At 43.1% G+C, this 569,388-nt stretch overlaps 10 protein-coding genes and 3 long non-coding RNA genes across 25 annotated transcripts; 6 read left to right on the top strand and 7 right to left on the bottom strand.

The window, feature by feature from the left end:
• Positions 1-8,458: 8,458 nt before the first annotated feature.
• POLR3B (RNA polymerase III subunit B) lies at positions 8,459-73,146 on the bottom strand. Its single transcript, XM_079992276.1, has 28 exons — positions 73,030-73,146; positions 71,409-71,441; positions 70,989-71,045; positions 70,825-70,889; positions 69,996-70,071; positions 69,417-69,517; positions 69,161-69,252; positions 68,477-68,594; positions 67,234-67,342; positions 60,482-60,604; positions 59,339-59,455; positions 58,255-58,389; positions 53,607-53,768; positions 52,823-53,023; positions 51,916-52,078; positions 51,458-51,611; positions 50,014-50,088; positions 49,421-49,519; positions 47,941-48,068; positions 42,472-42,681; positions 40,016-40,174; positions 32,825-32,942; positions 31,615-31,757; positions 19,544-19,647; positions 18,184-18,350; positions 16,098-16,211; positions 15,142-15,315; positions 8,459-9,073 (listed from the first exon to the last, which is right to left on the bottom strand). Exons 1-28 carry the CDS (start codon positions 73,099-73,101, stop codon positions 8,944-8,946), a joined length of 3,399 nt encoding a protein of 1,132 aa, XP_079848402.1. The 5' UTR covers positions 73,102-73,146; the 3' UTR covers positions 8,459-8,943.
• Positions 73,147-73,284: 138 nt separating this feature from the next.
• On the top strand, positions 73,285-84,562 carry LOC307225315. Its single transcript, XR_013842865.1, has 2 exons — positions 73,285-73,412; positions 84,368-84,562. It is a non-coding gene; the product is annotated as an uncharacterized lncRNA (long non-coding RNA).
• Positions 74,853-97,643, bottom strand: TCP11L2 (t-complex 11 like 2). Of its 5 annotated transcripts, none has more exons than XM_079992743.1 (12): positions 97,499-97,643; positions 93,027-93,129; positions 87,689-87,752; positions 86,710-86,883; positions 85,558-85,693; positions 84,347-84,467; positions 83,929-84,149; positions 82,284-82,420; positions 80,709-80,899; positions 79,663-79,844; positions 79,364-79,536; positions 74,853-77,364 (listed from the first exon to the last, which is right to left on the bottom strand). In XM_079992743.1, exons 4-12 carry the CDS (start codon positions 86,846-86,848, stop codon positions 77,126-77,128), a joined length of 1,539 nt encoding a protein of 512 aa, XP_079848869.1. In that variant the 5' UTR covers positions 86,849-86,883; positions 87,689-87,752; positions 93,027-93,129; positions 97,499-97,643; the 3' UTR covers positions 74,853-77,125. The 5 variants fall into 5 exon arrangements, with proteins under 5 accessions (XP_079848869.1, XP_079848871.1, XP_079848870.1 ...); XM_079992745.1 differs by having other exon boundaries at positions 87,693-87,752; XM_079992744.1 differs by lacking the exon at positions 97,499-97,643 and adding an exon at positions 95,190-95,289.
• Positions 97,644-100,210: 2,567 nt separating this feature from the next.
• CKAP4 (cytoskeleton associated protein 4) lies at positions 100,211-107,989 on the top strand. The gene is made up of 2 exons (XM_079993905.1): positions 100,211-100,905; positions 105,192-107,989. Exons 1-2 carry the CDS (start codon positions 100,237-100,239, stop codon positions 106,515-106,517), a joined length of 1,995 nt encoding a protein of 664 aa, XP_079850031.1. The 5' UTR covers positions 100,211-100,236; the 3' UTR covers positions 106,518-107,989.
• A 16,481-nt stretch (positions 107,990-124,470) lies between these two features.
• On the top strand, positions 124,471-172,571 carry NUAK1 (NUAK family kinase 1). Its single transcript, XM_079992478.1, has 7 exons — positions 124,471-125,536; positions 149,076-149,196; positions 158,839-158,990; positions 159,533-159,598; positions 164,790-164,909; positions 165,258-165,390; positions 168,201-172,571. Exons 1-7 carry the CDS (start codon positions 125,108-125,110, stop codon positions 169,343-169,345), a joined length of 2,166 nt encoding a protein of 721 aa, XP_079848604.1. The 5' UTR covers positions 124,471-125,107; the 3' UTR covers positions 169,346-172,571.
• Positions 171,693-359,141, bottom strand: LOC307225437. The gene is made up of 2 exons (XR_013843010.1): positions 358,891-359,141; positions 171,693-175,576 (listed from the first exon to the last, which is right to left on the bottom strand). It is a non-coding gene; the product is annotated as an uncharacterized lncRNA (long non-coding RNA).
• On the bottom strand, positions 178,453-246,801 carry LOC307225322. Its single transcript, XR_013842874.1, has 6 exons — positions 246,469-246,801; positions 188,474-188,565; positions 186,936-187,024; positions 180,059-180,498; positions 179,164-179,881; positions 178,453-178,532 (listed from the first exon to the last, which is right to left on the bottom strand). It is a non-coding gene; the product is annotated as an uncharacterized lncRNA (long non-coding RNA).
• On the bottom strand, positions 333,067-356,775 carry LOC307225292 (overexpressed in colon carcinoma 1 protein). Of its 2 annotated transcripts, none has more exons than XM_079993236.1 (5): positions 356,565-356,775; positions 342,842-342,866; positions 337,597-337,632; positions 335,772-335,851; positions 333,067-334,298 (listed from the first exon to the last, which is right to left on the bottom strand). In XM_079993236.1, exons 1-5 carry the CDS (start codon positions 356,605-356,607, stop codon positions 334,246-334,248), a joined length of 237 nt encoding a protein of 78 aa, XP_079849362.1. In that variant the 5' UTR covers positions 356,608-356,775; the 3' UTR covers positions 333,067-334,245. The 2 variants fall into 2 exon arrangements, 1 of the variants encoding a protein (XP_079849362.1); XR_013842826.1 differs by lacking the exon at positions 333,067-334,298 and adding an exon at positions 341,364-341,472 and having other exon boundaries at positions 335,757-335,851.
• An 11,325-nt stretch (positions 359,142-370,466) lies between the features above and the next one.
• Positions 370,467-398,105, top strand: APPL2 (adaptor protein, phosphotyrosine interacting with PH domain and leucine zipper 2). 2 transcript variants are annotated; one of them, XM_079992374.1, is made up of 21 exons: positions 370,467-371,000; positions 375,822-375,920; positions 379,879-379,938; positions 381,210-381,281; positions 385,329-385,416; positions 386,259-386,297; positions 386,389-386,447; positions 386,901-387,047; positions 388,752-388,834; positions 389,988-390,146; positions 390,812-391,000; positions 391,328-391,370; positions 391,491-391,547; positions 391,689-391,777; positions 392,601-392,759; positions 392,854-392,906; positions 393,884-394,058; positions 395,198-395,234; positions 395,367-395,507; positions 395,952-395,999; positions 397,007-398,105. In XM_079992374.1, the coding sequence occupies exons 1-21, from the start codon at positions 370,629-370,631 to the stop codon at positions 397,136-397,138; spliced, it is 2,301 nt and encodes a 766-aa protein (XP_079848500.1). In that variant the 5' UTR covers positions 370,467-370,628; the 3' UTR covers positions 397,139-398,105. The 2 variants fall into 2 exon arrangements, with proteins under 2 accessions (XP_079848500.1, XP_079848499.1); XM_079992373.1 differs by having other exon boundaries at positions 370,469-371,000; positions 386,256-386,297.
• Positions 398,106-398,334: 229 nt separating this feature from the next.
• Positions 398,335-437,545, bottom strand: WASHC4 (WASH complex subunit 4). 5 transcript variants are annotated; one of them, XM_079992258.1, is made up of 34 exons: positions 437,388-437,545; positions 430,861-431,000; positions 428,744-428,797; positions 428,303-428,368; positions 428,145-428,190; positions 425,436-425,503; positions 422,202-422,284; positions 421,454-421,496; positions 420,308-420,411; positions 419,521-419,641; positions 418,132-418,255; positions 417,889-418,016; positions 416,383-416,543; positions 415,492-415,618; positions 414,293-414,418; positions 413,246-413,353; positions 411,981-412,127; positions 411,728-411,807; positions 411,292-411,397; positions 409,869-409,985; positions 408,944-409,112; positions 408,492-408,646; positions 408,248-408,322; positions 408,042-408,146; positions 407,183-407,317; positions 406,372-406,480; positions 405,337-405,403; positions 403,917-404,003; positions 403,676-403,823; positions 402,792-402,888; positions 401,660-401,856; positions 400,778-400,874; positions 400,565-400,652; positions 398,335-399,816 (listed from the first exon to the last, which is right to left on the bottom strand). In XM_079992258.1, the coding sequence occupies exons 1-33, from the start codon at positions 437,446-437,448 to the stop codon at positions 400,585-400,587; spliced, it is 3,519 nt and encodes a 1,172-aa protein (XP_079848384.1). In that variant the 5' UTR covers positions 437,449-437,545; the 3' UTR covers positions 398,335-399,816; positions 400,565-400,584. The 5 variants fall into 5 exon arrangements, with proteins under 5 accessions (XP_079848384.1, XP_079848382.1, XP_079848386.1 ...); XM_079992256.1 differs by having other exon boundaries at positions 398,335-399,848; positions 400,577-400,652; XM_079992260.1 differs by having other exon boundaries at positions 400,565-400,649.
• A 5,799-nt stretch (positions 437,546-443,344) lies between these two features.
• ALDH1L2 (aldehyde dehydrogenase 1 family member L2) lies at positions 443,345-488,519 on the top strand. 2 transcript variants are annotated; one of them, XM_079992355.1, is made up of 23 exons: positions 443,345-443,583; positions 446,585-446,729; positions 450,435-450,669; positions 451,001-451,166; positions 453,114-453,215; positions 461,335-461,424; positions 462,176-462,310; positions 462,767-462,892; positions 464,620-464,711; positions 465,358-465,505; positions 466,318-466,437; positions 473,571-473,698; positions 476,001-476,151; positions 477,954-478,024; positions 478,147-478,252; positions 479,512-479,599; positions 479,738-479,828; positions 481,778-481,877; positions 483,012-483,110; positions 483,882-484,047; positions 484,662-484,767; positions 485,115-485,314; positions 486,509-488,519. In XM_079992355.1, exons 1-23 carry the CDS (start codon positions 443,533-443,535, stop codon positions 486,562-486,564), a joined length of 2,772 nt encoding a protein of 923 aa, XP_079848481.1. In that variant the 5' UTR covers positions 443,345-443,532; the 3' UTR covers positions 486,565-488,519. The 2 variants fall into 2 exon arrangements, with proteins under 2 accessions (XP_079848481.1, XP_079848482.1); XM_079992356.1 differs by lacking the exon at positions 446,585-446,729 and having other exon boundaries at positions 443,347-443,583.
• On the bottom strand, positions 487,937-493,065 carry NOPCHAP1 (NOP protein chaperone 1). The gene is made up of 4 exons (XM_079993192.1): positions 492,921-493,065; positions 491,713-491,799; positions 490,368-490,504; positions 487,937-488,963 (listed from the first exon to the last, which is right to left on the bottom strand). Exons 1-4 carry the CDS (start codon positions 492,988-492,990, stop codon positions 488,790-488,792), a joined length of 468 nt encoding a protein of 155 aa, XP_079849318.1. The 5' UTR covers positions 492,991-493,065; the 3' UTR covers positions 487,937-488,789.
• Positions 493,066-501,374: 8,309 nt separating this feature from the next.
• SLC41A2 (solute carrier family 41 member 2) lies at positions 501,375-552,877 on the top strand. 2 transcript variants are annotated; one of them, XM_079992672.1, is made up of 12 exons: positions 501,375-501,557; positions 508,948-509,054; positions 509,943-510,685; positions 519,696-519,803; positions 520,904-520,975; positions 523,906-524,050; positions 524,641-524,787; positions 529,162-529,309; positions 530,696-530,775; positions 539,118-539,249; positions 540,409-540,557; positions 549,832-552,877. In XM_079992672.1, exons 3-12 carry the CDS (start codon positions 510,128-510,130, stop codon positions 550,015-550,017), a joined length of 1,725 nt encoding a protein of 574 aa, XP_079848798.1. In that variant the 5' UTR covers positions 501,375-501,557; positions 508,948-509,054; positions 509,943-510,127; the 3' UTR covers positions 550,018-552,877. The 2 variants fall into 2 exon arrangements, with proteins under 2 accessions (XP_079848798.1, XP_079848797.1); XM_079992671.1 differs by lacking the exon at positions 508,948-509,054.
• Positions 552,878-569,388: the final 16,511 nt, after the last annotated feature.

The raw sequence follows: 569,388 nt of genomic DNA, 5'->3' as shown, positions 1-569,388 counted from the left end.
GTTTAAAAAAGGGAGGGAGGAAGCCACCCTCTCCTCCCCACTCCCTCCCTCCCTCCCTCCCTCTCCCTATATTCTCTTTAAGGCAGGAAAACACACACACACACACACACACCATGCCCACATTCCCCCATCACACCCCATGCCCCAAATGCAGCATATGGAAACCTTTGGAGGGATTCAAAACGGTTTGGAGCAAATTCACTACATGCTTTTACAATATTTTGAAAGTAAAAAACAAAAAACAAAAAAACTAATGAGGGGTAGGAAAGAAAGGCCGGTGGAAATTTGCAGATCAAAGTCCTGGGGGGCAAAGTTAAATAGAGAAGCTGGAGTCAGAATGGAAGAAAAAGCCAGAAGGGATGTCTGGATCATAAATTCCAATGAGGTGGTTTAAAACAGAAAAAGCAGCAGCAGCAGCAGCAGCAGCAGCAGCAAACTCTCTGATATCACAGGGAGGAGATAGAAAACACTTGCGATCAAGGAGAAAAGTAAATGTCAGACTGGTCCGGGGGTCTCCTGTTGGATTAATGCTTTGAAAGTAACAGAAGCTGCTGATGCAGGTGGAGAAGGCACCCAAAGTGCCCTCTGTTGTCGAACCCTGGCTAGGTGGGCACATGTCTGCATTGCTGGGCAATGCCCCAGTAGGACAGGCAGGAAATGACCTGGAGCCAGGGCTTAATAGGGAGCCATTCATGAATGATAATATATCCAAATAGCTTTACGGAGGAGTTTTCCTAAGTTCCCAAAACATCTCATGTAACCTTACATTGGCCATCTTTTTCAATGGACCTTGTGCGCCAAAGAGTTGGCAGCCCATGCCTCCTGGGGACTCATGCGGCCCTCAAGCAGATTTCATGCAGATGACAAGGGGGATGGAAGGAGTTTGAATTACCACCACCCCATACTCTTTTTCCTCCCTTTCTTTCCTGATATACTTAAGAGGGTGTGTTTTCTTTGGCCCTGCTCAGCACCAGCTCAGGGCCCACCCAGTGCCAAGATGGGTCAAACAGGAAAAAGGTTGCCTACTTTTGCTGTAGGCACAGGAAGTCATACCAAGCTAAGCAGGCCACCACCTTCCTGCTTTAGGAGAACCAGTGTGATGTGATTGAGTGAGAGTTGGGTGATGACCAGGAAGAGCAGGATGGTCGGGCATTCACCAAATACCAGAACCAGAGTGGCAAAGAACAGACCTGCCAATCAGCACCCTTGGCTGGTAGCTAGCCATGGTCTCTGCTGAAGCTCTCAGTGCAGTTCTGGAAGTCCTTCCGCAGCCCTTCAGAACAGCAGTGGCTGGTGCCCATTGGGATTGGTGGGGTAAAAGCCAGGGAGATCAGCCAGTAGGGGAAGCCAGAACCAAAAAGAGGCAGAGCAATCCTCTGATTGGTTGTACATGAGGCAGGACTGGCTGAGGGCAGATTGAAGGTTGTGCAGCACCCTATTCACCCTAATGGACAAGCCTCCTCTGCTTCAAAGCACTGACCGGCTCTTTGGGAGAGATAGTTACTGACTGGAACTGGAACTGAAAGCATGGGGCTCCCAGTGTGGCATCCCTGTGGCTCCAGCCTTTGCACACTGAGTGGTGGGATCTCAACCCGACCACTGAAAGAGGGACCTCAGGCTACATGCATTTTGGCTGAATGCATGTAGGCTCTTTTACAAGGTTGGGCAGCCTGACCTGGCAGAGTTCTGGACCACAGGAAGGAGCCTGCGCGTATTCAGATGAACTTGCATGAACACATCCCCTTCAGACCTTCCATCTAGTGGGTTGGTTGGAGGGTAGAAGCAATGTAAATAAGGATATGGGTGCGGTGGAGGACCTTGGGGTCTCAGATTTCAGCAGTGCCCTGTGCAACACCAAAATTCTGCACTGCCTGCCTCGCCTTCCATTCTACATAATAGTTGCAGAGCTCCCTGCGGTGCCCCTGTGGATCCATGCTCAGTGAAATGTGGATTTTAGGTTGCGCCCCCCTAAACCCACCTCTGGTGGGGACAAGGGTCACATTCCTCTCTCCATGCAAATGCATGGGGAAATAACTTCTGGAAGGTTTGTGTGTGTGTGCGTGTGTGTGTGTGTGTGTGTGTGTCAGTTCTCAATCAACCTGGTAGCACACACAGCTCACAAATGCATTTTTTAATATTCTTTATTTTGTTCTGCCTTTCTGAGGGCATTTGCCCAATCTGTGGCAACTGACCAAACTGCGGGAGGCAGTGGAAGACAGGGGTGCCTGGCGTGCTCTGGTCCATGGGGTAACGAAGAGTCAGACACAACTAAATGACTAAACAACAACAACAATGGCAACTATAATACTGAGCTTGGCAGCTTCTGCCAATACATTTTGCGCTATGATACAGCAATGAAGTAGTATCACTCAGAGCATCCGTTATGAATGGCTGGTGGGGTGAGGAATTGCTGCTAAAGTTACATGGAAGTGGCAACTGGGGGAAAAATATTTCCCAGCAGAGTCCCCAGTGTCTGTGGGCAGGCCACCCTGTCGAAATTCTGTAAAGCTGTTGTGAATATAAAATGAGAACATAGCTGAACCCACTCTGCATCCTCAGGTGTGGGAAAAGGCCTCTAAGTCAGTTGTCAGGTCTTGTGCCATCTGATATATGTTCAGACAGCCTTGTAGTGACATTTTTGCAGACTGTGTAACACTGGGGGGAAAGCAGGTGAACTTCATAATCACCCAGAAGATCAGATGCTCCTAATAATATCAATGGATAATTTGATGAGCAGGTAACATAGGGTGATTGGGGGATAGTCATTTTCTAGTTACTGCTTTCCTTTATCAACAGGGGAAGGCTCATAGCTGACCTGCAGAGCACCTGCAAAAGGTACTGCGTTCAGTCTCCAGCATCTCTTAAGGCTGTGAAAGACACCTGTCTGAAACTATCCTGTGTACCTAGGCAATACTGAACTAGATGGACCAATAGTCTGACTTCTTATACGGCAGCCCTCTATGCTCCTAAGATTAAATCAGTTTAGGTTTCATTATTGGATCAAGTTATTTAAAAGCTTTTTCTATATTCTGTTTTTTTGCTTTATACTGTATATATTTTTTTCCTGATAAACTTTTGTGCGGTGCTTTTAATATAGCTTTTATGATATTTGACTTCTGTCTATTTTTTGCATATATTATTAGCATTGCATTAATGGCTTCCCTCCTTACCAACGTTTCATTTGTGAAGTACTGCATTTAATAAAAATAACCCACCTATGAATAATATCTGCTGCTCCTGCATGCAATGAGTTAGGAGTGTTCAGGCTTTTACTGTCAACCCCACCCCTCCCTTCTTTTCTTTTTAAAAAAATATAAACTCATTTAATTCCTCAACATTTATAGTACATTAAATTCAGGAATGCCAACAGCCTCTTTATTCTAGTGCAGTAATTCAAGCTAGTAAAAAAAAGTCTGTTTGCAGACTAAGGGCACCACTTTGGAAAATAATTTATAAAGGTGGTCATTACTTCCAACAGCAAAATGAGGATTTGGCTAGGACAGGACACAAACTGCATTCAGCATCTCAGCTGGACTAACATCCTAGTGACCTTCACATTGAATAACATTTCTGGTAAACAGCTTTGCCTGGACACTGGAATACAAAGTGATAAAGACGCTGGACTGGGAACAAAAACTCTGGTGGCCAACATTTTGCCGACCATAGCTCATTGTGTTGATACCGCAAGATCCTGAAGCATTCTTCAGGCCATCCCATCTCCATCAACTATCTGAGAAAAGTCACTGGACAGAAATCCAACCACACCGTGGAAATAATTAACAGTTAGGGATGGGGGAGAAAGGAGATTCCGTTTAGTGTCATAGGTAAACCTCTCTGATTCACACTTTGCGCAAACTGAAACACGACTTTCCTTCGACATTTTAACCTCTCTGAATTTGAAATGCAGTCCCCCAGCCACGTAATGTCTACAAAAATCCATATAGTAGGGGGAAGAGTGCATAAAAGTGCATTGATTAACGAAAATAACATACAAAAAGGAGTTCTGTTTGGAAGACTGCTTTGCATAAACATACATATTAGGAAAAATTGCATGCAAAAATGTGTATATTAGGGTAAGTGTGCAACTAAAATGCTGATAGATTTTCATGAGGACTTTAAAAAGTCCCAGGCTGGAAAAGTGCAGAACTGTACTGTATTTAAGATTGAAAAAATGAGAAACTGAAACTGAAACTGACAAATTTGCCCAGTGCAATCTTATACATGCCTGTTCAGAGGTAAAGCTTATTCAATTTGATAAGGTTGCATTGTAAAAGGCTGGTTTAGGCTGACTAAACAGTTGGTTCATGTTAGCCTTCTAATCCTCATTCAGTAATCATCAGCATTTTACCATGTTTCTGACATTCTACAGTGGTACCTTGGGATAGGTACTTAATTCGTTCCGGAGGTCTGTTCTTAACCTGAAACTGTTCTTAACCTGAAACACCACTTTAGCTAATGGGGCCTCCTGCTGCCAGAGCACGATTTCTGTTCTTATCCTGAAGCAAAGTTATTAACCTGAGGTAATATTTCTGGGTTAGCGGAGTCTGTAACCTGAAGCGTATGTAACCTGAAGCATATGTAACCTGAGGTACCACTGTATTAGTAAGCACTCACATTTTCCCTTCAACTCTTCTGTCTCTTTAAAGAGTTGTCATTTGTTTTGTATGATTGTTTCTAAGCTTGAACCTGATTATTTAAAACATTTACACTTTGCTGCTGCCATGAGTGCTGGAAGGAAGACTGCTGCAAGGCCCACTTCCACCTGGCCTAGGGGACGGGTCCCAGACTCATCCTGAAAAGCCAAAAGAGGCTCCTGGGAAACCACTGGGACATTGCTGGAACAACCCTTGGGTCCGGGAAACTGGCTAAAATGTTTTACAGTGTTTAAAACAGTTCTAATTTTGGTTCCTCTGCTTTGTTTTTGTCAGGCTGGGGCTAGTTAAATGTTTAGTTGGGGTTGGCAGTTATTTTAATTTGGGTATAACTTTAAACTGTTTATTATTGTTGTTATTATTGGTTTCTATTGATTTATTGGTTTGTTTGTTGCCTGTATAGGATATTCTGTTTTTTAATGTTTGATGTTTTGCTTTTTATATGTGCTGCAAGCTGCTCAAGAGTGACTAGGGATGAATTTAGCTGCATCAGATGCTCTCCAGCTCCTGACAGTTTCAAAACACTTTCTTAGTAGACCACAAATGAAACGTGAGCCAGCAGTGTGGTGTGGCAGCTAAAGAGGCTAATGCAATTTTGAATTTCCAGCTTGCCAGTTGTAATAGCACTTCTCTGTTCTGCTCAGCTGGAGTTCAGATCTTGATGCCAGAGTTAAAGGAGAATATCAACAAACTGGAAGGTGTCTGGAGGGTAGCTTCCTGGTTTTTGTTAATTAATCTTTTTTTTTTTTTTAACATTGCTATGTATTCAGTGATATCTTGGGAAGAGTCAAGCTTGGCTGCCATTTATTACAGTAGATTTCTGAGGAAGTATTGAAACAAAAATACATTCTGGAGTTTTCATCAATATTAACTGTACTACTGCATGAAATTTGTATTTCAACTCTACTGATGCATGGAATTTGTTTCATATATGGATATTAACTTTACTAATTATATTGGCTGTTGTACCTTGTTTAGAATTAGTTGTGTGTTTTGGATTTATATGTATTTGCATTACATTCTTTTATATTAGGTTGAATCTTTTATTGTATATACATTTTATTAATTCACCATTCACTTTATTTATTAATCCATAACTTGGTTATTATGTTTGTGTTATTGAGGGATCTCTTCCTCTAGTTTATCTCTGTGCCTGGAGTGTGACGTCAACAAATGAGGAGGGTTTTGAAGTCCAGCTCTTATGAGAATAGGTTGAAGGAGTTGGCTGTATTTAGCTTGGAGTAGAGATGATTAAGAGGCCATAGCATAGCTGTCTTCAAATATTTGGAAGGGCTGCCACATAGATAATGGAGCAAGTTTGTTTTCTTTTGCTCCAGAGTGGGTAGCCCCTTACTCAGTGGGTTCAAATTACAAAGAAAAAGGTTTTAGACTAAACATTGGGGGGGGGGGACTTATTGATGGTATAAGCTGCTCAACAATGGAACAAATTGCTGCAGAAAGTGATAGGCTCTCCTTGGGTAGAGGTTTTAATGCAGCCACCTATTAGCAATACCGTAGTACTGGTTTTCTTGCATCAATAAATAGTTAGACTGGATGATCTTTAAGATCTTTTCTGACTCTGGTTCTATTCTTCTTTCACATTTATTTATTTACCAAAACTTACATACTGCTTCATTGTTAAAATAAAAAACCCCACTCCTCGAAGTGGTTTACAAAAATATAAAAGATTTCAAATGACTTTTGTGAAGTTAAGTGCCAACAGTCTATTTCCACCGCAGCACATCTTTTTTGTAGAGACCCAGCTGGTTCCAAAATGCTCAGCCTTACGGATCTGAACTCTTCATCCTGACACCACCTATCTAGTTAATTTACATCGCTCTACCTGTTTTAGCAGGCTCTGCAAGAAGATCAAACCTATCCATTCTTAAGGAAATCAGATCCTGAAGCTGAGGCTCAGGAAGGACAGATCCTGAAGCTGAGGCTCAAATACTTTGGCCACCTCATGAGAAGAGAAGACTCTCTGGAAAAGACCCTGATGTTGGGAAAGATTGAGGGCACAAGGAGAAGGGGACGACAGAGGATGAGATGTTTGGATAGTGTTCTCGAAGCTACCAGCATGAGTTTGACCAAACTGCGGGAGGCAGTGGAAGCCAGGAGTGCCTGGCGTGCTCTGGGCCATGGGGTCACGAAGAGTCGGACACGACTAAAGAACAACAAAGTGAACAGAACAGATACCAATTCTAAAAATGCTATCTTAGAATGTCCTCAGCATCAGCTTTTTACCCACACTTGTTTCCCAGGACCTTACAGAGATATTTCCTAATGTCACTAGCATAGATAGTCAGGGTATGCAATAGCTACATGACTAGATTCAGATCAGTTCAGCACTTTGGAAAGCAGCTTGCTCTGGTACGAAACACTGGAGGCTCAGGGCCTGAATCTGCTGCATTTCCCCCCCCTTGCTATTATGGGGAATCAAACATAGCTGCAACTCTCCCTGCTCTCCCCCCCTTTGACAAGTATATGCAATCTGCAGGCATAGTAGCCCCTACAAACTGGCTAAACCTGCCAAATTATAGGCAAATGGATCCAGGCACCTTTAAAGTTCAGTTTGTGCGGACAGGAAAACTGTAAGAAATTTGCTTCACTCTCTGTGGTTAATTACGAATACGGCATACATCACGCAGATGTCTCTGGAAAAGTAGCATTTTCAGAAGCATGGGTCCAATAACAAAGGAGTAATGATAAATGTGTGGGGAACGTCAAGCTGGTGTTCTGCTCAATTGGCCCTGTGAAGGAATTGGAACTTACTGCACTATTTGAATGGGCCTTGTATGATGGACTGATGCAAATCATATGGGAATTTGCGTCTTTGTTGTCTGCTACATCTCTGTCTTGATTTGAGGAGTTTAGAGTTAACGTGAGAAGCCTGATCTGCTTTGGGGCTCAGCAGAACTTCATTGTGTATGTGAGAAATGGGAGATCTCTTGTCCAAGAGTGGGGAAAATTAAAAGCCACTAATTTCCTGAAGCCTGCAGCTCAAGGGCAGAGCGTGTGATTGGCAGGGAGCAGGTAGAGAAAAGATATAGAAAAGGGAGCCAGGCTGGAGGTGGATCTAGCATAAGCAGAAAATGCTCTGTAAGCTTAGAAGAAAGGAGAGCCTGGTAAAGTGAGGGATGGTTTATGTTCAGGGAAAGTGGCTGGTACTTTAATCTGCTTTATTTTGTTATTTTGCACCACTGGGGAATTTGCTGAATTTGCATTTTTCCTTGAAACTCTGTATTCCCCCCCCCCCCCAATCTTAGTATACCATTGATTTGTTTCATAAACCTGAGTGGCCTCAGCTTATTGTAAACAACCTCATGTCTAGAAACCATAAACTGTGCTACTTTGAGAGACTTCAGGGAGACACAAGGCTAGAGTTTAGGCTGGTAGAGAAAGGGCACACTAGCAGAGAGAATTTCCCCCAGCAAGTTATTAAAAGGGGAAAGGGAGAGTGCAAGACTTGGGTGCATCCTCTGCTGTGGCCAGATCTTCTTTCTTTCCCCTGGAAGCACGGGACGCAGGGTGCTGGGAGGCGGCTGTCACAGACACCAATTGATAGGTATGAATGTGTGAGAATATGCCACAGAAGGACTTGAATGTCCAGCATTTGCAAGCAAATAGCTATGATAAGATCACAAAACAGACAAGAACAAGATGATAAGTTGTTTCAACATATCCTCCTTAAAGCACTATATTTGGAGAGCTCTGTAAAACTATTCCCCTTCTGATTTGAACCTACGGCTGACACTCTTAATAGGATCTCAGTATTGCTACACCACAAAAGCTCAAGACCTGAAAAATGTAACTGAAATTTTTTATTCATTAAAAAAACCCAAACATTGTGCAAAAACAATTACACTAACCCCAAACTGTGCACCAGTTAAGACTCTGCAAAACTGTTCCTTGAAATCCTATTGATTTCAATATTGTGTTCCCACTCTTAAGTTAATGCACACATTTAAATACTGTGTTGACAAAGGAAGCAATCCACTAAGCATGGCTGATCTGCAGTACTTCCATCCATTTGAAGTGGAAACTGAGTTTGCATAGTCCCAGTGCCTTGGTGGAAGGGGGCACCTAGCTTAGTGCCACAGATAAACACCGCCTGAGTCTTTGCGCTAACAGCTTCCAACTGTTCTTCTCCAGCATTGTCCCGCAGTCAAAGAGAGAAGAAAAAAACAGTAAGGAATTAGGGGCCAATTCGGTTTTAGCACTTCTGAAGCCACTTAAGCTCTTTCAGATTATATTTCCGCTTGCCATTTTGTCCCTTCATTCCTCAACACTTTCATTCATTATACTTGGCCAGTTTTAATCTGGGTATAATGTTCATAGACTGGAGTTCTTGGAATAACAGTTTACAGGCATATGGTATGCGCAGGGAAGACACATGACAGGAAGACTTGCAGTAATGGCACCTGAAAGATAGGAAAGAAACACCAAGGTCATTGTATATTTACGTAAAAGAGACAAATCCATTTCTTTATTGTATTTTATCACCATCTTTTGGCTAAATTCCTCCCAAGTTGGTTAAGAATTAATTGCAATAAAATAAATACAGAAAAAAACAATTCAAATTCAATCAGCCTTTATATTGGTTAATTTACAAAATGTTAAATTAGGAGAGAGGGGAGAGTATTTGCATCACCGCCCAAATGGCTTTGTCCCTGGTTGCTACCTGCTTCACCTATGATGGTGAAGCACTTGGAGGAGAGAGTCTGCTGGTGACCTCAAAACACAGGCAGGTTTATATGGGAACAGGTGTTCCTCCAGGTACAGAGGATCCCAAGGTACACAGGGCTTTAAAAAGTCAACAGCAACACTTCAAATTGTGCTTAGATATGAGGTAGAAACTGCTATTTAAATGTTTAGCTTGGGGTAGCTGCTCCAATGAAGGTGGCAAATTATAAGACCCATGCTCTCTTAATCACTGCTATTTATGAAGAATTACTGCTCTGCCCAAAGTCATCCAGTTGTGGTCACCTAAGGCAGGGTTAGCCAGTGTGGTGCCTTCAGATGTGGCTGGACTACAGCTCCCACCACCAAGGCCAATGGTCAGGGATGATGGGAGTTGTAGTCCAACAAAACTATGGAGGGCAACATGTCGGCTACCCATGAGCTAAACTCTGTGTACTGGCACTACAGAGCTGAACCTAATGTAAAATAAAGCCCGGCAAATTGTTCCTATGGTAGATGAACAGCTGAAGAAGGAAACTACATTACTTTCCCTACAGAGGGCAGAATGGCTGCCTTTGCAGCCAAGGAACAGAATAGCATCTTACCTAACCAAGACCCCAACTCTTCCCCCACTTCAACAGCAGTTCTATTTAATTTTCCCACAATCCCAGGGAGAACTGCTATGATAGAAGCATTCAGGGACATAGTAGGATTTTTAAACAGTGACTCCGCTCTTCCCCTTGAGCACCAGAAAAAAAAGGGGGGGTCCAGGACAGTCCTTCCCTGTCAGGGTGCTGAACCCCAAACAGCTGCCTGATGACACCTGGTGCTGATGCTGAACTTGTGTGTTGCAATTTTGGAACTGGATTATAGTATCACTTTGGCGACCGGTGGCTTTGAAAGTGCCACTTTTGAGTAATTATTTTATACCTCTTTGCAAATTACATTTTAAGTATGAAATAGGTCAGCATTATCTTACAATGAGCTAATTCCAGTCTACAAAGAAGGGTCATTCTGTACGAGTTCCCTTCCTCTCCCACCCTACTTCCACTACTGGCCCACCTGCTGTAAATGTTTAATGTAAACTGGTGTGCTCCCCTAACTGCAGTACGAGCCTCTGTTGCAGCCCTGTATTACCAAGGAAACCTTCAGTCAGAGGCACAGAAATGTTAATTGTGGTATTCCAATTTAGGGGTGAAGAATGAGGTGCCCCCTCAATCTAATTTGTGTGCTGAATGAATGGCCAGACCTGTACTTGCTGGAGCTGAGAGGAAAGACAACAATACGTTCACCCACACACCACAATTAACAGGTTTCCCCGAGTACGCCTGTCCAAAAGCAAGAGGGAGCCCACTAAGTCAGTTGCTCATGGTTTCATTACAGCCAAGCACATACATTTTTAGGGATGATTAAAAAAGAAAAAGAAGGTGGTTTGGGCTGTTTGGATCTTACTCCCTAACCTGTGTAGTGAGATTAAAATCTTCCTCCCACAAGTCATTTGGCATCACATTGAAGCAGAGGCAATAGAGGGGGTAGGCGTGTGTGCCTGAGTCCTGTTTCCCCCACCGCAGGTAGAAGAGCAAGGGGGCTAGAAAATTTCCAAAGAGCTTCCAGGATGTCAGTTTTCCTGAATCTCTGGGTTGATCATATATGTAGCTGGGGATGCATCTAAGGAGACCATTAAGTTGGGCATTATCGTGCCTTTGAAATGCCCATAGGCATCATCCTAGAGCCTACCCAAAACAGGTTACACAGCATGTTGGGAAGAGAAAATGGCAACCTGAAGACTAATCCTAGAAAGTGTTGCTTGGATATATGAGACAATAGATCTTGTTTGCTCAGTGTGTAGTAGCCCAGTTGGGAGCATGAGACTCTTAATCTTAAGGTCATGGGTTCGAGACCCCTGTTGGGCAAAAGATTCCTGCATTGCAGGGGGTCAGACTAGATGACCCTCACGGTCCCTTCCAACTCTACAATTCTATGATTCTAAGACAAATATAAATAATAAAATTTATCAACCGCAACCATCTCTTGTATACAGTTTGGTTGCATTTCTGGATAATGCACAGACCTAACTGCTTTGGGCAAGGGCTGCGGCTTGGTGGGAGAGCATTTGACTTGCATGCAGACGGTTCCAGAGTCAATCCCCAGCAAGACCAAGCAGGGCTGGGACAGACTCTGAAGAGCTGCTGCCAGTCAGTGTGGACAATGCTGAGATATATGGACCAATGGTCTGACCTGGTATCAGGCAACTTCCTGTGTTCCTAGAAGTTTGCTAGTGGTACAGCAGACTCCAAGATCGCCTCTCTATGTGCCCTGCCTCCCACTGCAGGGCTTCTTCATGCGAAGATCGCAGAGTCAAGAAGAATGCACTTTCGACCGACTGGAAAGAAAGACCAAGAGGTCGTGTGCACTCTTTTGGGCCCACACTGTTTATCCAATTCCCTTTCCTACTTCCCTGTGAATTATATAGCACCATCTATGTGCATGATGCTTTACAAATGATGAGACAGGTCTCTGCCCCAAGGGGCTTGTAATCTATAATTCCACAAAGGGAAGACAGCAGGTGAAGAATGAAGGCTTATTACCCTTAGGCCTGCCTACAAAAGGGTATGTGGAGCAAGAGGCTGTGCTGAAGGCTTCCCAGAAAGCCAAATACTTCCAGATCTGTGAAATAAAAAATCTGTTTAGCTCAACACGTCATCATTCTACTGGATTTTCTGCCTTGGCAGCTGCATTCATATAGTCACCAATTCCAACCCTCTCAGAATGGCTTTCCAAAATAAGCATTTAGAAACTCCAGCTTAAGGCAAGGCAGCCTCCCACAACCTGGGGGCCTCTGGATGTTTGAGACTGCAACTCCCATCAGCCCCTGCCACCATGACCAGTGATCAGAGATGATGGGAAATGCAGTCCAAAATGTCTGGGGGCACCAGGTTGGGGAAGGCTGGTGTTAACGTCCTTGCTGAGTGCTTGAAATTCTGGACTAAGGCAATGCATAGCTGATGATTGCATAAAGTAAAAACATTCTGGATAGCATTGTTTTTACTCTGCTGTCCCCTCCTTGAAGGAGCCCAGTCCTAGTGCCAACAAAATTGTTCATTGTTAAGTTGCACTAGAAATGCTATCTGGTTGATGGTTCTTGGCGATACGTCCAACTCAAATAGCCACCTTCCTTTTCAGTCTTCCATGTAGTTTTTAGAGTCGTGTCGTGTCGTGCAATAAGCTTGTTTATATACCAATTCCTCACTAAAGCTGGCCAAGACCATTTCAGAGGTCTGGAGCTGCTGTAATTGCCTAGTTTCTATTGTGTTGCTCATTACAGGGCTGCTTGGCTCCCACTATTGACAGACAGAACACATCATCACCGAATAAGAACCTAATAACTGGATAAGAAACCCAATTACAGGTTATGCTCCCCCAACCAGTAAATACATTAGAAGACCAGAATTGCATGCCTTTCCAGAGTTTATATAGGGCAAATCACAACATTTGAACAAGTTTTGTGAAATTGCAAATGCCATTCTTCATATTTCCCTTAAAACTGTAATCTTTTCCTTTGGTAAGTGGCCATAGCTATGGATTGTAATTCTCTGAATATTTATCATTTAATTTTTTTAATAGAACCCAACAACGGGCACCATCATGTGAACCTCAGCGTTAAAAACAAAAAACAAAAACTAGTTTATAATCCTTATGAAAGTATGAAAAGTAGTCTAAAGATTCCAAATTCAAATGTTCAAGAAGCAAAGCTCCTACACCCTTCCATGGCTACATGCATCTTTTTTATAGTCTTCAACTGCTTCCCTCTGACCTCTAAAAACCTCTAGTTCTCGTTTCTTCCTTTTGAGGCTATACTACACCTGGCAAAGCATCTGCAAGCATATTGAGGATGCAGAATCGTCTCTGCTTTGCTGCAAGGAAAAAAACCAACCCTTTCTGCACTTGCAGATAAATATATGCCGTGTATAATGCTAGCCTTTATGTTTTCTACATCCACCAAATACCAAAGGAAAATATATATATATGAGAGTCTAAATTAAAGCCTTTAAGCTTTATGAAAAGAGCGAAATGACATTCAAAATGCCCAGTGCCTGAAAAGCCACATGATGATGGTTTATATGTATAATTTGTCTTGGCATGAAAAGCTGGTTGTCAGAGTTAGAACTGGGCGTGGTGGCATACAGTCCTTTAAGGAAGCCCACCGATTGTTTGACATGTTTTCTGCCTAAAGGAAAAGGTAGTTGGGTTCGGGCCGATGTTGCCGTTGTGCAAATGGGGGAAGACTTCTGCTCATGTAATGGGACTTCACCCTGTAGCCACCCCCCACCATGCACCCTCAAAACTCTGCTTCAGGAGGTTGGGAGGCCCTTTAGAGCAGATTTCTGGGGAAGTAGGAGTTCTGTTGCTCGAGTGGAAGTTTGTTTGCACAGCACTGGATACAACCCATAGCCTTTCCCCTTTCCATTACCTTAGTAATACTTCAGGTGTCTGCCTCCATTTATCAGGTCTTAAGTGTTTTGAGTACACTGTGTAGCAATCTGTTCCCCATTCAGTCACTTCTGGGCTTCTAATCTCTCTACCTCCCTTTTGATCTTTCAGCTTAGTACCACTACTTCTGTACTCCTTTCCTCTGGGCCTTGTATAGTGGTTTCTTCCCAGAGGAAGTGACTTTTCACATCTTTAACAGAAGCAGCAGTGTTTACCAACGTTCTATTGCAGGTGCCTTCCCCCGCAATAGAGAAAATTCTCATGACGTTCCATTACACTACAGCAATTCATCCAGTGGTTAGCAAGTGGTTTGTAATTGACAGTTGTTGTTTTTTAAGATTAAAAGAAGAGTAACTGAATAAAGCTTTTAGGACTGTGCAAGACAATAGGAGTCTTGCCCCGTGCAAATAACAGTCTATAAGTCCTTTTCCATCTGTGCCATGAGAAAGAAGAAAAGCTTCAAGAATTTTCTAGGTTAAACAGGAAAAGCCATGCACACAGGTAAGGCCAGGGAGGGCGACTTGATTTTACAAGCAAAATTTGCAGGGAGGAAAAAAAGTCTCCCTCACAATCTCCGTTACATCCCTTCCCTCTGCTTTTGCTCTGCACGAGTCCAAGCCACTGAACAAAAGGTATAGTCCCACTAAGTTCTTTTGCCAGCCTTTTCAGTGTGGTCTAATTTGGATCTTAGATGAGAAAAGGACACTGACACAGCTGGTCTCCTCTCTTCTGAAAGCACTGTGATAAGTCAGCTATTTGTAACATGGGTGATACATGCAATCACATCTTTGTCTCAATTCCTACACTCAGCCCTTTTTGTTTGCCTAAGTTTAGATGGTAGCTTTTCTCTCTCTCTCTCTATATATATATATATATGGTTGGAATATCTCCAGAAAAGTAGATAATCTTCTGCCAAAAACACAAGGGAGAGCCCAATTCCCTTTTAAATGATTTTTGTCCTGTAAAGACATAATCCAGAAGCTCTGCGGGCACTACAAAAACTTCACTAAACCCCTGACTAGAAGGGCTAAATAATCTTTGAGGTTTGCTTTGTAAGAAGAACATAGGCATCACATTAATACCAAGAATAAATTATTAGCATTTTTTTAAAAAAGTCTTGTAAAGAGCTACCTTCCTTCGAGTTTGGAATTACAAGTATCCTCTGTGTCACAGGTCAAAATGCAACTTGTGCAAAGCACCGTATTACATTCATTTGTCGAGGGAAAGCTCTTACTTAACGTAAAAGCAGGGACCACACACATATGCAAGCTTCTGGGTAAACCACATTGAAACATTAAAAATTCAGTTGTCTGCTTACCAGCCAGAGTAGCCTAACAATCCACATTGGCCACACACATCCACTTCAAATGCGTCGCTTGAAATCATAAGTCTTTCCAGCAGTAGCATGCTAGCTCCATAGCCTATCAGGCAATCCCGTTCCATTTCTCCCAGCCGTAAGCCTCCATCACGGGAGCGGCCTTCCGTCGGTTGCCTTTCAATCAAACAGGAAGAGACTTTTGGGAATGTTGTCCCACTGAAACAGGTAATCCCACCCCCCACCCCCAAAAATAAACCACACCAGAATGCTGCTAAATGTTCAGCATCAAAAGAGTGTCTATCTCTACTACAGGAGTCTAGAGCAGGATTAGCCAACATGGGACCCTCCAGATGTCGATGGATTCCCATGAACCCCAACCAGCACCATCAATAGTGACAGATGATGGGTGTTGTAGTTCGGCAACATCTGGAGGGCATGACACTGGCTATCCCCGGTCTATGTAAGGCTCATATGTATGGTCTAACTTAAGGCTGTAGTTAGGCCCAATGATCCAAAAGGAATGAGGCTGGCCTAAGAAGAGGCACATACAGCAGAAAAGGGGCATGCATTGCTCCCTGGTCCTCATTCATTCGGCTTATAAAGGGTGACTGGGTGTGGAGAAGTAGAAGAATGGGAAGAGGCTTCAATTCAGCTAGAAGACCACTTACTGCTTCTAACCAAAAATATATATAATAATGTCTCTTCACCTGCTATGTGAATTGTGTATTTTTCTTTTTAAGTAGCAACCGGACTCCCCTTCCCTTTTCAAATCAAAGAACGCCAACACGTCATTCCCTGGCTTCAAAATGACCCGTTTACATATTTTCAAGCTATAGTTGAAGCTTTTGCATTCTGTGCAAGATTCTACACGTCTATAGCTGTTGAGAAATGGAGCAGACCTGAAGGCTGCCTTTTGGTGTTGTGCATTTGTGCTTGTGATCCTGTCTCTGCCATACCTGGTAAGCACAGCTCTGGGCCCTCGAGCTCTTGCATGCATCTTATCCAAAACCATGTGCTTCAGTTTCTGGTAATACACTGGCCCAAAATAGATGTAGGCTTCTAATGGCTCCCTGAGAGGGAAGAAGAAAGTTTGTTTCAGAGAAGCTAAGAAAGTATTGTTTATATAAATAAGATTACAAAAAGGAAAACAGGTATTAGTGACTGTGAGTGTGAGTAGGATAAATCCCAGTTCCCCAAGTCCTGCACTTTCACCAACCACTAGGCTTCTGGTTGACCACATTCTCTGCACCCCCTTCAGAAATAACCCACGGAGAACTTCAGGAGCCATCCCTTGCAGACCTGAGAAGCTTCAGCCAGACACTTGATCTTGCAAAACATGAAAGGATTCAACACAGATCATGGTGCATAAGAGCCCTAGAGCTGGTGCACTGCAAATACAAACAGCTTGTTATTTCAGGATCTCAATGCCATGGAGCTCTGGACTTCAAGCAGGTACCACACTACACACAGCAAGTCAGCCAAACCAATCTCTCTCTCCTTCCCCCCACCCAATCCAGCTTTCAGTAGAAATTCCTGGCAAAGACTTTTGATGCAGGTACTAGAGGTAGAAAGCCAGAAGATGGGAGGAACGGAAGTGGAAAGTAAGCAGGAACAATGGAATGTGGTAGCGTCAGAAGCAGGAAATTACCTGACAGGGGTTGGGTACACCTGCCTCCTCTTCTGCCCTAGATTCTGTGGACAAAAGGGGTATTTTGGGTATGGCGAGTGCCTTCTCTTTTCCTCTCACTCACTGCTCTGTGATCAAAGAACACTTTCCATACAGCTCACTGGAGGAGCATGTGTTTCATTGATTTCTATGGAAGAAGTGGAATGATCTGCAGTTCATGGGGGCAGGGAAAGATGATACCTCTGTGGATACATCCGAGAATAACTAAAATGTTAACTAGCTTCAAGAGAGCTCCTCCAGCTATTAAGATTTCAGGTCATGGGAGAGTTTCCATAAGTCATCCTCTTAAGTCAGTCTAAGTCAGTCTATAAGCTGGCATGTGGAACTGCTCCTGAATTCTTGGTAGGTACAATTGCAATCCATTGCTGTTACATGACCTTCAAGAAAATTATTGGAACTGAAAATGATAGTGTGGGAGAAGGGAAGCAGTTTTAGGCACCCGAAGCAAATGTAGACAAATTAGAGGATTTCAAAAAACACATTGTGGGGCAAAAGAAAACATTTTCCATCCTGCATAATTTCCCTAAAGGAGTCATACTACCCATGTTTTTCAGCTAGGATCATCCTCATCTATTAAGCCTTGTAACTGAAAGGTCTCCAAGTGACTTACAACACATTTTAAAATGCAAATGCATTATACCATTAAGAGATTCATACAAAACACCTGTAGTTCATTAAGATACATAAATGTATTTCCCCCTATCCTTAACTGGAGTAGCAAACCAGATTTAGGACAAGCAAAGATATAGTTTATGAAAGAGGAAGAATTGACAGATGGAACAGGTTAGTGGCCCAGATTATATTGGTGTTAGAGTGGGGGGGGGGGAGAGAGGATGTGGTAGAAAATAGAAAGGTAGGATTAAGATACATTTTAAAAACACAGACGCGTTGGGCCATATGGCCTTGTCTTGCTTCCTAAACCTTCTCATATTCCTTTGAACTCCACATCTCTGAAGACAGTCTGATCAACACAGCAGGAAGTTAACAGACCAGCCAACTATGCCAGACCGACTCCACAATTGGCAAAAGCCGCTCACAAAAACTCCCAACAGACAAGCACCTGCCTTCAACGTCGTATTTTGCTATTGCGTTTGGTTTAAGGCTGCTAATCATATTCCAAGAGCACACGGCACCTCTGCCAAAACTGCTTAGAACTTTTTGTATTTTAAGTGACAAAAAAAAACCTCACTGCAAGAAGAAGCCAGCTTCTTAATTTTGTTTGAAGCTCTAGTGGCAGGGTTCTTTTTTAATAATAATAATAAAAAACCATGTGCAGCTATTCACGTTAAAGTTATGCACATATGGCACTATTAGATATTAGAAACAGGAACATGTCGCCTGCAGGAGGTTCTTACCCGGTAATGCCAGATGTTACATAGTCCTTCCCCAGGTAGTTATACCCGTGACGCACAAGATCTTCACACACGTCCTTCACTTTACTCCCGCCAAATGCAGTTCCGTAGTGAAATCTGCCATCCAGGACACCAGCTTTTCCGGCCAGAAGTTCAATTAGTTTTCCCACCTATGCAGCAGAAAGCAGAGATATTTTAAGTTTGGCGAGACCTCTCCAAATATTGTAGTCTTCTAGAGATTTCTCCCTACATCTGTCTAAGGTGCAAAGAGAAGGAACTGATGAGGATAAACAAAATCCTGTGGACAAATAGTAGTCCAAACAAGACAGGCAACTAGGCCCGCATATCCAAGGGGATATTGGGCTTGTGTCTCTTGTTGCATGGCAAACTGAAGGGACTTTCAGCAGCAGCCTGTGAGGTGGAAGGGGAGGATGCCGTTCTAATCAGTCAATTAATATGTCCCACTTGGTGGGCCCAAACCCATGAGCATACTTAAAGCAGCTTTTCAGATCCCAGACAGAAACCTGAAGTTGATCCTATATTCTGTAAGCATGGCCAATGTCAGGTAGAACAAGTGAGCTGTTTCAGGTAGATTGAATTTAGATATTTTAAAAAGGCAGCTTGTTGTTACAATATATGTGTGTGTGTGTGCGCGCGCGTGTATATAAATTTGTCAAGGAAGGGGAGAAGAGGTTGTGAAATTTTCAGCATTGGGTACCAAAATTACTAGGTTGGCTTTGGGTACTATGCACCCTGAGTTGTGGGAATGAGGGAGAAGAAGAAGAAGAAGAAGAAGAAGAAGAAGAAGAAGAAGAAGAAGAAGAAGAAGAAGAAGGGGAGGAGGAGTTTGGATTTGATATCCCGCTTTATCACTACCCTAAGGAGTCTCAAAGCGGCTAACATTCTCCTTTCCCTTCCTCCCCCACAACAAACACTCTGTGAGGTGAGTGGGGCTGAGAGACTTCAGAGAAGTGTGACTGGCCCAAGGTCACCCAGCAGCTGCATGTGGAGGAGCGGAGACACGAACCCAGTTCACCAGATTATGAGTCCACCACTCTTAACCTCTACACCACTTGTTGCTCCACCTCATGCTGCAAAATGCCTTGAGCTGGCACTTAGCCAAACAGTTCTCCTGAACCTCTTCATGTTATTCCCACGCAGACCAATGTCTGTCAGCACTGGAGAGCACTACCTGTCAAGATACACAACTTTCCCATTCCACCTTCTGCCCTATGAAGAATAATGCACAGTGTAAAAACTTGCATTTTTCTTTTATTAACAGTAGATAGATATTTACCCCAAAAGGGTAAATAGCACTTTTTAATAATGCATTAAGGTCAAGTATTGTAAAAATGTTACAAACCGTCATGCGAGATGGGAAGCCGTGGGGATTCATGATAATATCAGGACAGATTCCTGAATCACAAAACGGCATGTCCTCCTGAGGCATAATCAGGCCGCAAACCCCTGAAACACAGAATATATACTGGTTTTTCAAATGACAGAAGCAAGCAATTCATTTTGCAGAGCCAAAATGATGCTTCTGGGCAAGAGTTAGATGTTATTTTAGCCTATCCAATTAAAAATAGTTCACTCAAAAACGGAGACTCCCTTACTAAAGGTGTTCATGGAAATGTAGCTAACAATACTGACTAGGATAAATGAAAGATGCAGACTTAAAAAAAAAAATCATTTTGCAGTGATTAACACCACCACTTAGCATCCTACAATCCAGACTACTCTGTACTTTGGGAGCGTCAAGCTATTTTGCAGAGGCTTTTATCTGAGCTACTGACCCCAGAATATGTATTCCTTCTAAACTCAGGCCCAACACAGAAAGTTTGAGGAAACTGAGAGTGGGGGAATCCTCTAATGTTCCTTGTCTTTATTTACTGAGTGGGGTACAACTTTGGTCCACCTGTCAGAGGGAAGGACTTCTGCTTGTAAAAGGAACTTCCCTCCCTGCCCTGCAGAAGGTTGGGGAAACATTAGCAATATTGGATTAAAGGTAAAGGTACCCCTGCCCGTGCGGGCCAGTCGTGTCCGACTCTAGGGTTGTGTGCTCATCTCACTCTAGAGGCCAGGAGCCAGCACTGTCCGGAGACACCTCCGGGTCACGTGACGAAGCTGCTATGGCGAGCCGGCACCAGCGCAGCACACGGAAATGCCGTTTACCTTCCCGCTATAAAGCGGTCCCTATTTATCTACTTGCACTTAGGGGTGCTTTTGAACTGCTAGGTGGGCAGGAGCTGGGACCGAAAGACGGGAGCTCACCCAGCCGCGGGGATTCGAATCGCCGACCATACGACCAGCAAGTCCTAGGCACTGAGGTTTTACCCACAGCGCCACCCGCGTCCCTGCAATACTGGATTGCATGCGTCTAAATAACTTGAAAACCATATGTGTTTATAAAAAAAACAAGGATGCATACAATCGAACCACAAACATTTAGAACAAAACATCATCTATTCTTTCCCACGTCTATGCAAACCAAATTTTCTCACTGTGTATGGTGGCTTTATTACAGGTGGGCAAAAAACTAGTTGAGTGGCACAGTAAAATGTTTTAAAATACTTTAGAGTTTGTAGATTTGTACAGTAAAGTGGGCAATACATTTTATAACTGGAGAAAAGAGTTTTGGACTAGGGAAGGTTAAGCAATGTTTACACACTCTCTAAACAAGGGCTTACTCAACCAGGCACTTGCGGGGAAGGGCAAGAAGAGATCGTGATACTAGGGCTTGGTCAGAAAACACCAACATCCACTGCCCAATTAAAAACACACACACAAAACAAAATAAGAACAGGGTGAATGGGATAGCTGTTAACAGTATTTGGAAGGATAGGTGCAATGAAAGAAGCAGATCAAGCATTTCTATAGTTTATTTTGTGTTTTTCAATTTAAAAAAAACCACATGATTTTTACCATTATTACTGGTTCCTACCCCATAAAAAATCCCCGCCAAACCAATCTATTGGTGGTAACACCATACCGACAAAAGTCATTTTAGTAATTTTCTCAGGTGTGAGAAATATACAAAAGAATAACACGTAAAATTTACACCCACTTCAATTGTGGGTTTGGCCAAACATACATCCCTCCCCCTCCTCCAAACGAGGAAATTGTGTTTGGTTGCATGAGGAGGAAAGGGCACCTGTAAGCCAAAAATTAAATCTGCACTAACTTAAAATTACTTCAGGCACTGGAAACCCTTTTATATGCCAAGACGGTTCCCATAGCAGACAGGCGCTGTGTTGTTTGTTTTGTGTGAAAGTGAATGATAAAAGATCCATGAAATCGACACAGAAAGGCAGAACAGCAGAAAGAACCGAGGCCCCTCCATCATAGCAGCTTCTACCCTTTGCTGACTTGTATAACAATGGAATCGAGACGTCCAACTGCAGATCTAACACAGCTGTGCATTTCATTAGATGAAGAGTACTAGTGACACAAGTAAATAATTAACTTATTCTGGTCCGCTGACTGTGCTTATGAGACCAGTCATAGCTGACAGGTTTTAATACAAGTTAAACACAAAGAGAGCATAATGAGATTAGACGTTAAAACAAAATATTTAGACAGATTTGGAAGATGGGGCGAGTGGAGTGAACCCCCATCCAACTCATCGGGCAACTTTGAAAGTTCTTTTTTCCAAAATAAGTTAAAAGTTCTTAATTCCAAGAAAAATCTTTTAGCGCTCTTGTTTGTAAATATAACTAATTAGCTGCCTAACCAACTAAAGCAGCATTGGTCTGTGAAGACCTGACAAAGTACAACTGTACATCTGCAAAAACTCTTTTTTTCTTTGAATGCTAGAAGTTATTTTAAATTATTTTCAGCCTTTTTAATATATATATATATTCTTTAATCAGAGAGTTATTTATTTATTTACATATAAATAATGCCAGTCTACATATCACTTTAAATTTAATGTTCATGGCTATTTTAAAACAAGCTTTCTGTCTTTCTTAAGTTCTAGAAAGAAACAGAAACTGTTGACACATTTGCCATGCCACCTGTTTTAAGGTTCATTTCATGAGCCACACAATAAGTATTTTGAGTAAAACAGAATAATGCAAAGCAGGACAACATCTCCAAGAAACTTTTTTTTTTGGGGGGGGGGCTGCTGCTGTCCTTTGCACACATTACTTGGGAGTAAACCCTACTGAAATCAACAGTACTTCCTTTTGCATATATGTGCATAGGATTACATTGTCCTCCTTATTTGAAGATACATTCCATTTAGTTATATACAGTGCTTACAAAACTCTCCAACAGTAAAAAAACAACCACCATGCTTAAACATTAAAAATCCAGCACAGTGACTCAATTATTTCAAAACACCACTTTTTCATCAAGTAGCCTGACCTTACTAAAATATAGACCTTGCTTATGCCTTGTATTGCTTCCTAAGCATTAGAGTGGAAGTGGACTTTCCACAGATCAGCGGCCTGCTTGGGTGATGAGGTCCTTCAGAAAGGACTTCACTCATTTTTTTCTGTCTCACCCAGCACCATCTGATGTGCATTTGGCAGGAACCTGAGAGAAGACCTTCTCACTAGGTATGCACAAACTTCAGAATTCCCTATTGAGCAAGGTCTGCTTAACCTTCGGGTTCTTTTCAAGTGACAAGTAGAAACCTTTTTTTAATTAGTATTTAAACAGGTGTTTGACCCATTGAGCTAATTTGTCTTGCTCTGCTGCACTGTATTTAAAAATTACTTATTTGTTTAGGAGGGGGAAACACCATACAGAACTGAAGACATAAGAAACAACCACGTGAGAAAGATATAAAGCAAAGGATACAGTTAAATGATAAGTGAAATGAATTATATTCAAATGAAGTTTTACTACGGCAATGAATGGACCACAGTTTGACATGACTATTAATTTCAACGGGTCTGGTCCGAGAACTAGTATTGGATACAACTCAGTATATAAAATATACAGTACAAAAAAAGTACAATGTCCCGAGCAATGTGTGCAGTTCAACATTATCTTACATTTTGTGGTGCCAAACTATATTATAAAGAGGCAACCCTTGTCCATAAAATGATCAGTAAGTTGCCTACTTTCCCTTACTCTGTATCTTTATAATTTGTACCACTCGCCACGCTTAAGATAACCAATCCTCTAATGTAGGTAGAGGATTATAACTATTTACCAACTGTGGAGCTGTTGATAATAGTAATAATGGATAATGTTATTACTATTAATTGTATTTATTAGCCACTTCTCACTCCCCCCAAATAAGTGAAACTCAAAGCAACTTGTAACCCCCCCCCAAAAAAAACCCCCACATTAAAAACATGGGTAAAAGAACCTAAAATACAATACACACATATATACGCAATCCATCTCAAACCCACCTAACTAGAAGATAAGCAAAAAATGAAGCTCCAAAGGGCTGGATGAGGAAGAATGTTTTTGCCTGGTGCCTGTAAATGAACAGTGATGAAGCCAGGTGTGCCTTCTTGGAGAGAGTATTCCATAAACATATATATATATTCACTTCTTCTAATACATGCTGCAGTTTCTTTTACGTTTAACATGTTTTTAGCTAGCTGTCATTTTCTGATTTATTTATTTTTAATGGCCCTTACTTGTCACATTGTTTTTACTGTGTTATTCTTTATTATGTTTATTATTATAATCAATGGTCACTTTTTTTAGACCACGTATTTTAATTGCATTTTGTTGTTTGTCAGCTTGGGCATTTTACAAGGAAAAGCAGGGTATGAATTTAGCAAAAGAAACAAAGCAGTTCTGCAAGACAAGGAGCCACAGCTGAGAAAACCCCTACACACACACACACACACACACACCAATCTGAGATTTCCGGTCCAAAGAGACAGTTGCCTGGGGTACAGTCCCATGGGGCTGGCAAGCCGCATGATGCACAAATTTTGGCTGGGTCCCCCCCCCCCAGATGTCATGTTCCCTCCTGTACAGGATTGCGCAAGAAGAAAGTGGCTCCCATGCAACAAGAAGTACACGTGAGAGGTGGGGGAGAAGAAAGCCCCCCACCCCAAACAAGAACCTTTCGTGATCATCTTAACAGATGAGTGATCTCATTGTGTAAAGATTAGCATAGGACGTAACTCAAAAGGTGGTTTGCCTGCACACGCCCTACCGAAACCATTATGACAGGGGTAGGGACTTTTGGGGGGGCACCCTGTCATCTGGGCAAACTCCAGGGGTACTTGTTGGTGGTGGGTGGGGACAGCCGCAAGAGAGCCCTGGAGGGCTGTGTTTGCCTCCCAAGCCTGTGGTTCCCCACCCTTGCACGAGAAGAGGCGCAAGAGCACAAATCAGAATTTTAATTCCTTTCCAAGAGGCAATCCCAGTGGATTGTGTACAAGGCAGCCCCTAACGTAGCCCCTCTAGAAGAGAAATTATAGTTCCAAATCAGATCAATGTGGACAGTTCACATATTATCCCAGCAGGCATATGGGAGTTCATCTGTGTGATTTGGACGTGCTTAGATCCATCCCCAAACACAGATCCTCAAATGAATGAACATTAGACAGACAAGCTAGATAGATGCTTTCTTCCTATGGTAAGGGATTCAACAATTCTGTACTGTTTCAAATACAATCACATGGAGTTTGCTTCTTCTTTTCTTTTCTTTTGAATTTCACAAAAAGGGTATTGGGTCATTGAGGGCACAATTAAAATGTTATTTATTTATGCCACTTAGATGCTGCCCAATAATAAAAGTCCTCTGGGCAGATTACAAATGAATGAAGGGGGAAAACCTACATGCTCAGATTATGTGGAGTTGTTGAGTATGTGTGTAGCCCAGTGGTAGAGAATCTGCTTTGCATGTAGAAGGGCTCTAGATCAAACCCTGGCGGTTTCAGATAGGACTGAGAATGACCCTTTTGAAATTCTAGAGAGCTCGTGCCAGTCAGTGTAGTTACGGAGCTGAATAGGTATATTGCTGCTTCCTAGAGTATACAATGATCCTGAATACTGTGAGCTCTCACACTTAGCACCACGGTAGCTATATTATTGGATTCTGCAATTAAGAATATATTTTGGTATTATTTTCGCTCATAATTCAAGGTGATTCGAAATGGATACCAGCAAGGCATTGCCAATTTATGTTTCAACATACGTTCTTTATAGATCAGATATCATTTATCTGTGTATTCTCTATAGCGTCTGCGTAGTAAAAAGTATAATCCAATATGCCCCATTTTCTGTGGAATACACATCAAGTAACTTTTTGTAAGGAGCATGCAAGATAGTGTACATGTTTTGCACAAATATATCTCTTTTTTTAGGCATCAGATTTAATCAGACAACTGTTGATAATTTTGCCCCATTCAAAATATTTTAGCGGGGAGTAGCACAAATCAAAAGCACCACATATATTTTAGAATACTTTGCAAAAGTATTTGGGCCTTTTGTTTGGGCTTTGCTGGTCACGGAGTTAGTGGCCTCAGATCTTGCTCTAAGACATAAAGACCTTAAAATTTGACCCTGGCTGCTTTTGTTGATGCTCCCACATAGCTTAGCTATTATTGAGAGATATGATCACATGGGGAGTGCTGGGCTCATGGGCCTTGATCCACTGATATGGCATCCTGTAGCTCATGAAGAAGCAGTTTCCATGTGTCCAGGGTCCATGTGAAGGGCCCCGTAAATATCAGAGCCCAGACTGAATGGGGCTGTGTATCTATTAGGTTCCAGTTTTCAAGCCCAAAGTCTTAGGCAGATATCCTGAAGCTTTCAGATACATCCTGCACCAGTTTTGTGTTTTCCCTCCATGTACAAAATCCAAGGATCCGTATCATTTATAGCAGAATATGTTGCTTTCATAATAATAATAATAATAATAATAATAATAATAATAATAATCCCATACTGCTCAGCTATCAGAAAAATCTGTCAGTAGGAGTAAAATCATAAGCATAAGATACTTTTCATAATGACAAAGCTCTTAAGGTTCTAAATAAGGCAAATAATCCTATCATGCTTAAAGTCTGATTCAGCCCCATAGTATACAGAGTGCAAACTATGACACAGTTGGATCAGAAGCAACAGCTGCAGTGCTGCTAGTTTCTGTTGGGTAGGATTGCCATATTTTAAAGAGCAAAAAAAGGACATTATGATGGCCATTCAAAGCAAATAAATACAATTTATCTTGAATTTTACCTTCTACTTTTCTATGTCGCTCAAGCAGAGATCTCAGAATGTACAAAAATGCTTTTAACTGTATGCTTTCAAAGTTCACCAACGAGCCACATGTTCAAGGTGTGGGATAAAGATTATTTAAATAAATGAAGCGATTCAATGCTATTCCTGGCATTAAGAGACCCAGATAATGTGATTTAAACCCGCCCCTCACCCCCCCAACCCTCTGTTAATTCAAAATAGTATGGAAGTATTTAGGAGATCCAGTTTATCACTATAGCAAAATAAATTATTGCAAATGCCAAAGCTACATGGTCTTCTAGTTAGCAGACACTATTTGCTTAAATATGTACAAGGGCAAAGCAGCACCAATTAATTTTAGATTTGTTCCGTTGCTGAATCATTTGTGGATCTATCCTGTCACTTAGTACTTCTCATATGACATCGAGATGGCCAGAATTAAAATTGACAGATAAATAATACATAAGCAAACTTGATTAGCTTCTTTATTAAAACCATTTTAAATTAGAGGAGGCGCTAGAAGACAATGCAGCTTGTACACTGGTTTCCCATGAGCTGCTGAATGGTCTGGTGTGATAAATTTGCATAGTCTGAAGCACACAAAGAGCTGATTAACTGAAACCCCTACAATGCTCCTGGAAGCAGCTATTGTAAAACAATAACCATAGGAACTTTACAAAATACACATAGCTGAATGACTCAAGAGCTTCAGAAAAATGTGTTTAGGATATATACTATTTGGAAACAGAATTGGGAGATTTTTATTCTGTGCCATAAAATGCTAAACTACCGTAATTTGGGAGAAGGGAGGAGAGGGGGGAAATTGGGGGGGGGGGGAGAGATTTACTGAAAAGGATCAGAAGGTTACCTGTTTGTTATTTGAGTTAAAATGCTTACTTGACACTCAGAACAGCAAGTTAAGCAGTGGTTTTTTAAAAATAAAAGTTACGAAAGTTGGGAGTCTTGTATGGACATGCTTCAAGTGGAAAGGGGGGGAAAGGGGGGATAATTCTGTGCTTCGTTTTAATTCAATACAATTTTGCAATGCTTTCAGTGCTGTGATCCAAGGGATGAGATGGGTTAAGACAGTGGTGGCCAAACTTGGCCCTCCAGCTGTTTTGGGACTACAACTCCCATCATCCCTGGCCACTGGTCCTGTTAGCTAGGGATGATAGGAGTTGTAGTCCCAAACAGCTGGACGGCCAAGTTTGGCCACCACTGGTTAAGAGATCCAACAAGATGGAACCAGATGTTATGGTTAAAACAACCTGTCCCCCAACTCTGAGTTCCACTAAGGCATCAATGGCCGTTTCTCTTCAAGCAGAGCTAATCCACATGGTGCTCCCCAGTTGTCGCACTGCAACTCCCATCACTCCGGCTGCTGGGCAGGGCTAATGAGTGGAAGCCCAACATCTGGATGGCGCCATGTGGGCTACCCGGGTCTAAACTATATTGCTACTACTCCAGATTATTTAGAACTTAATGGATTGACTCCCATTTTCACAAGGAATCTTAAAGCTCCAAAACTGCATGGAGTTATACAAGACGCTTGTGTGTGGCAAAAGTGACAAGAATAGAAAAAGAAAAACAATGAATTCACTTATGCTTAGAAACTATGAGCAATGCTTCCTGCCCACTCACCCCCAGCCCTCAAAACTTCCTTCTGTATATTTGCCCAATTAACTCATTGCTGGGTTTTGTTTTTCCCCCCAAAGCGGTCCAAGGCCTCTGCACTGGAGCTTCATGTATGATTTTAATTCTTTCTACTAGAATTATGTATTTGTCTTCCAATGGATTAACTTGAGTTCTGCCTTTAATAGCATTTTAATTGCAGTTTTATTTTGCTTTTAGGCTGCAATCCTATACATACTTCCCTAAAAAAGTCCCATTGAATTCACTGGGGCTTACTTCTGAGCAGACATACACAGGATTCCTCAGTTAATTGGATTGGCTTATGTAAGCTGCTTTAGAAGCCTGCTGGCTGAAAAACAGGACAAAAATAGACTAAGAAAGATACTTCATGTGGTCCTCAGGCCACCATATATTTTTAAAGGAATATGTCTACCATCCTGGGTTTGAGTTTGTCAGACCTGTGCTTTTAATAGTGTACACTAATTAAATAATACCAGAGAAGAAAAAGGCTGTAAGAGGTACTGGATATTGTGAATAATGTATCTTTATTCTGCACTACAGTGAACATGCACTATCTCAATGCTAAGGGCCACAGAACTTTGTTTTCCTAAAGATAGTATTTATGAATTTGAAGTCATTTCCTTGTCTTTAGAGGCATTTTAGTGCAAATACTTCAAGAAATGTTTAAGCCTTTATCTGGGATCTTTAGCTATTAAAACAGCTTCTGTTTGCCATTTCAATCCTCCTTCCTTAAATACAGTTCTTCCACTTCAGGAATACTGCTCAGCATTGCTGCTTAGCTCTGTGATCTGCAGGACCATTGTTGGAGGTGTTAATCCTTTTTCACATGAGAGACTGCAAAACCTTCTTTCAGAGAAGTGATATATTGCTTTTTTCACATCAAAGGAGCCTAACTTTCCCCCTTCACTGGGACTTTTACAGAAGCAAGAGGAAATCTGGAAATATAATGATCTGGTGAATATAGAAGTTAGAACTTCTGTGTTCTCCCAGCCCTCTGTGGAATCAAGAACTGATTTCAGTTTTTGTGAATTTGAAAAAAAAGAAGCATGGCTGCTAAATCATTCCTTTTGTTTGAGCTCAATCAAAAGATATCTGGTGGAAGTCAAGCTACTGATATAACAACAGGAATATTATCTCAAATGGGTTTAGGTTTCTCTGTTTGGCACTCCAAAAGAATGCAAGGATGTTCCTTGCAAAATTTCAAGTATCCCCTAAACTGCACCCTTTACAGAAGGGTAAAAATGAGAAGCACCAACAAAGTGCATCATTACTGAATAGAGTGTGGTTTTACATCTGCTTATCCACAACTTTCAGAAGATACAGAATTCTGAAATATTATTGAAGCAACATTTTTTTTTAATGACTTTGGAGCAGTATTTCCCCCAGCTTCCTCCTTTCAGTAAATACAATTTCCACTCTGTTTTGTCAACTGCAGAAATGTGGGTGCTGCAGAAGATTCTGGGGCACCTCGCAGCATACACTCAGCTCCCAGGGGGCACTGACTGAGGCTCTGAATGTACTCGATATTGTCTCATGCTGCACAGAGCAAGAGAAGATTGCGAGTGGTATGTTTTCAAAAGGGTCTCAGAAAACAAAGAGGAACCAATACTGAACCTATCTGCTAAGGACAACTGTACCCTTCTCTTGCAAGAAGATATATTTTTTAGGTTAGACATTATGGGGTGGGTTCAGGGGAACAGTCATGCAGACTAAGCAATGGTCTAAAGTTCCAAGGTATGCTATGGCATCTTCTGCACTGAAACATTTGAAGAAGAAAGGCTTGACGGGCATTTGTTGGGAGTTGTTTCCAACAGCAGAACTGCAGCTTGGGAAGTGGTCAGGCATCTAGCAAGCTCCAGCTCCACGTTTTTCTATGATTAACATAATTAGGCACGGTATGCAAAGCAGTCAAGCATATCATTCCAAGTGCACTGAAAACAATGCATATATTTTGTAGAGCACTTGGGGAAATTAACAAGTCTGAATGCTTTACGCAGGAGATGTCCTTATCAAGAAACTTCACCTGGGGGATTCCTATTGGTTTCTCCCTAGATTCTCTGAAAAGCAGGTCTGCTACCTTAATTTCGCTGCAGAGTTGCTAAGGGAAGATGTAGAAACTGAGGCCTTATCAGCAATGCATCTGAGCAAGTGGTTTGTTTATAGGTAACAACCTAATTTTCACACTTTGATTGATGCCTGATAACAGAAAGCAAATGAGGCGCTTATGTGACAATATTCCTAACTTGATTTTTATTTATTTATCGTTTGTTTGTTTGTTTGTTTGTTTCATTTACAACCTGCCATTCCTTCCCGAAGCTAAAGTTGACTCACATGATACTGGTCACTGCCTTCCAAGACGTTATTGTCACAATCGTTCTGTGAGGTAGGTTAGGCAGAAAGATGGTGACTGGTCCACGGACACCCACTGAGCTCCGCAGCATTAAAGATGCATTATCTTTCAAAAAAGATAGCTGGTAGCTTCTGCTTATAAAAATTCCAGGCATGCTCCAAAAGGCAACCCCATCAAGGTCTTGGCAATATTAGAATTTATTCAATTGCCCAAGCTGTTGAAAGGCAGGTTTTTCATCAGCTAAATATTCTTTAATAAAAAGTTAAAAGATATAGTGAGTTTTACACAATTGAGAATTATAAGTAAGGGGTCCAAATTCAGTTAGCATCAGTCCGTCACTGCAAATGAACTCTGCATGTTGTACCATCTTTTAGCCAAGTGGCCCTGCAGTGACCAGAGTGGGATGAAATACCACCTAAGGTCTGGACAGCAGATTGGAAGTGCTGAAACACTCCTAATCCTCATAGGCAGAGCTGGCTAGAAGCATCGTGAACATCATGAAGGGATAGTCAATGGCTTTATTTCAATCTCCTGCTACTGCTGCTTGCCACGCACCCATAAAGTAAACCAAAGGGCAGCACAATGGTGGTTGCACTCAGCTCTGTTGTTCTTTAAAGTCCAGTAACCCTTTTCAAGTTTCAACAGATCAGTGATAAGTAAGATTGCAATTCCATCTCCACTTGGATACAGTGGTTCCTTGGGTTACATACACTTCATGTTACATACGCTTCAGGTTACAGACTCTGCTAACCCAGAAATAGTGATTCAGGTTAAGAACTTTGCTTCAGGATAAGAACAGAAATCGTGCTCCGGCGGCGCGGGGGCAGCAGGAGGCCCCATTAGCTAAAGTGGTGCTTCAGGTTAAGTACAGTTTCAGGTTAAGTACAGACCTCAGGAACAAATTAAGTACTTAACCTGAGGTACCACTGTATATGCATTCACACACACACACACGTACGTGCACAAAGACAAAGAGATTGGAATATTTTGGCCAATTGTGTGCAGAATTGTTATTACAAAACAGAGCAATTTCCATTCTTTGTTAGCATTGTTATATTCTATATTTTACAGTATTAGGCTCCCAGTCATTTGCATCCACTGACACATTTTTAGTAACATGAGCATATGTACTTATGAATAGCTGAGAGCAGCATATATGTATATACCAATTTTATGCAGATACCCCCATATGCTACAAAATAAGCAATGCATATTGCATTATTTCAAGGACAGCAAATTAAAAAAATTAAACATAACAATGTATATACCTTTTTGCCCATGGCGACTGCTAAATTTGTCTCCAATTTCTGGCCGCCTCGTTTGCCTCAGCAATATTTTGATCAAAAATGCATCCTCAGCATTTGAAGATATCATGACTTTTTCAATGTATGAATCAGTTGCACCTTTGTAACTAACGATTAGGAGAGAAAACACATATTTCATTTCTCAGAAATAAAGCCACATTGTTTGTGGGACATCAGGTTGCAAGTTTAAAGCTCAGACAGCAAATGTACTTTTTTATACTAAAACTACTGCTAAAACGCATTTGGAATTAAATTATAAGGAAAGGAATGACAGACACCTTTCTGTCCCTGATTTAAAAATGATACCACTGTGCTTGAATATTAAAAAAGAACATTAACAGATAAATAAAGAATAAGTTGCAGCCCAGCCCTTCCATGATAAGTGAAAATTATAATAGAAATGACATTTACCTGAACAACTTCTGCATTTATTGTTACATGAGTTTTGGATGTTCTCTTCAAATAATATACAACTCTACAATTCTGTGATTCTATATATTTGAGGTATACAGCATGTTCCAGAATGGAGCTAGTTTTCTTTCAGAATAAAAGTGGCGAGCTTAAACACTTTAACAACATGATTAATGGAATGTGCACGTTAGGTAAAGGTAAAGGTACCCCTGCCCGTACGGGCCAGTCTTGACAGACTCTGGGGTTGTGCGCCCATCTCACTTAAGAGGCCAGGGGCCAGCGCTGTCCGGAGACACTTCCGGGTCACGTGGCCAGCGTGACATCGCTGCTCTGGCGAGCCAGAGCCGCACACGGAAACGCCGTTTACCTTCCTGCTGGTAAGTGGTCCCTATTTATCTACTTGCACCCGGAGGTGCTTTCGAACTGCTAGGTTGGCAGGCGCTGGGACCGAGCAGCGGGAGCGCACCCCGCCGCAGGGATTCGAACCGTCGACCTTTCGATCGGCAAGCCCTAGGCTCTGAGGCTTTAACCCACAGCGCCACCTGCGTCCCATGGCATGTGCACGTTAGCCTACAGATATTCTACACTGCACAACCTGGAAAACTAAGTTCACTGTCTGTGATCCAATGAAGTTCCTGACCTGGTCTCCCTGCCTTCTGCTGCTCAGCCTTATTTCCCACTTTTCCAGAACTAAGCATGAACTATACACTCTTCCTTTCCCCCCCTCTGGCTTTTAGAAATAAAGTATGATGGTGTGACATACGTTACGGGCACATCTTTATATTGTGGTTGCTGCGGGATGCTGCTGCCTTCCAGAGGCGTCTGGGTCACAGTTGGCATTGACTTGTTCACAAGCACCTGCTTGTTTTCTACCTTTTCACCTGTAAGGATGTAGGAAGAAGAAAACAGGTTGCGCTTTTTTAATGCATCAAGTTGATCAAAATTATGAAGTACAGTGGTACCTCTGGTTACGTACTTAATTCGTTCCGGAGGTCCGTTCTTACTACTACTACTTATCAAACCTTTATTAGGCATTATGTTGGTAAAACCGTAAAAGGAAAATAACATATAAAAGCCTTGAGATATATATAAAAAGGCAGGAGTTGGCTACATACAAATATAAATATATACATATAGAATCAGTGGTTTTCCTTGTTAACCTGCTCCTTGGAGGACTGCTGCCAAAAACTCGGCTACCCCCGCCGTTACCCTTTGGTCAGCGTCGGATAGGTAGAGTCCCACACATTCAGCTTGCTGGGGTTCCAGACCACCCGAAAGGGGGGACAGCACGCGTTGACGGAGCGTACTGTACAATGGGCAATGAAAGAGGATATGCTCTACAGTGTCCGGGACATTCATAGAACATCTGCAGAATCTCTTGCTTCTGGGAATGTTTTGATATCTTCCCCAGACAAATGCTGAGGGAAAAACATTCAAACGGGCCAGCATAAAAGCCCTACGTTGGGCTGGGATTATTAATTTAGAGACGTAATTGGCTCTGCAATCTAAGATATTTAAATCGTAGAATCTGGGGGAGCAAATTTTGTTTACAGCTGCCATAATATTTTGTCTCTCGACATCCTTTAGTCTAGTTAGGATATTATGGAGAATATATTGCTCATTAGAATTGTACAGGAGCTCCAGCTCGATGCCTAAAGATTCAATTTTTTTTTCAAGGTGCTGATACCATCTTGATTTATAAGGGTCTTTGAGCAAATCAGCGAGCAGACTTGATGGAGGGCAGCGAAAATGGCAGCGTAACCAATACTTTATTGAGGTGGACCATGCCCAGTATTCCATTGTGTGTATGCCTATTTCTGCACACATTGTTTCATATTTGATCATAAGAGGGAGTCCAAGAATACGTCTCAAAAAGCTGGAGTGAATCTTTTTTATATCACTGTTATATGCTTGGACCCATAGCGGGATACCATAGAATATCTGGGATTGCACTTTTGCTTGAAATATCTGATTGGCCGCAGGAATAAATTGATTACCTTTCTGATAATAAAAACGGGCAACTGCTGATGAGATGCACTTTGCCTGTTTTATGGCATTTGTGCGATGGGTTGCCCACCCTAAGTTGCTCTGGAATAAGATTCCCAGATATCTATGGATTTTCACTTGTTGGATTTCTTGCCCTCTTATTTTCCATTTCTCTAATTTCCAACCATTCGAGAAGACCAAAATTTTTGTCTTCTCATAATTTATAGAGAGTTTGTTACATTCGCAGTAAAGGATCAGTGAAGATATAAGACGTTTCAGACCCAAGCTCGTTAGTGATAGTAAGACAGCATCGTCTGCGTATAATAAGAGAGGAACTGGTTTCTGATTGAGTTTAGGGGCATGTGATTCTATTTTTTGAAGGTAATCTGGCAAGTCTGATAAAAATAAATTAAATAGAAAGGGGGCAAGAATACACCCTTGTTTTACCCCTTTCGAGTTTGGGATGTCTGAGGAGAGGTGACCTTTGGTGTTAAGTTTGACTTGACAGGTATTGGAAGAATGTAGATTTTGCATTAGAATCAATAAGCGCTGATCAATTTTTAATTCTGTGAGTTTCCTCCACAACTTTGGGCGGTCAATTGAGTCGAATGCACCACGAAAATCTACAAAAGCAGCGTATATCTTAGATTGCCTTTGGGATCTGTATTTTTCAACCAGATGCATAAGTGTAAGACAGTGGTCTAGAGTAGAGCAACCTTTGGAGAAACCTATTTGTTCTTTCCCTGGTAAATTTAGATTTTTCATCCAGGTAAGAAGTTTAGATAAGAGGTGCTTAGCGTAGATTTTCCCTATCACTGATAGTAGGCTTATCGGTCTATAATTCCTTGGTTCTTTTGGGTCGCCATTTTTAAAGATTGGAATAATTATTGATCTTAACCATATCTCAGGTATGGTCCCATATTTATCTATAAGAGTAAACAATTGAGCTAAGGGTTCTGCCCACCAATCTATATAGGTCTTAAATAGTTCTATTGGTAGACCGTCTGGCCCAGGAGATTTCCCCGATTTGAAGTTTTTAACTATCTCTCTAATTTCCTCTTCCTCTACCCTTGGCCACTCCTGGAGTTTATTAATATTATTTTTAATGGTTTCATTTCCTTTAGGTTCACCGTGTAGATTGTTAAATACAGATGTAAAGTATTGGGACCATTTGGATTCTGCAATTGGTGGCAGAGTTAGTTGATTTTCGGCTTTCAGTCCTCCGTACACTAGGCTCCAGAACGCTTTGTTGTTTTTACTCTGAATTGAGTCGAATAATTGTAGCCATTTTTGGGTTGCGTATTTCTGTTTCTTTTCGGCCAGAATATAATGGTATTTTCTTTTTTCATCAAGATAAGAGGGCTCTAGTTTAGTGCGATTATTTTTAAATGTTTGGCGCAGTTTTCTTTTTAGCTGGAAACATTCATCATCAAACCAAGGGCTAGCGCTATATTTAAGTTCCCAAACTTTAGGTGGAGTACTAAGCTCTACAAGCATTTGGAAGATTTCATTATAAATTTTAGGAATATCACAGTAGGAATTAGTGGTCTTTAAGTTGAATAATACTTGTTTTCTCAGGTTAGCTGTAAGTTTATGCCCCACTTCTGCACTCATTTCCTGGGACCATTTTAATTGGGTCATTTGTTTGTATTGAGAAGGTTCTATGATATTGTGCTTAGTTATTTTGGTTTCGTCCTTTAAGCTAATAGACAGCAATAATGGCTGATGATCGCTTTCAGTGCGCGTTCCAATTTTGAGGTCCATGATCGAATTTATAATATTATAAGGGACAAGAATATAGTCGATGACACTGCATCCTCGGGGGGAGAAGTATGTAAACTCCCCGCTTCTATCGCCATTTGTTGAACCGTTCACAATCTGCAAATTAAAGTTGTTACATAATTCAAGTAGGCGTAAGCCTTCGTTGTTAACAACCCTGTCTCTGGAGAATCGTCCTATTTTCAGGGCATGTGCGATATCATTATCAGTATTCCAATTTAGTTTGCTACATAGTTGTTCATTGTTGGTTCCCACTCTGGCATTAAAATCACCTGCTATTATCAGTGAGGCATTTGGGTATTTATCGGACAGATTTTCTATATAAAAGGTTAGTTGTGACCAATTTTCACTACTGATGTTGTTTTTGGTTGGGGGGATATAGACATTTACAAGTAGCAAAGAGTCTTTTTTTTGGGTTAAAAGTAGAGCTTGTGCAAGTGGTAAACATATTTCTAGTTGCTTGATTTCAAACCCTAAGTTGTCTTTGATCATACAACAGAACCCTGCTTTCGGCCGGCCCTTCGTGTTTGTTTTCAATGCGGGTTTCGTATAGGAGATGAATCCGTTAATTTTAATATCTCTAGTTGACCATGTTTCTTGTAGGAGTATTAGTTCAAAATCCTTAAAGAAGTTCATTAGGTCTGGGTCTCCGTCTTTGTTTCCCCACCCTGCGATATTCCAGGACAACAGGCGTAGGATCCGTTTTTGGGTTGGTGGCTGGTTGACAGCATTTAGTCATTCTAGTTCTGTCATTAAGTCCAGCGAGGAATTTTTTCTTGTGCAGATACAGCCATTTGTCGCTGCTTTCGGTGGGGGACGTAATGGTGGATCTTTTTGATTCTTTTTTAAAGTGCGGGAAATTAGAATTTCCTCCCTTTCTTGATTTTCTTCCTTAACTGTTCCTTGTTCCTGAGAGATTTCTGTGGTTGGTGGGCTATTATGGACAGTAGGACTGTTTTTAGTCTCTACTTCCATTTCTTTGGCCTCATTAGGTGTTGAGCTCGGTGTGTCAGGTCTGTTGGAGGTCATCTTTTGTTCGGCAAAGTTAGAGTCCTTTGTGGTACTTAAATAAGGGGTACCTATTTCGTTTGGAGCTAGTATTTGATATCTCAGCCAGGAGTTTGTAGTCTCATTACTGGAGTTTTTCCTTGCCGTTTCATATTCTAAAGGCGGCTGGATTTGTAGCTCTGCATCTATACATTTGAAAGTTCCATTTGCAGCTCTCTTTTTGACTATGCATTTTGGGGAAAAGGCTGGCAAGTGTAAAGTTTGATTGTGTATTGTATCTACTGCATTTTGTTGACCTTGTCGGTGAATTTCGGTCAATCTGGCCTGTAGTTTCGTCAATTTACTGAGTATGTTTATTTGTTCTTTATCTGGTAGCTTGGCAAAATTACTCAGCAGATCTTCTTCTTCTGGGACTGTCCAGTCTATTGTGTCAAGGGCGAGGTTGTTATTTGATGCTACAGTCGCATGGTTTGGGAGCTTGGATTTTTCTTGCGTAATTTTCCGGGTAGCTGACTGCGGTTTCTCCCATCTACTGGGTTCTTCCACGGGGGTAGGGGAGATGTCGGCTTCTGGTGGAATGGCCTTGTTCATCTTATTCTGTCTTTTAGATGCAAACAATGGTCTGGGTGATATATCTTCAAAATGTCGGCGCGGAAAAATTCCTTTCTGGGCTAAATGAGCCTTTACCCTTAAGATTTTAGTTGGGATTCTATGACTACCAAATCTTAGTAGTACTTTTTTGGAATATCCGTCGTTAGTGAGCCTCTTGACTGCTTTTAAGTCAATGCTTCCGCCCTCAGAACCAAGGAGCAGATTTAGATGGTGTCTGGCCCAGAAAGATGACTCCCAGTAAGGTAGGGGTCCTCTATATGGAAAAATGTGGAGAACAATCTCACATGGCCTCAGTATCAGGTTGATTGAGTGAGGGGGGCTTCCTCTGATTTTTGACTGATTTAGAGGTATAAATTTGTATTTGTTCTGTTTATTTCCAGGGGTTGTTAAGGATGGCAAAAAGGGAGTGAGTTGCCTCCTTTCATCTGGGTTATCCAGCTTCTTGGAGATGTTTTGTAATTGTTCAAAGATTTTTTGAACTGTTTGAGCAGTCAATAGGCAGCATTCCTCCAGCAGCTCCACCTTTCTATCAATTAGTGCTTGTGCCTCGGTTATGGGAGTAGTAGCCTTGTCCTCATTTACTCCTAGGGATATCTCTTCAATTGTCTTTCCATGTAAGGAGTTGAGGAAGGTTTTGGGAGGAGATACGTGCTGTTTTTGAGGTAGCAGGTAATTATCTAGATTACTCTGTTTAAAACCAGAGGGCTCTGTGTCAGTTTCTATATCAAGGCACCTGGGTCTTTTGCCTCTTCTCATTACTAGATTCTTAAATCAATGAGATCAGACTTCTAAATAGAATGATAAAGTGCTAAAGTTCTCTGGTCACAATCTCGTTCAATTCTCATTCGGTCCTAGCTGGACTGCTGCGAGGTAAGTAACGAGTAACTGGGAGGGAGTGCCTTAGTGCTCGAGAGGGAATGTCTGAGAGCCTTCGTTAAAACTTCTTTAACTTCATTAAGTCCCGGCACCGAGGAGGATAAGATAAGATAAGATGTTCAAACGCACAGCGAAATAATGAAAGGAAATAGAATCCAAAAGGGAGGAGAGCCGGCAACATTTAGTTAAAAGATCTCTTTGAGCTCCGATAAGAGCGTCTTACCTCGGCGCCATCTTGAAACAGCACTCGAGGTCCGTTCTTAACCTGAAACTGTTCTTAACCTGAAGCACCACTTTAGCTAATGGGGCCTCCCGCCGCCGCAGCGCGATTTCTGTTCTCATTCTGAAGCAAAGTCCTTAACCCACGTAATATTTCTGAGTTAGCGGATTCTGTAACCTGAAGCGTATGTAACCTGAAGCGTATGTAACCCGAGGCACCACTGTATTTAAAAAAGTTTTCAAGTAAAGAAAAAATTGGCAGTGAACAGACTACTGAGTCTTATTATTCTAAGTGGACAGTTTTAAAAAGCCACCAATAAGCTTATTATTATTATTTATTGCACTTATCTGTTCATATTACATAAAATGTCTCAAAAAGACATAGAGTTGTAAAAGAACATCAAATACAAAATTTTAAATAACATTAAACCCCCATCAATGACTAAAAGTGCTCATCCTGCAATGTTACAAAAGGACAATCATGTTCCGTCCCACTAAAGGATGAACACATAGTATTATTTACTAAAAGTGATCATTTTAATGACAGTGCCTCCTCCATCATACTAAAAGATGAACACCAATACAGGCTAAGGTTTCATCATATCATCTGATCCCAATTAATAGGGCTGGCCCAAAACATTTTGGCACCTGAGGCAGATCCCAAAATGGTGCCCCCTCCCCATCAGGGAAGACGGGGTGAAGGAAGATCTACATCAAGAACAAGGGTGGCGGGGAGGGGAGAAAGATTGTCATCAAGATCTGCCCCTGTGACTCCAACCGCCTGAGGCAGTCACCTCACCTTGCCTCATAGGTGGGCCAACCCCACCAATTAAGAACCAAATGCCAGGGCAAACAAGAACTTATTTGCCTGGCACAAAGTTTTCACTTTGTTTAGCTATAAAAGGTAAAGGTACCCCTGCCCATACGGGCCAGTCTTGCCAGGCTCTGGGGTTGTGCGCTCATCTCACTCTATAGGCCGGGAGCCAGCGCTGTCCGCAGACACTTCCGGGTCACGTGGCCAGCGTGACAAGCTGCATCTGGCGAGCCAGCGCAGCACACGGAATGCCATTTACCTTCCCGCTGGTAAGCGGTCCCTATTTATCTACTTGAACCCAGAGGTGCTTTTGAACTGCTAAGTTGGCAGGCGCTGGGACCAAACGACGGGAGCGCACCCCGCCGCGGGGATTCAAACCGCCGACCATGCGATCGGCAAATCCTAGGCACTGAGGTTTTACCCACAGCGCCACCCGCGTCCCATCTTAAAACTCAACTTCGACAAAGCATGCATTATAATTTCATCTACTCTCTGTTACATTGAATGCTTCCCCACTATTATTAATCCCTCAGCCCTTCATATTTACTCTGTTACTTTGAAGGAATGCCACAGGGCATGGGGCTGCCGTGTTCTGTATTGTACCTAGCACACTTGCACAAAATGATAGTTTCTTAAAATACACAAAACATCACTTTATACCTGGAGAGCAAATACCATCAGCATCTAGAATTTCATGGCGCCAGATTGGCTTGTGTGTAGCTGCATCCAGCATGGGTCCCATCACCTTGTCAAATGTCTGATTTGTGTAACGCTTCAGAGTACACTTGGCATTCTTGTACACGAGACACCTTCCAAAACCTCAGACAAAGCAAACAAGTTGATGAAAATTCCTACCATGAGAGTTAGATAGTTAAGTGACTATTACGTCGCAAGTTCACAATCTACCTCTACAGTACAGAAATGAGCCCTCTGAAAAGTTACTTATAACAGTGCTTCTCAAGCAATCTGATGTGGTAGACCGGCAATTCCCATCCCAAGGTACCAGGGCCTGGTAGCCTATTGAGTCCCTGAAGCATCCCACCCAACCTGGGCTGTGGTGGAGTCACTGGGGTTTGGCAGCTGGTGGCTTGTTAACTGGCACTGGTCCATGGACCACCACTTTGATTAGCACTGATTTATAAGATAATGCAACTAAAAATATATTTCCCGGACACCTTTATAAGTGTAGGGCTGTGATCCTACTAGAGAGGGCCTGAAAAAATATATATGGAAAAAATTGGTGTGGGAAGTAGGTCTCCTGCCCAATTTTTCTGGTCCCCCTCCCTAAGCTTTCATATATCTAGATCCTATGTGTAATTGCAAGTATAGGATCAGGCCGCACCAATTTTGGCATGGACCTTTGCAGGCTACAAAAGCCGGCATTTATTTATTTATTAAATTTATATCCTCCTCTTTCTCCGTGAAGAGCCAAGGGCAGCAAAGATAAAAACAACACAATTAAAAATAAAACAAAATAACACATTTAAAACATTGTAAAACAATTAAAAATGTCTCTAACAAGTACTATGAAAATGTGATGGGCCTTATGATGCAATAAAATTGTTAGTTTTAAAGCATCAGAGATTGCTAATATGGCTACTCTTGTTAAAACGGTGAGTTCAAAGTGGCCAGAAACTTTCAATAGTTTTAATAAAGGCCTCAAAGTATTTTTTTAAAAGAAGTATCACCTGTAGTTTGCCCTTCTAAAAATATCAGTCAATGATACTGATAACTTTTGCTTGTAAGAACTAAAAGTTAGAGCTAAACATACAAATGCACTGAGTTTCCTTCCTTAGCTCTAACTGACTAAAACACATACATATTTCTAAACACAAGTAGAATGCCTTTGAATAAACTTTGGATTGAAAACCCAAAAATAGCTGTAAGTTATGCTTGACGTATCTACATTATTCAGTGATACGAAGTAATTCTGAACAGTCTTTGATTTCTCCCCAATGTTAGCAGTCTGCAAGAAGGAAAACATTCTGCTTTAAATCATGTCTGCCATTGTTTTAGAAAAAAAGAATAAATTAAGTGTGCAGACATTAATGCCAAAGATACATGTCTAGGAATACGAGTATGGCTGCCTGGCAACTAGCAAGGAGGGGTGCAAAGGCTGGGGAAAGTGTGCTAGGATGTATCAGCAGAAGCTGGCAGGAAAGTTTTGTGGCCATGCAAAATAAATGTTAGGCATTTCTCAAGGGAGATGGCACTTTGAAAACGATTGTTAGCACAACACTAAAACCAGATCATCCAGACAAGCTTCATCAAAGTGAAGGCAGCAGGATACATTCACACACACACACACACACACACACACACACACACACACACACAAACCTCCGGCAAAATTTAGTACGTTCCTTTTGGTCAGATGCCAGCTCTGCTAAAGGATATATGACACTGCAATTGTACACATTAAAAAGCATTGGTTTAGAGAGCTTGCTTCCTTTTCAAAAAGTACTCTGGTTCAGGATTAAGTATGGAGATTTGCTAGGCAATTTTATACTGCCTTTTCCCATTTTGTTTGCTGTAACACAGTGGCTGCAATTAGGTGTAATGATAAACGATGGTCTATTGTTATGGGAAGAAGTCAAACTATAGTAATAGCTTAGCCCTAAACCATAATTTGAGGCTTCAAATGTACAGGCCAATTGGGTTCAGAGATGCCTGCTTCCTTTTGTTTTCAATCAGCTCAGCATTCCCAGTTTTCTCTTGCAGGGGCTTCTGAAATCAGAGCAATGGCCACAACTATGATTTTCTGGTTCAGGAATCATACCAAACCATAGCTTTTACAAACCACAGGTTTAAAAACACATGACAGGTCACAAACCATGGCTTGTTAAGTGAAATATTACCCTAAATCTGGGGTAGCCAATGTTCTGCCCTCCAGTACTTTTGGGACTCCAGCCGCCATCAGCCTCAGACAGCATGGCCAATAGTCAGAGATGATGGGATTTGTAGTTCAGCAAAATGTCTGAAGGATACCACAATGGCTACCCTCTCCACTGAACTGCAGTTAAATTTATTTACCATGGTTGAATGAATTGAGCTGAAGAAAGAAACATAGCACTCAATCCACTGATAATGGCAGAGCATTATGAGGTCCTTCTTACCTCTGTCTAAAGAAGCTTTGTTTAACACAAGAGCATCTTCAATGTCATAACCACTGTAACTCATCACAGCAACAGTGGCATTCTGTCCAGCCGGCAGTTTCTCAAAATCTATGAGTTCTATGGTTTTTGTTTTAACCATTGGTCTTTGGGGATACGCCAACAGATACATAAGAGTATCTATTCTGTTTCTCTGATTATATCCAATGGTACCTGCAATTTAAAACAGATATTTTTTATTATTCTTATTATTATTTCATTTATACACTGACTTTTTTTGCTGTAAGGACTCAAGGTGGCCTACAGATAAAAACAAGAATTGCTAAAACATTGAAAAAACAATAATAAAAGCAAACAATAGTAAAAGCAAACACTGATAGAATTAAAACTATAATCATACAGAACATATGTTTAAGACATACAAATAAATGCAATAAAAACAGCCCAGCACCAGCCCTTTCACTAAAAGCAGACAGTTTCCCCAAAGCCTGTTGGAACAAGGGCTTCAACTGCCAGTAGAAGGGCAAGGAGGGAGCCAATCTAGCTTCTCCAGGGAGGAAGTTCGAGTCTGGGAGTAGCCACTAAGAAGGCTCTGTCCTGCATCCCCACCAGGCGTTCTTGTGAGGGTGGTGGGACCAAGAGGCAGGCCTCCCCTGAAGATCTCAAAACCCAGATGGGCTCGTATGAGGGAATAGTCTTTCAGGTAGCTTGGACCCAAGCTGTGCTGGGCAATTATCATCAGCAAAATAGCTTGGATGATTCTTGAAAACGCTCTTTTTTACAATACCAACTACTAGCAAATGGTATGGAAAAGTCATCAGAAAAAGCTGCAAGTACCCAGGCTCTATAATTTGTCTGATAGTGCTTTCAAATAAGAGACACTAAAGAGTGCTCCATATAGCACTTCTTCAATCTACCTTCAGCTAAGTCTCATCTGTCCTCCTCCTCTGTCTATGTATGCAGCATTTATAGAAGAATGTGCCAAAGTGGCACACATATCAAATGAACAGCAATATATATACACGGTTTAAAAAGGACTGTAGTTCATGTTTGTAGACCCATGGACATTAATGGACTTAAATTAGTCATGTTCATTAATATCAGTTTGGGCCCACTTCAAGTATGACTAGTATTGAAGACAGTGGGTCTAATTCAGACCCTAATGGATCTATGCTGAGTTGAATAAAACTCATAATCTTAGTGCCAATAAGCAAATGTATAACAAAACTATCCATCTAAACAACTTTATATTAAAAAAACCCCCAACCACCCTGGTTTCACCATTACCTCAGTGTTTCTTTCAACCTCACTAACCAAATGAAATTTTACGGTACATGACTTTTCTTTCTCCCTCTTCTCTCATTTTAAAACAGTAACATCATAAAAACCTAAACCTAAATCAAGAAATGCTTGGACAACATGGCTGTATCTCCAAAGGCCTGAGCGCATCATTCTACTTTTGGCAACATTTATTTACCTCAAGTTATCACCTGTCAGCCCTTGTGTTACCCACCCTAGAGCTAGGCTGCAAAAGCCACTACAAAGTCTATTTCTCTATCAAGAACTGGGCTTGCAGTAGCCTAGTTAGAAATACAACAGCTACTTCAGTGGATGAGCCATGGGACAAGGCATAATGGCTGCAATCCAGAGCTGTGCCTGTAAAAGTTTCCCTTTTCAGAGACATGAATGGGGAGTGCATTCCTGAGGTTCCATAAAACCTTTAGATAGCAATCAGTGTATGAACATCGCTCCCTGAAAAGGCCAACCTTTCCTGTATGTTTGGAACTTTACTAATGAACAAGGCACAGAGAGCTGGATCCAGACACATTCCCATTGATGTCAATAGGTTTATTCTAAGCATGACCAAATTTGGATCTAACCCTCAAATATTTTTAATAAGCAGAGCAATTCATCACCAATATTTAAAATAGCAACATGTATCTTTCTTAAATATGAACATATTTGACAGCTGCATGGGAAGCTAATATGCTAGTTAACTAGTCTAGGTACCTATTCCATTTGAGCTTTTGGAAGCATGTATTCTTCCCACTCCTCCATAAACAGGGAAAAGAATGGTAAAGTATCAGTTTTGTGTTTTTAACACAATTCAAGAAACACTGATTTATGTAAACCATAGTTAGTTAACAATCCTAATCTGATATCCTGCTTCGCTAAACTATGGTTTGCGCAAATTAGTTTTCTGTAATAAGACAAAATAGGAAATAGCAGTTTGTTACAAACCGTAAATGGCAGGTTAACATTTCCTCTCTTTGTGTGGGAAAGCAGAGAAGAAGGGCAGGGTGGCGTGTGAGTTCCAAACACTGGCTGCAGCATGTTCTTGTAACAACAAACCATAGTTTGCTGTGACATCTTATGTTTTTAGCTTGTTCTGTTTTATCTGTGTTAAGCTACCTTTAGTCCTGGACTGGGGAAAAGATGGGATATAAATAAATATATACTCCTCCTTCTCCTGCTGCTGCTGCTACTGAATGTATTATTTATATGGATAATTTATCTCTTTGAGTTCCTTTTAATATTATAGCTGGGATCCAATAGCCTTGCACATCCAAGCATTTCCACATGTGCACTAAAGCTTCCTCCAATTCTGTTCTACTGAAACAACGCACACCGTATGAGACAAGAGACTTGAAGGTCCTCCAGAATTTGGAGCAGCTTCTCCACAACCTCTAAAGTTCTGCTGCACATATAGAAGCTACTCCAGAGTCCGTGTCATCATTCATCCAGAGACTGCTTGGAGGAATATGATACTATTACATTGTTGAAGCCTAGCTAGGTGTCACCCGGCTCAGTGCCTGGACGCAACACCACCTGGGAGCCTCAGATCAGCTGCATTCTAAGCTTCTTGAAGGAAATCCAGGATATAAGCATTATAAGGAAAAAGGCTTAAATAGTCTTGCAACAGCTCACCCAAGCTTATAACCTAAAACCATATTTTTCGCTATTGAGTATGCCCACTATACTTTCCAAAATACATCTACAGCACCTGCATATTATGGGACACACCCATTTCCTTCACTTGAATGACTGCTAAGCCTAAGGATGCAATTTTTGCAAGCAATGAAAGCATTTCAGTGATCAGAATGGGGCAAGGCTGAGCAATGGGTCCTTTCTTCTCAGCAGGAAGCTAAAATGCTATCTCAATAATCCCAAGCTCTTGACAGCCCAGGAAGTGACTAAATGGACTTGAACATGGATCTCCTCCAGGACAATACAAAGACAGTTAGTGGCAGCAGGGGGTGGGCAAAGACGACTATAGAGAGGGCTGGGGTGATTTTTTTTTAAAGGGCAAACGTATCTGATGCGATGAATCACCGCAGACAGACTCAAAACAGTCAGCTTATGAGACTCAGCACAAAATTTCCTCCGTGCTGATATTACTTAGCAAATATCCTAGCAAATCTAGGAGGACTTTGGGAGAGAATTGCAACTATGACCACATAGGGGGTGTTTTTTTCCTGGTGGGAGGGAGGAGATTCCATAGGTTTTTCGCAAACGTTCCGCACACAATGTAAAAACTCAATTTAAACAAATCTGTAATATGCCAACTTTAGAAATGCAGTTTTGTCTCCCTGCTCTTTCTTCAGAGTCAGGTGCTTTGCAATAGCAGACAGAAACAAAGCCTTTAAAAAATATATTACTAAAGATATTCAGCAGCTTTTGTGTTCCCAGCGTCAGCAGTAACGTCAGAGGATTGTATCCAAGGAGCTAAATGTGCAAGACCCAGGGTCAAAGCAGCTGAATACACCAACCTCAGAAAACACAGACAATGAATTGCAAATGACACTGAAAACAAAACGAGAAAAAAAGACCTTCACACAGAAAACTACAAAAGAACTCTACAGATACTGAATTGGCTTTCTGTACACACTGATCCTGCTTAACTGTGTGTGGTAACTAACCAAACCTTCTGAGGCTAATAGTCCTAAAATAGAGTCCCCGGGGCAGGGGCGGGGAGGATCACAGTAAAAAAAGAGAGGCAAAAATAAAATAAAAAGTACGCATATATATAAGTTTTTTCCTCCAACTTTTTATTTCTGCCAGAAGAAGTGACAGAGAAGGAACACGATTCAGTTTAAAAATTTATTCAGGGAAATGTGATTTCCAGAAATAACACATAATAGTAAAGTATTAATAGTAAATATTTTAAACACAACTTGGTGTTAATTTTTCAAGAGTAAGTCTTAATAACTGAACATGAGATAGTAAGAACACAACTCTCTGGCACTGCTTGCAACTGAAACTGCTCCAGATAAATTTTTCAAGGACAGTGTCCAAGAGTGGGGATGGGATGGGATGGGAGAGATTTATTCACAAAGATTTTTTTTTGGGGGGGGAGGGGTAAATGACCCAGTTTAAAGCTATATGATACAATGCAAATTGGTAAGCCCAGGAAGTGCTAAGTTTATTTTAATGAAGGCTTGAAAGTTTGTGTGTGTGTGTGTTTGTGTGTTATCATAAATGAGCAAACATATGATACAGGGGTCAACATGCTCACAATGCACCCATGCACTGCCCCATTCATTTCAATGGAAAGAGCAAGTTTTGTGTCCACAGGTTCTGCAGACTGGGGAGGTGGAGTTGCACCCCTGGAATTACCATGCTCATTTAACGAAATAATAGTGATTGCTAGATTGAGACAAAATATCTTTTTTGGAAGGCGATATTGTATTCCTGCATTGACTTATGAACTGCATAACTAGCACACTCTAATATGAACTACTGGCAGGTGGGTTTGTTTGTTTTTGTGAACCTTATACACTACTTTATATGTATTTGTAATAAATAACTAATGGGGAAAGGTTTAGCCAGCGAGCAAAAGATGGCAAAACATTTGTGAAATAGGACAGCGATGCATTACTATTTGAAATTTAGAATATATGAGAATCTGCTGCTTTTGCACAGTTGTAGTTTGGTATTATGTGTCTTTGCTCAAAGGTATCATCCACTGAACTCAGATCTGTAAATGTACTTAAGATTTCAATGCTCGTATTATTTGTTACCACATTAAGAAGCCACTGATAACGAGTGCATTCCAGCTTTTCCCAGAAAGGGAAAATTCATTGTAACTACATTTCCATATCTAGATCTTGTTGTTAAAGAACTAGCAATTAATACTGAAAGGTTACACACATTAGTGATTGACAGGAAATCTCCATGTTCTCTGTCAGTCTTTGTGTGCAGTTTTTATTTTTATTTTAGAAAAATATATAGAGCACAGAACACTGCAGTGCAAGGTGACATAAAGACACTTGCTAGCTCTCCAGCAACACTGAAAAAGCAAGTACAGTAACTTTCATACTAGCAATGCTGTTTTAAACATCTTTAAAAACAAATTTGAATCTCACATTCCACTATGGAAAAATCAGCTTATCATCAATGGTTTTAAAATAATTTAATACTATAGAGCTTGCATAACAAAGCAACTACTCAGATGTGAGGCACAGGTCTTACCCATAGCTTGCTTCCCCATAGCACACTGGTAAGTGTTTCTTGGAGACTGGTTATGGTGAGGGTAAGGAATGAGGCCGGCACACACGCCAAGAAGAGTAAAAGGTTCAATCTCCAGGTGTGTTGTCTCTCTTTTAAGCGGAGGTGGGAGGAAGGGGAGAGAAACAAAAAGATCATGATTATGTCGTTACGTTTTGGCTCCCAAATGCTGAAAACCTGGAAGTAAATGCTCCGGTTTTTGAACATTTTTCAGAACCTGAATTTCCAACACAGCTTCCGCTTGTGTGCAAGAAGCTCTTGCAACCAAGCCTTGGTTGTCAAACGTTTCGGAAGTCAAACGGTCTTCCGGAACGGATTATGTTCGACAACCAAGCTTTGACTGTATTGACAAACATGAAGGCTCAAATATGTATTTCAGGGCTTTCATGAACCAGGGGAATAATGGAAAAGTCACACAGTTAGACCGCGAAGAAGAGAATGGCAAATACAAGGGCTGCATCCACTCCTTACATCTGAAGCACCAGTATACCGCTTTAGCGGTGGTGGGAACCCTGGGGACAGCAGCTTGTCAAGTGTCCAGGGAATTGTAGCTCTGTGACAAAACAGTACCATCATGGTGTGACTGTGACCATGCATTCTAAATCACACAAAGCATTCCTCTATTGCATTTTACAAGTCAGTAATCTAGTGATGCCTTATAGGCTGGAAGCTCCAGGGTGTACAAGAAATCCCCCACCCACTCCAAGGGTTTCCATAGTGGGAAAATGTAAAGAGATATGCCGCCCTGGGACCTTTGGATGAAGGGATGCATACAAATTAAATAAATAATAACAATATAATATGACTGATCTAAATGGGGAAGCACGCTTGTTCAGGAACCCCCTGAGTGCATTCATAGTTCCATCAGGTATACAAATGAAAGACAACATAAATATCCCTGAGGAGCATTTTTCATAAATATATAGCATACTTTATCTCAGATATCTGCATATATATGCATCATTCCCTGCTTTCTCACTCCTGTAGGCCACTCAACGGGACGCAGGTGGCGCTGTGGGTTAAAGCCTCAGCGCCTAGGGCTTGCCAATCGAAAGGTTGGCGGTTCGAATCCCTGCGGCGGGGTGCGCTCCCGCTGCTCGGTCCCAGCGCCTGCCAACCTAGCAGTTCGAAAGCACCTCCGGGTGCAAGTAGATAAATAGGGACCGCTTACCAGCGGGAAGGTAAACGGCGTTTCCGTGTGCGGCTCTGGCTCGCCAGAGCAGCGATGTCACGCTGGCCACGTGACCCGGAAGTGTCTCCGGACAGCGCTGGCCCCTGGCCTCTTAAGTGAGATGGGCGCACAACCCCAGAGTCTGTCAAGACTGGCCCGTACGGGCAGGGGTACCTTTACCTTTACCTTTAGGCCACTCAACACAATATGAGGAACTCCTTCCTATACCACTACCAGCTTTACCACACAAATTTCTTAACGCAGAACACTTACTTTGTGATTGTATGTTCATACAGTGCAATGTTGCAGTCATTTTCCTCGTTCACATCCAAATATTCAACCAGACTTTCGTGTAAAAAGTCTTCAAAATTCCTGAAGGCAGAGCATGAATGTGTAAAAATAACTTACAAATTCCACATTAAGCCTGTGTTATCGCATCTATTTTAAAAAGTGAATGGCCAATTTGTGTAGAAACTGAACTGTTACTACTACTGTGAACTAAATTCTTCTGAAAACCAGCTCGTATACTATAATGAAATGAAAGTGGGGTTTGAGGCTGCCTGATACAGGGTCAGATTGCTGGTCTCACTAGCTCAGCATTTTCTACACCAGGGAGGGGAAGCCTGTGGCCCTCCGCATGTCACTGGACTCCAAGTCCCATCAACCTCAGCCAGCATGACCAATGGTCAGAGATGATGCAGTAGCTGAAAAATATTTGGAGGGACAGGTTCCCCATCCCTGGTCCAAACTGACAGAAGCATCTTCTTTTTTAATTGCTACAGGATCATACTGTGATTTATCCTAATTTCTGCATAGCTATACCTAGACAAGGAAACAAGCATACTGCATCTTGCCCAGTTCCTTACCTATAACCTTGTGCAAGTTCTTCCATGTGCTTGCCTGTAACTGCAGGTTTTTGCTTCTTTACAATGATGTAAGGCCTGCATTAGGGGAAAGGAAGAGAGTTAAGCAACACGTTGCATATTGGTTGATAAATCCTTCAGGAGCCTCAGAAGCTGTAGATCCAAACAGTTTTCACTTTTCTCAATCCTCTCCTTAATCAGGGACCATATTTTAATTTTAGATGAAGGTTTCCGTTCATCATAACAAGTCCTTGTACAGTGTTCCTTCTAACGGAACAGTATTATTTAAGCTTGCCGATGAGTATCGCAACATTTATTAAGCTTATATATAAAAGGAAGAGCCGAGTCAAGTTTATTATACCACACAGGAGACCTAAACACCAAAACAAATGCTGCTGTATGTAATACAGCAGCTAATGCAATAACTAAGAAACATTAGCAAGGGAATAGGAGGGGTATTATATATAATATATTGATCAGTGAATATAACATTCCGTTGATATCACCTACCTAAGTCCAACTCCACGCTGGAGAACAAAAGTATAAAAAATTATTTGCTATTTGGCAGCATGTCTTTCAAGCAGGAATGATTTTTCTAAAAGGCTTCTACCAGAACCACCACACAGAAACACTGATACAAAGAATGGCATGCACAATCAAAACGTCAAGGGCTGTTTCTGTTTGGACAAGACGCTCTCGCAGTGTGCAGTAAATAACTGCAATATACTCGGGAATTCCACTCCAAGAGTCCATGCTAATAGTTCAGAGGCTAATTAGCACTTATAAATGTTGCAGTGGATATCGGAACCACTGCGAAAGGATTACAAGGGAGTTGGGGAAAGCCACAGGAAAACTGACAAAACTTATTAGTTACCCAGTGGCCCAGTTCAGACAGTTGTTCAAGGCTTCATGAAACATGGTTTGCAAAGCTGGGAATGAGCACTAAGACTTAGCAGTCCTCCTTCCCTCCTCCGTCCAGTACTTGCTGGCTTAGGGTTGTAAATCTTGACTTAAAATTAAGCCAGGGTTTCCTGTTATGTCCGAACTAGACTAAATATCAGTCAGCTGGTTAACTTTGTTAACACTGGCTTATTTTATTGGTTTAACAACTGCCGTTAAAAATAGATTTTTCCCGTTTGGGCCGAATGAGGAACTCTGCTATAATTCCAAGCTCAGATCTTCAAAATGAAGCTGGCATGTGATGGGAGGAGTCGAGCTCATTTCTGGCTTAAAGCCTTGAACAATCTTCCAAACTGGTCCAATGTAAAATACACTGGTGCTGCCTTTTATTGCTGAAACATCATGCTGGACCTTCTGGACAAAAAAGGGTTGTTTAGCAGTCACCTTGTCAAGTGAGTTTATACGAAACCTGTTCCTGAGAATGAGCTGAACGAACATGAAACTGCAGTTGCAGTCATTCAGGGAAGGTGTATTTCAAGTTTCTTACCTGCACAATCGTCCTCCATCGGAGGAAATATACACACATCTGTCGGTAAGATTTGTAGAGATTGAAACAAACTCGTTGATATAACCAGCTCTGCGCATTAGCCGAAATGTGTAGACAAGTTTCTGATGGTCTCGGATGACCCCAAGGATGTTGCCTGTTCAATAAAGCAATTATGTTAAGCACTCTCATCTCCATCACCCGCTATTGCACAACTCTGCCACCTTTCAGACAGAAGGGGCCAACCGTGGCCTATTTTGCTGCCAGTCCTGCTCAATCCCACTCTTTCCTAGGACTTCAGAATTCATGACTCAGACAGGTGCAGTGCTAACGTTTGTAAACCACAAAGAAGTTTTATTTGCAATGAAGTGGTATACAAATTCTGTCAAACAAAATAAAATTTTAATCTTCCACCTATACTTCTAAGCTAAACAACCCAGAAAATTTCAGAAGTGCCATACCGTTAAGGAAAACAAGGAACACATTTGGATAGGAAAGTTCTTCTCCACACAAAAGGTTTACATCTTCTACTCCTAGGTTACCAGCTAATTTAATTATAGGACCATCTTCCATATCAGTCGTAATGTGAGTCATGAGCGCTAGGTTTTTAACCAAGCCACAGGCCTGAAAGGAAAAGAAATAATAATGAAAAAATACGCACAGTTAATTCATATAAAATTATTTTATTTATAGCCAAATAACCAGAAAAATACAGCACAACTGCCTTATATAACAATAAGTGGATTTCCTTAACTCAAAACTGACCAATGACAAACTGAGTTTAAGGAGTTGACTGGTCATTTAGAAAGTGACGTAATTGCCTTGGCCTTAATTCAACAGAAAATCTGGAACCGATTAAAGAAACTTGTTAGTCAGAAGCAACCAAGGAATAAAGCACAATTGATAGAAGCAATCATATAATCTTAGTTTCACATGTTAACACCTGACGAACTAAAATCCTTCCTTCATTTCATGGGATGCCGTTTTTAGGGCTGTAATTGCGGCAAAAGGTTTCCACACTAAGTTCTGACAGAAATGGTGAGAAGTTACGAAATATCCTTTATTGTGGTTTTCTGTGTATAACTGATTTTATTTGGCTATAACTTTTGATAGGATAAAGATAATCCAACACAGCTTGTTGCATTATAGTCTGCATTAACTAATCTTTCTAATGATATGCAATATTTCAGTATTATGTTATGGAATTATTCTAAAGAAGACTGGTGTTATGAGCCATCAAACCTCAAAAATACACATTTTCCAAAAGGTTTTCACTATTTTGGCCGCTAGTGCAATTGTTCAAGTTCAACTGATGGTTCAGCATATCAGATTGTGATGGGGGAAATAAATCAAGTTTATGGTTCTTACCTCTCCTTCAGGAGTGTCTGATGGGCACAGCATACCCCACTGAGATGGCTGCAGAGATCGGGGACCACTCACTTTTCTAGTCTTTTCAAACTGAGAAGAGATCCTTGTCATCATCCCCAGAGCAGAAATATAGGACAGGCGGGACAATACTTGAGTCACACCCTGACGATCCATCTTGAATCTCTTCAGTGACCAATTCCCCTAAAAGTCAAGAACGACACAAGTCTGTCAAAATGCAGTAGAGACTGTAACTACTTTTAAAAGAGGTAAAATAGTATATGAAAACAGATCAATCCATATTTGAAAACATGGATGATTCTTAACTATGGTAGTAAAATAGCTTCAGCTTTCCGCCTGTCCTCAAGACTTTAGGGCAGAAAAGCCTGGTGAATATTTGCATAAACAGAAACAATACAAGCCAGTGCTATTCTGAAATCAAAATGTGCAAGAACAGGAAGTGGAGTTTGCAGCAACCACCAGTCAGCTGGTTGGCAAAGACTCCAAGCCACACTTTCGGCAGTGATAGACATCACTTGGAAGCAACCAAGGGGATCCAACTTTAAAAGGTGCCAAATGAAAGCCTGGTTGTCAAGGGCAAATGGAAGCACTCCTGAAGGATGCTTTGCATCCATGTATTTACCTGCCCCACTCCTGACATCATGCATGGATTGGGGAAAATGTTCTCATGGGCCAAATGAGGACCCCCTGTCCAGCCTAATCAGGCCCATGGGCCAGAGATTCCCCACTGTTCTCCTACCCCTTTCACAGCAAATGAAACACTTACAGTGGAGATGGCATTCACCATGCCATTGGTGATCTGATCTTGCCGCATGTGCTTAACTACATCAAACTGGGCTGCCCTCTGCTTGGGAATTACTTGATCAGCGATCTTTTTCAATTCAGAGTTAAATTTTTTGAACAAGTCTTCAAACAGAAGGGAAAGAAGCTGCAACAGAAAAAAGGAGATTTACAGCGGGAAGCAAGCAATGCATTTAGTGATGGAAGCCACACTGGAGATGCATTAATTGGAGGGCCATTCCTTTACGTTGCTCATCCTGAAATAAGAATGGCACTTTTCACAATCTGACCAAACGACTACAACATAAACAAATGATTCTAGTTTATGGGTAAAGTAGTAATCTGATTTTCAACAAGACAAAAGTCAGAACTCCTTCAGCCTGTTCTTAAGAACACTTGAAATAAAACGGCTAAACTGTTATGTAAACGACACAGAGAGGTTCTACTGTAAAAATAACTATAACAAACAGATATACAAAACACCAGAATAGGCCTGTTTAAACCGTGGATCCTATAAACCTAACTGCTCATCTTCTGGCTCACTAAATGATATCTTTTAAATTTTAAATGTAGAGCTTTTTAAATGGATATCTCACATTACTATAGAAGAACTACCCTAACACATTTTTCATTTTCAGAATTGCTAACCTATAGATAAGCTGTAAATGTCTCAGTAGCCAAAATATGTTATGAAAATTGAACCTGGAGTAACTCCTTGAAGAACTATCAGCATGGGAAAAGGATGATCCTTTCTAGTTTCGTAAATCTGTATTTGTTCTTTATCCAATTACTTCCTTCTAACTATTTCTTTCACTTTATTATCATTTTTAACATCACACATGTCTTTTGGTTTGCTCTCCAATCAACCCATTCACATTTCACCCAACTTCTCCTAATGAACTTTAGTGGGAACTTAATCCATCTAAAATTTTGCACTGCAAGCTACACATGGATTGAAAGCCCACTCCCCACCCACCCCTACTCCAAAGAAAAGCCTTTCCTGCATCCCCTAAAGAAGAAGTATAAGCTCTAGAACTTGGCAATTCTATTCTAACTCTTGGTTTTTACAGCAGCTCTGTCAGGAAGACTAAAAATACAGCAGCTACCGAATGCCAAAAATACAAGTTCCCAGTATACAAAGCATTGTTAACTGCTAAACAAACTAGGTATTCAAACGGGCCCTGTTAAGACATTCTGGAGTCTATTGCATTATTTAATTCCTCCATGGAATTAAACCAATTTAAAACTGTCTCCATTTTCGAAGACGCATTAACACTACTGTGCCCCCCCCCCCCTGGCCCTGGGCCAGTAACTGAATCTACTCTCTCAATGAACATTTCCACTCACTGTATTTGCCATCTTTTCATCATTATCATTTCCCTGCTGATTTGCAAAAAGCACAGACCTTTCTTTGCCTTCCATTGCATAACATAATCGTGAGAATTCATTTGATGACAAAAGTTAACATTTATGTGGGATAGTAACTTGAATTTAGGTCAGCTATAATGATCTAGTTGGGAACTGTCACAGAAGTCAATGATGGGTCAAGGGTAGATGGGATTCTGTGTCAATTGCACATATCAGTGACTACTCAAAACTAACGTTGGGCGCTGGAATCTTTTCCCCTTTGATAAGTCAATCTTTCCTGACATCACGCAAAACCAAGTTTCCTATGAGATAGTTCCTAAAGGATCACACAGTGGCAAGTAAATGGTCATGTAGATTAATCTACTAATGTGAATTCATCTGCAGAACCTCTGTGTGCAATGCAGATGCTCTATATCCCTTCCCCTAATACTAGAACATGAGGTCATCCAATGAAATTGAACACTGGAAGATTCAGGACAGAGAAAAATACCCAATCCTTCGTATAGCCCCCAGTTAAAAGTAAGAAGAAGAATAAGAGTTTGGATTTGATATCCCGCTTTATCACTACCCGAAGGAGTCTCAAAGCGGCTAACATTCTCCTTTCCCTTCCTCCCCCACAACAAACACTCTGTGAGGTGAGTGGGGCTGAGAGACTTCAGAGAAGTGTGACTGGCCCAAGGTCACCCAGTAGCTGCATGTGGAGGAGCGGGGAAGCGAACCCGGTTCACCAGATTACGAGTCTATCGCTCTTAACCACTACACCACACTGGCTCTCAAAAAATTAGCTACCCCAGGATGCACTAATAGCCCACAAATTGGATGACTTTAAAGGGGGTTCAGGCAAATTCATCAAGGTTAAGGTTCTTAATGGCTGCTAGGCGTTATGGCTCTGTATTACCTCCAGTCTCAGAGGCAGCATGCCTCAGGAATACAAATGGAGAGAGTGCTAACACATTTGTCATTTCCTGCCTGTAGGCTTCCAATATTGTTAGAACAGGATCCTTGAGTTAGATCAGCCTTTGGTCTGATACAGAAGGGCTCTTCTTATGCTCAGATTCTGAAGTGAATTTTGGGAAGAGGCCAATATGGCAATGCCTTGGACATTCACACATTACTGGCAGATCTCTGGTTACTTTGGGGCTTGGGTACCCATGTGAATGCTATCAGAATGAATCTTCCCTGGATGAGCCTAGGTAAGCCACAGGAATTTGCCTTATGATCCAAATAACTCACTACTGTCAACACTGACCAAGATGGGGGTCTTTCAGCGCAAAGTACCACTGAGTTATGGCCCTTCTCATATCTTTCTCTATCTATATTTTAAACAAGTACTAAGAAAAGGGCTGTTTCATTGATGGCATAAAAGATTATTAAATAATTAGTATATACGTAACTAAAAATTTCAATTACAGATAGGTAGCCGTGTTGGTCTGCCATAGTCAAAACAAAATAAAAAAATCCCTTCTAGTAGCACCTTAAAGACCAACTAAGTTAGTTCTTGGTATGAGCTTTTGTGTGCATGCACACGAAAGCTCATACCAAGAACTAACTTAGTTGGTCTTTAAGGTGCTACTAGAAGGGATTTTTTTATTTTGTTTTAAAAATTTCAACACTGACTTCAGAAGAAGTCACCACTGAACACCATTTCCTGGCTCCTCCTGTTCAAAATAATAAAGTTAGGTTAGGGGGATACACTAACTTTTTGACATTTTTTAGTCTAAAGCATTCCTTGGCTAATTCCAGTACATCCACAGGCTTTCTCTAAGAACATAGCAAAGTTTCACAATAGCCCGTTTTTAGGTCAAGAGTAAGTGATTAAGGAGAGAACGGGATGGAATGCCAGTGATAATATTCATTTAATTTTTGTAGTGAACCCAGGGTCTTTCAGACAGGAGCATTGAAGAGCAAATTAAATTTGAGGGGTGGTGGCGGCGAAACATAAGGAAGAGGAACTGACAGCTCATCAATTGATTTCCATTGAAAATCCTGAGGAAAAAAATTAATAAAGTAGTTAAGCTGCTGAAATACAGTTTCACCAATTAGCTTAATGTCAGAGAATTCTAATTAGGCGCCTTGAGATTGCCATTTAGTGTTTAAGGCTTTAGAGTGCCAAATTCTCCTTTTCACACAAACTGGTTGCAAAATTAAAGACATTAGGCAGCCTTAATTATATTATCAGAACAGCTGGGATTAGTCAATCTCTGAAGTCAAGGCGGTTTTCTTTTGTTACAGGGTAAAAATCCCTTCCTTTCCAGGGTGCCGGATTTTGGTGCTGTTCCATATCTCGCCCATACAAAGCAAGCTGAATTAGAAAGAAAGAAAGGGGGGGGGGAAATGCCAAACAAACCCTGAGGACAAAGACGAGGGAAATGCTCGGCAAATAATGAACACATTAAGGAAAGAGAAAAGGTAGGTGAAAAGATTAAGCTTGGAATCGGTAGGTTTCACTAACACCTCTGCTGGCACCTGGCCTGCCAAGCCTCTAGTGGACGGAAAGACTAAGAGAAAGCTCTGTAAACCAGCTTGGCTAGTGGAAACAACTGTTATCTAAAGCTAAAGCACATTTCGTACTCCCTTGTCCCATGGGGTGTGAAATTAGCTGCTATTGTTTTCACACATTTTTATAGACACAATGCCTTTTATGTCTTCACATTGTGTGGACTGCTATGCTTTTCCTCCTCATACAGGAACAGTCTTTTTCATTCAAATTTTTAAGCAACAGGATTTTTAGCTCAGAAACACAACCAGGGGTGGGTGTGGGTGGGTGGGTGGTGTGTTATAGGCTATTTGGAAAGGAACTCTAGCTGAAAACACTGAGCAATAGGCTTAAAGTGAGGTGTTCTATCAATTTGCAAAATACAGCCAAGGATATGTCAACAACAGAAAAACACACACATAAGGGATAGAAGTCTGCTTTCAGATGTATTTTTAGGAAGCTAGACTAAACAGTTTAAACCGTTACACAACTCTCAACATATTAGGCATACGCCAGTATTTATGAACCTTTATCGTTTCAGAATCACTAATCAACAGAACCCACTGCTACAAGCTTAAAGTGTGTCTGAACCAGAAGCATCTGGGGACCACAACACACATGATTATTTTTCCACACTGAACCTGTTGTGCTGCAGCCTAATTCTCTAATTCATCATTTGGGTTGCCTTGGGCAAGGTAAAGCAACCAACGAATTTAATAAATAAATAAATAAGATGGTAACTCCATATAAATGTTTGCATGTTGTATAGAAAACCCCAGGGTGGACTTACCTGTCCTGCCAACTCCAATCGTTTGTTTCCATAGTAGTCTCTGTCATCTACTTTGTTGTCCCCCTGAGCTAAAATCACTCTGCGGACCATCACAGCTGTATAAATGCACTTTGAGCGGAAATTGAACTCTTTTACCTGGAACACAGAAAAGGGGGGGGGGGCGGTAAACAGTTTCTAGTAAGGAACAGCTAGTCATTTGTCCAAAATGCAGCTTAGGTTAAACTCATTTTGCAGTTCTGCGATATTCCCCAGACTCAGAACAGTGTGGCAACATTTTCTCATTGCATTCATCCTTCCAAAAGCCCTATTAGGCTTTCACAATAGTTCTCATTTCACGAAGAGAAAGTAGAGATCAAGCAATAGCACCTTGCTTAAGAAGATCACTAGGTCAGTTTATGGCTAGATCACACACACACACTCATACACAGAGAGATACACCCGCTTATGAATTTTACATAGTGTTCCCTCAGCCCAACACCAGTAACCACAGGTTAGTGTACAGAGAATCACATACAGAGCTGCACATACCCTACTGCTGCATGCAAAAAATAATGAATCAGAATACAGTGGTACCTCGGGTTACATACGCTTCAGGTTACACACTCCGCTAACCCAGAAATAGTGCTTCAGGTTAAGAACTTTGCTTCAGGATAAGAACAGAAACTGGGCTCCGGCGGCACAGCAGCAGCAGGAGGCCCCATTAACTAAAGTGGTGCTTCAGGTTAAGAACAGTTTCGGGTCAAGAATGGACCTCCGGAACAAATTAAGTACTTTACCCGAGGAACCACTGTACTAATCAACACAGGCATTAGATCAGGAGCAGGAAGTCTCTGACTTCTCCTCTAATACACACAAAGAACTAATGATAGAACTAAGCAGCAGCTCTTCCTGAGGTGCCTTCCTAAATAAGACTGGGATGATGAACAAGAGGTGAAGATGCAGTCACCCTCACAAGTTCACCATGGATTAGTGAAGGTGCTCTGCCAGAGGACATTCAACCCACTCAGGTCTTGTATGGTAAGAATCCTATTTCAGCCCACACACCCTGGGGCCCTGCCCCAAAATCTAAGATTTACGGTCGTACAGGGACATGGGCAAGAATGGTTGTTGCCAGCAGCTCTCTTGCTTCTTCCATCTTGGTTTTTTTGGGTCCTCCCCACATTCTCTGCCTTCGGACCTTATTTCCCAGATACTTCAGTGCCTGTAAAGAGAAATCCAAGTTAGCATAGTACAAGTTAAAAAACTCTTCTTGGAAGTCTCCACTTTCAAGGAATGACATTGCATATTAACAACAGATGACTGCGTATTAACAAGATAATCAGCATGCCAAAACCTAAGTTTTTAAAGACAAGACAGCAGTGTAAGATGCTTCTTTAATAAGATGACCAGTGAAAATGGACTAGGCCAATCTGGGACTGGTATCTAACGAGGAAGATCTATTAGCACAAGGATTTCTGTTTGCACCACGGATATTCCTCTCTCTCTCTCTCCGCTCCTAGTAATCCCCCAGCACCTCTCCCAAATCTGCTCCAGAAGGTTGGGGTCACCCCTCAAACTGGTTTAGGGGGCATGTGGAGGGACGCAGTGAGAGGAGTGAGGAGGAAGCTCCATTGCACAGCCAGGAGTCCTTGCACTAATGGAATTACTCTTTGGATACTGCCCAAAGGTACACATCTAACGATACTAACAATAATTATATTTCCTAGTATGATTTTAACCTTCCATGAACAGAACCATGGCCATGTTCTGGTCAGTGGTCCTCTAGTGACTACTGTTGTAATAACTCCTGTCTGAAAGGCTCAAGAATACCCAACATTTCTGCTAATCATGCAAGCCAAAGTAGAATTTTGTTAATAAAGAACTGGACTCTGAGAAGGACTGAAACAGGAAAGAACAGCTAGAGTCAAAATGTATAAAATGATCTCTTGAGGTCATGCTAATTTTGCTGCTTACTTACACAGTCCTCCCAAACAATTTCCCCATCTTTTGCACCGTAATGTTCATTCTATGTCCACTTTTAGCCATGCTCAAAACTCTTCCACCTCAGCCTGAGTAATGCACAGATCAGCTCTCAGAGATGGACTTTCTTACTTGGAAAATAACTTTTCCAATCTACAGAAAGCAAAGGGGCTTGACAGACAGAAGACTGTGGCCAGTGCATTCTCTGAGCTGTTCCATCAGCTCACAACAAGCAAAACTAAGAAGCCATTTTCGAAATGTCACACACCTGCATCTGTGTGAAAATCTGAGCTTTTTGGCACTCCTCCAAGCTGGGACCAAATGCAGCCATCACATGCTCCTCTGTACCAATCATCTGCACAATCTCCTGGTCACTCTCAACGCCCATAGCCTAGAAGAGGGAAGGGGGGAAAAGGTAGAAAAGGAGAGAAAGAATGTTGGCTTGGTGCTAACTTGCTGACATTTGCTTATGCTAATTTTGTCATTGTAGTCAGTATTACTCCTAACCCGAAGCGACTTCTCCTCAGAAACAGGGCCATCTGGCACTGGCAGCAGCTCATACTCAAACTATGAAATGGAAATCTTGATAAGCCACAGCAGCAGCACCAGCAGGAAACACAAACGAAAGCAGCAGAGTAACGCTAATGGCAGCTCATTTGCAGAAGAAACCTCACATAGTTTAATAAGAAGCAATGCTCTGCTATGGGACAAATGCAACAGAGGAAGCCTGTTGAAGAGCTACAGGAAAGGAATGAATGGTATCTTTTTATACACACACCCTCTCTCTCAAGTTATGCAAACTTGCTAACGATTTTGTGCATAGCTGGTGATGATTAGCTCCCTTTTTCAGCAGTAGCTGCTCAGTTAGGTGGTTCACAGGAGGCTTCCAACATTTGCCACTGAACACTGCTGCCTGAAGGAGGGGTGACTTGGTGCTATTGAAGTAGATAAGGGAGGGTAATAATAAGAATATAATAATAATAATAAATTATTTATACCCTGCCCATCTGGCTGGGCTTCCCCAGCCACTCTGGGCGGCTTCCAACAAAATATTAAAATACCGTAATACATCAAACATAAAAGCTTCCCTAAACAGGGCTGCCTTCAGATGTCTTCTAAAAGTCTGGTAGTTGTTTTTCTCTTTGGCATCTGATGGGAGGGCGTTCCACAGGGCGGGTGCCACTACCGAGAAGGCCCTCTGCCTGGTTCCCTGTAACTTGGCTTCTCGCAGTGAGGGAACCTCCAGAAGGCCCTTGGCGCTGGACCTCAGTGTCCGGGTAGAACGATGGGGGGGGGGTGGAGACACTCCTTCAGCATGCACTGTGCAGGTGCATGGAACTCATGAACATCATGTGGACGCTGCCAGCCAATCGGCAGCCTTGCACCTGTACTGTGCTGAATTAACCTCCCCCACATTTCTTCCATTGCCTCAAAATGCATTCTGGTAAGATTTCCCCAACCAAGCTCAATGTCAGCACACGACATCTTCAGGCAGCTGCTGGGGTCCTAACACCATGGCAGGTCCCACCATAACTGCGCTGAGGTCTGCTCCCTCAAGCCGAGAGTCAATGCTGCTCCCTTGGGCTCCATGTGAGGGTACTTGGAACCATTGTTTTAATTTCCCACAGTGTCAATGACACAGTGTAGGAAATTATAGAATCATGGAGTTGGAAGGGGCCCCAAGGGCCAAACCCCCTGCACTGCATTACAGTGGCACCTCGGGTTAAGTACTTAATTCATTCCGGAGGTCCGTTCTTAACCTGAAACTGTTCTTAACCTGAAGCACCACTTTAGCTAATGGGGCCTCCCGCTGGTGCTGCGCCGCCGGAGCACGATTTCTCTTCTCATCCTGAAGCAAAGTTCTTAACCTGAAGCACTATTTCTAGGTTAGCGGAGTCTGTAACCTGAAGTGTATGTAACCTGAAGCGTATGAAACCCAAGGTACCACTGTATAATGGCGGCAAGGCATAATAGTGGCTACATGTCTGCCTGCCCAAAGAATTTTTGCCAAGGTCACAAAATCCTGTCAGAGATAACTGGCACAGGAGGGGACCCACTAGAGGGCACTTTGTCCAGGAACCCTCAAACCTGGAGGCAGCTCTGCTCCGTCCCCAGGCAGGTGCACTCAATCACAGGCACTGGTAAATTGCCTCACAAGTTGCCTCTTATGGGTTGGAGAGAGGGAAAGGGAAGGCAAAGAAAAAGGATTTCACACAGAAAGCAGTCTTGAAAGCCATTTTATCTCAGTTTTTTTCCATAGATCCTTAAGCACCAGGTTATAGCTGATATTGTAAAAGAGGCTTAATACGTTAAGAAAATGTTTAACAGGTTTAGAAAGGAAAATCTCCCCAATCTCTCTGTGAATAAAGTGTTTCAAGGCAGCAGCCAGTAGTGCGGGCCTTTGTACATTCTAGATAATGCTAAAGCTTCTCCTTTCACATATTTGTCTGGAGTTCTGCCATATCAAGAAACAGGGAATAAAGTCAATAACACCTCTTTTTGGCAGAGCTACAATATGCTTCTCAGAAGTTGGAAGGGTGAAAAGCTATGCCTTGCATTAATATTTCTCTTTAAACTAGGCATAACAAAGATACAGCAGCGAACACACAGTGTACTCTTGGGCTCACTGTAAACAGACAATGCACCTCCGACTCACATTCTCTTTAAACTGCATTAAATTCCTACCTAATTAAATGTGATCACTGGGCCTATTCCTTTTAGAAAGCATTTGCTGCAGCCATTGGCCCCTACAAAATGTTGTTTAGGAAATTACACATTACAGAAGGCAGCACATGGCAGTGCTCTGAAATACATACTCCCAGTGCCGTGAAGATGTTCCAGACCCCACACAGCTAAGTGACAGTAGTGGTGCTCTAAACAGCTGGTTTTACTGCTAACAACTCAACCTACAACACCCCTGGCCATGCAGCAAGTAGTTGAGGGTAGAAGAAGTTGTCCCTAATGCTTAAGCCAAGCATGTCAACGAAGGACTTTAAATAGTACTGCCTATGGCTTTGCCCTCTCCCTTGCAACTCCTTCCCCCAGATAACAGATACGAGCAGGAGGCATCAGGCAGCTTTAGCTGCTTTAGAGAAGCCGGGGAACCTCTGTGTCCTCCAGATGTTTCTGGACTCCCAATAACCAGCATTGCCAATGGTCAATGACCATGCAACTGAGAGTCCAATACCATCTGGCTTCCCAAGCAGGTTTTCTCATCCCTGCTTTAGATGAAAGCTTCCAGTCCCTTGGTCCCAGACTCCACAGACCCCCTAGCTACAAAACTATAGTCCTTGCTGCAGAATGTCACAATTTTAAAGGTCATTTCACATATTACACTGCATGCACACACATGCTGAGTATTCAGTTGCATTTGAAGCAGTTGCATATACAAGGAATAGCAGCAGATTGCAGCTCCCTCCAGCACATGAATGTGATAGCTTAGACACGGCTTGCCATTCCAAAGGCGTGCAGCTTACGAAGCAGCTCTATTTATATTATTTATATTTCCATTATGTACCACTCAAATTGATTTGCAGCCATAAAAAAGAACCCTGGGGTGGGAGTGCATGTGCTGAGCACCACACTGGAAGACATGCACCAGTATAACAGCTTTCTAATAGTACTAGATATTGATCAGTGGGCTGCAGACCCCTGGAAGGCTGTGGAGTTATCTCAAGGGGTTTGTGAGTAACTCTCCTCTGGCCAGTGTGTGACTGACTTCCTCTGCTGCCCTCTTCACAACAGCATCTCCAGAACCACTGCCTCCTAATTACTGATTGCATTCAGGTTCCTTAAAAAGGTAAAGGGACCCCTGACCATTAGGTCTAGTCGTGACCGACTCCGGAGTTGCGGCGCTCATCTCGCTTTATTGACCGAGGGAGCCAACGTACAGCTTCCGGGTCATGTGGCCAGCATGACTAAGCCGTTTCTGGCGAACCAGAGCAGCGCACAGAAACGCCGTTTACCTTCCCGCCAGAGCGGTACCTATTTATCTACTTGCACTTTGACATGCTTTTGAACTGCTAGGTTGGCAGGAGCTGGGACCGAGCAACGGGAGCTCACCCCATCACGGGGATTCGAACCGCCAACCTTTTGATCAGCAAGTCCTAGGCTCTGTGGTTTAACCCACAGCGCCACCTGGCATTATTGGGGATTGCTTCTGGGGTTTACTGGGATGAATTATGTGGATGGGAGTTGCCTTGTTCTTTTGGGGGGTGCCTTTTTTCTAATAATGATGATGATTTTATTATTTATACTCCACCCATCTGACTGGGTTACCATAGCCACTCTGGATGGCTTCCATCATACATAAGAATGGCTTAGTTCGTTTTGGGGAAGTAATTTTTGGGGCTGTCTGTTGTTCTGAGTAGCATTTGCTGTTCGTGAGTTATTACCCCCAATGTACCCACCAATCAACAACCCAAGTAGTTATCTCCAAAAGAGAGTAAATATAAATGTATTTATTCACAAACAGAAATTTATTTATTTCCCTGGTATGCCCACTGATCAATTCATTATTCAAAAGCTGTACAAGATCATTTATTTATAAATAAACATTAATTCATTTATTTCCCCAGTATACCCAATCAGCAGCCCAACTAATCAGTCAAATTGTACTAGATACAAACTTATTCATTTCCAAGTGAACTCAGTTGAACTAATCCCCCAAAGAATTAAAATTAAACTTTAATTGCCACTGATATAATATATTCCTGCTTACAGAATCCTCAAGAAGGTACTCATGCTTTTTTCTAAAGTAAGGGGAGAAACGGCCTCACGCAGGCTTTGGAGATTATTCCATTAGTTAAGTCTTGGAGAAGTGCACATGAAGTCTGTGTAAAATGGTGGCAACTGGCCCTAGATTTTTACTCAGGGCTCCAGCTGATCCTCACCATATCAAACAAAAAAAGTACAAGAAAGTAATAACATGTTTATTCTTAACTCCTCCCGCAGTGGTCAACTATAGTGTGTTGCAGAAATAAAATCACACTGTGGGGGGTGTTACTTCCACCAGCCTCGTGGTTTACAGACATTCTAAAGCAGGCATGGGGAACATTTTGTGTCCTTTAAATTCTGCCAGTGTTTGCAAGAAGAGCTCCACAGGATTGGCTCCTGTGAACAGTACCTGATCAGAGCCAATCCCTGTCAAGAGTGGGGCTTGCTGTCAGCACTGGATTTAAATCCAGCACCAAATGCCAGTCTTGCTTCTGGCAGAATTTTTTGCAGTCACAACTTGGTACCAATGGAAACATTTTTATAATTCCACTTGTACCACCAGATGTGTGGTTACAATCACAATAGGAGGAAGGGTTAGACATTACTTCCCTACGCAGTACATTCCTAATTAAAAAAATATATAAATGGGAAGAATTATTTTAAAGTATAATGTGATTGAAAGGGACACAAATTAGCATCCTGTGCAGTAGACCCTTAACTATTATAGATGTTCTACCTTAAAATAGATAAGGTAGCAACCCAGTCCACAAATCCCACCCTGTTACATCCACACAGCATTATTTACACATTTAAGTTACAAGCAAGTGCTGCCCTCTTCTGGCAGCGCTCTGCGATCTTTTTAGGGTATCGTTTGGCACAATCCCTAAAGCTGTTCTAGCAGCTGAATACATTATATAAAACAGGAAATGAACTAAATATAGAACCAATATGACCAAGCCAACATTCTGGCCAATAGCTGATGCTCTCACTGGGAAAGATTCCAATCAAATCTTAAAGGAAAAAAAACCCACATGAAAAATTGCATTCTCTCAAGGTACACATTCTCTCAAGGCATTTTGATACTATTTTTGAACCAAGAACTGTGTAGGAAATTTCAGGAAGTGCGAAAGCACTGAAAAATTACCGTATTTTTTGCCCTATAGGACGCACTTTTTCCCCTCCAAAAATGAAGGGGAAATGTGTGTGCATCCTATGGGGCGAATGCAGGCTTTCGCTGAAGCCTGGAGAACGAGAGGGGTCGGTGAGCACCAACCTCTCTCGCTCTCCAGGCTTCGGGCAGATATCCGCAAGCCTGGGGAGCCCGCGGGAGTTCCCGCAGGGCTCCCTAGGCTTGCGGATAGCAGCCTGCTGCCCAAAGCCCGGGGCGCGCAGCGGAGCACACCCCGGGCTTCGAGCAGCTCTCCACAAGCCATGGGAGCCCGGCGGGAAGTCGCACCGGGCTCCCACGGCTTGTGGACAGCAGCCTGCAGCCCGAAACCCGGGGAGCGTAGCGGAGCGCACCCCGGGCTTCGGGCAGATATCTGCAAGCCTGGGGAGACTGGCGTGACTTCCCGCCAGGCTCCCTAGGCTTGTGGATAGCAGCCTGTTCTGGGGGCTGGGGTCGGGGGAAGCTCGGGCTTCCCGCACCTGGGGGGGGGGAAATATTTTTTTTCTTTATTTCCCCCCCAAAAAATTAGGTGCGCCCTATGGGCCGGTGCGCCCTATGGGGCGAAAAATATGGTAAGTTCTAACCTGCAAATTGAAATTCTCAAACATCCCTGCCTGCAACTCACTTTTATTCCCCCCCATCTCCCCTACCCCTGCCTTTTCCTCTTTTTCCATTTTTATTGGCTTAAAAAAACCCCAGGCAAAAGTAATGGCAATTGTGCCAAAGATGAACCTCACATTATGTCAAGGTATAACCCAACACTTCAAGACTAGCAAATAAAAGTTTCCTACGGTGTAGAGCAAACAGCTAAAAGAAACTTGAACATAGACAAAGAACAAAGATAAATAAATATTGACTCTTAACCTCAGGGCTGTGGGTTTGAGGTTCATGTTGGGCAAAAAAAATTCTGCATTGCAGGGGCTAGACTAAATGACCCTTGTGGCCGCTTCCAACTCTAAAATTCTACGATTCTATTACTTCCCCCTTTATACTAAGTATTTGAAGTTCTTCTATAAACTATTCTAGGCTGAAATTTTATACAGGCTTACCTGTGAGAAAGCCCCACTGAACTCAGTGACACGTACAGGATTGTACTCCAAGCACTGATAATGGAGATTGTTCTTTTAAAAAATTACCTTGAAGATTATTGCAATGGGAATATCTTCCGACAGGGTGTTATGCTTAAGGTAGAATCTTCCTTGCTTCACGGTTATATTAGTTCTGCTCTTCTTTTCATGAGTAGAACTACACATTTGTAAAAAGAAAAGGAAAGACCTCATTAATTCTACAAACCCTGACAGCGAGGAGGGAAACTTATCATGGCTTTGTACATCAGAACACAGGATTGCGGAGGTTTTTTGTGCATAAAACCTAGGATCTTATTACTGCGCCAACCTCCTTCCAATTCATGTCTTCTTTGATTGCAAACCTGTAAGCCAGGGAAGGGGAACCTATCATCCTCCAGATGCTGCTGGCTATGCTGGCTGGGGCTGAAGGGAGCTGGAGTCCTATAAGATCTGGAGGAACATCTGTTCTCCACTGCTACTGTAAGTGGTTATCTATTCTGTCTTTTGCACCATATTTAATTCTTGGTTTGCAGGGATTAAATAATTGACTATCTGCCGGTGTTTTCAGAACACAGGCATGTTGTATTTTTCGGAGCACTTAAAATACAGCAAACTTTGCATTTTCTACTGATCCACTTATTTTAGACTAACCAAAGTGGTTTCCCCCTTCCACAAAGCTTTGGTTGAACTTCTGCTCTGTTATTTTTAAGGACCAAGTTGCAAACATTTGGAATTACGTTTAACAAATGGTTACCAAATGTGCATGAAAAACGTATTCAAACACAAGGCTCTTTCCATGATCTTTGTATGAGCGTACAACTAGTTCTGTATACTCAGTGGAACTTTGAACTCATGTTTCTCAAACTCACCCTGCCACCACAATGAAATATAGAAAGCCGCTTTTCAGTTAGGTAATGTTCAAAAGCAGTTTGTTATATGGCACTGAGCAGGCTGCCACTTTTTTCAAAGAAAAAAAGTGGGGAATCTGTGTAGTGCAGTGGTTAATGCGTTGCACTAAGACCAGGGAGGTGTAAGCTCAAATCCCCACTCAGCCACGAAGCTTCACTGAGTGACCTTGGGCCAATCATGCTCACTCGGCCTAACTTTCCTCACGTAGTTGTTGTAAGGACTGTGAGGATAAATGGAGAAGGGAGAAAGCTGTGTATGCCACCTTGGAGGAAAAGTAGGGCACAAACAGCACCCTCATCATACTAGGCATGCCCAGACTCCTGGCTGTGCCTAAAGTAATTATTTTGATCCCAGCCGTGGTATCATAGGAAACCAGCCTGCAGTTACTAATGAGTTCTTTTACCTGGTAACTGATGCGCCAACCGTCCCTTTTCTGTCAGCTTCCACAATTATTCTGTTTTTCGATAACTGCTCTTGAATAAGAATTACCTTCTCTACACCTTTGACAATGAAGTAGCCACCTGTCCAGTGGAGAATGGAAAATCTCGATTGACATTAGTTTTAAACATTAATGGACTTTGCAAACCTCTGAAATGTACATTTTTGCTTTGTCGGCTACACTGGCCTGCAGTATTTAGTGAGGAAATCTCTGATTCCACTTGTAATTGCAGAGACTGCTATACAATGCCTTCAGTAAACTGAAGAAGGCACCTTAATGAATGAACCTACTTCCCTCAGTATGAACTTAAGATGGCTATCTAGTGAAATTCTCCATTGTGCTATCATGACCTCCTGAAACCAGAAGCAGCATAGACAAAGTCTTGGAAGATTCCAGGAATACTTGGGAAATCTGTACAGCAAGTAGGTGACAAGGCTTGTAGTAATGGTAATTCCCTGTCCCTGGGTAGGAACCTTAGTAAACTGCTCTAATCAAAGCAGAAACTTCACGAAGACCCCTCTACAGTCTGAAAATCTCTCATTCCATAATCTGTAGCGGCTCACGTGTTAGAAGGCTCCACTGAGTAACATAGTAAAAGGGATCACAACTCATTCAAAAGGAACAAACACTATTAGAAAATGTTGTTACCTGGATCTAAAGGGCATTCGTTAAGCTTGGCAAATTCTGCTGGAGTTTTTCCAGTAAGGACGCAATTGGAACTGCGCAACATTACTGGCATCCTGCAAGAACACCAAAGTAAAAATTACCTTGCAGGCTCAGAGTACACACTGGATTGCCCTCTTTGATTAAAAGCAAAACAAGTCTCTCACATTTTATCACAGCAATTAACACAGAACGTAACCAACACACAAAAGTAGTATTTATCTTTATATTGGTATCTTACCTGCCAACAGGTAATGCATTGCGAATAATTCTCTGGCTACCTCGGGTGTACTCAATGTCTACTGTAATTGGGGCAGAATACGTCATATCTCTCAAACGACACTTAAAGAGAAGAGCCACACGGTTAAATATTTTTCAGGTGGAACGCAACACTCCTTTGCAGTCCTCATATTTGTTCTCTTTCCAATCCTCAATCATTAAAAATCCCAGAGACTAAAATTTATTTGCTAGATTTTTTTTCTTAAGTTACTGCAAAGAAGCAAGTCTATATATTGCAACACACACAGCACATGCAAGTCCTCCCTCAGATGAGACATGGTAACTTCTCTCTCCAAAGATCTGACTATTTGCAGCAGTGACAAGTCTAACCTAGTCTTGCAGGTGCTTCAGACATCAATATACAATTAACAACTGAAGACAAAATATGAGTAACAAAAATGCACCATGCAACAGTAGTATACTCTTTGGACATAATATGACGAAAAGTCAGTCACAGTTCTTTCATAGTCATCAATTACAACAAGAAGCTCAATTAGCTGGTTCACACAAAAGTACAAAAAGGCTGAGTAGATGCAAATACCTCATGAGGAGAAACAGGTCTTGTTACATTAAAGCTTTCTTCAACATCTGGAGTACCAACATATATATTGAGGTATCTGCAATGAAAGACCCAACTTAAAAATGGGATACAACCCAGTTGCCCAACTCACATTCCATTTTGTTAAACCTTTGGTTTACTAAAAACCAATGAGAAATATATAAGAACCACCATAATCTTAATGGCAGCAAATAAAGGGATAGTTTCCCCTCAGCTATACAAGTGCTCACCAGATTCTGCTTGAAGAATGGGAAGATTCCTGGGCTGACATCTTTCTTTGTATAGAACCAAAGGGGGGGACCCTCTTAACAGCAGATGTGAGGAATTAATGGCCCTCCAGATATCCCTGAACTGCAACTCTCATCAGCCAGTGGCCTGGGATGATGGGAGCTACAGTTCGGCAACATTTGAAGGGCCAAAGGTTCCCCGCATCTGTTAACAGTAAGGCAAGAGTATCATTTAAGATGGGGTGCATGCATGTCCATGAAGCAGAATGGGCAGCCTACCAGTAAGTAGGAATGAAGCCTAAAGCTAAATGTAACCTAAACCAAACTTCAGAAAAGGACATAATGGACCATATTGCAACTGAATCCTATTCAGCTGGATCAGTGACACCACAGACCATTTTGTACATTTATGCTGCTCCACACAGGATTTCCACTACCTTAAGGGCTTTATTAAATTAAAATAGATTAACCCAAGGACTAAGGGCTACACAGAAAGTACATCAGGATATTCAAGCACAAAGCTCATATGTCAGCTGTCCACCCACATTCTCTGTCACCACCACCAAAATCAAAGTCAGACTTACTTTAAGTACCACATTGGGTCAGCATCACTTGTAATTTTCTCATTGGCTTTCATTATTTTCTTAATCTGGAAATAAAAGAAGTCTAAGTCTACACATTGCTGAGGGGCATGCAATTTATTACACGTGTTGATCTTTCTGATGTTGCTTTTAAAAATAAATCTTACCTCTACATTGATGAAATAATTGAATGAATCTATGTGCTGCTTTACAAGACCTTTCACCTAAAATAATCACAAAGGAAGATTACCTGGGGTATTAAAAAGAAAAAAAGGGGGGGCAAAAGCCCAGAACAAAAACATCCAAATGCATAGACATCATTTAATTAGCACTCAAAATAAAATTTACCATCCAAATCTTAAACCTCACTCATGAAAACCAATTTTTCAACCAACTCAAAGAATGAATTTATGCTTCCTAAAAGAAGTGCACTTACATGACTGAAAATGTACACCAGCTATATTCAGTGCTTGCAGTACTTATCATTAATGAAAACAATGAGATTATTTCAGATTTTCATTTTCAATTTACTTCAATTTATTAAAACCTGTAAATGCCATCAGTGGCAACTGCACAAATATACTAACCTTCAGAAATGCTGGAAGTAATCTCCATTTTTCCTGAAAACAAAGGTATAGGATAAAACAACTTTTAAAAGATAGGGAATCAATTTTCAAGAAGCTAAACAGGTATATACTCTTCTATGTAAAATGCTTAGTTCACTTCTAGGGTGATATTGATCTTATTAGTAGTAATAACACTTTTTAGATCATCAAGCAAGCTCTTAAAGTCAATAACTCTAACTCACAGATGTGGATGACTGAGGTTTAATTATTTATTAAGTCCATCTGTGTCGTCTTCTCTTCCATCATGGAATTCAAGGCAATGTACATAGCTTACATTACTGGCAGCAGCTCTCCAGGGTTTCAGGCAAGGGTTTCTCCCAGCTCTTAGAGATTCTGGGGATCGAACCTGGGACATTCTGCATGCAAAGCAGATGCTCTACCACTGAGCTATGGCCCTCCTGATAAATCGCAAAATAACCCATTAAGCCAAAGAGAAACCAGTTCAGTCCTTGCACTTTAGCTCCTCTTTTCTAGAGCCCCTGAAACTTTTCATCAAACCTCAAGACCTAGGAAGCTATCGGTCATAGGAGATCCAGAACAGCAGAGACACAAAGAGAGATGGCAATGCTTTCAGGCTTCTGTCTATGTGTGCTGCAGTAACGTTTCTTTCTTTCTTTTTTAACGTGCATTTTTTAGTTGATAGCAAACAAACATTATCCAGACAGCGTCCATGTGACAAGAGCAGGTGGAAGTGCCTTGTGCCATTCGGATTAACAGGTAAGTAGACACGGGTGGGGCTGTGGGTTAAACCACAGAGCCTAGGACCTGCCGATCAGAAGGTCGGCGGTTCGAATCCCCGCGACGGGGTGAGCGCCCGTTGATCGGTCCCTGCTCCTGCCAACCTAGCAGTTCAAAAGCACGTCAAAAGTGCAAGCAGATAGGTACCGCTCTGGCAGGCTTACTCATGCTGGCCACATGACCTGGAAGCTGTACGCCGGCTCCCTCGGCCAATAAAGCAAGATGAGTGCCGCAATCCCAGAGTCGTCCGTGACTGGACCTAATGGTCAGGGGTCCCTTTACCTTTACCTAGGAGCAAGGACAATGCCCCCTCTCCCACCAACAAGTTCGCCAAGATAGCTTAAAGAAGATTAAGGAAGTCTAAGTCCTACTCATCAATATTACAGTTATACTGAATGGGGAAACTCCAGTTCATCTGATATGCAGATACACAAGGGATATGGACCATGTGACCATCCATAGGCTATTGGACTCCAACTCCCATCAGCCCCACCCAGCATAGCAAACGGGCAGGGAAGATGGGAGCTGGAGTCTTTTAAAAACAAGCACCTGGAGGTCCACAGGTTCCCCATCCCATCACTACCCTGGGACCCGCCAACCTTGTCCCTGAAACGGGGAAGTGTATCAGGTGAGTGCAAGGGGAGCTCTGCGCATGCGCTCCCTCCCTCTGCCTCGGGGGCCAAACAAAGGCCCGAAAGAGCCGGAGCGGGAAGCCGGAGCGCGCGTCCCCCTGAAGCCGCACCGAGACGTCGGACTTAGTTTTCCACAGCGAGGAGGCGCCTCGGCCCCCAAGGCGCCGCCCCCGTCTCTCCCCTGCTTCCTTCTCCTTTTACCAACTTCTCACCTCCACCGTGTTTACGGGAGCCGCCGCTTGCTCCGGAGTTGAAGCTCCCAGCTCCGCCGCCAGCGTCTCCATGGCCAGTCCGGGGGGGAAAGCGACGAAAGCCCGGCCTGCACTGTGCAGAGCGCACCGAGTACGTCTGTGAAACCGGCCCCCAGATGCAACTTGGTCTGCAGCGCAGAGGTTCCGCCGCAGAAGTGATCCGTCTTTGCCTCAAGCGCTGCTTGGCCAGGAGCGAGTGTGATAACGCCTAATCTCAACGCCGGAATTCCTCTTTACAACTCAACTTTCCTCAAAACCGATCCCTGAACTGAGGAAGCGTCTTTCTGTCCCCCGTTTCCTAACACACAGGAAATTGTGGCACGTCGAGTACGTTCCGGTGTAAGGTAAAGGTAAATGCGGCAATCAGCATCGAAATGGAGGAATACAACATAAAAGCTTTTTGGTGAAATTGCTCGAATGGGAGCAATAGAAACACAAACCACTGGTATAGATTCCCTAGGAATCTGCTAATCATCCCCGTTCATCACAATAGAGTAAAATGCAACAAATATAACTTTCTTTTGTGATTGCACTACAGTATTAGATACTTAACGTTCATGCCACTTCTTTCCTAATTGATTACCGGTATATATGTTTTGAGAGTTATATGATAGGCAGAAGTACAATAGGTGTATGTATAGTTGCCCATTTCTGCATCTCGGCCAGGAAGAGTTTTACCTGTTGGATTTATGACATGCAGATGTCACAGACCGCACTGTATAGAAAAAGAAAAAAAAAGATTGGTATCCATAGAACAGAACCTACCTGACTTTAGAAATAAACTACCGGTACTAACCCAGGAATTTTTTAAACGTAACCTGATTCAACCTAGGCACTGCCATTGTGATCATATGCAGTCACTTGGAATGATTCTGGGTGTCTCCTCCTTCCTCAAATGTTGGATCACTACCAGTGGTTGGGTTAGCAGTTTAATGCTGCTTTTAACAATATGATGGCAACCCAACTGGCAGCTTGGACCTACTGCAACCTATTGCATATGTCTAGGTGGCAGCAGTTTGTTTTCATTCTGCTGCTAAGTATTCCTTAGTCCCAACAACAATGAAGGCAACAGGTACATACTAATGTCTTGTAGTGGCCCCTTTTTGCTTATTGTTAATAGTAATTTTAAATTAAAAACAAATGCTCACACTGCCATGGCTAAAGTAGTATTGCTTTTACATGAAGATGCCAAGTGTGCCCAATAGGCAGCTCATAGGGATAGCTCATAGGGAAACAAATGCAGCTATTTAACTTGATATGCCCTGCCCACACTATAGTGAATAGTGGCAAAAGGAGAGGTTATGAACTGCATTGGCAGCCTATTTCCTTCATTTGATATGCCCTGCCCACAGCTGTTCACACCATTGTGAATAGTGGCAAAAGTGGAGCACAGTGGGCGATCCATATTAGGGACATCAGAAGCTGCCATTGGTCCATCTACCATATTGTTTACACTGGAACAGATCCCTAGGATTTCAGACAGGGGACATTCACAACCCTACCTGGAGATGCCAGGGATTGAACCTGCTATCATCTGCATGCAAATCAGATGCTCTGTTGCAGAGCTATGGCCCTCCCTGGTTATAAATCTCCCTGGATTTTGAATTTGTTAGCAATGGTGGCTTTTCATGGGTCTGTGCAGAGCTGAACTTCATTTAGCCATCAGTTGACCTGTTCCCAACTTGGGCTGCAGTGTCCACATTCAAAAGAGCCAAGAATTAATGGTCTCTGCAGTTGCATCTTTTTTATTTTACTACTTTAAATGAGAGGGAATCTCCACAACATTTTAAATCACAAACAAATTTTAATGAATACGAAATATTAACACACAGAAAAACCCATCTCACAAACCAGTTACATACACTATCTTGCTTTCATTAAGCTAACAAAAGTAAACATATTTGGATTATTTCAGCAAACAACATGCAGGAGGGACAAGTTAACTGATTAATTTCAACATCCGAAAGGCTGTGAACATTAGCTAAGAAACATTCAAATATTGCTGAATGGACATACCATGCTATATAAAATGCCCTTTAAAGTCATTTATAAAATCACAAAACAAAGCTTGCTTTCTCTTAGGCCTCTGCATGAGTGTTTTCTAATAAATATTGTTTCCCAGGTAAATTAGAATCTTGTGGAGGGACTGTGGCTCCATTTGACTCCGGCAGAGTGCTTAAGAAAACAGAAAAAGATATATACCACAATAAAATGATTACAATAAGGTTTTTTTTGTGGATGTTTATAACATAACCTAGCCATATCTAAGTCACACATATTAGTTTAGACTATTTAATATATTTTCCTCTCAAATTTAAGAAAGTATAGAGTTCCTTTATCAGAATTTGGGGTGCTATTGGCTTCTTGATACAAATAGTTTGTGCATCAAGTCTTATTATTTATTGTTAACATACGCTTTATATTGCAATAGCTCCCACAAAGCAGAGGTTCTCCAAGTCAGCCTAACAATTTTAAAACGTGAAAAATATATATTAAATTCCTATTCCTTGTAATTGGACATAAAATCTTAGAGCAGCCTTCCTCAGCCTCGTGCCCTGCCAGGTCAGCGGTTAAGGGAACTGGAGTCCTGCAACATCAGGAGAGCAGCAGGCTGGGGAAGGCTATCTTAGTGCAAGGCAAGTGCGGGCAAGGAACACTCTCTTCCAAAGGCATCTTGGAAAGGATTGTGTGGTTTGAGAGAGTAGTCTGTAGAGTCACATATGGCTATCACTAGCACCACTGAATTCATTGAACTGAACAATAACTGAATACGCATTCACCATTTTGTCATTTTGCTTAATCCCACAGAGAAATCAAAACTTGTAGGAAGGAAAGAAATAATTCTGCCTCTCCCCACCCTCAGGCAGGAAGTCAGCCTTAGTCTGAGATAGCTGAGATATACTTGGTAGAGTTTTTAAAAAGAAGGTTGTACATTTCCATTTTTTTATTTTAAAAAATCAAAATTGCCAATAAAACTACAATGCTTTTTATATCAAGGTCCTCTGCGATAGACACATCAAAAACATTGTATGGCAAATGGTTTTGAACCTTACTCCCAAAGTGAATAAAGATTCATTCTTACCAAAAACACACTTTAGGGATATAAAATATCAATTGGGAGTATTTAGAGACTCCCAATATAAGGTTTATATACTTAACAATTTTGTTATTGAAAAAGATCACAGTGAGTTAGTATTATAAATTGTACTTCCTAGAAGTAATTTTGTTCAAGTCATGATTCATTTCTGGTATAAAAGGGATGATTAGATAACCAAAGTAATGAAGCTTTCCTATATTGAATAGTTTGAGATATGCAAATATATATAAATATATAGTTTGCATATAATAATGCAGGCTCTCAAGCAATCTACTACATCAAAACATTCCTGTGGCTTGCTTGAAAAATGTGCACTTATTACCCTTCCATATGCCAGCTAGACTATGCAGGGGGTTGTTTGTTTTTTAATACCTCTAAGCAATTTGGAACTGGGCTGCTATGAAGACTGCTCATGAAGCAGGCAGCAGTTCAGGAGCAATCTGATGAGAGCCATCCCCTTCCACCCCACCCCACAGTTGCCAGCACAGAACCAAAGGAGGGATATGGAGGAATGAAAATAGGGTTTTGTTAACAAGCCAATTTGGAAAAAGAGCGGTGGGGTTGGGGTTAAGAGCTTAATATTTTAATTCAGATCAAATCTGAACCACTAACTTCAGTTTTATTGCTCTGAAGGCATTGGAATAAGCATGTTACTAAAACATCAGCAAGCATTTCTCCAACATGTCACAACTGTTTGCAAGAGAATACATTTACAGTAAGCAAGTGCAATAAATGTTACAATCTGCCATTATAAACAGAATTATTTCTTTACATTTTTTTTAGTAACTTTGCAGATTCAAGGGACATTTTATTTATATATAGTATCTCTGGTCTAGCCCACTTAGACACACAGATTTATCTCTCTGTAACAGTCATCTTTGCAAGCCATGCATGTTGAGAAGAATACAAATCACAATATAAATACTGTGACCAGGAAGGAACAAAAGAGACCCAAATATTTCACTTAGTAGAAGGTTCAGGCTCTGCTTTGCTTGCTTCACTGAAGAGCAGTTTTCGGAAAATACTTGCATAGAATGGTCCATACACCTGTTTATTCAGGTTAACAATGTTGGCATACTGTGATCCAATGGTCTCTATCTCAGTCTGAATCACAGCGAGGCCTCCTGGAATTGTGGGCGTAGACTTTTGAAAGCCTGGAGAAGCAAGCAAGCTTCTCATGTACAAATGAATCCGTTTATCTAGAGAGGGGGGAAAACACATCACATAATTAGAATTTAAGAAAGTAAGAATCGGCCAATAGTGAATCTAGCCCAGCATCCTGTTCTGAGAGTGGTCAACCAAAGGCTCATGGGACACCCACAAACAGAACCTGAGCGCAACTGAACTTTGGCTTGTAGCATTCAAGACAGACAGCATAATGTTCTAAATATGAATGAAGTAGGCCCTTACATGTTTTAACTGCACAAAAAGCATCTATGCATACATAGAAAGAAGCAGCACAGGCTCCACCCCCAAACCCATGTGCTAAGAGTGGACAACTGAGACCTATGTCCATCTATGTGGACAGACTTCCTAGGAATTGAAACCCTGTATGATCAAGTTGCTGAGGAGGTCTACCTACATAGGTGTCACTATCTCAAGACACCCACATATAGTGCTGTCGACATCTCTCATCAACCATTTTAAGAAGGTTGGGATTGCAACTTGTTTTGCTACAGTACAGTAGCCTTTGGAAGGTTTCTCCATTTCCGGTGAAGATAAATTTAAATCTGTGTTCGAATCCTGCACTGAAGCATGGGTCTGCATGTTTCCAACAAGGCCTTGAAGGGGCAGAGACAGAAATCAGGAGGCCAGTCCTTATTACAGCAAGCTGTTTCCTCTGCTCTTTTGAACATACTCCTTGCGCTTCTGCCCCAGTCAGGAGGGCTGGCATTTAGGTATGGTGGGGGCGGTTTTAGAGGGCGGGGAGAACAAGAATGTTCAGGGTGCAGTTGCCTAGATCAGCCAAGGAGTAGTTAGGGAGATTAACCTCCTGTAGTTATTATATAAAGGTAAAGGTAAAGGTACCCCTGCCCGTACGGGCCAGTCTTGACAGACTCTGGGGTTGTGCGCCCATCTCACTTAAGAGGCCAGGGGCCAGCGCTGTCCGGAGACACTTCCAGGTCACGTGGCCAGCGTGACATCGCTGCTCTGGCAAGCCAGAGCCGCACACGGAAACGCCGTTTACCTTCCCGCTGGTAAGCGGTCCCTATTTATCTACTTGCACCCGGAGGTGCTTTCGAACTGCTAGGTTGGCAGGCGCTGGGACCGAGCAGCGGGAGCGCACCCCGCCGCAGGGATTCGAACCGCCGACCTTTCGATTGGCAAGTCCTAGGCGCTGAGGCTTTAACCCACAGTGCCACCTGCGTCCCTCATAGTTATTATATAACCCCTGCCTTTTTCCTCTGTAGAACTGGTAAGGTGAGCAGGCAAGGCCAAAGAGTAATAGTAGCAAACCCCACCACACAGATTTAGTTACCCCTGATCTACAGTCAGAAACCCTTCAACCAAACACATGGACAGATCCCTCTGCACACACAGCTGAGTGTGTGGAAGTTCTGTTGACACATAAACGAATGTGTGTAGAGAGAGGTACAAAGTCTGTTGTCCTCCACAATTGCAGAGATGGGGGCTTACATATACTGATTCCAGACTTCAATCCATTTGAAGTTATCTGTTATACAAAGAACTATAAACTAAGTTTGAACTGCACAGTGGCTAAGTTCACATGTAATGCCCTAAGCCTAGACGGGATATCATAGCCAGTGTGTTCCTGCTTCAGTCCTGCCACTGCAAGCTAAGCCCTGGTTTAGCTTAGCGTGTCATCCGAAGCCAGATAAACCCACAAAGCATAAGACATAGAACAAACGTTTTGGCTACAGCTCCTGGCTTGTCAAGACAAACCATGAGTCCTGATTTGGATGATACACTAAGTCTAACCATGGTTTAGCTCACAGCACTGCAGTAGCAGCAAGACCAGAGGAGAAACAAAGCAGCCACTATCTCTCTAGGAACCTGAGCATTCGCACTAAGCCATGGCTTAGTATTACATGAGAACCAGGTCAATGAGGGCAGCCTTATTCATGCCACAGTATTTGATAATAGTGACTGGAAATCACAATTTTATTTGAAATCACAACAATGACATATACACTTAAAACATTAAGATGCCTGTAGCCAGTGAGTTAAGTTACTAACCAATTAAGGAGTTGATAGGATTGTCTTCTTCAACGATGTTGCAGAGCTGCCCTACTAAATTTGTTTGCACTTCCTTATTTAGTGGTGGGAAGCCTCTCTCAGTCACCGACTCATTTATTTCACTACATGTACGAATACCTATTGCATTAAGAGCTTCTTTCAAATCAAAACTCCTGCAAAAAGGGGGGTGAGGAGAAAACCATGTTAATTCTATCAGATACTGCCTTTGATTCCTGCCCCCATATTGACTTTTCATATAGGTTTTCAGTAAGTTCCAACACTCAAGTCTAAATACTTACTTCTTATTCATCCCTTCAAGTAGCACAAATGAAATCCGCTTTTGTTTGTCTACAAAATCGGGAATGCCCTCAATAACTGCAGCCAACATGTTGCTTGTTATGAGAGACACACACGCTATAACCTTCAACTGATTCAGTTTCTCTGTTAACTCCTGAAGACGACCTTCATCTGTCATTAATGTCTGGAATAAGATGTTTAGAAAAGAGTGTCAACAAAACAGTCAAATTTCCAATGAGACTGAATATAAAAGATATGTATTTTACCAGGAGTTCAATTTATTGTCAAAGGAGTTCATTTAGACCACATTCACATCATACATTTAAGTTATCTCACTTTAAAATAAGTCATGACATTCTCCAAATAAACCTGTGTTCTGAAATTTTTACAGGTTCTGATAATTGTTAGGAGACCCCTATTCCCCCTTCCCGGAGCTACAATTCCCATAGTTCCCTGGGAAGAGGGGCTGATTGTTAAACCTCTTTGGGAATTGTAGCTCTGTGAGGGGAACAAGGGCCTCCTAACAACTCTCAGCAACCTTAACAACCTGCAGCTCCCAGAATTCTTTGAGGGATGCATAAAGTGCCATCATGGTGCTTTAAATGCATTTTGTGAATGTGCCCTTTGTCAGATGGATTGATTGTTGAAAGCACTCTGTGAATTGTACTAACTATCCATGTGACAACTTCCCACTTTTCTTGTGTGCATTTTGGCCTTTTTAATAGTTTATTTTGCATCTTCATTTTTCAATGTAGGACTGCACATTCCAGCACATAAGAGTTCCTTTGGCTACTTAGCCTTCCTTCCTTCCCACAAACTTGCTGCAAGGCTACTTTCTTGACATGGAGATAGGAAACTATGCTCTGGGACTGGTCATGGTGGGTGAGGAGGAAGCTCTTAAATCAGGGCTGGGGATCCTGTGCCCTTCATATGTTGGATTCCCATCAGCCCTGGCAAACATGGCCAACGGTCAGGGATGATGGGAGTTGTAGTCCCCCAACACCTGCAGGGCCCACAGGTTTCCTGTCCCTGTCTTAGCGAGCTTTACCTCAGGAACAGGCTTTTTCTGGTAATCCCACTGTAAGAGTTTCAAGTAGCTGTTTGTTAGCACCAAAGTAGGACTCAGATTTGTTTTGGACATCCCATTAGCACCAGCATGCGAAGATGTTTCACAGGAAAGAGAAGACAGTTCATCTTGTATAGATTCCCTTATCCATTCTGTGGTCAAGTCCAGGGCACCTAAACATTGCAAGACAGAAAACAGAAACTGTAGTACATGTTTTATTATTGCACAGCTGGGGGAGGCACACTCTATGGAGGAAGGCAAACCCCAAGGCCCTGCTCACAAAAAGGAGGTAGAAGTAGAGAACTGCAGAAAGGCACAGAACAGCTACAGTGCTCTTTGATGGAGATCACATCATAGCAGACCAGTTGCAATTCTGCCTGCATTGTATTACAATGCCGCTGCGTGTATTGCAGTGGAGGTAGCGCTCACTGCAAGAAGGAAGCTGCCTGTCTTGTGCCGTAGCCACTGTCAGCACAAGTTCTGCCTGCACAACAAGACATAGCATCACAACAGACTGTGTAGCAGGAAGGCAGGGCCTTCTTCTGGAAGAGCAACTGCATTCACATGACAGTTAATCTTTTTTCATGACTTTCCCCTAACTATATTTGAGTCTCCACACGACATGTTCCTTGAATGTGCTTTAGCTCTCAACCAGAAACAAAGCAACACCCCCAACTTCTCTGCTCCCCCCATCCCTGACAAAATGGTGCAGCACTCACAGCATCCCCTGATGAAAACACTGCCTGAATATAACATTTCCAAGCACAATTCAAAGTGTTGGTGTTGACATTTAAAGCCCTAAACAGCCTTGGCCCAGTATACCTGAAGGAGCGTCTCCACCCCCATCGTCCAGCCTGGACACTGAGGTCCAGTGCTGAGGACCTTCTGGGGTTCCCTTGCTACAAGAAGCCAAGTTACAGGGAACCAGGCAGAGGGCCTTCTCGGTAGTGGCACCCGCCCTGTGGAACACCCTCGCACCAGATGTCAAAGAGAAAAACAACTACCAGACTTTTAGAAGACATCTGAAGGCAGCCCTGTTTAGGGAAGCTTTTAATGTTTAAAAGATTACTGTATTTTAATATTTTGTTGGAAGCCGCCCAGAGTGGCTGGGGAAACCCAGCCAGATGGGCAGGGTATAAATAATAAAATTAATAATAAATAATAATAAATAAATAAAATAGTAATAATAATAATAATAATAATAATAATAATAATAATAATAATTCCCGTCATCAGTTGTGTCAGTAGGTTGGAGTCCAAGGATTTGCACAAATACTGTATAGCTTGCAGGTCTCTCGTATACTGAATAAGGAGACTTGGCTAACACTCCTGACCCAAAGCATTTTTTAAAGGTTGCTTCTCTGTTATAGCGCCACGAACAGGTTTTAGAAGGTGGCTTAAAAGATCAAATTTCTTCCTGTTGGAGCTTTTAGTTCATTGAAGAGGAAGGAAAATGCAAATCTCCCCTTGGACCTCTTCTTAATTAGAGGCCCCAGGCAGCTGCCTGCATCGCCAGGCCATTGGCTATATACCCGCCTATGTAAACAAAGGACATACTTGGCGTTTCTTCAAGTATATCTTGGAATTTTGCTCTTTCATAATCCACCAAGTTACGCTGGAGATGAGGTCGAAGGCTCCGAATAGTAAAATTAGCCATATCCATTGTCATGAGATCCAGAACGTGGAATATTTGCCTGTAAGAATACAACAAACAAAAATAATTTGCAGCCATGTCATCATAGGAAACTTGGTTATGTTGTCCTTTCCCCACCACGCAGCATATGCAGAGACACAGGCTTATCTCAGTTCCCCAGTAGTCCAGTTTGCAAAGGGCAACCGCCCCACTGCTCAAGCATCAAAGATAAATTGCAACACAGCCAAACTATTATTAGACACCACCATGGCAATTCATGAACTTACTCTGTGCATTTGTAGTATCTCTGTGTTAATATAATGCACAGCTTCTAAATGCTCACAAGCAGTGCAATTAAAATATTCTGGTCTACAACCAACTTAAAATAGTGTATTTGCAGTTAAGCCAGCAAAACCCCACTAAAATGATCCAAGGACTCCCCTTCACATCACTGCTTGATTTACCATGTCACAATGGCTTCAATAGACATAGGAAGATAGCAAACATCTTAATACAAAATCAGACCCACTTTGAGGTACAGTGGTGCCCCGCAAGACGAACGCCTCGCAAGACGGAAAACCCGCTAGACGAAAGGGTTTTCTGTTTTGGAGGCGCTTTGCAAAACGAATTTCCCTATGGGCTTGCTTCGCAAGACGAAAATGTCTTGCGAGTTCCTGCGGGTTTTTTCCCCTCCCCCCCCCTTTTCCTAAGCCGCTAAGCCGCTTATCAGCTGATCCGCTGATAAGCTGCTTAACAGCTGATCGCTAAAAGCCGCTAAACCGCTAATAGCGCTAATCCCCTAAGCTGTCAATGGGCTTGCTTCGCAAGACGAAAAAACCGCTAGACGAAGAGAATCGCGGAACGGATTAATTTCGTCTTGCGAGGCACCACTGTACAGCGGGTGATCAGTGCTTGCAAAGCACTATGGGCAGGGCTTGGCAGCTGCCTGCAAAACCCGTTTGGCTCAGATGTATTTTTGTGTGCCCCACACAAGGAACATGCTTAGAAGCTGGATCCAGTAGAATTAATTTTGATCTTGAAGAGCACGGAGAGCTGAAGGGAGGAACAAGCATCACTCTTGCAACATCGTCCTTCAGCTCTACTTTTCAAAGGAGAAAAAGGCAACCACTCTCACCACCTCATGACCAAGTGGGTAGCAAGTGGGGCACTCAGAGGCTTTGTGGGCATCAGAGGAAGATGTCCATGGGTGCCACACTGGCAAGCCCTCTGTGAAATGATTGCTTCATGGAAAGCACTACTAGATGGAGCAGTATGAAGGAAAATAAAATGCAACAGTTGCTTGCCTAGGTGCACCCTCTCAGCAGCCCTTAATTTGGGTTTCCTGTTGTTTCTGGACTACAACTCCCAGCATCCCTAGCTTGCAGGAAAAGTGGTCAGTGATGATGGGAAATGTAGTCCAAAAACAGCTGGAGACCCAAGTTTGGGAAACTCTGGATCCCACTCCAGATCACTATATTTGGGAAATCCCAAGTTTTTCTCCAATTCTTTGAACAATGCTAAAAGAACAATGCTAAAGAACAGTGTGAAAAAGGAAAACCACACACCAACCTGAACAATACGACAATGTTCCCAGTAGCTTTTAACTGGTTGATGTCATGATCCCTTATTGGAGCACACAGCTTCCCCATGGTGCTAATGACATAGTTTGCGAGACCCTGGATGTCAACTGCATTGTGCTTGGCCTGCTGCCTTATGAGGTCGGCATCGAGAACTTCACAGATTTGGCTTCGCATCCTGTTAGCCCCAGGGTTCAGGAAAGAAAGAAGAATCTGAAATATTTAAACACACACACACACACACAAATCAAGTAAGGTGCAGCAGCTGTAGTTAAACTGGCTCACCGTGGTAATGCAGGTCTTGTGTGAGCATGATTAGAACAGAAGTGTTGCTGTACTGATAAAATTATATAGCTGGACCTAAGCTGACAAGGGAAAAAGAGAAAAAAAGAAACCCAAGGTTAACTCACCTCTTTAATTTCTTCAAACAGCTTGATGGCATGTTCATATTCAGGAGGATCTTCATTCAAGTCTTCCTCCAAACGATCCCAGAATGCCTGGTGCACAATTTGCTTCACCCTTCTAGTCAAGCTGTGGCAGGCAGGAAAATAATGTAAATAGTTAACAGTGTTGACATTTGCACTGAAATGATTGGTGCTGAATAAAACACACATTGTATCAGTATATATATGTATTTTTTTCCCCTGCGGTTACAACCATGAGAGTCAAAACAACAGCAATAAGCAATCAATTTTTAAATAGTGTAATTACATAAAATTCCACCACAGCAGACACAGAGACAAATAAGTGTTTTTTGTTAGCAACTGAGCTGCAGCAGGATGGAAACAGCGCTGCTGGTGACAAACACAGGCTGGAATGAAAACTGATGCCTCCTCACATCCCTGTGGGAGAGGCATTTGGGTTGATGCCAAGGAGTGTTGTGCCAGATTATATAATTTGAAGTTGTGGGAGTGGTCCCACCAGAACAACTGCAGCTAGAACAGAAAACTAGGAAAAAATTGTTCCTGTATCTACCAAAGAGAAAGAATCGGATATGCAATACTGGAAAGTTTCTTATCATATTTAGGTTTTCTTCTTAATTAAACGTGGATATAAACCTCTCCCTCAATCCTGTTTCCATTCCCATAGGAAAATCAGAATGTCTGGAGTCACTTGGATTTAAATTTTTTAAGGTGCCAAGCAGCGGTGATTCATACATTTTATGTTTAAGAGCCCCTAGTGTCTTGTCTTGCTTTAAAACTGAATTTATTGTTTTACTGCATTTTGCCCTTATTAAAATCTACCTGTTGTGTTGGCCAGACCGAAACATCTCAGTATACCTGTCCAACCCTAAATGGTAAAAAAAACTTGGTTGGGGCCCTAAAGAGAGCCAGTGTGGTGTAGTGGTTAAGAGCGGTAGATTCATAATCTGGGGAACCGGGTTCGATTCCCCGCTCCTCCATATGCAGCTGCTGGGTGACCTTGGGCCAGTCACACTTCTCTGAAGTCTCTCAGCCTCACTCACCTCACAGAGTTGTTGTGGGGGAGGAAGGGAAAGGAGAATGTTAGCCGCTTTGAGACTCCTTTGGGTAGTGATAAAGCGGGATATCAAATCCAAACTCTTCTTCCTCTTCTTCTTCTAAAGTCCCTTCTGTGAAATTACTAAACCCCTCTTGCTTACCTGTTGGGTGGATGTTCAGTGCGCTCCAAATGAAAGCTTTCGTTTACAGCAATTTCGTGAGCCAGCGTCAAGTTTGACAAGTTTCTTGCTGCTGCCATCATTTCATCAAATGTAACCACTTTGGGAGGGCTTGTAGCTGGGACAAAGGAAGGGAAAACATGTTTAGCGTGAAAGCTTAACATGCAAACACTTCAGAGCTTTAGTATTTCTGAATGGGTCCTTTGTAAGTGGAGATGATGAAGGGTGAACCCAATAATATACATAAACACAATTTAAATAAACATTCAGCCCCTTTCCCATAATGGTAGTTAACTGCTTGGAGCAAAGGTGGAAAATTTCATAGAGTCTTAGAATTGGAGAGTAAAGAGGGACCCCAAGGGTCATTTAGTCCAATCCAATGCAGGAATTTCAACTAAAACATACATCTAGATTTGTGGCCCTCTAGGTGTTGCAGGAGAAGGGGCGCGGGTGGCGCTGTGGGTTAAACTACAGAGCCTAGGACTTGCCGATCAGAAGGTTAGTGGTTCAAATCCCCGGAACAGGGTGAGCTCCTGTTGCTCGGTCCCTGCTCCTGCCAACCTAGCAGTTCGAAAGCACATCAAAGTGCAAGTAGATAAATAGGTACCGCTTCAGCAGGAAGGTAAACGGCATTTCCGTGCGCTGCTCTGGTTCACCAGAAGCAGCTTAGTCATGCTGGCCACATGTACGCCGGCTCCCTTGGCCAATAAAGCGAGATGAGCGCCCCAACCCCAGAGTCGGCCACGACTGGACCTAATGGTCAGGGGACCCTTTACCTTTATCTTAGATGTTGCAGGACTACAACATCCATCCCTGTTGACCATTGGCCACACTAGCTGGACCTGATGGGAGTTAAGAACCTAAGAAAAGTCTTGCTGGATCAGGCCAGTGGCCCACAAAGATCAAAGAATATGGACTTCATGGAAGATAAAGGCTAGCAACACCCAGACAGCCACAGCTTCCCCACACTGGCCTACAGCTTGGATATTCTTGTACAGTGAAGCCAACAGATGAAACCCTTGAAACTAGGGGGGCGGGCGGGGTGGGGAAACCAAATATTAACATCAATTTTGCACACAAGGTAGTGGTTCTCAAATTTCCTGCCATATGCACCAGTAGCTCATGCTAGCTTACAAGCTGGAGAGCTGGGCTTGCTTGAAGAGTCACTGGTGAAACTCTGCCTTGAATATTCGGAGTCGCTGGAAGAAGAAGCTGTGCTTTCGGAGAACCGGGAAGAATCACAGTCACCGTTCTGCTCATCATTGAGAGGCATTTTGGGATTGCTTTTGTCAATACAGTACACAGAACCTGGGGTGAGCAAGCATACTGAAGTCATCTAGACCTGTTTAGGTGACCCTTTTTTTTTTTTTTTACAAAACACACTTCAGTTTTTTTTAATTATTATTATTAGAAGGTGGAATCCAGGTTGGTGCTCTTGCACCACTCACAGAAGTGCTTTTGATCCAATGCACAAAGCCATTACCCAAAGGAGAGGCATGAGGATTTTGCCAATATGTGCTTCCCATTCCAAGGCGACCCATGCCATCTTTCACCCTGTTTGTAGGGGGTCCCCCAAACCTCTGAAGTCAATCTTCTTTTTTTAAAAGTATTGCAGCTGGAGAGGAAGAAGGAATCTGCCACAAATAAAACCCCTTTCCCCACTTTTCCATTAGCAGAGGGCATTCACTGGATCTAAAGACCTTCCACAAGCACCAGGGCCGCAAGTGGATGGTGCCCTAAGTCACTACGCACAGATGTCATTGCACAAAACAAGCAGTGCTTGCCTGTTGAAACTGAATTTAGTTTAGTTTTGGTATGAAGCTGAATCAAGCCATACTAAGCCTGTTTGGCCTTTGGTTTTCATAACAAGCATATACAGTATACAGCTTGGATGTTTTAGAAATAGCTCTTAAACAAAAGCACACAAAACGGCTGTCTCCATGGGGCAAGGTCATAGCTCACCATGCAATCAAAGCTTTTTCTCCCCACCAATATATTTTGTTTGATAAGAAGCAATTAGTCCTTTGGAGTGGGGGAGGGGGGACTTTAAATGAGGACTTTGAAGGTGTGTGAGAGGGGAATTCTTTGTCACCGAGTAAAACATCAGACTAACCTACTTAGGCCAGCAGCTCACAGAATGTGACTTTCACAATTGTGCGGAGATAGATGCAGTTCTCCTGCAAAACAAAAAAACAGAACCCCCCCGGGAGTTACCAGATAAAATACTGAACATTTATGTAATGCAAGGATTCAAAGGTCCATACGTTATTGTTGTAATTCTTGTAACAAAACTGTTAAGTGTGCTGATATTCCATCTATTTTGCAGCCAGGAGAGGCAGGGCTAAGGCAAACACAATGGCTTGCCAAAGTTAGGGTTGGGCATTGGGCTGCTTGTGTATTGTGAAATAATGGTCTCACTTGAAAGAGAGTTAACTCAAATTCAACCCTTCCCAGGAATTTAACAGATTAGAGAGTCATTGGGGAAGGGCTGTGGCAAAGGGGCACAGCACCTCCTTGGCATGCAGAGGGTCCCAGTTCCATCCCTTGGCACCTCCAGGTAGGACTACGAAAGACCCCTACCTGAAATCCTGGAGATTTATATGGTAGTAATGCTGCTGCTGCAACCCACCTTAGATCAGGCTACAACCTAACAGCAAGTCCTAACTCACCACTGGAAGACCAATGGTGAAGAAGTGCTGCACAGGCCAATGGCCTGACTCCGTATAAGTCAGCTTCCTAGGTTCAGGAACCCATTAATGCTGCAGTCCTGTGCTCAGATCATATGCAGAGGGTAGTCTGGGGATGGGGAAAATGTGGTCCTCCAAGCATTGTCCCAGCCGGCATAGCCAATGGCGAGGAATCATGGGCGTTCTAGTCCAATGAAATATGGAAGCCATAGGTTATATGTCCATGGCTCTTCCAGCAACCATGGCTAGCTGGTCATAGGTTAATGACTGGGACCAGAAGGCCTGAATAGATTACATCGACTCCAGCCTGACTGCACTGGTTACCAATTTGTTTCTGGGCTCAATTCAAAGTGTTGGCTTTGACCTTTAAATCCCTACAGCAGGGTTTCCCAAATGTGGGTCTCCATCTGTTTTTGACTACAGTTCTCATCATCCCTGACCACTGATCCTGCTAACCAGGGATGATGGGAATTCTAGCCCAACAATAGCTGGAGACTCACGTTTGGGAAGTTATAGGGCTGAAGACCACAATACCTCAGGGACTGCTTCTTTCCATATGAACCAACCTAAACCCTGCAGTCTTCAACAGAAGCCCTTCTCTGTGTTCCCCACCCAAAGGAGGTGTGAATGGTGGCCACAAGAGAATGGACCTTTTCAGGGTTGACTCCATCTATGGAATGTTCTTTTCAGGGAGACATGTCTGACACTATCCCTGCCAGTCTTTAGGCGCCAGGCCAAATCCTTTTTATTTACTCAGGCTTTCGCTAATTAATGTTGCCTCCTACGGTGGTTTTCCTATGTTGTGTTGTGGGTTAGAAACTCAGATATGTAAGCTAGGTGCCAAATGGCTCCTTAAACCAGGGTTACAGTCGCCAAAACGGTATACCTAGTTGCCATTTTTGGGCCAGATGGCTCAAAAGTCGTATTTTTCAATACAACCTTTTGGTTCCTGAAATTCATTCTGATTGGGCAGATAAAGTATCATTAATATAATTCTACAGGATGTGTTGCTAGTGTGTGAAAATAGTCAAGATCCAAGGATCTCCAGGAATGCACCTCCAGATGATGGAGATGTCAGGCGCCATTCTGGCACCCAGGCATCTTCACTTGGTCGCAGGTGGCTTTTAAGGTAAAGGGACCCCTGACCATTAGGTCCAGTCGTGATCGACTATGGGGTTGCGGTGCTCATCTCGCTTTATTGGCCGAGGAAGCCGGCGTACAGCTTCCAGGTCATGTGGCCAGCATGACTAAGCTGCTTCTGGCGAACCAGAGCAGCGCATGGAAACACCATTTACCTTCCCGCCAGAGTGGTACCTATTTATCTACTTACACTTTGACGTGCTTTCGAACTGCTAGGTTGGCAGGAGCTGGGACCGAGCAACGGGAGGTCACCCCGTCGCAGGGATTCGAACTGCCGACTTTCTGATTGGCAAATCCTAGGCTCTGTGGTTTAACCCACAGCGCCACCTGCGTCAGGTGGCTGGTAGCCAGGTGCAAAATGTGCCTGGCGAATTTCAAACACTGGTGGGTAAAACTTGCTATTATGAAACATATTACTGAATGAGCCTTCTGCATTGTTTCCTGACATTGCTTTTATGTCTTGCATTTTATCCTGTCAAGTTACCTTGAGGCTTTTTGTTGTTTAAAATGACTGAGAGATGTTTCTGTTTCTTTTTCTCTTTGCAGATGTTGGCACTCAGAGCAGGTGGCCAGTAGGAGAGGCTTTGCCTCTCCCCGCCCCCACTGCTGCTGTGCTGAAAGCAAATAGCTCTCACTCCTACTCTGGCTAGCAAATGACACCACAATGCTTTCTTTTTTTGAAGCTGCCACCTACACAGCAATCAGCTTTGTGAAATATTTGACAATGTTTAAGCACAATCAAATAATAAGCAGTCAAAAGACCAGTCAATTAATTGACAGGCCACTTGAAGACCACCTAACTAAAGGCTCATTCGCACTATACATTTAAAGCACTGTACATTTAAGCAGCCATGGCTTCCCCAAAGAATACTGGGAACTGTAGTTTGTTGAGGGTGCTGAGGATTGCGAGAGGATCCCTGTTCTCCTCACAGAGCTACAATTCTCAGAGCGGTTTAACAAGCAAACCCTCTTTCCAGGGTACCGTAGCTCTGGGAGGGGAATAGGGGTCTCCTAACAATTCTGCAAGGGACGCGGGTGGCGCTGTGGGTTTCTGGCAGGAAGGTAAACAGTGTTTCCATGCGCTGTTCTGGTTCGTCAGAAGCGGCTTAGTCATGCTGGCCACATGACCCGGAAGCTGTACGCCGGCTCCCTCAGCCAATAAAGCAAGATAAGCGCCGCAACCCCAGAGTCGGTCACAACTGGACCTAATGGTCAGGGGTCCCTTTACCTTTACCTTTACCAATTCTGCAACATACTGCAACTCCCATAATTATTATGGGGGGCATGACTGTATAAAGTGGTATCATACTAATTTAAATGTATGTTGTGAATGTGGCCAAAGTTCAAAATAAGGACAGATTTGGATAAGCCACTATCCAGCATAGCTGCTCACTTGGCCCCTGCTCTCATTTTTGGGGAGCCAGTGATGGAAAGAGCACCTCCAAACACTTCACACAGATAGTAGGGAGAAGCTTCTGCATCTCAGGATTTAATGTGGTGAAATCACTTCCTGTGCCAAGGAACAGCAATCATTTTCAATGTGGCTCAGGTAGCTCAACAACGAAAAAGATTTCCAGGTATGCACCTGAGTCAACCCATGTAAGACAGGAAGCAAATATGTCATCATCCCATTAAAAACAACCAAATGGAATTTAGATTTTCACATGGTGCAAATGACTCAAGCTATTTCATAGCTAACCAGCCAGCAAACATATACTTGCATGAAGTGCCAGAGTTAGGTGTCTTGTTTACAGTCAATAAATCTGCCAGGTGTCCCTTACTTTTAAGGAACATCCCATATTCTGAAACAAAAACCATTACAGAATGCACAGAATGTAGCTTTCCTTTAAAATATATGTGGCAATATGCAGAGCAGAAAGCCACAACTCAGGTGTCCTGTGTTTTCACACATCTACCCTAGAGCACACAAAACCCCTTTTTTTCAAAAGCTACAAATCACTGCACAGAGAAAGAGAAAGAACGCATCTTAGTCTCAGGCTCATGGGTTTGAGCCCCACATTGGGAAAAAGATCCCTGCACTACAGGGGGTTGACTAGATGACCCTCATGGTCTCTTCCAACTCCAATTTGATAAATAAACAAATGATCTTTAAATAAATCAACCACTTCCTGTGAAACATCTCAAAGCAATTTAACACCTACGATTAAAAACATATATATGAAGCAATTTCATATATAAAAACAATTTCTTATTGACAAAGCACTCTTTGGATTCCCATAGGCATCACTTTAGATTTGAGTAAGATTTTTTTAAAGAGATCTATCAGAACAATCTGTACAGCATCTTGGACACCAGATACTAGCTGACTGCTAAGGCTAGCATCAGTCAGAAAACTGTAGTGGGCAAACTTGCAATCTGTGCAAATTTGACACAGGGATATATCAGGGACCTAGAGAGGGACTAAAAATAGACTCAAGACTCATGGCCAAAATAAAAGAAAGGAGAGGCATATGATCAAGAGCTCTAAGAGTTTCATTCATTCATCCTAATAGACACATACTGGATATGGTTTAGCTTCCGCTAAAGAAAAAAAATAAGATATACTGGATAAGCTCTTAACCTAAATACAGCCTCACTAGCCCATCATCATGTTCTTTCTTTCAAATGGACAGTGAAATGGCAATCAGCACTCATGTTTCTCCAATATATTTATTTAATATCATTTCAGGCCATCTCTTAGGAGCAAAGTCCTCATATGGCAGCTTCCATGAAAAACAGCAATATACTTAAATCAAACATAGAGGTATCAAAAATATGAAACCACTGCTGGAAGAATAAAACCAGTCAAAACATTTCAACAGCAGTTAACACCAAAAGAACCAGCTTAGATTTTGAGGGGGAAGCAACCTGAAATATGTCATTACAAGCTCACAGGTCTGTGGTGAAGGGGCCACATGTCCCCCAGCTGTGGTTCCACTGCTGAAAAGGCCCCATCATTTATGCTTACTTCAATGGCTGTTGTATGTAAAGGGCCTCCAAAGCTGATCTTCAGGCGAGGGCAGATTCATACATGTGAAGGCGCTTCTTAAGGTAATCTGGTCCCAAACTACATAGGTAAATACCACCACCTTAAACTGTACCCAGAAGTGTACCGGCAACCAGAGCAACTTGTACAATATTGGTGTTATGTGCTCCAACCACTTTGCAATCACCAACATCTGTTTGGAGGCAGATGTTTTACACCAGCTGAAATATCTGGACCATGCTAATCAAGCCTAGTTGACACTTAAAAAGATAAGCCACTTTTAATGTAGAAAGAGAAACATAACAAACCATAGTAAAGTCGTACCTCGGCTCCCGAACACCTTGGGAGTCAAACGTTCCGGCTCCCGAACAATCGAAAACCGGAAGTGATTGTTCCAGTTTTTGAACGTTCTTTTGGAAGCTGAACATCCGGTGGTGCTTCCACGGCTTCCGATTGGCTGCAGGAGCTTCCTGCAGCCAAGTAGAAGCTGTGCTTTGAAAGTTGAACATTTTGGAAGTCGAACGGACATCCAGAACGGATTCTGTTCGACATCCGAGGTACAACTGTAAGGTTATAATGTTTATCTACAGCGTGTGTCTGCAGTAGAAGATGTACTTGGGCTAGCTTGCCCATTCTACCTGCTCAAAAGTTGTTCCGCAAACAGAATCCGATGCAATTCATTGGAGGCAATGTTTTCGACACTTGGTGCATTTGAGAACATTAATCAGACGCCCAGCAGGTCTACAGACAGAGACAAAGAAAATAAGAGATTTATGATCAGTGCCTGCAATTGAATTGTGTGATGCACCTTCTGAGCAGGAGCTGCCTTGTCTTCGTGGGAAGATAAGGAGACCGATTCTGTGATCATTAAGCCTGAACACTGAGATTTCCTTGAACAAATTCAGTTTTGGGTACCTCTGTATGCTATTCATCCATCTATTCCTATAGCAGCCTGTGCCTCTAACGAGTTCCAAGCAGTTACTTTGGGTGCGCTGGGAAGGAGCAGAAGGTTGGTAGCTAATGTTTGCATAACTCTCATTGGTCCATTATAGTTCAGTACACAGACTAGCAGTGGCTCTCCCAGGTCTTAGTCAGGAGCCTTTCTAGAGATTCTGGGGATCAAATCTGGGACCTTCTGCAATCAAAGCAGGTGCTGTACTTTTGAGCTGTGGTTCTTCCCATGACCTGCCAATTCTCCATGGTACTTGATGACCAGATCAGATGTCTTACTCCTTTGCTGATTTTTGGCTGCCTCTTGGCTCTCCCCATGGGGATTCTCCTAGAACTCCAATCAGCCCTCATCTTTCTCCTCTTGGGACCTGTGCCTCTAGTGTGACCTGGTTATTAACAGCTCATCATGGGCATTAGGGTAAATGGACTGCCAGTCAAATCGACTCTTCCCTCTCTTCAATCAATGACTTCGTTAACTATCAGCGCTCCATGCTTTCATGTTTGGTGCAGACAAAAACCAATCAATTTCAAGCAAAACCAACCCAAGAGTTACTGCAGCGTGGCCTCCATTCATTTCCATTGGGCCTCTGTGCAAAGGCTATGAAGGGCCCAACAGAAAGGTCTGCTCCAAGTACATATAAACCAAGTGAGCCTGGTCTGGAAAGCGGGCCAGATCATCTCGAGGGGATACAGACTAGGGGGGAAGTAAGCAGTAGGCATGGAAGGGTTCTGCAGTTCTCACCTGTACACTGTTTTTACTCTTTATATCATACACCACCATCACAACACACACACTTGTGATACATACTTTAAATTGACCAACATTTAAAGTGATTGCCCTGCCACCATCACACCTAATCTGGCCCTCCAGTAAATGGAAATTGGACAGCAGCTCTTGGCACCTTAATCCCATATTGCAATAATTCCACAGCTACTGATAATTAAGTGCAATTTTCACTTCAAACGTCTACTACTCAATTCGGTGATCTACATTCGTTTCAACATCAGAAAGGGTCTTTCTAAAAATGGGACACACTAATGGTTGATGGCACTCGGGAGACTTAATTTGACAAACAAATTAGCCTCCTTGGAAAAGACTGTACAGGCAAAAGGATTATTCGACACTGAATTACAAGGTTTTTTAGATAGGTGATTCTGGTATATTTTTTAACCTATAGTCTTTGTTCTTCTGTCCAGTTAATGCAGTTTACTAAGCTTAGGTTGTTACTGGGGTTTCCCTTGGTTTTTTTTTAGGGCTGCAACAGACAAGGTGTGGGTAATCAGTAACTGGATCGCCTGACACTCCCCCCCCCCCAAGAAAGCAGTGTCTATTTTGAACTGAGCAGTACATGAAGAGTGGAGGCTTAACCCTTCCTTCCCTGTCCCATAGTACTGTTTTCTACATCTAGATTGTTTATCCAACACTGCCTTGGGGGCCCCAGTAGAAAAAATACAAACACATTATTTTAAACAAAATAGCTGTAATTCTCTGCAAATGTAAGAGTAGAAAAACCTCATGCAAGAAAATTCTGTAAATGCAATATTGCAACATTTGTTGCAGATTTTCGGTTTGGAATTTCTCTCTCCTGGTGTTAGCAACTTGCAAAACATGCTTACATGGGAGTAAAGCCCATTGAACCCAGTGGGATTTGCTTCCGAGCAAAAATAAAAATGCAGACGATTTTGCTGGCTGTCATCAGTAAGGGACCAGCAGCAAAATGTTGCTGTTGGTCTCCCCTCCTGAGAAGAACCCTCAGGATTCCAACCAGCCAGCCTTTCCCTTACAGCTATGCATTCCACTCTCCCTGCCGTCCATGGTCTTCTATTTAATGTTTCCAAATTATACTCACCACTGTCAAGTTACTGAGGATGTTCCATCTTCATTGGGCTGTTTTGGCAGTTTCTCTCCCCACCCCAGTATAAAATTGTTTTGTACTTCTTCAGGGGTCTCCTGAAGGGTTATAGTGCCTGCTTCCCATGCACAAAATACCCCAGGTTCAATCCCCGCCATCTCCGGCTAGGGTTGGAAAAGACCCCTGCCAAAACTGGGGGAGAGATTCTGTGAGCTGATATAGACAATACTGAGCTAGATGGACCATCTAGGTGGTTTGACTTGGTATGAAGAAGTCTATTACTTTCATTCTCCTCTGTGGTTTTGCTTCATTGCTGTTACCAGTTAAGTTACCACTTGAGTTCACTATTAGATGGAAGAGATATTTAACATGCCTTTTGATCTTTTTAACCCGTATATGTTTCCCCAGATAACCAGGCCTGCCTCATCCCATCTCCTGCCATTCCTACTAGCCTTGCGACCTATTAAGCATAGTTTGGATTTGTCACATTGGCTAATTCAGCTTAGATCCACTAATAGCACATCCCCGTCATCCCATTGCTCTTTGCTGAGCTAATCACAAATCTGCTTAAGAGACCTTTGAGTGTTCTGCCGTGGAAGACAGACCGCAAAGGGCTTTTTTGCCTATATCACTTTATTTTACCCATATACAGTACAGAGAAATAAAGAACATTTTTATTTCTCCAACACTGATTGGAGACAGTAATGATTTTTAAATGCCTCTTAAAAACTTAACCCAAGCTTCCTAGACTCCGACAAAAAATTCTTTCTTTCATGTACAGTATTCAGCTTTATTTGTGACATACAGGCATATATTGTTTTTATCTTCTTTTTAAGAATTTGCGCTGAATGTTATTGTGCTTTTATTACTTTTATGTAAACTGCTTAGCCATTTTTATTCTATCATCATGGCAGTCACAAACTAGCACTGTTGTTCATTCTCGTGTTATTAAACAGAACACAGTAATTCTGATCCGTAAATTATGTATTTTATGTTGTAATTTTACGTTGTGAACCGCCCTGAGGTCTACAGGTAAAGCGCATACAAATGTTAACACCACCACCACCACCACATTTCTGGGGCAGGGTGGTGGTGGTGTACCCTGGGTCTAACCACTCATCTGGGGTAGTTACCCGCACTCCCAATTCAGGATCTTCACTCCTCCTATCAGTCCAGCCTATGTCAACCCGATTCTTAATCTTTTGACATCCTCATGAATGCTGAGGCGCAGGAAAGTTTGTAGACGCCTGCAAAGGCAGAACGTAAAAAGAAAAAAGGCCATACGCTGAACTCGGCCATCCGAGCGGAGGCTTAGTTCAGAAAAAACACGCATTGGATCAGACAGCACAATTTGGCAGCCTTCTCCTGCCTTGCTCCCCGAAATCGCCAGCGCTCAGCCGTCGAGCAAGATTTGCGCGAGCAACAGCGGCTCTCGCTGGCCCCCATTTAGGCGAGCTGCCCTAAGCTCCTCCTCTTCCTCCATCTGTTTCAGTTATTCCCTCCCCACAGATGTATTTTTGGCAGTTACTCGGAGGTACGAGTGCTTTGGCATTGACCGACCAAACAAAAGCAGCGTTTCCAAGGAAAGCATTTAAACACACAGACACACACACACACACACACACACACACACACACACACACAGCCTCCAATCTACCCCCTTCCTACCCCCTTCGCCGTTGCCTCTTCTGCTAACATCTGTTTTGTTTTCTTTGTTAAACACACAATCCTTTCTTTAAAAAACAAAAACAAAAAGCACCTGACGGTTCCTTAATTATACACCCCAGGAAAATCGGGGGGAAGGGAGAGACGAGAGGAGAAACTTTAGGGGCCTATTTTTATTTTATTTAACACACTCAACCACAATAAGGCTTGCAAACCACGAGCGCTCCCCGCCGCCGGTTCTGCAAGAGGACAGCGGGGTTGTTTACCACCACCGCTCGGAGCAAAGCCTACTGCCCTAACCGCCATTACTCAGGTGTAAGCGCACTGAATAGCAGGACTTGCAAAAGGACGGTCATAGGATCGAGCGGCAGGGCTTGTTTTAATCTTGAAACAGAGAGAAAATAAGTCACCTTGAACTCCCCCCTCCCAGCCGCGCTGAAACCAGCTCTGGAATATCCCTCTACAAGCCAAGATTCCATCACACTGGGAACTGAAGTGCGGGGAGGGGGGAGAGAGAATGCGGAGCTGAACCGGATTATAGATAAATTCCCCCGGGCAGGCGAGAAAAGAGGCGAAAGAGATGGAAGGGACCTGCTTTCTTCCCGCCTCCCCCCAAAAAAACCCCCGCCCGATCCACTCACCCCAAGAGAGCCTCAGGCAGGGTCAGCCTTAACCCCCCTTTGCTCCTGCTGCTACTCAGCCGTTCTCACCGGGGCTTTAACTCCCTCCCCCCGCTTCACTTAGTTATACATAGTCCTCGGGTGTCTATTAGCAAGCTGCCTGGACGCTTCCACTTCCCTGGGGAAAGGGGGGGGGGAGGAAAGAGATTTACTCCCGTTCGTGGCAAAACTCTGTCGGCACAGAAGAGAGAGAAGGGGAGAAACAATGGATTTCAGGCTAGTATCAAGCAAGGTGCTTAACTCAAATCGTGGGGAACGAGGAAAGTGGGTCCAAAAAGCAGGGCTCTTTCCACACCCCCGTAGGGTGAAATGCTGCTTTCCCGGCAGAGGGGAGGGGACTGAGCGGTGTTTACGGAAGGAGAGCCGTGTCCTCAGCTCTCCCTTGGCTGCTGGGATGGTGGGTTTCCTACCAGCCCGCCCGCCTCCCGCCGCGGGTCTTGGGCTGCTGCCAGCATTGTGGCCAGCGCAGACCTCTCTCCTCTTCGCCATCCCGCGCTCCGTCCGGGCATCGCGAGCCTTTGCTGCTTCCAAGCAAGGAGCCGCTGCCTATGTGGATGCTCACTTTATATTGCTTTTATCTCCGCTCAGCCTTCTCCAATCTGGTGCCCGCCAAACGTTTTGGACCACAACTCCCGTCAGCCCCAGCCAGGGCAGCTTAGTGACGTGGGAGCCGCGGAGGGCGCCACTTTGGCAAAGGCTTTCGGGTTCTCTACATAAAATAACCGTGAGCTGGTTTGGAATTATCTAAATAAAAACATGTTTTTCGACCGGGGATCAGGGCAGGTCCACTCATGAGACAAGGTTGAGGTGACTGCCTCTGGCGGCAGGATCCACAGGGGCAGCAGATCCCGATACAGCAGACTCTGATGTAGCTCTTATCACACCTTCTTCCTTGGCCGGGGGCACCATTTTGTGGTTCACCTAAATGTCTTGCGCCCGCCCCATTGGGGATGGACACCAGCTGGATGCCAAAAGAAGATTTTGACATAGACGATCTAATACCCCACTCTTATTTTTGTTTTCTGCCTTTATTTGATCCTGCAGGATAAGGCAGTGTGCATGGGCTTCCAAAGCAGTCTCTCATCTGACCCGCTTAGCTGAAACTTGGGGTTTCATGTGCCTTCACGCCAGTTAGCCCCAATAGCTAAATGGCTCTTCAATGTTGAGAGATGGCATATCACTGAATACCAGCTGTTGGCAGCACTAGGTGTGGATTTGCTGGAGGAATCTGATCGATTTTTGATGGAAACAGGATGCTAAACTGAATGAACTTTTTTTTGTTTGATCAACAATACTTCTCCATGTTTCCTCACGCTAAGCATTTCAGTATTGCAGGAGAACTGTCAATGTGATCCAAGGATGAAATATTTGTTTGGTAACAAAATGTAGTTTGAAAAAGTCCTGCTTCTGGAATGCAGAGTTAAATTTAAACTTAGCACCATGTTGCAGGGAAAGACATTTCATGTGGAAAGTTTTGAATAGTTTCTGCTACTATTTAAAAAACCTAGTGCAATCAAAAATGTGCACAGGGACTATATTATGCAATCAACAACGTGTTTGTTGTTATGACCAACCTACTCCTTGTTAGAATCAACTCTGAGTCATGAGCTTATGACTCCACCTACTTGGAAGACAGGATGCCAAACTAAGTTATCAGAGTTACCCAAGACTTCAAACACACTCCAGTATCACAGAAGCACCATATGATGTTTCTCTTTTCCTCCCAGTACAGCTATTACAGTAAATACAGGCGACCTGTTTTCTTCTTTAAGTATATACTTTTGGGAATAGATATCTCTTCAAAATAAGAGCATGTTTTATGTTATAAATAACGTGCTGCTTGGATTTTTTTGGGGGTGTTTTCCAATCTACTTCTCATCAATAAAAATTTCAGTGTGGCACAAGTACAGTGGTACCTTGGGTTACATACGCTTCAGGTTACATACGCTTCAGGTTACATACGCTTCAGGTTACAGACTCCGCTAACCCAGAAATATTACCTCGGGTTAAGAACTTTGCTTCAGGACGAGAACAGAAATTGTGCGGTGGCAGCAGGAGGCCCCATTAGCTAAAGTGGTGCTTCAGGTTAAGAACAGTTTCAGGTTAAGAACGGACCTCCGGAACAAATTAAGTACTTAACCCGAGGTACCACTGTAAATGTTTATTCTGAAAGTGTGGCCCAGATAAAAAAGTTTGTGAGCAGCTGCATTGCATCATATACAAAGTCAGAACAGCCATTAACTCATTTGTCACGTGTTTAATGTTACTAAGCAACTGGACCTATATAGTAAAATCAGCCTGTTTCTAATATCTATCTATCTGTCTGTCTGTCTGTCTATCTATCTACCGCAAAATGCCTAGGCCCCGCTAGATTATGAGGCCCTGGGCTGCAGCCCGTATGTGAACCCTGGACTGGTTGCAGCGGGTTGGACTAGATGACCCTCGATGTGATCCCTTCCAACTCTACAATTTTATCAAGTCCTGCGGAACTAAACGGGGGTGGGGAGCAGCAGCACTAAGCACGCCTGGAAACGCGTTCCTGCGATGGTTAGAGACCCGAGCCCAGCTCTCCTCCGCGGTCCTGCTTAGGATGGCAGTCCTTTCCCCATGCCGACGCCCACCTCCCGCTGGGGAGAGAGCGAGCGCAGAACTGCCTCCCGCGGCGTGGCCTCGGGCGGCTGCTTCTTTCCCCTCCTAGTATGCGTGGCAGCCTCCACGCCTCCCCCCCTCTCGGGCGCCTTAGGGAATTCGGGGCGGTGCTGGGAGAGGGGCGGGCAGGAAGAAGAAGCGCGCTCGAAGCCCCTGCCTCCTTCCTTCCCTCCCTCCTTCCTTCGTGCCTCAGATTGAATGGGAGAGGCAGCGTCGAGGCCGGCTGCGGTGCGCTCGCTCCTGCTATTCTCGCCCGCGCCGTCGAGAGACACCGACGTTCCGCCTCCATCATCATCGGCGAAGTCCGGCGGCTCGCGGCGCCCAGCAGCATCGAGCGCAGCATGTCTTCGGCCAAACAAAGGAGCGGCAAGGGCGGCAGCTCCGCGCCGTCCGACAAGGGAGCCCATTCAAACCTCCCCGATGACGTGGCAAAGAAGCAGCAGCAGCAGCAGCAGCAAAACCAGGCTCACGCCAAGGGGAGCAAAGGAGGCGCCTCGGCTGCTGGAGGGGGCAAAGCCTCCTCGTCATCGTCGTCCTTCTGCAGCCTGGCCAAAGCCTTCAACTTCCTCTTGTCCCTCGCTCTCATAGCCGCGGCTGCTTTCTCGGGCTACTTTGTCCATCACCTCTCCGAAGAAGTGAACCGGATCAGCGTCCGGCAAGAAGGCTTCGGGAGCCAGCGGGAGGAGTTGGCCCGCGCCTTGGAAGGGGCTGTGCAAAAGGTATTGGCGGAGGAGGCTCACCGGCTCTGCATTTTCTTAAAACTTTTTGCGAAGTTGCAGGGGGGGGGGTGAGGGGTGCCGTCGGGGTGGGCTTTGGCTCCGAAGTCCAGGGCCTTGCTCTGTATTTTGGAATAGGTGGAGTGATCTACGTCGTCCCCTGGAGTTCTCTTCCTTCTCCCCCAAAGGAATATTAAAGCCAGAGTCTTACAAATTATGGGTCTTGCAAGGCCTTGCAATGGTCTCCCCGCCCCCTCGGAGGCCTCTGGTGAATGCGATGGGGTGGGGATGTAAGCCAGGAGGGAGAAAGTTGGCGAGGACCTCCAAACTTTGCAAGGGCGACTTGGTTCAGGAGAATGCCTGGCACTTGTGGCCCCCCAGTTGGATGTGCCAAAAGTTCATTTGAATGGAATCATGGGAATAGCTTGGATTGTGAACAGCTTTTGCCTGGGAGTGTTTTTATTCCTTGTGAGGAAGATTCTGGGAGGGAAAGCACTTAGGCCTCAGCAGCCAATTCCCATCTTCCTGTGGATTCTGTTTGCACCATGTTTCGTGTTTCCTTTCGGGCCTGGGAAATCTCCATCCTAAATCAGTCATCCAGTTTAGCATCTTCCAAAACTTGTCCTCATGCACGGAGTATCAAGCCAGTGCAGTCTCGCCTTTCCACCGTGTTGCATAACTTGCACTTATGGCCCCTCGTGGAAGATCCTTGGCATGACTCTTAGACCACGTCTAGGCCCCGCCTTCAGTTTTGCCTTGCACCCGTTTTATTTATTTTTTATTTCATTAACTTATGAATTGTTTTCCATGAACCATCTGTAAGCCCTTAACAGTAAAACATCAATAATAAAAACAATTAAAATCCTTAATAGATGCAGACCAGGATAAGAATCAGGCTGTGGGGAACATTTGGACCTCCAGAGGTTGCTGAACTACAACTCCCATCATCTCTGTCCATGGGCCAAGCTTTCTGGGACTGATGGCAATTGTAGTTTGGTAACCTCTGGATGGCTAATGGTTCCCCACTCCTGACTTAAAAGGAAAGGTATTTTGTAAGTGCTGATCATGTACATGACAGGAGCAGCGCTTGCCTGAGACTTCACGGGAGGGAATTCCAAAGGGTTGGCCTGTTAAAAGGTTGATTCATACATTGTAGAGACTGGACCGTCTGATGAGAAGGCATCTGCAATGGGTGAGATGATATTTTAGGTAAGGGAAGCCTTTGCCAATCTGGTGTCCGCCAGATGTTTTGGGCTATGGCTGCACTGGCTGTTGGGAATTGTAGTCCAAGCATCTGGAAGGCACCAAGTGGGCAAAGGCTGGTTAAAAGAAACCTAAGGGGTGGTATCCAACAAAGGAGATCCACTAGGGCAAGGATTTCTGATGGTGCAGTGGCGTTTCCTTCTCACTCCCTGGGTGCCCCTAAATTGAGCACCTTTGCAGGGGGAAATTACATTGCATAAGCAGACATTCTTGCACTAGAGAATCTACATGGTTGGATACTACACAAGGTTCTTCATATGCTATATAGAGCTTTAACCATGTAGGTCACATTTGCACCATACATAAAGTGGCGTTTCCGAAATAATTCTGGGAACTGTAGTTCGTTAAGGGAGCTGAGAGGGTTTCCCCCCCAATTTTTTAAATTGATTTTCACATTTATCACAAAGAAAAAAGAAAAACATTACAAAACACAGATCAGAGGAAACACACACACAAAAACCACAAAAAAGAATTATTACTTCAAATCCCTAATTTCATTACATTGATAACTGACTTTCTCGAGTCCCCTCTAACTGAATTTCATTATATCACCTGTTTAACAGTTCTCCAAATTCATATTTCTAATAATATTAACTCCTTTCGGGAGCTGAGAGTTTTTAGGATGCTGCTGTTCCCTTTGCTGAGTTATAGTTAAACAAAGAAACAATCCCTCTTTGTAGGATATACTGGGAATTGTAGCTCTTTGAGAGGAATGGGGTCTCTTAACACCTGTCTTAACTGTGCTGTTTTTCTAGAAAAAGAGGTGCCAGAACTCACCATGAACACCTCCCTTATTCTCTTATAATGGCAAGGGCGCCCACCTAAGAGGTGCTGGAACAGTTCTTGCAAGTTCCAGCTGAAAAAAGTGGCATCACGTTGCCTTAAATTTATGGTGTGAATGGTGCAGCTATGTTGGTGCAGCTACAGTTGTCCTTGGGGTCAGGCTCCTAAGAGTGTTTAGATGCAAAGTTAAAAGCATTCAATAGAAACCATTTAACTCTGCATTATAGTTAACTATTACCAAGAACGAATTTAGACATGCCCTTGGCAGAGAGTTTACTCTGCCAACTCATGGGGTAAATGCTGGCTGTGAAAGTGGATAGTTTAGTTTTTGGTTTTTGGTTTTTTTTAAATGTCCTCCACATCTACTTCCTACAAAGTAAGGGCGGCTGAATAAATTTGCATTTCTAAGGCTGATAACATCCATAATGCTCCTAAATTAATGCCTTGTTTTGTGCCAACATGGCATTCTAAATATTATGATAGGGAAGTCTGCATTCTGCTGGAGTGACACCCAGTGGGGCCATTATTTTGTTGTATTGCTGCTTATTAAGGGAAGGACAATGATCCCTTGCTGCGCACACAGATTCTTGTGAATAGTGTGTGTAATTGCAGAGAAAATATAAAACCCAGCAGATTTTAATCCAATATGGATTTTGGGATTGTTTGGATCACAACTTTTTATTTTATTATTATTATTTTTACTACTCAAGTTTTTACTGTTTTCCTGGTGATAGATGGGCAGCCGGTGGAGATGTTTTCACAATGGTGTCACATGTTGTCGGCTGTGTGTTCCCACCAGCAGTCTGGCTGCTGCATTCTGCACTAGTTGGAGCTTCTGAACCAAGCCCAAGGGCAGCCCCATCCAGAGCTCATTGCAGTAATCCAGATTTGATTATGCATGGACTACAGCAGTCAGGCTGTCCCTGTCAAGGAACAGCCATAGCTGGCGAACCAGACAGATCTGATGAAAGGCACTTCTAGCCACATACGCCACTTGGGCCTCTAGTACATGGGTCGGCAAACTAAGGTCCGTGGGCTGGATCAGGCCCAATTGCCCTCTGGATCCGGCCCATGGGCGGTCCTGAAATCGCCACTTGGATAGGCCTAATCGTTCGGGCTGTGCCATTTTTTTTGCAATTTTTTTTCCTCGGCTGCCTCCCCCCCCCCCATGGCGGCACCTCCTCCCTCTCTCCTCCTGGCTTCTCCCTGCCCTGTGGAGGAAGGGAGCTGGGCTTTGATTGGTCCCAGCCAATCCGAAGCCTCGCCGCCTGCGCGCTGAGGCACGGCCCAGACTTGCCACCCGCCTGCCCGCCTCTCCGTCCATGGCTGCGCTGTGGGCATCACGATGGGGCTTCGGCTGGAGCTTGGCACGCCTGCTGGCCCCGTGCCTGGCGCCCGGGAAAGCTGGCCCGGAAATGAGACCAGCGGTTCTCAAGCTTTTTTCTCTGGGCCACACTTTCGGAATAAAAATTTGCTCATGCCACACCAATTTTTTTATCGATAAGAAATACATTGGAAAACGAAAAGAAATAGCTCAAAGAAGTTCTTGATTTATAACACAGAACACTTCTGTTTTTGCCACACTAGTGTTGCGTGCCACATCCTTTGAGAACCACGAATCAATACGTTAGCACCCAATTTACGTGCGGAGACAGATGCATGGGGAGAGTCATCCCCATAGATCTGATTTGCCATTAAATGCAGAAGATTCCTGTCCCTGTTCTGCTATTCTTCAGAATTGCTGAATGGAGGAAGTTAAAGCCTTTTATGCATGTAAATCATGTGCCCTAACATGGACATGTGGTTCTACATCTGATTTCTGAGGCTAGATTCTGGTTCTGCACCTAAGCACTGCAGAGTATAAGATTAGAAAGGATAAGCACCCCAGACAAAACACGTTTGGATAGCTCAGTTGGTTGGAGCATGGTGCTGATAATGCCAAGGTCGCAGGCTCGATTCCTGTATTTGGGCTAAATGGTCCTCAGGGCTCTTCCAACACTACAATTCTATGATTATTTGAATTGGAAACCTACTCAGTCTAAATGATTGAATCATGGGTGCATCAACATAGATTTGTGCAGATAAGTGCAGTTGAATTCACATTAATTTTTGTCCACTAGTTCTGCTCACTTTGTCCCATTCCACTGCTCATTTCCCCCATCTGGCTTCCTGTGAGCCTTGTAGAACTTCCTGCGATGCGTGCTCCATGTCTAGATTTATCTATATGTGCTTTTCTCTTTTAGGTGCAGTCTCTTCAGTCTGCATTTGGAGGTTTCGAATTGACATTGAAAAATGCACAGCAGAAGCAAGAAGTCACGGAGAAGGCTGTTAGGCAAGGGGAGGGAGAGATCGCTCGCATTGGTGAGGTTCTTCAGAAACTGCAAAATGAAATTCTGAAAGACCTGTCTGACGGCATCCATGTTGTAAAAGACGCCAGAGAGCGAGATTTCACGTCGCTGGAGAACACTGTGGAAGACAGGCTAACTGAGTTAACTAGGTCAATAAACGACAATATTGCCGAATTCACAGATGTTCAGAAACGGAGCCAAGAAGAAATCAATGAAGTGAAAATGAAGGTGGCTTCCCTAGGTGAAGCAGAGGTGTACAAACATGAACTTCATGCTTTGAAAGGCGTTGTTGACGAGATGCAGACATCCATGAAAGCAAAAGAGAAGACTATAGAGTCCTTGAAAAGTATGATAGATTTGATGGAATCAGATGTGTTGTCCGAAGTCAAAGAACTGGTCAATCTCAAGCAGGAGCACGAAAAGTTCAAAGAGGTGGCCGACGCAGAGCACATTTCATTGCAAGCTCTACAAGATAAAGTTCTTAAAGCAGAAGAGGCTATTGGACATCTCCCTGGTGAGCTTGAGAGACTCCGGGAAGATCTCGTGCACATCAAGACTTCTGCCGATGCGCAAGAAGGTGAAGCTCTTCCCAGAGACATCGTAGCGACTCTGCAAATGAACAGTGAAGGATTTGAATCCAGGTTCAGGTCTATAGAAGAGAGCCTTGAGGCTTTGAGGTCACCATCTGCACAAGACACTGAAGGAATGGAATCTCTTCTCTCTAAGTATGACAGCAAGCTAGCTGCTTTAGAGGAAGAGCTAGGCTCCATCCGGGGTAATTTAGAGAAAGAGGTGCGTTCAGTGACAGATACCGTAAGGAGCCTGAGTGAATCTCAGCTCTCCATGTACAGTGATGTTGAGGAGCTAAGGAGGAGCGTGAGCGACTTCCCAAACAACGCTGATGCACTTGATAACATCCAGAAACAAGTCCGTGCTCTGCTGGATAAAGAAAAGCCTCAGATGGATGCAGGGCAATCCAGAGATAATCTAGGAGAACTCTCTTCTGTGATAGGTTATGTTGATGAGCTGCGATCTTCTCTCGGCCAGGCTGAAACCGACTTAAAAATGCTCAGGACTGCAGTTGACAGTCTGGTTGCTTACTCTGTGAAAATAGAAACCAACGAGAATGACGTTCAGTCGCTGAAGAGCTCCTTTGAGGATGTAAAGAACGACCTGGACAGGTTGTTTGTGAAAGTAGAAAAGATACATGAAAAGGTTTAGCTACCTAGTGTAGAGCATGTGTAAGTATTGAACTGCAAAACCAAAAATAGTTTTCATAGGCCAAAGAGTTTTGTTGCTGTTGTTGGGGGAAGTGGAATATTGGTGGGTTTGAAACTTAAATCTATCGGTGCCGTTATAAGAATCGTAACACGTTCTAGTTAGGCCCCCATGATTTTTTTTTTTTGTTTCAGTTGCTAGGACAAATCGTTTTGCTTCTGCTGTTTAATCCACAGTACAAGAGGAGGAAGCCAAATTATGACAACTGTCACCTTGATCCATTGGCAAACATGGGGGCTCTGTTATTTGAATGAAGGAAGTAGACTCAAGTGTGCTTGGCGTTGCACATTCAGATCTTCTTCATCCAATCAAATAAAGCAGTTGGTGCGTGCAGGAGCCTTGTGCGTACAGCTGAGTGTGTGCAGGGCTCTGCTCATGGTTAAGAAGAAAAAAGTTATTGTGTAATCCAATTCAGGATGTGGACTCCCCGAAATTGGGTTGAAGCTCTTAGAATCAGTATTGCTATTCCAAAGAGCACACCTCTGCTGGTACTTTTGAATTGTCCAAGGTGGATAAAAAATGGCAATAATGGATAGAACTTAGCCATCAACCAGTCTTGTTGGGACCATTTCTGGATTGAAGGCTGGATTTATTTTCAGTTGTGATGCCCTAATTCATTCTGCAGGGAGCTATAGGAACCAAGTCAGGGAGATGAAACCAACCAGCTAAATAAAAACGTGCCATTTTGATTGTCATGCCAAAAAGAGTGGGTAGCGAACACAGAATTGTTTCCACACACACATAAACCCCAATTCGTTTTTAACATGTCCTCTGTGCTGCAGCAAAGTATAATATGTATTACTAAGATCCACACGAAGTGCCTGATCTTATTGTTGACTTCAATGAAATAGAATTGGACCTCAGCCTGATTTTTTTATATATAAAAAATAACTTTGGGCATGGCCAAATGTTGAAAGAATGAGAAGTATTAAAAACTGTTGTTCATTTTTGAGAACCACTGAACATGGACTGGATCCTTGTTTTACTTCCGTTAAAAAATGTTTGCATTTTTGTTTTTCACTTTTTAAAAAATTTGTATGTTTAGAAAGGTACCTAATTTTAGGAACAGGCTGTTTTGGTTTTTTGGAAGCGTTCTGCACATAAAGACCTCTTCGTGTACAAAGAGGTTAGCACTTACTTTTGGAAACAGTACAGCATCGGGGTGATGGAGACAAAGAAGATGTCTGGCCATATCCGGATGTTGTCAGCAATGTGTGTATTCAGAAACTGCCTCCAAGGGACTCTAAGCCTTAAAAGCCAAGGAAGATCCACGGTGTGGAGATCAGCTGTTACTTTCCTAAGCTGCTCTTCACCGATTTTTCCTTTTATGAGTCTTGAACAATGGTATAGTTGACTGTGAAATTAACTTTTCCCAGTATCTGTAATGCCTAATAAACAGTTGGAATTTCTGTTAATGTATATCGCAAACATTTTTTGGGATGCAATATGAAAGTGCTTCTGCAAATTTGTGGGAGGCGGGGATAGCAATTGGTCAGGGACTGGTAGGAGAAGGGGCTGGATGAACACCCAAAACAAGCAATAAATCATATCCCTTGTATGACCTAAGTATTTTTGCTAACTTTTCAAAGCTGTATATGAAAATTCACATTTAAATACTCATTTCTAAATGCCTTTTCCTCTCCAAATGCACCCTTCTAAATGTATTTTGATAATGCTTTCTTTGGACTGTGAACTGCAGTTCACTGGTTTTTGTGCTTTCTGAACATCATACGTTCCGGTCTGCTCCATTAGTCCAGAGCCGTGGATCAGGCCAGTTCCATCCGAATCAGCACAGCTCAGATTCTTCCAGCCTAGCTTTTGCTTATCAGTGTTTCCAATAGTGGACAGAAATAGCTAAGTGGTTTATATAACCACAATAGAAAATGTTTCTATTTTGCCTGTGCTTTGTTTTTCAGTTCCCTCCCCCAGCCCATCTTGCTCCTCATCACATCAATTCATCTCTTTCCTGTCATTATTTAGCCCTGAAGGGGAAGACAGGATGTTCAATGCCCTCCATGTCCCTCCTGAAAGAATTCCAGAGCAGAAATGGAATTTTCAAAACATTTTTTGGGCTGCTGTTCAAGGCTTTTCATCAAATTTGTGCACACATCTGAAAAGGGAAAGTGGATTCCGAATTGGAAGCTCAACCTGTGAGACTGCATACTTTCAGGGTCCAGATCTTTATAACTTTGCTGGTTCCCCTCTCCCAGCAAGTGTGCAAACAAATGAATCACAGTTGTGTTTTACACAGTTTTGTTTCTTCTTTTAAATGCTTGTCTTGGTAAGCTCAAAAGCATAACTTCTTGATTGAGGACGCAATCTAATGCACATATTTTCTGGAGTAAGATCCATTGAAGAAGCCAGATGTCAGGAAAAAATCCTCCTTTACATTTTTGCCCTGCTTCATGTTATACCATGGGTAAGCAAACTAAGGCCTGGGGGCTGGATGCGGCCCAATCGCCTTCTCAATCAGGCCCACGGACGGTCCAGGAATCAGCGTATTTTTACATGAGTAGAATGTGTGCTTTTATTTAAAATGCATCTCTGGGTTATTTGTGGGGCATAGGAATTCGTTCTTTTTTTCTTTCTTCAAAATATAGTCTGGCCCCCCACAAGGTCTGAGGGACAGTGGACCGGCCCCCTGCTGAAAAAATTTGCAGACCCCTGTGTTATACAAATCTTGGTTCTAGTCTGTGCTGTTTACCTATAACAATTTGCTACTTTCAGCCCAACCTCTGTGCAAAGAGCTGAGTCAGGTGTACATGAACCCACAAATTCTGAGAGGTTGGATAAACTGAAAACGACTTGGTTTGGGGTGGGGTCACTCAGCAAGCTTCCCTGCTATGTGGGAATCTCAGCCTGGGTTGTCAAAGCGCAATACATATGCTGTTGTAAGACTAGACTGATAGCAAGACTTTGATGGAAAGGTTGCTACAGAAGCAATGGGAGAATATATCTTGTTCAGCCTGCAACCTTACCTATCTTAAGCTGTCAAGATCAGGGCCGGCCTGACCATTAGGCAGCTGCTGCAGGAAATATTAGGGGCGTTGGGTGGCAGACCCCTGGCTATTCTCTGTGGAGGACATAGTTCTGTGTGCCCCATCACCTGCCCCACACCATCTAAGCTGCCCTCTGACATTGGGGAGGACACTGTCCTGGCCCGAGTACTGAAATCTGATTCAGCTGCCATGCTGATCAGCTTCTGCAGATGGAATGCAGGAGGAGGGATCATCCTTTGCCTTAGGCAGCAAAATGTCTTGGGCTGGCCTTGGTCAAGAGTACATTTTAGAAAACAACAGCCTTGAAGTAATGTACGTAGCCTGTATACACTGTAAACATGAAGCAGCATTGCGTCAAAAAGGGAGGGTGCTCTGCAAGTGATGAGGGAAAAGGAAGCTGGACATAGAAGGCATTGAAGACCTGCTCCCAGATATCCATAAGTGTTAATGAAGTTTTAAAAGTTTACTGTTGTTTGTGGCAGATTACCATAAAGGATGGGGGACGCAGGTGGCGCTGTGGGTTAAAGCCTCAGCGCCTAGGGCTTGCCGATCGAAAGGTCGGCGGTTCGAATCCCTGCGGTGGGGTGCGCTCCCGCTGCTCGGTCCCAGCGCCTGCCAACCTAGCAGTTCGAAAGCACCTCCGGGTGCAAGTAGATAAATAGGGACCGCTTACCAGCGGGAAGGTAAACGGCGTTTCCGTGTGCGGCTCTGGCTCTGGCCAGAGCAGCGATGTCACGCTGGCCACGTGACCCGGAAGTGTCTCCGGATAGCGCTGGCCCCTGGCCTCTTAAGTGAGATGGGCGCACAACCCCAGAGTTTGTCAAGACTGGCCCGTACGGGCAGGGGTACCTTTACCTTTACCTTTACCATAAAGGAATGTTGGGAATCTGAGAGAAGACACACATGCAGAGGAAGTGTGGTTGCGCTTGCAGTAAAAGTCGCCACACAGGAGTAAAGTCAGCAGGGTCCAAATTTTAATGACAAGGAATAGACACGCAGCAAACAGCTCTGGATGAAATCATATGAGGAAAAACAAGTCCCAGCTTGCAGGCTTTTCAGATACAGATACAATCTCTTCCAAGGTTTCAACCGCAACGCTAATACCTACACTAACTGATTAATTACACAGATCTAGCAAGAGCTACTAGCCATTACCACAGCAACTGGCTCATTTGACCTTGCATTTGTGATTACCTCTCCCGTTAGGTGATTTATGCTCATGAAGGAAATCCATCCCCTCCGACATATGCCCAGCTATTTCTACAAGGAAGTCGCAAGGAAAAAAATAAACCAATTAAAGAGTCTAGATACTTCTTTTCTTCCATGGGGTTCCTTCTCAGTGCTAGCAGTTTAAGTGACAAGTTTAAATTAAAACGTTTGCATTTCTAATCTGGACCTGGCAAGACTGCATAGGATTTCTGTTTTTTTGTTACTTCAGTTAATTCAATCTGTTAGGCTAGGGATGAGGAGAAGTCAGATCTCTAGGTGATGTGCAGTAGAGTGGGGGGTGGGGTGGGAAATTAATGGCCATGTTCCTTTATGTGGGCCTCATGTCAGTGGTGGGGGGAGAACTAGATGTGAACTTTACCTTTGTACAATAGGCTTGTTTCTTCACATTCACACACCTCAGTTCTTCATTGAGGCAACCAAGAGTTTAATATGTGCGCCCCCCCTGCCCAGCAAAAGCACTCAAGGACGGTGCAAAGCATAACTGGTGAGGGGCGTGGCTCAGGAGGGTGTGTGGTCTACAAAGAGTCCTGAGGGCCAGATACAGAGTCCTGGAGGGCCACATCTGCCCTTTCCCCAGGCGTGGCATTTCCTGTCGTGGCAGTAATGGCCAAAGGTTTCCAATTCCCTTTGTTTAACAGCAGCAATAATAAAATATTCTTTCCCCTCCCTCCTCTCCCCACTAAAACAGACTCCTGAAACAAACAATGTCTGGAATAAAATCAGGAGTGGATATTTATGGAAAAGTACTGTGAGCTCAGTTCTAGTACAATGGTACCTTGGGACGCGGGTGGCGCTGTGGGTTAAACCACAGAGCCTAGGGCTTGCTGATCAGAAGGTCGGCGGTTCGAATCCCCGTGACGGGGTGAGCTCCCGTTGCTCGGTCTCTGCTCCTGCCAACCTAACAGTTTGAAAGCACGTCAAAGAGCAAGTAGATAAATAGGTACTGCTCTGGCGGGAAGGTAAACGGTGTTTCCGTGCGCTGCTTTGGTTTGCCAGAAGCGGCTTAGTCATGCTGGCCACATGACCCGGAAGCTGTACCGGCCAATAAAGCGAGATGAGTCCTGCAACCCCAGAGTCGGCCACGACTGGACCTAATGGTCAGGGGTCCCTTTACTTTTACTCCGTTCTAGTACAATGGTACCTCGGTTTACAAACGCTTCAGGTTACAGACTCCTCTAACCCAGAAATAGTACCTTGGGTTAAGAACTTTACTTCAGGATGAGAACAGAAATCGTGTGGTGGTGGCACGGTGGCAGTGGGAGGCCCCATTAGCTAAAGTGGTGCTTCCGGTTAAGAACAGTTTCAGGTTAAGAACGGACCTCCAGAATGAATTAAATTCTTAACCCAAGGTACCACTGTACTGAACAGTTCTAGGCCTAAACTTGGGGAAGGGCTGTAGCAAAGTGGTAGAGCATCTGCTTTGCATGCAGACAGTCCAGGTTTAATTCATGGCATCTCCAGTTAGGGCTGACGGACATCTCTGAAACTCTGAAGAGCTGCTGCCAGTCAGTGTGGGCAATACTGAACTAGATGGACCAATGGCCTATTCTGTAACAAATCCCTGGATGGAGCATGTGCTCCCTGCTCCTTAATGCTATGTCTGTTCCTTGAACTACTGTTTGGCACCAGTTGGTGAGCTTCAAAAGATGAAGACGACAACAAGAAGAATCCAGCAAGTCTGAAGTCTGCCAAACTTTCTGCTGGCTGCCCTTAGAAATACAAAATAAAAGGAAAAAATTTCCTTCCAGTAGCACCTTAAAGACCAACTAAGTTAGTTCTAGGTATGAGCTTTCGTGTGCATGCACACTTCTTCAGATACACACGAAAGCTCATACCTAGAACTAACTTAGTTGGTCTTTAAGGTGCTACTGGAAGGAAATTTTTTTCTTTTATTTTGTTTTGACTATGGCAGACCAACACGGCTACCTATCTGTAACTTAGAAATACAGTAACTTGAGAATTGAACAGTTGAAGTCTGCCATCCAGTGGCAATATTTGTAACAGCATTTGAAAATATAATTCTTGGGTTTTGCTAAGCGTATTCATTATGTTTCTAAAATACCTTTCATCCAAAGATTGCAGGAAAACATGGAAAATAGAAAACCATATAAAAATATGTGAAAACACATACGGACTTAGAGAATGTAGAGTTCTCCATACACATCCAAAGTTTTCATAAGCACTTGTTGACTCTATAGTAAGCTAACTGAAAAACATCATAATTTTCTGAAGGTGACTTCCATTGGGAAGCTGTGCTAGTCTGTTGAAGAAAAGCAAAAGTGTTTTGTGGCACCCTAAAGACTAATAAATTCGCTTACGGCATGCGATTTACTGGTCTAGACTAGAATCCACAATATAATTCAGAGGTGGGGAATTTGTGGCCCTCCAGATGTTGCTGGACCACAACTCCCATCACTCCTAGCCATTGATCATACTGGCTGCGGCTGGTGGAGGTTTGAGACCAACAACATCTGGAGGACCACAGCATCTGCATCCCTGAAGAAAAAAATGCATCTGATGACGTGAACTGTATTCCATGAAAGTTTGTGCCGTAAGTCTTTTAAGTGCCACAAGACACTTGCTTTTTCTTCTAATGGTTATATTTTAAAGTTATACTAACTTTATGTGACCCTTTCCATCAATGGCTTCTAGAGTGGCTGAAGCTACCCCTTGCTGAACTCCTGCCTTTTACACAAGATGTAGTGGTGGCCATCAAGTCTGGATGGCTTTAAAAAGAAGGAGGAGAAGGAGAAGGAGAAGGAGAAGAAGAAGAAGAATTATTTATTATTTATACCCTGCCCATCTGGCTGGGTTTCCCCAGCCACTCTGGGCGGCTTCCAACTGAATATTAAAAACAATACAGCATCAGACATTAAAAACTTCCCTAAACAGCCTTCAGTTGTCTTTTAAAAGTAAAATAGTTGTTTATTGCCTTGACATCTGCTGGGAGGGCGTTCCACAGGGCAGGCGCCCCTACCAAGAAGGCCCTCTGTCTGGTTCCCTGTAACCTCACTTCTCGCAGCGAGGGAACTGCCAGAAGGCCCTCGGGGCTGGACCTCAAAGTCCGGGCTGGATGATGGGGGTGGAGACGCTCCTTCAGGTATACAGGACCGAGGCCGTTTAGAGCTTCAAAGATACAGTATATTCATAGAGGACGAGGCTATCTGTGGCTACTAGCATATGTTCTACCTGCAGCATCAGAGACAGTATGCCTCTGCATACCAGTTGTTGGGAACCACAGGTGAGGACTGTGCTATTGCGCTCAGGTCTTTCTTCCTGCATCTGGTTGGCATCTGTTAGAATAAGATGCTGGACTAGATAGGCTTTTGGTCTGGTGAAGCGAGGCTTCTCTTACAGCCGTACAACTTCCTGCTTACAGTGCCCTTGTTAAAGGCAAAGAGTAAAGAGACAGTAACCCAAACAGGAAGTTAGCCTCCTTTCACCACTTTCATCTTCATAGCAGATGTGGTTACATGGTGGTTATAGAGACCTTCAAGTGGTTCACTGGCTTGCTGGAGCCCTGACCCCACTTCCTGCTGATCTACTTGTCCAAGATAATGTATATTTATTTATTGAATTGCATTCATATCCTGCCTTTCTCCCAAAGGGGAGTCCAGGGAGATATTGAAAAAAATTGAAAATGGATCAAAACAATCTGACAACAATTACAACTAAAACATTTAAAAGCAGTTCCAGATACAAACATTCTAAAAGTGATGGCAATTAAAAACATACTTCCATCCAATGATCTTGAGGGACAGTATTCTTTAGGCACTGAATGCCTGGGTAAACAGGAATGTGTTAAAATTCCTCCTAAAAGTTAATAATGATGAAGACAGGCACACCTCACTAGGGAGGGCAATCCGCAACTAGGGAACCATCATTGTAAAGGTCAGCACCAGGTGGACACCCCTAGATTTAGCAAATGCTCAGGTTTGATACAAGGGTCTTTTTGTGCAAGTAAGTACTACCTGGAAGACACCAACTGAAGTTAATAGGCCAAACTTAGTCATGTGATGTCCATTATTTCAGTGGGTCTACTCTGAGTATAGGATGCAGGTGGCGCTGTGGGTTAAAGCCTCAGCACCTAGGACTTGCCGATCGAAAGGTCGGCAGTTCGAATCCCTGCGGTGGGGTGCGCTCCCGCTGCTCGGTCCCAGTGCCTGCCAACCTAGCAGTTCGAAAGCACCTCCGGGTGCAAGTAGATAAATAGGGACCGCTTACCAGCGGGAAGGTAAACGGCGTTTCCGTGTGCGGCTCTGGCTCGCCAGAGCAGCGATGTCACGCTGGCCACGTGACCCGGAAGTGTCTCCGGACAGCGCTGACCCCTGGCCTCTTAAGTGAGATGGGCGCACAACCCCAGAGTCTGTCAAGACTGGCCCGTACGGGCAGGGGTACCTTTACCTTTACTTTTACTCTGAGTATTACTAACATTGAATGCAAGATTTTGTGTCCGGCTTTTCAGGTGGGCAAAGTTGAAGGGGAAGATTTGGTTTCGGAAGAGGGTTCCTCTGTGACTTTGCTGTGGAGGAGATGAAAGGGAGAGCTTTCAATTTTAGCAGACTGAACTGTAAGGCAGGGGAGGGGAGTCGCCTGGTTGAAGTGTTAGTCATCCCCACCCGCTCTTCCATTCCTCCATAATGACAATGGGTGGGTTATTGTAACTAGGTCAGCATTAGAAAAATTTTCTCCTGCAAGCTAGACATAAATATACAAAATTCCAGTGGAGAACTCTTTCTTACCCAGGCCACGATGGTCTGCGGTGGAATGAAACCCTAAAAGTTATGAGACAGGGCAGAAAGCATAAGCATGCTGTGATTAACAATTTCCTTGGAATTCGTTTGTGAATTCAAAGTGAACTTTTGATGCCATTTTGCTGTAAACATTCTGTCCCGGCTCTACATCCCTTCATTATTTTTCTTAAAGAATCATGTATACACACTGTGGCTTAAAGAATTTATATATATTATTAGTAAGGTTGGCGTGTTTTTGTTTTTTTGAAAAAAACATATATCCCTGGAAGGAGGCTGTGTACTTTTAACAGTGGTAGGAGCAAGGGAGACATTCAACTGTCATTGTCTTTCTTGAAGTAGTGGCAGGAGAAAGCCGTACCTGTTGAATTTTTCCTTATCACAAACCTGCTAACAGAGCTGCTGAATGGATATTAATAGCTGCCTTGACATGGTCATGGCCATAATGTCATAAAAATAATACCATTTGTGCATTGGTTTACCCCACATAAAGGAGAACACATTCTTTGGGTTTGTTGTGGAGCTACAACAACGAGCAAATTTTTGTTGACATCTGTCTGTCTTGAGAGACAATGGAGTGTGCCTCTGGGGGTGAAGTCAAACCACTGTGCTAGCAGCACCAAATGACCTCCCCAGGGCACAAATTGATTTTCCATTTGAGAAAGTTGTTGGCGTCCATTTGTCTTGGGAGATAATGGAGGAGTGCACCTTTGGGGGTGGAGTCTAACCATCGGAGAGTTGCAGCGCCTGCTGTGGCTGTAGAAACGGATTTGGGAGAGGCATGTTTTGTTGCTGCTGGGGCAGATGAAGGCGTCTGGTTGTGCTGCTGCAGATGCACCATGGCATTTATTTTCTCTGTATACTCCTCCCAGCAGTCATTCCTTCATGACCTGTCTGTCCTCCAGGCATTGTGGTTGTCTGCAAGGGATTCCCACATAGTGGGGTTGATACTGCCAGCCTTCATGTCTTGCTTGCAGACATTTTTGTAACGCTGAGATGGTCTGCCTGGTGTCTGAAGCCACCTCCTTGTACAACGTGTCCTTAGCCTCTATAGACTTTTGAGAAAATTTGTGGGCAAAATTACTACTGTGTCTAATTCAAATTTGGTAGGGCTATCCGATTCAAACGCCTCACTGGCCACAGCTACCTTGCCTCTTCCCCAACTTTATACAGCTATCATTCCTTCAAAAAACAAAAGCAGATGGTTGAGTGCTTATCCTTTCCGAAAGGAAAATGGGGCCACCCAAAACATAAGCTGCTGGGTTTCTACATTGAACTACAATGAGAAATAGTAACACACCCACCACTATTTTTATTTATTTGTTACCTTTTTATCTGGCCTTTCTTCCTAGCTGAAGGTGGCACACGCATGATTCCCCCCTCCCAAATTTTATCATCACAACAATCCTGTGAGGTAGTTTAGACTAGGAGGTTGTGACTAGTCATTCAGTGAGCTTCATGGGGACCTGCAGATGGGTCTCAGTAGAATGCGGGAAAGGTTTTCCAGAAGTTCTTGTGGTCCTGAGCTGTAAAAGGCTTTATAGGTCAAAACCAGCACTTTGATTGTGCCATTGAAGATATTGCCTCTTGCCTGCTGGATGGAGAGGTGTGTGTAGAATCTGATTTTTGCATGGCTGGAATGCAGCATGTGTTGCTCTCACCCTTCCCACCAGTGGGGATTGTGGCCCCTGGAAGGTTCCTGTGAAGCAGTGAGTCCCTCATACTAGAAAAGTTCCCTCACGCCTGCCTTAGGCAGAGTTTGGTAATGCCCAAAGGTGAGCAACTGTTCTTCTTCTAGTTAAATATTTCCCCATTTCGAGGCATTACTGAACTTCATTTGTTTGGTTTAACATGACCTAATGGGCCTTACTTTTTCCTTACTGAGCACAGATTCCATACATGTGCTAAGAGCTATAATGAGGTCATAGCTGTGTGCTCAAGGAAATTACATACCTGTTCCTTTAATAAATTGAATTTCCCACTTCTGTTATTGCTTGGGGGGATCAACTATCTTCCAAACACTTTCTCTTTTCCAGGTTTGTATCTCAATCAGATTTTTTAAAAATCAGTTTTGGGGGTTTTTAATTACAAGATCAAGCTATGAGAAATGATACAAATATGTAGAGGTTTTTGCTTATTATAATAAATGACAATCCAAAGATGGATCTATGAACTTTTTGTCTATTATCAGCTATACTGTTTTTATATAGCATTTTTTAAAAATTAGTCTGCTGTCCATGTTCTAACTGGGGATGGGCAACTTCAAGGCCCCTGCTTCTCTCCCATCTTACGATTCTTAAACTGGAGTTCAAATCTCTCCTGCAAGGCTATTTATTACAAATTTCCTTTGTTCACTTTTCTCAGCATTGCATCTGGTATTATTTATTTATTCCATGATAATGGACACACTTCTCCCTTAAAAACATTCTAATTCTTCTGAGTTGAATGAAACCATTTCCAGTTTATAAAGAGAAAGGACATGGTCCACAAAAATGTCAGAATATTTGTAATGGTGTGATTTTTGCTTGGCACCAAATGTTTCCCACCACCTGGTGGAGCTAGAGGAAGAAACATGTTGAGTTCATTTCCTTCCCCACTACGGTTTGATGAGCAACAAATAATTCTTCCTTCACCTGCCTGCCTTTCCATAGCAGCAGGATGCAAAACACTTGCACCTGTACATCTACCTGAGACAATATAAACCATAACAATATGGTTGTGATTTTGCACTAGTGCAACAACAGCCAGTTTCGGGAATTGCTTTCAGAAGTATTTATTGAGCATTCAACCTGATTTGTTTGCACAAAGTTTGCAGGGAGCTTAGACAACACCAGCTCTTTACAAAGAATTCATTCTGATTTGTTTACAGGGAGGTTATATGGAATTGCATCTAGCAATCATTATGTCACGCTTCCCACTGCATTTCCCCATTGCCTTCCTTATCGCAATAAGTTCTGTTTTGGAGTAGGGAAAGCACATTAGAGTTTCTTTATAAAAGCATACTTGTGGTTATATCCTGAAACAAGATTTGAAGTAAGCCCATCAGGAGGGGTGGGGGAAAAGGTCTCAGAGAAACATTTGCAAGGCAGAATAAGCAGATATGGTGATGCTAGGCCCTAGCAGCTAGGAGCCAAGCACCCTCTCTGCTCCCGTGCATTGATTCTGCTCCATGCATTATTTAGGCAACCAATCCCTTGGGACACTGCAAAAGAGAGAGAGAGAGAGAGAGAGAGAACAGTATAGTTCTGTTCCAAATCCACTTTGTGCTTTTTTCTGGACCAGCACCAGTGCCATGAGGTTAGTCATTAGTTAAAATAGTAGATTTGCTAAACAACAACAACAACTTTTATTTGTACCCCGCCCTCCCCAGCCAAGGCCGGGCTCAGGGCGGCTAACAAGCAATAATAAAAACAAGTTGAATGAATACAACTTAGAAACAAATTAAAAATTAAAACATGGAAAATGAGTGTTTAGAAAGATTTGAACAAAAATTTACATCTCAAGTTTGCATGTAAAAATGCACAAGATTAATTTACCACTCAGCTATTTTCAACTTTGTTGCCAGAGTGCCACCACTTCCAAGATTTGTGTGCGCATTAGCTGCTCCTATTTCCATATCTTATCTGCATGAATCTCCCAGCACAGAATGTTTCCATTGTTTTTATCATGTTATATCATTTCTGTTTCCAGTGCTCAAGTTGTGAGTAACATTGCTTATGTAGCCAAAATGGTACCCACACAATGGGACTCAGCTGCTAGCTGAGGCTGACGGGAGTTGTAGTTCAAAACGTCTGGAAAGTACCAGGTTGAAGAAGGCTGATCTTTCGTGATTACACTGGACAAGTTTACAAAACCCAACCCTGTGTGCCATTGTGTACTTTACTGGTTAGAAATGGGGGAAACATACTGTGTCTGCAATCCAAACCCCACATAAGTTGGGTGTAAGCCATTAGGAAATTTGCCATTAGGCTGCAACCACTTCTGGAATCACAGAATTGTAGAGTTGAAAGGAACCAGGAGCATCATCTAATTCAACCCTCCTACAATGCAGGAATATGCATACTTAGGCCGTATCAACACTACAGACTTAAACTGGCTTAACAGAGCAGGAAATACTTTGGTCAGCCACTTGATCAAACTTCCTGTGCTGACGTTGAATTGCCCATGCCCAGCTCTCCTACAGTTTTAACTCTCATTGATGTTTGAACCAGATGTACCGTATTTTTCGCCCCATAGGGCGCACTGGCCCATAGGGCGCACCTAGTTTTTTGGGGGGGAAATAAAGAAAAAAAATTATTTACCCCCCAGGTGCGGGGCTGGGGCGGGGGAAGCCCGAGCTTCCCGACCCCACCCCCCAGAACAGGCTGCTCTGCGCAAGCCATGGGAGGGCTCCTGCGGCTTGCGCAGAGGTACCCGAAGCCCAGGCGCGACTGCTCAGCGCGCCCAGGCTTTGGGGTGCAGGCAGCTCTCCGCAAGCCATGGGAGTCCGGCGGGAACTCCCGCGGGCTCCCAAGGCTTGCGTATAGCTTCCTGAAGCCTGGAGAGCGAGAGGGGTCGGTGCGCACCGACCCCTCTTGCTCTCCAGGCTTCAGTGAAAGCCTGCATTCGCCCCATAGGATGCGCACACATTTCCCCTTCATTTTGGGAGGGGAAAAAGTGCGTCCTATAGGGCGAAAAATATGGTAGATATCTGAGGCAAAATTAGCCCATCCTGCCTGGCAAAGATGCTTGCAGGCAAGGAATATATTTAGTGAAATAAAAAGATGGCTCAAGAAGAAAAAGTGTTCTGCTGCATGCCACAGAATGTGTTTGTTCAGGACCTGGGCAGATTCGTTCACTGTTCCAGGAAAGCAATTAAAGCAGGAGAGTGATGAGTAGAATGCAAATGGGGTGCTGAATGACTGTACTGGATATTTCCACACTTTTTAGTTTGTATTAGGAGGCCTGGAAGCCCTGTAACTTCAGCTTATAGCTAATGATGTGTCGGTGTGAAAAATATATAATATTCAAGGAAACCAGGAAGGATTTTTTTAATTTTTAAAAAATCCAGTCTGCATGAATACAGTATGTGTACACACGCACACACACACACAAGTGTGCACACACACACAGAAGTGTATATACACAAACAATTGTAAGCCTTGATTATCCCCATGGACTCTGTTTCTTGTATTCAGTATTTAATATCACGATCATCTATAAATGGAAATAAAAAGAAGTACCAAAGGGAAGGAGGTATGTGAGCTATTTCATAAGCATACCAATATAGTTTTTGTTTTTATTTAAAGTGGTCCCAAAAGGCCATTGCTGTCTGACTCATAAGACTCAGGGAGATAGAGCAACTCCCCTGAGAAGGAAGGTTACATTTCAGAATTTTTAGCTAAAATGAACAAACAAACGGGAACATGTATAAATGTATAAAATTATTCATGATATTGAGGCATCTAATCATAAGCCTGCATTTTTATCAAGCTTATATTTTGATCAGGGCCTGTATCTTAAAATGAGCTTAAAGATTTTCAAATGTTCATGCCAGGCAGAAGAGCAGCTGCCTAAGAACCTTGGCAATGTTTTTCCTCCTAGACAAGGGGGCCCCCTGATTTATAGCAGAAAACAATTCTCAAAGTCAAAAAGGGAATTACAGGCTGAGAGCGAGGACACTGACCCTACATATTACAGAAGATAAAAAGCAGAGATAAACATAATTAAGAGTGGGTAAATAGTAAAATAAAACCATGTGCCTCCCATTAAACTTGAGCCATATTTTCCTAAGGTTCAAAGGTCAAGAGCAATGAAAAAGCATCTAGCTGGCAGAAAGGAAGAGAGTATTTTGGGAAGTCTTTTTCTAAAGTTGTTTCTTTCTTAAACTGAGATCCTTTTAAGATTTCTTTTCCTTTTAAAAGGTTATTTATGTTATGTATTAAATATATTGGCTTAAATGTAATTATGCAAAGGAATTAGAAGCTAAGAAATGTTAAATCCTTATGCTAGATTCTTATTTCATATAGTTGGAAGAGATCACAGGGGCCATCAGCCACCAGCCCAGCCCCCCCTGCCAAGCAGGAAACATCATTAGAGCATACATATGGTTGTCAAGCTTTTGTTTAGAGACCTCCAAAGGAAGGAGATCTTTCAATGATGATCCTTGACATCTGTTTAAGATAAAAATTTAAGATTAAACCATTTGTTTTGGAGGGCAATAGGGCGAGGTGAGCTGGTAATTAAGGTTCCTTGTTGAGACACATGTAAGATATATTAGTACTTATTTGTCATTTATAGATAGAAGAATATATAGCTTTTTGTTTCCCATAAAAGGGCAGAAGGAAATGGGTGTATCTTTTGTGATTGGTTCTAGCAAACAGCCAATAGGAATTTCAACCAGGCTGATTGGACAGAGGCAGCCACAGGAGGAGCAAGGGGGCTGGATTAAAGAAATATAAGTGCTGGCCAGAATGGCAGGAGGCCAGGCCAGAGCTTGGTAACCATATACCACTGTGCCTCATATTTATTTGTCTGACAAATAAATTATTATTTTAATTTCTCTATTGCTGCGTTGAATATTTCATTCCAGCTAAGCGTTAACCACAAGCAGGGTGCTACAATATAGAGAAAATGGATAGAGATTATTCCTCTAAAACCCGTGGTCATTCAGCGAAGCTGGTTGGTGGGAGATTCGGGGCAGACCCAGAGGGTGACTGCCTGTTGCACAGAGGTGAAGCTAGGTCATTTAGGACTCTGGACTTAATGGCTTTATGCAGGGCTGGAGTTGGATGGCCAGGTGTGTATCACTTCAGCTGTGAAGCCCATGTTTTTTTTGTGTGTGTGTGAGGCGCACAATTAATGTTTCTCTCCTCCTGCCATGCTTGTACATTCCTGATATGCTGAAACAATACATTGCCAACTTTAATTTAAAAAAAAGAAATGCTGACCATGTGCAGTTTCACATTTTAAAATCTCACTTAAATCATAGCTTTAGAAGAGGATTAGACAAGTTTGTGGTGAATAAGGCTATCAATGGCTATTAACTGTGATGGTTGTGTGCTGCCAATTGCTGGGAATCACAAGTAGGGAGAGCGCAGGCTTCTCAGAAGATGCTGGAGAAGATGGGCCTATGGCCTGACTGATCAGGACTCTTTTTATATTTTAAAATCATAACACCATCCTGTCTATGGGAATAAAGTGGAGTTTGCTTCTGCTGACCTGATGCTAAGCCCATTTACTGGAAAACAAGCACAATTTTATTGTGGAAAAATTGATATTAAAAACTATAACTAAACATTTATAACCATGTAAATTCTTGGCTGGTTGCCCTAAACTCTAAAACAGTTTTATTTAAAATAAGGGTGCTTTGCTCTGCAAATGTGACATGGAGGCTGGCAACATCAACCCTGCTGTGCGGGAATCCCTTGCAGATGACTGCAGTGCCTGGAGACAGATGTTGTGTATCCATAGCAGTGACCAGAGGAGGAATGACCGCTGGGAGGAGCGCAGAGAGAAGAAATGCCATTGTGTATCTGCAACAGCAGAACCACTTTCATCTTCAATAATCCAAGTTTTGAGGTAGCCAGTGCATGAATCACAGCTAGACTATCTTGTCTAAGAGCGGCCATAGCTGGTACGAATTGTAGCTGGTGAAAGGCACTCCTACCTACTGAGGCTACCTGCGCCTCCAGAAATAAAGATGGGTCCAGGAGCACCCATAGACTATGGACCTATTTTTTCAGAGGCAGTTCCTCATCCAGAACTGGCAACTGGCCAATCTTCCGAACATGGGAACCACAAATCCACAGTGCCTCCATCTTCCAGGGTTCAAGCTCAGCTTACTGGACCTCATCCACTTCACCACCACAGCCAGATAATGGTCCATGCACAATCTTTCTTGACTTATGATGCCATGGAGAAGTAGAGCTGTTTATGATTAGTGTACTGATGACACCACAACTCTGCCACCACCAACCTCTGAACAAATGCACCCAGTGGCTTCATGTTAAAAAGCAGTGGGGAGAAAATCATAACTGCAGGATAGTCTCCAGTTACTACTCTTTGTACACGACTTGTGTGTAGGAGTGGAACCGGTGTGCAACAGGGTTCCAATACCCACCCCAAAGAGCTGGTTCATAGTAAGTGGCATCAAAAGCCACAGAGAGATCAAGCAGCAGAAGCAGATCCACATTTAGCTTTACACACTTGGCAATATATATATATATATATGGGGGGGTTTCTGGGAAAAATGATTTTGACACTCCCACCTGCCACTGCACCCAATGTTTTGACTATATGCAATTCTGGCTTTAGATGCCAACCCCGGGATGTAGCCCCTGCCTAAGTTGAGGACTTGCTGTTTCCACCTGGTGCTTTAGAACAGAACACAGGTGAATGGGGATGCGCCTGCGCCATTGTGTACACTAGCGTGGCATGATCCTTTTCGACTTGTAGCACATTCTCTCTTTATGGCCTCTCCATTCCAGAGACGGCGACCTGATGTTTTCTTCTGGCAAGGGAAACAAGAAAAGGTAGAAGTTGAGATCCTCGTGATTTTATTTATTTTTACACATAGCCGCCCCTAAATCTACCATCAAATTGCTGCTTACATTTGTATCCATCCTAAAAAATAACAGATCGTGAGCACAGCAATACACCGTAGGACACAGAGAAAGAAAAAGAGAGAGCTCTAAGCAAGCACAACTTTTTCTGTTGCCCCACGTCGCAAAGGGAGTCCAGCCTGCTCCCTACTCTGGAGGAAAGGAGGCCCATTAACTGCCGCGCTGTGGAATAAAGCGGAATGCGCCGCAATAAAGGCCATCTGGCACCTCTAACCCCCGAACCGACGCGCCCCCCCCCCATTCTGGCAGCGGCGGCTGCCCTGAGAGATCCCGCCCAATTCTGAGGCGAAAAGCGGGCGGGCGGGCGATCCGCTAGTCTCGGGGAACGGCTCCTCCTCCGGGCCAAGCCCGGCCCCTTGCCAGCCCAGACCCAGCGAGAAGACGCCCCCAGCTCCGAGGGGCTGGCTGAGGAGGGCATGGGGCGAGCCAGGTGGAGGCGAGCCAACCGCGGAGGCCTGGCTGGCAGGGGGAGCACGGAGAGGGGGCTCCGCTCGGCCGCTCCCAACACACCAGCGCCGCCCGCCAAATGTAGCCCCGAGGAGGAGGAGGAGGAGGACACTTAAAGGCGGGGGGAAAGGCCTCGGGAGCCTCATGCTTCGCGGGCAGAGCGGCGGCGGGAGACTCGGGCTCCTCTCTCCGACCTCGGCGGAAGGGAAGGAGACCTAGGAGCGGGTCCCTTCCTCAGCCCGCTATCGCGAAGCGGGGCGCCTCCTCCCTCTCCAAATTCCCGCCTCCATGCGCTCTAGTCGCCGCGGCGGGTGAGGAGGGAAGCCGAGGGGCGCCGCCCTCTCCCCTTCCCCGCCCCTCGTGGGGGTGGGGTGGGGGAAAAGAAGAAAAGGGCCATGGTTGTGGGGCTGGCCCTGGCGATCCCCGCCTGAAGGGAGGGTCGCCGAGGCTCCTCCCGCGCGGCTAGAAGTGCCTCCCCGGCGCACACGCCGCGCCAGCAGGAGATGGATGGGGCTGAGCTGGATGGCGGCAGCAGCGCAGAAGTGCCTCCTCCTCCTCCTCCGCAAGGCTGCTGCCAGGCGGATGCTGGGGCTCCCGGGGAGCCGGCCGGCGACCAAGCAGCCGCAGCAGCAAGTGCACAGCCGCCGCCGCCACCACCGCCAGCAGCAGCAGCAGCAGCCATGGTGGAAGAGCCCGCCGGGGAAGGCTCCGCCGCTGCCCCCGCTGCCTCGGCCGGCAGCGCCCTCGCCCCCCGCGCAGCAGCAGCAGCAGCAGCAGCAGCCCCTCCGGAGCTGAAGAAGCAGCAGCAGCAAGGGGTCAAGCGGCACCACCACAAGCACAACCTGAAGCATCGCTACGAGCTGCAGGAGACGCTGGGCAAAGGCACCTACGGCAAAGTCAAGAGGGCCATCGAGAGGTTTTCCGGCAGAGTGGTAAGGGCTGCGGAAGGCGGAGGCTGTTGGAGATGCTCCGGATGGAGAGATGTCATGGGGGCGGCGGCGGCGGCGGGGGGGGGGGGGAGCTGCTGTGCATTGCACTCATTCCTGAGCTTTTCCCTTCATGGCGTGTCCGGCCTCACAACTTGGGACCTGAATTCTCGCTCCGCCTTTCAACTTTTTCTAACTTTTGCTTTCGAGAGCTCCCACTTGTGTGTGTGTGTATCTTGATGTAGATCTCTCCGCCACGCCGTTATGCGATTCATGAGTTTGGGGGGGGGTTGTTTGTGAAGTCTGATTTCTCCTAAAGTATTTGCACCTAGAACTGTGTCCTCTCTTAAATCATAACTGTCAGGTGCAGATCATTTAGGAAGTTTTTAGTATTGTTTGTAAATGGGCATTCCCCTCCCCTCCAAATTGATCAGTCCTTTTACTGTTCTTTCAAAGTGTGGGCATACAAAGTTCCCTGGAATGTATTGTGTTTTCTAGTAAGCTAAACAGAAAATGCTATTCAGCTTAAGAGTTCCTTTAAACCAAAAAACTTCATTGCTGGTTTTTATGACCTGAACTTTACTGACCTCTTTAAACAAACACATTGATGCTGCTCCTCAGTGAGCTTAGAGTCCACTTGGCTCATCTGTGTCTGCCGGCTAACAGTTTAAACACAGCTGTCCCGATGTGGCATTGTACTGTAACTCCAGCCCAACTTTTTTGTTCTTCTGTCACAGGAGATCTCATGGGCAGATGGGAAATGCTTGTGCAATAAGCTAGAAGCATTGCTATTTTCTGCATTGCCATTTAATATCTATTAGTGGACCTATGTTCCAGCTCATGTGGGTTGGTTCTGTATTTGAGTCAGCTATGCCTATACAGATATTTTTCTGAAGCATTCCAGGCAGACTGCAGCTTTTCAGCAGTGTGATTTGTGAGTGAAAAAAAAGTTCTAATACAGTATGAAAATTATATTTAAATGATTTTATATGCAGATAAGCTTGTGTTATGTATTCTTCTTTCATTTTGTTAAATTGTTAAGAGGACAGCTAAACAAAGCAGAGATGAATGCAAATGCTGACTTTAAATGCATGATATAAGCACTGAGTCATATTACATGCATCTAGGTTAAGTTATAGATTTTTTTACATCATTTTTACATTATCCATCTAAATTTATTATTTTTAAAAGAATCCTTTTGATTCTTTTTAAATTTGCTTTGAAACAGATGTAACTTTGTAGCTTCATTGGAAACCAGCATTGCTATTTATAATCTCTATTTATTTTAAGATTAAAATGCTAGGCTTAATTTATTTGTTCAAACAAACTGACTAGCTCAGGATAGTGTTTACTTGTATTAAATATGGCAAAGTGCTTTTGTTTTCTCACCTCTAAAAGCACATACATATTTCTGTAGGGTCTACTACTACAAGGAATTATAACTGGTTGCTATGACTCCATGCCAGATGTACATTGACTTCTTGAACTGTTTTTCCTTTTCTCCAAGCTCTTAAAATGCAGAACTTCAGTTTTTCACTTTATACGTTAGGGGAGAATGTTGTGGAAAAGGTCTGGGCCAGCAGAGGCACAGGAGTTCATTTAGCTTTTCCTTTGCTTTCTTTGCTCTGTTTCTGTTCTCCTTAGTCATCAGCATTTATGGCATCATTAAAAAGCTCTGAATAGACTCTGTACTGTGACCAGCAGAGGGGGTTCTTGAAGCAAAGTGACTGGCATATTTCCTATCATGACTTCACAGCAAATTGTCAAATAAAGAGGAGCTAAGTATTAGAAATCCCAGGTCACACTCCCACCTATGTCATTTGCTTGCTGTCAGATTACTGGGTTAGGTAACCTTTTCCTACACTGCAGCAGCATGTAAATATTTGGAAGCATATGGCAACAGCTTGCAGCCTGGAAACAACTCTAGTCCTCTGCCCTCTCAAAGTTATATATATATATACCTTCCTTGAGTATATATTTTAACCAAGTGAAATTTAGGTGTAGAGCATACTATTAGGCGTTCTTGACTGATTAATCAGATATTGACATATAAAATGTGAGGTATTGAATTTTCTTTGGCTTCTGGGGCAGATATTGTGAAATCTGCAGGGTTGGCAGATGGATTGTGATCTGAACCTGGTATGAATCTGAAGGATTTCCACCAGTGTCCATGAAGCTATGCTAATATGAAGCCTACATAATGACATATTCTCCATTATATTTTAATAGTGCAGGGCTTTAAATTGCATTGTCTTACAAAGAAGTGTTTTTGAATCTAGCATTATAACTTGCATGCACTAGAAGCTTCTATTTTTCCCCTCCTCAGTATATACACTTATCAGGCTTGGGAAAATCCCAGATGCCACAATGTACAACTTAAAAAAATAAGTATTAGTAGTATCTAGGAGTTTGAAATATTTTTTCAACTCTGTAAAGGGCTGTTGCCAAAAAATGATTTTTTTAAGAAACTTGAAGTACTTTTCCGGCCTTAGCTTATTAGATGGAATATAGATTAGTTATATTTAGTTTGTTGTTGGCAACAACTTGTTACTTAAACATGTTTACTCAATAATACAACAGCTAGAGACTGGGCTGTGTAATGCATGAAATATAAGAGCACAACCACCCTGTACAAGGGCAGCCAACTTTCCAAACATTTGTTGGGAGATGTTACATGCAAATTGCTGTAAGTACTAGGATAAAGAGATGACAGAAGAAGTTTGCAAAGTAGAGTGTATTTTGAAAGTTTTGTGGGAGTTCCATCTAGTTGCTCAGATGTAGTCAAACAAAACTTTTTTTAATACTGCAGTCTGACTCGAATAAGATATAAGCAAAATTAAGCAAACATATTCAATGTGAAGCATATGAGAGATACACAAAGAAAGGAAGAGTTGGAATGGTGCTTGTGGAGAACCTCTATGACACTGTTGCACTTTATTGCCTGTAGAAACAGACAGATGTACATGCTTGGTCATCACAATCAAAAAGGGGTGTGGGCTGATGAAGGTGCTGTAATAACAACAAAGTTACATAGTAGGAACAAAGCATAGTCTATGCAGTCATACCTCTTTTTACTTTCGGTTCAGGTTATGTCTTTTCAGGTTGCGTCCTGTGGCGACCTGGAAGTAACGGAACAGGTTACTTCCGGGTTTCGCCGCTCGTGCATGCGCAGACGCTCAGAATGATGTCATGCGCATGCACAGAAGCAGCAAATCACGGCCCGCGCAGACGCGGGTTGCGTTCTGCTCATGATGCGAACGGGGCTCCGGAACGGATCCCATTCGCAACCAGAGGTACCACTGTACTGTATATTGGTTTTGGAAGTAGATGCAGCATTCCAGTTACAAAGGAACAGCATATTGATCATATATAATGTTTCATGTGTGTCCTGAGTTACTCCATGATCTAACTCTCCTTTTCTCACACAGTCATGTTCACGGTCTCTCATGTATCTCAGGTCTTCATCAACTTACAGTGCAATCCTATGCAAGTTTACTCAGAAGTAAGCATAATTTAGTCCAATGAGACTTATTCCTAGGTAAGCGTATAAAGGGTTACAGCCTAATTAATGTGTTGTGTTTTTTTTTTACCAGGTTAGTGGGAGCTTTTCTTACTTGTCTGGTCTGTTCTGATAGCCAGCACTGAAATATATTTATATTTCATATGTGGTGAGACAGAGTTGGATGATTCCAAGGTCACCATAAAAAGTGTGTCCCCAATTATAAATTCTATTAAAACCAATGATGGCTGCCCACTGGGGCTGTAGGGTGAGGGCCAGGGCAGCTAGCAGCAGGTGGTGTCAAGCAGCAGAGGAAGCAACATCAGGTTGCCACGAATGGATAAGACAAGGAAAGTTCTTAGCATCTGCTTTTTATTCAATATTTACAGAGAGAGGCTTGGAATGCAGCTTCTTAGAATAATGGCCTTGTTCCGTGTGACTCTCCACCCCCTTTTTATCCCACTTCCTCATTCGTCATCATCTCCTCTACTGAGCCCTTTGCTTCTGAGCCCTTTGCTCTCCTACTTTCAAGGCTCACCGGGTTCTGGGAGGGAGGGTCTGAAATGCTTTCTAAAGACACTGTGTCTGTCAGCTGTTTCCCTCCTGCTGCTTCCTCTTCCTCCTCCTCTCCCATTATTTCCCAGCTTTCCCCCTCATCTGCCTCTGAGCTGTGACCTCCCTCAAACCCCTGTTGTAATTCTGAACTGTCTTCTTCTTCTCTGGAAGGATCAGGCTGGGGAGGCAGTCTCCACCATTACTCCTCTGCCCAGTCCCTGACAGGCGGAGGTTGTGATAGGTGAAAAGATTGCATTAGGTAGAAGTTTTAATTGGTGGTGGGGAGAAAAAGTAAGGCAAGGGACTGGACAGAAAAAGTGAGGTTAACAGGTGGAGAGAGCTTTTCTCCACTGTGTTGCAAGAAAGGAAGTAGTGGACTGCATGGTGGTTTGCCGTTGTTTACTGGGAAGGAGAGGGGTACGAGCAAGGAAGCAGGATGGTTGGCACAGCGCAGATGTAAAGATGGAGCCAATCTGGCACTCCTGCTGGTATGTTTGCGCTGAGTCAACCTTCCCACGACCTTCCCCTTTCCTTCCTGGTATGTGGAATGACTCAGCTGTTGGGAGGTCAGGTGAATGCTGCCACCCCACTCCACTATCCCCTACTGACAGAAGCCAGCAGTCTTGTCATGGTTCTCTGCACCTGCTTTCGCCCAGTCGCCAAAGTGGTGTGGTGGCTGATCATCTCCTCTCTGTTGGACCAGAACTGCAGCAACAATAATATGAAAGCATCCTGATCAAATTTTGATTGGTCAATGGACACCAATCAAGAGTAACATTAGAAGGAATATTTAGAAGTGTTTACAACAGATTGGTTGTGGGTTTACGTTTGGAAGGAACCACTTTATGCAAATTGCAGGAAATAACTCTGTCCTGATTGGTTAGGTGTTTCTGTTCTCAAGGAAAGAAGGTTACTTAGAGGATTGGTGGGCCTTGTCGTCCTGCCCGAATGCTAATTTTTATGGGAAATTGCTTGAAATAAGGTCACAGCAGTGCAGACACCATGATGGGCAGAGAGTGAGTGATTATAAGAGAAGGAGAGAGAGTGCAAGCTCTGGAGTTAAGGGGGAGACTGGTGGCTTTTGGTGGGTTGTTGCCCTTTTTGGCCACCTAATTAAAACAATACTTTGCACAGGTTGGAATATGGGATGGGCAGTAGCAGGTTTCAAGGGAACTGAAACCCAAAGCTTTGGAAGGCTTGGTTGAGGATGAGGGATGTATGTGTCTGAGTATCTGTGGGTGGGTAGTGGATCTAAGAATATAGATATCTGAAATATTTGTGGCTGAGTGTAGTATGTGTACAGGAAAGGTGAGACTGGTGGGTTTGTGGATAGTGGGTGCCAGATGCGGTCAGATATGTAAGTTTTGGTCTTTGAATTGTGGCTTTTAGGGTGAGGAACTCTGGCTAATATTTGGCTGCCTGAAGTACAATTCACAGTGGAATTTAGTTCATTGTTTGCCAAGTTGCTTTCAACCAAAAGCATAATTGCATTGTAATGTGTTATTACTAACAGCTTCAAAACATCATTTGAGAAAAATCATAATAGAGGGAGTATGTAACATTAAAGCATTGTGTGTTGAGCCATGTGTGTGGGTTTTTTGTATCATTAAATTCAAGATTAGGATATTATGTATGACATATGGAGGAAATTATATCTGAAAGCATATATAAAATTATGTTTTGGTATCATACATGTTGGATAAAGCTGTTTGGAACAAACAGTTCCTGCTAAAGATTGTTTAGTGTTCATAGAATTCTTCTCACAGATTCCTTGTAATTATCCATTATATATACCAAATGCTGCCTTTAACCATCTTTTTTTAACAGATGTCGACATTTTGTGTGTCCATTTGGCAGGACATTTTTTTAAAAAACAACAACAGCCCTGTCCTATTGCTAGATACTTGAGTTACGGTGGAAAGAACTACAAAGTGAAATAAATGCATCTGTGCAGTACTGGGTGACCAATTTATTTAAGCCTCAAATGTACCCAGGTTTTCATTTGTGTTCTCTTGCTGTTGTTTTCTGAACTCTGCTTTTTCAGTCAGGCATAGGATTCTCATTTGTCTTGCCCACATGAAAGCCCAGAGCATCTGTAAGTTATAGTTTGTGAAATATCTGCTTTTAAGCAGCACATATTTATCACCATGTCTGCACAGACAACACTGTACATTGTATAAATTAGGAGAGCCTAGACACTGAACACTAGGGGGCTGGGTGAGATATGCCATGGGAGTATAGTGGCTGCCCATGCTGATCAGATATCTTGGATCCATACCAAAACTTCCAGATGTTTAATACATATAAAGACCCTGCAGTAACCTTTCGTTACAGTCTAAAGTGGGAGAAAATACCTCCATGTGGCTAGTTAAGTATGAAGCTATTTGATGTTCAAATTGTAGTAAAGTACATAAAGAAACCAGCATGTGTACCAATGAACCTCTTCTACAGTTGTTAATGTTATTTAATATTGGTGATATCTCAGCTGTCTGAGGATGAGCACATACATGGGCTTTGATGTCTGGCTTTTAAATTTTTCACTGGTCCAGGATTGAGTACAAGCCCTAAATATGATACAATTCAGGTCTTGTTCTAATACTTTTGGAGGATAAGAATAAAATATGGTTTTTATTGGTTACTTTTTATTTGAAAAAAGGAGCTATGGGATAAGTTCTTGGTGGGATTGGAATGTCACAAGATTGGGCTAGAAAGCCATCTGAAGATAGAATCAGTTTGCAGAAAATAGGCAATTTCTTCCATAATTTCACAGCTGTAGATATGATCAAAATATTTTTGTGCAGAGCTAATTTACTGTCACTAGCTGCATTAAATTTTCAACACAATTTTATATTTTCCAAAGGTATATATCCCTCCTCTAGGTTTAGGTAACTCATGGAGCAATTCTATACATGTCTACTCAAAAAGCTCCATTGAGTTCAATGAGACTTAGTCCCACTCGAGTTCATAGGATATTGCAACCTCATACGCATTCCTTAAATGTGAGTGCTGCTTAGGAAATAGGGGACCCATATTTGGAGGCCAAATCTGAATAGCTCAAAATCCAGCACTGGAGATCTAGAATCAGAGAGTGCTGTGCAGTTTCTGCATTTCAAAGCTTAATGTCTATAGTTTGGTAATTGTATGCAAATGACATTTGAATTTCTCTTAGAACGGGCACTGCTTGCATTTCCATAATTATTGGAAAGCAGAAATATCTCATAATCACTTTAACAATTCTGTGTTTAACTGTTCAGAGCAGAAAATATTTGTCAAAAGAAAAAGTGACCAGGGGAAGAACATTGTAGAAATCTGTGTACAGTACAGTTGAATGCTACTTCATAGTTCAGTCATAAAATAAATCTAAAATACAATATTGCTGCCTGACCACAAAAATATTTTAAGATACTTGTAAGAGAAGACATTTGGACCTATACCAGTATGCTGAAAATATTTGATAGCTCTTTTATGATAACAAAAGCTAGCTAGGAAACTTTGGTGTGGCTTTTCTCTGAAACTTGGCAAAAGTTGCTATTTTATATTTTATTGATTTTGTATTTTGATGATGACTGTTTTAAGTTACTTGTTTTTCATAGCCATCCCTTGGTCTTGTGAAGAAGGATGATATATAAGTCTCATAAAATAATTTAGTATTAATTTAAAAAATGGAAGTGAACATTTCCAAACTCTTCCTTTGGGGCAGCACTGGCAAGGAAGTGCTGGAATACACAAGCCCAATATTTGACCATGGTTACTTTTGCAGTAAACCATGGTTCAGCCATGATAGCTGAACTAGCTTAGTAATCTCTTTCAAGCTTTTGAGGGGAAGATGTTATAATTAAGGACTTGAATTTCTTCACATAGGTCTTCCATCTACAGTGAAATATATATAGAATTAAAATAAACATGGGACTGGTGTCAGACATGGCTCAGGGAGCAGAGTTAAAATTAAACTCATCCATACGTTCACTGGAATGAATAAACCTTAAATTTCAGTAACCCAGCTGTAAAATAAAAGTAGTAATTTACCTCACAGTTATTGTGAGGATTAATGAGATTAACACTAATAATTCCTTATGTATTTTATAAATTTCCTTCCTCTAGCTTTCCTCTGTTGAAAATAAAAATGTGCCACCATAGATATTATGAATTTATCTGTCTTGGATATCCTCAGGAGAGAAAACAGGAAATTACTTTTTCGGTGGTGCAGTAAGTAAAATTTTGATTCTAGTTGCACGGATCCCACTGCTTTAGAATTGGGCCTGTTGTTTGAATGGAAAGTATTTCTTAAAACAGAAAAAAAACACTTAATGACACACTTGAAAGCAGTCTGTGTTATTGTCTGTTGAACAAAGCTTGTGCTTTATGAACTGGCTGATCATAAAGGCAGCATAAATCATGTAAAACATTCTCATTTGCTCTTTGTGCTTTTTGCAGATGGGGCTCATAGAGCAGAAATGCAGTCAGATGTCTGCTCCAGGATATTTTAGCTGAACTGTATGAGTCCATTAAACAAATGTAATGGCTTTTTGGAAAGACTTGCTATGCATTTGAAACCAAATGTTTTACACAGAAAACATCTGGGAAGTATGGGTGTGTGTGTGTGTGTGTGTGTGTGTGTGTACGTACAGCACATTGGAAAATAGCTTTATTGAGCCCAGCTGGGTGGTTGCTCGGGATATGGTTGTAGGATATGACAGTCTAGTTGTTATAAGGAATAATTTATTTGAAGTATTGCCATCAAATGAATATTTGGCACAGAAGTGAGGATCTTTGTTTCATTGAGCACGCAAATTCTTCTCATTATCATTCCAACAAAACCTGCCATGACATTTTATATCCTGTTATATAAGCTAATTCAGATAATGGCATGCTTTTAAACGGGTGTGTACATTAGAGAAGACACTGTAGAAATAAATCAGTTATTAATCCCTCCTACCCAAAATCCCAAGGTGATAAGATTATATTGGAAATGGCCTATATTATTTTTTTTGCCTTAATCCCATGTGCTTGTTTGAGGAATGTAAAAGTTAATGCATGAAAATATATGTTTTTACCAGGTACTATTAGTTCCTTAGTATAGAGTGTTATAATTCCATTACACATAGCGGATTTGGTTTCATTTTAGCTGAGCCAGGGGCTTGCTATTTCTAGGAAACAGCTGATAATACATGTGGAAAAAAATGTCCAAACTATTCTCTTGTTAGGATGCTGATTTTAGCATTAAATTGCTTTTGCAGTTTAGGCTGACTCTCCAATTAGAGGAAAAATTGTTTAAAGTTCCGAACAACAATGCGGCCACATCTTCAGGATAATTTAAATAAAAAACAAAGAAGTGAAAGAGGCTAGCTTAGGCAGACTCCGGTTCATTCCCATGCAGTGAACAGTTCACATTGCACAACCCTGCTTTTAAATAGTTCTACACAGTATGACATGATTTGTGGTATTTGCTGAAATGAAATTCTGGCTGGAGTAGCCGGAGCAGGGAATTGTTTTGCACTCAGGGGAAGGTGGTACATCCAAGTCTGTGTTAAGGTCATTGGCAGGGTGAAGTGGGAAGCCTGAGTTGCTGCTGTTGTTCTGCCTAACTTTTTTTTTTGGGGCGGGGGTGGGATTGGCAAAGAGATTTTAAGACTCAGAATATTGAGTCTCCTCCAGTTGTGCTTGGCCTTGGTATACAGTGGTACCTCAGGTTACATACGCTTCAGGTTACATACACTTCAGGTTACAGAAATAGTGCTTTAGGTTAAGAACTTTGCTTCAGGATGAGAACAAAAATTGTGCTCTGGCGGCGTGGCGGCAGCAGGAGGCCCCATTAGCTAAAGTGGTGCTTCAGGTTAAGAACAGTTTCAGATTAAGAACGGACCTCCGGAACGAATTAAGTACTTAACCTGAGGTACCACTGTATATTGCAAAAGGTAGGTGTGGGTTGTTCCTGTACCCTTCCTGGCATACATTCCTTCTGGTATTTTCAAGGTGGCCCTCGTAATGTTCTTTTGATTTCTTCTTTAACAAAATGATAGATGATCCAGACATATGAATGTTTCTTAGAAAGTAATCTTTTAAAACTAAAAACAGTAGAAATCCACAGTGTGCAGATACAGCTTCCCTGATGTGGCCTGGTCTACACAGTAGAACAAGATGGTACAATACTGACATGGTATGTCTGGGGTGGGGAACCTGTGGCCCCCTAGATGTTGCTGGCTATAACTCCCTTGACTACAACTCATCGCCCTTGACTGTTGGTCATTGGCTGGGGCTAATGAGAGTTGGAATCTATAACAGCTTCTGGAGAACCACAGGGTTCCCTACCCCTGTGGTACAGTTTACCACTTCAGACTGCAGGTCAGAGGAAGGGGGAAGATACCATTTTATTCATTTATTATTCTATGTGAAACATTTTAATCCATCATTTCCAGACAGTTAATGAGAATTAAAACATGCAAAACAAGAGTAAATAATAGACACAAAAGAGCAGCAGATAAAAGCCAATTGATAGTCAGAAAATATAAAAGTTTGGATGAGTTAGAAAGGTTCTTTCCTGGCATGTAAAAGACAGAAAAGTTGGTGTTAAGCATTCCTCCCTTGAAAGGACATTCCATAATGCTATTACTAAAAAGTCCACATTTCCACCTCATTTTTCTGAATATATAGGCCAGTCTGAGTTATCAGTACATCCTACAAAGTTACTTCTTTACTTATTCTTTCTTTTTTCATTATGTTCATTGTTATATGGTGGGTGAAAAGTCAGAGTATATAACTGCCCAGGAAATTATGTTTTGACTTTTGCAGGAAGGTATGCTGCAACTGTGCAAAACAAAACTGTTCCAGAGACTTTAGAATTATTTCACTTTTCTTTTCTCTGATTTGCCAAGATTTTATTTTTTGTGTTAATTTTTGTGAAACTTAGAAAGCATTTCTTTTTTAAAAAAGAATAAAAATGTCTGATGTATTAGGAAGCTGATCATTAAGAATCATTTTGTAACCAGAAATGTATTTAAATAATGAAAAGAGGCATAAAGAACAGGGAGGGCATAATCAATCTCCCAGCCCTACCCAGGTTATAAAACATGTCAGCCATTGCTTTTACTTTCTTAAGAACTTATTTGGATGGAAAGAACCTACACCTTGTGGAATCCTAGTTTGATGTTGTATTTGGCCCCAGCAAGTGTGGAAGACAAACATAAACATCTGTTTGGCAATTTTGCAGGAAGTTAAATATAACTCTAGCTTTTGTCCTTTCAGCAGATCTTGCACTCAGTATTGATCAACATTTGCTGAAGTCAGAATTACATCCTCATAGTTAAAAGTTGTGAAACAGTTTTCAATTCCATTCCAGTTTTGAATTCCACCTCCTTTTGAAAGGAATTGTATTCATTCAAATGTGAATTTGCTTTGAAAGATGTAATTTGTCAGAAAGGTTTGAGAAGAAATTGCTCTCTTTCTTTTTAATCTATTCATAGTTCCTCCGAACCTCTACTTTGTCTGCTTCAGGTGACTTCTTCCCTTCTTCCCAGGATCACAGATGGTAGTTCAATTTTTGGATGTTCTGTCAGAGATGTCTTGTAACAGCAGAAGAGAAGACTCTGCATAAACTATTAGATATTTTCAAATTGTATTACAATGTCTTCTAACCCTTTCCTGTTGGCTACAGGCTTAGGAAATATACCAGCAGTTTCCAGCATACTTATATTGAATTTGTGCTCCTACCAGCTTGGCACTAAGCAAAGTACATAGAATTTCAGCAGCCCTGCACGCCCCCCCCCCATCACCAATAGCTACTAGAAGAGAGAAGGAGCTCTGGATTCTATCAATGTGACCTTCTACCATTCATATAAATAATAAGGTTGGCAGGGACCAATAAAATCATGTCCAACCCCTTAAAACAGGATTACCCTTCCTGCATATCAGTCCACACTGCAGCAGACAGTTGCATTATAGTGTCAAGCTTGTACAACAGTTTACTCAAGCAAGGAAATAAAACCGTCACATGGTGCAGATTAAAAGCAAACTATGGCCAATAGCTAATGAAACCTGGGGAAGGTGACAGCCTGATGCAAAGCATGAACAAAACCCATCACCTAAGTATGGTGTGTGTATACATTCTAGGAAGCCTGCCTTTGTTCAATGTGGATGGAGATGAAGATGCAACTGGAAGGTCCAAATGCCTCACGTTGATAAAATTGGCCTGGATAATAATGCTAAGCCACCATTAAGCGGCCTATAGCTTACTAGGATCAAGCAAATGTGCTAGTGCATGCTGCTCAAATCACACCTCCACCACCTCCTCCCTCTTGTCACATCAGGAGGGGCAGCGTACAGCAGATGTAAAACTTAATATAGAAAAATAAGCCAATAAATAAAACAAAATGAAACAAGGCTGTGCACAATACACTTGAAAATACCAAAAAAATTCCAGCACCGTATACAATAAAATATTCAATTAAAAGCTAGAGAAAAGAGGCGAGTATTCAAACATTTCTTCAAAACCTGAACCAATGCAGCCAACCACATAATGGGGTATTGGGGTTTTTTTTTTGGGGGGGGGGAAGCTGGTGGTGGGGAATTTCATAAAGCAGGAGCCCATCTCTGAGAGGACCCAAACTCTATTGCCTATCAGCTTTAACTGTTAAAAGATATTGAGTATGCATGCTTACTTTGCAAATTTAAAATACGTTGGTAGACCATGGGGCCTTACATAAAAAAATCAGCAACACAGGTCATGCAAGACTAAAGTACACCTGTTTATGTTCCAAACATTATTTTTGCAGAGCTGGATATTACAAGGGAAATGTGGGGTTCCTAAACCTGTGTTAACCCTCCCAGTGCTAAGGTGGAGGCTGGGAGAATTGACTGGTGTGAGAGGCTGCTTATTCTTTACCCTTAACTGTCCCCTGAAATTTTTCCTTTCTTTGTTGATGAGTTAAGCACCTCTCCCACCCATCTACTGACCTCCTGCCAGAACGGAAGTGTTAGTAGAATTCATTCCCACAAGATGTAATGATGGCCACTGTCCAGATTCCCACCCTGAAACGCACAAGCAGATTCTCTTATTTGTAAGTAAAAAAAGAGAACCTTATTCAGGCAGCCAACAGTACAGACTCAGTAGCAGACAAAGTTTTCAGGAATCAGTGTTCAGGAGCAGGGCATGTTTGGAACAGGGCAGAAGCGACAAAGACGTTCCAACATGTTACCCTGTCCCTCCCACCAAGACTTTAAAGATGACGTGTGTACTCGTTTGCCTTCTGGGAATGTTGAGATTGCAAACATGCACACTCCATCAGGGCAGATGGGTCTGCTTCCATCTGCAAAGGGGTCACCTGGTTCTAGGTGACAAGCCTGCACCCCCCTGTTCAGACAACTGTTCAATTGCTACCACTTCCTTTCCCTCAAATAAACCTGAGATTATTTCTTTGAAATAATGCTAGTTTGAGAGCTGTACTGACTTGTGCCTCTGATTTATCTAAAGCACAGATGTAATATGGGAAGAAGTGGCAGTGTTTCTCATACAGATGACTCCAGATTGAGCTCACCTGGAGGAGCACCACTAATAATGTCAACTTAAAACTAATGAATCATACCTTCTCTTTCAAGCCATAAGGCTGACAATACACAGAAAACACTTTGGCCATTCTCATCTTTAAAGGACTGGATACTTTACCTAAATAAGCAATAAAGACAATTGTTTCTTAGGAGTCGTTTAGGCAGAGCTTGGCTTTCTGGGATTACTTGCAATTCATATTTTTTGTGAGTTAAACCTTTCCCTAGAGGGTGTGTTCTGAAAAAAAAAATGGCCTGTCTGCAAAATATGGCAAGTACCAAACAATGAGGGGATGTAATTCTGGCAGCAGGGCAATGCTTAGGAAGTACGTACTCAAATCCTGTTACCACCTAAGGGTGAGGGCAGAGGGTAGGAAGGGAGTTACAAATGTACCTCCCATCCTTTGGGAGTGCAGCATAAATCCTCTGTTCCGAGTGCCTGGTTCAGTTACACAGAATAGCTTTTGAATCTGTGTATAACAGGGAGGAAAATCTCCCTCTTATTCACTCACTAATTCCTCTTCTGTTGCTGAGTCACCACTGTTGATAGGATAATGTTACTTACAGCCAGAGAAATTGGCAGTGCAAAAGTGAAATGCATACACTTAGAAGCATCTTAGTTCTCGGCACAAGCTCAAGAGTGTATCAGTTAATGCAAATAAAACTTTGATTTGACATTTATCATCTTCATTCAGCCCTTTTGGTTTCTGAGAAGGCAGCTTTCCTTTGCGAGCAGTGTCATGGTAGCAGTAAATTAGCTTTTGTTTTAGGAAATGATCTTTTTAAAACAGTGTATTGGGAAACTAAACTGTGGAGCAGATTCTTGTAGTTGTGTCTATGTATTGTCTGCAGTGATTTGAAAAGAAAAGAAAGATAATATACGGTATCTAGTCATCTGGTATGCAAGTAAAATCTAAGGTGGCTGAATCACTTTCCTCAGGCCCATGTACGTATATTATTTTTTCATTGCTTGTTGATGCCATGGGCTACAAACAATCTTTGGAAACATCAGTTTCATTTATATTTATTAGGTGAGATACAGACTAAGTTAGTTGTATTTAATTCCCCATGAAATTGTGGAGTTTAAGATAACCTAGACTAGCTTATTGCACTGATTTCAGTTGTATGCGTACTGGGACGCAGGTGGCGCTGTGGGTTAAAGCCTCAGGGCCTAGGGCTTGCCGATCGAAAGGTCGGCGGTTCGAATCCCTGCGGCGGGGTGCACTCCCGCTGCTCGGTCCCAGCGCCTGCCAACCTAGCAGTTCGAAAGCACCTCCGGGTGCAAGTAGATAAATAGGGACCGCTTACCAGCGGGAAGGTAAACGGCGTTTCCGTGTGCGGCTCTGGCTCTGGCTCTGGCCAGAGCAGCGATGTCACGCTGGCCACGTGACCCGGAATTGTTTCCAGACAGCGCTTGCCCCTGGCCTCTTAAGTGAGATGGGCGCACAACCCCAGAGTCTGTCAAGACTGGCCCGTACGGGCAGGGGTACCTTTACCTTTACAGTTGTATGCGTATATCAAATGTAACAAAAAGAGCTTAAAGGTAAAGGTAAAGGACCCCTGACAGTTAAGTTCAGTCACAAACAACTCTGGGGTTGCGGCACTCATCTCGCTTTACTGGCCGAGGGAGCCAACGTTTGTCCGCAGGTCATGCAGCCAGCATGACTAACTAAGCCGCTTCTGGAGAAGCCAGAGCAGCGCACGGAAATGCCGTTTACCTTCCTGCCTGAGCGGTACCTATTTATTTACTTGCACTGACATGCTTTCTAACTACTAGGTTGGCAGGAGCTGGGACCAAACAACGGGAGCTCACCCTGTCGCGGGGATTCAAATTGCCGACCTTCCAACCAGCAAGCCCTAGGCTCAGTACTTTACAGAACAGCACCACCCGTGTCCCATGTAACTAGCTTAGGAAGCTGCAAACATATCCCTGCTTACCTGAGAGTAAGTACCACTGTATTCAATAGAGCTTCCTTCTGAGTAGACATGGTTAGCATTGCACTGTAAGTCTAGCTCCAACACTCAAAAATGTATCTGCAGTTCTTCAACAAAAAAGACACTTTAAAACTTTGAAAACATAATAATTGTACAATTTCCTCTGCAGTTTCATCTGTGCTTTCCCTTCAGTGTTGTAGGCCTCATCAGACAAAAGATATCAAATGTAACACAAAGAGCAAATATGCAGTATGTAACTTGAAAAAGAAAGGAACAGCAAGTCTTTAAAAAACAGGATCCCATGGTTTAAATCAGCAGGATCTTTTTGGTTACAAATTGCCCCACTGGTTATTACTGTAAACAATGGGATTGGGCCACTTATAAATAACTAACTTGACTTTAGCTGCATGATTCTTGCTGAGGTTGCATTGCCATGGAGATGATCTGGTTTAGATGGTCTGAACAGTAAATATTTTTAAATGATTGAACTATCTTGGCCTTAACTCTTGAAATCTTTATTCTCTCTAGTAAAAGAGAGCTCCTTAAACCTTCTTGGCCTTAAAGTAGGGTTGCCATATTTTAAAAAGTGAACTTTGGACAAACTCCAAAAAGAAAAAAGAAGTTTTTGAGCTTCTTCTTCTTTTTTTTTAAAGGACACTGACATACATGGTTTCCCCAGACATTTTTACCAATTTTCAGAAATTCTGCCTGGACACTATTTTTGATGAACAAATCGCGGATATGTCCGGGAAATTCCGGATGTATGGCAGCCCTGTGTGACTTTTGGTTCAACGCAGCTTGGCATTCAATGCTAGGATGGCCGTACTTCTGCAGTGTGAATTAATGAGAGAATCGAGGATTATAAATAAACATACATATATAAGTAGTAATATCTATATATGGTGAAGGAGCTGCTATGAGACTAATCAGGTTTTTTTTAAAGCTCTTTGTATGATGCATTTTTAACATGTTTCACACTGACAGTTGCATACTTTCCTCCGTCAAGGGGTTATGTTCTTCCTCTTACATTTCCTCATCCCTCTGCCTTCTAGGCTAATTTACTGCAGCACAAACAGGTTGAAATTCCCTTTAGATCCCACCGCTATTTTTTCAACAACAAGACAAATCGGCTTAAAACCCACAACTTCCATAGGGGAAGTTGTGTAGGGTGTTAGGGAAATACAGGGAAGTTTAAACCATTTTCTTTTTCACTGTAGTGTCTTCAAGGTTAAATTCTGTTTACTCCTGGCCCGTAAGATGGAAAGTCTAAAAGGAGAGGAAAGTTTCTTACTGCAATAGCACTAAATGCGCGTAAACTTTTGGAATTGCCTTGAGCAAGCCATGAAATATTTATAACTCTGCAAACCATTTGTAGCCATAAACAAAAATGTAGCCGTGTGAAATGTATTCATATTTTCCAACATTTCTTTTATAAACTAAAACAAACAAGCAAAACAAAAACAGTATAACTATCTTGGTTAATTTATTGAAATCATTCAGTCCAAAAATTCAAAATGATACAGAGGCATTGCATCAGTATGCCTTCACTTATCAGAATTGTGGAGTGATGGGGGATTTAGATGTCATCTAGTCAAATCACTGCTGAGACAGAAAACCCTCTACTACAGCGTCCCAGATAGGTAACCACTGTCATTATTGTTGCTTCAGTTTATATTCCATTTTTCTTCATGGCAATATCCATGGGGTTATGGTTGGATAGTGTTTTCGAGGTTACCAGCATGAGTCTGACCAAGCTGCGGGGGGCAGTGGAGGACAGGAGTGCCTGGCGTTCTCTGGTCCATGGGGTCACGAAGAGTCGGACACGACTAAACGACTAAACAACAAAAACATCATATGACCTATGGTTTTCATACACACAAATGCTGTGTCTGTGTTCAGGAGGCAGGGGGCATGCTTGCAAGCCCTATTCAGTGGCAGACCTTGGTGTCTCAAATTTCAATGGCACCCTGTGTGGTGCCAAAATTTTGCATCCCCGCTTTTCGCCTTCCATTCTACACCATTGTTGTGGGGGCCCCAAAGACCCGTGGGCAAGACCCAAAACCCACCTTCTTCCCAACATCTCTGTGTGCGCACTGTCTCCAGTCTCCCCATGTTGAGTGGGGGCTTGCACTTGCACGAACATGAGTGGAGTGCAGTCGGGGACCCTGCTTTATTAGGCCAGTGTGCCTGATTGTACACAGTTCTATTCCCATTCAAGGAATTGTGAGTACAAGTCCCCTGCAAACCTACCCCACCCAAACTGGGGAAAGTTGGGGACTAAGCAAGAGGTATATTGCATAGGTATATTGGGGATGGGGCTTGCATTCACACCCCTGCCTCTTGTTCACCCAGCATGTTCAAGTAAATGCTTGAAAGCATCTAATATTGTGATGCAGGTTAGGTTGGGACATAAACCCCCTTTCAGACTTTGAGCCACAGTAAAATGAACACGCACAGAGGGGACAATGGCACTGTGGTAGCAGACGCCTCCCTGTCCTGTGTTCATAAGATATTCATAATGAAGCCACCATGTGGTTTAGCAGGAGCTGTTTGCTCTCAAAATAAATAGATCCTCCCACCATTAGTGAAATGACAAAAATAGTAAATTCCATGCCCAGATGAGGCTAAATGGAAATTTTGTTATTTGACTAGACAAATGAATTTGAGACTGTAATTAAATGGTTCCTGAGGTTTCTTGGTTATTACTGTCACAGCCCAAACTTCTTAAAAAGCTTCACTGCATGATTTGATTAGAGATCAGTTGTATGAGTGAGTGAGTGGGTTATCCTACAGTATGCAAGAACGGCTCTAAGAATGTGCAGATATATAGCCAGTTATCTCTAAATCACAAATGAAAATGAAAACAAATCAAAGTAAAAAAAAAAAAAAACTTTATTTCCCACTTTAAGATTGGTCTTTTTCTGCTATTCAGTGCATAGGAGGATATAGAACCTTGTAAGCTCTTGCCCTTCACTGAGTCAAAAAGTATTCGCATTGGTGATTCTGTTCTGATTAATGTTTGAGCTTCTAGAGGACAGAATTTCTTATGGCAGTGGTAAATAAGAACATAAGCAATATTCTGTGTTTCCTGCAGGTGCAGAACAGCACTTTTTCTTGTACAGGCATGAGTAGATAGTACGGGCGGCCCAACAAAAGCAATTTCTTGCCACTTCAATCTTTTTTTAAAAGTTGTGATGAATAGTCTAAATTAATTGTTCTCCAAGAAAGAATCTGCTTGATGAACAAACACTTTCACAAGATGTCTTCCTTAAAGACAATAATAGCTACTTAGGTTTACATGATACACGTCCGTTATGCATAGCTCCTGGCATCAATCCCATCACTGAGATGTCAACAAATGAAGGTTGCAAAATCTCTGGTATTAAAGTATAAACATACTTTTGAAAGGATTCTTTATTCTGAAAGTATTTGTGTTAAAATTCATTCATAAACAGAATTCTGTTAGTGGTATTTATGGTGCTTACAAGAAAGTTCCTTAATGTTTTGATATTGTAATAAAACACATTTGGATCTTGTAGTGCTCTATGACTATTAAAAGCACCATAATAATCTGAAGGGCACCCTTATACTTACAAATATTATTTTTATTTGCGTAGCTGAAGCCATTACAGTTATAGGTGAATATGCTTACATGTCTCAATAAAAGTGATTTTAAATAGTTGGATCAAAGCCTCAGCAGTCACAGACACGTTTTATATATTTATTGAAAATGGAAACAAAAGTACTGTATTGCCTTGGTTCTTTTGAAGGATGAGTCTTACTCTTAATGAAAATCAGGACCATCGACAACACAACTGCATTAAAAAAGGAAGGGTTTGTAAAAATAACAGTTATGTGAATATCATTTTGATTATGTCTTTTCAGAATGAGGGTTGGTTTTTGTGTGTATGTGTGTTTTGGTAGAGTATCCAGTTTATGCAGCTTTCTCCTATAAGCTGGTCCTATTTGGCCTGGATCCAAATGCACTGTTTTGCATTCACTGGATGGTATGATTCCCCCACTGACCCTAGATGGTGAAGAATTTGCTCCCTTATGTGTTTGACAACAAGGTCCATTTGAAATTCTTTTCGAGAGCCAAATGCAGGGCTGTTTAATACTAAGCATATTTTTATCAATGTCTATATTTATTTTTCCCAGGAATGCATGTGCTGGTCCAAAAGCCACCCACATCCTTCTTTCATGCAGAGCATATATGCACTTGCAGCCTCTCCCGAGGAACAAAATGAGAGAAAGAAAAGCCAAGCTTTGTTTGCCAGCTGAAACTGCCTTCCAACCCTTTGGAATTTCTTAAGCATTTGTTCCTCCTCCTTACCATGATTAAAATTGCATCCAGCCTTGCTAAAAAGAAGGCTGCTCAGCAGATCCTTTAAGCCAAAGCTTTGCTTTAAGAAAGAAAGAAATAGCTTAACTTTTAGACCTTTCCATATGAAAACTCCTCCCCCAACTTTCCTCTCAGCACTTCTAGTACTAATGCAATACTAGGCGTTTTCTATTAGTTCCTCATGAAGCAAGGGTGGGGGAATCTTGCTAAAGATGGATAGCTGTATTTATGCTGGGAATAAATAAAAGTACTCAATCTTTGCCACTTTCTTTTCAAAAATGTGATGATCAACTTTAGTGTTAAAGAGGGGGGAGATACAGCCTTAAAAACTCTTTTAAAAATATGGTGGGGATTGCAGCAAGCTTTGTTAATATCTGCCACTTTTAAAACAACATGGAAGGAGTACATTAGTGAATTTCTGAGCTTCATTGATGTAGTAGGCCAGTACAGTGGTACCTCGGGTTACATACGCTTCAGGTTGCAGACTCCACTAACCCAGAAATAGTACCTCGGGTTAAGAACTTTGCTTCAGGATGAGAACAGAAATCGGGCTCTGGCGGCACGGCGGCAGTGGGAGGCCCCATTGGCTAAAGTGGTGCTTCAGGTTAAGAACAGTTTCAGGTTAAGAACAGACCTCCGGAACGAATTAAGTACTTAACCCGAGGTACCACTGTACTCAACATCTAAAGGTTTTTTTCTTTTTTTTAAAAAAAAATTAAGTAAAACTGAAAAATCATAAAACATATTGTTTCACATACGTCTTATGCAATAGGTGCCCATGACTCTTTTGCAACCAAGTTCTACATCTGACATTGCTTTTTAAATAGATGCAATAAATCAATATATCCCAACAACAAATCCTGCTGTTTGAGTTATGCAACAGAGGCTTTTATGTGCACCGCTTAGGAGTGCCAATGATTAAACCGTATAGAAATGTAGTAAACAAAACAAATATTTGTAATAGGATGATTTCCATGACCAAATAGAAGGCTGGACTGTAAGATATAGTGAGGCTTCTCCAAAGTCTTTTCATTCAGTCTTAAAAAGATAACATCTTTGTATTTTAACGTTTTACAATTTAAAGCAAATCAGACACGCAAGGACTTCATATAGGGATGGATGCCTGCTAGCATTCATACTCTATGTGGATGGGTCATGTTCCATCATGTTGCCTGATTTGATCTCTGTAGCTTGTCTTTCACTGGGAACACACAGTCCCATGTGGCTTTTAGACTGTGAATTTGTGATTCAAGTTTGGCTATTGTTTCCTCTGTTCCCACAGTTCCTTTTAGAAAGACATCTACTCCCATGATTTAGGAAGGATGCAGGAAGGATATGGCTACTGAATGATTGCATAAGTGATGCAGGGAACATGAAATGTAGGGTTCAAAGAGCGATGATGGCATCTAGAATTTTTTTCAGTTCATTCTGGAATCATAAGTGCAAAGAATTATTTTAGCTTGGGGGAGAGTTGCTTGTTAAGGGCAGAAGATTATGATGGAAATTGATCTTGAGCTGGTAGGTCATATTGCTGTTGTATTTTTACTTACGCTGCATAATCACTGTACAAGATATCATGCAAATAAGGGTCGTTCCACAAGGAGCTTTCAATCTGAATTTTCACAGTGAGGGAGGCAGTGATGATAGAGACAGGGTAAGAACCAGGGACACACATACATTTGCAAGGCACCCAGGCTTCACTGTACAGTAATTAGGAATATAGGATTTTTCCTATCCTTTGTTGTTCCTGTAGTTCACTCCTCCTGCTGGGCCACGCCTCCTTGATTCTGGTTTAATTTGAAAAATGTCCAAGCTTAATTTTGGAATTGCAGCATGCAGAGTCTACCCCAGCTTCTAGTTCTCTTGCATTTTTCTCCATTTTGTGTTACAGATGTGCTTGTACACTTGGATAAAGCATTGTGGAGGGACAGGATGGGACATTTTTGATGTGATTGTATGCAAGACTACATTAATATTCTTTTCATGCAGTATTTTACTGATGCAGCCATATGGCTGGAGGGGAACATGTCAGCTGTCTGGTCCAACACCCTGCTCATTGCAAGAACATGTGTTAATAAATATCACAAAATAATATTAATACAGCTGTATGTACAATCACATTAATGTTTGTGGTATTTAATCAATGTACACAACAGCACTTGTTCTCTTGTACTTGTTACATACTTTTAAAAAGCAATTTGAATGTTATGTGCACCAAGATTTTTCTTGTGATAAACAAAACTATGAATAATTCCTGATATACCAGTTCTACTTCAGTAATACGACTGGATGAATCAAATTCAGAAATCCAAAGAGAAATTAACGTGAAGAGCATTTTGGAGAATGTGGGAACTGGAGATTTTAAATATGTTAACCAGCACTTTGAATTGGGTCCAAGATAAACCAAGAGCCAAGGGTTATAAAGTAGTGGTTTGCTCTAAATACGGGTTGTTGTTGGCACCCTGATCACAATATCTTGCACCAGTTGTAGTTTCTAAAGATAGCCGACAATAGATATACATGCCCATCTTCCTTAATAGATCTTGTTGGTTTTCCAGACCAACACTTACCACTCAGCTGTTTTGTGCAAACTAATTGCCAGTTTTGAAAAGGGCAATAGCTTTGAATAACCTAGGAGCAAAACAGGTGATAAAACAATTTAATCAACTGCTGTAACTGTTCTATAAAATATTATTTCTGACAACAACAACAACAACAAATTATTATTTATTATTTGTACCCCACCCATCTGGCTGGGTTTCCCCAGCCACTCTAGGTGGCTTCCAACAAAGACTAAAAATACACTAAAATGTCACACATTAAAAGCTTCCCTGAACAGGGCTGCCTTCAGATGTCTTTTGAATGTCAGGTATTTGTTTATCTCTTTGACATCTGATGGGAGGGTGTTCCGCAGGGCAGGTGCCACTACCGAGAAGGCCCTTTGCCTGGTTCCCTGTAGCTTTGCTTCTCACAATGAGGGAACCGCCAGAAGGCCCTCGGCGCTGGACCTCAGTATCCGGGCAGAACAATGGGGGTGGAGACACTCCTTCAGGTATACTGGGCCGAGGCCGTTTAGGGCTTTAAAGGTCAACACCAACACTTTGAATTGTGCTCGGAAACATACTGGGAGCCAACTTAGGGCATTTTCACAAATGACATTGCAATTCCCCACTCTTGTAGACAGAATAAAGCTCCACATTGGTTAAAATGCACAATTAATTTTAAAGTGTCTCATTTTCACTTTTTATTCTGCATTTATCATCATTTAGAGTTAATAGACTGCAAATCATAATGTGCTCTTAGTACTTCTAACACACTTAGGTTGATAGGTTTACATCAAGAGTTAGCTTGGCTAAATTTGTCCGCATTATCTTCTAACACTAACTCAGTTTGGACCATGAGTACACTTACTCTGCATGTGTTTTGAAAATGCAGTCTCTAGAAATGAATGGCTATGCAAATAAAGATCTCATACCCAGTACTACTAGCTCTTAAAACGTGGGTTGTATTTGTCATGATACGAAAGGAAAGGGTTGTGGGCATGTATTGTAAACTTTATTTTGCTCATTCCATATTTTGCCAGCATCTAACATCTGTATTCATTTTCTGGGGTCTCCTAATGGATTACTTTCATCTGCTTTGTTCCAAGAGTAATACTCAATTTCCTGAATTTATAGGTTGCAATAAAATCCATCCGTAAGGACAAAATTAAGGATGAACAAGATATGGTTCACATCAGACGGGAGATTGAGATCATGTCATCTCTCAGCCATCCTCATATCATCACTATATATGAAGGTTAGTGACTGGTATTCTTTTCATCATCTGTACCATTTACTCATTCAGTTCTAAATTTCTTATATCCTTTTACATCAGGGGTTCTCTAAAACCTTTTTTCCTACCTACTTGTAAGAAAATGTGCTTATTTGTTTAATATCATAAAAGTTCATTGTACACGAATAATAATGTAAAAAATCTTTTCCATCCCACTGCGTTGATATGGTTGATCTATACCAGTTGTTATGGTGTTTGGGAACCTGTAGGAAGAAAATCAAGTGCTCATTTTGCTTCTGTACCCGAGGAGGTGGGGGGGCTAGGTTAATAGGATCTTTTTGCCAGCTCCACCACCAGGACGTTCCATTCAAAAGCATTCCATTCCATTACTGTTGCATTTCCATTTTGTCAGGTTACTCTGGAAAAAGTGTAATAGGTAGTTGTCATGGAAGCATCTTGTCACTATATAGCTGGCAGAGGAACTGTGATGCAAAACCTGGCACTGATTACGTATTCACTGCCCCATAAGTAAATGAGGTGATCTCACTCTGGATTATTGTTACGCATTTTGAGTTTTTATTTTGTGTTTATGTTGTAAACTGCCTTGTGAACTTCAGATGAAGGGTGGTGTATAAATTTCATAAATGATGATGAATATATGATGGTGATGATGATGATATTGTAACCAAAATTTTCCTAATGGTTCCTGAGATCACAGAACAAGTTTTCATCTAAGTCTGGGTACAGCTTAGTATCCTTTTGAATCAAGATGGCAGACTGAACTTTTCAGAACTGCATGGATTTTTTGATGTCTTAGACTTGAGCAAGTCTGCGGTTGCTAGTATTTAATAAACAAAAACTGTCATTCATTGCTGACCAGAAATACCAATGAAGTGTGAAATAATCTGCTAGCTTTAGATGCAGATTGAGAAGAAAGGCCACCACCTATTAAGTAAATCAGTTAAAACTCATACAGCCTTAATGGAAACCCTATTCTGACAGCTGATGCCAATGCTTTAAACAAGGAATTGCTTGGAATCATGTTGCAGTATCACATATTGAGTTGTTCAAATACATGTTCTGTTAGTTGAAAGGAGATGAATATCTGACTTTTTTATTAAATAAAATCTTAATAGAATTTCTAAACAGGGAAAGGGAGGACTTCTGCACCAGCACAAGGGTTGCAAATGGAGCACATTTTTCTGAATGTAGACTGGAACTACCCAAACACACACACACACACACACACACAGCACTGCAACTGTGTGTCTCTCCCGTGCAGTTAAACTACTGAACAGTCTGAACCTATGGAGAGTTGGGGATGGCCAGTCTTACTGATTTCAGTGGTGTGCATAACAACATAGGAAATGGCTGTACATTTAAAGATAAGCAAAAATAAAACAACACATGTCGAAGAAACCCTTTCCTCACCACCTTAATTATTAGCCCAGGAGCAGAAAATATGGTTGTACAACTGTACAGAAGTACAGCTTTCTTCTTACACAGTGAGTGAGTTTTGTCATATATTTCATTATTTTCAAAATATAGCAGCCTCAGCTCCTCTTGAATTCTTAAGCAGCATTATTTCCTCTAAACGTTTGAAGCAATACTATAATCTTTTTGCATTGATTCATCAGCCAGTAGTTTATTCTAGAGAGAGCTTTTATGTAACCCTTGCATCAGGAATGGAGAAACTGACCCTCCAGCTGTTTGACTCCCATTCCCATCAGTCCTAAACTGTATGAACAATGGCCAGGGATGATGGGAGACAGGACCCATTAACATCTGGAAGGCCAAAGGTTCCCCATCCTTGTTTTAGAAGGCATTGGGTGGAGATGAAGAATCTATGGCCCTTCAGGTACCACTGGACTTCAGCTCCCAGCATGGGATAGGTTGAAGGTTGGTTCTGCATCTGGAAACATTGAAGACTACTGGTTAATGGATGTATCGAGACTTCCTGGTGTGAGCACTATTTTTTGCTGTAAGGTTTTTATATCAAGATTCCAAACACTTGCTTTCCTTAAACAGGATCCATGTTTGGGTACCCTTTTGACCTTGTTTGGCTAAAGGTGATTAACCTCTGCATTTGTCAACTCAGTGTCAATACAAACCACCCGTTTTCAATGGTGGCCAAAATCCACATGTATGTAAACAGGCTTTCTTGTTTCAGAATTCCTTTTGTAACTTGATCAAAATGAATTTATCTCCTGGATTATCTGCAAGAGGGAGATCCGCAGTTTGGAATCAGGAGAAATTCCATCCTCTCCACAGGACTCTAATTGGCAGCCTTTTGACTGCAGCTGGAAGGGAAGTGCTTTCAAGTAATTTTTTAAGGACTGAGTAGATTAAGCTGACTTTTCCAGAAGTGTTCTGATTTTCAGAACATAAATTTTAACTTAAAAAGCAAAGCTCTTTTTACCTTTTACCCCCTGAAATCCCTATGTTCAAGAGTTAATTTTTTTTGAGCGGAAACATTATTCTGTGGACATGCTAACCTCAGAAAAATGTCCCATCTGGCAGCACTTTATATAAGTTTAAAACCTGAAAACAAATGTAGCCTGAAGTTCCTTGTTCCTGCACAGCCATACTAGCAGTTAGAATCCTTTCATCCCTGGAAATGTCCTTCTTAGTTCCATTGTATGATGGCTGTGTGAAAAATAAATGTTTAAAGAAGCTAATATGTGCTAAATAGTGCAGCAGAAATGAATTCAAATCTGAAGTCCTGGCCTTGTAGTGGATTGATAAATATTCCTGCTATTGTGAGCCTGCTCCTACGTTCACATGATGAATAAACCATGATGAATAAACCATTTGGTACCACTGTAATCCGCCATACGAGATACAGTATTCTATTGGCACAGGAAGATGTAAAACCAAATTGCCAGAAATGCATACGCCCATAATTTTGTATCTGAATCTTTATGCTTTGAGCAAAAGAGTAAATGCAAGAGTGTAAGCCAGATTTGGCAAAGACCAAATCTGGAAGTAATTTGTAAGTCTCAAAGCATGGTCTGAAACCATTTGGTGCAGCAACCTTGCTAAGGTTAAGGTACTCTGGCTCAGATCAATGCCTGGAGAAGAATAAGCAATGTCTGCCTAGGAGCTCTATGTACATTGTCTTGGGATCCACACTGGAAGAAAGCTGGGATACTAATTAACACATTGAAATTGTTGGGATTTAATTTATTTCATTTCTAAAGCTTATTGACAACTTTTTGCTAAGATGTTCCCAAAGCAGTTTATAATATGATAATACCAACAACACCAACCATTAAAACAAAATACAACTAAAAGCCATAAAATAACAATATCGCAATGCAAGCAAATTACAACCGCCAGAGCAAGCCAACCAGAATCTCCAAAGTGCTGAATGAAAAGAAACGTGTTGATTAGGCAATGGAAGACCCTCAATAGTGTTGCCACTCATTCTCAGGGAGCACATTCTAGAGTCTGGGCATTATAATAAAAATGCCCTCGTTAATTTATATGGGGATGGCATGTTGAACGTAATTCTTTCTATTGCCATTCTATATTTTTAAAATGAAAAAACCATATACCGTTCCACTCTGAATGCCCATGGTCTGATACAGAAGTGTCCTTTCTCTAACTGACTAAAATGTGCATATAAAAACAGCAAAGATGTGGAAACTTTTGACGTCGTCCTCAGTGTATTCAATGCCCAATGCCAATTGTTTGATTTTGTTACTTTATCATTAGCAACACCATCTAACTACAGTTATCTAACCCACTTCCTTTTTATTTCAGCCTTTGGCTTTAACTATATTATTTCCATTGTTTACATTTGATAACACCCAAGATTATAATATAGATTTTCCTAGAGGCTAGTGATTGGGAATTGAAGTAATATAAACTAAACTAACCTCCAGAGTCTCATGCTCCATAGTCCTTGACTTCCTTGCATTCAATATACTTTAACACCTAAATAATACTTGCTTGTTGTAAGGAGGCCAGGCTATGAAAGTGGGGGGGGGGGGAGCTAGCACAACACACAGCTAACACAAAAGAATTTGTGTTCTTTTCTAAATATACTTTTTATGTTATACACTGTGACCCAGCATGGGCCTCCTAGAGCTAGGCCCCATTCACATATTTCTCTTGCTTCAGGAATCTCTGAAATAAGCAGTATAACAGAATGCAGAAGGTATCTTTTCTATTACCCAGACAGGATCTGGGTAATGATGGGATCCATCATTAATTATTAGTTCAAAATATTTGCAGCACTAGCCAAACTAATCACTGGAACATTCCCAACTGCCTTTTTGGGGGGCGGTGGGAGGCAGGAAAATCCATACAACCCAGTACAGTATTCTGCATTTAGTTGAGGCAGTCTCTGATTCTCACAGTAAGGAGAATATCCTTTCTGGCCACAATTAAAGATTAGAATAGCCACACTGTAGCTCAAGTATCCTTAGATTTAGTGGGGTGGACTTCACATGCAATGCAATTTTAATAGCTTCCAGCTTAAATCTAGTAAACTGGAAAAGATCATGCTAGTACAAAAAAGTGTGTTTGTGTGTTGTGCTTGATTTGGTTGGCTAAATATCACCATTCTCATTTCCCCCCTAAAATTATGCTTAAACTTAATATGTTTTATTGGATTTGGATAGTATGTGTTAACAGGGAAAATATTTGTCTGTGTGTCTTTAACTTAAGACTCCTGCAATTTAATCACTTACTTAACAAAGTTTTTTTGGGTTGTTGTTTTTATGTCGGTGTAATTTAAAGCAAAGGGACGTGGGTGGCAATGTGGTCTAAACCACAGAGCCTAGGGCTTGCCAATTAGAAGGACGGCGGTTCAAATCCCTGCGACAGGGTGAGCTCTTGTTGTTCAGTCCCAGCTTCTGCCAACCTAGCGGTTCTAAAGCACGTCAAAGTGCAAGTAGATAAAAAGGTACCATTCCAGTGGGAAGGTAAACGGCGATTCCGTGCACTTCTCTGGTTCGCCAGAAGCGGCTTAGTGATGCTGGCCACATGACCTGGAAGCTGTACGCCGGCTCCCTCGGCCAGTAAGGCGAAATGAGCGCCGCAACCCCAGAGTCGTTTGTGACTGGACTTAACGGTCAGGGGGTCCCTTTACCTTTACCTTTAATTTAAAGCAAAGGCCTAGAAATGCTTTCCACTTAGATCTGAGTAGATGGCATACAACTGATTATAGATCTTATGAATGGTTTTCCATTATTCAGATGTATTTTTTTAAAATATATATTCTTTAAACTGAATAGTTTTCAGATGATTTTATGAGAAGGTTATTCTATTATCTGTCCCTGAAATTAAAGACCAACTCACTTGCTGCTCTGATTTGGCTGACCTTTAATAAAAGAGCACTTTGTATCATTGCAAAGGTACTTCTGTCTGCTGCTGTAAGGAGGGTAATAAAAATACCACTTTATGGAAAGACACCAGATGGAAGGAATGTCAACATACTGGAACTAATTTAGGAGATTGCTCTGATATAGAGCAAAGGCATGAGGAGAATTCAGATGGTTCCAATGTGAAGAGATTGGCTGCCTCTCTTAAAACAACAAACTAAAATTCTTATCCTGGGGTTACATGTAAACGGAAAGCATTCAGTCCTCAAGGTGGATGTCGGTTTAGAAAAATACCGTACAACTACAGCTTTTATTCTCAATTTCGGATTCCAGAAACAGAAATAAAGGGGGACGTGGGAATAGTTTTACTCCCATTTTAAACATATACAAACAAACAGTTGTAAAAAACGTAGCCAGTGTGTAAAAGTTGTAGCCAAAATAATGTATAGCTTTTTTATTTGTTTTTCTTAGCCCGTGCTTGTCCCATCAGTATACACATACTGTTTCTACCTTTTCACTTATAAACTCTATTTTCAGCTTGCCTCACCAGAGTTTCTACTTTTTCATGAGCAAGTATGTTTTTAAGAGGAAAATTATGCCTCACTGGATGCAGTAAAATTCCAAAGTTCTGAACAAGAAGAGAAGTCTGTGTACTAGCAAGGTTTCCTTCGAAGTTTGGAGCTCTGAATAGAAGCTGAACTCATCATTTCAAGCCTTCTAAATATAGCTGACAAAATGCATTCAGGAGTTATGATAGTACAAGGAGATGTGATGGAGAATAATGGATTGAGAGGTTACAAAATGTACTTTGGTCCAGACACATCTTTGGTAATGAGCATGGAAATTCTTCCCCAGTTTTACATTCTTTATCCTATAATAAAATCCCAAGTCAAAACCACCTGGCCACAAACAAGATTTTTTAAAAAATAAAAAAATACCAATATCAGAATAAACAAACACATTTGTTCTTAGAATTAAGGGGAGGAAGTTAATATATTGATTTTTTGAACATAAAACACTTTCTTCTAGTTGTATAAAGACCTAACTTTCTACTGGAAAGCATCATGGCATTGAAAGGTACATATACACACTCCGCAGGGAAACTGCATACAGAGCTGAAGGTTCCTGCTTTAAGCCCCAGTGGAAAAAACATATTTCTAGGGAGAAGACGTTACAGACATGACCTAATAGCACACCTTCCTATGCAGTCTTGTCCAATAGTGAACCCCCTGGAGGAGTAGTCTCTAGGGGTCTCATAGAGATTTTAGTCAGAACTTGCAGGATCCTATGGGGAAAAGTGTGATTAGACTCTTTCAGGTGAGCAGGTTCATAGTACCTTTTCTGAATAACATGCTGTGCATCATAGTTGCTGACTCCCAGTTGTGGAATGGTTCAAGGTAGTTTTTCTTTGTCTGGTGTTTCCATTTTAGCAAATGAAAAAGCGGGAGAAAGCCAAGCAGCCGTTCCTCATTAAATTTGTTTCTGTGAGCAAGGTGGTGGCAGCAACTGTACAGAACTACTTCAGAAACTGTCCCAGCTTTCGAATTACCTGCATTAGAATGGCAGGTCATAAATCAAATGTAGTAAAAATGCAGAGGGAAAGAAGCATTCCAAATAGTTATACTGAAGCAATTAGTCTATCATCAGCTTAAATATTAGGTCTTAAAAGGGCATAGCATTTATTTATCTCATGATTATTTGGAATAAATAATACTGTGTCTAAACAAATGCATGTAAGTATTAGGGGAATACCAGAACATCTCTCAGTGTGGTGTTATAAATTACAGTATGGCATTATATGAGCATTGCAGTGATATCTCAAATTTTATGGAACAAATGTTTAGCATGATGAAAGCCCTTCTCCAGGTACTTATAAATCTGTTGAGAAGAGACCATAGCTGTGTGACACAACTCTTGCTTTGCGTGTTGAAATAAATAAGTTAAATCAGGGGTAGCACTAATTAAAGTATTTCAAGTAGCAGGGCCAGCTCTGTCAGAAATCTTGGAATGCTGTTGTCAGTCAGCGTAGATAGTATGTGCAGTGCCTAGTATATTCTTATATAGTATTGGAGCATTTGCATCTTGGAGTAATTAATTCACTCCAGTAAAATAAAAAGAAGGTAAACTTCAGTGGCAACAAAGATTTCAGCGTGTGGCCCCAATACATTTAGTCTGTTCTGTTAATGCCAGCTGAACTACTGTACTGTATAGTGACTAAAGGTAAAGGTAAAGGGACCCATGACCATTAGGTCCAGTCGTGGCTGGCTGGGGTTGTGGCACTCATCTCGCTTTATTGGCCAAGGGCTTACAGCTTCCAGGTCATGTGGCCAGCACGACTAAGCCGCTTCTGGCAAACCAGAGCAGCACACGAAAATGCTGTTTACCTTCCCGCCAGAGCGGTACCTATTTATCTACTTGCACTTTGACATGCTTTCAAACTGCTAGGTTGGCAGGAGCTGGGACCGAGCAACGGGAGCTCACCCCGTTGTGGGGATTCGAACCGCTAACCTTCTGATCGGCAAGTCCTAGGCTCTGTGGTTTAACCCACAGCGCCACCCTCATCCCTTGTGGCTAATGTGGTGTTCTAAATCTAGAAGGTGATATACTTTTTCCGTGCTTTTGAAATTTTGTTAAAAACTGTTCCTTAGTCATTTTTGTCAGTAAGGACTGGAGTAGGGTGATAAAATTACTTTAGCCTATCAATTTTGATGCTGCAGTCTAATCCGTCCACAGTCACCTCATATAGCTTCCAAAGTTCATTGTTAATGAGGATGTAATCACTGGAATGAATCAGTGCTTCACAAGCTGTTAAGACAATCCTCTAGTCAGCAGCCAGTGTTTATCTGTCTGCTTCCTAACACACACACACACACACACACACACACACAGAGAGAGAGAGAGAGAGAGAGAGAGAGAGAGAGAGAGAGAGAGAGAATTTTGCTGAACATTGTAATGGGGTAGAAAAAATCTGCAATCCTTTGTCTTCTACAAGTGTGAAGAGACATATGCCAAAGCCCATGAAGCTACAGGCACATTGTTGAGAACTTTTTGTTTCACATTCTTTAAATGTTCATTGGCTGAGCCTTCCTGCAGTTGTCATAAAGCTGTGCACTGGTTGCATCACTAATTCTATCACTTTAGGATTATTATTCTAGCATGGAAGAACTTGGTTCAAGGAGATGTTTCTGTATATTGTATGAATCAATAAGAAATCTTTGAAGAAGTAAACAGTCTTTTCTTTATGCCATGGAACCATGTTTCCCATGTACCCAATGAATTGAGAACAGAGAAGAAAAAGTATTCTATGGCAGCTATAGCAATTCAAAATGGATCAGAGTAAGACTGTCTGAGATTGCTTATTTATATGGGGAATTTATACCCCCCCTTCAGACAAAAGTCTGTTGGAGTGGCTAACATAAATTTAAGCTAGTAAACTCAACAAAGAAACGTCATAATCAGTCACATATAAATAAAACGGGAGCTGCAGAAAACAGTAAAAGCCAGATTATAACAGTATGTAAAAACTCAGAAATGAAAGGTTCTTTTCAAGAAATGTCTTTAATTATTCTCAGTTATTACGTGATCTTCCACAAAGTACCTTTCAAGTGTTATGCATTACCCGCAAAAACCCATTATTTTGAAATTTGCCTTTTTCCGCTCTTGGAATGCATCAGCAATCAATCAATGTCTTGCATGTATGGACTACATGCCTGTGCTTGTAATACTTAGGTTTTCCCCTGTTGCAACAGCATGACCAAGTAAAGATGGGGTAGTTTAAATTTGTAGTTGACCTATGTTAAATAACTCATTTGCTGCTCTCAGTTGGAAATCCCGGTACTTGACTGTACCAGACCACGCTCAAACACTGGAAGTACATTAAATATTATACGGATAGTTCACTATATTCCTCTAACCCTTCTGGAACCAATGCATCGTTGCCTTGGATAAATAACAATCAGTTTCTTCAGTCTTCCTGGTAACTGGGTCTACATTGCTTTCTTGCTTCCTCTCTCCTAGCTAAAAGGATAATTGATTGAAGAAAGTGTGTGTGCTTTGTGCAAGGGAGAGTGCATGCGCAGAAGTTCCAGCTGCCACAATACTGCACTATTTTTCTAGCAAAATCAGTGTAAAGCAACCCTTCTTGCCAAACCCAGGTTCAAAGGGCAGTGAAAGGCACCCCAGGGTAGCAGGATGGAAGAAACTGGTCTGAAGCAGATGGGAATTCAGCAGAGAAGAGCAATGCTCCCTCCCTTTTCAAGGCTGATTATGTGTGTTTTGTGTGTTCAATGCTTAAATCTAAAAAATTAAAAATGCAGTTGTCGTTTTTTATCTCTAGTGTTTGAGAACAAAGATAAAATTGTGATCATCATGGAGTATGCAAGCAAAGGGGAATTGTATGATTATATCAGTGAGAGACGAAGGCTGAATGAACGGGAGACTAGACACTTCTTCCGGCAAATTGTTTCTGCTGTGCATTACTGCCACAAGGTGAGCAAAGGATTAACTTATTTTGTAAATTTCCATTTATTCCCTTTTAAATACCTTAATTGAGTTTGTTTTTAAACTTAAAATCCACAGTGCTTTAACAAATCTTTAAAAACTGTGATGTGGGAATAGATTGAGACATTAATATTTGAAAGCTAGAGCACACTTTTAGGGATATAACTCACCCTGCCTAAAAGCCAGAAGCTGGAAGAACTAGACTTTCTGTATGGACTAACTTATAGTATTGAGATATATTGTTTTCTGGTGCCTGAGAAGAATGAGGAGGGAAGAACTGAGGTTGGAACTGAGTTCCGAAAAGAGTTCCCTTGCTGTTTTACAGGCTTTGTGGGAGGATAGATTCCAGTCATTCTTCCCTTAACCACACAGCAAGTGACTAATACATCTCCTGTCACTAGTTACTAGACTGCAAGTGTTATGACTGAAGTGTAAATGCAAAGACCACCCCGGTGGCTTGCTTTTTTAATCCACCCAGTATTCTCCTTTCTGTCCCTCCTCACCTTCTTTCCCTTACTTTCTTGTTTCAGAATGGTGTTGTCCATAGGGATCTAAAACTGGAAAATATTCTTCTTGACGACAACTGTAATATTAAGGTAAAGGTCATTTCTGTTCTCTGTGTATTGTCTGAAACCTTTTTTAAAAAAAATCCCAGGAGCTATTTCTAAACTCATTCAGTGTCTGCAAAAGTGAGATGCAGAGACTATTTTTTTTCCTGACTACTTCAGTATTACATTTTTGTATTAATGGGAGTTAAGGGAACGGTTTCTTTCACTTCAAGATGAGTAACAGCAATTAACAGGAGAAACAGGAGAATCGCCATAGAATACAATTGACTTTACAGGTGGTATTTTTGCTGGCTGCTGGGAATATACAAACGTTCTTGGTCTGCAAGGTTCAAGTGCATCCTCTAGAGCACTCTGAACATCCTTTTGATCACATCTAACAAATAAGCAAACCCTGTAACAAAATAAACTCAAGCAAAGCACATGTCCTTCATTAGGACTTCATTTGAACTCCAGGCACAATGATAGCTTTCAGATTTGCTTTTGGTGATGTCATAACTATGTCAAAAATCCTTAGCGAAAGCATGGGAATGACCTTTTCATGCTTTCTGCCAGGAAAAAAAAATGGCTATAATACAAGATGTGTGATGCTGTTCTGGGAAATTAGTGCTGTTCCCAAGTTTCACCTTCAGCTATTTAAAACTCAAATGGTGTTTAATCATATGATACAAGCATTTCTTATATCGGTACCAAATTTCCCATGGCATGGTCTGAAAAGCAGTGACCTTGGTGACACAAAGCAGATCTGGGTTTGGTTGGTGCCTAGATAGGGGGACCACCAGGAAACTCCACATAAACCACTTTGACTTTTGCAGAAGAGAAGATGAGATATAAATAAAGAATTGAAAGTTCTTTACATGTCATACACGCTTCAGCCTTGATGCGTGTTTATGAACACCTGGTGTATTCTTTGCTCCTGACATATAACGTAATTGGGGCATTTATAGTTAACAACACAGTCCTAAGCATGTGCTCGTTTGTCATCTGTGAGATCAGTGGCTCACAGCAATGCCAGTGAAATATATATAAAAGAACTGATGGTGAAGAAGAAAGTTCATACAACTGAACTTGAACTAACTGCTTCTGAAAAGTCATACTGAGCCCATTACAGTGACAGAATTTGGATTTTCTCAAATGACGCTTCATTTTCTTCTTCTTTCCATCTTCTCATACCGCTGAGGCATGTCTGCTGCGTTTGATATCAAACAAGCTTCCACTATCAGCCTTGATACTGTAGGCTTAGATCTTGCTTTTGTGGTTTCTGTATTAATCGCAGGGACTTTCCCCTCCCTGCTGTTTCACTAAACAATATTTGTTGGCAAGGAAACACATCTGGGATTGTAAATTATTGATGTGCAGTTGAGTAAATCTGGAAGACCTCATTTCCAAAAACATTTGCAAGTGTACATTTCTAGGAGACTAGAGATGCACTGTTTTGCAAGTTAATAGCGCCGCTTTTGTCTTTGTAAAAGATTTAACCCTGATCACTTGTTTTAAATGATACAGTTTATCCAGTTATTTTCAAAGCATATTAGAAATGTTTAGGACAGAATTAACCTATTAGTTGAAGCAGATATGTAAATGAAAATATTTAGTATCAAGTGAAAATGTTTAATATCAAATGAAAATATTTAAAATCAAACTTCCAAGTGGTCCGTGCAAAGGATTTAGTTTTCAGTTTATCTTTTGTGAAGTGGTGGAAAGAGCCTGACTCTTATCACCTTCTCTGGAAATGAAGTTTTCTAGCCCTTTGCCGCTGCTGCTGTTGAGCTTTCACTTGCAGACACACTCCTACACTGCACAATGACATCAGGGTATGTCATTGTTTTTCTATAATTGTAGGAAGTGCCAGCTTACATGCAAGGGAAGTCCCCACATTACCAGGAACTGGAATACAAATACCTAAACTTTGCAAAATCCTGTGGTATGAATATCTTCCTAATCTCAATTTCAGTAGTGGAAAATGACTGCTGCCTATTTTATGATGCACTCCTACACTTCTTATTAACTTGAAGTCAGCAAGAATTTACCACAGCAAACTGCCCTTTTTTTTTGCTCTAAACAGTTTCCCACAAGTTCTCACAGCACCTTGAAAGTGTTATTTACAATAACATACAATGGGCACTTAGGAAGCTAGCAAGCCCAAGGATGCAAAGGCAAAGGATGATAATCTTTTCCTAAATTAAACAACTGACCAAGTTACCACCTCTCTCTCCTAAATAACCACAGAAGACAAAAATGCAGATTTAATTAAAACAATGGGATGTTGGAAAATGAAAGGGGAAGCAAGATAAATGTATCAACCTGGTAAGGAAATCAACCGGGCTCTGACTGTGTGTTTATAAGTATTGTTTTATTTGTTTAGAACCATGCCCTCCATAGACAAATCTTGGGTTTCATCAACATTGTACACGCTTGTCAATAATTCAGCTATGTTTGCTAGACTGTGAGTCAATAGAAAAAGATCCAGTTTCTTAGCTGGTGCAAACTGAAGTAAAGGAGCAATGTCAGTTTACACTGAGCCCAAATACTTGATGGGAGTGCAGTATTCATACTGAATGAGTAAATTTCATCATGTTTTTTGTAAGTAGTGGAAACAGTCATTTCCTCGAAGGTAAGGGAATTCAAAGTCTGGCTTTGCAGCAACCCCTCCCTGTTTGGAAACCTTTTTTGAATTAATACTTTGGCTCCATTTAAGTGCCAGGAACATGAAGGAATCTTGGCTACTATGATTTTTTTCCCATATTGGGGGGGGGGGGAGGGAAAATGACAGCTCTAATGGGAAAAGCTGATAAACATCAGTCTGTGATTATGGCAGTTGGCCGTGATAGAAACACTGTTTCCTGAATGACTGAATTGAAAACATGGATACCTGTTAGGAGCTGGCTCCCCACCCCATGGTATATATTTATATATGCATGTAGATATTCATGCATTTTGTAAACTATGCTAGGGGACAGATTGTCTTAAGCAGAGTGTACCATGCAGTATGGGAACAAGGTGGCGCTGTGGGTTAAAGCCTCAGCGCCTAGGGCTTGCCGATCGAAAGGTCGGCGGTTCGAATCCCTGCGGCGGGGTGCGCTCCCGCTGCTCGGTCCCAGCGCCTGCCAACCTAGCAGTTCGAAAGCACCTCCGGGTGCAAGTAGATAAATAGGGACCGCTTACCAGCGGGAAGGTAAACGGCGTTTCCGTGTGCGGCTCTGGCTCGCCAGAGCAGCGATGTCACGCTGGCCACGTGACCCGGAAGTGTCTCCGGACAGCGCTGGCCCCCGGCCTCTTAAGTGAGATGGGCGCACAACCCCAGAGTCTGTCAAGACTGGCCCGTACGGGCAGGGGTACCTTTACCTTTACTTTTACCATGCAGTATCAGAATTAGCATGAGCTGTGGCATGCTCTCCAAGTAAAGTCAGTTCCACTGACTACTCCACAATCTCTAATGCTGAAACGATTAAATTTAGATTGACCAAACCACTGTTCTTTAGCTCAAGACTGAATTCCTGCCAGCCAATCAGAGTGATTTGATAAGAAAGTGGAATTTATTTAAGACAATTAACCGCAACCTGAGCCCCAAGAATGCATTTGCAGACTGCAATTGTACACCAGCTGCTTCTAATGAGATTCTAGGCCAGTGAAGGTTTTACAGAACACAGTTTTCCCATAGTTTTCCTCTAAAGGATTACTACAATATGGGTTGAGATACCAGGTTTGTTTTTAAAGTCCTGTTGCAAATGAACTTGAGATGATACATCACAGATACACCACAAATACAGATGTGACAGCCAACAAACTGGTACATAGATGTATAACTGGATTACATACAGTAGATAGTATTTAAAGGTGATGTAAGTCAAAATGGCAGTAATGTACACTGCATATAATGGAGCACAGGGCAATGAAGAGTCATAAACCACAGCAGTGAAAAGGGTCTCACTGGCCACCAAGTGCAATTCTCTGCTCTAAAGTAGTACCTTAACCCATGTAGTCACCCTCTCCAGATTAGGTAATATCCTGATAATAGCATGCCAACAGCAGGTAATGATTATCCAGAAATTCCTTCTAGGTTCAGGGAATCATTTCATTAAAAATGCGAGCCGCTCAAGCAAATGAGTCAGTCCATCCACAAGCTGCAGAAGAAAGGCAACATTCCTTGGGGTCATTGGCTAATTGACAAGATAGAGAATTACTTCCTCATCGAAATGTAGGGATCACTTGGATCCTGACTCCTGGGTATGGAACAAAAGCCATGTGCTAATCTTACCCAAGATAAAACAAAATAAAACTGTTCTTTAGTACAAGTCCACCTCATTCAGGAACGATTCTTGGGCTCTGATGACCTAGAGAAGGAAAAAAGACCAAGACCACAAGGAAAAATAAATCCTTTCTAAACGATTAAGGCCTAGAACTTTACAAATAAACTCATGTGAATTCTCATATTCTTTTACTAAGGATGCTTCTGAAATTCTGTTTTTGCTTTCCTGATTTTTCTCCCCAGATACGGAGTTCCATATACTTGGTTGTGTTTTTGAAGTAGAACTGATGCATTAGATAGCCATCAACATTCCGGTTTTTTATTTCTGAAATTTGTACAGCACATCATGAATCCATAGTTTGCTGCATGTCTCTCTTCCACTATTACCAAAGTTCACATATGTATTGTTGAAATACTGTATTTAAAGCGGTATTGAAGTTTGCATCAGGCTTTTTGGGGGTGGGGGTTTTACCAACACTTGTGTTCATTTTAGTCATTCATAAATAGCAGAGAAAAGCAAACTTGATGTGACTGATCATATAGGCGTGCCAAGAATCTTTTGTGTTTTACCAATGCACAGGACCACATGTGCACATCAGTAAAAAAAAAAAAATAGAATAATATTGGATGAACAGTCACATCAACATTGTTTTTTCCAATGTATGTGCAGATTGGTAATGTAGAGTTGGGAAAAGATGCAGGTGAATAGAAGAAACTGAAAACTGTGGGAAACTTAGAATTTATTTTAGAAAATCTCTTAGTTAAAACTGAATTTAGAATAAGTGGAATACAGGGCAGAAGCAAACACATTGAACAACGAGGAGAAAGCTTTTATCAGAGTGAAAAGTGATTAATTAGCCAGGGCCCCAGATTGGTACTCAATGCCCAGGTTGGTGTGATCAATAAATCACACTCCCTGTCTTACATTTTGGTAAGTTACACTACAGGAATTGGTTGCATTTGTCTTCACAGATTGCAGACTTTGGACTTTCAAATCTTTATCAGAAAGACAAATTTCTTCAGACTTTCTGTGGAAGCCCACTGTACGCATCTCCAGAAATTGTCAATGGAAGACCCTACCGAGGCCCAGAGGTAAGCAGAATGAGGAAGAAAGGAAGTGAAATGAAAATATTATCACACATGCAACAAAACGTTGCAATGTGGTACCTGTCTGGGGCATTTGACTGCTTGGAATTTGATTAAATGATCACAGCCTTGGCCTTGATAAATCAAATAGATTCTTCATCTTTAGCGTGAGGAACTGTTAAAATATTGCTTTCATTAGTTTTGTGTACAAAGTACAATGCCAGATTATCTTGCAGCTATCCTATCATATCTGTAGGATATTAAGCATTGCTGGATGTTCAATGCTTCTTCGAATGTCATAGACTTCAAGTGACCACTTTTCTGTCTGTTATGTTTCTTGTCTCTTTGCTTTAGGTTGACAGCTGGGCTCTCGGTGTACTGCTTTACACCCTTGTTTATGGAACCATGCCCTTTGATGGCTTTGATCACAAAAATCTAATCAGGCAGATCAGCAGTGGAGAATATCGTGAGCCAACACAGCCCTCAGGTATCAGAAAGATCTGGCACAGTGGATTAAAATGATATAATAATGATTTGTTTTACCTATTTTCTAGTCTTTGGTTTATGGAAGTCTTAGGATAATGGTAAGATAAATGACAAAGGGCAGGTGATTCTCAATTTACTTCCTAATTTCAGCGTAATTTTTTTTTTAAAAAAAGACTGGGAAACGTAGAGAATTCTATGTTAGTAGATTTTATTGTTTTCAGGAAACTTTGCCCCCTTTCTTCAGCTACATCTAAGACAGCAGACAGTTTTTGTTTTTGCAAATGGAATTGGTGGGACAAGCTGTAAAATGATACACAGTAGTGATTCATATCAGTCCTGGTAACTTTGCACAGCAGTATACATAAAAAAATACCAAGGAAACGATGAATAGCCCTGGAGGAGCAAATCATTATCCCAAGAATTTGGTCCCATGTCTACCATCAATAACAATAATTGCATGGCTTCTAGAATCCCTGAGAAGGGGAACCTGTGCTCCTCCAGATGTTGAACTTCCCACTCCCAACAGCCCCTGCTAGTGCAGCCAGGGATTTATGGGAGTTTTAGTCAAACATCTGGAGGACCACAGGTTCTCCAGCTTTGTAGTATACAGGAGGTGGCTGATGACATGGCGGCAAATTTACTAATTTTAGACTGACAATTTGATCACAGTGGTAGCCTTTGACTTGATAATCTGCAGTGTTTATCATGGGTTGAATTGAGAGTTGGGCTGAAGAGAGGAGTAAAAGAGGCCAACAAGAGAAAAGGGCTTAATAAATATCCCCCCTCTCCAACAACTCATTGCATTTCAACAAAAGCTTCCAAAATTCTCCCAACCCACCCATTTCATTAGCATTATCAATACCCATGTATTCCTACATAAGTGGGTGGTATTCAGTGCTAGTCCTACTCAAAACAGACCCATTGGACTTAATAGACATGGCTATTAGTTCAGAACCAATTAATTTCAGTGGATCTTCTTTTCAGTAGGATTGAACACAACCCAGAATGTATTGGATTGCTAGTCATTCCAGCTGCAAAGGATTTCCCAAGCATTTCAACCGAAGCCTCCAGAATTCTCTCTTCCTCTCCTTGCAAGTCTCCATCCCAAATGGGGAAAAATAGGTTCTCAAGATGCCTTGCTCAAGGGAAGCCTGTGGGTCCTGTCCTTTGCTTTGTAATGAAAAAATGAAATAAAATTGACTCACTCTCTCTCTCCTCTTCTCCCCCCTCCATACATACTGATGAAGTATTCAGACTTGAAAGAGCAAACAGCCACTTGAACGCATGGTTCTGATTGGTGTAGCCCCTCACCCACCAGCTTGTTTTTTGTGCCTTGGGGCTTGCTTTGCCTCTCAGAGAGAAAAAACATGACAAAAGGACCTTTAAGAAAGAAAGGGAGGGGGGACAAAGGCTTTCCTGTTGGTTTCATTTTTTGTTTGTAGGAAATTTAGGGGGGGGCATAGAAAATTTAGTGGTGTGGAGCGGGGCAAGCCTGGTTATAGGCCTGGCAGGAATAGCAAAATACTGGGCAAAAGGTTATCAATAGCAGTTTGGAGAGGCAATCAGAAAGGGGTACCCAATCTAGAAGAGGGGGAAAGTATAAAAGACAAAGGGGAGGTAGATAGAGAAGGGACAAGGAATCTTTGTATGTGGTGTTCATTTTCTGTTATTTATTACTTATTATTTATTATGTTACAATTAAATTCTGTTACAATAAACTTTTAAAATAATTTAAAGTTTAGAATAATTGTAGGAGAACTCTGGGCTTGAATCTTCAAGCAAGGTTGTAGGAAGAATGTTGAGGCCGAATTATAAAATATCTCATGAAATAAAATTCCTATAATATTAATGTCTTCTAGCAAAATGCAGTTTGAGCACTGTAATATTTTGTGTGTTTTGGGAGTTTGGAAGCACACAAATATTGCAGCATGAGACAAGTCCCCCCCCCCCCATGTGGAGGGAAATCTTGTTTTGTGTAAACCCTGTACAAATGAAGGTTAGATAGTTTGCATGACATACTTTACCATTTACACCTTTATTATGGGCATAGTGGTGCACAACACATCTACTTGCATGGTTTCTGCATTGGTAGTAGCTCGAAGGAATGGGCAGACCACGGCTCACGCAGGATAAAGTCTTCAATATGCCTGAAGATGGCAATAGGAAGATAAGGAAGGCTCTGCCTGTCCAGAACATTTGGATAATAGTAAACATTTCTATTACACAAAAAACCTTCTATCCCATGTGTAGGAAGGTGAACATGGGTGTGCTGAGAATCTGCCATGCACATTAACCTAGTTGTCGCCAAGTTGATAAATCTGTCTTTGGGTTATACCACTTCAGATTTCAGGTGGGGGTTTCTCCATACAAAACAATCCCCCCTATAGAAAACTAAACGTCAAGGAGAAGGATTATAGCTTACCGTTCTCTGTGGCATCTGGTTTTCTCTCTGTGTGTTGCTTGTCTGTTTGTTTGGCTGTCTGGATTTCATTCATGTGAGCTCCTGCCAGCAGGCTGAAGTGGTGCAGCCCAGACACACTGAGAACTAGGCCATAGTGATTCAATAGCCCATGTATTTCACAAGACTAACCCTAATATGGAAAGCTACTCAGATTACTAAAACACAGTGGCAACTTGTATCATGAGTCTTCAGCTAGGGAATATCTGAAGGTAGATAGCTGTCAAAAGAGCTATAACGCTAACCTGCTGCAGTGCTTTGTTGCACTTGTTTCTATGTCATGCTTCCAATTTAGAATTAAAGTTTTAAAAAGTCATGGTAGAATGGTTGAAATTGGTTTTCTTTTCCTGTAGATGCTCGAGGCCTGATCAGGTGGATGCTGATGGTGAATCCTGAGCGCAGAGCAACTATTGAAGACATAGCCAACCACTGGTGGGTTAACTGGGGCTACAAGAGCAGTGTTTGTGACTGTGATGCCCTGCAAGACTCTGAGTCCCCCCTGCTGTCTCGGTTCATAGATTGGCATCATCGTTCTAGCGGCTTGCAGCCAGAGACTGACACCAAAATGAAGTGCCTTTCCAAACCAAAAGGATCTGAAGTCACACTAGAGAGACAGAGATCCTTGAAAAAATCAAAGAAGGAAAATGACATTGCACAGTCTATCCAGGAAGGAGGAGTTGAAAATGCATGCAAGCCGAACTCCAAGAGGCCAAAAGGCATCTTAAAGAAAAGGAGCAACAGTGAACATCGCTCTCATAGTGCAGGATATATAGAAGGAGTAGTCAATCCAGTATTACCCTCCACTTTTAAAATGGAGCAGGAGTTATGCAGGACAGGGATGTCCAGTAAGAACGTTGTGGAGGGGGAGGTCACGGGTAAATACAGCACTAAGCAGTCTTCCTTAATGCCAAAAAAAGGAATCCTTAAGAAGACGCAGCAAAGAGAATCTGGCTACTACTCATCTCCAGAACGGAGCGAATCTTCAGAACTCTTGGACCGTAATGAGGAGGCAGGAAATAGCGATACGTCCCCAGGCACTATTGAAACACTAAGGATAGAGTCTCACAGTCATTCCTACAGGCGCAAAGGTATTTTAAAACATAATAGCAAGTATTCCACCAGTAGCACAGATTCTGCTTTGATCAGCCCCGACACACCGATGCTGGAAGCCATGGAGGAAGCTATCCTGCCTGGAGATGGATTATCTCGAAGTTATAGCCGCCCTTCCAGCGTGATTAGTGATGACAGCATCCTGTCCAGTGACTCTTTTGACTTGGTGGATTTGCAAGAGAACAGGCTTAGGATAAGGAGCTGTGTGTCTGCTGAAAACTTCCTCCAGATCCAAGATTTCCAAGGACTTCAAAATCGCTCACGGCCACAATATCTGAAGCGCTATCGGAATCGGACAGGCGATAGCAGTTTTTCTTTGCTTACAGACATGGATGATGTCACTCAGGTCTACAAGAAAGCTCTGGAGATCTGTAACAAACTTAACTAGCAGAGGGAAGATAGCAGGGCTGGAAGGAAAGGGTTTTGGGTACCTTTATGATGGAGTTGGCCCAGTATCAATTTGTTGACAGTGGTAGTGTTATTGAAGTGATGTTGAGCAGACAGACTGAGCAGAAATACTTAAGTTATGTTGAGGAAAAATTCATCTCATGCTCATTATGCAACCTTATAGCTCATTCAGTCAAAATACTACCTAGTATCCAAAGACGTTACAATAAAGTATGAAGCAGAAACTCTGGAATCTGGCAGACAGAAAAGGATCATATTGCAGTGGCTGTAAGTTGAAGCTAGACAAAATGTAAACTGGAAAAAGGGTACATATATTTATATTAGAGAAGGTAACTAACCACTGGAAAAGCTATAATGCTAAAAGTAAAACAAAATATTTTTTTTTAAAAAAGAAATTCAACTGTTAAGTATAAGAAATCATTTGCTGGTAGATTTGTCAATATCTATATGCCCTAAGGAATATGCACATTCAGAAGAGGGCTGCCAGCTGCACACAGATTTGCCCAACCAATGATTGACACTGCCAGTTATCATTTGATAGTGTCGCCTGCTGAAATGTGATTAGTAATTTGAGTGGAAGTTATTTGAATTCATAGAAAAGTTAGTCTAGGAAGAGATAGCAATGTAGTAAAAGGATGAAGTGTTGGGAGTAAGGAAGATTTCTTCTTCCAAGCAAAAGAATAATATGAAATAAATTCCATCAGGGGCTCTGGAAATTGCATAATCACTGTAAGGTTACATAAAATGCCAAGGAAAGACCAGACAAGCACACTGAGAAGTAGCTACTTGCCAGTAGCCTCTCTACATACCTGTGTGTATGTATGTATGGCCACTGAGAAACTAGAATGAATAAAGCAGTATGCAGGCAAGCTTTAATTCATTGAAGATTTTTCAGCAGCAGTCTGGAAATGAGACAATACAGTCTCCCATTACTAAAGGAATAAGGAATTCTAAGGGCGGGGGACATGTGTGCATCTATGCAAACTTAGGTGAACTACAAAGATCAACAAAACTTATGATACCATAAACTGGTAAAATTTTAATTGGATGAATTGAGTCTTGTAGTTATAAACTTCAAAGAGTTTTACAGAATTCCAGAGCCCTTGTCAGTATGTAATACAATGGGGGAATGGTTTATGAGTAGGAAGAAAGTAATAGGAAAGTAGACTTGAGGGATTCAGTTTAAGAATGTGTATGTATTTGGGTTGATGTTTCATAGACAGTGGGGTCAAATCAGAGAAGACAAAAGATTTATTTCCAATGGGTTGAATTTAAATATTGCACCTAAAGGAGGGGTAGCTAACCTGTGGCTCTCCAGGTTTTGTCAGACTCTAGTTCCCCTCCGCCCCAGCCAGCATGGTCAGTAATCAAGGGTGATGGGGGTTATCATGGAGGGACACAGATTAGCCACCCTTGAGTTAAAGGCTTCAACTCCCATAAAGGTACCACTTGGGTCTACTGGATTATGTGAATGTAAGCCTCTTTTTAAATAGGCACTATGTGTTTGACAGGCCTGGGCAATTCAGAATAACTTCTGGTCATGGTTATTCCAGTAAGCAGCTCTTAGTTCAAATAGAGTTGCATTACTGTATTAGCTTACAACACCAAATTGTTTGCAGCTTTAAAACAAAGTCAACATGCACACATAACTACAGGAAATAGTCCAAGATTCTTTTCCTGCGTTTAACCAGTGCCAACTTCAAGACTTTAGCTGAAAGCAGAAACTATCATACTCTACCTTGGGGCTCCAAATGTTTCAGGGAACTAGTGCCAAACTGAAGAGATTCCAGAGTAAAAGACAAGAAAATACCTGAGCTGGTGGGAAATGTTTTATATTTCTCATAAGTATGCCTGAACTGCCTATAGGTTGTGTAAGAACACTTTCACTTCCCATTCAGATGGGTGAATTATTTAGTTCCAGTTTCCTGAAAAGGTTTCCTAATTCTTCAGAACAGCTGTATCTCTCTACAAGGCAATGAACCAAATTAATTAACCAGTCTTGGTCAAAATGACATCGATTCCTTATAAAATCCATATACCCAGACTTCTAGGCATGAGAATGGAATCTCTTCCCCTAACCCATCCATCCCCTGTGGCTGAGTTAGGATTCTCTGTTTACTGTTTGATATATGTCACAGTATGAAGCAAAGGAATATACCTTCTTTGGAATTGCAACTCTAATATTCATGCCATGTGTGATGTGCAGCCCACTCCTAAATCATGTTTACTAAGAAGTAAACAAGTCAAGTAATTAAGCATAGAATTGCAGCCTTGGAAGGATGCAGAAGTCTAAAAGATTTGCTGTGCCTTTTTTTGAAACAGAGTACTGCAGTAATTTGGATAAAACTTTGTATTAGCATGAAGATCATGTTTTAATCCGGGTGCATAAGCCTTGCTCCCTTGGCAGCTGTGACTGGTCTCAGTTGACCTAATGGAGTTTGATTTCAGTGGAACAATACTGACTTACAATGCCTGCCCATCTGGCTGAATTAAATGTTTAATTGATGTATGTAGTGAAGAAAAAGGAACTCAACTGCCCCGGAGAGGAACTAAGAATCACCCGTACATCTGAGCTCTACTTAGCCCACAGGGAGAACTGTGGCCCTCCATATGTTGCTGTATTACAACTCACATCATCCCTTTCCATTGGCCATGCTGTCTGGGGCTGATGGGAGTTGGAGTCCACCAACGTTCAGAGGGCCCCGGGTTCCTCATGTCTGCCCGAGGCTGTTGCCCAGGCCTGCCGTCTTGTGTACAAATGTGAATGATTGACTGATTGCTGCCAAACTGGAAAATGTTCTGTAGGGACTTACTGGCATGTTACCATTCCTAGAAGAAGCAGAACACTTGACTGCACATTGTTGTTATTATTAGCGTTGTGTATTTTTTTCCTCTTATTTAATTTGGGACTTTTTTGTATTTCAAAGTTGACTTTTTATTTGAATTTGTCTCTTTTAATTTATTGGTCTGAAAGCCATTTCAAAGGTATAATAATATATTTTGGTGTAATTTAATTGGTGCAGCATTATTTTACAGCTCTGGCCAAAATGTTACCTTTAAAAATAATAATTTGTTGTTTTTCTTTTGCTCATTGTTTGGTTTTATCTCTACGAGGCAGGGGGAAAAGCTGGATAATCACCCAAAGTGTTTGTATTTTTAATCTGATACTGTCTTTTTTATTAAATAAAAAGTCAATAAAATGTGAATGGTGTTGATTTCCCCGTCCTTTTAAAGAATTGGCTTTTGGGCATCCATTTAATGACTATTTTAAACAGGATTGCAACACTTCCTTACAAAAGGTGCTATGGTGTTGAGTCAGAGCTTTTGTCTTCTAGCTATACTGAGAGATGATGTGGGTAATTGTTGGAACTTGAATGCTATGAGCAATTTGGCATACTAAAAGATCCAATATTTTCATCTTTATTTAAGGGATATATATCCCATCTTTTGCAGTGAACAGTTCAAAGCAGCTTAGCAAAATGAAATTCTAAACCACCACGAGCAGAGTAAAATAAGAATTAGAATTCTTAAAAAAAAAAAAAAAAACTTAAGAGACTTCCAGTTCCTCATTTGGAGGCAAGCAATGCTACTAACAAGAGCCAAACTGATTATTTTAGGAGCAACCTTATCTATCCCTTTTGTAGTCAGGGAACATCCTAATATCCTCTGAACAGGCAAAGAAGGAATGATAGTTTGTATTTTCCTTTTTAAAAAGCTGAATGTGAATCCGAATGCTAATTAGGCAAAAGACTGTTCACCATCTGCTGTGATCAGATGTGTCGTGATTTAAGGAATATTGCTTTAGCTTGCAGATAGGTTGCCTGGGAGAAGACAAAAATATACATGGACCTCCAATTTATTAAATTCATCACAGTCTACTTTGATAGGCCAAGCATTATCAAGTCTTTGATTCCTAGAAGCCATTTTTTGTGCTTGTTCATATATCCAAATAGAAGAATTTCATCAAAAATGTACTTTGTTGAGGTTCTTCCCTATATTATAAAGAATGATTTGCCAGTAACATTTTTTTTAAAAGGACTGGAACTACAGAAGTAAAATGCAGTAATTTAAAATAAACCCCCACTTGCCCTACAATTTCAATTCAAACAGGATGGGCTGAGCTTCTGGAAAAGCTTCTAGCTTGGGCTTCACGTAAGATAGACCACACATTTTTAATACCATTCTCCGGGTTTGCACAAAAGTATTTCCAGAGAGTTTACAGCCCAATCCTATGGATGTTTACTCAGAAATAAATCACACATAATTCCATAAGCTATTACAAGTTCCATAAGTGATAAGTTCCATAAGCAATTATAAAATGGCTTTAAAAGACTCGTTCCCACATCCGCTTGTCCCTTGCCTAGAAAGCATGGGTCCCAGTGGTCTTCTGTTTGCTCCACTGTTTCCCCTGGAGAAACCTACTCTTTAGTGCTGAATTGGAGCAAATGACAAGCCGTGGAAAACCTGATTGCCGTTTGTTTCGATTTAGCAGTAAAGAACGGGTTCCCCAGGGGAAAGCAGTGGGAGAAGCAGAAGTCTGGATGAGCCCTTAGTTTTGAAGTTTGTGATAGAGCATAATGAAGGAGGCAGTTCCACAGCTATGACTGCATTAAGTGACAGCTTACACTGATAAGGGTGAATGAGCAGCCTAGAGCCAATAACCCAGGCATAGGCAAACTCAGCCCTCCAGATGTTTTGGGACTACAACTCCCATCATCCCTAGCTAACAGGACCAGTGGTCAGGGATGATGGGAGTTGTAGTCCCAAAACATCTGGAGGGCTGAATTTGCCTATGCCAATAATTCTTTTCAGTTGCTTCCCATAATTTTCTCCACTGAACTCAAAGCTTATCTTACTTGATCCTTGGAACAACCAGGTCATGTAATTTGGACAGAACCATAGTAACTATAATGTAGCCAAGGACTATAATTTATGCTACGTGGCTTCCTCAACACCCAGGCTGCTGTGCTACACTGACTCATTTGCATCCTGGTGTGTTCTCTTAATTTTGGTGAAATTACTTGCCACTAAGAAAGCTTAGGATTGCAGATTTCATGTCATAAAAGTGACTTGCAAAAAGTATCCAAAATGGGCGCCTCTTCACTTAAGGTGGGTTTCACTGCCTTCAGAAAGCTCTTGCATCTGAAAGCTGCATCTGACATCTATTACATTCATTTGAAGTTGCATGGGGCCTTGTAAAACCAATGAGCCTTTCCCTTACAGGCCCTGTGTCTCTTTTTGGCCACATTCCTCATTTTTAATTTAGGCTTAGCAACTTTTAATCACATTTGGCCTGACACACTTCATTTTTTTTTAAAAAAAGGCATCCCATTGTGTTTTCTAGCAGCACATACTGCCCTCATCTTAAGGCAGGCATGCAACATCCGTGTGAGTCTCTGGTGACGACAGAAAATTACAGAACGTACATTCAAAAATGCGCTCAGTGTATTTTGTGCAGAATGGGATACTGCTTATTAACGCAGCAGGGACTCTGAGCCTCTACAAACCCATAGCTATGTCTGGGAGGGGACAGTGCTTATTAACACAGCAGGAAGACAAGACTTCGCTCTGCTGCCTGCCTAAATGCTGACAAGAGAGGCGGACGAGCATCCGGAAACCTCGTTCTCCTGCATGCAAAAATAGAATCTCCCTGCCACACACATACATTCCTTTTGCAAATGGCAGGAGGCAAAAATAATGAAACTCTCTGCTCACAGCAATCGCAGAAAACTCAGTACAAAGAAAGAGTGAGTTAATCTCAAATTATTGAAAAGACCATGAATTTGAGCTCTGGGAGGGATCAACTCTTGGGACAAAATGGAGGAAGGGAGCTACTGTCGCACCGCCTGCTAAACTGGGGAAAGACTTAGTATTTTACGAAAGCGTGATTTAGAATGTCCCTTTGTTTGGCATGCATTATTTGTTAATGCTGTATAGGCATGAGAAGTGAGCCATTTTTAAATTGAATTTACATTCAATCCAGTCTAGCTTTTACATACTTCTTTTCCCGAGAAACTGAAGAAAACAGCAACAAATCTAAGAATTACGTGTCAACACAAGAAGCTGCGTTATACCCAGTCAGACTATTGGTCCATGCAGCTCAGTATTGGCTACACTGACTTAGCAATGGCTGTCCAGAGTTTCAGACAGAATTCTTTCCCAGTCCTACCGAGAGTTGTGAAGGTCAGGGGAAAATGGGGAAAAAACCCTCCTGTTTTTTAGGGACACGGGTGGCACTGTGGTCTAAACCACTGACCCTAGGGCTTGCCGATCGGAAGGTTGGCGGTTTGAATCCCCGTGACAGGGTGAGCTCCAGTTGCTCTGTCCCAGCTCTTGCCAACCTAGCAGTTCGAAAGCACATCAAAGTGCAAGTAGATAAATAGGTAGGTACCACTCCAGTGGGAAGGTAAATGGCGTTTCCATGTGCTGCTCTGGTTTCACATGACCCGGAAAACTGTCTGCAGACAAACGTTGGCTCCCTTGGCCAGTAGAGCAAGACGAGTGCCACATCCCCAGAGTCATTCACAACAGGACTTAACTGTCAGGGATCCTTTACCTTTCCCCCCAATTTTTCCAGTCTCTCCTCCCCACCAGGCCTTGACATCTCTAGCCCTATCTAGAGATACCAGGGATACCTTTTGCCTGGAAAGCAGTTGCTCTACCACTGAACTACTGTCCTTCCCATGCAATAGTTTTTACCTATAACTACACTACTTCTGTCCTTTCTGCCAACAAATACTGGATATATGGAAGACTTCACTCTTCACAATTCACATTTTATACAGTAAAACAGCAGAACTTTGATCCGAAAATGGGGACCACAGTTGGTTGATTTAACTCTTGGAATGGTTTTGTATAATGCAATAAATATACCCAAGGTAGGATAGCTGTGTGATGGGAGGGTGTTAGGAAGCTGCTGTATCGGGTCAGAGGGTTTAGCAACCTTTCTCAGCCATGGGCCGGTCCACCGTCCCACAGACCATGTGGTGGGCCGGAATATATTTTTTGGGGGAAATGAACAAATTCCTATGCCCCACAAATAACCCAGAGATGCATTTTAAATAAAAGGACACATTCTACTCATGTAAAAACACGCTGATTCCTGGACCGTCCGTGGGCCTGATTGAGAAGGCGATTGGGCCGCATCCAGCCCCCGGACCTTAGGTTGCCTACCCCTGGGTCAGACTATGGGTCCATCTCACCTGATATTGTCCATTCTGACTAGCATTGGGTTTCAGGTAGAGGTACCCTAGGGGACGCAGGTGGCGCTGTGGGTTAAAGCCTCAGCGCCTAGGGCTTGCGAAAGGTCGGCGGTTCGAATCCCTGCGGCGGGGTGCGCTCCCGCTGCTCGGTCCCAGCGCCTGCCAACCTAGCAGTTCGAAAGCACCTCCGGGTGCAAGTAGATAAATAGGGACCGCTTACCAGCGGGAAGGTAAACGGCGTTTCCGTGTGCGGCTCTGGCTCTGGCTCTGGCCAGAGCAGCGATGTCACGCTGGCCACGTGACCCAGAAGTGTCTCCGGACAGCGCTGGCCCCTGGCCTCTTAAGTGAGATGGGCGCACAACCCCAGAGTCTGTCAAGACTGGCCCGTACGGGCAGGGGTACCTTTACCTTTACTAGAGGTACCCATCAGCTAATCTTGCCACAATGCCTCAGGGTTTCAATGTAGCATTGCTCCAATATGATGCTCCGTCAGGGCTTAAATTGCGTTGTGGGGAAATCAAAATGGCAGCTGCCATTGCCTGGAGAAAACAAACAGTGGCACTGAGAGCAACTCCAGGTCTAAACAGATGTGACCACCATTTGGGGTCAGCTGTTGGCTCTTCTGGAGACCCTTGGGAGCTACCCAACAATGCCAGACCCTGACACTGAGCCTAGCTGAAGATCTACCAGATTATTATCAGGAACACAGAACTGAATTGTGAACTTGGTGACAAATCCATGCAACTGAACAGCTTATGCTTCCAATGGGTATGTGTGCATGTGTACGTTACACTTTTACCACAGACCTACAGTCCTTTTGAAATATGGTGCCCTTTCTCATCCCACACCGCAAAGAAGCTGGGTAGTTTCTGTGTGGGAGGCCACTGAGATTCCTAAGCCATCGCCCACAGAGATGCAATTCCCAGAAGGCAGAATGGTAGGGTGGGTGCCTGTAAATTACCTTATTGGTTTCTTCCAAGGCAAATATCCTCTAAAAAGAAAGATGGATTGACCAAGATTGTGCTTACCTTAAGTTGATCAGCTTTGCAATGAACACACCCAAGGCTTACATTGTGCAATCACTTTAATTAATGACTAGATTTTGTTAGTTAAATAGTTCAGAGCTGCTCAGTGCATCCCAGTAATTTCCACAAAGCTAGCATTTTGCGAGTTGGGCTGCCTTTTGGTTTCTTCTCTGGAATAACCAAGAAAAAAAGAGAGAGAGAGAAAGAGAGAAAGAAAGGAAGAGGCTGTGGTGATTCTTCAATTAGGTCATCCATTGCAAAGGTCACTAAATGTCTTAACCTTTCCCCATAGAAGTATCTACAGCTGCATAGACTTGCATATGAAATAGAAAGCTTTTGTTTGGATCCAGTGGAGCAAAAGCAAACAATTGTTTAAAGGTCATCTCAGTTTGCTTTGGTAGTTGCAGCGGGGTGAAGTGGAAGAAGAAAAACCCACCCAACACCCCCTGCCCCACTTTTTTTTTTTTTTTTTAGATGTTATTGCAGACAGTGCTTTCAAAGACAGGCGGAGTTTAGTTTTTTTTGTGGGGATTTTTAACCAGTTATCAAACAACGTTTTCAAATGTGGCTTCCTAGAGTAGAGGCACTCATTAGTGTTTTGGTCTCTCAAACAAAAAACATATTTATATGCATGTGTGCCCTTCCACCTGCCCCGAACCTGGGGTTCCCAAATCTCACTGCTTAGCCCCCTCACCCTTTAGATTCTGGCAAACTTTTCTAAATTTCCTATTCCCTCATTCACAGCATCTGCCCCCTGCTGAGCTTTGTGACCTCTTCCTTTCCTTCAATGCCTGTCAGTGAATGCAGCTGAGGCGCTGCTCTCATTCAGTTATCCATGGCTGGCCTCTTGTAGTTTGCTTTGCTGCTGGTGCTCCTCTGCTGGTGCTGATGAGCTTTCTCTTCCTCACCAGGTACCGTATTTCCTGTGCCTGTGGGGCATCTGAAATACATAAACGAATGCAGCACCTATTTCCAGCTATTCTTGGAGTAAAATGGTCACACGCCATTTTCTTCTTTTAAGTTTTAGAAGTTTAGTATTAAATATATATCACATTCAGAATTGCTGGTTATACCCACTAACTTGATTGAGAAAAATTGATTCATCAATTAAAAATCAAGAAAGTATCGTTAACCTGTTGCCTAAAATGGCACCTTACATCTCTGGGATGTAGTCGGATCAATTCAGCCTCCTCTCCTCTCTGTTGGAGGGGGTACTATGTATCATATGTCGTGGACTTGGGATATAATAGAGGAATTTTGGAATATAATATTTAGAATATAATATAAGTCTTATAATACAACTAACAGTTCAAAGCTCACCACAGTTGAACATTTCCCATGAGGACAAGAAGGAGATTCTGACTAAACGTATGGAAAAACTTTCAGACAGTAAGAGCTATTTGACAGTGGAACTGTCTCCCTCAGGAGGTTGTGGACTCTCCCTTTGGAGGTTTTTAAGCAGAGGTTAGATGGTCGTCTGTCATGGATGCTTTAGCTAAGATATCTGCGTTGCAGGGAGTTGGACTAGATGACCCTTGGGTCCCTTCCAACTCTAAGATTCTATGATTTACAGCAGGAGTCAGCAACCGTTTTCAGCCTTGGGCCGGTCCACTGTCCCTCAGACCATGTGGTGGGCCGGACTATATTTCGAATCTTTTTTTTAAATGAACGAATTCCTATGCCCCACAAATAACCCAGAGATGCATTTTAAATAAAAGCACACATTCTACTCATGTAAAAACACCAGGCAGGCCCTACAAAGAACCCAGAGATACATTTTAAATAAAAGGACACATTTTACTCATGTAAAAACACGCTGATTCCTGGACCGTCCACGGGCCAGATTTAGAAGGTGCTTGGGCCACATCCAGCCCCCGGGCCTTAGGTTGCCTACCCCTGACTTACAGCATAAAGGACTCATAACATTCCTACTGGTAGTGGCCAGACAGCTCCACAGAACGGGAAAAGTTTGGACCATCTTCATCTCACACAGAGGAGGCAAAAGGTCTGGACGACAGCCCTGATGGAGAAATTGACTAAACACATAAAGGTGTTAAATAACACCCAGGACTCGGACAATGTTATTGAAATTTAGGATCCATTCACATGCTTTTCTATTGATGACACAGAGAACTGGCATCCACTCGCTATGCATGCCCACCTTGGGAGAAATGTTTCTTTTTCTTAACAAGGATGTTGCAGAAAGGGATAACTACTTCTGTTTATTCTTGCTTACATTAAAACCAATAAAAAATTAAAAAAATTAAAAAAGAGAAAACTCAAATAATGCTGTATACAGTGGTACCTTGGGTTAAGTACTTAATTCATTCCGGAGGTCTGTTCTTAACCTGAAACTGTTCTTAACCTGAAGAACAGAAGAAGCTAATGGGGCTAAAGTTCTTAACCTGAAGCACTATTTCTGGGTTAGCAGGGTCTGTAACCTGAAGCGTATGTAACCCGAGTTACCACTGTACATTCATCATAAGACATAATGGGTAAGATGCAATGCCATGCCAGCAGATGCAACATGACTTCACCTTCTCTGCCTCTGCAATGTTGTTCCTCCCTTAAGTCTGCTGGCTTAAGGAGAAGCACACAAATTACTGAGAATGTTTGGATGTGCATATGACTGCAGTCCTAACCATGTCTGCGTAGAAGCAAATCCCACTGAATTCAACAAGGTCTACTCACAGATATATGGGCTGGCATTTCAGCCTAAGTTACGGAGCTAAATCATATTCAGAAAACATATTCATCTGTAATTGCAATGACAGCAGAAGATTGAAGGCCTTCCGCATGGGAGATAAACAGAAGACATGGCACCATAACTGAGATTCTTTGCTTCTTGCACTTGCTGAGTAAGTATGTACTTAATCAACGAATTCCAGAAATGTAGCCGAGTTAGTCTATTACAACAAACACAGGAAAAAAATATTGTGTTACTGTAAAGATTTATCAGATTTATAGCGGCATCAACCTTCCTAGACGAAAGCCGCAGAAACATTTGCCACAATAAATCTGTTAAGTCTGATGCAGCAGGCCTCCCTCCTCTCTCTTTTTGCTATCTACTAAAGAACGTGCCTAAAATATACTTTTTCTGAACTATCTCTTGTATTGTCAGAAGACCGTGTTGCAGTGGTTAACTTGTTTTAGAAGCCAAACCCACATCGTTATATATGGAAGTTGTCAATACACAGAACCAGTCAGCTTCTATTCTCTTGTAGGTTTGGGTTACTGACATTTGTTCTGTGGCCAAGGCATAATTTCTAGTTGCTTAGGTGCAGCCCTGAAGTCATTTGTTTGAAATCAACCATGCAATTTTAACAATTTGAGGGAAATGGCAATAATAAGATGGATCCTCAGCAATTATGTCTAGATTTCCCTGTCTTGGATGCATGATGATGCTTGTCTTCAGGCCAACACTTTAAGAGACTATCGTAGTTCTCCAAAAGGGGCAGAATGTAGGAGAGGTGACAAAAGCTCAAAGGTAATCTGTTCACTTCCAACCTTTGTCAGAGCAAGCGGCTCACTAGGAGGTATCCTTGGTGCTGGAACAAGACCAGCTTTGCCTAGTGGGCTCCAAGACCAGACCAGACCAGACCAGACCAGACAGCTTAGTCTAATATTTGAAAACTGGCTTTGGAGATCAAAACCACTTACGTTTTATTGGATGGTTTTAGATTTTATTGCCATGGTCTAATTTGTATCATTTGCTACTATTGCAGTCATTAAAAATGTGGGATATAAATAAAATGAAACCTGGATTGGGCCTGGAAACAAACCAGGAACCACTGAGAAGGCTGCCACCTGCAGTTCAGTGGTTCACCACATGTGCGCCCTACACACAGATTCCTTCTGACAGTAGGATAGTAAAGGTAAAGGGACCCCTGACCGTTAGGTCCAGTTGCGGACGACTCTGGGGTTGTGGCGCTCATCTTGCTTTATTGACCGAGGGAGCTGGCGTACAGCTTCCAGGTCATGTGGCCAGCATGACAAAGCCACTTCTGGCGAACCAGAGCAGTGCACGGAAACGCTGTTTACCTTCCCGCCGGAGCAGTACCTATTTATCTACTTGCACTTTGTGCTTTCAAACTGCTAGGTTGGCAGGAGCAGGGACCGAGCAAAGGGAGCTCACCCCGTCACTGGGATTCGAACCGCTGACCTTCTGATTGGCAAGTCCTAGGCTCTGTGGTTTAATCCACAGCGCCACCCGTGTCCCTGACAGTAGGATAGGCTGAGAGAAAAAGAGTGGCCCGAAGACTTTCCAGGTCCAATAGCTCATTGATGCTCTTTGATTTGGCACCACAGAACAGAAACGTGGAAGCCAGAGATTCTTCCTCACTTTTGTGCCTGATAAGAGATTCCAATTAATTTTGATCTAATGACTGTACACAGGGCAGCAAGAAAAATGGACTTCATCTTGTAACATAAAGCACAACATCTCCATGATGCAAGGTTGCGCTGCTTTTATCTTTTGGCTGGCAACCAGAGGAAGCTGGCTTGAATCACATACCAGACCAATTTTGTTCTCCAAGTAAGAGACTTAGGAATGCATCAAAGGAAGCAGAGGTTTCTCTGCTAGTTTCCTCTGAGCAACACTGATTTACCGTAAATCTAAGGCTGAAAGAATGGTGTTCTTAAAAAAAAAAAAAAAAAAAAACAAGTCTGGAGAACATGTGTCAGTTTCAATCCAGCAGAGAGGAAATACTGGAAGTGTACAAGCCAGTGTAATAATTTAGAATCGATGCTTTCCTGTGTAAAGTTTGCTTCCGTCTAATGTTATATTGGAGAGGGTTTTTTTGTTTTTAAATAACTCGGGGTTTACCATCTTGTATGGAACATAATGTCCCTCTTAAAGGAAGCAGGAATAAGGACTTGTCCAGGCAGCAGCTTCCGCACTTGGGGCAGGAGTGCCCAGTGCTTCATGGGGGTGTGTGTGGAATAGATGCCAGGCATCAAGGCTGCCCAGTGAATGAACTAGAAGTGCTTCTCTAAACCCCTGATGGCCTTGGATTCTGGCAGAATGGATTTACCAAGTGATAATTTACCACAATATTCTGATTGTTGTTGTTTAGTCATTTAGTCATGTCTGACTCTTCGTGACCCCATGGACCAGAGCACGCCAGGCACTCCTGTCTTCCACTGCCTCCTGCAGTTTGGTCAGACTCATGTTTGTAGCTTCGAGAACACTGTCCAGCCATCTCGTCCTCTGTCATCCCCTTCTCCTTGTGCCCTCCATCTTGCCCAACATCAGGGTCTTTTCCAGGGAGTCTTCTCTTCTCATGAGGTGGCCAAAGTATTGGAGTCTCAGCTTCAGGATCTGTCCTTCCAGTGAGCACTCAGGGCTGATTTCCTTCAGAATAGATAGGTTTGATCTTCTTGCAGTCTATGGGACTCTCAAGAGTCTGCACCAGCATCATAATTCAAAAGCATCAATTCTTTGGCAATCAGCCTTCTTTATGGTCCAGCTCTCACTTCCATACATCACTACTGGGAAAACCATAGCTTTAACTATACGGACCTTTGTTGGCAAGGCAAGGTGATGTCTCTGCTAATATTTTGATTACCACTTGGTAATTCAGGTATCAGTATGGTACTATCAAGTGATAAGATTTTTTCTTTTTTTTAACCTTCTCCATCTGATCTGAAATCCAAGGAAGATTCCTTTGCTCACATTTTTGCAAGCAAATTTTCTCAATGTTATTTACTTTTTACATGCTATTTTCACTAATATATTCATTTTAATGCACACTTTCTTCTAACGTATGCATTCCTGTAAACATTGATCTAATGTATATATCCCATGTTCCACCAATTTCTTCCACAAGAAACTCTGCCCCTGCCCATATTCAAATCTGGATAACCCCATAAGGTTAATTAAGTGTGAGCATATGGATCAAATTGTAACTGATGAGCCAGTAGACACCATGCCCCTCTACTTGCTAAAATTGAATGTGGTGTAATTCCTTTCTTTTTATTTATACCTCAGTGTCTGTGTTGATGAAGGCTGGGTAAATAAATAGACTGATTCTTTCTTTCTTTCTTTCTTTCTTTCTTTCTTTCTTTCTTTCTTTCTTTCTTTCTTTCATCTTCCTTCCTTCCTTCCTTCCTTCCTTCCTTCCTTCCTTCCTTCCTTCCTTCCTATTATCAGCTCCTTTTTCCAGAAACAGGTTGTGACACAATTAACATCAGTCCTTCAGGATTTTAGCAAAAACGTTGGCATTTTAGCAAAATGATTATTTTGTTTAGAACATGTTTGAAGAATTATAATTTGCAGCTCAATCTGAGAGTTGGTTTTTTTTTGTGTGTGTTTTTACATTGGCTTCTCTAAATCAAAAACACAAGTTTCTCTCTGTCTCTTTTAAACAAAAATGAAGAAATTGCTGGTATGGTCCTCAGGCTTTTACTAGTTAAAGCTTTAAGGGAAAGTGTTTACATGATGTTTGCTTGCTGAATGACTGGGGGTGGGGGGGGGTTGCTTCCTTTTAAACCACAAATTGACTGACAGGAAGCCTCTAAATATTGCTGGGAGCTGGGGAGAGGTGGGGAAGGGAGTGAAGGTATAAAATGTTTAAAGAGATTCCTTTATGGCAGTTCTAAGCATGTATGTGTTTGATCCCTGTGTTTCACAACTCCCCTATCACCTTACATGACAGTTTGGAGAGGCATGCTCAACAGAGCCAAGGCAATCCATCCATTTCATTTACCTTTGATTGGCAGAGAAATAAACAGAAACGTACTTTTCCCTGAAGGAGGAAATATCCATACTAATGTCATCAATGTCATACCCTCCAACATTTCTCTGATGAAAATAGGGACGTCCCATTCCATAATGATAATTTTACTATTTATACCTCACACATCTCACTGGGTTGCCCCAGTCACTCTCAGCAGCTTCTAACATATATAAAAACACAATAAAACATTAAACAAATTTCCCTATACAGGATTTTCTTCACACAACTTGGGGGTCAGATAACTCCATACCCCCCAGCATTTCTCCAATGAAAATAGGGACATCCTAAGGAAAAGTGGGACATTCTGGGATCAAATCAGAAACTAGGACGGCGTCTCTAAATCAGGGACGTGCCTGGAAAATAGGGACACTTGGAGGGTCTGCAATGTGCAGCAGCAAAAGCTTCTGGTATATCCAAACACACTCCAAAATTGTTCCTGATGCTAAAGAAGCAGCAAGCACCAACTCTTCTCTTTGAGATTCCAAACTGGTATTCTTGATGAACATCTGTGCTGAGCCCTAAGAAGGTCCCTGTGCAATTCAACCTGCTGCCTGGTTTTCCCAACCCATGGATCTGCCACACGGCGGCAAGGTTGCTTTTGTTGTTAAAGTGAGACCTGCTGTTTCCCCATACAGGATCTATCCAAACAGCTCCAGCTTAAGTTTCTGGGATTCTAGATCTCAACCATTGTTTCAGGGCTGTAAGCTTCTCAGTCTCCAAAGGAAGGAATTTAGTCTCAGGTGCAATGCAAGAGGTCCAAGTACTTTTAACATGTGTCAATGTGGTGTAGCGGCTGGAGTGTTAGACTATGACTGGAGCAGTTTTAGAAACTCAGATAAATAAGCTAGGCCCCAAATGGCTCTTTAAACCAAGGTTAGATTTGCCAAAATGGAATACAGTGGTACCTCAGGTTAAGAACTTAATTTGTTCTGGAGATCCGTTCTTAACCTGAAACTGTTCTTAACCTGAGGTACCACTTTAGCCAATGGGGCCTCCTGCTGCTGCTGTGTGATTTCTGTTCTCATCCTGAAGCAAAGTTCCTAACCCGAGGTACTATTTCTGGGTTAGCAGAGTCTGTAACCCGAGGTACCACTGTATCTAGTTACCCTTTTGGGGCAAGATGGTTCTAAAGACTTCTTTCTCAAATGATGGCTGTGATTGATTCTCCATTAGACATCTGGCTAGTTCAGATGACAACCTTGAGCTAGGTTAAGAGTTTTGAGAACCTAAAGAGGGAAAATCACTTGATCCAGGGACAGTCCCCATATATATTGTCCTGTTCTGACCTCTTTTTCTTAATGGTGCCTGCTTTCGCTCCTGCTCCAGCTGCACAGAAAAAGCCATTTGGTTCCAGAAATTTATTCTGATTGCGCAGATAAAATATAACCAATAGAATTCTACAGGGTGTGTTGCTAGTGTGGGAAAACAGTCAAGATCCAAGGATCCCCAGATGAGGAAGATGTCAGGTACCATCCTGGCACCCAGGCATCTTCACGTGGTCACAAGCGGTTGAAAGCCAAGTACAAAATGACAGCACCTGGCTAATTTTGAACACTGGACCAGAGAGCAATAGCAGCATAGCAGGGTTGGGTGGTACCACCTTCTTGATGCTAGCATTGCTGCAGAGTACCTGGAAATTTCAGCAGTTAAATTGGTGCTGTACAGACGTACTGGTAGGACCACCAGGTTTGCTCTTTCTGGTGTGTCTGAACAGCTTTGCCCTTGCCATGGTTCTGCTGCTGTTCCTTTTAGGTTCATCACAACAGAAGGGTTTTCCCCCCAAGCCTGATTGCTAGTGGGAGGCAGGGGGAGAGGAGAGTGAGTGTGTATGGTTGTTGCTCCTCCAGTTTGCAAAGGTGCCCAGAAGCCCCCCAAGGTTGGTGACCCCTGGTCTACTCCAACAGCCTTATGTGACCTTTGGACAGCTCCACAAATTACCAGCTTCTAAGAAAAAACACTGACTAGTGTTCCAAATCAGAGAAGGGCTCTAAATTATGCTAAACTGTTATTACAAAGGTAGAGAACTCTTCAAGAAAAATGTCTTTAAAGCAATCCTAGGTCCAGTTCAGCTACCACCCATTTTGTGAGGGTCAATTCCTGTGTTGCCCTGGCAACCATGGGGTAAATCATGGAAATCCAAATAATGCTTCTCTTTTTAAACTTTTAGAGGTTTAAAAAACTACTGTGCATTCTAATATTGTTTTTCCAGGTTGGCATTCACCTGTCACAGGGCCTTTTCAGTGATAGCTCTCCAGATGTGATGCCTTCCCTAGTGGAATGTGCCTGTCTCCATCACTATTAACTTTCCAGAGAAGTGTGGAAAAACCCCCTGCCTACTCAGACATTTGGTGACTGTTTCTGGCAACCCCAGAATCACTGATGACTGCTTTTAGAATGTTTTTAACTGAGACTGCTTTAATATGTTTTTCACTGTAATTGTTTTTAGAATGTTTTAAGTGTTTTATAATGTTTTTGCTTTGCTCTGTTTTAAAATTATGCATCCGTTTGCCACCCTGGGCTCCTTCGGGAGGGCAGGTGGGATATACATCCAAAAACAAACAAACAAACAAACAAACAATGTGGCACAGCTGGAATTCTGCCTATACCTTTTGTAAAACTGCCAAACCACCTGGATGTTCCTCACACCAGGTATTCATCTTTCCAGAGGGTGGAGGGAAGAAACCCTTTCAGTTGCCTGGAAATGAAATGTTAATTATTATTAGTATGGCAGCTCTTTAGCGGTGCTTGTAACAGGATTGGCTGAGCCCGTGAACCTGGGTTGGCACACGCACTTGCAAGGAATAACACTATTATTGGTTAACATGTCTGGTTATTTTATAGACCTAGTTAACAAGAAGTGGGGAGGTGGGAGAATTCCTGTATCGTGCAAAGCATTTTTCCGCCTGTCGTTTGGAGCCTTGCCACTGTTTAAATGTAAGTCGATTTGCTGCCCTACCATCTGCAGTTTGATTATTTGACTATTCCCTGGCTTGGAGTCAAACCACAGCAGAACACCCTAGCCTGTGATTTACAACCCAGGCTGTGATTATAACGGTTTTATTTTTGTTGGATCTCTGTTTACAGGCTCACTTGTCCTGCTGCACCGTGTTAGAATAACAATGAGAGAATTATTAGGTCTCATTAGCAACCATCGCACATGGCACACAGTGCTTAAGTCATAGAGCGCTGCCTAAGTACTCTAGCAGCCTGGTTGTGTCTGCTTTCCGTTGCAACAGTGAGGTGTGGGAGGATGCCATCAAAAAAACCGAGGGCCATTAATTCTTTTCTGAGTAAATAGAGAAGACGTGTATTTCCTGGATTATCAACTTGAAAACAATTGCTATGGCAAGGGAACCGGGCTAGTTGTTTCCCTCATCAAGGTTATGTAAGGTCCCTTGTTCCCATCTCCCATAAAGGAAGAAAGCTGTTCACGGTGTTATGGAAGCAGGAAGTGGATTATGAAAACCGGAGACGAACTCTGGGTGCGCTGAGTTGAGCCACAGCTGGGAATATCTCTCACTTTGCCATGACAAGAAAACTGCAGTTCCCAGATGGGTTGATCTCCTATTGGAAGGAATGTGGGTCTAGGGCAGGTGGTGTACAAGTTAAAATAATGGCTTACAATGGAAGAGACGTGGCATAAAAGGAAGTGTTCAGGAAGAGGAAGATCAGGCAATTGGGATGCCATTCATCCTGACATCATATTTGTTACCAAGTGGAATCACCCCTGAGGAGACAGTTCTGAGAGAGGAGAAGCCAAAGTGTGTTTGGGCTCAGCTAGCGATGGGCAAATCTGTCCATTTCAGTTTCTCTCAGGGTCTCATTTTTCCAACCCCATCAGTTCATGATTTGTTTTTAAGTCCTCATGAAAATTCACCAGCGTTTTAGTTTGGATTTCTCAAAACATATGCATTTTTATGCAAGCATTTTTCTCTGATAGAATGCATTTTTGGTGTTATTTTCACCGATTGATAGATTTGCATGCATGTTTTACCCTCATAAATGCATTTTTTTGTACACATTACTCGACTGGAGTTCAGAATTTGGAGAATCTAAACAATGGCTGTGTTTTGGTCTTCATATTGTTTCATAAAGTGTGAATTAAGTAAGTATACCTTTAAACTGAGCTGAATTTCTGCCCCACCCCTTCTGCCAGCTCAGTCCAAGAAGGGGGCCTCGCTGTTTTATTTCTCCTTCCGGTGCAGCTGGATGAATGGCCATCTTCATGGTTGCATCCTGCATTAAAAACAAAACAAAACTCAACTCAGTGGTAACTCTACTTGTGTGGTCTCATATTGATATTCCCTCAAGAGTCTTCCCATAGAGTTCCCCACAGCTGGACATGTGTGCAAGTAATATGTGCACAGGTGATATGGAAACTGCATGTTCTGCTTCCAGTCCATGTAAGACGCTTGTGAATTCTGTAGAAACAAATCCTGTTTCCTGAGCAAAGCCGAAGAAGTCTCCCATTGCGGTTTTCAGGTGGCTATTCGGCCTGCTGCATTAATTCTTTCAAAGCTTGGCAGAAACACCCCACGCCTCTCTTTCAGTCCTTTCATGTTCTGGGATGCTTAGGGCCCCCCGCCTTTTTAAAAAGAATAAACACTGTCCTGGAACAAAGTACAAAGCTCTGAGTCAGTCTCTGATGCCACATGCCAGGACTTGGAGAGGTTCAAAAGACATGAGGGACCATAATGAGCCACAATGCTCTCCCGTCTCCTTGTAACTTTTCCCCAGGAGACGCATACTGTACTGTCACAAGAATGTGGAATGGACTTGCGGCTGAGGTGTTGTTTATTGCTTACTTACAAAATTTATATCACACACCTTCAACAGAAATTTATGTTCCCAGAGTGGTTAACAGAGTTGTAAGAATAAAAAAGTATTATCATCAACAACAGCAATATTACTGCGGCATTATTATTATTATTATTATTAATAATATTATTATTATTTTATTAAGCTAGCCTACTTCCTCAGGTGCAGCAGAGGATACTGTTCCATCACCAGCACTGAGGTAAGAGTCAATGGCCAGTCCAAGCAGCTTCTGTATCTGGGATTGGTGGGTGCTACACCATCTTTTCTTTTGCCTCAGGCAACAAAATGTCTTGGGAGGCCTTGTGCTGCCCTTTGGACAAATGAATCTGGACACAATCTATGGAGAGGTTCCTTGGTGCATGCACTATTGAAATGAATGGGACTTGTGCAAGAGACGTGCACACAAGGTGTATTTCATGTTTGGGGCTGAGTCAAATGTGCAAATTTGTTGCTCGGCTTCAAGCGGTGACTTGCCCATCAGAATGAGCCATCACAGGTTAAAACCCACAGCGGTAACCCACATGCAGATGTAGATCAAAACTCAACTGCGAGCCATACATTGTACAGCAATGATATGATCTATAGATGCATGTAAGAACTACGGCCTATGCTGTGCTCTGCGGGCCTGACTGCACAGTCTGTAGAATGTCTCTGGCAAGAAGAGCCGATGGAGCAGATTACAGATGTTGTTGAACACATCAGCTCCAGTCAGCATGGTCAATGGTCAGGGATGATGGGAGCTGAATCCAACACCTGAAGACCACTGCATTGGCTATCCCCTGGTTGGTGGCAACATCCCACAATCACATGTATTTTTTTCTGGATTAAGTAACCTAATACGATTGCTTGCTGAGTGACCCAAGAAGCAAGCAGTTTATAGGCTACAGGAGAGCAATAGCAGGACTCAATGGTTTCTGGGTTAGAAATCCCAACCCACTCTGCTTGCTTACAAGAGAGGTGCTGCTTTCATTAGCTCCATGAGTCAAGACCAGTTAACAAGAAATTTGGCTGGATACTACTAGGAAGACTTGGCTGTGAACTAGCCCTGGGGCATTGTAATCCAGGAAGGTCAAGCAAAAGAGCAGGACAATACACATCTGGGTGTTTTCTTCCACCTGGGACAGCAAACAGTGGCTGTGCACAGCTAGAGCCATTAGAAATAGAAGCAGCTCCATCCAAAGCAGGCTGACATCAAACAAAGGAATATATTTAACTCAACGTCTTCCTATGCATGTGCGTCTAAGTGAATTTAATGGGATCTGACCCAGGAAAGAGTGTATAGGACTGTAGCTTCAGAAACCCCAATGCAGTATATTCCTATCATTACATGGTGGGTTACAGATAGGTAGCCGTGTTGGTCTGCCATAGTCAAAACAAAATAAAAAAATTCCTTCCAGTAGCACCTTAAAGACCAACTAAGTTAGTTCTTGGTATGAGCTTTCGTGTGCATGCATGTTATTACATGGTGGGTATGAGCTGTTCAGCAGTCAAGACAGACTGCTCCAGAAGGTGGTAGACTCTCCTTCATTAGAGATTTTTGATCACTTAATCATGGATGCTGTAGGAGAGGATTCCCCGCATCAGCAGGCGTTTTGAGCAGACTGTTGAGGTCCCTTCCAACTCCATGATATATTTTGCATTCATCCTGATTTGCTTGCACTAAGATGACAAGGAGGTTAGACTATGGTCACTTCAAGATGGCCTGTTTATTGAGCATTCATCCTTATTTGTTTGTGGGACAAGTAGGGTGATGTTGGCTATATAATGAACATATTTATTCTGATTTGTTTGCTGGGAGGTTAGGCTAGACTGTGTCATCACTAAGTGCTTTCACCATGCTTTCCACTGCCTTTCACTTTTGCTGTCATTATCACAAAATGTCTGATCATCTGGGGAAGCAGGCTTGTTGTGCAAGACCCTCGCCATCAACTACAACAGAGTAACCTGACTTTCCTGGTATGTGATCGAATCACGAATATTATCTTAGAGTTTCCAGGAATGGTATGTGTGTGTGTAAGATCTGCCCCTTTCCCTGAGTTTTTCCTAATCAAACAGCAAGTACATTAACAGCAACTTTTCAATAGCAGTACACTTAAAAATGTGGCGATTGATTGATAGATAGATACAGACAGTGTTGCCTCCCTCATTGGATAGGGTATTAATAACAGCTCTATGGGATAGCATGTCTTGGTTTTATTAATCCCAAATCTCATCTCCTGATATATCTCCATATAATGGTAATGCAAGCTAATGATACAATCTCTGTGTTAGTTTCACAATCTATAGGAGCTCTCAGGCAGGTTTAAGCAGAGCCTTATGGATTTGCCTAAGGCCACCCACTGAGCTTCATTATGATCAAGCAGAGATTTCAATATGGATCTCTTCCTGCCAAGCCCATTACTCGGCCCCTATGCTATCTCCTGAATGTAATCTAGCTATATTAACTCTGTGTGGTCAGGGGGTGGTAAAAAGACCACCCCGTGTTCTTGCACCTGCCCTCAGACCCAGAGAAAGGATTCTGCTGACCCCAAAGGTGTCGTCAGAGAGTGAGCGGGTGGGTGGGTCATTAAGTCGTCCCCTCCCCAATGGGCTATCTGTTGCAGCCGATCTGGTATGTGGGTGGTTTAGTTCACTAGCAATAGTACAGGCACAGACCAGAACAAAGAGCACTAGCCAACCAGAGGTGAGTCTTTGAGAAAGAGCGGCTGTAATTCTAAGACTACTTCCGTGTGGGAAACTCCTGAACACCCCTGGGACCTACTTAGCAGTACACATGATTAGAAATGCAAATGAGACCTCCCAGCTAGATTACTGTGCTGTCAGCTTTCACACACACCAGAATCTGCATGCAGCTTTGCTGGGGGAGTGTGTGGGTGGGTGGCTGGGTGGGTGGGTGGAGAATCCTTAGCTGTTCTCTAACATGCTCACTCTAGTTTTTGCAAACTGGGTCCTCACTTAAAGAGGGCATGTATTGTGGTGAGACCTGGAAAACCGACACCCTGTGTTGTGGGTGGGTACGATTGGTCAGCCACAACACCCAATTGGTGGGTCCCTCAAAGTTGGGTACAATCTGGCCAATGGGACACAGTCCAAATGGTTCGAGGGACCTATTTATGTCCATGCACGTGACCCAGAGCTTCCTCTTTTGATGTGTGCATTCGGAACACCCACCCACCTCTCCCTACTTTTAGGGCTTTGCGCCTGACCTTGCTATGCTGTCGTGTGTCGTCTGTCGTTGGGACAGGGGCACGGCAAGAATTTTCCCCGCTTGGCTGATTGGCTGTTGCCATTTGGGTTTCACCTGCCACGTAGCAAATACTCACAACTTGTAAGGCTGTGGATAGGCTCTGGTTCAGGTGATAGGGATGGGAGAACGCTCTCGCCATCCCTATGTGAAGGGTATTCTGTTAAAGGAATCCAGGGACTCGACGGTTTGGTCAACCCCTGAGAGGGGGTTGTGCCTGTGCCTGAGTCTAGGGGGACATTTGGGTGGCAGAATTAGCCCGTTCCTGGCTTTCCACTTATCCAGGTGTTCACCCTTGGCTGACCTATGCTGGTGCCCTGGGTCAGCGCTACCTGCATGGCAGGGAGCTAGTCGAACCAGAGCCTATGCAACCAGTCACTTTCTGTAATCAATAAAGTTGTGGCCTAAATTCTGCCAAAAAAGCCAAACCAAAATTTGAGTCAAGTGTGAATTTATTTAGGGGGGAGGTTTCTGGGTCTGAACACGCAATGCCCCTGCTCCTCAAAAGGCGTGCTAAAATAATTTTGGGTTCAGCAAAGGCACCGCCAGTGGAGCAAGGGTTATAGCCTCTTCTTAAGTATATCTAACATAAGTGATTGACATGAAGACCCCAACCTTTGCAGTTCTTTGGTTCAGAAGACAATTGATTGCCTTTATATCCTACAGCCTGAGCGGGGAGCCTATTGCCTTCCACGTGTTAGACTACAACTCCCTTCATCCCTGACCATTCACCATGCCGGTTGGGCTGATGGGAGTTGGTGTCCAATTACATACAAAGGGCCACAGGTCCCGCATCATAGTTTTATGCAGCAGGCAGTTGACAGGGCGAGGGCAGGGGGATGGATTGGGACCTGGGAGACCAGTGTTCAAATCCCAACTCAGCCATGAAGCTCACTGGGTGACCTTGGGGCCAGTCACTGCCTCTCAGCCAAACCCACCTCACAGGATCACCTGTCATGGATGCTTTAGTTGAGATTCCTGCATTGCAGCGGTTGGACTAGATGACCCACAAGGTCCCTTGCAATTCTACAGTTCTATGATTGGGGATTAAATGAGCAGGGAGATAACCTCAAGCAATTCGAAATAGGAATAGAGGGATCATCAGCCCCTGTTGTCTGCTGTGCACCTGTGGAAATCTACAATTGCCACATTTATTAAAGGCTTGGCTGACTACTTACAACGGTTGGTTTTTTTATTTAAAAAAATCCATCTGTGGGCATGTGTCTGTGTGTATGCATGTTATTTAAAAAATGCTGAGATAACAGTATTCCAGAAACTTTACTTTTTGGTGATGAAAGCTGTCCGCCACCAGCCCCCGCCAGAAAAATGAATAGCAGAGTATCAACAGGTATCCTGAGGATCACTTAGCTATAGACCGATCTTTGTGCTTAGTATCTCTTACACTATTTCAAGCTGTTAACTGTGATTTACAATATTGCAAATGCTGACATGCGATTTTGTTTCTGGGTCAGCTAGATGGGCTGAATTGCACACTCGAGCCATTCTGGTTCCTCCGCTGAGGAGCAGATGTTGAACTGTCTTCATTTCTCCTCCTCAGAGGACCATAAGGGATGTCTGGTCACACCTCCAATTTCCAGTGAGGTTATGGAATTGTCTAAGTGGGAGTTCTCTCTGCAGCACTGTACAGAACGGAGCCAGAAAAATGTTGTTGTAGCTGTGATCTGCTATGCAGATGTGGTTCAAAGTTGCTGGGTGTTGGAATAATCACTTCAGGTTGCAACTTCTGTGGTGATTTCTCCTGGGTCACTCACACACAAACGTGACAGAAAATATATTGCTCTGAATCGCAGCAGCAAGCCAGGCAGAAATTCAACTGGTATGCTATACCCCAACGGGAAGATACAGGACTGAGAGAGGTTCAAGTGTACATTGACTGGTCAGTGTCAAAGGCTCAGACACTGTTTCCATTAGGGAATTTTAAGATATAGTCTTGAGACTCTTGAGAGTCCAATGGACTGCAAGAAGATCAAACCTATTCTTTCTTAAGGAAATCAGCCCTGGGTGCTCACTGGAAGGACAGATCCTGAAGCTGAGGCTCCAATACTTTGGCCACCTCATGAGAAGAGAAGACTCCCTGGAAAAGACCCTGATGTTGGGAAAGATGGAGGGCACAAGGAGAAGGGGACGACAGAGGACGAGATGGTTGGACAGTGTTCTCGAAGCTACCAGCATGAGTTTGACCAAACTGCGGGAGGCAGTGGAAGACAGAAGTGCCTGGCGTGCTCTGGTCCATGGGGTCACGAAGAGTTGGACACAACTAAATGACTAAACAACAATAACAACAACAAGATACAGTCCTTAGCACAGTCAAGGCTACAATTCTACCTGCATCTACCTGGGAATAGCAATGGGGGAGAAATTAGTTTTGGTGCTAATTTAAAGCAGAGCCTCCGAAATCTGCACTTTCCAAAACAATTATGACAACTGAAACATAGCCATTCATTCTCATTCAAATTTTGCAATGTAGTTCTCCAACCAAACTATATCTGCAGGACCCTGCTTAGCTTTGCAAATGTTGTAACTGTTTTATCGCTGCACCACTTGTCCTACAGGAATGTAGGGAGCAGGATTTAAGTTTGGAAAAATGAGAGATTGATAAAACTGAAATTGACTAGTCCTTCCATTCCTAACTGGGAGTAAGAACCCATTGGAATAAGACACACACAGGGTTCTACCCTAAGTCTCACTGGTGCTCAGCCAAACCTAGGCTTCTATCCAACAGTAGTCCTCCTCAGAGTAGGCAGATTAATTTCAGTGGATCTACTCTGAGTAACACCCAGTGGGCTGCAACCTTTACTTCTCAATAAGCCTGCTTAGAATCATGGTGAAAAGGAGGAAAACTGCTCTCCCATTTGGAAAAATGTCTGGAGAACGAAATGTCACAAAAAGCATTTTAATTTGGCTGGAGTCCTGAGCTGCCGCTTACTCAGCATAATGGCTAACGCAGCCCCTGTGCCTGGCTTAATGGGATAAATAAGGAAGATTAATCGGCTTCCTTAATGTCCCTAAAAAGGCAAGAGCCCAAAGCAATCTATCCAACTGAGAAATAACTGGAAAAAGGTGGTTTCCCTCAAAGTCGGGACTAATGAAAATATGCGGCTTTCAAAGAAGGCAATCATGATCATTACCGCAGAAAGAATGCAAGCCACAACATGTGGTCTGTCTGTTGTGGCTTGGCATATCTTCTGTGGCTGAGCCCCTGCCCCCCTCCCAGCTAGCCATTCAAAAAATGCACCTGCTGAGTAGGAAATAAGCTGATGGGCAAAGGAAGGACCAACACCTGTGGCATCAGATTCACTCCACATTGTCATCCGTTTCTCTGTAAAAAAGCAAAGCAAAACCCTCCCCTTATTTTGAAAGCTCATTGCATAGGAGTAACACAGGCTCTCCAGCATTCTCTACTCAGAGGAATGTGCTATTATAGGGAAGCTGCTTTATGGTCATTCGAACCATTGTTCCATCTAACTCAGTATTGTCCACTACACAGGCCTACTTGGCAACGCCAGGAACTGGGCACCTTTTCCACAGGTGCTACAGCCCTCCATACACGTATACTCCTTGGAAGTCAGCAGGTGAGGCGGACATGTCTATGACTGGGATCATGGCACACGACTATTTAGAAATATGTCCTAAATTTTCTAGTCAACTGAACCTACTCTGGTGTACACTGCTTTAGGAAAAGCTAAATCAGGTGATGTGTATACAAATGCACAATTTAGTAGAAAGTGTACATACAGTGGTACCTCGGGTTAAGTACTTAATTCGTTCCGGAGTCTGTTCTTAACCTGAAACTGTTCTTAACCTGAAGCACCACTTTAGTTAATGGGGCCTCCTGCTGCTGCCGCACTGCTGGAGCACGATTTCTGTTCTCATCCTGAAGCAAAGTTCTTAACCCGAGGTACTATTTCTGGGTTAGCGGAGTCTGTAACCTGAAGCATATGTAACCTGAGGTACCACTGTATATTGTGCAAAATAACATGCAAAATGCATTGTGCAGGGGATTTGACCAAAATGTGCATATTTGTCAAAATGGCACACAAAGAAATTGTATACTGTATTAGTACACATTTGACCCAAATGCTGAGAAATTCTATCATCTCTCTATCTCTCTATCTATCATCTATCTATCTATCTATCTATCTATCTATCTATCTATCTATCTATCTATCTATCATCTATCTATATCTATCTATCTATCATCTATCTATATCTATCTATCTATCTATCTATCTATCTATCTATCTATCTATCTATCATCTATCTATCATCTATCTATCTATCTATCTATCTATCTATCTATCTATCATCTATCTATCTATCTATCTATCATCTATCTATTTATCTATCTATCTCTCTATTATCTATCTATCTATCTATCTATCTATCATCTATCTCTCTATTATCTATCTATCTATCTATCTATCATCTATCTATCTATCTATCTATCTATCTATCATCTCAGATTGCTGAGGAAATGTAGAGAACTGAACTGGAAAAATGAGAAATGAAATGGTCAAATTCCCTCTACATTCCATAGAATTTACTGCCTCCTAGTAAGTGTACTCTTCTTTCTTGGAAATAAACCCCACAGAATTTGATTACTTGAGAGTAAACAGGCTGGCAATTGGGGCAGCCCTTTGAAACCTTTCTCCCTTTACAAATCAAAGCCCAAGATGTCTCCAGGAGAGCAAGCCTGCTTGGAGATCACCTAAAGGACTTGCCATCTCCGAAGTTTCCCTTTAGAAAAATCACCCTGAGAAGGAGTGCACTGGTTTTCCAATGAAGCCTCAATAGATATGAGAAGGAGGGATATGTTTAGAAATCCTTTCTATGACCTGCGAAATTGGTGATCATTTAATAACAGGGTATATAACGATCATGCATTGGCAGAACATATATGTGGTAAGTACCATGTAATCACCAAGCAAACTCCTAATTATTTTAGGCTTACAAACCAGGACACGTGTTAAATGATATTTTGGGAACCATTGAATATAATTACCAAGCTGTTTAACTCTGGAGGAACACAAAATTACTATGCAGTTGCACCAGGACTATATAGTTACTGACCATGCCCCATCTTCATCTTTTTGGATGCTAAATGGCACATTTGTCCGTAGAAGAAGAATACTTTGTGCATTAGCTAACTTGTGCATACTTCAGTTTGAGTAGCTATTTCATTTATTTTTCTTGGTTAACACTGGCAGATATTTGCTGGTGTGCTCAGAGCAGTTTAAAAGGCCCATTATGTAACGCCAACAAAACCCAAAGCCAAGTTGCCAAAGACCCAGCCCATACTGGCAAAGGAAGATGGCATTGAGAATGGCTAGTTTATGAACCAACTTACAGAAGAGCCTAAAAAAACCCAGGGAGGTCCAAAATTTTCCCATCTAATTTCTTGTCTAATCATAACTATTGGCTTCTTTCATTATAGCCTGAGAAAGAAATCCTTATATTTGCCATGCCTTTCACTTTCTTTCACAAGGTATTTTCACTCCACTGTTATGACTCAAAGAGCCCCAACAAGGATCAGAGAATAAAAATGGTCCATAATGCCCTACATTTTGTCCAAGGAGCTCAGCATAGGGGATGTGGTTTCCCCTCTCCTCTTTTTATCCTCAAGACAACGCTGTGAGTGTGTTAGGTTAGGGTACTCTGATTGTCCCTAGATTACCCAGTGCGCTTCATGGCATGGTGGGGATTACAGCCCTGGTCCAGCACCCTAACCACTGCACCACAACAAACTCATATCATAATCACTGACATTAAAATAATCATCAACAAAAGCGAGTGGAGCCCATTTGTCCTGGAGCCTCTGGCACAACTTGCTCAAAAGAAGTCAGAAAAGCCTGGCATGGGGTCTTGATATATTTGAGGGTTTGCTGATCCCAAGTGTGAGTGGTCTCCAGCTGCCCCTGAGCTTCCCAGTGTTCCTTCATCCGCTCTTCTCGTTTCACATTTAAACTGTTGTGAAGAATCTACAGTCTACAGTTTGTCTAATACAAGGGTCAGCAAACTTTTTCAGCAGGGGGCTGGTTCACTGTCCCTCAGATCTTGTGGGGTGCCGGACTATATTTTGGGGGGAAAAATGAACGAATTCCTATGCCCCACAAATAACCCAGAGACGCATTTTAAATAAAAGGACACATTCTACTCATGTAAAAACATGCTGATTCCTGGACCATCCGTGGGCTGGATTTAGAAGGCAATTGGGCCTGATCTGGCCCCTGGGCCTTAGTTTGCCTACCCATGGTCTAATACATCCTATCCCTGTGCACAACCAGTGGAACTTTTGCTTCCTTTATCGTTGCCCGCAATTTGACAGCAGGAATGTTCTGATTCAGCTTTCAGCTCTGGGGTCTTAAATGCCCCTTCCTGCACAGATATGTTCATCTCCACACTGAAGGGACTCCTCCAGACTCTCGATGTTTTCCAGGAGGGATTCAAGCACGTACCAGGGAATTTAAGTTTCCACAATTAAAGTGCTTTGCCACCCTAGTACAACAAACGCTTTAAAGAACAACAACAACAACAACAACAAAAACCAACAACAGAATTTCTGCAGTTAAGAAAGTGATGAGGAAACACAACAAAAGGTGTGGAATGAATGTGAAGACAAACAAATAGCCCACAAGCAAATCAGGAAGAATGCTTAGTGCCATATAACCTCTGCACAAACAAATCAGAATTAAATCTCAATAAAGGCCATAGCCATGATGAGCTTGTAGTATAAGCATTTGTGGCTGGGAGAAAGAATAAAGATTTGTACATAGGATTTCATTAATATCGCATTAGTTCATGATGCTACTTCAAATGCATATGATATTTGTTTGTTTAGAATATTTATTTGACACACACACACACACAGAAACACATGCACATATCTCTCTGTATATTAGCCCACTTCTCAGGGCAGTTACAGATGACCTGTTCATTGCACATTCATCCTGATCTGCTTGTAAAATGTTTATGCAGGAGTTAAACTATGCCCTGTTTATATTGAACATTTGTTCTTATTGGTTTATGGGGCAGTTACATAACAATGAGCATTCATCCCAATTTGCTCACAGAGTGTTTACACGCCTTCCCCATTAATCAGTCATTCATCCCACACTTTTCCATGCATTTCCCCATGAGTTTCCAAACTGAAAAACAGTTCCAAAATAGTTAGATAGTGGCAAGGACATTAAAATGGTGGTTAAGCAACAAAATAATTTACCTTGAACAAAATTCTCCCCAGAATGCCCAGAACAATGCAACAGCCTGCCCCCCCCTCTCTCTGTGTGTGTGTGTGTGTTGGCCACAAGGCACCAGGAGGACCATTCATCAGTTTTGCCCTTATGCTTGAAATTCATCCCCATCTGCCCACCCACTAACTCCAAAAAATGCTGAATGGGACTGCATGCAAAAATGCTGAATGGAGGTGGGTGGGAGCATTCCAGCCCAGCACTTCCTTTCCCCCTGAATAAGAAATTTCTTTGCATATTGGGAATCAAAAGTCCAAAAACTGGGGCATGTTTGCAAAGAAATCACACAGCTTTCTTCATAGGGAATTTGCCTTTGGGTTTGTGTGTATGTCTGAAATTGGTTCTGCTCTTCATAAGTTTTGCTTGCTGGATGGTCTTGCCTCACGACAGGACTATTTATGGGTGTATCTGTTCTATCATTTCTCCACGGAACCCAGAGCACAGCTTCTGCCTCACTAGAATCTGAGGTCAGTCAGACTGAGGCAGACGACTTCCCTGAGGGCACCCAGTGAGTTTCACTGCCGACTGAGGGTTTAAAGCTGTTTCCTGGTCGTTTCAAAACGGGGATTCTTATCTTATTTGTTCTACCTTTGCTGCCAAAGGCCTAATGGCTCTGGATACCAGTTGCTGGGAATTGTGAGGAAAGTACCATTGCATTCTGGTCCTGCTTGTGGGTTCCCCATGGGCCTCTGGTTGGCCACTTTAAGTACAGGTTCCTGGACTAGATGGACCATTCGTCGGATCCAGCAGGACTCTTCTTACACTCTTATATAGCCTTTGGGTTTTTTATTAGAAGAACCAACTGGGCGAGCTGGCACCAAGTCTGCTTGCAATGTGTTGTTATGCAAGAATGCCCGCTTTGGGGAACGGTCTGTGCGCATGTACAGAATTAGCAAAACATCCCACCCTGCCAAGATGGCCTCGCTCCCCCAGAGCGTGTTTGGCAAGCCTGCCGTCAGCAGGTCAGAGCTTAGTCAAAGCAACAAAAAAGCCACACAATGCTATGCAAAGTCTGACGTGTGGCAAACAGAGGGCCTACGTGCTAACTTTGTCTCCTCAGAAAGGCCAAGATGCCACTCAGGCATATGGCTTCACTGCATGCACAGGCCTGTTTGCTCCTTTCATACAAGAGCAGATACGGTTCGCCTCAAGAAAGATAATCAGCCGTAGCCCTATATTGTCTTTGAAGAAAAGAGGGTGGTTTACAAAGGAAAAGAAAAATGACTCTTGCTCTCTTAACCCATTAGGAACTTTGTAGCAGGTGCCCGTCATGAGAATGAGGGACTCATTTACCCAGCAGAGGGCCTCACATTTGGACCTGCCCTACGGTTGCCGGATAATTTGATGTTCAGTTCCAGGACAGTAGGAAAGATGCTGAGATTGCTGCAGACAGCCTGTGTGGTACAGCGGTTGGAGTGTTGGACTTGGGCCTAGGAGTAGGGTTCAAATCAGCCGTGAAGCTCACTTGGTGACCTTGCAGGCCTGTCACTCGCAGCCTAACCTACCTCATAGGGTTGTTGTGGTAGTTAAATGATGAGGAGTATAACCATGTACCTCAAGCTCCTTGAGGAGAGAGGTTGGGATATAAATGCAAACAAGAAAACAAGAAATAAATAGATAAATGTATGTGAGGGTCCAGCAAGGCCCTTCACCTCAAAAACGGTAAAATGTTCATGGCATTATCTATTCAAATTGGTCAGTTATAATTAAAGTTTATGTTTCATAACTACTTAGGAAGGTAGATGGAAAACAAGGACATTTGACAAACTGGAACTGAGCGACACTCAGCAGTTTTCTTTTTCAGGGATTATGGTGGAGCCAGTTTCCTGAGCTTGCTTTCTGTGGGTTCAAATTCCCTGAGTTGACATTGGGTTTCAAGCTCAAATGGGAGTCTCTCCACTGAAAACATTCTCCTTGCCATGTTTTCCACCAGAAATGAGCAGACTCTGCAGGGCACCGCCCTTTCTGAGAGCAATTTTGCTGGAGACCTTGCCAACAATTGGCTCCAGTTTGCAGACCATAATAATAAACTTCTTGGAAAAAACTGGGCTGAGTTTTGGAGTCAAGCTCTTGCCAGTTTCGGGTTTCCTAAGGTATGTTTCACACCACTGTGTTATTATTAACTGCTAGCCATTACTTATTTGCAAAGGATGAAAATTATGAAGCCCATTTTACTCCGTGCCTGAGAGATCCATTAAATGAAAGAAGGAATACCTGTTTTTCAGTTGCAATTGTTGGAAGGTGTTAAGACAGTGGACATCTGAAACCACCGATTCTGGCAAAGGGTCCCAGGTACATTATTCTGAGCCACTCTCAAGCGTGCTCTCTGCTGTACTCGCCACAATTCAGATGATTTTTGACTAATGATATAGCAGGTGGCAAGTAACAGAACAGGGATTCAAGCTCACTCCAGAACTTTAGATTTGTGCAGTTAAAGTGTATCAAAGCACTCGGTTACCTTGGTGCATCAAATCTACAGTTCTTAAAAAACAGAATGGACCTTTTGTGGTTAGAAATGTGATGGGAAGAAGCCCTGAAAAGTGCAGGGTGGATGAAGGATTAACAGGAAGATGTGTAAACACCACACCAGCAAATCAAGATGAACACTCACTGTTGAATAACCTCCCCACAAATGAATTAGAATAATGCTCAGTATAGACCAGATATAATCTAACCATCACATCAGCTTTGTACAAGCAAAGCAGGATGACTGATCTTCAAAGACGAGATATAGGACGCTCCCAGACTGTGGCTATTCTCTGGTGGGATTTGGCCGCATGCCAGAAAATGCAGGTTGCACACTTATAGTTGACTGGGGAGGTCTTGCACAACAAACCAGCTTCCTCAAAAGATTGGATTTTTTGAGATAAGGAAGGTGACGGGGATATTGTTGCATAGGCAACCCATGAACAAATCAGAGTGAATGCTCATTGAATAGCCATCATGGTTTAATCTCCCTGCAAACAGAAACAGGTAATCTGGAAGTGTCCATAGTCTAACTTCTACATAAGCTTTGTGCCAACAAAACAGGGTGAATTGTGATTAAACAGGTTGTCTGGAGTAACCCCAAGATGACAGGGTTTGACTTTGTCCTTTAAACCACAGCAACCTTGGACAGAGTTGGCAGACTGCTCCTGCACCCTGAAGCCCATGAGGTTTTTTTTTGTTTGTTTTTTACATTCCTACATGCTATGGTTTCCATTCTTAAGGAAATCAGCCCTGAGTGCTCACTGGAAGGACAGATCGTGAAGCTGAGGCTCCAATACTTTGGCCACCTCATGAGAAGAGAAGACTCCCTGGAAAAGACCCTGATGTTGGGAAAGATGGAGGGCACAAGGAGAAGGGGACGACAGAGGACGAGATGGTTGGATAGTGTCTTCGAAGCTACAAACATGAGTCTGACCAAACTGCGGGAGGCAGTGGAAGACAGAAGTGCCTGGCGTGCTCTGGTCCTTGGGGTCACGAAGAGTCGGACACGACTAAACGACTAAACAACAACAACAACACATGCTATGGTTGGTGGTAGAAACTGCAAAAATGTTATCCATTTCCTATCAGGTTCTTGAGAGTAGGGCTCTCTGTGTGGGTTGCCTTGAGGCAATACCTGTACTTGATGAAAGAGTGTTGATAGCTTGGTGACATGCTGCCATGGGAACTAAATTGATGCAGGAACATATTGGGGATATTCTGAACTAGAAAAATGCAGAGAAGGGGGCACAAACATTAGTTTGTTCATCAGTTGAAAGACTGCTGGTTGATTTTTAAAGTGGTCAACACAGCCTTAATATGAGTGCAATTGAAGCGCTCAAACTGACCATTTGTAAAAGTTGAAACTTCATGAGGCTTATCCATGCCCAAATCCCAGTGTGCCATTGGTCACTCCCAAGTCTCCTGTTCCTTTTCCGATGGGCTGAAATCACCAGTTGTTGACTTCTACCAGTCATTTTTGTGGAGCGCCTTCCAGCCTCAACAGCAGAAGCTATACTGCACTTCAGAAGCAGCCTTGTGTGTTGGACATGGGGGGGGGGGGGGCAGGACCGTGGGCCAGGCTGGGATTATTTGGTCTCTTGCAGATTCAGCAGCTACACTGATTTACAACCACTGGGATTCTGGCCCAGAATTTTATTGTAACTGTAGATCAGGAAGAGCAAACTTACTGAAGGTCACAGACACTTCAGGTTACAGACTCTGCTAACCCAGAAATAGTACCTCGGGTTAAGAACTTTGCTTCAGGATGAGAACAGAAATTGCATGGCGGTGGCGCGGCGGTGGCAGTGGGAAGGCTGCATTAGCTAAAGTGGTACCTCAGGTTAAGAACAATTTCAGTTTAAGAACGGACCTCCAGAACAAATTAAGTTCTTAATCCGAGGTACCACTGTACTATTATTGCACCAATGGCATGTCTCAGAATAAACCCATGAAAATAACAACCCAGTTTGAAGGGGCCTTGTGTCTCTAATGGTAGGGCTGTCCTCTGGTCCACCTAGTGGAGAGTTGCTGTCACTGCCTGGTCCCTTGCTGAAGACCCCATACACCAGCGGTTTTCAGCACTGTGACACCCTGGGGTGCCTTGAATGATGGTCAGGGGTGCCTCAGGCAACACTGGCATCTTTCCTCCCCCCCTCCTCTGATGCCCTCTCACCTCTCTGCCTCCCAAAAACTTGTGTGGCTGCTGCCACTGCTCCCTCCCAAGGTGAGTAAGATGCTGGCCTCACGTTCACCTTTGGCCAGTCTCTGTTGGGCCACTAAGGATGGAGGCATCCTCTTCCCAGGGTGGTGTGGTGTGAGGAGGCACCTCTCTTTGGGCAGGGGGCGGGGTGGCTCGGAGACCAGGGGCGGTGGCGGCAGCTGCCCAGAGGACTCCCAAGGAGAGGGAGGAGGCGAGGAGGCTGAGGGAACACTCCACAAGGGAGGGTGTTTGAAAAGGGGTGAGGGGCTGCTGGCTCTGCAGGCAATGGGTGACATAACTGGCCTTCTGAGACTTGGAGCACGTTTCCCAACAGGGGAGCTGCAGAAAGAATGTAGTTGGTCAAGGGAGCCGGGGACTCCAAAAGGTTGCAAACCTCTGCCTTACACCTTTGAGGCAGCCCTGTCCATTGAATACCCACTAAACAAGCACTGGGTCCATTTGTTAAAAAAGCTTTTAGATTATTTGGAATCTAAAAGCAAGAATCATGTTTGTCTCCTTAGCAGAAGCATCCCTCCTCCTTTCATTTGCCTTTCCCTGTGACTCTATCCTTTTGTATCTCTTGGTCTTTGCTTCAATATCCCATTGACAGTTCATGACTAATTTGCTGCTGCCTCCAGCTATAAAAAGCATCTTGCAGCATCTCTTGCCTTTACTGCTCCCCCCTTCCCCCCCATCCTTTTCATGGGCCTGTGGTTTGGGTGGCTTCCCGCCACAGTGTTATTCATTTATAACACCATAACGATCTGATTCCTTGCTGCTATTTTTAAAGTAATTACATTTAGGCTAGAACAATGTTACATAGAGCAGCAGCACCATGCTAATCAAGCACTGGGCCATTATTTAATCACCGAAATGTGTGCTCTAATGAAGAAGCAGCTCTTTGATATCCAAGCCACTTAAATCAAGCCATCTTGGCAATATTGCTCGGTGCAGAACCCTTTTAATGCCACCTGCCACCGTCCGAGCCAAGATTGCCTTGAAGCAGCCAATGCCAGAATGTAATGCAAACGGTTAGCGGGAGCAGGAAGAACAAAGAAAATTACATTTGGTCCCTTGGGTCTTTCGGGCTAATCTGCAGAAAAGCCTTGAGCTAGTAAGATCCATGAGTCACTTTGTTTAGCCTTCTGTATTCTGTTTGCATTAGAGTGTGGCACAATGATTTAAGGAGCTCTCTGTCTCAGAGGATGGTCTGAAGGCACACGGGGCCAGGACCAAGCTGAAGAGAAGCAGATTTGGGTCTAGAAATTGTGGCGACGCATCTTTCTCTGGCTTCCTGAAGATGTGTACTTGGTACTCTGGGGCACCAAACATGTTTCCTTCCACCTCCAAAGGGAGACTCTTTGTGGTAAGAAAACCACACTGGAAAGTGCGGGATAACAATTGCAAAAAATGTGACATTGCATAACCTTCCCACAAAACAAATAAAAATGAATGCTCAAGAAATGACTGGTGTCATATAACGTCCCCAAAACTTTGTAGAAATAAATCAGGATGAACGCGTAAGAAACAGGTCACCTGGAAGTGATCTATATATGTTCTTCTGATGATTGAGGTACCCTAGTTCTCTTAATAGCCGAAGCTTTCAGAAATCCTATTCCGTGAGATGAAGGTCACCAGAATCAACACATCAGGGGTAAACCTGGCCTTGTTTCTTCTTGATTCAGCAATGCAGATGTCAGTACAAAGTAGTCCACGTGCATCAGTACAAATCCTAAGAGCTGCATTAGGATGATATGTGTAGGTGGCAAAACCATAGCACAAAGAACTTAATCCCCTAAGTGCAACTGAATGCTAATCAGGGAGGGAAACTAATCAGAGAAACCCTGTGTAATTCTTCCCCAACTGGCAGAATGATTGACAGGGGGAAAGGATCTCCGAAGGGTGTAGCGCATGAGAGCTGTCACTTTTCAGATTAGGCACCGGCAAGCCCTAACGACATCCTGATAAGAAATGCTCTCAGCTAAGGGAGTTTATTATACAGGCAGGCCTCCAACATCTAAAGACTTGGCTGGTTATTTCAAGCCAATACTTACCAGTAAATGTAATAATACTAATCCAGCCCTTCACATTTATCTGCACTCCCCTCCCCCCATTTACGGCCTCCTTCATCCTCCAGCCTTTGAGAGTGTCTCTGGCTCATATTTGCCTGTTTCCCACTGAGGAGGTGGTGCTATTCTACTTCAGATTGCTGCAGGCCCCCCCCTTCATATGACAATGTTATTCCATACCTTAAATTTCTATCTCCCTGCCTACCCCTCCACATCGAAACTAGGAGATAGAGGGATCAGCTAGTTCAACCTCCAGTTTTTTTAAAAGGATTTGTTGACTTGAAAATGATGAGAAGGACCCAGTCATGGCTAGGGCTATATTACGGACCTGGATTTCCAAGGCTCCATGTTTACTGAGAGAGAGAAGGGTGAGGCAGCAGGGAGCCTGCTGTTGTGCAGGCAGTGTGGCAGTGCCAATCGGCACTCCTGACATGATGCCCGCACCACTTCAAGCTCTCTGCTGCCTTGCCCGTCTCCATTTCTCCATCACCAGAAGTGACACACAATGGGTCCCTTCCAACTCTTCTGCTTCTATCATGAGAGAGGTGTTTCCAGCTCCCCCATCCCTTACCCATGGAAGTCTTATAAGAAGCTGCTGCAGGACTGTGAGAAACATCATGGCTCCTAGGACCCAGCCAAAACAGTCAAGCTCCCTCGTCATTTTTTGCTGTTGCCAGGAAGTGTAATGTTGTTAATGTAATCTTGTTGCATTTATAATACTGAAAAGTTAGGTTTTTGGTTTTTTTAAAAAAACATGTTGCTATATTTGGTATTACATTGTTGTTCTATTATGTAATATGGACATTGTTCTTGTGTGGGTTGGTTTTGAGTTGCATTCCTGTTGTTATCTGTCGCAAGCTGCTTTTGGCATGATTCTTTTTGGGGAAAGTGGCATACAAATAAAATTATGGAAAAACGAACTATGAATACATACATATTATACATATAAGATGGCTTAGGTCCCTGGGGAGGGGAATGGGAGTAGAGCCTATATATGACAGGAGGAGGAGGAGGAACATACGAGGGGGAACGCGTTGAAGACCATGCGGCATTTAGGCGTTTGTACCCTCTGCTGCTTCCACAAGTCTTTGATGGTATATAAACACATGTACTAACTCTCAAAGGGACGCAGGTGGCACTGTGGTCTAAACCACAGAGCCTAGGGCTTGCCAATCAGAAGGTCGGCGGTTTGAATCCCTGCCACGGAGTGAGCTCCCGTTGCTCGGTCCCTGCTCCTGCCAACCTAGCAGTTCAAAAGCATGTCAAAGTACAAATAGATAAATAGGTACCGCTCCAGCGGAAAGGTAAACGGTGTTTCCGTGTGCTGCTCTTGTTCGCCAGAAGCGGCTTAGTCATGCTGGCCACATGACCAGGAAGCTGTATGCTGGCTCCCTCGGCCAACAAAGTGAGATGAGCGCCACAACCCTAGAGTTGTCCATGACTGGACCTAACGGTCAGGGGTCCCTTTACCTTTACTAACTCTCAAAAGGAGCCTTGGAGCTTGGGGAGGAAAGAATATTATCTAATATGCTCCAATTTTCTCATCTTCTTGGTGACTCTATACTTTCCCTACAGAAAAAAACAAACATTTGTGCCACTTGCTTGCTGACAGCTTTGATGCCTGCAAGCAAAGCTTACAATTTATAAGCCTGTACAAAAAAGGGGGGCAGAGGGAAAGAGTGTGACATGTTTGGATCATTTTAAGAGGTGCTTTGAACAGCCTCTGAAGCTAGAAGAGGCACTTGGCGCTGTAGCAAAAATAGCACATATTGCCAAGGTATTTCCAACATGAGAAATGCAAATAAATAAATTAAGATGGACATGCAGGCCTTGACACTACTGGGCCCATTAGTCAAGCTAAAAAAACCCTCACCGTAGATACGCCTTAAAGAGCGAGAGATTGCTAATAATAATAATAATAATAATAATAATAATAATTTATTATTTATACCCCGCCCATCTGGCTGGGCCTCCCCAGCCACTCTGGGCGGCTTCCACAGAAACCAAAAATACAGTAAAATATCACACGTTAAAAACTTCCCTGAACAGGGCTGCCTTAAGATGTCTTCTGAATGTCAGGTAGTTGTTTATCACTTTGACATCTGCTGGAAGGGCGTTCCACAGGGCGGGCGCCACTACCAAGAAGGCCCTCTGCCTGGCTCCCTGTAGCTTTGCTTCTTGCAATGAGGGAACCGCCAGAAGGCCCTCGGTGCTAGACCTTAGTGTCCGGGCAGAACAATGGTATACTTCAGGTATACTGGACCGAGGCCGTTTAGGGCTTTAAAGGTCAGCACCAACACTTTGAATTGTGCTCGGAAACGTACTGGGAGCCAATGTAGGTCTTTCAAGACCGGTGTTATATGGTCTCGGCGGCCGTCCCCAGTCACCAGTCTAGCTGCCGCATTCTGGATTAGTTGTAGTTTCCGAGTCACCTTCAAAGGTAGCCCCACGTAGAGTGCATTGCAGTAGTCCAAGCGGGAGATAACCAGAGCATGCACCACTCTGGCGAGACAGTCCGCAGGCAGATAGGGTCTCAGCCTACGTACCAGATGGAGCTGGTAAACAGCTGCCCTGGACACAGATTTGACCTGTGCCTCCATGGACAGCTGTGAGTCCAAAATGACTCCCAGGCTGCGCACCTGGTCCTTCAGGGGCACAGTTACTCCATTCAGGACCAGGGAATCCTCCACACCTGCCCACCTCCTGTCTCCCAAAAAGAGTACTTCTGTCTTGTCAGGATTCAACCTCAATCTGTTAGCCGCCATCCATCCTCCAACCGCCTCCAGACACTCACACAGGCCCTTCACCGCCTTCACTGGTTCTGATTTAAAAGAGAGGTAGAGCTGGGTATCATCCGCATACTGATGAACACCCAGCCCAAACCTCCTGATGATCTCTCCCAGCGGCTGCATGTAAATGTTGAAAAGCATGGGGGAGAGGACAGAACCCTGAGGCATCCCACAAGTGAGAGCCCAGGGGTCTGAACACTTATCCCCCACCACCACTTTCTGAACACGGCCCAGGAGGAAGGAGCGGAACCACTGTATGACAGTGCCCCCAGCTCCCAGCCCCTCAAGACGGTCCAGAAGGATGTTATGGTCAATGGTATCAAACGCCGCTGAGAGATCCAGCAGAACTAGGAAACAGCTCTCACCTTTGTCCCTAGCCCGTCAGAGATCATCAACCAGTGCGACCAAGGCAGTTTCAGTCCCATGATGAGGCCTGAACCCCGACTGGAAGGGATCCAAATGGTCCGCTTCTTCCAGGCGTGCCTGGAGTTGTTCGGCAACCGCTCGCTCAATCACCTTGCCCAAGAATGGAAGATATGAGACTGGGCGATAATTGGCCATCATGGCCGCATCTAAAGATGGTTTTTTAAGAAGCGGTTTAATAACCGCCTCTTTCAGCGGGTCTGGGAAGGCTCCCTCACGGAGGGAAGCATTCACCACCCCACGAAGCCCATCGCCCAGTCCTTCCCGGCTAGCTTTTATAAGCCAGGATGGGCAAGGATCCAGGAGACAGGTGGTTGGTTTCACTCGTCTAAGCAGCCTGTCCACATCCTCAGAGGTAACAGATTGGAATTGAGCCCAATCAACTTGACTAGACAGAACTCTAGCACTCTCCCGCTCCGGCACTGCTCCCACGGTGGAGTCTACTTCTTCCCGAATCTGAGCGATTTTATCTGCAAAAAACTTTGCAAAATCATTGCAGGAGAACATGTGGCCCGTACTGGGCCCCGATGTTGCAGGTGGTTCCGCTAAATTGTGAACCACCTGAAAAAGTCTCCTGCTGCTGTTTTCTGCAGATGCAATAGAGGCGGTGAAGAAATTCTTCTTCGCCGTCGCTATCGCCACTTGGTAGGCTCGACGTTGAGCTCTAACCTGTGTCCGGTCAGATTCGGAATGAGTTATCTGCCACCGGCGCTCTAGCCGTCTCAATGATTGTTTCATTGCCCTCAGATCCATGGAAAACCACGGGGCTTTCTGGACTCCATGCAATCGGAGAGGGCGCTTCGGAGCCAAACAGTCAATAGCCCTGGTTAACTCCACATTCCAGCGGGCCACCAGGGAATCAGCTGAAAGGCCATCAATATGGGATAAAGCATCCCCTACCACTCTCTGGAAACCATTTGGATCCATTACGTGGCGGGGGCGGACCATCCGAATTGGTCCAGGATGGGCAGAGGGAATATTTAACCCTAAAGCCATAGTGGGATAGCCCAGTTGGTTGAGCATGAATCTCAAGGTCATGGATTCGAGCCCTGCATTGGGCAAAAGATTCCTGCACTGCAGGGGGGTTGGACTAGATGTCCCCCGTGGTCCCTTCCAACTCTAGTTACAGATAGGTAGCCATGTTGGTCTGCCATAGTCAAAACAAAATAAAAAAATTCCTTCCAGTAGCACCTTAAAGACCAACTAAGTTAGTTCTTGGTATGAGCTTTCGTGTGCATGCACACTTATTCTATGATTCTATCATGGATGTCTATGGCTGGCCAAACACTGCAGGGAAAAAGGAGTTTTGAAATGCATGGGTGACTGATAACATCCAGTCTGCAATCCAATCTGCTTGTTCCATGCATAACTTTATAAACTTCTATCATGTCGTTCACCTCTTCTTTGCCTTCTCTCTAAACTAAAAAGTCCCCAAACCATCAACCTTTCCTCCTAGGGGAGCTGCTCCATCCCCTTGGTCATTCTGGTTGCCCTTTTCCAACTCTACAATACCCTCTTTGAGGTGAGGCAACAGTATTCCAAATGAGCTTGGCACCCTAGATATGTATGACCACCTGATGGTATTGGCAGCTTTATTTTCAATTCCTTTCCTAGCATGGATTTTGCCTTTTCCATACTCCACCTTAGTGTCCGATACAGGGATAGGTGCCCACCTGATGTTCTGGGACTACTACTCCCATCATGCTATGGCCATTGGCCATGTTGGCTGTGGCTGATGGGCCTTAGAGTCTGACAATGTCTGGAGGGTGCCACTGGTCTGATCTTTGGGAATCAAATCTATTATTTTTTATTGAGAAGATTCTTAAACTGCTTCATCAGAAAAGCTCTCCGAGTAGTAAAAATAAAATTAAAGATGAAATACAACCAAAATCCACAGTCCTTGCCGACAAAGGTCTGTATAGTTAAAGCTATGGTTTTCCCAGTAGTGATGTGTGGAAGTCAGAGCTAGACCATAAAGAAGGCTGATAGGCCGAAGAATTGATGCTTTTGAATTATGGTGCTGGAGAGAGTCCAATGGACTGCAAGAAGATCAAACCTCTCCATTCTTAAGGAAATCAGCCCTGAGTGCTCACTGGAAGGACAGATCCTGAAGCTGAGGCTCCAATACTTTGGCCACCTCATGAGAAGAGAAGACTCCTTGGAAAAGACCCTGATGTTGGGAAAGATAGATGGCACAAGGAGAAAGGAATGACAGAGGACAAGATGGTTGGGCAGTGTTCTCGAAGCTATGATGAATTTGACCAAACTGCGGGAGGCAGTGGAAGACAGGAGTGCCTGGCGTGCTCTGGTCCATGGGGTCACAAAGAGTTGGACACGACTAAACGACTAAATAACAACAACCATCGTCATAAAGAACAGATTATATTCCATCCTAAAGCTGTGAAGCACACCCAGAACCTCCTAACTGGAAGCTTTGCACTTTGAGCAGGCGGCATAAGATAGGACAAGGGTAGTCAACCTTGTGTTCTCCAGGTGTTGTGGTCTACATCTCCAAACAGCTCTAGAGGGCATCACAGTGGCTACTTCTGTACTTGCACAACTCAAGACCACAAGGAAATGGTGAAGGGGACAATTGCTCTGGTGGTGTCAGGGACTGGGCAGAGGAGGAATGGTGGAAACTGCCTCTCCAGCCTGACCCTTCCAGAGAAGAAGAAGACAGTTCAGAATTACAACAGGGGTTTGAGGGAGATGAAGGGAGAAGTTGGGAAATAATGGGAGAGGAGGAAGAGGCAGAGCTGGAACAGCTGGCTGACACATCATCACTAGAAAGCATTCCAGACTCCTCTTCTCCAAGAACCCAACGAGCCTTAAAAGTAGGAGAGCAAAGTGCTCAGAAGCAAAGGGCCCTCAGCGCCACCCATAGAAGGGAAGACGAATGAGGAAGTGGGAGAGAAGGGGAGGGGAGATTTACTCAGAGCAACACGATTAATCCAAGAGGCTGCATTTCTAAGCCTCTCTCTGTGAATATTGAATAAACAGCATTGGTAAGAACTTCCCTTGTCTTATCCATTCCTGGCAATCGACCATGGGGGGTTGGATCCTCTGATGCCTGACAGGTGGCAAGTTTAAATGCTGCAATATCAACCTGTGGTGCATGTGGTGCCCATCAGCTCCAAACAGCACGGCCAATAGCAAGGGATAAAAGATAAGATACGACAGGGAGAGAGGATTTTGCAGTTTCATATCTCTTTTCTTTTATTCTAGTTTCTCTCTTGTTATTATTCTTTGTAGATTAGTTCGTTCTTTTTATTGTGTCGTGAAAATTTCCCAATAAAACTTTTCAAAAAAGAAAAAGAAAGACAAGGATCATGGGAGTTGTGGTCCAAGACACCAGGAGGGCACCAAGTTTACTGCCCCTTTAGAATCATAGAATTGCAGAGTTGGAAGAGACCCCTGACGACCATCTAGTCCAAACCCCTTGCAATGCAAGAATATGCAGCTGTCCCATCTGGGGACTGAACCTGCGATCTTGGTATCATCAGCACCATGCTCTAACCAACGGAGCTATCCGGTCACTAGCAGTATGCAGCAGTGTATTTGTTATCACATTCTCTTGAAATAGTTTCATCAAGGTTTAACATTTAACGAGACCAAGTCAAAACAGGGATTTGCTGTCTTTACAGAATGCTTCCAAGAATCCAGCAATGTAAGCACTAAGATTTACTTAAAGGCTAAGAGGTATTATACCTCGTATTCCATTCGCAAGACGTATGTTTATGTATCCATCTCCAGGCTGGGAAAGCTGGACAAGAGAGTGAGGTTTCTTGTGATAACTACCCAAACTAAATACAACCAAATTTAACTTGTCCCCAAGATGAGACACCACCTCTAAATTATGAACCATTGAGGTATAAGAAATTACAGTTGCAACACTATACACACTTACCTGGGAGTAAGCCCCATTCAACTCAGAGTGGCTGACTGGTGATTCGACATACAAGACTGCACTGCAGTTTTATTTATTTATTTATTTATTTATTTATTTATTTATTTATTTATTATTAGCATATGGCTAGTGAGTTATCCTACCTAGTTTGCCCTGGGTGGTGAAGGAGCTGTTTTGCACATCAAAGGAAATTGACAGCAAAATTGGCCTGCAAAATTAATCAGCTTCTGCAGATGGCGAATGTGTTCAGTTACTTGCTTTCCATCTACAAAGCTTCACCCAAGAATAAAATAGTAAGAAAGCAAAGTACAGATACCATTTGTTTCAATGGGTCTAGCATCAGAAAAATACTCGGGTTTCAAATTGCCGGGAATACTTTCTAGATTAAAAGCACCAACAGCAACAGCCCACATGTGAAATACATTATTTTGCCAATCTCCAAATCAAAAGAGATAAAGGAATGATTCATTCAACTGCCAGATCTGTGCAATTTAAGATGCTTTAAAAAGAAGGATGACAATTTTTTACCTGAACACTGAAGTATCTAGGGCTGAAGTCATCTTCCCCAACTGTTGTGTTGCATGAGTCAATACAAAAAAGAAAGCCCTTGATGCAGTAAGATTATATTGTTTGCAAGCTGATTACTACAGTGGCTTTCTGAGGAACCCAGCAATTTAAAGTTGTTTTAGTATTTCTATTGTGATTTTTTTAAATTGCATGCTGCTTTTATTGTAAGCCACCTTGTGGGTTTGGCCCAGACCAAAAAGTGAAGTACAAATTGAGTGAGTAAACAAACAAACAAACAAACAAACAAACAAACAAACAAACAAATAAATAAAACTTGAGGGTCCTTGGAAGGTTAAGGGTGCGGAGTTCATTGGTGCAAAAAGCCCACTTCAATCCCAGGTATGTTCAGGGAAAGATGCTACCAGTCAATATAGATAATATGGAACTGGTTTGTTTATTTGTTTTTAAACTTACTTTTCTATTCTGACCTTGCTTCCATCATGGATGCTACCAGTCAATATTTCTACCAATCAATACTTTTCTATTCTGACCTTGCTTCCATCATGAAGCCCAAGGTAGCATAGATGTGGTTCCCAAGAGGTCACCCATCCAGTAATTGACTCAACCCAGATCTCCCAAGTAATTGACTCAACCCAGATCTCCCAAGAGGTCACCCATCCAGTAATTGACTCAACCCATCCAGTAATTGACTCAGCCCAGATCTGCTTAGCTTCAGCAAGGCGGTGGCCTTGTCTACCTTCAGACCACACCCTGGGGCTGTCTCTTCAGAATGAGGGCGATGATGATATGGAAAGCATTGCACCCTCTCTCAATTGGCTGTGCGCTCCCAGACAAGCTGATCTTCCTTGCAACCAGATCTTTTTCACAACAGAGCATCACATTGTGAGCACATTCACGTGTTCTCTGATTGGCTAGGATAAATCATATTACCATTTCAAGGAACGGGATCTTGGAGAAAATGACAGCAATGGTGCTCTTACAGCAGAAGATGGCAAAAACAGCCATGAAGAGAAACAAAACAAAGCTGAACCTTCACATAATGCCCCCCTCCCTCCCCAGAACCATTTCAGCCCAGACTGGAACTGAGCAAACACTGGGTTGTATCCAATGCTGTGCTGGACAAGTTCTATTGGTGCAGCGGGTCTTCCCCTCCCCTCACACACCTGCAAAATCTACTCTGAAGGGTCCCCATACCCTCTGGAGCAGCTTTTAAGGGCATGCAAAGGGCTGGAGGAGGCAAGAGAGGAAGAGGAAGCTCTGCTGCACTAGCGGAGCTATGACATTGGCTATGGCCCACTCTGTGCGGCCTTATTGAAACCTACGGTGTGCAAGGGCTAAATTAGGCAGAAAGAGACAGATAGCAAACCATTCACATTCCTGTTGCAAGCTCAGCATTTCTACTTTATTCATAAATTAACAAAGAGCCACTCTAAAACCCAACCATAACTTCCTGTACTTTTCATTACTCAAGAGGATATGTGGTAGTGGGAAATAAAGCATATTTTTCGCACGGGGTTTGCTGCAGCACAAAAACAAAGAAGCAATCTGTGGATCTAGCTCTATTCTCTGGTTTATACTATTTTTTTTTTTAATAATATTTATTAAGTTTCACAAAATATAACAAACTTCGAAACAACAAACAACAAACATCAGAAATACAAACAATATCACAAAACATAAAAAGAAAAACATACAAAAAATTCAACATAATAATAAAAGAAACATTAAAAGAAAACTCTGGTTCATTCTAGTAGTCTTCAAAACCTTATTTTCCTTGCTTCCTCCCGCCTTCCCTTCTTGTATTCCATTTTAAAAGTTTTTTCAGCAAGCTCATTCAAATTCGTTTTATCCTTTATCTTTCCCTTTATAATCTACCTTATCCTAATCACTGGAACCCCATCATTTCATTTACACTGCCCTTAGCACACATAGATTTTACAATGATTTTGTAGATAAACTTTGAACTTCTTCCAGTCTTCTTCCACCAACTCTTCTCCTTGATCTCGGATTCTGCCGGTCATTTCTGCCAGTTCCATATAGTCTATTACTTGTATCTGCCATTCTTCCAAGGTGGGTAGATCTTGTGTCTTCCAGTGTTTTGCGATGAGTATTCTTGCTGCTGCAGTAGCATACATAAAAAAAGTTCTATCCTTCTTTAACACCAATTGGCTGACCATGCCCAGGAGAAAGGCCTCTGGTTTCTTTAGGAAAGTATATTTAAATATCTTTTTCATTTCATTATAAATCATCTCCCAGAAAGCCTTAATCCTTGGGCACGTCCACCAAAGGTGAAAGAATGTACCTTCAACCTCTTTACATTTCCAACATTTATTATCGGGCAAATGATAGATTTTTGCAAGCTTGACTGGGGTCATGTACCACCTATACATCATTTTCATAATATTCTCTCTTAAGGCATTACATGCCGTGAATTTCAAACCGGTGGTCCACAACCGTTCCCAGTCAGCGAACATAATATTATGACCAATATCTTGTGCCCATTTTATCATAGCAGATTTGACCGTTTCATCCTCAGTGTTCCATTTCAGCAGCAAGTTATACATTCTCGACAATACCTTAACCCTGGGTTCTAGTAATTCTGTTTCCAGCTTCGATTTTTCCACCTGGAAGCCAATTTTCCTGTCCAAATTATAGGCCTCTCTTATTTGAAAATAGTGTAACCAATCACGCACCTTATCTTTAAGTTTCTCATAACTCTGCAATTTCCATTTATCTCCCTCCTGCTCTAAAATTTCACAATATTTTGGCCATTTAGATTCCATATTAAGTTTTTTTAAGGCCTTAGCCTCCATTGGAGAAAGCCACCTTGGGGTTTTATTCTCCAAAAGATCTTTGTATCTGACCCAAACATTAAACAGCGCTTTCCTGACAATATGGTTTTTGAACGACCTTTGTATTTTATACTAGTCTGGCTCGGCTCTGCACTCCGAACAAACTATTAGAAATTGTTGCCACATTCGAGCCCCTGAGGAAAGCTCAATTTGCCCAGCGTTCTAATCCTATAGTCCTCAGTCAAAGCACTTGGTAGTGGAAAATTTGCCTCAGTGGCAGGACTGGACCTAGAAGGATTCATTGTTCTCTTACAAAACCAGTAACTAAGGAAGTTTTGTCGGTTTCCTAATGACCTGAACCAATACATTGCCTCAGAAACACACAAAGCCAGGCCTGAAGGGTCACTCTGTGTTGGCACAATCTCCGCCGCAGCAGGCGGTATGGCGCCGCTGGTCAGACTTCATCCCAGCCTCTACTCTGGCATAGCATCAGCCATTGATTCTGCTGCTCCATTTCAGTTCCTCAGCATCGCCACCAATCAACAGTCAGCTTTCTGGACTGGCTTTTACAGTAATCTTATCCCGGCAGTTTCACCACTCTCCACTGCTTTAGCAAACTTCCCAAGGAGGAGGTGGCCACAAAATGTTCTTGCTGGCTTTCAGCACCGTTGCTGTTGCCCATCCTCCCTCTCTATTTCTGTCTCTCTTTCATCCCAGCCTTGGACTCCAACCCTTTTCAATTTCTCCAGCTGGCTCTTCTCAGTTTGGCTCCATACAATTTTGAAGAGGTTTGCTCCTCACCTCAGGCTCAGCCTGGCCTCACATGTTATACAGAAGTGGTGACAGGGAAAGCCCAAGTGAATCACATCACTTCTATTTGCCACCTCTTGTGTAAAGACGGAAAGGGGAAATATATAAGTTCCTCCAACGGATATTACAACAACAACAACAACAACAACAACAAACCGTAATAATAATTTAGTAGTAGTAATAATAATAATAGGTAAAGGTAAAGGGACCCCTGACCATTAGGTCCAGTCGTGATCGACTCTGGGGTTGCGGTGCTCATCTCGCTTTATTGGCTGAGGGAGCCGGTGTACAGCTTCCGGGTCATGTGGCCACCATGACTAAGCCACTTCTGGCGAACCAGAGCAGCGCACGGAAAGGCCGTTTACCTTCCCACCGGAGCAGTACCTATTTATCTACTTGCACTTTGATGTGCTTTCGAACTGCTAGGTTGGCAGGAGCAGGGACCGAGCAATGGGAGCTCACCCTGTCACGGGGATTCGAACCGCCGACCTTCTGATCGGCAGGTCCTAGGCTCTGTGGTTTAACCCACTGTGCCACCCGTGTCCCATAGTAGTAATAACAGAACAGCACTAATTTCATCTTTATTTCACGTTTCCTCCACAGAGCTCAAGTACATTGTTTCCCCTCCATATTGTGGGATAATCAGCCACATATAACCAACATGCTCAAGTCTAATTAATGCATGAAGGGGTCAATGCCACAGAGTCAGCTGTCCTGCCAGGCTTAGCTAAGTCACTCTCCTACACTTTCGGAGGAAGGTAATCAAGGCCTTTGTTCACTTTCAGTCTACCAGAGAAGCTCAAGGAGTGAAGAGGTTCTTGGTTGCTCCAAGCTCAGACCACATGTCTCTAACAAGCCTCCCTTGAGTTCCTATACCAGCTATTTAGGAACTGTCACCTAACTGTAACTAAGCCAAGTTTTACGGCCTGTGTTTTCTGACTGATGTATGGAAAAGCACACGAGTAAACCATTTTTTAACTTACCAAACGTGTGGTGTTTTTCTATGCTGCAGGGGAACTTTAGAACTCACAAGGGCATATTTTAAAGGCCCAACAGCCTATATTTCAACACTGTACTTTGCTGCATGTTTTGTGATTTTAAATCTCTGCTGGGTTTCTCTCACCAAAGAGCACTTGCCCCAAACCTGGATTTTGGCACCCAGAGAATTCTCCTTGATATACATATTTTTACTTGCTACCAACACACATTTTATTCTCATGGCAACCCTGTGAGAGAAATTTGATTGTGAGAGAAGACATGTAAGAACATAAGAAGAGCTCTGATGGATCAGGCCAGTGGGTACTTAGTTCAGTATCCTGTTCTCACAATGGCCAGCTGCGGGAAACCCTCAAGACGTGAACTCAAATTGTCCTTTCCTTTTTGTGACTTCCACCAACTGGTATTCAGAAGCATTGCTGCCTCTGGCCATGGGGGCAGAGCACAGCCTTTGTGGCTAGTAGCCATCGATAGCCTTCAGCATTTGCCTAAACATACAAATGCTGAAAGTGTGGATGGTGGCAGAGGTATGCATACAAGTCTCACACACTTCACTACAGCGCTATGCACCTTGACTTGTCTGTGTCTGTCATTTCCTGTTATTGCTTCAGGCAGCAAGATGTCTTTGGCAGGCCCAATGCACAGCAAATCCGCAACTGGTCCTCCATGTCCCCCCCACCTTGTTATGACTTATTTATTATTAAATGCAGCTGCCAATTTGCTTAGAACCTTTGTAGGGAGGAACTGCTCTTTAGTGTCAACACTGAACAAATGCCGAGCAGATGAAGACAAAATGTTTAGTTCCACAATGAGCAGAGCATTCTTAATGCAAGTCTGAGCCTCTGTTGAAGGCACCTGGGCTGAATCCAGCAGAGTGATAAACACCTGAAATTACATAATGTTCTCCAAAGGGGTTACATAACCTATCCTCAGAATCACTGACAGTTTGGGTTTTGACTTGCAGCTTTTTGGATTGGGGCCGTGAGCACAACCTTGTTTCCCCCAAAGCTGTTATTAGATGGCAGTCTTAGTTGCTTGTTTCTATTTGATTTCCTATGGTATCATCTGTTTTTCACCATTACGGTCTCCCCGAAGGCACAGAATTATTTTTCTTTAACAAGCGAATCCCAAGGAGGTGCCATCATACAGCCAACTCAGCACCATTCAAAGGTACCCTGGAGCTGATTTTGTGCCCTGCTATCTCACTAAATACTTTTGGCCAAGATACAGAAATATCATGTTTGGGTAACACCTGGGTGCAGGTGATTGCCCTGTACAAATATTGAGCAATTGCCTCCACCCAGTTTATCAGTTTGCTATATAGCAGAAACATGGATGAGCAAATACAGTCATACCTCATGTTATGTTTGCTTCAGGTTGAGCGTTTTCAGGTTGCGTCCCGCGGCGACCTGGAAGTACCGGAAAGGGTTACTTCTGGGTTTCGCCGCTCCCGTATGCGCAGACACGCAAAATGACGTCACACACATGCGCAGAAGCAGCAAATCGTGACCCGCGGATGCACAAACACGGGTTGCGTTCTGCTCATGTTGTGAACGGATCCTGTTCGCAACGAGAGGCACCACTGTATGCCTGAAAGTAAATTAGCAATGGCACTGGCTCTCCAGAAAGGTTAGACCGTAAAACACAATTTAGCACAATTTCCAGAGGTTGAGGTTCTGTTTTTCTTCAGCAGGGGTCTGCAAGGTTTACCTTGCCTGGGCCAGTTCACTCCAGCGGAGATCCCTCCGTGGCTGGATCGTGCGCGCCTGTGATTTCCGGTGACTGCATCTGCGCAGACATGATTTCCGGCGCCGCAGAAGTGAGTCCCTGTGCCGGTTTAGCACAGCATGCAGGGACTCACCAAGGGGGCGGCTTGGTTCAGGGGCAGTTCAGGGCTGATTAAACGACCCCCGTGGGCCGCTTGTGGCCCATGCGCCTTAGGTTGCTGGCCCCTGTTCTGCAGCAACTTAAAGTCTTAACACAATCATTATGACATAAACTTTCATATATCAGATTCCACTTAACCAGGTGCTACAAGAATCGTTGTTGTTGTTAGTTATTGCATTACACCTGATACATATAATATTTGCTCCATTTATCTTTTGCTGTTCTGCCCAGCCTGAAGCCTGCAAGGAGAATTGCCTGGCATAGTAACTGTCCAGGATAGGCTGAGGAGTGAGAAGGACCACAGATGCTCTGAAGTTGGTTATATGTGGTCAGTTTGGAAAGGTGTATGGTAGACCAACAAGCAGAGTGTTTCTCCAGCAATATTCTGCAGCCAATACTGCCTCCGGCACAGAGGTTGCAAGCATCACTAACCCTGCCCTTTTCATGGGAAATTTTGGTGGGCCAGTTCCTCTGGGAGCTCTCTCATGAGCTGAGTCTTCCCTATCCTTTGTGCCACTGAACTCATCAAAGGTGTCAGCTCCCTAGGGCCCTAGGTGCCTGAGCACCCACAAAATTCCCCATGAAGGGGCCGGGCACCCACAAATTTCAGCACCAGGGCCATGCACGCTGCATAGTACCCACAGCCCCGGGCAATCATGGTTGTGGGGCTAAGCTGGCACTCCTGGAACTCTTCTTCTGATAGTGGGAAGTCTGACCAGACGCTAAACCATACAGTGGCCTGGTTTGCACATCACAGTAAACTTACTATAGTATGTTTATGACTGTATAAAAATGTGCTTGTTCCCATAGAGAAGTTTGCACTCACATAGTTCCTCCCTGGCTTTTTGGATTAGTGCAAGACTGCAGCTAAGTTTCGGCTGGGTGTTATGTCTGAGCCCAGGCTTGCCTCCTTAACAACTACCTGTAACCAAAGGACGAGCCTTGGGTATAGATTGTGCTTAAGGAGGAAGAACCTTAACTGAGATCCCAGGTTGGGACAGCAAGCTAAGCTAAACCTTGGCTTATCTGTCACTGACCTAAAAAGTCTGGAGAATAGCTGCAGACTCCATCTTAGGAGCCAGTACATTCACCCATTCACACTGAGCCATGGTTTGGCTAAGCATGACTTGTGAACATGGCCAGTGTCAACAGCTTCTGGCCATTAAATGATTAAATATAGTGCAGGGAACTTTGTGGCCTGCCCATAGAGAGCCAGTGAAGCGCTGGCCAAGTGGAAAGCCATTAAAATGCTGCAAAGGACTCTGGGGTTGCCCTGGAAATTCTGTGAACAAAGAACAAGGCAGGATGAAAACTTTCCTCCATGTCCAAGTCCTATATCCTTGCAATCCCCTGCTTCTCTTGTCCTTCCCTGACTTTTGGAAGCAGAAGAAATTATTTTATATACGTGTGTGCGCGCGTGTGTGTGCACATTAGTAACATTTAGCACCGACTCTTTTGGTCTAGTGCATATATCACTTAGGTAATGCTGAGCCAAGATGCCCCATCCAACTTTGCCACGAAGTTTGTAGGAGGCAAAGTTGGGGAGGCATTTTAAAGGTCAGGGATCCAGAGGCACACGGAGCCTAGCAGAGCCTGTGTTTGTACTCTGCTCACCAAAAGGGCTCCACTTACCTCAGGATCCTGTTGTTGATTCACCAAGAGATAACTTAAGCAACCTCAGCACCCTGGTGCCTGAAATAACCTTGTGATCAACTGCATTCCTTGGAAAACGAACCCTTGTTCACTCTCAACTTGAAAGAGGGAATAACTGTGCTTTAACCTCCTCTTTCCTTTTCATGTCTCTCGTTTACAAGCGAATTAGCCATACTGTATGGCTTCTAGTTATTTCCTTCCTATCCCCCTTAGGATCTCCACAGGTCTGTCTACTTTTCGCCACACTTGCCTTCTCCGTGTTTGGCACCTGGGTCCTCATTTCTCTCCTACCCCTTAGATTTAACCCAGTAATTTCTTGTACAATACAGATCGTTGTCTTTGTAATCCATTGCTCTTTCTGTTTGGTTATATACTGCATATTCCTTTATTCTAAGCTCTCGCCTCTTGCTTTATTGCTAATCCCACCTCATATATGAGTCACTTGCTACTTGGCATGCCATTACTTGCAGCTAAAAGACCTGAGCATGTGGTTCTCCTGTACGCATGTCATTGCAGACACATGTGAACGAGGACACATGGTAATAATCTGGCTGCTCGGCCCTTGCTGTTTCATGAAATAATGTTGTGAACTTTCTCTTCATTTGTGTTTCCCATCTCCAGTAATTATGCACATTGGGGTGGACCCTTGCAGATCGTACCTTTGTAATCAACATAGGGTAAGGCTGACTGGAAATATGGGATTCTCTTGGATGGTGGATATTCCGAGAAAGAGCCTGCCCTTGACTGTGTGATTACAATGCAATTTTGATCCAGTGCTTTGCCAGCCTGATGGCAAATACATTACCTCATGTTTATTTACTTCAATAGACCGTAGGATCAAAAGCTGAACAGCAGAAGTAACTTCCTGGGTCCTCAACTAGATCCAACAAGTCACTTCACCATCTTGTTTTGAGCTCTGTTTGTGAGTGACTCATGCCAAACCTTTATTTCTACTCATGAATGCAGGTGTGATTAATTAATTATCCAAAAGTTCATCTTTCCTTGTGCCAATAATTAAAATGGGGCAAAGCTGAGCTGCAGCTTTTTAGGAGGAATGGCAGAGTGGCAGTTATGAGTCTCTAGGTTGTTGGTTTAAGGCAGAAGTCTTTCATTCCTGATTAATTAATCGAGAAAGAGAGATGGATTCTGTCTATTTCTAACACACATAGGTTTCATTTCAATACCCCTGCTGGTTTAAAAAGGGGTAGCTAAATACCTAATCTCTGGTAAATGTTGTCATAAACTCCACTCTTTGCAAAACAAGCAAATCCTGTGAGATGCTGTAGCAACAAAAAATCATGGGCCCAGTTACAGCTGCACCAAATATTCAGCGGCAGAAACTTTGGGGATGAATGCTGTGCCTTCCAAAGGGGACAAACCCTTGGTTTTTACCGTTTGGGTCATAGTCATTATTTTGCAAGGTTGCTGCTGCTGTTGCAGTGTCTTGCCCCATCCCTAGTAATCCTATCCGATCAGGAACTTGGTAGTGAGAGTGAAGATACTATGCAAGTCTATCTGAGTCTATGTGCCCTCAGCTGGTCATGTGGTTGATTCTAACCAATCAGGAGTGCCTTGCCTTTCCCCTACACCACCAATCGACTGTGTTTTAATGATATGATTATATTGGTGGAAATTTGTTGTTTTATTGGCTTGTTATTGTAGTAGGGCATTCTGGGCTTAGCCTTGTGGTTGGAAAAAGTAGCATACAAATATGGCACAAAACATAAAAATCAACTCTATGCCCTGTTGATATCACTAACTTCCATCTAAGGATGGGCAGATCTGTCAATTTCAGTTTCTCCCAATTTCTCATTTTCCTCAAACTTCTCCACATTTCCACATCAGTTTGCCATTTTTTTAAAGTCCTGATGAAAATTCATCAGCATTTTAGTTTAAATGTCTCCTTAATATACACATGCTTATATTCAGTTCCCCTTAATATAAACATTTTCATGTTGTTTTCACTAATGTATGATTTTTATGCACCCAGAACTGCACTGCGAAATTCAAAGTGAGGTGGATTTCAGAGGATGCCTTGTTTTGATTCCCACATTGTTTCAGAAGGTGCAAATTAGGTAAGTTTGCTGTTCAGTTGAATTGAATCAGTTTTCTCCCCCATTCCTCTCCCTAGCTAATGGGCATCATGCATCAGGTAGTTTCTCCACTGAAATTAAATGGAAGCTAGTTGAAAAACACCAAAGGAAAATTTGGTGTAGCTCATTTGAGGACACGGTTTCTGCTTTTCTCTTTCCTTTCTGTTTATCCTTAGCATCTGGCTTCAGTTTGAACTGCGGAGCCAGCTGGTCTATTTCTTCCTCTGCACATCAGAGCCATTTCTTGGTCCTCGAATAAAAATGATCTTGCACAATTCCTCTTCATTTCAAAGAGGCTTGTGCAAGAGAATGTTTTGGGGGGTCAAGATTAGCATGGTTTTCTTTAATGGAGATATTCACAAATTTTAATGGGTCATCAACTCCTCCATTGGTCATGATACTAAATTGAGAACAACTAGATGCCTGTATTACAAAACAAGAACATAAGAATGTCCTTTGCTGGAGGTGAGCGAACAAAGTGTGCACCTTATGTGATGATGCTAAACTAATAATGAACTCAGGTGCAGTTAAAACAGGGCTACTGAGATGCAGGTGAGCTTTGAAAGAACCTCAAGATTTGCAAATGGTTTTTAAAAAATGCAAATTGAAGTACAATAAAAGAATAGCAAAGGAGACAAACATTTACAGATCTCTCATGGGTGATTGTTATGGGATTGGAAAGAAGTGACAAGCATTGGAATCAGATAAACAATAAGGAAAGCAACAATCAGATATAGTCCCCCCAAAAGCCTGCGTGGGTTGCTGGAGGTCATGCACTCTCAAGAGAAGTATTTATGAAAGTTAGAAACAGAAGCCGCACTGTGCTTTTGCAGAAGTAGAACATTTCTGCAGGATTTGCCAAAATAGAAAAACACGGGGGAGAGGGAGAGGAGGGAACTTCAGGGAGCACAATAAGCTCCCAAATAGCCCAGTAAGAGCCAAGTATGTTCATTGGGTGTTGGGTGAAGCTGGGTGAGGGGAAGAGAGAAATGGAAAGATAGAAGCAGGAGGGAGAATGGAATAGAATATCCCAAAAGAAGGCATAACAGGCTTGCTGGCCAGAACACTGGACAGGAACACATTTGTTGTGAGTCCCAGTCATCTAATACTTTTAGAAGCTATGCCAGTATAGTATAGTGGTCAGAGTGGACTGTGGAAATGCAGGTTCAAATCTCCTCATTGGGTGGCCTTGGGCCAGTGATTATCTCCTAGTCTAACCAACGGCATAGAATTATTTCAAGAATAAATTGGAGGGGGGGGGCAACTTTAATTTATTACCCTGAGCTCTTTTGACAAAACGTGCACTCTAAAGGCAATGAACAAATGTAAACAAGGCATGATGGTGAGGTGTTGGCCATCTCCTATTGCTTCTTCCTGGCGTCGGATAAATATGGAAACATAAACCATGATTTCATCCACCTAGGTTGTCAATCAAGACTCAGTGGGTCTTGTAACTATGGAAACTGTTCAGAGCGCACCAGCCAATTAATGTTCCCACATGTAGACTAGTAAGTTTTATCCCAGGAAAAATGAAGGAGAAAAATGTACAGATAATTGAGAGTAAGTAGGCACTGCAGAAATGAAAAGAACAGGGACCATAATGTGTTTCTCAGGAAAACACATGGTGTGCTGCCCACATTGGATTAAAAAAAGAAATCAGCATCTTCTAAAAGATTAAGTGTACCAACCTCTAAGCAGATCAGCCCCAAAGACTCTTGTGTGTTGCTATACTACCAACGTTACTTGAGCATGATTTTAACATCTTTATTTGAATCCTGGTGTGGGTGTGTGGGGAGGGGAGGTTGTGCACATAAGTGTATAACCCAATGCAAATGTTCCTGGCAGTTCCTTTTGACATTCATACTTTGTAAAAAATAAAGGCAGCCTGGTTGTGGCGAGGCAAATCCATCTGTTTCCTCTTTGAGTGTTTAATGTACCTTCATGTTCACTGCTGTGCTTCACGTTCACGAAAGGGGGAAGCCTTTGGAATGCTTGTTCTCCCCACCCTCTTTCTGTTTGGTTTTCTTCCACATCCCTCCATTTTCATATAGCGCAGTTTCAGGACCCACCTCTGCTTTCCTTTCACTGAGTCAATGAGTCATTGGTCTCGGATAGTTCATTAGTTAAGTATCTTTACCCAATGAGGAAAAGATTTGAAACTGTATAGTAGCCCTGGGGACCAAGTTAGATGTGCTGAGCCTCATTTATTTCAACAGGTCCGGAAAAGTAAAACAAGCATTCAAGTTAGGGTTGCCATACATACTGAATTTCCCATACCTAGCCGGTATACTGCATGTAGATTTTGTAGTGTAGCTCAACAACTTTTGTGTCCGGATTTTCACTTTTTGCAATATGACACCCCTAATTCAAGTTCCATTGAAATCAGCACAGCTGGCACCTAACTTAATCTGAGCTGCAGTCATTATGAGTCCACAATGCTGCAGAATGACACGGATTCCACCCAGTTATTACGTACTGGGTTCTAAAGTAATGGCAAAGTTATCAGGACATAGTAGAACTTGAGCTGGTAATCTGGGGATATATCAATCAGGATTAGATTTATCCTAATATGCACTACCACTCCAACGCTGCCCATAGTATGTAACTATGGGGCAACCAGCACCAGCAAAGTAGCCTCTTTACAATCAAGCTAAAGCAGTCTATCATGCAGGGTGGGGAACCAGTGACCTCTTAGATGTGAATTACTTTGTTGGCATCCATCTGTCTCAGGAGACAATGGAATGCACCTCCAGGGATGAAGTCAAACTGCTACGTTAGCAGCACCAAAGTGACCTTTACAGACACAAGACTGGGCATCTTATATGGAGGTCCTGGGCTGTTCAGATGACAGGACTCTCCTCTTGGCCTCACTGATGTGGTCTAAAGGAAAGGAAAGCAATACATTTGGCAATAACTTGGCTGCAGGAGCTGATGGAAGGAAGTATACAAGGTGCAACCCAACCATGCTAGGGACTTCACTTTGGATTTGTGTAGGGTTTAACTCCTTAGCCTTATCATTGCCTGATGGCATCTTGCAAGGCAGTGGAGGTTTCAGATCAGAGTTTTCCTTCTCCTAGATGGGCTACCTTCCCAGGTTGACGAACCCCATCTGCCCCTCACTTCCCTGTACAGCATGTGCAGAAACTGCCTCCTTGACCATTGGACCCACTCTTGGTCTCATCCACTCAATCTGCCAGAGCCTTTACATGCAGAGGGAGTCCTTACCATTGGTCTAGCCCTGGGGTGCAGGGTGTGTGTGCGCGCAGTTGCCTCCCCTAAATCAAGTAAGGTAAAGGTAAAGGTACCCCTGCCCGTACGGGCCAGTCTTGACAGACTCTGGGGTTGTGCGCCCATCTCACTTAAGAGGCCAGGGGCCAGCGCTGTCCGGAGACACTTCCGGGTCACGTGGCCAGCGTGACATCGCTGCTCTGGCCAGAGCCAGAGCCGCACACGGAAACGCCGTTTACCTTCCCGCTGGTAAGCGGTCCCTATTTATCTACTTGCACCCGGAGGTGCTTTCGAACTGCTAGGTTGGCAGGCGCTGGGACCGAGCAGCGGGAGCGCACCCCGCCGCAGGGATTCGAACCGCCGACCTTTCGATCGGCAAGCCCTAGGCGCTGAGGCTTTAACCCACAGCGCCACCTGCGTCCCGCAAGTAAATAAATCAAGTAAATACATATAAATACTTAACTAACTGACCAATTATGTCACAGATAACTTGGTTTTACTCCTCCTAACATAAAGTCTGCCCCCCAATAAATCCTGGCTACAGAAGGGTTTGAGACCCATTGGCTACCCTCACCTGGTTTAGCTGGCCAGGTGTAGCTGTTTCCTGGGGTGTGGCTGCTGTTGCATGCTGACAGCTTTTAGGAGCCAAAGGTGAGAGCTAAGTGCAGGATGGGGACCAAAGGTGGACAAACTACCCCAGAAGGAGGACGGCATGTCCCCCAGCAGGGGTACTACCCCTCCCCTAGCACCCCATACCCTGCTGAATTAGGCAGGTCCACGTTTAAATGCAAACTGAATCTAATTTCTCCCCAGTCTTTAGTTACCCGTGGTGGCTGAAGGAGCAACCATTCATTTCTCTTAATATTTCCAACAGACAGGGCTACAGCGGACACATATGATGCACTGGAAATAGAGAAAATTGTAACCATAGGAAGAAGCTGCTAGTGTAAGCGGCTTAACTTAAATCATCCGCAAGATTTGGATGCAGCAGAAGGTCAGCAAGTCAAACTCTGTGGCTGGATTTAGCCAAGCACTGCATAGTTTCATTTCCACTAATAGTATTTGCTGCTAAGATAATTGCTGGTGTTCTTATTCCTAAAGCCCCTGAAAGGAAAATGATAGCGTGCAGGATCAAGGATTATCCTCCTTCCTTTGTAGGAAGTTGCACAATCTGGAAAGTTGCGTGACGAGGATGGTCAGCATTTATACTGTGGTAGTGCCTGTAAGACTACAAACTCTGGGTCTTGTTCAGCTAGATGCTGTCCAAATATAATTAGGGGGTGGCTGCTTGCATGAAATGTCAGATATAAATATGAGGAGCCATGTCAGGAGTCAGTGGAAAAGTCTGCTTTGCACTGGGGATTTATTTAATAACCCAATAATCTGAACCTTAGAGAGCCTTAAACTCTTTAGAAATGGGGATCCTTACAATAAAGAGTCCAGAAACACATTTTTAACCAGATGTTTCAATTAACCCAGAAGATTAAACGAGTTTCCTAAGGGACATATCCTTTCCATTTATCAGCAGCAATAAACAGAACCGTTAAAATTATCTTCTATAAGAATGCCATATCAAGGTCACTCATCATGAGCGCATGAGGGAAATACAAGACAATGGTTTAGTAAGCCCAACCAGCTGTAGACTGGCTGTGTGTATTGTAATACTCGCCTCATTTATTTGGCCTGCCATGCTTCTCCCTGCCATTGGTCCCTAGCCACAAGTCTTGGCTGCAGAGCTGGTATCAGATGTCAGCATCTTCAGTTGCCTGCTGAGGTCATACCAAGGGGCCTTCTGCCAACCCGTAGGACTTCCTAGCCCTGCTGCTCCTTGCTGCTGCTGCTGCTGCCTGTTCATCGGTCCTCTCTGAGCATGAAAGCAGAGACAGGAGTGAGGAGATGGAGCAGCATGGTTCCTGTTCCTCTCTGAGTGTTTGTGTAGATAAAGTCCAAGATGAGAGAGGGCAAGCTTTTATCATTATATTTATTTCTGCTCCGCCTTTTCCTTTCCTCAAGAGGGACTTGAGGTAGAGGAGGAGATGAGCCTGCTAGTGGAGGGGACCCCTTTGAGGAGAACTTGCACAAGGGACCCCCAAAACTTGGAGCCCACCCTGCTTGACTGTGTACGTGTGTTCTCATTTGTCCCCTTCTCTCTTTTGCTAATACAGTGGTACCTCAGCTACAAACACTTCAGGTTACAGACTCCGCTAACCTGGAAGTAGTACCTCGGGTTAAGAACTTTACTTCAGGATGAGAACAGAAATTGCATGGTGGTGGTGTGGCGGCAGCAGGAGGCCCCATCAGCTAAAGTGGTACCTCAGGTTAAGAACAGTTCCAGGTTAAGAACGTAACCCCGGAATGAATTAAGTTCTTAACCAGAGGTACCACTGTACCTAGAGGTGATTAAGGAGCACACTGTGAGGTGACCTAACACCAGTATTGAAGCCTGTTCATTATGATGCTTGTTGTGGTGCAACATGGTGGTCCCTGATAGCCACTGAGTGACACCCTCTAATTGGGCTTATTTGGATGGAGGGCTGACTCTGTAGGCTTATTACAATAATAATGGGGAACAATTTTCCTCAAGGAGCTGGGCAGTTCTTAAGAGCGAAATCTGAGGGAAATGATTGAATTTCAGATATACGAGTCTGAAGAATGAAGAAAGTATTGGTTAGCAGAAGGTAGAACAGCTGGGTGTCATTGTATTCTGAATATTTTTTTAAATATGTAACTGACAGACAGAAAATCAGAAGTCCTTTTATCTTTCCTCTTTCCCCCTTTCCTCTCTTATATTTCTCTCTTCCTTTTATCTTCGTTCTTCGTCCTTCCTTTCTCGTTTGTTTTCCTTGGTGTCCACATGCAGCAGGAGAGGCCAGGAACCAACGTGAGTGACTCATTTTCCCACCTCGTGCTCACATGTGATGGGTGGGTTGTGGGTAGGTGGTCTAATGCAAATGAATGCACATGGGCATTTGTTTCCACGAAATATCATTAAGAGTGAGCTGCAAGGGGGAAAGTAAGTTCAGTTATTCCTGCAACCTACCACATGTAGAACGTATACGCTGGATGCATTGATAAATTGGACCTGAAATGAACAGCTTATCCAGATATTAGCTGTGTGGTCCCAAGTAGCTTTATAGTACTTAAAACTAACCTTGGAAAGATTAGGGAAACACCTGGATATTCGAATCACCCAGTGACAGGAACTAATATGCTATCGTCTACATAATCCTTACATTCATTGTTGCTGCGTTAGGACAAGGCTCCTATTTTAACAGATGCGCCCTTTGAAAAACATCAGAAGAATAAAAGGCAGCCAGTAGAGAGGAACAATCTGAGGATCCGACAGTATTTCAAGCCTGATGCAACAGGCCAAGACATACAGAATTAAAAAGAAATTGAAGCTGCCTTCCCGCCGCCCCCTCCATCTCCCAAGTTTAGGGCCATTACATTTGCTTGGTATGACAAAAATAGCTTCTTCTTATAAAATGAAATATCCATGCTAAGCCACAAAGCTCCAAAGTAACATCTGGTTCTTCTGCTAAAATATCATCCACTCCAGCCAGCTATACAACCCCAGAGAGATCTTCCTATATCTTGCTACTGTCCTTTAAATAAGAGAGAGAGAGAGAGAGAGAGAGAGAGAGAGAGAGAGATGTAGCAGAAGTAAACATCCTGCAGCAGTCGACCACATTTACAGAGGTGGCTGATTTCGTTTTAGAAGCTGACCCAAAGTGGTTATGGATATCACAAGCACCACAATCTCTGATCTAGATCTCTGGTCCCATGGCAGTTACATGTGAGCTTATATAGAAACATTTAAAGTCTCCTTTTACTTTTTTCTTTTCAACCCTATTTAATCTCTGGTTGCACAGTACAAATGTTGAATCTATTTACAATTTAGAGCCGGGTATGTGTGTGAGGAACATGTAGCCCTCAAGATGCTGTTGGACTCCAAATCCCATCAGCCCCAGCGAGCATGGCCAAGGATCAGGGATGATGGGAGCTAAAGTCCAACAGCATCTGGAGGGTCACAGGTTCCCCAGCCCTGAGTGAAATCTCCTAACATCATAAAACAAATATAAAATAATAAGAAAGCATGTAATTGAGAGAATGATTGTCTGTGTGGAAGCATTTGGCCTGTAGCGCCTTTCCCAATTTCACCTGCAGACCTGACTCCACGACTGCTTCACGGTAAAGCTGAGAGCTCAGTTCTCCTTTCACCCATTTCACAGTGAATAATTATGAATATAGGAAGCTACTTTGTGCTGAATCAGGCCATTGGCCTATCTCACCCAGCACAGTCTGTTCTGACTCACAGCAGCTTTAAACAGGCCTGTTTGAACCCTATTGTGTGCCATCAATTGTGGATGCCAAGGTCCAAGCATGGGATCTTCTGCATGCAATCCTTACATTGCCTCTCCCCATATGTGAAGGGCTGTGTGAGTTTCACCTTCCATGAAACTGGATGTTCTCACGCTTGCAGAGAAAAACACATGAAAATTTGTTGTCAATACCTTGTAAAACTGCAGAAGCAATGGGAGCCCGGTAGACCTTTGAGATATTGCTATTTCAATTGCTTTTAGTCATCTTGACACCACTGTAGTGCATTAGTTGTGGGTTTATTCTGCTTTAGTGGTTGTTCCATGATGCTTCCCCAATGCTGCTACGTTATTACTGTCCGGAAGGGCTATAGCACAACAAAACAGGGCAAAAGAAAAAAATAAAACCCCTGAACAATTGTGGTATGGAAAGTTGTGGGATTTCAGCAGGAAATTACAAGATATGCATTAACTGGAAGATGTATGAAAGCCTCAAAACTTCTGCAGAGACAAACAGAACTGAAAGTGGGGTTGCATGTGGCTGCCCTGATAGCATCTTAAGCACATAGCATAATGAACACATGATTCAAAAGGACACTTGGAGGGACCCTGGATGTTGTATGATAGAAAGCACAAACTGATATATCTAGGTTGGCCTTCAGTCATAACATTTCCAGCTCTTTTGATTCTCCCCTTCACCTTGACAACAGAGGGAGAATTATAGTTTCCTTCATTTCCACAAAATGGGGAGCACTTTTCAAGTTTTACTTACGATGAGGCAGCACTAGAGACAGAAGGTATCTTTGCAATAACCTGTCTGGTTTAAGTAGGTGAAGCAGACTAGGAATCAGTGCTAGTCTTCAGTCTCCTTCAGGACCCTCTAATGCAGAAAAGAAAAAGAAACATTTCTGCACATCAACTTTGCCATATAAAACTGACCTCACCTGCACTCTGGAAAGTTAGTATGTTCTAAAGCATGTCCCACAATGTCTTAGAACATGATTAGCCAAATGGGCCATTAGTGTCCATTGTCTCTTGCCAACAAGTAGGCCATGCCCTACCTACAGAGAGATTCATTTTTCTCCTTTGCACAATGGGAAAACCTAGCTCTCAGAAGTTATTTGCACCATTTTATTACCCTGCTTATTTAACTTATATGCAGAATTCATCATGCGAAAGGCTGGGCTTGATGAATCCCAAGCCAGAATTAAGATTTCCGGAAGAAATATCAACAACCTCAGATATGCAGATGACACAACCTTGATGGCAGAAAGTGAGGAGGAATTAAAGAACCTTTTAATGAGGGTGAAAGAGGAGAGCACAAAATATGGTCTGAAGCTCAACATCAAAAAAACGAAGATCATGGCCACTGGTCCCATCAACTCCTGGCAAATAGAAGGGGAAGAAATGGAGGCAGTGAGAGATTTTACTTTCTTGGGCTCCATGATCACTGCAGATGGTGACAGCAGCCACGAAATTAAAAGACGCCTGCTTCTTGGGAGAAAAGCAATGACAAACCTAGACAGCATCTTAAAAAGCAGAGACATCACCTTGCCAACAAAGGTCCGTATAGTAAAAGCTATGGTTTTCCCAGTTGTGATGTATGGAAGTGAGAGATGGACCATAAAGAAGGCTAATCGCCGAAGAATTGATACTTTTGAATTATGGTGCTGGAGGAGACTCTTGAGAGTCCCATGGGCTGCAAGAAGATCAAACCTCTCCATTCTTAAGGAAATCAGCCCTGAGTGCTCACTGGAAGGACAGATCCCAAAGCTGAGGCTCCAATACTTTGGCCACCTCATGAGAAGAGAAGACTCCCTGGAAAAGACCCTGATGTTGGGAAAGATGGAGGGCACAAGGAGAAGGGGACGACAGAGGACGAGATGGTTGGACAGTGTTCTCGAAGCTACAAACATGAGTCTGACCAAACTGCGGGAGACAGTGGAAGACAGAAGTGCCTGGCATGCTCTGGTCCATGGGGTCACGAAGAGTTGGACACGACTAAATGACTAAACAACAACAACAATTACGGCAGCGTAATTTAGGTTGGAACGGCATAGACCATACTGCACACAGTCCCAGCTGCATGCAACTCTGAAGGCTGCATAATCTTTCACCCGCTGCAGTTGGCCTTTTGAAGAGAGGGGGACCTGTGCCATCCATATCTCCATAGAATTCTGAAGCAGGAAAATGGGGCATATTAGCAAGCACATCCTTGGGGATCAAAGCAAAGGTATCAGAGAAAAGCCTCGCCTTTGATTCTAACCATGTGAAATCCCATTCTTTCACAGTTTCAGCAAGAAATCATAAATCAGTTCAGGTCCACTGCGAGGATTTATGAGATGCTACAATCCATTAGCTTAACGTGAACTTGATGTCAAATCATTTTTCTGTCAATTCTCATTTACATTGCTTCCTGCTCCATATTTTCCCTTAACAAGCACATGGAAGTGCCATTAAGGATATTGCAGTGGATGTTGGCTGTCTTTGTTCCTCAGATGGCTCATTTTATATGTTTCCTTAGTTTTCCCTCCCTCCCTCTCCCTAGTAAAGCAAAAGCTTTCGAAATGAATGTTTTATCCTAAAATCACACAAAGGAAATGCCTAATTGTTGATGTAGGGATGCCAGCAGAACCAGGGAAAGTTGGCACTTGCTGCTGATGCCCAAGCTATCGTTATTTCCTTCTTGTGCAGGGACTGGGCATGTTAATTCCCCATGTAATCTGTTCTTCTTCAACAGCAGAAAAATATAACTGAAGCATAACATCTGCTTTTTCCTTGCATGAGAGATATGTAGATTGTCTTTGCTGCGGGAGATTTTTCATCTCCTTGACAATGAGTGTGACACTGCGGAACTTGTGGCTTCCAAGGCCCTAAGAAATGGAGCATCCAGGAATCAGTTTGGGGACCCAAATTGGAAGTAAGACTGGGAGCCCATCCAAAGAAGGGACAGTTGGATGCAGAAGCAATGGTAAGTCAGGTGATAGTGATAATAATAATAATAATAATAATAATAATAATAATAATAATAATAATTATTTGTACCCCGCCCATCTGGCCGGGTTTCCCCAGGCACTCTGGGAGGCTTCCAACAGAGATTAAAAATACATTAAAACATCAGTCATTAAAAACTTCCCTAAACAGGGCTGCCTTCAGATGCCTTCTAAACGTCAGGTAATTGTTTATCTCTTTGACATCTGATGGGAGCCACTACTGAGAAGGCCCTCTGCCTGGTTCCCTGTAACTTGGCTTCTCGCTGTGAGGGCCCTCAGGGCTGGATCTCAGTGTCTGGGTAGAACGATGGGGTGGAGACGCTCCTTCAGGTATACTGGGCCGAGGCTATGAGCTCAGAACCTAAGAACATAGGAAGAGCCTGCTGCATCAGCCCATTGGCCCATCTAGTCTAGTCATCCTGTTCTCGCCGTGGCCAACCAGGACCCTGTGGTAAGCCCACAAGCAGGACTCAGCACAAGAGCACTCTCCCCTCCCGTGGTTTTCAGCAGCTGGTGTTCAGAAGCATTGCTGCCTCAGCTGTGCAGGCAGCACATAACCATCATGGCTGGTAGTCTTCAATAGCCCTCTCCTCCATTAATTTGTCTCATCCTCTTTTAAAGCCATCTAGGTTAGTGGCCATCACCGGCTCCTGAGGGAAGTCCATCTGAAGGTGGGGTGTTAGCAGGAGCAATGATTCAGGTAAGCCAAAGGGAAGGCAAGCTGGTAGACTCAAAGTTAGGTGGAGAAACTAAGAAGGGGAGAGGGGGGAGGAAAGGAAGCAGTAAACAGGCAGTCTGGAGCAAGAATAGGCAAGCAGCAGCAGAGTCTGACTGGTAGCCTGGCAATGACCCAGGAGGAACAAAAGAGGTTGCTTTGGAGGAATGGTGGTTACTCTCTTGGTACCCGGGGAGACTAGAGGGAGGAGGTCAGGGGATGGTAGACTCCAGGAGGACTGGAACCCTTGTTCCACTACTGCACAGTAAAATATCAGAGCAGTAGAAGGCAGGAGGTGCTGAAGAGGTTCTCACGGATGCCACTGCCAAGTTGCCAAATTGCCTGCCACCACCCATCCTACCTGCCTTGACTCAACAGAACCTGTGGGAGAGGCTGCAAAGGAAACAGAAGGTGCACACATGTGCCTTCTGCCAAGGTCAACCACCTGGCTCTTGGAGCCAGCACCAAATACTGGGAAAGGCTGCTGCTGTTTTGGTTTCTCACATCACACACCCCTCCATATTTTTCTCTCAACCTAAATTCTGATTTCTTTAAGAATAATAATGAAAATGGAATGAGCTACAGGGTGGCATGGTTGTTTAGAGTGTCAGACTAGGACCTGGGAGACCAGGGTCCATGGCCCTAATCAACCATGAAGCTCACAGTCACTGCCTCTTAGCCCAACCTACCTCACAGGGTTATTGTGGGGATTGAATGGGGGAAGGGGGTAGCCACGCATGCCACCTTGAGCTCCTTGGAGAAAAAGGTAGGTTATAAATGCTATTAATTCATTCATTCATTATGCAAGCAAGTAAGCAAACAAACAAACAAACAAACAAACAAACAAACAGGCATCCTAACCCCTAGAGAGTGAGAGAAAACCCTCTGGCTGTGCCATTTGCCAATGAAATTCCCTTCAAAATGGCAGGGAAGTCATGCAAAGAGTTGTGCTGACTTTCTAGAAGGACACAGGACAGAGATAGTCAACGTGGTGCTCTCCAGATGTTGCTGGACTGCAACTCCCATCATCCTTGACTATCAGCTGTGCTCGCTGTTGTTGATGGGAGCTGTAGTCCAGCAACATCTGGAGGACTACCTATGACGTAGATCCATCCAGTAGCATACCCCACAAGAGTCCCGGGGAAAACAGGACATTCCATTTTCTCTTGCAAGAGCATAGCAGCCATTTTGAGTGCTGTGATCTTGTGTGATTTCATGCCAAGATCTCTCCCCCCCAAACCTGTGAGCACAGCCCCCAGAAAAGTGCATCTTTTGGGCTCCGTGATGTTGTGTGGGTATCTTGGAGGGTATGTGTGGACCTCCTCAGAACCCCAGACCCCACCTTGTACAGCAGCATTGCTTCTATCTAGAACAGTTCTGCTGTCTGAAAGGCAGGGTGTCCTTTTGGTATAGTAGTGTGCTGGCACTTGGATGTGCTGCTACTTTCTGCTGAGTGCTGCAAGTTGCGGCAATATCTTCCCTGGTAAAGGAAAAAGGTGCACTCCATGCCACAGCCTTATTACAATGGCGTTGTTCATCTCGACCTCCCTCTCAACAGTTGCACTTTGTATGCTAAATCGCTTGTATGCTAAATCGCTTGATATTTTTACAAGTGGTATTAGTTTATGTAAGTATGGTTTGCATCTCCTGTATTTATTTACTGCCTGTGGCATAAAGGAGGCTTCCACACAGTGGAGAGTTATTATACTCATGCTGCCAAGCAGCAAACATATGAGTCAGATTTGGGTTTTTGAGCAGTGTTTTTCAGTGAACAAACGAGGTGCCGTGGAAGAGGCTGCCTAGTCGAGCAGAAAACCAGAATTCCTAGGTTTGTTCGAAAAATGGGCAAAAGTTTCCAGGCCATATCTCAAGCCAGGATTCCACCCTAACTCCAAGAGAATAATCTCCTCTTATTTCCCCTTCAGAATTCAAACTAGAAGGACTTGTGCAGAAGCACTCAGGTGGCGTTAAAACAAAGGTGCACGTTTTTATTATAAAAAGCAAGTTAGAGCTGCTAAGGTCTTGTTCACTTTTCTTTATACCCTGCCCTTTCTCCCAAAGGAGCCCAGGGTGGCAAATGACAAGTGGTAAAGCAAACACAAAAAGCCTTTAAAGCATGTGGAAAACAATCCAAACAACATGCATGCTTGGAAAGATCTCTATCTGAAAGGCTTGGTGGAAGAGGAAGGTCTTTAGTTGGCACCAAAAAGACAACAGCGGGCTTAGCCACACCTCCACTTGCCCCGACACTTTCCTCCAAGAAAAGCTGTGGTTTAGCAAATGGCAATTCTGCAGATCACCGTCCACTCTGGTTTAGTGCTAAAGAGCAGGTTTTCTGGGGGGAAGCGGTGGTGCAAAGGCAGAAGCTTTGCCTAGAAAGTGCAGAATATGTGAGAAAGTGTTGCAACCTGTGCTTCCTTGGCATGCAGATGTGTGGATGAGCCAAGAGACGGTGCCTGTCTAATATTTAACAAGAGGGAATCCCAAAGGATAGGTGCCACAGCACTAAAGGTCTGGTTTCTGCAGGTCTCTCACCTGCAGAGCTCTGTGATCAACTGGCTATATAAGGGGTGATAAAAAAAATTCCAGTCCAATTTCCATCTTTCCTAATCTTTGGGCACTTGGGCTGGGGATGATGGGAGTTGAGAGTTCAACATCTGAAGAGCAATATGTTGGCTACTTCTGCTCTACTCCTTTGTCTCATGGTCCTCAGCAGGAGCTGTTGCCTAGCAACAAGACAAAATCTTTAAAACATTTTAAAAATAAGCCAAAACAATGGTTTAAGACTATTGTTGTCATGATTTCTTTAGCTGCACACTGCTTGTTCTTAGCTAAAGGCATCTTGCAAACATTCATAAAGCATCATTAGATGTCCCCGCAAAATATTGTGGCCTATGGTAGTCATAGCAACAAAGCTCCATGCTAGCCTTTCCCAACTTGGTGCCCTCCAACTGTTTAGGACTATAACTCCGAGCAGCACTAGCCATCATGGCCAATGGTCAGGGGTGATGATAGCTGTGGCCCATAACAGCTGGTGGGCATTATTTGATGGCTGCAGCAACCTGGCATATGTGAAGGGACCCAAGTATCACTTCAACACAATGGTTTTCAGTGGACTAGTAGTACATCAAATACAGCAATCATGTATTATGTGTGGACTAGGTCTCCATCAGTGGAACCTCATCCCAGTCATGGACTATGCAACCATCTCCCTTGCGTACTGTAGAGCAGGGAGGCTGACGTGCCTGCATAATGGGCCAAGCAGCTTGGGCATAGGGTCTGATGGACTGAATGGCTGTGAGTTCATGGCTGATTGCTTTCACTGCTAATCTACCATCTTGGTTTGGTTTTCTTGGATTTTGACAAATGTTTATGCAAAGTCCACAGTTTCTTTGCATCTTCTCAAGACGTCCCGAAATCCATGGCCATGCTCCTTTTCATCTTTTGCTCCCTTGCATTTTAAGAATGCGTAACATCAAACTTCTGTCTTGATCTGGTCCAATTATTCCCTAAAGGCAATTAAGGTGAAACTTCCATGTTGCAAGAACTAACCAGTGTTTTGAATTGGAAACAGCCCTAAAAGCTTTGGAAGTATGTGGTTTTCCATTTCTCTTTCGAGGCTCTTTAATTGATTGGATACTCCTTGGAGCTTTATCAGAACTCCTTTCACTTGGATTTTAAAATGAGCATTTTCCAGAAGGGCTCACTAAGGGGAGTACTACAACTTGCCTTGACAATTGTAGAATATTGACCAGGTGTTACTGATTGTACAGAGGACGGTCTTCACTTTTAAGGGCTTTCTGGTCCAAATCCAGTTTAAAGATAAAGAACTGGTTCGTTTCCAATTAGCTCAGTTGGTAGAGCATGAGACTATGTTGATAGAGCATGACTAGGGTCATGGATTCGAGCCCCACGTCGGGTGAAAGGGAATTGGACTAGATGATCTTTGTGGTCTCTTCCAACTCTACAACTCTACGATTCTATTATTCTAACCTTAAGAAATAGAGTAGCAAGTTGTCCATCAGCATGCATGTGTGATGTCACACATGTGACGATCGCATCATCGGGAGGAGGCTTCCATGATCATGCCCAGACTGAGGAGGCAAGGAAGGTGGCGTGTCTCTGAGGAGGACGCACCGGCGGAGACAGCTGAGCAGTAGCAAGGGAGATGCAGGCATGTGTGGGGCAGTAGCAGCGCCTTCTCTCCTGAGGCCCAGCCCCCTGCCAACAAATACTGTGGGTGTTCAAAGTTATCTCGGCCCAATAGAAATGGCACACCTGCCCTGAGCTATCATTCCCAGGGTTTCTTGGGGAAAGAGAATTACCTGTTTGTGGTGAAAATATGCCCCTGGAAATACACTCCTCCACTGAAATCTGCTCTCAACGCTATAAACAGTGAAAGGAACAACAAGAAGAGAAAGTTGGAGGCAGTTGAAGAGGATTATGCTGGACTGGAAAAGCTCATCAGAATACACACGCTCCCTGAAGCTACCATCAAGTTGTGAAGGCTCCAGCCAGCCTTTTGATGCATGGAGTAGTCTGCGTAGTAAAGAAATAGCTATTACGCTGGAATCAATTTGAGCTCTATGGGGAAACTATAAAAACCCAGAGCCAAATATGGCTTTTGGATGCATAAACAGTGCTTCTATTGATTTCGACAGAAGCCACACACATGCTTCTGAAGGGAGGACATGGGACCCTGAGCCTTTAACCCACGGCTGCTACTGCACTCAGTTGATCCATGAGGTAAATAAGGCTCCAGAACAGCAGTAACTTAGAAGAGTTTTTGGACCATTGACCGTAAGTGCTCTGACTGAAGGGTGTTTTCCCCTACTAACAAAACAAGACCAACTTTGCTTGGGTTACAGAAAGGCATAAATAGCCCATCGTTAAAAACTTCCAGTCTACCATATATATATATATTTTTAAAAAAACATCCAACAGCCACTCTGGAAAACTACTTAAAATGAACAAAATCCTTTTTCCAGAGCAAGGAGCAAGATTTGCCAAGGAAAAACAATTAGGAAAGCTTTTTCTTTCTTTCTTAGCACCTATGATTCTGTAACCAGCGTGATTTCTCTACTGGCATTCCAGAACTTTTAGTGCTGTATCATGTAACCTTCGGCCAGGTAGGCTCCCCATCAAGGATGGCTGGAGCTGTTCTTTGAACATCGAAGTGTGTGACATCTGTTTGCATCTTTGCACAGCAGCAGGCAGGCAAATGATTCAATGAGGGAAGATTGTTTGCTGGCACAACATAGTAAAAGCAAAGATTTATTTGCTGCCATGAAAAAGAAATACACATCATACATTGCTGGGGAGTGAAAAGGTTGTTTGAAGATGCACGCTGATGCCTCTTTATGCACATTCCCCGTACTGCTTGAGATAACAACAGCACATGCAATATTAGATTTCCAGGGCTTGTTGCACCAGGAACCCTACTGGAGCAGCATTGCAGGTACGAGGGAGGTACGAGGGAGAAAAGACCCTCCACCCTGAATATCATTATTCATATTGTTGCATGTCTCTGAGAAGTCAGAGACTCCAGGGGTTCCAGCACTTACCCAGGGTTCCATTTCCTTGGAATGATGGTCAATGGAGACTGGATATGTGCTTTTATTTACACTTGAGCATAGGAAGGAATGGCTCACATCATTAACACTCCACAGATCTTGCCTCCCCATTAGGTTCTGGGAGAGATCCCCAAATCATAGTTTTGTATCCAGCATAGAGCAAAATAAGCCTCTGTGCTTCCATCTTCGGGCCTAAACTCACACACAGATAGCTCCACTTGGCCTGTTGTTCTCACTCCTAGGATGATGTGGAAACCAGCCAGGTAAGGTAGCAAAAAGGCCCACCCAGGACTCACCCTTTGGACATGTAAATGGTGGTGCTGAACTGGCCAGATGAAGCCATTACCTTAACAGAGAAACTCATCTAACAGGTTCAACAGGTTTCCTCTTATATATTCTAACCTCACACACACAAGGACCACAGGTTTAGAAGGGATCGATGGGTATCATCCACATTGACCCTCCAAACTGTAACCCTCCTAAAAGCCCACAAGCTGGGCCTGAAAACAGCAGCACTCTCCCAATTTGTATCTGGTGGCAAGACGGCTTTTAGCTGTGTCAACAGCTAACAGGAAAAGAGGAAGTTCAAGGAGGAGCTGTGATGTGGATTCCTCCTCTCATGTGACCAGGGATGTCAGCCCCAGTGAGTTGGTGGCTGAAGATAGACTTGAACCAGGAACCTCGCCTTCTATAACTTTAACCCCTGCAGTGCCACAACTATAATAGCTCTCCTTGCTCAGGATTGCTGTGTCATTTGATCTTTCAATTGACCTTTCATTCTTTTCATTTTTCAAGTCCAGACCGAAGCATGGGTGAAGCCTCACTTCCTTTGATGACATCCCATGCAAGTGCGGCTGATAACATAATAGGGACAGGGGGGCAGGCACCCCCAAAGAGAAGGAGCTTGTTCTTCCACTCCACTCCCCTCAATTTTGAACTCCTGTCATTAACACACACTGTCATTTCTCTTTGCCCCTTCTGTGGCCCCTGCCCAGATTTCCCCCCTGGGGTTACCACTGCTGATAATTCATTTATTTATTATTATCGCAAACAGGTTTGGGGTAATGGATGGTTCAAGTGCTTTGGTGAGGATGGCTGAAAAGGTTGCCTGTCTTCAACTGATAGGGCATGGTTGTGTGCAGAAGTAATTGCAGGGAAGGAAGCAGAGAGCTAAAATAAACACCACAAACCATCTGATGAAAGGTGGCATTTCTCTCTTATCAGAACCATTAAAATTCCAGTCCAGAGAAGAAGAAGAAGAAGAAGAAGAAGAAGAAGAAGAAGAAGAAGAAGAAGAAGAAAGAACAGCAAGAGGGGTCTGGAAACCCTTGGAATCTGCAGTCATCATCTAGGACAGCAAACAGCTTGTGCTCTGTTCATTTTGCTTGCAGCAGCTTGTTATTCTCTCAGATAGGACAGGAGATTACGAAGACTTTTTTCCCTCATGTGGCAATGGTTGCTTGGAGCAACCTTAGGTATGAAGAGGAAGTCTGCTGTGTATTGTACGTAGGTCTGGAGAAACGGTTTTGACTGAGGGATAGTGGCTGTTTATTGGCATCCGTCTGTCTTGAGAGACAATGGACTGTGCCTCTGTCAAACCGCTGGGTTAGCAGCACTCAAGTGACCTTCCCAGGGCACAAGCTTGAGCAGTGTGTATGGAAGTCCTGGACTGCCCTGACAACAAAACTCCCCTCTTGGCCTCACTGATGTGGTCCAAAGGAAAGCAGAGCAATGCGCTTGCCACCAGCTTGACTGCAGGAGTTGCTGGAAGGAGGCGTTCAAGGCACCATTCAACTGTATTAGAGACTCCACTCTAGATTTGTCTAGGGTGTATACCTTAGCCTTTTCTTCTCCCAAAGATACCCTGCAAAGCAGTGGAGGTTTAGGATCAGAGTTTTCCTTCTCCTAGATGGGCTCCCTTCCCATGTAAATGAGCCCCATCCGCCCCTCACTTCCTTCTATAGCACATGCAGAAACTGCCTTCTTATAGTGTCGCAGCCACTATTGGCCTGGTCTGCTCAGTCCACTGGAGCCTGTCTTCGCATGCACAGTATGGGGTGATTATTTGAAGCAGAGGAGAGGTGCCCCTCCTCGAACAGAGTTTGCCTCTTTCCTCTGCTGTTCTCTGCCTTTCTTGCTACACTAGTCTCTCTACCTTGCCCACAGGTAAGTAGAGCAAACCAGCAAAAAGCCTTACATTGGGAAAGGGGAAAGTGGTTGCGTGGCAGTTCCCGCCCCCTCCCACAGATGGAATGAATAAAGACAACGGACACCAGAATTTAGGTTAATGGGCGAAAATGGCCACAACTTTATTGATTACAGGTAAGAGCAGTATTGGCTTTAGGCATTGGCCCTATCTGACTATCCGGTATAACCGGGAAGGGTTAAGCACCAACAGGGGGAGCCCCCGAGATGCACATCCCTAGGCGCTCCCCGAGGGCTTACCGCTCGGGAGCGCGCTTTAGGCCCTAGCCTCCATAGGTTTCGGATGAGGCAACGCCCCCCGGAGTCCTTTAACGAACTACCCTTCAAGATTTGGGGGAGGTGATGCTGTTCCTCCCCCCCGACTCATTTGCATAACAATACCCCTGCCAATGCCTAACCGCCAAACCAAAGGTGTTGTGACGTTTTGCTAAGAGGTAGGCGAAAAAACCAAGTGGCTTCCAAAACACAGCCGATTAGCCAAATGGAAAAACTCCTACCAGGCCCCTTGCAGCGACCAGCCGAAGCCCATAGCAAAGTCCAAATGCAAACCTAGAGGGTGGGTGGGTGGGAAACTGCAGCTGCTGAAAGGAAAGAAAAGGGGCGAGCCAGGGCTGCCTCGACCTTAAATGCCCCCTAGTAAGCCCGCCCCCGCCACCAGCTGATTGGCTGGCGCAGTGAGTGATGAATAATAATGAGCCCGAGAATCCCTGAGTCCCACGGCGCTGCAGCCAGCCCCGCGAGAATGTAGATGGGGGCATAAGCCCGCAACCCCCCCTCCTTATGTCGGGAGTGGCTTAGCAGGTTGCAGAGCAGAGGCCCAAGAAGAGGGATGGGGAAGCTGTGGCCCTCCAGATGTTGTGGGACTAAAACTCCTATCATTCCCACACTGGTTTGGGCTGATGGAAGTTGGAATCCAACAACGTCTGAAGGGCCAGCAGGCCCCCACCCCTATAGTAGAAGGAAAGTTTCAAAGAACCACATACACATCACCTCCGCCATGGTTTTTAAAAGAAAGTTTCACTGGTGGGCACTGCATGCCTTTAAGCATGCAGAAAGGCACTTTTAAAATGTTCTAAAAATGCAAATTACATAAGAATGCAACAAATGTATTTTAACATTAAATATTTGTAGAAGAAATTGAGTGGTTACATTAACAGTGACCTCCATCAGTTCTTGCTGATGGAATTCTCCCATTCTCTGAGTACTTTTTTGCTCCCTCTATATTCTCACCAGAGATTACAGGCAGCATGCACATATTTCCCCTATTTTTAACAGTTTCAAATAACTGCAATATTATCTTTAATGTTAATATATGACACTCTTTTCCTTGGCTGTCTCTTTTAGGAGGGCTAGGTTTACTTTAAAAAAAAATGAAAGCTCAGAGTCTGGGACCACTGTCTGGGACCACCAATCCATCCTGATTTGTTTATGTGGAAGTTACATGACTTTCCTTATTGCCAAAGGCTGGTTGTTGTTTTTTTCACCAGCGCACCAGAACACTTTATTAGCACAGACCTGGTATGCAACTGAATTCCTCCCACCAAATAGTAACAGTCTGGAAGTGATCTCGGGGGGTGGTGGGAAATCCTGCTTCAGGTCGCTGTGCAATGAACTACACACATTGCTGGGGTCTTAAGTAAGGCATTAAGTCTAAAGCACCCCCACCCTGGTCCATCTCAGACTTCAGAAACTTGTTGGAGGAACTGGACATGGAAGAAGGGGTTGATTTCCTTCATGAGCACAAATCACTGCGTGTATGAGATAAGCCAACAGGTGCAAAGTCAGCCAAACCAGTTGCTATGGCAATAGCCCAGTGCCATTTATATGTGTTTAATACACATCAGCTTATTGTGCTGGGGTCTGGGTCTGTGTATTGGCATCAGTCAGTGTGTTTGTTTGTCTGTGAGTCAGTCTGTGTTACATCTTGAATTGCTGGGGCAACAGGAATGCTTTGTGCTTTGTATATATCTGTAGCTGCAAAGCCTAATCTTCTACAGCAGTAAACTATTTTGGACCCTAAGCTGCCTTTGTGTGGTGACTGGAACTCGGGGCAACTTCTGCTGTGTGGATATCTCGCCGTAGATTCCCAACAAGACTGGGCACTGGTCACGTCCCTTACAACTCCTTCCATCAATAAATGTGTTACTATGTCTTGCTGTTGCCCAACTCAGTCATTCTTCTGCAATCCATTTCTGTGGTTTTGTGTTTGTTTGCTTTTACTCTCAAATAGTTGTGGTTCCCAAAACCTGTACACCAAGGATAATATAAGGTAGGTCCAGAGAGAGATAGAGTGGTGGGAGGCAGCAGGGACACACACACACACACACACACACACACACACACACACACACCATTCATATGGCTTTTGTTTATTCAAGAGCCAGGAGAAACACGTCTTAATGGGTCGCAGATGTTAAAGGGGAGATATCTCTAGACATAAAGAATGCCCTGTGCAAATTTTATTGGGTTAGATGGTAAATCCATTTCGGTACATTTGCAAATGGGGCAGCTACTTAGTTAGAGGTAACACCCAAGTCCCCAAGAGGCGCATGATCTGAATGGGATGCATAATTTAAAAGCAACATGACTTTCGGGAAGGGCAGGGGAGGTGCTCCGCTTTGCACATCTCATATACCCTGAAAGATAGCAGGAAGACGGATCCAGCACAGGTCCAGCCTTGCCTTGAGGACAGTAAGCCCCTTCAGGATTCTTTCTTAGCAGGATGATGTCACCACGGCTAAGTCTAAACCTGACTGAAATTGCTGGAGATGAATGATAGCCATAATCATAAAGAGTTAGCAGTTAATTCGAACCAGTGGAATATGCACTTAGAGAGGCAAGGCACTTACGCAGCACAAAGATTCTTGCATTGCAGAGGAGAGTTTATGAGCAGCTGGTTGATAATAGCTTTTTGCAAAAATAAACACTCTCTAAATGCACAACCAGACTGAAAGGGGGGGGGGAGCTCTTTGAATCTGAGGACTGGGAAATACATTATAGGTACAAAGCATTTATCACAAGGTAAATTTGTTTTACTCTTGGGTAGCTGCCATATGTCCCCCAGGTTACTCTAAAGGAAAACTGTAGATACCTCCTGTCTGATTATTACTTATCCCTGACAATCCCTGTTTGTCACTTATTCCGGTACCTTTTTAATCACTGTCTTTAGCCTTGCTGCTGCTGTCCAGAGTGGTGTTTTTCCAATCTTCCTACTCTCTGGGAAGCCTTTCCACATTGGTTTATGAGGAGCCACCTCATAAGAATGTCAGCGCCTTGCAAAGGATTCTGACACATTTTCTACAGCAAATGTTCTATTGGGCCTTGATGTTGACCCTCATCCCGCGAGGCTATACATTGCAGGGGAAGGTTCATAATGGCAACGAAGATGTCATTCAGGCAACATATCTGCCATTGCAAAAGAAACCACTTATTCGCTTCCAAGAAAGCCCAGAATCCTGAGAATATAAATTGAAGCCATCTGTCTATAGGCAAATGTTAGTTACCCCGTGGTGTAGCTACCAAGGGACAAAGTTCAATCTGTGAAGCAGAGCTGAGTTCCAACCGTTTTCATTTCTCTGCCATGTCAGAGAACTTAATCAGAAATGGGAGTGGAAATTGCCACAATCTGCATGTTTATCTCACGTCAGGAACAGAAATCACTTGAACTAAAATGAGTGGCATTCACTACTGCTGGTTTTCCCCACTCCACAAACATTATATTTTACTGAAATGAATGGAAGCATATAAGAGCACAGTGGTGGACAGAATAGCTTTTCGTAAAGTTGGCCAACTAGTAAAATGACTCTTTCTGATAAAACATTATTGCATATAATTTGTATTGTCTCTATGGTTTTACAGGATGCCTAGATGAGAATGGGATGCAGCTCAGGCAAGACAAAATGGATAAAACGGGACATCTCCCTTTTCATTTCACTGGCTCTTTCACATGATACATATATTATTTCCCACATCTGAAAATGACTGCCTCCTTAATCATCCCTCCCCATCTCTAGAGCAAATGATTAATGTAGCTCTGGAAAGGCACCAGACTGTGTCAATACAGATAATCAATATCAAAGCAAATGGAGTTGAAGAACACGCTGCCCAATACCTTATCTTGCAAAACCTTGTTGCTGTTACATTTCTCTGGCACTTAGCCTGCACCGTCCCTGAACATCCTGGGGTGCCCTCTCAGAGGTTATCATGTCTGCACTTGCCCAGAGCCTCATAAATGAAGCTTGTGAGGCCATTTACATTCCAGGACTCTTGTTCCTTGCAATGCACTGGAGTGCTAATGCCACCAGTGGAGTCTCTTGAGGAATTGTGCGCACATAAGGAGGCCTGTTTGCTCTCTGTGTTTGCCATGATCTAAGTTATAGCCCCAGTTCATCAGTTACCACTGGTTCTTCATGCACTGGAGGAACAACAACTCCCTATGCAGGCACTATGCAGATGCTATAACACAGGGGTCAGCAAACTTTTTCAGCAGGGGGCCGGTCCATTGTACCTCAGACCTTGTGGGGGGCCGGACTATATTTTTTTGGGGGGTGGAAATGAGCGAATTCCTATGCCCCAGAAATAACCCAGAGATGCATTTTAAATAAAAACACACATTCTACTCACGTAAAAAACACCAGGCAGGCCCCACAAATAACCCAAAGATGCATTTTTAATAAAAGGACACATTCTACTCATATAAAAACATGCAGATTCCCAGACCGTCCATGGGCTGGATTTAGAAGGCGATTGGGCCAGGTCCGGCCCCTGGGCCTTAGTTTGCCTACCCATGCTATAACATGATGAACCAGGTAATGTTCTGAGTGAGCTTTTAGTGAATTCCCCACTCCCATGTCCAACCCCCAGGAATTTTAGCCAAATCATGGCCCCCGTAAAACAGTAATGGAGGCCATTACAACATGTAAGGAGGTCAGTCCCTACTCTGGTCCCATTGTTAATTCCAACACTAGGATCAGGCATGTATGATTGTGCAGAAGGAGTCTTGTATAGATAAAGAAGGAATTTGATTGAGTTTGCATTTAAAGCTGAATTGACTAAATTCGCAATAGCAATATGCAAACAGTAGCATGACTAGCCTTTGAAATTTGCACTTCTCCGAATTTTGCAATGCAGCTCTTCAGTCAGGTAATGGGCTCCAAAATGCATACACTAGGGTCAGTTGTGCATAAAAAAAATGCACGTGTTTGTGAAAATAACACAGAAAATATATTATAGTTGGGGAAACTCACTCAAAAAAATGTGTATTGCTAGGCAAAATTACACACACACACACACACACACACTGAAATTTGCATGGATTTTCATGAGGACTTGTTTTTCATAAACCGTTATGGAAATGTGGAGAAGTGAAATTAAGATTGGGGAAATGAGAAACTGAGATTGACAGATTCACCACTTCCTAGAGCAGGCACCCCCAAACTCGGCCCTCCAGATGTTTTGGGACTACAATTCCTATCATCCCTGACCACTGGTCCTGTTAGCTAGGGATGATGGGAGTTGTAGTCCCAAAACATCTGGAGGGCTGAATTTGGGGATGCCTGTCCTAGAGGCTTGCCTGGGTGAGCAGAGGGAAAAACTTTCAGGGATCATGACTTCCTTGGGTAGCTCAGTACCAGAGCATCTGTTTTACATGCAGAAGGTCTCCGATTCAATCACTGGCATCTCCAGGTATGGCGGCAGGGAGAGATCCCACCTGAAATCCTGGAAAGCTGCTGCCAGTTTTAGCACACAATCCGGAGCTAAATGGACCAGTGGTCTAACTCAGTCTAAGGCGGCTTCCTATGTTCCTTGTTCCAGATTTTTCTTATGCCAGGTGCTGCTTGCGATGTATAGCAGTAAAAACAAAACAGAGGTCACATTTCCTCCTGCAGGGCTGGCCAGATAAACATTTTGCTGTTAGTGCTCAAGTGGCAAATGGTTCCCCATTCCAAGTCCAGGGACATGATATCCACCCGCCCAGTTATTTTGTCACCCAAGAAAGAATATTCCACAAACACCTCTCCCTGTCTGTAATAACACAATGATAATAAATAACCAACACTTTGCAGGTTTTTCATGACTTGGAAAATCAGTTGTCTCAGGGTGGGTGCTTCCCTCTGCTTAATGATAGGGCCGGCCCCTTGTCCCCCTGCATCAGGTGAAAATATGCAAGGGGGAAACAGGAGTTTTAGATGGAAACATTGTCCACAAAGGAGGAAATTACAGATATGAAAGGTTCTGGTTTGGTTCACGGCCTTTCTTGAGGGTGGCTGGTTTGAATCAGCCCCAGAACAAAGCCCTTATGTACTATATGGATATCTCCCAGCAACAGAATCTAGCTTGATGAAGGCAACCCCAGAGGGCTGGGAGTGGCTCCCTTTTTTCCGAGGCAATATTTCAAACCTAGTATTTGTCTCCGTTGCCAAAAGGAAAGAGGAAAAGGGTGGTGATTTTATTTTAAGTTTCCTGTACCTCAATCACTGTCAAAGATGGGGGCTTTGGAGAGGTGGCGTTCCTCCAATAGGGCAACTACAAAGAATAACTTTAATATTTTATTGCTTGCACCAGGAATAGAGAGCATTAAAAAAAGAAAAGAAACATACCATTCTCGGGGAATGAAAGGGGCGGGGGGAGAGAGAGATGAATTTATTGAAATGCCATTACTGTATTAAATTGTAGTTCTTGGAACAGGAGTATAAATCTGCAGCTAGGGAGGAAGAGGGAGGAAGACAAAAAGCCACTTCCTTCTCACACATCATTAAACTGAGGGCTTAAGGAAAGAACAACTGAAAAGGAACAAGGGCTATTATGTAGCTTCAAAGAGGATCTCCTGTCATTGGCTGGAAATGGGGATACGGAATACCTTGCAGATTGATTCATTGCCCTGAACGGCACAAAATTGCTGGCGGGTTCAGGCCTAGAGCAGTCTATGGCTTTTCTTGCTAAGTGAATTAAACCACAGCCAGTGGGTGCCTGGGCGTGTCAGCACGACCACCGCCATCCAGCATCCATTAAGCTGGGCACCAGAGGGTCGTGTTCTGGTCTGATGCTGGATCCCATGGGCAAGGCGGGTCAGGAGTTGCAGGACCACAGACAGCTCCCAGTGAGCAACTTGCTCCAATCAAAGCTGAGAGCAGACTGGACCTTTTGAAGCCTCTGCCCCTGGACTATGTACTTCTCCCAGGCTCAACCACTTTGTTGCTCGCTTTCAATTCTTAAAGGGACAACATTCTGGCCTGAGAATGGGTATGTCCCTTCTGCTCCCTAGCCTCCCACTTGGTGCCTTCCCTGTGCCACTGGACCGGTGAGGTTCTGTGGGAGGTATTTGATACCTTGGGCTCAACAGAAGGTGTTTGCGAGGGCCTGGGCTTTGTCCCTACAGATGTGGGAGGTTCTTCTGGAGGTTCATGTTCATCACCTTCAGACTCAGTAGTGTCCTGATCTCCAGCAGCAGGCTAAGAGCCCTGAACCTTGCCTGCCTTCTGAGCTGGAGACTCTACAGCATGCTTGTTTGTAGAGCTGAAGCTCAGAGCTGAAGAAGAACATTAGCCCAGCAGCTAATGATTCCAACTTAGCTGTCAAAATGGTTCCATTGCATCAATTCTTGCTTGCTCCTATGTCACCACATGCTGCCCTCAGCCATGGACTTGTGTTGGTTTTTTTCCTGGGAGGAAGATGGGTGGCACTTTTCAGCTATACTTTTCTTTTAGCTCCCCATGAAGGGGTCAAGTCAACCTCTTTGTGACTTAGTCATCAATGGGATATTGGCTAGAAGTTCCTTCCCCACCACCCACACGGTGGCTGGGTTCCCTCTCAGCCTCCCTCTTGTCTTTTGAAATCTTTAAATGTAGGATTCTCCCAATCACTACCACATTCCAGCGCATGACAGTGGTGAACCTTGCATGCTATTTATCTGCCAAGTCTTGGCGTCTTTGCACCTTCCACCTTGCTCTTTAATATACTTATCATTTAATTTGGAAGGGCTGCTTGGGGATTGGTGACTAGATAAGCCAAAGAGATTTGCACCTTCCTTTTCGCTTCATGCTACTGCAAGAGAGAGAAACCAGGTATCTTACCAAGTTGCATCACCCAGCAGAGGATGAAAAGGAAGGACAGATCACCCCTCTGAAAATGTATGTCTACCAATATTTTGCATTAAAGACTCTAGCAGTCACTGCCATATAATTAGCAAATTCATCATGCTATATTTATATTAATCTGTATGACAAAATACACACATATAAAGGATCAGACATAATCAAACATCCTAGATTTTTTTCCACTGATTTTTTTTATCTTCCTCCAGTATCGTCCCTTTTATTTAATGAAAAACCTGGCCAGATACTATAAGAATCTCCTTGTTCATTTTTACATTTTCTACACTTCGGGCAACAAGCAATACTTATTTGATATGAATACATCTTGTCATCATTTTAAAGCTATTCTTTTAAATCTTCATAGTCAAGGAAAAGTTAAAGCCTAGCGACCATAGATATTCCCAAACGGACATTTTAATATTAGCCAAATTCTTGACCCCAATGAGTCATAAATTCCTTGACCTGTTCCATTTCACATTCAGACTGTAAATGCAGCTTGTACATTTTGGGCAATAAATGTTTATTAATCATTATTATTGCCCTTTCAAATTCCGTTGTTTTCCATAACCCAAATTTAATTATGCTTTCAAAAGATCTGAATTGTAAGCATTTTAGCAAAAGATAATTAATTCCACTCTATTTATTTTTTAATTCAGCATATGATAAAACTTTTTCATTTATTGCAATATATTCATATCTAGAGGCCTCATATTTCTTCCATAAATCAAATGGTAGCATTTCTCAACATGAAAGTCTGGATCATGAATAACCAACACTATTGGCAATTTGACAGGACTAATCTTTTTTCTTTTTCTTTTTTTCTTTTTTTAACTTATCCCAATTTCTCCAAAGATTGTAAATTAAACTGGCTGGCTTCTTTAATGTTCTTGTCATCTTAGATTTGCATTTATCCATAAAAGCGTATGTAAAGGTATTTTCATAAGTGCCTCTTCATACTGATATTGAAACATATGAGTTTTTCTAATCCAGAAGCCAATTTATACAATGTGCAAAATAATACACTTCTACGTTAGGGGTGGCTTTCTCATCTGTTCTCATATTGCAGAATGCTTTGACTCAAGGGTGGTCTCAGGGACTACAATTTCAATCATCCATGACCATTGGTTATGCTGACTGGGGCTGATGGGAGTCGGAGTCCAATAGCATCCAGAGGCCATAATAAGGCATAGATCTAATGTATAAGGAGAACAGGGCTGGCCCTACCATGAGCCATGCTGAGTCACAGTGGACTGGGATGATGGAGGATTGTGGGCCACCCACAGGACCGCATACCACCATCATTGCTGCTGTCTTCCTGGATGGCTTCTGGGCCACTGCTTCTGGGCCCCTGGTGACTTGCTCTTGTTTCTCTCACTGATCTGCCCTGCAAGGCTCCTGTGGGGTCCTCCGGAATGCCCACCACATCTCCTTCCTCAAAGTTGAGCCATTGTGGGTGGCATGGTCCACAGAAGAAGAAGAGTTTGGATTGGATATCCCGCTTTATCACTACCCGAAGGAGTCTCAAAGCGGCTAACATTCTCCTTTCCCTTCCTCCCCCACAACAAACAATCTGTGAGGTGAGTGGGGCTGAGAGACTTCAAAGCAGTGCGACTAGCCCAGGATCACCCAGCAGCTGTATGTGGAGGAGCGGAGATGCGAACCTGGTTCACCAGATTACGAGTTTACCACTCTTAACCACTACACCGCACTGGCAACTGTGGTGCTGATTCTTTGCCACAGATTAGTTTAAAGTGACTAGGAAATCAGGAATCTACAGTGGTACCTCGGGTTACATACGCTTCAGGTTACATACGCTTCAGGTTACACACTCCGCTAACCCAGAAATAGTGCTTCAGGTTAAGAACTTTGCTTCAGGATAAGAACAGAAATCATGCCCTGGCAGCGTGGCAGCACCAGGAGGCCCCATTAGCTAAAGTGGTGCTTCAGGTTAAGAACAGTTTCAGGTTAAGAACGGACCTCCGGAACGAATTAAGTATTTAACCCGAGGTACCACTGTAAAAAGTGCAAGGAGATTATAGAAGTGCAGAAGCCTGTCTCCTTCAGATTGTTGCTCTCCAGTTTGTGGAGGGCAATGAGGATGAAAACAAGGGCTAGAGCTTGCATGCTCATTCCCACAGTCTATGCATGTACTGTATACATCGCTGTAGCACCTGAGGATGGTTTCTGTCTTGTGCTCACAGACAAAGAAACAATCTCACCTATACATGTAACCTTTTTAACACTCGATTGGAAGCCACCCAGAGTGGCTGGGGAAACTCAACCAGATGGACGGGGTATAAATAAAAAATTATTATTATTATTATTATTATTATTATTATTATTATTATTATCATGGGAGCCCACACTTCCCTCTTAGAGATCACCAACCTGCTCTCTGCCTCACAGGCTGCAACTTCCTCCTTCCCACCCAGCTTTGCTTTCGGTCTTGCAAACGTTCTATCATCTGGAAGAAAACTTCCAGCCAAAGGAATTTAAATTGCATAAAAGGAAGCAATATCCCCTTGGAATAAGGAGGGGATCCATGTTCCTCTCGTCTCCCCAGCAAGTCTTTCATGTGCTGTATCACCATGCCAGCAAAGTATATTGGCATTTTCTAAAACAAAAATAAGAAATTCCAGCTTTCTGCTTTGAAACAGAATCTTACAGCTGCTCACAAATTCCATGTTTCTCATTCGTCTGAATGTTCCATAAACAGTTCTGGGTCCAAAATTACATTTGAGGTCAGATCTGCCACATTTTATTTGAAAAGGGGAGAGAAAGAGAGACAGAGTGAATGGGGAGAGAGAGAAGGAGCCCTGCAGTTCTTTAAAGTAATTCTAATGACAGGAATCTTATTCGGAGAATAATGCTGGCATCCAGAAAACTCAAAAGCTTTTCATTTTGAAAGCCACTCTTGAAAAACTCTTGCTGAATTTATATAGACTTAGAAATCATACGAGTTGAATGACATAATGAATTTGGCCTTCACTAATTCCTGATCGTTTTCAGAAACATCTGTTCGACAAAATGGGAGAGTCACCAGCTGCACCAAATTTCTTGTGAGGGGGCACAGGTGGAACACTGGGCCTATGTGAATGAACAAAAGACATGGGGAACATATGGTTTTAAAAGTTCAAAATGTATATAAAATGTAGGTCTATCAACCCATTTAAGAAATCTTAACAGTGCAATTCCGTGCATGTTTATGTAGAATTAAGTATTGTCTGTCACAGACTGGTTGAATGGTGGGAGGAACCAGCTGAGGAACCAGCAAGAGAAGAAGGCGAGGAGCCCAGGGAGTGGTGGTGGAACAACGATGAATAGATAGAGGGAGAAGACTGAGAGGAGGAAGTGTCGGAAGCTGAAGGGGTGGCAGACTGGGAGAGTCTGTGAAAGACTGGAGCCCAGAATCAGAAGTTGGAGAGTGGGAGAAGGGAAGTCAAGAGGCAGAGATGAGTCCAGCTGGTGAAGAGTCACAGGTGTCTCCCTGTCCAGCTGTGACAAGGGCAGAGGAGAGATTGGCTGCACGCAGGCGCAGTCTCTGATTGCTTAGAAAAAGCCCAGGAGGGGAGGGAATTTAGATGGCAGGGACTTTCAGTCTTGGCAACTGGTCCGTCAAGTCAGTGCAGTTTGTGTTTGAAAGGGATTCATTTCCCTCCATATGGAGGGCGTAAGAGGTTGTCTCTTGCACTTTTTTAAAAACAAAAACAAATTAAGAGGTGGCCAAGTGGTATATATCCTTGCATGTGTTTTCCTTTTTAAAAAATAAAATAAAATTGCAGTTTCACAACAACTTTTTCAGGGCTTGTTTGTGTCCTCCAAGAGGCCATTATAGACCTCTGATAGGCCACAGAACATGAGGCTGTCAATAATGCTGCCTCTGAAGAGCTCTGGGATTTATTTATTTATTGGTTAAAGCAAAGTAATTTGAAGTTGTTTTTCTTTAAGAAAACACTTAAATGAAGCTTTTAAAAGTTTTTAGTAATAAATAAATAAAATAATTTAAAAACTCCACACTCTTCAGTACCCCGTCGACATCATGTGGGATAGCCATATTTCTTAGCACTGCATTTCTTTAAAACCTCACCCTCCAAGGGAAAAAACCCCGCTGTTCACAGATCATAACACTGTATACTGGACTGGACCATTGACAAACGGCATTTTACTGCAAATATTATCCTGCAAGCATTCTTTGCTGGAAACTTTTATGATAAAAATAAGAATCCAGTTCTTACTCTGGTGAAGGCAGCTGTCACAAACTAGAATAATAGTTTAGCTCTTGAGATGAGGACTGCTGTTCAGTAGGGAATGAACAGAAAGAACTCAACACATTAAATTACTTTAAAACAAAGATTTATCTTCCCTTTCCCAGAAAAGATAGCTCCAAGGGATTTCAAAGCTATAAAACCACATATAGCGTATCACCCAAACAATTCTTTTTGAGGTTTGGATAAAAACCCTTGCTACTAATTATTGGTTAGAGGTGGCCTGTAAGTGTTTTTTTTTTCTTTAAACAAAATGCTGGGCTTCATTAAAATGCCTGAAACAACACTCATGGAATTTGCACTTCTAGACTTGCTCTCCTCTTCTTCTTCTTTGCGTATGTTATCTCTATTGACTTTAATGAGACTACAGTAAAATCTCAGAGAAATTCCAAAGATGTGGCTTTTCCAGGATTTGATTGTGGTGCTGGTGAGGTAAGTCTGAACAGGATTAAGGACCACCAAAAGAAACTAGGGAATAGTTGGCAGTGTTTAATGTATTTCTTGCAATTATATGTTTGTGCGACAAGAACACAGAGTACAATGAGACTGAGTGTTTGTGTGGGGGGGAGACAGGCTCGGTTAATTTCATTGTACACAGGTTGTACATTAGCAATAAAGGTATTATTATTATATACCACCTTCCCTCCCAACGGTAGTCATTCTCTCCCAAAACATGGTATACATAGCATTGGCAGGTATACATGAACTCTCTTTTAGTACCATTTATGTAGATGAAAGTTTCCAGTCTCTGCATGTGCTGCAGCTATCTGCTGAAATCCTGTAACTTTTCATATTACAGATAATCTGGGGATTTGGCTGTTTTTTTGTCCCACTTTAGTTGTGCTGCAGTGCAAAAGTGCCCCTTGAGATGGATATAATGCAGTAATATTAGGGAAGCATCACAGAACAGCCAATTAACTGGAATGTTGGGTGGATGGTCCAATAAAGGTAAAGGGACCCCTGACCATTAGGTCCAGTCGTGACCGACTCTGGGGTTGCGGCGCTCATCTCGCTTTATTGGCCGAGGGAGCCGGCGTACAGCTTCCGGGTCATGTGGCCAGCATGACTAAGCCGCTTCTGACGAACCAGAGCAGCGCACGGAAACACCGTTTACCTTCCCGCCAGAGCGGTACCTATTTATCTACTGGCACTTTGATGTGCTTTCAAACTGCTAGGTTGGCAGGAGCTGGGACTGAGCAACAGGAGCTCACCCCGTCACGGGGATTCGAACCACTAACCTTCTGATCGGCAAGTTCTAGGCTCTGTGGTTTAACCCACGGCGCCACCCGCGCCCCTTAAATGGTCCAATAGAAATCCACTATTATTTCATCCATGACTTGTTGCAGAATAGACCCACAAAAAAAACAACAGCCACCAATCTGCAGGGACCCTAATGGAATATTGTTTAATATGGTTTTATTACCTGTTGTAAGGCTCTTTGGTTGCTGCAACCCTGTTCTTCATTGCATCACAACTGCTACGCTGGCCTTTTGACTGGACACAACTTTTGTAAAATGGAGATTGGTTCAAATTGGACTGAAACCCTCTCCCCTTCCCCCCCAGATTACACAGAGAGAGGGGTGGGGATGGAGGGAAGCCAAGAATTGATAGTTTGAATGCTATCACTTCCTTTTCAAGAAAACGATAATAGCTCAAATGGGCTTCCTTCCCCATTTTTCTTCCCTTAAATTAATAAAGGGGCTCTTTGGAGTGCAACAGGAAAAGAAATGTGATGAATGTGCTTGATAGGTTATGATGAATAGCGATCTGGGGAGGTTTTAGAGACATGAGACACCCCATAAACACAGAATTAATACCAAAGCGAACATTTTTATAATGTCCATTTTGGCACCCATTCCAGCACATGAGGTTAGTAGCTTTATTTGCCATTTAATTAATGCATTAAAAAAATAAAATAAAACAAATAGCTCTTTGCAAAATCATAACAATTCAGTGCATGAGTTATGTGGGTTTGAGCTGGCACAGTTAACAAAAACATTCCTAATGCCACTTTATTTCCACTAACCATTTGTATTGTAAACTCAAGCAAAAGGTTTCATGCCAGATTTGAAGTTCATCCTCAGGGCACATGAAACAACAACGCCAGACACGGATTGTGCTTTAGAATTGTTTAAATGCAACATAATTTGCAGTAATTAAAGGAACGGAGTGATAGGCTTTTAAACGGAGTAATCCAGAATAATTCAGTAGTACATAGTTCCTTCCTACCTACGGTTTGCCAGGTTGTAATTTCAGAAATGGAGGCATTTTACAGATGTGGTAAATTTCTGGAATAAGGAACAGAAGAAGTTGCTTGCCTTACAATGTAGAATCATAGAATCATAGAGTTGGAAGAGACCACAAGGGCCATCGAGTCCAACTCCCTGCCAAGCAGGAAACACCATCAGAGCACTCCTGACATATGGTTGTCAAGCCTCTGCTTAAAGACCTCCAAAGAAGGAGACTCCACCACACTCCTTGGCAGCAAATTCCACTGTCGAACAGCTCTTACTGTCAGGAAGTTCTTCCTAATGTTTAGGTGGAATCTTCTTTCTTGTAGTTTGGAACCATTGCTCCGTGTCCGCTTCTCTGGAGCAGCAGAAAACAACCTTTCTCCCTCCTCAATGTGACATCCTTTTATATATTTGAACATGGCTATCATATCACCCCTTAACCTCCTCTTCTCCAGGCTAAACATGCCCATCTCCCTTAGCCGTTCCTCATAAGGCATCGTTTCCAGGCCTTTGACCATTTTGGTTGCCCTCCTCTGGACACGTTCCAGTTTGTCAGTGTCCTTCTTGAACTGTGGTGCCCAGAACTGGACACAGTACTCCAGGTGAGGTCTGACCAGAGCAGAATACAGTGGCACTATTACTTCCCTTGATCTAGATGCTATACTCCTATTGATGCAGCCCAGAATTGCATTGGCTTTTTTAGCTGCCGCATCACACTGTTGGCTCATGTCAAGTTTGTGGTCAACCAAGACTCCTAGATCCTTTTCACATGTACTGCTCTCAAGCCAGGTGTCACCCATCTTGTATTTGTGCCTCTCATTTTTTTTGCCCAAGTGCAATACTTTACATTTCTCCCTGTTAAAATTCATCTTGTTTGTTTTGGCCCAGTTCTCTAATCTGTCAAGGTCGTTTTGAAGTGTGATCCTGTCCTCTAGGGTGTTAGCCACCCCTCCCAGTTTGGTGTCATCTGCAAATTTGATCAGGATGCCCTTGAGTCCATCATCCAAGTCGTTGATAAAGATGTTGAATAAGACCGGGCCCAAGACAGAACCCTGTGGCACCCCACTAGTCACTCTTCTCCAGGATGAAGAGGAACATTGATGAGCACCCTTTGGGTTCAGTCAGTCAGCTAGTTACAAATCCACTGAGTGGTAGCATAGTCAAGACCACATTTTACCAGCTTCTTTACAAGAATATCATGGGGCACCTTGTCAAATGCCTTGCTGAAATCAAGGTAGGCTACACCCACTGTGTTCCCTTCATATACCAGGCTTGTAATTCTGTCAAAAAACAAGATCAGGTTAGTCTGACATGACTTATTTTTCAGAAATCCATGCTGACTATTGGTGATCACAGCATTCCTTTCTAGGTGCTCACAGACTGTTTGCTTAATGATCTGCTCCAGAATCTTCCCTGGTATTGATGTCAGACTGACTGGGCGGTAATTATTTGGGTCCTCTCTTTTCCCCTTTTTGAAAATAGGGACAACATTTGCCCTCCTCCAGTCTGCTGGGACTTCGCCTGTTCTCCAGGAATTCTCAAAGATGACTGCCAGTGGTTCTGAGATCACATCTGCCAGTTCTTTTAATACTCTTGGATGCAGTTCATCTGGCCCTGGAGACTTGAATATATCTAAACTAGCCAAGTATTCTTGTACTATCTCCTTAGTTATTCTGGGCTGTGTTTCCTCTGCTGAATCATTTGCTCCAAATTCTTCAGGTCGGGCATTGTTTTCTTTATCGGAGAAGACTGAGGCAAAGAAGGCATTGAGGAGTTCAGCCCTTTCTGTGTCCCCTGTTTGCATTTCACCATCTTCTCCTCTGAGTGACCCCTAGTCCTCTGTGTCAGACCCCTAGTCCATCTAGCTCAGAATACCGAATGACAGAGTGGATTAACAATCTGTCCCTCTTCACAGGGACCTCTTAGAACTGTAGCTCTGTGGTGGGGATAGGGGTCTTCTCTGAACTACTCTGGAGAAAGCAATGAGAGTTTAAAGTGGTATCATAGCACTTTAAATGTACGGTGTGACTTTGCTCCCTTCTCTTTCTGCTATTTAAAGGCCTGCTTCTTGGATATACAGTCGTACCTCAAAAGTTGAATGGAATCCGTTCCGGAAGTCCAACGCGACTTCCAAAACATTTGGAAACCAAGGTGCGGCTTCCGATTGGCTGCAGGAAGTTCCTGCAGCCAATTGGAAGCCGTGGAAGCCGTGTTAGACATTCGGGTTCCAAAGGACGTTTGCAAATCAGAACACTCACTTTCAGGTTTGTGGCGTTTGGGAGCCAAAATGTTTGACTTGTGAAGTATGATTGTATTCAATATTATTGTTTTGCAGTATAACCAGTGTATTTTAAGAGTATGAGCTGAGAGGTGAGTTTCTTAAAAATACCATTTGCTCATTCCGCAAGATACACCGTCACTGTTCAAGGACACTGTTAAGTTGTGGGTTGACATAGCAGACGACACAGCGATTTCTCCAAAGCAGCTCTTTATTTTGTAAGCTGGAACAGAACTAACTGAGGAGCTCAGCCTGCTTATATAGAGCTACAGAACAATTGTAACTGTTGCAACATTCTAAAACTATCCAATCACTGAACGTCACTTTTCGATCCTTCATTTGCATAACTATCTACAGTATCCCTCTGCTGGCCCAGGGTGAGAACTTCAGTACATAACAGACACAATCCAGCCAGAGAACAGCGCTGGAGGAGTAATTGCAGCATGGCTACTTAGGGACATGGCCTAGGGATGGGTAAAACCAGGGGACAGTCCCAGAGACCATGTAGAGATGCCTGGGGGCTGACAAGTAACCCCTGATTGCCCACCCCTGTCCTAGAGAAAGGTTTGGATAAAAAATGTAACAAAACAAACAGGGTATTTTTAGTCTGTGTTTTCAAAGCCATCTACTGTTCACTCTGGATATTAATGGCTGTGCTTGTGTTTAACCATTTTTGTACTTGAAAAAGGAGGGGGGGGGAGAGAAATGAAACAAAAGTCTGAAGTGTGCTACGAGTTAAAATGAGAGAAAAGCACAAAGGTCTTGCCGCTAGCTAAACAAAACATGGAAATCGTCACAAGTGGGCAAGCTGTGCGAAGTCTTTTGTGAGCCCCCTCTTTTCAAATTTCCTGTGTTTGACACATCATCACTGTGATGTCAAGGTGACTTAACCTTCTATGGCACTTCGTTCCAGTTGGTGTGGCCAGGCAAAGGAAATTTGGCTTACAGCCCTGGAAAACAGACTTGGAAAACAACATGGTTGCCATTTTGGCATTGATACCCGCCCACCTTTCATTTACCCTGCTTGGAATGTCTGTATTTTATGCTGTTATGACTCTCGGCCCTGCTTTGCCATTGTGATGCTGTGACTCTGCCTTGTTTTCTCTGGCATTCCATGCCGCTTTGCCAAATGCCCATGAATATATCTAAAGCATCAAATAATTGCTTAAAACAATATTATGTTAGCACTTGCTGGCTGCTAACTTTCCAGCTCACACATTTCATTTTGAAAGGATCATTACTAGGAACCTGATCAAAGGGCTATTGAAATCACTATGAATGCAAACTGCGACTTCTATAAGTTTGGGGTCACATCCTTAGAGACCATTCAACTTGTGTTGGCTTCATATTAATAAAGGTGCCTGTGTTAGGTACCTCTGCAGGAGTTATTCAGCAAGAAAGTGCCTCACTGTTTTTTTTTCTCAACAGGAATACCAATTGGGTATGGTTTACATATGCGGATGAATGACATGGTAGAATCCTGAGGTGGTAGGTGCTGGACAGAGATCATTCCATGTGTAACTTAAGGGCTATCAAAGGCTATTAGCCATGATGGCTACACTGTGGAGGCAGAAATGCTTCTGGATACCAGTTCCTGGAAACTGCAGGAGGAGAGCGTGCCCTGGTGCTCGAATCCTCATGCAGGTTTGCCACAGGCATCTGGTTCACCACTGTGAGAACAGGATGGTGGCCTTGATGGGCTATTGGCCTGATCCAGCATACCCTTCATATGTCCTTAAGTTCATTCTGCGGCTGATGGGAGTTGGAGTCCAACAACATTTGGAGGGCTCTGGGTTTCCCCATTCTGGATTTAGAAGTTCTTAACACATGGAGCACATCCATCACACCGATAAAGTATCCCCACTCCTGTCCCATGTTGCTTGACCGGAATTAGCTCCGGTTGGGGCTAATTATTGAGAATAATTGATGTATTCAAAAATAGCCAATATGAATCATATTCCTAAAGTCTGCTTAGCTCTGGATGAGGCAACAAACACAAATATTAACTGAAGCGTTCAAGTGTGCATGAATAAATGCATAAGAGTCCCTTCTACTTGCAGGATTTAATCTCAAGAATATTCATGAATGCATCTTTGCACTCATCTAGTTTTAGTCATGATTTTAACCCTTGTGATGCTGATGTCAAGGGGGCTATTGGGCTTTTCCTATGAACATAATTGCCATGTGCACATGGGCTCTCCCCATGCAATCTGTAGCCAGCATTTTTTCCACAGAGAGGGGGATGCTGCAGTGCTTGGTAGCCAAGTGAAGCACTTGACAATCACTCGAGCAAGCAAACAAAAACTGATGCATGGTGTGGAGAAAGTAAGCAGAGAGAAGATATTCTCTTCTCTCATAACCCTACAACTCAGGTCATCAGATGAAGCTGATTGGTGGGAGATTAAAGATGGCTAAAAGGAAGTACTCCTCCACACAGTGGAAAGTTAACCTGTGGAACTCACTGTCAAAAGAAACTGTAACAGTCCACTTGCTTAGATGGCTTTAAAATGGGGTGAGATGAGTTAATGGAGGACAGAGTTAGGGTTGGTCATGATGGCTATGTGCTACCTTCAGACATCAACACAGAACACTATAAATACTATATATCGGCTCTCCCCATATAGCAACAAAGGTGTTTTTTAAAAGCAAAAACTGGAGGCTAAATAGAAGCACAGCTAATAAAAAGAACATGCCAGAATGGGAAAAAATATTCTCCAGAGGTTCAGTCATGGATTTTTATCTCAGTTGGTTGAAATCCTGCCAGAAAAGAAAGGGTTCTGGCAGTCAATTGAAGATCATCAGAGGGAGGGCAATGCCCACCACCCCAGGCAGGAAAATCCAGAGTGTAGGCATGGCCACAAAGACTCTCTTCCAAGTCCCAAACAGTCTTGCCTTGGTTACTGGTGAGACACAAAGATGTGCCTGCTCCACATGTGTCATTCTGTATCTGGTCTTGGAGAGAAAGTTTTGCACTGAAGAAGAGAAGAAGAGTTTGGATTTGATATCCTGCTTTATCACTACCCGAAGGAGTCTCAAAGAGGCTAACATTCTCCTTTCCCTTCCTCGCCCACAACAAACACTCTGTGAGGTGAGTGGGGCTGAGAGGCTTCATAGAAGTGTGACTAGCCCAAGGTCACCCAGCAGCTGCATGTGGAGGAGCGGAGATGCGAACCCGGTTCCCCAGATTACAAGACTACTGCTCTTATCCACTACACTGGCTCACACTCATTACAGCTCATTACTCTCCATCTAGTTGGACCTACTTCCTGTTTTGACTGTGACTCCATAGTCATCTTCAGATGTTCCCCTCCCATGATTACCATCATGGAAGGGAAGGGAATGAGGACATGTTAGCGGCCTCATCCCCTCTGTTGCATCACTGCCACCACTTCTGCAGAATGCCTGCTGCTATTGAGGCATCTAATCATAAGCCTGCATTTTTATCAAAGCTTATATTTTTGATTAAGGCCTGTATATTAAGATGAGCTTAAAGATTTTCAAATGTTTCATGCCAGGCAGAAGACCAGCTGCCTAAGAACCTTGGCAATGTTTATTCTCCTGGACAAGGGGGCCCCCTGATTTATAGCAGAAAACAATTCTCAAAGTCGTAAAAAGGGAATTACAGGCTGAGAGCGAGGACACTGACCTTGCATGTTGCAAAGTACAATTAAGCTGTAAGAGTGGTTAAATTAAGAGTTGGTAAATAGTAAAATAAAACCATGTGCCTCCCATTAAACTTGAGCCATATTTTCCTAAGGTTAAAAGGCCAAGAGCATCTGGCTGGCAGAAAGGAAGAGAGTATTTTGGGAAGTCTTTTTCTAAAGTTGTTTCTTTCTTAAACTGAGATCCTTTTAAGATTTCTTTTCCTTTTAAAAGGTTATTTATGTTATGTATTAAATATATTGGCTTAAATGTAATTATGCAAAGGATTTAGAAACTAAGAAATGTTAAATCCTTATGCTAGATTCTTATTTCATATAGTTGAAAGAGATCACAGGGGCCATCAGCCCAGCCGCCCTGCCAAGCAGGAAACATCATTAGAGCACACATATGGTTGTCAGGCCTTTGTTTAAAGACCTCCAAAAGAAGGAGATCTTTCAATGATGATGTGAACTCAAGATCCTTGACATCTGTTTAAGATAAAAATTTAAGATTAACCATTTGTTTTGGAGGGCAATAGGGCAAGGAGGGCAAGAGGTGAGCTGGTAATTAAGGTTCCTTGTTGAGACACATGTAAGATATATTACTACTTATTTGTCATTTATAGATAGAAGAATATATAGCTTTTTGTTTCCCATAAAAGGGCAAAAGGAAATGGGTGTATCTTTTGTGATTGGTTCTAGCAAACAGCCAATAGGAATTTCAACCAGGCTGATTGGACAGAGGCAGCCACAGGAGGAGCAAGGGGGCTGGGTTAAGGAAATATAAGTGCTGGCCAGAATGGCAGGAGGGCAGGCCAGAGCTTGGTAACCATATACCACTGTGCCTCTCATTTATTTGTCTGACAAATAAATTATTATTTTAATTTCTCTATTGCTGCGTTGAATATTTCATTCCAGCTAAGCGTTAACCACAAGCAGGGTGCTACACTATCATATGGACAGCTGCAGGAGTGGGGATAGTAATGCAATGGCATAGACTTGGCAATGGTAATCATCCCCTCATGCAATGGTGACCATACGGGAGAAAGGATGCATGTATAGATCTCATGACTAGGGGCAGATGAATCTGCCCGTCTCCATTTCTCATTTTTCAGATTCAGATCTCCACATTTCCTCAGCAATTTGCATTTCTTTAAAAAGAACTACTCATGAAATATCACCAGCAATTTGGGGCAAATCTGGCCTAATACAAACATTTTTGTCTGTTGCTTTGACCAAAATGCACATTTTTGCAAACAATTCCACATTGTAAGGCATTTTTGTTTGTGATTTTCACTATTGTATGCATTTCTATGGAAACTGCCCCTAATATATGCATTTTTAAGCATATTGTTTGGCTGGAGAACTGCATCATAAAATAAAATTATTTCCTAGGTTAACTGTGTTTTGGTTAACATCAATTTGAAACATGTGAAGTAGGTAGCTTAAATTTCAAACAAAATTGAATCCCTCCCTGCTTCCTTTATCTGTGTACCCCTGTACCCCTTGGCATGCTAGACATAGCTGAAGTTCTGAAACAGGATGCACAACAGGATTATCTGATGAAGGGCCTCAGAGATGATCAACACGACACAGCCCCATCTGTGATTCCCCTTAAACCATGGGTAGGCAAACTAAGGCCCAGGGGCTGGATCCAGCCCAATTGCCTTCTAAATCTGGCCCACGGATGGTCCAGGAATAAGCATGTTTTTACATTAGTAGAATGTGCCCTTTTATTTAAAATGCATCTCTGGGTTATTTGTGGGGCATAGGAATTTGTTCATTCCCCCCCAATAGTCCAGCCCTCAACAAGATCTGAGGGACAGTGGACCGGCCCCCTGCTGAAAAAGATTGCTGACCCCTGCCTTAAACAATGCTGTTTAACACTAGTTACTATTGCTTTGCCCTCTGCAGATATGATCTAAAGCAAACGTTGCATCTCAAATGCATTTTAAATGAATCCCTTTGGTTTCCTGATCAATCTAAGTCTTCCAAATTCATTTTATCTCCATGGTGACAAGAATGTATTGGCAATGAAGCAGTGAGCCATGTCATGCTATGTGTTGCTAGATAACAGCTAGCCCAGCTGATACCCTACTTTATCTCAGTATTTGGAGGTAGTCTGGAGGAATGGAAAACTCCCCGATTATTAATTTGCTACAGCCTCGCTGAGCATCTCCCTGAGTTAAGAAATAATTATGTTGACAGATTTGACGTGCTTTTCTAGATTAGCATTTCTGAATCAAAGACAGAGATAATACTTTGCTTTGTTAACTATTTATGTTGGAATCCTGAAGTATTTCAGAGACAGGTTGCCTTTCCTTCTTCAGTATAAATTGCACATTCAGAATCAGAGAGATTAACATAGACATGGTCATTACCAGGAGAGAAAAATATTTCCTTGGTTATTACAGAACTGTAGGTTCTTCCTGTGTGAATTGGAGAAAGGGTTGCACACCCATTAGGGATGGGCAAATCTGTTAATTTAGGTTTCTCTCAGCTTCTTATTTTTCTAATCCTAGGCTCTGTTCTCCACATAATCATATCAATTCATGAAAATTTATCAGCATTTTTGAGCAAATTCATCCTAATATACACCTTTTTGCTTGAAATTTTGCCCAATATACATAAAATATACATAAGCAAAGCTATTTTCCCTAATATAATGCATATGTGTATATTATTTGTACTAAAACAAATATTGTTCTAAAGCACAGTCTACCCTGGCATTTGGATGGAGAATTGCAAGATTCAGAGAAGTGTGAATTTCAAAGGTTGGCTGCCTTTCCCTTCAAGTTTTGTTTTGAAAAATCCAAATTAGGTGGGTTCACCTTTAAATGTGAATTAAATCAAAATCCTTCCCCACTGTTAGGCCCATTCACATTCCATCCTTTGTGTTATACTCTTGCAAGCCCCAATCTAATGACATAACTAGTAATGCATGGTGAGAGATAGTCATACAGCAGGAGGGGTAAAAGCAAAACACTTTCAGTCCTATTTCATGCCCTTCAGCCACTAAGGGCACATTCACACCTTACATTTAAAGCCCTACAATACCACCCAAAGAAGGGTTGTTAGGTGTCACTGATTCCCCTCCCAGATCCACAAAACACAGAGCACTAACAATCAATCCCTCTTCACAGGGAGCTCTGGGTACTGTCGCTCTGGAAGGGAAATCAGGGACTCCTGACAACTCCCAGCAACTTTTAACAAACTACAGCACCCAGAATTCTTTGGGGGAAACCATGACTTTTAAAATGGCCTCACTGTGCTTTAAATGTATGGAGTAAATGGGGCCTAAACAGCATTGTTCTCAATGAAAGATTTTACACCAGGCATAAGCAAACTTGGCCCCCCAGATGTTTTGGGACTACAACTCCCATCATCCCTAGCTAACAAGACCAGTGGTCAGGGATGATGGGAACTGTAGTCCCAAACCATCTGGAGGACCGAGTTTGCCTATGCCTGTGTTAAACAGTATTTATTCATAATGTGTCAAACCATAAAACAGAATTTCTAGTTCACACAAAAGTGCACATCCTGATACAGAGGGGCCAACTTGCACCACAGATTGGGGTGGTGGTGCCGTGTGCGATGCGTGTGTGTGACGTCATGTGACACGTGGCGCATGGTTATGACATCACAATGCAATATCACAACAGAACCTGGGCCTCCTTCCATAGCAGGAGAAGGAGGAGCTGGCTGCAGAAGCTGCATTACACTCTGCCTCCTTTGCCCCCTAATCGCTTGGAAAATCGGAGGGTTGCCCCCCAAAACAATTCCCCCCCCCAATAGCTCAGCTATCTTGAATAAACCTGAGACCACCATGATGCAAAATTCTGTAACACAAAACCAACTTCTACACTTGCTCAGGCAAGGAGCCAGTCCACACGGTCCTGCTTTTCTTTTTTTCTTGGAGTGGTATTTGAGAAAAGGGTTTAAGTCACTGCAGATATGTAACCATCCACATTTTGTTTTGTTATGTTGAATTATAGGCAGAGTGGCAGAGTGGAACTATCCAGAGATAAATAATTCCTTGTGCTTTCAGTACACTGCTAGCTTTGCTTGGCCCTTCTTCTGACCGTCAGCATCATACCAGTCTCTGTTTCTTGACGGAGCTGCCTAACTGAATGAGCACCTAACTAGACAATTTCCTAAGTATACAGTTCTCCACAGTGTCTCGCATGACTGGGATGGAACAAATGGACATTTCTTGAGAGTTAAATTATGCATGTATGTGCACCTTAAACCAGGAAGATAAGTCTCTAATCTTTACACAAACGCCTTGTTTCCTGTCTTTCTGATAGTAAGTTAATGACTGCTAAGATTCCTTTCCTATTCAGGTAATGCTTCAAATCTATTTAAAATAATAGTATTATTTTTTTCAAAGATCACAGTTGCAGATGGATTTTAAGACCAGTAACAGGAACAGAGTCAATTTGGCACTTAATTGTTGTCGTATGGTTTTCCTCCATTTAGAAATCATTAAGTTGGCAGGCAATTAAATTAATGATGAGTCTGCTGGTTTTGGCTGTCAAGGGATTAGAATAACAGACTGACCAAAGGGATTAGAATAACAGACTGACCAGGACCAGGTTGTGAGGTTACGAGGGATGGATGAATCTGTCAATTTGGGTTTCCCTCCTTTTCTCATTTTTCTAGTCATAGGTTCAGTTTGCCACATTTCCACATTCGTTTGCAATGTTTTTAAGATCCTCGGGAAAATTCCCAGCATTTTAGCATGTATATGTCCTAACGTAAACATTTTTGCAAGCAATTTCCCCTGGTATGAAGCGTTTTTGTATGTTCTTTATACTGATAAATACATTTTTTATGCACACTTTCCCCTAAAACATGCATTTCTGGAATACTTCGTTGCTGCTGCTGTTGGAGACCTGGAACTCAAAATCCAGAGAACTGCAATTCTTGAACATAGTTATGTTTTGGGTCATGAATTTCTTCTGGAAGCATGAATTTGGTACTGAAATGTGAACTGAACTGAATTTCTCTCACATCAGTGTTAGCTCAATGTAAGTTTCCCAGCAAATGCATCTCTGCCGCTTACTAGGAGGTGTGGACAGGGGGCAGTTCCTCAGTGTGCACACACTGGTGGAAGTGTTGGAATGCACAGCACCCCTTCCAACACATCATCCCTAGTCTTTTCCTTAAAAAAGGAGGGGGAACCAAGTGGCTGTGTGCCTGTGCCCAAAGTTTGTGGCCCTTTGGCCTTACTAAGCTGAGATGTGATAATGTAGGCATGGCCTCTTTGCGGCTCCGGCGCTGGGTACCTGTGCTTAGCTCACTTGCAGCTGCAGCCTACAGACGAATTAGCAGCAGTGCTGGCTAGTGCCCAGTTGTGCGATGTGAAACACAAGAGTGGTCAAGTACAACATCCCTAGAGTGGACATAAAAGGGGATGTCTGGACCAGCCAGTCAGAACTTCCTGTTTCTCCTGTCTGGGGCAGACTTCCTCTGAATGTGACTAGAGGTGGGTGTGACCTCACCTGCCCAGGTAACAAAAGAGCAGGACTGGTCAGCCATCTCTCTCTCTCTCTGACTACTTTTGTTGAAGAAGCAACATCTGCTTAGCCTAAGATGCCCTCTTGGCCTACAGCCAAGAGAGGACAAAGGGACTGTCTCCTTATGGGATAGTTTCCAGGTACACATTACTTTTCTAAGCTAAGTCTGCCTTCTGGGATCCAACTGTGAACAGAATGTGAGTGAGTAAACTCTTTTTATACTTTTATAGAAGACTGTGTCATGTCTTATCTTTTTATGAGGGACTAAAGGGGAATTACCTTTTAGACGTATTATAGAGGCTTTAACGAGCCTGAGCAAACGCATCCGCTGTAAGTTTAAAAAGGGGAATGTTACTCTGCTAAATTGTGGCACTTGTTAACGGAAGTTGGAAAGGATATCATCAAACAATATATCCTCTCCTGCATCCCTGAACATTCCCACACCAGTGCCCACCAGGACTGGTCGGGTGGAAGGCAGGGGATACAATGGTAGGCAGAGCCAGAATCAATCAATTTCAACTTTGTCCCTATACTCCTCCCAGCTGAGATCTTCAAGGGCAACACTGAGACTAAGGAAGATGATGCTCACCATCAGTGCCACCCCCTGGACCGGTCACAAGTAAGAAAGTAGGTGGGTGGGGCTTGGCTGACAACAGACTAAGCTTGGTGGGGCAGTGCCCCATTTATCCTAATGGACCAGTCTCTGTTGATTAGCAATAACCCAGTCAATAAGCCCAGGCCTCTCTGCTCTGGAGGTCCTCCTTCTGATGCAGATGAGGCTGACTGTGGAATTTGGCACCTGCAGGTGATAATATGGGAGCGGCTTGAAAGCGTATGGATTAGACCAAAGGCCCACCTAGCATCCTTTTCTCAGATGCCTATAAGAGGCCACATGCAAGACTTGAGCACAAGAGCACTGTCCCCAGGCCTATTCAGAGGCACCTGTGTAAACTCCTTTTCAAGTCATCCAAGCTGTGGCCATGCCCTTGGTGCCACTACGCTCTGTGGCACTGGGTTTCATAGTTTATCCATCCAGGGTGTGAAGAAGTGCTTCCTTTTGTATGTTCTGAATCTTCACCAAAGTCCAGCTTCATTGAATGACTCTGGGTTCTAGTATTATGAAAGTTGAATTATGCTTAACTACTGCATATGCTCTATGACGTCCTTGCTCTCATAAAAATCATTTTTTTAAAAAAAAAATAATAATAGTAAAGTAAGTAACTGATTCTTAAGGAAAAGTAAGGAAAGATGCCCGTTTCTTTAAGGTGCACTAGTACTTTTTTTTTTTTTTTTGCTAACATTAGATACTTTCAATACATAATTCTGTAGTGATACATTGGCCTTTTCTGTGCAACAGCCTGCATGTGGCTTGGGATGAGCTGTAAATCGTTTTGTATACACTAGCTATAACTGTATATCATTCCAACTTAACTCTTCCAAATTAGCTCTTTCTCTAAGCCATAGTTCTAGTCCATCTTTTCTCATATGGAAGCATTTTGTTGCAAATGCTCTAGCTCCACAATTCCTTTTCTTAAAATGGGGAAAGAGGTTGGAACTATGCTCGATATTTAAGTTAAAGTGCACTGTGGATTTATAGAGTGGCAATAGGAGATTTTGTTTTTTAATGGAAGGTTTAAGTCCATAGTTTGAGTTACAAAGACCCTCAAACTATATTAGCGTCACAGCTTCTGTTGCCTTTAAAATGTCTGAATTTTCAGAGTGGGTGACCATTCCCAGCACAGCATCGTGTGCCACAAAAATGCCCATAGACAGCACCTTTGTCCTTTTTATTTTGCCTTAATAACATACCCTTCAACATTTATCTGGTGAAAATAGGGGTGTCCTATTCAAAACTAATAGTAATGGTGAAAATTTTATTATTTATACCTGCCCATCTGACTGGGTTGCCCCAGCCACTTTGCATGGATTCCAACATAGATAAAACATAATAAAACATTAAACTTTTTTTTAAGAAAAACTTCCCTATACAGGGCTGCCTTCAGGTGTCTTCTAAAGGTTGTATAATTATTTATTTCCTTAGCTCAAGGGTTGCATAACTACATATCCTCCAACATTTCTCCTATAAAAATAGGGATGTCCTAAGGAAAAGTGGGACATTCTGGGATCAAATCAGAAACCAGGATGGCTTCTGTAGACCTGGGGCTGTTCCTGGAAAAATAGGGATGCTTGGAAGGTCTGGAATATGAATGCAGTGAGGCCCAAACCATTCATTTTGTTTCATCCTCAGACATCAGCTGAGAAAGCAATATCAGCTCAGTGACTCAGTAAATTATATCAGTTGATGGAGTCTCAGTAGATTATAGACAAGGTTATAGATCTGTGGCCTTACAGAGAGTGTTAGATTCCAACTGTCTACATCTCTAACCATGAGCCATGCTTACTGGGGCTGATGGGAGTTAAGAATCCAACAGCATCAATTTATTTATTTAGAAAAGTGAATAAACTGCTTAATCAAAAACAATCAAACCTACCTCTAGTGTACATAAAACAATATAAAACAGATAAATTTCAGCAAATGTTAAAAACAAGCATATGTAACTGGATTCTGTGTCTGGATTCATTATGTTTTTTTTTCTTTCCCATGACAATAAAAAAAGAGCATTTGAACACCTTGTAATGCTTAAGTTGACTGTTTTGACATTATGAAAATATAGCCTGAAATTTAAAGTGAGGGGATCTCTTCCTGCCTGCCTCCCCCTTTTCTTACTTAAGACATTACAAACAGCAATTATTAGGAAAGATTGAAGCCAGGTGAAGTATCTGAAGACACGGTTACTGAGTTCTCTAATCATCTGCATAATTTGCAGCATTGTCAGTCAACAGGCATTCGTGGAATCTGAGTACCAGTCAGGGACTGGGAAGATTAAGAGGAGTGGTGGAGACCACCTCCCCAGGTGTCTTCTAGAGAGGTGGAAGGGGCAGATAGTATAGATCCACAGGACTGGTTCAACACAGGGCACACCCTAGAGCAGCCTTTCTCAACCTGTGGGTCCCCAGATGTTGTTGAACTACAACTCCCATCACCACTAGCTAGTAAGGCCAGAGCTCAGGGATGATGGGAGTTGTAGTCCAGCAACTTTCTGTTCAGCACTTCATGTGATCAGACTGTACATGCCAGAATAGTCTTGTTGAGCTGATGCCCCCCCCCCAAGTTTTGGACTACAACTTTCATCAGCTCACCGGACCTCTAGTTGCATGCATTGCTGCTGCATACTGGGATGAAAAAATGAGGCATGGCAGTGAAGTCAGCATGGCAAGGACAGCCCACTAATCTGGCACTCCTGCTAATGCGTTCGCACTGCACCAACCTTGCCAGCTTCTTACCTCTCCGTCCCGGTATGCAGCAGCAATGCAGGCAACTAGAGGTCAGGTGAGCACCACCACCAGCCTGCCTTCCATCACTGGCTACCAATTAGAATTGACAGTACTAGGCTAGATGGACCAATAGTCTTACACGGTATAAGGTAGACTCATATTCTAACTATGAGAGGAGATTCATGAAGCTAGTTTTCCCCATTAAACCAGCCATATGGGATGAGTTACTCAAAGGTCATCTTTGCCACTCCTACAAATGTGTTGACCTGCTGTTAAGAGTAATTATGACCAAAACGTTTTAGTATTCACCTATGAATAGCACCCTTCTATTTCAAAAATTAAATGATAAACTTCTGCCTTATTGCAATGGATGACAACAGCTATCTTGCTTGACTTTAATATCTGCGGACCAATAAAACACAGGAAATTACATGAAAACATATCTAGATCCTATATACAAAAGGCAGGGTCCCAAAGACATTTCAGCATTTCCATAAAAGATTGGATTTATGTGCTTTTTATCCGCTGGAATCACTGATAGGAGTTCAAAGGTCTTGTGCAACTTCATTCTGAAAAAAATAATTGAAAATTTGGGTACAGAGATGGGGATTGAAACAAGGGCAGCATTCTTTCATCAGAGGCCGATGTCTGTAGGCATGTAGTAATTTGGGAATACTCGAGAAGAAAATGGGAGGCTCAAAGCCTTTCATATACAAGGCAGCAATACGTATTTGCAGTATCTGAACCAGTGGTGTGCATGGCCCATTCAAATAAAATGTCTCAAAACCACGCCATTTAATTCCATAATGCACAATTATATAACAATATTAATTGTATCATGAACTCTTTAAATGGCCTAGTTCATACAATCAGTGGATTTTGTGTTTAAAAGTATTTGAATTTTCAGATTAGACAATGAAGAAGACACACAAAAATGGAAATTCCACCCTACCGCAGGCACAGTCCCAATTCAAAGACATTTGGTATCTTGTAGATGTTTCCAAAAATCATACGAAAGTGTAATTCCATAATTCCCCATGTGTAGTAGGAAGTCTGTACCCATTTTCTTTTGTTGCTCCATACATTATAACATGAAAACATGTAGACTGAAATTCCTTCTTTTCTGGATGTTATATGTTAGATACTGTGTTTAAATTGTTCCTGAACTTCTCCCTAAACACTTTTTATCCTTAAAAATGCATATTTTCAACGAGAGGAAACATTCAAGTTTCATCTTCAGCCCCATGTCACTGATGTTTGTTTACCTAGATATCAGAGAAATGTGTTTTTCAGGCAAATATTTGTTCTCTAGCCAAGGTCATCATTTCCTCATATGTTGTATAATCCGTCTCTTTAAGAGGAATGTCTAGATTGCCCCTCCTCTTTGTGATCCAATGAGAACTGGCTGTTTAGAGTATGTTAGTCTGTATGCTTAGCAAAGTCCCCAAGTTGCTGAGTTGTTTTGCTGGTGTCTCTCTTCTGGAATAGAACCGGCAAGTTAGAATGCTATCTTGCACAATGGACATTCTCCTCCCTCTGTGCCCAGAGAAGGAAACACCACAGAACTATCTCTAGCAAGTAAGGTTAGGATATTCAACAAGTGAATTCTTTATCACGTTGGTAATAATCGGCCCTGACATCACTGCCATAAAATTAGGACTTCCTGGCACAGCTAAATATATGAAAAGGCCTAAATGGGATTCAAAAGCTTGAACTCAAGACATCTGAACACCACAACCCACTGTAAAATTACCAACAGGAAATCTTCAACAGAAACATGTTAAGATCATTCTCTGCAGTTGATACAACCAGTTCACACATTCAGTTGAAAATGGTGTCAAAGACTTGCTGACACCGTTGATGCAGTGATTTAGGTGAGAATAAAGGACATTTCGTTTTTCCTTGGTTGTGTGATGGTAACAATAGTCATTGTCTGGTATTATCTAATGGCTCCTTCCTGAGGATTTTGAGGATGGTGAGAAAATTGTTCAGTTCAACAATGTGAACCTACCAAGGTGTGCACTTTTTGAAATAATGTGTGAACTAGGACACAGCTATCCTTTTCCGAATTTTGCTTTGCAGTTCTTCAAATTCACCCATTAGGGAAAATGCTTATATTGATGAAAATAACATAACATTTTTTATATATTAGAGGAAATTGCTGGACAAAACTATGTACACAGATGTGCATATTAGGAGAAAAACACATGAAAATGCATATCAGTTTTGTTTTAGACTTTTAAAATAAACCAATATAGAAATGGGGTGAACTGAACTGAAGATTGGACAAAAGAGAAACTGAGAGAAACTAAAAATGGACAAATCAAAACCATCCCTAGTTCTGACCCTGAGTTTCCCAGTGGCCAATGACATGATTGGGTCATACCAGTCACCCAACCTCCCTCCTGCTGAGTTGCAGCTGCGTAGTAGGATGGAGCAGGGGAGGGGCAACACAGCAGTGAGGTACAAACGTGCCAGCAGGAATACCAGATTGGCTCCGCTGGTGCATTTGCACCACGCCAGGCTTGCTCCAGCCCAGTATGCAACAGGAACTCAGGTGAGTGGTGCGACCCCACTGCACCATCAGCTATTGGTTCCAGTACACCAGTAATTTCTAATAGGCTGTTTTGCAAGGTCTGGAAAACAGACAATGGAAGTACATCTGTGATTGCTCAGCAGTTCTACTGTGCTAGCTGTCCTTTCCTGGCAAAATGGCCTTCTGGTCAATGCTCAGCACAGGAAGCAGGCAGGTAGCTACCACTGGGATCTTTTGTCTGGTATATTATCAGCCAACTAACTTTGTATAAAAGTCTGAATACCAACCCAGTTTTATGGACTCAGCCTGACAACACATCTCTTGTCTTTACCAAACAATGATGGATGGATTTCTATAAGAGAAATTTCCAATGTTTTTTGATACACATGTCAGTATGTGGAGGTTTTTTTTTAAGAAAAAGGTGAACTTTCAGAATGATCAACCATCTCAGTTGTGACAGGTACAGAGATGAAGTATTTTGTGGTCACTTGGAATGAAGGATTTCATTCCACAAAATGCAGACCGAATGGTACTAGTAGATTTCCCCCAAGTCCTAAAATTTGCCATGTGATACCACTTATGTCGAAATCTGCTTCTGAGGTTGTCCGTATAGCAAAGGCACATGCTTACCTCGCCACATTTGTTCTTCATGTGGTTCTGATATGCCCACTCATTTTTCATTGTGCTCTTTCAGAGAGTTGCGGCCCATGGTTAACAAAGGAGCTTAATATAGCTTTGCTTTTGAATATACCTACTACTTATCAGTTGTTAAAAGCATGCTCTACACCGACTGGAAACCACAGGAAGCATATGAGGCGATTTCCATCTCCTAAACTTTTGTGCTTGTTTTGAAGGGTGGAAAGAATGTGTGACCTGCAGAGAAGGCGGATGCAAAATATTGAAGCAATTCAACTGAATGGCTGCTGTGCTAAGGAAAAAATCTGAAGGATAATTTCAGGGCAGGGGAGGAGAGGAAATGAGAATGAGACTGAATACTGACTTCAGAGAACTTTAATATATCTGGGTTCCATTTTGCTGGGGCCGCTTTTCTTGTGTGGCTCTCACAGAATTTTCTGGTTCACATTCTGGAATCTGAGGGATTCTGGACTGGCTGCTAGGCCTCATTATTGCACATGTGCCAAAGACGCCCATTCATCACAAAATTAAGAGTTCTGCTGGCTCAAGCCAAGTGCCCACCTAGTCCAGCATCCTGTTCTCACAGTGGCCAGTCAGATGGTTATGGGAAGCCTGCAAGCAGGACCTGAGTACAACAACACTCTCCCCACTTGCGATTCTCAGTAACTGGTGTTCAGAAGCATTCGGCTTCCAATGACGGATAGCGTGGCACAGGGGTGGTTGCCCCAGGTGCAAAATTGTTAGGGGCACAAAATGTTGACACCTGGTCCCTGATACAGCTGCATGCTTCCATTGCTGACCTCCGTTGGAAAATGGCTTCTATATGCAAACCAGGAAGTGACCTCTCCAGACAATGGAACATCTCTTCTTTTCTTATCTCTGAGGCTGCAGTCTCCTGGATGACACAGGCACTGTTAAGCAGTTGAATACACATGTGTTCTCCAATGACCATCAGTCTCCAATGACTACAAGCAGCTCTCCAGGATTTTAGATCTTCCCAGCCCTACCTGGGAATTCCAGAGGCTGAACTTAGAACCTCCTGCATGCAAAGCCGATGCTCTAGCTCTGAGTTATGGCCTATCTGAATATTCCTATGAAGTGGGAAAAACAATACTAGATTAAAGGAGGGGGAGACAGTATTTGGGATGTGAAACCAGCAAGAGACTTGGCTAGAACATTACATAAAAGCATTTCTCAAGCAATATTATCAAGTATGTGAAGTTGGCAGCAACTCAGGTTGATCTCATGCAGATATTGGTTTGGATCCTAACATAAATTAACAAGAATGTTTTCTATCCCTTCATCCTACAGCCACCTGTGTGCTCCCCCAAAAGGCTCTACAGAGGGTCAGGGGAGCGGGGCTCCTGGACAATGTGGGGTGAGGTGCTGAGGACTGTCAGGGGCAGATTCTTTCCTGATGTGAAGTTTCTGGGACATTGTTACTGGGACTGAACAAGATAAGTTAATTTTTTTTGTTAAAACAGAGATTATTGCATGACAGGAATATTGTGATTGTAATGAATCTCATCTTTGGTCGTCGTGTTTTTAAGGTGTGACAAAAACTCAAACTCACCATGCCCAGGGTTATCTCCACAGACTTTATTCCCTGTCCCCAAGAATGAATTGATTGTGATACATTTGGGGACGTTTCATTGTGGCATAATTTACTAGAGCTGACCTGAAAGTTCTTCCAAAAATGTTTTTGGAGGGTTTGGTGGGTTCTGATAAGAGGGTTCATGAATCTGCCCTCACCCTCAAACTCACTACCCCCACAGCACCACCTGACAGCAGCAATTACAGCACTCCTTCAACTCTCAGTGGCTAATAGACACCATCTTTTCTTCCCAGTATCCTTTGGTGTGAAAGCAGGAAGCATGGCTGCCCTCTGGCTAGTTTCATGATGGTACATCATCATCATGCAGCTTTTAGAATGCATTTATAATTTACGTGTGGAGTCAGTGTGGTATAGTGGTTACAGCATCAGACTGGGACCCAGGAGACCAGGGTTCAAATCCCCACCCTAATTCTGGGAGAAACCTTTGGGCAGTTCAGAAAAGTTGTCAGCCTGCAAGTGACAGCGCCTCAAGAAAAAGACAACAACAGCTAAAGAAGCGCAGAGAGAGTTCCTGTTTTCGGCTTTCTTTCTCTTTATGTTAATGGACATGGACTCTTGACTGGAGGCAGTTTACTTAGCAAACTAGGCCGAGTGCCATCGATGAGATACACGATCCACTCCTTTTCTCTTCTCTGGGGCTGCCTCTTATACAAGCCAGGCATTTTCTGCAACAGAACAGTGTGTACCCACTGTCTTGTTTGTGTTTACCACACGTGAGGGATCATCCGACATGCTGTTCTGGTCTGCCGGGGATTATGTTCCTTTGGCAAAGGGGAATAAGCTTCTTTCCTTGCACTTATATGTGATTCTGCTTGACTCGGCTTCACAGATTTCATTGTCACCTGCTGCAACTTGATCTGAAAGACAGAGACGTGTGTGTGTCTTTGTGTTTATAATGACAAGGCCACAGTGTCTTTGTTTTCCTAGATGAATTTAAGGAATATAGAGCCCAGTTATAAGCAGAGCTTTCAACTACAGGGTGAAATAATTTCATTTTTCTTTAAGTATTCTAAAAACAGTTAAAACATTCTAAAAACTGTTTAAAGCATTCTCTCATCCAGCGATTTCAGGGTCGCCGGCAACAGTGCCCTTCTGCTATCAAATGCTTGGGTAATCGGGAATGTTTTCAAATTCCCCCTGAAAGTCAATAATGATTGAGACAGACACACCTGACCAGGGAGGGCATTCTACAAACAGGGAATCACTGCTGAAAAAGCCATGTCATGGGTCAGTGCTAACTGGGCAGTCCTCGGTTGTGACATCACCAAAACCCATCTTACTGATGTAGGGTCTGAAACGGTTAATCCTGGGAAATGCAATTTTGAAATAATGACAACTTTGAGCAAAAGGGACAATTTATATTGTCATGCACTCTGGGATTTTGTAGTGGTCATGCAGAAATGTGCCCCATTTCAGCTCAGCACTGTGTGGGGCACCCAATACTCTAGAACAGTGCTCTTCAACCTTGGGTCCCCAGATGTTCTTGGACTACAACATCCATCATCCTTGGTCACTGGGTGAAATGGCTGTGGACGATGGGAGTTGTAGTCCAACATAATCTGGGGACCCAGGGTTGAAGAAGACAGCTCCAGTGTATATTGAACACAATTATTCTAGCTATGCAAGTCAGAGGAAACAGGGAGCCAAGCATTCTTCATATAGCACATTTGTGTCAGTGTAATAAACCAAAAATAACAAACTGAACCATTACTTCAACATTTATCAGCCTTCATTTCTCATCCACTGACAGCATGCAGCACATTATGCCTTATCTTTTTTAGGCTGAACTGGCTGCAAACATGGAATTTGCAAGCTTCTCCTTTCCTTTTGGACTGCCAGCACAAATAAAGCATTTCTATAATAAATGCAATATATTTAGCACATTATGCTGTTACCCAGAAGTGATTAGAAGACGTAGCATACATTGACCTAAAAGCTACGATGTGTATAAGCTTTGATTAAATCACTAATTAATAAAGTTATAAAAACAGAAGCCGTTTTCTGGCCCCAGACCAGGCCCCCAAAGCGTCTCGCAAACATAATGAATGGCCTAACAAATCAATGGCACTTTCACACATATGTCACAAGTATCGGTATATGGTAAATTTATAAATAATAGTTGCAGTTCACATGGCAAGTTAAGAATGGCCTTTCTTTGAACCAAAATATTTGGGGACTTCCATACTACTGCCACAGAGCATTGACAGTAACCAGCATGGCCTCTTCCCACTCTTTGCATCAATCCTCAGACGTCAACAGCAGAGAACTTCAACAGTTAATTATCAACTCAGTTAGAAGCTCAGAAAGACCTTCAATATGATTCAGTGGAATTTTCCAACGTTAAACCCATTCAGTAACATACATACAGGCATTCTTCATTTCAGTGTGCCATTAAACAATTATACTTAACAAGGCCTTCCTTCCTCAACCAGCTTTTTAGGGGAGATTCTTGTCCCAGTCTGCTTCTGTATTGGTTTCTATGATTTCATTGTTAATTGTTTTGGGGAGTGATCCATAAATGAAATACAACAGATTAGCGTGATACACGGGGTAGGCTATTCCTTTTTCTCTCTTAAAAGCTGACAAATATTTTTCAAGTGAAGACATTGCCCTCTTTCTGCAGCTCATATCAGGCTATTAATCTGCTAGCATTGCATGGGGTTTGTGCCCTTTGAAAATGGACATAATTAGTAGTTAGAGAGGAGCTCCCCCCCCCTCCAGCTAAGCAAAGGGGCAGTGGAGCAAAGGTGGTGGTGGTGGTGGGGGAGTTCACGGCTGGAACGTTTCCTGAATTAAAAAGCTTCATTTTCATTATTTCTAACAATGGTCTGAGAACTGCTCAGATCCTTCTGTTTAAGAAAGAAGATGAAAAGCTCCATATTTAATTAAGGCAACCATTTAAAGGCATCTTTTGGAGGGCATGGGGACAGGACAGCTTCCATCACAAGTGCATTGAGAACCTGACTTCGTAGTATTCCTAAGTATTGCCTAAGATATAATTGCCTAAGGAAAAGAGATAACACTAAAATACTAAAAGGGCTCCCTTGTTTGACAAACACTGATAATCAGACCTGTGTTTGCCCCTGAGCACAGTTCCAAAGAATGCTTTAATGGTTTTGGAAGTTCCACATATTCAGTGTAGTTCCTGTTTGGGGGGGGGGACAGTTTTAGAAAATAGCCCTTTTCACAATAACACCTTCAAAGTTTCTCTAAATAGATCTTGCCGGATTTATCTCCTCTCCCTCTCTTTTTAAATTCATTTGGGACTTAGCTTGTTTCAGAGGAAACAATACTTTCAAAAATAGTTTAAGATCCAAATATGCTTCCTTTGAGAGCATAAACAATGTCAGTTGTTTTCATTTGAGGGTTTAAGCACTTTCATGATTTCTGGTGGTTTAACAAGCCAGATTCATAAACCACAGTTTGAAGCTGGAAATTAGTTAAATTCCCAAAAACTGTTTTAAATCAGAATACCAGGTTTTTTGCCATTATGCTAAGCCAGGATTGTGTGAAAGTGAAACTAGACGCTGCTGATGTCTTCCTCGTGAGTAGGAGTGAGCATGCAAGTCGGATGCTTCACTCAGTATTAAACGATGGTGTAGCATTACATGCAAACATGGCAGTGTTAACTATGGCTTGTTTGAAATGAGCCAGCTTGAAACTATGGGTTATGAAGCTGGCTTGTTTAAACAAACCGTACTTTAAAATTAAACATAACGTAGGGTTCAGAATAAATGCCAATCTGTGGTTAACAGGAAACTAGTGAAAGCTTCCAAACTTCTCCTTGTGGCTGCACTGCAAGAGGAGAGGAAGGGTGGAAGAACGTGTAAGCCCAAGGCTTGCTCTGACTTCTCATTATGCTGAACTATGGCTTGGCTCAACATTCAAGTATGATCATAGTTTTTGCTACAACAGATGAAACCTTCTGGAAATTGTTCGTCAGTTCAAACTGCATCCACCCATCAGTGGTGTAGCATGGGGGGTGCAGGGGGGGCCGGCCGCACTGGGCGCAACATCTGGGGGTTAGGGTTAGGGGGTGCAAATCCACGGGTTAGGGGGCACAAATTACTTGCCTTGCCCCGGGTGCTGACAACCCACGCTATGCCAGTGCCACCCATTTCAATTCAGGATACTAAGGACTGATCTGAGAGACTGCAGGCCAGCCAGATAGGTCCCTGCTCCTTGTCCTGTTCCTTTTTTTCTCTGTGCAATGCTACTGAACCTGCAAATAATCTCTCTCTCTCTCTCTCTCTCTCTCTCTGGTTTCCTGTTTCTTTGAACTCTATGCAGAAGGTTGCTGCTTCAAGGAGATTAAAAATAGAGATGAAACATGAGTGTTGCTCCATGTCTGTTTTATAGAGATCAAAAGGGTATCAGTATATCTGAGGAAACGAAGGCCCTTCATTACAAGGCTTGCATCTGACCACTTGAGTCTCTTCCTTCTCCTCCTATGCCAAACATCACGGAGTGATCTCTAATTAGTATTATCCTCATGCTCTAATTTCAACAAGCCTCTGAGAATTACAAGGCGGGCTCAAAGAAATTCAACCTGAGCCAAGCAATTTCTACGTCATACATATAGCATCAGTAAATGGCTTTCAAAGCAGGCACTCCAAATATCTGTTTGACATTCATTTTTCAATCCCAGCCGCAAAACATCCTCATGCTCCATCTTCCCTCTTGCGCTAAAGGCAGCCTGACATCCCATCCACAGATACACCGGTAACTCAACTTTTCAAAAACACTCATCTAAGTCCAACATCCATGGTTGAGGCGCAGGAGATAAAATACTGAAACATCTTAAAGTTTACTCAGAGTGCCAAGGCAGCCCACGCTCCGCAAGTCTGTCCCAGATTTCAGAAGAACATGCTGGTCTCTTATGACCCCGAGACTAAACTTTTTAGTAGCATAGATTCCAATCATCTAGAGTGAGATAGAGTGTCAGGGAACTGCCATCAGAACAGGGGCGGGAAACAGAGGGGCAGTTGTGTTACAGGGAGCCTCCAAAAATCTTGCAAAGCAGTTCCTCTTCCGGTGATGAGGAATCCCCACCTCCAGTGGGGAAGAGATGAAAGGACCAGAGGCTGCTGGTGGGAGCCTCAACACCACTTCTGGCACAGCCAGCCAGGAGGGAAGCATGCCCCCTCCGTCGCCCACCCTGCGCAGAAATCTAAAGTGCAAAGAGGGAAGGAAAAGGCTGGGCGTAATGAGACTTTTATGTTGGGGGAGGTCCAGGAAACAAGCACTCCCGGATTCTGCTAGCAATTGAGGCAGACATGAACTTTGGGGTTCTGCACTGTAAATAGTTTTTGCACCTAAATAAAACCCATAAAAGGCAGGTCGGAGTCCTGCCTGGTTACTAGTGAGCAACCACCTTTGCCATCTGACATGGAGATTCCAAAATCCTGAGGTTGGCAATCACCCTGCCTCTCCTGAAAATTCTAACTGCAGTCTGTATCCTTCCCCACTTCAAATACACAGACCTAGTAGAACCCCAGCCACTTGTCATTTTATTTGCCTTGGAGCAAATCAAGGTGGCATGTAGCCAGTTACTCTCCAGCACAGCACTTGAATTCCAGGGTCACAGCAGAACATACACCCCCCCCCCCAAGATCTGCTGGGATGCCCTCTAAGACCCATGTTTGGATTAATGGAAATAGAAGTCTAACAACATCTGGGGAATCAAAGGTTCTTCACTCCTGATGCAGATGAACCTGGCCAGCACCTTTGACCAACTTACCCACTACTCCTCTCCTATTTAAACCCCCAATCTTATATATCCATAGTCTTTGGATCCTTTCACTGAAAAGTTGAAGAGCAGCAAGCTGCTAGATGTTATACTGCTATGGTACTTTTCGAATATACTGCTAGTCATATTTTGTGTTTTGCAAAGTGAAACAGATGGTTCTTTGTTTAAGGTTTAATATTGCCTGGTTTTTAATGGCAGTAATGGAGGTTTGTGGGTAGTCACCATACCTTCCTGCATCACATTTAGGGGTGGAGGTGGGGAATTTTATTCAGTTCGCATGTAAAGGCAAGCTCTACCTATTTCACACTTTCCCAAACTATCTGTAAAATGAAAACACAGCCTTTGCACTTCTCTGAATTTTGTAGTGCAGCTCTCCAGCCAAGTAACATGTACAAAAATGCAAATACTAGGGTAAAGTCTGGGCATAAATGCATATATTAGTGAAAATAACATACAAACATGTATTAATTAGGGGGGAAATGCTTTGCAAAAATGTGTACATTGGACAAAATTGCACAATTAAGAGAAATCCATGCTGAGATGCTGATTATTTCTTGAGGACTTTTAAGTAATAACTAAATCAGAAATTGATGTGGAAATGTGAACCAAACTTAACACTAGAAAAAAGGTGAGAAACTACAACTGAATTGAGCTGGTTTGATATGGCAGAGTTTCTGGATTGGACCAGAGGGGTGGTTGATGTTCTATATTCCAGGCTGCTAATGCTGCTTTAGAACTGGCAATTCCATGTCCACCTGTGCACATGCTCAAACTGTACATTTGTAAATAATGTTTAGAAAATTATCACAAATGTCTCATGTATCTCAGTACTCTCTTTCCCCACAAGGAAATGTGCAGTGCAACCCTATGCATGCTATCTCAGAAGTCACTTCCACTAAGTTAAATGGGGCTTACTTGAGAGTAAGTGTGCATAGAATTGTGGTCTTATTTTGTCAAGTCTGCCATTTCCCCCCTGCTCAGAGGAAGAGCAGCGCAAAACAATACGTGATTTAATATCTAATTGCATCCTTGGGCATTCTGGGAATTGAGAACTCGTGTTGTGACATGAGCCTTAGTTAAGCATCTCCAGAATAACTGGCCTTGCATATTCTTGGACGTCCAAAACTCTTGAAGTTTCTGAAGCTGCTCTATTTTAGGACACTATTGAGAGCTTCGCTGTGCTCTTAAAGGAAGTGCTTTGGCCACAACAAAGAAGTTTTGGCTTGTAAACCCCTCCCTGCTGCACAGGCTAGACTATTGCTCATCACAAATGCTGGAGACAAAAACTCCCCAAGAAATTGGCATGGCTTGCCAAGTATGTGGACAGAAACTTCAAAGACAAAATTGCACCATTAGACCAATCCAAGTCTAAAGTGACTACACTGAAAATCAGAAGAGTTTTCTGATTTGAGATTCACATTCTGATCCACACAGAAGGGGCCAGAGAAGATGTGAAATAGCTGTCATGTGCATTTATTCATGTATCTCCCTGTTCAATGGAAGAGCCTGTGTAGGTTCATCTCTTGTTGTTCAAGACATGAACATCAACCCCACCTCTCTCATTTTTACATGAATAGGGCATGTATGAATATTTTTTATTCAGATTCCAAAGGATATATATGTACTGGCAAATACAATTTCAGTTCTATTTCATTTAAACTTGACCAAGAAACCTGTAAGTCAGCTTTCTCCAACCTGGTGCTCTCCATCTGTTTTCAACTACAACTCCCATCAGCCCCAAAGAGCACCAGTTTGGGAAAGACTGTTGTAGGTGAGATCTGTGCTTAAGGCTGATTTCTATTGCATTCCACTGTCGCTATACATGCTCTGCATTTAATACTTCAGCTCCTGGTTATGGATTGAGCTGTCAGAGTGCTGTAGAAAGCTCAGAAATGTGCAGTGTTGCAGGAGAGCACTCTTAATCAAGTCAACGACTTCAAGTGATCTAATTTAGGATATGGCGTTTTCTATCTCAGCCATGCCAGGGATGCTGTTAGCATAATAGCCTTGGTTGACTCTGGCAACATCCCAGTACACTGGGAAACAAGTATACTGACATCATTTAAGATTAGAAACATGAGTATGGGGGAGAAAGAATTAAATTGAAGGTGAATGAATTCTGGAATATGTGTGTGCAATTAACAACTAGAGTTTGTCAGCTTTTACCAGAAAGTTTCACATTTGGCTTTCATTATAGTGCTAACCAACAAGCCTAGACTCAAACACCAGCAAGGTGGAGAAAAAAGGCCCTCTTGTTAGCCCTGGTTTGCACCTAACCCTAACCATGGTATGTTTAAGCTATGGTTGGTTGAATAAACCATAAGTTAACCATGCGCTCACTCAGAGATTATTGAAAAAACATTGTTTGCTTCTCCAAACTTTGCTTTGTTTTACAGCTGCTCTTGGGTGCTAGTAAACTATTGGAAAAGTGGTGGTGGAACGATGTTGGTGCACAGTGTACCCCACAGGTCCCCAAAGTGAGAGGTAATGCCCCCTGGGGAGCAGTGGGATTACTTGGGGGTGCTAAAAGGCAAGGGGGGAGAGACAGGGGAGCTGGAGTAAATGGCTATCAGACTTTGAAAAGCTAGTATCACTGGATCAAGTTCATCAACTTGGTTGAATTAATTAAACTAAACCTTTTTAACTGGATTTTGAATAAAGGTGCAAACAACAACAATTTATTTATACACTGCACATCTGGCTGGGTTTCCCCAGCCACTCTGGGCGGTTCCCAACAGATATATTAAAAATAGACTCAAACGTTTATAACTTCCCTAAACAGGGCTGCCTTCAAATGTCATCTAAAAGTCAGATAGTTGTTTATTTCCTTGACATCTGATGGGAGGGTGTTCCACAGGGCGGGCGCTACCACCAAAAAGGCCCTCTGCCTGGTTCGCTGTAACTCACTTATCGCGGTGAGGGAACCGCCAGAAAGCCCTTAGTGCTGGACCTCAGTGTCTGAGCTGAACGATGGGGGTGTTCTGAATTTTATTGTATTATTATCTTCCTTAGTGAGTTGTGCAAACCATAGGGTAGGGGGCACTGTAGATGGGTTTATGGAACCATGAGGGCGGTCTCTCTGAAAAGTTTGGAAACCCTGATTTATTTTATTGTTATTCAACAAGATTTATGGATTATGTTATATAAAATATCTAACTACAGTAATATAAAATATACCCAAGAAAATACTGATAAGATCAGCATACTTTAATACAAGCAGACATGATAAAATTATCAAAATATAGATAAAATCAACAGAGCTCAAGAAGAAATATACATGATATAATTATATGTCTGGGTAGGCTTGCCTAAACAAAAAACAATTTTAGCTGGTGTCTTAAACAGAGGGTGCCTGCCTGATAGTAACAGACAGGAAGTTCGAGGGCTGCCACCCTAAAATACTGATTCCTCACAAGAGTGGAACTAATATTATATGGCAGTTGCAAAAGTGACAGTTCCTCAGGCTGAAATGGTTGCCAGGGCACATATGGCATAAGGCAATCATTCAAGTCAACTAGTCATGTGATATGGGGGATGCCACCTTGTATTTTGCCTTAGGCTTGAACAACAGAGCTTACATGATCTCCAGAATTACTTGTATTTCTCTTTGCTCTTTGCTCCTGACTCCTGGTTTGTTCTCTTATCCTTCTCACTGTGATCCCAATTGCTCTTTGAGCATGACTTCTGGCTCCCTCAGAGGCACTCTGAAATTAGACTTGAAATAAGCATTCTGTTGGGTGGCAGTATGTGGGTGGTATTCAACTAAATTTCACTCACAGCAGACCTGCTGAAATGAATGAACATTACTAAGTTAGGTACTGTACATCAGTTTCAGTGAGTCTACTCGCTTAGCTGACTATCCCTCTGCGTGTGGTTCCCACAATAGTTTCTTTGATTTGCAAATGTGCTCATGGGTCTTAAACAATAAAAATCTGTATACTTAATTCGCAGACATAAGTGACCTGTACCAGTTAGTCAGGTATCACTTTTGTTGATTGATTTCCCACTCAAGGGTTGCAGCTCAACTTTTAGGATTTCTCGTCTTCTAAATGTACTTTCTGCGCCAGTCATGCCTAAGGAAAGCTTGCACATCCAGGAGTTTGTAATTGAAAGCACAGTTCCCTAACATCTGAACCAGATGGTTCTTTTGTACGAATGGGGACACAGAAAGGAATCAGATTTGCATCCTATTATGTGGAACAATAATCTTTGGCCTGTTTTGATGTGTTCTTTAGCCTGTGTGAACTAGCACCAAAGGGGGAGCAAGGGATTAAAAAAAAGAAGAGTTGGTTGTAATTAGCTAATGGGAACCTTACACCCCCAGCATGCCTAAAAGGTAGAAATGAAAGATTATATAGCCCAGGAATGAACAACTGGTCCAAAAAGCCATGATCTATTAAAGAAAGCAGCTGTCTGACTAAGGGCAAAGGAATGTACAATCAGCCTTTATCAGGTTTGACTGCACCAGTCCTTATGGTGCAGGTCCTACTCTTTAGATATTTACATTTGTCACACTTATTTTTCTCTCTCCAACAAAAGATGTTTGACAACCCCATTGGATAATTTGTTAGGTGCCAGCATCCTTCAGAGGTAGATGTTTGCCGGGTGGACATGTTATGAGAGCCTTGGGCCATTTCCAGGGCAAGAACAATTTTTAAAAACCATTTAAAGCATTATTGCCATTTCTTAAGATATATATTTGAGTCCCTATCGCATACCATGTTGCATTTTGGAATATCTTGCCATTAAGGCAGCGAGACTTTTGGGCTCCACTGTTATTTTCTCTTTTTGAAAATCCGCAGCACACTGTAGTTATTTTGACTGTCTGCCCAGACTAGTAAACGCCTTTTAAGAGCAGGGATCTTAAGTTCGAACATCTATTTTAGTGACTATGCTGCTGTTATTATTAAATTATTATTATTATTTTATTATGATCTTACATTTATAGAGTGTCAAAAGGCTTCTCCGAATTCTACAGCACAAAGGAGTGACAAGAGGCCCATGGGTAAGCTTTCACGTACACAACATTGTGAGTGCGCCGTGTTGTTGTTTTTTGGAGGCCATCTATAACTCCTTGTTCATGCCATACCTGGAAAGTTGAGCTGGGAATGATACCTAGCTGGCAGATCTGCTGCAGCCCTTTACAAACCTGTTATTTCAAGCAGTTAATGGAGGGCCCATCCCTTGCTAATGGAGATTCCATCCCAGCAGGCAGACATTCAAGTCTCCACAACAGGAATGAAGAACCTGGGGCTCTCCAGTTGTTCTCGAGAGACAACTCGCATCATCCCTGCCCCTTGGCTGACTGATGGGTGCTGGAGTCCAGCCGGGAGTGGTGTATCCTATTTTGCCATTTGAGCCATCTCTCATAGATGCTTTAGTTGACATTCCTACAGTGCAGGTCCCTTCCAACTCTATGAATGTTTGTAGAAACTACAACTATTATACGAATGTAAAAATTGCATCCATTGTTCTGTCCACTTCTGCTTCTGCCCCCACACCCTAGCTCTGGTTATCTCCCACTTGGACTACTGCAACGCGCTCTATGTGGGGCTACCTTTGAAGGTGACCCGGAAACTACATCTAATCCAGGATGCGGCAGCTAGACTGGTGACTGGGAGTGGCTGCCGAGACCATATACCACCAGTCTTGAAAGACCTACATTGGCTCCCAGTACGTTTCTGAGCACAAATCAAAGTGTTGATGCTGACCTTTAAAGCCCTAAATGGCCTTGGCCCTGTATACCTGAAGGAGCGTCTCCACCCCCCATTGTTCAGCCCAGACACTGAGGTCCAGTGCCGATGGCCTTCTGGTGGTTCACTCACTGCGAGAAGTGAAGTGACAGGGAACCAGGCAGAGGGCCTTCTCAGTAGTGGCCCCCGCCCTGTGGAATGCCCTCCCTTCGGAAGTCAAGGAAATAAACAACTACCTAACTTTTAGAAGACATCTGAAGGCAGCCCTGTTTAGGGACGTTTTTAATGTTTGATGTTTTATTGTGTTTTAATATTCTGCCAGATGGGTGGGGTAGGTATGTATGTATGTATGCATGTATAAATAAATATTATTATCACTGTTCCTTGGCAATGCTGGCTGCAACTGATGGGTGCTGGAGTCCAACTAGAGGCGGTGCATCCTATTTTCTCGCTTGAGCCATCTGCCATGGGTGCTTTAGTTGAGATTCCTACATTGCAGGACTCAGGGTCCCTTCCAACTCTGTCATTCTATCAATGTCGGTAGAAACTACAGCTATTATACAAAGGTAAAATATTGCATCCATTGTTCTGTCCACTTCTGCTTCTGCCCTAGCATGTGTCCCTGTTGAAGGTAGGAAATGTGCCCAGAAGAAAATGTGGCATTTGGGCTGGAAATAGTGTGGTGTAGTGGTTAAGAGCAGTAGACTCGTAATCTGGGGAACCGGGTTCGCGTCTCCGCTCCTCCACATGCAGCTGCTGGGTGACCTTGGGCTAGTCACACTTCTCTGAAGTCTCTCAGCCCCACTCACCTCACAGAGTGTTTGTTGTGGGAGAGGAAGGGAAAGGAGAATGTTAGCCGCTTTGAGACTCCTTCAGGTAGTGATAAAGCAGGATATCAAATCCAAACTCTTCCTCTCTTCTTACCTGGTGAGGGTTGGGGCAGGGCACGGCGGCAGCAACGTTGGGGGCAAGGTTGAACTTACCTGGGTGCACCAGCAGGAGTGCTGGATGGCATCTGCTGGCGCATCTGTGCAGCCACAACCTCAACCTAGGCCTGTTCAGGTTAGCTGTAGAAACCCTGGTATCAGTAGGAAGGCCTTACCCCTACACACTGGAGGAAGCACTTTCTGCTGGAAGAATAAGCATACCACCCAACGTTGTCAAGCCCCAATCCGGGATGCACATCTGAGTGATCCATGCCTCACTTTTGCCCCCCCCCCCCAAGCACTTTCTTCAGGGAGAGAGCGAGGCGTGAGCAATTGTGGCTCCCAAAATGGCTGCCGAAGTCTCAAGCAAAAAATGTGGGATGTCCTATTTTCTCTGGGAAACTTGGGAGGTATGGAATAGAAGCTTTGGATCAAACCTGAAGTGCTTTGTCAATTAAAGGTTTTTGCCTATGATATCTAATTGCTAGTTCCTTAGTAAATAACAACCATCCAAATTTTATTATTATTTTTTTCGCCTGCAAAATTCAGTTTCTGCTAATGGTTGTTTCTGAACAAAGCCTAAACCACACACACACACACACACACACACACGGTGAACAAATAAATTACTTCAGCATTTTACCTAGTAATAAAGGAATTTGGCATAAAATGGGGAGGGGGGGTCTCTGTCCTCAAGTAACAGATTGAACACATTTTAAGTGTATATATTTTATCTTCATGGGATAAAGCTGGTCTTCTGTCTCAGTTTGATGGATGGACCCAATGCCTTATAAAGCCACTTCCTAGTTCTATTCCCCATTCTACAAACTAGTCATGCTTTACATTTCTTGGGATGAACTCTTGATCACACTGTTGTATTTCAGTAGCCTCCTAAGCTCTGAAATGGAATAAAGATTATTGTGACATTTTATTTTCATCTTGCCGTAGGGAACTTATCTGTCTAAAATCTTCCATTAGCACTGAGTGCAATGGGACAGCATCAGTAACTTTTAAAGCTATATAATTATTTTACCAAAGCTCCATTAAACCATCATGTAACCATTCCATATTTACAAAATAGAGATTAATTGCCTGCCTTTTACAGTCCCTGCAGAGAGTAATATCTATTAAGCTTCGCAGAAGAGCAGTGGGATTATTTTAAGAACTGCTTATTCCCCCCCTCCCCCCAAGTCCTGTCTTGCAGAGATTTAACTTGCATAGTAAACTTTATTAAATGCAATGCCAGACATCCTTTTCCCTTTGGGAGAGACCTTCTGTCCATTAAAAATGGAAACCAATCCTGAATGGGATTCATTCCAATCAATGAAGTGGAGAAACTGGGATAGCATGCTCACAGATACATATATCTAATTATATCTATATAATTACGTACACACTACTCCTAACAAAAACCGTACGCAGTTACCTCCCAAGAACACAACTCACAATGAGGCAGATGTGATCTTTATTCCACCAGGTTTACCAAGCAAACATTAGACTGAGAATGTGGGAGACGAGGACGTGAAAGCAAATACTTCATATCTTAAAGAATTCCCACTGGTTGATTGCGAAAATCTGTTGGAAATGCCAATTAGTCAGGTTTCTCTTTGTCTCGTTTCATTCTTTTAACATTATTAAATCAGTGTGTCAGGAACTCAATGGGTTCCTCAAATACGAGGAGGAGACTTTGACATGATGGAAGATGGATTAATTTTTTACCGTTATTGTGTTATCGATGGAAAGAAAGAAGATGAGGGAATAATTTAACTTGAACTCTCAGCCATACTGTGCTTCTTTCAGTCAAATAAAAGCATATTGAGTTGGGCAGGAAGGGGAGGGGGGCTATCTCCAATCAAGTGTTTAATCTGAGCTGGGGTTCAGCATTGTTGTTACTCAGCACTGGAGAATGTTTGCACTAACCCTTTTCAGATGATTTACTCCTATGTTTACTGTTCATCTTTTTTAACTCTCCAGTTTTCTTAATGTCTGAAATTCAAATCTTGCCGTCAGTATTCCTCTCCAACCATTTTTTGATTTTATGTTTCGATATCTATTCATTTTACGATTTTTATGATGTGTTCTCATTTTGTAATTTTATGTTGTGAACCACCCTGTGATCTTTGGATGAAGGATGGCATACAAATGTAATAAATAATATAAATCAATAATAATTATAATTATAAAAAATAATGTGTGCATACAGGGTGGGTGGTTCAAGGAGTGAAGTCAAAGGAACAAGTGAATGATCCGTAGGGACAGGAAAGAACAACACGGACAGAATAATTGTCACACACAGGAGGAATAACAATATACTGTATTTTTCACTCCATAAGACACACTTTTTTCTTCCTAAAATGTAAGGGAAATGTCTGTGCATCTTACGGAGTGAATGCGTGGTCCCTGGAGCCGAATTGCCCAGAGGCAAAAAACAGATCATGCTTTTTTTTTGCTTTTTTTAGAAAGAGGGAAGGGGGTGTTGAAACAAAGCTGCTGAGCAGGTGATCGGCAAGGGATCAGGAGGGAGATAAGGGACTCTAGAGATAAAGGTGGCTGCCTGGGAGGGAGGAGTTAAAAGCACATGGATCCTCAGGATATTTGCACTGGGTCAGCCCAAATTCACCATCAGATCACATAGCATGTCTGTGGCCACAGCATGAACCACAAAAATCATACATCCACTTTCGTTCAAAATAATTTTTTTCTTGTTTTCCTCCTCTAAAAACTAGGTGCGTGTTATGGTCAGGTGCGTCTTATGGAGCGAAAACTACGGCCGTTTGAATGCTTCACCTATAGGTTTATAAATCATTTAATGTGTCAAGATGAATGGATGTCATTAATATTGCAGTTGTTGTAAAGGGATTGTTATTTTGTCTGGATTGTAATTGAGATGAGTAAGATTTTGGAACGCAGAAACAAAGTAAATCATAAAACCATCAATTCTAGCATGCGGGAGGCCACCTAAATTATATAATTTGGCATCCAAATGATTGGGATTAGTAATTGTATTGTAATTTGGCATTGTTATAATGAGCCTACCATTGGATCATTGTAATAGAAAATTAATTTAAAAAATTATTGTCAAAAAATAATAATGAATGATCAGTAGGGCGCCCACTTGCATCTCACCAACAACCGTGAAATGCATCCACCCAAAAGAGGGTACCTATTTGCACAAAATCTGCACATGCTAATTTATACATATCCATTTGCATTTCGAAATAATTGCTGTATCCTGAAAGACAATACATTTCTCCATAGTGGCAAAGGCAGTAACCAGGTGGCCTGGCAACAGGATCATTCTGTTGTCCGGCTCCTAGTTGTCAATGGATAGCCTCAAGACCCCTGCCCTTATGAACAGGGCCGCCATTAGTGCTTATCAGTGGTTAAAATGCAGCCACTTAGTTGGAGGTATTAAACCACTCTGGAAATTATTTGTCTATGAAGGGAACTGGGGTCTCCGAACAACTTTCAGAACCCTTCCCAAACTACAATCCTCAGGATTCTTTGTAGGAAGCAATAGTTGTTCAGAGTGGTATGTTTGCCAGGCTTCAGGGAATCCCTCCCACGGTGGCAGACAATAAACAGATAAACAAGAGGAGTTCTTACCAAGTAATTTATTCCATAGTTCACAGAGACAAAGGAATGCAGCCTCCCTAAGATAATGGCGTTGCACAGAATAAAGTCCCACTCTCTCCATCTCTCCTATTCTGCGTCACCCTTGCGTCGGCTAATCTGAGCTTTCTGCCTCTGAGCCTTCTTTTCTATTACCCTCAATGCTTGCCTGGTCCTGGGAGAGGGAGGGTCAGGAATGCTCTCCAAAGACACTGAGTCTGTCAGCTATCTCTCCCCGGTGTTTCTTCTTCCTGCTGTTCCTCTCCCAATATTTTCCAGCTTCTCCACTCTGCAGCCTCTGAACTATGATCTTCTGCAAACCACTGTTCTAAATCTATACTGTCCTCCTGCTCTTGGGAAGGTTCAGGAGAAAGGGGGGGGGCAGCTCCCACCATTCCTCCTCAGTCCAGCCACTGACAATGGTACAGCTTTAAATGTGTCGTGCAGATGGGGCCTAACTCAAGGTGATGGACTCTCCTTCATTGCAGGTAAATTAGCAGAGGTTGGATGTCTACTTATCAGAGATACTGTAGTAGTAGGTTTCCTACACTGACAAGGGAGTTGGGTTGGATGATTCCAGGAAGGAGAATTCTGGGTGTTCTCTCTGAGAAATAACCAGCCACTCCCTTAGCAAAAGCAATTACAGCTGCAGCTTAAAGAATCACAAGAAATCCCCTTCATATGATGGTTATTTTTACATCCACTTCTTGCTGTGTGTCTTATCTCTCTTCGGTTAATGGCCTAAGAAACGTACAAGATCATTGAGGCTGCATTGCAAGCCTGCTGCTCCTGACTCATCGGCAGTGGAATTCATTCAAAGTTAGAGATTTCTGCCCTCCCACAAGTTTCTGTTTGTTTGAACTTTCTCCAGCAGGTGCATGAAATCTTGCCTTGAAGGACAGGGTGGGAGTTTGGCCTCTGAGCGTTGTGCAACTTCCAAGCATTCATTTACTGCAGAAAACAGATGTTACAGAACAAACATCATTGATAAAAGCGAAAAATAAATAAAACTTCGGATAGAAGACAGTAAGAGACCAGCCTGCGTGTGTCATACAAATGACTTGAAAGGAACATCTCGGAGGGTGTTTGTGCTAGCATTTTGCTGATGGCTTAGTGCCGGAACAATCACTGGGTGCTCCTTCACTGCTGTAGGATCACCACTTGCTCATTGTCCCATTATCCTATGAACTGTAGCACGCACATGCTGGGCGGGGCATGATGATGTAGCAAGCATACCCCACACCTTGCGCACATGCCCCATTGATGGTGCAGGGCCTGGGGCACCCACATTCACAGTTCCAAGCCAGCACAGCTAGTTCCCAGTGAATGGTGAACCTACCTAATTCGCCCTCCCAGAAACAATACACAACCCAAAACACAGCAAATGGCTTCCCCGTCCCCAACAGTCCTGGGAACTTTAGCTTCTCCCTCACCATTTTATAGATCCCAGAACCCTTGAATCAATCCATCAGAGGAGAAAGAAGGCACATTTTTCCACATATGGTGGACAGACAAGAAAACAAAGGTATATTGGGAAATGATCTATAACGAGCTGAAAAAAATGTTTAAAATTACTTTTGCGGAAAAACCTGAAGCTTTCTTACTAGGAATTCTAGGTCCAGAAATACCGAAGGATCCAAAGAGAATATTTATGTATGCTACAACATTTGTGCGGATGCTACTTGCCCAAAGATGGAAGGAGAATAAATTACCTACAAAAGAAGAATGGTTGATAAAGGTGATGGACTATGGCGAAATGGCGAAAATGGTTGAGAAAATTAGAGATCAAGAGGACAATAAATTTAATAAAGAATGGGGAAATTTTATAAGTTACTTGAAAGAACACTGTAAACAATTAAAAACATTGGCAGGGTTGTAAAAAAAAACACTTGCAACAAAGCGAGAATTATGGTTACAACTGAGTTTTAAGAAAATGTAGAGGATATGATATGATGCAGTTTGAAAAGAATATTTAGGGAAACCAAGTCTTGGGATTCTGAGAATCCTATTTGTAAAAAGATTATGATTTAAGTATGATGATAATTGTTAAAAATGAAAACAATTTTATTTTTATTTTTTTAAATCATAGAATGTGAATGGGACCCTGAGGATCATCTAGTACAACCCCTTGCAATGCAGGAATATGCAGCTGTCCTTCAAGAGGATCAAACCTGCAATCTTGGTGTTTTCAGTACCATGCTTTAACCAACTGAGCTATTCCAGAACCAGCTACAGTCCAGGATTCCTTGGGGGAAGCCATGTGCTTTTAAATGAGTGGTGTGTATGCAACCTATAAAACAGTATTTAAAGTTGCATGAAATCATTACCATCCTTTTTTTTTTTTGCCGTATTAATGGTAACGCTTGCAATTCTTAGTTCTAGCACCATTACAAAAATTCTGTCATGTATTATATACACATATATACCAATATATTATTATAAGTGTGTATCCCATCTTCCAAACAATGAAACTGAGGGGAAGGCCAAGACAGCCACCAACAGTTTAAAGAAGTTTCCACCCCAACTTAAGGAAGTCATAACTCATTCCCAATAAATGTTTATTAAAACTAACTTGAGCTGAAGTGGGGCATAGTTTAAAAAACTATTTGGAACATTTTTGGCAACATACTCCGTGTTTTGAACAACAATCTCTCCATCAAAATTCCATGGTTAGACCTGAAATCCAAACTCAATTAAAAATTCAGTTCTCCCCTAGTGTATATTTTCTCATGGTGCAAAAATTCTGGAGTTTATCTGCTCTGCTGCTTCTGGCTTCGGCTTCTAGTCAGGAGGGTAGATGACTCATACAAGCTCATTTTTGTCTTGTGACTTCCTAGCATCTGTTCACCAAAGAGCCCAGAATACAAACACTATTTCTTATCTTCCACCTGTGCCTATTTTGGAGCTGTTCAGTCATGGCGGCATCTGTCTAGATTTTTCTTTAGAATGTTTGCTTTCTGCTCTTCCTCACCCATCCCCTTTTTCTTACAAGATGAGGCTCTGCGGCATTGACTATAGAGAGCTTGGTTGAAAATGTTCTCCTTTTCCCTTTTGGGTGAGTGTGCATTCTAAGGCCCCATCTGTGCTATATGTTGAAAGCAGTATCATACCACTTTCAGCAGTCTTGGCTTCCTCCAAAGAATCCTGGGGTCTATAGTTTGTTAAAGGTGCTGAGAGTTGTTAGGAAACCCCTGTTTGCCTCACAGGGCTGCAATTCCCAGAGTTCCATAGGAAGGAGGAGGTGTAGCCAGCAGCTAAAGTGGGTGGAGCAATGGCAGCAACACTTTTATCACAGTTCAAGGGCAGAGTCCAGCCTGGCAAAACCACTCAGAGGAGGCAAGGATGGACAGAACAGGGTCAGCAAAGGTGTGGCTGATGAGAGGGTGGTGGCCTGGGGAGGCCTGTCAGGGACATGGCTGAATCAAACGCCTGGGAAGAGTCTGAAACTGGAGATGAAGGTTTGCCAGTACAAAGAGAGCCAGAGTCTGACCCTGGAAGCGAGAGATCACAGCCACAGACAGGACAGGAGTGTCCCCCCCCACACCTTATCAAGAGTTCCCAGACTCGGAGAGCTCACAGGCAGAGGGAGGGGAGGAGACAGAAGACATCGAGTGGGTTGCTAGGCAACCAGGAGGGAGACAGCGTTCAGAGAAAGTGTCATTTGAAAGCAGGTGGAAGTTTACCCCCTTTCTCCCCAAACCAGAAGAACTGAAAGGGTTAAGATGCTACGGAAGTGCAAGAGAGGAAGGACTGGACTTTGGCGCCCTACGTATTGTGACAGGGGCAGAGACTCAAGAGTGACCAACTCATAGCAAAAGAGTGGCAGGCTCGGAGCCGCGCTCTGGATGTAATTTGTAAATAATTCTTATCGGGGCTCGCTTGCCTGCCTGAGATCATTACAAGGTCTGAGGCTCCCCACCCTTCATCCAAGAGCATGATGGACCTGGAACCATGGTAGTAGCCAAGGGGGGGGGGCAGGGAGATGCAGCTGCCCCCCTAAATCAATAAAAATCAATAAAAATACGTAGCTAACTGAGGTTCTGCCCCCCCCAACAAAGGGCCTGCCCCCCTAACAAAAGGCCTGGCCTCCCAACAAAAATCCTGACTATGCCCATGCCTGGAGCCATCCGCAGTAGTGTACAGCAGATTATAGAATCATAGAATTGTGGAGTTATGATGCAGAAGATGCAAACTGGGCACACAAAAGATGTTGGTTTGGGTTCATTTGGGAGGGAGGGAAGGATAACAATTTAATTAATAATAACAACAGCAATTGTTTTGTAACTTGAATGGCATGCCATGAGATTCTCCTCCTTCACTCCAATAATTGACACTTGATGGTGCTACATCTTTTAGAAAGGAATTCGTGAGGTAATTTCAAAGTTGCCTTAAATAAAGTATCCCTACCCCCCACCCTTATAACTGGTTTCAAAAGTTAATTTCTTTTTAAATTACTTTTCCTCCTACTAACTGGAACCATTTATGCCTTTGGAGAATGAAATAAAGAACTCTCCATTATCAGTTATTCGCTTGCATTTATATTGGTCTGAAATGGAAACCAATAGCCAACTACACAGATTGATTGCGTAAGACCATTTCTCCAAGACCATTTTCAAGAGATCAATTTCTCCAGAAAACAAAAACAAAGAAGAAATATATAGCAGATGTCTCGTATTTCAACACTTCTCTCATCTGTTGGAGATGCAGCCATTTAAAAGCCTCCAGTTGCACATCTGCATGAGCCTTAGGGCACAAGGGAGAAACCCTAAGCTGTTCTGCTGCTGATCACACCACAACTGCCAGTCCTAGTTCTTGAAATGGTGTCATTCACCAAACTTTGAACTATACCATAAACTTTGCCACTCTATGGAGAAAGACTGTAGCTCAGTGGAGGAGCATCTGTTTGCATGCAGGAGGACACAGGTTTTTCCCTGGCACAGAAGCATAACTATGCTTTATGGAAAAGCACATGAACCTGACCTTTGGAGAGTTCGTAAGTAAACCAATTTTAACCTACTAAATGTGTGGCCTTTTTCTATGCTAGGGGAAGAGGGGAACTTTGGAACTCAAAAGTACATATTTTAAAGGTCTAGCAGGCTGTATTTCCACATTGCTGCAAATTTTGTGGGTTCTCTCACCAAAGATTACTTGCTCCAAACCTGGATCTTGGCATCCAGGGAATTATTTTTTTATACCTACTTTTTCCTTGCCATCAACAGAGTCAGTATAAGGCAGTTTCCTATGCACCTATATATTCCTTTAGAATAGCATAAAGAAATATATTTGGAACTATGAGATATCTAGCTATAAGTCTCATTTAAAATTTCTCAAAGCCTCATTTATATACAGGACTTGACATCATCCACAGGATTATGATTTCTGCATTCTATGAATCAAGTTTCATCCTGACTTTCCCATCACAGAGATTTTTTAATTTTTTTAAGTCACAATAGGAATGAAGTCTGCGTGCATCATACATAAACAGTAAATGCCTAGCTTTATATTTGGGAAAGGAAATTCATGTGCGTGCTTAGGAGATCAGTGCTTGGACAAATAAAAACACCAAAACAGGAAAATGAGGCAGTGCTACACTTCTTGATGGTGGCTCAGGGGAAATGTAATAATCTCTAAACTGTAATATATGAGGCTTTTGGCTAGTCACAGTACACACATGTATTAAGAACTAGAATAAATATGACAGATGCAATTCCCATCTCGCACGTATGGAATCAATTACAGAAAAATAAACCCTGCGCAAGCTCATCTATCCAAAGTGCTAGGGATACATCTAATACAGTTGCACACATAGTAGCCAACTCCAGGGGGCAGTGGGTGCTTGGGCACCCACGATAATATAATTGTGGGGACCGGGCACCCACAAAGTCAATGAGCAAAGTTGGAGAGAGGCATCCAGCCAGCGAGGCACCCTTTTCCAGGGGGGCTCAGATGTGGAGGCAGAATCTCTCTGCCTCTGAGTCCAAGCCCCTCCCCACAGAAAAGGGTGACTTGCTGGCTGCAGAGAGGAAGAAGAAGAGGAGGAGGAGGAGGAGGAGGAGGAGGAGGAGGAGGAGTTAGGATTGGATATCCCGCTTTATCACTACCCAAAGGAGTCTCAAAGCGGCTCACAATCTCTTTTCCCTTCCTCCCCCACAACAAACACTGTGAGGTGAGTGGGGCTGAGAGACTTCAGAGAAGTGTGACTGGCCCAAGGTCACCCAGCAGCTGCATGTGGAGTAGCGGAGACGCGAACCCGGTTCACCAGATTACAAGTCTACCGCTCTTGACCACTACACCACACTGGCTCTCAGTGGAGCCCCCCCCCCTTCAAAAGCACAACACAACGTTGTACATCATGCGTACGATGTACATGCAGCCATGTGTGTATGACGTTGCAAATCTGTGTTACAGTGACAGGCACCCACAATCCTGAGGGCGAGAATGGCACCCGTCAGGGACTGGGCAGAGAAGGAATGGTGGAGACCACCCTCCCAGCTTGACCCTTCCAGGGAGGAGGAAGAGGAAGACAGTTTAGATTTACAACAGGGGTTTGAGGGAGGTCACAGGCAGATGAGGAGGAAAGTTGGGAAATATTGGGAGAGGAGGAGGAAGCACCAGGGGGCAACAACTGATGGGCACAGTGTCTTTAGAAAGCATTCCAGACCCAGTGAGCCTTGAAAGTAGGACAGCAAATATCTCAAAGACAGAGGGTACATAGCAGCACCTGTAGGGGAGGTGGAGTGTGTGGAGATTCACTCAGGACAAGCTGGGTTCTATAGCCTCTCTCTGTAAATACTGACTAAAACGCGGACGATAAGAAACATTCCCTTGTCTTTGTACATTCCTGGGCAGTCAGCCGGGAGTCACTGACAGCAGCTCGACAGCACCCTTGGTTGCACATTATGGTACAAAGAAGAATTATGCCCACAGAGTGACAGTGACATGGTGAACACGATGAATCTGTAATACTGATATCTCAGAGGCTCTCTAGACAAGCAGGTCATCATCCTAACGTTTGTATGGCTTGTATGGCTTCTGATGGCTGGACAGAATGATCCCCACTACGAATAAAAGCAAATAAGACAATTAGCTTTCAGGGAGAAACGTTCTCACCTAGCTTTCTCCCTAATCTACTGGTTTTATATGTAGGGATGGGAGAGTGATTTGATTCCGTTCACATCTAAAGGCAAACCTAACAGATCTGCACTTCCGGAAACAATATGCAGTCTGAAACCCAGCCATCCTTCGAAATACCCGTTTCTCTGAATTTTGCAATGCCATTCTCCAGCCAAGTAATGTAGAATTCTGATAAGATGGAGATGCTATAGGAGGTGGTTCCAGGGTCCAGGAATTAGATGTACAACCTGTTCTGAGGTGGTCTGCACACCCCCTGAAGGAACCTACTTATTTGTAGAGAAAAGGGAGGGGAAGTTCCATCCCACAGTCAAAAGTGATTTAGTTGGAATACCACCCATTGTATTGTATTTCATTTCTGTTTTATATATTGGCTTGAGATTCTTTTGATTTCTGTATGTGTTCTGTTTTGTACATAGACAATGCACAAATCGTACAATGCAGGCAATCAGGATTCAGACCTCAAATTCCCCCTCGGACACTTCCTAACAACCTCTGTGCATTAGAAGAAAATATTTTGGTGATGCCTCTGACCACAAAGTTGGGGTGATCAGCAAAAAGTATATTATCATGTAAAAGACTTGAAGCTTAAAATGGACTTTTAAAAAATGAAGATCTGTCTGACATTCTACTGAAATATTTAGCCTTACATGATATATAAAATAGAAAAGATTTTCACTCACCAACAGTTTTATGGGAGCATTTTGACAGCTGAATAAATTCACACATTGCCAGGGACGATATAGCATTATTCTGTTTTAAACAGTTTCAGTCAGAGGCGAAAAATGTAAAGCTGGTTTCTTTGTTAGGGGTGTTAAATCAGAGGGTGTTTTTTTAATGGTACCCTAAGTTGCAGCTAGGCTGAGCTTTATGTAAACAGTGTGCGAGCATCCTAAAGTGCTTAACTACCTAATGGATGACAGAGAAGGAAATAAAATATCCAACTGTAGATAAAGCAAAAGCGGGGAGATAAATGGTGTGAGGTTGACAGCTGTGACCTTTTTTATAGTTTTCCTTGATGTATTCTTCAGCAGCATCTGTAGATGGAAGGAAATGTCCACTTTCATATCCTGACAGAAATTTAAATGGCTGTGTGTTAAAAAGCTTTGATACTCACTGCTAGCTAAGGTTTTCAAACATTGCTGTATGGCCGGGGTGTTTAACATGTGGCATTGCTGAATTACAGCTTCCATCATCCATGTCCATTGACCAGGCAGCCTGGGACTGATGGGGGTAGAAGTGTCTGGAAGGCCACAGGTTCCACACCTCTGTTACAGTATACAGTGGTACCTCGGGTTAAGTACTTAATTTGTTCCGGAGGTCTGTTCTTAACCTGAAACTGTTCTTAACCTGAAGCACCACTTTAGCTAATGGGGCCTCCCGCTGCTACCGTGCTGCCGGAGCACGATTCCTGTACTCATCCTGAAGCAAAGTTCTTAACCTGAAGCACTATTTCTGGGTTAGCAGAGTCTGTAACCTGAAGCATATGTAACCTGAGGTACCACTGTAGTGTAGTGTTTAGCCTGTTAGACTAGGACCTGGGAGACCAGGGTTCAAGTCCTTACATGGCCATGAAGCTCACTGGGTGACCTTGGGCCTCTCACCCTAACTTACCTCACAGGGTTCTTGTGGAGATTAAATGAAGAGGTGGGGGACACCGTGCATGCTACCTTGAGCTCTGTGGAGAAAACTGTGGGATATCAACAAATAAATAAACAAATAAGACTGTATTGAAAAGCTGTACTGTGGGGCCACAGCAAAAATGGAGGGTTTTCAATGTGGGAAACGCAGCTTTCAAAGCCCACTTAAGCTATGGTTGATAGTGGTTAGGGCTGAGGTAAGCCAAATGAGGCCAGAGCTGGAAAAAGGCCGTCCAACCTGAACCTCCTGCAACAGTGTTGAATCCAGGAGTACCCACAGACTGCAGACCTGCTCCTTTGAAAACAGGCTGTTTCCTCACCTCCCAGATGTGAGAACTTGGGGCACTGATACCTTTGCTGTTTCAAGATTTAGCCTCAGTTTATTGGCCAAGATCCAGTCCATTAAAACTTCCAAGCAACTGTTATCCATCTGGTGGGCACATCATGTTGGCTAACCCTGTATTGGGATAATGAAGGGCAGCCCAGAGAGAAATGCAAAATCCATCACATGAAAAGTCACGATAGCTCCCCTCACTTACACTCTGCATTGCTCTGATTCTTGAGAAGCTGCAAATAACCACGAACTCTGCGATAGTTACTTGCCTTCTTGCCTTAGCATGCATTCACCATGACATGGGGATTACCTGCACATCTTATGTGACCTCCATCCATGAGATGGAGTGCATGGAAAAATGTAGAAAACCAGACATTGCAAAATTCTCCTTGTCATGTAACAGGGCAATGTAAGCAATTGGCTTCCAACATAGTTCCATGCGCACTAACTAAAGCACATTTGAAGCCAGTCATGGGATAAAATGTTCCTCTGTAGCCACCCACTGTGTATCAAAGATGGATTTTTTTTTTTTTTAGCTTGAATTAGGTAAAATAGCATGCAGACTAAAAGATTTGAAGAGATGAATGGGATCCTTGAACAGAAACAACACATTTTCCGAGTGCTCTTATATAAACTTTCCAAAGCAATGTAATAGTTTTCCCAGCTGCGAAGTTCAACCATTATGAATGATTATCTGCACATTCTCCCTCTGCTACCCCCCCCCAAAAAAACCCCTTTCTTTTCCTCTTGAGAAGCTGGTTTATTCAAAAAGACCAGACTGTATTCTATCATCAGACCTCCAAAGAGTGAAGAGGAATTCAAAACGGGGTCCAATGTCTTCTATCATTTCAGTTGGTAAATTATAAACAATACAGAGGTTTAGAATAAGAGAACGGGGTAGCCTAGTGTGTGTTATTCAGCATGATTTAAATGTACAACAGTGGGAGAAATCTGCATTAGACAAAACCAAATTGCAAAACATCTAGACCACACAGAGAGAAATCCCAAACTAGCATGAAAACTGAAGACAAATATGACCTTTCTTTAAAAAAAAAATTCCTTAAAAACCAGTTTCTCCTAAAAGTCAATGGCTGAGTACACACCATACATTTAAAGCACATTTAAGGCACATTCCCATCTTCAAAACTGATCTGGGAACTGCAGTTTACCATTCACAGAACCATTACTAGCACCTTTAACAAACTACAGTTCCTAAGATTTTTGGGGAGGGGGATGTCTTTTAATGTATGGGGTGGAATTCAACATTGGACTAAGGTGATAATTTAATCAGCAAAAGCCATCTCTGCTTGCCTGTTGGAATGGTTCCCCCAATTTGTGCCCTATTCTGGAGTTTCTCCTGACCCCCCCAACCCCCCCAAAAAAACCCCAGTTTGGGGTGTGTGCAAGAGGGAGCCCTGTTTCACTATCAGGATTTCTTGTGCTTGCTCCAGTTAGTCCAACCATTAAACTGAATTCAGCTCATGGTGTGTACACAGCCAATGAGTTTGATTTTTTAAAAGAAACTACAGTGGTACCTCGGGTTACATACGCTTCAGGTTACATACACTTCAGGTTACAGACTCCGCTAACCCAGAAATAGTGCTTCAGGTTAAGAACTTTGCTTCAGGATAAGAACAGAAATCGTGCTCTGGTGAAGCAGCGGCAGCAGGAGGCCCCATTAGCTAAAGTAGTGCTTCAGCTTAAGAACAGTTTCAGGTTAAGAACAGACCTCCGGAACAAATTAAGTACTTAACCTGAGGTACCACTGTATGCAAAATCTTACAAACAGAGTGTAACTTCAGTTCTGCTGAAATCCCGGGGAAACTTGCCATTGGTGTCACTGGATGTCAGAGTCTCAGCCAGCCTCCTCTCATTCATCCAGGGAACCCTATGTGTTCTTAAAGACAAAACTCTTTTATTTCCCCAGCTCCCCCGTTCATCTCAGCGGAAGAGTATCTAACCCATGTGTGCAAAATTATATGCACATGGATTAGCTCCCTCTATCGAAATCAATGGAGCATGTTTCAAGAAGGAGCCCTTGACGTGCGCACTGGGTTGGTGGTGGTGCCTGGGTTCCGACGAGATTGGGGCTGTGCCCGTGTCTCTTTAAACTTTGTTTATGCACATAGCAGATGAGCCATGCTTCAGTGATAGCTTCTCACAGAAATCTGGAAGTTAATTTCAAGGCCCATGAGGCCAGAAAATGGAATCACATTTCCAGAACTACAAAAAAACAAAAAGAGAGGGAGGGAGGGAGATGGGAGTGGAACGAGAGGAAGAGAAAGGATACTTTGCATCGCTGAACCGCAACCCAGGTTCACTGAAGTACAGAAACATTGCGTAGCTTAGGCCAAGAACCGAGAGCGCAGTTACAAGCCACAGGAGAGGAGGTTCCAAGGAACTACTTGGCAGATGAAGGAGGAGCTGGATACAGAGAGAGAACAAAGGGATGCACAGAGATTAAAAAACAATGGCCTTTAGAAATCCCCGTTTTTCTTGCATAACAAACTATGAAGGGCTAATAGTAAACACTAGCAACCATTTCCTGCCCGGCCCCCTCTTAAATGGAGCTGGGTTTCATCGCATCTGCCAGGAGGAAAGAGCTGCAGCTTTATTTACACAGTGCGGGAAGATTATAAATAGCTGGCTTTGGAATGAGGAGCATGACGCAGCATTGCAAGAACGACAACAATAACAAGTCAGGCTGCCAGGCACACTTCTCTATCTGGTAACACCATAGCCATTGGGCTGAGCATTACCTCACACTGTTGCTACTCACTAGCACTGCTGATAAAGGCAAAGAATGTTGATCTTTTTTCCATAAATAACACATGCACTCCAACATGATGCTGTAGTCAGGCACTTATTTTATCTCCTCACAACCCCATCTCATCAGAGGGGTCCCTCACATGAGCTGTATAATATGCAAGGCAGAACTGACTGAAATACCACTACGGATGGATGAATTTGTCCATTTTGGTCTCTCTTGGTTTCTCATTTTTCAATCTGCATCACATTTCTGTGATTTTTTTTAAAGTCTGTGTGAAAAACACCAGCCATTAACAGTGCATTTCCTTAATGTACACATTTCTGTACGTGGTTTTGCCTAATATACAGTTTTGCACACAGTTTTCCCCAATACGCTGTATTTTTGTGCATTGTCTTCTTAATGTATGCAATTTTATCACACTTACGCCCATTTCTGTACACATTTTCCACACCACAAAATTCAGAGGTGTGAATTCGAAAGACAGCTGTATTTCAGTCCACATATTGTCTCAGGAAGTAAAGCTGAGATAAATATGTTTGCAATTGTAATGTGGGAAGTTGAGGGCCTCGTTGCAGACTTGTTCAAAACTGCAGCCTCATCGGGCTAAACTTATTGTAGGTTCTTGCTGCTCCCGAGCTTGGCACACAATGCTGAAATTAAATAAATTTCTCGTCATCTGATTGAGATCACCTCTAGCTGACAGCTAAAACAGAAGATCATAGAGCCCCCTATGAGGTATTGACATGTGTGCATGCAGGAGCCAGGCCCTGTGACCAGTAGGGCTTCGCAGGACTGGGGCTTTCCTAAGTTTGTTCTGAAGAGGCAAGGTGTGGCCTCACAGGTGAGGCCGATTGGTAACTCACAGCACCTGGTGGCAAGAGCTGGGAAGGGATATAAGGTCAGCATTTCCCTTTGGCTCTTTACCATAGCAAAATGCTTCCTGCTTCCTGATCCTTGAACCTCGGCTTCTTGACTCCCTGCTTCTTGATCCTCGGACCCTTGACCATGACTCCTTGTTTCCTGACCCTTGGACCCTTGCAAAGTAACTCCTGGCTTCTTGGACCCTTGGCTTCTTGACTCCCAGCTCTCTAACCCTCAGACTCTTGGCTTCCTGACTCTTGGCTTCTGAACCCCTGTTTCTGCTCCCACCCCACCATCTTGCCCTCAGTCCTGACATCCCCTGCTGGGACTTCTATCGCCCGTGAACTGGACTATGACAGGTATCTGTTGCTGGGTTGTGCCTGCGAAGGGGAATGAATGTGTGAATGCTGAATCTTTCAACATGGGTGCTTCATGGCAGCCTCTTATTGCTCTTTAATTGTTGCTTTTCTGTTTTATGTTGCATCTGGAATTGCAACAGAGTATCTACACCAGGGTTGTTGTTGTTTAGTCGTTTAGTCGTGTCTGACTCTTCATGGCCCATAGACCAGAGCATGCCAGGCACTCCTGTCTTCCACTGCCTCCCGCAGCTTGGTCAAACTCATGTTCGTAGCTTTGAGAACACTGTCCAACCATCTTGTCCTCTGTCATCCCCTTCTCCTTGTGCCCTCAATCTTTCCCAGCATCAGGGTCTTTTCCAGGGAGTCTTCTCTTCTCATGAGGTGGCCACAGTATTGGAGCCTCAGCTTCAGGATCTGTCCTTCCAGTGAGCACTCAGGGCTGATTTCCTTCAGAATGAATAGGTTTGATCTTCTTGCAGTCCATGGGACTCTCAAGAGCAGCATAATTCAAAAGCATCAATTCTTCAGTGATCAGCCTTCTTTATGGTCCAGCTCTCACTTCCACACATCACTACTCGGTACATACACCAGGGTACATTGGCTGATTTTTTAAAAATGTGATTTCTGCTAATGCTCTGGGCACGAATCACCTCAATTTCCTCCCAACTGTTGCTTAATCGTTTCCGGAAGTTGTTACCTTTTCCAAGCATTAGACAGCAAAGGGGTTTATGAAGAGTGGCTTTCCCTCTAACTGTGCATTCTTTGTGTGGAAAAAGGGTAGCATTCTGCCCGTCCTGAGAAACTGCAGTTCTTTCCCTCTTTGCAGCCAGAGTAATTAAATGCACACACCAGGCAATGAGAACTTTTGAATTAGGGGGCCAATCAGATTAGCAGTGATGGAAAAAGGGAGCAATTAATCAGGTGGATACCAGCAGCAGGGGCCTTAGAAACAGGAAAGGGAAAATACCAAAAAAGGAACATTCACACCTGTGTAGTTTCTGACCCTGTTCCATTCTGTTTGTTTACAGCAGATTTTCTGAGGCAGGAGAAAACATGGCACAATCTTTGGGAGAACAAAGCTAATAACATGAGGATGGCAATGCCCTCTGAACCTGAGCTGAGGCTGATGGGATTTGGAGTCCAGCAGTAATCCCACATTGTATTGGAGAAAGGAAAGAATGTTGGGTGGAACAGCAATTTTTCAAAGTAGCACTTTGCAGAAAGGCAATCACTCATAGTCTAAAGTGTTCATACAGATTTCTACCACTTTGGCCAACATGGTGCCCTTCTAGTTGCTGATGAACTCCAACGCCCATCAACCCCAGCCATCATGGCCAATGTTCAGGCATGATGAAGACTGTAGTCCAACAATATCAGGAAGGCACCACAGTGGTTACTGCTGGACTACACCTTTGGTCTGTGTTTATTTCTGCTTAAAAAAAAATAGTATTCCACACAAACAAAAACAACACAACAGGGAAACGGGAGAAAGTTCCACAGATGGGAAGCCACCACTGAAAAGACCATTTTCGTAGTCTCCGCCCACCTCGCTGTAGTAGAAGAGTATCTTAATATTATGGCAGCTCCATGATGTGATGTGCAGAGGAGGTGCAATTCCGCCACACTGGGTGCTGTGCCTAGGGGGAGCCACAGGTCGTTGCAACTATGATGTAGTGAATGGAGCAGAAGGGAAGATGAGAGGTGTGTGTGTGTGTGTGTGTGTGTGTGCGCGCACCAAATTTTGGCCTCACACAGGACATCACTGAAATTTGAAAGAGCAAGTTCAATCTCTGCAGTAGATCATAAGTGAGAACAAAGCCACACGGAGGCTGGTTGTTTCTTCTGTATGGTGGTAGCTGGTGCTCTTTGGGACTGCTAAGGAGAGCAGCGGTAGGTGGAGCCAAAGCCAATGACAGGCAGTTCTGTCCCCATCCTCTTCCCTGCTTAGTTCTATAAGGAGGAAGCTGGCAAGCATTGCCACCTCCTGGACCACTTGTAAGGAAGATGGCAGCCAGGTGGCGGCTGTTTGAGAGCACACTGAAAGTTGGTGGGGCAGTTGGCGGTCCACCCCAATGGACCACCCACTACTGCTCCTACAGACCTCATGAAAGCAACTGGTCTTGCTCAGACTGTTTGACTAGTGGCAAACAGTGGCAGGTAATTATCAAGCCTCCTTTACTTCTAATGCTGCACATTTTGAAGAGAGACAGTGAGAAGTAGTGGCCAGAGTGTGAGATTCAAATCCCCATGAAGTTCACTGGCTGACCTTGTGGAGATTCACTGGGAAGGAATGGGAAGCCATGTACACCACCTTGAGCTCCTGGGGGCTGGGGGGAGGAGGCAGGATTTAAATGTGATACATAAACAAATAGATCAAAAGATAAGTGGTCCCACACAACTATGGTCCAGTCATCTAAAAACTACTCCTTATGTATCTTTTTCTCTTTTTTTGCCAGCTGGTGTAACATTCCTCAGTCTTTTACCTTCTTGCAGACTGTTTGTCAAGGACAAAGAGAGCCTGGCTTTCCTCAGCAAATAAATAGTTTGCTTTATAAATGCTGTCAAAAATCATACAGAACCCCAGTTAGTACGCTTTCAAGGACACGCACAAGATATTCCACAGTTAATCACGATGACGCCCCTCGCACCTAGGGCATTTTCCTTTCTGCTGTTTATATAAGGCAAGGCAGGAAGGTTAATAAGAAAGTATTTGGTGATTCCCCCCCCCACCTGCCCCCACCGCCATTTAGCATTTAGTCGAGGCCAATTAGAACCAAGCAAGTCAACAGAACTGCAAAAATCTAGGAAATGCCATTGTCAAATGATTTGATGATGATAATAATTAATAATTTATTTGTACCCCTCCCATCTGACTGGGTTGTCCCACCCACTCTGGATGGCTTCTAACAGAATGTAAAAATACAACAAAATATCAGGTATTAAAAGCTTCCCGAGGCATGTTTTACTGCCGTCTGCATTAACTTCAATATCATCCCATACTTTATTTATATTTATATATTGCAACTTATCCTAGCATTTATTCCTTGACAGTTTTTAGCCCATTCAGTTTAAACCATGTGCATAACCAGTCAATATGAGTATGTTAAAGATCTAATGATGTTCTAATATGAAACCCAGTGGAAAGTACCCTTGTTGAAATTGAAGTGACATGGGCAGCAATCCTATATATTACTCCTGGACTACCATCCGACTGAAGTCAATAGGGCTTGTATGGCGTTTGCCCACTCATTATGGAGACATCATACTGGGGGGGGGGGGGAGAGAGAGAGAGAGAGAGAAAGGGTTAATAGGCTGACCAATAAGAAAGCCCAGGTGTGGAGCCTAACTGTGTTTAAAGCTCAACACAGGGGTTTTGGCAGTTAGTTTGGTTGGTTTCTTGTGGGTGGAAGGCATAGGAGTCAGAGTGAGTTAGAGACAGAGGAGAGACGGATTACAGTGTTTCAAAGTATTTAAAACTTGTTTGCATTCACAATAAACTGGAATCTTAATACATTACAACCTGATTGAGTCCGAATACATCACCAGGGAAACCTGGTTGGTGCAGGGTCAATAGTCTGTGGAACAACTGGGGGCTCTGAGCGAACGCCATATGCATATATATAACTGGTCAATATGAGTATGTTAAAGATCTAATGACGTTTTAATATGAAACCCAGTGGAAAGTACAGTGGTACCTCTGGTTGCGAACGGGATCCGTTCCGGAGCCCCGTTCGCAACATGAGCAGAACGCAACCCGCGTCTGAGCATCTGCATGTGCGCGTGACGTCATGTTGAGTGTCTGCGCATGCCCGAGTGGCGAAACCCGGAAGTAACCCTTTCTGGTACTTCCGGGTCACCATGGGATGCAACCTGAAAAGATTTAACCCGAAGCGTCTTTAACCTGGGGTATGACTGTACCCTTGTTGAAATTGAAGTGACATGGGCAGCAATCCTATATATTACCCCTGGAGTACCGTCTGACTGAAACCAATAGGGCTTGCTTCCCAGTAGCCAGGCATAGGCTTGCATCCTTAAAAATGGAATCCTAAATATATGCACTAGGATATCAGAGCCATTGAGTTCCCTAGAATTACTTATGAGTCAACATGCTCAGTATTGCTTATTCAACTCAGTCCCTTGATAACATATAAAAACCATGTATTCTACCATGTGAACTCATTAAAAAGATGAGCTGCATAGGCTAGGAAAATAAATAGTTGAGCACATGCTCAGAAAGGGTCTTTGTGACAACAGCACATAGCAAGCCTTGGAGAAGGGGGGAGCTGGAGTCAAGTTTAGGAAGGCTCTCATTGATTTAGGAGCTTCCTTTCAGAGTTCAAATATCCACTGCTTGGCCACGAAGTTTAGCCAGCCATAAAGACACGTAATGGAGTATAATAAATGTATGTTCACCAAAGTGGCTTGGGCAGTTACTATTAATGACAAGCTGATGAATAGTTTGCCTTCTGTTCAAGAAAGCTGCTTGACATCTCTCTCTGGTCCATTTAGTCAGATGGAAAGGGGTGAGAGGGAGGGGAAAATGGCTTATTTGCAACCAACCTTTAAGCATCCAGGAGACAGACCATGATTAAGTCTTGATACGCCCCCCCCCCCCGAGGTTCAGTGAAGGGGCTCTTGAGATATTTGCACAAAGCTTGGTTCACCAACATGCTTATTAAAGATTCATGTTGAAAAACTGCTGACAATGTCACTAAATGGTATCTCGACCTGATACAGTTAAGGGAAGACTCTGTCCAGCGTCAGTCTTTTCACTGGTGTGGGTGAACCGCAGTTTAAACCCAGCTTTTTCCGAACTGTTTTCACTTAGCAAACTAAATAGTGGCGCATGTCACCAGGGGCCAAGATCCTAGCTGTGTCAGGATAAGGGTGTTGCCCTCTCAATTGGAGTTAACCTCTTGGAGAGACAGGAAAAAGAGTTTTCCTGTGGGTTTGCAGTCAGTTTTCCCTCAACTCCATAAAGCTGATTGCTAAGCAAACTTGGCAGGCAGATACCGTGATTATATCTGACAGATGAATTCATTGGTTGCACAGAGACTAGAGATCAGGCCGGGACAGAATGCAGGAATAAAATGTAGCCTTTAGTTTAAAGGGATTAAAGTCTCATATATATCCTGGCCTCATTTAACTGTTAATATTTTCAGGATTCAGCACTCAACAGTCACCTATGGGTCCTAGCTATGAAAGCAGGGTGTTCCCCAACTGTGTATCTATCTAGCCAAGGGGATGGGAGTCATAATTGTCTGGACTAGGGATAGGGAGTAATTCAACTCAGTTCCCATTTAAAGCCCAAACTTCCAGATCTGCACTTCCCTAAATAATATGCAAACCAAAATACTATTAGCCTTTTAAATTCACACTTATCTGAATATTGTGATGTTCTCCAAGCATACAGTGTTTACAAAAATTCATACGTGTCTAAATATGAATATAGTAGTGTAAGTAGAATACAAGCGTGCATGTATTTTGGAGGGCAACCAAAATGGTCAAAGGCCTGGAAGCGATGCCTTATGAAGAACGGCTAAGGGAGCTGGGCATGTTTAGCCTGGAGAAGAGGAGGTTAAGGGGTGATATGATAGCCATGTTCAAATATATAAAAGGATGTCACATAGAGGAGGGAGAAAGGTTGTTTTCTGCTGCTCCAGAGAAGCGGACACGGAGCAATGGTTCCAAACTACAAGAAAGAAGATTCCACCTAAACATTAGGAAGAACTTCCTGACAGTAAGAGCTGTTCGACAGTGGAATTTGCTGCCAAGGAGTGTGGTGGAGTCTCCTTCTTTGGAGGTCTTTAAGCAGAGGCTTGACAACCACATGTCAGGAGTGCTCTGATGGTGTTTCCTGCTTGGCAGGGGGTTGGACTCGATGGCCCTTGTGGTCTCTTCCAACTCTATGATTCTATGATTCTATGATTCTATTCTATGATTATATTAGGGGAAATTGTTTGCTGGTTTTATTTTCCCTGTTGCTTCTTTTTCTAAATGATCATGTTGTGCTTTGTTTTTATCATTGTGTTGTGATGATTCAATGTTTCTATTGATTTTGTTGCAAGCTAATATTTTTAGAGGTGAGCTATAGTTTAACTGCAGGAAGATCAGTACACATTTAAAATCAAGAAAAGCTTTCTAGCTACGAAAGAGCTATAGAAGTGGCACAAAGTGTTGCTAAGGGTCCAGACTACAGGCCTTGGTGAAAAGGGGTGGGGGGGAGGAGGAATTAGCAAATAAAAGAAAGAACATTTTGAAAGAAAAATTAAACAGGGGGAAATAAAGAGTTCAACATGTTTTATGATTTTACTAGAAGCAGTTAAAAAGACCAAGAGGACTGATATTATTGTTAAAAACAGCTAAGAAAACAGTGGTTTTTATTTTAAAGAAACATGGTGAAAAAGCAAAAGTTGTGAGGTGGGAAGACTGAGTGAGGCAAAATGAAAGCCAAAGGAACCAAGTGAAAACACCGTTGGGAGGGGATGGAAGTGTGAGAGAAAAAAGATCTAAGGGGAAACCAGCGATTTAACAAAAACTGTGATGTGACAGAAGAAAAGTGTAGTAACCGGCGTTGTTTAGAATTACTCAGAGATGACAAGACTGAGGGGAAATATGGCGGCCAGATGTAATTGCAGAAACACAGTAACACTCACAAAGCTAGCATTGGCTTAACTGAGGCGTTTAAGTGCTGCCGGGCATGGTCAGTAGCAGCACCACAGGTGAGAGAGGGATGGAGCCAAATCCCTTGCCAGACTGGGCTCACACCCAGAGCTGATGTTGCAATGCATGACGAGCAGCAGCTGGGTTTTCACAGGTGACAGCGGGAACATGTGAAAACGAACCCGCTTAAGTAAGAGGGCAGACTATTTCTTCCCCCTAAAGTTTAATTTCTATGAAAATTACTTTTTCAAATTCATCAGGGTTTAAAAAGAAAAGTCTATACAATCCTGTTTACTTCAGGAGTTGGACCTGGGTTCCTTGGGTCTGTGGGCTTTAACCAACTGGCCAGCCTGAAGGCCTAGTGAATGCAAAAAACGCATGACAGGGTTCTTGGTTATTTTGCACACATCTCAGGCCAACGTTGAATTGCATCTTACAAGAACGTAAGAAGAGCTCTGCTGGATCCGGCCAATGGCCCATCTAGTTCAGCATCCTGTTCTCACAGTGGCCTAACAGATGCCTGTGGGAAGTCCACAAACAGGACATGTGACAACAACACTCTCCCGACCTGCAATGGAAGGAGAACATAGCTCTTGTGACTATTGATGGATTTATCCTCCATGAATAGGTTTAATCCTCTTTTTAAGATATCCAAGCTGGTGACTATATCTTGTAGGAGCATAGTCCATCGTTTTAGCTATGTGCTGTGTGAAAAAGTTCTTCCTTTTGTCTGTCCAACTTCATTGGATCCCTCCAGGATCTAGTATTATGAGGTAAGGAGAAAAACTTCTCCATATCTACTTTCTCCATGCATAATTTTATACATCTCTATCATGCCCATCCCATCACTTTAGTCTAGTCTTAGACTGCTGTATAGAACTGCAAAACCCAATCACAAATATTATCTTTCCCCCCTTCTCTCCGGACATCTTTATTGAAAGTTCGAAAAGTACATAATTATATGCGCACTAAACATGATGAGACGTGAATAAAAGAGAGAAAAAGCCTTAGGCATTTTGACACCTGAAGCCAAATGTCTAAAGAACACCTCCCTGTTCTGGGCTAGGATTCATTTTTAATCACATGCAGAGAAGGAGAATGGAGGCTAGAAAAGGAAGCCCCACTGGAACCTGTGGCCAAACCAAATGGTTTCTGGTCAACTCATGGTAAGGTTAGGCCTGCCTTTAGCCTGTACTAAAAAGTCCTTTGTCTCTGGAACAGCACCTACATTATAACCTCAACGTCCTGCTTTGAGTTTGACAAGTCCAATTGGAAGTAAACCACAGGAGTATTCTATGCTAGATCAATCCAATATGGCGCCAAACTTCTTCAGCCATCTCTGTTACCACATGGGGAGCTGCATGCAGATCCAGCATCTCCTGACACTGAGCCATCTAGCCAACACCCTAATCTGCTTAGAGAAATTTCCCACCGTGTTTAATGTGACGGTATAAGCAGTGCTGAATGAAGTGAATGACATCCTTTGTCTTCATTAAATGGCAGTATTGTCAACATTACTATTTGCTGCTGCGAAGCCAATTTTCAAGCATGCTGGCTATTACATCTCCGTGGCCTTTGGGTAATTTGACATTTTTTATTAAAAAAAGTTATATATTTTTCATAAACTTGAACAATAGTTCTGAGATCCATTGGCACACGCTTTTGACAGGGCGCTGGCAGCAGGCAGCGCTCAACAAAGCTTGCCAATGCCTGTGTGCATTCTTCTAAGAATAACTCAGTGTCCAAGAATTTGGCCTGCTCTACCACAACCCATGGCCAGCAGGCAGCTGTTTTAAATTACAGCAGACTGAACTGATACTGGCTTTATTATAGTTGGACTGACATCCCGCTTTCTCTTAATCATCTTAATGTGCCCCCCATGCCATTTGGCTGGCAGCTTGTGTGGCACTTATTTATTACACCCAGTGTTTTAAAGACACAAGTGACAGATTGGCGGGATCATCTTGTACACATGTAGCACGATCAAAGAGAAGCCAGCGCCAGCTTCGTTCCAAAGCAGGGGCCACTATGGGATGAGAGATGGGGTTTTCCTTGGAGAGCAAAACAAAGGGATCTGACTTTTTAAAAACAAAACTCTTCTTATTTTTCTTAGAAGGAAAGCACATTGTAAACTGCTTTCTCGTTATTAGCTTCAGTTTCACTTTGAGTTTAGAAGAATTTCACAGAGTGTTTATTACACTGCAATTGATGGCCATTGCGCAAAATACCTCTCCCCCTTTGAGGACCAGTTGCCAAACAGAACGTTCAAACCCTCCAATTGTCCTTATTTTCCAGGGACAGTCTCAGATTCACAGACTGTCCTGTTTCTGATTTGATCCCAGAATGTCCCACTTTTCCTTAGGACATCCCTATTTTCATCAGAGAAATGTTAAAGGGTATGGAGTTATGCAATACCTGAGCTAAGGAGATAAGCAACTATACAACCTTTAGAAGACATCTGAAGGCATCCCTATATAGGGAAGTTTTAAAATGTTTGATATTTTATTATGTTTTTACATATGTTGGGAGCTGCAGCAACCCAGTCAGATGGGTGGGTTGTAAATATATTATGATTATGATTATTGAATAGGGCACCTGTATTTTCATCAAAGAAATGTTGGCACAAATGGGCTTTCCTGCAGGCAATACTAGAAGCAGTAATGGGGACCTGGCCTAACACCTCCCAACTCGTCTTCAAGACCATTCTCCAGTAAAGAGGATTCCTGAATAGGGCTTTATAGATCTTAAAAGTATCATGTTCTTACGGCCTGAGCCTGTAGTTCAGAAGTCTGCCATGAGAGCCTGATGCAAGTGGGGTAGTGTCTCAGACTAGTCTTAGCCTCTGCCCATGAACTGATTCAAATAGGGTGTCCACTTGTGTATCTGAAACACACAATTTAGGGTCCCAATGAACTGGAAGCTGTAGATCTCTTGCACAAAAAGCATAATGCACTCTTCATATCTATACCAGGCAGGCCAACCCACAGGCTTCCAGTTGCCTACCAGTCACTGGCAGAGGAAGAGGGGGAAGGGGGGAGCGCACCTCCCCCCCGCAGCATGATTCCGGTGGGGTGCCATTGCGGCTGCTCCCTCCCCCCCTGCGCTGGGTGCCACGCGCCCCCAGGATGCTCGCCAGCCCTGCCCCCGCCTGCTCTCCGCCCCCCGGTGCTGGAGCATGAAGCTCCGCCACCGCTACCAGTCACAGGGATTGAAGTTGTACACCTTTAATGCCTTCTGCCCTGAAAAAGTCTCTGACTCTTGATCAAGCATGGTTTACAGGAGCTTTCCAGACCAGTTTCTCTGATTTAACAAATGGAGTCCTTAACATATCAAGGTGTTTTGTCAGACCGTTGGTTCTTCTAGCCCAATATTATCTATAGTGACTGGAAGCGGTTCTCCAAGATTTAAAGTCAGAACATTCCCAAGCATATCTGGAGATAGGAATGGCAGAGACATTAGTCGGCATTTTAAAGTGATTTGACAAATTTGCATTTACCAAAACAATATCCTTCAGAATTTGCTCTAATATGAACAAAAATGCATATATTGGTGTAAAAAGTATGCACTAAAATGTATATGCTAGTGAATATAACATGCAAAACTTCATTCTATTAGGGAGAATTGCTTACGAAATGTGCCTATTAGTCAAAACTGCATATAAAACGTGTATTTTAGGAGAAATCATCACTAAAATGCTGACAATTTTTATAAGGATTTTTTTAAAAAGTTTGCAAATTGTTGCAGAAATGACCGCTCCCCACTTAAAACGGGGGGCGCCCTTTGCGTGGACGCGTGCAGCCCTGGATCTGGAGTGGCCCCATCAGCACAGAAATTGACAGATTCCTCAATTCCCAGCTCCCCATGCCAGAGACTGAAACTGGAAGAAAGCAAAAGGTTTTCTCCTGTACAGCAGTCTGCCCTTCATAGTCCAGTCCTAAAAACCTGAGTTAAGAGATGGAGCTGACATTCTGCTAAGCATTCTTAGGTTTGCCATTTGCAGATACAGTCCTAAGAATACTTACTTCTACCTAAGTGTGTTTAGGATTCAGATGTATGTCTTGCTGAACTGGATGAGAAATTCCCCACTCTGATGTGGAATTGCAAGTAAAGCAGGGAAACTGTGTTGCATTGGCTGAAATTTAAACATAGCAGACTTCTTCCTTTGTTAAAAAGAGCAGTATGCTCCCCCCAAAAGAATTCCTGGAATGCAGTCAGCAAGGAACTATATTTAATTATATTGAAATGGGATCCTAATTTTATTATACATGGCTACTTTTGCTGATAGCAGAAATAAGAGAAAGATGTTGATGAAATAATACTTTCCTAAGAGCTGAAGTAGTAAGCGAGATGCTAAAACAACCGCAGGTAAGGCATTGTAGCATGTATTGATGATTATTTTTTGGAATTAAATGTTCCATAAAAGATGTTGTTGGGGGCATCTGTGATCTCAAACAAGGAATAATCCCAATGGGAAGCAAGAAGTGTTTTTGATTATTATCTTGAAAGCCTAAAATTCCTTAGGTGAAATTTAGTATGAAATGCATCCATGCAATGATGAAGGTGTGTGTGTATGTCAACATCTGTGCTTTATTAAATCTGAACTATTTTTACTAGGCAGTGAACTGGAGAGACCAAATTCCCTGATAAAACCAGAAACTCCTGGAATGGGTCTTTGAAGACATTCCTTGCTGCATTGTTCTTGAAGTAAATGTAAGCATTGTAAGTCCACTCTTCCCCTTCAAGTGTGACAAAGCTTACAATACTATCAGTTTCTCTGATTTTTGTACAACGTATTTAGAATGCATTATCTGAACCTGCTAGAGCTGTGGCACACAACTGCAATCCGAAAAGGGGATTTCTGCCCTTCACACCCCCACCAAACGCATAGACAACAGGAAGGCATAAACCAGAATGTATATTGTTCTACAGCAGGACAGTCAACAGAAGTGAATATTTTCTCCTTCACGCCAAAGCAGTAGCAATGCAAAAATCCACAGACAGAAACAGCTAAGAACAAATAAGCCAATGCTGGGGGAACCATTATGGCACACACTTTGTAAGGTAAAAAGGTAAGGTAAAGCACCCCTGGATGGTTAAGTCCAGTCAAAGGCAACTATGGGGTTGTGGTGCTCATCTCACTTTCAGGCCGAGGGAGCTGGCGTTTGTCCACAGACAGCTTTCTGGTCATGTAGACAGCATTTCTAAACTGCTTCTGGCACAACAGAACACATGACAGAAACCAAAGCACACAGAAACGCCATTTACCTTCCCGCCGCAGCGGTACCTATTTATCTACTTGCACTGGCGTGCTTTCGAACTGCTAGGTTGGCAGGAGCAGGGACCAAGCAATGGGAGCTCACCCCGTCACAGGGATTCAAACCGCCCACCTTCTGATCGGCAAGCCCAAGAGGCTCAGTGGTTTAGACCACAGCGCCACACACCCTGTAGTGAAGGCTGAAAGCAATGCTGCAAGGGGACACCATAAGTCACAATGACAGCATGGTAGGAACAGAAGAAACAGTCCAGATGTGGCCCTTGTCCCTTGCACATGAGTAGGCCAGCAAGCCCATTCTGTCCCAAGTCCATTAGAATAATTTTTTAAAAAAAAATAAAATCCGAAAATCCACACACTTCCAACCAATTTAGATTGTTTTGGAAGACCAATGACCTCCCTGATTTGTTCATTCTTTTTAGACAACTGTTTCCAGATGCCTGTAGCAGCTAGAAATTATGGTCATTTCTGTGCTTTTCAGTAAAAAGCCTCCAGAAACAGCAGTGCATTAATGGTGGCTAGGTAACTTTACAGAGAAGAAGATGGCTGACCTGATGTATCTCTGGAGGAAGCCATCTTTTCCACTGTAATACGTCATTTTAAGGCTGCCAGGGATATGGTAAAATGTAGTGAATATTGTTTTGGGGAGAGCAGACCCCCCCCAACCTTTCTACATTCATTGTAGGGTTGGAATTTGAGCAAACTCCTAAATTAATGAATTTAGCAAGGGTGGGGTTGTCATATTTCAGACAATGGCAACTCTAAATCCGTTGAGTTCCAGATGAAAAAAGCCCTGTATGTATGTATATATATTATACAACAAGAGCAACTGCTTAAGAATTGGTCCCCGTCCCTTCTCCTTATTCTCCTTTGTGTGTCATTCTTTTTAAAAAATGTAAGCCTGCAGGTGGGGCTATCCTGTTTTAATTTATTTAAAGTTAAGTCGCTAAGGGAGCTTTTTGGCTGAAGAGCAGGGTACAAATGCTCTAAATAATTAAATAAAATAAAATGTTGATGAATTTTCATGAGGATCGCACATCATCATAGAAATGTGGGGAACTGAATTTAAAATGGGGAAATATAAGAAACGGAAAGGAAGCAAAATTCAAAGATTCATCCAACCCCCAGAAGAAATGTAACTGAATGTGATTTTTGATGAGAGCCTTAAATGCGACATTTATTTTATATGAAGTTCCTCATTCAGTTATGGATGCATTTGCACACACACTCACAGAGAAAGAGTACTGCTTCCACATATGAATATCACTGGCTAAATCAAGGGCTATTGAAACAATTCCCACTGGGAAATGAACCATATTGTCAATAGCCACCTGTTCCAGCCATAAATGGCTTGTTCTAAATTCTGTCAGAAACTGCTTTCCTGCTAATTAGTTACATCTTGTCCATTTTGAGGGACTGAACATGGGAGCTAGGAGGGGAAAGTTGCTTTCGTCTTATCCTTGTCATGCCCCATTTTCTAAACGTTTGATACTCACTTTTTCATAGCATTAGTTTGTGGTGGAAACAAGAATTGGTAGACTTGGCCTGTGTACCTGTGTCGTGTGTGTGTGTGTGTGTGTGTGTGTGTGTGTGTGTGTGTGTGTGTGTAAAAAAGCCTTATTTAATTGAAAAGCAAGATCAGTAAGAGGCCAAGCTGTCAGCTCACACTTGCTTTCCCTTAAAGTCAATTTTGAAGAGGAAGCCAAGCGAGAAATCAAGGCACATACAGACTTCTCATGTCATTGGGGGTATTGCACTGTCAAGTCAGGAGCTGTGAAATGGGGGAAATCCAGATGAGCATGAAAATCATACTGACCACTAAAGCAAGCTAACAGTTGTTAACCTTGTAAACCTTTAAGACAACAGCCCAGCTGACTTAAATTTGACTTGAATGGTTACAGTCTCAGGAAGAATTAAAGGGGAAGAATTCATTCTCGTGGGAACTGTAATGAAATGTGACAAGGCTGCTCCATGTAGAATCATGAGCTTAGCTCTTATGTAATTCTTGGTATAGACTGGAACTAGCTAGTAAGACTCCCTGGACAAAACCAGGTCAAAGATGCCCCAGTCATCCTCCCCTTTGTTGACTGTGCTTTGGAAGCATTTCACCATATTTTAAACAACTTCCACAAGCATCCCCACTCATACTCACATTGAAATCAATGTATTTACTTTGAGTATGATTCATGTTAGGTATTACTCCATATTCTAAAAATGTAAGGGCACTTCCAGATTGCCGTTGTTTCCAAATGGGGTTCAATCACCTGCTGGCAAATTCAGGGTTACCCGATTATAGTTGAATAGGAGGTCTTGTACAAGAAACCGACTTCTCCCAAAGATTGGGCTTTTGCATTAAGGAAAGTGATGGGGAATCACACCGGAAAGTGTGAACTAACACTTTCTTTGACGCAACGTCATCTAATATCTCTGCAAACAAATAAAGGATGACTTTCCATTAAACATTCAACGCCATGTAATCTCCTTGCAGACCGAACAGGATGAATGCTCATTAAATAGCCAGCATCATCTAATCTCCTTGCTAACAAATCAGAACACTCAGTAAACACGTTGTGGGGAAGTACCCTAAGATGAGAAGTCACCTCCTGTTGATTCACTCATAGCACAAATAACAATGGAATCCATTATGTCGCTTCAGTTATGTAAATAACTGTTCTTCTGCCATTTCACCTCCATAAATATAGCATAGATTGTTTATTTATATATTTAGCATAGATGAGGAGGACTCCACCCATTTGCCCTGTCCACAAATGACTATGTGTTCAGTAGACTATATGGAAGTAGTGCCTATGCAGCTGAAATGTGGATATTGGCACATGGAAGGAACTGACCAGCCGCTTGTCAGTGACTACAGTCAATAATTGCCCATCAATGGAAAGACTTTGCAAGGGTAGATTTAGAGCTGTGGAATCATAAAGTGTGGTAAGTCACTTTCTCCCCCCAAAAAGTTAACTCAGAGTAGTCAGGGAACAAAAGAAACATGACACTTTTGAATCTGTCTGGTTTGACAGATTTTATTTATCTTGTGAACAGTGTAGATCACAGCTTCTCGCTGCCCTGAGCATTCACTTACCTATGAACCTAATGATTGCGATTCCTTGCTTTACAGAAATGTTTCTGAAGTCACTCTTGCCAGGAGACAAGGCGATATTATAAAATAATGTAACTCTGTCATACTTAACAACTTTTTAAGGTATATGTCCCCAACTCTTTGGATTTATTAGTTTTAAGAGGTTTCGCTGTCTAGGGGGCGGGGGGCTTCCTGTAGTCTGGTTATAATTTCATCGTATGTGGATAATGGTGTGACAGACAAATGGAGGTAGGCCTGGGTCCAGTGAGTGTGTACAGTCCTGCCACCCACTTCATGCGCATGGAGGGCTAATGAAGGTGTGTAGCCTTGGCCACATTCACACCATGCTTTCAGAGCACTGTGGTGCCACTTTAAACAGTATATCATCTCCAAAAGAATTCTGGGAGCTACATTTTGTTAAGGCGTTGAGAGATGTTAGGAGGCCACTGTTCTTCACGCAGGAGTGCAATTCTCAGAGTGTTTTAACAGTCAATCACTCCCAGAATTCTTTGGGGTAAGCCACGGCTGTTTAAAGTGGAATCATAGGGCTTTAAATGTGAGGTGTCAGTGTGACCCTAGTTCAGTCCAGCTTGGTTTGTAGAGTGGGCTCCTTTAATATATTGAAGAGGTGTTAAAAGATTGAAGCAAGTGTCCCATTTTTAAAGTAATGCCATTCTCACTGCATTCAACACAGCTCAAGTTGATTTACTTGAGTTGAAAGAATCTGGCACCGGACACAAAACCACGCTAATAATAAGCCATTTTTATTTTCTTTGACTGAGCCTCCGACGGCCTGACTTTGTTTTTCCCTCCTCCATCATGTTGTCAAATGGAATAATCATCAGAATGTTTTTTGAATTTAAGCCTCTCTCCCAAAGGCAAAATAAAAACACCCACTGCTTTATTTTCTCGGCTTCTTCCCTGCAACAAGGAACTGGCGTTTGCCATTTATCTGGAAGACAGAGTTGGCAGACGAAAAAGATAACATTCTGGACATATTTCCTCACATTGTTTTACCTGCTTTAAGTGTTCACAGATGGTTTTCTTGAAATCTTGTTTTATATGTTATTAGAAAGAGATACACATACCTTGAAGACCACACCTAGCTTCAGAAGCATTCCAGTTACAACTTAATCCAACTCTGTGCCAAAGATGGCTTAAGAATTTACTTTATAATATCCTCTTTCTTTCGCACTCAGCATCCATGGAGCTCCTGGGTATAGCCTGTCGCTTGAATGCCCCCTCCAGACTCACAAAGCAAATTCCATCCCTTGTGTTTGGTCTGAGCAAAATGGCACCGTTCCAGAGAATGTTAGTCACGCTTAAGTCCTGTTGCAGTCTATGGGGCTTAAATTAGTCACAACTAACTTGTCCCATTGGCTTCAGTGTGATATAAAGACAGCTAGTTTTCTCTGACTGCATCAGATTCTTCTAGATTTTCTAGAATGCATCAGATTCTTAATCAAAGAACTGGGAACCATTGGCACTCACTGAACAACTATCACAATATAAAGATGCTTGTAAGAATAACTCGAGTTTTACCTTATTAAGTATTACCAGGTATAGGGGCTGGACCAAGTTTTAAAGGTCATCTGGAATCCAATGAATATTCACAATCTGTCCTGTTAAATGAAAGGAGAGGATTCCTGCTACCTGAAGTTATGGGGGAGGGGGCAGAAAAAATCCCTCTAAAAGCAAATTCAACAGTGTTTATCTGTTTAGATGAGAAATTTCAGCAACCAAAAAAGAAGGCAGTGCTTTCTACATACTTGTGGGGAGGGGGTGGGAATTACTTAGGCAGAAATATATGCATTTGTAAAGTGATAGAAAAATACTTTTCCATATATATCCTCACATAGCCTAACAGCACACCCTGCAAGATTTTTTTTTGGGGGGGCACCCCCCCACACACACCATCCTGCTGCTTCTGTGATCTGGGATGCCCTACTTAAAAGGGGACAGTTGTGGCGTATGTAACAAGGCTGTTTCCAATATTGCGGCATCTAAATAATGTTGGTGGCAGCAGGTCCTAGATGGTTTGAATGTTTACGCTCATTCACCTCCCAGCAACGGACAACTCTGTAATATCAAGAGCTCCCAGTTGTGGGGAAAGTTTCTAGGTGTGTTCAGCTGGACCCACAAAGGTTGGAGGCAAAGTTTATACCCGCTGGAACTGGGGTCATGGGCCCTGAGGGCACACGCTGGAGCAGAGGCACCAGATTGCCCCCAAAATTGAGGGGCCCGGGTGCACAGCACGCAGGGGAGCTGTGATGCGCAACACATGTCACACGTGTGACACCACACACTCGCGCCACATGCTGGGCCCCCTCAACGTTGAGGGGCCCCAGCCCCCTTCCAACAAATATTGAGGGGGCTGAAGACACTTTAGTCCCCTAGAGTTGGCATGTCTGCTCTGGAGCATGAAAGGAACCTCCTCTGTGCTGGAAGTCACATTCAGCTATTCCAGGAACTGAGTGTGGAGACACCCAGGAGAAGACACAGTTGCAGGGTTTGTTTTATTTTATTTTATGAAGAGCCCTAACCGTCTTACAATGGAATGGTTTTATAAACTTAATTAGATTAGACAGTGCTACGTGCAAAACGTATTTCAAGTTCCCAGGCTACTGGGAGTTTGAGACACAGAAACAGCAATGGCTGCTCACCCATTTTTAAAAAAAAAATACGGTTTTTGATTTAAAAGTACATTGCTTTGCACAGTATTACGGTGCTCCAGGTTCCATTTTTAACATTCCCTATGTTGCCAGGGGTAACCTATTTAAAAAGGGCATGACAAGCCCAGACCCTCCATGTGTCCCTATTTTCCAGGGATGTCCCTGATTTAGAGAAGCCATCCCAATTTCTGATTTGATCTCAGAATGTCCCACTTTTCCTTAGGGTGTCCCTATTTTCTTTGGAGAAATGTTGGAGGGTATGGAGTTATCCAACCTCCGAGCCAACTGAAGGCAATCCTGTATAGAGAAGGTTTTTTTTTTTTTTAAAAAAAAAAAAGTTTAATGTTTTATTATGTTTTTATACATGTTGGAAGCTGCCCAGAGTGGCTGGGCCAACCAAGTAAAATGTGTGGGGTAAAAACAGTAAAATCATCATTGTGGAATGGGACATCCCTATTGTCATCAGAAAAATTTTGAAAGGTATGCAAGCTCACTATCCTGAAAAAGGTAAACTAAACAGAAGCTGCTGAGTTTCAGTTCATAGCATAAAGTCCTGAATGTGTGCATGGATCATGAAGTTATGCCAGTTCCTTAGTCTCCAGCATTCGGGGTGTGAGATACGATTATAAAAAGGCCACGAAAGATCTCATTGCCAAGCACAGCACTCTGAAAAGTGATGCCATTTAGCAGCGGGTGAATCATCCTACCAACCCCTCCCCGCATGTTTCAGGTCAAATATGATTATCCCTCGGGAGTCTATTGGCTGTTTCTACACACCAAGTCACACACACACAAAAAAAAAACAAAATAGGCCTACATAATTGTTATAAATGCCAAAGACAAAAGAGGGGGGAATGTTTTTTGTTTTAATGTTTCAGGGTTGTAGAGCATGGAGACAAGGAGGGGGTGGGAGAGATGTAAATTGCGTGCTTTAAAACTTAGCCATCTAAAAAGGGTTCTCCGTAAGGACATTAAGTCCAATGTCTAAAATTACTGCGCTTCACCCCTGGGTGAGCCAGGAGGAATCCCCTCCCTTCTTTTACCAAGAGGCTACATGCAAAACATCTAGCAAAAAACATATGGGCTGATTAAGTTTTCCCTTTTTTTTTATTGAAACAGCAGGCAGGGCAAATTTACATGTAATTGCGCCTGGAGCCAGATGCCTTGTATTTGCATATATCAAAAGTACTCTGAGTGGCAAAGTTAATTAGGATTACAATTGCACACACCTTTGGGAGGGACCCGCGTATAACTCATGTCGGAGCACAAAAGGCCGATCTGTTTTCAGTGCGCCATCAAATTAGGCCCCTTAATTAGCCCCGGGGAAAACAAACACCCCAGGTGACATCAGCACATTTGGGCTGGCAATTTATGCACAGCAAAGTTGACTGGCTCTAATTACTCAGACTGTTGTTCAAAACACATAGCAGTTGTTCTCAGATGGAAGTGAACAATACAAGGGGGGAAATGCGAAAAGAAATGAAATGAAAGAGGTGCAGCCAACTGGGCACCAGCTATTTCCACAGGGGTTTGAATCAACTCTTTAAACCAGCGGTTCTCAAAGTCTGGTCTCTGTATTTTACCCAGGTGGAGTGGGCTAACTGTTAAGGAGAACATAGCACCCGGCACCCTTTAGCTCTTTCCTCAGCCTGGGAGAAGCCTTGCTGCAGGCCTGTGTTTCGAACTCTTGCAGGGGGGCTGCATAGGTCCCTCTTAACCTCTGCAGAGCCAGAATTCTACCATCAGGGTTCAATAAGCAACACAGAGGTATGTAGAGGGCCAGTGTGGTGTAGTGGTTAAGAGTGGTAGACTCATAATCTGGTGAACCGGGTTCGCATCTCAGCTCCTTCACATGCAGCTGCTGGGTGACCTTGGGCTAGTCACACTTCTCTGAAGTCTCTCAGCCCCACTCACCTCACAGAGTGTTTGTTGTGGGGGAGGAAGGGAAAGGAGATTGTTAGCTGCTTTGAGACTCCTTCGGGTAGTGATAAAGCGGGATATCAAATCCAAACTACTACTACTACTACTAGTGCCCCTCACAAGGTCTGAGGGACAATGGACCAGCTCCCTGCTGAAAAAGTTTGCTGACTCCTGCATTAGACAGAGTGAGATGCAGCCACCTCAGGAAGTTGAATTTTGGGTATCATAAAAGGGCACCAAGTTGTTTTGCTCATTACTGCTGGGGAGGGGGAGAAGAGCTTGTGGGATTTTCTGCTTCAGGTGCCAAAATAACTCTGCCCTACTATCGCACACCTTGACTCAGAACTCATCTGCCTCAGGTAGCAAAATGTCTTGAGCTGGGATTGCCTGGGTGTAACCGCTGCAGGCTTTAACAGCTATAAATATGGAATAATAAATGAATAACTTTTACTGTAGTTTTAAGTGTTGTATGATCTAGTTTTAATTGCATGTCACTAGGTATGGGTGAGAATTGTGATCCAGTCTGCATATACAGAATGAAACTACCTGCTTAACTCTTTCCAAAACAACATGCAAACTGAAATGCAGCCAGCCATTCCTCAAAATCTGCACTTCTCTGAATTTTTCAATGCAGTTGCCCGGTAATGTGCAAAAAAATGTGTATGCTAAAGTGTGCATGAGAATGCATATATTCATGAAAATAACATACAAAAATGCCTTTTATTAGGGAAAATTGCCTTGCAAAAATATGTGTATTGAACAACTTTGCAAGCAAATATGGATGTATTTGGAGAATTTGACCAAGAGGCCAGGATCCACTATCCTGGTGCGCTAGTGGAAGCCAATGCAAGGACTCCCATGAGCACAACAGTGAGCATTCTGTCTCCCTGTGTCTCCTGCCCCCAAACTCCCTGCTCCCCACGCCTCCCCCAAATCCACTCTGAAGGGTCAGGAGAACCCCCAAAACAGGGGGGACGGACTCGTCACTGTGTGATGCTGAATTCCACCCTAAAATGCTGGTCAGTTTTTATAAGGACTTAAGAAAAATCACTTGCTGATGTAGTGCACTGAAGTTAAGGTGGGGGAAAATGTGAAACTGAAATGGACAGATTCACCCGTTCGTAAATGCAGCTCAACCTGTCCTCCAGCTGAAGGGTGGGCAACACATTTAAGAAATGTATACATGCATATATGTGGGGGATAGGGGATGCAGCTTGATTTAAAGAGCAAAAAGAGCATGTGATGGGATGCTGAGCCCTCTCAATACCATTTGGACCTCGTACAGACTTCCTCATTATGAGACATTTTCCTCCTGGCCAGGTTCACTTCTGGCTGAGGGTAAAGTGACCTGTAGGAGGATAAACTGGGAGTGAGGGTGGAGGGAATCCAGCAGACCACCCCATGCACCCAGCCCCTACTTTATTTACATTTGAGTCAAACCCACACATAAGGAGAAGGTTCCTCACATCTAGTTTGGCCCTAAAATGGCTGCGAAGGTGTATATTGAACAAAATGGGGGCTGGATAGAAAAAAGAGGGAGATCTTACATTATTGTACTCTCAAAATCCCAATGCTTGCCCTCTCTGCTTGAATTATACTTAGGGGAAACACAGTCATGTACATAGACCAGCAATCCAGGCATAGTTTAAGAGCGCAAATCGCAACTGGAACAATAATATATTAATTTCCTCAGCTTTCTTTCATTCTAAATGCTTTTGTGACCCTGCCTCTCTCCTATTCAGCATATTTCAGATTTTAAAGACTTCTCTGCAGAGAAATAAAATACAGGGCATGCTTTATGATTTAAAGACAGTGGAAGTATTCTTTTTAACTTAAAAAAACTACAACCCGTAAAGCTGAAGAGCAGCCAAGGCATTGTTTAAAAGCCAAGATTTTATTGCAAGCTGTTATTGAAATTCAGGGTGGTCTTGCTTCTCCACCAAATTGTGGACTTTGTAAGCTGCAAACTCTACTAAATGCAACTTTGAATTTAAATGCCAGAATGTGCATGGTCTTATCACAAATTTTGGACTATGATGGCCTCTAGTACTGAAACTGCAGATTGCTTTGACTAAGAATAGAGCCAGCCTGGTGTAGTAGATGGTTATTGTTCTGGGCTGGGAAGAGCCTATTCAAATTGAGCCATGAAACTCCCTCTGCATCAGTCACCTAGCTCACCTCGCAGGGCTGTCATGAAGTTAAAGTGGAAGGGGAAAGAGAATCATGTATGCACACTATTAAGGGAAGAGTAGATGAAGAGTGGGATAAAAATGCATTAACCTGCATGTTGTTATGTATAATTGCTTAATTCACACTGAAATGGAGAATGCCTATGTTGCAGAAAGGGTTTAACTGAAAGATTCCATTGAAGCTCAAGAAGAACTCTCTAAGCGCTATTGTTCTCTGCTAGCTAACATGTGAGTGTTTAACCTTAGATCACATGCGAGGCTACTGAATTGCAAATCGCGATTTTGAAGCGAGTTACCCTGGCCTTTTGTTTCCCAGCCAGAGCGGCAGTAAAATGTGATAATGGCTCTCCAGGAGCTACATAGCCTTAGGCAGGATGAAGGCTAATACATAATATGAGATGCTGAGCTTATGCTGGACATGCACATGATCTTATGGAGCTATTTGGATGGATCATTTACTGTTTTTTGTTCTGTTTTGATTTAAGTTCTGCATGTAAAGCTTTAAATCCAACTTGAATCTGGGCAACATTTTATTCCAAAAGGAGTCAATTTTTATGCATCTGGTCGCTTCAAGCTGAGCAGTATTAATATCTGCAGTACATGTGACATTTATCAGGTAAACTGAAACTGTGCTGTCCCTTCCACCTTAACTATGGTGGGCCCCTTCCACTTTGGCAGTGCCGGAGAGAAGCAGTCCAGCACCCTAGTAAAATTATCTTCACACTTGTTTCTTGTCCAGAGGCAGGGCATCCCAGGATGATGTAGCAGATAGCCATTAGACCTAACCCACAGTGTGAGGTTGGAGGCCAGCTGTGTCACTCTTCTCTGTCACTCTCCTCTGTCTCTCTCTCCCTTCAGCGGTAGGGAGAATCATGAGTCATGACTGGAAAGTAAAGCCTGGGGGAAAAACTTATTATTGTTCATTTATTGCTACTCATACATTATCTCAGTAATGCTATGACAGCCCATTTGGGTCGTGTAGTATCCTCATCCTCATCACTGATGAAGAACTGAGGATGAGGGAATGTGGCTTGCCTGAGAGGAATTTGTGCTTAGTGTGAAATTCGAATGGAAGACTTCACTGCTAATGCTCAGTAGCTGCTGCATTGCACCTGCACTGCTAAACAGACACAACATGGGTATAGTTTTCAACATGATAAGGTCCATGTGGCAACTAAACTGTGAGCCTCCAGATGTTGTTGGACTCTTAACTCCCAGCAGCCCTTACCAGCATGGCCAATGGTCAAGGATAATGGGGGTTGTAGTCCATCAACATCTGGAATGCCAAAGGCCTGAATTGCGTCTCCTTAGGTGACGAAATGAGTCAGGCTGCCCCTGAAAAATGCCCAAAATTCTGGAAAAGCAGGGAGGGGGTGAGAGTGCAAGATAAATTATGCAAACAAATCCAGCCATACATACTCAGTTAATACAGGAAAATACGTGTGCTTTGCGACATTTATTGCTCTGTGGAATAAAATTGGAGTTTAGGGTCACTGAAGTGTAGATTTTACAAATAGCTCATAAGCATGACCTGTGAACAGATGACTATAAAAAGATTGCTCATGAGCTGGTTTGTCTTTTCCCCATGCTTTGAGTTATAAAGGTAAAGGTAAAGGGACCCCTGACCATTAGGTCCAGCCGCAGACGACTCTGGGGTTGCGGCGCTTATCTCGCTTTATTGGCTGAGGGAGCCAGTGTACAGCTTCCGGGTCATGTGGCTAGCATGACTGAGCCGCTTCTGGCAAACCAAAGTAGCGCACGGAAATGGCGTTTACCTTCCCACTGGAGTGGTACCTATTAATCTACTTGTACTTTGACGTGCTTTCGAACTGCTAGGTTGGCAGGAGCGAGCAACGGGAGCTCACCCCGTTGCGGGGATTCGAACTGCCAACTTTCTGATTGGCAAGTCCTAGCTCTGTGGTTTAACCCACAGCGCCACCTGCATCCCCACTTTGAGTTATAGACCAAGGCAAAAGAGGGTGCGGAACCTGGTGCCCTCCAGATGTTGCTGGACCACAGCTCCCCTCAACTCCGACCATTCATTGCGCTCACTGAGGCTGATGCAAGTTAAAGATCAACAGCATAGAATCTTAGAGTTAGATGGGACCCCAGGGTTCATCGAGTCCAGTGTCCTGCAAAGCAGGACTCTCATGACAGATGACCATCCAACCTCTGCTTAAAATCCTCCATTGAATGAGAGTCCACAGCCTCCCAATGGAGTCCGTTGCACCATCAAGCAGCTCTTACTGTCAGAAAGTTCTTCCTTGTGTTTAGTCAGAATCTCCTTTCTTTTAATTTGAATCCATTGGATCAAGGCCTATCCTCTGGAGCAGGAGAAAACATCTGGCGGGCTACAGGCTTCCCACACTTGATGACACTGTAGAGCCCCTGGTTAAAATAATTTTGAGAAGGGTGGGGTGGAATAACACACCTAGAATAAATCAAAAGTCATATTCCGTCAAGTTTTCCAAAGCAGACACACATAGTGTGTGTTCCTGGTGACCAACTGAAGCCAGTTTTACTGCTGTTGCTGGAGCTCTTCTGCCCTCTGCTGAGAAAGTGCAAATAATGCATTTCAGAAGTTACAGTACTAGATTTTCACAAATCCTGCTAGATGTGGACAAGTTATCTACAGCAGTGGTTCCCAAACTCCCACACACACACCCCGTTCCCATGGACCACTTGAAAATTGGTGATGGTTTTTTTTATGTTTGTTGCTGCAGCAATCATAATCTGCCATTGCTGGACGTTGTATGAACTGTAATTGTAATTTTACTGCTTCTTTTATTTCTTAAATTATATTTTATTCCACTGCATTTCATTTTTGAATTGCAATCCAATAAAATGCAGCATAAGAAATAAAAGAAGCAATAAAAATACAATCAACAGGAATATGCAATGTGGAAATGCTATGGACCACCTGAATCAGGTGTGCAGACCATAGCTGGTAAACCCCTTCTCCAAAGCAAGGAGGGTTGTTCACCCCAAATTTGAATTAATACATTCAGGCTGCTAATATCTGTCACCCAATAGTCCCTTCTTATGATTGTTTCTTCTTTAGCACTTTCATATTTAGGATTGCTAACTTAATAGCGTTTAACAGGTATGACTGGCTTTGTGTGTATGAATCTCCAGTTGCCCTGTTGAGCGTGGTTCCAAAAATAATTTTTTTTAATGTCCATTGGTTTTGTGCATGAGTGCATGATGTCTGCATCCTTCCTGGGCAACTGGGTGTGACAGGAAGAGACTGCACGTGTAGCACTACCCTCCATTTCCAGAATTGTTGATGTTTACCATTATCATTACTAGGGTCTGTTTGTCACAAGGACTAGGAAGCAGAGGCTGGAGCAGAAAGAGGCTGCAAGTAGAGACATGATGGGTTTGAGACTGATCCAGAGAATGTAGACAGTACCCATTTCTACATGCAGTAAGATTTCCCCTCATCTCTGCCCATCTTCTTCCCCAGAATTGAACTTCAAAATATCCATATCTTCAAGATTAAGAAAGCCAGTAATGGAGACTTCAAGAGCAGGGCGGCGGGGGGGGGGGGGAGAGAGATTCCTTATTTGACAGAAATTCAAAGACAACATTGAAAGTGAACAGTGGTTAACAAGAGACAGAGAGTTGCATTAGGGGTGGCATTTTAGACCATAAACCTTCAAAGAACATTGCATATTCTGGCATTTCTAACATAATCCTTGTTCCAGAACCTATAACTAGGATTAAACTTCCTCTTTGCGCCACAGACAGTATGACTGGGAGACAAAGGACTGTCTGCCTTAGGGAGTTTGGCCTTCCTTGTAAAGCACTTTGAGGGATACTACTTAAAATATGGCATTGCTTCTGTATTTCTGTAAATCAAAAATTCTTTGTACATTGAGATCTTCTTTGGTGTCTCCCAAAAAGCAAGTGTTATCTAGATAGTAAAAATGTATGGGAAAGTGCGGAAGATAAACTCTCCACAACACTGGAAATGCATGATTTATGACTGGCATGTTCTGCTCCCTGGTGTGAGAGAATCTCCCCTTTAAAAGAAAAGCCCCTGGTTAAAGGCTTCCTTCCGCCTGACATTCCACAGCAGCCTTTTTCACAAAACAGCAAAAGTTATTTCATCCTGGCAATTTATGACCAGACTGCACTTACAATTAATAAGGCCCCATCTGTATAATACATTTAAAACAGTGTCATGCCACTTTAAACAGTCATGGCTTCCTCAAAATAACCCTGGGAATTGTGGTTAGCAGGGTGCTGATATGACTGGTTTTCCGGTCAAAGCCCTGGTCGACCTCTGGAACATTCAAATGGCTCAGGCTGTTGACACGATCGCTGAGTGGGGAGGGATATGGGGTGGCATTTTCATGAGGATGTCGTGTGGATGATATGGGGGGAAATTGTATGCATGAGCAGAACTGAGTCCACAATAAACTGCCACATGGAAGACTTAATTCCCTGAGAGCCTGGAAAGCTGTTGCCAGTCAGAAGAGACAACACTGGAATAGATGGCTTGGTTTAAGGCAGTTGTCTATAATGTGCAACACCTATTCGCGTCATACAGTGGCCCTACAGCTCAATCTCTTTAGACTCCTGCCCTGTGTATGTGCTCATGATTCACTAAGTGGTCCACAGCACTGCAGTCCATCAGGTCATTTCAGAATTATCATGAGTACGATGGGAGTGAGCTGGTGGGGCAGGTGCCATCTTCAAAACAGAAAGGACAGCACAAGAGTTATGCAAAAATGCTTCAATAATTTAATACATCATATTCAGCCATGCAGAAACACTGAGTGGTGCTACACTGAAAGATCACCAGTATGAAGTTAACTGCGTTTGGAAACATATAACGGGATGATATATAAAAGGCAGAGGTTGGAATGAAATGCTGGGATGAAGTTTCACATAATGAAATGTTGCCATTAACAAGATTAAGATACCAACTCTGATGCTGATCAGAACACGTCCAGATTTAAGAGGAGGGCAGAACTCGAGGTTTGATCGCCTCTATAAAGCTTTGCGCTGAATACGGCCCATCAAGGACTGTGGCTGAACAGGTGCCATTTAGTTCAATAGGACTTACATGGAAATTCATTATAAGAAATGAGTAGCATTTGCCTTGCTACAACACTTGCAAGCTCCTTCCTGCCATTGTCTTCTGTTCATTTTTTTTAAAAAAATTTTTTTTACATATATCATTATTATCTGTATGCAAAATGAAACACACAGCACATGATTGTTTGGTAAAAGTAGAGGTTATTTTCAGCCACTAAAACAAAATGAAAAAAGGTAGGTAGGCAAGTTAGCATCTTACTGAAATAAATGACAGTTCGTTAGTAGGTAGTAAGTAGGCTGGCAACTCATTGAATATATTTCTGGCAAAATAATTTTTCCTGAACAATTCCTACACTTCTAAAAAGTGACATGTCACCATCAGTGGCAGGTTAACAGTATAAAAGTAGTTTGTAATTAGAAATAGCTGACAATGCCTATTGGTATCTAAGTCCTATTTCCCACAGCAGTAGCCTGCATATATTACTCAAATATATTACTCTGGAGTAAATCAATAGTTCATTTGCACTAACCTTAGCCTAGGAACACTTGCGTGAACAGTAGTAATGGTCTTGTTATATAAAAGCTATCAAAAGTAGCCAAATGAAAAAAACAGACCTATTGTCATCCGTAGACTCTGTAGTATGGCCCAAAGTGCTGGCGATCAACAGCGTCAGCTTTTTGTGCAGAAATACCCATCATATATCTGTTAGTTAACGCTGACTGGAGGATATCAAAAAGATCCATAAATCACAGTCCTATGCTTCAGTTCCATTTTGAGCATCCAGCTTCTTGATCTGTCATTTTAACTTTCACTGCCAAGAAGCTCTTGGTGGCTTCATGCTTCTGGCTATGCAAATCTTCAGCCGAAAGGCAGCTCTGGATTCCATTGCGAAGAATGGTCTACGCAGATAACTGATTGGGAGAGAAATGTTGCATGAGTAATAAGGAACATAATCCAGGGGGTGAAAGAACTTTCTATTGCAAGTGGGCCAGTTGTGATTGAAGTAACAATGGCCTGAAGGTTCACATTTGATACAGTTACAATGGTACCTTGGTTTTCAAATGTAATCCCTTCCGGAGGACTGCTCGACTTCCGAAACGTTTGAAAACTGAGTCGCAAAGGGCGGTCTACAGAAAACAGGGGGAAATAACATGTCCACGCAGCGGAAGCCATTCAACTTCTGAGGCGCGTTCGAAAACGGAAGCATTTACTTCTGGTTGTTTGGCATTCAAAAACCGAAACGTTCAGCTTCCAGGACATTTGAAAACCGAGGTACCACTGTACAGCCCTAACACATTTAGTAGTTTATTTGTTTTATTTACATCATGCTTTTCTAGCTGGCAAACTCTGCTAGGGGGAAATTTGGCAAACCCCATTTGTCATGGTCACCCATATGTAAAACTTAACCAGATACAAATTAAAGGAAGCAGATTGAAGACTCACAGTGGTGATGCAGGAAGCATGCATATACTGTACATGGGGCAATTACTATGAGGTCATAGGCATTCAAGAGCAGAGATGGGAAACCTCAGGCCCAGGCCCTTCAAGCATCTCTGTCCAGCCCTCAGGACTTTCCTCAGGCTACACACCTCACCAGCCCTACTCTGTGCTAGTGCACAAGTGTTTTTGCCTGGCTGGAATATGTCCTTGAACTGTGATTAATGGCTCCTGCTGACTTTGATGGAGAATGGATGTGTGTGTGTTTAGAAATCTCTGAATTTTGCATAGAACAAATGTGGACTACTGAACAAAGATAAAAGACACATCTGTTGCTCTGCTCACTCTTGTCTCTGGCCCCACACACTGTGCCCCCCCCCCCCCAAGGTTGCCCATGTTGGAATGCAGCCCTCAGGCTGAAAGAGGTTCCTCACCCCCACTCCAGCATATCAAATGGTGTTAAAACTATATTAGTACGGCCCAACTTTTCAGAGAGTACATGGAACCCTTGTCATGTGGGATGGGGGGAGTGAGGCCAAAATCTGATGTCCTCCCCCAGCCCTCACACTGCTTTCTCAAAGCTGGCTAAGTGGGCACTGGGTTTTGGGAAGGAGGTGTGAGGCTCTGGCAGGGTCCTAGAGCCCTCCTTCCTAAAGCTGGGAGAGCGCTAACTAGGCTTTGGGAAGGACCCTCTCAGATGCTACAGTGCTTGGTAGTCATTGAACAGAAGTGATCATCTAATACAGCCTTCACCAAACTGATTTAAACAATCTAAGCAGTGAACATAGCTGCCTTGTTTGTTTGTTTGTTTGTTTGCTGCTTATATACCAAATGGCTTCTAATTGGTTAACAGTTTCAAACACCAAAACAACTATCTTAGCGCTATGATAAATTAGAGATGCTAGCACACTGGAAACACTAAAAGCACACACCTTTTTAAGAAGTACCTTGAGATGCCGTCTTTGACTGGGTGGAAATCTTGGTAGCCGCATCAGCTGGGAGACCGACATAAACACCTCCATAGTTCCTTAATGGAATGGAAAAACACCGACATGAAAACCATAACTTAAACTGAGAGTATACCTAATACTAATAGTAGCAAAATTAAATACTTTAACATTTGTATAGGTCTTTTCAAGTGTTGAAAGCATTTCACATGTGTTAGCTGGTTACAATCAGTACAACAACCCAGTAACCTAAGTTAGCATTATTACCATCCATCATGTAAGAGGGGGGAGACAGAGAGTGGAAGGGAGTAGCTTGCTTTAGGTGACTTTGCGTGTTCATTGCAGAGATAAAATTCAATATGCTAGATCATGCAGCTTTTCGGATGAGATATGATAGGAGTCTTCAAGTATCTAGAGCAGTGTTTCCCAACCTTGGGCCTCCAGCTGTTTTTGGACTACAACTCCCATCATCCCTAGCTAGCAAGACCAGTGGTCAGGGATGATGGGAATTGTAGTTCAAAAACAGCTGGAGGCCCAAGGTTGGGAAACACTGATCTAGAGGGCTGCCACATGGAAGATGGAGCAAGCTTGTTTTCTGCTGCTCTGGAGGGTAGGACCCAAACCAATGGATTCAAATTACAAGAAGACTCCAACTAAACATTAGGAGGAACTTTCTGGTGGTAAGAGCTGTTTGAAAGTGGAAGAAACTCCCTCAGAAGGTGGTGGACTCTCCTTCATTGGAGGTTTTTAAGCAGAGGTTGGGTGGCCATCTGTCAAGGAATCCTTAGCTGAGGGTTGGACTAGCTGATATCTGGGGTCCCTTCCAATTTCCACGATTCTATGATTCTAAGCAATCTGCTTGCTCCAGTCTCCGTTTTGCCTGTTTGGGATCAACCCCTTGCTCAAGGTGATCCAGTATTGCATTAAAAATTAAATTAAATTAAAAATTAAACAACTATTTTACTTTTAAAAGACAACTGAAGGTGGCCCTGTTTAGGGAAGTTTTTAATGTTTGACACTGTATTGTTTTTAATATTCGGTTGGAAGCCGCCCAGAGTGGCTGGGGAAACCCAGCCAGATGGGCAGGGTATAAATAAAAAATTATTATTATTATATAAATTCAAAATGGATCCCAACAATACAGATAAGACGCAGTTCTTGAATGTTATACAGAATGGCAGAAGCAGATCACTATTTAAGGCTCAGCCTCTTTCTTCTCAGCCTCAACTCTCCCTCTCTCAAGAAAGTAGCTCAGTTTCTCCATCTACAGCAGACTTCAGCTCTCAAGGCATAGCAAGCCAGATTGTGCAGCTGGTCATAGAAAACGGACTGCACCAACCGATCAATTGACTATTACCAATTGACGGTTCACTAGCGCAGCCATCTTGTTTGCCTGATCAACATGCGGAGGGAGGCTCAGCTAATTGGGGGAAGGGCTCTAACCCTGTAGCTTCCCCTCTTAAGAGTCTCTTTGAATAACCTTCAGCAGTCTTCCATCAAACATTCTGTTTAAAGAATGTGGCCTCTCACAGGCCTTCTATGCATCATTGTTTACTCTAAGAAAGGTCCTTAATTTGCTTCTGTGCTATGACTGTTTCCCAGCATCAGGGGGTAAAGCAGAGGTTGAGATGACAACAATATATTGGGGGGGGGGGGGCGCGTGCAGCTAAACTCCCTAGGAATCTCTGCTCATGCAACTAAACCAAAATACAGTTGTTGATTTGGGATAATAACCTAAAAACCATCCCTTTCCCTGTGTTCTTTCCTCATGAAATGGAAATCCATTTTGGATCGTACAACTTCATCCCAATCCACAGCAACATACCTCCTCTTGTCATCTTCTGACACTGACTCTTCTGTTCTGCAACGACATAAATGACAAAATAGATTGTCGAAACTCGGGTTTAGATTCCCCACCCAACCCTTTCTGTCGATAGCTAAACTTCTACAGTCAAACCTCGGTTCCTGAGCACCTCCATTATTGTACGTTTCAGCTCCCAAATGCCGAAAACCTGGAAGTAAATGCGCCTCTGTTGTCGAACGTTTCGGAAGTCAAACGGTCTTCCGGAACGGATTACGTTCGACAACCAAGGTTTGACTGTATTTGCCAATGACTCATTCTCCTACTTCATTGAGCCTTCTGCTGACAGAAATAGGAGAATGTCATAGCTGCCCCAAGCAGCTCCAGGCTCCAGGCATTTCCCTCAAGGCCCCTGATGCAGTAGGACTCTGGACTGTTGTGGACGTTGAAACATAGTGAGGCTCTCAAACATCTGGAAGTCCTTGGGGGTGTTGCTCAGAGTGCAGCTGCAGCCAAGCAAGCCAAGGGGGCTTAGCAACAGAGGAGGAGCTCACTAGAGGGCACTTTATGAGGGGGATGTCGCATATGCCTCGCCAAAAAAGAGGAACTGTAATCTCCTTCCAGCAACTCCTGCAGCTAAGAGGATGTCAAACGTACTGCTCTGTTTTCCTTTGGACCACATCAGTGAGACTGAGAAGGGGGTCTTGTCGTCTGGGCAGCCCAGAACCTCCACACACTGCCCAGGCTCTTACCCCAGAAATGATGACTATACAATGGTACCTCAGGTTGCATACGCTTCAGGTTACATACGGTTCAGGTTACAGACTCTGCTAACCCAGAAATAGTACCTCAGGTTAAGAACTTTAATTCAGGATAGGAACAGAAATCATGTGGCGGCAGCGGGAGGCCCCATTAGCTTCAGATTAAGAACAGTTTCAAGTTAAGAATGGACCTCCGGAACGAATTAAGTACGTAATTCCAGAGGTACCACTGTAATTTAAATAGAAATGTAGTACTTTTCACTACAGTGGAGGTTATACTTTTGATGGGTAACTTCAGTGCCCCTGCCTTCCTTTCTCAGGCAGCCCTTCAAATAGAGGACTGTCCATGATGAAACAGGACACATGAACACCACCATAACTTTGCCACGGGCCTCAAGGCCTGCAGAGAAGCACTGAATGAAGGACAAAAAGGGGAGGTTTGTGAACATGAGTCCTTGGGGAACATTTCTGCATAGGGTTCTCCTCTCCAGAGATAACTAATGTAGGAATTATTACTGTGGCGGTTTATATATTACAGCCAATCTCCAAACTTTGGGGAAGTTCGGTATTCACATGCGTCCGTCAACAATCCCAGTCAGATTTTGTGAATGTCTAAACACTCAAGAAATACCTTAGCGAATACTGATAGCTTGTGTGGGCTGGGGGTAATGGGAGCTGCCGTCCAAAACATCTGGCAGGGCTGATCTATTTGTTCCCAGCAGGAGGCAAAGCATTCTCATGAATTCCTAAACTGCAAAGTTGAAAGCTCTCGACTGTAAAGACTACTTTAACAAAATCACAATTCTGGTTGCTATGATGTGCGGCTATTGGAGCACCCTCACATCAGATGTCAAAGAGATAAATAACTATACAACTTTTAGAAGACATCTGAAGGCAGCATTGTATGGGGAAGTTTTTAATGTTTGACATTTTATTATGCTTTTATATTTGTTGGAAGCTGCCCGGAGTGGCTGGGGCAACCCAGTCAGATGGGTGGGGTACAAATAATAAAGTTATTATTATTGTCATCACCATACACATTAATAATTACTACTACTACAATTTATTACCTGCCCTTCTCCCTAAGGTACGAGGGTGTGTTACAACAATTAAAACACAGTAATATTAAACACAATATTTTAAGAAGCTTAAAGCAAATTAAAATTACAAAAAACAAGTTGGCCGCTATTAACTTTCAAAGTTCCATTAGCTTACATGCAATATCCGTTTGCAACATTTCTGGAAGCAGAACTGCCACTCACATTGCTATCTCTATCTGGGGAAAGCCACCCCTCCTCAAAAGTTTATTACTGCCATTTCTGGTCACAGGCTATTTCTGGAATTTGAAAGTTTTAGGGCAGGAGGAGGGGACTTCTGGCTCTCAAAATGTTGCTAAACTAAAATACCCATCATCCCTAACCACTGGACATGCTGGCTCCACTACCTGTTGGCATCTCTGCCTTCCACCCTGCTAGTCTCCACTGAGAAGGAAGAAGTTAACAATCAGGGCTTTTCGGCTTTTCTGTTTTCCCTCTAATATTTCAGGCTCTATTGTCTCTGGCAAGCTTTGAGGTCCCATGTACTTTATGAGGTCATTAAATATCCCTTGGTGCATTCCACAAATGTGCCTTTCTTTGATTCAGTCCAAAAATTCTTAGTCCAGAGCCCTTCAGAAATAGAAACAATTCAATGGCAGTGTTAAAGCTTCTTGTTTTTAGTTTCAAATACAGTCGTACCTTGGATCCTGAACACCTTGCAACTCAAACGTTATGGCTTCCAAACGCCACAAACCTGGAAGTGAGTGTTTCAGTTTGCAAATGTTCTTTGGAAGCCGAACGTCCGGTGTGGATTCCGATTGAGTAGAGGAAGCTTCTGCAGCCAATCGGAAGCCACGCCTTGGTTGTCAAACATTTTTGGAAGTTTAATAATAATAATAATAATAATTTATTTATACCCCATCCATCTGAAAGGTTTGCTCCGCTCTGGGTGTCTTCCAACATAATATAAACAAACAGCTAAACATCAAGCTGTACGCTGTACAAGGAATGTTCTTGTAACACACAATAGTAAAGTTTGCCACCTGCATAGGTCATGCATGAAAAGCAACATTTTTATATATTTGCTTATGCTCCAGTATTCATGTTGCTTCTGAAAATCATGCAGTGGCAAAGAACTATGTGGGAGACAGCAGTACCACCCACAAGATCTCTAGCTTCTGTTGAGACCATATAACACCAGTCCTGAAAGACCTACATTGGCTCCCAGTACATTTCCAAGCACAATTCAAAGTGTTGATGCTGACCTTTAAAGCCCTAAACAGCCATGCCCCTGTAAACCTGAAGGAGCATCTCTACCCACATGTTTCAGCCCGGACACTGAGAGCTCAACTCCGAGGAGCTCCTGGCGGTTCCCTCACTGCAAGAGGTGAGGTTAGAGAGAACCAAGCAAAGGGCCTTCTCAGCAGTGGCACCAGCTCTGTGGAACGCCCTCCCATCAGATGTCAAGGAGATAAGTTTGCAACCTTCAGAAGACATCTAAATGCACTCCTGTATAGGGAGGTTTATAATGTTTAATGTTTTATTGTGTTTTCATGCTGGAAGCCATCCCAAGTGGTTGAGGCAACAGAATGAGTGGGGTAATCAATCAATCAATCAATCAATCAATCAATCAATCAATCACTCAATCATCTCTTAAAACACTTTAAAATTAAGTCTTATATTAAAGTACTTACATATGCAATAGACGAAAGTTAATCATGTCCATTGATTTCAACAGGTCTATTCTAAGTAAGGCCAACACAGGATACAACTCAATACATTCAAACCCCCCAAAGTTGCAAATCTGAATGACCTCATCCAAATCTATAAGGTTGTCAGCTACCATAATGCTTAAATGTAAACGTATTTGTAAGTAAGTTGATGGGCCTGGAAAGCTACTATTGACACAATTTCTTTAATGCATTTTTTTAAAATGGCGTTGATGCTTTGTTTCTTCAAAAGAAAAAAGAAAAAAAGAACAGAGGCTCTGTACCTTTAACACAACAGGTAGAATTCAACAGGTGCAGGCCATCTTCCCTTCACTGCATTTCCACATCAGCAAAGGCTTCACCTATTGTTGTGCAGCTATGGAAAGCTCCCGTCTACAAAAAGGTGGCAAACTAGTATTTTATACATCTACATACTTCATCGTTCCTTCCTGCCTGGTGACTGACTCTTAGAAAAAGCTCCTAGAATGATGGATCCAGGACACTCATTACTGCTATAATTAGCTACCCGGGACTTGTGGTTTTATTGCAGTCCAGCTGCTCCTCCTTAACCACCCCACTGCTTTCATCATCCACTTAACATCTGCTCTATTAATTAAGGAGCCCCAAGAGAAAGCACAGCAGGCAGAGAGGGAATTTCAGCAGGAGTTGTTTATGCACTTGGCACCTGAAAATTTCACGGTGGTGTAGAAAATGAGATTTCAACAGGTGTTTCTGGACATGCAAGCCACTGAAATTCCCTTATGTGGACAACTGTGAAAGGCGCAAGGATCCCTTCTGCTTTCTCACTTGGCCACCCACACGGAGAATAATTTCCAGGTTCCGAAGTGGTTGCGTCTGCGGTGATACGAGGTGATGAAAATGATACAGCCAGTGCGGTGTAGGGTGTCAAACTGGGAGGGTTCAAATTCCCTCCCCCCCAGCTATGAAACTCGCTGAGTGACCTTGGGCCTGCCACTCACTCTCAGCCTAACCTACCTCGCAAAGTCGTTGTGGGGATGAAACAAGGGAGGTGTGAAAAATACATGCCACCTTAAACTCTTTGCAGAAAAAAATGGGACATAAATGCAGCAAACAAACAAATAATCCTGAATCAACAGCTAGGAATACTGAGGTCCAGGCAGCAGGCAGGCGAAAGCAGAACCACAGCCCAATGCAATGTGATTTCTTTTGCAAGCACACTACTCATGCCCAGCAAGACAGAAAAGCCTTTCAAACAGATACTAACAAATTTGCTTCGGTGATTTAATGCGAGCATTAATAAAATAAGGCAAGCTGGGTTTTTCTTCAGGTGCAGAAAAAACAGAAGGCAGGTTCATTCAACACACACCTTCCACATGCTGAAATAATTGTGGTGGGGACACACACTGAGGGTAACCCCACCTCCACAACTGATGCATGCCACAGTCGCAACCCACTACCCTCTCTTTGTTTGGTCAGTGCAGGAAGGGGGCCAGTCATGTCCGCCTTACGGAGTGCATCGTGGTGAGCCTGTGTGGGGAGGGGTCCTGTGGACCTTCAAGCATGGACAACTTTTTCACCAGCTATCATATCCCCATCTGCCCAGAGACTTCAAGATTTCTTGAATTCAATGGAGCCTGCTCCCAAGTAAGAAGGTTACAACGGAAGCTTTACTTAAAACCTGCCAACCCTGGTTAGAAGCTATCATGAGATGGTTACTGGCTCTGGTAATCATTTGATAATTCAAAATATTTTATAGACAATGCAAAAGATATATACTTACACATCTATTGCTGTTCCTGCAGTATCTAGAATGGAAAGAGCAAAATGAAGGTTGGGTGTAGAAATTTGGTATCACTTGTTCAATCCGTCATTTATTTGTTAAAAGGTTAAACCATGTGCAAAGCGGCTTACAACACATAAAAAATTACATAACTACAAACGTAGCAAGACTAGTCATAAATCATAAACAAAACATCAAAAAGTACACAACCAAATTGGGGGGGGGGGGAAATCCACATAAATCATGAAGAGACCACTAATGAACAGAAATGCACCCCTTAAATTTCCACTTCCATCATTTCTAAGATATTGGTGTCAGGCGTGCTAAAGAGCTGGGTGACAGCAGGGCTGTTAAACTGGTGCCAGCAATAGCAGGCCCTAACCCAAATGTGAATCTCCAAGCTTATTCCACTAAGACGTATCTTTCTTAGCCACTGCATTTAAAGATCAGTTTGATTATCATAGTGACATCGATCCCCTCCCAAGATTGAACTTGGAACCATTTTAAATCTTGTAACATTTTTATTGCCAATTAGTTAGAAAACATCTGTTATTAATACATCCTACGAAAGGCAGGCATATAAAAAATATACGAAGAATCCAAAAAAAGCAGAATGGAAGGCAACAACAAACACCACACTTTATTCCCCATCATATCAGCAGCTCCCTGTTCATGACTCACTCAGCCACTAAATGCACAGAAGGCAGGAATCAAATAAGGATGACCTCCTTCTTCCTACCCTGTTATGAAAGGCTGTTTTATTGCTGCTGAAATGTCATTCAATGAAGCCTGCAGGGAAGCGGCCCACAGACAGCTTCTGCTGCAGTCCTAACCCTGTTCACTTGACAGTAAGCTCCACTGACTTCAGTAGGGCTTACTTCTGAGTAGACATGGGTAGAATGGTGCTGCTAGACATTGGACACTTTTTAAAAATAATGCCAAACCTTAAATTTAAGGCTTAACATGAACTTGAAAGTTTTGGAAGCAATCTATCTATCTATCATCTATCTATCATTTAATTTGTTTATCACCCTTCATCTGTAGATCTCTGGGTGGTTCACAACATAAAATTACAGTATAAAAAATGAAAAAAAAACATAAGAAAAATAAGAAAAAAACGAAAAACCAATAACCTTCCCCCTCTCACAACACATTTAAAAGGGCATCAGATGTCAATCAGCCAAAGGCCTGTTTGAAGAGAAATGTCTTCGTTTGGCACCTAAAGGTGTATAATGAAGGTGCCAGGCAAGCCTCCCTGTGGAGCGCATTCCACACAAATGGGGAGCCACCGCAGAAAAGGCCCATTCTCCTGTTCCCACCGTCCAGACCTCTCGTGGGGGAGGCACATGAAGAAGGGCCTCAGATGATGAATGCAGAGTCTGGGTCAGTTTATATGGGAAGAGGCAGTCCTTGAGGTATTGTGGTCCTGAGCCATTTAAGGCTTTACAGTGCTACCTGAAGGTACATATGCTTCAGGTTACACACTCCGCTAACCCAGAAATAACCCAGGTTAAGAACTTTGCTTCAGGATAAGAACAGAAATCGTGCTCCGGCGACGCGGCGGCAGCAGGAGGCCCCATTAGCTAAAGTGGTGCTTCAGGTTAAGAACAGTTTCAGGTTAAGAACGGACATCTAGAACGAATTAAGTACTTAACCCGAGGTACCACTGTATAGGTCAAAATCAGCACTTTGAACTGGGCCCAGAAACTAACTGGCAGCCAGTGCAGTCAGACCAGGATCTGTGTAATATGCTCAAACCTTCTTGCCCCAGTGAGTAACCCGGTCACCAAATTCTGCACCAGCTGAAATTTATGAACCTTCTTCAGAGGCAGCCCTATGTATGTGTTCCAGCCTGGTGCCCTCCAGATATTTTAGACTACAACTCCCATCAGCCCCAGTCAAAATGGCCAGTGGTGAGGGATGATGGGAGTTGCAGTTCAAAATATCTGGAGCGCACAAAGTTGAGGGAAGTGGGTATATTCTATGCATGGGGATTCCCTGAAGACTGGAAAGTAGTCACCAATTTATAAAAAGAAATCCAGGGTGGATAATGAAAATTACAGGCCAGCTAGCTTCACATCTCTTCTGGGAAAACTGGTGGAAAATATTCTTAAAAAGAAGCATCCTAAGAAGTGCAAGCCTTGCTGAAGCAGAGACAGCATGTCTGAGTTCTTTGAGAGTATAAACAACAATAGAGAGAGGTGATCCGATTACCACAGTATACTTGGAAGTTTCAAAAAACTATTGACAAGGCACCTCGGCAAAGACTCCTGAGTAAGCTTAGCAGACATGGAATAAGAGGAGAGGTCCTCTTATGGATTAGGTTAAGTAGCAGGAAGCAGGCAGTAAGGACAAATGGACAGTTCTCCAGATGGGGAGATGTAGAAAGTGGAGTACAGGGTCATTTGGGGATCTGTATCGGGACCTGTGCTTTTTAACTTGTTTGTAAACTATGTAGAGCTAGGAGTGAACAACCAAGTTTGCTGATGATACTAAATTGTTTGAGTTGCGTTTTGTTGTTTTTTTAAAAAAACAGATTAGATAGACAAAGAGTCTGACCTGGACTACGACAAGTCCTGCATTAGCTCCATTGAAATGAATCAGCCTTGTGCAGGGTAAGCTGCCCGTGGATTGTTGGTAGCTATTCTAAAGAGACAAAAAAGAATTCCACTCTAAAGTGGAATTAACCAGAGATTTGTCCCACACTGCTCATTAAAGTGTTCCTACTTTGAGTTGAAATGAATTCAGCAGCTAAGCGGCATCAGATTTAAAATATATCAGAGATAAACAGAAAAAAAATATTAAATAAATAGGGAGAAGATAGCAAGAGCAGGTCAAATCCAAACAGTGGAAAACCCCAGATAACCAGCACCGAGTTCATCTTGTAAGAACTTAGGTTTGAATTTGTGACCTGGGCTTCGGTTACTTAGATCAGTGTTTCCCAACCTTGAGCCTCCAGCTGTTTTTGAACTACAACTCCTATCATCCCTGACTAGCAAGACCAGTGGCAAGGGATGATGGGAATTGTAGTCCAAAAACAGCTGGAGGCCCAAGGTTGGGAAACACTGACTTAGATGACAAAAAGATACAATGGGACCCCCTTGCATTCTATGCACAGAAGCTGACTGAACTAGCAGGTCAAATTTACTCCAGCTTTGTCAATGGGGCAGCATTTCCCGCTACACCAGAGGGCAATAGGTTAGCTGAGGGATGGGGGGGGGCGTGCTGCATGGCCAACATCTAGCTGCCACTTTCCACCCACACTGAACCCCCCACCTGAAGCAGCTCTATCACCCTTCCAAATGATAGGGCTGGTCCTGGAAAGCAAAGCAAGACAAATCTGCCCCCCTTGATGGGCTCTCGGTCAGTTTCCTCATCCTGACTGGCATCAGATGCTAGAAACAACCACTTCATTGTACAGAAGAAGCAGACAGAGGGGAAATAAGAAGAGAAGGAGGCAATATAAGGGGTCGGTCACCATTTACTTGTAGTCTAGGGCCTTTGGACTGCCCATCTTACATCACCATCACCACCCCCTCCATGAAAGGCACACATCACACAGGAAATGCATTACCAAATCAGGACAAAAGGTTCACAGATTTGCCTAAGATTTCCACATGCTAATTTATATGTATTGATGCAGAATTAGAAATAATTACTGTAACTTACAGAGAAACGCAATATATGTCAAAACAGCAAGGAAGACCAAGTGACCTGTGTCCCTGCCTGTTCAGTCTACTCTCCAGGTACTAACTGCATTGATGGGCAGGCAGCCCCAGGGTCTCTGCACTCCCTCAATATAGCCGTTTATCTCTGAACCAGTTCTGAACCAGACAGCCCTTTAAAGAGAGGCCTGTCCTATGGAGAAATAGGACACACAGCCATTCTAACAAACATGCAGACAGAGACTCTGGGCGGTTCAGATAAAGCTTGGTCAGCTTAAATCGAAGTGACTAATTGCACAGGAAAATAGTGAATGATTTTCCATGCTTCCGACACCAGATTATATCTTAGTTTGGAGTATATGAGTCAGCTGTAGGTTTCATCAGCTCGCAGGAAACTATCAGCTCTAAGAACAATTTCTAGCAATTTCTTAATTGATTGGCACACTCCTAAGCAAGAAACAGGCACATCCCATGTTGTCCGAATCATTTCCAAATTAAAACTGAGTTCAAAAGTTGAGAAGTGCCTTCCCCCCTCACTCCTAATGAATCATTATCAGTAGGGATTTCTGTGTCCGGTGGTTTGCCAGGAGATAGGCCAGGTTTTTCAACAAATAACTGCCCCACCTCCAGCCAGGAGAAAGCAAACGGTATCTGCAATTTAAACTGAACTACAGAGCCTAGGACTTGCCAATCAGAAGGTCGGCGGTTCGAATCCCCGCGACGGGGTGAGCTCCCGTTGCTCAGTCCCTGCTCCTGCCAACCTAGCAGTTCGAAAGCACGTCAAAGTGCAAGTAGATAAATAGGTACCGCTCTGGCGGGAAGGTGAATGGCGTTTCTGTGTGCTGCTCTGGTTCGCCAGAAGCGGCTTAGTGATGCTGGCCACATGACCTGGAAGCTGTACGCTGGCTCCCTCAGCCAATAAAGCGAGATGAGCACCGCAACCCCAGAGTCGGCCACGGCTGGACCTAATGGTCAGGGGTCCCTTTACCTTTACCTATGTTTGCTGAGCTATGGGACCTTGTGTACTGACACCAACATTCTAGTACATTTTTCAGCCTGAGGGCCACACACCCCTTTGGGCAACTTTCTAGGGGCCACATGTCAGTAATGGGTGAAAACAGAGGCCAATGTGGACAGAGCAACAAATGTGAATTCTACCATAGTGCAGTAGGCAACTTACTGCACACAAAGCCCTCTCTATCCTCCAGCCAACAAAATATATTCTAGCCAGGTGAAAAAACACTCATAGATAAAAGAGGAGTGAGAATAGAGACCTGCTGATCAGCTGGGATAGGGAGTCCTCCAAGACCAGGGTAGACAACATGGCGCCCTCTAGTTATTACTGGAGTGCAGTTCCCATTATCCCTGATCATTGCCCATGCTTCCTGGGGCTGATGGCAGTCCTGAAACATCTAAAAGACATAGCATTGGCTACCCCGCCCAAGCCTCCTCAAAAATGGTTCCCATGAAAAATGTGAGCTCAGCAACTTCCACTGCCTTGCTTGACTGCAACCTAAATAGCTGCTTCACTGTTACCTGTGCCATGCTGGCTGAGGCTGATGTCGTTGTAGTCCAGAACATCTGGAGGGCACCAGGCTGGGGAAGTTTGTACCAACTGGAGTACCTGCTAGCTGCCTCTCTGCATCATGATTCACCATTCTGCCCCTGTCTTCTTCCACTCTGCCTCCTGTGGTCCACTCCATCCCATCGCTGCTGGTACAGCAGAATTACCTGCCTTCTTAGGAGGTATCTCTCAATGACTCATGCAGAAAGGAAGGAGACGGGCTGTTCTGGGGAAAGGTTGCAATTCTTGCTCTTATATGCTCTGCTTGAAGCGTCAAGCTGGAGACTTACTCCCAAGCTATCTACACCCAAGGCTTGCCAGCCAGCCGTTTGCCCCTCGTTGTGTGTGACTCTTGGGATCCAGCACTTCCGAATTTGCCACTACACTACTGTATGTGGGATCTGGGAAGAGTTACTCAGTAGTGATGAGCTCTGCATATGCCCCTATGTTCCAGAACTAAAGCCTGTCATTAAAAACAGGTTTCTGAAGCACAACTCAGCTCAAAATAAGCCTGATGCGCCTCATATTTTGTAATGACAACAACTGCCAACCTCCTCCTGGTCCTTGCACCACCCATGAGTTTCACTCTTCTCATTTCTTGCCTTCAATCCCTTCTCCATAAGTGCTGCAAGCCGAATGAAGTCTCCAGTAAGTATATGCAGATGTAGTCAACTTGCATAATTTAGAATTTCTATTTAATATGTTTTGGGGTGTGTGTTATGATTTTCCATGTGAATTGTTATTTCTTTGCTCCACATACCTGCAGACCATCTCTTAGCCTGACCCAGTGTCACAAGGTTGTTGTGTTGATGAAATGGGGATGGCGGAAACCATGTACACCCCTCTTGAGATCCTTGGAAGGTAAATGTGATATACAAATGTAATCAATGTAATAAATATAAATAAAATAAATAAATAATGGGACATTCGTATGACCTGTACTTTTTTTCTGGGGGTACGCAGGGGTACACATACCCCTAAACATTTTGTGAATCTTTGTACTTTTTTCCATTTACTGTATTTATTTTTCCCAATTTGAACTATAAAATGGTGATTTTCTTGAGTCAAAATGAGAGTACCCCTAAACACTTTTTATGGAAAGAAGCACTGCTTATGACACTTGAAACCAAAGGGCCTGTTGGTGGAATTTAGTTTTGTTTCAATTAGTTCATTCGTTATACTGGTTCTTGTTTATTTACAAGGCGAGGTCAGCATAACAGGGTAATGCAATTGTATTGGCATACTTTATTCGATAGATAGATAACTTCCTCTGCTTAGGCTTTCAGGAATAAGGAAATACATAATGCAAGTTTTCTTAGAACTAAAAGGGTTTCTTATTGTGCCAGCATGTAACCTTCAGCTCAGAGTGTAAACACCCAGTTCCCTCCCCTGTCTGTGTCCTCCTAATCTTCAAGGTTCAGTTTGCTTTTCCTAGCAGAAGACCAAGGCTGAAAGTTGGGATATTGCTCAACTTTCCAACTTAGTGGGGTTGGAAGCGTAATAGTTTATCCCTTGATCCATGAAGATCGATAACACTTTGCAGCACAATTGTACCTAGAGTACCTGCAGGAGCTATTATTACACTTACTAAGCAGGTGCTTTAAATTGCAGAGAGTTCTTTCCTAAGCAAAATTCATGATGACATCAGGCAGGCAAGCACTCACAGAAAGAGCTAATCATCTGCCTTTAACAGCACTTTATCTGCAAAAATCAGCAGGGGGAGCTTTATACCTCTATGGAGATAACCATTATCATTTGCTAATGTTTAGAGCTCAAGCTGCATTCTAGGAAGATACATGAGCCAGCAAAGAAAAAGAAAAAAAGTGGCAATCCTTAAGAAGCTTGTTTTAAAAAGGACTGATGTGGTCATGAGTAGGAAAGCCCTTTATTTTAATCCCTCTTCTAAGGTCACATTCACACCATACATTTAAAGCACTATGATGCCACTGTAAGCAGCCATGGCTTTCCCCAAATAATTCAGGAAGCTGTATTTCGTTAAGGGTGCTGAGAGTTGTTAGGAGGTCCCTGTCATAGAATTTAGACAGCATCTTAAAAAGTAGAGACATCACCTTGCCAACAAAGGTCCGTATAGTAAAAGCTATGGTTTTCCCAGTAGTGATGTATGGAAGTGAGAGCTGGACCATAAAGAAGGCTGATCGCCGAAGAATTGATGCTTTTGAATTATGGTGCTGGAGGAGACTCTTGAGAGTCCCATGGACTGCAAGAAGATCAAACCTATCCATTCTTAAGGAAATCAGCCCTGAGTGCTCACTGGAAGGACAGATCCTGAAGCTGAGGCTCCAATACTTTGGCCACCTCATGAGAAGAGAAGACTCCCTGGAAAAGACCCTGATGTTGGGAAAGATGGAGGGCGCAAGGAGAAGGGGACGACAGAGAACAAGATGGTTGGACAGTGTTCTCGAAGCTACCAACATGAGTTTGACCAAACTGTGGGAGGCAGTGGGAGACAGGAGTGCCTGGCGTGCTCTGGTCCATGGGGTCACGAAGAGTCGGATACGACTAAATGACTAAACAACAACAAATCATAGAATTGGAAGGGATCCTGAGGATCTTCTAATCCAACCCACTACAGTGCAGGAATATGCAGCTGTCTAGGATTGAACCTGCAACCTTAGTAACAATTCCCAAACAATACATTTAAATTACCATATGCAATTTTATGCAAATCTTTGTCCTCTTTTTTCATGTGTGGGGTGGGCAATGCAGAGATGGCCACCTTGAAGAAGGAATCGGTGGGTGGGTTTAACGAAGTTTTGCCCAGAGTAGAGACATTGAAATTAATGAGCATGATTCAGTTACAACCATTATTGTCAAGAGGTCCACTCTGCGTAAAACTCAGTTGAATACCACACACTGTGCAAGCTCCAACATGTTCCATCCATTGCCAGAGAATTGCACTCAGTTGCACCACTGTTTGTTTACAGTACCAAAAGCAGAAAGTTCCAAAGCAGAGTCAGATGCAAACATCTCTGCTTTCCTACCAATTCCTGCAGAAGAAAGCAGGAGTTGGAAGAGGAACAGCTTCATCTCGTCAGGATCCTAGGAACAGGGATTTCAGCCCTCCTCTTTGTCTTTCTCCTTCTATCAAAAAGAAAGGAGGGGAATGACAAGGAATTTCAAACTCTCCAGCATGATCTCAACCATTCATGGTGCTTTGTATGTGGGCAGCATATCTAAAGCAGCTGAAAAATTGCAAGTGACAGCCACTGATGAGTATGGTCGAACTTATCATATAAGCTTCCTATAATATTCCAGTTTAAGCAATCAGAATGATTACCTTCTGGAGAATTTGCACCATTCATCACATTTAAAATGAAATGCATAAGCTGATTTTTAAACAGGGGTAGCCAACTTCTATTTCCCGGGGAGTCAACTTATTCTATAAGTTAAATGAACTGACCTTGCCCATTACTTAACAAATGGTTGGGCTTTCATCAAAGAATGACTCCATCTCTAGAAGCAAGACTTTCAGTGATATGGACCACAAGCATTCAGGCAGAGGTGGGACATTACACATGAAGGATCTAAGCAGAAGTGTAATAGTAAAGTGTGGGAAATCTCTATTTTTTTACAGCTTGAAAAGAAATGTTTCTTTAGGAAACTTGGGCAAACTTTTAACATACCTTAATTAAAATTTTGTAAGCCTGCCAGGGGATAAGGCTAATTTGCTTCAGGGGTCAGATCTGGCCTTCAGGCCACTACTAAAGGTAATGGTATCCCTGACTGTTAGGTCCAGTCGCAGACAACTCTGGGGTTGAGCACGCATTTCACTCTATAGGCCAAGGGAGCCTGCGTTTGTTTGCAGACAGCTTCCGGGTCATGTGGCCAGCATGATTGAGCTGCTTCTGGTGAACCAGAGCAGCACACGGAAACACCGTTTACCTTCCTGCCGGAGCGGTACATATTTATATACTTGCACTTTGGCATGCTTTTGAACTGCTAGGTGGGCAAGAGCTGGGACCGAGCAACGGGAGCTCACCCCGTCACGGGGATTTGAACCACCAACCTTCTGATCAGCAAGCCCTAGGCTCAGGGGTTTAGACCACAGTGCCACCTGCGTCCCTGTTCTTCAGGCCACTAGCTGGTTAAATATGATTGTGGGAGAGAAAGGCGGGGCGGGGGAACCTAGCAAATTACATGAAAATTTCAATATGTTCTCCATTGCACCACTAATTTAACAGTGGTTTACTTTGTCTGATATATACATAAACCAGCTGAGATTTAATAAACAAATCACTGTAGCAAAAATCACCACCCTCTTGTGTTTGGGCCAGATGAGAATTTTCAGTCTTGCTGCTAACTATTAGCTAATTAGTGCAAATTGTATAACATGTTTGCAAATGCAAACCTGCAAGCTTCATGAGCATTTTTCTAAGGTTAATAATGCTTTCTGTTCCCTGGAACTGTGGCTCATTTAACAGCCAGTGTTTAATTTACCTAAGTAATTTTTTATATATATATAAAAAAATCTCTATTTAACATCAATGAACTGCAAGTTTATATTTGCAAAAAGTACTTCCGTCTGTTTCAGTCACTCTTCTAATGGGGTCAGAGTCCATGTTATAATGGTCCTCTCCAAATGAGGATCATAATGCCAACTCAGCCAAGTAAGTGATGATCTGAGTCGTATTGTTCCATCAACAATGTACCATCCAGGTCATTGTAGGGGAGACACTTATCAAAACTAAGGTGCTTACACTCCAGCCTGTCCTTCATAGGACCTATTGACCCAGAACCAGAGTTTGAGTCATCTAAGATCTGGGTTGGGATATGGAGGTGTTTGGCTCAGCTAGCCTCAGAAGTATTTGGGCTTGCATTAGGACAGGATTTTGTCTGAAAGTGAAATTGAGCTTCCTTCTTTCCCTCCCCCTTCACTTCCCTCCAGCTCTGGACAACCCTCTTTACAAAGCTGAAGTATATCACTTCAAGATGAAAATATGCAAAAGATCATGCCAATGGGGCTCACCGCCACTTTACTCCTTCCCATAGTTGCCCAGTTGGAAGGGGAAGGTCATATGACTTTTGCAAAATGCCTCTCAAATGCCTCTCAAATGACACACTGCCCCAGTCCCACCATGCCCATTGCACTTCATGCATCTCAGGATGTAGACTTTGAATCACTATGCCATAGCAAGTCCTAGGGTTGTGCACTAGCTCTGGCCAAATTCCAAACCAATTTGGGATGATTCAGGTCAACCCAGTGTGCATGTAGCCACAGCAGGTTGCCCTGGATTGCTCTTGATCTACCTGGATCCAGGTTGGATCAGCTCTGGATTACCTGGGGTCAGATTGGGGCTGCTACAAAGTATCAGATCAGGCCCTCACTCATACAGCTATAGCAAATTTGTTAAGTCATAAAGATGCCACAAGACTCTTGGCTGGAGATAAGACTTGCACCATTTGATCCTTCAAGAGGCACAACTCCATGCCTCTTCTCAAGAAAGGATTTGAAATGAAAAGCGCTGCCATGAAATTGTTGTGGATTTACTCTGAACAAGCAATCTTGAATGGGATGACAAGTAGAGAAATACAGAATTACAACGCGCCCACCCCCAGCACCAGTTAGTTTTAATTTCAGTTTTAGTTTTTATTTACCACAAAGCCCGTGCTACCTGATATCACAAAACGAGCCCAGAATAGTTGAGTGTTCAGGTGAAAGTAGCTAACTGTAGCGTGAATCTTAGGCATCTGGTGCAAATACCTTTTGAAAAACAAACCGATTTTTAATACTTTTTCCACTGAGGATATGGAAAAATATTTGCTTAGTCAGTAACAAGCGATATGCAGTCTAAGCAAGAGAGAACTCTCAGAATTTCTTCTCACATATTTTCAATAGACAAAATCATTTTCTTCTGGATAAAGGAAGTTGAGTCTATATGGCAGGCATGAACACTAAAGAAGTGTAATTCTAAATATGCTTTCCTGCAGGAGTACCCAGGGATCTCCACCTTTGCTCATGAGAATATAGTCATTCAGTGCAGGCCTATGCATAATTACTTGAAAGTAAACCCTACTGTATGAATAGGACTAGAGCATTCCTGTTTCCAAGGCTACAATTCTATGCATGGGAGTCAGCACCATTGGGTCTACGTCTGAGTACATACACTTGTCAGCTCCATGGTCAATGCTGGCTGGGGCAATGGAAGTTGGAGCCCAAAACATCTAGAGGACATCAGGTTGGGAAAAGCTGACCCAGACCAGTGGCTCTCTACCAGTCTGTGTGCTGGGAGCAGTAACTTCAAATAAGTTCACTCATAACCCTGCAACATTACATTTCCTGGATGCACCTCAAACTGTTGAGGTGCAAAGCAAAACCCTTCTTATAAGAACAGCTTGCTTTTAATGTTTATGTTCCAGGACTATCTTACAGTGGCAGAAGTTACTGGGAACTCGTGCTTAGGATGTGCATTGCTATCCACTGGAAAACATTGTATATCCAAAAAGCTAAGCGCTAGACACTATCAAAGGCACATCCCAACTTCCCCAGGAGCACAGTCCTAAATGTGTCTACACAAAAGTTAAGCTCCATTGAGTTCAATGTGGCAGACTCCTAAAAAATGTGTGCAGGATTGCAGCCTTAGTGTTACAACACTGAAAGTGCATTTAGGAGCTAGTTCCACTGACCTCAGTGGAACTTCAATGCTAGCAAACATCCATAACATTGGACAGCTGCAAGCATTTGCAAAGCAATGGAAATAAACATAATAATGTAATGAAAGTAGTAATGATGTAATTACACCTGGATACATTGTTTTTCGGGACCACTAAGAAGCGGTATGAGCTAAGAGAACAAGAAGAACATACGTTTAAAGATGATTGGAAAACGTTGAATATATGGGAAATAATTGGGTACAGCTGAAAATGCTGGCAGGGTTAAGATAAATTCAACAGTGTAAACAAGTTTTGATGGATGCAATAATGGAATACTGAATGGTATAGTTTTTGTAAAATATGCAGGGATTTATGATATGTAAAATGAACCACAGAAAGAGAAGGAGGGAAGTCATTGATATATTAGGGATGTAAAATGAGTATCTTAAATTGTAAAACAGAAAATGTAATGAAAATTATATGCAGAGAAGAAGCAGTATGAACATCTGTCTCCAATGGCTAAGAAACAGTACGCTAATCTTAGGGTCCGTAAAACAGCATAACTTTCTGCATTCATGTGGTGCTTCCTGGACTGATTATAGGGCTGCATAGATGCAAAATGCTCTACAGCCATGAAACATAAAAGAAGCTTGTCACTAGTAATCCAGCAAGCTGCAATGGGATGACAACTCTTGGAAACCACTCCAAGCGACACTGGGCTGCAAAAACGTCTAAGGGGTGAATGCTGGTCACATTTTTGTTAAATGTTGACGCAGAAAAAAACTTTTCCCATGATTTAACATCCACAGATTTAAAGCAGAACCATTCACAGACAGAAAACCCGAAGCATCATCAGAGAGGCAAGGATGTGGTGCCAAAACAAATGCATGAATGCAAAGTCAATTGTTCCCGCCCTGAGTTATGTGCATTTTAAGTGGATGAAAAGAAAAGGCCTTTTGTATTATTGGGGGCGGGGGGGGGAGAGGACAAATCCTTTCAGGAAGGGAATATCAGCCGCCAAGTACAAAAAAGAGCTTGAAATAAAGGATAAGTCATGCTGAAAGGTCAGCTGCAGAAAGCGACCATAACTCTTTCTAGCCAGCCTCTTTGCACTCCTAACATTATTCACACGCCTAGTAAATAGACACGCAGCAGTCCAGCCCTGCACTTGTCAGCCAAGAAATGTATGATTCCACACGCCAAAAAAATTAGGCTGCATCGCTTTGCAGGACACCTTTTCTTTGCCTGCTTTTGCAAAGCAGCTTCAGGAATGGCATTCCAGCTGTGTACTTGGTGTGTGTCCCCCTTTTCCTTCCCAGCTTCAGCTGTTTCCAGTGAGGGAGTGGGTGGGAGGAACCTCACACATTTTTTGTTCATTTTCGTCAATTAATAATAATAATAATAATAATAATAATAATAATAATAATAATAAGTAGTAGTAGTAGTAGTAGTAGTAGTAGCAGTAGTAGTAGTAGTAGGGGCGGTAGAGGCAGGCAGGAGTGAATAGTGCCTGCACGCCCCTATCAAGCATTGCATCCCTTGTCTGAGAGCAGCGCTGCTTGAGCGTGGCATGAAGTTTCTAGCCACTTCTAGAAGTGTGCGGCTGCCTCTCCTCGACGCCTGCCGGACACACAGTCACACAAAGGGAATCTTCCTTTTCTTCTAGAACAGACCGTGCCTTCTCCTCTGCCTCCTCGCTGCTCTGTCCTTTCCCAGACACCTTCCTCCTGTAACAACTCAGCCCTCTTTCCCTTGCTGCCCTCCAGCCCCCCCATTACCTGCCTCCAGGCTCCTTCCCTGCAAGACCCTTCGGAGCATCCTCCCTGGCGTTGCTGCCAAGCCCCCCCCTCCACCCCCACCAGCCTCTCGCTTTGCCCCTCACCTCTGCTGCCGGCGCTGGTGGCGGTGGAGTTGCCGCAGCCCATCTCCCTGCAGCGCTGGGGGCTCTCTGGAGTGAGCGGGGGTCGCGCAGCCGAGAGGCAAGCCCCTGCCTCCCTCCCTCTCGCCGCTCCGCCTCCGGAAAGGATGCCGCCTCCCAGGGCGCCCTCGTTGCTGCCAGCGGACGAGAAGCAGGAGGAGGACCGAAAGCAACGCCGAGGGGACCCGCCTCCTCCTCCTCCTCCTCCTCCTTCGTCGCCCGGGCAACAGCGGCAGCCAATCACGGCCACCTGCATCTCCAGCGGCCGCCTCCTATTGGCCTGAGTGGAGGCGAGCGGTGTTTCGAACGGAGAAGGGATGAGGATGGTGAGCATCACCTCAAGGCTGTGCGTGAGCATCCGAAGAATTGCACAGAATCATAGAATTGTAGAGTTGGAAGGAACCCCAAGGGTCATCCAATCCAACCCCCTGCAGTGTAGGAATCCTGCCCACAGCCAGGAGAGGAGAGGAGGAAGAAGTGCCATTGGAGAAGCAGAAGTCTCTTGCAAGAGTGGAATGACAATATTGGGTATAACCCATTGTCTTTGTCATTTGCTTTCTTGCTTTTCTTGGCCACTTCAGATAGTCTGAAGGAGTGACAGAAGATGCATGAGTAACAAACACTTCTTCTCCTACCATCTAAAAGGCTGTCATCTTCCATGCTGACCTGCCTGCTCCCTAGAATCTAGCCTTTCTCTGTGTCGCATCTTAAGAGAATCTCTACCCATGCCTGGGAGCTCTACATAACATTGTAAAAAAATAACTTAAATTATGAATGCCTGTGTGAAGCTTAAACCCCACAGTCCAGGTTCAATCAAGCATGGAAATGGAAACACAAATCCATAATGTTTCCCTTATTTCTGCTTCTTTAGGACATGGGAACTGACCTTCTCTTTATTAATGTTTACTCTGCTTTAGATGATGGAATCTCCTGATTACTGCTTTAGTCTAATATGAAATACAATATTGTAATGGAAAGAACAGTTTATAAAACAGTAATTCTATTGTATCTTTGCATGCAGCAAATGAAAATGCAGTAAAGCCTTTGACCTACAGTCATTGACCTGTAGGTTCTCCAGCAAATTCTCAAGGAACTGCTCTAAAGTGAGAGGTTTTGTTTTTTTAAAGTTGGTAGACAATATCTATAGCCCACAGCCATCCCTGAGTGGCCTCGGACCACCAACCTTCTGGTTAACAGCCAGGCACACTGACCTATTCCACCACAGGAGGGTCCTGCTGTTGGCTCAGACCAGTGGCCCACCAGAGTCCACCCAAGGTCTTGTTTGCAACCAGATGCCTGGGGGGAAACAGGCCATGAACTTCCTACTTCCCCAGTTATTCTTACCCAAGCCCCACCCCAAACTGTGCGTTTGTGGGGGTGGGATGGGGATAAAACTACAGTGCCCACGGGTTCTTTGGAGGCAAGAAATGTGCTTTGGATGTATGGTGACTGTAATGGCAAATAGCCATGAATGGTCCTTTCCTCCATGAATTGACCTAATACCCCATTCAGCCAGGTGTAGCTGCATCATCACTCACCACTATAGCTGCAGATTCCATAGCTATTGCGTGTCAAGGTGCGAAGAAGGACTTTCATGGCCACCAGCAATGTGATGGCTACATACTACCTCCAGTATGCCTTGAACACCAGTTGCTTGTGATCATGAGTGGGAAAGGGGCTATTGTGCTGATTTCTTTATCTCTATTGAAACTGCCCCTCTTAAACCTAAGCATCCTAAAAGATAGTGAGTAGCTTTGCATGCAGCAATAACAGGAAACACAGACTACTTGCTTTCTCTGTCCCTCTATTTTAGGGAACCTGAGGCTCTCCAGATGTTGTTGTACTTCCAACTCCTATCAGCACTAGCCAGTATGGCAAATGGTGAGGAATGATGGGAACTGTAGTCCAATAACACCTGGGGGGGGGAAACATAGGTTCCCCGTCCCTGCTCTGGTCACAAGCATCCAAAGATGCTCAAAGTGGCATCAACCAGCTGTTACGGTTTCTTGGGAATCTCTTGGAATTTAACAACCTCTGGTTAGGATAACATTCTCTTTGACTTTGGTTCTTTCTCCTATGTGGTGAGGGTACAGATCTTCACATCAGAACCTGAGCCAAGTCAGACACAGGAGGCAGCTTCTCGACAGCAACAAAATAAATAAAAATCAATTATACTGCAAATGAAAAGACAAAAAAAAAACCTACCCTCTGCCACTTTCTCTTAACAAACAGCAGCAAGGCATGTTATCAAGACCCTTAATCAGCAGTCTTTTTCTATTGGGGAAGGTACTTAATTGTGGGATGCGGGTGGCACTGTGGTCTAAACCACTGAGCCTAGGGCTTGCCAATTGGAAGGTTGGCGGTTTGAATCCCCATGACAGGGTGAGCTCCCATTGCTTGGTCCCTGCTCCTGCCCACCTAGCAGTTCGAAAGCATGTCAAAGTGCAAGTAGATAAACAGGTACCGCTCCAGCAGGAAGGTATACGGCATTTCCGTGCGCTGCTCTGGCTTCTCCAGAAGCGGCTTAGTCATGCTGGCCACATGACCTGGAAGCTGTCAGCAGACAAACACCAGCTTCCTCGGCTAGTAAAGCGAGATGAGCACCGCAACCCCAGAGTTGTCTGTGACTGGACTTAACGGTCAGGGATCCCTTTACCTTTACCTTTTACTTAATCACTTTCTTAATCACGGGCAGGTATTTCAGCCCTATTGATTTTGATTTACACAGCTTTAACTGCTTTATTGAGCTGGTGCCAAAGATCAATTTATTTACCATCATATTAGCATGTCTAAGCCACTACAGGAAAATCTCTCTTTGCCTAGGAAAGAGACATAGAATGATATGATAAAGGGGACTAGCATTTCAGCATGCAACTAAATTATACTCAAAGTGAATGGATTAGGCTGCAATTCTATACCCACTTACCTTGGAATAAGTCCCATTAAACTGAGGTTGCCTCCTACCTGTTGCTATTTTTCAGAGGGATTCAATCACATACCATCAAATTCAGGTTGCACAATGAAAGATTTGGAGCTCCAACCTAACAAAAAAAACACATACACCACCCCAGCCATTTTGCAATAAGGAAAGATGGTAAATGCACTGGGAAACATGGGGAAACATTTGCTTGGTGCAATGGCATCTAACTTCCTGCACTGCAGTCGGATTGGACTAGATGATCCTTGAGATCACTTCCAACTCTGTAATTCTATGAAACTATGTGTATTTCCTGACTTTAAAAGAAAAAGGGTGGGGGGAGAAAGCTAATTACTTTGATTTATTGAAACTATGCATAGGCATGCTAAGCCAAAGTTCTTCACATATCTATTGACACAGAATCATTTCCTGGAATTTTTAAATTTTTAGATGACATCATATATATATATCTAGAGAGAGAGAGAGAGAGAGAGAGAGAGCGCTGTACCGTGGAATGGCAGAACAACAAAAAGCCTGTCATTTTGCTCTTTTACAGAATGTTGTGCTGTTCACATTGTTGCATAATAGTAGTTTCTTAGAAAAACCACTTGAAGAAAATTGCTATTTATCTAATGTTATGTTTCCCTGCCCGCCCCCCCGCAAAGCAAGTGCGTTCCTAAGTGCCATATGATGTTGTTTACATTTGAAGACATCAAAGTTGCTTGGTACTCCAGAATATCCATAAATTTATTCCTACTTCTATTTAATCCACTTACTCCTATTTCTAAGGTTTTTTTTTTTATTTTTTAAGGAGCCCCTTTTCTGGTATGTGTCAGCTGTCTGAGTCTGAACTGAACAGTCTCTCAGCTTCAACTGCCAGCCCCCAAGGTGATGCAATTTGACAATTAGCAAGTTTATTTACTTATATTGATTACATTTATATCCCTCCTTCCCTCCAAGGAGATCACGGTGGTTCTCCCCCTCCCCCATGTTATCATCACCACAAGCCTGTGTGGAAGGTCAAAGCTGAGGGACAGTGACTAGCCCAAGGCCGCCCAGCAAATTTCACAGCTGCGTGAGGCTTTGAAACCTGGTCTCCCTGGTCCTAGTCTGACCTTCCAATCACTTTGCCACACTGCTTCCAGAGGCAAGTCTGTTGTTATTATTTGTTTTTTAAAACAGCACTGGGAGAATTTGTTCATTTTCTTATATATTTGTATCCCACATTTCTTTCATCATAATGGAACCCAAAACAGCAGATGTGTCATTCGCAGGTGGTCATCCCTCTAGGTATGGACCACTCCCATCAGGCCCTCCCAATGGCCCAGAGAGACCTGGGCCATTTCCAGCTTTTGAGGCCCCTGGAAATGATAAAAAAATAAAAAATACGATACTCAAAAACATAATGAAGCACCCCCCAAAGAGTGAGTGGTTTGTTTACATATTCAATTGATCTGAGAAGACATGTTCATCACAGTCTAATCTTGTGCAATAAGGATGGATATGTTTTTTTATTAATATTTATGAATATGGGTTTTTTAAATGTATTTTACCAAATCACACCACTTGTTTGCTTAAATTTGCACTTCTAATCTGGGAGACGGTGTCACGTTGTCACTTCTAAGCTGGGAGACGGTGTCACGATGCAGATAAAAGACAAGTTGGGAAACTTCTCAAATGCCCCAAAATCAACACATGTCTAAGTAGCCAAGAGACTCCTTCAAATATTCTACTCAGAAGTGGCTGCCCAGTAATCTGTGCTTCTGGTGAGCCACTCAGATTGTTCAACTGAGTTGACTGATGGAGACAATAACCACCTGAGACTGTACCTCTGCAGCAGCTTAAGGTACCCAGGTGACTTAAGAACAGAGCAGACATTTGAATGAGGATGCACTGCCACCTGAGAGAGGGAGCAGGGAGTGTCTGTGATTATTTCAGGGCATCACTAAGTGCAGGAAGGGTGTTGGTGGAGGTGAGGAAACTCCTTCAGCCTGAGGGCCACAGTCCCTTCTTAGGGGGCCACTAGCCAGAGATGGGCAAGGTCAGAGGCAAAATGAATGGTGGAGCAATGGATGTAATGTGTACCTTTTTACAGTATGCAGCCTCTGCTATCATATCACTGGCCTAAACCCACAATGGGCAGCCCTGTCTTTTGCCTGGATGTCCTACTTTGCAGAGGACAGTCCTCTGTTTGAAGGGCTAACAGGTCCAAATCTGGTTTAAAGGGTAAAAGAAAATCAGTAAGGAGGGACAGAAACAGAGGCCTTGAAGTTGCACATCAGCCCCTGAACAGCAGACCAAACAAGCACATAAGTCACAAGGGCATTGTTTTTCCATTATGGTGACGTGCACTGTATTTCTATTTAAATTATTGCAATTGCTTCAAAAATTGCGGGACGCAGGTGGCGCTGTGGGTTAAAGCCTCAGCGCCTAGGGCTTGCCGATCGAAAGGTCAGTGGTTCGAATCCCTGCGGCGGGGTGCGCTCCCGCTGCTCGGTCCCAGCGCCTGCCAACCTAGCAGTTCGAAAGCACCTCCGGGTGCAAGTAGATAAATAGGGACCGCTTACCAGCGGGAAGGTAAACGGCGTTTCCGTGTGCGGCTCTGGCTCTGGCTCTGGCTCTGGCCAGAGCAGCGATGTCACGCTGGCCACGTGACCCGGAAGTGTCTCCGGACAGCGCTGGCCCCTGGCCTCTTAAGTGAGATGGGCGCACAACCCGAGAGTCTGTCAAGACTGGCCCGTACGGGCAGGGGTACCTTTACCCTTTACCTTTACAAAAATTGCATCTATACATATAAATTAGCATATGTGAATCTGTGCCCCTCAAACTATATCTCAGTATCTGCAAAGGAGTAAATGTTTGACTGATCATTGTTAAGTGTGAGCTTTTTCTATCCAGAGCAAAGTAAACAATAAGGGAAAGAAGTAGATTAATAAGCTGTGCACTACGTGATTCCTTAGTGTTCATGCACATTTATTTATTGGCATATGTGCTAGAGTTAAGGTGCTTCCATCTTCTCCTCAGAAATGTTACATTCTAAGCACTGTGGGCAAGGAGCTGAACCCTGAACACTGTTATAGGTGCCACACAGTATATGTTCCACATTTGTAAGAAATCAACTTTGGAACTCCCTGCTTATTAACATCAGGCAGGTGCCTGCACTAAGCTGTTTTCAGTGCTGGTTAAAAACAGTTTTGTTTAGACCAACCTACCCAGTTATGTTTCTGAAGGAAATCAGCCCTCAGTGCTCACTGGAAGGACAGATCCTGAAGCTGAGACTCCAATACTTTGACCACCTCATGAGAAGAGAAGACTCCCTGGAAAAGACCCTGATGTTGGGAGATGGAGGGAACAAGGAGAAGGGGACGACAGAGGACAAGATGGTTGGATAGTGTTCTCGAAGCTACCAGCATGAGTTTGAGGCAGTGGAAGACAGAAGTGCCTGGCGTGCTCTGGTCCATGGGGTCACGAAGAGTCAGACACGACTAAATGACTGAACAACAACAACAACACCCAGTTATGTAGAATGTTGGTGCATGGTTTAATCTGCTTTTAGTTCATTGCCGATTTTAATTCTTTTTTTAATGTTTCAAGCAGCTTTTAAAACTGCTTTTACCAGTACTTTTATTGTTTTATTATTTTTGTGAACCGCTTTGAGGTGTATTTAGTTTAGATCATCATCTGAGCCAGTCTGTAGCTACTATACTATACCAGCTATATAACATTTGCCTCTTTTAATTTTTAAACAGCTCATTCCCTCCTTCATTGGTCTTCATGCTAAAAATATAGATTTTGTGCCTGACTAGGAAACAACCCTGATTTGCCTTTAAGTTCCCATTGGAATGGTAAAGTGTGTTGAATGCAGTTCCTCCAAAACTAGTAGAACCAGTCAGATCAAATAAAATCACGGGATAGATTATAGTTGGCATAATAGGCTCCCAGGCTTGAATCATAGACTAAACAATGCCTCTCTCTTTTTCCCTCCCTTCCTCTCTCTCCAAGGACCTTTCAGGCAGCTCACGTGTGGAGTTCTTAAGCTGAGAAAGGAAATTCATGGGTGTTGGCTTAGTTTGCAAAGTGCTGTGGAATCGAAATCCTCTTTGTTGTGAGGAACAGCAGCAGGCAACTGGTATGCTGAGCTAAAGGTAAAGGTAAAGGTACCCCTGCCCGTACGGGCCAGTCTTGACAGACTCTGGGGTTGTGCGCCCATCTCACTTAAGAGGCCAGGGGCCAGCGCTGTCCGGAGACACTTCCGGGTCACGTGGCCAGCGTGACATCGCTGCTCTGGCGAGCCAGAGCCGCACACGGAAACGCCGTTTACCTTCCCGCTGGTAAGCGGTCCCTATTTATCTACTTGCACCCGGAGGTGCTTTCGAACTGCTAGGTTGGCAGGCGCTGGCACCGAGCAGCGGGAGCGCACCCCGCCGCAGGGATTCGAACCGCCGACCTTTCGATCGGCAAGTCCTAGGCGCTGAGGCTTTAACCCACAGCGCCACCTGCGTCCCTGGTATGCTGAGCTAGTCAACTACTTATGAGATGATTGGCTTCAGGGACAGCTGTGTGTGTGAGGGTGGGGCCTGTGGCAACTGCTCATTGTACCTGTCGCTTTCAGCGCATGCAAATTCAGAAACTGCCACTGAAAAGGATGAGTGCAGTCATTATGCCCTGCAATACTGCCTCTGATGTACTCCACCAACTACTGCCCCTTCCTACTTTGCAGTGGGCATCTTTCAGCTTAAGAGACTCATGCTGGGCCAGAAAACGGAGTTAACTTAGAAGTCTCCCTATCATAGAAGTTAAAAGGCTTGTTTACACATTGGCACTGAACACAGGCTGTCACTACATGTGTGCAAGGCTGCGTACACACCACAAATTTAAAGTACATGATTTCCCCCAAAGGATCCTGGAGACTGTAGCTGACTGCTCACCAACTGAACTACAATTTCTAGTACCCTTAACTAATTACAGTTCCCAGAGTACTTTGAAGGAAGTCATGTGCTTTAAATGTATGGTACGCATGAAGCCAAAGTGTCTGTGTGAAGGAGTGTACACTTGCTAGTTAGTACAACTATTGTGTATGCAGGGACACAGACTCTACCCACCACACTACAACAACAATAATAATAGCAAGCTTTCCCCTGAACTGAATTTCTGATTTCATTGTTTCACGTGTTTTAATTCTTATGCTTTTCAACTGGTCGCTTTGCTGTCTATTTTAATTAAGGTGGTTTCAATGCCCCGATGTAACTGTTATTGTGTATTTTAATTGTGCATTGATTTTATAATTGTAAAATGTCTAGAAGCCATTTCTGCATATAAGCAGTGCATAAATTAATAAGGCAGAATTATTGTGACATGTGCACATGTACAATTGTGCATGTTGTGCATACAGGGTCACTGAGTGCAGATGCCTCTAATCTGTCAGTTCAGGTGGGCTCCTCCTGCAGTTGTGGCTTTGATCCAAAAAGCTCACTTTGTAGCACAGACACCACCAGCAAGTGGTACCATCAGGGCAGGACTTTGAGGCAGAAGCCCAGGGCCTCACTCAGCAGAAGTGGCCAAAGGCAGCTGAGCCACTTCACCACATTTTGATGTAAGTGAGGTAATAAACATTACCATCTATGGTTAGTATGTAACCTCACATCCACATCATAAGTCTAAAGGACTTTTATGTCACAGTCATGGCTTCCCTCCAAAGAATCCTGGGAACTGTAGTTCTTTAACTACAGGGTAGTGGGACTTGTACCTCTGTGAGGGATAAACTACAGTTCCCAGAATTCTTTGGGGGAAGCCATGATTGTTAATAAATTAGGGTGCGATTACCACATTGCACCACTGCCACCAACCACAACGGTGGCAATATTCAGAAAGAAATGTAGTGTTGATTCAGTCGTTCCTTTCTCATAAACCTTGCTTTTTCCTAACCCTGCTCAGAAAATGCAGTTGCTAACATTAAAAATCCATTTCAGTGTTGATGTTTTCAACCGACTGAAACTGAGTGTCAGATCTGATGTCTGGTGGAAGACTAGCCGACCTTCTTTTGTTCAGACAGGCAAAGCAAAGAGAGGGCAATAATCTTGTTTATGGGTCTTAATCAAGGGACAGTAACCACACTGGCAGAGAGGACTCATGCCAAGCCAGGCTTAGGACACTGGGTTAAAGGGTCACATCCCAGACTGTATATGCAATATTAATCAATGTCAAAGCTATGTAAACCCCAAGGACTGGCTATAATTAGTGACCTTCACTTTAAACAAGCAATCCCTGACTAGCTTTCCCAGCTCAAGTGTTGAAGATCTGTCTCATCCTTTATGGTCCCCAAGCTCCTTAAATGCATCTGTACATGCATTCTTTCTCTCCACAGCCTCTCCTCTACCATGCATTCCCCACTCTCATTCCTCCCGTTGGCCTCAGCCACAATTAAACATTGTTGTTGTTGTTTAGTCGTGTCCGACTCTTCGTGACCCCATGGACCAGAGCACACCAGGCACTCCTGTCTTCCACTGCCTCAAACTCATGCTGGTAGCTTCGAGAACACTATTCAACCATCTCGTCCTCTGTCGTCCCCTTCTCCTTGTGCCCTCCATCTTTCCCAACATCAGGGTCTTTTCCAGGGAGTCTTCTCTTCTCATGAAGTGGCCAAAGTATTGGAGCCTCAGCTTCAGGATCTGTCCTTCCAGTGAGCACTCAGGGCTGATTTCCTTCAGAATGGATAGGTTTGATCTTCTTGCAGTCCATGGGACTCTCAAGAGTCTCCTCCAACACATTACAGTGTATCAACACGGATGTTAGCCATGGTTGATATGAACCAAGAGTTCCTTTCAACTGAGGTTTGCTGGCCAGCTTCAAATCCCAGTTGAGAGATAACCTTGGAATGGAGTTTGTGATCCCTCAGCCTTTTTAAGCATGATACATTTGCGTGGGTTGTACCTTAGGGGCAGATAAAAGCTTATGTGTGGGCAGCTTTGGACAAAATATTTTATACTTCTGGGAAGGCAAAATCCAGCAGAATTACATTAGGAGTTGCTACTTAGGCTGTAGCAGTTGCAAAATTGTTCCAAATATATCCACTCTAATGTCTGATAATGCTAATAGTACAGTAATACATGTCTAGTGGTGATACAACATATGTTTTTATTTTTAACTGAGTTTTAATTTTTAGATGTATTGTATGTCACCAAATTTTATACTTTATTTCCTATGAATTCTACTGAATAGCTTTGTTTCTATTTATTTTAATTCACAGTTTATGCCAGTCTGCTGGGAAACAGATTAGAATTTGAGAACTCTGCAAGTAATTATCTTACCTCCTGCCAGCCTCAGTTGCTAAACCATAATAGTAACAGCAACACACCTCACTCATCCACCAATCCTTTGCATATTTCCTCAGAAATGGCTCATGGAGTTCAATAATATCATACTTTAAAGTATGTATGCATAGGATCGTCACATTAGTCACAGGGTTGTTCTGGAGAATGACAGGTCTTTTTTGACATAACACTAAACTATGGTTTTGCATAACGTGTGTAAGTCTTGAGCTCACACACTTCTCCCTCCTCTGCTTATGAAAAAAGAGCTTCCACTTCTAAACTAACTAGTGTTCCCTGTTTATTTCGGGGGGAAGCAGCTCAAAACACATTTCAAAGATTCTTGTGCTGCCTTCCGACTATAAATATAAACTGTTACAAATAAGCAATTTCCCAAGGCAACATAAAATCTTTATAAAAGCAATTCAGTAATAAAAACATTAAAAGTATAAAAACCACAGACTAAAGCATTTCAGAGCAGCATCCTAACACAAGTTCTAAAAGCAGCCGAACGCAAAATTCAAAAAAGTCGAACCATTTACTTACCCTTTTTAGCTAAAAGCAATTTGATTTCTTAAAGAAGGCTTTAGAGCCTACTTAAAATGAAACAGAATTTTCATTATTTCACAATTCAGAGTTTAACAGCAACATTGCTGTTGGAGTGGCCAGATTAAAAAGGGGGGGGGGCACCTTAGTTATGCAGAAAGGAGGATTTCAGAAGGTAAGCTTGCCTTCCTTTGCCTGTAGCTACCTGAGCTGTCATATTTAGCTATAGAACAGGAAAGCTAGATTTGTAGCAGCAGGTAAGTGCAACTGGCAGACATACCCTGTGATATTTATTATGCTGTTGGGAGTCGCCCAGAGTGGCTGGGGAAACCCAGCCAGATGGGTGGGGTATAAATAAATTATTATTATTATTATTATTATTATTATTATTGGCACACACTCAGTACGCTTTCAGTACAAAAGCAAACATTATGAAACTGAAAAATATGGTAAGCGTCAGAGAAGGAAGACAACACATTTATAGAGTAATGGCACATTTGATTATGGAATAACAAAGTACTGTACTAGATGCCGCAAAATTCGCCTACACTGGTGGGAGAAATCCAATTCTCCAGAATACCTGCATAATTTTTTTTTGCTTAAGGGCAGCTGCAATACTTCCCTCTTCTTCCACTTTAATTTACTCTTTACCTTTCAATGGCAAACTCATTTATGTTGATCCTTTCTCATTGCATTTTTCTGTCTTTCTCTTCTCTGGTAGTCTGCTACTGATTATTGTTATTATAAACAAATTCTATACATGATTTTAGCAACAGCAACAAAGCAGTAGCCATCATGAAGACAGCGAGAAAGCAGGTAAATTTGGAAGACGTATTATACTCAATAAAAATATACAGAATCCTTGCCTGGATCAGTATCATACCACTTTAATTAGTTCGAATTTACAACTACTCTTCACATTCAGTAGTCATTAATGATTAGAATATTACCATAGTCTTCCATGAAGAGACAAAAATCAATTTAAAAACAACTTGGTAAAGAAGATTGTCACCTGTCATCATCCACTGCCCCCCCCGACACTGCACCTTTAAGAGCTGCGCAGAAAGCCGAAATTCATCCAGTGTTTTAATCATTGCTGTGTTTCTGTAGTGAAGAAGCTGCCATCAAGCAGCTGTTGAAGGCTTTGAGTTTCTGTTGCTGTATGAGGAAGCTGCCAGCTTTTAGTGTGCGAGTCACAACATGGCTGTTCAAAGAGGTTAAGACATCACTCAGTTCCTATGGAGAGGCTCTGGGACACTAGCCTGCCCCAGATATCTACTTCCATGTGAGAGTTGCTGTATTTACTCAGTACAGTGGTACCTCGGGTTACAGACGCTTCAGGTTACAGACTCTTCTAACTCAGAAATAGTACCTTGGTTTAAGAACTTTGCTTCAGGATGAGAACAGAAATTGCACGGTGGCAGCGGGAGGCCCCATTAGCTAAAGTGGTGCTTCAGGTTAAGAAGTTTCAGGTTAAGAATGGACCTCCAGAAAGAATGTGGGCAAGGCTTCCTAAACCTGTCCATTTGACTTTATTGCTACGTCATATGTCCATTATTGAGGGCACAAGGAGAAGGGGACGACAGAGGACGAGATGGTTGGGCAGTGTTCTTGAAGCTACCAGCATGAGTTTGACCAAACTGCGGGAGGCAGTGGAAGACAGGAGTGCCTGGCGTGCTCTGGTCCAGGGGGTCACGAAGAGTCAGACACGACTAAACAACTAAACAACAACATGTCCTGGAATTTAAAAAGGGGGGGGGGGGTAGATAGAGCCAGGAGGAGGTGGTCCCTCATGTATCATAGGAACACAGGAAGCTGAGCCAGTCCATGTAGCTCAGCGCTGGCCAGACTGAAGGGCAGCAGCTCTCCAGGATTTCAGACAGGATGCTGGAGACTGGGCCCATCTGCATGTAAGACAGGTGCTCTAACACTAACCTACAATACTTGCATCCTGGATCATTCCATTCCACCTAAACATCCCAATATTTTAATCTGAATATTTTATTTGTACAGTGGTACCTCGGATTACATACGCTTCAGGTTACAGATTCCGCTAACCCAGAAATAGTGCTTCGGGTTAAGAACTTTGCTTCAGGATGAGAACAGAAATTGTGCTTTGGAAGCGTGGCGGCAGCAGGAGACTCCATTTGCTAAAGTGGTGCTTCAGGTTAAGAACAGTTTCAGGTTAAGAACGGACCTCTGGAACAAATTAAGTACTTAACCTGAGGTACCACTGTACCTTCTGAATAGATTTAGGGTTGCAAGCTTTTGAACCACCTCCTGTTGGGTGTTTAGGAAAGCATTTTTCTGGCAGCCATTAGAATTTCTAGTTTCTTTAAGTAAAAAAGGTAAAGGTACCCCTGCCCATACGGGCCAGCCGTGTCCGACTCTAGGGTTGCGTGCTCATCTCGCTCTAGAGGCCGTGAGCCGGCGCCGTCCGAAGACACTTCCGGGTTACGTGGCCAGCGTGATGAAGCTGCAGCTGACGAGCCAGCACCAGCGCAGCACACGGAAACGCCGTTTACCTTCCCGCTATAAAGCGGTCCCTATTTATCTACTTGCACTTAAGAGTGCTTTCAAACTGCTAGCTGGGCAGGAGCTGGGACTGAACGACGGGAGCTCACCCCGCTGCGGGGATTCGAACCGCCGACCATATGATCGATAAGTCCTAGGCACTGAGGTTTTACCCACAGCATCAGCAAAATCATCAATATCATTAATAAAAAACCCTCTCCTTTCATATACATAGTGCAAATTGCTTTAATTCACGACATGCTTTATCTACCAGGTCTAGTTCGTATTGTGCTATTTCTCTCATAGGTCCATGTGAGCCCTAAGTTCTGCCAGCCCTAAGTTTTTTACGAGCCCTTTGGCTGTCATCAGCATAATCACACACGATTTTACAAGGCCTGATAAGCCTCAAACAATATCAACAACAGAATCAAACGCTGCTATTCCTGAAATAACCCCTCTCAGGCCTTGATGCCAGCAATGTTTCATTTTATTTCTCGGGGAGCCTTAAATATTATTTCAGTCTTGCAGTGTGACAAAATCTGCAGCTCTAAATTCGGCTGTGAAGGTTCTGCTGGACTTTACCCCCACCCTGGGCATCTAGTTGGCCAGTGCTGGGTGAGATGGACACTTGGCCTGATCCTGCAGGGCTCTCTTCTTCTGCCTTTAAGCCGCACGTTAAACAAGAAACTACCCGTGTGGATATTTGTTGCAGGAGGCCAGGCCGCAACGCCGCCCCACTTCCTGATGCTCTCCACTAGTCGTCCCACTTCCTCCCAGAAACAGGAACTGGGAGGAGTGGTCCTGGGCTGGCTGGCTGCGGATTGTGCTGGCTGGCTTGGTGCGCAACAGGCGGCAACTACCTGCTTCACGCACCTGGGCGCTGCGCGGCTGCGGAACTCGCTTCTTTTATCTCCTTCCCGGCTGCGGTGGGAAAAAGGGAAACTAGCCAGATCCCTCGGCTGGGCGCAGCACCCGAAGCTGACGCGTCACGAGAGATCCACTTGCAAGCAGGATCATCCGCCCAGCCTGAATAATTCACGCTCGCCTCTCCAGCGCCAGACAATGCCCGCCGTCGACAGGCTTCGCCTGGAAGAGGCTTTGCAGGATAGCCCGCAGGTACCACCGCGGCACGTCTGAATGGATCTCCAAGTCAGGCAGGCGAGGGAGGGAGAGAGAGGATGTCGCAGTCGTTGCAAGCTGCGCGCAAACGCGAAAGCTACCTGCGGACCGGGAGGGGAGGGGAGGGGGCGAGCAGGATTGTCAGTAATCCAGAATATGGCATTTAGGCGAGCCGAGAGCTCTTCCCGGCTGTCTGCTGAGCTTTCTGTTGTGGGTCTGCATCAAAGCAAACCGGTGAGCCAGACAGGGTTTTGGTGGTGGAGGTTCGTCTGTTTTCATAATGGTGCTCAACAGACACAGGAGTTTTCAGCAAGTTGGAGGGTGACATGTAATTTTTAAACGGGGATAATTTAAAAGCTGGAGAAAGAAGACCCTGCTGCCGGAGAATGGAGGAGTCGGAATGGAAAAGTAGCCATTGTGGTGGAAGGTTTGTTAAGTAGGAGGCGACCTTTCTTTTAAAGAAAAAGGTGACATTATTAGGACCCAGGAGAAATGAGGGAGGTCAGAACTCCTAGTCCTGTTAGATCAACCTTTGCCAACCTGGTGCCCATGCCCAGATGTTTTGGACTACAACTTCCATCAGCCTCCAAGAGCACTTCCATGCTGGCTGAGTCTTATGGGAATTGTAGTCCAAAACACCTGAAGGTGATATGGCTAAGCAAGGCTGGGCTAGATGTTAAAACAGGCGGTGTTTTGCCCAGGTGTGTGAGAGAGGGAGAAACTCCAGTGTATAGGAATCTGGCTCTGTGACAGAGAGGAAGAACCCCCATGGAGAAATAAAAAAAACTCTGCTCTGCCCATCATCTACTATGTTGTGTAAATACACATTCTGTACATCGGCAGAATGCTATCTTATTTTTCCAGGTTAAGAAGTGAAGGGAGCATGGAAATGTTCTAACAATGGTTCTAACAATAAAGCACTTTGGAAATATTAATGAGCTTTGGAGGGAGGAGGAGACCGGAAGTAGCTTTATCATTGTAAATGTATGGAGCTTCATTGTGACCAATCTAGGTCACTTTTAATAGGAGGTGCATTAGGAGGGACATTTCGAAATCCGGGGGAAGGGAAAGTTAATAATTGGATTTATTTGATGTATTTTCCTGGTCTCTCTAAGTCCCATGTGGGTAGCAATACAATCAAAAACACTGTTCAAAAGCAGTTATAATACGCAAATTAAGGTAGACTAAATTATGAATTAGAGACAGTTTGTTTCTTCCTTCCTGATCTTTTTGGATCAGAGAGCGAGTGAGTGAGCGAGAGCTCTTTCAAGTTTGTGGAGAACATGCAGGCATCATGTGACTCATCTAAATGGATGCTGGTGCTTTAGAGGCCTGAAAGTGAACAGGCCGGATGCTGATTTGCGTAGTACACAGAGGAGTGCTGAGGCAGTGCAAATCCTTTTTTTTTTTTTTTTAAGGGCTGTAGTTTTTCTGTTTCTTTACAGAAGCCACAGCAGCATAGGTGCAACTGCTCACATTCAAAGCATTCTTACTTGTGCTAACTTGTGTGTACACTTTTTTCCACTGAGTTCTCCGGCAGTTAAACACACCAGGGAGCTGCATGTACAAATTTACAGTCTGTTGTCCTGATTGACACCAACGTTACGAACCCCTCCATCCAGGGCTCTGCTCCCCTCCCACCTCAATAAACTGAAATATCATTTATGTTCCAGTTAGATGAGACTGTGCAGTTTTTCTGAGCATCTTTTTTTGAGCATTCATCCTGATTTGTTTGTGGGAAGGCTAGATGACATTGGCTATTGAACGATGATCTATTCTTTTTTTTGTGGGGAGCTTTGAGGGGTGCTTAGATGGTGTTGCATCAAAGTAAGTTTTATGCCACAAGCACATTTCCCTGTCACTTTCCTTATTGCAAAAAATCTAATCTTTGAGGGAAAAGTGTTTGCTGTGCAAGAGCTTCAAAGTGACTTTAATTGCACAAATTGAATTTGTATGTGTCAGGCAGTGGCTCTGCAGGCTTTCAGACAGGGTTCTCTCGCAGCCCTAACTGGGTCCCAAGGAACAGGTCCCTCTCTGTGCTGGCCCCACAGCAATGAAATTTCATTCCATCAGACCTGCGTCAAATTTCTGTTCTTCAGAGTCTTTGAAGGACCCCAAATATCTGCTTCTCTTCCTTTGTCCTGGCAGATGTGATGCTTGTTAGCTGGGTGAGTCAAATATATATCTAGAGCCAGAAAGAACATGTGGAGTGTTGCTGAATTGCATGGCCATAGGTTAGAGCTGTAATTTGGGGCGTGAATGTTCGATTATATAACTTTAATATGACCTATTCCACCAAAAGGGCTCGGATCAGATTCTTTATACTCATTTAGGAAAGAGCTGTGGCTCAGTGGTGTACCCTCCTAGTGGTGCAGCAGTAAAAACCACTGGCACCTTTGCAAAGCTAAGCAGGGTCCCGTATGGTTTCAAATTGGATGGGGGACTGTGTGTTGGAATTCCTGCATTGCAGGGAGTTGGACTAGATGACCGTGAATGGGGTATCTACCAGGGTCAATCCCTAGCATCTCCAGGTATAGCTCAAAATATCCCTTGCTTGAAACCCTGCATAACTGCTCCCAGTCAGAGTGACAACACTGAGCCAGATGGATTGATGGCCTGACTCTGTATATGCTTGTTTCCTATGTTCCTTTCCCCTTCCATTGCTGCTAGAAGGAAATCAGGCCTGGTTAGTGAATAAAACCACATCCTCCTTTTTCTGCCCAGGAGCTAAACCACAGTTTACACAAGGCAGATCTTACCACACTAGATATATATAAAAATATCCCAATGTAAATTGTTAACTTTGTATACCTGAAACATAACACTGGTTTTCTTGCTTCTGCCATCTCACTTAGAGTATTAAAATGTCAACAGTATTTTAGCAGTAGCTGAAAAAGCGGAGTAGAAAATGAGTGTGTGTGTGTGTGTGTGTGTGTGTGTATTTATATATATATAATTTCTATACCATCCTTCATACGACACAGGGCAGTTTAAAAACACAAAAAATGTAACATATTACAAAACAATACCCCACCCACAGTTTAAAAGTATGCAATTGAATGCATGTTTATTTGGATATAAGGCTCACTGTACTCCCTAACACTGAGCTTTCCAAACTTTTCATGTTGGTGACACACTCTATGCATGCATAATATTGCGACACAGTACAGTCATACCTCGGAAGTCAAACAGAATCCATTCCAGAAGTCGGTTCAACTTCGAGTGTGGCTTCTGATTGGATGTTCAGCTTCCGAAAGAACATTTGAAAACCAGAACCCTCACTTCTGGTTTTTGATTGTTCTGGAGCCGGAACATTTGACTCCCAAGGCGTTCGGGAGCCGAGGTACAGCTGTAATTCAGTTTTACTAGCAAACTGGAGGTTAAACTAACCCCCTTCCAGCCCCAGGAGGAGCATGGGGAGTGTTTGCACAACACACCTACACACTGCAGCCAACACACTAATGTTTCGCTGCACACAGTTTGGAAAGCTCTGCCCTAGCAAGTATGGTTAGGGTTGAAAGCTTTGTGGTGTGATCCATTCAGATCTAAGCAGTTTAGGCTGCTGTCTTTAAAAAAATACATCAGGTGCAATCCTGTGGTAGCTGGGTTGGTGGGGCAGGAACCGTAATATTTTGTGGCTCTCCAACTCCATGGGTGATACAAAAGATATGAACACAAATGGATGTCTTGTAGCTGTGGAAACCTCTTGGCTGCCCCTTCTCCGGCAGAGAGGGCAAAAAAGAAGGTGTTTGGGGGGGCACATCAGCGGATACTTTGAATCCACTGGATCTAAAGCCTTCCTGTTCTGTTATGCTTCTGGAATGGTGTGGTGGAGGATATTATTCTTATTATTCAATGAGAGCATTCATGTATTTCCCTTCATTTTTTAAATATGTCTGAGGGTTCTGTTGTGAATTGTATTGGGACCTTCGGATGAAGGACAATATACAAATTGACTAAACAATAATTATTATAAGCAAAGAAAATATCAAACAAAAAAATGCACCATAGCCCTAGTCAGTTATATGGGTCTGATGCTTCAATGTTCTGTTGAAACTCAACATGAGGAAGGATTGCTGCTATTCCTTCCAGAATTTGAGTGGAATTACCCTGTTTGCCGGATTTTCACTTATCACCATGTAAACCTCTAGAAATATATACCAGCTTGTGCTCAGTGGGGGAGGCCCAGTTGGAGATCATCACTATGAGGGAGGTACATTTTGCAGCAACTCAGGACGGGGCTTTCTCTGCAGTGGCACCCCAACTGTGGAACGCTTTCCTTTTAGCAGTGTTACCACCCGTCTCATTGGTGACCTTTTGACCCCAGCTTATTCATTCATGCTTTGGTGGGGGAGTAATAACGGGAGCCATGCTGGACATCAAAATCACAGGGAGCTAATGTTTTGTCTTTCTGGATATAATTTAATAATGATTTTAGAGTTGTCGTGATTTATGAAGTGTTGTATTTTATGAATTGGTCATTGTCACCTCCCTGTGGTCTGGTTAGATGAAAGCCAGGGTATAAATACAGATGTCTTCACTGCTGAATGCTTCTGTTCATAACAGGGCAAGGCTGGGGAACCTGTGACCCTCCATATGTTGTTGGACTCCAGTTGCCATTATCCGTGACTTTTGACTATCTGAAGGGACACAGGTTCCCACCTCTGTAGCAGGAATTTGAGGATCTATTATGTGTGTGTGTTTAGTGTCTTAACAACAGAGAGATTACTAATGTCTGTCTCCATTTATGCTACCTGTTTGTTTGAAAACTGTAAATTTCCATTGGTGAATAAACTGCTACCCTTTCTCTTTGACCAGACACGTTCTTTGCTGAGTGTGTTTGAAGAAGATGCGGGGACTCTCACAGAATACACCAACCAGTTGCTTCAAGCGATGCAGCGAGTTTATGGGGCTCAGGTAAATCACTTCAAATGTTTTCGGTTCCCTTTCTGCCTCTCAACTCCCTTAAAAATAAAGTATTGTTTTATTTCAATAACATATTGAGCTTTCATAACGGGTAATATAAAAAACCATAAAAAGAAACCTGCCACTTCCCTGAAGAAAACACAAATAATCATGATTACCACCCCCCACTGATTATATTTTATTTTGTTCACTTAAAAATAGGGGGATAAACATAGAAAGCAATATATACTGAGGCAATTCCTGCAAACATCCTGACCTTATTCAGATAGTCATATATTGGCTTCTTAGTTTTGATATGTACAAATCTTTTGACCAGATATGCAGCCTGCTCACTTCTCCTTTTGTTAGCAAACTGTTGTTGCAACAGGGAACCTCTAATTAATCATAGTTTCTTGTTTTGTCCAAACTGGGAAACTATGGTTACTGGAACAAATCAGGATCTTAAACTAATTCCACACCATGGTTTAAGATCCTGATCTGCTCTGAACTTGATACCCATAGTTTTCTGGTTCTGATAAACTGTGAAACTTATGGCTAATTAGAGTTTTCTTCGTTAAATTGCAGCTCACCTCAGAGAAATTGTGTACGTGGCAAAAGGCTTGTGTATCTCTCCGCTTAAGAAGCCAAGCTGTGATCATTGGAACAAGGCCACAGTTTTGCATCCCAGATCACAGGTCATTTTTGATTATTGGCCACTGGTCTTCCACAAAACAATTGGGGTTCTGTCTTCCACTTTCCGTCTTAATTTGCTATGGTAATTTGTCCTGTATTAATAAACCACAAATTGGCAGGCAAAGCTTTTAATCATTGGGCACAAGTTGGTTGGTTTGTAGCATGGAAAAATAATTTGGGGGAGGAGGTTTGGCAGGTTTAACCCCTGCTCTTCCAGGCTTGTGATCCCAGTCTGTTCTGTGCATGCATACACACCACCCCCAGCACAAGAAATATTAAGATGTGAAAAAGTGCTGTATATCCAATTCGCATCAATTCTATACCTTTTCTTGTCCCACCCCTTTCTTCACTGTTGTAGATTACCTTGTGGGAGCATCTCTGTGCATTCAGGAGATTATTGAGAAGACCAGTGGGGTCATATGCAAAATAATAATAATATAATAGTAATTTATTATTTATACCCTGCCCATCTGGGCGCCTTCCAACCAAATATTAAAAACAATACAGCATCAACCATTAAAAACTTCCCTAAACAGGGCCACCTTCAGTTGTCTTTTAAAAGTAAAATAGTTGCTTCTTGCCTTGATATCTGCTGGGAGGGCGTTCCACAGGGCAGGCGCCACTACCGAGAAGGCCCTCTGCCTGGTTCCCTGTAACCTCGCTTCTTGCAGTGAGGGAACTGCCAGAAGGCCCTCGGAGCTGGACCTCAGTGTCCGGGCTGGATGATGGGGGTGGAGACGCTCCTTCAGGTATACAGGACCGAGGCCGTTTAGGGCTTTAAAGGTCAGCATCAACACTTTGAATTGTGCTTGGAAACATATGCATACATGTTATGGATGGATATTTATGTGCCCATAAACACAGGCAGTCTTCTTCAAGAGTTACTACAGTAGGAATTTGCAGCCACGTCTTCAGGAGAGCCTTTTAAATCAAGGTTGCCCTGCGGCCCTCCAGATGTTTTTGGACATCAGGGGTGATGTGAGGGATAGTCCAGCATTATCTGTAGGTCCCTAGAGATCCTCATTCCCTGTTTTAAATGAACACAACCCCTCAGGTCTTTGGCATTATGTACACAGAACTGTCAGTGCACTAAGTCCCAGCCCATTCAAATGTTTGTATTTGGGCTGCTTAACTTGTAACTCAATGTTGCATCACCTCCTGTAAGTCCAGGATGAAATGTCTGGAACTCAGAAGTTCCTGGGGTGCACCTCCCTGGCATTCTTGTTTGTTTGCATGCTTTCCCCAAAATTCCGGGTGTGGCCTAGCCATCGGAAGTGCTGCCTATTTAAATGCCAGAAATTATAGGTGTGGTTTGGTGACTTATTTTAATTCAGCATGGTTTGCTTCAATGGGTAACAAAGAAAAGCGGAGAAGGCAGACAACCTGCTATTTGCTTACGATCAGATGGCCTGATAGCTTTGCCGATGATCAAAATTTCAGTGCGCAGAGAATTTAATTTGCCTTTCTGGTCAACTTTGTGTGCGTGTGGAATAAATATAGAGCTATGTTGAAATAGACATTGGAAAAAATAGGCAATGAAATGACAACATGGCTTTTTATAACTAAGGTGAACTTTCTCTTATCAGAAATCTTGTATACGACGACATCAAAGGCTTCAGTTTAAAGACCAGTGCTCACCAGGCTTGGTGCCCACACTAATGTGCTTGATCCTTTTGGAAATGGAGTTGATTCAATCAAAGTGGTGCTGAGAGATGGTGGGATATGATAGAAAACGGAACAAGTAACTGAGCTGCTGGCAGCAAAAGCCTCTTTTAAGAAATGAACGGGGTGGTTATGCATTATATTCAGATTATGCTGCATAAGTCTGAATTTGAACACCAAACATGACATTTTGACTGTGTTTATTCTGTAGAATTTGATGTCAATCTAAAAATCAGACTGAATTGTGTTGAACATTGAGATTCAGTCCCTTAATATTGCCCTTGCTTTATATCAAGGTGTCCTCTGTATTGAAGTGCATTGTGTGTGTGTAGTAGAGAGCTACATAAGTTTGTGATGTCCAAATGCGGTCAATATTTATTTGCCCCAATTTGAGCTATAAGCAATGCATACTGTTGTTTCGTTTCTGTGTTTGTTGTGAAATCTATTTTGTAATCTGTTTAGGTGGTGAAAGAGTTGTGCTATTATAGTGGCTGCGTTCCAAGATTATGGTAAACATTGTTAATGTTTGACTGTGAATGTGCTGGTGTATTGTGGTTTGATCCTCCTTGACTGCGGATCACGGTTTATTTCTTTTGTTCCAAAGAAGCCACATTGTAGTCAGGATTTAGTCTTGGCTTTCCAATTATTTTTTGTTTGAGTGAAACAAACCACAGTCCCCAAGCTGGATGTAGCACTAAGCTAGTAATTGTAAATTATTACTTCCATAGGTATGCAGTGAAGTGGGGACGATTTCTGCATTCACAGTTAACCGTTAACTATGGTTTACTGTGATGGGTGAACGATACCACTGGTAGACAGTGAAGGAAAAGAGAGACAAAAATTGGTTTGGGGATCATAGTTCCTTACAGTAGAATTTTATTTTCCCAAAGTCTGTGTTCTTTCCACACCTCTACAATACAAACATCAGTTGAGAAGTAAAACATTAAAGCAGTAAATATGGTTTGGGAGTTATGTATGTTTAGAAAGAAGGGAACTCTAGAAATGTCTGTAGAGTACTACTCTGTGATATATGCAAGTTTGAATTGCAGCAAGGTATTGATTTATGTATTACTGTACTTCATGGTGAAATATTTGTCTGTCACATGACCTTACAGCCACCTGGTGTGTGGAATTTGCAGGCTGGTCCATAAATATTGGTGCTCCTGATGAATAATATGATCTGAAATGCAGAGGGTAGCAACTGTAGTGCCCATTATGATGACAAATGAGGCTTATGCTGCAGTATGACACACAATTCACCTTGCAGTAAGTCCTACTGAAATCGCTGTGGCTTACATCTGAATGAAGAAGTATAAGATTGCACTGTTAATTCATTCGTTTGTTTATTAAATTTATATCCTGATCTCCCTCTCAAAGGAGCCCACGATGGCAGACAACAAATGGTAAAACAAAACAAAACAAAACAAAACCTTTAAAAACAATTCCAGTACAGATGCAGGCTTGGAAAGATCTCAGCTTAAAATGCCTGGTTGAAAGAGGAAGGTCTTCAGTCGGTGCTGGCAAGGCAACAGAGACAGTGCCTGCCTAATATTCAAGAGGAGTCTTTTAAGTTGGTGTGTGATCATTAGTAATGAAATACCTTTTCTCCTTGCAGAATGAAATGTGCCTGGCAACCCAGCAGCTCTCCAAGCAGCTTCTTGCGTACGAGAAACAGGTACGCCTGATTTACCCTGCGCAACCTCCATGTTCAGCAGATTAGATGGTAGAGATGAAAAGATTCTAAAGGGTTTGCTTAGTTATATTGCTGGAGATGTCAAACTTGCCTCAACATCTTGGAGCAAGAATGGGGGTGGGGCAAGGGGAGAGCATAAGAAGAACCTGTTGGACCAGGTCAGTGGTCCTTCTAGTCTAGCACCCTGTTCTCACAGTGGCTGACCAGATGCCTGTGGGAGGTCTGTAAGCAGGACTTGAGCCCAAGGGCAGCACTCTCCCCTCCTGCGGTTTCCAGCAACTGGAGCACAGAAGCATCTTGCCAGTGACAGAGGGATGAAGGATGCTGTGGAGATCACACAGGGTCCCCGGACATTTAACGGTCTGTTGATCCCTGTGCCACCACTGTGCTCGCTTCCCCGCTGCCACCAACCAGTTACTCTCTGGTAAAGCACTGAGTCCAGACAGTTGTTAAAAGTGAATCAACCCCCCCCCCAAGTTTATTTTACAAACATTAACAAGTTCATGGTTTCTCCGATAATATTCCTGTCAGTACCTTAACTTTAGTTTCTTTACTGGCCTATACCTTCCTAATACCTTCTGACTGATTATCTCAACTGTTTGACTGACTCCTCTTAACAAATTCTCTCCCTCTCTCACACCAGACAAGCCCTACCTACAGATTTATCTTATCTGCCTCTTCTAACTCCAGACTGTCTTCTCAACCACCCTAACTCTAACTCTCTCCTCAAAAAAAACCCACCTCTCTGCTTAAACCTTATACAGTGGTGCCCCGCAAGACGAATGCCTCGCAAGACGAAAAACCCGCTAGACGAAAGGGGCGCTTCGCAAGACGAATTTCCCTATGGGCTTGCTTCACAAGACGAAAACGTCTTGCGAGTCTTGCGAGTTTTTTCCCTCCCCCCCTTTTTCTAAGCCGCTAATAGCCGCTAAGCCGCTAATAGCGCTAATCCGCTAAGCCGCTAATAGGGATGCTTCACAAGACGAAAAAACCGCTAGACGAAGAGACTCGCGGAACGGATTATTTTCGTCTTGCGAGGCACCACTGTACACTGCCCCCTGGGTTCCCATTGGTTAGTCATTTTACAATTAGTTAACCCTTTCACTATGAACCCAGTATGATGTCACACACCTGGGAGGGTAGACGCCACATATGCACATCTATGTTCAATACTGCAGGTTGCTTTTACTTTATCCCATAGAACTCCATGGGAGGCACTGGAAACCAACGACTTATTTTCATTTCTTTTGCAGAACTTTGCCCTGGGTAAAGGAGATGAAGAAGTGATATCCACCCTTCAGTACTTTTCAAAAGTTGTAGATGAGGTAATCCAAATGGCCAGCAAGTTTTTTCTTAGGTTTTTTTATGGTGTCTGTTTATCTCGTTGAAGCTGTGACGATCTTGAGATTTACAAAGGGGGAGCGTGGCGAAGGGTGGCCTGTTTGTGCTTTGTATAGTCTGTAGAAAAGGCCTCATCTTACTCTGCTCGTAAAATGATGGGGCGAAGGAGAAGCAGAGAGAGAGAGAGAGAGAGAGAGAGAGAGAGAGAGAGAGAGAGAGAGAGAGAGAGAGAAGAATCCTGAAGTTCCCTTTATCTTATTTAGCAGTTCTTGCTATATTTATGCAAAGTGTTGTGGCACCCTAAAGACTGACCAACTTACTCTGGCTAGTCATTGTGTGTGTGTGTGTGTGTGTACCTCAGGTTACAGACGCTTCAGGTTACAGACTCCGCTAACCCAGAAATAGTACCTCAGGTTAAGAACTTTGCTTCAGGATGAGAACAGAAATTGTGCTTTGGCAGCGGGAGGCCCCATTAGCTAAAGTGGTACCACAGGTCAAGAACAGTTTCTTTTTAAGAAAAAAATAATTTTTTATTATATTTTTCATAAAATCTCCAATCATAAAAATTTTCACATCACATATTTTAGCTTATTGGACCTCCCTCAACTTCTCTGACAATCATCCGTAGTTAAATTTCTATCTTCACATTCCTTAATATTAGTATTGCCTTTAAGTACATTCTTTCTATCCTCGTTTACATTTTTGCAATATTCCTTATTTTTTTCACAAAGCTTCTTTAAAACACACTAGCGTTGTATCTTCCTCACATACCGTTTTCACATATTAGGTCAAGAAAATATTAGGTCAGGTTAAGAACGGACCTCCAGAGCGAATTAAGTTCTTAACCCGAGGTACCACTGTAAATCTGTATGTGCTAGCCAACTGACTGTTGCCATAATAAATTCAACTTCTCTTCTGTGTGTTTGCTGTAGCAGACTTAACATGCCAACCCATGCTAGCTTGCTGAAGTTCTGTTATTTCTAGTCAGACTTAAAATAATAACTCCTGAGTGCACAACAAATGTTGTTTAACATTTCCAGTATTTAGAATTGGCTTTAAGGGGGAGGGGAGTCCCCCCCCCTTTTTGGCTCAAATGCACTTTGTACTTCAAAATGACATTTTGGTCTGTGCACAAATGCAGTAAAAAGATAGTTCAAAGTTCTTGGCCTACACTTGCCTTCAAGAGGCTATTCTGGCGCCTCTCTTAAATTCATAATGCAATATTTCCAGCTCTGCAGAGACAGTCGGGGGGGCGGGGCGGGTGTCTTCCTTTCCATTTCTCCACCCATTGTCTAGAGACACAGAACATCTCTTCTCTTGGCTTGAACCCTGGGAATTCTAGTCCTCATTAGGCCAGGGCACAGTGTCTTATTTCTTCCTAGGCTTCCACACCCTTTTCCAGCTGGTTTCCATTGCTTCACCACACTCAGCCAAGATGCACAATTCAAGGGATGTTGGAGAATATCTACACTGCAAGCATATATCATTGCTTTTACCAGTGCCAACTGTCTTGGTTTCGCCCAAAGAATCCTTGAATTTGTAGTTGGGTGAGAGTGCTGAGATAGCCGTACTCCCACAGCCCCTCACAGAAATTGAAGTTTATGAGGAGAGGGAGTGACCATTAGATTAGTTTAAATCTGTGACATACTTATAGTTCAGTTGGTTAGAGCATGGTGCTGATAACGCCAAGGTTGCAGGTTTGATCCCCATATGGGACAGCTGCCTAGTCCTGTGTTGTTCAGGGTCCCTTCCAGGTCTACCATTCTATGATTTCAAGCATACAATCCCACTGAAGTACAGTGGTACCTCGGGTTAAGTACTTGATTCGTTCTGGAGGTCCGTTCTTAACCTGAAACTGTTCTTAACCTGAAGCACTACTTTAGCTAATGGGGCCTCCCACTGCTGCTGTGCCGCCAGAGCACGATTTCTGTTCTCATCCTGAAGCAAAGTTCTTAACCCGAGGTCATATTTCGGGGTTAGTGGAGTCTGTAACCTGAAGCATCTGTAACCTGAAGCGTATGTAACCCAAGGTAAAAAGGTAAAGGGACCCCTGACCATTAGGTCCAGTCGTGGCCGACTCTGGGGTTGTGGCGCTCATCTTGCTTTATTGGCCGAGGGAGCCAGCGTACAGCTTCCGGGTCATGTGGCCAGCATGACTAAGCCGCTTCTGGCAAACCAGAGCAGCGCACGGAAACGCCGTTTACCTTCCCGCCGGAGCAGTACCTATTTATCTACTTGCACTTTGACATGCTTAGCTTTTTTAATAATATAGAACCATCTTGTAGTGTTGAAACAAGACCAATTAATTTGCAATCCTGTTATTTCTCCAATTTCCCCCCCAATGTGCCTCTGATGCTTGCATATTTTCTAACAGATTTTCAATTGTTAGCAAGGTGTCACCTGCAAATAGGCTTATTTTCTCTTTTTTATTATTGCTTATTCCTTTTATATTTCCATCTTCTCTGATTACATTGGCCAGACTTTCAATGACCCTTGGGGCCCTTCTCAGGTGACACCCTTCCCTGGCCCTGGCCCACACCTTCCTTGAGGGCTTTGCCTGGTTGGAATGTGCCCTTATACAATGATGATTAGAATGCCTTTTGCTTGCCTGGAAGGAGAGAGGTGTGGTGGGGATACGGTGTGGAAACCTCTGGCTCCTTTGTGGCTATATTGTGGCTAACCCGCCCACTGAGAGGGACTGTGGCCCTCAGGCTGAAGAAGGTTCTTCATGCCTGGTATTTGTTAACATGCCTCAGGTCTTCTGATCAAGTCTCCCTCTTCCCATTTGGAGATTCATCTTCATAAGCGACTACTTTCTAGGAATCTTGCCTTTTGATCTCCTTGTTTGTCTGCAGTTCCAGCCACGCAGTTAAGAAGGCCAATACTGTACCTTTAATAATAATAATAATGATAATGATAATGATAATAATAATAATAATAAATAAATAATCAATACCCTCCACTGTGAAAATTGAAAACTGTGACAACAGCTGTTTTGTTTGAGTCATGTCTTTTGCCAGGGCATACGCGAAGCAGTCCAGTCTGCAGGAAAAGGCTGCAGAGTAAATATAAAGTCTTGTTTCAAAGCCTCTCCTTAAGTAAACTCTTTAATCTTGAGAAATGGAGACATTTCCTCTCAGCTGAAGCCGTGTGTATTTGGCAGCCCATTACTAATTTTAGCAGGACTCAAAGCTCACTGGTGCATGGACAGATACTAATATTATTACCAATATCCATGTAAACAAACTTGTTTTCACCTATTGATTTTTTCTGGACTGTTCTGGATTTTTAACATGTAATCTGGTAAAGCCATTCAGTGGTGGATATTTCCGATCCCCGTAAGAATGTTTCACAGACGTAAAATGTTTTTGATATCTTCTTATTTGAGTTGGTTTTTTTGAGAGTGACATGGGATTATTTATTATGGATTACCCCACTGAAGAATCTCAAAAAAAGGTTGGTTTTGAAATCAAATGTCTTCAAACAATTTAATAAAACACTGTTTAAATATATATGAATGTGTGTGGATTTAAAGAAAAATAGTTAAATATATTGGCTCCAGCTTAATAAGCAGATGGTATTGATTTGGCCTACTGTTGTAATATAGTAATGTAATTCTCCTCACTTCAGAGAAAGCTATTTGGGCAACTCACTTTGCTATAATGATTACTGACTACACAGATGTGGGGAACTGAAGCGGAGAGTAACATCCAAGCATCTAAAACGTACTTCAGAGTAGGGGTGGGCAACCTTTGGCCTTCCAGCTGTTGTTGGACCCCAACTCCCATCAGCCCTTAGACACCATGGATGGTGGTCAGGCACAATGGGAATTGGAGTCCAGCAACATTTGGAGGGTAACAAGTTCCCCATTCTGGCGTTAAAGTTCCCACAGTCAAGCACAAATCTGAACTTTCCTTTCCACCCTGCTGAGCCACATTGGGTTTTCCATTCAAGCACCTGACGGTGGATTTAGGGTACCAGGGATGTTACTGCTGCCTTCTAAACAAATGGGCTGCCCTCCTGTTTTTCAGCTTAACATTCTGCACACCGAACTGGCCAAGCAGCTCGCAGACACCATGGTTCTCCCCATCATCCAGTTCCGTGAAAAAGACCTTACAGGTAAATCTTTTAGGTGTGACTGGGAGCTCTTAGTAGGAAACAAAGGAAGAGAGGGACACTTTTTCTTCTTGCACTCCAGACAACTTTCGTATGTTAAAGAAAATTAGTTAAGGTTGCACCCCTATGTAGACTTCCATGGGAGTTTAAAAACAGCCACCCCACACACTGAACACAGTGGGGCTTGCAAGTGCTAGCACATGCATGTTTATTTGGAAATAGGTTGGGTAAGCTTGGCAGACACGGCAAATTGCAAAGGACTGCTATGCTCAGGTCCTGCTTCTGGGCTTCCTGTGGGCATCTGAATGTCCACCTTGAGAACAGGATGCTCACCTAGATGGCACGGTGCCCTGTTCTTAGGGCTAAAACCTGAGCGACGGCAACAGCTTCTAGACCCAGGAGTGGGGAACCGGTGGCCTTCCTGCTAGTGTTGTTGGGCTCCAGCCCCCAGTAGCCCCAGTCAGCACAGCTGGTGGTCAGAGATGATGGGAGTTTTAGTCCAACAACAGCTGGAGGACTATAGGCTTCTCCATCCCTATTCATTGTGGTGTTTCTACTGTTCAAGGAGGATTGCTAGTCCAGTTAAATGTCTGCAAAAAGAACATTTCTGCCACTGTTCTGCTGCATAATCTCAGCATGGGACAATTGACTGAAGCAGTTCTGGGCCGATTAAGGAAATAAATACATTGCACATTTCTTTGCATGAAGTCAAGTAGTTGCAGTGGAATTTGAGAAGCAGGTCACTGCGAATGTTCAAAGTTTTAATTGGCATCTCTGGTCATCTCATGGAAACTTTGCACTAATGCGCAAACCCTTTGTTGTTGCCTTCTGCTTTTTCCTAGAAGTTAGCACTTTGAAGGACCTCTTCAGCCTTGCCAGCAATGGTATGTTTTCACATTGGTCTTTCATTTGACTGAAATTTTGCTCTCGGTGTGCATGAGTGATGATGCTAAACTGTGCCTTCGATCCTTGCAGAACACGACGTCTCCATGGCAAAGTACAGCAGGCTACCCAAAAAGAGAGAGAATGAAAAGGTAAGATATTCCAACATCTTGGCACATTTGATAAGAAGAATTTTATGTAATGAAAAGTCCTCAACAGGGTACAATTCTGTGAACCAGGCAGAGGGCCTTCTTGGTGGTGGCGCCCGCCCTGTGGAATGCCCTCCCTTCAGATGTCAAGGAAATAAACAACTATCTGACTTGTAGAAAACATCTGAAGGCAGCCCTGTTTAGGGAAGTTTTTAATGTTTGATGTTTTATCATGTTTTTAATATTCTGTTGGGAGCCGCCCAGAGTGGCTGGGGAAACCCAAACAGATGGGCTGGGGTATAAATAATAAATTAGTAGTAGTAGTAGTATAGTCACAGTGATTTCAGTGGCACTTGGGTGTCATTTAACTGCCTGCTCAATGCACTGCTGACCATGTCTTGCAATGGCTCATCTGCTGACACTTGGCTGTTCCTTTGCTAACCTTTTATCATTCAGCTAAAGGCGGAAGTTGCCAAAGAGGTAGCCAGTGCCCGGAGGAAGCAGCATCTCTCGTCGCTACAGTATTACTGCGCCCTTAATGCTTTACAGTACCGCAAGAGAATCGCCATGCTGGAGCCCATGCTGGGATATACGCGCTCCCAGGTACATATCCTAGCTGCAGCATCTTGGGCAGCAAACCCTTCTTCGCTGCAGCTGAGCTTGTTTGGAAACCACTGAGCACTGTATGATTCAGTTAAAAACTGCTGGCAGGACAAACCCAGCACTGCCTGACAGACCAAGGCTGCATCCACACCATACATTTAAAGCACTCTAATGCCATGTCCACAGAATGGACCATGGCAGGATCCCCAAGGATTTGCTATTATGAGGAGCTGGCTTCAAGCACCAGGCCTGTTGGCAGACCAGTTCCATGTCACAAAGTGTCAGGCTTCAGGGAAAATCAGCTTCCTCCCACGGGGCAGCCCAAAATAAGAGGGAATGCAGCCTTCCCCAAAATGGTGTTGCTGCAACTGAGCTCCCCTTCCCTTCCTAGCAACAGCACTTCCCCTTATGGTGGCTGCCAGGGGCTATTTGTCTCTGAGTCCTTTGCTCTTCAGCTTTCAGCGCACGCAGAGTTCTGGGAGAAGGGATGTCAGATATGCTCTCCAGTGGTAACGTGTCAGCTGGCTGCTCTGTCTCTGTCTCCCCCTTCTCTTCTCCCAACTCTTCTGTTCAGCTGTCTCTGAGCTGTGACCTTCCTCAAACCACTGCTGTAATTCAATAATGCCTTCCTCTTCTCTGGGAAGTTCAGGTGGAGGGTGGGGGACGGTCTCTACTATTCCTCCTCAGTCTTGTCCCCCTCAGTCCAGTCCCTGGCACAAAGCTGTCTGCATACATGCAGTGGCGTAGCATGGGGGTGCAGGGGGGGCCGGCCGCACCAGGTGCAACATCTGGGGGGGCGCACTCGCACTCGCAGCTCTCTGCCCCTACCTGGCTCACTCACTCTCTCTCACTGCTGTGCGAATCCGATCCGAGCCGCCGGGTCGCCGCCCACTGTGTGTGTGGGGGGGGGGGTGCCAGGCATGCGGGTTAGGGGGCGCAAATTACTTGCCTTGCCCTGGGTGCTGACAACCCACGCTACGCCACTGCATACATGACATGAAGGCTGGCCACCTCAACCGTGCCGCCTGGGAATCCCTTGCAGTGCCTGGAGACAGACAAGTCAGGTTGTGTGTCCACAGCAGTGACTAGAGGAGCGCAGAGAGAAGAAACACTCTGGTGCACCTGTAGCAGCAAAACCAGACGCCTTCGTCTGCCACAGTTGTGACATTACATTTCTCTCCCGTGTCGCTCTCTACAGCCACAGCAGGCTCTGTAACTCTCCAACGGTTTGACTTTACCCCCCCCCCCCCGAAGGCGCACTCCTCTGTTGTCTCCCAAGACAGACAGGTGCCAATAATAATCCTGGAAGAGGGCATGGTTGACTGGAAAGGACCCTAGACAGAGTGTCCCATACCAAGCAATGTTTTGTTGCAGGTTGTTCTCTTTCTAAGATGTAGACCAGGGATGGGGAACCTTTGCTCTTCCAAATGCTGTTGAACTCCCACCAGTCCCAGCAAATACGGCCAATTGCCTGTGATGATGAGAGTTGGGAGTTCAGCAACATCTGGAGGGCCAAAGTTCTCCCTGCCCCTGATATACCCTGCTCCCTAGCCAACAACTCCTTGACTCCCAGTATGAAAGACCAGTTTGTTGGATCATATAAACCCCAGTGTCCCCCCCCCCCCCTTGCATGCTACTGCAAGGAGTTTGCCGTCAAAAATATTCAGGAGTCGTGTGTGCTCTCCCTCTTTTTATATTCTTCAGATTAAGTTTTTTAAGAAGGGAGCTGAGATGTTCACCAAAAAAATGGACAGCTTTCTATCTTCAGTCTCAAGCATGGTTGAAAGGTAATGGATCGTTCCAGCTTGCTTTTGCCTGTTTGCTCTTTTTTGCTGTTTCTGAGAATGAGTGTGCTATGACTGGCAGCAACCATGAGGTCTGACACCAGCAGTCATAGCCAGGTGGGGCCCTGGCCAGGGGCCCCCATGGCTTGGAAGGACCCCTCACCTGCCTGATTCAGATGTGACGCCCTCCACAGCCTTCAGTGAATTTGGCAGCAGGGCTGCTTTTGAATGGGAGTCCAGCTTCGCTCCGGTTCAAAAGTACTGCTACCCGTACATGGCTGAAGTGTTGCCTGGTGCCCAGTGGAGGACAGTGAGTGGTGCTGTGACTGTCAGAGCAATGGCAGAGAGAGCCTGTGGTGCCCATGACTGGCCTAGGCAGGTCTACTCTCAGTCCTGGTTAGGGAGTAGGGGGTCTTATCATTGTCACCATGCCAAGGAGACCCCCCTTCCAAGTTTGGCACCAGCCTGGCAGCCAGATGATACAAGTGTGTCTAGAAAACCATGTTGCTGCTTCTAGGATTAAAAAAAACACACATGAAAGTGCACTCTTACATTTCCACTTGTCTCATTTTAAGTGCCTGGAGAAACATGTAAATTTTAATAAATTTTTAATAAATTGTTTGTTTACATTGTTTAATAAACATGTACATTTTAATAATTTTTAAATAAATTGTTACTACTTTTTAACAAAGTATTACTAATATATTGTGCATCTCCGATGAGGTGGCAAGGGAAATCTTGGGATCTGACTCTTTCTGAACTATTGAAACGCAGAAGAAGTGTTGAGAAACCAAACACATTTCGATAAGGTATGGTTCCCATATATCAGCTAGGTAAATAGAAGGGTTGTTCATCTCAGGCCTCCCGCCACTCATGCTTATGTATGGAGAAGATGTGTCACAGATAGTTGAAGCCTTGGGGGTGGTTCATTCAATGAACCCGTTATTTGACCGTGTTCCTGCTCAGTTCCTTATAGATGACTGATGTGTGCGTGTAATGCTCTGCAGATTTTGTTGCAGTTCGTCCATGCCATTTTATTATAAAACCAATCAATATTCTAAAGAAGAGAAAGGAAATGTATGCTCTGCATTCGTTGGACAGCCTAAGCAAGCAAGCTGTGGCCATGAAGTGCTTTGGTGTTTATTCTCTCCTGTAGTGTACAGGGAGAATTGGACACTGAGGCAGAAGCTATGCGGGTATCTCAGCAAGATCTGCTTTCGGTTGGCGAATCAGTGTACACGCCTGACTTCGACGCAGCATCGCCTCTCATCAACAGAAACCTGATTCAGAAGGCTGGCTACCTTAACCTTAGAAAGTAAGGAAGATTCCTGGGAGGGAGTCATGTCTTAGCATGGTAGAAGGGCTAGTACTCTAGCTAGTTCGGTGGGTTTTCAAAATTGGGACCTAAGGTTCCTAAAAGTAAAATGCTACATCTAGTACCTCAGCTCTGGGGGCAGGAGAGGTTATATGGCCCTCCATGCCTCCTTTTCTGGACCTCAGAACTCTCGCCAGCCCTCTCCATGTCTTTCTCAAGTGCTGATGCCTGAAATCTTTCCTGTTACCCTGGATATGTTGTCAAGGATTGAACCTGGCTTCTGCATATGCAAATCACATGTCCCTTCCCCGCAAAATGTACGATGAAGCAGTGCCAGAAAACCAAAGAGCTAAAAGAGAGTAAAAGCTGCGACCAGTAGCTGTCGTGATGTCCCTTGTACTGTGGGATAATGAAAAGTCCCTGCACGTGCTTCTGCCACAATACAAAATTCAAGTCCCTCAAGATGCCTTGTTGACATTACAAAAAGATAGCGGGAGTCTTAAAATGTGTGCGGTGAAGGGGATGCCTGGGATTTGACCTTAGAAAACACACACTGCTCAGTTCCCTTTCCCGAAAGGATTGATTTTGGCTGTGAGGAGGGAGTGAATCCTGCTGCTTTGCAGCTGGTGTGAAGGTGACGTCGAAGCTCTGGTCTTTTCCTACAGCAAAACTGGCTTGGTGACTACAACTTGGGACAGGCTGTACTTCTTCACTCAAGGTGGGAACCTGATGTGCCAGCCCAGGGGAGCCGTCGCCGGGGGACTGATCCAGGACCTGGACAACTGCTCTGTGATGGCAGTCGACTGCGAAGACAGACGTTACTGCTTTCAGATCACCACTCCTACAGGGAAACCGTATGTGTTTTGGGTCTTCTGCTAGGGAGCAACTACCCTACCCAAAACGAGGGCTTGCATCTTTCAGTCTGGCTGCATTAACTGAGTTGCCTTGACCATAAGCCTCACCTTTAGGGAGGTCTCTAGTCACCTATAGAAATTTTTTTGTGGGGGTGGAGGAAGCTCCACTGAGTTTCTGGGAGTCCTTGCACTGCCTTCTGCTAGCTCCATCAAGGCAGCTGAATAGAAATGTAGGTGGCCTGTTAGTTGGCTATGTAGTCTCTGCTTCAGATCCTCTAATGGGGCAAGGAAAGAAAATGATGGGGTGGTTTTTGTTTTCTTTTACAGAGGGATAACCCTTCAGGCAGAAAGCAAGAAAGAATATGAGGAGGTAAACACATTTCACTTTGTTTCTACTCAAGAAATTAAAATTGAAATATCTACTTTGTTTCTACTCAAGAAATTTAAATTGAAATATCTGGCGTTTCTCTTTCTTGTTTTCCTTTTCCAGTGGATATGTGCAATCAACAACATCTCTCGGCAGATCTATCTTACTGACAATCCTGAAGTGAGTAGGTTTTGAAATGAAATGCTTTGATAACTCCAACAAGCCCCACACCACCCCAAATACAGTAAGATCTCTGATTCAATGTTTGCTTGGGCAATATCGCATAACCTCCTTTAAGGCTGTGCCTCTGCTTTGCTTCAGGCCGTTGCCATCAGGCTGAATCAGACAGCACTGCAAGCCGTGACGCCAATCACGAGCTTTGGGAAGAAGCAGGAAAATCAATCCCCCAGGTAACATTTTAGCCATCTTAGTCTGGAGATGTTTGGATGCTCTTTCCACAAAGAAAATTAGCACCTCAGGAAGAAGGCCAGTCTAACTTTTGATGTGTTGGCATTCTGCAAGCATCGTGGTTTTGACAGAGGGAGCAAGTGTTCCCCCACTGTGTTCTGAAGTGGTCCCTTACATGAAAGGCTGTTCCACAAGTTTCCTGAATGGATAGCTCATCTGTTACATTCTAATCTACACGTGTTAGATAACTGCTACCTGCATCATGCAGTTTCATGTGCAAATTGGATCTTAAGCAGTCCCAACTCTGGGTAAACACCCTTATTGCAGATCTTAGACGAGTGCCGACAGTAACAACATCCAGCACCTATTAAAGATGGATTGCCGGTGCCTTCTTTCAGTGGGTTGTGTTCCTTCATTTTATCTTAGCCCAGGAAGAGTTATCGTTCGGATTCTCATCTTTTCCTTTCTTGTATGGTGATTATAAGATGGATGTTGTTTATTTTGTTGTGCATTGCATCGATACAGATGGTGGTAGCCAACATAAATGCATTGTCCTGTAAAAGCTGAACCCCCCCCCCACCCTTGCATTATGATTTAGTTCCTGGTTATGATGTCTTATTTCCGTGTTTAAAACACATTTTAACTATCCAAAATTGGATGTTGGTGGTGAGGATGTTTAAATGTCAGCTCAGACCCTGACTGAATGCTCACTCGTCCGTTCTCACCCAGGTTTTCATTTCTAGGAATCCTCCCTCCCTTCCATCTCTCACAGCGCTGTCTTTCTCATATGGGGCCATCTTCTCTGTCTCTCTCCTTTTGCTTCAGCCAGGATGTGAAGAATGTGGAGATGCAGAATGACTGGGCAGCCCCAAACGAGCCGGCCAGCATTCCAGAACCTACTGAGTTAATTGCACCCGGAACGCCAATTCAGTTTGACATTGTGCTTCCCGCAACAGAGTTCTTGGATCAGAACAGGGGTGGCAGGTACAGCCAATGAGAGTTTGACAAAGTGCTTCCTTTCAGATTTGCCTCCTTCTCTCATGTAGCCATAACTCCTGCCCTGTGTGTATTTCAACAGGCGCACAAACCCATTTGGAGAGTCAGAAGATGGCAAGAAAGAGGATGAGGCAGGTGAGAACTGACTGGGGATTGCTGTTCATAAACTTCAGTCTTGTTGAGCCCCAAAGCTGTCCAAAATTACAAGGTCTATTGTAAATTTGATCCATGGGGTAAACTCTCTTCAGTCACAAATGGTGCCCCAAGCTCCACTTTTTAGGTCCGACCATGGTCTGTGTCAAAGAGGGGAAACCCTGTGGCCAGATACTGCTAGCCTACAGCTTCCACCATCCTTGACTATGCTGGCTGGGGCAACAACATCTGGAAGGCCACAGGTAGAATAAGAAGAAGAGTTTGGATTTGATATCCCGCCTTTCACTCCCTTTAAGGAGTCTCAAAGCGGCTACCATTCTCCTTTCCCTTCCTCCCCCACAACAAACACTCTGTGAGGTGAGTGGGGCTGAGAGACTTCAAAGAAGTGTGACTGGCCCAAGGTCACCCAGCAGCTGCATGTGGAGGAGCGGAGACGCGAACCCGGTCCCCCAGATTACGAGACTACCGCTCTTAACCACTACACCTCACTGGCTCTCAGGGATGGTTTCCCCATCCCTGGTTTGTCTTGTGAAGAACACCCACCATCCCACATTCCCGCAGATGGCCAAATGCTTCTGAGTGCTCACAAGTAGGGGGCAAGGTGATAATGGAAACCTGTAGCACTCTTTGTTGTTGGACTGCAACTTCCATCAGTGCCCTCCAGCTTGGTCAGTAGTTAGGGATGATGGGAGCTGGAGTCCAAGAATACACAGAAGACCAGAAGTTCTGCATCTCTGCCCTACAAGATTAGATCTGCGACCCATTCACACTTTCCCATCACTGCTTGAAATCAAGAAGTGAGCATCCATGAACAGGAACCTGCCATGAGAACATTCATGTTGAAGAAGAGAGAGCAGCATACGGGGAGGGGGGGGAAATCAGATGTCCTATTAACTCGAGAGGCAGGATAAACAATGAGAAAGTTACTCTGTCCTTTTTTTTTATTTCCTTTCCCCCAGATTCGCTCTTGCAGCAGATGTTTGTAGTCCGCTTTCTAGGATCGATGGCGGTCAAATCCGACCACACGGTTGAGGTGATCTACGAAGCAATGAGACAGGTGCTGGCAGCTCGGGCCATCCACAACATTTTCCGCACAACGGAATCCCACCTCTTGGTCACCAGCAACGACCTGAAGTAAGCAAAACTTCCTCGCTTTCTTTCTTCTGCATGCTCTGCGTTGATGTGAGGTCTGATGAATCTGTGAGCTGATCCTGTGAGCGGGCTGGAACTCATGAAAAGGGTACTCTTGGTACTTGCTAAGGGCAGCAGGAAGAGATACCCTTTGCTGATGTCCTGCTCTCCTGTGTCCCTCCAGAGGCCTAGGTGTCCCTGACTGATGTGAGAGGAGATAGCTCCTCTTCCCTGGTTATTAGGAATCTTTGCTGGATCCAAGGACCTTCTGTTCATTAGGATTCAACTCCTAGTTCTCACTGGCTACAGCACCTTTAATCCCAACCTCTTTTGGAAGTAACTCTCACTGAATCCAGCTTCAAGGGTTACCAATAATGCTAGTTTCTGAAATACTTGCTTCCAAGGAAGCATATCTAGGATGGAAGGGTCAATCAGAGAATCTCTCAACAGTGATAGTGAACTGGTAACCTTTCAAGTGCTGTGGGAGTGCTGTCGGCCGTGGCTTGTGGTCAGGAATAATGACCTTCCATCCAACATGTGGAGGGCTAAGAATCACAGGGAAGGAAAGCTTTTTGTTGTAGGATGAGATGTAGTGGCATGGCATAATAGTACATGGCATAATAGAAAACCATCATGTTGCTTTTTCATATTGCACTTTTAAGGTCTGGTGTGTGTGTGGTTTTGCATGTACAGTCCAGGGAGTGGGTGGGAATAAATACAGAGAAGAGGACAATGGCTATCATCAGCCTAAGTTAACTTGCTGAAGGGTTACAATAATTAAGGATTGGAGGTGGGACCTTAAGGGGGCAACCTTAAAAACTAAATAGATCAATTAAGACTGAGAATGTTTAGCAGTCACAGAATGATGAATGCTTGTTGGAGAGGAAAAATGGAAGAGGAACACTTGCTACCCTCCCCTCCTCGGTTGTGGGAATGGAGTAATCTGGAAAAGGGCATGGCTGGTTAAGGGCATCTAGTAATCTTTACTCATTTTTCCTTTCTCACAAGTAGCATGTGAAGATGTGTCAGCTTTAGGCCCAACTTTCTTGAGCCAGATTAGGGCTCCTGTACTTTCTGTGCTGTTAAATCTTATGAAGGGGACCTAATCTACTGTTTTTCCCTCCCCTTTACGCTAACAACAGATTAATAGATCCGCAAACCCAAGTTACGAGGATAAGTGTAAGTATATTCTTCCATTTCTCACAGTACAGAAATGGCAGTCAGGGCTTTAAATGCCAAGTTGCCAGCTGGGGAAGTTGTTAAATGTTTACCTGCTTTAAGTCTTTAAAATTATGAAACCCGTTTTTCCAGTTTGAACTTGCCAGTGTGACACAATTTGCTGCTCATCAAGAAAACAAGAGACTGATTGGGTTTGTGGTTCCCATCTCCGAGTCCCCAGGCGAAGAGTCCATGAGCGCTTACGTATTTGAGAGTAACACCGAAGGCGAAAAGGTCTGGAGATGTGTTTCGTTGCATGGTTTTTAGAATATTTTGTTCTAATTGTAGTCATCCGTAATAAGTCTTAAGTGGGCATTTAGTGTGTTGAGTCCATTTGCTTTGCTTAGTTTGCAAACATACACACACACACACTCCCCAAATATTCCTTAGCAGTTCCCTTGATCCATTCCCCACTTGCTTAACCCTGTTGTGACCCCATTTATAGACAAATAAGATTCTGAAAGAGAAACATCAGAGTTTATTTGCTATTACCTCGTGCTGCACTGCTTCGCCATACATGTTTGGCAAGCAACTGGCTAAACTTCCACAAAGCCTATCCCCTGGTCTCAGCTTACTGTCTAGAACGGCTACCACATGCTTCTGCTTTTCTGGTGCTCTAACCTGGGTCCTAGGATAACAGAAAAATTTCCTAAGGCTTCTTCTCTGCTTCTTCTGCAGATTTGTTATGCAATAAACCTCGGGAAAGAAATCATTGAAGCTCGCAAGGTAATGTTTCACTCTTCCTATCTATACAGTGCTGAATCATGCTTTTAAGCCTAAACTCTGGCCTCTGATGGGTGCCTGGATGCCAGCACTTTGCTTTCCAGACAGTTCAGTCCCACCTGTGCTTAAAAAGAAAGGAAAGAGGGGAAGTAAAGAATTGTAAGGGGCAGGAGGCCCATAGGTGGTGCTAAGTTGGGGATCCCTGAACAATACAGTGAATGGGGCAGATGCAGGAAGCAATCGTGGACGATGAAAAAATCATGACAGAGGCAACACAGGTAAGTAAAGTCTAGGCCTCAAGTTGTGTGTTAACCTGCCACCCAAACAGGAACCTTAACCGTCTGGGGTTTTTCTTCTACTGTTACTTGTTTGGATCCATTTTAGGTCTTCCTGTACATATTGAGAAATGCAAGTTTCTGCACCAACATTAAATAAAATGCATATAAACATAAATTGAATGACAAAGGACTTAACTATTAGTTTCTCTGCATTTTTCAAGTACATGTTGACTAGCAGAGCATGTTGTACCCATAAAGCTCACAATCTCAACTCAGTAGGGTAAAGAGTTTACAAATACCATTTTAGCTATAAATAGGTGTTGGCAGGTACGTCACCTTGCCCCTGCAATTGAAGGGGCCCAGAGCTGCGCGATATAACCATGCCATATGCACCTGTGCTGTGCAGCTGCCACAGAATTGGGGGGGGGGCACTGCCCCACACAGATGGTGTGCCTGGGTGTCGGCACATTGAAAATGAGCTGCAATTTCAACTTTGTTTTTGCAGCATACCATATAGCCAATCCAAATGAATGAAGCTTGCTTTAATCTAGTCTTGTCAATTCACTGTTTTTATCATCTTGACTTAGAACTCATTTAAGCAGTGTGATCTAGTGTTGTTTTAAAAGCAGGCAACGAATTAGGTTACTGAGAACAACTGAGGTCCCCCGATGACAGATAATTGCAGACCGTTGGATAACTATTCCACTGACTCTCATTGTATTTTCATTATAGGATCCGGAAGCACTAGCTCAGTTAATGTCATCTGTGCCACTAACCAATGATGGGAAGTTCGTGCTCTTGAATGAGCAGTCAGAAGAGGACAACACAGTACAGGGAGATGGGCAGGAGGAGTCAGAAGCATAAGCTGTATTTTTTTTTAAAGTAGCAGTGGTGTTGCACATAATAGCCCACACTCTCTCAACTATCCAATGTGAGTACTTAAGAGATAGCATGTGGAGAGCTTGGTCTGGATTTCTGGTGTGGTAAACTGACAGTCTTTGAAATTCTTTCCCAACATGGTCACTTACTGATTGCTACCAGTGATAGTTAAATGTGTTTGCTTCTGTGTGAAGTTTTTAGGTTCTGTTGTACTTCTGAGAGGGATAACAGGAACACTATTTTGAACTAGGCTGTTTACAGATCTATTTGATAAATCACTTTCCTATTATCTATTTTTATACTTTAATACTGAAAGCTTACTCTAGATAATATCTCTCTTAAGTGCCTATCATTTTTGCAGGGACCATACTTGTAGATTCAATAAAGGAGGCACTCTGCCCTAGAATGAGGTGGCAGGTAGACTAGCAGCTACTTGCATTAACCTCCTCATAAATCTCAGTCTCTCACATGAGCCAACTAAACATTTTCTTTTTCATACTGATCTACAAGGTTGAGTTAGTGCCCTTCTAGATTTAACACAAAGGAGGCTTGCTCAAGAGTAAGCTCAGTTCAGTGTGGGGGTGGTTGTTTATAACCTAGATGGAGGCAGCCTGAGATGCACTTGTGTGACTTAGAAATGAAAGCAGATATCAAGGCTGCATGGCTCTCCATACAAGGACCAATCTAAGCCTAATATTGTCTGTATGATCTTACCAGTGTGGCATTGATGCTTCTGGGGTGAGCAGTACTGTAGTGGGAGAAGTTCTGGGTTTACTATCTTAAATTCAAGTAACATTCAAGAACAGAGCCAGATCTAATGAAGTTCACCTGATTCCCCAACCCTGGTGGATATTTTTAATGTTAAAATGTGTTTTAATGTTAACAAATGGTCCACATTTTGCAATGCAACTATTTAGCAATAATGCTAGAGTAAAGTCTTATTTGAACTAAACTGAATGGTGTGAATGTTTGGAACTGTGGTTGCTTAACTTGTCCTGGCTTCAGAAAAGAGGACATAAACATTCTAACAACTCCTCCTAAGCATGAAACTATAGCATTTGCACTATAAAATCTCAGGCTCTTCTTCTGGTGTCAATATGCTGTCTGAAAGATGCAACTTTTTAGCTGCTTTATGAAAACTAAAACCAGTCTCAGACTAAGTACACACGAAGTAAAATAAATCCACTTTCCAAAGTTACATTTATTAACAGTATGTACAGAATATCAAACAGAACAAAAGAAACCTGAGATAATGAAACAAAATGGTTTTGCAAAATGAATTAGAGCAAGACATGTTAATATTTGGTCCCCTTCCTTCCTGAGAATTTGAACTAACTGAATCAGATGGGACTTGTCAAATTTACTTCAATGACAACATGTAGCAGGACTCAAACATACAAGTGCACAGTCAAAACATATTATGATAGCATTGCTGTATTGTCCCATTTTACCACTCCTGCTAGGCTAGATAAGCTTATTATTAACAGTCATTTTAAACCTATGAAATGTTTGCTCGCGGGGTTTGTTCTTCACTTACACTTTTGTTAGAGGAAGAGGCTTATAGGTCCACATCCTGTTAATTCATGAAGAGGAAGATCCTGACAATTCAACCATACGTAAGAATTTGAAAAGAAGACTTCCCTTTATTTCTGGCTTTTGCAAACTGAGCCTATGAAAAAGTGGCCATAGGTGTTGTTTCATGTTTGAAAACAGCATTTAAAGGTGGGAAGGGTAAAGGAAAAATAGTACCTCGGTATCTTTTTTAGTGCCGCTGTTTTTGCTTTTAACATAGCTGCAGGTATTCACAATTTTAACCCATCACATGTACATAACTGTGTGATGAAGTATAAGATCCTATGCCATGGCACCAGATGGAATGTATTACTACTTGCTCAAAAAAAATAAAATGTAAACTGGAAGTCACATTAAAGACTTAAAACTGTTCATCTCTTAAATTGGTTTACATGATGAAAAATGTTCAGAGTGCAGTTAACTACCATTCTATATTCACAAAGAAAGCTATAGGTCTGTACATATGTATATATTCACAGAAGCAGAGCATGTACATGAGTTTAGACCCCAATGAAGGCTACAGATGTTTGTTTTTATGAGTCACCAAGACCATGTTAGTTTGGTTAGCACTACACAATTCAGGCACATGGGATGCCCTAAACTAAGGATTCCCAAATTAGAGGCCAAAAAAGCAGAAATGGCAATGAATGTTTATTATAACAGAGAAGTGCCTCAAATTTACATGTTTGTACAGTGTCAGTTTCTGAAAGACAGAGACTGGCCCTCTAAGTTGGCATGTTCTTTGGATTCCAAAGGTCTATGAACTATGGCAGATTTTTAAATGGGGACATTAGTGCTGAAGTGAATACAGACAGAATTAAGCAGCAACTGCAATGTCAAGGTTGTGATTAAATCAAATGCAAAATATTTTTTTTTAAGTTATTGAACTGAATCAAAATAAGACACCAAATCTCCCTGACAAAAATCATACATTAGGCTAAAGAACAGACTTCAGTGAAATGTCAACAGAAAGGATGAATTGTAATTTTTTTTATTTAGTTGTGAGAGTATGGGTTACTCTACAGTTCATGGCACTTCTGGGTCACTATCAGATTCAGAAGGTGAAAAGTTCCATGCCAGTTTGGTCCCTCCTGTTTCAACAAATCACCATTGCTCTATATGTCTATAAAACAAAGCAAAAAAAGAGTTGAAGATGTATTGCATATTCTGTTCGTATTTTAACATGTTAAGCAGCTCCAACAATTCGTATTAACTTCCTTTGCAATAAGAGATGGCAAATACAATGGTGATTCCTTACAAGCCAGGAAGGAAGCTATAGCAGGTAAACACTTCATTCTGTCTAACTAGGGCTGCACCAATTACCTGCTAGTTTTGCTTCTTTCCTTTTTGCTCAAACTAGCAATTTTGGTACAGCAGATGATGATGATGATGATATATTTCTGAATATATCACCTTATTCCCTGAGGGGACTCAAGGTGGATTACAGACAGAATTGATTAAAAAGCAATGAAATATTAATGGAATTTAAACTATATGCATGTATAAAGTCTGTTTAAAATATCATGCCAATATCCACCAGTTTTCTTCCTGTTCTGCACCATTCCAAACCCCGCATCTGCTCGGCCCGGGCTAACACCACTTCCTCAGATTAGTAATCGGGAATCACATTGTGGAGGGACCAATACCACAGTGCTAAATACCAGCGTGATATTATCCCTGGTAACGTGGGAGCAGTTTAAAGAAATGAACATTTTTCCAAGACTGCCAAAAGATCTGCAGAACACAGGGAGTTATTTCAGCTTAAGCGTAATTGTTATTCTCAGTGATCACCAGTACACTTTTACAAATTTGGGGCTGCATAATTACATCGTACAGAACCAAAAGGCATACCAAGGCTCTCATTTCACAACAGGATCTGCAGAACTAGAGTTGGACAGGTCCCCATTGCTTGTTTTTCCAGGTTCTTCTGAAATACAAAAGAGGTAGAACGTCACAAGAATTTTATATTCTCAGCACTGCTTTTACAATACTTTTGTTTTTAACCATAAACATGACTTTCCCAGAGACAAGAAGATTTATTTTTTTACTAACCTCTGTCTTTTTTCTCTTGATTTTCTTCTGCTGCAGTTTTATCGGCTCTAAAAAAGATCCTTGCGCTGCTTAGTGAGAAATAAAGCAGTTCAAACTCCTATGAAAAATTAAAGAAATTCTCAGCAAGTCTTAGCATGCCACAGAAAGAGAATCTTCACAGTACCTGATTAAAGTGCACTGATACCAGAAACCCCCTAAATAACAATTACAGTGCTTCCTGATTTTTATCTGCACTATCAATTGTACTGGTTTTTTATTGATCAAATACGGGGAAAGGCAGAACTACACTTTCAAATCAAAGTTTGCTTTATACCTGACACACTACTAGTAATTTGGCCATTTCCACTTTGTCTCTGCAGGTTGTTTTTTTATAAAAAAATAAATAAATCCTGCAGACCTTTCCTTCCACAATAACTATTTATAATCCCATAAACTTAACGTCTGCTACAAATGTCACTGTTCTAAAAAGCAGCACGTCAGTAAATATCCATTTCCTGTCCCCCTCAATTCTACTCAAAAATCAGTAGTTCTCAAGACTTCCAAATGAGTGGTTCTCTCATTTGGAATCCCCACACTTTACTTGTTGAGGACCCTCAATTCCAAATCTAAATTTTTAAGTTTATCATCAGCTAGTAATAAAGCATGCATTTGGCTGGATGTTGTAAAGGTGCTGCTCTCTCTGCCTAACTGCAGCCTATTCTTCATGCTTACAGAGTTACATCGAAGGGTAGATTCAGGTGTGATGCCCACTAATTAAATGTTAGGGGGAAAAGTTATCCAAAAAGGAGCCATGTTTGCTGTCTGGCATTTCTATGTTCTTAAATATTTATATATATATGCGCCTCCCACCACCTTTCCCTGGTCTCTGACAGAGACTGATACCTGCAAGCAAACTTCCAGTCGCTTGTGAGTAAGGTTCATAGTCTGTAGCAGCTTTTCATCTTGGATAGCTGATTGAACGTTCTGTTGTTTTGCTAATGCTCTGATCTCTCTCACATATTTCTCTCGAACTGATTGGAACCAATGAAGAGAGTCAAATTCTTGGTACTGGTCCAAAAGCTTCAGAATGTAAGCTACACCTACAGATTAAAAAACAAACAAAAAAACAAGTCATTCAAGTTAAGCACCCCATTCTTCAAAGCAGTAAAAATTTACAAACGTATTCTGCGCATGTACCTCAAACAGGTCTTTGATCATTAAAATCAGAATCATCTTCTCACCAGCTCAATTTTTTCCCTTTCTACAAGTCTTCAGAGTTGTATGCCTGTTATACAAGGCTTACATAGTGGTACGTGTCAATATTTATTCATTTACATTTTTTAAGAAGCTGGTTTTCTGCCCACGGAAGGCTCACAATCAAGTTTGCATCTCTGCTCATAGGGGAAGAGAGTGCGGTGAAAATTTGAAAAGGGTAGCAAGGGGCCAATTTTTCAAAATCCTCTCTCCAATCTGCTTTGGGGATCACTTAAGCAAGTGAGTGTAGTTGTTTGTGAGAGAAAAAACTTCACCTGTGAAACATTTGCCAGAAGCACTTGAATGTTTCCGAAATCCATTACAGATTGAAGAAAACAAAGCCTACTCCATCGTCATCCACTGAGGTAACTCCATGGGGAAAAACTCGATTCTCTACCCCCCCCCCACACACACCGTACACTGACCACCTAGCTAAGGATGCATCTTTTCTGTATCTTGTCGGGCGCACTTTGAATACACTTAGCTGAGAGCTATATATGATCACGTATGAAGATACTTCATACATGTCAGATTTTTGAACCACCTAGAACAGTTCTCTGACTGTCAGTAACTTTCCAAGATCTCAAGCAGATATATCCTTTTTACAATTCCACTAGCCCAGATCCTTTTGACTGGAGAAACCAGGGATTAAACATGGACTTTCTGTATGCACAGCTTGTGGTCTACCACTGAACTATGGCCCCTTCCATATAAAACCTCAAAACCTGCAATTTATGATAGTTACCCACGCAAGAAGACTCAAATTGGTTCCTGAACTCACCCATGGCAAAACCATCATCGGTGAAAGCTGCACCAGCTTTGTTCTTCTTATTCAACTTCTCCTTGCAGCTGATTGAATGCTCTATGAAGTTGAGGGCCTAAAAACAAGACACAAGGAGTTGTTCCAAAAGGCAGTAAGTTATCAGGTAACTGCCTAGCTCCCCTGCATATTAGGTGACAGAGCTCTTCTGTCATCCCATTACTTGAGGAGAGGTCTTCATGAATTCATTCAGATTCAGAGCACATCCTACCAGTCAGTCAAATGCGGTTTCCCCCCCACAGGTCTGACGGATAGCCCACTTTTCTCACCAGATTTTCAGATGGGGAGTTTTGGGGAGCAAAGGTTGCCCATGACAGAATGTGGTGTTCTCATACAATAATTGCTAGCTGTCTGGAGATTTACAGCCCCTTCTAGAGCAGTATTTAAACATTCCCCAAATATATATATATAACAAATCCCCTCAAACATTTGGTGGTGTGTTTTTTTTTGGGGGGGGGGAATAGCAGAAGTATTTTTAAAAAATATTTGTTATTCAAGATTATTTATAGCAATATCAGAGTCCGATTAACAATTCATCTAGCCAGTCACTTGGTGTCCATCTGCTCATTCAGACACAAGTATTTCCCAGCCGTGTTAGCATTCCTTGTTAAAGGGTTTCAGGTAACGGTTCAGCCTGTAACTTTCTACATGAAAAGGACATGCTTTTTATGGATATCAGTACAACAATGGCATATAACACGCTCCCCATACCCTAGTAGGGGGGGCAGTTCATATGGTGATTTAATAAACTTAGTGCAACCTTACAAAAAATTACCAGTTTCAACACAAGCACATGGAACTAAATGGCTTATCGTTTAAACCAACTGAGAAAGATCAAAACTAACCAATGGTGGAACAATTATGTAAAAGTTGCGTAGGTGCATGTTCTTTGAACTGCGAAACTCAGGAGCAAACACATCCACAAGCATTTTGAAATACTCTGTGCCTTCTGCAGAATTGCGTGTGAGATCACTAAGTACGGAATCCAGTTGCCTATAAAAGAGAGAGACACTTGAAAATGCTTTGAGGCGGTTTTTAAAGGAACAGTTTGTGCAAGAATTTTGTTGATGCATCAAGTAAGGTTACCTGGCTGCTTTTTGTGTTTCTTCAGCAAGACCTTCCTCTTTCACAAGTTCTTCAAAATTAATGATATCTTCAATATCAGGAACAAACCTACAAGTTTCATATGTGATTCATTCATTCACAATTATATATCATGATATGCATAAAAATGCTAACTTAAGCTTCGTATTTCTTACATTACTTCTGTTCAGATCTTTATCACAAGCTTCCTTTTATTTTTACACTATGACCAAAGGTTTGCTTTCTAAAAAAAGAACCCTGACCTCCACACTGCTTGATTCTCTGGCTCACAAATCCCATGGAATGGCTTTCTAGTCTAACTAAGAGGAAAAAAGAATATGGCAGGGATGAGCATGATTTGGGGGGAGGGGAGAGTATTACATACTGTATGCAAACTATCAAGATTTTTCAGTTACAGAGAGGATAGCCTTGCATAATACTTTACATTGAATCTATATATAACCTCACACAGATTTGACTGAAATAAAACTGTATCCGTATCCAAATCTGAGAAGACTACAGTCGTACCTTGGAAGTCAAACGAAATCTGTTCCAGAAGTCCATTCGACTTCCAAAATGTTTGAAAACTAAATCACGACTGCTAATTGGCTGCAGGAAGCTCCTGCAGCCAATCAGAAGCTGTGGAAGCCCTGCAGGACGTTCGGGTTCCGAAAGAACATTAGCAAACCAGAACAATCTCTTCCGGGTTTACGATGTTCGGGAGGCAAAATGTACAAGTTCCAGGGCATTCAACAACCAAGGTACGACTGTATTATGTCCTTTCCCCTCACCATATTTCTCATCATCTTATTTAGGCATACCTACTGCTTCAAAACCTTCAAATACCAAGTTCATCAGGAAAAAATGTTTATATAAAATAAGCAAATTAAATTTACTGAACAGACTAGCAGAATTTATTATGAGCACTGTACTCTTGTGGTACAGAACAAGAACAACTCCGGCAGTTCCTCTACTTGTACACTACTGCATGCAGCAGTGCTGCACATGCGCACTAGTGCAGGACCCATACCCATGCATTAACATCAAGGCATGCCACAGAAAGGAAAAACAGAACCAAAAGGAGCTACAAAGGCTTTACAGCACTGATGGGGAACTTTTTTTCCTGTTGTGAGCCAGATTCCCTCAGCATAACCTGCATGCTAGTGGTGGGTGGAGCCAGAGCTAAACACATGCAGTTTGCAGCACTGCAGTTCTCTGCCAGCCAGTCTCTCTCACATCCACACACACCTTATGCAGGAAGAGGTGATTCCCATGAGATGGTAAAAAGTGCAACAGTGGGCCTGCAGTGACCAGGGGGGTGGCATGAAAATAGGTTAGAGGTGCATGTGGTCTGTGGGATACAGGTTCCCCACTTTGCTTTACAGAAGCATAGACAAGCAAGCTGAAATCTTTGGTTGCATACCTAATTGCACTACTACAGCAATGAAGTCCACCAGATCTTATCATTCGGACGTAGCCCATGGCATTCCCTTTAAAAATAATATAGGCAACAAGAAACGTTAAGTACCTGAAATTAAGTAACCGAGCATTCAGAATTTAATGACACTTAAGTCCATCTAGAAAGTTAAAACCTGTTGGAGACATCTGATTAAGCTGCATCCCCTCTCCACCCCCACACAATACTATTTCATCTGTATATAAACAAGTCATATTGGGAGAATACACTGGCAACCCTAAGTAGTGCCCTGTACAGAATGTGTTATAGTGAAGACTAATGTGCATATTTTTCCATATGTTAATTTGGAAAGATATAAGCACTGTATAACCAATGCGTTTAGTTAATCTAGTCCACTGCAATTTGTTCAAAGTACATACTTGGTTTGGCCAGGTTGTGCTCACTGTCTTTTATTATTTAACAAAGTGAACAGAATTTTAGGTTTCAGGGCTGAAAGAACTACACCAAGGATGTCCGACAGGTTGATTGCAATCTACTGGTAGATCTCCGGGAGGTTTTGGTGGATTGCGGTCAATCACTGGGTCCCTTTCCTTAGCCTCCTCGCCCCGCCCTCCATTGTCGCATGATGTGCAGAACGGATGATGGAGCCTACTGAGTGAGGATGTTTGTTTGTGAGTGGCTGTTCCTCTTTCCCCCAAAAACCCCTAAATTGGGGCTTTCCTCCCTAAAAGAAGCACAACAACTTTGACCTGACCCCCCCCCCAAACGGGTAGATTGCTATCTCTTGGGAGTTGGCCACCCCTGAACTACACAATTATTTCCTTGGGCCAAAGGAAGCTTGTGTTTTTTGGACACCTACCCTGCCCCAACTTTGACTAGCTACTTTTGAAATTGTGGGAACTTCCCAAGTGATAGAATATGGGACCTGCTGTTCCAAGGAAAAAATGTAAACAAGCCCATTAGGTATGCCCAGTCCCACCTGCTAGTTCTTTGGATTCTAGCAATATATCTCAATATAGTGTTTACGATATATTTTCATACCTATCTGACTTATTAGTTGCCTGAACTGGTCAAGGTAACTTTGTCCATCGGGTGTAATTCCAAGTTTTCTGATCCCTCGGTTGAATTTCTCTGCTCTCTCAAAGGGGTACTAGAAAAATTATTTTAAGATTGAAGAAATACATTAAGTAACTTGAAATGCCTTTGTCAGCCCCACTGTATTTTTTCAAACACCCAAACACTTTTGTTCTTCTAAAATAGTAACCCCTAGCATGCTATATAAACCAAAATATGTACAGTTTGAAAGCAAATATCCATCTCTCTTGGAACCACATTTTAGTAAGATCTGTTACCTTGCAAAACATTTTAGAACATTCAAAATGCGAGTTTTGCAGCTAAAGAGAGGTGCACAACTATATTTTAGACATATATTGCTTCTGTGCATTTAGGCCAGTAAATGGAACCTGCAACAAAATACTACAATTTATCCTCCCTCCTAACATGAGCAGGTGTGTGTGAATAGGTGGATCCTCCCTCCAAGCACAGATTCTATCCCCATGTTCCATTTTTCTTTTCCAATCATTGAGTAATTCTGTGGTTACTCAATGAATTCATTAGGCTATTTGAGGGTTTTCCAAGCCCCAAGATTCCTCCTCGTTTCCCAGTGGCCCAATTTTGGATACAATCCCGACAGAATTCACCGCCAAACTCACTATCAGAAGGGAGTGGCATTGAAGGAAAATATAAACCAGGCTTTTATAATTATATTTAAATGGGTACTGTTTATCTCAAGAGAGACTGAAATCAACTATCAATCCTGTAGTTCTTAGCAATGGTTTCACAAACAACATACCTTGTGGTCATTTTGATCTTTAACTTCCCTAAAGAATCTGATATCTTTGATCAATCTGGATTTGATGTGCTCGTCATACATGAACTGGCTGAAGATATAAAATTTCTTTCTCAGAAACTGGTATGTGAAATTTACCTGAAGAAAAGTAGGAAAAAGTACAGTATGAAGAAGACTGATACCCCCCATTAGAAGACATTTCCCCAGTGACTTGTGACACTGGTCCCAAGACTCAGAACCATCAAATAGCTCACTTATAATGTCACGGTCCTACCCAAGTCAATATGTTTTGCTACTCTGAGCATTTGTTAATCTGAAATTATTGTGTGAATAAGTGAGCAGCAGAAGGCATTCTTAGCTGGACAATGAATCCTAAATAGGACATGGGAGAGAAAAGTCTCATCAGGAATTGGGGCTTACACATCATAACTATCCCCTTAAAATTGTGCAGAAGAAGACAACAAGGATAATGTAAATATACTCCCATCCCCTCACTGCACACTACTGCATCTCAGCTTACTGTCTGGAAATTGCCACACTAGGGCGAGGTGGAAAGGAGAGAGGAAAGGAGCTGGGCTGGCATACTTATATTATAAGTGGCATCTTGCAAACACAAATTTATGAACTATCATAATCTGGAAAAATGAAAATGCTTGTTTCATAGTTTAATCTCATCTTTTTTCTCAGAGTATTTTAAAATTTGCCCCTCTTACATACACAGATGTCCTCTTTGTGCTCAAATTAACACAGCATGTGAAACCACTTTCCTCCAATTGCTTGTGCTGTTCACAATGCAGTCTTACATAAAAGGTCAGTAAATGCCAGCTCAGCAGCTGTTCTGGGAATAACACAAAATACTCACAGTTGTGTTCATGATTCCTGTGCCATGTGTTCGAATTGAATTAGCAATGTGCCTGATATTTATGGTGTTCAGATGCTTGTTATTGCTGATTCTCTCAATGAAGATCTGCAATTAAAAAATTGCTATATAATTATAATAGCTACTAAATGTAAATCAGCAGCAATAAGATTTGCTTTTTAAAGTGTAGACATACCCTCTGCCCTCACCTGATTATTGAGATTGTAGAGGTAACGGGATACAAATACATGAATATTCCTCATAATCTCCAGAACGTCAAGGCCCTGAAAAAACAGTAGGCAATTTAACTACATCACATCTGGAAATAATCCAAATAAGTGCTGTTATTTGAAACTTTTAAAAAGCAAAAACACCAGAAGCATTAAGTACCATACTTCAGCAAGTCACAAAATCCTGTTTTTTAAAAAATACACTGGCATAAATATGATGTACCTGTTCTAAAGTCTGACTAGGAAGATGTGCTTCTGTCATAGTTAAACCATAGCGCTGCATTGCTAAATTCCTCATCTCGCTATAGGTGGCCCAGTCATGCAGAGCTACTGTAGTAAGGTTGTAGAAAGTCTTGTCTAGGTAATGTGTCACATAGGCTGCAAAAAGAGGGGGTGAAAGGAACAGTCATTTTCACAATGAATACTTGGAAAAAAGGGCAGAGGAAAAGAGAAGGAAAATATACTCATCCCAACTCTAACGTTATTTAGAACTCTCGAAATAAAGTAACATTAGAAATGCTTCGGGTAAAGGTACTTGCTGGAGCTACGCTGGTCATATCAGCATATTGAGGACAGGTTTCCTCAAAAAGTACAGAGAGAGAGAGACAGGAGGGATGAATTTTACTTCACAGAAAAAGTATTAAGCTTTGAAAGTGAACATTAAGTAAAGCCTACCTTTGATATCTATGAACCGATTGAAAAAACGAATTGGGTTCAAGGTGAAGAAGTGGGCAAGGTCTTTCATTCCGACTCTGAAGGGATTTCTGTCATCTAGTTTCAAGTGTGTGTGCACAGAAAGGCGAAGGTCCTTTTCTATTTCTTTGCATAGTTTGTCCAGGAGGTGCTGCTCAAATAAAAGTCACAACAAACACTATTTTCATGGGGTGAAAAACTAATCTTCACATTTATTCCCCAATAAAATAGTTCTACAAAGAAACAGGAGATCCAAAAAGATGGTTTTCCTTCTCCAATGGGGGACTAAATTGGATTATTTTTAATTCAACATTAGGATGAAAAAGTGAGTTATTGCATATACTCTGTGCATGTATAGATACACAGACAAAGTAGTATCCCCTAACCCTCTGGAGCAGATTTTGAGGGTGCACAAGGGGTTGCAGATGAGAGAAGGAGGAAGTTCTGTTGCACAAAGAGAATGACAGTACTGGATACAACCCACACTCTGTAAATAGTGGCCATTCTCCCCAAAAGTTTGATGACTGTTGGTCACTTAAAATATAAACAATACATTATGTATGTTACTTTGTGTGTTTTTTAAAGCCCTGCCTTTGAAGCTAAATCTACACAAGATGCAAAGGGAAAAAGGAGAGATAACGGAATAGGAAATAAGAATATGGAGTGTTATATAAACACTACATTGTGATACAAGTACATAACCACAACTCAACAAACGTTAGCATAAACCTAAAGCAGAGGAATAATTGAGGAAAAATGAGACCAGAGCAATAAAGAATGTGAGTTTCTATTAACTTTAAGAATTTTGAGAATTCCAACAGAAATCCTCAACACTGGCAGATTTAAATATTCTCAGATTGCTCTGTACTGCTATCATTCAAAGTAAATAAAATGCTTTCACTATCACCTTGTTTAAAACATCCATGATTTCTTTGTCATAGCTTTCCAAAAGTATTTCATGGGACTCCAAGTGCCTTGAATGCATCATAGCTGGTACACAATCCCGCAATGCACTAAACATGTACTGTAAAAAAAAAGTTGCAAATTGATAAAGAACCCGAGCAACAGCATGGACTAAAAGGGAATCTGAGCAATTAGAACTCAGGATCCTGAACATCAATTAATCTCTAAAACTACATTCAGATATAATGATAAATCATGGTTTATCAGAACAAGACTCAGTGAGCCTGGAAGCTGAGCATTCATCCCCCCCCCCCAAACTCCAGCACAGCACAAAGAAATTGGAAGCTTCCACTTCATTTCTAGATTAATCACAGTTTAGAATGCCATCAGAATCCTAAATTGAGGTTAAGCTTAACTAAGGTTAGTTGAAACAAGCAAGCTTAATAACAAACCATTCAAACTCTTGTAAACTGCTTAGAGGTTTCACCACAGGGGTGTATACATTTTGTTAAATAAACAAAATTAAAAATAAAGTTAAACTTTAGGTCAGTACTTCTCACACTTTTTGAAGTAGAACCCTTCACTTAAAAAAAAAAAACTTTGGCAGAACCCTCGCAGTAAATTCTTTTTTAAACTTTTTAAAGGGGAGCTGATTATTGGGAGAGTGAGTGAGAGACAGTCTGAATTGAAATTTTTAAAAGGAACTATGAGATTTTGAAAAACTTTGCTGTTCATCTCCTGATCTCCTCTGATGGGAGAAGGCTTTGCTTTGCTTGTCATCCTTACGGCTTTGTCCCTTATCTCTCAGTCAACATTAAAAGAAAAGCATATATGAAGCCGAGTAAACAAATGAATTTTATTATTTCAGTCACAGACCAGTTCCAGCCCACATACAATATCAAGGAAGTCATAAAACACGATAGGGATACATTTGAATTTGCAATTAGGTATAACAGGGAAAATACAGATACAGCAAAAGTTTAAAAATATATAAATTAAAACTTAGGCCGAGTAAACAACGCTGCTCTGCCTGCACCACCCTGCTACTGATTTAAACTGTGGAAAGTGCAGCAAGAGAAGGAATGAAGGGGAAGGGATCCTCAAGACAACTGCTTGAAAGGTGCACTTAATCCCCATGGCTGCTGCTCAATAGAAATAATACATTGGGTGCACTTGACTGCCATTACAACTTTTGTTGTCACAGAACTCGCTGGACTGCTTCACAGAATCTCAGGGTGATCACAAATTAACCAGAAATTTGTGTGCTCGCCCTTCTCCTCTTTGCAGGTTCCCACAATTCCACATTATGCAAGACCTTTGGGAACTGTGCTTTCTTCTAACCAAAGTTAATTAGCAAGCCATTATCTCAAACCATGGTTTTGTTTAACCCACCTTCCTATTTCGTATACAGTATTTCTTTTACTTACATGTAACCTAGCAGCATCCACTGCATTTTCATAGACATCATCAAGATAAATTGGAAATACAGTTCTGTGCCAATACAAGAAGCAACAGTCACATTGTGCTTGCACTCTAGAAGGGAAAAGGAGCAAAGTTACTACTGAGAAAGAAAGCAAAGAATTACCATTCCAACATCAATAATCTCAAACAGAAATAAACTTATAATATAGCACACTTTCAAGCTGATGCTCACAAGTCACAGGGGTGAAAAAATGGTTTTTAAGAAACAAAAATGGAGTATCGTTCTTCAGGATGCTGAATTCTGTGCTTAAAGCCAAGTTTCATACTAAGTATACAAAATCCTGACTATCACATAAGATGATGAACAGCACTCTACAGGAGTCAAGAAGGTGGTGTATTGTGCTAAAAGTCTACAGAATTTCATTCCATGGTATTACTTACCGTTCTTTAAGTTCACTGATTAAGGCCAGCTTCTTCATAACTACTTGGAGAGGAAGGAGCTCTTCATCTTTAAATGTTTTCTGAAAGGGAGAAGGGAAAGAAGGAGACAGACATGCAAAAGCATCAATCCAATAATAATAACAAAAGTTAATTTTACGGCTGTGCCTTAATCACTTACTATGCAATTCCCTATGTGATTGCTGCTAACAGAAATGATAAATATTGCAATTATGGAAGGAACTGTTGTGCTTACCATTTGTGTGCCCACACTGAGTGCGAGGGAAATAATTAGTCGTCTTTGTTTTGTGCTAGGACCGTTGAGAGTGTTCTCAGCCAATACAAGAGCAGAGAGTACATCAAGGCGCTGTTCGCTGTACTTCTTGTCTGAAATAACTCTTTTCTTCATTTAAAAAAAGCATAGAAGAGAGCATTTGGGGTTTAGTATTTATGGAAAATTCAAAAGCAAATTTTGTATTGAATTTATGAGCCTACCACATTATTTGCATTTTTGGTCTCAAGGTCGAGATAAGCCACATTTAATATACATATCATTATCTTACACAAATCTTGGCAAGAAAAGCTACCCCCAAAGTAGCTCCTCCCCCTTTATCCCAAATTAGGTATAGTTGGCACATTAATGCAACCCTGAAGTTACTCAGGTTTAGCTTAGACTCTAGGGAATATCCTTGCTGCTTTCAAAATGCTAGTGAACAGTTTATCTGAGACTCTTCAGCACAAGCCCTTTTGAAACATGCAGGACTTCCGCTGGAGCACAGATTCATTTTAACCTCAATGGAGTTTAAGCTGGAAACATCCCTCGTGCTACATATTATTATCATCTGTGTGTTCACTCTCTCCTTTGGTGATCATTCACCCATGTTCTGCTTCACATATTAACATCAACTTTACAGTTGAGGCAACTCACCAAAGTGTTCAGTATGTGAGTAAGTATGAAATTCCATACATATTTTCTCAGCAATGTGAAACATACATTGACTGCATTCAGATGCAATAATGTATGGCTTAATATTATATAAATAATCCCCAGTCTCCCCCATCACCATGGCTCTTCTGGCACTAAATATAAGAAGGGCAATCAAAAACATTTGCTTTCACTTTCAATCAACCACAGTGTAGTGTTGTGTTTGACTCCTAAACAGTGGTTAGTGTTAACTATATTAGTCAACTGGCTTGTTTCAGTAAACCATCATTAAGACTAACCAGTTTGTCCAAGTTCAGATATATAACATTGACAAACAGAATTCCATTGAAAAACAGAAAGCTTCAAATCTCCTCCTCACAGTTGCACACTAGGAACCTGGAGCTTGTTCACGTAATGACATATGACTGCTATCATTGTTTACCTTTTGATATCATCACTGCTTACCTCCCAACTATTTGACCTCTTTAGCTAGTTTCTAACACTAAAAATGCATAAACGAAGCATCCCAACTGTTATAAAGCTACTCATTTTAACTATACCGAACAGTAAACTACTTACTGAAACGTTTTGCATACCTTGGCTATAGCAATAGCATTAAGAGCCTGATGCTGTAGATGCTGAATTATGTGCGTTACTGAATCAGCGACAATCATACTTCTTCTGTAAAATGTATGTTGTATTGCCTGCAGTTGACCAGATTTCAGAACACGAGTTAACATCACAATTCTGTTATTTGAATCACATTATGCCTATTCTTCCATACAAAGAACTACTTTATCCAAATCTTCAACAGCTCAATTCGATATGAAATACAATTTGAATTTTTAACAAGGTAGCTATACTTGGATGTTCCATCAAAATCAACTTTCAGCTATATGTTAATATTCCCGTCAAAAGCAGTATACTATATTTGCTGCTATGTCAGCAAGTACAAATCATGCTGGCGTCACTGATAGTTATAATGAAGGTTTAGACCACAGTCAAATGCACATTTTAAAAGAGACCATTAGTGGCAGCAGACCGCTGGTGCAACTAAAATTAGGCATAATTGCTGCTGATTGTATCTATCAATTTCTAAACCATACTTCCTCTAAAAGAACATGAGAACATTTACAGCAGATAGCAAAACAAACAACCATTGTGACTGGATCGGCGAAGGCAGAAAGATAACTGCATTATGTAGGAAGAGTAAGAACAGAAGTAAAAGCAACATAGTCAGTCCTAATACCTAAACTATCTCTGAAGTGTCTTCAAAAGGTGCGAAAATGACAATACTGAGGGGGGTGGTCATATCTCCAGGAGTTCGACAAATGGAGTATCAATTGTATTAGCACAGAACTTCAGCTTAGGAACCCTATTTTGAGAACCTGACCTATAGCGGTTTCAGAATTACAGTAAATATATTTTACCCAGAAAAGATGCAAAGAAATACAACTTAGAGACACAAAACGTATGGCTCTGGAGATATGTAAACCAAAGTATATTTTGCCTGAATTATTGTTTACAAATTTTGTCTACCATCTTTCCAGCTCATAAATTAAAGCACGCAGGTCTTAACACACCTGCAAAAGGACTACCTGCAAAATGTTAGGGTCACCAAGGAGATGAATATTGCAACTTACTTTGAGAAGTTCCACAAGCCTGCACAATGCTTTCACTGAGGTTTTAGTCATTGGCTTCTGCATTGACATGTGCAGATTCATTGTAGTTTTAATGATGTTACTAAGGCTGTAAGCGTACAGAAACCCCTAGAAATAAATTGGGAGGGGAACGTGAATCATCTTTACATCTCTATTGCATCATAAATTTTTTTTGTGTCCAAAATCGGTTCTATCACACACAAATACAGCTGTTCAATATACAAATGAATTAAACATTATGGAATTAGAAGTAAACAAGCACCAACCTACTGAAACATGAACTATTAATTGACTTCCCAATTTCTACAACGCAAGTGATTTTATTCCTTCCTTGGTAGTCCCTTTTCTAGAATACCACAAGGCTGACTCCACCAACCTTGACTCCCCATTGTTACACAGCAAGCAGGGAAGCCTGATAAAGCTTCTCACACAAGTTAATGTGGAAAGCTCTGAGCTTTCGCTAGTGAATCTCAACTTGGGGGAAAAGTGGAGTATAAATACGTTAAATAATAACTACTGATATAGGGAAACAAAACAGAACCCCTATTTCCCTGTTTGAGAAGATGGCTTGGTTGAGACATCGCAATGAAGAATTGTTTGGTATTAAATGAACGAATCTGAAATGAGCCTAGGGCTTCCCTCCTCTATAACTTGTAGGAAACCATGGTTGCCTGTTACATCCAAACAAGGGAACTCTGATTTGTGCTTATTCTACAACCAAGAAAAGTGTATCATAGTTTACCAGTTCAGATATAACAGCAAACTATGGTTTGTCACATGAGTGTGTGCAGTGATCAGTGTGGGGTGACAAAGAGTACTTTTTCCACACAGCATCAAGCCAGTGATAGGAATCATATCTGAACCAAGCCTATTAATCTGTGAAACAAAAGTTTGAAAATTTCAGAGTGAGCTAGCAAAATTTAATTTGATAATGCCAGTCATAAATAAATATATTCACTTAGGCTGTATAAAGAAATTACTATATATATTAACCTTACATCCATTAGTAAGCAATTGTAAGCAATTACTATATGTCTTAACCTTATATCCATTAGTAAGTAATTGTAGTAATAGACCTATATTCAGCAGTTTCTTCTTCAGTAAATGGTACTCAAGAAATATAAAGTTAACTATATATATCAGCATTTTCCAGCCATGTTGCTTTGGAACCTAGCACACACCTGTATAAAAACGTTGCACCTATTAGTGAGATCTTCTGCAAACTTATCCATTTGTTGTTCCTTTGACAAAATAGATTCCATTTTCATCATCCATGAGCTCACAAATACATAATATGATTGCATCTCTCTGGAGAGAAAACAAGTAATGGTTATGTAATGGTTCAGCCAGATACATCTTTAACCAAGGTTAAAGAAGCTGAACTGTGGTTTGAAACATCTGAATTGACATGCCATTGTTTGCAATGGGTCAAGAGTCATAGTTTGATACAGGTTTATGCTATGATTTGGCAGAATGCCCAACATAATTTCAGCCATCACTCTGCTTTAAGGGACCATGGAGACAAGTTACGAAGCTGAGTGCTTGTATGAAAAATAGCAGCCAAACAATGATTTGGGTTTTTAATTCTGGTTAATGCAAATCAAAATTTGACATGCCAAATTTCTGCCAGTGTAAATTATCCTGAAAATTAACTGCTTGGTGAGCTTGACTAATCCAAGGTGAATATATCAGGCTTTAAATAAAACACAAAACTGAGCCAGTGTAACAATTTATTTTTTGTATTTATTTAGATTTCTTACCTACCCTTCACAGGGCAGCTTAAAACCATTTAAATATATAATATTAAAATAGGTTAGAATATTCAAGAGAATAAAGCACATGTCTTCAGCATTGGAATTTAATACCCTATTCCTGAATACTTTTATCTGGACACAATGGCCATGGAACATAAAATCCCCACCAAAAGAGGGGTGTTTGGCTGTTTTCATAACTGGAAAAGAACAGGAATGTCAATTAGCTCCTATTTTTTCAGTTTACAAATATTTTTGATTTACAGATTAAGAACCATACAGGTGTGGGGCGGGGAGAGCTCCCTACTCTTCAAACCTTACTTGGTAAGTGACTGAGCCTTCTGCTGTAGAAAAGTTTCTCTGTGTATTTTAATGGAATGAAAATTCTTCCTGTCCAGAAGCTTGGCAGCAGCTGGCACCTTCTGAATGAGAAAGTTGTCAGCAAACCAAATGATATTAGCTGTAAGTGTAATAGCTGGCACCTGGAGTGGCAACAGTAACATTTGGATGAAGGATGGAGGGGGTGGGGAGAGAAAGATATCATATTAGGCTTGATATTGAAAACCGCTACACCACATTCACTTATGTAGGACTGTCCTATAGGTATTTCAAGATATACATACATAGCAGGCCAGTTCTAAGCCCAGTTTTAAGTAATCTCACTTCATTTCACATGAATGTTTGCATAGGATTTTAGGCTCTGCTGCCGAGTCTACACTCTGCAGCACCAACAGGGAACAGAATTATCAGAACGTGTTTCGGAGATTAAGGAGGAGGAGGGGTAGCGGGACTGAACTAAGCTACACACAGTCCATAGCATCTTAGGATTCATCCCTTGAGTACCAGAGCAACTAGAACAGGTATGACAACTCTGCACCAATTCAGTAGATGCTACTTCAACAGCGGATGGGCATAAAAAGAGATTAGTGCAATCACTGCTAAATCCCTGGATAGAACAGTTTTGCTTTTTTAAAAAAGGTGGCTTACAGCATCTATGCCCATGTCAGAGCAAGGATGAAAAGAAACAGGTGTACCTCTCAATGTTTCATTTAAGCTGAAATTCTGGGCAAATTTATTTTGAAACATTGAAGGAAGCACCACTTATTTCTGAGTAAACATGGTTAAGACTGGACTGTCTATGGTGGTTATTAGCCCGTGCATTACTCACATGCAGGACTTTGCAGTAACTAATGAGACCAAGGCCATACTTCCAGTTCCTCATCTTCTTCTTCAAACCACCATGCACTGCCTGCAGCTGACCGAAGATAAACTCCCAACATGTGCAACCAGGGGTCCTAATTGTGACTAGGCCCTAAATGTGAGCAGGCGTTCACATGCTAGGGGTTTTCTTCAAACAACTGCACAGAATGTGTGGCTGTTTGAGGAAGGAGACTCAGCATTAAGAGGTGGAACTAAAAGCAGCCCTGCTCCAAGTAATCACAGCAATATCCTACATGTGAATAACACATGAATAGGACCATTATCAAAGGCAATAGCTGCCCAAATCACACACTTGCAATTAATGGCAAAAATAGCAGTTTTTGATCACAAAATAATTAATGCAACATTCATTGACAAGGCAACTTGAGTACTATAAAGAGAACATGTTGTCGGTTCCTTTGCTATACACAAAACATAATTGTTATTCAGAAAGGACAACAAATTGAAACTATGAAAACAGAAAAAAAACCTAGCTAAATTATTTTAAAGCTGGAGTTACTAGTGAGAGCTTGTAACTAGATACTGTTACTATATTTTTATAAGAGGTTTTTATTTTTATGTTGTTTGTGAAATTTAATTATTAGAGGAAAATTACAAAATCTTCACCTTTTTGCAAATGTCCAGTAACGATTTGTAAAATTTCTTGTCTACTGTCCGAAAAATCTGAAAATGCAGTACAAACAGCCCACAAATTCCTACGTACTTATCTCTCTGGTCAATTTCTGAGGGTTCACCTTGTACAAATACACACAGAAAAGAATAGTTTTGAAGTCTGCCACTAGACAAACAATATAACAACTTTTACAAACAATAATGTCAATGCAAAGAAAAAAATCCATCTTGCATTACCAAGCTTAGCTTCAACATTTGCAAAAATTGTGCGAATACTATGTGCGAACTCCTCAGCAAAAGTGCTGTTCTTTGACACTGACACTCCACCATTGACGCAATCAAATTGTTGCTCTATACAGGCCTGAATGAGGACAAGAGAAACAAGAGTGATTTACAACATTAGTGCCATGGAGAATACAAGCACAACATATTAATAGATGATTGCAAATAAATCAGAATTCCATGATGGAGACAATTCAACTGGCAAGTTGTGCTTTATTTGGGGAGTGTTCAGTTCAAATGAAACCATACTGAAAATCTAATCAAAAGGAGATTAATATTGATTCATTGACTGTTAATTGTCAGCTGAGCCCAGTACAAGTACCAATACAAGTAACCATTAATTTCAATACAAGTAGCAGTTAATTTCAAAGTACAATAAAATAAAACCCAAGCACTTTTCTAATATAGTAAATACTATTATAAGAAAAATATTAAAAGCTTATTTCTGCAACAAGAAATGTTACTGTTAATTATATATAAGGTAACAACAAAGGAGGCATCTAAAACTTTTGATACTTTTACTACGGATCACAAAAAAGACTCAGCTGCAACTTGACTGATTCTAGAAATATAGTACAGTGGTACCTCGGGTTACAGACCCTTCAGGTTATGCCTTTTCGGGTTGCGCACCGCGCCAAACCCGGAAGTACCGGAACAGGATACTTCCGGGTTTCGGTGCTTTGCACATGCACAGAAGCGCCAAATCGCAACCCACGCATGCACAAATGCAGCGCTGTGGGTTGCGAACGCTGCAGATGGCGAACGTGCCTCTCGCATGGATCACGTTCACAACCTGAGGTTCCACTGTACAGGGCATTTGCTCATGCAGTGGACATCTCCTGCTTCTCCTCCTTCATAGCTCCCTCATATATGGTCTGGAGGGTCCTCCAACCCGCTAGAGGAGATTTGTGAGGGCTGCAGAAGAAAGGAGAAGAGAGGATAGGAGAAGGTCCATAAGTGGATGTCTCCCAATTAATTCTGTGTGCCTTGACTTTTTCTCTCCTTTTTCCAAACTGTAGCTCTCTACCCCACTTAGCAAACTGCTTTTAAACTGAGGGAACTTTCAAAAGCGATTTGCAATATGGAATGCTTTTAAAAGAAAACTGATCAAAAATTGCACTTGGTATATGCAAGCTCTTGGGTGCACCTAAAGTAGCTCTTTGGCTCCCAGTCAGAATATATTAGATAAATAACTGAGGAGAGGATACCAACAGCATACCATTTAAAATTTAAACACACCAATTAAACAATAACATTTTCAGAAAAGGAACATTTTACTCCATAGATCTTACAAACCACATATGAACTCTATTAAGAAATAAGCTCTATTATTTATTATGTTACCTGGAATATCGTCCCATCCAGTAATTGGTTTTCTAGTTTTAATAGCAACTTTTCAAATGGCTTCAGCTTATCTTCCTGCACTCCAAATTTAGAAGGATTATGATGGACAGATTTTAGTAACCTAATAAAGCAATAAAAAATAAAAAATCTACTTAAAAGAAACTCAACATTCCTAAATGTGTACGGGATGGAAGGAATTATTCAGGAGGAGTAATCTGGAGGGGCAAACTTTGTATTCCCACACTTATGAATGATGTGGGGGGATAATCTACCTTTGAATAATATGAGCTGACCTAAGATTTTTGCTTGTTTCGTTTACAAAAAAGCCCTGGCACAACTTCAATCAGTGGCCTTGACTGCACAGCTACACTTCTGGGACACAAGGCATTTGGAACTGCACTATGCCATGATTACCATTATTCCCAGGGGATTAAGAAGAAAAATGCTTTCCTAATTACAGTGAAGGGTGTTAACCTTGATTGATTGATTGATTGATTGATTGATCGATTGAACCATCACACGCTTGAGCATTTTAACCACAGTTCACACCAGCTGGTCACTGTAGGAATAATTAGAAACATGCAATAAAAGCTTAATGTTGCTCCAGTTGGTGGCAAAATACAGGAAATTAAGGCCTGAATACCAGAGTTGCAAAACACACACCTATTCAAGCCCAGTGAAAAGGCGCAGTGCAGCATCAACATCTGTTTAAGTGACCACTGTTTTGATGCTACTTTTATTGTTCTACAGTACCAGTAGAAATAAATGTAAGAATTTATCCACATACCTTTTGTACATAGTCCAGTGCTCTTTCAGGGTAGCATGGTTGTCTATTATCTCATCCAGGGTAAGTAAAACTGCCAGCAGTTCTCCCAGATGCTCATACATAGCCTGTTTGAAAAGGTATATATCCTGGATTTAGAGTGAAATCCTATACCCACTTTTCTGGAAGTAAGTCCCACTAAACTCAACGTGACATACCACTGAGTATATATGATTAGGATAGAAGAGGATAGAAAATTATTATATAGAGTTGATGTGCTTGAGATGTACAGGACGATAACAAGTTTTTATTACATATTTTATTCACTGTGCCAGAGGTTTTCAACTTTTTTCAATGCACAGCTCCCTTGACCAACTACATTCTTTCTGCGGCACCCCTGTGGGGCTCAGGAGTCCAGTTATGTCACCCCTTGCCTGCAGAGCTGGCAGCCCCTCACCCTTTTCTAACGCCCTCCCTTGTGGAGTGTTCCCTCAGCCTCCTCTCCTTGAGAGTCCTCCGGGCAGCTGCTGCTGCCGCCCCTGTCTCTGAGCTGCCCACCCCGTCCCAAAGACAGGTGCCTCCTCATACTTCCTCACAGGGGCCTGGGACTTGTTTGTCCATTCCCAACAGCAAGGGCTGGCGGACTGCCTGGCTAGGCTCCCTTGCCTGCTTGCTTGTTTGCTTACTTACTCCTGGGCTGCCTCAGCTCCTGGCAACCAGCACCCCCTGACCAGCCCCAGAGGCACCACTTGCCTAGGGAGCTTGTAGCCAGGGCTGCTACAACAAACAGCTGTGCAAGCCTTGGGGAGACAGAGACATGAGAGGGCATCCAAGAAGGGAGGGAAGGAAAGAGGAACAGAGGACAGTGTTGCCCACGGCACCTGTGAACATAATTCAGGGCGCCCCAGGGTGCCACTGCACACTGGTTGAAAACCACTACACTATGCTGTACTGTAGGCCTAGCTAGCAAGAAGAGATCCCAGAATGAATCAGGTGTCCTTAGCCTATTAAAGAACCTAGCACAATTTATTTTTATTATAATATTTGTAGATTTATTTCATTTTTTAAAAATGCTTCCAAGTAAGGCAGATATCCAGATATCAAACTCCCAGGTAAAGAACCCACAAAGTTATGCAACACAACATGTCAAAATCCCCACAAAATTCTCACCTGAAAATGAACTCCTGATGTTTCTATAACTTTAGGTGCATTCCTGAAACACAAAATACTGTATTTCACACCATTTAACAAAAACATTTTAGAGCCTCATGCTTTTATTATTTATTTATTATTAATGTATTTATTACCCTCCCCTTACCCTAAGGTCCCCAGACCTTTTAAATAAGCCCAACACGGTGGTTAGTTCTGAACATGCAAGAGGTTTAAAAAAATGATCACTTGAGAACCCGAAATACTGGAATCAAAGTGATAAATCACATTAAGTATTACTAAATAGGTCTGTCCAAGTTTTGGCCTAGAAACCTGAACACAGCCCAGCAGTCATATATGCCAAGTCCTGCACACACAGGTTTTCACTCTGCCAGGCCATCACCAGCAACATGAATTAATTTAGTGCACTACAGGCTGCAATTACTAGCAAGTGGCATTCAGTTTGGTAGGTCACAAGTTGTACAGGTCTGTGATAGTAAAAGAGCTAATTATTCAGAAGTGAACATCTGAAGTGGCTAGTGACTTCAAATGGAACATCAAATGGAAATACTCATTAATCCAAAACAACCATGGCTTACATCCCAAAACAGACAGGTGTCCTTTTAACAATGCAAGGGACACTTCAGGCACACACCCCATATTTCCTCCCCAACTCTGCAAAATTTAAGAAGCACATCAACATGCTGTCTTTTTTTCGTTGCATTTTCAACAAGTAAATTTAAAGGATAGTATTTTGGGCAGTAATTACTTGTTACTGGTATAAAGGGCAGCCAACTGATGAACTACATTCATCACGACCTCGTAGCAGCGTGTCACGAAACAAGACAACTCCTGAAATGACAAATTTTGTACAGATTAGAAACCCCTTTCACACTAAATGAGATTATTTATCCATGGATTAGTTGGGGAAGTTAATGTAGCAAAACTGTCTTGTAATCAAACACTTGAACACCCTATTAAAAAGCAACCCAACTTGTCACAATCACAAACATGAGAAAAAATATTCAAAGTATTTTAGGTCCTAAATACTGCCATTGTAGTTCTTATTAGTCTAGACAATATTAAGAACTAATAGGCAGTGTAATTTCAAAACAGATTAATGTCTGGAATGGTGAATAAGACCTCATCAGTTATGCAACAGCTGTACCAAAAGAATGTTTGCTTTTACTGGCTCTGTAGCGGGAAAGTGACCAACAGTAAATCAGAACTCACACTAGAGAAACATTAACAATTACTATGTCAGCATTTTCTATCCACTGGAAACCACTAACAGTCTCATGTATGCAAAACGAAAGCGGGAGATTTTTTTTAAAAAATCTAAGTTCTCTGGAAATTCTCCTGACAATAGGGAGGAAGCCCCTGGAACACTTGGAATATTTGAATTTAAAAGAATTAAGAAATATGATTGGGGCCTCCTCTTTGAGTATGGATTAGTTGACCTTTCGCAGCAGCTGGTACCAAGTACTTTGGATGGAAGAAAATCTGATGAGACTGAGCTAGAACTCCTTTGAGACCTGAGGATCAACAAAGAGGGCTACCAACAAAATCGGCAGAGAGAGACTGACAGAGATTTAAAGGCCTCAGATGTGAGGAATCCAGGCTAAAAACTGTTTTTGTGGACATGGGGACATTGGGAAGGGACAGAAACCGGGGTGGGGGGGGAAAGAATTTTTAAAAATATGTTTATGACCTTTGCGATTGATTATTATGACCTATTTTTAAGATAAGAGGGAAATTCGTGGAAGGAATTCGAGTCGACCTTAGAAAAGGATTTAATATTTATAAGAAAAGTGGATAAGTAAAATTTGGCCAAGTAATAAGAATTAAGTATTTTTTTTTTAAAAAAAAAACATATATATATAATAATAATATGTAAAGGATGAGAGATATGAACTTGCTGAGCTAATTTAATTGAATTAGGATGTATGAAGGGGGGGTGGGGGGAGGTCAAGAACTGGGGTTAGGAAAATAAGGATATGAAATTTTATATGTGTTGTCTTTGTGTGTGTGTGTTTGTGTTTATAAAATGTGAAAACTCAATAATTTTTTTTTTTTTTTTTAAAAAAGGAAATTCTCCTGACAATATCAGGTGAAACAGTAGGGAGCTATCCAAAAAGTGATCAACTAAACCTACGTGTCTCTAAATCAAAGGTGGCGAAACACAAAAGGTATCTTGTTTCATTTCACTTTTAATTTATATACCGCCTTCCTATACACAAAGTTTACAAGCTGAAGAAACAACAAAATAGACAGCAAAGTTCACACATGTAATAACATTCTGATCCAATACAAAAAAGTCACAATATACTGTATTTTTCCATGTATAAGACGCCCCCTACTTTTGGGGACCCCAAATTTAGAAAATGGGCGTATGTACTATCCATGTATAAGACACCTCCAGATTTTTAACCTTATTTTAAAGTAAAAAAACCCCTAGTCATACACAGAAAAATACGGTATCTGTAATAAACATAGACACCAGATGTATAAAAGGGTTTTCAGAAAAAAACTGCTACTAGCCTGTTTTAGCACTAATCAAAACTTTTCAAAAACCATTCTTCCCCTCTTATTTTAAGAGTACATTGTGTACAGAAAAATGACAAGGTTTGAGCCATCGCAATCACCAGTTGTTGAAATTATGCCAGGCACAACAACATGACTTGTAAAAAACATAGGAAGTTGAGCAATTCAGATCCTGCTTTCAGTTTTAAAAAAAATAAAATTCTGTGGTGGTTGGTTTCTTTCCACCAGAAACAATATTTTCAAAGTTTCTTGAACGAATAGCTATTTTAAAGAATGTTTCTCTTGAAATTCAATAAATCAAACAATATACTTCTAGCAGGAAACACAACTAGTCTTATTCTGTATCTGAAGGTCAAGCATACTGTGTGTAGCTCTACAATTTCCTTCCACCATCACTAGGGACAAAAAACACAAGAAATTAAATTCTTGAACAGGGGACCAGCAGAAAGGGTGCTGAAGATGAGCAGCAGCTGAACTCTTTCCCTGGCATACGTATGTCCACTCAATATCCACTCCCTTTCTTTACACACACACACACACACACACACACACACACCGGTTATTAAAGGGCCACAGATAAGCAAGCATTCACATCTTGGGGTTGCATTCAGACTTGCTATTTTGTGAACAGAAGGGCTCCTGACAGGTGAAAGGGGCCAATCTTCACTAATTCTCCCTTTGCTCTCATCCACACTACTTGGGTGGGTCCCACAACCCTATGGGGAAAGGCATGGTGAAAATACATCCTGCTTCCTTCAGCAGAATGTACTTTGGGCAGAGTTCTGGGCATGGGTAGTGTAGATCCATCTCAATGGTTTTAAAATAACAACTTCAAAACTTGTGCTAGTAGAGCATTTTAGTCATTTTGGGCACTCTTTAACAGAAAGTCCACAGTCACATCGAAATGTTAAAAAAAGTGGTGGCGCCATTGCTTGACTCAAGTACAGTGGTACCTCGGGTTAAGTACTTAATTCATTCCAGAGGTCCGTTCTTAACCTGAAACTGTTCTTAACCTGAAGCACCACTTTAGCTAATGGGGCCTCCCGCTGCTGTCGCGCTGCCGGAGCACGATTTCTGTTCTCATCCTGAAGCAAAGTTCTTAACCCGAGGTACTATTTCTGGATTAGAAGACTCTGTAACCTGAAGTGTATGTAACCTGAAGCATATGTAACCCGAGGTACCACTGTACTTATACTCGCACTGCTGGACTTTTCCTAACAGCAGCTTGAATTGCTACTGAAACTTTGAAAACCGAGGTGACCAGAGACTACACAGGGGCAAAAAGACTTGAGTGCATGTGACAGTATAAGCAACACAACTGGTGACAACTGTATAGCACTGACTCCAATCCACTAAAAGCCTGTGGTATAGCAAACATTTTAGAAGCAAATGATTATGAAGTCTATTGATCAACACAAAAAATACCATAGAAGTTGCAGAACTATGTCCCAGGTGTTACCTGTAAAAATGAAATAAATCTTCCCATTTGTATTTGGCCATCACCTTCCACCTTACTGGAATCCATAGCTTGAAAGGTAAAATGAAAGTTACAGGAAGATTAGAAAACACATCGTTTACCTATTAATGACACTTAAGATGGCAAAGGGTGTTTTATTTTAGTCATAATTAAAAATATACTACAACAAAACTATGCATCACCAGTGGATTCCAAATGAATGATTCATTAGAAAATGCTCACTTCATGTTTAAATGCTACTTTATCACCATCCCACGTAAAAATTACCAATATTATCTATCAAAAAAGAAGAAACAGCAGAGAATTTTTTTAAAAAAATCTTCAGAAGGTATTTCATGTAGACAGGCATAAGCTGGGTCTATTTGACTGGATGTTTGCCAAATGATCATATACTTTTTATGGCCCAAATCCCTAAGAATCATTTAGCAAATGACAAATTTCTTAGTGGAGATTATTTCTGTGTAGAAAAGCCCAAGCATCTAATGTATACAACAGCAGGTGCCGCGAGTACCTTCACTGGATTTTGCGTATGTCATGTCAGATTCACTGCCCTGTACATCTTGTTTATGTGTTATGGGGAGCCACTGGCAATCAGGGCTTATATATGGGCTTATATATGCTCATATGGCAATGTACATGTGGGAGCTTGTCACACCTTGACTTTTCCCCCCACTGCATCCTCATGGTTGAAGGAAACACACCTAACCAAGATTCTCCCTGAGCACAAGTTTCAGAGGTACTCTGCCTGAAACTAAATTTCCCAGTTCTATCTAAATGGCTTAGTCTGCAAAGAGTTGGGGGGGGGGGGGAGAGAATTACTGATAAAAATGTGAGTCTTGCAGCTGCTACAGCAATCTTTGCTTCCTGCCAGTGAGGAAGAAAATCAGAAGTGCCTTGTTTTAGTTTTGGCAGTGCATCACTGTATCTTTCAAAAAGGATTTAAATACAAGCACAGCATATGAGAAGCAGCATCTTCCAGGAATTCAGTTTAAAGGTAAAGTTTATTTCCTGAAAGGTCATTAACAGTTTTCATCCTTTGTGATTATTACTGCTAATGCATACTAGAAGTTTTCCTTTTACCATCTAAATTAGAAACAGTTACTACACTCCAGTTCTATAGGAACTTATATCCTACAACCTCGGAAGGCCACTTCCTCCTTCAAAGCATGAACGAGCCAATCTTCAAATGATTCTCATAGCAATGTGATCTCATTCATCATACTGGTGCAAGAAAGGAGACAGCGGCTTTTCCATAAGCAGAAGAAACTATGCAAAACTGCCCAAAAGGATGTGATCGGGTGACTGCCATTTCTGTGCTCAACATCCTCTCCAGTTTGGCAGTAACATTCTTTGAACACAAAGGCAGCATGGATCAAGGTCCCTCATGACTTCCTCTTCAAAGCACCCTCAGTATTTTAGCAAAAACCATTCTTATGGGTTAGCAGCATTTCTATGTTGACATTAAAGCTTCCACTAAAGTATTACAATTTGGTTCTGGCAGACAGTATTCAAAATCTATCTTACCTATGGCCTGTGATTGTTCATATAGCTAACAGACCACACATTGAACACCTCTAACTTTAAGCTTTACTTCAAACAGAACTACTCAGAATTGAGCACTTTTATCAATTAGATATATCAGTTCATTACTGCAAGACCATCCCCATGCAGAAGCAGACTGTTCACCCAGGAGAAAAGAAAAAAACCTTCATCTGACAGAAACCCCTCATACTTCACTGAGTCCCAACCCAAAGGGGGTTCCTTAACTTGAGATGGGGTTTTTTTTGTGAGGGCAGCCACTTCAAGAGTGGAGCTTAAAAGTCTGTGTATGAGTGGCAAAGCCGCCCACACCTGTCTGAATCCTGGCCAAGGACATACCAATTCTATTGACCTTGCACATCATGCTGCCATTGAGCTGTATCAGCAGAAGCCAAACATTTATCTTTTGCAACTGTTTAAGCAACTCTGCCAAATGCTCAAACAGATTAAAGGTAAGGTCAGTTGTTCTCTGGGGCTTCAAATTTGGTTTCAAAACTAACCAAAGAAGAATTTTCACATATTAGCAAGATGGGCACAGAAACCTTGATGCACAGAGCCCCAGCAGAGAAGTGTTTTGATAGCAGATGGGCACATCCACTGTAAGGGCTATGCTCCTGAATAGAGCTACCACCGTCAGCAGCACATTTTAGGCCCTGAATAAGGCATTACTGGGGGAGCAAAGGACACTGGAACCAAGGCCCTTTTGTCAGTTCATGAGGTTCTATGTTTACCCCCCCCCCCCACAGCTCAAAAAAAAATTCATGCTAGCCTGGATTTTCGGATGGTAATTCTATTTTGCAATGGAACCGGTGGAGAGGAAGAAAGAAAGATGATACATGCTATGGGGAGCAGAAAAGGAAATTCCTCCTCTCTCATACACCTCCTGGCTTGGCCATTGCAAATGAACAGGTGTTTGGAAGTGGTGGGTGATGTGGCCCCACCATCACCCTACGTAGTAACAGTTCCTAGCTTGTGGAACACCCTACTCACAGAGATAAATCTCGTATTGGCATTGTATAACTTTCACCATAGGCTGAAGATGCACCACTGAACCTTGAGAGAATCCACCCTATTCTAACCTATCCTGGGACCTCATGGCAAATGATGTGCAAGAAATCCAACCAACAGCAGACTGAACTGTAAAGTACTTACCTCCTTCTCCGTAAAACAAGAGGCCATTATAAAATTTTGTTTCTGCCTAGGAACAAAGAAAAGATTTTTTCCTCTTGAATAAGAAGTCATAATATAGAAGGTGAATAAACTAGTTTCTAGAAAGCAGTTTGTAGTTGGCAAAATGAAGAGATATTTACCTCGTATCTTAACTTTTTTATTTCACAGCAAAGGGCAGCATACACAGTGATTACTTTGTTTAGAACCTGGATAAATGAAATAGAAAAGCTAAATATTAGTGCATGTACAGCAATATCTATCTGTCTGTCTGTCTGTCTATCTATCTATATCTGCAGCAAAGGGAGAGATGGGGGTCAGGTCAGGGGTAGCTACATTTAGCACATACTCTCCCTAAAATATTTCCATTCAAGCTGATTATTAGAAGAACATGTGCCTGAGTTCCCTTTTTTCCTCCTCCCTTTCCGATTATTTCCCTTTTTGGTGTGTTTTAGGTTGTAAGTCTGGAGACAGGAACTTTGTTGTTTGTTGCTGATACTATGTAAACTGCTCTAGAAGCCTTTTCAGCTGAAGAATGGAGTAAAAAGGTTTCTGAAATACATATTTAAAATTAAGAACTTTACCTTGTTTTCCGTATTTATAAGTTCGAGTAAGGAAGACTGTTCATAAGGCAAAAGCTAAAATAAAACAAAATAATTGGTGATTTTAGGAAGCCAGAGACCTGCCACATTACTGAATAGGCTAAAATATCCAATTACAGTTGACACAGCTGTTTCAAACAAAATCTTAAGTGCAAATATACAGGCGGATTATATATATTTTTAAAATTATGATACTGGCAGTAACAGAGATTGTTTGCTTAAAAAGAACAAACAAGCAAACAAGCAAACAAACAAACCCTGTTCAACTCCTCTGGGGGAGGGGGAGGAACCACACAGAGCAGAACTACAAGATCTTTTTCAAATGTTATTTTTAGAAACATATTAACTAAACGACAGCTATCGCATGGAAAAGATCTAGCATACAATGACTTGTATGATTTCTAAACAGGCCCATAGCTAGATACCACTAGGAACTTTTACTTGCCTTCAGAGACTCATGTACTCTGCCAGAAATGAAGTCAAGAGATTTTCAAGAGCAACTTTCTTTAATAACAAAATTTTTGTTTTTTAGTGTAACAGGAACATATGGTTTCCTGGAAGGCTTAAGTCCCAGTTGTACTTTTTGTATCAACTAAGGAGCCACACCTACTGGGACATACTGTAAACAATAACTAAAATGCTTACTTTACCCTAGATACGACTACCCAATTTGCAAAGCACTTCTGCACATGTGTGCATGAACACATACAGAGCGTATGGTAGCCATAGGTGTTTTTTTACTTCAGGATTCCAGAAATTTGAGGGACTTTGGAATGCACAAGGAGCTGCCACCAGAAGATTATGAAAACTTTGGTTCCCAGTCTAAATTAACCATGATTTCTAGTCCATGTTCCCATCTATCAGCTTTAACTCTATAGGTTTTCCATAATGATTTCTTACGACTGCATAGGGTTTTGTTTTTTAAAGTCACACAGCTCATAAAAACTTCTCCTGAAGAGACCACCAACAGATGAGAGGATTCAACAGGGGCACCTGCTCCTCTACTTCCCCTCAGAAAATTTAAAAAGCCTTGAGCCTGGAGTGGAACTCAATGGGATACACACACATATCTAATTGTGGTTTTTTTATGTTTGCTTCTCCCCGCCCCCCTGTTTTTTGCTGTTTGTATGTAAGCTGCCTAGAGTCCCTTATCAAGAGAAAAGGCAAGATATAAATAATAGCAACAACATTAATTCCTTGTGTTTTTATATTTTCTTCAATTTTAAATTTTGTTGCATTTTTCTTTAAACCACTTTTAGCTTAGGAAACACAATATATGTTTGGTGGGGACGGGACAAACAAGTGCAAGGCTCTATTGAACAAAAACACGAAGAAGTTACCAGGTTCAATTCTGGCATCTCTAGGTAGAGCTGGGACATAAACCTCTGTCTGAAGTCTTCAAAAGCCAACAGCATAGACACCAGTGAGCTAGATGGACCAAAGGTATAAGGCAATTTCCAAGGCTTCTAGGAGGGGACCATTCCTCAGGTACCCCATACTAGCCTGCCTTTCCTCTGTGCCAAAATCATCGCAGGGCAGCACTGACTGGGATGAGAGTGAGATGGTCTACTGCAGGGGTGGGGAACCTTTTGCGGCAACATTCCAAGAACCACATGCCAGTGGTTGGCAAGACCAGAACAACGCACAAGGCATAACCCATAGGGCAAGCCTTGGTTACAGTGTGTGGTTAGTCTGGAGAGAGCTAAACCATAAGACCAGGTTTTCAGAACACATTAAGCCAAGCAATGGCTCAATATTGCAACAGAATGACTAAGGAGGAGCAAAGTACCCATGATTTCTTCTCCTAGAGCCCACATGCTTGCGCATTCGTGCTAAGCTATGATTTGGTTTATTGTGACATGAAAAGCAGGTCAATGTTTAAAATGGAATACTTCTCTTCTGAAAGCAGCTGAATGCGAGACATTTAGGCTACAATCCTGTACCCAGTCACACACAGAGGTCATTACTAACATGGGATTTACATGTGCGTAGCTATGCAAAGCATTACAGCCCTATTCCAAAGAGCTTTAGCTCACAGATATCAATTACACAACAGAATTAAGTGAACAGTGAGAAGTGCATAGTAAACAAAAGCTTACATTTAATGCAATGGGATCAAGATTGAAATCCCAAACATCTCCTACAGAGTCATCCAATGCATCTTCAATTCGCTTCAGCTGGGAAGTGTATGCCTCTAGAAATTTCCCATAATTCTTCAACTGTACTCCAACATGAATTTCTAAAAATAAATTGTATTCCTTTAGGACAGGTTATTTGTTATCATAGTCATTAAACTAAAATTTCCTAAACATTCAACAGAAACAATCTAGATCACAGGTGGACAACTTGCAGCCTTCCAAAAGTTGCGGAACTACAACTCCCACAATTCCTCATCAATAGCCATGCTGGCTGGGGCAGACAAGAGTTAAGTCCAACAGCACCTGGTAGACCAAAAGCTGCCCCCCCCCCGACCTAGATAAATAACATGTTCAAGTGAATGTCCTGTGTGTGCCTTTTTTGTTTTTGTTTTAAGAAAGATCTATTTCCACAATACACGATTTTATCGGCATTTTGCTTACAATCTGTCTATGCAAATTTAACCTCATACAAGGGACCTATTTGTCCAAAACAGAAAGATTTTAAACGAGACAAAGTCTACATAACATTACACAAACTTCTGAATGTTTGAATCATGTATTTATGTAAAAAGGTAAAGGTAAAGGACCCCTGACAATTAAGTCCAGTTGCAGATGACTCTGGGGTTGTGGCGCTCATCTTGCTTTACAGGCTGAGGGGGCCGGTATTTGTCTGCAGACAGTTTTTCCAGGTCATGTGGCCAGCATGCCTAAGCCGCTTCTGGCTAACGGAACACCGAAACCAGAGCAGTGCACGGAAACACCGTTTACCTTCCCGCCTGAGTGATGCCTATTTATCTACTTGCACTTTTTGGCGTGCTTTCAAACTGCGTTGTTGGCAGGAGCTGGGAGCGAGAAACGGTAGCTCACCCTGTCACGGGGATTCATACCCCCACCTTCTAATCGGCAAGCCCAAGAGGCTCAGTATAGACCACTGTAACTAGTCACACCTATTTTTCCATGAATATTTTCAGTACTATACTAACAACAATATGCAACATCACTAATATTAGCAGCCTTGGAATTGAATCAATGTTAACTCCGACTTTTTAAAAGGAATCAATTGCGTGACCAGGTTATTAAAGGTCTGTTAAGCTAGGAGTACAGCTAAATGAGTGGGAAGTTATTACTTAAGCTAGAATTTTTAAAACTATTAAAAACAAGACTTGTTGAGGAAGAAGCACTGTAGTTACTACAAACAGAACTCATGTTTCATCAACCTTCTAAAAATTATGAGTGTCAGCAAACACCTAGAGAGGAGTAATCTGGCACACATTATAAACTTAGATTTCCAAAAAAATATTTGACCAAGCCCCCAAAGGTTTCTAAGTAATCTTAGAGGTCATGAGCTAAGGCAAACAGATTCTCTTAGACACCAACTGAAGAACAGGAAGCAGAGGATATGAAGAAACAGTCAGTTTTCACAATTGAGGGAAGTAACCATTAGGGTCCACTGTTTTTAAACTACTATTAATTAATTTGTAATTAACTGTAGTGAGTGTCAACTGTAGCAGTGTTAGCCAGGTTTGTAGATGACACAAACTGATTAAGAATATGGTAAGAGAAGAACTCCAAGAAGCTCCCCTCAAACTGGATGAATGAGCAACAAATATGTAAATGAGATTTACTGTAAGTACAAAGGAACTGGGGGTGGGGGACACAAAATATCAACTTCATAACTGATAGGCACAGTCATTGAATATTCTGTCCAGGAAATGGTTGTGAAGGACAGCTCCAGGAAAACATCGACTCAATATGCAGCAGCAGTGAGGAAAGTAAATTCTATGCTAGGCGGATAGAGAAATCTTTCTCCTAACATTAGAACCCAGGGTCACCAATAAATCTGATTAGCAGCAGATTCAAAAGAAAGAAAAGAAAAGACTTCTTCACACAGTGTATGGTAAGATTATTGAATTTGCTGCCACAAAGACATGGTGACGGCTACTGGCTTAAATGGTTTCAAAAGTGATGAACCAGCTAAACATATTTCATGTTCAGAGGCAGTGTGTCTCTGGGACAGTGGTGCGGTTGCCTTCATGCTCTCTGGTTGTAGATTTCAAAGACTAGGTGGATCATTGAGCTGATCCAGTAGGACTGATCTAATGCTGCCATTTTCCATCAATGAACATCTACAAACTGTATGTTAGCTAAGGATTCTCGAAACAACAACTTTGAAATGGGTTTTTTTTTTTTTTTTGTTTTTTTGCTTATAGGAGCTCCTTGCTTTGGAACAGATCTATTTTCTTCATTTACAGCAAAGGAGGAAACTGTTTTCCTTTCCGACACAGTCCACTAAACATGGTTGCTTATAATAAAGCTTTATTCAGTTTCTCTTAGCAGAAGCAATGAAACTATAACAGAGCAACATTTGCAAAGTTAAATTATGCATTGCTAGCATCTTTACTTTTCGCAACAACAACATAAAAACTGAAAGTAGTATACAGTGACATATTGATGCAAATGCACACCAAGTTCCTATTTTGCAATAAATAAATGATTAAATAAGTGGTAGCGGTCAACTTTAAAAGGACAATTTATAGCCAGAATATTGTTGAAACTTAAGACTGTGCTGAATCCAAAGGTAATTTTAACTCTCAGCCTGTGTTCACAACATAGCAGTCTTATCAATTTACACACAACAGTCATAATCCAGAAGTGATGATAGCATATACACTTGTACTTTTACTTCCATTTTTGCCAATACAGTTTCTAGCACTAAACCATCAACTGCTTTTAAAAACTGTGAGTGAAAAGCAGCAGGTTTGTTTAAAACTGGCAGCAAAATATTGTAAAAGAAGCAAAAACTTTGAAAATTTATAGGGCACATATGTAAGTAAAAATGTAAGGCAGTTTACAACAATAACAAATAAAATACAGGCAAAAATTCCAAAAGCTTCTAAAAATACCCTCAACAACAATAAAACCATTAATAAAATACACACAATCACAATGTGTAAGGTCACAAAATATTCCTGAATTGTCCGTCTCACAAAATCTTCCAACACCCACAAGACAAAGATAATTTAAAAACCACTAACTCACTGCTGGGTTTCTGATAAGAAATTTATCCTAATGCTCAGCTGAAATCCACCCTCCTCTAACTTAAGCCCATTAGATCTAGTCCTGCTCTCTGAGGAAGCAAAGAACAAACCTAAGGTCTCTGCAAATACCTGGACAACACAGAAGAGGGCCAGAAGTCCTCTTTCGCAGTTTCTTCAACTTTTTTCTCATTACACTTGTTTTCCAAACCCCTGACCACCCTCATTTGAACTTGTTCAAAAAGTAAGACACCCAGAGCAAGACACGGTACTCCAGGTGACATTAGACTAGTGCAGAATAAAGCAGAGCCATTGCTTATTGCAACTTGGAAACCTCAGTTCTACTAATACAGCCAAAAATTGCATTAGTCTTTCTTACACATCACAGTGCTGACTCATGTTCAGCTTGCAATAGACTACAATCCCAAGACATGGGATTGATCTCATGACGCTGAGCTACACATTCTTTGTGACATACTCCCCTTCCATATCTTAGGCATGTCCTTTTTATTTTTAGCTGATTATTAAGCTTTTTTTGTGTAGCTACACTGACTTTTTTATAGGTCTTCTATTTCTTTCTCTCATTTGTGATTGTTCTTTAGTTATATCTAGTCATGCAATCCTACCTAGCATTTCTCTGAGCTTACTCAAATCAGCTTTCCTAAACTCCAAGTTACATTTTTAACTATATTCACCTTTGGCTTTCTATAAAATAACAGATTCCAGCATTACATAGTCAATTACACATGAGTTAAATATACTGTTCAGAAGCTATAATTTAAGACAATCAAAGGCATCATCCCACAAATGCAACACAGGAGATTTTAAATGAAATGATTTAGAGAATAAATATTTTTAACCAGCTTTATAAGATTGCTTTCATCTTGCTTTCCTTATCAGCTAGCTTTCCTGACCCACCTGCAAAGGGATTTGAAAGGCACATGTTAAATGTCAAAGTTTTCCCATTGTTTCATCTAATTACTTCAGTATTCAAAACTGGAATGCTGTGTGAAAAACATTACTTTATAAACTTCTGTTGCATATGCCAGAATGAGCAGGTAGACAGAATGTCAAGATGGGAAATTTAGTTTTTCCTTCAAAAAAAATGGGCATTGATATGCTATAGATCACTGTGACAAAAATGAATCCGTTCATGACATTCTCTGAGTAATGGTTGTGTAGTATATAAAGCATGATAATTCATTTCAAATTATGCATAGCATACTAATATGACGTGTACATGCAAGCGTATGGAAGAACAATTTACATAAGGTTTAAATTTCAACACCATGAAATCATTGCCACATGCAATTACCGTATTATGGTGTTTTTTAAATGAAGATTGTGAAAACTAAGTGGAAAAGTGTCCAGTTTCTTCAAACTAAAGTGAAGAGAGTGAAAGCCACACACCACCCAACTAAATTATTTCAGCATGACTTAATTTTTCTGGCTAAAGAATAGTGTACCTGCAAGAATAAAGCCTAACTGTATCTAAGAAGGAAGTATGTACTTAATGAGAAAGCAAAGAATAGGCAACCACAAATTTGGGGAAGATTTGGAATAAAGTGGCTATTTTAGAAGAAAAAAGTGAAACAGAACCCCAAAGACACAGGCAAAGAGAATGGAAAGAGTTATTACCATATTAACAAGGAAGCTGCTTGTCAGAGTGCAAAGCCTCAACTGAAAAGCGGGAAGGGGACTTCCCAGAAATCAAGCTGCAGCCCAACACTCAGAACACAGAGGTTTCTTACTGCCAGCTGACCTACAGCATGTTACATTACAATAACCAATAGCTTTCCATATGGGACCTATCAATGGCTGCTTGCCAGAATGGCTATGTTCTGCCTACACTGGAAATCACAAGTGGGAAAGTGCTATTTCACTTCAGTCCCATTTGTGGGCTTCCCATAGGCATAAAGTGTGAGAATATTATGCTGGTCTAGGTAGGCTTTTGGTCTAATCCAGCAGGACCCTTGTTATGTTCTATATTAGACCCAATGTTGTTGAACCTGTGGTATGTACACAATCATTTGTTCAGTATTCATTTGAAATAATCTCCTTACCCCAAGCTTCCATGTTGGCAATCACTTACAAAAAGATAGATTCCCTATTTTACTCACAGAGATGCAATAAAACTCAGGGGAAATCTATCAAACTCTTGACAGTCAAAAAACAGAGCAGATAAATGTTGGTGATTGTACGTATCTCCGCCACACAACAAATCTTGAATACAGGTGTCTGCTAATGTGGAAGAGTTTATTATACATTTCTGCTCCAGAGTAAACCAGAACTACCACCACACTCCAGATTTATATTGACAACCATGATGCACAGCAAGAATTCCCTCTTAATTCAAACATGAGATTGCTTAATCACATACGTTTGGAAACTTTTGAAACACAGCGCAACTTGCAAGGAGGGTGGGCTAAAGAGTTATAAAAAGGAGATGAATTCTACTCCCTTTCCCAATGCATGTTTATTGGCAGGAAGAGGGCTTTAATCTGCATTATAGAACCAGAGGGTAGCATTGTAATCCCCAATAAATTAATTCAGGGGGAGGAAAGCATAATTGTTTCTAGTAGAAAAAGTGCAACTATAAAATAATTACAAACATGTTAACTGTTACTCATACTGTATCAAACTATCCTCTGGACTGAGTTTCTAATTTGGACCATTAAGTCAAGTGGGAGGTGGTAATGGAACATGGCCGAAATGGTAAAACTGACAGCATGCAAAAAAAGAAAAAGGAAAGAAAGAAAAGGGGGAGTGTCATCTTTGTTAATTACTGGAACCAGACTTTTAACAAGAAACAAGTTTTTATCAGTACAATCCCACGCATGCCTGCTCAGAAGTTAAGATCCAGAAGACCTTTTCCACCCCATTTCGGGATAGAGACTCCTTCCTCTCAACCTGGCAGGAATTCGTGTGCTATTGATTTTTGGCTTCTGGGAAGAAAGGACGTGATTTTTGTACAGGTATTGATGATGACACCCTTGTACCCTTCAGCCACCTTGACCGCGAGCAAATGGGTGGCTGAAGAGTGTGGCTGCCAAAGGTGCCAGCTTCCCAAAGAGGGAGCTTGAGGCTGCCTCTGGTCATCTCCCCACTCCACCCCCAAATATCACCCCTACCCCCCCACCCCACCCTCAAAAAAGATGCACAAGGTTGCTGACAGGCAGGCAGGCAGGCTGGCTCTGGACAGGGCATGGCAGGCAAAAGGCCTCCCTCAGGGGTCAGTCGGGGCGGGGCAGAGAGAGAAGGGAGCTGTGGGGAGGGGGGCCCTTTTCATGGGGAGGCAGTTTTGACTCTGGGAGGGTGAGGGGGGGAGTGAGATGTCCCCATAAGCAGAAGGACTCAACCCTCCCCCCGCCCTCCAAAATGGGGGGGGGGGGCAACCCCGCTGTTGGGTCCCCTCAGAGAATGAGACACGCTTCCCGCCTCCCTCGCGCTTACTCTGGGAACCGTCGTCGAGGCGGTCGAACTCCCAGTCCGGCGAGAGGGTCTCCAGCGCCATGACGGACCCGCGCCCAGCGGCGGCGCCAGCAAGAGCAAGAGCAGCAGCAGCAGCAACAGACCTGCCCCTTCCCACCCGACTCCAAAAACACGGGACTTCCTGTCACGCCCGCACGGCATGCTGGGAAATGGAGTCTGCGGAGCTCGGGGCGGGCGGGCGGGCCGATGGCCGAGGCCCTTGGGCGGTTTGAGGGGCGCCCAAACAGCGGCCCCTGCCGGGTGAAGCGGGCCTGGCAACCGGGGAGGGAAGCTCGTGACAGGCAGCGTTTAAGGACACGCCCGCACTGAAAACTGAAAGCAAATATATTACGATTTGCAGGGAAATCTTAGGAATGCCTACTCAGAATCAAGCCCTTGCAATCTTGGACCCATTCAGATGAGAGTTCAACCTAATGGTGCTTACTTCTGAATAGGTTCTGATTAGGAAGGGACGACCCACCTGCTAGGCGAGTTGAGGCGACTGCCTCAGGTGGCAGGATCCATAGAGACAGCAGATTCTGCCTCCAGAGACCTGGACGCCTGCAATTGGTTCCTGGAGAGCAGGTTTGGTGTAGTGTTCACAGTGTTGGGCTAGGTCCTGACACACTAGGGTCCAAATCCCCATTCGTCCATGAAGCTCCATGGGTCACCTGGGGTCAATCACTGCCTCTCAGCTTGACCTACCTCACAGGGTTGTTGTGGGGATTAAATAAGGTGAGGGAGAGCCATGTACGCCATCTTGAGCTCATTAGAGGAAAAGCGGGGGATATAAATGCAATAAAATAAGAATCTACTCTTCTCCCATTGATTTAAATAAAACCAATACAATTTGCTATGGGTTATGCCAGACTGAAACACCTGCTCTGGTGCTTCATATACGCAGGAGATCACCACAGATCAGAGTTTCCGGCTGACATAGCATTTTGCTTTAGATCCAAAGCAGAGCCTCCTTTTGGTTTGTCTTCTGATACTTCAGATGCCTTTCCTGCCGGTTGTAATGTTTAACCTCATTCGTGGGCAAAAATGGATGAAATTGGCAAGCATCCCTTTCCTGGGGGATGAAACTTTCAGACAATTAGGTGTAGACTTGGACTGGACAGCTGCACGGATGTTATTAGCCCAAAGATGAAAAGAAGCAAGGATCCCGACTAGGGAACAATGGCAAGCCAAACTGCTGGATTATTCCAAAATGGCTAAACTATTTGGAAGACTCAGGAATCAAGAAGATAAAGATTTTTCGAAAAGAATGGAAAAAAAATTATAACTCATTTAGGAGACCATTGTAAGCAAATTAAAATGCTAGCTGGACTTTAAAAACCACTTGTAAAGTAATGAACATTATGGATAATTAAGAAAAATGAAAATTATGGAAACTGCATTGATATGTAGATTTGGAAAAAATTGTTATTGGGATCCATGTAAGGGATTGGGGGAAGTCAAGAGATTCAGAAAATCTCACAAAAGGATTATATAGATAATTTGCTGTAAAATTGTATTTGTAAAAATCAATTAATTTTTTTTAAAAAGGCTACAATCCCATACCCAGTTTTTAAAAGTACATTATAGGATTCCACTGTAAAGTTCCAGTGCTATTTAAACATACCCGGGGCTCAGCTGCAAATAAAACATTTTAAGCATGTAAAGTGCATTATACAAATGTGACACTAGATGGCATGCTAAGCTATGGCAAAATTCAATATATATTTTTCAAAACTTTTTTTAAAAAAACCTTTTCACAATTTTTTTTATGTGTGACTAGATTCCACCCTGGACTTAATCCTCATTGAACACTGCTGCATTTATTTCTGAGCAAACATGCATAGGATGAAGCAGCAGATCTGATTGATTTCAACGGGGCTAAACTTCACCCATTGTGACCTTAGATCATAAGGCCTCTGCTGGGACCATCTCATTGCCTTGTTTTGCACTCATTGGGCAGATGGTTCGTACTAAGTCACTCTTGAATTCTGCTGGTGTTAGTTATAATTTTAAAATCAATCCTTTTTCCAGTACTCTCACAAGGTGGCACTATATCCTCAGCTACCAGGATTCTGCCATTCATTTCTACTACTATTGTTTTCCTCTTAAAATGCTTTAGGTCAGGATCTGCGAACCTGTGGCCCTCTAAAACACGCACCCCCAAACTCGGCCCTCCAGCTGTTTTGGGACTACAACTCCCATCATCCCTAGCTAACAGGACCAGTGGTCAGGGATGATTGGAATTGTAGTCCCAAAACAGCTGGAGGGCCAAGTTTGGGGATGCCACTCTAGAGGTGGCTGGGCTGTAACTCCCTGACCATTGGTCATGCTGACTGGGGCCGTTGGGAGTTGGAGTTCAACAGCCTCTGAAGAGTCACAACTTCTCCGCCTTTGCCTGCATCTCACTGATGCTGGCCATGTGGCTTAATTTGCAGAGGAGAGTTCTCTGTTTAAAGGAGTCCTCTATTTGAAGGGAGAACAGGGTCCTTGAAGCTGCTCATCAACAGTTACCGCCTGGAGTGAGCAGGCCTTCAGGTCACTTGGGTCACTACAGTGTGATGCATTTCTATTTAATATCCAGTAATGATTTCTAAATATGTATCTATGCATAACACAGCATATGCACATTTTATGCAAGCTTGTATATTCTTCTGTCCTTTTCAGGAGACGCATTTTCTCTTTACTGCTGATGAACCTAGGTCACATCCGCACCATGCACTTAAAGCACACTTATACCTTTTTTTTAAAACAATCATGGCTAAAACCTAATCCTAGGTTCTGTAGTTTGCTAAGGGTGCTGAGAGTTCATAGGAAACTTGAAATATACTTGGAGTCGAGAGTAGATTTCATGCTCTTTATTCAGCTCATAGTGGTGAGGAGGAATGGAAGTTCCCCCAGAAAGTCTGCCTTATATACATTATTTACACAATGGGCCCCACGTGATTGGCTAATTCTAGGATTCTCCTGTAGGTTGCAGATTCCCTTCCACCTGGAGCTGGATTGGGTGGCTCCTGTGGACCAATCAGACTGCTGCATTCTGGATCCTATTGTTCTAGGACCAATCAGACTGCTGCCTTTTGTATCCTATTCAACTCAGTACATAACAAAACTTGTCACTACAATTCCCCGTAACAAACAACAGTTCCCAGAATACTTGGGGGGTGGGGAGCCACAAATGAACCTATGGCCCTCTATAGGTTGTCAGTCCCAGCCAGCATGGTCCAGAACAATGCAGATTTTAGTGCAACAAAATCTGGAACACTGCATGAGGTTACCCATCCTTGAAATAAATAAAAAACGGGGGAGGGGGTCCAAGTTTCTAAAATTCAGTTCATACAATAAAACCTATAGCAGGCTAATACAATTCAGCATAGAAAACGGTGCTGTAGCTTCAATGCTATACTAAAGCTCAGGTCATAGAAGCTTGCCTGAAGCTTGAGAGCTTAATACACCCTTTCTAATTCATGCAGCAAGATGGATGACAGCAAAATCAGTAATAAAAGACTCACCATTGCTTTTTGCAGAGAGCATGGGGTGGGGGGGTGGAGACACACCCTTTGGCAGTAATTCAATCCAACCATAGTTATTATCTTTTTAAGGTATCCTAAGCAGTCAAGCAGAAGCCCCCGCCCCCCCCCCAAAAAAAAATCAAAACTAAAACATGAAAGGCTTCTTTCTTGTGAAAACTTGCTTCAGAGCACAGTAAAACTTGAAAAACGGCTACAGAGGAACAGATACCACTTCCCTGGTTTGTAAGAAGATAAAGAGATAAGAATAAAGCAGAAATGTCTTAAACAGAACTCTATCTGAATTATAAATGTTGTACAGGCAGAGTCTCAGAAATGGCTTCATGTGAGCAGGAAAGGGTCAAAGCCAATACTAGAAAATAATCAACGGATAAGGAGGATTAGTAGCAGCAGTTTCAAATTTCACACAGTATTATGAAATTGATCAGCCATGCTGGTTAGGCCACCTGATTGTCGTTGGAAAATAGATAGTGGGATTTAAAATAAAAATAGGTAATTAATGGACCTAACTTAATCATGTTCATTAATATCAATGCGTCTATTCTGAGGGAAAATGTGGTTAACTACCACCCAGTTTCTCCTTCCTTTTGGGGCAAAGGGGAAAAAAAATATTGCAATTAATGGCCACTTTTGACACACAGTTACGCCTGCTGAGCAGAAAACATGAAATACGTGCCCAGTAAAAAGAACACTGTGACTTTCCCACATAAAGAATCCCTGCAGGGTTGAGCGCAAGCTCAGTCTTTCATGAAACCACTTGCCTCCTACCTGATCCTGCAAGACAGAAACATTTTATAAATCAGAGGAACGAAAGAGGTGTGCCGTTTATGTGTTAACGCTGCTGAGAGAGTTCTTTGAAATAAAATACCCCTATTTGACATCTTGTGGTGCTGAGATGTCCTGCTGTGAGAGAATTTTTCCTTAGTATATATTTTGTACTGGAGCTGTTAGATGGCCCTTAGATGACTTCCTGTCAGATTTTAGGATATCACAGCCCAACACAACAGGTTTCTTAAGACTGCAATTCCTTGGAAGCTCTTTAAAGAGATTTTTCAGTGGGAAAATAAATAACAATCAAGTGGTATATACATTTTATGGAATAAATTCAATGAAATAAAATGCAAAAGATGAGGAACTCGGTGGGCAAAATGAAGCACAACCATTTTTACAATGGTACAATGATTCTTCCATAAATGACCGGGTCGCACACATCAGGGAAAGCCTTATTAAAGAAACATTTTGATAGCCACCTAAATATAAAAATGCAGGGCACTTGTCTCATTTCTGGGATTGTTAAGTTGTTCTGAACTGTTTTTAATAGTATATTTATTTATTTAATCAAACTTACATACCACTTTTTTATTCCAAGGAGCTCAAGGTGGTGTGCCTGGTTCTCCTCCTTCCCATTTCATCCTCACAACAAACTTGTGAGGTGGGTTAGGCTAAAAGATGGTGGCAGGCCCAAGTCCTAGTCCAACACTCTAACCATTACACCACACTGCCTCTTTTTGAATGTTATAGCCCACTCTGGTACCTGAGAGTGAAGGATGGGGAAATATAATAATTTCCATTGGTAACTGATTCAACACCTGTAAAGGCAGTGCACCCTGAAAGGCGGCTTAAGATCTTCAAAATAAACTAACAAGATCACCTAGTGAATGCACACCAAATGCAAGGATTTGAAGCAGGTAGATCTGGATTCAGGTTCAGCCTCACACCCACCAGATTCAGGGATTTAGGGGAGCGCAACCAGTCTGGTTGCACTCAGGGCCACAGCAACTGTGATGTAGAATGGAAGATGAGAGGCTGGGGGCACCAAATGTTGGCATTGCATAGGGTCCTACTGAAATTTGAGACCCCAAGGCCAACTGCTGGACCCACCAGTGTATCTTCACTATTCTTACTACACATAGGAAGCTGCTTTAGATCTAGTCTGCCCATTGGTCCCTTTAGCTCAGTACTGTCTACCGGCAGCAGCTTTCCAGGGTCCCAGACAGGGAACATTCCCAACCCTACCTGGAGATGCTTGGGTTTGAACCTGCGACCTTCTGCATGCAAAGCAGATGCTCTGCCGCTCAGCTACGGCCCCTCCCTCCTCGTGGCTGCTGGAAAACCATCTACCTGTTGAATTTTCTGCCTGTTCCCAGGCGAAAAATACAGGGTGCGGGAGGAAAAAAAAGGGGGGGGACTTTACTTCTCCCCAAAGCTAAGCGCAGGATCCCTCCTGCTTTGAAGGCACATCTCCCACCAGGCAGGCCTCTCTTTGTTTTTTGGGGGGGCGTTTTGTTTCAAATTTGAGGGCGAGGGGAAGCCAAGCGGCCAGGCGGGCCCCCGCCTCTCCACTGCTGGCGCGGCGGAGCTGCTGGCGCGCCTCCCATTTGCGCGCGCCCGCGGAGCTCGCTTCTGGCTGGCCGGCGGCCAAAGGCGGCTTGCTTGGGTTGCATCAGACTAGACGCTGCTGCCGCTGCTTGCTGGGTACCAAAAGCTGGACAAGCGATCTCCTAGAATTTCATTTCTCTCTCTCCGCTGGCCAAGAAATGGTTCGCTCTTGAAGCTGCTCCCATTATAATTATTCTGGACCGGCTCTCTCAGGCGCAGCGATGCTCTCCAAAGCTAACCACTTGCTCAGGAAATTTTCCTCCACCGCCACGGTGAGTATAAACTGAACTGCAGGAGCAGATAGGAAGGATGCTGTCGTCGCTGCCTCCTTCCACCCCCCGGGAAGGGAAAGAGGCTTTTTTGCCAAGAGGTGTCCCTTGTGCTTTGATGGTTCTTGCAAGGATTTGGGCGCGTTTTGGTTCACAAGGCAGCAAATTAGATGGGAAAGGGTTGGAGTGGAGGAGGAGGCCAGTGGGCCTTTCATAATGTGAATGGACAATTTGAAAACACACACCAAAAAAACAAACTTGTCAGAGGAATTTGGGCACTGGTGATAATAGTGAAAAGTGACTTCTTGTGTGGGATGCTCTTAAAGGTAAGGTTTTTATTCCCTAAAATAATATATCAGCACCATGGATGGTAAAGATCTTCAGCTGGGGGGGGACGACCTCTTCCCTACAACGGGATGGCCAGTACAAGTTTGGTGTTGTGTTACGCTGCTTGTGGAAAGGTTGTGCTTTGAGTCTTCCGTGTGTATGTGTGTGTGTGCATGCGTGTGTGCGTGCGTGCACTTGCTCCCTTCCCTTTCTTATGGGCCCATCTTCATTCCCTAGATTGCATTTGGCTGCAGTTGTTGCATCTTATGGCCCAAACCCCAGGGAAATGCAACGTTCTCACTCAAGGGTGGCACATTTATTTCATCAAGGACTATAATTGTGTCACGTCTGCTGTCTTCTTCCAAAAAAACCATTAAGGCAGCTTTCACAGAGCTATAACAGGATAATTTTTAAAACAACCCTTCATAGTAAACTGGACTGAGAGATAGGTCAAGGTCACCCACCAGGCTTCACAGCCAAGCAAGGATTGGAACCCAAGTCTTCCAGGAACCAGGTCTCCAACATTATACCAGAATTGTAGATAAGCTCCCCCAAGGTGCCAGCCTGTAACTAAAGACACAAGAAGCTGCCTTATACCAGTTCAGATTGTTGGTCCATCTAGCTACACTGATTGGCAGGTGCTCTCTAGGATTCCAGACAGAGGACATTCCTAGCCTTACCTGGAAATGTTGGGGACTGAACCTGAGACCTTATGCATGCAAAGCAGCTGAGCTATGACTCTTCCCTAATAGTGAATTAGATTCTTGGGGGCTGGCAGAAGAGCTGCAATTCTTCTGGGCATGGATGAGGGGATTTCCCTCCTCCAGCAATCTGCATGGTTTCTAGGCACTCCATCCCTCCTATGCTTGCTCACCTGCATGGAACCCCAGGCACTCCAGGCATGCATTTCTTAGCCACGTATGCTATTTCTGCAAACCTAGACACAAGGCGGCTGCTTTGGTGATTTCTGGGTTTGAACGTGATTACAAGAGTGCCATGGATATTTGTGCACTATTGCAATATTCTCTGGCAGATTTAGTGGACAAGACCAATAGTAGGTCCAATGGTCAAGTAGGCGGTTTCTGCAGGTGCTGGAAGTGGGGGGGCCAGATGGAGCACCCCAAATTATACCTGCACCTGCACCATTATAGCAACATTTGTTTTCTGGAGGCAGGAGATCTGCTGTTGTCACTCAAACGTCCATTTTAGAAGTATGGTTGAAATGCACTTGTGGTTGGATTTCAGGTAGGGGGGGGCAAAGGGTCCCTTTAAAGGTAAAGGGACCCCTGACCATTAGGTCCAGTCGTGTCTGACTCTGGGGTTGTGGCACTCTTCTCGCTTTATTGGCCTAGGGAGCTTCCGGGTCATGTGGCCAGCATGACTAAGCTGCTTCTGGCGAACCAGAGCAGCACATGGAAACGCCATTTACCTTCCCGCCGGAGTGGTACCTATTTATCTGCTTACAATTTTAAGTGCTTTCGAACTGCTAGGTGGGCAGGAGCTGGGACTGAGCAACGGGAGCTCACACCGTCGTGCGGATTCGAACCGCTGGCCTTCTGATCAGCAAGTCCTAGGCTTAACCTAGGTTTAACCCACAGTGCTACCCACGTCCCTCAAAGGGGCCCTTTAGTTCCTCCTTAAAAATGTGTGTACAAGTAAGGGAGGCATTCCAGTCTCGACAGTGAAATTCGCAGGCTCTGCCAGCTAACTGCTGCTTTTCAGAAACCTGGATGGTACACTGTGTTTGACAGCACTGTCTGGTGCAGCGTCAGCAGTAGTTTGAATGGAGAGGGGGAACTGTGTCAAGGGATTGCTATAGGAAGAAGGCTTAAGCCGAGCAGCTTGGATTGCATCAGCAATGCTAAATATGAGAACAAATGGCTGACGACAGCACATTGCATATGGATGGGGAGGGGCTTTGCTTTAGGTTGCCACAAGAAGTTTCTTTGCTGGAAAAGGATCCCACCATAGAAACAGAAAGGAATCCTGTTTTTTTTATATGATGAATTAGCTACAGAGATACGGTATCTCCTGGAGCAGCTATTTTAGTGCCCAGCTATGCATTGCTAGGAACTGAAAATCATCCAAGGAAAATGCCATAGCTCAGAAGTAGAGCATCTGCTTTCCCAAGGCTCCTGCTTCCATCCCTACCAGGAGGTCTGAAACCTGGAGAGCAGCTGCCACTCACTTTAGATAATACTGAGCAAGATGAATGCAGTGGTCTGCAGAGGTCTTTCAAATTTTAGCAGCACCCTGTGCAAGGTCAGAAATCACCCCCACTGCCACCTCTCACCTTCCGTTCTGCTCAATTCACCATGTCAGAGTTGCAATGTGCCCACCCACACCCCTGCTTGGTGCCCAGGGCAGCAGCACCAGTCGCGGTGCCCTAAATCTGCCTCTATGGTCTGCCTCTGTAGAAGGCAGCTTCCTATGTTCCCCCAGAGTTGCTAGATAGGATGTGGGATGGTATCCATCAAGTTCAGAGGGTTAAAATTATGCAAAAAGAATTCTGTGAGGTGATGGACTTACCCCTGCACGAGATGACCAAGCACACATGATGTGCACATTTCCTCTTACGATGAATTGCTATCCTTGTCCGCCGGACAACTTAACTGAGTAAGAAGCAATACAAGATTTACAGAAGAACAACCTAACTCTTCAGGTCTTTTGTTGACAGGCTTATTACCAAAATAAACTAAAGCTAGCTTTGATAGGCCAGAGCCTTTTTGGGCAAGAGGTCTACAAGCACTTGCAAAAGGAAGGCCACAAAGTTGTGGGAGTGTTCACAGTCCCAGACAAAAATGGAAAGGCCGACCCTTTGGGTAAGTACTCCACCTTTTTTGTGTGACTATCATTTTTTAAAACAGTAACAATGCAGTGACCTATGCTCATTTTGCTTTCTGTGTGCTGAGATGTGTTGCTGCTGGGTTTGTTGTGAAGCAGCCATCCAATTTCTTCACCAAATGCACAGATGTTTTGCCCTGTGCTGAGCTGAACAAATTCAATCACAGGCTTCAACATTAGACGCCAAATTATAGCACCAAATTATAGCCCTTCCTGCACCACTCCAGTATTGTCGTAAGATCTGAAGCATCCGTAGGAAGACATAACAACAACAACAACAACAACAACAACAACAACAACAACAACAACAACAACATATTTATAATCTGCCCATCTGGCTGGGTTTTCCCAGCCACTCTGAGTGGCTCTCAACAGAATATTAAAAGCACAATAAAACATCAAATATTAAAAACTTCCCTTAACAGGGCTACCTTCAGATGTCTTCAAAAAGTCAGATAGTTATTTATTTCCTTGACATCTGATGTGAGGGCATTCCACAGTGTAGGTGCCACTACTGAGAAGGCCCTCTCAGGGGCAGAGGAAGTGGGGTGCAGTGGGGCAGGTCACCCCAGGTGTCACCACTGAGGGGGGTGACAAAATGCCGGGCGGCACTCACCACGGGGCCTGCAGCGCACCTGAGCCATGCATCTCTCCTGGGAGAGACGTAGTGGCTTTGGCACATGCAGGCTCCACGCTGCCCAAATGGTCTGCCCACTGCCTCCCCCCAGCCGTAGGGCGGCTGAGTAGGAGGAGGCAGGCAGACTACTCAGAGGCCCTGCAGAGTGTCCTGCCCTGGCTGGCCCCACCCCAGGCGCCTGATCGGCTTGCTTTGCCACTGGGCCCTCTGCCTGGTTCCCTGTAACCTCACTTCTCTCAGGGAGGGAACCACCAGAAGGCCCTCAGAGCCCGACCTCAGTGTCTGGACTGAACAATGGGGGTGGAGATGCTCCTTCAGGTCTCCTTCAGTCTCAAATCTTCCATTCTTGGGCAAGGTGATTGAACGAGTGGTTGCTGAACAACTCCAGGCACGCCTGGAAGAAGCGGACCATTTGGATCCCTTCCAGTCGGGATTCAGGCCTCATCATGGGACTGAAACTGCCTTGGTCGCACTGGTTGATGATCTCTGGCGGGCTAGGGACAAAGGTGAGAGCTGTTTCCTAGTTCTGCTGGATCTCTCAGCGGCGTTTGATACCATCAACCATAACATCCTTCTGGACCGTCTTGAGGGGCTGGGAGCTGGGGGCACTGTCATACAGTGGTTCCGCTCCTTCCTCCTGGGCCGTGTTCAGAAAGTGGTGGTGGGGGATGAGTGTTCAGACCCCTGGGCTCTCACTTGTGGGGTGCCTCAGGGTTCTGTCCTCTCCCCCATGCTTTTCAACATTTACATGCAGCCGCTGGGAGAGATCATCAGGAGGTTTGGGCTGGGTGTTCATCAGTATGCGGATGATACCCAGCTCTACCTCTCTTTTAAATCAGAACCAGTGAGGGCGGTGAAGGTCCTGTGTGAGTGTCTGGAGGCGGTTGGAGGATGGATGGCGGCTAACAGATTGAGGTTGAATCCTGACAAGACAGAAGTACTGTTTTTGGGGGACAGGAGGCGGGCAGGTGTGGAGGATTCCCTGGTCCTGAATGGGGTAACTGTGCCCCTGAAGGACCAGGTGCGCAGCCTGGGAGTCATTTTGGACTCACAGCTGTCCATGGAGGCACAGGTTAAATCCGTGTCCAGGGCAGCTGTGTACCAGCTCCATCTGGTACGCAGGCTGAGACCCTATCTGCCTGCGGACTGCCTCGCCAGAGTGGTGCATGCTCTGGTTATCTCCCGCTTGGACTACTGCAATGCACTCTACGTGGGGCTACCTTTGAAGGTGACTCGGAAACTACAACTAATCCAGAATGCGGCAGCTAGACTGGTGACTGGGAGCGGCCGCCGAGACCATATAACACCGGTCTTGAAAGACCTACATTGGCTCCCAGTATCTTTCCGAGCACAATTCAAAGTGTTGGTGCTGACCTTTAAAGCCCTAAACGGCCTCGGTCCAGTATACCTGAAGGAGCATCTTCACCCCCATCATTCTGCCCGGACGCTGAGGTCCAGCGCCGAGGGCCTTCTGGCAGTTCCCTCATTGCGAGAAGCAAAGCTACAGGGAACCAGGCAGAGGGCCTTCTCGGTAGTGGCCCCCGCCCTGTGGAACGCCCTTCCAGCAGATGTCAAAGCGATAAACAACTACCTGACATTCAGAAGACATCTTAAGGCAGCCCTGTTCAGGGAAGTTTTTAACGTGTGATATTTTACTGTATTTTTGGTTTTTATGGAAGCCGCCCAGAGTGGCTGGGGAGGCCCAGCCAGATGGGCGGGGTATAAATAATAAATTATTATTATTATAATTATAATTATATCCTGGACCGAGGCTGTTTAGGGCTTTAAAGGTCAGCACCAACACTTTGAATTGTGCTCGGAAATGTACTGGGAGCCAATGTAGGTCTTTCAAGACTGGTGTTATATGGTCTTGGCGGCCACTCCCAGTCACCAGTCTAGCTGCCGCATTCTGGATTAGTTGCAGTATCCGGGTCACCTTCAAAGGTAGCCCCACGTAGAGTGCATTGCAGTATCCCAAGCAGGAGATAACTAGAGCATGCACCACATTTCACAGGCAGGTAGGGTCTCAGCCTGCGTACCAGATGGAGCTGGTAGACAGCTGCTCTGGACATAGAATTGACCTGTGCCTCCATGGACAGCTGTGAGTCTAAAATGACTCCCAGGCTGCACACCTGCTCCTTCAGGGGCACAGTTGCCCCATTAAGGACCAGGGAGTCCTCCACACCTGCCTGTCCCCGAAAACAGTGCTTCTATCTTGTCAGGATTCAACCTCAATCTGCTAGCTGCCATCCATCCTCCAACAGCCTACAATGTCTTGTCTTCTCTCACAAGGATTGCTCAGGTAAAGAGAAAACACATCACTGAAAGTGGATGCAAATTTGCACAATATGTACACCTGCTAATTTATACTTATAGATGCACATTTATATGATTAAATAAAAAATACTGTCCATCTCACCATCTTGAGATGGTGCCTACCCAGCTTGCTGTCCAAGTGCTGATTCTGGATAGGCAACTTCAAGAACATCTGTTAAATAGTGAACTGCTGTCTATAAAAGAGAACACATAGCCACTCTATACATGGTCTAGATCAGGAGTGAGGAACCTTTTCAGTCCAGTGGCCTGGATCCTTAATTTTCCCCACTTTGATAAGTGGGTGGGGCTTTCCACCTATCGATCACCTGATGGCACCACGTTGTCAGGTGACCCATTTTTCTTTTCCATCATGCCTTGACTTCAAGCTCCGCTGCAAAGAAAGTTTCTAGCCCATCCCCGTGGGGCTGAAGTCACTGGTAGTCAGTGGATAAAATTCCCAATTGGAAACTTTAGGGTGTAGCCAATCACAGCAGGACTTGAAGTCACTGCTGGTCAGGGATGGGTCAGGTGGCTTGGGGGAAACTGCTTTGTGGGCCAAATTAGAAGCCCTTCCAGGAGGTTCTCCATACCTGGTCTACACCTGGCTGGCTCCAACTGCTAAAGCAGGGTGAGAAGGGGGCTTGCTTTGTCCTTACATATTTTACCTATCTATGTCAGTTTTTCAGTCACCAAGAATATTTGCAAGTGGTCTTTTCCCCTTATTTGCCAGCATCAGCTGCAGAAAAGGATGGAACCCCTGTGTTTAAGTTCCCAAGGTGGAGAGTTAAGGGCAAGCCAATCGAGGAAGTTATCGAAGCCTACAAATCAGTTGGAGCAGAGCTGAACGTCCTTCCGTACTGCACACAGTTCATTCCCATGGATGTTATTGACAGTCCGAAGCATGGTTCCATTATTTACCATCCATCGATCCTTCCCCGTCATAGAGGTGCTTCTGCAATCAACTGGTGAGTAGGCTTGATAAAAGCCTAGCTGAGCATCCATTTGCATGGGAGGTGGCAAGGGTGGGAGGCTGAAGGATGAAGAGGGAGCAGGCAAGGAGTGGCTATCTACCCACTATAGTACAGGGAAGGGCAACTGGTGGCCTTGGATTCCAGTGCCCATCAGTTTCAGCCAGACTGGCTTAAGATCATGTAAGATGGGAGGGGTTTTTTTAAAGACTCTTCCAAAGTTTGCAAGGCAATCTATGCACCTGTCTCATGGCTGCAAATAATGAAATGATATTGCTTTATCAAGACATTTGATCTCATTCATACCTCACTTTTGGCTTACATTCAGGACTTTAATCCAAGGGGATAAGAAGGCTGGCTTCACCATTTTCTGGGCCGATGATGGTCTGGACACAGGGCCGATTCTCCTACAGAGGGAATGTGATGTTGCCCCAAATGATACTGTTGATGAACTGTACAATCGGTTTCTTTTCCCAGAAGGAATAAAAGCTATGGTAAGACAATCTGAGCTAAAAAGCCATGTCGTTGGGCGCTTCAAAAATCAGAGTTTTGGTCTGGAGAAGAATATGGCACAAACTGTCAGACAGATATTTGGTAATAATACTACTTGCTGTTTAGTTAGCAGTTTTCTAACAGCTCAAACATTTTCACATATATTATTATTTGTTGCATTTATATCCCACCTTTTTCTCCAAGGAGCTCAAGGTGGTGTACATGGTTCTTCCCCTCCTCATTCAATCCCCATAACAACTCTGTGAGGTAGATTAGGCTGAGAGGCAGTGACTGGCCTGAGGTCACCCGGTAAGTGTCAATGTCAATGTTTATTATTACGGCAAACAGCCAGCATACTAAAACCAGAATTTCTGCATGATTCATTACATAAACAATAAAAACCATCAGTGTGGGGATTTGAACCCTTGTCTCTCAGGTCCTTTTCTGACACTCTAACCACTACACATTACCTCAATGATCTAATGAAGTAGGCCAATATTACTGTATTTCTGTTATGGTCATGGGGCTGAGGCCTATCCAGGCAGTTACTGAATATTTAACTGAATATAATAAAATGAAGGTTAATTTAGGGTTGAATTTAGAACTTCATAGGGCACTTCCAGACCTATTTACCGGGAATTCATCCTGGTTTGGTTTGGTTTTTGCATGGAAATTAGGCAGTGTTGGCTGCTTAATGAGCTTTCATTCCAATTTATTTGTGCGGACGTTAGATGCTGTGTCAAAGAAAGTGCTATTGCACACTTTCCATTCACTTTCTTTATCACAAAAAAATCCTCAGGAAGCAGGTTTTTATGGAAGACTTCCTATTCAACTATAACTACACAACCTGAATTTGCTGATATGTAATTAAATCCTGTCTGAGAACAGTGTGGAAGTGCCTATAGTTCAGATGTACTGAGGCAATGTTGTTGTTGTTGTTTAGTCGTTTAGTCGTGTCCGACTCTTCGTGACCCCATGGACCAGAGAACGCCAGGCACTCCTGTCCTCCACTGCCCCCCGCAGCTTGGTCAGACTCATGCTGGTAACCTCGAAAACACTATCCAACCATCTCATCCTCTGTCGCCCCCTTCTCCTTGTGCCCTCCATCTTTCCCAACATCAGGGTCTTCTCCAGGGAGTCTTCTCTTCTCATGAGGTGGCCAAAGTACTGGAGCCTCAGCTTCACAATCTGTCCTTCCAGTGAGCACTCAGGGCTGATTTCCTTCAGAATGGAGAGGTTTGATCTTCTTGCAGTCCATGGGACTCTCAAGAGTCTCCTCCAGCACCATAATTCAAAAGCATCAATTCTTCGGCGATCAGCCTTCTTTATGGTCCAGCTCTCACTTCCATACATCACTACTGGGAAAACCATAGCTTTAACTATACGGACCTTTGTTGGCAAGGTGATGTCTCTACTTCTCAAGATGCTGTCTAGGCCTGTCATTGCCCTTCTCCCAAGAAGCAGGCGTCTTTTAATTTCGTGGCTGCTGTCACCATCTGCAGTGATCATGGAGCCCAAGAAAGTAAAATCTCTCACTGCCTCCATTTCTTCCCCTTCTATTTGCCAGGAGGTGATGGGACCAGTAGCCATGATCTTCGTTTTTTTGATGTTGAGCTTCAGACCATATTTTGCACTCTCCTCTTTCACCCTCAATAAAAGGTTCTTTAATTCCTCCTCACTTTCTGCCATCAAGGTTGTGTCATCTGCATATCTGAGGTTGTTGATATTTCTTCCGGCAATCTTAATTCCGGCTAGGGATTCATCCAGCCTGAGGCAATACATGGCAACAAATACTACCAATAAAATGCTATTGATATGCTGATCCCTCGATAGGATTTTCAAGCAACTATCACACATGCTTGAATTGGTCCTTTAAATAGCTATAAAAATGATTTAACAACATTTTGATTCCTAGAGCAATCAAAACTGTGTTGTTGTTTTTTGTTTAGGTAGAAGCTGTACAGTTAATTGCTGATGGTAAAGCTCCTCATATAACTCAGCCTGAAGAAGGGGCAACGTATGAAGGCATTCAGAAGAAAGAAAATGCAGAGGTATTGTTGGCAACAGTGTGCTTGTGGCCCAAGGTGTGGCTGTGGTTTCAGGTATAATGGCTGTATTTGGGCATGATCCTAAACCATGGTTGAGCTTTGCATAACATGAATGGGATTCTGCAATCTCCCTCTCCTCTTAAAGCAGCAAGGAGTTGGGAGCTTTTGCTTTAGTTTGTCAGCTTTGTCCAAACTGGGAATCATGAACTATGATGAGTTTCAAAACAAGATAACTTGAAACTGTGGTTTGTAAAGCTGGTTCATTTAAACTGAACATAGTGTAAAATAAAGTTGCTCATTCAGACAAAATGACAAACTGTGATTAACTAAAAGCAAAAGGTAAAGCTTCCAAATTTCTCTTCCTCAGACATGCAGGAGAAGGGGACAGCAGGGATTGCACAAGCCCTGGTGGAGGTCAGGCCTATACACTTCACACTAAACCATGGTTTGGCATTACATTCAAATGCAGCCAATGACAAAAGACAAAAGTGTCAGTTGTAAGTTTGCCACTAATGTTCATCCCTGTAGAATGTATTTATTTACTGAATGTATTAATTTACGGAATGAATTGGAACACCTCATGTACTGGTGAGCTCAAATCAATGTGCAATTTAAACTAAAACACCATGTAAGAAATCTTCCAGAACATTCTTCCAAAACTAGAAGAATGTTCTGGATCTTCCTCTGTGCTGGTTTCCTCCAACAAGGGCCAAATTTGACACTTTCTACATACGTTTCATAAACACTCAGAATGTTCCTCTTTCCATAACTAATTTATTCATTGAAAGAACTATTAAACAATAGTAACCAACATTTGTTGGGACGCAGGTGGCGCTGTGGGTTAAAGCCTCAGCGCCTAGGACTTGCCGATCGAAAGGTCGGCGGTTCGAATCCCTGCGGCGGGGTGCGCTCCCGCTGCTCGGTCCCAGCGCCTGCCAACCTAGCAGTTCGAAAGCACCTCCGGGTGCAAGTAGATAAATAGGGACCGCTTACCAGCGGGAAGGTAAACGGCGTTTCCGTGTGCGGCTCTGGCTCGCCAGAGCAGCGATGTCACGCTGGCCACGTGACCCGGAAGTGTTTCCGGACAGCGCTGGCCCCTGGCCTCTTAAGTGAGATGGGCGCACAACCCCAGAGTCTGTCAAGACTGGCCCGTACGGGCAGGGGTACCTTTACCTTTACCTTTTTAACCAACATTTGTAGGTAGACTACAACTCCCTTCATCCCTGACCATTGGCCATGCAAGCTAGGGCTGATGGGAGTTGGAGTCCAGCAACATTATAACTGGACTATAACTTTATTCTACCCACACATTTATTGCTGTGCTGACTGTGACTTCATCCCAAATTCCCCAGATTAATGTCAACAAGGAACTGTACTTGTTATGTACTGAGTCGAATAGGATCCAAAATGCAGCAGTCTGATTGGTCCTAGAACAATAGGATTCAGAATGCAGCAGTCTGATTGGTCCCAGACCAATGCAGCAATATGATTGGTTGGCAGGAACCACCCAATCATGCTCCAGATTGAAGTGAATCCACAACCTGATTGGCTTACAGTAGAATTCCGGAATTAGCCAATCATGTGCAGCCCATTGTGTAAATAATGTATATAAAGCAGATACCTTCAGGGGACTTTCATTCATTCCTCCTCACCACTATGAGCTGAATAAAGAGCATGAAATCACTTTGCGACTCTGAGTATATTTCACTAGCAACGAGGATGGGATCCCGCTGAGCTGACTGCCACACACAGCACCGCAGCACCGCCACCTGCCGCACCGCTGCCTCGCACCGTGTATCCAGGCTTCAGCTCCGGGACACAAGGAACTCAGAATGGCAACCGACAGCAGCTTCTTGCCGTTCAACCCAGCATCTGGAGACTGGGAAGCGTACGCCTCCCGTTTCACCTTCCTCCTAGAAGCCAAAGGGGTCACCAATGAAGAAGACGCCAAAAAGAGGGTGATATTCTTCAGCATCTGCGGAGAGGAGACGTTTGAAATCGCCCGGGCTCTCCTTGCACCTGAAGACATCGCTACTGTTCCATACAAAACAATAATGGAACAGCTGAAGGGGCACTTTTCGCCGCAGCCCTCAGTGGTGGCTCGTTGAAATGCCTTCTACGCAAAGCGGCAAGCCCCTGGGGAAACCATAACTGGGTTTGTGACCTCTCTCCGCCAAGCCGCCCGGTTCTGCAACTTCTCAGAGCTGGAGAACATGCTTCGGGACCACCTCGTCTGTGGCCTGAAGGATGAGAAGCTGCAACGACGCCTCTACGCTAAGAAGGACCTAACATTCCAGGTCGTTCTGGAGGAAGCCCTGGCAATGGAAGCTGCCAAGAGGTCGACGCAAGAGGCACAGCCAAGCCTGCCATCCCAACCGAGGGTCTACCACGAAGACCTCACCGACGACTCAGGATCTGACAGGAAGGAGGTGCACCGAGTACAGCAGCGCACTCAAGCAGCCCACATACCACAGCTGCCTCGACGAGAAGGAAGGAACTGCGCAAGCTGCAGGGAAAGCCACGAGAGGAGGACCTGCCGTTTCCGCAATGCAGAGTGCAGGCAGTGCAGAAAATCACATTGCCCGGGTGTGTCGAGCTCGGCCCACCCGACGCCAGGCATCAGATGACCAATCCAAGAGCCCCAGGTCCCGGGGCCCAACGCACCAAGGCAACTCAATGGAGCTCACGGACTTCCAGGTATACCAGTTGCCCCACCCCAACGTAGAGAAAATTTATGTAGAGGTACAGATAGAGGGGGCCCCATGCCGCATGGAGCTTGACACGGGTTCAACTCTATCCATAATCTTGGCAAGGACCTTAAGGAAACTGTGTCCTACTGGGGGTCCCAAACTCAGGCCAGCCCCATTCACCCTCCGGGACTTCCAGAAACGTAAGGTCCCCACAATGGGGGTGGGGACCTTCAGGGTGCAATACCGAGGGCGGACGCGGCAACTGGACTTGCTTGTGGTCAAGGGCCCCTACATTAGCTTACTGGCATTGGCATGGTTTGGACCACTGGGGCTAGCCATCACCGGAGTGAACCACACTACCTTACAAGTGGACGTGGACGCCATATGCAAGGAATTTCCAGGGGTTTTCGATGGGAAATTGGGACAGTATACGGCCCCCCCCCATTGCTCTACAGCTTGACCCCGCAGTACGACCGGTCAGGCTCAAGGCCCGCCGGGTCCCGTTCGCCCTGAAACCCCGTATAGACGAGGAATTGGACTGGCTAGTGGAGCAAGGAGTGCTGGAGCCGGTGCCTAATGCCCCCTGGGAAACCCCAATCGTCACACCCGTCAAGCCTAATGGTTCGGTCCGCATCTGCGCAGACTACAAATGTACCATAAACAAGGCCCTCACGGCCCATGCATACCCAGTGCCAGTGGTCAGCCATGTCCTTGCCACCCTGGCTGGGTCGAAAATTTTTGGCAAGCTGGACTTGGCCCAAGCATATCAACAGCTGCCAGTAGATGAGGCCACAGCAGAGGCACAGACGATTGTGACGCACAGAGGAGCGTTCAGGGTAAAGCGGCTGCAATTCGGTGTCAGCGTGGCACCAGGCATATTCCAGTATCTAATGGACTCGCTCTTTAAAGGGATTCCTGGCGTCACCCCCTTCTTCAATGATGTGTTGATTGCCGGGCCCACACCAGAGGAGTTTGAGGACCGCCTCCGCACCGTTCTGCACCGTTTCCAGACAGCGGGTCTCAAGGTGAAGTGGGAAAAATGTCTACTAGGAGTGCCTCAGGTGGACTTTCTGGGATTTATGGTGGACGCAGAAGGGGTCCACCGGACTGGGGAGAAGGTACGGGCCATTTGTGATGCCCCAGCGCCCAAGAGCAAGACTGAACTTCAGGCCTTCTTGGGACTATTGAACTTTTACCATTCCTTCCTTCCCCACAAGGCGGCGGTAGCGGAGCCCCTACACAGACTCCTGGACAAGTGGGCCCCTTGGGTGTGGGGCCAGCGCCAGGAGGCTTCATTCCAGGCAGTCAAGGACTTGCTTGTCTCAAACTCGGTCTTGGCACACTTCGGCGAGAGGGTGCCGGTGATGCTAGCATGCGATGCCTCACCCTATGGCATTGGCGCTGTCCTGGGACACCAACTCCTGGATGGAAGAGAGGTACTGGTAGCATACTTTTCCCAGACACTCAACGCAACCGAGCGGAACTACTCACAAATCGACAAGGAGGGTCTGGCAATCGTGAAGGGAGTAAAAAAATTCCATGATTTCTTGTACGGGCGGCCCTTCACCGTGGTGACTGACCACAAGCCGTTGCTTGGCTTGTTTGCCCCCGAAAAGCAGACCCCCCAAGTGCTGTCTCCTCGCGTCCTCAGGTGGTCAATTTTCCTTGCCAGCTACCAGTATGCACTGATTCACCACCCGGGGAAGGCAATGGGCCATGCGGACGCCCTCAGCAGGCTACTACTACCGGAAACAGGCCCAGACCCAGCACCTGCACAAGAGGTTATGAGCCTGGAGCTGCTTCCCGACCGCCCCATTCAGGCACAAGAAGTTGCACACCATTCCAAGAAAGATAGGGTCATCTCCCGGGTCCTGGACTGGGTGTGGAGGGGATGGCCCAGCAGCAGCCCTGGGCCAGAATTCACTGGCTACACAACCCGCAAACATGAACTGTCGGCCCACAAGGGGTGCCTGTTATGGGGAAGCAGGGTCGTGGTTCCCCAGCCCCTCCGCAAAAGGGTCCTCACAGCCCTACACGAGACACACCCAGGGGTAGTAAGAATGAAGGCCCTGGCCAGGAGTTATGTGTGGTGGCCGGGGATCGACGGAGAGATAGAGGCCTGGGTCAAACACTGCCAGGCCTGCCAAGAATCCCGCCCAGATCCCCCAAGGGTCCCAGTCCAGTCCTGGGAGTCCGCCCGAGCACCATGGTCACACCTGCATGTGGACTTCGCTGGCCCCTTTCAGGGGAAAACATTCTTCATAGTGGTGGACTCCTACACCAAATGGCTGGAAGTCGCACTGGTACCGTCCACTTCTACATCCGCAGCCATCCGGGTACTACGCAGGCTGTTTGCAACCCACAGGCTCCCTGACACTCTCGTCTCAGACAACGGGACTGCATTTACGTCAGGAGAATTCCAAACCTTCACAGCGCAGAACGCCATCCGCCACATCCGTTCGGCGCCATTCCACCCTGCCACCAATGGCCAAGCAGAACGCATGGTGCGGACCACCAAGGAAACCCTTCGCCGCATGACGCAAGGGGATTGGGAGTACCACCTTGCCACATTCCTCCTAGCACAGCACAGCACCCACAGCTCAATGACTGGCCGGAGCCCCGCTGAACTACTAATGGGTCGGCGCCTTGCAATCAGATTGGACCGCCTTCACCCCGATAGAGCTCAGGATGAGGTAGTGGTGGGGGAAGGCAGGAACCCCCGGACCTTCGAGGCCCAGGACCCAGTGTACGCAAAGAATTTTGGGGCAGGCCCAGCATGGGTACCCGCCACAGTCACCAGGGTCACTGGCCCCGTGTTGTATGAGGTGCTAACGGATGGGGGGCAATGCTGGCGCCGCCACTGCGACCAGATACAGCGACGATTCCCGGGAGAAAACCAGGAGGAGGAGGACAGGTCAGAGGAGTCCCAAGGGAACAGTGGGGCAGTGAGGCCCATAGAGCAGCAGGGGCCAGCAGGAGAGGCAGAATCAGTAAATACAGAGAGGACCCGTGAGGCCGAAAGGACACCGGAACCAGAACCACGACTGAGCGAGCCGGTTGCGCCAGACTAAACAGCCCCATCACAGCCAGCATCCTTGGAACACGAGCCAGAACCTGAACCCCGGACCAGGGAACACCCCAGGCCGCAACGCACACGTAGGCCGCCAGCGTACCTTGAGGACTATGAATGCGACCTCCCGGGCAGGACTGGAACTTAGAGGGGAGGGGTGTTATGTACTGAGTCGAATAGGATCCAAAAGGCAGCAGTCTGATTGGTCCTAGAACAATAGGATTCAGAATGCAGCAGTCTGGTCCTAGACCAATGCAGCAGTATGATTGGTTGGCAGGAACCACCCAATCATGCTCCAGATTGAAGTGAATCCACAACCTGATTGGCTTACAGTAGAATTCCGGAATTAGCCAATCATGTGCAGCCCATTGTGTAAATAATGTATATAAAGCAGATACCTTCAGGGGACTTTCATTCATTCCTCCTCACCACTATGAGCTGAATAAAGAGCATGAAATCACTTTGCGACTCTGAGTATATTTCAGTACTGCTGTTCGAATTCAGTCCCAATTGCTTTTAACAGGAAATGTCCATTAATCCATGATTTATCTGTTTTGATCCAGATTTGATTTTTAATTGTAGTAGGCCTATGTTATGACAGTCATAAGACAGCTAACCTCCTCACCCTCTTTCTTGAATGAATTCCAAGAAAGTGCAACATGCCTCCCCTCCACAGAAGACATTTATAATTAGAAACATCCTGACCTGCCTGGCATCTCCAGTGAGAGATCAGTTTATATGGAACAGCTGTTCTTCCCTTTAACTCAGCCTATAATAAAAAAAAATCGCCAGTTTTTCCTTTTCTATGGAATATCTGTTCTAGAAAAAACAGTTTCTGTGTCATTATTAATGCAAGGATCATAACACACTGCTTGCAAGAATATAAGCGGTTACAGATGAACTATTAAAGACCACCACACAAAAAAAACTAAATTCATGTCAGTTCCTTAGTACAGGTTAACATGTGGCCCTCCAGATGTTGTTGATCTACTACTTGTATCAGCCCCAGGAACCATGACCAGCAGTCAAGGACGGCAGAAGTTACAGTTCAGCAACATCTGGAGTGCCACAGATCAGCCACCTCTGGTTTCCTTTACTTATTTATACCAAGTAAGCCTCTTTTTTTTTTTTTTTGGATGGACTAGGTAAGAGAAGAAAAAGACAAGCAAATCTTAACTTGTACAGAAGTAGACCTCTTGACTAAAAGTGTAATCCTACAGGATTTTAGGCTAAGGTTCGTTCCTTACCATATTGCAATGCTATCTACATAAGGACATTGCCAGTATCCTGAGACAGAAGATGCTCTCTTTACCTTTATTCTCTTTTTTACAACTGTTGCAATCTTTCTCACAAAATAGCACTCTTAGTAACATCTGAAAAGTATTTTGCCTCATTGCACAAGGATTAAATGAATGTGGGCATTATAAATTACAATCATTTTGGAAGAATGCTGTTGAGGAAATAAGTTTGAGCCCCAAACAAAGTGTTACTTGTACCCCAACTTTAGTATTGTTATCAATATTTAAAAATGAAAATGTCAGTCTGAGATACAAAGAATTGATTCCTCTTCTGTTATTAGCAGTTCGAAAACTTGTTGCCCCAAACTGGAAATCCTTTGAACATTTGGCAAATGTCACAATGGAAACAAAAAGTTTGGACCATAGCACTTTCAGGGGGGAAAACAACAGACCAAGGAAGTTAAAGCTTTAGCTGGAAAAGGAGAGAATTTTATAGAAACGTCGTATCCTTTCATCACATACCCGACAGGACATCACTAGACTCACATTTGAAACTTTGGAAAAACATTTCCCCATAGGGTTCTGTGATCAGGGGATGGGGGTGAGTGGGGAGAGAAAATGTTTAATAAAGGGGGTTTTGTTCTTACGTTCTTTTTGAAAAACAAAAACAAAAAACACTTTTATATATAAAAAAACAAGTGAAAGCTTTCAGTCTGCTTGTGGACATACTGGAGGAAGAAAGGTAGGGGCTTCTGTCCCAGTAAGCCATAGTTTATAATGAAGTCCTAACACAGCCCTTGACCAATTAACCAATATTTGGAATGGCTTAGATATAGGTCACTAGCCTTGTTGGTCTGCCGTAGTCAAAACAAAATAAAAAAATTCCTTCCAGTAGCACCTTAGAGACCAACTAAGTTTGTTATTGGTATGAGCTTTTGTGTGTATCTGAAGATACATTTCGTGTGTATCTGAAGAAGTGTGCATGCACACGAAAGCTCATACCAATAACAAACTTAGCTGGTCACTAAGGTGCTACTGGAAGGAATTTTTTTATTTGGAATGGCTTAACAGTATAATATGGTATGTAAGTAGGATCAAGTAACTTGTGCATTTTGGTTTCCTAGATTTCTTGGGATCAACCAGCTGCAGCTTTGCACAACTGGATCCGAGGGCATGATAAAGTACCTGGAGCTTGGGCAATGATTGATGACAAGGTAAACAATGTACATTACAACAAGCATATTCTGTTGCCTTTTGATAACCAAATGAGTATAGATCAAGGTCTTATCAAGAATGAGGATCAGTACATGACTGCTGAAAGAATAATGATTTAAGACTCAGCTAGACTGGTATATAAAAGCTATTTATATGTGTTGTATGTGCAACAGAACATTGCGGCAACGTGGAGCCCCATTTTCTCTGTTTTCTCTGTTTTCCCTGTTTAAATTTACAATGCTTTCAATTGAAACACTTCTTTGATGTGTCTCAATCCAGCCTTGGTAACATAGCCAGTAGGTGCTTCTAATGTAAAATATATTAATGACAAAGAAATGATACTCTTTTGCTTTTATCTCTTGAATCATACTTTTGCCAAGGACTTTCATTTAGATCAGGGAAGGGAACCTGTGGCCCTCCAGATGTTGTTGGAACACACCTCTCAACACTGAGGGCCATTGTCCATTATTGCTGAAGCTGCTGGAGTTGCAATCCAACAACATCTGGAGGACCACAAGTTCCTCATCCATGATTTAGATGCACTTATAATTGGCACCGAAATATTCCTCTTGCACGATATAGTTTACAACAGGAGTTTCCCCATAAAGTACCACTGAAAGGCAAGACCAAATAGATTGGTTCTATCCAAGTTGGCCAGTTGTGTAAAATCCAGGCATTGCTGCCCACTGTTTGCTGATTTTTTTCCTTTTTGTAAAAAATAATAATATTTGTTATATGTATTAAATACAGATGGTTACTTTCTATGGGTCATCATTACTTCATGGTTCACCACCTCTGGGTGAAGAACTGGCAATAAAAGGTGCTGCAAAACCTGGTCTTGTAACGCAGAATGGGCTGGTTCTGTTTGGCAATGATGGAAAGATGGTAAGCATTTCAGAAGCAGTCTTGGGGTTTGGACATAAGAATGAACTGCAATTCTAAGTGATCATAGAATCATAGAGTTTGAACCAAAATTATAAGTGGTGGATAACATCAAGGAAAAACCCCAATGATTTCAATGTGAATATTATGCCATTCAAAACAAGGACTGACTTTGTGATGGCACTGTGATTCTAGGATTCTGAAGATGCACAGTTTTACCCTGCCTTGTGACACCTGAGATATGTGTTGCCCTATTTCTGTGGCTTTGATTTATTTTAACTATTCTTAGTATTGGATTTTTAAATGGAACCTGCTGGTTGAGGGTGGGTTTAAAAAAAAAGCGTATTGCTGCCTTGTTAATAATTATAAAAGCTTAGAATGGGGGCTTTGTTTATTACAGTTTTTGTGTGTGTTTTTTACACCGCTACCTTCTTTTTATATTTGTTTCTTTTTCTGTAGTTGCTGGTAAGAAATCTACAGTTTGAAGATGGGAGAATGATACCAGCATCTAAATACTTCTCCGCTGATGAGCTGTCTGCCATAGAACTTACTGAAGAAGAGAAAGAGATGGCAGAAAATATCAAGGTAAACCATTTCTGTGTTTTGAGAGAGAAAATCGATGAACGTATGCAGTGGGCTTTTAAACCTGGAGGCACACACTGTGTTTTTTAGCCTTTCTACAAAGCCTAGAACATTTTAGTGCGCGGTGGCACTGTGGGTTAAACCACAGAGCCTAGGACTTGCCGATCAGAAGGTTGGCTGTTCGAATCCCCGCAATGGGGTGAGTTCCTGTTGTCCGGTCCCAGCTTCTGCCAACCTAGCAGTTCAAAAGCACGTCAAAGTGCGAGTAGATAAATAGGTACCGCTCTGGCGGGAAGGTAAACGGAATTTCCGTGCACTGCTCTGGTTCGCCAGAAGCAGCTTAGTCATTCTGGCCACATGACCCGGAAGCTGTCTGCGAACAAACGCTGGCTCCCTTGGCCAATAAAGAGAGATGAGCGCCGCAATCCCAGAGTCGGTCACGACTGGACCTAATGGTCAGGGGTCCCTTTACCTTTACCTAAGTAATAAATAAGGTTCCACACACTTACCTGGGAGTAAGTCTCTTTGAACTCAGTGAACAATAATCATAGAATTGTAGAGTCACAGGTGGCACAAAACTCCATAAATCACCGGCCCCTTCCTCTGGATCAGCCTTGAGGGGGCCCCTGCCCCTGCCCCTGCCCCTGCCACACATTCCTCAAAGCCCTGCCAGCCCCTGACAGATTCCATGTTCAGGCTATTCCATGCAGAACCACAAGTGGTGTGGGAACTTCAAGAACTAGAGAGAGGTGGCCATGAGGATGCATATCATTCATTCATCAAATGTATATCTAGGCCTTCCTCTCAGAAGGATCGTAGGGCAGCTGACAACATGAGATCCAATGAAACTATATGCAATAGGCAATAATAATAAGCGGCTAATAATAATAATAATAATAATAATAATAATAATAGGGGACGCAGGTGGCGCTGTGGGTTAAAGCCTCAGCGCCTAGGGCTTGCCGATCGAAAGGTCGGCGGTTCGAATCCCCGCGGCGGGGTGCGCTCCCGCTGCTCGGTCCCAGCGCCTGCCAACCTAGCAGTTCGAAAGCACCTCCGGGTGCAAGTAGATAAATAGGGACCGCTTACCAGCGGGAAGGTAAACAGCGTTTCCGTGTGCGGCTCTGGCTCTGGCCAGAGCAGCGATGTCACGCTGGCCACGTGACCCGGAAGTGTCTCCGGACAGCGCTGGCCCCTGGCCTCTTAAGTGAGATGGGCGCACAACCCCAGAGTCTGTCAAGACTGGCCCGTACGGGCAGGGGTACCTTTACCTTTACCTTTAATAATAATAATAATTTCTTACTCATACCCTGCCCATCTGGTCGGTCCTCCCCAGCCACTCTGGACGGCTTCCAACAGAATATTAAAAACACGATAAAACATCAAACATTAAAAACTTCCCTAAACAGAGCTGCCCAGATGTTTTCCAAAAGTAAGATAGTTGTTTATTTCCTTGACATCTGATAGGAAGACATTCCACAGGGTGGGCGCCACTACCGAGAAGGCCCTCTGCCTGGTTCCCTGTAACCTCACAGGGAGGGAACCACCAGAAGGTCCTCAGAGCTGGACCTCAGGGCTTTGGCTTAACATTGCAGGCTAGTTGGGAAGTCCATAGTGGGACCCAGTTCAATGATGTTAGTTTCTACAATGCATGATATGTAGACCAACTTGCTTCATTGGTAGATGGATTTGTTTGTATCATTGTCTCACACATTTTCCATATCTTGCAGTCCATTTGGAAGGGAATTTTGAGCAATGTGGCTGTAATTGAGGATACCACGGACTTCTTTAAATCTGGAGCTTCTTCTATGGATGTTGTTAGGTAAGCCAACTTCCTGTAAGGTCTCAACTCAGAGATGCTGGAAGCAGAGCCTAACCGTCTAAAGCTAGCCTGTTGCTTCCCTCAGGTATCAGCAGTGTTGAAGTTAAGATGCAGCTGCCAGTTTAGTCAGCTTCTGTGCATGGAATTGTGGCAGAAAGGGCACTGTTTTGTTTTTCACCTAAGGCAACAAAATGTCCTGGGCTGGCTCTGGTCAGATTGCAAGCAGACAGATGTTTTGGCTTGATCTTTGCTGCATTGTAGAACCACCAGTCCCAGCTTGAAGGCCAGGAAGGGATCAAGTGATCTTGGGAGCCAATAGGGTTCCATCTAGCCTTATATTACTACTACCTCTAGCCTAACTCCTCACTCAGTGTAAGCTAAGTTGCTTGAACATAGCCTGAATCCACTCTTGCACCTCTGCTGAGGTACACCTCCAGGCTGCAAGCTCTGATGTCTCCCATTTAAAACAGCGTGGCTCCAAAATGCCATTTGAAAGATGAAGATTCAAATGACTCATGATGTAGTCAGTGAAAAAGGGGTTGGAAGAGAGAAATGAAAGCAGCCACATGCGATCGTCCCATTCAGTTTTCTATTGATTTCACTGTTTTGGTCAACTTTCACTTGTTTGATTTCTTTGTCTCCCAAGGATGATTGAAGAGATTAAGCAAATATGTGGTGAACTTGAGCTACAGAATGAAGATGTCTATATGGCGCCCCAGTTTGGAGATTTCATTCAAATGGTTGTCAGAAAGCACAGGGGAGAAGACAAGGAGGAAGAATTAGTAATTGATTATGTTAGTAGCTTAATTTTCCTCCCTATTTTATTTCATTACGCTAGTAAATTGACGAGGTGTGTAGAAAGGGAGAAATTTTACATTGCAAGGACCCTCTGTAGAACATAGTGCATCCCTGGGCATACATTGGCCCAGTTTGCATGTAACACTAAGCCAAGCAAATGTAGAAATATGTAGGCTCTCAGAGAGGAAATTGCACCCACTCTGCTCTTTGTTGAGTCCGACTGCTGCTCCTGTGAGCTGAGCCATAGTTTGACATAGTGTGCTGTGCTTTTGGACTATAATTCCCATCAGTCCCAATTGGAAGGCACCAGGATAGTAATATTGATTCTAGTACATTCATACCTTGGAAGTCGAATGGAGTCCATTTGGAAATCAAGGCATGGCTTCCAATTGGCTGCAGGAAGCTCCTGCAGCCAATTGGAAGCTGCAGAAGCCACATCAGATGTTCGGATTCCAAAGAACGTTCACAAACTTGAACAATCGCTTCCAGGTTTGCAGCATTCGGGAGCCAAAACATTTGACTCGCAAGGCGTTCAGGATCCAAGGTACAACTGTAGCTGTTAGAATCAAATCACCTGACATAGAGATAACTTGTCTGAAGGTAAACTGAAGATTAAATCCCACACACTAATCAATGGGATCTCAAAATTACATTTGGATCCTAACATGGGCTACAAATGAATTCTAACCGTTCGAAATATATGTTTGTTCTGCTTAATGTTTTCTGCAGGAAGTTCATTGGTCATAGTTCACACATGCTAGTTCAGAGGACAAAAAACTGAAGTTTGTGGTTTTTGTTTTGCCGTTAGGTTTCAAAAGATGTCAACCGTATGACTGTGAAGATGCCATATCAGTGTTTTATTAATGGGCAGTTTGTGAATGCTGAAGATGGGGGAACATACGACTCTATAAATCCAACCGATGGATCAGTGAGTTAACCCTTAGTGTCCACATTGTCTTTCTCTGAGTTCTTTGTATCTGGGTTATGCAGACCTCTTTAAAAATGTAGTAAATACTATACAAGGAATCCCTTCCGTTGTGCCAGAGCAACCAGTTCTGAGAAAATGAGTTGAAAAGGTAATAACACACTGCCACTGGTCACAATGTCTACAAGTTGTAGCTCTTCTTATGGCCAGCTGGGATGGAAAAGTTCTAAATTAGGAGGTGCCAAAAGTTATTCATCTCTCAGCTGCACTGATGGAGTGATTCTCCACCCCTTCTCTTCCCTGTTGTAGTGTATGTTGGGATACTGCCGGGGAGACGGGGGCATCAGGCAGGCCCCCAGCTGGCTCCGTATGATCACCGGTCTCCCGTGGAACAGCATCAGTCAGTCAGCGACACGAGCCTCAGATACGTTTAGAGACCCGTGCATGCTCTGTGTTATGTACTGGGTTGAATAGGATCCAAACTGCAGCAGTCTGATTGGCCCTAGAACAATAGGATCCAAAAGGCAGCAGCCTGATTGGTCCTAGAACAATAGGATTCAGAATGCAGCAGTCTGATTGGTCCTAGAACAATGCAGCAGTATGATTGGTTGGCAGGAACTACCCAATCATGCTCCAGATAGAAGTGAATCCACAACCTGATTGGCTTACAGTAGAATTCCGGAATTAGCCAATCATGTGCAGCCCATTGTGTAAATAATGTATATAAAGCAGATACCTTGAGGGGACATTCATTCATTCCTCCTCACCACTATGAGCTGAATAAAGAGCATGAAATCACTTTGCGACTCTGAGTATATTTCACTGGCGACGAAGGTGGGATCCCGCTGAGCTGACTGCCACACACAGCACCGCAGCACCGCCACCTGCCGCATCGCTGCCTCGCACCGTGTATCCAGGCTTCAGCTCCGGGACACAAGGAACTCAGAATGGCAACCAACAGCAGCTTTTCGCCGTTCAACCCAGCATCCGGAGACTGGGAAGCATACGCCTCCCGTTTCACCTTCCTCCTAGAAGCCAAAGGGGTCACCGATGAAGAAGACGCCAAGAAGAGGGCAATATTCTTCAGCGTCTGCGGAGAGGAGACGTTTGAAATCGCCCGGGCTCTCCTTGCGCCTGAAGACGTCGCTACTGTTCCATACAAAACAATAATGGAACAGCTGAAGGGGCACTTTTCGCCGCAGCCCTCAGTGGTGGCTCGTCGAAATGCCTTCTACGCAAAGCGGCAAGCCCCTGGGGAAACCATAACTGGGTTTGTGACCTCTCTCCGCCAAGCCGCCCGGTTCTGCAACTTCTCAGAGCTGGAGAACATGCTTCGTGACCGCCTCGTCGGTGGCCTGAGGGATGAGAAGCTGCAACGACGCCTCTACGCTAAGAAGGACCTAACGTTCCAGGTCGCTCTGGAGGAGGCCCTGGCAACGGAAGCTGCCGAGAGGTCGACGCAAGAGGCACGGCCGAGCCAGCCATCCCAACCGAGGGTCCACCATGAAGACCTCACCGACGACTCAGGATCCAACAGGGAGGAGGTGCACCGAGTACAGCAGCGCACTCAAGCAGCCCACATACCACAGCTGCCTCGACGAGAAGGAGGGAACTGCGCAAGCTGTGGAGAAAGTCACGAGAGGAGGACCTGCCGTTTCCGCAACGCAGAGTGCAGGCAGTGCAGAAAATCGGGACACATCGCCCGGGTGTGTCGGGCTCGGCCCACCCGACGCCAGGCATCAGATGACCAATCCAAGAGCCCCAGGTCCCGGGGCCCAACGCACCAAGGCAACTCGACTGAGCTCACGGACTTCCAGGTATACCAGTTGCCCCACCCCAACGTAGAGAAAATTTATGTTGACGTACAGATAGAGGGGGCCCCATGCCGCATGGAGCTTGACACGGGTTCAACTCTATCCATAATCTCGGCAAGGACCTTAAGGAAACTGTGTCCTACTGGGGGTCCCAAACTCAGGCCGGCCCCATTCACCCTCCGGGACTTCCAGAAACGTAAGGTCCCCACAATGGGGGTGGGGACCTTCAGGGTGCAATACCGAGGGCGGACGCGGCAACTGGAATTGCTGGTGGTCAAGGGCCCCTACATTAGCTTACTGGGATTGGCATGGTTTGGACCACTGGGGCTAGCCGTCACCGGGGTGAACCACACTAGCTTACAAGTGGACGTGGACGCCATATGCAAGGAATTTCCGGGGGTTTTTGATGGGAAATTGGGACAGTATACGGGCCCCCCAATTGCTCTACAGCTTGACCCCACAGTACGACCGGTCAGGCTCAAGGCCCGCCGGGTCCCGTTCGCCCTGAAACCCCGTATAGACGAGGAATTGGACCGGCTTGTGGAGCAAGGAGTGCTGGAGCCGGTGCCTAATGCCCCCTGGGAAACCCCAATTGTCACACCCGTCAAGCCTAATGGTTCGGTCCGCATCTGCGCAGACTACAAATGTACCATAAACAAGGCCCTTACGGCCCATGCATACCCAGTGCCAGTGGTCAGCCATGTTCTTGCCACCCTGGCTGGGTCGAAAATTTTTGGCAAGCTGGACTTGGCCCAAGCATATCAACAGCTGCCAGTAGATGAGGCCACAGCAGAGGCACAGACGATTGTGACGCACAGAGGAGCATTCAGGGTAAAGCGGCTGCAATTCGGTATCAGCGTGGCACCAGGCATATTCCAGAATCTAATGGACTCTCTACTTAAAGGGATTCCTGGCGTCACCCCCTTCTTCGATGATGTGTTGATTGCCGGGCCCACACCAGAGGAGTTTGAGGACCGCCTCCGCACCGTTCTGCACCGTTTCCAGACGGCGGGTCTCAAGGTGAAGCGGGAAAAATGTCTACTAGGAGTGCCTCAGGTGGACTTTCTGGGATTTATGGTGGACGCAGAAGGGGTCCACCCGACTGGGGACAAGGTACGGGCCATTTGTGATGCCCCAGCGCCCAAGAACAAGACTGAACTTCAGGCCTTCTTGGGACTATTGAACTTTTACCATTCCTTCCTTCCCCACAAGGCGGCGGTAGCGGAGCCCCTACACAGACTCCTGGACAAGCGGGCCCCTTGGGTGTGGGGCCAGCGCCAGGAGGCCGCATTCCAGGCAGTCAAGGACTTGCTTGTCTCAAACTCGGTCTTGGCACACTTCGACGAGAGGCTGCCGGTGGTGCTAGCATGCGACGCCTCGCCCTATGGAATTGGCGCTGTCCTGGGACACCAACTCCCGGATGGAAGAGAGGTACCAGTGGCATACTTTTCCCAGACACTCAACGCAACCGAGCGGAACTACTCGCAAATCGACAAGGAGGGTCTGGCAATCATGAAGGGAGTAAAAAAATTCCATGATTTCTTGTACGGGCGGCCCTTCACCGTGGTGACTGACCACAAGCCGTTGCTTGGCTTGTTTGCCCCTGAAAAGCAGACCCCCCAAGTGCTGTCTCCTCGCGTCCTCAGGTGGTCAATTTTCCTTGCCAGCTACCAGTATGCACTGATTCACCGTCCAGGGAAGGCGATGGGCCATGCGGACGCCCTCAGCAGGCTACCACTACCGGAAACAGGCCCCGACCCAGCACCTGCACAAGAGGTTATGAGCCTGGAGCTGCTTCCTGACCGCCCCATTCAGGCACAAGAAGTTGCACACCATTCCAAGAAAGATAGGGTCATCTCCCGGGTCCTGGACTGGGTGTGGAGGGGATGGCCCAGCAGCAGCCCCGGGCCAGAATTCGCCGGCTACACAACCCGCAAACATGAACTGTCGGCCCACAAGGGGTGCCTGTTATGGGGAAGCAGGGTCGTTGTTCCCCAGCCCCTCCGCAAAAGGGTCCTCACAGCCCTACACGAGACACACCCAGGGGTAGTAAGAATGAAGGCCCTTGCCAGGAGTTATGTGTGGTGGCCAGGGATCGACGGAGAGATAGAGGCCTGGGTCAAACACTGCCAGGCCTGCCAAGAATCCCGCCCAGATCCCCCAAGGGCCCCAGTCCAGTCCTGGGAGTCCGCCCGAGCACCATGGTCACGCCTGCATGTGGACTTCGCTGGCCCCTTTCAGGGGAAAACATTCTTCATAGTGGTGGACTCCTACACCAAATGGCTGGAAGTCGCACTGGTACCGTCCACTTCTACGTCCACAGCCATCCGGGTACTACGCAGGCTGTTTGCAACCCACGGGCTCCCTGACACTCTCGTCTCAGACAACGGGACTGCATTTACGTCAGGAGAATTCCAAACCTTCACAACGCAGAACGCCATCCGCCACATCCGTTCGGCGCCATTCCACCCTGCCACCAATGGCCAAGCAGAACGCATGGTGCGGACCACCAAGGACACCCTTCGCCGTATGACACAAGGGGATTGGGAGTACCGCCTTGCCACATTCCTTCTAGCACAGCACAGCACCCCCAGCTCAACGACTGGCCGGAGCCCCGCTGAACTACTAATGGGTCGGCGCCTTGCAATCAGATTGGACCGCCTTCACCCCGATAGAGCTCAGGATGAGGCAGTGGTGGGGGAAGGCAAGAACCCCCGGACCTTCGAGGCTCAGGACCCAGTGTACGCAAAGAATTTTGGGGCAGGCCCAGCATGGGTACCCGCCACAGTCACCAGGGTCACTGGCCCCGTGTCGTATGAGGTGCTAACGGATGGGGGGCAATGCTGGCGCCGCCACTGCGACCAGATACGGCGACGATTCCCAGGAGAAAACCAGGAGGAGGAAAGGGCAGAGGAGTCCCAAGGGAACAGAGGGGCAGTGAGGCCCATAGAGCACGAGGGGCCAGCAGGAAAGGCAGAATCAGTAAATACAGAGAGGACCCACGAGGCCGAAAGGACACCGGAACCAGAACCACGACTGAGTGAGCCGGTTGCGCCAGACCAAACAGCCCCATCACAGCCAGCATCCTTGGAACACGAGCCAGAACCTGAACCCCGGACCAGGGAACACCCCAGGCCGCAACGCACACGTAGGCCGCCGGCGTACCTCGAGGACTATGAATGCGACCTCCCGGGCAGGACTGGAACTTAGAGGGGAGGGGTGTTATGTACTGGGTTGAATAGGATCCAAACTGCAGCAGTCTGATTGGCCCTAGAACAATAGGATCCAAAAGGCAGCAGCCTGATTGGTCCTAGAACAATAGGATTCAGAATGCAGCAGTCTGATTGGTCCTAGAACAATGCAGCAGTATGATTGGTTGGCAGGAACTACCCAATCATGCTCCAGATAGAAGTGAATCCACAACCTGATTGGCTTACAGTAGAATTCCGGAATTAGCCAATCATGTGCAGCCCATTGTGTAAATAATGTATATAAAGCAGATACCTTGAGGGGACATTCATTCATTCCTCCTCACCACTATGAGCTGAATAAAGAGCATGAAATCACTTTGCGACTCTGAGTATATTTCACTCTGTCAGCAGAGTGTGTAAATCACCTCGCAGCAGAAGAGGCAGACAGAGAGAAGTGCAAGCAAAAATGTACAGCATTTTATTCAGCATAGCTCAGGAACAAAGGAAAACATGTCTGCTTGCCTTCGTGTCCAGCAAAACAGCAGTATAGCAAAAGCAACATACAACTGAAGTTCCCAGCAAGCGCTGGAAGTTAACAGGCATGTGACACACAACAGCCTGTTCCCTTTTAAGGTGGGGTGGAACGGAACTATATCCTAACAGTGTAGTATGTTAGAGTGCAAGGGAAACTCCCATCTCCTTGCCAGTGGGGCTTCACAAGTGGGGCTTCCCCAAGGAAGGAGATTCCCCCACCTTCTGAGGGAGTCCATTTCATTGTTGAACAGCTCTTACCATCAGAAAATTCTTCCTGATGTTTAGTTGGAATCTCCTTTCTTATATCTTAAAGCCATTGGTCTGAGTCCCACTCTCAAGAGCAGAAGGATCATGGGGCCTGGTCCCTGCAGCGCTGGATTTAGGGCAGTGTGGGCAGTTCCCCTGCACAGGGCGCTGAGCCGAGGGGGCACAAGGTTGAGAAGATCCATTTGTTGTGCCAAATTTTGTCCTCGCACATGGTGCCATATTACAAATGATTACCTGTGGCAGTTCTAGGCTGGCACAGTGATTGGGTCCAACACCAGCTTGAGATGACTGTTGAGACTGACTTGGGGTCCAGCGGATCCTGGGATGACTCAGCCTTGCCTGCACCCCACCCTTGGAACATCCCTTTTACAGGGTTTTCCACTAGGCTACCCCAGCAGCAATACTGCCAGGTGGAAGGAGGAGCTTTATGCCAACAGAATGATGCTTGTATGTGTTGGTTTCTGCTCTCTTCACTGTGCAGCGAAGTGCTTGTCACGAGACAGGTGTTTACATTCCACAGTCAATTGCTGTTGGAGTTTCTCACGGGAAAGGAGACTGGATGTGACGTACACTGGTTTCCTGTTTTTCACTGTTCACTTTGTTCCCTCCATGCTTTAGAGGAGAGAGGATGCTTTCTCTGCTCCGGCAGAGGCAAGATGTTTTTCTGTAATCTACCAGCTTTGAAGTGTAAATAAAGTAATATAGAGTATGTGGCACGTACTCCTCATCATTCCGCTGTGCACGGGCTACTGCAAATTCAACAGTATGTTGTTGTTGTTGTTGTTGAGTTGTTTAGTCGTGTCTGACTCTTCGTGACCCCATGGACCAGAGCACGCCAGGCACTCCTGTCTTCCACTGCCTCCCGCAGTTTGGTCAAACTCATGCTGGTAGCTTTGAGAACACTATCCAAACATCTCATCCTCTATCGTCCCTGCTCCTTGTGCCCTCCATCTTTCCCAACATCAGGGTCTTTTCTAGAGAGTCTTCTCTTCTTATGAGGTGGCCAAAATATTGGAGCCTCAGCTTCAGGATCTGTCCTTCCAGTGAGCACTCAGGGCTGATTTCCTTCAGAATGGATAGGTTTGATCATCTTGCAGTCCATGGGACTCTCAAGAGTGTAGAGCTTGTATAGCAGTGCCCAATGGGAAGCCCGCACAGCCAGGGCAGCCAAGTGGAGGGATGCCTCCACTCAGTCCAAACACCTGTCACCAGCACAGCCCACCAAATGGGAGGCCTGGGATTGCTCTGCCTGCTGGCATCTTTGCGTTGGAGGAAGGAAGCTCAGCAGCAAGGTTAATTCTGACCAAGCCTCTCTCTATATTGATGGCAGGTGATTGCCAAAGTGTCGCTGGCTACAGCGGCCGATGTTGACAAAGCAGTTGCGGCAGCGAAGAATGCCTTTGAGCATGGTGAATGGGGAAAGATGAATGCAAGAGACAGAGGGAGAATATTGTACAGGTATGGCATGTCTAAGAAACCAATTGCAGCTCTGTATGTTCCATGTCTCATAGGTCTCCTTTGTTGCCTGTGTAAAATCATGCTATGCCCTATTTGAATAAAGCAGTAATCATATATATATATATATATATATATATATATATATATATATATATACACACACACACACACACACACACACACACACACACACATATATACACATCCACAATGAATAATCCTACGTTAGAAGGTCAGATTCTGTGGATATTCTGCAAAGAATTCCTCACATATATGGTTCTGGAGTTGGTAAAGGAGCAGAGTTCTGATTATGAGCACCTACCCTAAGGGTAAAGGGACCCCTGACCGTTAGGTCCAGTCATGGACGACTCTGGGGTTGCGGTGCTCATCTTGCTTTATTGGCCAAGGGAGCAAGCGTACAGCTTCTGGGTCATGTGGCCAGCATGACTAAGCCGCTTCTGGCAAACCAGAGCAGCGCACGGAAACGCCGTTTACCTTCCCACCAGAGCATTACCTATTTATCTACTTGCTTTGACGTGCTTTTGAACTGCTAAGTTGACAGGAGCAGGGACCGAGCAACGGGAGCTCACCCCGTCGCGGGGATTCGAACCACCGACCTTCTGATCAGCAAGTCCTAGGCTCTGTGGTTTAACCCACAGCGCCACCCATGTCCCGACAGCACCTGCCCTAGGAGCACATAATTATTCATTGAATTGTTATTGCATCGAAATCGGTGTCGGGGACTGGCGGGACATTGATGAGTGTCCACTGGGGGAATGGGGGCTGCAGTCTGACTTGGGAGAGAGGGGCAGTGATTTGTGGGGAACTGTATTAGCCAGCTGGCAAGAGTCAGAGGCAGGGGAATCTTCAGAGCTGGAGGGTGGAGCACAGGATGGGTCAGAAGAAGAAGAGGAAGAGGCAGGTCAGGCAAGTGAAGAGCCAAGTGCTTTCCCCATCCTCTCCTGCACCACTGTTTCCCAGAACCAGGAAGGGATTGAAGAGGGAAGAGCGAAAACAGCTTCCACACAGATGTAGTCTCTGGCTACATGTGTGCAACCCTTTGGGAGGAAGTACATAAACTGGTGGAGTGGGTCCCTGTTGCTGCAGCTGCTCCATAGAGCGCAGACCTGAGAATAGCTGCCTAGATGCTAGACTGGGGTGTGTGGGTATTCAGAGCCATAAAAATGATTGTGTCAGCTTTGACAATAGATGACTATCTGCCGTGTGCATTCCTTCCGCTGGGAAACACCCTTGACAATTGACTTTCTGTGCTGCATTTTTCCTGCAGATCCCTCTTTTCTTTTATATGCATGCAGTTTGCCACCATTTTCACACCCACACCCACTGGCAAGTTACCAGTGCAAATAAGCACATATGCTCCTATGTGCATTGATCAAATCACCCTCAAAAGGGAATCTTTAAATGATTGTTTCATTTACATCAAGATTCCATTTTTGTGGATATTTTAATCAGTGTGTATTTGCAGAACAGCACATTGTAAGGAAAACATATGTGAACTAAAAACTGCACCAAGTTTGTCTATGTGCACTAATCTGAATGGCACACATAAATCAAAAAGGGAAGAAATGTAGATTTCTGACACATCTGTCTGCTTCATAGAAAGACCTGGTGATTCAGAACTTCAAGACCCAGAGAAGAATCTGGATGGGGGGGATTTCTGTCTTTCCTCCAAGGTGTTGAAGCTGACATACATATATTTCCCTCATTTTATCCTCAGAACTACCCTGCAATGTAGGTTAGCCTGAGAAATACAGTCATACCTTGGGTTAAATGTGCTTCAGGTTGAGTGTTTTCAGCGCGTTACTTCCAGGTTTCTCCGCTCGTGCATGTGCAGACGCTCAAAATGACATCAGACGCATGCGTGGAAGAGGCGAATCGCAACCCGCACACATGCAGATGTGGGTTGCGTTTGCTTCAGGATGCGAACGGGGCTCCGGAACAGATCCCGTTCGCATCCAGAGGTACCACTGTAGTGCCTGACTCAAAGTCAGCCAGTGAGCTTCATGGTCCTAATCTGACACAGTTTTACCTGGCTCTTTCCTGCCCCTCTGATTTCCTATATGTGTGCATAGAGATGCAGAATGCTTTCCCATCACATCTTCAGTGCTTTTGCAGCATAAAAGTCACGATTCTCAAATCACACACTTTGGTCATTTCACTAAAACCATTGGTTCTACTCATTATTAATGAATCTGTAGCATAAATTCTGCTATTTGGATATAGGGCATTACGGACACACCATTTTATGTTTTACATTGTATGCCATTATTTCATTTTAAAGACTTGCAGATTTGATGGAAGAACACCAAGAGGAATTGGCAACCATTGAAGCTATTGATTCAGGAGCTGTTTACACACTGGCTTTGAAGACCCACATCGGAATGTCAGTGCAAACATTCCGATACTTTGCTGGATGGTGTGACAAAATACAGGCAAGCTAACATTTGAGTTGGCCTTGATCCTTGGGAAAACAACAAGGGGATTCATGCTCTTGCACACTTTGGTCCTTTTCAGAGAAATAGCATGGGATTCCATCAATACATTTTTCCTATACATTTGATGTATGAGGAGGGGAAAAATCGGGGTGGTGGTACAGGCACTTATTAAGCCTGCTAGACCGCAAGGCCGTTTTAAGCAAGGTGTACACTGCTTTTTGTTACATGATGTCATATGTCCGGCGCTGAGATCTGTTATCACCATTCTCAGCCCTAAGATTGGAGATAAATGTACCTCCAGTGTTAGCACTGTGGCTGTTAGCACTAAGATCAGACATACAGTAAGTCTCTGCCTGCTCTCTGGCAGTAAATTGTCCACCATCCCTGCTATAGAAGGTGGCGGCAATCCATGGCCAGGAATGAACTGAAGAAAAAAAAAGAGGCTCCTTGCAACACAGATTATCAGCTAAGGTTACGTAGGGCTACGGAGTCCCACCTAAACAGCATTAATGTGACTGTTCACCCTGGAATTCCCTCTTTAGGCCAGAGGGACATCACTGGATATTCCTCCAGACTGTCAGTATTTTGCAGGAAGGACTGAAGTGTGTAGATTTAGGCTGGAGGATGGATGGCAGCTAACAGATTGAGGTTGAATCCTGACAAGACAGAAGTACTGTTCTTGGGGGACAGGAGGCAGGCAGGTGTGGAGGACTCCCTGGTCCTGAATGGGACAACTGTGCCCCTGAAGGAGCAGGTGCGCAGCCTGGGAGTCATTTTGGACTCACAGCTGTCCATGGAGGCGCAGGTCAATTCTGTGTCCAGGGCAGCTGTCTACCCGCTCCATCTGGTACACAGCCTGAGACCCTATCTACCTGCGGACAGTCTCGCCAGAGTGGTGCATGCTCTAGTTATCTCTTGCTTGGACTACTGCAATGCGCTCTACGTGGGGCTACCTTTGAAGGTGACCCGGAAACTACAACTAATCCAGAACGCGGCAGCTAGACTAGTGACTGGGAGCGGCCACTGAGACCACATAACACTGGTCGTGAAAGACTTAAATTGGCTCCCAGTACATTTCTGAGCACAATTCAAAGTGTTGGTGCTGACCTTTAAAGGCCTCGGTCCAGTATACCTGAAGGAGTGTCTCCACCCCCATCATTCTGCCCGGACACTGAGGTCCAGTGCCGAGGGACTTCTGGCGGTTCCTTCACTGCGAGAAGCCAAGTTACAGGGAACCAGGCAGAGGGACTTCTTGGTAGTGGCACCCACCCTGTGGAACGGCCTCCCACCAGTTCTCAAAGAGAAAAACAACTACCAGACTTTTAGAAGACATCTGAAAGCAGCCCTGTTTAGGGAAGCTTTTAATGGACTATTGTATTTTAATATTTTGTTGGAAGCCACCCAGAGTGGCTGGGGAAACCCAGCCGGATGGGCAGGGTATGAATAAATTGTTGTTGTTGTTGTTGTTAGTTGGTACAACAGTGGACTGAAGTGTTTTGTTGCTCCAGAGCAACAAACCCACTTTAAAATAATTGGACTTTTAGCAGCTAGGAAAGTGACAGGGAAAAGCACTAAATGGTGTGGGAGAAATGATTAAGAGGAAACAAACCAGAGGAAAAGCTCAATAAAGACTGCATATAATGTAACCTCCAAGTAAGCTTGTGCAAGCAAATCAATAAAGAGGCCATCTGGAGGAGCCTGCTAACAGCAAACATGTTGTTCAAACAAATGTGATGATATGATGGATACATCTTTTACCACCTTAATTTAAAAATAATAATGATTGCTTTCTCATTTAGGGGTCTACCATTCCAATTAACCATGCACGGCCAAACCATAACTTAACTTTCACCAAGAAGGAACCCTTAGGGTAAGACAAATTCTTCTTCTGCTGCTAATGGAATTAGATAAGATCCAGTGTTTTACTAATAGCAAATTTCTTTGAAAAACCAGTTTTATTTCTGTATTTTTTCCCCTGCTTGCAATTTAAAGTGTCTGTGGAATTGTCATTCCCTGGAACTACCCACTGATGATGCTCGCGTGGAAGAGTGCAGTGTGTTTGGCTGCTGGCAACACTTTAGTTCTGAAACCAGCACAGGTAAACATCAAGCAGGCTGATAATGTCTTGATATATGGCACTCCTCCAGTCTACAGTAGGGGTAGGGAACCTCATGTCCAGGAGCGAAATGCAGGCTTCCGGATCTCTCTGTTGAGATTCTCAGATATTCTGCAGGCCGTACCTGCTTCCTAGCCATGCCTCTCTCCCCAAACCACACCCTGTATCAGCCCTTCTTTCCACCTACCTTGCACTTTTGCCTAGCTGGAGTTTACGCCAACAAGGCTTGGAGGGAGTCAAGAAAGGGATGTGCAAGTCGGGGATGTGTATCCAGAAACAAGCCTGCTGTACCAAAGCAAATTCATGTTCATTGCCCTGCCCACTTTTGCCTCTGACCCCACCTTGAACAAATCAGACAACACAGCGATTCTTCAAACAGCTCTTGTTTATTCACAGGCCAGAACAGAACTGAACCGAAGGGTTCAGCCAGCCTGCTTATATAGAGCTCCACTAGAAAGCAACAGTAACCATTTTCTGTAACTATCCAATCACTGAACGCCACTTTCAATGCCTTATTTGCATATGTGGACCTGAGTGAAAACTATCTACAGTATCCCCCTGCTGGCCCAGGGTGAGAACTTCAGTGCATAACACCACCCACCACTGACATGTGGCTTCAGGCTAAAGAAGGTTCCCCACCCCTGCCCCAGACAGTTTTTACCGATGTCATCCACTGATTGACCTTGATAGAAAGTGCACTGATAAAGGAAGAATGTGCCATTGTTGAAGAGGGTTAACAATGGAAGCCACATTTCACACTCTGAGGGGGGAAATCCTACCAAGGCCATTTCAAAACACTTTGCCGCCTGAGTCAAGGCAGTGCACTCTCCTTTTCCCTGCACAAAAGCTGACCAGACAGGCAACTGAATCTTACTTCAAGACTGCTGGTGATGATGGGGCAGTGTATTCCACAGCACAGTCACACACAATTCTGTCCTCCAACATCAAAAATACAAAGGCCGGTGTTATAACTCAGCTAAATAAAAACAAGAACAATAAAGAAAGAAAGGGGTGGGGGAATAATACAATTCCTTTTTAAAAAAAACCCTAAACCATGCTACAGGATTTTGTAAACATTGCAATTTACCTTATACCATACGACACATAGATCATCTGTGTTGGTTTTATGTTATCACGATGTTTTAATTGATTTAAACTGTCTTCTGTTAGAACCTTATTTGCCTGTATGTCTGCATACCATCAGCCATTCTGGTAAAATCATGGTGTGTGTTTTTACGTAGGTAACTCCACTGACTGCCTTAAAGTTTGCAGAGCTCTCTGTGAAAGCAGGATTTCCCAAAGGCGTTATCAATATTATACCTGGTTCAGGTAAAGCAGTGATGCAATGGTTTCTCTTTTCTGTTCAAAGAGGATGGAGGGAATGGGGTGCAGCACAACTAAATCACTGAAATAAACAAAGTCCGCAATGACAGTAAAGCTCAACATTTAATTATGCTTATGTCACAGGTTTAACAGGGCAACGCTTGTCCGATCACCCAGACATTCGTAAACTTGGGTTCACTGGCTCAACACCAACTGGGAAACAAATCATGAAGAGGTAAGGTATTCATTGCCCACCCCCACCCCACCCCCATTTTTGCATGCTGTACATTTTTAGAGCATGGCCTTCACATGGAGATGTTTTCGTACAACCATGAGCTGCGTGGCTTTTGCTATGTGTCTCCCTACACTGACAATGTAAAGTACAGGGGTATCTTGGTTCTCAAACATAATCCATTCTGGAAGACCATTCGAGTTCCAAAACATTAGAAAACCGAGACGCAAAGGGCTGTCTGCAAATTCATATGAGAAAATTGAAAAACACACAGCAGAAGCCGTTCAACTTCCGAGGCAAGTTTGAGTTTAGGTTCCGAAATGTTCATCAACAGAGACGTTCAAGAACCAAGGTACCACTGTAGGGGTGGAAGAACCTGTAGCTCTCAAGATTCCTCTAGACTACAACTCCCATCACCTTTGACCATTGACCACATTGGCAGTAGGCTGATAGGAATTGGAGTCCAACAACACCTGGCATGCCACAATTTCCCTGCCTCTGGTGTAAAGAGGAACCTGTATGTAGAGATTGATTTGGATGCTACTTTTCCTTTCATGACTAGAAAAGAGGTCCTCCAGCTTCCTTTCCCCCCACAAAAATATGTTGCTGCAAATCAGGAGACCCTTGGAAATAGCATGGGCTATGGTGCTGGGCAAGGGTTGCAGGCAGAGCAAGGAGTTGGTGGTGATATTGTTCTCTCCATTATGTGAATGGAGGAGGAACTTCGGACCTGAGCCATAGTAAATGTTCAATCTGTAAATAGAACTTGGTTTATTTTGGTACCAATCATGGCTTCCCGCCAAGAATTCTGGGAGCTGTGGTCTGTCAAGGGTGGTGGTGTTGTTAGCAGGGGTGGATTTAGGGCTGTGCAAGTGATGCGCATGCACTGGGCACTGTCTCAAAGCACTGTTTTGGGGAAGGAGGCGTGAGGCCCTGACACTGTCCTAGAATCCTCCCTCCTCAAAGCCAGATTTGGGGAGGAGGTGAGAGGGCTCTAGGACCCCGCCAGAGCACTTGTAAAGGTAAAGGTAAAGGTAAAGGTAAAGGTAAAGGTAAAGGTAAAGGTAAAGGTAAAGGTAAAGGTAAAGGTAAAGGTAAAGGACCCCTGGAGAGTTAAGTCCAATCAAAGGCGACTATGGGGTTGCGGCGCTCATCTCGCTTTCAGGCCAAGAAAACCGGCGTTCGTCCACAAACAGCTTTCTGGGTCATGTGGCCAGCATGACTAAAGCACTTCTGGTGCAACGGAACACTGTGACGGAAACCAGAGCGCACGGAAACACCATTTACCTCCTCGCTGCAGTGGTTCCTATTTATCTACTTGTACTGGCTTTTGAACTGCTAGGCTGGCAGGAGCTGGGACAGAGCAATGGGAGCTCACTCAGTCGCAGGGATTCAAACTGCCAGCCTTCCAACTGGAAACCCAAGAGGCTCAGTGGTTTAGACCACAGCGACACCTGCGTCCCTTGTACCTCCTTCCCAAAGCCAGGCATCTCCTTACCTGCCTTTGGAAAGGGGGGGGGGTGCATGCCAAATTCTGGCCTCGAACAGGGATCTATAGTACCCAAGTATAACACTGTTGTTAATATAATAATAATAATAATAATAATAATAATAATAATAATAATAACAATAACAATAACAACAACAATAATAATAATAATAAACTTTTATTTATATCCCGCCCTCCCCGGCCAAAGTCGGGCTCAGGGCAGCTAACATCAGATATATAACATTAGTATAAAATCAAACAATAATTAAATTACCTCCTAAAAATAGGTCAAAATCAAATTAAAGTCTAATTAGATGGCTTTCCGCAGGGTTAGGGTTGGGTTAAGAGGCCCCTATTCCCTTCACAGAATATGCTTACTTAAATAAGTTTATATAACTTCCCTTCACTGGCTATCAGGAGGAATGAGACTGAATTCTAAATGCTTTCATCATCATTTTTACAGCTGTGCTGTCAGCAATCTGAAGAAGGTTTCTTTGGAACTGGGCGGAAAATCCCCACTGATCATATTCAATGACTGTGAACTTGACAAAGCTGTGAGAATGGTAAGCTGGCTTCAAAAAGGCTCTGGTGAACTTGCTCCATAAAGGTAAAAGGTAAAGGTACCCCTGCCCGTACGGGCCAGTCTTGACAGACTCTGGGGTTGTGCGCCCATCTCACTTATGAGGCCAGGGGCCAGCGCTGTCCGGAGACACTTCCGGGTCACGTGGCCAGCGTGACATCGCTGCTCTGGCGAGCCAGAGCCGCACACGGAAACGCCGTTTACCTTCCCGCTGGTAAGCGGTCCCTATTTATCTACTTGCACCCGGAGGTGCTTTCGAACTGCTAGGTTGGCAGGCGCTGGGACCGAGCAGCGGGAGCGCACCCCGCCGCAGGGATTCGAACCGCCGACCTTTCGATCGGCAAGTCCTAGGCGCTGAGGCTTTAACCCACAGCGCCACCTGCGTCTGTATTGTAAATTGTGCTGCTGCTCTAGAGAACTGTGGTTATGACACTGCTCTGAAATTATAATTATTTATTAAATTTGCTTACCGCCCTATACCCGTAGATCTCAGGGTGGTTCACAACATAAAATCACAATATAAAGAACACAAAACCCATCATAAAATAAAAACATATACAACCCAACCCCTTCCCCTTTACCTGTTAAGATAAAGAACATTTTAAATTAATAGTTAGTAGAAAAAGGGACGCAGGTGGCGCTGTGGGTTAAAGCCTCAGCGCCTAGGACTTGCCGATCGAAAGGTCGGCGGTTCGAATCCCTGCGGCGGGGTGCGCTCCCGCTGCTCGGTCCCAGCGCCTGCCAACCTAGCAGTTCGAAAGCACCTCCGGGTGCAAGTAGATAAATAGGGACCGCTTACCAGCGGGAAGGTAAACGGCGTTTCCGTGTGCGGCTCTGGCTCACCAGAGCAGCAATGTCATGCTGGCCACGTGACCCGGAAGTGTCTCCGGACAGCGCTGGCCCCTGGCCTCTTAAGTGAGATGGGCGCACAACCCCAGAGTCTGTCAAGACTGGCCCGTACGGGCAGGGGTACCTTTACCTTTACCTTAGTTAGTAGAAAATAAAAATGCTCATATTCACTGTATGTTCTATATGTTCACAGGCTTCCATATAGAAAATGAAAATGGAAGGAAAAAATAGCTTAAGATAACAGCATGTTCTTTTTCTTCCAACGCAGGGAATGGGAGCCGTTTTCTTCAACAAAGGAGAGAACTGCATTGCAGCCGGCAGACTTTTTGTGGAAGAATCAGTCCACGACGAATTTGTTAGGAGAGTGGTAAGAAATTTAAAACGTGAGATTAAACATGATTTTTGCCTTAGGAGCCTTTCCACGACACACCAGACGTGGCCAACATGGTGCCTTCCAGAGGTTGTTGGACTCCCAGACTACCTGGCCCAATGATCAGGGATGATGGGAGTTGTAGTCCACAACGTCTGAAGGGCACCTGGTCAGGGAAGGCTGAAATGGGGCTAAGCCCGGTGTGGCTAACCTATGGCCTTCTAAATGTTGTTGGACTTCAACTCCCAGGCAGCACAGCCAACAATCAGGGATGCTGGGAACTGTAGTCCAGCAACATCTGGAGGACCACTGGTTAAAAACCCAATAGTTTCACAGTGTTTTTGCTTTGTTTGAAACCCCAGGAAGTTTTGCCAAGCGACTCGTCTGTCTACCTGGTGCCAGTGCAAGGGGAGAACGGGTATGTCAAATTCTATGGGCAGGAGTGTATTAGTATAAATTGCTGGCCCCAGCATGGCACAAATCATATTGTGGGGCCCATGCAGTATATAAGTTTGCCGGGGCAGAACACACAGCTCTCCCATCTAAAGGGCTACTTATTGATTGGCACGAGAGCAAAGAATATGAGCTTCTGTTCCATTTTGTGAGAGTCCTCCAGCTAGCAGGACAAAGGACAATTTCCCTTTCTTCTCCAGATAACTTTAACACCTCATTACAAACTACTTCTTCGGATGGGATGCCAACATTATTGCCCAAAAGGGTTTTAGTAGTTGCCAGATACTTTTTCCTCTCCTTTGGTGGAATCCGTAGGTGGAAGAAGCCAAAAAGATGAAAATTGGTGACCCACTTGACAGATCTACAGACCATGGTCCACAAAACCATAAAGGACATTTGGATAAGCTTCTGAAATATTGTGAAACTGGCGTGAAAGAAGGGGCTACTCTGGTATATGGAGGAAGACAAGTAGGTAGACCAGGTAAACTATAATCTAAGTAGAATCCATAAATCAGATTAGTTGATGAACAAAAGCAGTGTGTGGGTGTGGGTGTGATACATATATATTCTCCTACGGGCCACAGATTCCTCACCACAGTTCTTACCTAATGAGGCAACATGGGCTACAAATTTCTAAGTCTGATCTGTTCATGCCTATTGTTGGATTCTTGGCTTTCATTTGGGGAATTTGTCTCAGGTAGAGCCTTGTGGATCAGACCAAAGGCCCATCTTGTCCACCATCTTGTTCTCATCATGGCCAACCATATACCATTGGGAAGCCATGAGTGCAACAGCGCTCTCCCCTCATATGAATTTTAGTGGATTAAACTGAGCACAGCCTTTTTAAATTCCTCAGAAGATTTCTAAATCAGTTTATCTGATTAACCAATCTAATGCTGCAGCCTTGGATAAGATATTAAAGAATTAACACTTTTAATGCCACCATATGGAGTGTGCTACAGAAGACACATACAGCATATATCAAGACAGAAAATGCCTGTAAAATGAAAAGCATTAAAAAAATAATTCTCAAGACAGAAAATGTCTGGAATCATTTCAGTTTTGCACATGCCACGCCATCTTCTCTTTGATCAGGCTTCTTCATGGAACCTACAATATTCACGGATGTTGAAGACCATATGTTCATTGCACAAGAAGAGTCTTTTGGTCCTATAATGGTCATTTCCAAGTTCCAAGATGGGTAGGTCCTGCTATAGATTAATGTTGTTGTTCTTTATTCTCCATGCAACAGTTAATCATGTGAGTCCAGTGCCCAAACAGGGCTTATAAAGCCAGGCATCTGTGATTGGAAAGTGTTGTGGTTTTTACCTTCATTCCTACTTGTTTGGAATGCCTCCATATCAATAACTTAATTTAGCGGAGGATGCTTTCTAGTCAAGCTTTTTAAACACATAATAAAGAAGCAGCAGAACGAAATAGCACGTGGGGAAATCTGTTGATGAAAGGCAGCTTAAACTGATTCGGATTAATTTCTCTGCTACATTCCATGTTGCTGCACTGATGGCAGATTATTCTCTCATATTGCAGGGATGTTGATGGGGTGTTGGAACGAGCCAACCGGACCGAATATGGCTTGGCTTCAGGGGTCTTCACCAAAGACATAAGCAAAGCTCTCTACGTCAGCGATAGGCTGGAAGCTGGAACAGTTTTCATCAACACCTATAACAAAACTGATGTGGCCGCCCCATTTGGAGGATTCAAGCAGTCTGGCTTTGGAAAAGATTTAGGTAAGTTGCATTTTACTCAAAATCCACACAGAAATCTAAAGCTCAGTGCAGTGGTGGGCAAGCTGTGTACCTGCAGACAGTGCTAGACTACAACTCCCATAATCCCTGCTGGCTAGGGCTGATGGGACTTGGAAGTCCAACATCAGCAGGTCACCATGTCCCTACCTTGGGTCAGAGGTTTGAAACCTATGTTTACCTTTTAAAGTTTCTTAGTTATTTAATACTATGATCTCATTATGTTATTGCTAGCTGCTTTTCAGCAACAGATCACACCCACTTCATGCATTTAAAACACCTTTAAATAATACAGTGGTACCTTGGGTTACATACGCTTCAGGTTACAGACTCCGCTAACCCAGAAATAGTACCTCGGGTTAAGAACTTTGCTTCAGGTTGAGAACAGAAATCGCACAGCGGCAGTGTGGCAGCAGTGGGAAGCCCCATTAGCTAAAGTGGTGCTTCAGGTTAACAGTTTCAGGTTAAGAACGGACCTCCGGAATGAATTAAGTACGTAACCAGAGATACCACTGTAATACTATAGTGGTGCCCACCTTTTAGTGGGATGGGTAGGATCTGGTCCTTATCAATGTTGCTGGATGCCCATTTTATGCATTTTACATTGTTTTAACTTTTTCTGGTTTTATATTGTTTTAAACCATAAAACTACTTTTTTTAGGGTCAAGTAGCTTTGAGGCTTTTTACTGTTTCAATTACCTATTTTATCCATCTGTCACTTTAAAGTGCATGGTTTCCCCCAAAGAATCCTGGGAATTGTAGTTTGTTGTGCATCCTGGCAATTATAGCTCCATGAGGGATAAACTGCAGTTCCTAGGATTCTTTGGAGGAAGCCATGCACTTTGAACACACTGTGTGGATGTGACCAAAAAGGCACATCTATGTATCTTTTTTTTTTAAAAAAAAGTCTTGTGAAAAATGTTACAAGCATAGGTTTGATTGCCGAATTATTTCTAGCAAACCCAGCACTTGAGACAGAAGGCACACATTTACCTCACATTTAAATTACTAATAGTGTTAGGAATCGAAGCTCTGTGAAGGGTAAACTCTAGTTCACTAGATTCTTCGTGGAAAGCCACGAGTTTTAAATGTGTGTTAAATGTGCTGGAAATTTATGGAGTGGATGGTGCAGAAAATATGTGCAGTCTACAATTGTTTCCATGCTCTTGTCCTCTTCAGGTGAGGAAGCGCTTCATGAGTATCTCAGAACGAAAGCTGTAACTGTGGAATATTAAGCATCGCAACTGGGGTGGCATAGCGTTCTTAAAACGCTTCACCAAGCACAAGACAGGACTCCAAAATTACAACAGCGAAACCGTGAACTTCCACCGGCACTTAAAAACGCAGAGCCAGAACCAAACCCTTTTATGATGTGGATCCTCCAGCAGAGTTCCGAATGCATTCAGTAGGGAATCACTTCTGAGTCATAGATTTTACTGTGAAATTATTGGCTTCTGCAGCTTTTTTGTACCGTGGTCTCCGCTACCCTGAATGTCATCGCCTATAAAAGCAACTGAAGCATCCAGTGGTGACATATCAAAACCTCAGATCCCTGGACTTCACAATGGAGATCTTGCCCAAGTGAGAAGCAACGGACGTAGAAAACTACCTTATGCTGAGCCACAGCATTAGTTCATCTAGCTCAGTATTGCCTGTCTTGACTGGCAGCAGCTCTGAGAGTTTGGACAGGTGTTCCCAGTTTAACCTGGAGATGCTGGGGGTCAAACCTGGGACCTTATGCATACAAATCAAACGCTCTACCGCTGAGCTATGGCCTTCTTCAGCGCTGTATGTCCCTTGTTTCTCCAAATTCTCACATAGTACTTAGGTTTCTACAGATTGCATCACACCAGCATTATGCCTCTTTTCTTCCTGCAATGCAAGTTTTTAAGCAGCACAGAGAACCAATTTGCCATAAACATTGTACATAAATCCAAGTGCACTTACTGTGTTTTTCGTATGATATGCAGAACGTAACGTCTGTGTTCTACTATGCATATGAAAGCTATAGCAACTATTTTATAACCTGTTTACATTTCCTCCAATGAGAAATCTACATAGTTGTGAATTCCAATTATGCTATTAAATCCTATTTGTGCTGAATGTGTTATGCAGAGTGTTACAATCCTGAAATATGTCTGTAAAAGCATATAAACAAACACTTATCTTTGGCTACCACTTTTCATATCCAAAGGAGCAGCAGAATTGTAATGGTTGCACCCTGAAGCCTTTTAGAGCAGGGGTTTGGAACATGATCTTCCAGCTGCACAGATGAGTTTTATTTCGGTGAACATTTGCTGCCTGCAGAATATTCAGCCTAAATGACTTCACTTGCTAGATGTACATAATTTGTATACAAATCTGCTGCCAAAGAAGTGGCAGCTCAAATATGCATGCATATTCAAAAGGAAATAATTCCAAGCTCACTCTTAAATAAGTACAAAAGATTGCATCCTAGGAGAAAGATGTGTGTCCAGGAAGCCATCGGCTAACAGGCTTGCACAGCTGTTCATCCATTAAAATTGTAATGTAATGTCTGATTTTCAAGATCAAAACAGTACAAACTTGTGAGTTGGTGTATTAATATCTAAGCAAATACAGAACACATTGAAAATGGTAGTTATTTATTTAACAAACCCACATCTTCTTTATGAAAACATAGGAAATATCCCAGTTTCAAATGAGTGCCCAAACACTCAACCATCCTGCAGAATTTTGAGGAAAACACTTCTGGTATAAGGCTAGATAGTTTGTCCTTAATCTGAGCATTTACACATATATGTTTGGGATCAGAAAAATAGGCTACAGGACTTTCAGCAGCTTCCCTCATGATCCCCTCTATGTACAAGAAATGTTTTGACCGGCCCTGCTGCTGCTACCTATCCACAGCTGGAACCTCCCCTTAAGAGGCCAATGCAATTCTCTCTCCCCCTTATAGCAGACCTAAGATCAGCACTTAGGTTGCAGCTGCCATGCTGAAGCTGTTGCAAAGTAACATGCAAGGGTCACTCACCACACAGGTCACTCCAATTTGAAAGGTATTTAGGGTAGCAACTAAACAAGACTCTCCAATAACTAGAATAATCTACATGCTTCCAGCACATGACAGAAGCACTGCCAGTTTCCATGTAGCAACTATAACCTAATAATTGCTTCCATAAGTAAATAGGAATACAATTTAAAGCACCAATTGGCCTGACGGGTATTTTCTGTCTGGCTGATTCTGTGCTTCTTCCCCCCGACGTCGCCCCCATATTAAGCTCCTGACGATTCTCATGAATCTTTTTCATCTTGGGGCTTGGACTGAAGTGATCTTCCATGCCTCTTGGGCATGAGAGATGCAAAGAGCGAGACAGTCTGCAGGTAGCACACCTGGAAGCGAACTAGCTTTTTAAGGGAATTTTTTTCAAGTTATGATACATGGCTTGTAACATGAATTGAAATCTGAGATGGCAAACATCTACTCAGTAGGGTCCAAAATTTCTACTCTGCCTTCTCCTTTCGGTTTAGGAAGCTTAATGTTGTCGACGGTCACTTCTTCACAAACAGAACTGTCCTCGCTTTCGGAGTCATCTTCCGAGGCTGAATCTTCTTCCTCTGTATCAGAGCTGTTCAGTTCAACCAAAGCCACATTCTGCAATAAAAAGAAATACATATTATTATTATTTTTTAAAGGCTGTAAAGGAAAGCCAATTCAAACTCTAAATGAAGATGTACAGAACTGGGCAAATCATGGCTTCAACAGCCAATACCACAGTGTTAGAACAAACATCTCAATAGCCACATCCATAAAACACTTTTTATAAAATTCACTGTCATAATATGTAGGGGATGGCCGGCAGAATGGCTTTTAAATTCAGAATGGGTCTATCAGTGTGTAGGTTAATCAGGGAGAACCTCATACTGTGGAACAGGCTTGTACGTACACTGCTTTTTTTTTAATTTCTGTGTTATGCTTTATTCATTCTGCTGATAAATTTTAAGCCATTGAGTTAAGTCAAGTTCATTTGTACTGCTTAATACGTATAGACTGATTTTTTAAATGATGTGTTTACATATTGACACTAGCAGTAATTTACACCTTGTAAATAAGCTGGAAAAAAATACTACCTTGCTAAGAGGCCAGTAGTCTTTGTTTCCATGCTGTCTGCAGAGAAAAGGAAACCCACCCACCCACCCACTTCCTCTGCAGCCAGGATAGAAATGCAGACAACTAGGTTCTGTTTCTGAATACCAGTTCTTTGTATTCATGGTGCACAAGAACCAGTTATGCACAAGAACCAGTGTGATGCAGTGGTTAGAAACTTGGAATAGGATCTGGGAGACCAGAGCTCAAATCCCCACTCAGCCACTGTCTCTCAGCCTAACCTACATTACAGGGGTGATGTGAAGATAAAGAGCAGCATGAAGAAGCATATCTTTGAGGAAAGGTGGGTTAGAAATGTAATAATAAATAAATAATACATTAGGCTGTACTATGGTTATTTGTCATTGTTCCTGTTAGCATTTTTTCTTTTTTGAATGGTTATATTTATTGCTGTTTATCTGATATGCTGCGAGTAATTTTGGATACAATCTTGGCAGGAAATAACAAATAATCTGATGATTTATACAAATCATACAAATAAACTGATGGTGATAATTTGGCTGACCACTTTGGTGTGGTGTTCTCCAGAATATTCTTAATTTCCTATGATTTTTTAAACCACATCCTTGAAATGTGTTTCAGCTATAAACCGGGAAACTAAAGGCATGAGACACTCTTTAGACCAGGCATAGGCAAACTCGGCCCTCCAGATGTGTTGGGACTACAACTCCCATCATCCCTGTCCACCGGTCCTGGTAGCTAGGGATGATGGGAGTTGTAGTCCGAAAACATCTGACGGGCCGAGGTTGCCTATGCTTGGTTTAGATCATAAATTATCAGGCCTTAACCATATAATAATAGAGCCAGGAGAACATTCATCCTTTTTGCACACTGTAAATATGAATAAGATGCTAGAAGCCAAGGCATTAATTTTAGAGAGAAATTATTCACCATTTCAATGACGTTTTCAAGTGAAGCATCCACATGTTCAATATCAAACTCTTGAACAGGGGTGTTTTCCATTTCTCTTCTTAGCTCGTCATTTGCGTTGGCCATCTGTGGTAGAAAGTTCTGCACCCTGTCCAAAACTAGTACATGAAAACAGGCAAGATATTAATGCACTTCTACAAAAGACTTTGATAAAGTACATTGGATGGCTTTACTCCTAGTAATGTCCAGTATCTTAACCCTTACTGCATACTGCAACCCTCCTGTCTGCAAATAGTCTTAAAACTGTTTAGGCTTGTCACAGACAACGCTTTATAAGTTGCACAACACTAGAGAGGTGACAAGGCATGTATTGGGTTCTGCTACTCCACTGTCACTAGCAGTATTGCACTTTCCCATCTGCCACAGAAATAATACAGCGTAAGAACAGTATCCTATGTAGTGCTTTTTTTCTTTAAAAATGTTTAGGGGTACTCTCATTTTCCTACTCATATTATACTGCCCCTCAATGAGGCCAAACTTAGATTCACAAAATGTTTAGGGGTATGTGTACCCCCAGAAAAAAAGCACTAACCCTATGTACATAATTATTTTATGGAAATAAGTCTGATTTCACATCTTACATTGTAGATTAAAGCTCCCATTTTCTCAGCCCAACCAACAGGATCTGATAAAAGTCTCCCCACTCCCTCGAGTCCTTGTCAGCTAGAGAAGGAATGCTGTAAACAAATGGTCATATTGCAAAATGTGTGGACATTTTGAAAGTTCCAAATCCCAAATGCTGGGAAGTTAGTATGAAGAGATGGTGTACTATGTAGATACAGGACTTCACAATTAACAGTCTATTGGTCTGGGCCATTTTGGTTCTTATTAGAAGACTTGGGCAAAACATATTTAACATTCTTTCTTCACCATGCAGTTCTCAAAGCTGTTCATATATATTTAAACATTAAATGCTTTGAGGATATATGAGGATGGATTGTCTTCCTGCCCACGGATCTCATAGCCACCATCAGCTGTTTGGTTTCTCATTCAGAATAACACAAGACTTGTATTATCAGTTTAGTACTTGAATTTATAGCTAGATGCTACGGGCCACACAAAAATGCTTTACAGAATCCATGAACACAACAGACACACTTTATTTTGGAATGTTACAGTATTCCCTCACTACACCTTTTGCTTCTGTCATATTGCATGGATTTTCAGGTCTAAGGGGAGGAACAGGAAATTCTCAAGCTGTTTATGCTAGAACGCTAATTTTAGGTCAGGAATGTTTCTACACGATTCTTTAAGTTTGTATCTTACTGAAGTTCACACAATATATTTAAAGATGATGAGCACTTACGGTTGCTCCTTGGAAGCCTGACCGTCTGTAAGCTCATGGCTTTCTTCTTAGCATGCTTTGAATTTAGCAATAGCGTCTCATGAATACCTACAAGCCAGAATTCCAACATGAGTTCAGTAGTCACACACCAACCTTTTCTATTCACAAAGAATATTCACACTATTCAAATATAACAGTACAGTAGAGGAAACTGCATTCCAAAACAATTGGTCCGTAACAATGTGATTTTTCTGTTCACTTACCCTATCCAACCTTATCTCATTTTTAAAAATATGCAAGCCCTCTTCATATGCCCTTTCCACTCTTCCAGAACCCCAATCTCAGATTACCCGAATCAAGCCCCATTTAAACTAAATCAAGAAATGCATCGCTAGAATTTTGATTTTAATGCACCCTTTTCTATTTCACTCATTACAGATTAGCCAATACGTACAATACTTGCCATGCACACTTTACTCATGATACACATGACAGGAAGCTGCAATGTGAAAGGCAACCCATATCTATATAATGCAAGTTTGTAATTCATGATGTACATGAAGGGCAGTGCTTGTGCGGTGTATGTGTGTGAGAGAGACAGACCACAGCTTCCTGTATAGATCTGTACAGGCTACAAGCACTGATAGTTATCTTTGTTGATCCGGAAGAATGGGGGGGGGGGAGGCAACTCCCCAAACAACTAGCTTAACAATATACTGTTGATCCATAGCAGCAGGAAAGGAAGAAAGGCTCCTCAAAGCAACTAGCATTTGAGGACCAATAAATACAACGAAAAGCGAGCAAGCCTTCCGGGTTTCTGCAAATTCTCAATCAAACTGGATGCTAAAACCAAACAACAACAACAAAAAGCAAAAGGGAAGGGATAGGCCCCATTCTACTATTACAAAATGCAGATTTTGGGTCTCAGAAAAATCCTATTACATGTGCTGAGCCTGAAAGTTTGCTCACTTCTTTTAGTCGCCCCTACTAAAGATATTATATACTACGGTTATTTTTGTGGGTCGCTTTGTTTGCAACGTCACCTCACCTTATCCCTAAAATGCGGTCAGGCCGCAGACTTGCAAAATCTGGGTCCAAGGAAAGAGCAGCTAACCGCTGCAGGGAAGCGGGAAAGCGTCGGGTGTTCCCGTTTCCCCCCCGTTCCTGCAGCGCAGAAAGTTGTCCCCCTATATCGGCAGCGCCTGCTGCGGCAACTCCTTGCCAATTACCTCCTCCGCTCCCCGCGGAAAGCAGCTCCCGGGATACAGCCGGAGACGCGCCATCTCCGCTCAGCGCCATGCACCTCTTTGCAGACCGCTGCTTCTGCGCGCGGCAGCCTCCGTGGGGGAAACCGGAACACGCGCGCAAGACCGGAAGCGGCGAAGCCCAGAGCGGCCTCGCGAGCGCAACGGCGCCACCTACAGCGCGGAGGGGGAAAAGCTTTTCTCCCTGGCTTAACGAAGCGGAATGTTGGAAGATCCGGGAAAGAGAAAAGCAAGCGCTTGTTCACTCAGCGCAGAGTCAAACTCACAGGATGGTCACATCACCTTGGATGGCTTTAAGGATTAGGCAAATTAATGGAGGATAAGGCTATCGATGGCTTCTAGCCATGATGACTTTGCTCTGCCTCCATGGCTGGAAGCAGTAATGCTTCTGATTCGCAGTTACAGTGGTACCTCGGGTTACATATGCTTCAGGTTACAGACTCCACTAACCCAGAAATATTACCTCAGGTTAAGAACTTTGCTTCAGGATGAGAACAGAAATCGTGCAGCAGCAGGAGGCCCCATTAGCTAAAGCGGTGCTTCAGGTTAAGAATAGTTTCAGGTTAAGAACAGACCTCCAGAACGAATTAAGTTCTTAACCCGAGGTACCACTGTACTGGAAACCCCAGAAGGGAAGAGTGCCTTTTGTGCTCAGATCCTGCTTGCTGGGCTCAGCCACTGTGAGAACAAGGTTGCTGGACTAGGTGGACCAATGTCCTGATCCAACGGGCTCTTTTTATGTTCTCAGCATTTGGGGAATCAATTCCAATTTCCGCATCCTCAATTCAGTGTCCGAGACAGGATCAGAATCACCAGGAATTGACGCTGGGGGCTTAGGACAGATCCACACAATAAATTTAAAGTACATTCATGGCATATTTAAAGCACACAACTCCATGGTCTCTGCTGACCTTCATTCTAAGGAAATCAAAACCCTGGAGTCTCTCAATTCTCAGTTTGGGGTGGCATGTAACATCTAGACTGGGCTGAGGACCAGCCCTGACTAGTGGATGAAATTACCTTCACTCTAGCCTAGGTATTGTGGCTCCTACATATACAGTTATTTATTTAAACATTCATTCATCACCTTTAAAACAAGAGAAGGATAGGTCAATTACAGTATAAAAGCAGGCCCCCAACTGCTCACTTTTACATTGACTTTCCAGTGGGCAGTTGTTAGAACTGTTCGTTATATGTGTATGGACATTGCCGCCATTATCTTTCTCTATTGCTGTCCATGTTCTTACACCTGCTTTTAATTTTGTTGTGCTTTATGTTTTTATTTGTGCAAGACACCTTAGGTTTGGCTTTTATAGAAAAGTGGGATTTAAAAGAATGACATACAATGCTGTTTCAGAATCTGGAGTGGTGCCACAGTTTATGATATTGCAGTTGCCACCTTACCAATAGAGACAGACAGGTGGCTTTTATTTCCAGCTCACAGAACCAGTATTTCCTGTGGTTGACTGTAGAGATAAAAATATTTGAACAGGACATGGTGAACACTCCCCAATGTTCAAATAATATTATTGCTATAGATATTCTAGCAATGCAATCTGACCTGATTTTCTCCTAAATTTAGTGGCTATAGGATTGTAATCTGTAACTGCAGCACACTAGTTCTTGCACAACTAAGGGTCCACTCACACTTCCATTTGCCCCTTGATTTCATGCTAGTTTTATGTCATTCGCTCATGCCATGCTTTTTGGTGAATTTCTCTGTCATTTTTCTAATTGCAAAAAGTGGATTTGTTCTGCCAGGGCACCAGAGTGCTTTAATTGCACAAACCTAAATTTCTATAATGCGCTTGAATCCCTCTTGCAAAATACTGACAGTCTGGGGGTGACAAGGGTAGATGGCTTGCAACCTGAGACTCATAGAAATGGAATGGATCCCAAGGGTCATCTAGTCAAACACCCAACAACGCAGGAAAGCACAGCTAAAAATCCCTGACAGATGGCCATCCAACCTGAAATATACTCGGAGTCGAGTGTGAATTTCATGCTCTTTATTCAGCTCATAGTAGCAATGAATTACACTTCCCCAAAACGTCTAGCTATATATACATTATTTACACAATGGGCCCCCCGTGATTGGCTAATTCCGGGCTGCTCCTGTAGGCCAATCAACTTGCGGATTCACCTCCTCCAGAAGCCTGATTGGCTGCTCCTGCAGGCCAATCAGGTCACTGATTCACTTCCACCTGGAGCTGGATTGGGTGGCTCCTGTGTACAAATCAGACTGCTGCATTCTGGATCCTATTGTTCTAGGATTCAGCTCAGTACATAACACAACCTGTTTTAAAGCCTCCAATTAAGGAGAGTCCATCACCTTAGGATGTGGTCCATCCCACTGTCAAATAGCTCTTGCCATCAGAAAGTTCTTCCTAATGTTTAGCAGGAACCTTCTTTCTTTTAATTCTTCTACTGCCTCTGAGGCAGTGGAAGTGCTATCTGGGAGACAAGTTGAAGGCATCTAGATCTAGTTACCAAAACACAAGACACTTTAATAGTATTGATACAAAGGTTACGTGCCACCCCCCAATCTCTGCCAAGTGGTAGCAAGATTCCAGGGGGTTACAGGTGCTCATCCAGGTTTGTGTTGGGAACTGAGGAACAGCATAGACTACAATATTTTTCAGTGTATAACATGCCCCCATGTATAAGACTACCCCAATTTTTTTGGACCGCAGCAAAAAAAAAAAAATTGGGGGGGGGGAATTTGCCAAGAATTGTTGAGCTTTTTGGGGGGAGTCACCGCTGCCAATCACTCTGCAGGATGCTCTCCAATGAAAATTGCACTCATTGCCGTGGCCAGTCAACACAACAACCAATTGCACGCACACCTCACCACTGCCATAAATAGCCTTCCCAATTGCCACAGCCACAGCAAATCGTCAGCAGACCTAGGCGCAGCAACCAATCACATGCCCAGTCGCCGCTGCCAATCTCCTGCTGGCTGCTGTCAACAATCACCCATCCCCCTCTGCTATCCCTGCATAAGACGACAAGCAATTTTTGCCTATTATTTCTAAGGAAAAGTTATCGACTTATACACTGAAAAATTGGGTAGTTTCTTTAAGAAATAAGAACCTATATACCCTTGGAAGCCTTCGGTGGAGGGTGGTGCAGAACATTACAGCCCAAGAGTGTCTTTTGTTGCTTGTCTTGTTTGGGTTCAAAGTAGCAGCCAGTCATGGCCCCTGACCTCTTGGTGCAGCCTCCTCCAGCCAGCACTGCACGGAGTTCTCTCTTTGTTCCTCTCCTTCCTCCCAGAACAGTTTGCCAAACGCAACACCTCCCCTTCTGTCTGCTCACCACCCCCTTCTCCAGACCTGTTTTTTAAAATGACAACATTTTTCCTGTATGACATCACACCCATGTTACCCTGGCAACCTCCATTTCACAGACCCAAGCATCCTCCTTTGATGGGCCATCAGCACCTTTGCCATGCTTGATGACTTCCATCCCAGGTGAGACTCTGAAAAACAAGCTTAGCTTGCATTTTTACACCGCTAAGCTGTCTCTCACCCAAGGGAAGACTCTAAGCACTTACTAATTTCTAGCATTTAGTAATTTCTAGCATTTGTAACTTCTTAGAATTACAGGCGCTTTTGCTCCCCCAAATTCTGGTACACCAGATCTGTAACAGTATTATTTTGGCCATATTTTGAGACTAGGACTATGTTAGTTCTTTTCCCAGAGTTCTGCATAACCAATTGCACACAGTTTCCCTGCTTCTGATTCAAAAAGCCTCATAGCAGGGCACACATAGCAGGGAAAATCCACCCCCCCCCCCCCGGAGTTTTTGGCATGGAAAACACATTGTGTTTAAAAGAGTGGCGGTGCTAAATTAATTTAAACAAACGTGTAATAAGTTTGAATGCTGGCAAGCAGATGACTAGCTGCTATTTTTGAAATGCGCTAATTGTCAGAGCTTGGCAGGTGCCCCTGAGATTAAAACATTTCCCTTAAGGCACGCAAATTATCTTTTGATAGAATTACTCACACCCGTGTAGCTGACTCAAGCTGACAAAACAGAATTTGCTCTTTACTCGTATTGCTGTAGATGCTTATCATGAACTGCACCTTGAAATCAGTAAAAACAATTCGGTAATTTGAAGAGATGATAAGAAGTGAATCTTCTACATTACAAAGTCCAATCCATATCACTTGTGATATCATACATTTGCCGATCAGAAGGTCGGTGGTTCGAATCCCTGCGACGGGGTGAGCTCCCGTTGCTCAGTCCCTGCTCCTGCCAACCTAGCAGTTCGAAAGCTCGTCAAAGTGCAAGTAGATAAATAGGTACTGCTCTGGCGGGAAGGTAAATGGCGTTTCCATGCGCTGCTCTGGTTCGCCAGAAGCGGCTTAGTCATGCTGGCCACATGACCCGGAAGCTGTACGCCGGCTCCCTCGGCCAATAAAGCGAGATGAGCACCGCAACCCCAGAGTTGGTCACAACTGGACCTAATGGTCATTTACCTTACCTTACCTTACCTTTACCCTTTACCTTATTGCCATTTTAAGGGACGTGGGTGGCGCTGTGGTCTAACCCACTGAGCCTAGGGCTTGCCGATTGGAAGGTCGGCGGTTCGAATCCCCACAATGGGGCGAGCTTCTGTTGCTCGGTCCCAGTTCCTGCCAACCTAGCAGTTCGAAAGCATGTCAAAGTGCAAGTAGATACAGTGGTACCTTGGGTTAAGAACTTAATTTGTTCTGAAGGTCCGTTCTTAACCTGAAACTGTTCTTAACCTGAGGTACCACTTTAGTTAATGGGGCCTCGCGCTGCCACCGTGTGATTTCTGTTCTCATCCTGAAGCACAGTTCTTAACTCGAGGTACTATTTCTGGCTTAGCGGAGTCTGTAACCTGAAGTGTCTGTAACCGGAAGCGTCTTTAACCCGAGGTGCCACTATAAATAGGTACCGCTCTGGTGGGAAGGTAAACAGCATTTCGGTGCGCTGCTCTGGTTGTTGTTGTTCTGTTGAAGGATTGACTATTTGGGAATATGATTCTTGCTTTGGTGGGGTCTTTGTGTCATTGGGTGGGTGGGGGGTGTTTTGCCTATTGTTTTAAGGAGCAGATTATTACCATGCTTATCCCCACCCACCCCGGTGAAATAAATATTTGGTGCTGCTCACAAGAGTTTCTTAGATTTCCCATCTCGCAAATGTACATCTATGCATCTTTCTACAGAATGATCCTTGAGAGATAAATACTGGAGGAGGAAGAAAGCTGTGTTTTGACTTATTGTGTGGAAAGGTCCTTAGTGTTTATAGAACTAAGAACTTTTTGATATGCATATGCTATGAGTTTTGCTTTGTTTTTTAAATCAGGAATGGTGAGGATGTTCTTCAAATGGGGAAAACTTTACAAGAGAAATGTTGACATGATTTAAAGTTTAATTAGTCTAGTATTCGAAAAGAGTAAGGGGTAGTAAAGGCATAGAAATTTGTTTTTTTAATGCACAGATCTCTAACTGGATGTGAACAATGTTTCACTATCGGTTAGACAATTGGCACCAACCACTACAGTCTGAGAGAATTTCAGCAATTTCAAAAAGGGTGGCTCAGGATGTGTGAAAATGTTCCATCCATTTAGCATTGTCCCAGATCAACAGTGCAGCATCACCCACAAATGCTGTGCCTTATTTTGTAAGCACCTGATAGTAAAGCAAATACGACAGCCCTATGCTTATGCAAACGAAAACGGCAATAACTAGCAAGTTATAGGAGCTCACAATCTGAATAATTGCACTGGGCTCTCGTGCTCCTGAGGCATCACCCAGAATGCTGAAATGGAATTGCAACATGGTGACATGATGGCACTGTAAGTTTCCACACACACCCCAAAAAATAAATTAATTAAAAGGGGAACTTGAGAGATAGCAGGAATAAGACAAATGGTCAGAGCTATTAATAGGATATCATTCACCAGTGCAGATGTAATACTATAGAAACATCACAAAATGCCAAGAAAATTGCATGGAGGTGTGGAAGATTCAGATAAAACCACTGTAATTCCACCACCTTTTCTACTGGTATGGGATTATACTCATACCCACAGAACACCAGTGGTCTGGCAGTGAACCTGATCACTAAGAAGGGGATGTATCTCACACGATCAGCACTGTTGGTGCTGGCAAGGCTGTCTTCCAACGCTGCTAAGTAGCAGCAGGTGCGCGGTGTACTGCTGTTCAGTCTCTGGATCAGGGCCAGTTAACGCAGCCAAAAACACTGTAAGATTATTATTTTCAGCTATGCCAGTTGATGTTTCCAAGGGAAGTGTATTTTACACTAAACCTAAAATAAGTAAAGAATTGTTGACTGTTGTCTTTTGTTGCCAATAAAGCTTTCACGAGTGCAAGCAAATGCATCTTTATAATTTGCCAACAGCATATATACTTGCTGCTGGCTCGGCGTGCCAGCTTTTTTGTTCTGTTTTGCAGTTGTGATGCAAAACAGAGGAATGAAGCTTTTCGCTCTTGAACTTTTTCATTAAGGAGAAATAAGTAGTTGGGAAAAGGTACTGAAAGTTACAGAAGCAGGAAGAAGCCAGAGTGGTTAGCAAGTTTACCAGTGGCGAAAGTCCACCCCCTGCCACACACAACCATCCGTGGTGACCTTTGAAAATGAACATGGTACTCTTAAACTGTCTCCTCATTCTGTTTAGCATCTCTCTGCTAAAGACAAACACACAGTATAAATTATTAATAAAGTAATCTGAACTTCCTCCTTGAACCCAGAATTAAATGATGCAACAAACATGACTACTCACGTTTTAATGCATTCTTTCTGGAGGTCAGGTAATTTAAATCAGTTATACCTGAGGAGTTAGCTATGGTTCTTAGAACCTTTCCCCAGGGCTTGGGGGAAAACACTATTCTCATTTCTGCATTTTTATTCTAGCACTCTTACTTTTCAGAACGTATTTATCATTTTGGGTTGTTTGTTTTCTTTTTTGAGTTGAAAATTGGAAAAGCTGGGGGGGGGGAGGTAAAGGACCCCTTTACGGTTAAGTCCAGTCAAAGGTGACTATGGGGTAGCAGTGCTAATCTCGCTTTCAGGCTGAGGGAGCCAGTGTTTGTCCACAGACAGCTTTCCAGGTCATGTGGCCAGCATGACTGAACCGCTTCTGGTGCAATGGGACACCATGACGGAAGCCAGAGCGCACGGAAACTCCGTTTACCTTCTCGCCGCAGCAGTACCTATTTATCTACTTGCACTGGCATGCTTTCAAACTGCTAGGTTGGCAGGAGCTGGGACAGAACAATGGGAGCTCACCCCATCACGGGGATTCGAAGCGCTGACCTTCTGATTGGTAAGCCCAAGAGGCTCATTGGTTTAGAAAACATACGTCTGGCAGGAGTGCACTGAAAATTTCCCAATGATTTCCCAGTGATTAAGAGATATATAAGGCTTACTGCTTTCTTTTCATCTAAGGGCCCATTCATACTGTCCTTTAATGAGGATAGTAAGCTTCCTGTAACCACCTTTAATTCTCCACTGTCCATATGATGGTTCTCCTCCAAATCAAGGCCTTCCCCCAGTTTCCCCTCCCTCAATCCAGATTTTCTCATAACCAGTACTCTCCTTTTCAGATTAGCCCTGGTTGATTGAAAATGGGGAAAGTGTACCCATGAGCACAGCAACACTTCCATTCTCATGTTCCTCAGTAACTGGTATTCAGAGAGTCAACGTTTCTGATACCAGAGCAAATATAAAGCCATCATGACTATTAGCCATCGCGCATTAATCCTCAATGAATTAAGGTATGGAGCTTCTGGGGCACCACAACTGTGACAGCCAACGGAAGGCGAGAGGTGGAGGGGTAGGGTGTGTGTGTGTGTGTGTGTGTGTGTGCTGGATTTTAGCTTTGCAGAGGGGCGCCGCTGAAATTTGAGACATCAAGGTCCGCCGCTGTATAGACACGTGTGCCATTTTGTGTCTGAGGGGAACTTGCCTAACTACATCCCCAATCCTCCGTGACCACTGGCCATGCTGGAGGAGGGCGTCCGGTTGCCCCCACCCCTGCTTTCAGAGATGCTGCCTGCTTGCAATCCCACCCACCCATGCAACTCTAGTTATATAATAGGAGGCTGCTCCTCCTCCTCCTCCAAGGCGCGCGTCGCGTGCCAGGAACGTGTGAACGAAGGAACCCGTGTCTTTCCAGGGTGGGCCCATTCCGGGCCCCTCGGCGCTTCCTGGCGCTCCGAGGCGGGCTGCTCCAGCCTGCGCGGAGCGGGGATCCCTGGAGCTCTCGCGGCCCCCGCCGTGGAAGCGCTGAGGGGTTTTCCGAGCGCCGGCGACGCCCGGCCACATCAGCGCCCGCCTGCCTGCCTGCCTGCCTGCGCGCCCGCCCCCTCCCCGCTCCCCCCCCCCCGGCCTCTGCCGCGCGTGCTCAGTGGGGCGGCGGAGGCGGCGTCGCCGCTTCTTCTACCCGGAGGCGCTGCTTCTGCCTCCTCGGCGTCCGCTGGCAAGTTCCTTCCTGTGCGCGAGGAGCGGGCGGCGTCGAGGATGGAGGCGAGCGGCGGAGGAGCAGGCGGCCGCTGCTGCTGCCGTGGGTGGCTGGCTCCCCTCCCTGGTTCGCCATTGCCCAGGTAGGAGAGCGGGTGGCCCGAGGGTGGGGAAGGAGATGCGGAGGAAGGGCGGGAAAGGCGCCGCCACCGTCGCCGCCTCCTCCACCCCCGGAGATGGAGGGAAGGGAATCCCCGCGGGGAAGTGAAGGAAGAACGGCATCTGCCTCCGAGGCAGCCCCGGGCCCGGCTGGCAGGCTGGCTGCTCCTTCCTCACCAGCCTGACTTTCTCTCCCCCACCTTGTTAAATCATTATGGCTAAACTGGAATAGCATTTCCTCATCCCGAGCATCCCTCTAGCTCCCTCCCCTCCGACCCTTTTCACTCTCCTGAGAAATTTTTAATACTATTGCGTCCTCTGGTTTTATTTCTGTTTCCAGCCCCAGGGTTTGGGGTGGAATAAGCTGGGCAGAAAAGGCAAAGTCTCTTAAATGGCCCCCCCCGGAGTGCTACAAAAATAGGTCACCACCTAAATGTTAAGATTATTGCATCTGCTGATGTTACCAAGGTGCTGGGCGTTTCTCCTTTCTAGTTTCGTGTTTGGTTTTGCTGTCATTTGCAGTTCAGTTGTACCGCTTCAGTTTGTGAATGCTAATGACGTTAAGGCAAGAGTGGATGGCTGTGCATAACTATAAATGTAGGATCTGCCTTTGTAATTTCACCCAGAAGTTGCTGCAGAAGGCAGAGTTCAAGGATGCAAAGTGAAAATTAGGCACATTCAGAAAGTATTAGTTGCAATCCCCGACTGTCTAGAAAGTTCAACCTATATATTTAAATAGAATTTAAACAAACAACAACAACAAAACAACATGACTATTTATAGAGACACCAATGCTTTGAAAAATAAATGAGAATCAGAGAAGAAGTAGTTGGCTGTTGCTAGTATAAAACAGTAGATATCCAAGAGTTCCATATAATAAACAGCGCCATATGGAGTAAGCATTAAAAACAGCCAAAATAAATAGTATGACAATATCCATCAATATTTGTTTGCAGTTATTACTTGGTGCCACAGATTTGTGTTAGGCTAACTTCGTAGTATACCTTGTGTGTGTGGAACCTGTTTGATGTGTCAGTAAATGTGAATCCAGGATATCAGCCTCAAATAGATTGGAAAGCAGATGCCTATAATTTTTTAGCCAGGTAAATTTCACCTGAATTTGACACCAAAAGTAACCAATTCCTTCATATACCGTATTTTTCGTCCCATAGGACGCACCTAGTTTTTTGGGGGGGAAATAAAGGAAAAAAATTTTTCCTTTATTTCCCCCCCAAAAGCAGGTCGGGGAAACCAAACCAGGTTGAGGAACGGCGCTGCGCCTCCCTGAGCTTGTGGGGCTGGCTGATGTCTGCCTCAGGCGGCAGGCTGCTATCGGCAGCGTGGGGAGCCCTGCGGGGAACCCCTGCAGGGCTCCCCACGCTGCGGATGTCTGCCCAGCGCGCGGGGCGCTCTGCTTCAGGGCGCCCCACCCGCCGGGCGGCAGGCTGCTATCTGCAGCGTGGGGAGCCCTGCGGGGAACCCCTGCAGGGCTCCCCACGCTGCGGATGTCTGCCCGGCGCGCGGGGCGCTCTGCTTCAGGGTGCCCCGCCCGCCGGGCGGCAGGCTGCTATCCGCAGCGTGGGGAGCCATGCGGAGAACTCCCACAGGGCTGCCCAGGCTGCGGATGCGCTCCCGAAGCGCCGGGCGCTCTGCTTTCAGGGCGCCTGACGCTCCGGGAAGCAGGCTGCTATCCGCAGCCTAGACATCCCTGCTGGACCTCCTGCAGGGCTGCCCAGGCTGCGGATGTCTTCCTGAAGCCTGGAGAGCGAGAGGGGTCGGTACGCACCGACCCCTCTCGCTCTCCAAGCTTCAGCGAAAGCCTGCATTCGCCCCATAGGACGCACCCAGATTTCCCCTTCATTTTTGGAGGGGAAAAAGTGAGTCTTATGGGGCGAAAAATACGGTACATAGGAATTTGGGGAAAAACAATTCACCTCATTCAGCAGCTTTGGTATGCTGTCTTTTGTTAATCATTAGATAATGGGTGGCAGAGAAAAACAGGGGTACTTTCAAGCTGAGCTTAATTTTGAAAGGCTTCTGTTTAAATTAAGCACCCACATAAATTGTTCCCAAGAGAGCTTGCAGCCATAAAAGACAAACACAGAAAAGCAAAAAATATATAATTATTTATTTTTTACAAAAGTTGTCAAACAGTCATTTTTATTTACGGCAATGACAAATCATTGCACACTGTGTGAGTAATGACAGTCTCAGAAGTGCAATGGTAATGCCCCAAGATCCTGAGCTATGTTTTGTATACATGTCAGTGACGGCAACAGAATTAGGTGGAAAGGAAGCAAGATAGTGGATAGGTCTCCTCCATGTCATCTTAGTGATGTCAGCCACAACAGAGGCAGCTAATGGAGGATTGACTAACAGTGCATTTCTATACATGTCTACTCAGAGGTAAGCCTATTGAATTCAATGCAGTTTACTCCTAGGATTGCAGCCTAAATCTCTCATAGGTTTATGCCAAATCTTATACTAAGTGCCCCCTGATTATCTCTCATTTTCATGATGGGTCAAAGGCAGGTACACAGAATGGCAGCTTGGGGATGTAGCTGCTGCTATTCTGCCTTAATTGCTGCACCCTTGAAACTCATACACTGTGAATGGTTAAGTTCCTTAGAATATGTTGTATTTTTGTGCAGTTGGGAATAGTGCTTTTTTGTGTGTCAAAGCTAAGCAACATGCTTAGGAATCTTGCTAAGTTCACAATTTATTTTGAGCAGAAGGGGCTCACAAATGCTTAAATCTTAACAAAGTATGATTTAACTGAGTTTTCAGTTCTGTAGATAGTGGTTAAGTTAGCCCTGTAATTATGTTTGCACTACCCTGCATGACTGTTATTTGGCAGATAATCAAACTTACAAAACCAGGATGCTACTGTATTCATCGTCACTACAACATTCACTGTTGCACTTGAGTAAGGTTAATATGAATAAAAACTTAAAATAAAACTTTACGTATTTTTCCTGGTTTATCTAAATCCGAAAATACATTTACTTTTCATTATTTTGGACAGGTAATATACATTTGGTCCCTGCTTTGCTGTAAAGTCAAACATTCATTATGAATAAGGATAGTAACCTGTTTAAGACAGTATTTCAAACTGGCACACATGAGTTCCTTGCTTTTGGTAGCTTCTAGTTGTGACAGGTGACTTATGTACTATGAGGTGTCAGACAGTAAGAGCAAACTACAAGCGTGCATTAATTACTTGTTCCGTGACAATTTGTCATATCTACCTTTTATCAGTAACTTTGTACCAGCAACAAAAGGTTGCAGTGTGTGTGGCATGCTCCTATTCAGGATTCCAGGCAGACAGGCATTCCCTCTTGCATTCCTCCCCAGTTTCCATTTTTCTTCTTTTCAACACTCAGCCATCATTACATGCCCGCTGTGTATACTCACTTATCATTAGCCACTTTGGGGCCCCCCTGCTCTCCCCCACAAAGTGATATTTATACTTCTGCAAGCATTGTGGTTCCCCAAGCCTGCCGACAACTTCCCTTTTATGAGAGGATAGTACTGTTTTGACTTGTATAATGATAGGCACCTGGAGAATGAATTCTCTACTAACAAGATGTCACGGTTTCATTTCCACATAATTTCCACAAGTATATACAAACAAGATGGTGTGCTTGATTCCTATCTACATATGCATCTCAACCAGTGTTAAGATTTTTGAGCTCAGTCTGAGGTCGTATCAGTTGGAAACGTGCAGACGTGTATAGTGGTGCCCCGCAAGACGAACGCCTCGCAAGACGGAAAACCCGCTAGACGAAAGGGTTTTCCGTTTTGGAGGTGCTTCGCAAAACGAATTTCCCTATGGGCTTGCTTCGCAAGACAAAATGTCTTGCGAGTTCCTGCGGGTTTCCCCCCCTTTCCCCCCCCTTTTCCTAAGCCGCTAAGCCGCTTATCAGCTGATCCGCTGATAAGCCGCTTATCAGCTGATCCGCTAAAAGCCGCTAAACCGCTAATAGCGCTAATCCGCTAAGCTGTCAATGGGCTTGCTTCGCAAGACGAAAAATCCGCTATATAAAGAGCCTCACGGAACGGATTAATTTCGTCTTGCGAGGCACCACTGTACTCGGTCAGGGTTGACATAGTTCATTTTTGTTTCAAAACAATTGGGGGGGAGGAGAACAACAACCTATAGTACCTCTAAAGGATATTGCAGAGCTTGTAAATGTGCAGAATGGGGCATTCCAAATTATCAATGGACTTGTTGTTGTTTAGTCGTTTGGTCGTGTCCGACTCTTCATGACCGCATGAACCAGAGCACGCCAGGCACTCCTGTCTTCCACTGCCTCCCACAGTTTGGTCAAACTCATCGTAGCTTCGAGAACACTGTCCAACCATCTCATCCTCTGTCATCCCCTCCTTGTGCCCTCCATCTTTCCCAACATCAGGGTCTTTTCCAGGGAGTCTTCTCTTCTCATGAGGTGGCCAAAGTATTGGAGCCTCAGCTTCACGATCAGTCCTTCCAGTGAGCACTCAGGGCTGATTTCCTTAAGAATTGAGAGGTTTGATCTTCTTGCTGTCCATGGGACCCTCAAGAGTCTCCTCCAGCACCGTAATTCAAAAGCATCAATTATTCAGTGATCAGCCTTCTTTATGGTCCAGCTCTCACTTCCATACATCACTACTGGGAAAACCATAGCTTTAACTATACAGACCTTTGTTGGCAAGGTGATGAGCGCCTCTATTATAGGAAGCTGCCCTACACTGAGTCAAACCATTGGTCCATCTAGCCCCATATCATCTACATTGACTGGTCGCAACTGTACAGTGCTTCAGGCAAGAGTCCCAGCCCCAACTGGAGATGCCCAGGATTGAACATGGGACTTTATGCATGCATGCAAGCAAGGCAGATACTCTATGTCTAGTTAGTATAGAGCAGGAGCACATTATTGTGGACTTCCTGCTTGTGGACTTCCTGTACATATCTGGCTGGGCTTTGTGAGAACAGAATGCTACCAGATAGACCTTTGGTCTGATCTCCTTCACTAATGTTATTATAGTTAATGCTATTCCATTGATGATGATTTACTGTGGACACCCTCTGACTGAACTTCCCACACAGTTATGCTTCTCAAGTCCCTTTGAAGTCAATACAAGTTAGGAGTATGGATACAGGATTTTGAGTAACTGACTGAATTCAGACATTAGGCAAAATCTGTTAATCATTATCTTTTATTAAATGTGTATTCATTCAAAGATCACAGGGCAGTTCACAACATAAAAATACAAAATGAGAGCACAAAATACATCACGGAAAACCAAAAACAAACCAGTAACCCCCATCGCACAAGCACATTTAAAAGGCCATAGAGTGTTAATCAGCCAAAGGCCTGGTTTTAGTTATGCCAACTTTGGTTTGGTGTGCTGTCTGAATTTGCAAACCATAGTTCCACCTGCTGCTCTACACTCAGAGATTGCTGTTATTTGCAAATAAGAAGATGGGGGGAGGGAATAGCTCAGCAGAGAGGAAATGATAATAGATTGTGCACTTGGAAGTTCTAAACCAGGTCAGCAAACTTTTTCAGCAGGGGGCCAGTCCACTGTCCCTCAGACCTTGTGGGGGGTCCGGACTATATTTTTTTTCGGGGGGGGGGATGAACAAATTCCTATGCCCCACAAATAACCCAGAGATCCATTTTAAATAAAAGCATACATTCTACTCATGTGAAAACACCAGGCAGGCCCCACAAATAACCCAAAGATGCATTTTAAATAAAAGGACACGTTCTACTCTGGTAAGAACACACTGATTCTCACACCGTCCACGGGCTGGATTTAGAAGGCGATTGGGCTGGATCCGGCCCACAGGCCTTAGTTTGCCTAACCATGTTCTAAACTATGATTTGGTGTAATTTGAATTGAGCCTTTTTCTCTCGTGGAAGAAGAATTTCACCCATTGAGCAAAAGCAATTAAGCAAATCTATCTAGGTTTCTCTGAAAAGTTGTCATTTATTTTTTACTGACTTTCCATAACTTCTAACAAACTTGTCACCAAATTAATACAAATGAATACAAATTTAAAAGCTGACTTCTCACCCCCAGATGTTCCCTCTATTTTCCTCCCTCCTTTGATTCTTCTAGTACAATAACATTTCCAATTTTCATTTCAAAATTCATCTCTGAAAAGTTGTAATACAAGAATGCAGGTTGTGCAAAGCTCAGATCAATGTACAGAGGTCATGGGTAGAGCCAGAAGGCACAACCCCCCACCCCACCATGTGTTGATTCTACACACATGTGTTGTGCAATTAGCTGCTCGGACAATGAAGAGCGTTTGGGAGCTGGGAAAGTGTAAACAACTGAAGGAAAATATATTGTGTTTTTGCATTTTAGTTTTACTTTTGCAAATAGAAGGAAAATATATTGTAAGCAACAAAGAACAAGGAATACAGCACAGTGAAACAAGATCATCTGCATTGTAGACATATCTACCATTCTTAAACATTACACCTTTCGTAAAAACTAGCATAATGGGTTTTCCCGTAGGACCCTTCTAACACTGTGTCAACGCAGACACCATTATGCCTCATCATCCTAAGTACCTATTTGCTGATCTTTGCAAGTATGAAAGCAGCCTGTTAGGTTCTGAGTAAGCAAAATACTTTAAGCGTCCTAAGCTATGAGTAATATTTAATGAAGACAATGTGATTATTGATAATCCAGTTAGGCAGTTAGGAAGAGTAAAGACCTATCAGTCATATACTGTATAAGCCAAGAGACATGGTAGGTGTGAAATCATTTGAACCACACTATGTGCAATTTTTTTTTAGCATGGAGCAGTTTTATAATCCCGTCAGACTCCATTATCACATTTTTTTGGTATTGCTCACTCCAACTGCTAAAATTGAAGATTTCTGTTTAAAATATCTTTTAACTACAGGTCCATGTATTTATTTACTAGGTTGGAGGTTTTAAAGATGCAAGATAGATTGTTGCATTTGCAGAACATTCCAATGAACAGGTTTGTAAAGTGGTTCTGCAAGTTTCCATCACTTCTATTATTAGCCAAAAATACTTTAAAAAACAAAACGAAAGGAGAGCTAAGTAGATATTGAGGAGAGTACTAACATTTATGGAGTAGTAATTGAGGATATTAATTCAATTTATTTCAAAAAAATACACATTACAACAAACTAATACTTACGAAAAATAGAAACGGTTACTCCCAGAAACTCTGACTAAATTCCAGAATGATGAATAATTTCAAAGACTCAGACAAAAATATGCAATTGTGGTGTCAACTGGCATGTTAGAAGATTTGACCGACTCCTGTATCTTAGTACTAATGCTGTGGCTCTCGCCCAAATTATGTTATATCATCATCATTTTCTTGTTGTTGTGTTTTAGGCAGAATGATCTTATGCTCCAGTTTAACATGACCACCATTACACCAGAGCTTATACTGGCGTAGCTAATTGGCACCCTGTGCTTCTCAACAGAACATCAAAAGCACGGTAATAGAAATAGAAAAGAAATCTCTATCAAAATAGTGAAAAAGTTCACTTCCACAGAGTATCTGGCAACATCATCACCATGTAACTATCACCACATCACTTCTAACGTTGCCCCCGTGTTTACCAATGCTTAGAAGGCCTCAGAAAGCAAGCAGTGGTAGCAGGAGCACTATGATAAAGTCATTTCAACAATTCCATAATTTCTTCCACACACAAGGTACAAGCATAACTACCAGAAAGCATTTAAAGTGTCTCATCAGGTTAGGGAGATAGCAAATGCTTAGAGTGAGGGACTTCTACAGCCAGAGATTCAAAGTCAAACTCAGGCATAGGCAAACTCGGCCCTCCAGATGTTTTGGGACTACAACTCCCATCATCCCTGACCACTGGTCCTGTTAGCTAGAGATGATGGGAGTTGTAGTCCGAAAGCATATGGAGGGCCGAGTTTGCCTATGCCTGGTCAAACTCAAGCATTTGTGGACAAGCCCTTTGTCAGAGACAAATATTGATGTGCTTCAGGGAAGGAGAAAAGAATGACTGCAGGAGAATCAGGATTTTGTCTTGCAGAAGGAAAAGATATGAACCAAGCTGGGTTTTTTTCCCATTCCACCCATTTCCTTCCCATTTTGCTGCTGGGGTTGTGCCACCATATGACTGAGATTTAAGATTACAACAGAAGATCTTTAATAAAAATACATTTTAGTAAAAGGCGAAAGATTTATACGATCTGAAGAGAAACCAGAGTATAATACATTTTAAAAAACAAAAAAAAGTATAATAGCATTGCTATAACGTAGTAACTTCCTTGGAGTAGATGCCTGTGCTATCAAGTTTTAGAAGCCAAAAAAAAAGGCAGACGTGTTAACATGTTTACTGTGTTCTTTTTAGATCCCAGCTTTGTTGCGGAATTGCTCAAGACCAAAAGTTAGTGAAAAGAAATCTTTCTACATAACAGACAACTTCATAACGTGATCGGCTGTATCAAATCAAAGATCTCTATATAATCGTTTGATGCATCATTTAAACTTCCCTGGGATCTGAAGCAATCATCAGAACAATATTTTTGAAACAGCATGACTAACTGTAAAGGAAGATCTGTCAGCAAGAAAACAAATGATAAAACCTATCATGGAGAAAGTTTTGTAAATTGGACTATAAATCTAAATACAATTCAGTCTGACAAGTTCTTGAACCTGCTGTTAAGTATGGTTCCAATTGTTTATCACAAAAACCAGGAAGAAAGACATAAGAAAGTGAATGGTCTCTGGCAAGATGGATTACAGCCATCAGGGCATGGTTTCAGTGTTAGGACTGACCAGCACATGGATTATCATCATTTCTCAGAATCAACTTTTCATAATGGTAGCAACGGACATAATTCATCGAGCTGTAGCCCAAAGTATGATAACTTCGCAGGATATAATTATTCAGACAGAATGGACATGTCAGAAACAGATATTATGCTGCAGGACAACAACATATCTAGTGATGGTGAAGAAGATACCATTGTGGAAGGCAGCAAAAAACAGCCAAAAGAATCTAGTAGCATTATGGCATTACAGATACTTGTACCATTTTTGCTAGCAGGCTTTGGAACAGTATCTGCTGGGATGGTTCTGGATATTGTTCAGGTTGGTATTTCCTAAGTATGGCTTTAAATGTACACATTCTGATTTTTTTCTGACATTTAATATAGTCCTCTATATTAAGGCTGAAGTATGTGTTATTTATTGTAATGTTGTTTGTTCATTATGTAAGGCTACTTAGACACACGCAACTTCTGAGTGGGTTCTTCTGTAGTCAAGAGGGAGCTGAAGATTTTGTTTGTGATTTGAGTTCTCAAATGTTACTTAGGTTCATATGAGTTTCAGGAGGTTAATTGTCCTTGTACTAAACTTATGTTCGACTTCCGGGACGCCACGGCCACGGAAAGGAGCGCGAGGCTGCCCTCCGGGGGGGTCTCGAACAACACGGAGGTCTAGAGGGGGTCACGAAGGCTCCGTGAACCCCGAAACCTCAGGAGGATTATTCTGGGGGACAAAGTACCCAGCGACGCTGCTTGTGCTTGCCTGTGTTGCCGGCGTTTAACAGGGCTGGAGCCGCAGCATGAAGGGGAAGCAACAGACTCCATGTTGTGAAGCCTCAGGCTCCGTGTGAAAAGCGGCGGATCTCCAACAACAGTTGAAAAGCTGGGAAATAGCTATTAAGGATTGTGCAGAAAACAACAGAAAAATAGCGAAAAGTAACCGAGTTAAGGTTAAAGGAAGTTTAACTGAAGAACCCAGCGGAAAAGAAATATGTGGTGAAAGGAGAAGGAATCCACTACTGGCGGTAAGACTAAAATGGAGTATAGCGGAAGGCTGGGAGTGAGAAAGTAAGAAAGTAGCCGCTAAGTGGGTGTGGAGGAAAGACCTCAGACACAAAGTATAAAGAGTCGGAGGCAAAGTAACAGCGAAACATTTTAATGGACTAGAGAGAAGGGAGAGGAATTCTTCTGTTTCATCGGGTCGGAGACTGTCACAGCAACGACCGGCGTGGGGTTTATGGACGGTTCTTCCGTTTTCAACTTTTCTGAATACAGCATTTAAGAAGGGACTGACTTAAACAGTACGTAAAGTTTCTTTTTCCTAGTTTCTGTCATTAAGCATGCGTGAATAAAGGACAGAGACTGTTATACACTTAACCCAGTAAAAGGTTGGGAAAACCTGAGTGACAACAGGAGGAATAGAGAAGTGAAGAAACATCTGAGGAGGCTGGGGAGAAAAAGCGAACAATTTGGGATTTTTGCTTCGCCATTTTGCTCCTTTCCGCTTCTGTCTCTCTCCTTGTCTTAAAGAGATACACACTAATGTTTAAACAGGAGAAGATTGAGCCTATGTCCTAGACTGAATTACAGCTTTGGTGGAAAGAGACTGGGAACTTTTGGGAGAGGGGAATTTAAACACGATAGTTTGCCAGGACTTAACGCCATATAAAAAGCCTCATGTCCTAAAGAACACTTCCCGTCTTGACCCAGCTCCCCTGCTTGGACTCGCCCCTGGATTGAGACTTTCATCACATTCCCCCCAAGACTCTAGAGAATTAACTACGTGTCTTCATTTACACGCCCTTAAAACTTTGACGCTTAATCTTTTTTCCATCGCCCTCTTTTATATCTCTTCAATTCTTTATAGGTCTTCGGATCTTCTCTGTAGCATTTGAGAGACGTTGGCTTTGTCACCCTCATACCTTTTTCTTGCATTTTGTCCTTTACTGGCTTTGATATATTTACTGGTGGGGTTACGGACCACACGAGATTAGCAGACAGGCACTGTACGGAGGGTGATACCCTGCTGAGAAACCATACAGAAGGCCAATTACAACGGGAGGAATCAAGGAAGCCAGCAATTCTTTATAGTGATTACCAAAGGAGGAAGAATATCAAATATACAAAATGAAAAAGGGGGTGGGAACGCCAGCGGAACGGAGGCCATCTAGACAAGAAGAGGGGAAAGAAATTAAGGATTACGATAGTTTGATGGCCGAAATAAGGAAAGATTTTAAAAATAATGAACAATATATTGAGAGAAAGCTACTGGAAGTACAGGACACTTTGGATAAGAAACTGGAGGGGGTGGTGGGTGAACTGACAGGAAAAGTTAAAGATTTATCGGTAAGAGCTAAGGTACTTGAAGATTCAATGAAAAGGATGCAAAAAGATACGAAAGACAGCAAGAAGGAGGTGGATAGGATTAGAGTAGAAGTTAAAGAGATAGGAAAGATACAGGAAGAGTTTTGGACAACATGGCTATGACACAGATGAGACAAAATCAATTAAATCTGAAATTCAGAGGAATACCGGAGAACTCAAATGAGAACATATGATCCAAAATGGTTAAAGAGCTACCAATTTGGTTAGATAGGAAGGAAGAAGAGATAAACCACTCTTTAGCAAATATCTTCCGGATAAAAACAAAATCGGCTAAAGCTAATGGGAAAAAATTGCCAGGAGATGTATTAGCCATGTTTAATTCGTTGGAGATAAGAAATGAAATACTGAAACAGAACTACAGCAAAAGGTTATATATCGAAGGAAATTCAATTATTATATTTAAAGAGATCCCTTCGAGATTTCTTCGAAGGAGAGACCCATATAAAAAATTAACCAATCAGCTGAAGAAAAACGGGATCCTATATAGATGGGAGTTCCCGGAAGGTATTTCATTCTATTTCAAGGAAAAAAAGATTCAAACTGTCTACCTCTTCAGAACTTGAAAATTTTGCAAGGAGATACGAGAAGGATTTTGGAAAGATGGTGGGGCAGGAGGAGGGGGGGAGGGTGAGGGGAGTGAAGAAGAAGAAAGAGAGGAAAACCCAACAGGAGAAAGGGAAGAAGTAGAGAAAGAAGACAAGGAACAGTAGTTTCCATCCAGATTTGATAATTTATTAATACTATACAACAGATGGCTTTAAAAATACTGACCTGGAATGTGAATGGGCTGAACAATAAAAATAAAAGGAATCAGATTGCACATATATTATTGAAAAAGAATCTTGATCTAATCTGTCTACAAGAGACTCATGTAATAAATAAGCACAAGAGAATTCTGAGTAACAAGAGATTAGGGCTGGACTTTGTGACTTCTGATAAGGTCAAGAAAAGAGGCGTGGTATTATATATAAAGGAAAAATTTGACCCACAACTATTGTATAAAGATGATCAAGGGAGACTGATAGTAGTACAGATGGTGTTTCAAGGAGAAAAAATAATCGTTGTTGGAATATACGCACCTAATGATAAAAAGTCAGCTTTTTTCTCTGAATTAGGTAATAAGTTATTGGAGTGGATGGATCAAAAAATGATACTGATGGGCGACTTTAATGGTGTGGTGTCACCAAATCTGGACAAGTCAACAAAAAAGCAAGAGATGAAGGAAGGCAAATTACCCCGATCTTTTTTTGATCTGGTTAATAATATGGGATTAATTGAGATTCAAAAACCCCACTACAAAACAGTATACTTTCTTCTCAAACCCAAACCAGAGTTGGGGGAGAATAGATAGTATTTGGATATCAAAGGAATTGACACAGAATTTAATTAAGTCGGAAATTCTTGCACAAACTATATCTGATCATAATTCAGTATCTATAGAGATAAAAGGTAAAGATGTTAGAGCAGGTAGATGGAGAAGGAATGAATTTCTATTCAATGATCAGAGGATAGTAACTAAGGCTAAGGAAACAATTGAAGAATACTTTAAATGGAATTTAAATGGGGAAACAGCTATAGAGACGGTGTGGGATGCAGGAAAGGCAGTCATGAGGGGCTTTCTGATTCAGAAAAATAGCCACTTAAGAAAAGAAAAAGAGAAAAAGAAAGAGCAGATTTTAACACAGATCATGGAAAATGAAAGAAAATTAACTACCAATCCTGGTGAGGAGACTGTAAAACAAAACATAAAGATATTACAAGGCAAATTTTCTACGATAATTAACCAAGAGATTGAATGGAAAATTAAAATGATGAAACAGAAGAATTTTGAATCAGCTAATAAGATAGGGAAATATTTGGCGTGGCAAATAAGAGAAAGGAGGAAAAAAAACATGATTTGTAAGATAAGGGATGGAGAAAGGATTATAGAAGAACCAAAAGAAATAAAAAGGATATTCCAGAAGTACTATAAGGACCTATATAAAAGAGGAAAGGAAACAGATTATGAAATAGACTGCTTTCTGCAAGAACACCATCTGCAACAGATTGCAAAAGAAGAAAAAGCATTACTAGACCAGATGATCACACAAGAAGAGATAAAGAGGGCTATAAAAAAGATGAAAACTGGAAAAGCGCCGGGGCTGCATGGCCTACCGGCCAAATATTACAAAATATTAAGCGATCAAGTATCCCCAACCCTATGTGAAGTGATGAATACTATTTTAAAAGAGGGAAGGATCCTGAACACCTGGAAGGAAGCATACATCACATTGATCCCTAAAAAAGATGTAGATGCCCTAGAAGTGAAGAATTACAGGCCAATTTCGCTATTAAACAACGATTACAAGTTGTTTGCAGATGTAATGGCAGAAAGATTAAAAAGGTATTAAACAATAGAATTCATAAAGACCAAACGGGCTTCCTTCCAGGGAGACAACTGAGGGACAATGTAAGAAATGTGATAGATATCATTGAATATTTGGATACTAGAATAGATAAACAGACGGCCTTGGTATTTATAGATGCCGAAAAGGCATTTGATAATGTCTGATGGGGTTTCCTGATGAAAAGTCTGAAAATGATGGGGATGGGAGAAAAATTTAGAAAAGGTATAGAAGCAATTTACCATGAACAAAAGGCAAAACTGGTAATAAATAATACTACATCAGAATTCTTCAATATATTTAAAGGGACTAGACAAGGTTGCCCCTTGTCTCCTTTACTATTTATAACAGTATTGGAAATACTTAATAAGAGATTGAGGGAAGCAACAGAGGTTAAAGGAGTCAAGGTAGGAATGAAGGAACATAAAATCAAAGCTTTTGCGGATGATATTGTATTAACACTAGAAGACCCAAAACACAGTTTAAAAGAAGCCCTACAAAAATTTGAAGAGTTTGGTGCCGTGTCAGGACTCAAGGTTAATAAAAATAAAACTAAAATGCTGGTTAAAAATTTAACTAAGGAAGAAATGGTAGACTTAGAATAAAGGGCGGGAATTATGACAGTTAAGAAGGTGAAATACCTCGGAGTGTGGATTACGGCAAAGAATATCAACTTATATAAGGATAATTATGAGGCCACCTGGAGGAACATCAAGAAAGACTTGGAAATCTGGGGGAGAATGAGACTATCCTTTTTGGGGAGGATAGCGGTTGTTAAAATGAATGTCCTGCCTAGAATGTTGTTTTTATTTCAAACTATTCCCGTACTTAAAGGTTTAAAGCAATGTAAAGAGTGGCAGAGAGCCCTGGCGAGATATATCTGGCAGGGAAAAAGACCGTGAATAAAAATGAAAATATTGGTAGACAGAAAGGAAAGAGGGGGCTTCTCCCTACCGGACCTGAGTTTATACTATGAGGCAGCATTTTTATTGTGGCTAAAAGACTGGATAAGATTAGAAAATAGAGACATGATCTGGAGGGTTTCGATAACAGGTACGGGTGGCACTCATACCTGTGGTACGAAAAGGTGAAGGTACTTAGGGGCTTCCTAAATCATATTTTTAGGGGACCAATATTCCAGGTATGGGAGAGAAATAAAAATCTCTTGGAAAGGAAGACCCCCTGGTGGATCTCACCAATAGAGGTGTTGACTATCAGGAAAACCAATATGGAAGAGAAGAATGCCACTTATGAAGAACTTATAAGCAAAACAGAACAAGGTATTAAACTTAGACCGTATGAAGAGATAAAAAACTTATTCACTGGTTGGTTGCAATACCACCAGGTGAACGATCTGCTAAAAGAAGATAAAAAGAAAGTAGGATTTGAAGATAAAAAAATCTAAGTTCAATGTGGAGGTTGTTGAAGGCAAGAGTAAAATATTGTCTAGGATATACGATATGTTATTGGAGTGGTATACAAAAGACGAGGAGGTGAAGGAGGTAATGACTAAATGGGCGATAGACATTGGCTATAATATTGATTTTGAAAGGTGGCTGGAACTATGGAATAACTATGGAATAACAATATAAAGTTTACGGCGTGTATGGCATTGAGGGAAAACATGTGGAAAATCATATATAGGTGGTACCATACGCCGTTGAAACTGGCTAAAATGTACAGGTTAAAGAACAAAAGATGTTGGAAATGCGGTGAAGCAGAAGGCGATTTTTAGCACATGTGGTGGTCATGCAATAAAGTGAAAGGCTTTTGGGAATCAATCTACAACGAGCTTAAAAAAATCTTTAAATATACTTTTCCCAAAAAACCCGAAGCCTTTCTGCTAGGAATGATGGGTAAAGAAATTAAAAAAGAAGATAAGATAATATTCCTTTATGCCACTACAGCCGCAAGAACTATGTTGGCACAAAACTGGAAAACGGAAACTATACCTAGCATAAGCGATTGGCAGGTTAAAATGGTAAATTATGCCGAGCTTGCTAGACTAACAGGTAGAATACGAGAAATTTCATGAAAATTGGAATAAATATTGGAAGTATATTGGAACCAATTTGTAGAGGGCACTGGCGGGGCTGGAACAACTCTAACAGTGAGCGGTTAATATTTAAGATCAAAAATAAAATACGTGACTGTAGAACTTATTTGATACTTACCAAAAGGGTGGAGGGGAGTCCAAGGCTCGATAGAGTCCAAAATACTACGATTTTCCGATTTTTTTTTTGGTATAATTTGGGGAGGGGATATAATAAACTATGTAAATGAACTATATTTACATTTATATGTATACTGATATGTTTATCGGTATGTTTATTTGTGTATTTTATATCTATATTGATATGTTTATTTGCATAACCTGAATAAAAATGTAAAAATAAATAAACTTATGTTCAGCACATGTTGAACAAGATATTAGTCACGCCATTTTTCTAGTTTCCTTTTCTTAGTCCACCCACTTCACTGAGTGAAGCTTTATTCCCCCACCCCCACCTCTAAAATCCATTTTCGCTGCTTTAGAATTTGTAGGGAGGAAGTGAGGTCATTTGGCACAAAGGCAGAATTTTCAAAGCCAGGCAAATTGTGTAAAGGGACACCACAAGCACCATTATATTTGCAGGATCTTTAATATCAACTGGACGCCACTCCAGTCTCCATGCAGTGCAAGATTCCAAACGCTTGTGTTTCCTTTTGGGAACGAGACTCAGCAAAGACTGTGGTGCCTTTAGGATATATGGTTTACTTGCACACATGTACAACCTGAGCCTGCGATGGAGGGGCTGACAGCATCAACACCTCAAAAGGGTCTTATTCCTTCCATGGACACGGCCTTAGATTCAAACAGAAATCACACATCATGTTCTTTCTCTCCAGCTTGCCACTTTACTTCTCGTTTACCAAGAAGTTTAGGGAAGCTTTTAACGTTTGATGTATTACTCTATTTTAATATTTTGTTGGAAGCTGCCCAGAGTGGCTGGGGAAGCCCAGCCAGATGGGCGGGGTATAAATAATAAATTATTATTATTATTATTTACATCTCTCTCACATCCACACACCAAACTCTCTACTCTAAACTCCGGCTTTTATCTGTTGAGGGCCCTGTTCTCTTTAAAAGCTCATCACCCAGGTTAACACCTCACAGGAAGCCAGCGTGGCTTGACCAGATTTGAGCATTTGCTGAATCCAGGGATTAATTAGAGGGATCTGGCACCCACAAACTCCTAACGCTATCTTACAAAATATTCACATTTATATTTCAAATTCCTCAGTTTGCTCGTTGGAAATTGAATTAAGGTATGTTATTTAAACTAAAAAGGTAAAGGGATCCCTGACATTTAGATCCAGGAGCAAACGACTGTGGAGTTGCGACGCTCATCTCGCTTTATTGGCCGAGGGAGCCGGCGTACAGCTTCCGGGTCATGTGGCCGGCATGACTAAGCTGCTTCTGGTGAACCAGAGCAGCGCACGTTTACCTTCCCGCCGGAGTGGTACCTATTTATCTACTTACACTTTGATGTGCTTTCGAACTGCTAGGTTGGCAGAAGCTGGGACCGGACAACGGGAGCTCACCCCATGGCGGGGATTCGAACCGCCGACCTTCTGATCGGCAAGTCTTAGGCTCTGTGGTTTAACCCACAGCGCCTGGTCCTATTGAATTAATCTTTAGGGCAAGATGAATTGCACCTAAGGAACTTGAAGATGCAATCTGAGTCTTTGGCTATAATTTTTGACATGTGCCAGGGGACTGGATGTGCTGGGACACTCAGCGCATATACATCAGATCTATAAAAGGGGTGTGGGGAGAAGATCCAGATTACAGATTGTTGGTCAGCTGTGTTCATAACTGGGAAGCTTTGAGGACAAATAATTAAGGAGTTAGTTTGGAAGCATTTGGAAAAGAACACAGTCATTACAAAGAACTAGCATGATGTTCTCAATAATAAATCATGCCAGGTTTACTTTTATCTGGATAGCTACTAACCTGGTAGGAAAAAAGGTTATATGGATGTAGTATATATTGATTTCTGCAAGGCTTCCACAAGGCCCTCCATTATATTCTTTTTGGTGCCTGTAAAATGCGTGCTAGACAATGTTACTGCTAGAATGAGCTGTTCTTCTATATCAGTGTGAGCCGCTAAACTAAAGGCAGCGAGAAAGGCCATGATACTTCTTTTTCTTGCAAGTCCCACTGAGATATCAAAGCAGATTAGCTACTCAGTTACAGTCTTTGGGCTTTTGATATGCTAGTTACATAATACTGGCAAGGGAAACAACAGCTCTATGTATTCAGCTATGAAATGTCATGACTCATTATTGGAATATTTCTGTACTGTTGATGGTACTGATACTGGGGAAAATATATTAGGTACCGAACTGATTTTGGCTTTATTAGTTACTAAGATTCAGGAATATAAAGTATATTCTGTCCTTGGTAATATCTAGATAGAAAACCCTTTCCCAGAAATGTAATTTTGTGTCACTATTTTTAAAACATTTATTTTATTGTTTTTTTAAATATATCTATTTTTATGTTTTCCATTTGTCAAATAGCATTGGGAAGTGTTCAAAAACATTACTGAAGTTTTCATTTTGGTTCCTGCACTACTTGGTTTGAAAGGGAATTTGGAAATGACTTTGGCATCCCGATTGTCAACAGCTGTAAGTATATGAAGCATTATAAGGCCGAGGTATTGATATTAGCGGTTTCTTGTTACACAGGGACATCTGCAACATTTGTTGAGATCAGCATCCACCATCAATTATCATAGGCAAGTGACAGTTGAAAAATGAATAGACTGGTGTGCTGACCCTATTTCCCCAAACCACTCCCTGTGTCCTGTGCCCTTCATAATGTCTTTTGTCTTTTGTCAGGTTGGTTGGAGGAAGTCAGGTGGCGTCCATCTTTTTCTTATCCTCACATATCTCTATGTGCATAGTTATTCAAAATGTGCATTGATGTGCATTTAATTAATAAAAATACTCTGCATTTCTTTAGTTCGGGAGGTATTAAAGTATTTTTGGGGTCATCTGCTTACTTCTATGCAAGAATGTAATGATTTTAAAATTGTTCAAAATATGTACTCTTGCATCATTTAAGCATAAGTCTGCCTTTAAACATTTCAAACAATAAGAATAGAGAGAGAGACTTAAAGGGAAGCTTCTGAACAGTCAAACAATAGTCAGAACAGTGTCACAAGGGGGAGAATAACCGTGCTTTATGTCTTTTGTTATCAATCTTATAATTAGCATAATTTTTGTATAATTCCTATGAATCAGCTGCTGCCAAACAAATAAAAAAACTGCAATTCTACACTCACTTACCTGAAGGTAAGCCCCATTGAACGTTCGACTCCCAAGGCGTTTGGGAGCCGAGGTACGACTGTTTTATTAACATTTTATAACCTTCAATTATGAATAAATATTTTTACAGTTCAAAAAAGAATCCAGTTTTTATATCCGTTTCATAAAAGGCCATGCTAATAATGCTACTTTAAACACAAAGCAGTTTTTGACAAGATAACGGTATACAGACAGTATGTAGCTCTCCACTCCCCTAGCACTTTTGGATTGACAGTCAGTTAAAGTCTGATCATGGCTTCCATTTTGAAGAAACATGCACACGACTCATATACTTTTGAGATGAAATGATGTTATAGCACACAAAATGTTTGTGGTAGAAAGTGATAGTTGAACTCTTCAAATTACTACCAAGGCAATATTTTTCACTTGCTAAAAACACATTTTGTGCTTTTTTACAGGTAAATGTTGGAAAAATGGATTCACCCATTGAGAAGTGGAATTTAATAATTGGTAATTTGGCCTTAAAACAGGTAAGGATTCATAAAAGTGTTAAAAAGCCATTGCAGATTAACACATTGTCATGGATACAAGATGTCATGGACTGGTTGGATGCAGAGGAATGGTGGGAGGAACCAGCTGGGGAAACCCAAGGGAAGAAGGCGGGGACCCCAGGGAGTGCTGGTTGGAGGACAATAATAAGTGGTCAAAGGGAGAAGACTGGGAGGAGGAGCTGTCGGAAGCTGAAGAAGTAACAGGGCTTAGTGAGCTGGGGGAGTCTGTGACAGAGAGGAATCTAGAATTAGAGACAGAAGCTGAAGCGGGGGAGGGGGGGGAGGAAGGCCAAGAAGCATAGATGAGTCCAGCAGGTGAGGGGTCATAGGTGTCTTCCGCTTCTCTGCGACAAACTCCCCTCCCCTCTGGTCTTGCAGAACCAGAAGAGGCATGAAAAAGGTGGAGGAGATGTTAGCTTCAAGCGAGCACAGTCTCCAATTGCTTGGGAAAAAAACCCTGGAGAAGAGGGTACTTAGACAGCTGTGGGGAGGCAGGGACTTTCAGTCTCAGCAACTGATCCATGGGGCAAGACCTACTGGGGATGAGCTGTTGTGCTCATTAGCCCTGACACTCTGACACATGGTGTTCTTGCTAATAAAGTGTTAACTCCAGCTTGCTGACACGTACAAAGCTCTTGCAGTCAGATGACTCGGGCATTGTTTCCCATGGGATTAATGTTCATAGGATTTTGAGAGTTTGCATACTATTCAAATAGCACTTGTAGTCAGATTTGAGTAATTATTCTCAGAGCTGTGGAGCATCGTTACAGAGATCCCCAGCAAGTCTTACCTCAGTTCGAAGTCTCCTGCTGTGCCTTAGACTGGCTGCAGTGCAGTCTCAGTACATTGAGACTGCTGATTTATCTTTAAGGGAGTTTTTTTTAGTACCTACTTGGGTGGCGCTTTGGGTTAAACTACAGACCCTAGGACTTGCCAATCAGAAGGTCGGCGGTTCGAATCCCCGCAACGGGGTGAGCTCCCGTTGCTCGGTCCCAGCTCCTGCCAACCTAGCAGTTCGAAAGCACGTCATAGTGCAAGTAGATAAAGAGGTACTGCTCCAGCGGGAAGGTAAACGGTGTTTCGGTGCGCTGCTCTGGTTCACCAGAAGCGGCTTAGTCATGCCGGCCACATGACCCGGAAGCTGTATGCCGGCTCCCTTGGCCAGTAAAGCGAGATGAGCGCCACAACCCCAGAGTCGGTCACAACTGGACCTAACAGTCAAGGGTCCCTTTACCTTTCCCTTTACTTGTTCTTAAAATATAGTCTTAGGCCGTTCAAAAACGAATTCTCTGGCTCTAGTCCAAAATATGTTTATTTGCTGTGGTCTTAAAATGTTGGCCTTTCTAAGATAATTATTTGTTCCATATATTTTAATGGTTTAGACTGCAATTTAACCACACTTGTTAGGAAACAGGCCCGATTGAACTCAGTGAGCTTTACTTCTGAGGGAATATGGTTACGATTGGACTGCACATATTTTTAATTTTAAAGCTGATTTGCGTGTCTATGAAGAGAAAAGCAATAATAACTCAAATCAAAATCAGATCCCTCTATAAAACAAGGGGAAGAGAAATCCGGAGTCCCTAACACCGGTGGATGGTGCCTTGTACGCCTCCTTCAGCCAAGCTGGTGCCAAACTTATTGCTCTGCTTTCCTTTGGACCACATCAGTGAAGCCGAGAGGGGAGTATTCTTGTCTCAGCAGCCCAGGGCCTCCATATACACTGCCCAGGTTTGCAAAAGCAATGTGGGAGGCAGCAGTTATGAGTTACAGGTCTCTGCAGCCATAGCAGGCATTGTGATTCTCTATTGCCTTAACTTCAGCCCCAGAGGCGCACTCCACTGTCTCTTGAGACAGATAGATGCCAACCTAGATTTCTCCATGCCAATGCACCCCAGTTATTTTTAATTTAGCCCTGTGATCTTACTTACCTCTGCAGCTCCCATTCCCCTTTCATAACCTACATTCAGCAACTCAGTAGCATGATGAAGTTCTTCAGGCTTCTTGAATCCAAAGCATGGATTTTTATTTTATTTTGTAATAGAACAGTTCATTTAAGCTTGGTGTCTGCTAAAGAGAAAGCTGTAATTAACTCAAGCCTTCTTCAACTGGGACATGTTGAAGCCTTAGTTTCAGTGGTGGAAATAAGGCAGGGTATAAATAAACAAGTAAATAGCTAAATGAAATGTAGAAGCATTGTAGTATACTTCCAGTTTTCCATGTGCTATAGAAATCAATACACACACACACACACACAATTCTCACTACAGCCAACCAAAGACAACCAATCACACCCTAAGCTACCCCCAACGTCTCTCACCACCGAGGAAATACAACAAGCGAATAGTAAGAAAATCCATATAAGTAATGCTGACACAAGACCCCACACATACACTAAGTAGAAGAATAGAAGCACAACCACCCGATCCCACCCCACATACCATTCCCCCTCTTTCCCCCTCTTTCCTTCATAATTGTTTAAACCAGTTCATGAGCCAAGAACTTATACATTGACCACTAATAATGAACCATATGTTGCAGATATCACTCCATATTTATTATGCCATTTTTGTGATATACAAATGACATGGGAAAATTTGGTATACTTATTTGTATAATATTATTTTTGTCTATAAAACTTAGGAAAAAGAAAGAAAAGAAATCAATAAATGCTATCATGAAGCAGTTGGCTGTACACACGGCAGCTCTGTCCTTGCCCATTTTGGAAGCTGATGCTAAGGAAATTGGTTTTAGAACAAAAAGCCCATCTCTCATGGGTGTTCTACCATGATCTTGGCAGTTGCTTGGATTTCCTCATCATTTGTAAATGTTTTGTGCAGCAGAATGTTTATACAAAGGCAATTCTTGTGATGCAAATTCAATTTTCATTTTTATCTTCACTTCTTTAGGTGCAAGCAACTGTAGTTGGCTTCTTGGCAGCCGTGGCAGCCGTTATATTGGGCTGGATTCCTGAAGGCAAATACCGCCTTGATCACTCAGTCCTCTTGTGTTCTAGCAGTGTAGCAACAGCCTTCATAGCATCGCTTTTACAGGGTAAAAGAAACATTATGTTATAAAAAGTACTTAAATACAAAAACAATTCTAATAAACAGCAGTTTTGCAGCGTAAACGAGGCATATTGTTTAGACGAATAGTCAGTTTCATTCCACCTGTGTTCTAGCCCACCCGAAATAGAATAGAAATTAAGGTATTTTCCAGAGACTGCTTAACTTGCATTTAATAAGTGGATTTAAAAAAAAAAATCTATTGAGTGTTAGTCAAGTAATGTTCTTTGTCTGGTCTTTACAAAATTATCTCACGTGTTTGTTAAGTTGTGGATTGTTGATGGAAACATTTTAATGAATAGCATATGAGGTAATAATAATTACAAATTCAGCTCCAGTTGTTCAAACATGCATTCTGGAATTTACACCATTTAATTTTTAATCATTGTAAAAAAGCAAGTATTCATGCTCTAATAAGCAGAGCTGCTTTTAACATGGTGAGAAGGATGTAAATTAAATAGGAGCACTGCACTAAGCTGGAAAAACACCCAATTTTTTAAATTTGATCACTTCTTAAAGTTTTCCACTCTTACAATTGCAGCATGAGACCGATAAACTTTCTACTTCTGTTGGCTCTAGGAATAATAATGGTTGGAGTTATCGTTGGGTCAAAGAAGACTGGCATAAATCCTGACAATGTTGCAACACCCATTGCAGCGAGCTTTGGAGACCTTATCACTCTTGCCATACTTGCTTGGATAAGTCAGGGTCTTTATGATTGCCTTGGTGAGTATCGTGGTGCTTTTGAAAGGCAAATATCTCCCAACAGGCAAATATTTGCACATGTGAACAATATGCTGAATATCCACCCCCCACACCCCCGCTGGCTTTCTACCTGCATATTTGTTGTTGTTTATTGATTTGGTTTAGTTGGGAGCTTGCAATTCGTTAGCTCACAAAGGAGGCAGGCAGAGTAGTCCGCCTTGGCCTCTGCGCTCTACTACTGAACTCAACTGCTTAATTCGTTACTTTGGCTTGATGCTTTGTCATCGGGACTCAGAGCTTTTGTTCTAAATTTAAAGATTGCAGTTTATGCTTAATCCTTATCACACAATGCTTCATCTTACTAAGGAAACAGAAAGAGTTATTATTCGATCCATAGTATTGTACAGGGCACACAACCATCTGCAGAAAAACAGCAGCAGCAGCAGCAGCAGCAGCAGCAACAACAACAACAACAACAACTGTAAGACAGTCTTTACATGCAGTTTTTATTACCATAATCAATATTTGTGCAGCATCCCACATGCAGAGTATATGTATGAAGATAATCACACGAAGAAACTTGACTATTCTTTGTAACTAGATGATAGGCCTCTTACCGGGAGCTTAAACTGGGAGCTCTCTCAACTCTTTGGAGTCAGATATTGCAGCGTTGATGGGAAGATGCAGAGGAAAAGTATTTAGCATTGGGTAATCCCGATTACCCAAGCGTGGCCTAATGCGTGCAGATACGGGAGAAAAGAAAATGCACATTAGATATGGTAGATTAGGAAGAGTGGCTGCATAGCAAAGCAAATTGATTGTAAGCAATACAAACCAAAATGCAGACAGCGTAAGCACTGCAGCGAAATATATTTAGTGTGCTACATTATTTTTCTGTTGGATCCTAATTTGTACCTCCCCATAATGCTCCACTTGCTTTATTTTGCCAATTAAGAGTTTGTCTAAACTGGAAAAATAAACATTCTTTGCAATTGTCAGGGTTAGCAGTTTGGAGACAAGGAGGTACCACACAGGCTAATAGTTCAGTGGGGAAGCAGGCAGAGCATCAAAGCAGGTAAGCAAGAAAGTACGAGAGGAGTACAGTCTGTGTCCAAGTATGAGTTGCTCAAACTGAGGAACTAGGCTACAGCGGAACCTTGGGTTATGTACCGTTCTCCTTACGAATGCTTCAGGTAACAAGCTCCACTAACTCGGAAGTAGATGCTCCACTAACCTGGAAGTAGATGCCCCTAGTTGCGAACTTTGCCCCGGGATGCAAGCAGAAGTCGCGTGCCAGTGGCATGGCAGCAGCGGGAGGCCCCCATTAGCGAAAGCGCACCTCATGTTAATAATGGTTTCGGCTTAAGAACGGACCTCCAGAACGAATTAAGTTCATAACCGGAGGTACCATTGTACAGTCAGAAGCTTTGTTTACCATATTTATAGGCTACTGTAGAACAGCATTCCCTGGGCAATTCACAACAAGAAATAAAACAACTGAAAGTGTGATAACAATAGCATAAAATGCAGCTTACAGACAAGTCACAAAGAGCACAAAAGGAACCAGATTTAAAAGGCTGTGTGTGTGTGGATTTTGTTTGACACTGGAATGGGAATGAGACCATTTCAATTCCGCCAGGTGAGTCACTGGTGGGCCACCACTGCTGAAAACACCTTCCATGCCCCAGACCTCAACTGACAGGAGGAATTCAGAGATGAGCCTCCAAAGGTGTCAAGGTTTGGTAGATTTATGGTGGAAGCTTATCCTGGGACAGGGGGGACCCTTTAGACCAGGAGTGACTAACCAAAGCCTTCCAAATGTTGCTGGACTCCATTTCCAACAGCCCTAGCCAGAATGGCCTGTCGTCAGGGATGATGGAAGCTGTAGTCCAAAGACACAGGTTAGCCACATGCGTTTGAAACTTGCCTTTCCTTGCCTCTACTACTAGCTGTACAGCCGTTTTCTTGTCATTGCAGTAGCAGTCCTGAAGCCCGCAGGCTAGCAGTTCATTCCTCTGACAAAATGCTGCAGTGCTTTGTAAGGTGCCTTGGTCCTAGAGCTGAGGTCCTCTGTTTTGAGTCCCAGTGCCTTGAACAAACAAATATTTTCCATCCATCTATCATGGCAGGCATTTGGGAAGCGAGTGCATGTTTTATTGGGCTTGCTGCTCTGAAGATGATAAGATAATTTTCTGAAAACGTTCTGTTCTGTATAACAAGTTTGATTGCATTCTGGAGTAATGTTAGAATCCTTTTTTCCTTTTTGGTTAATAAAGTATAAATCTGCATGATTATCCCCTTGGAACACTAGAGGGCTCTATTGGGCTATAATTTGGACATCTTTTTGAAGCGATGGCTGCAGAAGTTTTAGTTTGAGAATCAATGGAATTAACTACCAAGTTAAATGTGTCTTCGATTAAAGTCCACTTTAGGTTCCTTTGCAGGGCGCAGTGGGATGTAGACCTTCCCAGATTATGAGTCCTGCAGTCTTTCCCCCATAATCCACAGTCATTAATACATTTTGCCGTGACTAAGACCTTTCCTAGATGTTTCTGTCCATCTCCTCTGCTTAGTCTTGCAAATAATCACTCCCATCAGATCTCACCGTTTCCAGCAGGAGAGGTGAGGAGTGTGTATCTTTGCTTGCTATAATCCTTGATCTCTCTCTTCCTGCCTACAAGACCTACTTGGCCACAGGCTGCCCCACCAGGTCCAGGGACTAGCAGCCAGCACTACTGAAAGTCTGATTCTATGAGAGCAAAACAGGAAAACCTGAAAAGTGCTTATCTGTGGCACATATTTTTCACTTTGTCATTGATTTTAGTAGAAGCAGAGATTCTTGTGCAGAATGTATTTTGGGGGGAAAACAACACTTCCATAAATGCAAAGTAACATTTCTACCTTTACATTCTGATAGGTTATTGTATTAATTGAAGGGGATTAAATCACAAATATGGCCGTTTGTTGTATCTTAGTCCTTGGGTTGTTGTAGCTATTAATAAGATTACTTACACAGGTTGCTGCTGATACTGCATCATACTTCTAGATCATTTGTTCATGAACAAGGAATATTTGCTATAGGATTCACTTGCTTCCCCAGCTCAAGAACCCTTTTGAGGCAATTGCACCTTCTTTTCTTCCCACAATGGTTTGAAGCTTACTGGACTGCTTTGCTCCAGTTCCCAGCCTCTTCATTGTGTTGCCTGGAAGGAGAGGAATATTGCCATGGGCATTACTGCGGGCTCTGATGTCAAAACATTCATTCAAGTCCCTATCATTTTTTTCCTGTGTTGTATCTCATTGCTGTTATTTTATTCTTGCTAAATTGTGAACAGGCCCAGCTGAGTAAAATAGTTCACTAGGACAGCACTGTTGTTATAGTATAATGTACAGTTATGAAAACGGGCTTGAATGTGGTTCAAAGGCCGTATGGTGTTGGACCAGAATAAACTGGGCAATCGTGATGTGTGAGCTCATCTTCTTGCATAGTTAGAAAGAAGAGGCGCAGATGGAAGGTTGGGAGATTAAATAAAGAACCAAGCACATACCGCTTTTAAGACTTCTAAAAATACCAAAATAATTCTGTAGTACCTCTTACTGAAACAATTAATTTAGTTGTCACAGTGAACGGATGAGAATGGATTTGTGCAAAGTAAACAGGCAGTCCTTAACACCGGATATTCTCTTGGCCTTCTTTAATACTGAAATGCTTTGAGACTTATCCTTGTTATTACTAGAGCTAATTGTGTTCTAGCTCTGCTAGAGCTAAATTACAATTGCACGAACAATTGCGCCCAGAATATTTCATATTCACTTGCGTTTTTAATTCTAAATTAATTTTACAAAAAACCCTGTATTTAAAATATGATTGGCAGTACCGGTACTTATTAATGCTTTAGGTTTGCCACTGGTGCATGTATTAAGCACGATCCCAAACTGCTGCTGTCTTTAGGTCTCAACAAAGGACTAGAATGCCTATTTGTAGAACAAATTGTTTGTGGCACAAATTGTAATTATTCAAACAGAAAATAAGATTCCTGAGACTGACACCCTAAGCCAGGCTTCCTCAACCTCAGCCCTCCAGATGTTTTGAGACTACAATTCCCATCATCCCTGACCACTGGTCCTGCTAGCTAGGGATCATGGGAGTTGTAGGCCAAAAACATATGGAGGGCTGAGGTTGAGGAAACCTGCCCTAAGCTTTCTTTCTTGGAGTTGAGGCCTAACTGATAACAATGGGAATTGTTCCCAATAAATTTGTTTAGGTGTGAGGAGTAAAAGGTTTGCAATCGACAGGTATTGTAGGGTATTATTTTCTCTAATATGGTATAAGAATAATATATAAAACTGTAAAAAAAATATAAATAAACATGCTTTTTTATTTATTTATTGCAGAGAAATATTATTATATATCTCCTTTAGCTGGTGCCTTTTTCTTGGCTCTGACTCCTATGTGGATTGTAATTGCTGCTAAACACCCAGCTACAAGAACTGTCCTCTATTCAGGGTGGGAGCCCGTTATAACTGCTATGGTCATAAGCAGGTAAGTAAACTGCATTATAGCTGAGTACAGGACATATTTTTTAAGGGACCCAACAATATGCAGAGCTTAACTGAAGTTAAGTACATTTATGTCCCACTGACTTCATTGGGAAAATTAAGCTGCACTTTATTGTATTATTCTTATTATTCTTATTATTCTTATTATTCTTATTATTCTTATTATTTAATTATTCATTGAATTTATATCCTGCCCTTCCTCCCCAAATAACACAATTTCAAAGCAAAAACAAAGCAAACAACATTCTGAAACAGCTAAACCATTCTAAAAACAATTGCAATGAAAAACATTTAAAAGTACCATATTTTTTGGTGTATATGACACCCCCTATTTTTTTTAACCCAAAATTAAGAAATTTAGTTGTTTAGCTTTTTGGTGGGGTTGGGGAGGTCACTTCCGCCAGTTGCTCACCCATCTGCCCGCCACTGCCAATCATTTGCCACAGCCACTGCTGATTGCACACCTCGCCACAGCCGCCAATTGTCTGCCCACTCACCGCCACCAACAGCCCACCCTCCCACTTGCCGCAGCCATCAATCACCTGTTTGCCTCACCACAGCCACCTATTGCCTGCCCAATTGCCGCAGCCACAGCCAATTGCCAGCAGGCCTTGCCTCAGCCACCAATCACCCGCCCAGTCGCCACTGCCAATCTCCTGCTTGCTGCTGCCATTAATCGCACGTTCCCCCCCCCCCTGCATTCACCATCTGTGTATAAGACGACACCCAATTTTTGCCTAATTTCTTTTAGCAAAAAGCATCATCTTATACATGGGGAAAATACCGTAGTTACAATTTAAAACATTCTTGCATCCGATGATTTTGTGGTTGATAGGCTCAATTTTCTTCAGAGGCCAAACACCTAGGTAAACAAAAATGTGTTCAGATTCCTGAAAGTTAATAATGGTGGAGACAGGCACACCTCACAAGGGAAGGCATTTCATCTTGTCCATTTTAAATCCGTGGAACTTAAATGTATTATTTGTGTTTTTCATACCAACAAGTCTATAACTGCTGACTTGCATGCTGGAACTGGTTTGTGGGCCAAACTTTGTTGTATTTTCAGGTCTGGGGAGGAGAATTTACAATAAATTATAATTATGTTAATGTTTTAAGTGATCCTTTATGCAGCTCTCCCACAAATCAATGAATCGTTTCTCTTCCAGGAATGCTAAGAACCTGTAATATTTTTGGTAGATCTGTTTCTATAATTTCATAGAGCAAAAATATAATAAACCCCAGGCAGACAGTAGAGTAATATAGAGTTTCCAGAATAGTTTTTTTTAAAAAAATAACATTGTTCCTAGAATTGAAATTATTTTTAGCATTCTGTCTGACTGTGTTTCAAACCTTGAACTTTCTTTTTCAGTATTGGTGGCCTTATTCTGGACACAACTGTATCTGATCCTAATTTGGTTGGGATTGTTGTTTATACTCCAGTAATCAATGGTAAGGCAGACACAGGGTTTCTTAAAATTGCTGTGGCTCAATGCATGCTGGTGAGATAAAAGAATATTCTAGACTAAATTGAGACATAAGTGGGTGGGTATCTACTACTGTACGGTCACACTATAATTTCAGAGTAAAAACAGTTCCTGGTTTTGTGTTGCAACACAGGAAAAGATAAATATACATTCAGACTGTGAGCGAGAATGAATTATTATTATTTTTAAAAAAAAGCTGTCATGGTTTATACATTTAGAACCCCCAAAACAGATTTTAAAATATTATCCTAGAAATGTACACTTGTATCCATTTGTGTAGGTAGAAAGTGCCTTTAGTATCTTCAAAATATTGTAACATTGCTACAGTCCAATGTGCCCCATCAATACACCTAAGCAATTACGTTCCATTATTCCGAATCATTCATAGAGATGAGATTATATACCACACACCTTTCAAGTACAGTTTATTAGATAATATGTAATAGCATGAAAAAGGACAGCAGGGTATTAGAATAGCTTTGCAAAGTGGTGGTGTTGAGTGAATGAAATAGTATTGATTTTGTCTGTGTGTGCACATACATTTTAAAAGCATATGGAGAAGTATATTGGAAACCTTCCAGTTATTTAAATGTAGATCTTCTTCGGAATCTTGGCAGTTAATGAATTCCACAGGCCTCCAAGCAGCATTGTGTCAAGGCTTCAGAAAATGTTCGAAAGAACGTTTTGTCCAACTGACATTTGTTCATTCTTGGCTTCCAACTTGAAAGGGAATTGCCATCAATAAAATAGATTAGACTAGCCATGCCTCTTACTGGAAGCCCACTTCCTCAGACTGAAGGCTGTGTGTTTGCACTGACCTCTTCCCACAGGATTAGCCTGTGCAATATATTAGCATGACAGAGCACATTATTTTCCAACTAGATTTCAACTTCCTTCTAGATTATCGGGGCCAGTCCATGTTGAGTCCTCCTCCACCCCACTCTCTAATGTGTAGCACAAAGTACCTTAGTGCCCTGATATCCTTAGTCTGCATATTTTCCCACTCCACTGTGCAAAGCTGGCCTATGAGGGCAAGGAAACACTTAGCACAGTGATATCAAGTCATTCTATAACATGCACTGTACATTGGTACCTTGGGTTAAGTACTTAATTCATTCTGGAGGTCCGTTCTTAACCTGAAACTGTTCTTAACCTGAAGCACCACTTTAGCTAATGGGGCCTCCTGCTGCCGCTGCGCCGCCACTGCACGATTTCTGTTCTTATCCTGAAGCAAAGTTCTTACCCTGAAGCACTATTTCTGGGTTAGCGGAGTGTGTAACCTGAAGTGTATGTAACCTGAAGTGTATGTAACCCAAGGTACCACTGTACTGCATTATTGGGGCAGGGGAAAGAAATAACTTAATCAGAGGCTGCCATTTTTCTACCTGGCGTTGTTCCTCTTTAGTGCTTTAGTTTGCAGTCTTGCCAGGCAGGTTCTCCTTAATGTGATTAATTAAAGCACACTTGGGAAGTCTGAGGAGTGATTTCTTGCCCCTCTCATTTTAGACGTTTCCCTTCCTTTCATTACATACACACTCTAGGTTTTTCTTTTTCTTTCCTCAAGGTAAGGCCACCAAAGACTTACTTTTAAAAATCTGGATTTTAAAACTTGCTGCCTTAGGGGCACTTCACATTTTGCTGCCATTCTATTTGCGTGTTCAAGGTTTGTGTTTCTAAGCTGTCCTTTTCAGTGGCAAGTGTAGCAGCTTTCATTTAAACTTGAATTTCTTGCCCATGTGCATAGCGCAGGAACTGTGGTTTTAAGAAAAATGCCAACCATCTCAAGCCTCTCACACAAAAATCACATGTTTGGCACCACAGAGTTTTCCTGCTATAGACTTTAAAAACATCTTAAAAGACTTACTGTGACAGCTCGTCCCCCCTCACTTAGAGACAACTAGCTACAGTATTGTTGGGATATGTCATATTTTGAGGTGGAGAACCAAAGTAATTTAAACAAACACAGTTATTTTTCTTTTCACTAAGGACTCCTCTAATAGTCTGATCTAGGACATAAGAGCAGTGTCACAGAATGTCACTTCTCAGGTGCATTCCAACCACATTACTTTTGAGAAAATATGCATAGGGTCAACCTATATGGCATCAGTGGGAAACTTTCAGCCCATGGCTCCAATTTGGCCTGCCAGGCCCCTCAAAATGCCAATCATTTAACACCGCCATTCAATAACTTCAGTGTGCCCTTCTACCTTCTGTGACTTTCTAGGGTTAGAATTAAAATCTTAACATATATATATTTCATACAAGTCTCACTAAGATTGAGAAGGACTAGAATGTACAATATGCAAAATGTATGTAACAGTAGTACCCCAGGTTACATAAGCTTCAGGTTAGAGACTCTGCTAACCCAGAAATAGTGCTTCAGGTTAAGAACTTTGCTTCAGGATGAGAACAGAAATCGTGCTCCGGTGGCGCGGCGGCAGCAGGAGGCCCCCATTAGCTAAAGTGGTGCTTCAGGTTAAGAACAGTTTCAGGTTAAGTACAGACCTCCGGAACGAATTAAGTACTTAACCCGAGGTACCACTGTAAAACGCATTTTAAGAAATGAACAGTTGTTTTGTCCCTGCCCGCTGTTACCTCTGCCTCCTCCTTCCTCTCGTCCTGCCTTCCATCAGAATGTGGCTCCTGAAAGGTTAGCCACATTGAATCCGGACCTTAAGCTGAAAATGGTTCTGGTGCTGCAGAGGAACACCATGTTTCAAGCAGAAAAGTATCATCACAAATTATTTTTGCCTTTGAGATGTCAAAGGGCTGGTACCCTCCGGCTTCCCAAAATACTTAAACTGTTCTATTATTATGTACTATTTGCTGCCAGTTGCTGTGTCCAGAATTGTTGCGCCGTGCTTTTGTGCAGCAATCTGTGGCTCCTATCTGATGTTTTAATGTCTTCATATCCATTTTCCTGTCTTGTAATAGCAGTAATAAGAATAAGAATGCCCTGGGATCATGAATTGTTGAAGGGTGGGTTAGAAATCGAAATAACAATTACAGTGGCACCTCGGGTTACAGAGGCTTCAGGTTACAGACGCTTCGAGTTACAGGCTCCGCTAACTCAGAAATAGTACCTCTGGTTAAGAACTTGGCTTCAGGATGAGAACAGAAATTGTGTGGCGGTAGGCCCCATTAGCTAAAGTGGTACCTCAGGTTAAGAACAGTTTCCGGTTAAGAACGGACTTCCAGAACGAATTAAGTTAAGTGGTACCCAAGGTACCACTGTAAAGGAATAAATAAGTATGTCTTTAAAGAAATAATACATTAGGTGGGGAATTTTGACAGACTTTAGGCTACTGGTTCTTTATGAACATCTTTGGCAAAGAGGAACTACTTGAGATTTTGAGCATTAGGCACCTTCACTTGTTTTTGCCAACCACCCTTAAGCTGACGTTGTTACGCATTGCAGGCACAGCTGTGATGAGCTCGGTTAAAGAGAAAAACGACATTAAACTGGAATTGCAGTTCATAGTTTTTACATGTGAATGTTAAGAAATCAGCAGGGCAATGGTATACAGGTCTACTCAGTCCCATGGACTTGCAAAATCATTCCTTATAATATCGGGGTACACCTCAATAGGAATAATGTGTGCTTTGAGCACTGAGGGCTGTGCAAAGCAAGGCTGGGAAACTAACTGCCCTCTGAATGCTGCTGGACTCTACCCACGTTGTGTGGAGGCTGATGAGAGGTGGCAGCCAACATCTGGAGGGCCACAGGTTTTCCACCCCGGTGGGAAGTCTTTATGCCTGTATTCAGAAGCTTTCCCCCCCTTCATATGGTCAGTTTTTGAGTTTCTATAGCCAAACCTGTTTAAAAGAGGTCATTCAGTTGCAAAAGATTTGTGCTAATAATTTGGTATATGGACAAGCTGTTGTGTTCACAAGCTAATCTCTACCACATGTACATATTTAATAGCTTTCTACTACTCTTCTTGAGGTAATTAGTCTGTTGAACAAGTCAGGTAATTCAACAGGCATGTTAGCAGAGAAGCTATTAGAAGCTAAAACAAATTGTCCATTATGTAAAAACAAAACAAAAAACCCCCAAGAAATCCTTACTTCTTGAAGGAAACAAGATCAAATTAAAAGTTCAAAATAATATAGAATAGTTTTAAACTTGTAACACACAAGTCCTTTAAGAACTAATAACAAGATTTGAGAGCATGCTGTACACCAATGGCAAAAGGCAATGGTTTCTATTTTTTGACTTACTAATAAGGGTCAGACTAGACATGACCCCATTTTCCTTAATAGTTTTGTAGTTCATTGCCTTGTGCTTATGTTGTTGTATTAAGGATATTATATATTTTTTTGTTTTGTTTTTTTAAGAACTGGTATGCCACCAAGGAATCTGCTGGGCAAAGAACAGTTTTTTTTAATGTGCATTCTCACAGTTTTTGTTTATAATTTAAACTTTACTGTAGCTGCATGGGGGCTTCAAATTTAATCAGAACAGTAGTTTGCGGGGACTTAAATCTTTCCTCTCAGGCTACTTCTGTGATCAAAATTGCCTTTTTTTAACTGCTTTTTCTCCCTTGGTACTATGGGGGAGGGGGGCACCAGATCCATGTATCTTTTTCCTCACAGGAAGAAGAGCAGTTGGCTGAGGCAATTTTGTTGGGGGAAATGGCCTGAGAGAAAAGAGTTAAGCACCTTCTCCTCCTGCCTCACCATTCCAATCAACTCCAGAGCCCCTGATGGTTGCAATAAAGAAAATAGGAGGCACACGGCATGTCTCTAACATCACAGTGAGCTGCACACCATTCAAGAACTTGTAAGAAATCCCTACGACTGGTTTTAAGGGCTTTAAGGTTTTTCTGTAAGCCTGCACCAAGAGAGAAAGTGAAATTCAGCTCCTGTATTAACTCACCACTTCTTGATCATTGCCAAATCACAAGGCTGGAGTGACACAAAGGGCAGAAATCCACTGTTGAGAGCTAGACAGGGCTCTCATGGGCTTTTTGGCCTGTCCACCTCCCACCTGTCCACATGCGAACTCTGCATAGGCCTGGCCAAGGGTCACCGTGGTCAAGTATTTGCTGAGGGTCCACACTCCAGATCCTGGGCCTGCTGCTGCAAGGAGGTAGAGTCACTAAGGGCCTATCTACACTTACCTTTCCTATGCTCTTTCTAGGAACCATCCAAACTGCAAAGCTCTGAATCTGAGCCCCCCCCCCCGTGAAAACCTGCTCTTTAAAGCTCAATCAGAGCAAACAGCAGTCCGTGGAAAACCCAAATTGGCATTTGCTCTGATTGAGTGCTAAGGAATAGGTTTTCACAGGGTAAGCTTTGGGGGGGGGGGAACCAACCAAACCCCACACTCAGACACAGAGGAACAGTGCAAAAGGGAAGAGTGGATAAGTCCTAAGGTAGAGGGGCCCATGGAGATGTCTTGCCCAAGGACCCTCCCAAACCTTGAGCTGACACAGCACAGCCCATCCTCTCTCTAGGCTTCTGTGTTGTCTTAGTTATGTTTTCCCCTTGGGTCCTCTTTTCTTTATGTCTGCTGCCCTTCTTTCTAGCCTACTACCAGCTTTCTCCTGCTTTTTTGAAAGCCATCTTGTCTATTGACTGGTCTTTCTAGAATACAGCTGTTCCTGTTCCTCCTCCTCTTAAGCACCCTCTCCCTGAGTAGCCCTTTACTACTCCGGTTCCATGTCTCCAATAGTACTTTCCTCTCCTCCTTACTGTAAGTATCTCCAAATGCGGCAGCTAGACTGGTGACTGGGAGCAGCCACCAAGACCACATAACACCAGTCTTGAAAGACCTACATTGGCTCCCAGTAGGTTTCCAAGCACAATTCAAAGTGTTGGTGCCGACCTTTAAAGCCCTAAACGGCCTCAGCCCAGTATACCTGAAGAAGCGTCTCCACCCCCACTGTTCAGCTCGGACACTCAGGTCCAGCGCTGAGGGCCTTCTGACGGTTCCCTCACTGCGAGAAGCCAAGTTACAGGGAATTTCCGAGCACAATTCAAAGTGCTGGTGTTGACCTTTAAAGCCCTAAACAGCCTCGGTCCAGTATACCTGAAGGAGCGTCTCCACCCCCATTGTTCTGCCCGGACGCTGAGGTCCAGCGCCGAGGGCCTTCTGGTGGTTCCCTCATTGCGAGAAGCAAAACTACAGGGAACCAGGCAGAGGGCCTTCTTGGTAGTGGCGCCTGCCCTGTGGAACGCCCTCCCATCAGATGTCAAAGAAATAAACAACTGTATGACGTTTGGAAGACATCTGAAGGCAGCCCTGTTTAGGGAAGTTTTAATGACTGATGTTTTAATGTATTTTAAATCTTTTGTTGGAAGCTGCCCAGAGTGGCTGGGGAAACCCAGCCAGATGGGCAGGGTATAAATATATTATTATTATTATTATTATTATTATTATTATTATTATTATTGCCTGCTTTGCATCCTTTCTCCAATCCCCTTGCCTCAGGGCTCTCTGTTCCTCAGCTCTTCTTTCTCCTCAACCCTTAGCCACCCCATCCCCTCTGCAAGGCTTTCACCGACAGAATCCGAGAGTGCAAATTGCTTTATTCCCCAGAGTAACTGAGTGGTCTGAACCACCACCTGCTCAGCCCCTCCGTTGCAGAGGACTCACTCCTACAAGCACAATATGATTCTAGAATGTGTTACATAAATGGAACTTAGGAGTCTTGAGTCATTTTCCAAAGCCTTATCACTTTCACATGATATGTTGAAACAATTGCATTTGTGTTATGGAATGGTAGTGCTTACACTTCTGTACTCCTTTGGATTGAATGGTTTGAGAGCCATTGAACAAAAAGTAAAAAGAAAGGTAATGATTGCCTCCTTGTTACTTGACTGGGAGGAAGTGGTTAATATGTGCCAACACAGACATTAATTGCACATATAGCTGGTTAGCAACGGTGTCCTTTTTCCAAGTGCTTAGATGAGAATGAGAGAAATATGCCTAAAACTACTTACAAATTATTATTATTATTATTATTATTATTATTATTATTTGTACCCCGCCCATCTGGCTGGGTTTCCCCAGCCACTCTGGGCGGCTCCAAAGAAACCAAAAAGCACTAAAATATCACACATTTAAAACTTCCCTAAACAGGGCTGCCTTAAGATGTCTTCTGAATGTCAGGTAGTTGTTTATCGCTTTGACATCTGATGGGAGGACGTTCCCCAGGGCGGGCGCCACTACCAAGAAGGCCCTCTGCCTGGTTCCCTGTAGTTTTGCTTCTCGCAATGAGGGAACCACCAGAAGGCCCTCGGCGCTGGACCTCAGCGTCCGGGCAGAACAATGGGGGTGGAGACGCTCCTTCAGGTATACTGGACTGAGGCTGTTTAGGGCTTTAAAGGTCAACACCAGCACTTTGAATTGTGCTCGGAAACGTACTGGGACCCAATGTAGGTCTTTCAAGACCGGTGTTATGTGGTCTCGGCGGCCGCCCCCAGTCACCAGTCTAGCTGCCGCGTTCTGGATTAGTTGTAGTTTCCGAGTCACCTTCAAAGGTAGCCCCACGTAGAGTGCATTGCAGTATCCCAAGCGGGAGATAACTAGAGCATGCACCACTCTGGCGAGACAGTCCGCGGGCAGGTAGGGTCTCAGCTGCATACCAGGTGGAGTTGGTAGACAGCTGCCCTGGATACAGAATTGACCTGCGCCTCCATGGACAGCTGTGAGTCCAAAATGACTCCCAGGCTGCGCACCTGGTCCTTCATCATAGATGATTTGAAGTTCACATTATATAGGCTCTTGATCTCTTGCTTTTGACACTTACTAGTGTAAGGCCTGTTCTGTAAGGCGCATCAGATTTTAAACTGCCTCAGTTGGCATTGCACCCCTCTTTTTTCCATGTAGCTCCATTAGCAGTACAGTGGTACCTCGAGTTAAGTACTTAATTCGTTCCAGAGGTCCGTTCTTAACCTGAAACTGTTCTTAACCTGAAGCACCACTTTAGCTAATGGGGCCTCCTGCTGCCGCTGTGCCGCTGGAGCCCAATTTCTGTTCTCATCCTGAAGCAAAGTTCTTAACCCGAGGTACTATTTCTGGGTTAGCGGAGTCTGTAACCTGAAGCATATGTAACCCGAAGCATATGTAACCTGAAGCGTATGTAACCCGAGGTACCACTGTAGTAAGTAAGTCCTCAGCTGAGCTGACCATCATGAAATGAGAGGCTGCTGTTTGAATGTATGTCTTGCCTGCTGTGTGACAGGCATAAAGCAGTCAGATAGAGATAGCAGGATCTTTAATGCTAGATTTGTTATGCTGCATTGTTACCTAATTATTAATAAACAGTTAAATTTATTTTCCCCCTCTGTATTATATAGGTATTGGTGGTAATCTAGTGGCAATTCAAGCAAGCAGAATTTCTACATATTTACATTTACACAGTGTTCCTGGAGAATTACCAGAAGAAGCCAAGGGTTGCTATTATCCATGCCGGACATATTGCGGTACAGGTATGTGTTATGCATCTCCCTTTAATGCATAATCCCATAATTAGACGGCTGCCAAATGAAGAAATGCTAGAGATTTAAGAGATAATTAGTCTCAGAAGTTTGTCTAGAAAGCATTTATTAGGAATTTTTGGAACCTTTTCAGACCTTAGTATTTGATAGGGATGAAATTACTTGCCATCAGTGGAGCCAACGTTCCTAAGGAAGTCAGAATTTCCTCCTCCTCCTCCTCCTCCTCCTCCTCCTTTTCAGGTCCGGTCTGGTTAATAATGCCATCACTGAAAAGTTAGCCATAACATACATATGTAGTCATTCTTTGTGTTTGAGCAGCAACTCTGAAATTTTCTGACCACATGGAGACTTAAAAGAGTGGTCCTAACCATGTCTTCTCAGAAGAAAGTCCTATTGAATTTATTGGGGCTTATTCCCAGGTAAATGGGGTTAAGATTGTAGCCTTAGACCATTGAAATTAATGAACATGATCAAGTTAGTTTTAATATGCTTATTCTCAGTAAAGCTTGGTTGAATGCCACCCTTAGTATTTTTAGAAGCATTGTAAGATTCTGATGCTTGCTAGAAGGAAGTTAATTATAGAGGAGCAAGAATTTTAACATTTTGCTTCATATATATATATATATATATATATATATATATATATATATAATTTTTAATAGTTTTCTGGAACTTATAGGAGCTGATTGGTTAAATCCATAGGTAGGCAAACTAAGGCCCAGGGGCCGGATCTGGCCCAATTGCCTTCTAAATTCGGCCTGCAGACAGTCCAGGAATCTGCATGTTTTTACATGAGTAGAATGTGCCCTTTTATTTAAAATGCATCTCTGGGTGATTTGTGGGGCCTGCTTGGTGTTTTTTACATGAGTAGAATGTGTGCTTTTATTTAAAATGCATCTTTGGGTTATTTGTGGGGCATAGGAATTCTTTCATTATTATTTTTCAAAATATAGTCTGGCCCCCCACAAGGTCTGAGGGACAGTGGACCGGCCCCCTGCTGAAAAAGCTTGCTGGCCCCTGGTTAAAACTAATCCTAATGGTATTACTACCAAAGAAAGGTTAACATATTGTATGCCTATCAGTACTTGTCAAAAACGTGATTTTTCTAAAGCACTAAGCTGACCATGTTATTATTTATTCTTATTTTCAGGAGTAAATAATAAATCAGCCCAGGTTCTTCTACTCTTGGTGATTCCTGGGCATTTAATTTTCTTATATACTATTCATTTAATGAAGAGTGGTCACACGTCCTTGACTCCAATCTTCATAGTGGTATATTTGTTCACAGCCCTTTTACAGGTAAGGATAAAAATATCTGAAAATATTATTATTAATGTCCAAAGACTGTTACATTTAAAGTTTGTTTTCAAACATTTTAGACAGAACAAGCCAATACCCTTTTCCATTATTAATCCATCTGGGGTGTAATTAGTTGCTATGGCGCACATCAACTTTTGCACCTTTAATTTGAAGGATTCTTAAGCTATTGTTTTCTCCCCACACCTCCAACTGCCTTACTTCCTTTTGCTTTTTTATGATACTTGCATCTTTTGGTCAAGACAAACATGTTTTTTGTTAGAATTATTTAGCACCTGAACTGCAATTCTTTCTTACTTAGGTTGTATTAGGAATCTGTGTAGCATTATGGCAGGAATCATATTGTAAGAAAATATTCCATCAAGTTCTTTTTATTTTTCATTCTTTTTCTGTTATTAACAGAGCAGTCTTCTGTCTTTTAAAATGACATCTCTGTTATTATTGTTTTATTAGCTGTACTAGCATTCACAAACCTCATTGCATTGCCAGTCAGGCACTGAAAAACTGTAAGCTGTGCACAGAATGGCTCTTTTAACTCTCCATCTTTCACTATTCATATATGTTGTTTTGTGGCAGCTGTGGCAGCCCCTTATACCAGCAGACCTTGGTAGCAATGATGAGGATAGCTTGGCATTTGAGTCCTTTGTTTCATTACTCATTTATTAAGATGATATGTATAGTTCAGGGTTAATTTGCACCCCAATCCTAATTTTGTGTGCGTGCCTAAATAACTGCCTGCACAGCCGAGTGGTATGTCTGCTGAAACATGCTGAGGTTATATACTAGGCTGCAAGTCTTGCAGTCATCAGAAGCATGTCTACTCAGAAGTAAGTTCCATTTAACTGAATTAGATTTTCTCCAAGGTCTGGCAGGGCAATCTCATACATGTTTACTCAGACCTAAGTCCTGTTTGGTTCAGTTAGATTCCTTCCTTGTAGCTTAGAACACAAACACACACTTAATACAATAGCCTCATTATTAGGGTTTTTTTTATTTCTACCTTCTTCTCACATATATAATCTCATCGATACACCCCCTTTTTTTAGCTAGCATGACTGGGAAATCTCACTAGCAGTTATAGTCCAAGAGTCCGGAGTGAAATCATTGTACAAACAATTTGGTTGCTTAAACATCTTCTAAAAGTTGTGGCCTCTGGGGAAAAAACCTCACCTCCCAGTCTTAAGCCCCTATAGGGCCAGTCAGAGAGGATCATTTTGAAATTCAACAACAGATATTACTTGGTTTATCCATGTATGTTCTCAGGGAAATATTGGGCTACCACTCCTAAGCGCTTTGGCAATCACTTGTAAGACTATCAATTTTGAAGGTGCTATGACTTTTGTAAGACATGTGACTAACAGGAGTGGTCAGTGAGGAGGGGCAGTGGGCACACCTGGCCTTCCGGCAGCAGAGTAACTGCCCCTTCCCAGGATGGGAAGGTTGGCAGGGAGGTCAGTGCTGTGCGGACGCATGGGCAGAACCAATCTGGTTCTCGCACAGTGCTGACTCTGCTTCCTTGCCCCTGCCCCTCTCGCTAAGTAGTAATGCTGCTGCTAGGAGGTCAGGTATGTGGCAATACCCTTCCTCACCAATCACTCCTGTTCAGTAAAAAGGTAAAGGGACCCCTGACCATTAGGTCCAGTCGTGGCCAACTCTGGGATTGCGGCGCTCATCTCACTTTATTGGCCAAGGGAGCCGGCGAACAGCTTCTGGGTCATGTGGCCAGCATGACTAAGCCGCTTCTGGCGAACAAGAGTAGGCGCACGGAAACGCCGATTACCTTCCCGCCAGAAAGGTACCTATTTATCTACTTGCACTTTGACGTGCTTTCGAACTGCTAGGTTGGCAGGAGCAAGGACCGAGCAACGGGAGCTCACCCCGTCACGGGGATTCGAACTGCCAACCTTCTGATCGGCAAGTCCTAGGCTCTGTGGTTTAACCAGCAGCACCACCCTACTCCTGTTCAGTACCTTATGAAAATTACTTTCATTTTAATTATCAAGCAAATGAGTTGCATGTCAACACCTTCAGCAATAAAGGTTTCCAACATAGCTCCATTAGTACAGCATTATTGTTTGTTTTTTTCATCTTCATATTGAGGCCACAATCTGTATCTTTCACCACCTGCATTTTAGCAAGTAAGCTGAAAGCATTCTGTGTTTGAAATTGAAATTAATTTTTCCAGAAAGGCAGAATAAATATATGCCCCAAAGCAACAATCAGTTATGAACTTCCCCCAATGTGAGTTGATTTGATATAGCATTGCTTTGTCCTGTCTAATTCATTATTCATTCAATTGATTTTAGGGCAAACCTCTGCAGTTCTGTATTTGCATTTTCCTTCCGTTGTAATGATTATGGCAGCATTCTGAACCTGTTCTTTGTGTTAGGTTAAAATTGCTTCATTAAGGAAAATGTGTGACTTTCTAGACTTGAAAGTAGGCATTAATATGTTCATTTTTCTTTTAAAAAACTGTTTCCTAGTGAATTGACCTAACCTATCAGACACAGTTACAAAATAACAGTAGAATTAATGCAGTCAATAAATTTCTCTTGTCTCATTCTGGTCTTTGTAAGTAACTCTGAAATAGTAAACAAGTTGAAGGCCTATGATATCACACTGGAGGGCAGAAGTGTTGAGAGAAGTCCTTTCCCCAAGCAGCTGTTTTAGAGCTGCCAAACCCACCACTCTCTATTCTATATATAGTAAAATACTGTTTTGATCAGTGTTTGACCCTAGTTTGCTATCCTACTGGTTGGCACAGGACTGCCCACATTACTATTAAAGGGAACAAGTGGAACCTGCAACCTAATGTTTCCCTACATCCACACTGTCTAACAGAAGTGCTCCTGTTCAGGGTTCCAGCCAGCCAGACATTCCTCCAGACCCTGTTCACTATTAGGGCTCAGTTAAGGCCAACGCTTTGTTTCTTTGTTTACATTTATAAACTAGCCCACATTCTATAGGATCCCAGGGTGGGGAACACACATAATAAAATCCTTAAATGCTTAATTTAAACACTACTACAATCATTAAAAAAAACAGTGAAAATAATTTAGTGTCAAAAACATTCACACCACTCACAGTCTTCCCCTAAATCCTTCATGAACAGATGTGTTTTCAGCTGTCACCTAGTGAGGGGGACAGCCCTATCATTGTAGGGAGGAAGTTCCACAATGTGGGGAAACCACAGAGAAGGCCCTGTTTCCCCATTGCCACAAATGAACCCACGTTTGTTGAAGGTACCATGAGATGGGCCTCCACTGGAAATTGAAGGGAGAGGCATTGCATCAAGAAGATGGGTCTTGATCAGCTTAGGGTTTTGTGTGTTAAAGTCCACACCTCGAATGAGGTTTGTTTGCGAATCAGCAGCCCATGCAAGGTTGCACAGGACTTGTGTTACGTGATCTCTTCTCGCCACACCTCTCACAACATGTGCAGCTCCAGGTTCTGAACTGTTCCCAAGGATAGCTCCATGTAGAGCAGATTGCAGTAGTCCAGGCAGGAGGTTAGCAGAATGTGGTCACTATGTCTGAATAGGAAGGTTGTCGCCAGCAAACCAACCTAAACTTAGAAATAGGTGCTTCCTAACCACTGAAACCACCTGAGCCCCAAATGGTGAAACAGGACCTCAGAGTACCCCCAGCCTACACACCTGCTCCTTCAGGGAAGTGTGACTGTCAAGGACAGATCATCTTCCCAGTTCCCAGACAAAAGAACTGCCTCCTTAAAGTACTCATGTGTTATCAGGATTCAGTCTCAATTTTCTGGTCCTTATCTAGCCCATTGAAGCCTCCAGGCATTAGTCTTGTACCTGCCCAAGAGAGTACAGTTTACATGCCTACCTCATATAAACAGGCAGGCAGTTCCAAAGTGTAGAAGCTGCCATGCTAAAACATGGATTTCGTAAAACTGTGGAATGAGTACTACATTCCAGGTCTGGGACGCAGGTGGCGCTGTGGTCTAAACCACTGAGCCTCTTGGGCTTGCTGATCAGAAGGATGGCGGGTCGAATCCCCACAACAGAGTGAGCTCCTGTTGCTCTGTCCCAGCTTCTGTCAACCTAGCAGTTGGAAAGCACATCAGTGCAAGTAGATAAATAGGTTCCACTGCGGCGAGAAGGTAAACAGCGTTTCCATGCGCTCTGGCTTCTATCACGGTGTTCCATTGCACCAGAAGTGGTTTAGTCATGCTGGCCACATGACCTGGAAAGCTGTCTATGGACAAATGCCGGCTCCCTCAGCCTGAAAGTGAGATGAGTACCGCAAACCCATAGTCGCCTTTGACTGGACTTAACCGTCCAGGGGTCCTTTGCCTTTTACCTTTACATTCTAGGTCCTCAGCTTCCTACATATAAAGCAACTTCCTACATTCCTGAACAGAAAAATAAATTTTCTGTGGATTTCAGTGGAACTTATGTGCAACTATTTTTTTTTCCTGGCTAAGAGCCTGACTATTTTAGAAGAATATTAGATACTTGGCACGATATCAAAAAAACAACTGTACCAATTTTAGTAACGGAACACTGCGGCCCCAGGTACAATGCACGATTCCCTCACAAAATGTGTTTGCATCACAAGATGAGTTCAGAGGTACCCTGAAGATTTCTATAATTTAGGTGGCATAAAATATCTATTACTTCATATGGCATATATTCTTGGCATGGTTAAACAATATGTTCTGCTGAAGTCCCTATTTGTTGAATTAACTTGGATCCATCTGCAATGCTGGAGTGGAATACAAACTATTCTCAAAAAACGTTATACGTTCAAGTGATTGATGTATTCTTTATAAAAAGGACAAACTTCTCTGAGACAGCTGTATATATGATTGAACGATACTTTTTTTTAGAGAAAATAATAATAAAATACAGCCTGCTTGAACTATATTCAGCTGGGTATAAAGAAAAAGGCTTCATTTTCAGACTTGTCAGCCATCATCAGACTGAAGGCCAGACTGGAGTAAGGAAGCCGTCAGTTTTGTGATTCAGGGTTTGTGACTTTCAAAGGCAGCCTCTGTACTTCGGGTTCCTGCTGAGCCAGTAAAGAGCGCTCTGGAATTTTCACACCTCCGAGGCAAATCTCAGAACACAGTTGTGTTAAGGGCTCTGGGAATAAACAAGTAATGGGAAACTCTAGACATTATTGCCCAATAAATTTGGCAGGGTAAAATAAAATTGATTGTATCCACTAAGAATCAAAATTGTTGTTGCCCTGCTAAACTGCACGTTTTGAATATTCCTTCTCTTGTGTGTCAGAGAATTCATTAGATTAGTTGCCAGCCCTTCTCTGTTAAAAACAACACTCTGTTTAGACCCCTGGCAGTTAAATATCATTTGGGAACATTTATCCCTTAAATTGGCTTAAAGCAAAATTCGAAAAGCAGATGGTGATACATTTTGAGAAGAAAAATTAACAAAAGCATAATAAGAGCACATTTGTGTTGACCGTTGTTGCTTCAGCTATATAAAGACAGCCTATTATCTCTATGTTTATTGCCCTAATGAGACTGTTCTAGTATCCTGACAAGTGAGGGCCACACTTACTTTTCCTCCACTCTTTCCAGGCACCATCTGCACATTAAAGCTCAGTGTCCAAGCAGCCTATTTTTTGCTCCAGAGTTTTCCCTGTGAAAACCCACTTTTTGAAGCTCGATTGGAGCAAACGACAGTCTGCAGAAAACCTGAATTGACATTTGCTCAGATTGAGCACCGAAGAGCAGGTTTTTGTGGGGGAAATGCTTGGACACAGAGCTTTTAAGCATGGACCTGTGCGTGGAAAGAGCAGGGCAAAAGATAAGTGTGGATAAGCTCTAACTCTTCATGTCCTGAATATTTTTCTGCAAGTCAGCTGAGCTAGGATATTTGGCAAACCTTGCCTAGGATTCCTAGTTAGGGAGAAGAGGACTTAGCCATGAGTCCCAGTTTGGACCACATGGCAACCCAAACTCTGCATGGTCTGACTGACTGTGTCTTGAGAACCAATTTTACCATTTGCAAAGCCGATTTAATGTGTAGAAATCCACTGTTTAAACTCACTTTCTGAGGACTAACTGTATGTTAATGAACTACTATCTGATTCAATCTTAAGACTGAGCTGCAGTTTAAATCTAATTCCAGTTCTGGACTACATTAGTTACTCAGCAACCCAGGTCTGGTTCTTGTTCATGTTTTTAGAATAGAGATGTACAGATCTGATATATTTTTGATGAAAAGTGAAATAATGGGAAAACCTAGATAAATGGATCATTGGTCCAGAGTGTTACTCAGTGTGAAGGACGAATGAACCACATTAGACCACAGCATCACTGGTTTTAGAGGCAGTGGAGATGTTACGTGAGATAAACTGATATTCATAACAGGAATAGAAAAGCACGGAACATAAGGGAGACCAGAAGTGGGCAGAGTTCCAGTGGGTTTCTGCTAGTAATTGTGCCAGTTCTCTTTTCCCACCAGGGAATAGAATTGTGCATGACTGCAGTCAAAACAAAAAATTTAGAACTACTTATTAATATTGGTACCAAATTGGTGCATATCTTATAAATGGAAGCTTAAGGCAAGGCAGAAGTGTGAGTTGTATACACACAGACTCACTTCATTGGGTTTTGGGGTTGGAAAATATAAGGAAGTATATTTGTGCTGTCTCCTTACATATTGTGCTAAACCGTAGTGTGTGTGAACAAGCCACAGCCAAGCTCAGGCTCCCACACGCCACCTCTCCACCCTTCATGTTGCTGAAAGGAGTTCAAAACTTTGCTTCTGCTTCTAATTCATCACTGTTTGCTACATTGCCTGGACCCAGAACTGTGGTTAACATTAACTATGGTTAACTTACACCAGACATCTTCAGAAACCATGCTTTGATGTTGCCTTGTTTTAAACTAGCCAGTATTAATATTAATATTATTTGTTAGTCTGGACAGCACAACAAAGCACTGTTAATCAGAAGTGGAAGCCATGCAAGGGAAGGGGAGAGGAAGGGGCACTGCTCATTGTGGTTTGTATTATGCTAAACCATGGTTTAATGTAATGTTCAAATGTGGCCTATAAGGCTTTTGGTTCTTTATGACAATAGGAAGGCAGAAAAACCTACATTTTGTTGTAGTATAAATATTTGCTTTCCTTTAAGTTTGCTTTCCTTTTCTACCCAAGGACAAGCAACATTTCAATCACCTTTCCTGCAGTGTTTCTCTTTTCATACCCCACATAGCTGTTTCTCAAATGTCCTGAGCAATCAGGAATATATTTGAATGTGAAACTTCAGTTTCAAAAGCATTTTTAGATAAATGACACAATGGTATATGCTTTAGTTAGCTTAGACTCCTCTTTATTAGAATTTCTAATAATTATTTCCCCCCTCAAGTAATGCAATCTCTGCCCAAATGCCACTGCATGTTCCCACTTGTCACATCTGTTTCCAGACTCTTTCCCACCCACTCTGGTCCTCCACAACTTGCACAACTTCAGTCTTGGCAGAGGGGGACAGGTTTGCCTTTGATCGCCTTGCTAATGTTGTGGTGCTGGCCAGCTGAAATAAGAGACCCAAATTATAACAATTCCCCATGTAACGTCACCTTCCAGGATACTGTGTGTCTGGAGGCGGTTGGAGGATGGATGGCGGCTAACAGATTGAGGTTGAATCCTGACAAGACAGAAGTACTGTTTTGGGGGGACAGGAGGCGGGCAGGTGTGGATCCTGAATTGGGTAACTGCGCCCCTGAAGGGCCAGGTGCACAGCCTGGGAGTCATTCTGGACTCACAGCTGTCCATGGAGGCACAGGTCAATTCTGTGTCCAAGGCAGCTGTTTATCAGCTCCATCTGGTACGCAGGCTGAGACCCTACCTGCCCGCAGACTGTCTTGCCAGAGTGGTGCATGCTCTGGTTATCTCCCGCTTGGACTACTGCAATGCACTCTACATGGAGCTACCTTTGAAGGGGACTCGGAAACTGCAAGTAATCCAGAATGCGGCAGCTAGACTGGTGACTGGGAGCGGCTGCCGAGACCACATAACACCGGTCTTGAAAGACCTACACTGGCTCCCAGTATGTTTCTGAGCACAATTCAAAGTGTTGGTGCTGACCTTTAAAGCCCTAAACGGCCTCGGTCCAGTATACCTGAAGGAGCGTCTGCACCTCCATCATTCTGCCCGGACACTGAGGTCCAGCGCTGAGGGCCTTCTGGCGGTTCCCTCACTGCAAGAAGCCAAGTTACAGGGAACCAGGCAGAGGGCCTTCTCAGTAGTGGCACCTGCCCTGTGGAACGCCCTCCCATCAGATGTCAAAGTGAAAAAGAACTACCAAACTTTTAGAAGACATCTAAAGGCAGCCCTGTTTAGGGAAGCTTTTAATGTTTAATAGGTTATTGTATTATAGTGTTTTGTTGGAAGCCGCCCAGAGTGGGCAGGGTATAAATAATAAATTATTATTATTATTATTATTATTATTATTATTATTATTATTATTGGTCACGTTTATGTCTTGGAGCCCAGAGATGGACAGTTTCTGTGGGATGGGGATGTGAAAGGCTGGCATCACTGTCCCTAGGCTCGCTCTCTGCCTGCTTTGGTAAAAGAGGAGCTGCCTCAAAGAATCTGACAATCTCTTCCAAAGAAAACATGTGCTTTCAAATATATTTGTTTGGTTTGCAGAGAGGAGCACACCTACCTAGCACATGCATAATTAGCTGAGGCTACAGAGCCGCCTTTTCAGCAGGGAGATGTATCTGAATAACTTATACATATTTCATAATGGAAAAAGGGACAGAAAATTGCTAATTTGAAAACCATATGGTTACATCTTAAAAATTCTTTTGTAGTACAAATCAAAGGTAGGGATTCTCTTAGAAGTATTAAATTATTTCAGTGTGCCTAATACTGTAACATCTAATTTTCCATTTTAGCTATTTAAATAATATTTAAGAAAACGCACGCTTTCAAAATGGTATTTGAAACATTGAGTCTGTATACCAAAACTCACAGTGGACGTGCCCGCTTTTTAAATTGTTTTGGACTCAGGAAACCTTTTGTGTGTTTTGATACAGGAACAGCTTGGGTTATAAGTCTTTATTTCCTGAAGGTCCAAATTGATTTAAATCTTAATCTTGTCTATTTTTTAGCCTACAGGCAATCTTTGCAAAGTATATAAAGAACCATGAGCTCAACCTTTCTATTCAAATAAGTTAGTAGAAATAGTGGATTTCAGATGCTGCCATAGATATCATGTCAACATGATTTATATATTTTTTCATTTTGCCATAGGTGTTTACATTGCTATGGATTGCTGACTGGATGGTTCACCACTTCTGGAAAAAAGGAAAAGATCCCGATAGTTTTTCTATCCCTTACCTTACTGCTCTTGGTGATCTTCTTGGAACTGCCTTACTTGCCATGAGTTTTCACTTTCTGTGGCTCATTGGTGATAGAGATGGAGATGTAGGAGACTAATAATGCAGACAAGCACACTAGCTGATCCCATTAGATGAAGATGACAAACAGGAGACAACCACTTGGCTTACCATTTCATCTGAAGAAGGACTTCAAAACAGTGGTTGAATTCGGATATTATGGTAACTTAAAGGTGGCACTGATATCAAATCGCCTTAATTTTAAAGGGGGGGGGGAATACGTGGAAGTGTGAAAATAGGCTTTAAATATTTTTTACACTGCAGGGGAGTGTGGCTGTTTCTTGCTGGCCACAGAAAGAGAAAGGCCAGCCAGTATTGTACCAAGAAACAAAGTCCAGAAACATAGTTTATGGGCAATTAGTAGCAGAAAGATGTGACTTAACCACTGATGTGTCTCTTCATCACAAATTTACTTTTCAGTGAACAGCCTGACTGCATTTCAACTTATAATGGGTTCACAGTTATAGTTAAATCTTCTGGAATCAGACACCATTTGCTAAATAAGTAAAACAGATGATTTGTGCATGTAATAAAGAAAAGTTTGAGCAAGACATTCTACAGGGTATTCAACACTCCTTTTTAGTCGCAGGTGAGACAGAATAAAGCGGCTTCTATTCCAAAAACTTGTTTAATCAGCTGAAAGTGGGAAAGAAGTTTCTAACAGAGATAACTCAGTACTATCATGCATGGAACGTTAATGTTGTATTAATGATTGTATTTTAAAAGGTTCAATGGCACAGTTTTAAAATGTTCAATTTTGTCTTTTGCAGTTTATTGTAAAGTATTGGAAATTAAGAAGAAAAAAGTGGGGCTTTTGATATGTAATTATGGGGGAACTGCAATATAGATCCTGAAGCGAGAGAATTGGTGAAAGGGTGTTTTTTATTTTATTTTAAGAAATAGTTGAAGAGAAAAAAACTGTGGACAAATTCAGCCAAGTAGTTCGGCCACACAATTCCATCCAGCAAGTGGCAGCTGGAATTTTAGTCTGCAGTCCTGTATGCTCTTACTTTTGGGGGTAAGCCCCACTGTGCTCAGTGGGACTTTCTTCTGAGTAAAAACGTGTGAGATTGTTCAGGGCTTTTTTTCCAAATTCTCATTGGATAGAGCAATCCTATGGAGGCAGGGGAGGGAAAATCTCTGGCAGATCTATTCTTTAAGAAGTTTCTAGCCTTTAAGAAGATCTAGTCTTTAAGAATCTCTGGCAGATACGGTCTTTGAAATTTCTGATGGGTTTATACCAGCAAGGACAGGAGGTCAGCGAGAAGATAAGCACGCCAGTTCCAGAGCTGGTGTATTTTCGCTCCATTGTTGGCGGGGTGAGTAATGTCAGGAGATGGAAGGAATTTGGATCCCAGAGATCCCAGATCCATCCCTAACATGTCCCATCCCTCCCTGCCCCTATCAGAGCACCAGCTGTGGAGGTTTCTACATCTGCAATGAGGAAGCGTCTCAGGATGGTCCTCCTCTGCTCAGGTCTGCAATGTCCTATAGTTCCTGGAATAACCTTGCAGGGATCATAGGATCATACCCTTACTGCGAAAATGATTGGGGTTGCTACTCTAACATTCTGGAGGATTCAGGCATCTTCAGTTCAGAACAGTGCTAGTCTAAAGAAATAGATTTCCCCAGCACTCAAACGGGGGGAATTTCATAACTGATAATGAAATAAACCAGAATAGTTTGGTCTGAGAAAATGTCATTGCCCATGCCTGGTATGTCAGTTGTGTGATGCAATTAGTGCTTTGTTAGAATGTGATTATGTGAGTATCACAGGTACCTGTTGACTAGTGCCTGTGGTACGCTGATAAAGAAATGAATAGCTCCATCGTGTCTGCATCATTTCAGGTTTTGTGTTTCAAAATATCTGTAAAAAACCCCAACACATTTTCCCATTGTAGTACGGGAACTTTCAGGCAGGTTGCAGTCCTGAAATTCATTTGTGTAATGCAGCTCTGCAGCATTATATGTTATATCCCAAACTTTGCAGGCCTTATCGCTTTTTATGTAATTGGAATGTGGGGGTTTGGTGGGAAGATTACCCAGTTTATGGCTGGCTTTATGTGCTGCCTTGGGTGTTCTATAAACGAAGCAAATAACTTTTTAAACCATAGCAGTGCAACCGCTCCCCCCTCCACAAACCACAAATGTGGCCATACAAGTTTAATTGTGATGAATGGGCATTTTGCACTTCCCATTAGTATCAATGGAATTTGCACAAGGTGGATCCCTTTTCAGATATCCAAGTTATATCTAGTTGATTTATTTCAAATGTGGATATGCAAATTAGGCAGTGAAAGTTATGTACGAGACCCTGGTTTTCACATGCTGACTTTTATTGATATAGCCAAAAAAAAGTTCATAGGCCTAGTTGCTCGCTGAGTACCCTCATCTTCAAAGAAGTTCAAGATGCTGGCAGCTGTTTGGCTTTCTAATTGAAACCTTACATGAATAACTTTCCCCACACATTAAAAGCATTAAAAGCTTTTGCATAATTATGACCGGACTGCTTTGCTGCTGGAATTGCAAGGCTAGCACATAAAATAATATTTCAGAATTGTGAAGGAAAATTGGACTGTCCTCTAGGTTCCCTTGTTCCCCTTAGTCTGTATTAGCATTAATCAGAATGGTACATTGTCTGTAGTACTGTAGATAGCACTCCTATTCATTTTGTTTTAAAAAGCAGTTGGTGATAACTCAGAATCCTTTTATTTGGGGATATAGATCTAGAAGCAATTAAGATTAATTCTGGTTGAGCTACCTTTATGTGGAATTATGGTCTGATGAAAAATATTTTAATGTTTGAAGAAGCTATGGAATTTTAAAGTTTTTGGACCCAAACCCACATAGCTTCTGAGAAAAATACAAATAAAATTTCTTCTGTTTTTAATATATCACTATCCATTTAGTGTATGTGTGCTACTTTAATTTGTTTGGGGCTCAAGATTTGTGTATGCTGGTAAGGTAAGCAGTAATTGCCAGGGGACGTGTGTGTGGCAGCACTAGCAACCTCTAAACCAGTCCAAAGTCTGTTTCAGGGGCCTAATCCAGCCCGCTGGTCGGTTTAATCCGGCCCCTGTGGCAGTTTATTTCCTGAGGTAAAATCCTAAAAATACCTCAACAACATCAATCCTAAAGAAAAGCTCAACAAGTTTGGGGCAAAATCATTAAAAAGCTCAAAAACTTCAATCCTAAAAAGAGGTTAACAACTTTGGTCGGCCCTCACAGCCCTTCGCTTCATCAAATCTGGCCCTCTTTGGAAAAAGTTTGGCCACCACTGCAAACCATCTGCCATTAAATGTACCACAGGCATTATGTGTGAGGTGGGTTTTCAGGTAGAACATTAATGCAAAGAATACCTTTTAAAAGACTCATGCAAGGACTTGATTTGGCCATATTGTACTTACTGTAAAGTTCCCTTTATATTAGAGCCCTACAGTTCTCTAATAATTATTTTACAGCTTGCTGGTGCCCTGCAGAAGGAGGATAAGATGCAAAGGTTGGGACTGTTGGGATTCAGAACTTACTGGGTTAATTTTGTTCTGAGTTGTGCCTCCCATTCTGACGTTTGGAAGGAGGGAGGAGCTCTACTTGTTTGTTCTCTCTTTGTCTCTGAGAGAGACGGACGCCATGAATGCTAGCAGTCCAGGAGAATCTGAGAAATGCTGAGCTGTAAATATTTGCTGCAATAAAGAACTGATGAATTTGGACACACAGTGCTTGGTGTGTTTATCTGGATCTGAAGCAGGCTGCAACAGTTTTTGTTCCGCTGTGTTTTTACTCTGCAAGGCGAAAGAGGAGAGAAGCAGGTCTGCGCAGCTTGTTCCTGGGAAGTGTGCCGGACCACAATAACTGAGGCTAATTGGGCCATAAAGTAATTAGCCAATAAAGATCTTATCACAGATCTCGTCACAGGTTATGGGTGACCTAATTAGCGCTAATAAAACTGTTGCTGAGAGTCTGCCGGTGTACTTTGAAGTCTGCTTTTGAAGTCAGCTTGAACAGCTGGGAAGACGCTACCGAAGCGGAGCGGAGGTCTGCGTTCTGTGTTTTGCCTGATGCTGAGAGGCAAGAGTTGCTGAGAGCTGAGAGCTGGGAAAGCAGCTGAAAAATCGGGTGCCGGAGGGCTGACTGGTGATACGTGAGTACAGCTGGGGCCCCGGGAAAGAGGAGAGAATGGCAGACAGCCAGGTCCTTGAGGACGTTCCGCTTGAAAAGCTCACTTTAAGAAGTTGGGCAACCTGGTCCAGAAGAGTAAGGGGTTGGTTTCTGGTTACTGGGCTTTGGGATGTAAGCCAGAAAGAGCCACTTCCCCTGAATCCAGGTCCTGAAGGGACAGACATTACAGGCTTTGAGGCTGCGTTGCCTGAAGATAGCCAGCAGAGAATGCAAAGAGAGCTTGCTATGCTAAAAGCATGCGTACATGCATCACTTTTGCCCAGTTTGGAGGGCGTAAAGTCAGCAAGGGCTGCCTGGGAGGTGCTGAGAAGTTTGTGTGAAACTTCAGCAGGAGGCCAGGGCCCTGGAGAAGTCATGGAGAGCCTGGAGATGGCTGTAGCCCCAGTCCCTGAGGTGCAAGTCGGGGGGGCTGAGAATTCCAAAGGCAAGTTTCAAAAGTTTTCCACTGTGAGTGCTGAAGTGAAACGCAGTTTCAGCGAGGGCAGGGCTGGCACAGAGTGCTCTTCCGGAAGAAAGGGGGCCAGGCCAGCTGAAAGGAGCCCTGGGCAGTATTTTTCCACTGGGGATTGTCGTCAGCCAAAGGCTGGAAAGCGGCGGAGAGCTAGACGTTTCAAGGTCGGCCACCTGGACAAAGTGAAGATAAGGCCTAAAGAGTCGCGTGGGAACGCGGAGGCCAGGCCGGTCTCCAAGGCAACGGAGGAGGCTACTTCTACGGAAGCTGCCAAGGTCCTGAGCAAGGGGGAGTTGGTTGCCAAGACAACCAGAGAGAACTGCTGCAGAAGCCCAAAGAGAGGGGGCAGCGAGACGTTTGTTGCCAGTATGGCGTTGTTTGAGGACAGCTCTGAGAGCGGCACGGACTTTCGCTTTCTAATCGACTCAGCAGCTAACTGCAACCTGATTCCAGAGACCCCTGCAGTCGAGATGTGGAATTGCAAGGCAATTCCGGCTGGGAAAACTGTTCAGTTTGCAATTGGGACAAAGAAAAATGTGACTAACATTGCAAATGTATTGTTTTCTGTTTTGCAGGAGCAGATGGAAGTTTGCATTGTGCCAGGAGTGCAACACTGTATTTTATCTGTGCCTTATTTGTTGAAAAAGGGGTTTAAGGTTTGCTTTGAACACGATTTTTGTACAATCTCCAAAGGAGGGAAGCAACTGGTCAGAGTTGCAAAGGGGCAGAATGATCTCTTCATTCTTAAAACGTCTCTGGAGGGTGAGGGGAAGGTTGAGAAAGCACAAGCCCTGTGTGCTACAGTTCCCACTCATGTTTCATGTTCTTGTGCGTGGCATAAGAAGACAGCACATGCTTGTCTTGAAGAACTACAGGTGCTACCTGAGGTTAGCCAAGGCTGTAGAATTGCGGAATGTGCAAGAGTCCTAGATTGTCAGGCTTGCAGACAGGCAAAGATAAGAGGGTGCAGTTACCCCAGGGTGGAGAGGGTAACCACAAAACCTTTTGATCTTGTGCACATAGATCTGTTGGGTCCCATGAAGGAACCAAGTCTGGGAGGGGCCAGGTTTCTGCTGACGCTGCAGGATGATTTTTCGCAGAACACCTGGACACATGGTCTCAAATCCAAGGAAGATGCAGCACAGCTGATTAGACATTGGATTGAGGAGGTGGAACTAAGGTTCTCCACGAAGGTGCAGGAAATTGCTAGTGACAGAGGTTCACAGTTTACTGGGTCTGCTTTGCAGAAGTTCTTTCACAAGAAAGGGATAAGTCACACAGTGACTTCTCCTCAACAGAGGGGGGTGGCAGAGCTAAGAAGTGAGGCTCTGGTTAAGGCTGCACAGGTGATGCTGTCAGATTCTGGGTTACCTTCAAGGTTTTGGATGGAGGCAGTTAAATATGTGAGCTTCACCTGGAATCGGTCCTACAATTCAGTGGTAGGAGACACACCGTTTTTCATGCTTCACGGGAGGAAACCGCAGGTTCACTTCCTCCGTGCGTTCGGATTAACGGCCTCGGTGCCGGTGCCTGAAGCTTTGCGAGGGCCAGGTGAACCCAAGTTCCAGAAAATGATTTTCTGTGGGTATGAGCCAGCGGCTCATGCATGGAGGTTTGCGTACCCGTCAGGTGATCAGAGTAAGCTGCTGATCAGTAAACACGCTGAGTTCTGTAAGCAGGAGGAAAAGTCAAAGACCCCTGCCAGACGCGATATTCTTTCAGAATGTCTTTCCGATTCAGAGCAGGAAGGTTCTGATGAGGAGGAAGGAGAGCCAGGGGCTGAGTCTGCTGATGACGATCAGCTCACTGACCAAAGTCAGGAGCAGGATGGGGCATCTCCGCAAGTTGTAAAAAGAGAGCCCAAGAGTGAGCCTAGTTCTCCTGTGAGGGTAATTCCAAGGATTCGAAGACGCGTTAAGTCAGAGGGGGAATCCCGGGATGCAGAGGACACACCTGCTGACCACAGTGAGTCAGAGGAAGTGCCTGAGTTTGTGCCCAGGCGGTCCAGTCGCACAACGAAGGGTATTCCACCTGAGAGATATCAGGCCACAGGTGCGTGGGTAAGTTTCGCACAGTGCGAATCTGAGAGTTGTGAGGATGTTCCACAGATGCCTGACAGGAACGCCAGGAGAGGGCGCAAGGCATTGGGGAAGGGATTGATCTCACAGAGGTCTGCAAAGGTACATCCACAAATCACCTCAGGAATGGAGGCAAGAGGGGGTGTTGGGATTCAGAACTTACTGGGTTAATTTTGTTCTGAGTTGTGCCTCCCATTCTGACGTTTGGAAGGAGGGAGGAGCTCTACTTGTTTGTTCTCTCTTTGTCTCTGAGAGAGACGGACGCCATGAATGCTAGCAGTCCAGGAGAATCTGAGAAATGCTGAGCTGTAAATATTTGCTGCAATAAAGAACTGATGAATTTGGACACACAGTGCTTGGTGTGTTTATCTGGATCTGAAGCAGGCTGCAACAGTTTTTGTTCCGCTGTGTTTTTACTCTGCAAGGCGAAAGAGGAGAGAAGCAGGTCTGCGCAGCTTGTTCCTGGGAAGTGTGCCGGACCACAATAACTGAGGCTAATTGGGCCATAAAGTAATTAGCCAATAAAGATCTTATCACAGATCTCGTCACAGGGACTTCTTTTCTGCCACTAACCTCTTCCACAAACGCACAAGCTTGGCTCAGTTAGTGTGACAACTGATAGGTTCATTCTTCTTCCTAGTTATGACCACATATCCAAAGGAGGACCTGAGCAGGACAGGAATGGGGATGTGTGCAGCAGTGGTATGAAGGTCCCTGAATGTCTTGAGGAAAGCAGTAGAAGCAGCGTGTTTCATCTGCAATTGCTGTTAGCTAGAAATATTAGGTCTTTCATTTGGTATTGAATGCTGGGTGTGGCTGACACGTAATACTAAAAGTGCCCAGAATAGCATACAACATAATCACGAGAGATCAGAGAGACCACTGATAAATGAACCATACCCAGAAATCTCTCTAAGACCTTCAAGGTTCAAGGTTATTTTATTCATCCTTTTGATATTGAACAATTTAATTTCGATTCTAGGTCTAGTTGCGAACTATGTGGTTGCCTAGATTATGCCAATATTATAATATATCCATAACATACCTTCGTGGCCACACCATAATTTTGCTTTATGTTGGCCTGCAAACATGTGATTTGTAAAGACCTGTCATGATTGGATCATTTCCTGGGAAATGGCCATTGGATGGATAAAGATGGTCATGACAACCAATGGAGTGCCTTCCTTTGCTATACCATGAGCGTCTGGTTTATCAAAAGAATTGGGGTATTTGAGTAAATAAGAATTGATAGCCGCAACAACTGGGGCACTCTTCAAGTTGGCAAAACACGGTTAAGACATGCAACAGAATAGCACAGAGAACAGATCAGGTTTTCTTCTTTGGTATTGAAATTGTACTTTAAACATTTACATGTCTTAATAAATATTTAGAAGCATTTTTACCTAAGAGCTTATGACATTACATTAATGTTTAATAGATTACAACTCTACAATTGCAGCACACTTTGCCGCAATTAATATGCACCTCAGGGAAATGTTACACCTCCTGAAATTGAAATGGAGCTCACCGTGAAGTAATTCTCAGGCATGATGTGATAAGGTGGACAGCATGCTTGCAACGGCCTGATTCACACATCACTTTTAAACCACAGTTATGCTTAGCTTGTGGGACACTAAAGTAAACAGTGATCTACTCATTGGCCTTGTCTGTACCCCCGCTTTAAACCATAGGCAATCTCAACCATGGTTTACAGGCGAACGTGCAGTGTGTTACATAGAGAAAATTGTGGCTGCTTTGATCCTTCCCTGCTCCTGCTGAGTTACCTGGAGTTAAACCATAGTTAGGCATTATATCTGAACCCAGGCTTGAGGTTTGTCTGTTTCCAAACAAACCATGAGCTGCAACCAAGGTTTGCTCTTGGTTTACAGTTTGTGGTTAGTTTGGAGGCAACAAACAGCGAGCCTGGGTTTTGACATAGTGTTAAGCTAAACTGTGGCTTATTTCTGGTAGTACAGCAGGAGCAGGGAAAAAGCAAAGTGGGCAGTTTTCTCCCTGTGCACCAGCAAACTCTACTGTGAAAAGTTAGCAAATTGGACTGCTGGAGAGATCAGTGGAACAGTCCTGCCAATGCAATGACTCGCCCTAACTGATAGACAGCTAGAAATAGCAGAATTCTAATGGTTTCTGTTTCAACACACTTCATTGTTCAAGGATATAAGCTTAAAATCTCCTGGATCTACATTGACTTGAGAATATCTGCAGATGTATTTTTGGTCGTTATGTGACTTGTGGTGGGAGCTGACACATCTATGGAAAAATAACTCCCAGATCCAATTTCCTGAAACACTAACTCTCCAAGTGAAATATATGCATTTATGCAAAGAGCATAATCGCAAATGTTTTCACGAGCCTCCTTCTCTACAGCCCCATGAGCACTCCCCCATAGGTTGTCCAAGACAGTAGAGTTGTGGTTTGTTTTTGATCTTCCGAAGTTCCCTTATCTTACCTAAGCACATTGATGCTAACAACTTGAAAGGTAATTGCTCAGTGCTTCTCTCACATGCCGGGCCCATTCCTGTTGCCTGGCAACGAGAGCAACAGCAAGGGAGAAAAAGGAGAAGACAATAGGGAACTGCCACGCAGGCAGGAGCAGCTTAGGTCTGGATTTGAGGGGCTGAGGGAGGGCAGGTGGAAATGTTTGGGAACCCGTCTCACTTGGAGAACGGAAGAGCAGAGGGTCACTTCTTAGCAGTTTTCAAGTGCTACCATGGAGGGGAGGAGGGAGAGAGCTGGTTAATCTAAGTAGCAGATCAAAATAGCAGCAAAGAACATCCAAGGGGGAGCTGGGTAGCAAGAACGACACTTAAAATTCTGAGGGGAAATCCATTTCAGTCTTACTGCAGAGCACTTGGCTTTTCTTCAAATGCAGCTCTCTGTTTGCAGAAGGGCTATCAATGGAGGTGAGGATGGGGAGGCGTCATGACAAAAGCAGTGCTGCTGCATGTGGATCAGTGCCTGTGTGAGCAGGTGGAGAGAGGCAGTGAGATCAAGTCCTAATTGCTAAAATGGGCCATGGAGTAAGTTGTGCAGGGTGATTTCAAAGAGCAGGGGAAAGCTAAACTGCTAACTGCTGGATCAGTCATAGTCTGATTCCTAAGCCAGATTTTTATACATGCAAATTTATTCTTCTCTACAGAAAGCATCTATGCATCTTGTTCTTAACAAAGCAGGGCAGAAATAGCAAGTAAAAGATCTATATAGGAGTGTGGATTTATTTATTTGCCCCAAATGTTATGTGCATGTAAGCCTACATCTAAGGATGATATTTGAGCTTTCCAATTTTAGGATTCTATAATCCTAAAAGTTCATAGGTGAGGCAATGTAACTTCCTGATATGCCAGGTTTGCTATTTCTGTGACTGCACCCTATTTCTAAACTATTTTATATCCCCCTATCTAAATTGCATTTCCTTCTCTGAAGCTATTAGACTTTTCAGAGCAGCGGGGGGAGGAAATATCTGATCGGCAAAGTTCTTGTCATTTCGTTTCTCCATACTGCAAAACTACATTTAAAAAATCATTTTCTGCTATACAAATTGCACATAAAAGCTTATTGCATTCACTCTAATAACATTTTTATACCAAAGTAATAATGTACATTTAATACAAGATGGCCAATCCATTATGCGGCGCCGTTTGATTGAAGACAAATGTAGCAATAACTCGGGCATGGCAGGAACATTTACAAATTACCATTTTCACTCATGAAGATAAATATGAACAGAGCGCTGCTATCATTCAGACTCTTGGAATGTCTTTCTCTTCCCTGCATAAAATCAGATGTGGAATATGGATGGGGAAATAATTGAGCTGTGTGGTCTATCGTGGCAATTTAAAGGTCAGAGAGCCTTTATAAAAGTCTGCCATTGCTGGCGCAGGGACTTCTCCACACCCCACGCCCCCTGCTCAATTAAACATCTCAAACTCTCGCGTTTTAAATAGCATCAAATTTGAGGTTACAACATGGTAGGAGACATGTCAACACTTGCAAGTAAATCTTCCTGTATCTTTTTTTCTTTTTTTTAACATCACTTCAGTTTAGGAGCAATCTTGCTCTTGAAGATTCAGGCCGGAAGACAATGGTGAGAAGTCACAAGAATACCTATATGTCTAGTTAAGAAAAGAAAAGAAAAAACCTTTAAAGCAGCAGTTAGGGAACCTGTAGCTGTCCAGTGTTGGCCTACAATTCCCATCAGCCCCAGTCAGCATTAACAATGCTCAGGAATGATAGGCACTGTGGGCCAATAACATGTTCCCTATCTGAGATTCCTAGCAACTGATATTCAGAGGCACACTCCTTCTGAAAGTGGAGGTAGAGCCTAGTCATCATGGACTGATAGCCTTCTCCATGAATTTGTCCAATCCTCTTTTAAAGCTATCTAATTTGGTGGCTGTCACTGCCTTTTCTGGGAGCAAATTCTGTAGTTTAACTGCGCTATGTGAAGAAGTCCTTTCTTTTCTCTGTCCTACTGAGTCTTCCAACATTCAGCTTCATTCAGTGTCCTTGGGTTCTAGTTGGTGAGTATGGACTGGCACAGGGGCAGCCGCCCCAGGTGCAAAATTGTTAGGGGGCACAAGATTTCAACACCCGGTGCTGCCTCAATACAGCTGTGTGCTTCCGTTGCTGGGCTCCATTAAAAACGTCTTCTCAATGCAAACCAGGAAGTGACCTCTCCAGACAATGGAATGACTCTTCTTTTCTTGTCTATGTGACTGGAGTCTCTTGGGTGATGCGGACGCTGTTAGGCAGTTGAATGCACATGTATATGGCTCTCCCTCCCTCCCACCCCCTCACTCTGTGCGGTCCCGGACACTGGCAACCCATGCTACACCACTGGTTCTAGTATTATGAAAAGAGGGGGGGAAACTTTTCTCTAGCTACTTTCTGCACACCATGAATAATTTTGAGCTGAGTACATGAGAAATATCACATGCAATAAAAACACACACACACGTTTCAATTATTTTCTTCAATTTAATTGAAGTTACTTAGAAAAATAATCAGGCTTGAATGGCTTTGTGTGTGTGTGTGTTTGTGTAAAGGAACAATTCATAAGCAGTTAACATTTGTGTTGGCAATGTATAACTTAGTTTCTTTTTCTTATTATCAGTATATTCAGATATGCTTTTCCTACAACAAGCCTTCTACTGCATACAAATAGGTAAAAAAAAGAAAAAGAAGTCAAACCCCCACATAGATGTTAAATTATATGTACACATTTTGTATTGTTCATGCATGTAAGAAAATAACACTCTCTGTAACAAGAGTAATATTAAGGACATTCCCTTTTGTACCTGAAAATAGTGCAGCTTTCTATAGTTAACCTTCGGAGGGGTCAATTAGCTTCAAAAGCTCTTGGTCTGTGCATCACCTTACATGCCAGTTGCAGTAGATAACATTTGGTTAAATCCTTCGAAAATATTACGCAGAAATGCAAGGCTCAGACAGTTTGCAGTCTGAGGTGAAAAACAAGATGCATTTTCCTCCCAGATGTCCACAGATGGAAGCTGATCACACTGGCTGCCTCCACCAGCATCTGAGGGCAGCCAGTAGGTAGCTTAGGGGGTGAAGGGCAGGCTGAGCAGCCAGGCCACACAGATCTGACTTCCAAGGCTTTGCTGGCACTCTCTGCCTCTTAACATTTGCTGTCTGAAGCAGTGGCCTCCTCTACCTAATGGTAGGGCTGGCTCTAGAGAAATGCTAACACATTTGAACACATTTTTAGTAATATGCTGAAATGCAAAGGGATTTAAATATGAGAGTGTGTACTAATGGAAATAACTTCCCATTTTGTTTTGTTTTGCTGAAGGGGTGGGGGCAGAGATATAAATATGTTTCGTGGCAAAATGGGGCAGTCTGATAGAGGCAGTTAAAGGGGGGGAAACAGGACAGGAATGGGCAACAGTTCCCAAGATGCAAAGGGTCATAGAACTTTAAAAGTAATGATGTCACTTCCTAATGTTATCTCTGTGCTCTACCCCATGTTCCATGATGCTGTAGGCAAACGTAAGAAGCAGAATGCAGTCAGTTAAGCAAGATGGCGGCCAGAAAGGGATAGGCAGGGATGGCTGCCATTTTGATGAGAACCTTGGCAAAATGTACAATACCTATGCCAGTGAGCTGCCTAGTAAACATGCTTGGAAGTAGTGGCAGCTAACAATGCTCTTAACTAGTGCTAGCTGATGTGTTGCCAGTGTAACTTCCCACAAGGCTCCCAACACAGTGCCAGTTTGAGGCATTGTGAGAAATTAAAATGGTGGCACCCCAGCCCTCACTACTTTAATAACTCACAAAGCCATGAATTGATGATCTCTCAGGGTCATTGTGGGAAATTACAATGGTGGTTCCCAGACTCAATTCATCTGGTGCCCAGCACAGCCATCTATGGTGGGCTCTTCCACCTGCTGTGGCCCAAGCAGTTACCTAACAATGCCACGTGCCAATGCCAAGCCTGGAGAGTCCACTTGCCACCTTCAGAAACCGCTGTGGCTGATGGGAGAGAAGCCCTCTGCTCTGTAAAGCTTTGTTTGCCTGGATTATGTCCACCACTTTCCTTGCAATGTAGCTGTCCTAAGGGAGACCATCACCCAAGGGAGACATATTTTAGCATGTTAATGACGGCAATAAACAAATGAAAGAGAGATAACAGGGAGAACACATATCTACTGGGTTTAACTATCTACAGTTTGGTACCCAAGGCTGCCATCCTGTACACACTGAACTCAATTTCTCTCTGAATATGCATAAGATTGCACTGCACATCTCTGAACCATTCTACTTATTCCAGCGTTGGGGATCTTGTGGTCCTCTACAAGATAGACTCTATTAGCTGGCAGCCAGCATAGCCAATGGTCAAGGAGGAGGATGGAAGCTGTGGTTCAGCATCATCTGAAGGTCTCAGGTTCCCCACTCCTTCTTTAACCCATTGCAATCATTTGTTTGGTGAGTGATTTCCTACACAGAGTTGGACTTGCTGTGCAAGGGACTCTGAATGAGGGAAAGCAGGTGCTAAAGAATGTGAGAAGGCAGTCCCTTCCCTTTTGGGTCACTAGGACTCACTCAGAACGTGACAGGATTTCATCAAAGAGCAATGATGGATTACTCCTGGTGTCCCAGGCCTCATGTCCACATCCATATGAATACCTTGCTCCCAACTAGAGGGGCTCTATCCTCAGTGGCGGAGCTTCATGCTCCAGGGAGGGAGAGCAGGCAGGGGCATGGCTGGCGCACGTCCCAGGGGTATGGCGCAAGTTCTGGGGGCGTGACGCGCCGCCCACTGGGGCGTGGTGCATGTCATGGGTGCGTGGTGCACCACCTGCGGGGATGTGGCACCCAGTGCGTGGGGGGGCAGCCACAACAGCACCCCACCAGGATCGTAGTGCCGGGGGCAGTGTTCTTCCACCGCCCCCTCTTCACCAGTGTCTATCCTGCAGTTTGGGGACACAAAGCCAACATGAAAATTCACTGCCTTTGAAGGAAACGCACACAAGCAAAGGAAAATGGGAAAACATCATGAACACGCTGTGTATAAACATCCACAACCTATCTTTTTGAAGAAATACACAAGAGGAACAAGTTCATCGTTCTGGATTTATTTAAGAAACGAAAATAAATACCAGTTGAACTATTGGTAGGGGGAGGAAAAGTTGTGGAGGGGAACACAGCAGGATCTGTGAGAGACCTTTGCTATGAACCTTCTGTGACTCACATCCCCTGTGCACAACAGACTCTCTCCACACACACACACACACACACACACACACACACACACTCGCCAGATCAGGAGCATCCCAGACCCTGAACTTTCAGGGCCAAATCCTGACACCTAGGGATGGGCCCTGGTAATGAAGGTTAATTGGGAGAGGAGGAGAGCAGACACACCCTCGAGTGTCTATGCTATAATTTGTGGCCAGCTCCTGCTGAGCTGAAGGTTCCAAAATGCATTTTTGTTTTATTATGTATTTTGTGTTCTTGTTTTGTATTTTTCTGTTGTGAACCAACCTGTGCTCTTTGGGCAGCATACCGATTTTATAAATTAGAATACAATCTTCTTAGTAATTTTTTTGTTATGAAAGGCACTCTCACAAACCAGGAGGTTCTAGTCCTCCTCCGCTTGCCACATGGAGGGGCCCTGGAGATCTGGAGGTCTGGCAACCCTACATACCTTGGCAGATGAAGAACCACTTCATGGTGCAATCTCATTCCGCTGAGGAACATGTTTGCATTAAGCAGTCACATGTAGAGGGCCTGTTTTAAAGCTCTTTCCCATCTTGCAGAGACCCTGTCTCCTGAGCATTGTATTTATGCATCTACTCACATTTTCTCTTCTTTTATTGTATTGGCCATTAACAATGGGTTTTCTGGGTGGTGTACATTAAAAAAAACAAAGCAAGCTAAAAAAACACCATGAGACTAAAACCAACAACAGAGAAAACAGTAGGGTTCAAGGTCTAAAAAGCCATTCAACCATGCTTTTAAAGTTGAAATGGGAAAGACCTCTGCAATTGACGCCAGCCATGAGATTTCTTAATTCTCTCTCTCTCTCTCTCTCTCTCTCTCTCTCTCTCTCTCTCTCACACACACACACACACACACACACACATATTTCAGCATACTAGGGGGTAAATTCCTCCCTAACCTTTAAGATCTGGGAAGATCTGGTTCAGGCAAGTTACAGTTATAAACAAGTCTGTTTTGAGAGGGACACTTTGCCAATCCCAAAATAACAGAGCTTTGTTTAGAGAACAACAAAAGCCAACCTTTTATTTGAACCATCTAATTTTTCCTCCCCCTGTAGAGTGACAGTCTAGAGTGCAATACTGACAAGTGAAAAGTGTTTGATCATCACCTCCTTGCTAAAAAATGGAATCCTATTCTCTTTTCCGCTCACGGCAAACAAGACAGATGAGAACTGTAAAGAAAAGAATTCAATTTATTCTTCCCATAGTGTATTTTCCTGATCTCTGTCAAAACAGCGCCACAGATAAAAAACAGTGCACTGCATCATAAATAGTTCACTTGTTGCCTACTCAGTTGGGCATCCCATAAGTAAAAAGAAACTAACAATAAGCAAACTTTGCAGTGCTGTTCACCGGCAGAATACATGCCTTACTCCCTGCTAATTTGTAATGAATAAATTATAATTGCCTGTTTAAAACAATTTCCAGACAATATGCTACTCATCATATCACAATCTGCCATCTCACGGATTGATAATTGATGAGAGTTTCAGTAAGGAATGGTGAAAATATATAATTTATCTTAAAAATCGTTGTAAACAATTAAAGTTATTAGTAGGACTGGAAAGACACTTGTAGTTTAACATTGGACTATGGTTGTAATGGAACTGGATTAAGAGAGAGGATGCAGGAAGAAAAAATTTAATGTAAGGACCCACAGAGGGAAGGAGGGAAGTCCATGGGACTTTTTGTTTTGGTTGTTTGACAATTGCTTGTAAATTTCAAAATCTGAAAATTAATAATAATAAAAAAAGCAATTTGCCATTTCACACAGAACAATTTCTACTGGATATGAGAGTGTTCTACTCCAGTTCATTTTTGAATTTTTGTTTATATAGGTTTGTTTTTAACTGCCTGCAAGGAGTGGGGAGAAATTCATTTGGTTCATACTTTAATGCAAACTTCCCAAATCTGTACCATCCAAAATGACACACAAAGCGAACCAAAGTTCTCCTTTGAAATTCACACTTCTCCAATTTTTGAGGCAGTTCTCCATCCAAAAGAATGCATATGAAAAAGACTCTAAAACTTATGGAAAGTCCATGCAAAAATATGCAGATGAGTGAAAATAACATACAAAAATGTGTTCCATCTGGGGGGAACCACTTACAAAAAAATGCACATACTAGTAAAACTGCATTAAAAAAATGTTTATATCAGAATGCACTTGAACACGTTGTGAATTTTCATGTAGGCTCTTTCATTCAACAATTCACAAACATATGTCAAAATAGGATGAACCAAATTTAAGATAGGAAAAATGGGAAATGGAAATTGATGGATTTGTCCATTCCTACTGCTTGCAACTATAAAACATCAGGAAAAGGACTTGTGAATCTCTGCTCTGGCTGTGTAAAGTTTTCTGCATAATTCAAAAAGAAGAGTGGGTTTGTTTGTCTGCTTACATAAGGGAGCACTCCCAAATCCCCAACTCCCTGCAGCCTGGCACAGGCATGGCACAATCTACCCTTAACACCAGGACGCTGCTGCCCTATTCTGCTGATTGTGCCTCTGCACATACTATGCATGTAAAGCACGTTCTCTTCTGCAAAGCATTCTGGGCACTGTAGTTCATTAAGGGATGCTGGGAATTGTAACTCTGCGAGGGGTAAACTGCAGTGCCCAGAGTTATTTGAGGGAAAGAATGTGTATTGAATGTGCTTTAATGGAATAGGTTATACACAACCTGAGTTTGCAAGGAGTTTACTGGTATCAGTCCTCTCACAGACACTGTTAAGCAATACGATGAGGAACAGAGGGTGGCAAAATCTGAAGTAGGCCAAAGTCAGCTGACAGAGACAGGGTGCAGCACTGAAAGAGACTCTCCAGCTCTCTTCTCAAGGTTCTTTGCTGTGACTCAGTCGAGGTGCCAGTCAGCACCTGTGAACCAGCTTCACCAAATGAAATGAAGCCGCCTCCTGTGACTTCTGTAGCTGCAATTTCATATCACGCCTTTGGAAACATTCCCTGTGACAGTAGTATCACCAGAACAATGTCTTTCTCCAATGATACTTGAATTGAACACGTTTCTTGAATTTTAGATCATTTGCTTGAGGGCATTAGAATTTCCCATTTATGATTTACTTCGCCTTTAGGCCCCTCATCCCTTTCATCCAGACTCGGCATATGATGGGCTGCCCCGCTCAGATCATGTGATATCTGGTATCCTCCTCGGTGACATGGTGCTAAGTCGAAGTGCCAGCATGTGCTACACCCCTCAGCCACTACCAAATAGGTCTTTGGACCAGGCTCTGCTTACCAAATGTGCCACAAGTTGGCTCTTGAAGTACCAGCCTCTCTCACAGTGCAGCACAATCACTGAGATCAGTGGTGTGCGGTCAGGGGACTAAGCTAGTCCCCTCAATGTTCCTGGCACATTAGACCTTCCCAAAGACCAGGAAGCCTTTTACTGGCTTGGGGTGGGGGAGCACGATGTTTGTGTGTGTGTGTCGACCACCCTCCCCAATGGCCCTTGCAAGCTGGTGCCTCTGCCCCTAACTGTTCCCCTAGGAAAATTTTCACCACACAGTACTGACTGAGATAACAGATGTGAAGAGAACTGAGCACTTGAAACGCTATTCTTTAACTAGGGCTATTTAGGGGTTTGACTAAATGACCCTTGGTGTCCAACTCTACAATTTTATGATTCTACTCTTTATTTTTTTCGGGAAAATGAGCGAGCTGGAAACTCAAAATCCACTAATCACTTTCAGCATGTTGGGCTACATGTTACAATAATATTAGGACTGTCAGCCAATTAAGTTAATCTTCATAAATCATGGGATTTGAAAAAAACACATTAATTAATTGTTTTTCCAATCTGTTCTCAAGAAAAATTCTCAAATTGTTCTCAAGGAAAAAACACATTCTTTAATTGCTTTAGGTGACAACAAGCACCCACCACAGAGGCTTGACCTTAGAAGGCTTCTATATGAGATTGTAGAAATGCTTCTTCTAAGACGGTGCTTGCTACCTACGGCCTGTGTAAGTACTTTTATAAAAATCTAGATTGTTTTTAAAAGCTGCAGCCCAATTAACTGGGGACATATTTTTAATTAACCAGTTTAAAATCGTTTGGTCCATCTAACCATTCAGCTGACTAGCCACTGCAGCCTTAAATAATATTACTACCAATAGTATTTATCATGGCAATGCAGATGGATCACCTCTTATCCATCTTGATGTCAAACAAGGGAATGCCAAGTATGAAGTAAAAAATGATATTAACATAATGTCTGGCAAAGTAGAGATTTGAAAAATTTGCTCTGTACAAGATACATTCACATTTCTTTCAGTCACAGACTTTAAATATTATGCATGTATACACATATATATTTAAGCAACTCTAGCTGTCCCTTTCAAGGCCGATGCTATCACACACGGCATCATATATGGTATTCTGATAAAATTGCTCCTTTGTAGGGTATTCAGTTTTGTGCAGGTATTCTAGAGCACAGGGATCTACCCTAAAGGAGAGTCCCTGCTGTCATTTCATATTTGCAATGGGAACCTAAAAATGTTGCAATAGTTCAGAACGTGGTGCTGGTTCACTCATTAGGATACAGTAGGAAAAAGAAACCTGTGGCCCTCTAGGTGTTGTTCTACTGCAACTCCCATTACCCCTGACCATTGGCCATTCTGGCAGCGGCTGATGGGAGCTGGAGTCACCCAACATCTATCCTTCAATCTGCCTTATGGGAAACCAACGATCATGTCTTCAGTTGCAGGATGTTCTTTGTTTTGGAGCACATGTCATGGGTGGAACGTGGCATTAGGGGTAGGGTGTATGCAGCATATTCACACCCCTTCCCAATCATTTTGCTGGTGACTTCTCTGAAGGCTGGGTTGAGCCAACTTTGCAGGAAGCCAGGGATGGACACTGGGCCCAAGATACAGGGAGATGAGAAAGGACAATGGTGTCGCAAGGAGTATTGTACATGCAA

Source organism: Podarcis cretensis, assembly GCF_951804945.1.
Source record: "Podarcis cretensis genome assembly, chromosome: 10".
NCBI classification, from domain to species: Eukaryota; Metazoa; Chordata; class Lepidosauria; order Squamata; family Lacertidae; genus Podarcis; species Podarcis cretensis.
This window is presented reverse-complemented; position numbering and strand designations above follow the sequence as displayed.

Excerpts from the sequence above, each read along its gene's own strand:
- TCP11L2 (XM_079992743.1), bottom strand. The coding sequence starts at position 86,848 with ATGCCTCTCAATGATGAGCAGAACGGTGACTGTGATTCTTCCCGGTTC. Across the intron at positions 80,900-82,283 it reads TATACTTGAAGAAACGCCAA|GTGCCCTGGACTTGACCACA; the intron begins GTATGTCCTTTG and ends TGCAATGTTTAG. Across the intron at positions 79,845-80,708 it reads AGAAAAAGCCTGTTCCTGAG|ACATTAATGACAGATGAAGG; the intron begins GTAAAGCTCGCT and ends ATCTTATTCCAG.
- CKAP4 (XM_079993905.1), top strand. The coding sequence starts at position 100,237 with ATGCGTGGCAGCCTCCACGCCTCCCCCCCTCTCGGGCGCCTTAGGGAA. Across the intron at positions 100,906-105,191 it reads TGGAAGGGGCTGTGCAAAAG|GTGCAGTCTCTTCAGTCTGC; the intron begins GTATTGGCGGAG and ends TTTCTCTTTTAG.
- WASHC4 (XM_079992258.1), bottom strand. The coding sequence starts at position 437,448 with ATGGCGCTGGAGACCCTCTCGCCGGACTGGGAGTTCGACCGCCTCGAC. Across the intron at positions 425,504-428,144 it reads CTTGTTTTACGGAGAAGGAG|CTATGGATTCCAGTAAGGTG; the intron begins GTAAGTACTTTA and ends TTACCTTTCAAG. Across the intron at positions 405,404-406,371 it reads GCAACTAATAAGTCAGATAG|GGAATGCCATGGGCTACGTC; the intron begins GTATGAAAATAT and ends TTATTTTTAAAG.
- ALDH1L2 (XM_079992355.1), top strand. The coding sequence starts at position 443,533 with ATGCTCTCCAAAGCTAACCACTTGCTCAGGAAATTTTCCTCCACCGCC. Across the intron at positions 478,253-479,511 it reads TAGTTCTGAAACCAGCACAG|GTAACTCCACTGACTGCCTT; the intron begins GTAAACATCAAG and ends GTTTTTACGTAG. Across the intron at positions 479,829-481,777 it reads GGGAAACAAATCATGAAGAG|CTGTGCTGTCAGCAATCTGA; the intron begins GTAAGGTATTCA and ends TCATTTTTACAG.
- LOC307225292 (XM_079993236.1), bottom strand. The coding sequence starts at position 356,607 with ATGGGCTGCGGCAACTCCACCGCCACCAGCGCCGGCAGCAGAG. Across the intron at positions 337,633-342,841 it reads GCAGGAACAGCAATAGATGT|AACAGAAGAGTCAGTGTCAG; the intron begins GTAAGTATATAT and ends ATGTCGTTGCAG. Across the intron at positions 335,852-337,596 it reads TCAGAAGATGACAAGAGGAG|GAACTATGGAGGTGTTTATG; the intron begins GTATGTTGCTGT and ends CATTCCATTAAG.
- SLC41A2 (XM_079992671.1), top strand. The coding sequence starts at position 510,128 with ATGACTAACTGTAAAGGAAGATCTGTCAGCAAGAAAACAAATGATAAA. Across the intron at positions 519,804-520,903 it reads CATCCCGATTGTCAACAGCT|GTAAATGTTGGAAAAATGGA; the intron begins GTAAGTATATGA and ends GCTTTTTTACAG. Across the intron at positions 539,250-540,408 it reads CCGGACATATTGCGGTACAG|GAGTAAATAATAAATCAGCC; the intron begins GTATGTGTTATG and ends TCTTATTTTCAG.
- POLR3B (XM_079992276.1), bottom strand. The coding sequence starts at position 73,101 with ATGGAGACGCTGGCGGCGGAGCTGGGAGCTTCAACTCCGGAGCAAGCG. Across the intron at positions 60,605-67,233 it reads CCATTGCAATAATCTTCAAG|GCTATGGGCGTTGAGAGTGA; the intron begins GTAATTTTTTAA and ends TCCCTCTTCTAG. Across the intron at positions 32,943-40,015 it reads TGATGGTATTTGCTCTCCAG|GTGAAAAGGTAGAAAACAAG; the intron begins GTATAAAGTGAT and ends ACATCCTTACAG.
- NOPCHAP1 (XM_079993192.1), bottom strand. The coding sequence starts at position 492,990 with ATGGCGCTGAGCGGAGATGGCGCGTCTCCGGCTGTATCCCGGGAGCTG. Across the intron at positions 491,800-492,920 it reads TTCCGCGGGGAGCGGAGGAG|GTATTCATGAGACGCTATTG; the intron begins GTAATTGGCAAG and ends TCTGGCTTGTAG. Across the intron at positions 488,964-490,367 it reads TTGAAAACGTCATTGAAATG|AATGTGGCTTTGGTTGAACT; the intron begins GTGAATAATTTC and ends TTTTTATTGCAG.
- APPL2 (XM_079992373.1), top strand. The coding sequence starts at position 370,629 with ATGCTCTCCACTAGTCGTCCCACTTCCTCCCAGAAACAGGAACTGGGA. Across the intron at positions 371,001-375,821 it reads CTTTGCAGGATAGCCCGCAG|ACACGTTCTTTGCTGAGTGT; the intron begins GTACCACCGCGG and ends CTCTTTGACCAG. Across the intron at positions 386,298-386,388 it reads CTTCAGCCTTGCCAGCAATG|AACACGACGTCTCCATGGCA; the intron begins GTATGTTTTCAC and ends CGATCCTTGCAG.
- NUAK1 (XM_079992478.1), top strand. The coding sequence starts at position 125,108 with ATGGATGGGGCTGAGCTGGATGGCGGCAGCAGCGCAGAAGTGCCTCCT. Across the intron at positions 149,197-158,838 it reads TATCATCACTATATATGAAG|TGTTTGAGAACAAAGATAAA; the intron begins GTTAGTGACTGG and ends TTTTATCTCTAG. Across the intron at positions 159,599-164,789 it reads ACGACAACTGTAATATTAAG|ATTGCAGACTTTGGACTTTC; the intron begins GTAAAGGTCATT and ends TTGTCTTCACAG.